Raw genomic sequence first — 576716 nt, 5'->3', positions numbered from 1 at the left:
ATACCTCCCACGCCAGTTCCCCATGCCAGATCCCTTTCCAGCTCCTCTACCAGCTCCCAAGACTCCTATACCAGCTCTACCAGCTCCCTTTCCTCCAATACCAGCTCTTCCAGCACCCCTGCCACTTCACGTTCCTCTGCGAGCTCCCATGCCACATCATCATTGGAGCATCTTTCAGGAGCAGCAGAAGAAGAAGAAAAAGAAGAAGAAAGAAGGAGAAAAAAGAAGAAGAGGAAGAGGAGGAAGAGGAAGAAGAACAGGAGGAGGAAGAAGAAGAAGAGGAGGAGGAAGAAGAGGAGGAAGAAGAAGAGGAGGAAGAGGAGGAAGAAGAGGAGGAAGAAGAAGAGGAAGAAGAGGAGGAAGAAGAGGAAGAAGAAGAGGAGGAGGAAGAAGAGGAGGAGGAAGAAGAAGAGGAGGATGAGGAGGAAGAAGAGGAGGAGGAAGAAGAAGAGGAGGATGAGGAGGAGGAAGAAGAGGAAGAAAAAGAGGAAGAGGAGGAGGAGGAAGAAGAAGAAGAGGAGGAAGAAGTGGAGGAGGAAGAGGAAGAAGAAGAAAAAAGAAGAAGAAAAAGGAAGAAGAGGAACAGAAAGAAGAGGAAGAAAAAGAAGAGGAGGATGAGGAAGAAGAGGAAGAAGAAGAGGAGGAGGGGGAAGAAGAAGGAAGAAGAGGAGCAAGGAGAGTAGGAGGAAGAAGAGGAAGAAGAAGAGGAGGAAGAAGAAGAGGAAGAAGAAGAAAAAGAAGTAGAAAAAGAGGAAGGAAAAGAAGAAGAAAAAGAAGGAAAAGAAGAAGAAAAAGAAGGAAAAGAAGAAGAAAAAGAAGAAGTAGAAAAAGAGGAAGAAAAAGAAGAAGGAAAAGAAGAAGAAAAAGAAGAAGAAGAAGGAAAAGAAGAAGAAAGAAGGAGAAAAAAGAAAAAGAAGAGGAAGAGGAGGAAGAGGAAGAAGAAGAGGAGGAGGAAGAAGAAGAAGAGGAGGAGGAAGAAGAAGGAAGAAGAGGAGGAAGAAGGGGAGGAGGAAGAAGAAGAGGAGGACGAAGAGGAGGAGGAAGAAGAAGAGGAGGAAGAGGAGGAAGAAGAGGAGGAGGAAGAAGAAGAGGAAGATGAGGAGGAAGAAAAAGAGGAAGGAGAAGAGGAGGAAGAAGAAGAGGAGGAGGAAGAAGAAGAGGATGAGGAGGAAGAAGAGGAGGAGGAAGAAGAAGAGGAAGAAGAGGAGGAGGAAGAGGAGGAGGAAGAAAAAGAGGAAGAAGAGGAGGAGGAGGTAGAAGAAGAGGGGGAGGAAGAAGAGGAAGGAGGGGAGGAAGAAGAGGAAGAAGGGGAGGAAGAAGAGGAAGAAGGGGAGGAAGAAGAGGAAGAAGGGGAGGAAGAAGAGGAAGAATGGGAGGAAGCAAAAGAAGAGGTGGAGGAAGAAAAAGAAGAGGAGGAAGAAGAGGAGGAGGAGGAAGGAGAAGAGGAAGAGGAAGAAGAAGTAAAAAGAAGAAGAATAAGGAAGAAGAGGAACAGGAAGAAGAGGAAGAAAAAGAAGAGGAGGATGAGGAAGAAGATGAAGAAGAAGAAGAGGAGGGGGAAGAAGAAGGAAGAAGAGGAGCAAGGAGAGGAGGAGGAAGAAGAGGAAGAAGAAGAGGAGGAAGAAGAAAAAGAAGTAGAAAAAGAGGAAGAAAAAGAAGGAAAAGAAGAAGAAAAAGAAGAAGTAGAAAAAGAGGAAGAAAAAGAAGGAAAAGAAGAAGAAAAAGAAGAAGAAAGAAGGAGAAAAAAGAAAAAGAAGAGGAAGAGGAGGAAGAGGAAGAAGAGGAAGAAGAAGAGGAGGAGGAAGAAGAAGGAAGAAGAGGAGGAAGAAGAGGAGGAGGAGGAAGAAGAAGAGGAGGAAGAGGGGGAAGAAGAGGAGGAGGAAGAAGAAGAGGAAGAAGAGGAGGAGAAAGAAGAAGAGGAAGAAGAGGTGGAAGAAAAAGAGAAAGAAGAGGAGGAGGAAGAAGAAGAGGAGGAGGAAGAAGAAGAGAGGGAGGAAGAAGAGGAAGAAGAAGGGGAGGAAGAAGAGGAAGAAGGGGAGGATGAAAAAGAAGAGGTGGAGGAAGAAAAAGAAGAGGAGGAAGAAGAGGAGGAGGTGGAAGGAGAAGAGGAAGAGGAAGAAGTAAAAAGAAGAAGAAAAAGGAAGAAGAGGAACAGGAAGAAGAGGAAGAAAAAGAAGAGGATGAGGAAGAAGAAGAAGAAGAGGAGGAGGGGGAAGAAGAAGGAAGAAGAGGAGCAAGGAGAGGAGGAGGAAGAAGAGGAAGATGAAGAGGAGGAAGAAGAGGAAGAAGAAGAAAAAGAAGTAGAAAAAGATGAAGAAAAAGAAGAAGGAAAAGAAGAAGAAAAAGAAGAAGTAGAAAAAGAGGAAGAAAAAGAAGAAGGAAACGAAGAAGAAAAAGAAGAAGAAGAAGAAGAAGAAGAAAAAGAAGAAGAAAAAGAAGAAGGAAAAGAAGAAGAAAAAGTAGAAAAAGAGGAAGAAAAAGAAGAAGAAAAAGAAGAAGGAAAAGAAGAAAAAGAAGAAAACTTAGAAAAAGAGGAAGAAAAAGAAGAAAAAGAGGAAGCAAAAGAAGAAGGAAAAGAAGAAAAAGAAGACGAAGTAGAAAAAGAAGAAGAAAAGGAAGGAAAAGAAGAAGAAAAAGAAGAAGAAAAAGAAAAAGAACAAGAAGAAGAGGACAGAAGAATGAAGCGTTGCTGCTGCCCCTGGGTAAGATATGTATATCGTGGGCTCCGTAGTCTTTTTAGGCGCAAGTAGTTATAAATTTTATGTTTAAGAGCCATTTTCAGATAGATCGCTCTCGGAGTGTTTCTATGTTTTCCTCATTACTTGTTCACAGCTAAACAATTCTGTTACAAACTTTCGTTTTGTTTGGTGGCCTTTTTCTTTACGTGCTAAAAATATGTTTGAATCTCACGCTCCGGCCCTTGGTTTCAATCAATGTTTGTAATATATTTTTATTGTTACTTCAATCATCAGCTTATCAGGTATATTGAAGGTTAACATCCTATCATTTCATGATACATGAGCTTGTTTAAATCACAAACGTTTTCGGCCATTTCGTTTGTCATCTTCACGTGATTATGTGAATACAATAAATAATACGAATATTTCTAATAATATTTTGGGAGCTATAACATGCCATATTATAACATAAAGGACCATTCAGTGACTATGTTACGAACTTTCATAAAAATGGTATAAGTTAGTTGGCATTGTAAATTATATTTTGACTGATTAAACACTGCAACTTGCCGAAATGCATTTCATTTATGGAAGTACAAAAGGAAATGTAAGGAAATTTGCAATGTTCAATCGGTCAAAATATTATTTACTATGTCAACTAACTTACTCTATCTATATGAATAATTACCAACGTTTGCAGGAACAGGATAACTTTCAGTTCGTTTTAGTTGGTTACACTGACTAGCATATCTAGGATCTAGGCTTGTAAATACGAAACGGAACGTTTCCAGACATAGATTCCTATAAGAAAGTTGTTCATATTGCTGACCTCTATCACCCCTAAAATTTTGTAGCATAGTCACTGAATCATCCTGTATAATTTCATAATTAATGATATTTATGATATTTATTTGTCATTCAACTTTACAATTCACAGTTATGGTGGACCTTCACATTTCTGTTTTTCGATCCACCATCCCTTTATACATATAACTCTTTTCTATTAATGTATTCTTTGCCGAGAATTTCTTGCTTACTTTCTAATGTTGTGTTATGACTGAATTGCTATATGTCCTTCCCTATCTATCCCCTTCTATTCTCTCCCTCCTACCTATACTGTTTCCCTTCCATTTCTCTTTCATATATTAAATATTGCATATTCCTTCCTTACTTGCTGACTTTTCCGTTTACTCTATTTTACAACACTTACATCATTTATTTATTTATTTTTTTCTATCCTCTGATTATTTACATATTTATCTCTTTCTTTTCGCTTCGCTCCTAAATTTCCTATTGTATTATCTATTTCCATATATTTATTTCGATAATACTCCTACAGTTTTAGTACCCCTGCTACTACTCCTAACCCACAACATTGAAACACATGAAATATCTAATTCACTTAATTACACTTCCAATTTCTCTCTCATTCCACTTCACATTTGTTCAGATGTTTTTCCCCCCCCCCCCCACTTTAATTCTCTTGTATTCATTGTTTGATAGTCTATCTTATTACACTCTTACCCTATCTTCTTACACTTAACACTTTCTTCTCTGTTCCTTTTCTTACACTTTTGCCACCCCTAACTTTCCTGCACTCACTTTTTAGCACTCTTCTTCTTCGCTAATAACCTCTCCAAAGCCCTATCTATTCTGTCCTCACAATCACTAAATCTGGTAGTCGCTTCATTCCTTCACTCGTTCTTCTCCTGTCTTCTCTTGCATTTCCTCCATTAGTCTTGTCTATGCTCCTGACCTCAGACACTTCCAGTTGCTTCCCTAATCCTTCGTCCGCAGTATTTTGTATCTGCTTCACGTTTTGTTTTCCTCCTTGGTTTATTCTGGTCAGCTCTTTCGTACTCGAAGTAGACGTCAGATATCGACATTGTACATCTCTCGTTTCATTGATATTGAAGTTTTGTGTCGTATGCATTTTTCCATTCTTCCTAGCGTGCTGCCTTGACGTACGCATATTTTCACGTTCATTGAATCTCCGTTTCACTGCGCCTTGATTCACCTGGCTTTGCTAGATTTCAGCCCAAAACTCTGGTTTGTCACAATTCTTTTCACAGTATTCGAGAATGTACACTTTATCATTGATTTTCAATTTGTCTAATGCCTCAGACTAAGTCAGATCTTTCCTCTAGTTCACTTTTACACTTCACACGTCTTAGTTTGCACTTCCTTGTTTCTTTAACTATCACATAACTCGCTGAATTTTTATACAGTTTCATCTATTTTCTCGCCCATCTTTTTTTAGTTCCCTCTCAAAAACCTCCACGATTTCTGAACTTTGACCCTCTGCGCTCTCGTTGACAGTTGTCTTTAACTATCACATAACTCGCTGCATTTTCATACTAGTTTCATCTAATTTCTCGCAAATCTTTTTTAGTTCCCTCTCAATATCATCCCTGGTTGCTGGACTTTGACCATCCGCGCTCTCGTTGTCTGTTGTATTCTCGACTTCTTTCTTCTCTTCCCTGCAGTCCCTTTCGTAACTTGCACTCGCAAAGACTCCTTTCCTTATACTCTCCGTATTCCCCTTCGATGATTCTCCTATTATTCCCAACCCTGGATTCCTCTCCTTCTCTTTCCTTCTTCGTATCTCTATTATCCGCTCACATGATTCATAACCATCAGTAGCTCCTTCTTCACTAGATTCATTCATCATTACACAACTTAAACCTTCCTTTATCTTATCATTCGCATATTTCTTTGCCGTTGTAGCCTTTATGCCACTCTTCTTAGAGTCTCCCTGTCTGTTAGCTTCGTGATCCGTTTTTTGCTCCCTGGTTCAATGTCTTCTTTCTGCTTGTGTCGCCTTCTTGCTTCAACTCCTGATTCATCATTTTTCGCCGCATGCTTCTCGTATTCTACATTAGCTCCAATGTTCTCTTCCGAAGTCAGTTGAACTGTTCGCTTGATTTCATTCTCCTCTCCTGCTTTCGATTCCCGCTGCGCGTGTTTGTCAGTCTGCCTCTGATGTTTCTCTGCCACGTTATTTAATCCAAATTCCGGATGATTTATGTTCTTCTCACAAAACTCCAGGTCATAGTATCTCCCGTTGACTTTCAGTCTGTCTTCATATATCTTAGCAAAATGTCCCTTATCTCTAGTAGCTTTCATGAACGGTATCAGCGCTTTGCGTCTGCTTCTTGTTTCATAGTTTACGTCTTTTTCAACCCTTATTTTCGTCATTCTTAATTTTCTTAAGTTCCTTAAGATAATTTCTCTTGTTCTCATGCTTACGAATGATATTAAAATAGGTCTAAATCTTCCTTTCCCAATTCTATAAGTCTGTTCAATATGGCCCACTCTCACATCGATACCAAAAATCTTATCGCACACGTTACATACAGTCTCATATGTATCCATTTCATATTCATGACCCTCTTCTTCCACCCCGAAGAATATTAAATTCTTCTTTCTTTGCTCATTATCCCGTACCAGATAATCAATCTTCGCACTGATGTTATCTATTCTGCCCATCAAGCTTCCTGATGTTATATCCATTTGTTTCTTCGAGTTTCCTGTACTGTTCTGCATTTGTAGTCCTCCATTCCTAGCTTCATTTCTCCCCTTCTTTATCACTTCTCGTTGTAGCACTTTTTCCATTTTCTATTGTACCTTCTGCTCTATCACTCGCTCATAGGTCAATGCCTCTCTACGCCGTTCAGTCTCCGCTCCTTCAGCACACGTCCTTACTCGGCTAAAACTCGTTGATGACCTCATAATTAATGAGTGCTAAAACTGTATATTAAAACAAGAGTGAACTTCAGTGTTACATAATATTATCTTATTGGTTATTTTATGCTAAACACATTTTCCTCCTATTTTTATCAAAGTCACATAGTTAAAAACATGTATAAAATCTATTTTTAAAACATATTAAATGCACATTGTGTGAGTAAACTATATTCTATGAGGACGTGTAATATGTCTAAATTGTTATAAACTTATACTCATCTTACAGTATTGGTGACAAGGTTCAATGATCTTCAGCTGTTAAGTCAATTCTGTTGTCAGTTAGCTAAAGCATTCTACAATAACATCAAGATACGAGCAGATATAGAAGATGATGATTAATTTCAACTATTGTGAAAGAGGAGCAAAACTATTGTGTTAATAATAATTAAAGTTTTATCATTATGTCGGACATTTTGATTACTCTTTCCTGGTCTCTTAGGTCAGATTACGGTGATTTATTCAAACTATTGTGATTACGATAATTAATTCAATCATTGTCAAAGAGCAGCACGAAATAATGTTAATAACATTGTGCATAGTTATTGTTTAATTATTATTGTCATGTCAGACTTTGATTATACTCTTAGCTCGTTTCTCAGAACTTCGATTATGATGATTAATTCAAATATTGCGACTGTGATCATTAATTCAACTATTCTGATTGTGATGATTAATTCAACTATTGTAATTATGATATTAATTCAACTAATGCGATTATAATGATTACTTCAACTATTGCGTTTAAGATAATTAGCTCAACTATTGCAATTATGATGATTAATTCAACTACTGCGACTGTGATGATTAATTCAACTATTGCGATTATGATATTAATTCAACTACTGTGATTATGATGATTAATTCAACTATTGTTCTTATGATGATTAATTCACTATTGCAATTATGATGATTAATTCAACTATTGGAATTACGATGATTAATTCAATCTATTGCAATTACGATGATTAATTCAATCTATTGCGACTGTGATGATTAATTCAGCTACTTGTGATTGTGATGATTAATTGAACTCTTGTGATTATGAAGATTAATTCAACTATTGCAATTATGATATTAATTCAACTATTGCCATTATGATGATTAATTCAACTATTGCGATTATGATGATTAATTCAACTATTGCGCTTATGATGATTAATTCAACTCTTGCGATTATGATGATTAATTCAACTACTGCGATTATTTGATGATTAATTCAACTATTGCGACTGTGATGATTAATTCAACTGTTATTATGCTGATTAATTCAACTATTATAATTATGATTAAATCAAATGTTGTGATTATGATTATTAATTAAACTATTATAATTATGATGATTAATTCAACTCTTGTGATGATTAATTCAACTATTGTAATTATGAGATTAATTCAACAATTGCGATTATGATGATTAATTCAACTATTGCAATTACGATGATTAATTCAACTATTGGGACCGTGATGATTAATTCAGCTAATGTGATTATGATCATTAATTCAACTTATGCGATTGCGATGATTGATTCAACTATTGCGATTGTGATCACTAATTCAAGTATTGTGATTATGATATTAATTCAACTATTGCGATTATGATGATTCATTCATCTATTGCGATTATGGTGATTAATTCAACTATTGCGACTGTGATGTATAATTCAATTACTGTGATTATGATCAATAATTCAACTATTGCGACTGTGATGATTAATTCGACACTTGTGATTATGATGATTAATGCAACTATTGTAATTAGGATACTAATTCAACTATTGCGATTATGATGATTAATTTAACCACTGCGATTATGATGATTAATTCAACTATTGCGATTATGATGATTAATTGAACTATTTTAAGTATGATGATTAATTCAATTGTAGCGATTATGATGATTAATTCAACTATTGTGATTATGATGATTAATTCAACTCTTGCGACTGTGATGATTAATTCAACTATTGTGATCATGATATTAATTGAACTATTGCGATTATGAATAATTAAACTATTGCGAATATGATTAATTCAACTATTGCGACTGTGATGATTAATTCAACTACTGTGATTATGATGATTAATTCAACTATTGCCACTGTGATGATTAATTCAACTATTGAGATGATCATGATTAATTTAACTATTGTGATTATGATGATTAATTCAACTATTGTGATTATGATGGTAAGTTAAACTATTGCGATTGTGATGATTAATTCAACCATTGCGATTGTGATGATTAATTCAACTATTGCGATGATGATTATTAATTCAACTATTGCGATTATGACGATTAATTGTACTATTGCGATTATGATGATTAATTGAACTATTGTAGGTATGATGATTAATTCTACTATAGCGATTATGATATTTAATTCAATTATTGTGATTATGATGATTAATTCAACTGTTGCGACTGTAATGATTAATTCAACTCTTGCGATTATGATATTAATTCAACTATTGCGATTATGATTATTAATTCAACTCTTGCGATTATGATGATTAATTCAACTATTGCGATTATTTGATGATTAATTCAACTAATGTGATTATGATGATTAATTCAACTACTGTGATTATGATTATTAATGCAACTACTGTGATTATGATTATTAATTCAACTATTGCGACTGTGATGATTAATTCAAGTATTGATAAAGATGATTAATTCAACTATTGTGATTATGATGATTAGTTCAACTATTGCGATTGTGATAATTCAATTATGGCGATTATGATTAATTCAACTATTGCGATTATGACGATTAATTCAACTATTGCGATTATGATGATTAATTAAACTACTGCGATTATGATTATTAATTCAACTATTGCGATTACGATTATTAATTCAAGTATTACGATTACCATGATTAATTCAAATATTGCGCTTATGATGATTAATTCAACTTTTCTGTTTGTGATGATTATTTCAACTATTGTGATTATGATATTAACTAAACTACTGTGATTATGATGATTAATTCAACTATTGCGACTGTGATGAGTAATTCAACTATTGCGACTGTGATAATTAATTCAACTATTGTGATTATGATGATTAATTCAACTATTATCATTATATTAATTCAACTATTGCGATTATGATTAATTCAACTATTGCGATTATGATGATTAATTCAACTATTGCAATTACTACGATTAATTCAACTATTGCGAAAGAGCAGCAAGAAATAGTGTATTATTAACATTGTGCATCATTATAGCTGAATTTTTACTGTTATGTCAGACATTGATTATACTCATTCCTCGTTTCTCAGAAGTTTGACTATGATGTTTAATTCAGCTAGTATGATTATGATGATTAATTCAACTACTGCGACTGTGATGACTAATTCAACTTGTGATTGTGATGATTAATTCAACTACTGTGATTATGATATTAATTCAATTATTGTGAGTGTGGTGATTAATTCAACTATTTTGATTATGATTAATTACTCTGTTGTGATTAATTAAACTATTGTGAAAGTGGAGCAAGGAATATTATGTTAATAATTAAGGTTTAATCGTTATGCCGGACATTTTGATTACCGGTACTGTATCCTTGTTTCCTAGACTGATTATGGTGATTTATTCAACTATTGTGATTATGACGTTTAACTGAACTATTGTGAAAGATCAGCAAGAAATAATGTGTTAATAGCGTTGTGCATCATTATAGTTTAACTATTATGTCAGAATTTGATTATTCCATTCCCTCGTTATCAGAACTTTGATTATGATGATTAATTCAAATATTGCGACTGAGATGATTAATTCAACTATTCTGATTGTGATGATTAATTCAACTATTGTAATTATGATATTAATTCAACTATTGCGATTATGATGATTACCTCAACTATTGCAATTATGATGATTAATTCAAGTATTGCAACTGTGATGATTAATTCAACTATTGTGATTATGATGATTAATTCAACTTTTGCGATTATGTGCTGCTAGACGATCGATAGATTTCTTTTCACTCCTTTCTAACAGTGATCTAATTTTGTCCAATTTCACTTCTTAAAATAGTCCTTCTCCTGTATGCTTCTTTGTGCAACACCAAAGCAGTACCGGTAGTCTATAATTGACTTGTACATTTACACCAGGAAATGTTCTTATTCTGTAACTTATACGATGTATATTTTGCTCTGTAACTTATACGATGTATATTTTGCAATTAATAATACGCGCTGTTGCTCTTTTTTATACGAAGAATGGAATGTACCCCTTCGATCTTGGTTCACTCCTCAACGTACAGAGTACTTACTTGAGAATTATCTGTGTAGACTAATGATGTGTTGTAGCCCCCCTCCCTACTTGTTACAATTATACGTAACACTTGAAAGGTCCAGAGCCTTGTTTCATAAAAGCTAATAGTCTTTTTTACAAATGTCTGACTTGTTATCTTGTCTAGTTTTACTGGGTATTATTGAATTAATATTAACGAGGTTTGGTGAAATTGGCTAACAATTAGAAATATTAAAACACATATTAATGAAATCATTTTATATTCAAATACATATTATTGAAATTTATTTTATTTACTTTTTCATTGTTTGAAGCTTGAAAACAATTATATATGTATTTTTATATTTGCAATAATTCATATTTTTATTTCACACTTCACTTAGACACCACTGATAGGGCTCATGTACTACCTGTAGTGCACGTACCATAAGTTGATAACCGCTGCATTACATTATTGACTTGTTGCTTGTAGCTTTGTAACTTTTATGAAACAGACCCCTGAACGCAGTACTAGGGAAACTGACCATTTCTCTAGGCCTAGTGATTCGTTCTGGACTTCTGGATTGTTATGTTGGTAATTATATCTAGTGGGGAGGAAGCTATAAAAATGTGTTATAAGCTTACGCTTTCACTCCTTGAACGCAGCGTTGAACGTGGATTCGCACACTAGCAGTATTATAAGAGTCATCAACTTGATTATGTGTTATTGAACTTCATTCATAAAAAGTGGCATTACCAATATTGCATTGGTCTCCTCCAATACAGTTTTTATTCCGGGGAAACCTTTATCTTCTATAATTTGATCTCCTGGTTCTGTCAGTTTCAAAATTCCACAGTCATTTGTGATAAAACTATCATTGGCGCTACCTCCATAACATTTGAAAATTAATCTTACCATACCACAAGGTGCAATTCCATTAAGATCTTTTGCATTATATGCTGACTTATAATAAAAAGTATCTATATATACGCTGACTGATTTCAGGAGGTTATTATGTTTTAACTTCAGTGCAGTCAATAATAGCTCTACAGTTCGGATAATTATCCTTAAAAACAGTACGCAATATTGCATTAATACTGGGTGTTCAGTTCAAAGTGTGTCATGGCTCGCTGTATGCCGTCATGTAGCTAGTCGATGAGCCTAGAGAATTCAATCTTCCTACACTTCCGCAGAGGTGTATAACTTATGTGCTAGAGAAGTTGCCTAGCAAGTAAGGTGTTCATTCAGAAGAGTACTTACAGATACGTACGGCAACGCCGGTAGTGGCAGGAATGTGAACTTTTTCGAAACGTGTACTGAGGTAATTTTTTTTCTTACTGTCGGGATATGGAGAGAGGGTTAAGACGATTACTTACGTATTTGTTGACATTAACTTAGATGGTCAACATGGACACGGAGCATTTCATTTGTATTGTGGAATGTTGCCGTACGGAACCGATGCTAACAAATACCCTGCGTACGACTTGCCCGCGCAAAACACAGTTCGAAAGAGGTTATGGTAGCGCACAGACCGAACAGACCGCCATCTGATGCTACGATGTTCAAGTTATACCGTACACGTTCTCAAGTTCAGATTGAACGCCTTTATTAATAGGCAACTTCTCTGACCCAAAAGCTGAAACTCGCTTCAAATCGCTGACTCATCAACAGTGACGTCATGACACACTTTCAAATGAACACCCAGCAGTATCTTTGCCGGGCCAGAAAACAAACGTTTTAGTCGCCTGTGCAAGTATAGGTAAAACAGATTGGAACATTATAGAAATAGTACTCGGTGAACATCGAAAATTACAGAAAGGGCATCAAATGGCAAGGCTAACATAAAAGTCTATTTTATTTACTAATTTTGCGTTGAGTAGTGTCTAACAGTAAGCTCAAAAATAAATTTAAAATGTCTGTGTTAACACCAGCCAGGAGATTTAATTGTAATTCATTAGAAATTGAACTACAACCACAAAATCCTCTTTCTTCATATGGGGAGTCAGGCCCAGTTTACTAGCATACTTAGGTTTAGCATATAATGTGTGGAAAGTTGATATACATGGTTGTGTGTTGGCACTGTTTCCGTACAACTGTTTTTCTTGTAAATTCAATACATGACTACTTTATGCAAGTAAACGACCTTTATTAGAAGAATTTGGCCGATTACTGTCATATAAAATACTTTGAAATACCACTGTTATTATTAAATCTCCATGACAATACGCGGTGAGATGACAGCTGATGCTAGCGCGGTAACACGCAAGAACTTATAATTTTCGCCACTCAGAGCGCGGTGGTGCATTTCTCCCTGCAACGCACGGAGCCTATATGAGTACAAATGTGTTTGTGAAATGATTTTGAAAAGACCAATTTAATAAGGACAACATAGAAAAAAATTAAATCTATAGCTACAAAGGTGAGCAAATCTTAAATACAGGAAGACGAAAATTGTTCAATATTGTACGTAAAATTAGTATCATGTTTCAAAGCTGTTAAATCATAATTTAACTTTTCAGTTAACATTAAATACTCGTAATTTGGCATATTATAGTGTTATAGAAGTTCTCCGCTGTCTGAATTGCTGGTTGTGATACGTTATCTTGTTAACCGAGAATTAACTGCATTCTAGTATTGCTATCTCTTACCATCGTAGATCTGTAGCTAGAATTGCGCTCATTTTCACACGCTTCTGTTCATTAATGTTTATAATTTTTATTTAGCTAAACTTTAAATTACTGTACTTGCTTGATAATTCATCTATTAGTATTATTTTCTCGAAAATTATATTGCCACATAAATCCTAGACAATATATATTAGTTTTAAGTTTCTGTAATCCAGTACTGTGTCATTACGCAATCAGGTTATCGATTTCAAAATACATTGGAGCCTTATCAATAACAGGACCTTTAACAGAAATATTTTTATTCCACTGCACATTTCCTGTATTAAAATTGTAAATATTTCAAGTTGTGGCAGCAAAGGTACTGGGCTGCGTCTGTTCTAAGTTCTTGCAGTTGATGTTTTACTACAGCAGTTACTGAGTGGACAGAAGTGCAGACAGCTTTTACTGGACGTGTAACTGTGATAATCAAATATTGTCTATTCATAATGTTACTCAATTCATGAAGTAAAATTATATAAGTATCGGAAATTCCATAATGTTAGTTAAATCTTTTGTTAAACTAAATTTCAAAATCGGAGGTGAGCTCAGGCGTGGGTTCAATTACCGCTTGGGTTGATTATCTGTTTGCTATTTTTCAGAGGTTTATACCAAAAATAAGACGAATGTCAAGTAATAAAATGACGAATATGAGGCCTCACCTCGTAAAATATCATCCCATTGTCACCAACAGCATTGAAGTGAAGTAAATTCCAATATATTCCAAATCTTCAACAAAATGTATCGTTTACTTTCTGTAGGCCTAACAGTTTAATAGTAACAGCTTCTTAAAAATAATTATTATAAGATATCATCTGTATATCGAAGCGTCAGCTGAATGCTTTGTTGCCTACTCAATTTACCCCAGAATGACACACATGTCATATAATAATTTTATCCAGAATTAATAGATCCTTATTTGAAATTAAAACACACAATTGGTATCCACTGTGAGACATTTCAGACGATTACTTCATGCAAAACCATCAGTGACATTTCATGTTATTCCTATGCACCTACCACTTTTTGCGATGTTGAAAGGAGTTTCTTGCAGTGTAAGTATTGTTTAAGTGACCACTTAACTTAAAATTAGGATATTTTCGTATTTGCAACATTGCTCAACGCTGTAGTGTGGCATAATTACCTGGTGGCCCATCTGCGCAGTCTTTTGTTGAACTAGACTTCCCTTCGTGCAGAAAATGCTAAACTGTTACCTAGCTCATAGGCTTAGGGAACGAATACCAAACAAATGCAAGCGTTTGACTGAATGTTCTGGTGGTTGCAACGTCAAGTACAATTAGTAACAGGATTATGAACCCGCTCCATTTACTTCGTTCTTGTTTTGTTACTAATTATGATAACAGCGGTGTTTCTGGTGCGTTTACGAATGAAGAGTACACCGACATTGTTCTTCTCTAAGTTGAAACAGAGAAAAATGCAGCTACAGCTCGTAGGCTTTACCGACAGTAGTTTGAAAGCGATGTTAATGAATAATAATAATACTAATAATAATAATAATAATAATAATAATAACAATAATAATAAACACAATAATTACAAGGTACAAATCTCTTTCAGTATATTTAGCCATGGATCTCAACCAGCGACAATCGCCATTACATTAATTTCATGAAGCCATTGTCCCTGTAATGTAGAAAATTCTGTTTGATGGATTTTCTATAATCGTTTTTAATACTTCCGGTATATCTTGACCGATAGCGGACGTTAGATTGAAAGTGGTTTGTACTCACTGCGCATGCGTTACATTTACATCTAAATTTGCTATAAAACTTCAGTTGTAGTATGTACTAATTAATTTTACAACATGTACTTGATAGTAAACTGTTAGTAAATTAAAATAAATCTCGTCGATTTCAGTATAGTCTGTAGTGTCTTTGGATACGACTGTATGGTGGATAAAGGAAATAATCTAATGCTTTCGTTTTCACATGGAAGAGCAATGGTAAAATGCACAGTTAGCTTCAGATAATGGTCTACAATTCCGTTCTCTAAATTATTTCACCGAATAGTAGCACATCTGTCACTGCAATTTTTTAACATAAAACATACGTTTCTCTAAATTTTTAGGAATGACGTCAAGAAATCTCATTACATATTACACAAATTTAATAATCTTATATTCGAGAGCATTTATTTTACTGAAGAAATACATGGACGTAATAACGGAAATTAGAATAGGAAACAGAGACATACACTTCACAATATACTCTATAAAACGTTGAAATAATAAACGCAATCGCAATGGAAACTTTAAACTTTGATATTTCAAAACCATGATGAACGATAAAATCGTAATTTCTAAAACAATAAATTTTACTATTGTCTGCAATATTCAATAATCTATTATGATACAAAAATGTAGAAATTTTAAATGCAAAAGTAGACTTCAGTATATTAATTTTTTTAATTTGCATCATTCCAGTTATTTGAAAAGTTAGAACATTTAACACTGAAGATTTGTTCGGATTTTATCCTTGCAATCCGAAAATTACGATTCTACTGCTGTAACAGAAAACTCACAAGATTTTATTAAACGTGTAACAAAACCGAAGTTGGAATAAACTGCAATAATGTGCAACGAAATTGTGTGTTAACATAGAGGGCAAGTGACCTCTGGTTGGAAGATAGCCTTAAAACAAGATGAGAAGCAGTGCCCTTATTCATATTGGAAAATAGTGAGAACTGCATGGAAATATATCTTCAACGCCTGAATATAAAAGACTCTGAAAATAACTCCTGATATTATTATGGATGAGGACCATCTTGTACAGTACCACGACTTGGATCAGTAATAACAACGGTGGTGTGAAAAGGGTCGATAGAATGTATTAAGACAATGCCAGAGAACATCAAATAACGTAAAGCTTACTTTAAACGAAACGAAAATATCATGTTTGAAATGTAACGAAAACGATTAGTAAAAATGTATAGGCCTATCTCTAGGACAGACGGAAAAATCTGTAAGGTGATTTATTACATAAATGTAATAACTTCCAGCATATTAAGGGAAGAATATGTTTTGGGAAGTCTTCAGAATTCAGATGGTCAAGACATATACCGAGGAAAGAATTGGCTCAAAAACTAGTAAAAAATATAGAACTGGAAATTGTTTGCGCATTAATTTAACGGAATAGGTATAATGTTTTGCTTCTAAATTAAAAGTTAAGATTACTGCTGTAACACTTGGCCACAAAAGAGCCCCTTGTGCACCCCAAAACCTGGAACTCAACCTATAAGACCGCAATGCGTTACCAGCTTTGTTGTGCTACTGGGATTAATTTCTTCAGAAGATAAAATATTTGTTTTCCGAGATAATGATCTCTGATTGGCTTAGATCTGGGCAATTGAGCAAAATGTGAAGTGTTAATTCGGCCTCCATCTCATAATTCGTACAAGTTAAGTCATCTTTAAGGCCCAACATAATTACGTAGGTGCTTATTCAGATGACAGTGTCCAGTCAAAATTCTAATTAACCATCTTAAAAATTCTCCTTTCCAATGTAGTTGTTCAGATGAGTCAGGTTTAGATTCTCAACAAGGAGTTTAGTCTGTTATATGGCTCATGTAGATCTCTAGCCTCCTAATAAACCTTTCATCAGGTTCTTCTTTAGAACCTACTTGATTAAAGATGCCAACACAGGGTTCTGGGCATAATATTGGATGGAAATTCCTTGTTTGGGTAGTTAGTATAGCGCTGGATTTCTATGCTCGAGGTTGCGGGTTGGATCCCGCCCCAGTACGATGGCATTTAAGTGTTTAAATACGACAGACTCATATCAGTAGATTTACTGGCATGTAAAAGAACTCCTGAGGGACAAAATTCCGGCACACCGGCGACGCTGATATAACCTCTGCAGTTGCGAGCGTCGTTATATAAACCATAATTTTTTCCTTGCTTGGCCAATAGGTCCGCTTGTTATTGTCATACATTCCACTGTGTCCTGGGACATTTTGATAGATATTTTCCAGACTAGTTCTGCATTCTTCAAGCAGCCTGGAGTAAACTCTGTGCGCACTTAGCATACCTTGTGTAGTATGACTATCGGAGCAAATAAATATATTCAGGCCTTAGCATGATCTATTTAGATTTTCCTGAGCGCGAGCTAATATCGTAAACACTTCAGCTTCCAAAACCGTAGTGTATTAACCAACGGGGATAGATGTTCTAGTCCTGGGTCTTGCGCCGTAAATCCCTGCTCCAGTACCGCTGTCAGTTCTGGAGCCATCCGTGAACCACACGAGACTATGAGGTGGAAATTGTTTAAGATGATCTCCCTTCCATTCTTCCCTATCAGGACTAATATAAACAAGAGGATTTACTTGTTGAACAGGAGTCTTACTATCCTGTCTCGTAATAATAACGAGGTTGATATCAGTTGCCTTTTACCAAACATGGAGTTGAGAGGCAGCTTGCATGACTGCATTTTAGAATGCGAGATCCAGAGAAGGCAAACCAGCAGAACTTCGAGATCTAATATTAGAGAATTCCTCATGGCTCCAGCAATGCTTAAACGCTCAAGTCATTGTACAGATACAACAAAGTTGTTGCTTGGCAAGTCGAAGTTAGGGGCCACCACACCACTGCTGCGTACATTAACTTGGAGCGTAGAACAACGCAATAGATTCGATAAAGGATTTTCGATTTGGCTGTAGCCCAGAAGTACATAGGCTACAAAGGCTTGTGTGTAGACAGCAATCGCCTATACTCCACGTGATTTCCAAATCAGATGTAAATCAAGGAAAAAACACACACACTCGCACTCACACCCACACTCACACACACAGAGTTCTGCCAAATGGCGGGTCGTTCACTACAAATCCTGCATTCTTCAATATTTTCTATTTTCTACCTTCCTCTTAGTCTCTACATATGATCCATATATCTTAACGTCGTCTATCTGATAACTTCTTCTGCCCGGAAATCTTCTCTCGTTTACTATTCAAGTGCATCCTTCAGCGAACTGTTTCTTCTCAGCCAGTGACTCAACCAATTCCTTTTTCTCTTCCTGATCAACTTCCTTGAAACAAGGTTATGAAGGGCTATGTCAGTGGATTTCACAGGCTGAAGGCATATTGTCTATCATAGAGTGGATGCGTTTTCAAGGCACTTCTTCTTTTGTATCTGTCGACCAATTTCTTACACTGACTTTAACATAAAATACTAAAGGTTAGTCGGTCGATAACTTTTATCTCAGGTAAAGTCGCTTTTCCCTGCCTTTTATGTGAATACGATCCTCACATTCCTCCAGAATTTTGGAATGTATTCAGTTACAATGCAGGATTTAAATATTCTTAAAATCAGTTTGATGACAACCAGCCCTTAATGTAGAAGGACTGGATGTATACCACCCTCCCCTAGCCATTTGAAGGGCGAAATCTACGAATAGCTCATTAATCCCTTCATAGGATACAACTTTAGAAGCTGTTTTGAAATCCACATGACCTGTTCCTCTTCTGTTCTCTGCCTCTGATATATTCTCAAAATCATTTTGATGACAACCAGCCCTTAATGTAGAAGGACTTGATGTATACCACCCTCCCCTAGCCATTTGAAGGGCGAAATCTACGAATAGCCCATTAATCCCTTCATAGGATACAACTTTAGAAGCTGTTTTGAAATCCATATGACGTGTTCCTCTTCTGTTTTCTGTTTCTGATACATTTGCTGAATATGATGCTCTTTCATCAGGTGCTTCAACGTCTCGTCAGGTGTGGTGGCAAATTCACCATTTCGAAATGACACTTACTTTACTTTTAACGGCATTCCACTTTCAGCGGTTGCCTTCGATGGAAAAGGTGTTCTAGTCTAGTAGACGGAGTCTTGGAAAGAAATTTGAGAGTCTTGGTGCTGAACCCAGTGCATTAATCTCCTCTGGCTTGGTTGAATAGTCTTCTTAATGAGCCTCAGTGATTCTCCAAATTCTTGGTCCACTAGAGTCGACGGCATTTTGGAAGGCGATCGGCTGCTATATGCGCCGTAGGATTTCTGGCATGTGACGTCACAAGCTTGTGACGTAGAACCAATCGGAATCAGTCTTTAACAAGTGTTTCCCGAGTTCGTCTGTTCACCTGTGAGTGTTTCAATACACTGAATAAGTAAAACTAACATTTACTGTGTGTGAGTGTGTGTGTGTGTATGTGTGTGTGTGTGTGTGTGTGTGTGTGAGAGAGAGAGAGAGAGAGAGAGAGAGAGAGATAAGTAAATGAAAAAAGAGACTGTAAAAAGACAAGTACTGCACAGGTAGGCACGGAACATAGTTTTTAAAGTATATAATTATTTTAGTTGACTGCAATGTTGCTAACGCGCAAGGAATGACTGCAGAAGCATGTGGTGTGGAATTGAGAACCGTGAAAAGAATATTGTTAGTGAAGGAAAGAGGAATTCTTTGGCGTCATACTTATAGTAATCAACAGCTAAGATCATTATTGTCTTTTGATAATTTAAATTCTCTCCTGCGCTATTTGTATTGCTATTTGTATTACGATGTGGCAATGCTGTGCGGTGCCTTGCTCTCTCTATCTGTCTCTCTCGACGCAAACGCTAGCAGACAACCGCCTTCCGAATTGTCATCGACTATAGGGTATTTTACAGTTGTAATTTCTCTGATGACGAGGACAGCTTTTAGCATAAGCTATGCTGATACTGGTACCGGTACTGAGAATCTGTGCGGATGCTTCTAACTCCAATTTATTAGTGTAGTTGAAAGCTTGAAAAATTACCATACTGCTATTCAGTGCCTTTCGAAAGATGGTTCCAATTCGCATATCCGTGGCTTTGACAGCCTTCATTAAATCTAGCAGCAAAATTTAAATCGAATATTATGTGTCGATTATCAGACAATGAATCATTTACGGACACATGCCATTCATGAATTTTATCTCTAAAATCCTGAGAGCAGAGGATAAGATCAATAACTTCTTGTCTTCTGTTTGTATTGAAAGTTGGTACCGAGTCTCTATTAACAATTTTGACCACAGTAGATCCAAGGAGTTCCAGTAAAGTCATCCCCTGGGATTAGTGTCCCCACTCTCCCACATGGTTTTGTGGGAGTTGGCTTCACAACATACCAGTAATAGCAACCCTTCTCCTTCAAAATATCTCACCAGACTTGCAAATAGTTCTGGTGATAGTTTTCTGATCCGCATGGAAAGTCCGCACAACAAACTGCCAGTTTCCTCACAGAACCTTCATAGAGAAGATCAGTGTTATTTATTAGAGTATTTCAAGAGCAGAAAGAGAGATACTTCAGTACATATCAAAAAGGTAGAGACGAAATGGAAGAAAGGGAGAAAACCATAAAACGGAGAAACAAGAAATAAAAGTTACTAAATTCATGTCAAAAATATCATCCATCGTACCGAAAGTTATATTACACGCTAGCTATCGCATATATACATTTATATGCACAATCCTAGAAATGGAAAAAAAAAATGACAGACAAAAAGAATGACATCAAGCATTTATTCATATTTTTCGTTGCACTGACATACAGTGATTGATTATATTGCACTGGAGTATCTTAATAATGTGACTTCTATAAATTGAGACAAAAAAGATATGAAATGAAAACCTAAACAGTGATTGAAGCCGAAGAGTATGAACATTAATTTAAAATGACAAAGAATGAATAATGGATGTACTTGCCCAATGGTAGGGAGGTTGGGATGGGCAGGGCGGAACTCGACATGCAGCCACCTCCACGTGGTGAGTTCTGGGTTGTTTCAGTTCAAGAGACTGAAACAAGCGAAGAGCTGCATCTCTTCTGTGAATGGTGGTACGAAAATTCATACAGGGTGGAAGGTGTTCAATAACAGTAACTTCACACACTAAATCCTTAAGATAAAAGGAATAGAATCTTCCTGCGCCATTATGCGCCTTTGTTTTATTTAGTAGGACATCGATTTTGTTTCTAGAAAAAATTACTACATGGCAGTGAATTCAGCTGCACTTGCCAACAGACGGAAACACTCTTCCCTAACGGCAGTCACAGGAAACTGCCATTACACCCTGTGCCCGCGGTTCTCAGACTTAGGGTGAAGCACGCGTCTTGTAACAGCGATGCAAAATATCCATTACTTAAACTGATTCATTATTAATTAAAGTATTAAAATATTTACTTTTAAACCGTAAATGTAACAAAATTATTTGTTGCAACTGAAAAGTGTAATGTAAACATGTTTACAAAATGTGTGTTTGCAAATGTTTAAAAGATAACGGGATAAAAAATAATCATAACTGTAATAGCTATTTATGCAACAAGTTGCGAAATGATCGCGTTTTAAGCATGAGAAGTGAAGCTTGTCCACAGACCCGAAGGGGAGGTGGATAACACGGCGAGTGCTTAAAACCCATTTTAACGTAGCGTTACCATTAAATGGTAACGGAGTGCAGAAAGAAATATAACTTCCTCCACACCTGTCTTTAATTAATAAAACTGGAATTTTTGTTTATGAATCGAAGCTACATGATTGGTTCTTCCTTATTATATTATGAAATCACAACTATATTACACCAGTCGGGCATGAGCAATTGTGCGATTTAGATGTGGCTTTCTCAGCAGCAATTTTGGAGAGCAACAAGAAGTAAGATAATTTATTTGTTACTTTGATGAACTTGATTGTATTGTTTGTTGTGGTATTTTACTTAATGGTGATTCAGTATTCGTGTACATCAAGCACAAGTTTACAATCCATTGTTGTGGATATAATACATTGTTTCTTACGTTACTATAAGGTAACGCTAGGCTAATATGTTGTCACTCATTCTTTGTGCTCTCTGGCTACTAACAGTAAGATGGAGGAGTTGCAAGAAAGTACAAGTAACAAAATTAATTTTACAAAGAGGTGCGTGAAAGTGCCTGAGATGGTTTTGGAATAAGAAAACGAAAAATTAGAGCATTCCACATTGAACCACCAAAGCCCAACTTTGTATCTGACGAGAACTCTGCAGATTTAGAGGGTGGCATGTTCCACAACATAAGTGGAAGGAAACTGAGTGCTGAAGCTGAGAATAGGTGGACCAGACGATGTTCCTTTTATAGAAGAAGAGGAAGTTGAAGAGTAATCTGTGATACGAAGAGAATGATACTATCAACATTGCAATTTATGGAAATAGTGCCATCAGGGAAACGTAAGTGGATGAAAAGTATGTTACATCTGTTCAATCGATTTCTCCAGAGAGTGACTTTTAAAGATAGAAATGTGACAAATGCTGTTTTTTTTAATTAAAAAAATCGCTGTATCTATGTAAAAACTGTTTTAGCCCATTTTCACGTGTTAGATGTAGCTATACAAAATGTTTGGCAGCCAAATAAAAGATCGGGCTCACCATTTACTGAATTAGAATTCAAATGGGAGATTTCAACAAGTCGGGAGCACCCCAAAAGGCAAGGAGTGACCGTCTACTCCCAAATACAGCGTTATTGGAGCTACGAGACGGGTCCAGAAAGCAAGTTTCCCTGGGGCAGTTGCAGAAATAAAATATAACTTTATGAAAAGATTTATTCGAACAGATAGAGGAATTGTTTAGCTATGTTTTCAACATATTCTCCACCCAAAGAGAGACTTTTTCATACCGTGGGATCAACAGAGAGATGCAGACGGCTGTCACGCAATGGTTCCGATTCCAGGCGGGAGGCTTCTACGAGGGACAAAAGTTGATCCCACGGTGTGACAAATGTCTCAGTTCTGGTGGGGAATATGTTGAAAAACAGTTCAATTGCTGTATCTGTTCCAATAAATATTTGCATGAAATTGTCTTTTCTTCCTGTAAACGGCTCCGGGCAAACTTACTTTCTGGACATCGTTCGCAGAACATCGGATTATATAAGATACGATGGAGTGGAACTCTAGTGACTCCAATATCCGGAAATAAAAGACGGCAATGTGCTGGTAAGAATGCTCTTCTGGCATACAGCGTTCTCAAAATTTGATGTAGGTCTATGCAGCTCATGTTATTTTAGGAAAAACGTGTTTTGTTCATACGAGTGTATTGTGACAATAATTTGTGATTTTCTATAAACTTTCGTATATGTGTGAAAGTACACTACAGGAGATTAATGTGTCCTATAATGAGGAAATTATGTATCTCTGTTCAGATATTGTGGAAGTAATTTATTTTCTTAGTATTGCATTTTTTTGTATGGAGTGTGGTATTCTGTGGAGCAGAAAAGTGGACATTACGACGAAGTGAAGAGGAGCGAATGGAAGCATTTGAAATGTGGATACGGAGAAGAATGGAACGTGTTAAATGGACAGACAGAGTAAGAAACGAAGCCGTGTTGGAAATAGGGATGAAGAAAGAATGATGCTGAAACTGATAGAAAGAGGAAAAGGAATTGGTTGGGTCACTGGCTGAGACGAAACTGCCTTCTGAAGGATGCACTGGAAGGAATGGTGAACGGGAGAAGAGTTTGGGGTAGAATAAGATATCAGATGATATATGGATCATATCAGGAGACAAACAGGAAGGCAGAAAATAGGAAACATTTGAGAATGCTGAGTTTGCAGTGAAAGATTTGATCTTGGGCAGAACACTGAATGAATGAATGTATCATTTGTCAAAGTTCAGATAAGTTCAATAATTGATTGAAAAATGTCATTACAAGGCAATAACTAATTCTTTAAGATTTGACAACATAATAACCTAGCGTTACCATACTCGTATGGTCACGCCCTATAATTTCACATATTCGCTTCAACAATGGAAAACAAAAGCATTTTTGTGTTCAATTACATCCATTTAATCAGTCTATAAGGAAATAAACAAAAAACTTTACGAAAAATATTCAGGCTTTTAAGAGTTGTTTCGCACGTGTTTCATATAAGATATTTAGACAGTCCCTCGAGAATCCTAAATGTACTGTCTTCGCGTTACGAGTTGGCGCGGGGAGTACATAGGCGGGACGGGGGAACTATACGCTATGCTCTGACCTGAAAACTTCGGTCCACTTGGCTACAAGGGAACGGAGTCAGACATATAAGATTCCGCATCTTCGGTGTTGTCGCTATGACTATCATAACATTTTTCGAAATTGTTGGAGAATCATCTGTCCATGATAATCGTCTGTTTATGTTCCACCCTTGAGTATTAACTCGAATCTCTCAACAAAGCCAATAGCCCCACAGCCCCCACCCTGATGGATAACAGTGAGTCGTCTGGGCACATTTATGGTAGTCAAAACTCCCGTAACATTTTTATCCTGCCAGCACTTGGGAGAAGTTAAATTGGTAGGCCTCTCTATCCGCATCTCGTCCAGATACAAAATCGGTTTTTCCACTTTCCTAGGCTTTCTTATTTGCTGTACATATCTTCACATATTCTAATTTACAGTGTTTTCCTCTTCATTTTTTTTTCTCGATACACACTTCTTCCATCTGAAATCTTTTTCCTTCAATATTCGTCTTAATGTTGTCTTTAATTTCAAATCAATTCTCTCTTGTAGCAGGGATAAAAGTTTGTTGCAGCTTGTTACTACTTTTTCTTTATTTCGTTATTTAACGACACTGTAATAACTAACTAGCTTCTTCAGTGTCGATTGAATTGATGATGGCGAGATGGTATTTGGCGAAATGAAACCAAGTATTCGCCATAGATTACCTGACATTCGCCTTTCGCTTGGGAAAACATCGGAAAAAACCCAACCAGGTAGTCAGCGCAAGCGGGAATCAAACTCACGGCCGAGCGCAACTGCAGATCAGCATGCAAACACGCTACCTCCTGAGCTACGCCGGTGGCCCTCATTCTTTTTTCAAATAAAATTCTCAATTATATCTTTTTTGTCAATCTCCCGTCAAAGTCATCTACATTTGCGTTTCGGTAATCGTACGTTTCCGTTTTTTTCTCCCTCAGGTGCCCACAACGCACTTTCTTCTGTGCAATCTTTCTTTCATTCCTTATACGCTGTATTGTTCTTGTGGATAGAGTAGAGTACTTTTCTGCCTTTGGTGTAGGTTTCGTAAGAGGAATGCAAAGGCACTGTTGTACTTTTTCTTCATCACAGAATTAATTTACACTTGCAATAATATTCCTTGCTTCGCTATAGATTGTCAAACCTTGTTTCCTCTTTGTCGACATATTTACAATAAACAAAAACTGCTATAAACTAACAGTATACAATAACATAAATTCTATTAACTATATTATTATCAACACTATTAACACTAAAGCAAACTATAACTAAAGCAATACAAAGACTTACGGTATATTGAAAACAGTCGCCCTGTTGAAACTAATAAAACACTGCAATAAAAACGCCACTATTAGTTCACAAAGTCGTGAAGACTCTTAGACACGTGTAGTAGATGTTTGTGAAACAGGAATATTGCAGTGAACAGCGCGGTGCGCATGCGCGACTGTTTCCCCTCCGCCCCGTCTAAGTACTTCAGGCGACCTCTCCTGGCGTGACAACAGTATTTATATTTTAAAGAAAATAAAATTGTTGATTCATTCTCTCGCAATGGCGAACTTCTGATGTTAAAGACGAAAGAGTATTACATTCCTACGGAAAGAGATATATTTCACGGTCTTCGGATATGGAAAGAGTCGCCAGGCAGATGGCTATAGGCCAATGGTGGGCATTCCTGCGGCATTGCCGCAGTGACGTCAGACCTCAGCGAAGCATCAAACTTAAACCCTACCTTCCCTTTCCCCACTCCATGAAAATACTGCGCGTGTACGTGGCGGATTATACTGAATTGCTGTACTTCGGAATTTCATTAGTGACACAATGTCTTTTGGAGAATCATATGAAGAGAGAGGATGTCACACTTACAAGAAAGGCGGTTCTTTTATTTCTCATGTTTAGGATTAGTTACAAATATTCAGGACGCGAACTTAAATATGTACATTCTTAAAATAGATCACCTGTTATACGAGTTCAAAGAACACAGATTCAGTGATTTTCAAAGGATGGGGAAAGATTTCAATATTTTTGCCACCCTTTTCATGTTTAAATTGAAAATGTTATACCAGAATTGCAGTTAAAGGTACTGGATTTGCAGAATGATGGCTTCTTGAAAGCAGAATGTGAAGGTCTACTGGGGGCTAAAATGTCTTAAAAAGATGTCCAGTACTACATATCCACTGCTTAGACAGTTTTTCGTCAAAAATAATGAATACCGTCATTTCCCATAAATATGATCCTGCAACATAACTATTGTCCACGATACTATTCAAATTTTGTACTCCATAACGTAATACCTCGTTTATCTATATTCTTGCTGTACTGTAGTTTGAATTTAAGTCATTGCAGCTATCTACGAACGATCTATGTTACTTCTACTATGATCTTTGAATGGTTGTATCGTGAACCATAGTTTGTTCCAGAACCATAGTTATGGGAAATGATGATATATATTCATCAACCTAACAGTGCGAATAGCTGTTTTCTAAAATGAAATTTATAAAGTCCAGCCACAGATCCCGCTTAAGCGATGCTCATCTCCTTGCGCAAATGAAAATAGCATGCACAGATATAAATCCCAATTTCGAAGAAATTGCTTTGAAAAATGATTAATTAAATATCACGTGAATGGACTATTCTAATTACATATGGTAGGTAGGAGTGTAGTGGCGCAACTGTCTGTAAATCCGTCACTGCACTGTAGAGTGCAACCCCTCCCACAGTATGTAGATGCCATTTAAATCCTGTCTTGTGGGCTACGTCCATTTTGCCCACCACTGCTATAGGCCTACAGCTCAGCGGAACTAGTGCGACACTGCAATGCAGTAGGTACGGCTCTTTTCCCGGTATAACGCGCTTCCCGCCTGTGCAGACAAACACGCTGTTCGATTGTAAATGTCATTAACACTAACACTAATACTAAGACAGTAACTCACTTCAAACTATACACAGTACACACAGCAAGACTGTGAAAGCGCGAACTCACACTAGACACTCCTCACTGGTCAACAGTGAAAATGTTTGGCACGAATTTAGTCCCCAATTGTTAAATTGAGTTTAACAAACACGAAATGGACAATACAAATATCCAGTTAGCTCTTGTTTCCGAGAAACAGCCAATACTATAGTGATTGAGTCCATAGTTTCACTAATTTTTGTATACTATCACAAATTCCCACATTATTCCTATTGTAATTGTTGTAGAAGAATGAAATACGAGGAATTCTACTAAGAATAAAATAGGTTTTCCGAAGAAATATGTGAGGTGTTAATTACAATGCTGAGAGGTGGAGTAAGGGACGTCAAATTAAAAAAAAAAAAACAATTTTTATCTATCTCTATTCTTCCATGTACTCGCCATGCTGGTTTTCTGACTTCTTTACATGTGCATCATATGGTTTGCAGTGATTAACTACATCAGCATACCTCGTCAATGTGTTAACAGTGCAAATAATTCCTGCTATATGTGTGGTGAGGTCACATTTGCCGAAAGAGACGTCCACCGACTCCGCTTGTGAAGACAGTATATGTTCACTATTTTAGGTAGAAGTAGGGAACTAGGACAAAACATGGACACCGCATATATGTTGCAACAGATGTTATATAAATATACTTGCAAGGTTGGACAACAAGGGACGTTCAATGACTTTTGGCATTCCTATGGTTTGGAGGGAGCCAAGACATCATATGAATGACTTATTTCTGTTTGGTACCACCACTTCAGCATGGTGTATCCAGAAAGAACAGAAGATCTATACTCCGACATTCCTTCAGCCATCAGACCGGTCCCACATAGGAATGGTCTCCCTGTACCTCGTCCTCCAAAAGAATACAGTGTGCAGACTGAAGGAGATGAAGAGTATAGAGATGACATGGAGGACGCACCTGGGCCCTCATCGACTGAATCTGATTTTGTGCCAGACAATGCAACACTGAAAGAGCCTCACCTACTAACACAGAGCGAACTAAATGATTTCATTCGAGATCTTGAGCTGCCTAAGAACGAAGCTGAGCTTGCTGCATCAAGGGAAGGATTTTCACAGATTCGTAAACTCCTTCAGGACAGAACCTTTGATCACAACCTTGATGGTAAAGAAAAAAGCAGGATGGGAGACCTTTAAAGGCGTAGCAAACGATTTCTTGGGTAACCGCAAGGAGGAAAATTACATTGAAACAGTATGAAACTTTCGTTACGAAAGGTGTCATGTGATCCATGAACGATACGAACGTGAAGGAGACATCGTGCCATTGACGAAACCTGGGCCAGGGCTTATGAAACAGAGCTTAAAAGCCAGTCTCCTAAATGGCGTGATCAAAGATCTCCGCGAAAATACAAAGCCCGTCAAAACCCATTTTCGATTAAGTTAATGATCATTTTAGCGCATGACATTCGAGGAATTATTTTGTGTCATTTTGTCTTCCATCGCCAGACTATTAATGCAGCTTACTACGACGCTTATCTGCAGAATAACCTACGTCGCGCTATCAGGAATAAACGTCCCAAGTTTTTGGACAATGGAATCATCATTCACGATAATGCAACATCCCAGACGGCAGCCATTGTTCAGACCTGTTTACGGCGCTGGAGATGGGAAGTATTAGAGCATCCTCCCTACTCCCCCGATCTGTTGCCATGCGATTTCGATTTGATACCGAAATTGAAAGCTCCATTGCGTAGGAGACGCTTTCATACACGAGAAGACATAGCCAATGCTGTGCGATGCGAGATTGCCAGATTGTACAATGAAGCAGCTGATGGTATTGGTCGTTTATTGGCTTGGAGATTACTTCGAAGGAACTTAATGTGTTCAAAATGTGTTAATGTGCGTGCAGACTTTTTATTAATGTGTTTATGTGCATGCAAACTATTGTTCTCAACATTATGATATAAGGTAACATTTTCTTAATTTTTACTCTTCTCCCTTGTCTATAATACTTCCTGAGAAACTCGTGTATAAGTGTCGCAGATTTTTTTTGGCACTTATGAGGAAAGAAAAAGTTAGCAAGCGAGCTTTTATGGTGGTGGTCCTCTGCAGGGATGGGCCAAGGAATGGGCTGGGGTAGACGGGGAAGGAGCAACGACACTAAACGAAAGTATGCTCAGTTGCTTAGAAGAAATTGACCTGTATGCGAGATGCCGCCGATACTTTTTAAACTAAAATATAGCAGGGGATGAACAAGAGATCGTTCTCAATTTATACAATTTTATAAAGACATGAGCGGAGTAGTCAAAAATAAGATACAGAAATTGCAGAGGGAAATGTCTGTCTAACAAAGGTGAAGAGGATTTTACCTGAACAGAAATAACATGGAGATGAATAAACTTCAGTGAGTGCATCAGGAAAAAAACGGTAGATGGCAAAAGGCCGCTATCAATATTGATGACTTTGAGAAATGCGTGATACAACGAACGATTCACGAATTCTATCTTTTGCACAAAATTTCTCCTACAATTTCGAAGTTATTACCCATTCTAAGTGAAATCACACATAATTGATTTGAGGGGCATTAGTTTAAAGAGTATTTTAAGATAATTAGAGTTCAAGCATAAGAAGACAGGGAAAAACAGAAGTGTAATAATCGAGAGGCAAAGAATATCATCTCTATCACTCATAAAGTTTAGAGAGAAAGGCCGATCCATCATCTACGGGAAAGGTAACTATATACATAGAAGTCACAATAATAAGAGGATAGGATGGAGATCATAATAATAACAAATTGCAATGAAAGCAGTAGTGATAGTGTAGTGGAAAAAAGTTTCAACAATAACAATAAATGCACTATGAAGAGAAGGCATATGTCACTGTTGATAGTGACTCGTCCGTTGAATGGGGACGTTAAGCCTGGCGACCCCCTTGGTGCTATTCGGTAGGAGTAGGCTACGTGCCGGCGCCGGGTTTCCCCTTCTTCCTTCCTCACCATCATCGTCACCCATTCTCTAAGCTACACTTGAACGAACACTTACACATACAGTCACTCTAGTACACGACATAACTCTTCACAGATACACATCATGTATAACGTGGTCCGCCGAAGTGGTGTGCAACTTGAAAATGGGTCACAGTCCTGCCATCTACCCGCAGTATGCGGAACCCGAATCACGCAAGTAAAGTGGGTAGATATTAGATACACATTAAATGCACATTAAATTAATAATATTTTATTAAATCAACTTTACAGGGAGTTATACCTGAAAATCTTGATTTGCATAATACACGTCACTGTTCGTTAACAGAAAACCACAATTTAAGTCACACGGAGTTAGTGTGCACTCGAAGTTGGTTGCTTGACGGTTGTCAGCCCACTTCGAGGTCTGTGGATATAGAGGGAAAAATTGGATCGGTGTCGGTTAAGTTCCCGAGTAGCTCAGTGGTAGAGCCTTGGTACGTTAAACCAAAGGTCCCGGGTTCGATACCCGGCTCCGGAACAATTTTTCCCTCGAAATTATTCAAATCAACTTTACAGGGAGTTATACCTGAAAATCTTGATTTGCAATATTTTATTAGATTTGGTGTTCGTAACTTATTGACATTATAGGTCTATTTACAGGAGTTCTGAGTGTACTTCTACTGTCACGGCGATTGGCAGGCGAGTATTCGTTGGGGGCTGCAGCTGCTTGGGAGACAACATACAAGGTGGATAGTGACTCGATTCTTTGTTTAACATTTCAAATTTCAGGGGTCAAAAAGATCTGCGAGACTTATAACAGACATGATTGGTAAAGTACATTTTGAGTTTTCATATGTTCATAATGAAATGTTTGTATAACAACGCATTTGCCTGAAAAATAGTTGCCGTGACTTAGTAAGTGACCTTTGAATAAGTCTTGACTACACATCATTGCATTATACAGTCTTTCCGGTGGCTGAGGAGTCTAGATCATCAGTCTGTCACACAGGCGCTCTCGATTTGAGTCTCCGTAGTCTGGGAACTTTCACTGAATATCCCATAGTGACACATATGGGAGACAAGGTCGTAGTTGGGGTTTCTTCCTACGTTAGTTTTCAACATTATTCCTCCCAATTCCATTCCACCACTTTTCATAGGGTAACATAACACACTAGCTACGCGCAGTGGGGTTGATGTGTGGTCGAACAAGGTCACCTACTCGAAATCCGGATATTCAACGAATACAGTATAGTAGCGTAGTGGGCATGGGTTGAAAATACGCCTACTTGGGAGTTATGCGCAGTGAATCAGCAACAATCTCACTGCTGGGTGATTATTATTTATCTCCTCATACCGGAAAAAGAAAACGTAAAAAATAGCATTATAGAAGTATATAAAATTTTAATGAAAAGGATAAATACCGTACTAATAAGTCTACTAACGGATGACAATAAAGATTGTATTTTGTAAATTGAGGCGTTCCCTAGAATAACAACTTAACTACGTCACGTCGTTTTTCCGTTTCCAGGATATTTTGAATTGTTAATAATATAACTCCCTCCTAACAAAATACTTTCCTCCAACAAACACAGCGCCGGCGCTGTCTAGAAACATTTTAATGTTGTTCTATGAAATGCTGTTACACCATATCTGAAATGTTTGATGCTCTGTATCTTAAATTCAAGATTTTATAGTTCATTTCTTGTTCTAGAGAACGTCTCAATTAAATTTCATAATTTGATAGTAAAATTCAATTTGTTGTTATCAAGGTGTCTGCGTGAATAGACTCCATAGTCAAGATCAGGACCGAGGCCCACTAGGTGGAACCACGTTGAAATTCAATCGTCAGACAAAGAACGATGATTGAAATATGCCTACTTATTACAAATAGTCAAAAGAGCATTATTATTCCTATGTAATTTGAATTCAAGAGTATTCATTTAAATATAGGAAAAGTAAACGCTGCCTTATTCAAGAAAAGTGACTTAATGTGATTTCCTTTTGACATGAATTGTACAAAAGAGGATGACGTTTCCAATGCTACATATAGGCTACTTTCGTTTTCAGTAGAGTGAGGGAGAGAAAGAGAAGAAATATGACTCGTTCACACCATTACAAACGACTTAGTCTAATTTACTGGCTCACAGGATCGGAAAAGTCCAATCTTCATCTCGTCACTTCAATAAAGACATCAATCTATCAAATTCAGTTTCACGCAAGACAAAAGCATACGGCAAAAAAAAGCTTTTAATTTAACGCTGATACAACATATCCTGAGTATCCAAACTACATAACAGAAGAGACATACATACTCACTTCGGATGTCCAAATTTTACAGAAAACAAGTATTTCATTCACGTACCTGAAACAAAAAAGAGAAGTGTGTAAATAAACCATCTGTAGCAAGTCACAACATAAATTTGCTATCTAGTAGAAAAACATGTCTATATATCTACTCAACAATTTCTTACACAATTTAAACATGAATTGTTAGTGGTGGTTCCTTTCTTAAGTTTCTTAGACTTTATGGTCTATATAGCATCATAAAAGCTACTTCCAGGAAGTCAAATGGAGGATAGCAATGGCCAAGGAAGCTTTTAATAATAAAAGGAGCATCTTCTGCGGACCTCTGGAATAAGAAATAAGGAAGAGACTAAGTGAAGTGCTTTGTGTGGAGTGTGGCATTGTATGGGGCAGAAACATGGACATCACGACGAAGTGAACAGAAGCGAAAAGTAGCATTTGAAATGTGGATATTGAGAAGAATGGAACGTATGAAGTGGACAGATAGAATAAGAAATAAAGCTGTGTTGGAAAGAATGGGTGAAGAAAGAATGATGCTGAAACTGATCAGGAAGAGAAAAAGGAATTGGCTGGGTCACTGGTTGAGAAGAAACTACCTTTTGAAGGATGCACTGGAAGGAATGGTGAACGGGAGAAGAGTTCTAAGTAGAAGAAGATATCAGATGATAGACGACATCAAGAATATAGATCATACGAGGAAAGAAAGAGGAAGGCAGAAAATAGGAAAGACTGGAGAAAGCTGGGTTTGCAGTGAAATACCTTCCCTTGGGCAGAACACGAAATGAATGAAGTATGTTTTATCTCTAATAGGTCAAAACACCCATTCTTATTTCGAAAATTTGTATTTTAAATTCGAAATGTGTTCCTGGTTCTGTTGGAAATAAAGTGCGGGATAAATTGGAGCAAGTTCTGCAGAGAAACGTAGAAACTGAAGAACCTAGCAGGGAAGAACACGGATTTACAATGTAACATAGTGTCAAAATTTAAATACGCTCCTGTTACTTCAGTGAATGTGGAACGTTCATTTTTAGCATACAGATTTGTGTTGAGTGACAGACGGCATTGCTTTTTAGTTGAAAATTATTTAGAAAATGTACTTGTAATTTATTTTGAAGCTAATAATGGACATTAAGGCTTGGTAAAAATTGATTATATTTGACTTATTTGTGTACTGAATTTATGTCTAAAACTTATTTTTCACATTTAATTGTTTAGTTTATGTATAACTAGTTAGGTAGTTGTTGTTCTTGCACTTTTAGTAGTAGTAGTGGTGGTAACGGTGTATAAGCATTTAAAATTATTAAATTCTAGAAGTGAATTCCTGATGATTTAGAACATGTTTTTAAAGAAAATACAATTTTTTGTTTGAGCCTGTTTTCAGTTCTTTAGAGATTATTTCCTACACTTTTAAGCCTATTTTAGGCAACTAAAATTACATTTTAACGATCTAAAAATCCGTACCCTAATGAAGAAATTGATCAGGAAGAGGAAAAGGAATTGCTTTGGTCACTGGCTGAGAAGAAACTGCCTACTGAAGGATGCACTGGAAGGAATGGTGAACGGGAGAAGAGTTCGGGGTAGTAGAAGATATCAGATGATAGACAACATTAAGACATATGGATCATATGAGGAAACAAAAAGGAAGGCAGAAAATATCAAAGATATGAGAAAGCAGGATTTGCAGTGAAAGACCTGCCCTTGGGCAGAATACAAAATGAAAAAAATGAACAGAATCATATAATAATATTTTCTCTGTTTCCGGCTCTATTCTTGTGTGACTGCAGTCTCATAGGCGTCATCCTTCAAAGAGAGTTAAGGTTGACGCTCACTGGCACGAACCGACCGGAACGGAAATCTACAGCAATCCGTCTTCCGCGGAAGCTCTGACGCTCACTGCTCGGAATATTCCGGTACAGTCGACAGGCAGTTTGGTTTAAACATGGAGTGGGATAGTAGTTCCGAAGATTATTTTATTTTACCGAGTCTTTAGCTGATGAGGAAGGAAAAAAGAAAAGAAAGAAGAAAATATGGGTCCATGACTAGAGCCCGGATTTTATGTAATGTGAAAATGAGAACTATGTGGACTACATAAATATGAAGCTAAAAATGACGAAGTATGCAGATAAATATGTAATAAAAAAAACGTTGGTAATTTAAAATCTAAGCTTTATTAGATGTATTTTTGCACACTAATAAAAAAATTACAGGTGCACATGTGCTTGAACCTCATTATTTGGAGGCGCAATAAATAATTAAATATGTTTACATATTTTCTGCGGTTATTGATCGTCTCGTCAACGGCAACCCATACGTAGGAATCATCAAGTCCATCTCTAATCGTTTCCATTGTGTCAGTGTAGCAGGAGCTCAAATATTTTTTCCGGAGTGTTGATTCATGCGAAATATTGAAGTTGCGTAGGAATGCTTGGAACTTTGGAACTCCAAGTTTATACCACTGTACGTTTGCAGCAACCATTGCCATGCACAAATTTTCATTAAATTCACTTGTAGAAGACGAATGTTTCAGCACCACTTGTGTAAGAAGAACTTGTTTCTTTTCGACGGAGCACGTTTTTTATTTCTCACAAGAAGTCCAATTTTTAAATGCTTCTCATTGTGACTTCATGGAGCACCCAATGCGTTTGTCACACACTTTGGACTGCACGATTTTACCATTTTAGTAAAGGAATCGTCAATTGAAATCCAGTCTTTTAACTTGGATGCGAATGGCAGTAGGCTTGCTACTTGTATTACCTGATGTCAAAATAAGTTTCTTAAAAAAACAGAAAAAAACTATTGTTTTCTTTTAGAGCAACTGATTGGGGGTGTTTGTGCGAAACGGTCATACCCACAGGGTAATTTTCATTCTTTCCTTCACTACTACCATTCGCATTGGTATTTGTAGTGACCAGAGACCTGCAAGAGAGCGATGCTTAACGATATCTGAGATCGGTTTTACCGAATGCTCTTCGTGTGTAATCGCTCGAGCTCGGGTTTGGCCTCCGCTCGCTCGAGCTCGCCCGGGGGATCGCTCCCCTGTCAGAACGAGCGCTCGCTTCAACCACTGTAAGCGAAGCAGTATGCTACAGTACTACGTAGTACAGTACTGGTAAAAATAGAATGAATTCATTCGAATTATCGATTATCAAAACCATTCGAAATAATAGAAATATTCACAATATCACTCGATTATTCATTGGCTTTGCTTACCACCACAACAAGCCGTATGAAGTTATACAAAATATGTACTCGCATAACAGAATATGTTCCATTTTATGATAATGATAAGAGCTTCGAGTTCAGAATCATATGACGCAACAATAGAATGATAAGCTTCGAATGTTCTATGTGGGTGTTGCGTACTGACTCTTCTAACAGCCCCAGTATCTGACCCTGATCTTCATTAAATTAAACACCTGACCTACATGGCGATAAGAAAAAAGAGCGCTGCTCTCAGACTAGACCTACGTATAGAAAGAGTAATCAACATGCTGAAATTTTATTGAACAATTCATCCATGCATTCGAATGATTTAATCCTACAATGGAATAATCATTATAGAAATCATTCGATTGTTCTCAACAATTATATATTTAGTGGAAATTTAATTAATTACACATTTTTCTTTGTTTAGATTGAAATAGCCTGAAATGATTTTCTGTATAAATATATTTCGTTCCTACTTAGTTTAACAATTAATCGTGATAATTACTGTAAATGCAAATGAAATGTTTGGTTATATTACTATAAAACGTATATAAAACAGACAAATTACATTTAATACGTGGTAACTAAAAATGTCTATCGATGTATGAAATGCAAATAATAAATTAGCGATATATTTTGTTTCATCTCGGACGTAGTATGAACTTTACTCATACTAACTTGGGAATATTTTTATTTTTTATTTTTGTAGGTTATTTTACGACGCTTAGGTTATTTAGCGTCTGAATCAAATGAAGGTGATAATGCCAGTGAAATGAGTCCGGGTCCAGCACCGAAAGTTACCCAGCATTTGCTCGTATTGGGTTGAGGGAAAACCCCGGAAAAAACGTCAACCAGGTAACTTGCCCCGACCAGGATTTGAACCCGGGCCACCTGGTTTCGCGCTGACCGTTACTCCACAGGTGTGGACAATCCTATGTACTTTAAGTTAATCTTATCCCTTACTTCTCCGAATTTAGTCCAAGCAGAGCTAGTAACTGCTTTCCCTTTTTTTCCACTACTCTGACTCTGCTGATTTAACTTTATTTTCGGCATATACTTTTGACATCGTGTCTTGTAATCTTTTACCATCAACAGAGACGGTGTCCGAGCCTCTGCTTGAGATCGACGTCGATACTATTGAATCATCTTCAACATTCGTTTTGATGAAACGTACTATCAGACAGGCCTACAATTCACCTACTGCTACAGGAAGAGCACTCATGAACACTAGAGTTGGGTCGATTCGTGAACGAATCGTTCATTCGAACGACTAATAATAAAGAATCGTAAGAATCGATTCGTGGTATCAACGAATCGTCGTTCAAAAGAATCGTAACGAATCGTCGTTCAAAAGAATCGTAACGAATCGTCATTCAAAAGAATATTAAGGAATCGGCATGGTATCGTAACCCACGATTCTATTCGTTGTTTGATGTAACCTGTCAACGGACATATCCGAACCGTGTCGAATGCTCCCGAGCGAGAGTGAAATCAAAATATGTACTGCATTTGTTAAGTATGGAAAATAATGAACACAAACCTGAAATTTGCATAGTTAAATAGAGATGTAATGCAAAAAAATGTACTTCATAATAAGGTTCAGTTGATAAATTGTAATTTAGAGACATTATCTTGGGTAATTTTGTAGACTAATGGAGGTCATGCTGAATGGTTCCAGCCAATGAGAAAGAGACAATCCAATGTCGCCTCTTATGCCATCTATGAGAGAGATGTAGAACGTTTTTGTTCTACGCGTGGTTTGCAAAGGAAAGTGTCTTGCCACGATTCAAAAGAATAGTTGGAATCGCAGACTGGGAAGAATCGTGAACTCCTTGACGATTCAAAAGAAAAGTTGGAATCGCAGACTGAGAAGAATCGTGAACGAATCGTTAGAATCGATTCGTAATGTGTGATTGAATCGTTGGAATAGACTTCTGAAAAAGAATCGTGTTGCTCAACTCTAATGAACACAGAGCGCTCGTCCTCAGACCCGATCGCTCGGTGTGTTTCTTTACTTCGTGATTTATCGGAAATATTCGTAGATGATCGCTATTCATTCCGTCAGTGCCTTCCTGGACTGATAACGATATCCCGCGCTCGCTCTGATGCAGGTCTCTGATTTGTACCTACTTTACCGTTACTTCTCAAGGGATATAGCCTACAAACTATTAGCATTGCAAAGAGATGTCCATTTTTTGACAGAATACGTTATTATTTTCAATTATCAAATTATATTTATGCACTAGAGACGAAGGGATAAGCTTTATAAACAATTTTAAAAAATAACTTAAGCATTACGTAGAGAGAAAATTAGTGAAAAAATCTATATATTCTTTCAAAATATGCAATATCCTTCAAAATATTTAAAAATATATAATATATGCCAAAATATTTATTATGCACCAAAATATGTAAAAACATTTAAAACTTCGGAATAATGATTCCTTTCGCTAATCTTCGATGCTACTTACCCATTAGAGTTCTACGAAATGTTTATTTGGCCATTATTCAGTCTATTATTCAATATGGTATAATTGTTTGGGGTGGAAGTACAAACATTAATCTTAGTTCGTTAAATTTACTACAAAAACGAATAATTAAAATTTGTTTGAAGAAACGTTTCGATTATCCAACTAGATTAATTTATTCTGAATTTAATGTATTTAATATTGAATAAATTTATAAGTATACGCTGTTAAAATTTTATCATAAAAATCGTAATAAGTTTGTATTACAGACACATAATTATGACAAAAGACGAAATATTAATTCAACATTAATAAAACCTAAATGTCTCACATCTGCTGGTCTAAAGCATAGCATTAATTTTGGCCCTCGGTTGTACAATGCTTTAACCAAATTACACCCAGAACTTCTAACATGTAACCCACTAACATATAACAAGAAAATTAGGAACGTGTTAATATCTTCAATTTGATTAAATAAATTTATAGCCTATGTGTATGAATTAATCAACCTATATTATATTTGTATACTATAATTTTGAAATATATATATATATATATATATATATATATATATATATATAGTCCTACTTTTCACGTGCGATATTATTCTTCTCTAGTGTTAATATTATATTTTATATTCTCTTATAGGCCTATTAATATTATATCTGAACTGCGACCGAACACGAGCGCTTCTCATTCGGTCTCAAATTTTGTTAATACTACTGTATCTCCTTTTTTATATTGATTGTATTATTTTATTTATATTTGTCTTGTTTGTTTGTAATTATATTCTTTATTCTGTATATTTAAATTTAATACGATTCGCGGACTTTTAGCTTTCCTTATAGCTACATATGTAGGAACGGAATATGTAATTACATGCAATCCGGGCTCTAGTCATAACAATATAAAAAAGTGCTTTGATTAATTTAACCATCTTTTCCCACATTTGTGTAAAGATCGAGTAATGGTTTTTTTTTAGTACTTTCGTATGAGCGAAGAAAAATGTTTAAAACTTCATCTGTTATTAGCATCTGAAATAATGAAGGGAAACATCACATTTCGAAGGCCAATCAGCACAGAAGCGCGATTAGCACTGTTAAAATTAACTTTTCATCACCCATTTTAAGAATAATCTGTCTGTACAACGCACCAGCACATGTTGAGTGGGAAAGTACTGAGAACAGCCAACACACTTTTCTCCGAAGACCAGCGGAGACATACGAATGCTGACGATCGTCATCGGAAATTCCGCTAGGGTCGTGTCGCGAGAACCCTGTCCGTCAGGACCGGCAGCCGGTTGCTTCCGTTCGGACAAGTGAGCGTTTGCCGTTTAAAATACATGCATAGGGTAATACCGGGGGAGATAGCCATGCGAGTGAGACGACCAACCGCTCTCATTTTTATTCTAATCATCTGTTTCGAATGAAAATCGGTTTGCCGCCAGATGTTAATTAAACAAAGTGATTGTTGCACCTGCGAAAAAGTAAGGTTATTATTTCCGCGTTTCGTAGGCGTTCGTGAGTTTGTGAACAAGCAATAATTTTACATCTCCTGAAATAACAATAGAAAAATACTGCGTTTTGTGAGGAAATTTGCTGAAAACAGTATTAAAGAGGTAAGGCATCTTTAAACATTCTATTTTAACTGTATTTGTTCTCTTCACTGCTGCCAGTTTTTATTACGCGGTATGGCCATCTCTCCCGTAAAAAAGGAGAGATGGCCAGATTTTTGCGGGATAGATGGCCTACAATTGAGGAGTATTTTTATGTTAAAAGTATCGTTATTTATAGATTCCGATAAAATATAAAGCAAAGCCCGGCAGAAACCGCGTCTTTGGAACGAAGATGACTTAAATCGTGCTTTTGAAACCGTTAAATATGGCAATTCTGTACGTCAAGCCTTCATTAAATTTCATATTTCAAGAAAAGCCCTGGAAAGAAGAGTTAAAATAGGCAATTCTACAAAGGGTGCAATGGGATCAAGTGACACATAGCAATGACAGTGAATGTAGGTTTGTTCGCCATATTAAATATGCAGAACATGGTTATTCCCTTACAGGAACCGATGTCTATAGTCTCGCTTACATTTTTGCTGAAGAGCTGGCTGACAAGCAAGCATTCTGATGGGGGCAGACAAAAAAAGTAATTATTTTTCTTTCATCATGCTAATAACGTCGAAAGGAGTCTTATACAAATTTTGGCCACTCGACCGCAATTACGAGGCCGTCAGAAAGGCACCCTGCCTAGGACTCACATTACGGAATTCGCACTGGTTCGAGCCCTCATGGGAGAAGAAATTTTCTCATGAAATTTCAGCCAGTGTATGGGACCGGTGCCCACCCAGCATCGTGATGCACCTGGGTAGCTACGATAGGTAGCGAAATCCGGTTACGAAAGCCTGCTGTAACGGCTGGAGGGATCATCGTGCTAATCACACGATACCTCCATTTTGGTTGGATGATCGTCCACCTCTGCTTCAGCATGTGGACGTGAGGCCAGCAACCGGCTGTTCGATCATGGTCCTTCATGGGCTGTCGTGCCTCGGATTATTATTATAATGTGTTCATAAGCGTTTCAATTTATTTCTGTGTTATTTTAAAGAAAATTCACTAAAAGAGGAAAAAAAAAAAAAACAAAAAATCAAGTTGTTGAAAAATTCCGAACAATCATAATTATGCACTTAAGCACTATATGTATGTGTCCAGTGCATAAAACCTCATTGTTTTACAAAAAAAATTGTTGTGAATTTACTTAAAAATAATGGTGGCCATCTATCCCTATATCCTATGGCCATCTCACCCACATATGTTGGGTGAGATGGCCAGTGGCCTATATTATTTCAAACGTGTTTTTTTATTACATCATTGAATTCTATGCGCCCTGAGGCACTGTAGTGGTGAAATATAACCTTGAAGGAACGTATTTGATTTGTTTCGTATTTCTTTAACAATCGGTTATCCTGTTCTAAGTGATTTAAAAAACTATGGCTGTCTAACCCGGAATTACCCTACGTCTCTCGCAGAATATTTCCGGTTCGTTCCGTTCCGGTCGGTTCGTGCCAGTGAGCGTCAACCTTTAGAGTCCTATTCTAAAGTGCATGAGGATTAAGTTGGCGTGATTTCTACTGTCCTTGTCTGAGGTCCTTGTCTACCAACTGCCACCAGTTGTGACGGGCAAGAGGTTTCCTTTTGTACAATTCTTGGAATTCCCTTTCTCCTCCCTTCTCCCTTCACACTTTTGCAAACCCAATTAGTGGATCTCTCAGTGGCGTCTCGGGGTTGTTCGAGTTCATTAGTTAGTAGTATTTTGTGAATAGTGAAGTGAGTTTGTATCTTTTTTTTATTGGGTTATTTTACGACCCTGTATCAACATCTCAGGTTATTTAGCGTCTGAATGAAATGAAGGTGATAATGCCGGTGAAATGAGTCCGGGGTCCAGCACCGAAAGTTACCCAGCATTTGCTCGTATTGGGTTGAGGGAAAACCTCGAAAAAAACCTCAACCAGGTAATTTGCCCCGACCGGGATTCGAACTCTGACCACCTGGTTTCGCGGCCAGACGCGCTGACCTTTACTCCATAGGTGTGGACGAGATTGTGTCTTGTTGTACCAATTTAATATAATATAATTCACAAATTAAAATGTTTTCGGAGATGCATGGTTTCACTGTTACCTTAAATATTGTAATGAGTGTTGTGCTCTTGTATTTAATAATAATGGTAGACAATATGGGAAAAAGCGGGAAAGCCCTGAAGTCGGACGGTATGAACATGGTTATTAATGCAGATTAATTATTTACTGGAGAATATGAGGCACTGATATGCGGAAAACAAACAATATCTGTGCCGAGTTTTATCGAAAGAACTGCTGCAGCGACAGGTATATCATCTCGTGGTGTTAATAGAAAAAAAAAAAAAAAAAAAAAGGAAGCGCTAGAAAGCGGAAGTGGAAGTGTGCTGCGATCTCCAGGAAAGAAACGCCCGAACAGGACTGTTAAAAAACGTGTGTAACAGGTTGAAAATGAGCTCACTTGCAAAAGTGACGGAAGAAAATTGGAGGAAGGCCTATGAACACGTAGAAAAAGTTGAAAAATTTTATTGGGCGAAGGATGGACTTGTAGATGGAAATTTATTATTCGTTCGGTAATCAATTTGGACGACACGGACACGGACGAACTTTCTGGCGGACTGGAGTCAGAATTTGAAGAGGAAGAGAATGCCGCCACTGGTAACTCGTGGTCGTTTGAAGGAGTGTCGACCATCATAAATGAGGGTAGAGAGAGATGGTGAGCATTCTCTCTCTTTCTAAATGGGACTAGACAAGTAAATCCTCATGGACTGTAGAGATTGCTCCAAGAGACATCTGTTGGCAAAGAACCTAACTTCATGAAACGATTAACAATTAGCTGGTAATTTTGCCAAGGTCAAAGCTATTTTATATGGCTTAAATCCATTTGCGGCACATCTGGATTAATTCCTCTTTCGAGAAAATTCATGTCTAGAATTATTTTGTCCCTTAAAAATTGCATTTGACATGGTTTAAAACAACGAACATCCGATACAATGAAATGCGTGGTAATTACTATACGATACAAGGCTGTTATTTCGTAAATTTAGATTTATTTGGATTTAATTAAGGTACATGGCAGGTTTATAGTGTACTTTATTTAATGACGTTTTCAACTTCAGAGGTTATTTAGCGCAAAAATTCAACAGAGGTTGACAAATTTTACCTAGAATCCTCCATCAGAGAATGGATAGCTTTCTCCATTACAGGAGCGCAACGGCAGATTTTCAGGGGAGGCAAGGGAGGCACTAATATTTTACCAGAATACAATATAACAGTTTTCATTCCAGCTGAATTAAGATCATAGACTAGTTATAGCAAATGACGGACATTTTTTATTTTATATTAATTTGACTATTCAGTGCGAGTAAGATGTAATTTACATCAAGCCGAGAACATCCAGTTAATGATAGAAAATCGCGTCGTGTATTGTTAGTTTCCTCCCCATGCATAAAATATTTTTTTTTATGTTGGTAGATATTTCTCTCTAGTTTGCGGGTGCTTCTCTTATTATTTTATTTTGTGTTACGATATATTTATTTATACAGTATATTAAAATAGAGTAATAGTTTAGAAACAGATGCAGATTTGTTTCTAGTTTATTATAGCAGTATATGTTCAAAATGTAGTGACCTAATTCATCGGTTTGCGAAGGAAGACGGCCGTCGAGTGAATTTGCTGCTCTGTAATAGTAATGAGGTAGGTCTACGTGACAAGCCCTATACTTTTAATACATAAAATACAACCTCCCATCTGTCACGTCTTTGCCTCCTGAATTTTCACTCACCGTCCGCCACTGCGGGAGCCACAACTTTGCTTTCTTCCCAAAGGAAGCCACGCTAAGTATTTTGTCGCCCTTCAAAATCCATCGTTGTCGACCGAGTTTTGGCCTATTCGAATTGGAGAAATGATTAATTCCTATAGCAGAAGGATGATGTGTACAAAAAGTGAGGTCTGAAGCTCAAAAACTCTAGAAAATAGAAATTTTATCCACCACCCCCTAAGGTGACCTTTGCGTGAACGCACAGAAAAATGATAAATCTGATGATTAGAGCCCGATTTCCATGCAGATGCATGTTTTAATATAAGCTTTTTACACTTTTCAAACTTTGAAAATATTCGTTTTACGACATCTATTGCAAAAAATCGTACTTTTTACGTGCATGTTTGTACATTTTGGTCTTTTTGAGAGCAAATTCATCCATTATGCATATTTTGAAGGTTTTAGATTTAATAGCACATATTTATACTTTTATATTGCATATTATGTCCTTTTCTCTGACTTTAGTGCACATATTATGTTAACCTGCATAATAGTGTCTTTTTTGATTGTTGCTTCGTAGAGTCTGATATTTCCACGTTATTTGTCTTTTGAAAAAAAAAAGTATAAAAGAAAGCTACCGGTAATATGGTTTCATTTCATTATACCTAACAACTAATCTTTGAACTTTCCACTAAATTATGTCTTTCCCATACTGAAATTTCCAACTCACAACTGTCTCTCTCTCTCTCGTTACAAGCCGGAGGTCAAAATACTAAAAGAAAGGAAGGCAGAAGCAGCATGCTTGTAAACTGCAATTTTGTATGCTTTTGTATCAAATTGTGAAGTGTTGCTATAGCTCTTCTTGAAACTACAAGATATATTCGTCAAAATGAATTGAGGGAAAGGAATTTCTGAAGACAGACGGTGATGTAGTTTATTGTGATTGTTGTAATAAAAACGTAAGTACTGTTGATTTTGAAGCGCACGGTAACGTCGCGGTTAAATCATAATGCTGCAAAGTCGGAAGGACGCAATTTCCGATTCTCGGTGCGGTCATGTTCATGCGGAAATGAAAAATACTTGCAAAGCGACTCCAGTTTTTCCAAAATGTCTTCGCTTAAAGTTGCACCTGTCACTTCTTGTGACGTAGGTATATAATTTTCCGTGTTCAAGAACGTGCTTCAGATAAACGCATGAGCTTACCTCAGCGGTGGCGAAAATGTAATCGTGCACAGAGCCACTGTGTAAGCTGCAACATGCATAGGTGCTATGGAGGGAGGCGGACACCCGAAGGGGAAGTGAAGCAATTGTCTGACTTATTAACGGATTTTCATTTTCTTTACGTCAAGCACTTAAATATAATTTTATACAGTCTAAGTTACAAACTAATGTTTAATACGTATAACGAAGAAAGAAATGAACAATATCACAACCTAAAATTAACTGTCTTCATAATTTTTCTGCGACAGAGTTTCAAAATCAGGAATTATGTCACTTACTGCCAGTCGTAGTTGATCACGAAGGTATTTGTCTGCCAGTCGTGATATAAATTTGGTTTTTACTATTTTAATTGTTGAAAATAATTTTTCACAAACGTAAGTTGTAGCGAACATGGCTCCAACAGAGCAAGAGAAAGAACGAAGCTTCGGATATTTATTTTTTGGCAAAGATTTGAAAATTCAACATTTGTCAAGTCCTTACATGTAGCTTTCATTTGACATCACATATTAAGTTAGTGAGTTCAAATTGAAGAGCTAACCGCATTATTCGTACATCTGCTGAAAAAGGATCGACGTACAGAGATGATGATGATGATAACAACAATAACACTTAACCTTTTAATGTTTCATCAGTAACATGTAGTATAATGCCGTTTTATGTTATACAGCCGTTTTCCTCGTAATACTTGTGAACAAATCATACATTTAATATTCTCATCATATTGACAGCAAAAAAAATGCGTCCTCCCATCCTACTTGGAACTTTCGTACATGGTTTCGAGAGAGACATATGCCACTCGCAGGTCAGAGACAAATACAAATGGAACGGAGTTTGACTCCAGCGAGTGACAGGGTAGGGGTTGGCGGAGGTTAGAAACGAAATGCACAGCTATCACTGCGAGCTACAATGTCTCGCGAGTCACGTTCTCGCCACAGCTGGCTTACCTGAAGAAAAGCTGAGAAATTAGTTGTAATAATTTATTTTAAATAAAATAAAAATGTAACAATGTGGAACTCAGTTTTGATAGTGTATATTTTTAATGTTTTTTTTCGCTTCATCATATGATAGTACATGAATGCATGTATGTTTTAAGTTTTGGCAGTGCAAGGATATCCGGGCTCTGCTGATGATATTTAAACTGTGTAAGTTGTACATAAAGAGTTGCAGCCATAATTTTATACAGGGACATCATTTTATTTTTACTTCAATTTTTATTGTACCTACGTTTCTGAATGTACTTGACTCCCACCCCCTTCACTAATGTCCTTGCTAACGTCAGTCACACAAACTTACGGCCGCTGTTGCTAGCAGTGAAGTAAACAGTACAAAGTACAGTGTGTTTCAGAAATATGTTGCGTTTTCTATAGAAGAAAGAGCTTATATTATTGAAGTTTATTTTCACACAGGTATGGTGTGTAGCATAACTGAATTTATCTGTGTGGACTTAGCACAAGTGAAGATTAGAGTTACCGAAAGTACGGTACCCAATAATATGGTACGGTACTTAACAACATTATTTAAACAAGAGTTTTGTTTTACTATTTGTAGGTATGAAGGACGATGATGGAAACTGGAATTACAATGTAACCGATGGTGGCTGTGTATTTTCTCCTTCCCAATCTTGTTTTCTTTTTTCACAATTTCCTGATTATATCATTACGGAATATTTTCGTAGAAATGCATTAATCTGGCAGATAAATTTAGAGCAACAGAGTGTACAGAAAGGAAGAAAAGTGTAATATGCCAACAAAGGTGACAGAAGATGCTGTAGAATATGCTAGAGAAAAGATGCAGCGAGGTCGTAATAAGTCGGTCAAGAAGTTAGCTGTAGAAATTGGGGTTTCTTACGGAAGTGCTCACAAAATTCTCAGGAATAAATTAGGTTAGTAATATGCTGAATAAAGTAGACATTACCTAATGTATATAACCGCCTGAAAACTTGAGTTTGTGAAAAAAAATTGTTACTATTCTACTATTTTTTGATAAAATACTGTAAAGTAACGACCAAACTGAAAATCGTAATACTATATTTCCCTGTCACATAAATGGATACACTACTTTTCTCTCCTCCCATAGCTAGTAAAATGATTTGTTTACATATTGCACTAGCAACTCCGAACTCCTGTAATGAAAGTGGGGGTAACAGTGTTTCCGAGTATAGCCAGGTTAATGTTAAAAATGTTAGTAAAAATAGAGTGATGTCCCGGTACAATTTTTACATCATTATAGTGGAACATACAGAAATATTTTAAAAGCCGAATCGTAACTTTTAGGTGCATAGTTTTTCTTTCACTCAATATTACATTCCATGTGAAAAATTATTTTTAAATTTGTTATACAAGTATGATTTTTAATGGTAGTTCTCGGTAAGCTAATCTTTAAAATAGACCATTATAATTATTAGTGTTTCTATGATTAGGTGTGCGGAAAGAACAATTTTTTTAAGAATTTACACTGTTGTCAAATGACTCTATAAACGACTTGTTTATTAAAAACGCGTTTTAGTAGTAGTAAATCCCAATTGTTTAATACATATAAAAACAGTACTTCTTAATGACTGTTGTTGTAGGCGACATATAGGACTACCCATGGTCGCTATAACCAAGTTCAACTGTACAAGGACTTTGTAATGAATACTGCAATATAATTATCTTATTTTATTATAGAAGTTTCATATCTGATCAGACACTTAACCTGAATGCATACGGAGGAAGAGAAGAGATTTGAAAATTGATTAAAAAACAATATTCGTTCAGTTATTAGGCCTATTTTAAGAGAAAAGATGTAGGCCTAATAGACAAATGAACAAACTGGCAGCTTACTTTAAACAACAATTATAAATTGATCGATATTGGAATTCCACAAGGTACAGTATTAGGACCAATCTTATTTATAATATGTACAGGGACATCACTTTATTTTTACCAACATTTTTTAAATTAACCTGGCTATACTCGGAAACACTGTTGCCCCCTTCCATTACAGGAGTTTGATGTTACTAGTGCAATATGTAAACAAATCATTTTACTAGGTATAGGAGGAGGGAAAAGTAGTGTATCCATTTATGTTGTAGGGAAATGCGATATTACGATTTTCAGTTTGATCATCACTTTTGCGGAATTTATCATTGTAGAGTCGTAACATTTTTGTTTTCAAAAACTCAACTTTTCAGGCGACTATGTTCGTTATGTAATGTCTACTTTATTTAGCATATTAATTATTGGTGTTAACATACAATATAGAGAGTGCATTTAAATTGAGGGGGTCATAAGTAAAGGGCTGTAAGTGCACTTAAGTTACTTTTGAGAAAATGGGGTTTAAATATTTAAGCTTTCGTAAAATCGGTGAAATTTTTATTTAAATTTTAATGTGTGATGCGATTAAAATATCCCTTTGCCACTAACATTTTGGATACTTTTGCTTACACTGGATGCACTTAACTTATGTTATTACAAATGTCACTAGCATTTCTTTGCTTCTAGCCACCTCAATTCAAAAAAAGCTAATCTGAATTTTTAAACAAGTTGCTGAAAATGGTTGCCGTTCATTACAATGCAGGCTTCAATTCAGTACGCATATTATTAAAAACATTTTGAAGCATATTCTGTGAAATTGAATTTATCGTTTCTTGAATACAATTGTTTAGTACGATGTTATTAATATAGGTTCTTTCTTCTATAGAAAACGCAATCATATTTATGAAACACACTATACACTGCAGTGTTTACTTCACTGCTTGAAGAATTCGAATGCAACAGCGGCCGTAAGTTTGTGTGTCTGACGAGAGCAAGGACATTAGTGAAGGGGTGGGAGTGAAGTGCATTCAGAAATGCAGGTACAATAAAAATGCAAGTAAAAATAAAATGATGTCCCTGTATTAATAATTTGTTGAAAATTGATCTAAAGAAATATGGTGGTAATATATTTTCTTTTGCAGATGATACTGTACTAACATTTAATGGGGAAAATTGGGATAACACTTATTTAAATCTAGCAATGGAATTAAAGTACTTAAAAATTGGCTTGACTCTAATCTCCTGTCCTTAAAAATTACCTATACAGTGAAACCTCTCCTTACGGACACCCCCAAGGTACGGACACTCCTCATATGCGGACAGATTTTTATGTCCCAACTGAAATAATATAGAAATAATGCTAAATTTAACTCTCGTTTACGGACACTCTCAGACACGGACACGGACAGCTGTTTTACAGTTCTAAAGCTTGTTTTACCTCCTGACTGCGAACAGAACTTGGATTTCAAGACCTAATGTGTTACAAAAATGGAAAATTTAGTTTTGAGAACTGTACAGAAATTCTTTAACATGAAAGAAGACAATAAGGGTCTCGTATACTAGATGTGATGTATCTTGTCTCACTGTGAAAAGAGAGAGAAAGGAGATATGTCTTACCTCGTCTGTATTGTTATGGTGATTGGGGCAATGGAGCGATGCCGTCCATACATCCAGTGGCGGAAGGGCCTGCTTCCATGAAAATAGAGATGTCGTCAGTCTCCAAACACTTATCTGTATCTGTACATGTATCCGATTCTTCTAAATTTATTACAAAACTGTCCAAGAGCTCATCCACGACACCATCTTTGCTCCTATAAAAATCTTCAATATACCGAACATGTTCACACGCACTATTCCAATTTTCAGGTGTTTTATTTTTTCCAACGCGGCTTCAAACAGTTCCTTAGTTTTGCTAATTTTGAAATCAGTGTTGTGTTTTGCTACGTCACTTTTTACTTGTGCCCATATCAATTCTATTCGATTAAAGTCACAATGATATGGTGGCAAACGCAGTACGGTGTGTCCATGTTGAACAGCAACTGTGTCGATTTCGTATATTCTGAATCTGTCTTTTGATCCTTTAACAATATCATATAAAACTGGTTTAGTATAACACGGATCGTACGGAATATTGTGATAGCGTAACCATGCTTGCATTTCTTTTTTTTTAGTGGAAGAAACGGGAGCTTTATTTAGTTCAACTGAATGGTAAGATGCATTGTCCATTACTATCACTGAATTCTGTGGTATATTAGGGAGGAGAGTATTAATAAACCAGTTCTTAAAAACATTCCCGTCCATTTCTTCATGATAGTCTCGTGTAGATTTGGATTTGAAACACAATAAACCATTAGGTACAAATCCAGTCTGCGATCCAGCGTGAAGCACGATAAATCGTTGGCCTTTGCCTATGGGGACTCGTAGTGGTGATTCTAGGTCGCCCTCAGAATTTTCACACATCCATATTTTATCTTTAGTGTGATTTACGTTGATCCATGTCTCGTCCAAATAGATAATGGGGCGGTTAGAAGATCGATATTCTCTTATTTTCCTCAAAAAAATGAAATCTCTTTACTACAACATCACTCCTTTGCATTAGCATTTTCCGTCCTTGATTATTTTTGACGTAGCGAAATTTCATTTTCTTCAATATCTGTCGAAGAGTCCATTTGCTACCATCAAACAATTTCTCCTCTTTTAGAGCCTCCCTCATATTATCTAAACTTGGCAAAAACTTTGATTGATACAAATTGTAAATTGTACGGCGAATAGCAGAACCGGTAAACGAATCTATAACAGTTTTATTTGGTGTTCTGTTGGGTCTCTTCTTTCCTAGTGTTGACAAAACGTTTCCACTTTTCTCCGCCTGTTGTTTTTGATTTAAAATACGAGAAACTGTTCGCCTAGGTACACCAGTCGCAACCGCCACTCTACCTAATCCATTTGATACTGATATTGTTTCTCTTCCGATTTTCAGTACGTCTAATTCTTCTTCAAAGAACTTATGCACCAAACATACGATTTCCCTAGCGTCTGACTGTAACGGTTTCCCTTGTTTGCCTACACCAGCTAGGAGCACCAAAATCAAAAGCACAAATAACACAAATAAATTAAAAGGGATGTAAAAATCACTTACAAGTTGATACATTCTGTAGCACAAAATAGAATACTTAGTAACAAAATATCTCTCTTCGTACTGTGTAGTTCCGTCACTGAGCTTCTCTTTCAAGAAACTGAGTTCCGGTAGCCTGTACAATAACAAGGTTTTGAAAGGAATACTGAGAATTTACAACCCTCCTATAATCTCCACCCTCATTTGAAGGGACTTGGTTTTATTGCTACTGAGACAAGTTAAACCTCACCAGGTATTATAGGTATACCACTAGCCCAGCCGGCTACCCCTTGTTAACTCGAAGCGGGTGGATAAACAAAGTCATAAAATGTAACCTGTCTGATGGGTCCAACGTTTCCGCGATCGTGAAATTGTATTCGACACATGATAGGGTTAATAGGATTATTCTCTTTATTTCAATCAGTTGTTCTGTTTCGAGAGACATGGCACCTGACCGTAAAGGTTAAGTGAAAACTGTAAATTACAGTACTGCATAACTGTAGATTTAGAATAAAATTGCATAGCACAGTAATGTACAGTATTTTTCTTTTTGGTCTTATCTACTGTAGTTCAAAGTTGCAAAGAATTTACTGCAGTACATATACTGTATTTAGAATTAAACTACAGTAATACATTTCATTGAAAGTGTGAAGGGATATATAATACATATTATAAATTTACTGTTAAATTGAGGAGCCTTCCTCCCAATAAAGGACACCTCCAAGATGCGGACAGATTGTTACGTCACTTCGATGTCCGTAAATGAGAGGTTTCACTGTATTCCATTTTCTTTAACAACGAAAGGTTTACCTCCACCTATGAATAATTATCACTTAGTAATACAGAATATTTCATGTAATGAATTAAAAATAATTATTGTAATTGCCCACATCTAACACCTCCCACACAAGTTAAATATTTAGGAATTATTATTATAGATCAGCATTTAGGTTGGAATAAACAAATTGATTTTATGTGTACAAGTATAAGAAAGACAATTTATAAATTCATAATACTTCGAAATTTTATCACTAAGGAGACATTGAGAATAATATTTTTAGCTTTAGTACAATCATTAATCATTACAATCCTTAGTACATTTTGCGAGAAGCTGAAGTCAGCAAAAGAAGAAATCAGGAATCTAACGAAGGAGAACGAATTGTTGAAGGAGGAGATAGGTGAAATACAACAGTATTCACGCAGAGGCAATGTAGTTGTTTTTAGAGTCCCAGAATCTCCTAATGAAAATGTACAGCATATGAAGTGATAGACAATGTGTCAGTAGCCATTGGAGGCAGTCATTACGTCCCGGACATCAGTGTAGCGCATCGACTCTCATCCAAGCCAGGTACACCCCGGATGAATGGTTGCAGTGCTACAAGAACGAGGCGTGAAAGGACAACAATGGACCCGGCATCCCACTTCAGAAGTTGAACGAGAATCTACCTACCGGAAGGTTCTCAGCAGGGGACCATTCAACAGCCGCGACTACAAGTCTGCTGAATAGCACAAGAGATGCTGCCAGGAACAAAGGCTACCAATTCGTCTGGACAAGGGATGGAAAAGTACTGGTTCGCAGAGATGAAAGAAGTCCGGTTATTAATATAAGTAGTACATATGACGTAAACAACCTGTAAAGTCTTGCACATTATTCCAAACGTTTACTTTCTAGTATTTTCTTAATGTTAACTAACAATGGAACACAATAATATTATAAATAAACTTAACCAGTACTACCACGAAAACAACAACGCCACAGAAAATTTCGAAGACCTCTCTCTCTGTAACAATTACATTAGTCTATCACATTTAAAAATTCATCTAAATATTCGAAGTATAAATAAAAATTATGATGAATTTTGTGTATTATTAGAAAATTTTACTTTCTTTTTCGATGTAATTGTTCTTATGAAGCCTGGATCGATCATGATAACGGTTTTGACTTACATGGCTATAAAAATACCTTAAAATAAATAAATAAGTTATAATAAATGTGATGGAATAATGGTATATTTTAAAGATTATATTACTGTCTGCTTAAAGGATGTAGAATTTAATCACTGTAACTCTATTCATTTTGACTTTTCTATAAGCGATATTCCATTTTCTCGAACAGCAATTTACAGATCTCCAAATAACTGCAAAATTGATTTCCTGGATAGCTTTAAACAATCTCTGTATGAACTAAAAGACGTTAATAATCATATTATTTTAGGTGACATTAATATTCAAATTTTAGAAAACAATTTAGATAATTCTGGCAACAGATATTTGAATATGGTGCATGAATATGGTTTATTGATATACTTAAATGCTCCTACTCGATATAATGCATGCCTTGATCATATATTCTTCAAAATATCTATTAACTTAGATTTCAAATCTGGAGTAGGGCCTATATAATAGTGCAATTACAGACCATTATATGGTATTTGGACTAGTCACTATCACTACTAAAATATTATTAAGGATCCCATCATAAATTCACATAATAATTGCTAGCAACATATTAATTACAAAGACTTAGTCGCAACTATTAGCTCAGAGACCTGGAAAATGGTTTTGATTGCCAAAACGTTGAAGTTAGTTTTCAAACTTTTTACAAAATACTCCGCGATCTAATAACCTTTAGATGTTGTCATTGATCAACACTTAAGATGGAATAAACATGTAACATATTTATGTAATAGGTTACGGAAACCAATTCACAGCTTTGTAACCCTTCGTGCATATATATCGTATATATCGTATATATCATATATATCATTCAATACGGAATAATAGAATGGGGTGGAATGATAAAGACTATCCTAACTTCATTAATATTACTACAAAAACGTACCATCAAAATTTGTCTGCATAAAGCACTTGATTATTCGACACAATTAGGGCCCTTACACACGAGCGACTTTTAGCCGCCAAGGTAGACTGCAAAAAGCAGTCGGTCTGCCGCTGACATGAACGGTTCTTCGACGGCAGAAGCAGTCGACATGAGCGACTCTGCAGTCGATACGGGCGTTGTGTCTCGTCGGTTCCGGCGGCAGTCGAACTGCAAAATGTGTGTCATTATTTACTCGCATTATAATAATGCACGTCGAGGTAGAACTACTTTTATTATTTATTCTCCATCCTAGAAAAAGGCGTGTTAAACATATAAAATATTCGATGCATCGGATTCTTATTCAATGAGGGCAGTATGGACAATTTCATTGCCTTTTCGAGACCATGAAGATAGTAATTTTTTTCACTACTTCAGAATATCAGGGTTATCATCCGATTACCTGTTGGAAAAAGTGACAGATAGTCCAGACCAAGGAAACTTTTTTCTGAATCTTCTGAAACTTCTGAGAGAAGGAAAGCTAGGAACATATTGCAGGCCACCGGCGTCAGTTGGCTGAGGTGCTCACCTGTCGATCCGGAGTTGCACTCGGGCGTGGGTTCGATTCCCAATTGGACTGATTACCCGATTGGGTTTTTCCGAGGTTTTCCTCAACCGTAAGTGAATGTCAGGTAAACTATGGCAAATCCTCGGGCTCATCTTGCCAAATAACATCTCGCTATCACCAATCCCATCATCGCTAAATTACATAGTGGTTAATACAAAGTCGTTGAATTACCAACTAAAAAAACACTGCAGTCTCAAAACAAGGAGTAATTTCTTCTTACACAGATAAGCTTGAATGGTCAGGGAAAAAAAGATTCTGCTAATTTTGGCATAGAAATAACAATTACTACACCGAAACGTGCCACAAAATAAAAAGAGCGTACATGTCAGCTGTCATAAAGCCTATTCCACTAACTTCTGAGAAAGTTTTGCCTCTTGTTACAAAATAAATATATTACCTCTAACTACTGTACTGTACAAAGTTTGATCATAATCTGTTAGATAGAAGAAACGTACTAAATTTGTCTAAATTCATCCCTATAATGGGATAGTTTCCTTTACACAAATATAATTAGAGCTTGTATACAAAACAAATATGTTACCCTTAACTACTGTACAATTTTGGTGAAACTCCGTTTCGTATGAAAAAAGATACTAATTTTATCTAAATTCACCCCCAATGGGACAGTTTCTTTTACACAAGTGTAAATGAGAGTTTGTATACAAAACAAATATACTACCTATAACTATTGTGCAAAGTTTAATGAAAATCTGTTAGATAGGAGAAAAGTTATTATTTCCTCTAAATGCACCTCTTATAAGGGGTAGCTTCCCTCAAACGTAACAAGAGTTCCAGTACAAAACAAATATACTACTTGTAACTACTATATAAAGTTTCATGAAAATCTGTTAAATAGGTGAAAAGTTATTAATAGTTATTTATTTTGTCTCTAAATTCAGCCCCTATAGCGGGTAGTTTCTTTTATACAAACGTGATCAGACTTTGTATACAAAAAATGTATTACTTGTAATTACTGTACAAAGTTACATGATAATCTGTTAAATAGGAGAAAAGATATTAATTATATCCAGCTAGATTTACGTTTTGGACCACTGCGTGTCGACTGCAAGACAGCGGCTGCAGTCGGTCTGCCGTCGGGGTCAGCGCTCGTGTGTAAAGCAACCGGCGTTTTCCATTTAAATGCATTACCGACTGCATCCCCGCGACAAGCCGCTAAGGTCGACTGCTTTTTGCAGTCGACCTTGGCGGCTAAAAGTCGCTCGTGTGTAAGGGCCCTTATTTCTTCTGAATTCCAAGTACTAAAAATTGAGCAAATAGGCTATATAAACATACAATACTAATTCATTTTCACAAAAATCGAATGAGTTTTGTAACTGAAAACACACACACATAACACCAACTCTTTTGGCAGAACTTAAATGCCATACTAGAGCTGGATTAAGACACAGTAGGAATTATGGATCAAGACTATACAATTCAGTATTGAAAAATAATCCAGACCTAAGCACTTTACGCATTCTTAAGTTTAAAAATGAAATGAAAATGTTTGTATGATATTTGTTTAATTTTATTATTATTTTAAGTGTTACTAGCATTATATGTCACTAATATTTATTGTATTTATCTGATGCATGTAACCTATAAGATAAAACATTGTAATAAATATAAATACATCATTTTCTTAATTAATAATAGTGTATGTTTCCACATAAATGATTTCTTAGCATCGTCACACACTATCTCTGTCACTAGAGAGTTCTTAAAATTTATATTTTCCCCGCCATTCATAAAATATTTTGATATGATACCTCTTGCACCTAAGGGGAGATCTATAACTGAAACTTGATTAATTTATTTCATTATTATTGTTATATTTATCTTAGTAATAATGAACAGTTTGACTCGTAGACACTTTGTTTTTCAGCATTAACTTTCTATGATTGTATGATAGAAGATTCGAAGAGAACGTCAGGATCTAGAGTAGACCTTCGGCTCCCCCCTCCTCCCAATATCGCATAACATAATGTCAATACGGCGGTTGCTGTCGTCTGCGATACAACGAACTTTTTTGTTGATTTCGAGTTTGTTATTTTTTTCTGGTTATTATATGCTTACGTAAGTTGTGTTAACTCTCGCTAAGTGGTTTTATATTTTATTTTATTTTATCAGTCTTTAGTTATTATTTTATTATTACTTAATATTTTTGTTTTATTATTATTACTATTAATTAATTAATTAATTTGTATTGCTATCTTTGTATTATCGTCGTCACTGTTAACAACATTACGAGTAATAATGGTTTATTTAACCAGGCAGAGTTAAGGCCATACAGATTTTATACACATTAAATATATGCTATCAGTGACTACTGTGTGTAGTTTCATGAAAATATGTTAGGCCTATATAAGAGAGAAGTTGTAGTTTTGTCCCGCTAGATTTGCGTTCTGGACCACTGTGCGCCGTGTTCTTACAGAGGAAAAAAATCAACAAAATTTGAATGGCCTTGGAGCGCAGTTCTTGCAAGTCTCTGAGACGTTTAGTACAGGAAACAGGAATATGTGAAGTCTATGTAGGAGTGGAAGAGATATTACTGAAACCAAAAGCGGACAGAGTTCCATTATTTCATTACTATCCCAAGATTACAATGATAGGCTTATACAGGGACATCACTTTATTTTTACGAACATTTTTAACATTAACCTGGCTATACTCGGAAACACTGTTACCCCCTTCCATTACAGGAGTTTGGTGTTACTAGTGCAATATGTAAACAAATCATTTTACTAGCTATAGGAGGAGAGAAAAGTAGTGTATCCATTTATGTTACAGGGAAATACGATATTACGATTTTCAGTTTGTTTATTAATTTTACGGTATTTCATTAAAATACAGTAGAGTAGTAATAGTTCACTTAGTTTTTTTTTTTTTTTTTTTTCACAAAAACTCAACTCTTCAGGCGGTTGTATTCATTATATAATGGCTACTTTATTCAGCATATTAAGTTACCGTATTTTCGGTGACTTTAATCTTCACTTCTGCTCAGTCCACACAGATAAAGTTATTCAGTCATGCTACACACCGTACCGGTACCTGTGCGAAATAAGCAGGGCCAGGTGTTCATGGAGATCGCGAAAATCACGACATTGAAATAGATATACAACAGAATTTTACTAATTTTTACAAATTAAGTGATTCTGATTAATAATATGCAGATAAAATAATCAAGTCAAATCGCGAAATAGAGTTCTAATAGCGAAATATGAACACATTCGCGAATTATTATTGCGTCGTATTATAGAGAATTTCATATTCTGAGTTCTTTTTTCGGACTTTTTTTCATTTGAATTTGTTATACATTCAAGTAGGCTGCATTACATGGTATTCCAGGTGTTCTGATTACATTAGTGAACTCAAAATACGAAGAATTCAACATTTCACTAATAATTTGAAAGTATTAATTTGAGAGTTGCAAGTTTTTTTCGTTTTTAATGAATGTGTGTTAAATACAGTCTCAATCCAACAAATATTGTCTATTGGCCATATCTCACCTTTACTAGAATCCAACGAACCTTTAATGTTAATTATTAATTGGAAAGTAATATTCATACTGAGTTAATAGTCCAATGTCAAAATAATTGTATTTTCTAAAATTTCCATTAATACCCGCCAAGACTACAAATCAATCTCCAACATTCTCCGTCGACACACCAATATTAAAAAACACAAATGATAAAATTAACCTCCATAAATACCTGCCTCTGGAAATAAGCTTCATTAATCTAGGTTTTTTCTTCTATTGAAGTCGCAAGCACATTTCTGAAACACACTACACCCTGTACGGTTTGCTTCACTGCTAGCAGACTTCGAATGCAACAGCGGCCGTAAGTTTGTGTGGCTGACGGAAGCAAGAACATTAGCGAAAGGGGTGGGAGTCAAGTACATTCAGAAACGCAGGTACAATAAAAATGCAAGTAAAAATAAAGTGATGTCCCGGTACTTGTTTTTTTAAAGATGGGACATGACAGTTAAGCGGCCGAGCTTGGAACTACAGTGCTGTTGTAAATATACAGTAGACTACCATGCTGCCAGCTGATGGAAGCTAGCAATTGTCATTAAGATGGCTGACGTTAAAACATTCATCGACAATTGACGCGAAGGTAAGAAAACAATACAAAAATCGACAAAGAATCAGACGAAACATACCAATGCTAACATTGTGTGCACAATATTAATGTCGCCTAGAGAGCTATTAAGCACTCACCACGTGGAAACGTTAAGTTTGCCAACTCAACCGTTGTTACCATAGGTTCGTTCCAACAGCAGTCAGGAACCGTCCGTAACCATCGTGAGCATGCGCAGTACAGAAAAAGCGTTCCAACACAATCCGAACCAGTCCTGAACCGGAAACATGTACTGCAGTCGAGCGTTCCAACAAGCTTTTGACACGGGTTCGGAACGGTCAGAAATAGTCCGCGGATTGAGGCATGTACGGAAGAGTACGTAAGACGCGCATGCGCATAAGCTCACCAACGTCTCCTGAATACTGAAGAAAGACGATCGGCTGTGAGGTTAAAGATGAAAAGTGACAATACAGACGAATAATAAAACTAGAGATTTAATTTAAATTTTCTCCAAAAAGAAAGGGAATGGAAACTATTTGGGTATTGAAATAGTCAATTACAATTTCAACATGCAGATTTGTTTAAGAGTATAATAAATAACGTAAATACATTAATAATAAAAAAGTACTATTTTTAGATGAGAGTCCCCCAGTACACGACATTGAATTAACGGAATTCTTGCCTTCCATATTTTTTGTCATCTTTTTATAGAAAATGATCGAAATTCTGCAAAACGATAATAATAAGCATCCCGTTCTTAGCAAAGATGATCACAGTTATAGCATCTCTGGATTTAGTACATAACGATCCGCGAAAGCGTTCCAACAGCGTCCAGTCCAGTTTCAATCCCAAAGCAGATGCTCAACTAGCGCATGCGCATAAGATGGTACAGGAACCGTACATGAACTGATCCATGAACCGCTTGTTGGAACGAACCTCATAGCAACAGGCCTACCACGCTATGTGACATTCAGTTGTTTTTCTGATCGCAACGCTCCTGTCATGTCCCATCTTAAAAAAAAAAAGTATAACCTTCGTAACTGGCGGTTAGAAAAGAAGAATTGATGCGTATGAATGACAATTTCTTCATAAGGTGTATACAATATATGTACGTGTAAGACATACACACATATGTATGTGTGAAGTCAGTGGCGGCTCTGGACGAATGAACGAATTAAACAGGTGACTCGTCAAATATCCCCAATCCGTAGAATCAATAATAATAATAATAATAATAATAATAATAATAATAATAATAATAATATTACTATACGTAGCCTACTGATCGTGTATGAGTACAGAATGGCAACGATGTAAGCAGTGACAGAATGATGTTAAGTATGGTTGAGCTATGAGAGGGAGGGAACCGGGCAAGAAACACACTTACAAAACAGATACTATTCACTATATCACGATAAAAAGATTGAAAGAAAAATTGCTACTGATTACTACTTCAGCTACTTTGTAATTGACTCACCTTTTTATCCTAGCTCTCTTAATCCGACACAATTCCGTAAATGTTCTAGAGAAGCTTCATGTTTTCGGAATGCTTGGGTAATATTGTTTAAGTCCGCCACACTATTGCTGTTCCACGCGCCCTTTACAACGTCGACAAGCAAACACGGCCAACAGTACAATTTCTGGTAATAGCTACAACCGCACAACCATTTATATTCTTCATACCAACGAGATTTAAATTTCATGGTATAACTTTTTGAACATGACCCACCGCAAAGTTTTTTTAAACATAACACTGTTGTTGGTCTACCAACATTTAACACGTCGCGTTTGTCGTTGTCTTTCCACAAAGAAAAGGATGTCTGGAGTATGGAACAAACCAAGTCGTTAGTTAGATTCATTATAAATCTCTTAAATTATAATAACCACAATAAAAATCACTAATCACTTAATAAAAATCAGATTATAACACACAAATGCAGAGTGCAGACCGTTACAAATATTTCAATTCACGCTAGGCGCTACACTACTATGTCTACCAACATATTTCACTTCAAATAGACCAAACAAATGTGAAGAAATTCGTACATTGTGTTGAGAACACTGCCTATTTGAATTCCTGGGCGCTACTATGTCTACCAACATGTCTATGTCACTTCAAATAGATTAAACCATGGTGGAAGAATACCATGAGACCAAACAAGTGTGAAGAAATTCCTGCATTGTGTTGAGAATACTGCCTTAGACGGGAAGGTTCCCTCCCACTAAACGCATCCTTTGGCACGTACAACGAGTTAGAAAGAGGACTATAGAGTGGCCAAGTTGTCCTGTACAGCGCTCTTTGCGGTGCCACCGCGAAACACGGCAGATCTGAGCTAAGCGCCCACCTTTGTAAAAATTCGTCTGCTTACAATGTTGTATAACGGAGGTAAGAGGTACAAAAAAACGAAGAAAAAACATGCCTGTTGTGTGTGCTGCATATAACTGCAATGTCAAAAGGAAAAAGACAACTTATATATCATATTTCATGTAAATTTTATGAAGTTAAGTCCATAGTTTTGTTAATTAGCAGCATTTTTTTCATGCAAAAATGTGTAACAACGCCCGGCATAAACAAAATAAATGGTTCACTGGTAATGTACTTAAACTAAATACGGATAAAACCAATACAATTCCGTTTCAGACCCAGTGAAAAACAAATAGCAATACAATATTAAAAACTGTATTTCGACACCGGCATCCTTTATTTCTGCTCCTTCTGTCCTTACTGCTTATACAAGAAGACGATGAGCTGTAGCTTATAAGAAGTAGGCCTATTTCGAAGACAAACGATTAATCAAATAAATGGTTCACTAGTAATAAAGTTAAACTAAATACGGATAAAACCGCTACAATTCCGTTTCAAACCTAGTAATAGCAATCAAATATTAAAATTGTATTTCGACACTCGCATCCAAAATAACGCAAAACTCTGGGGTAGGTCGTATTGTTGTTAGTATTTTGACTGGAAGGACATGAAAGAACATAATTGAGCACCCACGTGCAATAATGGGGTAAGTATGAATATATTTCGTAACTACTTACCCCATTATTGTACGTGGGTGCTCAATTATACACTAATAAAATTATCTGTGGTGCCACAGCCCTTGAAAGGCTCAGACAGACCAGCCGGCTGTTGGCCTCACGTTCACATTTCGATAATAATTATACTTTACTGTAACAAAAAAACTGAAAGCGTGTTTTGTCATGTTTCACCCACGTTACAAGCTTGGAGGTGAAGGTTGTTTACTACAGACAGGGCCTACTTTCATTCTATATCTTATGGTATAGTAAATAGTTTTGCAACGTGTAGAGACTGGTAAAACAATTTAATAAAATCATCCGAATCATACTCATTCATTTTATAGGCAATCTTGCAGGTCGCATTTAAAAGAACCTAGGAATATTAACATTTTCTTCAGTATATTTGCTAGGACTTCTTGTCATACTACATGACAATTTTGCTTAGGTTATTCTTTTAAGCATTCCTTCTAGGAATAGCTCAAGTGTTTTAAATTTAGCGTACATAAGTTTAGATTAAGTTCCTAGCACGTATTTGACGAAATACTAGGTTTTTCCACTTCAGTTTAACTGATTTATGCAAACGAAATTAAGACAGCTGACGATTCTAATGTCAGTTATCACCACGCCCACTTTGTTTTGGGCGCATAAGTTCATTACCGACGGTCGTTCAATTTTCTTCAAACATGGCGGCGCAATGACCGCTCTATATCTTTCTCTTTCTAATCTTTCTCTTTCTAACTCGTTGGGCACGTATCCCCCACCACAAAACGCATAGTTGCCATGACAACTAAATAACCTTTCTCACCCCTCCGCTATCTGACCTACCAAAGCTTTGTGCTTTCGGTTTCGCCTGTTAAAATCGGATCACTGGGGCCGATGAAGTAAGAAAGCAGCAAGCTTCTTGACCGACAGCGGTTTGAATGTTTTTACAATTTGCAGAATCTTTATAAACGAAGAACGAATGCTCGATTAGGGAAAACACGGGAATTTTACTGGAAGCAAGTAAAGAGATAGGTTTGGAAGTAAATTTCGAAAAGACAAAGTATATGATTATGTCTCGTGACCAGAATATTGTACGAAATGGAAATATAAAAATTGTAAATTTATCTTATGAAGAGGTGGAGAAGTTCAAATATCTTGGAGCAACAGTAACAAATATAAATGATACTTGGGAGGAAATTAAACGCAGAATAAATATGGGAAATGCCTGTTATTATTCGGTTGAGAAGCTTTTATCATCCAGTCTGCTGTCAAAAAATGTTAAAGTTAGAATTTATAAAACAGTTAGGCATATATTACCGGTTGTTCTTTATGGTTGTGAAACTTGGACTCTCACTTTGAGAGAGGAGCATAGGTATGGGTGTTTGAGAATAAGGTGCTTAGGAAATTATTTGGGGCTAAAAGGGATGAAGTTACAGGAGAATGGAGAAAGTTACACAATACAGAACTGCACGCATTGTATTCTTCACCTGACATAATTATGAACATTAAATCCAGACGCTTGAGATGGGCAGGGCATGTAGCACGTATGGGCGAATCCAGAAATGCATATAAAGTGTTAGTTGGGAGGCCGGAGGGAAAAAGACCTTTGGGGAGGCCGAGACGTAGATGGGAAGATAATATTAAAATGGATTTGAGGGACGTGGGATATGATGGCAGAGAATGGATTAATCTTGCTCAGGATAGGGACCAATGGCGGGCTTATGTGAGGGCGGCAATGAACCCCCGGGTTCACTAAAAGCCAGTAAGTAAGTAAGAACGGATGCTAGAAGATAAAATATAATTATGTAAGCTATTTAAAAAAAATAGATTTCTCGGCGAACTTACAGCAGAGTCCGTATAGGCCAGTTTCTATCTCATGCTTTTCCAATTCACTGCGGGCTAAAGCAGGGAGATGCATTGTCACCTCTACTTTTTAACTTTGCTCTAGAGTATGCTATTAGGAAAGTTCAGGATAACACAGAGGGTTTGGAATTGAACGGGTTACATCAGCTTCTTGTCTATGCGGATGACGTGAATATGTTAGGAGAAAATCCACAAACGATTAGGGAAAACACGGAAATTCTACTTGAAGCAAGTAAAGCGATAGGGTTGGAAGTAAATCCCGAAAACACTAAGTATATGATTATGCCTCGTGACCAGAATATTGTACGAAATGGAAATATAAAAATTGGAGATTTATCCTTTGAAGAGGTGGAAAAATTCAAATATCTTGGAGCAACAGTAACAAATATAAATGACACTCAGGAGGAAATTAAACGCAGAATAAATATGGGAAATGCCTGTTATTATTCGGTTGAGAAGCTTTTATCATCCAGTCTGCTGTCAAAAAATCTGAAAGTTAGAATTTATAAAACAGTTATATTACCGGTTGTTCTATATGGTTGTGAAGCTTGGACTCTCACTTTGAGAGAGGAACAGAGATCAAGGGAGTTTGAGAATAAGGCTCTTAGGAAAATATTTTGGGCTAAGAGGGATGAAGTTACAGGAGAATGGAGAAAGTTACACAACGCAGAACTGCACGCATTGTATTCTTCACCTGACATAATTAGGAACATTAAATTCAGACGCTTGAGATGGGCAGGGCATATAGCAAGTATGGGCGAATCCAGAAATGCATATAGAGTGTTAGTTGGGAGGCCGGCGGGAAAAAGACCTTTGGGGAGGCCGAGACGTAGAAGGGAAGATAATATTAAAATGGGTTTGAGGGAGGCGGGATATGATGGTAGAGACTGGATTAATCTTGCTCAGGATAGGGACCAATGGCGGGCTTATGTGAGGGCGGCAATGAACCTCCGGGTTCCTTAAAAGCCAATAAGTAAGTAAGTAGGTTACTCGGCGATTCAAACGCTTCAAGGGAGAACCGCCCCTGGTGTGGACATTACATGCAGCATCTCTGTGAGAGCAGGGTGAGTATTATATCGAACGTTATGTTATATACAGGGTAGAAGTGATATAGCTATGCAGATTGAAAGGTGTAATAGAATACATTAAAATAAAAAATACTATTACGCGTTTTGTAATTAAGTGCATGGTTAACAATAAAATTAGACTGAAAGCCAATGTAGTTTGACAACGCGCATCGCCGGCTAGACTACGAATACGCACACGAACTCATGTCTTAATAGCAGCATTCCGTCCCTTAGTTACTTCAGTAGGGTTACTAGACTTTCAAATAGTAGGACCTAACGATACGTATTAATCTTATTTAATTTGCAAGAAAACCGTCCATTTCACTGAAAAACTGCAAAGGGACAAATGAGTCCTTATCAATTTCCCTAATGACAAGAATAAAAATCAGGATCGTGCGGATAGTACTTATCGAGTAAAACGGTGCTAACATTTATGAGAAAATATTTTTTCTAAAAAAGATATTCATTTAGAGCTAATATGGTATTGGAATTTTTTATTGTGTTCTATAGAAGGAATAAGCTCTTAAAATTGGCATAGTTACCGTACATTACTTTAATCCTTCATACTTCAGTTTTAATCCAGTTTACTCCCAGCAACACGCATCCTCGTTTAGCGGTAGAGTTCTGGCTTTCTATCGGATAAGTGACCGACCAATTTCCCGATCTAGATGGTTCAGACGCACTTTACTTTATTAAGCCTAACTCCAATAAAACATTCTACGTTATTAATGTGTCACCCATAACAATAAAAATAGGCTAGGGCAGGCGTTCTCAACCTGGTGCTCGCGAGCACCGTGTTGCTCTTTTAATAACATTTGGTGCTCTCGTCATGCGAGTAAGAATGTGCTCGCGAGCACGAACACTCCTGAGGTCCTTTTCTCAATTCAAACTTCGTTGTACAAATAGTGCTCCCATGCTTACATTACACTATTTTAGCGACCTAATATGTCCTCCTGTATTTCATGGTTTATAACTCCTTTCAATTCAGAGTGGACTTAATCAGAAAAGTCAAGATTATTCAAGAAAATAATATGGCTGATAGATCTCCAGTCCTCCTTAGCATTAAAATATTTATTTTAAAAGAAGAAATTCATAGCTTCTGGGGGGCTGAAGATACAAAAATACTCCAAATAATGCGGAGTGTTTCTTTCAAATGTAATTGTAAACACAATGTATGTACATTTCACAAGATTTACCAACAATTTATTGATATTACTTACAGTGACCTAACATTATTTTATAGGCAGAAATTTCTTCTTTCTCAACTTCTTCCATATGCATGAGAAATACTTCCTCTTTTCAGGGACCAACAGTAGTCTGCCATTATGTTAACAGTCCAACCACCATGGTTGTGAGTAGATTCCGGAAAATGTGTACAATGGACATAGACTCATATTTAATGAAAAAAACTTTCTCACACATGACATCTCAAGAACAAAGCACAATCATGATTTACTGATTCACATCTGCAGTAATTTTTCTCCTTAGACATGACTAAATTTCTGAGTGACATTCAAATTCAAGGATATCACTACCCTGGTGAGTGTTTTAAAATTTGGTTTGTTCATTTATTTATTTTGTTTATGTATTCATATAGCCCTATTAAACCTATTCCATTTCATGATGCTCGCTCACTTCGTATCACGTGCGGTCGGTGCTCACAATCATCAAAAGGTTGAGAACCCCTGGGCTAGGGTGAAGTGTTGGAGATCGTGTGGGTCTACGGTGCTGATATGGGATTTAAAAACTTGGCTTCCGGACTCTGAGATCTATCAGATAATGATCTGGGGATGGGATCTGGCTCTGCCAGGGTTGAAGCGGCATGGCCACCTCTCAGCATCGGATTCACGAACGCCACTGATGTCACCTGTCGAACTTGGACAAACACAGCCTACAGAGCACAAAGTAGGTCAGTGTAAGCGTGCGTGCAAGGATCCGGTTCGGTTCTCGAAAAGTCATGATTCATATGCCCACATTATCTGCGCCCGTCGAGCGACTTAATCAATGTACAGCTGTCAAAAGAAAAAGTGGCCGCTCTCCTGAAACAATGTTCCCTTCGGGTATCTTCGCTACAATTCGGAGACAGGCGATGTTACATGTTGTTGGACCACGTTGCCTGATATCTACAGTTATAATTGAAGTACTTTGTGTGTTATTCGATAGCATAATGGTAGCGTTCAGGCCTCTTATTCATGAGGTCCTGCGTTCGACTACAACATCGTGCTTTTTATGTCCTTTTTTGTTCTGTTTTTGAGAGAGACAAACTAGACATAATGGCTCCTTTCTCTTTTATGATTATTTTAGTAATTAACATCAGGTTCATTAATATATTATGCCATGACTTTATCATTATCATTATGATATTGTGGCTGCAAATGGAAAGAAAAAAGATTTTATTCTCAATAAAATATCTTTCGTGGCATAAACATAACAAATTTACTGGCGTCGGCCTTAAAACATGCAAACAATTAAGCGTTCAAAAAACAAAACAAAAAGACACAATTCAATATTTAGTCTATCTTCCTCTTATCTCGATCATCTTGCAGTCGAGTGGGCATGGAATTGACTAGTCTTTGCAAATAGCTACTGTTCTTAGACACGATATTCCAGGCATTCTGAACATACACACATAAATGTTCTGTCCATGGGCAGGTCTTTCATTGCAAACCTAGCAATCTCCAATCTTTCCTATTTTCTGCCTTCCTCTTAGTCTCCGCATATGATCCACATATCCTAATGTCGTCTATTATTCTTTTCAACCAGAGACCCAACCAATTCCTTTTTGTCTTTCTAATCAGTTTCAGCATCATTCTTTCTTCACTCACTTTTTCAAACACAATTTTATTTCTTATTCTGTCTGTCCACTTTACACGCACCGTTCTTCTCCACATCCACATTTCAAATGCTTCAATTCGTTTCTCTTCAATTCGTTTCGTAATGTCTATGTTCTTTCCCCATACAATGCCACACTCCACACAAAGCACTTCACTAGTCTCTTCCTTAGTTCTTTTTCCAGAGGTCCGCAGAAGATCCTTCTTCTTCTATTAAAAGCTTCCTTTGTTCATGTTTGCAGTTTTCTTGGGAAGGATAGACCTAAATGCGGTAACATCCCGTTGCTTTCCGCACACCACTATCTCTTTCGCATCTTATTAAATTCCAGGGGGCCCAAGCGTGGAGATGAGGAGAGTGATTTGACTAATTGGGCCCTCCGGACTTCACCGAAAGTCACGGCAAGGGTTAAATATTAATTCTATCAGGATGTTTGACCCGGTCAGAGACCGGGAAATCTCAATTAGCCTTTGCCCCCCGCATCCTGGACTAGCTTCTACGAATCATCAGAAAATCTTAGAGTGTGATTGGGCCAATTTTTCCGAAAATGTTTCCACACTTTTGCTCTCGTAGCTCAGCGGACGAACGTCGGAATTTAGATGTCAACGTCTCAGGTTCAATTCCTCGTTACTCCTTTTCATTTTATTGTGGTTCAAGATAGTATAATGTAATAATACAAAAAGAAAAACTAATACCAGTATTATGCAACTGGATTTTTCCAAACCTAATATTAAACTTATGTTATTTATATCGCTAAAGAACATTACAATATAAATAACTTGAATATTATTTATACAGTCTCACTAAGAACGATAACAGAATATAAATGATAAATATCGGTTTGTTTAATTACTATATTGCGAAAGAACAATAACAGTATAAATAACTTGAATATTGTTTTATAATGCTAATGAAGGAAAACATAATATAAATGATAACTTGAATATTATTTAAATCGCCAAAGAACGATAACAATATAAAAAACGTGAATATTATTCATATCGGAATTTCGCAGATTTATTACAGATGTATTTAAGAAATTGTAGAAGAATAGTAATTAGTAACAGTGTCCTATTTATTCTTCTTGGAGCCAAATTTGTGACTTTTAAAAGTGTGGTTACTGTGTTGAAGTGTATGTGTTGTAACGGATGCTTGATTTGTTATGTATGTGAGTCAGTTATGGGTTGCTTGATGTCGTAATTATAGTTTGATTGTGTTTGTGTGACTATTGTGTATTAATTTATGATGTATGGTACGGAAAGCTGCATATTTGTGTTATAGAAGTGTTACGTATGTGTGTTGTTAATGTTTTTTTATGTTTCAAATTGATACCTGATATTTGTTTTGCAATCGCAATGCCTAATTTACGGTTTGTTTATGTTTTGTTTACATCGCGTAAGCTAATTTAATTTTCTATTCCATTTCTCTTTATGCTTATCTTTTTAGTGTATAAAATTATAGCCCTAACATACATATGTAAAATAGGGCTAACCCCCATTGGAGATACAATAATAATTATTATTCATATCGTTATAATACGATAACAGAATACAAATGATGACCTGAATTTTATTCATATCTCTAAAGAACGATAACAAAATATAAATAACGTGATATCCATGAAGAACGATAACTGGATATAAATGATAATTTGAATATCATTTACATCGCTAAAGAACGATTAAAAAATAAAATGAAAGCTTGAAGAAGGCCCGAACCCACGACCTTTGAATCATTAAACAAGCACTCTACCGCTGGTCTACGAGGCGCAGATATGGAACACTTTCATAGTTCCGGAACTGCTTGTACAAGCACATGCATCGTGTAACATCGCCGCGACCCGAAGTGGACTTTGAAAATATTCGCTGTTCACGAGTGCGGCCACTTTTTTTTTTTTTTTGACAGCTGTACTTATGGTCTGACTAATAAAAATGCCAGTAAACAGTCGTGTAATTAATATAAACATCTGTATAAAACTTGAATGAATAATTCGTTATTGTAATAGCATTACACAGATGTTATACAAAGACGTCATGAAAATATCCCAAGTTTTTTATATCAGACGCAAAACAAAAGAGATTCGTATATATTATTTTTAATGTACCGAAGTACATATGATATTTCCATGCAGATATTCTGCGTCATCATACGATGAAAGAGTAATGGAACGGAGAAAAATTCTCTCCGGCGCCGGGATTTGAACCCGGGTTTTCAGCTCTACGTGCTGATGCTTTATCCACTAAGCCACACCGGATACCACCTCAGCGTCGGACAGAGTCGTCTCAGATTAAGTTCCAACTCTTGGGTTCCCTCTAGTGGCCGCCCTCTGCACTACGTCATTTTAAGACGGCGCTTATTCCGTCGGATCCCGGCCAACTAGTCACTCATAACGAGTGCACCTCAGCACATGTGTGGACTTCGGTCCTACGTTCATAGACATCTATGACGTAGTGCAGAGGGCGGCCACTAGAGGGAACCCAAGAGTTGGAACTTAATCTGAGACGATTCTGTCCGACGCCGAGGTGGTATCCGGCGTGGCTTAGCACGTAGAGCTGAAAACCCGGGTTCAAATCCCGGCGCCGGAGAGAATTTTTCTCCGTTCAATTACTCTTTCATCAAAAGAGATTCGATTAATATTATTAGTGAAATTTGAACGCGACTTTATCAGTTTCGTAGAGTTTTATATTAAATGAAAATTATTTATTTTTTCAATAACAAATTACATAAACTATTCATTAATACGTGTATCCCCATGCATTTTTTATGACTGACTCCCAACTTTACGGCAGTTTTTAGATTCCTCGCCTGAAGAATCCCGGTGTTTTGGAGTTGAAGAAATCGTCGAGTCAATTTTGTAGAGCAGCTTCGTTAGTAAAGAAGATTTATCAGAGATTTATTGTACAGATAATGGAAATGATGAAAATCTGGTAGAGCGAGAATAAGAGAATAGGATGAATGTGGAATAACCTTCCAACCGATCTTTCAGATAACATCTTTTGTAGTGTTAGCAGTATGCGGATGGGCATTAACACGCTGCGAAATCAATTGATGCAGTCTTCCCAGTCATTTTTCTTGAATTACGGCCTCAAGGCGAGAGCGAATTGTTAACAATATTCGGAAGTAGTTCATTGTAGAAGACACCTTCTTTGTCCAAGAAGATGCACAACATTAGCTTACGTAAATGGACAAAAACTTTTGCACGAGTAGTTGCGTCTTGGTTATCAACCTTTTACTTTTGTGGGTTCCACAAGGAGCATATTCATAACAGATTCTTTGTTGCCCACCTATGGTATATAAACAGGACTTTTATGAAACACAAATTTTTTATTTTCTCAAAAACCTGACGTGATAGAAAAAAATGGATTGCACCGTTGAACGCAGTGCGAAAAATTCGTTTAGGAACATGCATTCATCGAAAACCTCATTTTTGCTGCAGAGCAGTGTTATATATCATTTTCTTATGCTCAAAATACTAGACGGAACGTTAAATTACAATTATTAAAAGAGCAAAAACTTTTCACAGCGGTAGGTTGAAAACAATATTGGTCTACGGCCAAGATTATATAACCCCGTAATCAAAATGTGCTCTGAATTTTCAATATTTGCTGTCAGCAAATTGAATAAAAAAATTAACGTCAGCTTATAAACGATATTTAAATTGATTGTGTGCATACAGTTTCTTTAAGTTCTCATTTTTTCTATTGTTTTTTTATGTAATATTCATGCGTATTAACCTTACATTTCTTATTTTAGATGGAACTACACTAGACCACAAGCTTTGCTCATACGTGTATCTGATTTTTGTTTGTTTTGTTTTATATAGTCTACTTGATTTAGATCTCTTCACGGTACCCGGTGCAGGCATGGCTGCCCGAAGATTGAAACTTTAGCACACGTCTTGGGATTCTGTGAACAGGGATTATTCTTGAGGAACTCTTAGACATCTTATAAGATCCAAAATTGCTGCCGCATTAAGAAATAAGGGCTGGATAGTATAAGAAGAAATCTCCTGTCTAGCTGAAAATGGGTCAACGAGATGAGTAGATATTTTGGCGTACAATGCTGACATTAAACAGGGACCCCACGATACGTTTTGAAATAGGATGTCATCATTCAGCCGTGGTCCACCTTGAGAAGGAGTCGATCTATGAGCCTACAGTTAACTATTTCAAGCTGAAATATGTCTTAATTCATGTTGAGGTATTCGGCTTGCTGATAGGTGCACGAGGGACTATACCAGCTTTTTTTGAAGAATTTCTACGGCAGTTTGCTCTGCCAACATCCTGAAGATTGTGATAATTGTGTTAAAAAATCCTGCCAAATCCGAGTCAATTACATGGTGCTACATTAATAGCAATTGTAATTTTTCATGCCCTTTTCTTTGTTTCCTTTCTTTTAAATTTAATATATATGTTTAAATATGTATATTATTTTTTTGAGGATATACTGAGTCCGTAAGGGCTACCCTCAGTGGGAGGCAGTTTTTGTAATAATAAAAATTTTATATCGTGTAGGCTATAGGCCTACAGTATATCAAAACACGAAAAGATACAATTTTAAAATTTTACAAAGTCTTAGGAATTCAAACTCTTCTATACTCTTGCGGAAGTTTCTAAATAGTTTTAAATGACCAAGTTGTTATTTTTTCTCCTCTTTCTTCTTCTTCTTCTTCTTCTTCTTCTTCTTCTTTTTCTCTTTTCTTTTTTTTATTATCTTGATATATTACTTAATCATTCGTGTTTGTATGCCATTTAGTACGACTCTGCTAATCAACATTTTATGTCTTGTAACCCACATGTATTCTCCTATTAGTATATTAACTGTATAAGTGAATTAATCGTCGAATTTATCTCGGGCATTTTAGGTCTTATAAATTGTGTGTGTGTGTGTATGTGTGTGTGTGTGTGAGAGAGAGAGAGAGAGAGGGGGGGTGTATATTCCCCTTATGTTATGTAACCGATTTTGATTATGTGTAATTTTCCACTTTATTTTATATATTATGTAACCGATCTTGACTATTTGTAATTTTATATTATGTAACTGATCTTGACTATTGTAATTTTCTACTATTTTTTTTTGTAAGTTCTAAGGTATTTTCTTTTGTGTTGTTTTATAATCTAATTTTGTATTTCATGTATATTATTGAAACCTGGTTGAGTGGAAGAGAAGGCCTCATGGCCTTAACTCTGCCAGGCAAAATAAAACCACCACCACCACCACCACTATATGGTCGGAATGCTGGATTCTTACAAAAAGTCAAAAACATAAAATGGAAATATCAGAAATGAAATTATTGAGGGCGGTTGCTGGATATAGAAGGTCAAATAAACAGTAATGAGACAGTATCATATTTAATTTAAATAATAAAATAAAAGAATATAAAAAAATTATTATGATCATGTGTCACGGATGCCAGATTCCGCATTCTGAAAAAAGATCTTACGATATAAGCCTAAAGGGAGAAGAGAGAGAGGAAGATCTATGAAGAGATGGATGGACCACTTTCTTCGAGAGGACGGAATAGTCGAAAGGCTCTAGAAAAAGCCATTTGTACTTTTGTTGACCTTTAGAAACCAACATTACTCATTTAACGTCCTGCAATATTAAAAACTGTACACGGACTTCATGAGACTAATTAATTGGCTTCAATACATTTTGCAGGTCACTTTACGGAGGCTGTACACGACTGGACTTTCTGTTGATTAGAAATTTATTATGTTTCTTACGACGCGAGGATCCTCCTTGGTGGCTATCTAAATGCTATCGTCACCAACTCATGAGATGTCCTTATCTTTTTCCATAATGTTTCAAAGTAGAAGTGTGACGCGAAAGAAGTGATGAGGGAATTCCCGCAGCGAATATGAATTATGAATAATGGACACTGAGCGAATTTCCCTGGTCTGTTTTTCTGCGCGCATGCACTCCGTTAGCGTATAATTCCACTTTCAAACGCTAGAGGTCAGTGTAATTGAGCACCTGCGAACGGTGGAACAGCAATCCTTATTTGCTGGCAAGTCTGTTGAAAAGTACTTCTGCTGTCGACTGCTGGTGCGATATAGCTGGTTTGAAGATCACTGAAATAAGGCACTACTACATCTAAAGTGTCTATACTTATAATTTCCCTATATGCTATGTTGTATGTAGGGTAACGAAACGTGGACCATTCGTGCTAACAACAGGAAAAGGTTGAAGGCTAATGAAATTAGATTCCTAAGAAGAGAAGCAGGATACACCAGACTGGACAAGATAACGAATGCGGATGTAAAGGAAGAACTACAAATTCTATCCCTTCTGGACCACACGGATAATTACGGGTACAGATGAAAAAATCACTTGCTATATTTTATTTACTATTATAGTGTGCAGTTCGGTGGCACCTTTGAACGCCTACTTAATAGATTTAAGACTTCCTACATAAACACCTCTGACCATCCCACACGTCACCCCATCCCTATGATCACAGTTGCCACATTCAATGATGGGCAGGGCATGGTTGCGCCTCACGGTCAGGTAAGATGCAGCAGATAAAAAGGGTCCCTGTTTTGTGGGCATAGTTGTGTCCCGTTCCCATCAGGTAGATAAAAGGGCATGGCATAGTTGCGCCCCGATGAAATAGGTAGAGAAAAAGATATTGCGGGAACTCGAGACTCGTAATCAACCAACCTTATTGATTTCTTATTCGATTTAATACTCATTATCGATACCATTAAAATGAACAACATGAAGTTGGCAGTACTTTATTAACTGTTTTTCTACTGTGCAGTGATTATCGATAGCCTACTGTTAAAATGAGCACCATGAAGTTGGCAGTACTTTATTAGCTGACATATTCAAATGAGTGAGTCGTTGGGATATGGGGCCTTAGCAATCGTGACATTTTATTAGTGATTTTCACACCGTCTGTGGCGTATAGTGAGGTTAATTTAAAATGAATGTTAAGTTTGTAAAGAGTCAATAATTCACAATGGTTCTAAGTTTCGATTTGCGTAACCCTGTACCGTAGGGTTAAGATATCGGTGTACAAACAAAAAATGCAGTTCATTTATTGTGTGATATCGATAAAAAAAAAGTGTTGTTTTAAATAACAAAATTGATCATATGCTACCTGATTTCAGTGCAGCTACCATTATAATATTTTTAAGTAGGCCTAATTTATATATTTTATGACAATCACTTTCGTGTGTACTATGCCCATCGGGGCACAACTATGCCATGTCCATTCTGCTACCCGACTTCTTTGGGGCGCAACTATGCCATGTTTATTCGGCTACCCGACTTCTTCGGGGCGCAACTATGCCATGTTCATTCTGCTACCTGATTTCTTCGGGGCGCAACTATGCCATGCCTAGGCCTCCCAATTGACTGCGGGGCGCAACTATGATATACAGTCAATGATATTCTCGTGCTAACTGACGGAATTCTTGGAATTCGGAAAACATGTGGCAACACTCCCTCCACGTGGATATGAAGGGAACCTGTCAATTTTTCTAAACTAGGGTTCTGATTGGTTACTAACAGGCGAAGGCAAGATTTCCTTCACAGTAAGGAAGACATTTATTTATGACAACCAATTAGTAGGGGAGCAGTAGAAGGTCTGTCGGTAAAGTCCTGTCTGTGAAACTGCATTCCATGATATAAAATGAAGTTTACAAATGAACATTTCACGAATTCCAAATCAAATTTTGAATTTATCACCACAAGGGAAAGAAGTCAGGAATAAGACGAGGAGAGACGGATTACAATCATTAACATCATCATCATCGTCTTATTTTCGACAAGATTGAACACAATAAGGTTACTAACGAAGACAAGATTTCCGCCACAGTAAGAAAAACATTTATTTATGACAAATTAGTAGAGGGCATTAGAAGGTCTGTCGGCAAAGTCCTTTCTGTGAAACTGCACTCCATGATATAAAATGAACTTTACAAATGAACAGTTCACGAATTCCAAGCCAAATTTTGAATTTATCACCGCAAGGGAAAGAAGTTAGGAGTAAGACGAGGGTTGGTGGATTACCATCATCATATCTTATTTTCAACAAGATTGAACACAATAAGGTTTTAAAAGATAATTCCAAGTCTAAACATGTTATTGCTTTTCACTTCACTTGTGAAGGAAAACATGTCATGTTCCACTAATTGTAAGCTTGAAGATATAAACATAGTTTATTTCTCTTACCTACCATTTTAATTTAATCAACTATAAGCTATTATGAAATGAGTAATTCCTAAGAGAGATAACACGGCCTACGTTTTCGAGTCGATAGAAGCAGTGTAACTTTCTAATAGAAAACAGCTTCCGTTCTCAATATGAATAAATTTCAAGCAAACGATATATACCAAGCTTATAAACCTCTTTACTACGTATGCAAAGTTTTTGGACTGGCACCATTTTCTCTAATCGAAGACAGTCGAAGTAAATGCAGCGTTTGTGTCACGATATCCTATTCTCTGGCACACGTACTCTTGTACGTTACTGCAATTATCATAGATATTGGTTATGATTATCTCAGTAGCTATTCTGAAAAAGTTATGATTGTTATGAAAATTTTATCAATCTTGACATACTTGACAAGTATTGTCTCAATCATCTACCCAATTTTTGTGAAAAGAACTTCAGTTTGCTTGCTGGTTCATAAGATATCTCAGTTTGACGATAAAATATACGGCCTGCAAGAAAAGTCAGAGTCAGATGTTAATACCAAAATGAGGGCTTGTATCACTGTTGAAGTAGCGTTTTTGTTGGTTGCACTGATAACATTAGAGGGCCTTGGTACATACGCCTACGCACGCAACTATACAGATTTTGTACTGCAAATAATTTTTGGTATATGTTACAATTGTAATGTTGTTCTTGCTTGTCAGTACAGTAACATAGTTACTTTCTTGAGACAAAGATACGAATTTCTGAACAAGAGACTAACCAGTTTCATGAGAAGGAAACAAAAAGGAAGCCCCCTAACAAAATGCACTGCATTTATTGGGTACATCGACACGAATGTCGAAGAGAATACAAGAACGTTTTCACCAGAAGAGTGCAATGGGCGTGATATTCGGTCCCTAAGAGTACTATACAGCCAGCTGTACGACATAGTGCAATTGGTGAATGACTATTACGGGGAACAGTTGCTGATGTTCATGTCTTGGTCGATATTTTGCTTGATATTCATCATTTACTTCACCCTGCATAATTACAATAATTACCAGACATCCAATTTTGGATTGTGTGTTTTTTGTTCTTTGTTGTTGATTAGAGTAATATTTGCGACCAACAAAACCATGAAGGAAGTTACTAATTGTGCGGTTTTGACGCAGAAACTAGTACCTCTCCAGGACAATTTGCGCACAGATGCGGCTAAAGAACTGAAACTGTTCTCGCATCAGCTACAAGTCTTGAAGGTGGAATTCAGTGCAGGCGGTTTCTTCGTATTGGATTTATCGTTCTTGTGCAACATCGTCGGCGTGGTAATGTCATACAGCTTGTTTCTTGTGCAATTCAAATAATGCACAAGAACGCTATTGATTTTTCTTGACGGGCGATACTTACTTATGACTATTATTTAGCTGTGTCGTGCAATGTTCGAACATGAGAGGTGATATAAAAATACTAATTTCAATTGATGCCCATGGGCGCAAGGGCGCGCTTTAGAGCTCAGGAGTGCCTGAGCGCTTTACAGCGGAAAGGAGAGACAGATGAAAGAGGTAGTATATGCCGCTTAGTCGAGCTATATACAGGGATGGCCAGCACTGATTCAATGGATAATGGGAAGAAAACTTATTAAAACTGTATAGATGTTAATTTTTAGATTTGTCTGAGAAGAATAAGTTCATTAAAGAATTAAGTTTTAATTTTAATGCTCATTTTTCACAAGTTTGTTTTTTTTTATTCAAAAGGAATATTTTCTCAACTTTTTTTTTATAGAAAAGTGAAATTTTCAGATATAGGCCTAGGCCTATGTATTTAGTAGCCTTACAGGTACTGAAACAATGTTTTCGTAAATCTAATATATCGTAACTACGTATTACTGAAGATAGTGTATTAAAAATTTTGGAAATATTCGCATGGAAAATGTTTGTAATCGAACATTAAACAACAGTTCATATTAAAAACATCATAGAAACGTAACCATGTCATTCAGGTATTACCATATGGTGGTAGATGAAAGAAGCGCACTGTCCGATATTACCCAATGTCCGATACTTCCCAACTCTCCCCCTCATAATAGTGTAAATAAGGTTTGATCAATGTAGACCTACATTCTTTATTATAGTGTAAATAGTAAAATTAGCGTGTTCTAGTGTACATAGTGTAAACAATTTAAATTGTAAATATTAGTGTAATTGTTTAAAAAGTATGGTTTATTTAACGACGGTCGCAATTGTAGAGGTTATATCAGCGTCGCCGGTGTCCCGGAATTTTGTCCCGGAGGAGTTCTTTTACTTGCCAGTAAATCTACTGACATGAGCCTGTCGCATTTAAACACACTTAAAGGCTTGGGCCGGGATCGAATCTGCAACCTCGAGCACAGAAGGCCAGCGCTATACTGACTGCGCTACCGATGCCGACTAGTGTAATTGTTAAAGTGCTCCAGATTTTGTTAATATTATTGTATTCTCTTTTTACAGTGATGTATTATTTTATTTGTATTGTAATTATATTCTGTAGTCTGAAGTATTTTTCTGTATTATATGTTCTGTTCTGTATTATTATAATAAATTTGTACTTGACCATGTTATAGCATATTCCGATGAATGTGAAATTTGAAATTTGGAGTTTTCAAGTAGTATTTTCAAGGAATTTCTCTTTGTTAACATTGATTGTGTTAATATACACAACTTGTAACTCTGTCTCCCATTCTCCAGTGACACTATGAAGAAATAGACACCGTATCATCGTAATTCATCTCTCACGCCATGCGATGTGCAACTACTCTATGTCCCACAAATATTGCTCCGATCTCACAATACTTCATATCTGTAACCATTAACGCTGCAACAACGCAGTGAGTACCAACGAGCAGGTAATCTTTCCTAATTTTGAGTAACACACTTTTACTACGTCATACTACTTTTGACCAATAAAACGGTACGGAACGACGTGTTTCAACCAATCATGGCTGCTTATCCCACAATTTTTATCGCCTCACTGGAATTTGTTTTATCACCTCCCTAGCATTTGTCTCTTTATATGCCAACATTGTACTTTCAATAATTTTACCTTTTTAAAATGATTCATGTTTATTTCATCATCCATAATTAAAACTTTTCTATCATTTATCTTGTTTTATTATTTAGGTTATGTTATTATAGCTTATGTTGTATGAGATTATGAATAGTCACGTATCAGAGATTGTTTAATATACATATATTGATAACTGAAGTGGAATGAAACTGTTTTAATAAAAATGAAACTAAATCAACAAAACCTTCTTGATTAGTAATCGTCCATAGCGTTCCATGAAGTTGGCGTAACTGGTAACAAGAGAACAGCTAATCATAATACACTACTGCCACCTAGCGGAATATTAGTAATGATTCGATGGTACAATAATACATTTTCAAGATAGTTTAGTATTTTAGTAAGTCAATTAATATTTTATTGTATTTACATTAATTCTTATGATCTTTATATACTTTCTTTTAATCGTATAATAGTCAATTAAATTCCACTATGGATATTACGACGAAATGAAGAGAAATGACTAGAAGCATTTGAAATGTGGATATGGAGAAGAATGGAACGTGTGAAGTGGACAGACAGAATAAGAAATGAAGCTATGTTGGAAAGAGGGGGTGAAGACAGAATGATGCTGAAACTGATCAGGAACAGAAAAAGGAATTGGTTGGGTCACTGGCTGAAAAGAAATTGCCTTCTGAAGGATGCACTGAAAGGAATGGTAAACGGGAGAAGAATTCGGGGTAGAAGAAGATATCAGATGATAGACGATATCAAGATATGTGGGTCACATGTAGAGACTAAGAGGAAGGCAGAAAATAGGAAAGATTGGAGAATGCTGGGTTTGCAGTGAAAGACCTGCCCATGGGCAGAACATGTATGTATGTATGTATGTATGTATGTATGTATGTATGTATGTATGTATGTATGTATGTAGTTTTGATAAATAGATAAATCAAAACTTCTAGTGAGATTACTGTAGATAATATACAAGTTCTCGATATGTGAATCTCTGGTCACATGTCACACATCTAGGCGATATTCCAAATCCTCTCATACTGCGCAACGTGTCAGAAGACTCGTAAAAATTGCCTTTTACTTAACCCCACAGGAAAAAATCACAGGAGAGGTCAGGTGAGTAAGGAGGCCACCTCATCAAATTTGGTGTTTGGCAATGCAACAGCCAATCAAAAATTGAGGGAGATGCCCTTTGAGGTATTCACACACATTGTGGTGGAATTGAGGTGGTGCACCATCTCGCTGAAAAATGAACTCGTGTTCCTCTTCCTGCAGTCACAACAGAACAATGGGCTGGGAAATTCAGGACACGACTAGTTCTCTGAGGTTCAGATAGAACCATTTTCTAACAACATTTTCCAGCGCAATAGTATATTATAATAATAATGATGCTTCTCCAACGATCGCCGCGCTGTTTTATCGGCTAGCGCCAATGAGGCTATGGTGACCTTTGAAGTCCGCGTGATTCGCGTCTACTCGATGGCGGACCCACGCCGTGGCCAGTGCGATGGCCAGTGCCTTTAGACTTTGACAGATAATTCTTTAGCCATTAACCCCAGTGCGTACATGACTCGAATTATAAATTTTATGTCAAGTCTGCACGAGTTATGAGGATGGAATACATTTTAGATTATTTAGAGTACTAATAATGTCACTCTAAAAATTAATTATAATCATACCAATATTACAATCATACAAATTACAATCATACCAATTACATAATCATACCAATTATAATCATACAAATTATATAATCATAGAAATAATATAATCATACAAATCATATAATCATACAAATTATATAATCACACAAATTATAATCATACCAATTATAATCATACCAATTATAATCATACAAATTACAATCATACAAATTATAATCATACCAATTATAATCATACCAATTATAATCATACCGATTATAATCATACCAATTATAATCATATAAATTATGTCCCGACAGTAAGTGGGCGCTTATCACAAGCTTAGGCCTACTTTCTGAAATGAACCACATTAAAATTGGAGCAATAATTTTGGGACACGTTATACTTACTTACTTACTTACAAATGGCTTTTAAGGAACCCGAAGGTTCATTGCCGCCCTCACATAAGCCCGCCATCGGTCCCTATCCTGTGCAAGATTGAGCCAGTCTCTATCATCATATCCCACCTCCCTCAAATCCATTTTAATATTATCCTCCCATCTACGTCTCGGCCTCCCTAAAGGTCTTTTTCCCTCCGGTCTCCCAACTAACACTCTATATGCATTTCTGGATTCGCCCATACGTGCTACATGCCCTGCCCATCTCAAACGTCTGGATTTCAAGTTCCTAATTATGTCAGGTGAAGAATACAATGTGTGCAGTTCTGTGTTGTGTAACTTTCTCCATTCTCCTGTAACTTCATCCCGCTTAGCCCCAAATATTTTCCTAAGCACCTTATTCTCAACCACCCTTAACCTATGTTCCTCTCTCAGAGTGAGAGTCCAAGTTTCACAGCCAAATAGAAGAACCGGTAATATAACTGTTTTATAAATTCTAACTTTCAGATTTTTGGAGAGCAGACTGGATGATAAGAGCTTCTCAACCGAATAATAACACGCATTTCCCATATTTATTCTGCGTTTAATTTCCTCCCGAGTGTCATTTATATTTGTTACTGTTGCTCCAAGATATTTGAATTTTTCCACCTCTTCGAAGGATAAATCTCCAATATTTATATTTCCATTTCGTACAATATTCCCGTCACGAGACATAATCATATACTTTGTCTTTTCGGGATTTACTTCCAAACCGATCGCTTTACTTGCTTCAAGTAAAATTTCCGTGTTTTCCCTAACCGTTTGTGTATTTTCTCCTAACATATTTACGTCATCCGCATAGACAAGAAGCTGATGTAGCCCGTTCAATTCCAAACCCTGCCTGTTATCCTGAACTTTCCTAATGGTATATTCTATAGCGAAGTTAAAAAGTAAAGGTGATAGTGCATCTCCCTGCTTTAGCCCGCAGTGAATTGGAAAAGGATCAGATAGAAACTGACCTATACGGACTCTGCTGTATGTTTCACTGAGACACATTTTAATTAATCGAACTAGTTTCTTGGGAATACCAAATTCAATAAGAATATCATATAATACTTCCCTCTTAACCGAGTCATATGCCTTTTTGAAATCTATGAATAACTGATGTACTGTACCCTTATACTCCCATTTTTTCTCCATTATCTGCCGAATACAAAAAATCTGATCAATAGTCGATCTATTACGCCGAAAACCGCACTGATGATCCCCAATAATTTCATCTACGTACGGAGTTAATCTCCTCAAAAGAATATTGGACAAAATTTTGTACGACGTCAACAGAAGTGATATTCCTCGAAAGTTACCACAGTTGGTTTTGTCCCCCTTTTTAAAAATAGGTAGAATTATGGACTCCTTCCATTGATCTGGTACAATTTCCTTTTCCCAAATAGCAAGTACAAGTTTATAAATTTCGCTATATAATGCACTTCCACCCTCTTGTATTAATTCTGCTGGAATCTGATCGATACCTGGAGACTTGTACTTTTTCAGATTTTCTATCGCAATTTCGACTTCTGAAAGTGAGGGTTCGGGTATAAATGGCTCAGCAGTTTGTATTTCAATTTCGTCCCGATCATTTCTATTTGGCCTATGTACATTTAGTAGTTGCGCAAAATAGTTTTTCCATCTGTTTAGGATTGATGGAGAGTCTGCAAGCAAGTCACCATTCTCATCCTTGATCACGTTTACCCTTGGCTGATATCCGTTCTTAAATTCCTTTATACCCTTATATAAATCTCGAATGTTTTTATTCTTACTATTTGTTTCTACCTCATTCAGTTTTTCCTTCAAATAACCTCTCTTTTTATTCCTAAGTGTACGACTTGCTTCCCGTCTTTCATTGAAATAATTATCTCTCTTCTCCTCAACTGGATCCTGTAAGAATTTCAATTTTGCCTGTTTCCTTCTTTCTACTACCATGCAACAATCTTCATCAAACCACGGTTTCTTTTTCTTAGTTTCATAATAACCTATGCTCTGCTCAGCTGCAATTTTGATACTATCTCTGATATTTTCCCACACGCTATTAACATCTAATTCTTTCTCAACTTCGTCGGAACTTTCTAAAGTGGCAAACCTATTCGAAATTTCGACCTGATAATTTTGCTTAGCTTCCTCGTCCTTTAATTTAAAAATATTGAATTTAGTAATATTAACTTGTTGCTCTACTCGCTTGGCTACTGATAATCTTTCTCTTAATTCTCCAATCACCAAATAATGGTCAGAATTACAGTCTGCACCCCTGAAAGTTCGAATATCTACTATACTAGTATGTCTCCGTTTATCTATCAAGATGTGATCAATTTGGTTGTGTGTCAATCCATCTGGAGAAGTCCAAGTATATTTATGTATATCCTTATGGGGTAATGTTGTACTTTTGACAATTAAATTTTTCGATGTGGCAAAGTTGACTAATCTAACTCCATTGTCACTACTAATTGCGTGTAGGCTCTCTTTTCCAATAGTTGGTCTAAAAACCTCCTCCCGTCCTACTTTAGCGTTGAAATCCCCCAATAAAATTTTCATGTGATATCTAGGGAACTGATCAAAAGTATGTTCCAATTCTTCATAGAAGCTATCCTTTATATAGTCGTCTTTCTCTTCTGTAGGGGCGTGAGCATTTATAACCATGATGTCGCACCATCTACCCTTAAGTACTAAATATGATAACCTGTCACTGATAAATTCGACCTTTTTTACTGCTGATTTTATTCTTTTATGTACAAAGAATCCTGTTCCTAATTGGTGATTATTGTTTCCTTCCCCATAATACAACAAGTAATCTCCTATTTGTGATATGCCATTCCCATCTAACCTAACCTCTTGTACTCCCACAAAGTCTATTCTATATCTAGCTAGTTCTTTTGCTACTAATGTTACCCCTCCTGTTCTATAAAGACTAGTTACGTTCCAAGTGCCAAATCTCAAAACCTTAATCCTTTGCTGTGGTCGTGCCAGAGAATCAGTCCTATTCCGAGGCTTACTGTAGGAATTCGTAACAAGCTGTTTTTTACGGTGATGGGTTGTTAGCCCTTCGCCCAACCCCCAAGCTGGAGGACCACCCCTTATCGGCTGTCCACGACTGCTTATTCAATATATTCGCAGCTACCCTCCATATCTGGAGGCCGTCTCCTCTATCCGCAACCTGAGGACGCGCCATGCCGTGGTGATAGGGACCCACCATACTGGGACACGTTATATATGTTTAATTACGACAGGATGTAGAGGTCGGTCTCAGTTCTCAGTTCACGCGACTGGGTGTGGTGCTCTAATTAAGCAAGGTATTAACCCGCCGGACAGTGCGTCATTGACAATGGGTCGTATCTGCCAGGCTTAGGTCTAGTGCCCGTTCCTCGTAATGAACGCAGAACCTTCTTCGAAATTCAACAATGAAGACAACGGTATATGTAAGTCTCATTAATGGAAAACAATGTTCGGTGTTTCTTTCTGTTTGGTGTGGTTAACCTTGTGAAATTTCTCGTGTCCAAGCCGCAAGTATACACGTTCGTGTATGTATGTTGTATGTACAGGAACTCACGTCAGTTATTTCTGGAAGAGTACGAGCACCAGTAGAACACCGTTTATCCGAAATAAAGGAGCGGAGCCTTTTCGGATAATCGATTAGAAATATTTTCGATTAAAGTGGGAAGGAAGAGAGATCGTTAAGCATGTAAATTATGAACAAAAATTCAATGAATTTAATGCACATCAATTTTACATCCAAATCAATTATCTGTCTCTTTTTATCGTATCGTTTGCGAGCTGCAATAGCACTGGGTTTTCCCTTCTTTCTTCATCTTCATCATCATCATCATCATCATCATCATCATCATCATCACTCATTCCAGACACTACACTTACACGAACACACATACTGTAGACTGACCCTAGTACACGGCATAACTCTCCACAGATACACATCATGTACAGTGTGAACCCGCCGAAGTGGTGTACAACAGAAAATGGGTCACAGTCCTGCTATCTATCCGTAGTATTCAGAACCCTAATCATGTAAAGCGAAGTGGGTAGGCATTACATACATACATACATTACATTACATACATACATACAACATACATACATACATGCATACATACATACATACATACATACATACATACATACATACATACATACATACCACGCCAGAGCTTGATGAGTAAAATGCCCGCTTAAACCAAAGAAGCACGGCCTCGTTTATTTTTAGAATTGAGCTTCTTCCATTCTTTTCCGATTCAGTAATTTGCAAGAATGTTCCAAAACTTTTAATTTGCATTTAATCCAATCTGAGACAATTAATATTTGAGGAGAAAAATTCGCTCCGGCGCCGGGGATCGAACCCGGGTCCTTGGTTCTACGTACCAAGCGCTCTGACCACTGAGCTTCGGTCCGGTGCTGTAAATTGAACTCGGCGTAGCTCAATGGTCAGAGCGCTCGGTACGTAGAACCATGGACCCGGGCTCGATCCCCGGCGCCGAAGCGAATTTTTCTCCTCAATATTAATTGTCAATATTACAGATATTATTCTGTAGGACAAATTAATAAAAATAAAAAATATCTTTAATATTCCAATCGGAGACGTTTGATACTCCTACTCCATAATCGGAAGCAACATTTCGCAAGATTCCGCCACTTTTCACACGTCTCACAGCTTCTAACTTTTCCTCTATGGATACAACACGTTTTCTTTTACTCGACATCGCACTCTCGTAACTAAGAAATAAGACGTACCGATTACTGCAACACAACTTAAATAAATGAGAAATTGGAAACTTATGTGGAATCCTAGATCATATATACCCAGATTGCTCAACCTTAAAGGCTTTGACGGTAACAACTTTTGTCAGTTTTACTATGCTGCCATCTAAGTATTACATAAGGAGTTACATCATAACTCCCATTTGAATTGCATTAGCGAATGTACTGCCATCTCGTGTTCGTATGCCGCGGACGGGTGGTGATACTGGAGATTGTTCTCTTCAAAGTGCTACAGATTTTAACATAAGGATGACCTATCTGTTATATATGTGATCTAGGGTGGAATGCATGCACCATAATCCTGTAATTCCCGGGTAGGTGGTAGGAGGGGGAGAATGTCTCACTAATTGTAGTAGTATTGCTGTGAGGACATTGGCACTTAAATTTATAGCCATGTTATAGGGAATGAACAAAATATTGCAGGCATACACAAAACATTTGCGACGTTTTGGATAAGCCGAATTTCGGTTAACCTAAGTTCGGCTTCGGTTAAGAAGAGTCTTACTGTATTTTCTGAATGTGCAGTACATGGCTATTGACGCCATGAAAACAATCTTGTATTGTCCTGAGGTGAACTAATTTGTAGGTTATTATCTCGGTAGAGTTCCGTCCCAACAACAAAAACCATTAATAATAATAATAATAATAATAATAATAATAATAATAATAATGATGATGATGATGATGATGATGATGATGATGATAATAATGATAATAATAATAATAATAATAATAATAATAATAATAATAATAATAATAGCGCAAGCCTTGACGTGAATATGTTAGGAGAAAATCCACAAACGATTAGGGAAAACACGGAAATTTTATTTGAAGGAAGTAAAGCGATAGGTTTGGAAGCAAATCCCAAAAAGACAAAGTATATGATTATGTCTCGTGACCAGAATATTGTACGAAATTAAAACATAAAAATTGGAGATTCATCCTTCGAAGAGGTGCAAAAATTCAAATATCTTGAAGCAACAGTAACAAATATAAATAACACTCGGGAGGAAATTAAACGCAGAATAAATATGGGAAATGCGTGTTATTATTCGGTTGGAAAGCTTTTGTCTTCTAGTCTGCTGTCAAAAAATCTGAAAGTTAGAATTTATAAAACAGTTATAGGCCTATTACCGGTTTTTCTGTATGGTTGTGAGACTTAGAATCTCACTTTGAGAGAGGAACAGAGATTAAGGGTATTTGAGAATAATATCTCAGGAAAATATTCGAGGCTAAGAGGAATGAAGCTACAGGAGAATGGAGAAAGTTACACAACGCAGAACTGCACGCATTGTATTCTTCACCTGACATAATTAGGAACATAAAATCCAGACGTTTGAGATGGGCAGAGCATGTAGCACGCATGGGCGAATCCAGAAATGCATATAGAGTGTTCGTTGGAAGACCAGAGGGATAAAGACATTTGCGATGCCGAGACGTAGATGGGAGGATAATATTAATATGGATTTGAGGTAAGTGAGATATGATGATAGGGAGTGGATTAATCTTGCACAGGATAGGGACCGATGGCGGGCTTATGTGAGGGCGGCAATGAACCTGCGGATTCCTTAAAAGTCATTTGTAAGTAAGTAGCGCAAGACAACATGCTGTAACAATGCATTCAATTTTAAAACATCACACTTACTTTATTTCCTACGCAACTAATGTGACGGCCTTCGCAGAGAGTATACTGTACAATGTCAGTCATTTCCAAGTGGAAATACAGAAATATCCGGTTTTCTAATAATGTACCTCTCAAAATTACGGTAGGACATGCTGCCCCTTTCTTTCCTGCCGTTGGCTCTTAAAGCACCCACAACGTTTTCATTTTCTGATCTCTTGCCGCTTACGTCACGTATGAGGCAAGTCCATTCATTCATTCATTCATTCATTCATTCATTCATTCATTCATTCATTCGTCCATTCGTTCATTCGTCCATTCGTCCATTCATCCATTCGTCCATTCGTCCATTCGTTCATTCGTTCATTCGTCCATTCGTTCATTCGTCCATTCGTCTATTCGTCCATTCGTCCATTCGTCCATTCATCCATTCGTCCATTCGTCTATTCGTCCATTCGTCCATTCGTTCATTCGTCCTTCCATTCGTTCATTAGTCCGTCCATTCGTTCATTCATTCGTCCATTCGTTCATTCATTCGTCCATTCGTTCATTCGTCCATTCGTCTATTCGTCCATTCGTCCATTCATCCATTCGTCCATTCGTCTATTCGTCCATTCGTCCATTCGTTCATTCGTCCGTCCATTCGTTCATTCGTCCGTCCATTCGTTCATTCGTCCGTCCATTCGTTCATTCATTCATTCATTCATTCATTCATTCATTCATTCAAGGATCATTGCAACACGTTACATTTCGTATTCTCAAAACTATTGAACGTATCAAAAATCTTATTTGACAAAATGTGTTCGCATTGACTTGATTTATTACCACTGTGAATTAATGTAATATGTAGATTCCCCTCCATCTGTACAGCTGTCAAAAGAAAAAGTGGCCGCTCTCCTGAAACGAAGTTCCCTTCGGGTATCTTCGCAACAATTCGGAGACAGGCGATGTTACATGTTGTTGGACCACGTTGCCTGATATCTACAGTTATAATTGAAGTATTCTGTGTGTTATTCGATAGCGTAATGGTAGCGTTCAGGCCTCTTATTCATGAGGTCCTGCGTTCGACTACAACCTCGTGCTTTTTATGTTCTTTTTTGTTCTGTTTTTGAGAGAGACAAACTATACATAATGGCTCCTTTCTCTTTTACGATTATTTTAGTAATTAACATCAGGTTCATTAATATATTATGCCATGACTTTATCATTATGATATTGTGGCTGCAAATGGAAAGAAGAAATATTTTATTCTCAATAAAAATATCTTTCGTGGCATAAACAAAACAAATTTACTGGCGTCGGCCTTAAAACATTCAAACAATTAAGTGTTCAAAAAACAAAACAAAAAGCCACAATTCAATATTTAGTCTATCTTCCTCTTATCTCGATCATCTTGCAGTCGAGTGGGCATGGAATTGACTAGTCTTTGCAAATAGCTACTGTTCTTAGACACGATATTCCAGGCATTCTGAACATACATACATAAGTGTTCTGTCCATGGGCAGGTTTTTCATTGCAAACCCAGCAATCTCCAATCTTTCCTATTTTCTGCCTTCCTCTTAGTCTCCGCATATGATCCACATATCCTAATGTCGTCTATTATTCTTTTCAACCAGAGACCCAACCAATTCCTTTTTGTCTTTCTAATCAGTTTCAGCATCATTCTTTCTTCACTCACTTTTTCAAACACAATTTTATTTCTTATTCTGTCTGTCCACTTCACACGCACCGTTCTTCTCCACATCCACATTTCAAATGCTTCAATTTGTTTCTCTTCATTTCGTCGTAATGTCCATGTTCCTTCCCCATACAATGCCACACTCCACACAAAGCACTTCACTAGTCTCTTCCTTAGTTCATTTTCCAGAGGTCCGCAGAAGATCCTTCTTCTTCTTCTTCTATTAAAAGCTTCCTTTGTTCATGTTTGCAGTTTTTCTTGGGAAGGATAGGCCTAAATGCGGTAACACCCCGTTGCTTTCCGCACACCACTATCTCTTTCCCATCTTATTAGATTCCAGGGGGCCCAAGCGTGGAGATGAGGAGAGTGGATTTGACTAATTGGGCCTTCCGGACTTCACCGAAAGTCACGGCAAGGGTTAAATATTAATTCTATCAGGATGTTTGACCCGATCAGAGATTGGGAAATCTCAATTAGCCTTTGCCCTCCGCATCCTGGACTAGCTTCTACGAATCATCAGAAAGTCTTAGAGTGTGATTGGGCCAATTTTTCCGAAAATGTTGCCACACTTTTGCCCTCGTAGCTCAGCAGACGAACGTCGGAATTTAGATGTCAACGTCTCAGGTTCAATTCCTCGTTACTCCTTTTATTTTTATTGTGGTTCAAGATAGTATAACGTAATAATACAAAAAGAAAAACTAATATCAGTATTATGCAACTGGATTTTTCCAAACCTAATAATAAATTTATGTTATTTATATCGCTAAAGAACGATTACAATATAAATAACTTGAATATTATTTATACAGTATCACTAAAGAACGATAACAGAATATAAATGATAAATATCGGTTTGTTTAATTAACATAAGATATTATATAATACGTATTTAATTATCTAAATAAAATAACCTATTTTACAAAGAAAGATGGTTATTTGTGTTATAATAATTACAGTACTTACATAAAATACAGATTATTTATATTGCGAAAGAACAATAACAATATAAATAACTTGAATATTATTTTATAATGCTAATGAAGGAAAACAGAATATAAATGATAACTTGAATATTATTTATATCGCTAAAGAACGATAACAATATAAAAAACGTGAATATTATTCATATCGGAATTTCATAGATTTATTACAGATGTATTTAAGAAATTGTAGAAGAATAGTAATTAGTAACAGTGTCCTATTTATTATTCTTGGAGCCAAATTTGTAACTTTTAAAAGTGTGGTTACTATGTTGAAGTGTATGTGTTGCAACGGATGCTTGATTTGTTATGTATGTGAGTCAGTTATGGGACGCTTGATGTCGTCGCAATGTCGTAATTATAGTTTGATTGTGTTTGTGTGACTATTGTGTATTAATTTATGATGTATGGTACGAAAAGCTGCATATTTGTGTTATAGAAGTGTTACGTATGTGTGTTGTTAATGTTTTTGTATGTTTCAAATTGATACCTGATATTTGTTTTGCAATCGCAATGCCTAATTTACGGATTGTTTATGTTTTGTTTACATCGCGTAAGCTAATTTAATTTTCTTTTCCATTTCTCTTTATGCTTATGTTTTTTGTGTCTAAAACTATAGCCCTAACATACATATGTAAAATAGGGCTAACCGCCATTGGAGATACAATAATAATAATTATTATTCATATCGTTATAAAACGATAACAGAATATAAATGATGACTTGAATTTTATTTATATCTCTAAAGAACGATAACAAAATATAAATAACGTGATATCCATAAAGAACGATAACTGGACATAAATGATATGAATATCATTTACATCGCTAAAGAACGATAAAAAAAATGAAATGAAAACTTCAAGAAGGCCCAAACCCACAACCTTTGAATCATTAAACAAGCACTCTACCGCTGATCTACGAAGCGCAGATATGGAACATTTTCATAATTCCGGAACTCCTTGTACAAGGACATGCATCGTGTAAATCGCCGCGACCCGAAGTGACTTTGAAAATATTCGCTGTTCACGAGTGCGGCCACTTTTTTTTTTTTTTACAACTGTACATGCAGACTATCCTTGTGTATAGTAAAGGACTCGTTCTATTGTCATATTATGCGTATGACGTACCTGATCATTTCCACGGCAACAGAAGTCGAATTTCCATTCCACAAAATCGTTTCATTTATTTTTCTGTTATTGTAAGTCGAATATAGATGTTACAAGTCGACACAGAACAGAAATATAAAGATAAACAAAAAAGAAAAACATTAATAAAATGAGGAACGGAAATAAAGACGAAATTAGAAGAAGAGAAAGAAAAGTAGAAAGAAAATAGAGGTACACAGTAAATGTATCAAGAAATAGGGATGTAAATAAAAACATTAAAAAGATATTGATAGAAAGAAAGAAAGAGTGAAATGAAAATGAAAGAGAGACAGAAGAAAAAACGAAAGAAATAAAGAAACTAAACAATTAAAAAATTATTATAGTATATAATTATATATTTTAATATTAGTACATGGATAATTACTACGTCGTTTCGTAAGTAAAGTCGATTATTTTTAAATTTCGTGTTTTGTAAGGTTTTAGTGATTTTCTCTAGTTGGGCAATTCAATTTATAGGACGCTATGGTTATTATTGACTCTTGTGAGCATGTGTCAGTTGACAAATATTGTTAATACAAGTAATACAAAATGGAGGTGATTAAACTTGAAATTAGAGTCCTTCTAAAGTCCTACTGGGAACAAGATCGGCGATAATAATCTTAAATTCATGTTACACTGTACTTTGAAAGGTCTAATTAATTATTTGAAAGCCCACCGTTGTGGAGTAATGGTTAGTCTGCCTGACCGTGGAACGAGCTGGCCCGGGTTGAAATTCAGTTTGGGACACGTTATAGGTGAAGAAGCGAGACCTGGCATGAGAGCTGTGCGAGAAGGGAAAGAATGAGCTATGAGAAAGAGAATTTGTTTCATGGTGGTTAATATTATATGAATCCACCGACACTGAAGTTCATCACAGCGGACGAACGTCTTCCTCCTCCATACTCATTGGTCATATAGTTACAGCACATGATATGGTTACAAGACAGGTCTTGCCTCCTCTACCGTGCCTATAGCCCGTCCCAGGATTCTGTGGAGTACGTAACTTCGGGCATATGGGGCGGAGTCTATCTGTGCCGGAGTGTATTGCGGGAAGTATCAGCTCGAGTCCGCTAAGAGATAAGATGCTCGTGATAGACGGTTGAGTTCAGATAGAAATTATTCCTTCCTGCAAGCGATTGCCGCTTCGTTCAAGCAATGCCTCGTCCCAGAGCAGTCATTGGCCCTAGCCCTCTCACATACCACTTGCGTAGAGGTCTTGTTTCGTCTTTGTACTCTACAGATTCCTGGGACGGACCATAGTTAAGTTTTTTTTCGAGGTTTACCCTCAACAAATTAAGAGCAAATGCTGGGTGACTTTCGGCACTGGACCCTGGACTCATTTCGCTGACATTAACACATTCATCTCACTCAGATAATTAGATATACATAGCTGTTGATAAAGCGTCGTAAAATAACTCAATTTAAATTATTAGAAAGTAAATATAAAATAGAAATAGAAATTAAAAATCAATTCACACAATTTTATTAGGAAAAACCTAGTGAAAGAACAAACTTAATTTTATCGCCTGTCAGAAGTTCCAAATAATTCCTGTTCAATGGCTTCCTGCTTACACACACTCGCGCAAATGTTGTCTTAACAAATAGAAAATAGACTATATTCATGTTCGAAAAAAAAACACCATCACAAAATTAGTGCAATTTTCATTACTTTACTTACAATTGTCGAAGATAAAACACTCGTAAAAACGTAACTTCCGTCGAGTGATTGAAATTTAGTAACTAAACAGACTCTCAAAATTAGAGAATACGAATTTTTAAATAAAATTAAGACCATCTTGTTACAGGTTGTATTTTGTTGCACATTATTATTAACTCTCCAGTAGTAGCGCCCTTAAATGCAACCTTAGGGATCGCGTGGATCACAATTGTCATCAATATTCTAAGTTTTCTTTTACATATAACGTAATGTTTTTTAACTTTTTCTGGTTAAATATTAATGATTACACATTAACAGAGTCTAATAATATTCCCTTTTTTTAAATCCACAAAGCAATTCTGTGTCCAATTACATATTATAATAAATTCTATATAAACATAAATATGGGAACTGAGAACATCTGTGCGGAGCATAGGTGTGATCCAAGAATGCAGTAACCTAATTAGGTACGCGCCAAGGAAACACTTGCTTAACACTTTTCAATGCTTACAACACCTAGCTGAGAGGGTAGAGAAATATATGAAAAGTACCCAGATGACAGATAAAATAAATGGTACCGTCTCGGCTCACCAATCATAAATAAAGTACGGTAAAAGTGCCTAATCCCGTGATAAAATTTCAATTGACTGCCATGGAGTTGTGGTCTCTGACTTTTAAATTTTTGAAATACCTAACAGATGCCAGGAAATGTCTTCTTTTCAATTCTATTGACTACCCGCCTTTTGAATAGAAGCAGAAGACTGCAGAAGCTTTTGTTCAGTGAAAGGTGGTTGACCAGAAAGTTTTCTTTCTCTTGTAACCGCTCCTGAAGAAACATTTTATATTTGAGGTAAGAATTAATACAGCATTATAAAAATGATATATTACTGTAGATTATAGTAAGCTCAATCAATGTGTACGATTATTTAAACATTCTGAGACAATAACAATGCTACAAGAGCTTTCTCATTTTCGGATTTATTTTCATATTTTTCCTTCCTGGCTCACTCGACCAGTGATGCCAACGTTAAATTGTGAAAATTAACGTCTATGAAAGACAATAGTTAGTGGAAATAATAATAGAAATTAGTTACAGAAAACATCAATTATAATTATAATAAAATAATAGGGCATATATTTAACTTAATTACTGCTGTTAGGAATATAAATAATGGAAATAATAATTATGTTATAATTCAATTTATTCAAATTTAATTTTGTATTGAATTTAACTTTCAGTTTATTTTGTTTGTAATATATTAATATGTAAAATGTATTCCTGTAGTTATACAAGTATTGTCTATGAAATTTGTCACTTAGGCCCTTCTTTTATGTTGTAATTTCTTGCTTAATTCATATTAAAACAATATACCATGATTTTAATGTGTTTTTCCAAATAACATGTTTGTTTTCTGAGCAGTTAATGAGAATTATTTTAGTATCACGGAATTAAGATATCACTCACAGAATTAGGAAACCACTATCACGGGTTTAGGAGCCACTGTATAACAGTGAAGAATCATATATTATATACCAAACTTGTAAACTGATACTGAACGTTGTAAAAACTGTAGGTAAAGATCCAAATAACGTCATTTAGGTGTTATTTAAAAATTGTTATTACAATTTTGACATAAATATACACTTTATTAAATATGTTACGGAGTTAGTCAATTTTACCGTACTAGATCATTATTGTGATCCGCGCGACCACTGGAAAATTAATATGAAATTGTTCCTGTAATTTCCATTAAAAGCTTAACACCCTCTATCGTCTCTTACAATTTACTGCTTCATTGAAAACAAAAACGCCCCTTAAGGTGGTATCACACAGAGTGCGAAATACTGCATTAGACGGGCGTACCGCAACGGTGACGTGGATTAGCATGAGGTCGCTCCTCCATGTGTGACAAAACAGGACATCGCATTGTTAGCAAGCAATAATACTCTAGGGCAGAGATGAATTCACGGTCATAAAACACTCAACTTTAAGGCTGAGTGAGATTCTTTGCTTTTTTGAACTGCATTCATCTTCTTTCACATTTCAATTCAATTAATAATTCATGTATTTTTCCAGGTATTGTCCATGATTGTCTGGTTTACAATCCGTCTACACGAAGTATTGACTGCGAAGAACATCCATGGGTTCTGTGACATAGTTCAAATACAAGAGTTATGTAACGTCGATACTCTGAAGATCAACCAATCGGCATTGTTCGAGGAAGCGAAGAAGACCTCGCAGTGTCTCATAGACAAGAGTAGAGATTACGAAGGCCAGAACGTCGTCCGGGACGTCGGTGATCAAGCAGCGAACTTCAATTGTCTGGTGTTGGAAATTCAGGACTCTTTGCCACAGAATCATGATGCAATTAAAACGAAATTCTAGGCCTCTTTCTCAATACCCACGAAATTTATTTATACGCGTGTGTCGTATGCTTAACTTCCCTGTTCCATAACACATTCATCCAAGTAGACTATGGCTATTCTGTAACTAGAAGCAGGATAAAGTTCGGAGAATCATTTCTTGAAGAATTAAATTACATCAAGAACATGAGAGCGTCTCAAAATTCAACACATCAGTTACATCACTGGGTGGAGCATTTTCTTGACGTTAGGAAGTGGAATCATTTTTGGGAAGAAACAGTACCGCTCCTTCATCCCAATACTTCGATGCTCAAGAAGGAAACAGTGGAAAAATACAAGCAAATGACACTTTCATTTTGGGGTGGAATTCCATACTTCTATGGCGCTTTGTCTGTCTATACTTTAGGATCTGTAACAGGATGGTCGCTTGTTATTGTAATTTTGAATCACAGGCACATGCACGGGGATAGCAGCTCCATCATCGTCAACTTGGCAGTTGCAGAGATGCTGTCTCTTCCATTATATTGTCCTTTACTTTTGCCAATAGAAATTGCAGAATTTGTACCCGAGAATCGTTCTTCTAGTCTAGGATACATAGATCAGTTTGCATAGGACTCAGTATTTATTCCATGGCGATGATCTCGGTTCAGATATATGTATCTGGCAAGAGTCGTTCCATCTTAATAAGCCCTTCCATTCTTTTATTTTTAGCCTGGCTTCTGGCGTGTCTAGCTCCAATACCGATACTGTATGGTGTCTTCAAAAGCATGGAAGACAAATTCTTGTATATTTTTATAATTTATATCGGTGCTCCATTTTCGTTCATGGCAGTAATGTCTATCGCTGCATGCAAAACCTTGCGGAGGCGTCCCCGGAACATGTGCGTGGAGGTTCTGGATCGTGGAGCAGTGCATAATGGAGAAATTCTCGTCGGACTGGTCGTGGCCTATGCGCTTAGCTACATCCCCTTTTATTTATTTTTAGTTTTGAGTATGTACCTCAAAACTGCGTTTCATTGTAGTGTTTGGATACTCATTATATACATTCTCCTCTTCTCCAACACAATTCTCAGCCCGCTAGCTTTTTATTTTTCAAGTAGCTTTTATAGATATTACTTCCAAAAGTATCTGTGTTTCTGCTGCTGTTACTGCTGTAAGAGAAAAAAGTAACTAGCTTATAGTAAAAACTAGAGTCCTACACAAGTGGTTGAGAGAGATCGAAATTATAAATTGCTAGAGAACGCCTGGTGGTCTAGGCAGTATGCAAAGCTGTTTCGTCTTGCGTACTGCCTCAGCTTGTTTCGCATTGAGCCATTCAGACGTTTCAGTTGGGTATTGTCAAGAGCAACAACATGTAGCGTAAAAGTACATTCATCAGGAGCCTGAAAATACTTTTTTGCCATTTTCTCATCTTAAAAGTGATTTCTTAATTAAATACTAATGAATTTGCTTTGGGTAATTAAACATTATACATATATATGGACAATTACTTTTCTTCAGATTACATTTTGAGTCTAAAATATAAACGTTACAATGGAATGTATCGTCGGTTTACAAGCAAAACACGCTAAGTAAAAAATATTACTTCAGAGGAAAAGGCTTATATACGTAATATATCGTCGTTGTTCCTGCAATAACTCCTATGTGACATATTTATCGATTTTCAGATTTTTGCTCTATTAAATAACTTAAATAGTGATACAGCAAATAATAAAATCTCCTATATGTAATTATATTTCTTTCTTTCGAAGAATTCACTATCTCCTATGTATATGTATACTACGGACATAGAATGAATAATGTGTCTTCCTTCCTCCTGAACAATTTTATATTTTGCACATAGGAGTTATTGCACGAACAACGACGATATATAAACTTAGAATTGGAAAATGAAATACACAAGGAGAAGCAACTTACCAAAAATTATATATTTCAGGATTTCGTTTTATCAAGAACTTTCAAGCGCCTTCTTCTCAGAAGTAATATTTCTCACTTAATTAATTACTTATAAGTCTATTTTTGCACTTCTTTACATAAATCACATTTCACTTTATAGGAAACATTATGCTTATTTTCTTTGCTATATCGGTATCCATTTCTTCATTTAAGCAGTAGTTACGAAATTACTGAAAATTCAAAATAACAAAAATTATTAATACACAGTGTCCAATCAACCGTAAGTCTATTTTAAGCAAACATTTTTTTATTAATTAAAGTAATTTTCTTCAATTCTTACTCCGTTTGTTAACTCAGGAATTGTCATTGTCCGTGTATGATGAAGTGCGCCTAGTATTCTGTCTAGGCTACAAAACATTAGGAGTAACCACTCGATAGTCAAACAATCGATTGGTTGCTCGACCTTGTCGGATGCTCTCTGACCGGCCAAATAAAAGCCGGTTCCAATCCCTGTTCTACAGCTCTATGGTAACAACAATATTTTTATTTTCCAGTGACTTATTAGATCAACGTATTCTCCTTGGTGATATTTTAAGCTTCCTGGTGACTGCGTTTAGAAGAAGACGTAAGTATTAGGCCTATGTCTTATCCTGGAATATCAAAAAGCCGTGGTAGATTAATAACGAGGACAGCGTTTCCGAATAGGTGGCTCGCGAGCAATATGAGATCTGTTAAAGCTTTAATTCTGGCCCAAAGATCAAACACTGTCGAATAGAAAAGCAAGCCTAATCTTTCACATGATGTAGTTATGAGAAGTAAGTATTTTTAAACATGTAATTAGGTGGAAATCTTCCATAATATATTTTAACAGCAAAAGTGATTTGTCAAACATAACGCTCTCATAGATAAATGTTACATGGAATAAACTAAAGTAGGCCCTATCTTATAATTTGAATATACACTGTGTCCCAAAAGTCATGGTGGGGTTTGAGAGGATTATATTTTTGAATTAATAGAGGCAGAAATGTAATATTGACTGAGGGAAGTGGAAAAAAACCAGAGGCGGTATGCTACCCCAAAGATTTTCTCCTGACATACGCCGATTTAAAAAAGGCATACTCTCTCCCTTTCGACATACATATTCATAATGTACACAATCAATTATTGTTTCGTGCAGTCAGTAAGGCGAATCTTTGAAGCTTATGAAACACATTAAATTTCTTAATAAAATAATTTCAAGTTACTTCAGTTATTAATTAGAATATTTTACAATGTCTTTTGAGACTTATCATAATAATGTTAAAGCTTCAAAGTTCCTTACTTAATTATTGATAAAAAGTGCAACAACAAAAATGACAGTCACTAAATTGACAACAATGATCACCACAAGCTGAAGACCACAGCCTTCTATACTTTAAATACTACTAATACTATACTATACTAATAAGTTTTAAGAATTCCAGGGGTTGAGATTATCAAATAAACATGTCTAAATACATGTAGAATACAGTTCCAGAAGGCTGTGGTTTAGATTTATGAAGAAAACAGGTTCTGTAGTACTCTTTGCTGTGAAGAAATATATAAACAAATTTTAATAGATCACATTTTTTCAGTGACGGTATGTCGTTTTTCACTAACGGTAAGTTTTCTGGCTACAGAAACCAGTGGCGGTATTCCATACCGTCGCATACCGTCTGACTTCCCTCACTGGTAATACTGTATTGGTGCCAAATGAAAATAAATTCCTAAAGGTTTTCGTCTATAAGTTTGAGGCACTTTAGGAAACAAATGACGGTAACAATTGAACAAATGCATTAATTTTCATTGTTACAATTAATTATAGGCCTACAAGATTGATGTCCAAAGAAAAGTGCAATGTTATTTATTGATGGCAAAATTTGAATCTGTGACTCGTGTACAACGTGAATTTCGTCGCGTGTTTAACGATGAACCAAACCACCACACGAGAATAACATTCCTCGTTGGAACGCCTATTGGAGAAAAAGTGTACTGGAAGACCACCGACAAATGATGAAACTGTAGAAGGCATTCGAAGAGAATTTATTCACAATCCTAAGAAATGAGTTCATAAATATGTCCGACAATTAAGACTTCCGAAAACAACAGTTTATAGAGCTTTAAAAAAACGTCTTCATCTGATTCCTTATGAACTTCAATTGCTACATGCACTTCACCCAGATGATTATCAGAAAGATATGAATTTGCTGTGGATATGCTTAACGAAATTGACAACGACGAACAATGACAGATTCAAATTTTTCCAGCCAAAAAACACATTTCACTTTTCTTTGGACAATCATCTTGTATAATATAATTATCGTAATTATAAAAATTATAGCATTTGTTCGATTTTATCGTTCTTTATTTTCTTCAGTGCCTCAAATATACAGACGAAAAACGTTGAGAGTTTGACTTTCATCCGGCACCAAATATTACACTTCTACCTCTATTCTTTCAAAAAATATAATCCTCTGAAATCCTACCATGCCTTTTGGGACACAGTGTATTATGATATTTAGGATTATTTTATTTATTTATTTATTTATTTATTTATTTATTTATTATTTATTTATTATTTATTTATTTATTTATTCGTTTATTTATTTACTTGTTTATTTGCTTATTTATTTACTTATTTATTTATTTGATTATTTATTTACTTATTTATTTATTTATTTATTCCACTTATTTATACGCATTTATTTAATCTACTTATTTATTTATACTTATTTATTTACTTATTTATTTATTTATACTTATTTATTTATTTATTTATTTATTTACTTACTTAATTTTTTCATTTTTGATTTATTCATTTATTTAATTTCATTTATTTATTTATTTAAATAAATTCAAAAGAACTTGAAAATATTTTAATACTTGCTATTTTTAGAAACTGTAAACTCAGTGGTATGGACTTGCACCAAGTTGCTGTGGACATAAGTTATGCTACATTTACATTAGAATTACTTTCAATTAAATAAAAATAATTTTTACCTTATAATTTCCACGCTTCATCAAAAGTCGATTATTTTTATGCGAAACGTCTTTAGGCACGTTACGAATCGAAAGCTGTGAAGCAAAATTCTGTAACAAACCTTTTAAGAGGGCTTTGCATGTTGTTGGTAAGGGATTGTGTACAGCCAGAGCAACAGATTGTTGGAGAAAATAAACACGCCGTAATCTGTCTCCCTCCCCCACTAAGGGCCGACCACACAATATTTCGTTCCATAATGTCTGACAGGAGAAGAAAACATTGTCGGCAGAAGTGGAGAGTAGTATAATTGCTATTCAACCAATAGCAGAGGTCTCATTCCACGCTTGTCTTGAAATTGGGCAGTGATAGAACGCTTCACAACGTCAAACTTAGCCACCGGCGTGGCTCAGTCGGTTAAGGCGCTTGCCTGCCGGTCTGAAGTTGCGTTCGGGCGTGGGTTCGATCCCCGCTTGGGCTGATTACCTGGTTGGGTTTTTTCCGAGGTTTTCCCCAACCGTAATGTGAATGCAAGGTAATCTAAGGCGAATCCTCGGCCTCATCTCGCCAAATATCATCTCGCTATCACCAATCTCATCGACGCTAAATAACCTAGTAGTTGATACAGCGTCGTTAAATAACCAACTAAAATAAAAATAAATAAATAAACGTCCAACTTCATGATAATCGTGAAATGAGACCTCTGCCATTGGTTGAATAGCTATTATACTTCTCTCTTTCTCTGCCGGCAATGTTTACTTCTCCTTTCAGACATTATGGAATGAAGTATAGGAGGTAAATAGCATATGACCTTGAGTGACTGTTTACATTCTCAAACTATCCACTGCGCTGTCTTTACGTTGCAATATTATGACGTAAATAAAGTGTTGGTGTTTGTGGTTTCCCACCAATTTCCAGAAATGAATACAGAAATTATAGGCAGTGGGACAGCCGTCGTGCAGTGTACAGTGTCTTGACGTTTAACAGTCTAAACTAGTTTATGAATTTACAATGTTGAGAATATTTTTGCTAGAAAATATGCCGAAATAAGAGGCTGAACAAATGAGAGTGTGGTGTGAAAGAAAGCGTCCAAATGAGCCACAGAAAACTGAGCCAAGAATGAAGAATACGTTAAGAGTTGTTTCGTTTTTAAATTCTGAAGAGTACTGAATATAAATGTATTAAATTTAATCATAATTTATCGTCTCTCATTGCACCAGAATTTAAAAAGATTACTATACCTATATTTACGGCCTAAGAAGTTTATTTTTTCACTTTTGCCATCCGTAGAGGCCACACATACTTCTCTTGTTTATGAATTACACGGCATTTTAGTCTAATTGTAGGGTTCTCCGTACAGGCGTGAAGAACTTTCGCAAAGACAATAAGTTTGACTCGCTTTAAAGATATAGTGAACGGATTATACAGAGTGATTTCGTTCAAAGTGTACAAACTGCAGGAGATGATTCCTGAAAGGATAAGGAACAAAAATTGCATAATGAACATAGTTCGGAAATGCATAGGTTCTGTGCTATAAGCATTTATTTATTCATGCCTTCAACAATACTACAATGCAATGCACGACTCAGTGTCATGAGGCCACAGTTAGAGGAGGTGTTCGAAGTGACTCCCACGGGCCTCAAGGCATGCGTGTACGCGCCGTAGCAGAGACTGTCGCACACGTTCAAATATTCGAGGCTGCATCCGGATGGCGTCACAGGCAGCGCGAATGTGTTGTTCCAGTGTCTGCACGTCCGGGATGGGTTCAGCATACACTAATGCTTTGAGATGCCCCCACAGGTAAAATCTAACGGGTTGAGGTCAGGTGACCGAGGAGGCCATGGAATTGGCCCTCCTTGTCCGATCAGTTACGTTCCAACCCTTGCGGTGGACGGACGTCTCGTCTCTCAATCTTGTTGAGCTGCTGTGTTCCGACTAGTGTGCTCGCGGTTTGTTGTTCTTGTTTTGTTTGAATTATTTTGATTAGCAATAGCAAGTAAAATCTGTAGGAAGAATACTATTAAAGCAGTGTTTAATAAAGATCAACAACGTCCTACTGCATACGAAATACACCAATGGTTAGAAGAAAATATCAACGTTGGAGAAGATGAATTGGACACATTACAACTAGTGAGTAAACAGAATGCAGTGTACATAAAATTCAATAATCAACTTAGCTACGAGAAACATCTTCAACTACACACCGGAACTTCAACAATCCAGCTAATGAATAGTGCAACAACAACTGTAAACATAACAGCAGGTGAGTTTGATACTACTACAGTTAGAATCTTAAACGTGCCACCAGAAGTGCCAAATGACAGAATTATGCATGTTTTGCAAACTTACGGGAAAGTGTAAGAAATAATAAATTAAAAGTGGTCCAAAAAATATCGATTTCAGGTGGATACTGGTATTAGACTAGTGAATATGCAAATTAACAAGCAAATTCCATCTACATTATATATTGGTGGCTATGAGGCTTATGTTGTCTATCCAGGTCAAGAACAAACTTGCTTCCTTTGTGGCAGTGCATCTCATATTCGCCGTTATTGTCCTGGTAAAGGTTCGCGTCAAATTGGGAATAATAATAACAGACCCTTTCTGATGAGTGATCTTCTAAAACCGATACGAGATTTGCCTGATGAAAATCATCCTTCGACCGTTCTTCCGATCTCAGAGGAGGCCAACACCAGTGCTAGCTCGCGTACGATTGAGCCGAATACTAGAGAAGATGGACAAGGTGGACAAGTTTTCACTAGGGAAGATGGAACTTCTACTGAAACTACTACCAGACCGACCATGTTATTGGGACATGACCCCATACAAGACGATATAGAGAACAATATTGTTGAAATGGAAGATTTTGATACTATAACGGCTGATGAGGATGAAAGTGACACAAGTAATGGACAAATTTCTAAAATATAGGGTGTTTCAAAAATACGGGGCATAATTTCAGGTATGTATTTCCCAAATGTAGACAATCAAAATAGTTCATTACAACATGTGTCCGGAAATGCTTTATTTCCGAGTTATGGCCTTCACAACATTGAAATTCACCGGAACGTTTTTCTTTCCGCAGGTCGTTGCCGTCAAGGGAGACATTAAGAGGGCACTCTGACAGTTCATTCCGAGGCGAAGGTTATATTCAGTGTTGTGTAGGTGTTAGACTGTGCGACATGTATTCAAATAAAGAGCTGGCAGAGATACACTTCATGTACGGTAAGGCGGACGGCAATGCTGCGTTGGCTCGTCGTTTGTACCAGGAGAGGTACCCACAGCGACAATGTCCAGATCGGAAGACATTTGTACGTCTCCATTACCGTCTGTGCGAGTATGGAAAATTTAACTCTCCTGGTTTGGGAAGGGGACGACCAAGATCTACAACTCCAGAAGTACAGGAGGAGATTAATGGAGGCTGTGAACATGACTCCTTCTATCAGCACACGAAGGGTAGCGTTGCAAGTCAATGTTCCTCATACGACTGTCTGGAGACTGTTGAAAGAGTATCAATTGTATCCTTATCATTTGCAACGTGTACAGGCCCTGTCACCAGCAGATTATCCTGCACGAGTTAGGTTCTGTCAGTGGTTCTTGCAGCACTGTGGTGTAAATCCGAACTTTCCTGCCTTAGTATTATTTACAGATGAAGCACAGTTCACACGAGATGGCATAACAAATTTCCACAAGCAGCATGTATGGGCGTATGAAAACCCACGTGCAACTGTTCCATCTCATCACCAGGTGCGGTTCTCCCTCAACATATGGGCCGGTATCATTGGTGATCGATTAGTTGGACCCCATGTAGGCTACTTGTAAACAGACTTACGGGGCAGGCGTACACAAACTTCCTGGAAAACACCATACCTCATGTTTTAGAAGATACTCCACTGATCAATCGTCAACACATTCACTTCTTGCATGATGGTGCTCCTGCACACTTCAGTCGTACGGCTCGCCGGTACTTGGATCGAAGGTTTCCTGATCGATGGATAGGTAGAGGTGGCCCAATTGCTTGGCCTCCACGCTCACCTGATCTGAACCCTCTCGAGTTCTACTTGTGGGGCCATTTAAAATCATTGGTTTATTCGTCTCCGGCGCCTGATTTGGAATCCCTTCGGAATCGAATTGTGGCATGTTCTGAGGACATACGCAATACTCCTGGAGTTTGGGATCGTGTTCGCAGGTCAATGAGACATCGATGTGAGGTCTGTATTCAAGCAGGAGGTGGACATTTTGAACATCTTCTGTAATGACAACGACCTGCGGAAAGAAAAACGTTCCGGTGAATTTCAATGTTGTGAAGGCCAAAACTCGGAAATGAAGCATTTCCGGACACATGTTGTAATGAACTATTTTGATTGTCTACATGTGGGAAATACATACCTGAAATTATGCCCCGTATTTTTGAAACACCCTGTATATATTGAAGCTAAAGAGCCTGGGAAGAAACGCCGTAAGAAAAATCCTGAACTTGATCAAGTCAAAAATGATGGTGAATCTACGAACATAGAAAAAAACAAAATACTTGGAAACTCATCACAACTGGATTCCCATATAAAAGATGATGGAAATCAAGTTAAATTAACAAAGGGGAGCAGTAACCAGTCTAATGCAATAACCAGTATACAGGAATCTCGGACGCGGATGGAAGGTGATAACTGGAGTGACGAGATAGAAATGGAAGGGAAGACAATGGAAAGTGAAGTAGACATGATTGATTCACGAACTGAAACGCATGGTTCAAAAAAACTAACGAAAGTGATTACGAAACAACGTGTACATCCCTACAAGTCTGACGAAAGCAAGTCAGGCACTTTACACTTACGGAAAGCAGATCAATATTAGTCTTCATGGCTTCACCGCTAAATTATAGTGTTATTATGGCACTGACTTTGACTATTGCAACGGTGAATTTTAATAGCAGTTCATCACTTACAAAAATGAAAATGTTACAGTCTTTTTTAAATGTAAATGATATAGACATTGTTTTTTTTTACAAGAAATCGTATGTGACAGTTTTTGCTCAGTTTATGGTTATAATTCATATATCAATATTGGATCGGAATATTTGGGTACAGGGTTCTTAACTAAATCCGGGTTAAATTTGGACAATATTGAAAAACTTCCCTCTGGTAGAGGTATCAGTGGTACTTATCGGGGACATGTTTTTATAAATATTTATGCACCTTCTGGGAGTAACAAAAGATTAGCGAGGAATGACTTTTTTCAAAATGATGTTTCTTATTTGATGCATGACCTACCCCCATCATACATACTTGGAGGGGACTTCAATTGTGTTCTCAGGCCCCAGGACTGTACCGGTGCTTACCAGGCTAGTGTTGCTTTACAACAGCTAATTAATCAACTGCAAATGGAAGACACATGGATACACACAGCCCGCAGTATGGAATATACATATTTTTCACACAATTCTGCTGCAAGATTGTATCGATTTTATGTATTGAAGAATATTAAAAAGAAAATTAGTTGGGTAGAAACCTCAGCCGTCCCCTTCTCTGACCATGCTGCTGTTATACTTCGTATAGCATTGAATGCCTCCTTTATTCCTATGGGTCGAACATATTGGAAAATGAATATAAGTTATTTGGAAGATATATGACTTAAAAATTTCGTACAACAATCTTGGGAAGTGTGGACTTTACAAAAGCACGATATTCTGATATAGCTGAATTGTGGGAAAAACTAGTAAAACCCAAAATCAAATACCTTTTCAAACAATATTCGTATAATAAACATCACGCAGAAGAAAATAAATTAAACTTTTACTTCCGATGTTTATCGGACATACAGAAGCTTTATGTGCCTACAGCGAAAAGTCGATCTGATATGAGTTGTATGAAAGCAAAAATTACAAGTATATACCGGAGGAGACTTGAAGGAATCAAAATGCGTAGTCGGGTGGCACTAAATGTGTTAGACGAAAAGACGAGTCTATATCACCTACTAGCTGATCAAAAACGTCGTAATAAAAGTATGATCCTGAAAATTAATAATAACGATGGACAAAAATATACTACACAACATTCAATTAGTCGTGTGTTTTACGAACTTTATAGTCATTTATTCGGTAACGAAACAGTTCGGCACACTAATCTAGACAATTTTTTTGGACCTGCACCATATCGAATCTCGGAAATGGAAAATAAAAATTTGGAACAACATATCAGTAAGGAAGAAGTTTATGCAGCTCTTTTGCAAGGGAAAAAATCAAAAACACCTGGCAGCGACGGAATCCCACAGGAATTCTACCTTAAATTTTGGGACCTAATAGGCACCGATTTTACTGAAGTTCTCAGTGTAATTATTACTAGACAGAGACTATCTACATCCCAAAGACGTGGGATAGCAGTCCTAATTAAAAAGAAAAACGGGCACCACCATGTGAATGATTATAGACCAATCAGTCTCCTAAATTATGATTATAAACTGTTAGCGAAGGTATTGACCAACAGGATACGACCACTTCTTAGCCAGCTCTTACATTCAGAACAGCATTGCGGAATAATAGGACGTAATATATTTAATGTCATATATTCTTTAAGAGATGTCATTGCTCATGCCAATCACTCCCGAAACAAATACCTTATAGCCTCCTTGATTTTCAAAGGGCATTTGATAATCTTAGTCATGAATACCTGTTTCACTGCTTGTCTTGGTATGGGTTTAGTGTGAAGTTTATATCTTATATACAGACCTTATATACTAATATTGTATCAGTTATTCAAATTAATGGTTTTCAAACACCAGAGATTCCTGTTTCTAAATCAATTCGTCAGGGCTGTCCAGCATCTATGACATTATTTATCTTAGCCCTACATCCTCTGCTACAGAAGTTAAATGAAAATATCACTGGTGTATATTTTAATACTGTAATTATCATCTGTCTGTGGCGGCGTATGCTGATGATGTGAACGTAATCCTTGCAAATGAAGAGGATATTCAACACATGACGGATTCTCTACATCAATATTCTGCGATGTCTGGACTAACGCTAAACTATCACAAATCACATATACTACCTCTTGGGCCCCGGGATATTCAACCTCAAGTTGCTCCTTTCACAACAATTACATCCTTAAAAATTCTAGGTATTTTATTTGCACCATCCATCATTGAAATGCAACAATAAAATTGGAAAATTGTCTCCCAGACAATTAAAATTACCTCTCAACAGCTTTATTATCGTGATCTCACTTTACATCAGAGAAGCTGGATAGTGCACACATTTCTACTATCGAAATGTTGGTATCTGGCCCAGGTACTTCCAATAACAATTACCTTTGCAAGGCAAATAACGAGTGCAATATGCTGGTTCTTATGGAAAGGAAGCACCTTTCGTGTGCCCCTGTCAACTCTGTGTCTCCAACCCACTGAAGGGGGGATAGGATTACTAAATATTCGTCTGAAGTGTATGGCCTTATTTTTAAGTCGCGGACGGAAGATACAGCATACTCTATCGTGTTTTTCCGCTTTCTGGCTACAGTTTTGGACGACAGCAGGTGATTTGCGAAATCCTCCTGATTTACGTGTTGTGCCACGATATTTCAAGTACCTTTGGACTTATATACAAGAATGGAGTTATTTAGACCCCGCTCAGTTTATCGTAAACACAATTTACAATACATTAGTACCAACTGTTCCTGTTGCTCCTCTACGTATTCAGTGTATTGTACCAGAGAATACCAAGTTCACTCAACTTTGGAAGAATATAAATTCTCGGGTACTACCGGTGACAGTGCGCTCTGTGTGGTATACAGTAATCCATGACATAATCGCAACAAAAGAGCGTTTATTTAAAATAAACAGAGTAAACAACGATGTGTGTCAGTATTGTCAACAAAAAGACTCCTTGCATCATCATCTTAATACTTGTACAAGGAATCTCTCCATACGAGAACAATTTGGGAAATATGTGAAGGACAATAATATATTTGGCAAAGACACTCTTCATCCTACAATGTTTCAATTACCAGACTTTAATCTTAAGCCACAGCAAAGACAGAATGCTGCACTGTGGTTGATAGGTCATACAGTAACTTTCCTTATTCAGAACCAAGAGAATACCTTTAAAACACATTATGTAGCTTATATTAATCAGGCTAGAAGGAACAGAATTCTCCATCGAAAATGGGACCTTTTGTTTGGGAATTATCTCGGGCACTTAGATTAATTAAATTTGATAGTACAAACACTTTCAGTAGGAAATATAAGCCTAATTTAAATACATGTCTTTATTTTAATTTGTCTTAATGAAATAAAGTTCCTTCTGAGTATAGAGTGAGTGGTTTCTCCCGGAATGAATGATTTATGTTATTGGATGAATGAACATGCACTGTTTGCTTATTATAGAGTGAAGGAATTACTTAAATAGTGCAAGTCAGATTTTTATGTTATTTTATAATGATTAATACGTATTTACAAGGTTATTTAAAGTATGTACGGGGGAAAAAGTATGCATGGAATTTGTTGTCACTACAGCATACATTTTCTATCAGTTTATTGATTCGATTGAAGTGTACGTGTGAAATTGCGTCAGTACTGCATACTGGCTATAACAGATTATTTGTCCAGTTTGAAATGTATATGTGATTTGGTTTTAGTACTGCATACTGGTAATATCAGTTAAATTGTTTAGCCTAAAAGTGTAATGGAAATTTGCTCTCAGTACTGTATACTCACTATATCAGCTTATCTGTTCAGATTGAAATGTATATGTGTTTTGGCTTCAGTTTTGTATAATGGTAAAATCATTAATTTGCTTAGTTTGAAGTGTACATACGAAATTATTTCAGTACTGCATACTGATATATTAGCTTACTGTATAACTTGGAATGTACATGTGCACCATTATTAGTATTGTATACTATTATATTAGATTTATTGTTTAATAAAAAAAATATATGAGAAAAAAAAAAGATCCATCGACCCGCCCTTTGCCATGTGCTTGTCCGTATGTAAATATCATGTCAGCCTGTTCGCGATTGGTGTATCTGACCATCGTAACTTAGCGCTGCACTACCTACACAAACACGTCCACGTTAGGTTTAGTCGACACTACCACTGAGGCGGATGTCTACGTAATTTACCGACACAAATGCTCGCTACCGTCATGGGAACAGTACCGCTCTCTAGTGAGGAAAGCATGCATTCCCCGATCTACGTTCATTATACAATTTTTGTTCATTATCCTTTCAGGAATCATCTCCTGCAGTTTTTACACTTTGAACGAAATCACTCTTTATATGTGTAGTTTATTTCGAATCATATCACAGAAATATATTACTTTATGAATAAAATAAATGCAAACCTATATTTTTATATTTTCAAATCCAAATAAATCTATTACTTCACGTGATTCGTCTACTGTAATTTTCCCAATCATTTCCAATTTTCCTCTCTATGTACAGATACAGAATTAAAATTTGAAGCGATTCTTTATGAGAGTTCACCTGTATGTAGGCAAAAATTTCACACGACAGTCCATAATTAGTATATAGACAGGCCCTCTTGTTTACTGCATATACACAGTGTATTGTAAGCGAAACTTATGCAATAAGGGAGCTCCAAATTTCATTTCCGTATCTATACGTACGAATGTACGCATACAGAATGTTTCGTAATTGTAGGTACAAACTGTGTTTGGATAGTTGACTAAACAACAACAATGATATGATGTGATGATTATTATAATGTGATGGTTATGATAATTATATTATATTATATTATATTATATTATATTATATTATATTATATTATATTATATTATATAATTATTGTATCATTATATGTAGCAGATAGGAGGGTTAATACAATGTGTAGTTATAGCAAAGTACGCTTGCTTATGTCTTGACTTTCAAAATGTCAAAGTCCATCTGTTTTGAGGTCACTGTTATGATAGGTGTGGCGTGACAAAGCATACAAATAAATGTAAGAGTGTTTGTTTTAACGACTTTTATACGACGGCATTGCAGCAAAGCAAGTAAAATAATTTTAGGCGTACATTCTGACAAATATTTCTGTCTTTGATAACATATTGATTTTAAAGCATCTTCGTCATCAGCACTTAACCTTGTACAGTAACTGAGGAATACACAAAATATGTAAAAACAATTGAATAAAAATAACTATTATATAACCAGAAATTCGATTGTATGATATCTAGCGTTTATAAAGCTGTACTTTTATGTTTTGACAACGGAACAATTGTGTAACTGTCCATTTTCCCGACATCTGTCTAGTTTATAATATGCGTACAGTATAATAAATTCTCTTGTTTATAAAGTGATTGGAGAAAGTTTTGATAAAGTAAGTAACTTTTAATGGATAATAATAAAAAGAGAAATATACAAAAACATTTCATAAAATGCATGAAAGACCTGCTATCTGTTGGTGAGGTGGGTCTCAGGGGATAACAAGAGCTGTGCTTTACTATGTTATTCTCATGATTGTAATGCTATGTCCAAATCACCAATATCAATATTGTAAAACGAATCAGATAAAAATTAATTAAAAATCTACAAATAAACAAAAAAATAATGATCAGGTTTTTTTACATTATAATAAGAACTTTCGAAACAAAATGTTATTTTCTAAACATGAACACAAAACGCACTCAACATAATTATTAGACCTCGGATTTTTAGGCTCGTTTAGCGTAGATTGGAATGTACCTTCTTTAATGCGCCTAGTTTTAGGTAATATCATCGCTCGAGAGTTTCTCGTATTACATACATTTAGGGGATTTTTTACATAAAAGTGTTGCAACCTATCCTATTCACGCCTAAAAATCCGAGGCGTACATATACAATATAACGCATAACTGGAAGACCGACTATAATTCGGCAAAAAAGAGGGGTTCGAAGACATGAAATTTCCGTATTTTGCTATAGATTGTTTTCTAAGACTTTGATATTAAGTCTAAATCATCAAGATTAGACGAATAGAAGAATCTTATGCTTTGTAGCTGAAGTCTTCCAGGTTGTCAGGATAACTGTCACTGCTTTCTTTTTTCATAGTCGAGTTGCACGGGCAGTTCAAAACCGTGGCTCGGGGGGGGGGCTGTCGAGGGGTTAATCAGATTATTCACATAGCACTGCCTCGTAAATCGTTTTTCTGTTCGAGTTGTAAATGTGACCCTTAATATTTATTTCTTTATTAGTGGATTATTATTTAACGCCTTAAATGAACTTTCCCGAGTTGAGAATTAGCTAACAGCTTTCCCTGACCCGAAAATAGTAGATTCGCTCAATTTCATCGAAATCGCTTTCTTTTAAATGCAACAATTTGATCTCTCCCGTTTCCATAAAGGAGTATAATTTTAAAATAAATTTCTGTTTGTGTGATTTTCGAAACGGGGTAAGAGACTCCCAGTTTCTAATAATCGTTGAGAAACCGCTACAAAAGTTCGCCAATTTGGTAACCTTCATTGCGGAAAACATTGACGGTACATCCTTCTTGCCTCACTTGAATTACGACGACTTTCTCCATAAATTAATAACATATGATATTCCTAAACTGTGAATGACATTGTAAGTTGTTTATCGAATACCCGGTATCGAACTGCTTCGTCAAACATGTTTATAATGTTATACAGTTATTGCATGCTTCGCTCTTCCCTAAACATTGACATATGCAATAAAGTACAACATTATAAATTAGTTTTATATTATATTGTTTTCTTGTTTCATTGCATTTAATTGTCATCAAAATGTATTGAGAGCGTATTAGAATTCAAACTGTGAACAAACACTCAAATCAATAGTTTACTATCAAATTTACGAATAAGATTAAAAATAACCTAAATGATGCAATTGACGTGGAATTAAAATTTTCGCAATTCCAGCTAGAATCTTTAGAGTGAGAGACATGTAGGATAAAAATAACAACGTTATTTCATGTTTTCATTACATCAATAACATGAAAAAATCCAACTCTGTATGGACTCAAGCGTGAAATAGTTACCAATAATAAAATAAATTAACTTTTCGTTGATGTAAGAAGATATATTTTTTTGTAAGTGGAAATTGGGAACTTCACTTTCAATCCTAATTCATCTCCTTCAATTGTCTGCATTGCCTTTTGCGAACGGTAACTTGCGTATTTGCTAATGGCAAAAAGAAGTTTCGGAGGGTTCAAAATAATGTAAGTTTGATATCATAAGGAAGAGAAGGATGTTTACATATCCATAACACGTATGTCTGTTCAATAATTGCTATATTTTGCATAATACAGTACTAGTAAGAATGGTCAAGTAACACTCTCAACACTTCCATTTCAAACTATGTCAATTTGGCTACTGACAAGAATTCATGAATAATAAATCTTGTGTGTTCAGAATCACTGATTTATTGTATATTTTAGGCAGAATAAGCTGAAGTTTCAAAATTTCTTGGATACGTTAGCGCGACACTGAAGACAAGATAGAAAAGAACCTTGGCTGTATCAGGCAGCGAAAGTTGTTGCCCGATGAAACAGGTTTGCTGTTTCTTTACTATAGGTACGGGTTTGTTTACTTGCGCGTGAGTACAGTCATGGTCAGCGGTGAAGAGGGATAAGTAGAGACCACAGATTTCCGCATAGGCTAATGACTAGCCATGCGGTGGCTGAGTAATCAGACCTTCGGCCTGTCAAGCATGCGGCCCGGGTTCGAGTCCCAGTCAGGTCTTGGGTTTTTCATTGAAAAAGTCTCTGCATCGAAAGCAGCTACAGATCTTTGTGACCACTCGTTTGATTTGTAATCGTAAGTTCTACAATATTGAAATGATAATAGGCACATACGATACACTTTGAGTGAACCATAATGAAAAATTTGTTATGATCTGGAACAAGTTTCGAATGTCGCTTCATATGAAGAGAAAATATTTTACATTACATGCCCATCAATATTATTACTTCTCTTATAATAGATCCATACTCTTCATTGGTAACATGAAACAAAAATAAAACATTCAAACCATCACAACTGCACTTTCATTCCCGAAACTGGATGACTTATTCTACTTGCCGGTTTATCCCTGATACAGCACAGAATTGTTATGCGTTTTAAATGAGCTTGCACTGTAGTAGGTGTCCACGATGACAACGAAAATCTGGGTGTACAAGTAAACTGAGAGGCCATCTTGTTACTGATAATGTATATGTCTTCTACATCATGGCAACGTTGACAATGATCACAAGCTTGATAACAACCGTTCTACTCTGTATTGGAGAATATAGATTTCAGCCTACTGTGTCTGATCATGCCGAAATAATTAAATCAATTAAAACCAGGTATTACTTAGGTACCATACTGCTGTGGCACGACAATTTCGAAGGTAAGTTCAACAATTTCATTTTCACGAAACAATGGCAGACCTACTTCTTTTAAAAATGACCGTTTTCAGTTTAAAAAATGTATATATATTTTTTTTTCTTTAAATAAATTGCTTTAATCGTTCATAAATAAATAGTTTTCTGCTCCAGGGCAGGTATTTCATTATAAACTCAGATTCTTCAATCTTCCCTTTTTTCCGTCTCCCTCTCAGCCTCCGCATACAATAAATAAACTAAATAACTAACTAAATAAATAACTAAATAGATAACTAAATAAATAAATAAATAAAGGCAGAAAAGAATAAAAAATAAAGAAACAAAGAAAGAAAGAAAGACAAAAAATAAATAAATAAATAAATAAATAAATAAATAAATAAATAAATAAATAAATACATAAATAAATAAATAAGGGCAGAAAGAAAGAAAGAGAGTAACAAAGAAAGATAGAAAGTAACAAAGAAAGAAAGAAAGAAAGAAAGTAACAAAGAAACAAAGAAAGGAAGAAAGAAACAAAGAAATAAAAAATAATGAAAGAAAGGTAGAAAGAAATAAAGAAACAAAGATATAAATAAATAAAGAAAGAAAGAAAGAAAGAAAGAAAGAAAAAAAGGCAGAAAGAAAAAAAGAAAGAAAGAAAGAAAAAAGGCAGAAAGAAAAAAAGAAAGAAAAAAAAAGAAATTCTTAAATAAATAAATAAAAATAAAGAAAGAGAGAAAGAAAGAAAGAAAGGCAAAAAGAAACAAATAAATAAATAAATAAAGAAAGAAAGAAAGATACAATTAAAGAACAAAATAAAGAAGCAAAGAAAGAAAGATACAATTAGAGAACAAATTAAAGAAGCAAAGAAAGAAAGGATGAAAGAAACAAAGAAATAAATAAATATATATATATAAAAATAAATAAATAAAGATATGTAAAGTGTAGAAGAAGAAATTCTGTAGTAGGAAATAATAATACTTACTTACTTACAAATGGCTTTTAAGGAACCCGAAGGTTCATTGCCGCCCTCACATAAGCCCGCCAGCGGTCCCTATCCTGTGCAAGATTAATCCAGTCTCTATCATCATATCCCACCTCCCTCAAATCCATTTTAATATTATCCTCCCATCTACGTCTCGGCCTCCCTAAAGATCTTTTTCCCTCCGGTCTCCCAACTAACACTCTATATGCATTTCTGGATTCGCCCATACGTGCTACATGCCCTGCCCATCTCAAGCGTCTGGATTTAATGTCCCTAATTATGTCAGGTGAAGAATACAATGCGTGCAGTTCTGTGTTGTGTACCTTTCTCCATTCTCCTGTAACTTCATCCCTCTTAGCCCCAAATATTTTCCTAAGCACCTTGTTCTCAAACACCCTTAACCTATGTTCCTCTCTCAGAGTGAGAGTCCAAGTTTCACAACCATACAGAACAACCGGTAATATAATTGTTTTATAAATTCTAACTTTCAGATTTTTGGACAGCAGACTGGATGATAAGAGCTTCTCAACCGAATAATAACACGCATTTCCCATATTTATTCTCCGTTTAATTTCCTTCCGAGTGTCATTTATATTTGTTACTGTTGCTCCAAGATATTTGAATTTTTCCACCTCTTCGAAGGATAAATCTCCAATTTTTATATTTCCATTTCGTACAATATTCTGGTCACGAGACATAATCATATACTTAGTCTTTTCGGGATTTACTTCCAAACCGATCGCTTTACTTGCTTCAAGTAAAATTTCCGTGCTTTCCCTAATCGTTTGTGTATTTTCTCCTAACATATTCACGTCATCCGCATAGACAAGAAGCTGATGTAACCCGTTCAATTCCAAACCCTGCCTGTTATCCTGAACTTTCCTAATGGCATATTCTAGAGCGAAGTTAAAAAGTAAAGGTGATAGTGCATCTCCCTGCTTTAGCCCGCAGTGAATTGGAAAAGCATCAGATAGAAACTGACCTATACGGACTCTGCTGTATGTTTCACTGAGACACATTTTAATTAATCGAACTAGTTTCTTGGGAATACCAAATTCAATAAGAATATCATATAATACTTCCCTCTTAACCGAGTCATATGCCTTTTTGAAATCTATGAATAACTGATGCACTGTACCCTTATACTCCCATTTTTTCTCCATTATCTGTCGAATACAAAAAAATCTGATCAATAGTCGATCTATTACGCCGAAAACCGCACTGATGATCCCCAATAATTTCATCTACGTACGGAGTTAATCTTCTCAAAAGAATATTGGACAAAATTTTGTACGACGTCAACAAAAGTGATATTCCTCGAAAGTTACCACAGTTGGTTTTGTCCGCCTTTTTAAAAATAGGTACAATTATGGACTCCTTCCATTGTTGTGGTACAATTTCCTTTTCCCAAATAGCAAGTATAAGTTTATAAATTTCGCTAGATAATGCACTTCCACCCTCTTGTATTAATTCTGCTGGAATTTGATCGATACCTGGAGACTGGTACTTTTTAGATTTTCTATCGCAATTTCGACTTCTGAAAGTGAGGGTTCGGGTATAAATGGCTCAGCAGTTTGTATTTCAATTTCGTCCCGATCATTTCTATTTGGCCTATGTACATTTAGTAGTTGCGAAAAATAGTTTTTCCATCTGTTTAGGATTGATGGAGAGTCTGCAAGCAAGTCACCATTCTCATCCTTGATCACGTTTACCCTTGGCTGATATCCGTTCTTAAATTCCTTTATACCCTTATATAAACCTCGAATGTTTTTATTCTTACTATTTGTTTCTACCTCATTCAGTTTTTTCCTTCAAGTAACCTCTCTTTTTATTCCTAAGTGTACGACTTGCTTCCCGTCTTTCATTGAAATAATTATCTCTCTTCTCCTCAACTGGATCCTGTAAGAATTTCAATTTTGCCTGTTTCCTTCTTTCTACTACCATGCAACAATCTTCATCAAACCACGGTTTCTTTTACTTAGTTTCATAATAACCTATGCTCTGCTCAGCTGCAATGTTGATACTATCTCTGATATTTTCCCACACGCTATTAACATCTAATTCTTTCTCAACTTCGTCGGAACTTTCTAAAGCAGCAAACCTATTCGAAATTTCGACCTGATAATTTTGCTTAGCTTCCTCGTCCTTTAATTTAAAAATATTGAATTTAGTAATATTAACTTGTTGCTCTACTCGCTTGGCTACTGATAATCTTTCTCTTAATTCTCCAATCACCAAATAATGGTCAGAATTACAGTCTGCACCCCTGAAAGTTCGAATATCTACTATACTAGTATGTCTCCGTTAATCTATCAAGATGTATAATAATAATAATAATAATAATAATAATAATAATAATAATAATAATAATAATAATAATTTTGATAGAGGGTCTGGTCGATATGTAGGTTCATCCATATAACAGTTACCAGGTACTGGGCCTACATCTCACTTGACGATATGTGTCAGAGGAAGAAAAATTGTTTGTATACATCTAATGTCTGATTAGCGAAAGTTACTAGTCAACGATGTATGCAATAGAGAGCTCCTGGCTTAGTTGCCTCAAGAGTGATGCTTTATTGCTGTCGCTTATGAGGTTCAAACCTGTCTTCGGAAAGTTGACTAAACAACACAAACAAAATAATAATAATAATAATAATAATAATAATAATAATAATAAAAAAAATATTTACTTACTTACAAATGGCTTTTAAGGAACCCGAAGGTTCATTGCCGCCCTCACATAAGCCCGCCAGCGGTCCCTATCCTGTGCAAGATTAATCCAGTCTATATCATCATATCCCACCTCCCTCAAATCCATTTTAATACTATCCTCCCATCTACGTCTCGGCCTCCCTAAAGATCTTTTTCCCTCCGGTCTCCCAACTAACACTCTATATGCATTTCTGGATTCGCCCATACGTGCTACATGCCCTGCCCATCTCAAGGGTCTGGATTTAATGTTTCTAATTATGTCAGGTGAAGAATACAAGCGTGCAGCTCTGCGTTGTGTAACTTTCTCCATTCTCCTGTAACTTCATCCCTCTTAGCCCCAAATATTTTCCTAAGAACCTTATTCTCGAACACCCTTAACCTATGTTCCTCTCTCAAAGTGAGAGTACAAGCTTCACAACCATATAGAACAACCGGTAATATAACTGTTTTATAAATTCTAACTTTCAGATTTTTGGACAGCAGACTGATGATAAGAGCTTCTCAACCGAATAATAACACGCATTTCCCATATTTATTCTGCGTTTAATTTCCTCCCGAATGTCATTTATATTTGTTACTGTTGCTCCAAGATATTTGAATTTTTCCACCTCTTCGAAGGATAAATCTCCAATTTTTATATTTCCATTTCGTACAATATTCTGGTCACGAGACATAATCATATACTTAGTCTTTTCGGGATTTACTTCCAAACCGATCGCTTTACTTGCTTCAAGTAAAATTTCCGTGCTTTCCCTAATCGTTTGTGTATTTTCTCCTAACATATTCACGTCATCCGCATAGACAAGAAGCTGATGTAACCCGTTCAATTCCAAACCCTGCCTGTTATCCTAAACTTTCCTAATGGCATATTCTAGAGCGAAGTTAAAAAGTAAAGGTGATAGTGCATCTCCCTGCTTTAGCCCGCAGTGAATTGGAAAAGCATCAGATAGAAACTGACCTATACGGACTCTGCTGTATGTTTCACTGAGACACATTTTAATTAATCGAACTAGTTTCTTGGGAATACCAAATTTAATAAGAATATCATATAATACTTCCCTCTTAACCGAGTCATATGCCTTTTTGAAATCTATGAATAACTGATGCACTGTACCCTTATACTCCCATTTTTTCTCCATTATCTGTCGAATACAAAAAATCTGATCAATAGTCGATCTATTACGCCGAAAACCGCACTGATGATCCCCAATAATTTCATCTACGTACGGAGTTAATCTTCTCAAAAGAATATTGGACAAAATTTTGTACGACGTCAACAAAAGTGATATTCCTCGAAAGTTACCACAGTTGGTTTTGTCCGCCTTTTTAAAAATAGGTACAATTATGGACTCCTTCCATTGTTGTGGTACAATTTCCTTTTCCCAAATAGCAAGTACAAGTTTATAAATTTCGCTAGATAATGCACTTCCACCCTCTTGTATTAATTCTGCTGGAATTTGATCGATACCTGGAGACTGGTACTTTTTCAGATTTTCTATCGCAATTTCGACTTCTGAAAGTGTGGGTTCGGGTATAAATGGCTCAGCAGTTTGTATTTCAATTTCTTCCAGATCATTTTTATTTGGCCTATGTACATTCAGTAGTTGCCCAAAATAGTTTTTCCATCTGTTTAGGAATGATGGAGAGTCTGCAAGCAAGTCACCATTCTCATCCTTGATCACGTTTACCCTTGGCTGATATCCGTTCTTAAATTCCTTTATACCCTTATATAAATCTCGAATATTTTTATTCTTACTATTTGTTTCTACCTCATTCAGTTTTTCCTTCAAGTAACCTCTCTTTTTATTCCTAATTGTACGACTTGCTTCCCGTCTTTCATTGAAATAATTATCTCTCTTCTCCTCAACTGGATCCTGTAAGAATTTCAATTTTGCCTGTTTCCTTCTTTCTACTACCATGTCACAATCTTCACCAAACCACGGTTTCTTTTACTTAGTTTCATAATAACCTATGCTCTGCTCAGCTGCAATTTTGATACTACCGGTATCTCTGATATTTTCCCACACGCTATTAACATCTAATTCTTTCTCAACTTCGTCGGAACTTTCTAAAGTGGCAAACCTATTCGAAATTTCGACCTGATAATTTTGCTTAGCTTCCTCGTCCTTTAATTTCAAAATATTGAATTTAGTAATATTAACTTGTTGCTCTATTCGCTTGGCTACTGATAATCTTTCTCTTAATTCTCCAATCACCAAATAATGGTCAGAATTACAGTCTGCACCCCTGAAAGTTCGAATATCTACTATACTAGTATGTCTTCGTTTATCTATCAAGATGTGATCTATTTGGTTGTGTGTCAATCCATCTGGAGAAGTCCAAGTATATTTATGTATATCCTTAAGGGGTAATGTTGTACTTTTGACAATTAGATTTTTTGATGTGGCAAAGTTGACTAATCTAACTCCATTGTCACTACTAATTGCGTGTAGTCTCTCTTTTCCAAAAGTTGGTCTAAAAATATCCTCCCGTCCTACTTTAGCGTTGAAAATAATAATAATAATAATAATAATAATAATAATAATAATAATAATAATAATAATAATAATAATAATAATAATAGGTAAAACTGTAGTTCTCACTACTTTTACAGCATTACTATACGAACGTTGGCTGACAGAAGTGCAGAAGCCGCTATCTGCTGGCAATATGAAGTCTAATGCACTATCGCAACAAAATGGCGCAAGTAATATGATCTGTACCTGGAACAAACCACTGCTTGTTATGTGGGATATAACTTCACAACTAATTCTAGTCAGGTACGTTGGTAATGAGCAAATCCATGAGAAACAACGCATAGTATCATTCTGTGGAGCTGTGTACAGTCGTGAATAGTTTGAAGAAAATTGTTAATATACATTAATAGTTTACGTTGCCAACGAAGTGAGCTATTCTGTTATTATTGTATTATTTACGTAATGTTAATATTATGCATGATTTAAAAAAAAGTGAACTCATCTGTTATTAAATAATTATGCAAACACGAGTGTGTAACGTTTATTTTTTCCCGGATTATTCTTCGTTAAATTTAATGTTGTTTGAAAGACAAGTTTATTCACCAGCCATCAATACTTGTTTGTTTTGCTGGTCTGTTGACGCCTCGTGCTGTTGTGCTATTATGCATTCGGTTGTTACAGTCCAAGTTCATTCAACATCAGAATTATTGCTTTTTTTTTCTTTTCAATATTATTCATTTATTCTTTCCTTGTTCTAAGACTGTGGACAAGCAAAAGCTTGGTTACCAGCCGGATGTATATGTTTGTCGTTCTGGTTTACTGACACTGATAGCTGCGCTACTACTTTTCATTCCGTAGAGATATAGTCCAAGTTCACACAACTTAACAATTTCTGTACCACCTTCCTATAGTCGTGTCGCTGTTATTTCCGGCGTGAATCCTCCCCTTTGCTTACGTCTTAGGAAGTGAAGACTCTATAAAGTCTAGGTAGGTAGTATCGTTCGCCATTTTTGTTCTTTCGTTTCCGAGCTACCAGATGAGGAATCTATTTACTTCACCGTTAAACATTATCATGTTGTAGCTCCTATGATAATAAATCAAACGCTCTGTAATTGAGAAAATAATTGAGGGGCAAATAACGTCCTCGTGTGATTTTTGCGAACGCCAACGAAAGAGCCAAAATGGCGGGCGATTATATTAAGTATTTATCGAGCTATAGGAAATTCATTACATCATCAATAGCGAATGACAAGACGCACACGTTTAAATGTAGCCGACCTTCAACGTGATTGGCTGCCGGAAATAAGAGTCACGGGACTATAGCTCTGACTATGACTAAGAAACGAATTTGTATTTCCCTACTTTTTTTGTTTGCTACTTGCTAGACGTATGCTATTAAGTTATCTCTGCGTTTCATATAAACGAAAGTCCACACCTGTGGAGTAAAGGTTAGCGCGTCTAGCCGCGAAACCAGATGGCCCAGGTTCCATTCCCGGTCGGGGCAAGTTAACTCAATATTCGTTATCTTGTGTATCAGTGCTCTGGTCTCTGATCATGCGCAGTGTCTTACATCTGAGACTTAGGAATATTCAATCGTCTCATCCTTTTCCAGGGAAACTGTACATGATCAACAATATTTTGAGAGACGTATAATTTAGAATTAATACAATGTTATTTTCACTGGAATTACGTACATTTACATACTACTTTAGCAACATAACAAATATATAATTGAATTGCTTTTTGATATGTGTAAAATGCTTTGTTTTCCCCTCCTTTGCATAAATATATGTGTATAAAATATGTTTAGGTGTGCCCGTTCGAGAGCAAGTTGCATAGTTGGGAATGTGAAAAACACGGAGTTTCTAAGTTAATATTGCAACTTTGAGCGACTGTCCCTAAGCTTTATTTTAATATGGTCATTACAAATGCTAGTCCCACTGAAATAAAATTGCAATTGCTTAAAATCGAAAGGCAAGTTAGTAGGTATCATAGAAATACGGGAGATAAAACATCTTCTCCTTTTCTTTTACCGGTTAATATTGTCACTTACATTACCTTTTTTCCTCACATCAATTCTTGTTCCATTACATAATTTTAGTGTGCCAATATTTCGCAATAGTTCTGGTACTATTGATGATTCAAAATTAAGTATTAAATTATGTGGTTTCAAAGAATTCAAGAATTTATTTGGATAAAATACAACCTGCTCACTATCTACAACTATATCGAGAAACTCATACTACGGTCCTGGGCTGCGGAAAGATACTTATTGCATGAATTGAAGTACGCCCCCGAACAACGCTGTATAGCACATTTTTTTTTTTTAAGAATTTGAGTTTTTAATGGAACATCGATGTATAGCACACCCTACACATGGAAAACACACTGGAATGTCGAATATCCCTCCCCAAGTGGCATAATAGTCAGACATTTGAACACTTTAGTGGAACAATGATGTATAGCAAACAAGATGATGGACGCAGGCAGTATGAATGTTTCACCAAGCGATCTAAAACGTCTCAATATGTCGTGAAAACGCAAAATTAACATGTCTGAATGGAATGATATCAAACGGAAGAAGCTACGGGACTCTGGAAAGACATACAAAAGCCGTAAAGGCAAAGAGGTGCCTGGAAAAATCCTTCCAAGATGAGTGGAACAACGCTGTATAGTGTTATTCCTACTGCAGTACACACAATTTCCGGTCGCCTAATCGCTATTTATGATATTCATGTTCCTATAAATTTGTGTGCTACTTTTAAGTTCTTTTCAAATATTATGACTGATATTGAACGTACTATGAAGGATGGATCATAATTTTAATACTTGTATAATGAATCAGCAGTATGTAGGCTACATAGAAATGACCTAACCCTATTTTATTAATAGTTATTTTAAAGTTAATTATTTGCAATTTTAATAGAATACCATAGTATTTCATTCTAGGATTTGTGGCCCAGAAAAATTCAGAAAAGAATGGTGTTATGTTATGGCACTGGAAATAAAAGTTACATTATATGAGGAATATCACAGACTTTCTTATAATGAATAGTCAATAAGTTTGGTAAAATATTTTGTCATCTCAGAACCAGCAAGACGGAAAAAAAGAAAAAGTGATGCAAATTCTCGAAAATTGGCTTCATTCTGAGAATTTCCATGACAGGCAGATCATTTCAAACACGTTACAAAGAACACAGCACAGCCATAACAAAATTACAAAACACTTCCACCACATACCTATGCAGAACACATCACAAATGCTAACCACACTACCACACCTACAGATACATCAACACAGACATGGAAATTCTATACATCCAACCAAAAAGCCAGAAACTAAACACACTAGAACAATACGAAATATACAGACACACAAACACACATCCAAACGAAATTCTCAACACACAACTCAATTTCAGAACACACACACACACACACTCTTTGATTCCACATTACATTACACAAACATATAGGAAACAAACAAAAGGCGCCAAGACCAGCAATAGCCAGTTCTGAAGATGGCCGATAGCAGGCTGAAACATGTTAACAAGGTAGTATAAAATTTAACACAAGAAAGACAAATAATACCTTCTCCGAAGTGATATAGTGCTAAAAGTTGTGTAATCAAGATGTACAAAGTAATTACGGTATTTACATGCTACAGAATCTTAAGGTGTTATATGCATTATGTTATTTTTGTGCCTTTTCTTCGTTTTTAATGTTTATAATATCACAAATCCATGTCTTATTAGTAAGTGTTCATCAATAGAAAACATACAGCATTGTCCCACTAAGTAACATACATCGTTGTTCCACTGATATTCCTTATAAAACTACTTCAGTTTTAAAACATTTAGTAGTAGACAGCTGATTAAGAATTCATATGTATTGTGATGTTGTAATGTGCCTGTTTCCTTGATATACGGATTAAATTATTGTTTATTTTATGATAATATTGTTTTATGTCTCTACTGTAAAAAATTGAAAATGTTCTATACAGCGTTGTTCGTACTTCAATTGTCTAAATTTTGGCATTCATGATGTATCAACAACGCTTTCGTGCTTTTTCTTCCACGGCCTCGTGAAAATCGATGTTGAATACTACAGACAATAATAGTGAACAATTGACTGTAGAAGATTGCATTTTAATATTATACATGAATGTTTGATCGTATTTATTTTTATTTTTTATATTTTTATATTTTTAATTAAGTTAAAGTCAATTTGTCCGATTTTAATGTAGCCTATGTTCTCCTCCTGGTTATAAAGGTTAAATATGCAAACTTTCGCAAATATCGGTCAAAGCGTGTAGTTTTGTATAGGGTACATACATACATATATTATACATACATATCCACATTGACTTTTATATATAAGATTATTATTATTATTATTATTATTATTATTATTATTATTATTATTATTATTATTATTATTATTATTATTATTATTATTATTATTATTATTATTATTATTATGTTCATTCAGACTTTTGCCCATTAATTCCGGGTATAGTTATGAGAGAAAATGTAAATATTTTAATTGTCAAAATCTATATGCTAGACGCCATGAGCTAGATTATCTGTTCTTTTGTAAAGTCCTCAAAGGTGATATATCCTGTGACTCTTTCTTTAACAATATTACCTTACGTATTCCAACAAAAGATATGAGAGCCCACAAACTTTTCTATATTAGAAATTCTAAATTTCTTTCACCAGTCTCCAGATGCATTAAAAATGCCAACATGCATGGCTGCGAATTCGATCCCTTCAATGTATAGACTTTGTTTGCTCTTGGCAACGATTTATCATTTATGTATTATTTTAGGCATTATACTCAATTAACATTGTCTCATAGTATTCTTAGTTATCCATTCATCGTCATTATTGTAATTAATTGTAATTATATTTATGTGTAATAATTATTTTTGTTTTATGTTTTTTGTTATATCTGTGCTGAACTGTAATTGGCCACTGGCTGTTGTACAGCACATTAAATAAATAAATAAATAAATAAATAAATAAATAAATAAATAAAAATAAATTATTATTATTATTATTATTATTATTATTATTATTATTATTATTATTATTATTATTATTATTATTATTATTATTAGGAGTATTATTAAATATCATTATCAGAATTTGGAGTGATTTCAATGATCTTTGGATTTTTCACAGCAGAAATTATAGATTTTATTTACGTTTGAATTTTTAGACTCTCGCCAAAACTGTACTATTAATATTTAGTTCTTTGCATCGAAGCCTGAAACTTTTGATAGAAAACTATGTAGACACACTAATTTAACACTTTCTGAAAAAAATTAGCAGAATCGGTTGGAATTTGTAGATTTTATAAGCGTTTCCAGAGCAAGAGAAAAATCGTGTTTTCTTAGGTTGAGACGCATGTTTTTGCAATTTCTTATATACTAACAAGTTTATGTTTCTCTGCTTCAGACCATGAAACTTTTGCTAGATAGCCTATGTATGCGTAAACATGAATTTAACACTTTTGAAGGAATTAAAAGAATCGGATGGAATTTGTAATTTTTATTCATGTTTCCATTTCTGAGAGTCTCGCGAAACCTAATCTTTTTTCAATTTTGTTTCTTTGCGTTGAAACACGAAATCTTTAACATGAAACTTGAAAATGCAATTTTCTCAAAACTCCAAATTTTGACTTGTTTTCTTTAGAACAGGCCCGTCGATATATTTTTAATCAGGATATATTAGCACCAAGTCAATGATAATTATAGGATAGCTTAACTGAAGCAATGCTGTGCACGAATTAAAAATTTGAATAGGCCTAAGCGAGCTTCAAAACTTCATGAGATGCAAATCAGAATATGAGTAGTTGTATTTTTAGATATATTCACACTTCCTGGTTACCTTAAAATGGTTACAATAATGAGAAATACATGCTATTGATTGGGGTTGAAGTTCTTGTTTATTGAGATGTTACATGATTTTTAAAGTATAGAAATCTTTATGTAAAGTCATAGAACAATAAAAAAATATTGGCCGTAATTCCAAATCTACTATGTACAGCAATGGAAGGACACATTAGGTGCAGTACCTCTGGTCTTCTTCTGGGAAGTTCTGTGCCAGCCACATGGCGACAGATGTGTGTCCATATCTCGTGGCGTCTTCCCAAAGCGTGACACCGCCACTATCGGTAGAATTGACATCTGCCCCATGCTTTACCAACAGCTTCACCACTTCCAAGTAGCCATTCTCTGCAGCATAATGAAGAGGAGTGCTGTTGAAGTCGCAGAAGTCTGCACATGGGAAGATGTCCGTACATGCCGGCTTGGTGAAGAGGGGCGATTCCCCCGGTGGCCCTCGCCTCCAGGTTTGCTCCGGCATAGATGAGTATCTCTGCCAGTGCCACATAGCCACCACCTGCTATGTCGTCTAGCGGTGTGAAGCCGGTGTGATCTGCCCCGTTGACATCCTCTCCTGCGTCCAGCAGAACCTGTGCCATGAGGCAGTCTCCGGACTGGATCACACTCTGGAGCGTCGGTTTTTCTCTCAAAACTTCGCTCTGGTCTCGACTGTAGTTCAACAGGTACTACAGATTCTCTCTGTGGAACGATCTGGCTGACATCTGGATTGAAACAGTGCTTAGTTAGATTGGATGCTGATCACTAGAACTCGGGAATTGATTAAATGAAGGGTTCAGAGCCATAGCGGGCCAAGCGTCATTTATTAAAAACGGAGAAAGCAAGGATTAAAGTTAAGTAAATAACATAATTTAATGGAGATTAACATACCGTTTAATTTTAATGTGCATATTTTATCTTACTTGCTATATGTTTCGTTAAATTATGGTAATTACTTAATCTTAATTCTTGTTTTCTCCGTTTTTAATAAATGGTACTTGGCCCACTATGACTCTGAACCCTTCATATATATTTTTTTCTGACACATCGCAGATAATGCAGGTTCCAATACAAACTCGTTTCACTTCAACACGAACTACTATAGCCTACTTTTATTTTGTATTTTTTTTGCATTTTTTGCTATTTTATTGTCTATTGGTATTTTTTTAAGGAAATATTCTACTTTTTGTTGCATTTTTGCCCTTTTCTGCTTATGAACGTACAGTAGTGGCAAAAAAAAAAAACCCGGACCGACCCTTGTAGCCGATTTCAGAGACTTTTTCACTCCAGAGCACGATAGACTGGTAACTAAGACTTTCGTGGTTCGAATTCTGCCTGGGAAGGAAACGTTTTTTTATACCTTATTCAAATTTATTCCCAGTACTTTTCGATTACTGGTAAAATTCATGTTCTGAGAATAATAGATTAATTAAGTAGTAAAATATCGATGCAATCGAAAAATATTGGGAATAAATTTGAATAAGGAACGAAAAAAGTTTCCTTGCCAGGCAGGATTCGAATCACAAAAGTCTTGATTACCAGTCTATCGTGATCTGGAGTGAACAAGGCTCTGAAATCAGCTATAAGGGTCGGTCCGGTTTCCCCCCCCCCCACTACTGTACATTATTTATAATCTAGTCGTCTATATTTGAAAACACACTGCAGATAGCTTATGCAATTCGATTGAGTCTTAAAAAATTTTCCGCAGTGCCCGCAGTCATCATATTGTATCACACAAGTGAAGACGTAAAAATCCCGAAATAAAACAAAGCAGAAATAGTTTTTTTTCGACACTTAGTGACTGAATTTAGTAACAATGTATTTTCCAAAGATGGAAGTATACTTACTTACTTACTTACTTACTTACTTACTTACGACTTTTAAGGTTCATTGCCTCCCTTACATAAGCTTGCCATCGATCCCTGTCCTGAGCAAGATTAATCCAGTCCCTACCATCATATCCCACTTCCCTCAGATCTGTTTAAATATTATCCTCCCATCTACGCCTTGGCCTCCCCAAAAGTCTTTCCCACTCAGGTCTTCAACTAACACTCTATATGCGTTCCTAGATTCACCCATACGTGCCACATGCCCTGCCCATCTCAAAAGTCTGAATTTAATGTTCCTAATTATTTTAGGTGAAAAATACTATGAATACAGTTCTGCATTGTTTAACTTACTCCATTCTCCTGTAACTTCATCCCTCTTAGCCCCAAATATTTTCCTGAGCACCTTATTCTCGAACACTCTTAATCTCTGTCCCTCTCTTAAAGTGAGAGTCCAAGTTTGACAACCATATAGAACAACCGGTAATATAACTGTTTTTATAAATTCTAACTTTCAGATTTTTCCAGAGCAGACTAGATGAAAAAAGGTTCACAACCGAATAATAGCAGGCATTTCCCATATTTATACTGCGTTTAATTTCCTCTAGAGCAGCGGTTCCCAAACTTTTTCAGCCACGGAGCCCTTTTTGAAGCAAAAGTTTCTCGTGGAGCCCCAAGAAATGTTTACTTTTTAGTTTTTGAATATATATATAGCGGAAAAATTAATAGCAACTCGGTTATTTTTACCTTCGGATTAAGTTATATCATGTTTTAATGTGACAAGTGTTTAGAAAATAATACAATCTATATATTTTCTGAAAGCTTGTTTTATTTCCTTTCTAATGGTATGTAACAACTTCATTTCGGTCTGTTTACATGCCAGTCTGTGTAGCATTTGTGAATTGAAAGCACAAGACCAAAATTTTGAACTTCATGGATTAGTTTCTTATCTCGGCACTCGTACTTGGTGGGATAACCTTTTGACCTCACAACTTCTTGGCATGCACTCTAGTAGTCGTGGGAGAGTTTCCATGGGCATTGCATGCTACCAGATGCTCACAATGGTCTCAATCAATTGCACTTTTGTTCAGGGCTTCCTTTCTCTTATTTTATTCTTCAAAATCATCCACTAATTTTCAATAGGATTACATCTGGTGAACTGCCAGGCCAAGACAGTGCTGTGACATATTCTTGCTCACGCAGAACTCTTTGACCATTTTTGCACGACGGCAGGGTCCTGAATCGTCCTGAAAAGTGAATAGTTGTCCTGCAAGCAAATCCCTTACTGATGGTAACATCTTCTCCAAAATCTTCTTTTACTTCTCTCCATTGACGGTAGATTCCAGGACATCGATATTCCCAACACCATTTTAAGAGAAACACTTCCCAAAGCATAACACTAGTAGGAAACTTCACAGTTTTACAGTACATGCTGGATTCAGTGTTTCACTTGCCTTCCGAAACATTGTACAACCCCATCACTTCCACCAATGTTGATTTTAGATTCGTCACTGAAGAGAACTTTACGTCATTGCTCAGCTGGCTAGTGCTGATGTTCTTTAGCCCCTGTAAAAGCTTCATACGTTGTTTGGTGAGCATTGGTTTCTTCACTGGCTTCTTGGACACCAAATCAAATTTTTAATATTTTACTTACAGTTCTAGAACAAATATTAACCCCATAAGTTTCCTTTCAATTTTCCGTAAGCCCTTACGAGTTAGAAAATCTGTCTTCCAAACATAAGCGACGCAAAACATTGTCGGATCTGAGTGAAGTTTTCAGTTTTCTGCCACATTTTCGCGTTCTACTACTCATAACAGCACCTCTCTCTCGAAACTTAGCCAACTATCTCCCAATTGTACTTTTATTCACCCCTACAATTTGAGTTATCGCACTATTAGTTTTGCCACATTCACTTAATGTCACTATCTGTGTAGGCTTTCTTGGTGTTATATAATACTTTTTTACGCGTTTTTGAATTAGAATTTCTCAATCAAACTCTCTCAGTCGCAAAAACACAACAGGTAAACACGAAAAATTCCTGTGAACATTCATAGGGATTATTAACAGACAAGAAGGAACAGAAGTTAGACATTAGCAACTGTATGCACTACAGAAACATATGTGGACAATGAATAAAACTAGCAAAAGCATTTCGTGCCATTTACTGCAATCTGGCAGCACAATACACACTAACCCACAAAATGTAAAATTTTGGTATTTTGCTTTCAATTAACAAACGTTACACAGATTGCCATATAAACAGCCATAAAAGAATTTGTTACATACCATTAGAAAGGAAATAAAACAAGCTTTCAGAAAATATATATAGGTTATATTATTTTCTAAACACCTGTCACATTAAAACATGACATAACTTAATCTGGAGGAAAAAATTACCGAGTTGCTATTAATTTTTCCGGATATAATTTATTTAACTCTACAAAATGATATCAACAAGTAGTTAAAATATTTAAAAAATGTTACAATGTAACATGTACACCCGAAGTTAAAGTGAAGAATGTGCCTGTTTCTTGCGACAGAGTTTGTCAATGTCCGGCGTCATAGAAGTCAGTTGAAGACGTATATCGTTTTCTGTATCCAAACAAGTTCGATATTTTGTTTTTGTAGCCGTGTACCTCGAAAAGGTCGTTTCACTGAGGTACACAGTACCAAAAGGCAGTGAGAGAAATTTAGCTTTCAAACTTAATAACAAAAGATCCTCCCCTAACTTAGCCCAAAATTCGAGATATAGTTTGCTTTTAAATGATGCCTGACAATGGCTGTTCTATAAGGACCTCATATCTGAAGCAGTGAGGGCTGCTGGTTTTGACATCACTGGAAATGGATCTACAATCCACTTATATTTCTTTAGAATCGATTCCTGAGTGTCCCTTGGAAAGTATGAATTCATATTTTGAAGTCAATTGTCAAGGTGTTCTTTCATTATCGCTATGAATGAGACATTCATTGTTATGCTATTTCCTTCTATAAAGTTTGAAGTCAATGAGAACGTAAGAACCTTATTGTCGACGCTTTCTATGTAGAACGCTATCTTTTTCTTCAGTGCGACAATTTCGTCATCAGCATCGAATATATTCTTCCGTTTACCTTTATGTATGTGCTGAATTAAATTTTGAAAAATGTCTGCCAAGTAACATAATTTATACAACCATTCCTGATCATTCAAATAATCTGCTAGCAAACTGTTCTGGTAATTCAAAAGTGAAGAAATTTCCGTTCAAAGTCCATGTAATCGGGACAACGCTTTACCGCGTGACAACCATCGCACTTCTGTGTGTAATATTACTAACAATGACATGTGAATACTACCCATATCTTCACACAGGATTTTCAAGTAGCCTACACTGCGAAGATCGTGCCGTCACAAAGTTGATAAGTTTGACAGCGTTTTCTAGTACCTGCTTTAATAACGCTGGCATTTTTTCGTTGCGAGGGCGTGTTGGTGTAGTACACAGTGACTACTTGTTCAGTTTTAAAACTTTCTTGATCCTTATAACTGCGCCAGCAACAGGACCTATCATGACCTTTGCGCCATCTGTGCACACGTCAATGCAATTGTCCCACGGTATCGAGTTTTCAATGAAGAAGAAAAAATTTCAGTACCGCTTGTAGAGGATGGCAATGGCTGCAGAACAAAATATTTCATGAAAGAACCTGAAAATTCATATCGCACAAACACCATAGATTTGTCAAGTTGTAACGAAAATTTCGTTTAACTGATACGGAAAATCATATTTTTACGTCTTTTCATAGACTCTGGATTCGATTATGCATAGTGTTATTTGATAAGGGCACACTGGAAATCAGGTTTGCAGTTTTCTCGTCCACCATGCACTTCACTACCTTCACTAATAGTGGTTTCATAAGAGTTTCAGCACGAGTGAGGTTTACCAGCAAGAGCCTGGTCATGACTAACCAAGTACGACGTTTTCAGTGCTTTCTCGTTGTTTGCTTTACACGAGGTAAAATTTGGTCTGAACTGCATGGAATTCGTCACTTTTTCTTTCGAAGTAGTCTGCAGTTTTATTTGTGAATTTTTGAATTGAGAAATGCCGTCTAAGCTTGGCAGGGAACATAGATTTGTTACATATCACACACTGTGGACGTTCATCAGCAAACTCAGTGAATCCCATGTCCAAATATAAATCACAATATTTTCGTTTGTTACTTTCAATACCTCTACACTAGGCACCGTAGACTCTGAGATAGGATCATGTTCAACGTATTCCGAACTCAATTCCCAGGAATTCGCACTGTCTTCTTTGAAAGTAAGGTTATAGCTGTTATCTCCCTTTGACTGAGCACTGGTTGATGACTAATAACTCTTAGGTCTTAGGGAGCCCGTCTTAAGCCACAGTTCCGGTTCAACGAAAGTTTAGCTAACACATCTACTATCAAATTAACATGCAGATATACAGTATATATATATATATATATATATATATATATATATATATATATATATATATATATATATATTTTTTTTTTTTTGAGGTAACGTAACAGTCAATAGATTGTAGATTCCACGTACCACGAATAACAAACGCTGCCTGCCCAGTATATAAAAAACAAAATAAATTTCGAGAATCATTGAGTAGGTACTTGGCAAGCAAGAAAGATCGAGATAGTTTCAGTGACGAGTAGATCTAATATTAATGCTTCCATGTAGCAAGAAGAACACAAACTACTTTCTCAGAAAGTATTTTTCGCTTGATGGAAGTCGTTTCCGTTTTCCCCGCTGGAGACTAGATGGAATTAGTAATTTTTGTCATTCTTCCTAACTTCCGCGGACGGAGCCCCTGAGAATCATTCGCGGAGCCCTAAGGGCTCCGCGGAGCACACTTTGGGAACCGGTGCTCTAGAGCAAGAATGTCGAACAGCGCTCCCGAGCTGTGAACTGCAGAGCCTTCACTCCTTCCTTACCGTGCAACGGGTGAACACAGGTAGCAGGCAGTCGGGCCGAATGATCGTAAACAAAAACGAAACTGCGGCGGCTGGTACTTCAATAACTTTTATACATCTTACCAATTGATTGCAGTTTAGATTTGCACTTGATGAACTCTGATAAACAAAGAATGTAGTCTGCATGAGGATGAATTATGATGATGATGACGATGATGATGATGATGATGATGATGATAATGATAATGTTTTATCTACTGGGTCATTCCATGAATGTTGTTCGTTAGTGACGGAAATAAATTATAATAATAATGTTGTCAATATCATGTTTAAAATATCAACTTCGTGTGTATGTGTTGTAGCAGTGCAACTTCAAGTTCAGAAACGTAAACTATTTTGATGTATAAAATTAATTACTTTTAGCGTGACTTGAAATTTGTTCATAGTTTTTGTTACAGATTAAAAAATATCTCCTCCTCGAGTTCGATCCTTTAGTGAAATAACATCTACAAGATCTCCATGAACATTGAAATCTGAATCGACACTCCTTATGAATATACTGTAGCTAGCAGCACTATATTTTTCCGGTCGGTACTTTCATCAAGAGCTATAGTGAGCAATAAGTGAAAGTTTTCATTCTTGCAATCAGTTGTTCCTCCAAGTTATCTCCCATTTATGATGCGCGCTCTGCAAAAATATTACGAGACAAACATATAGATTTAAAATCATTAACGTATTCCGGACATATCTCTTTTGCAACAGCTATGAGACAGCCTTTCACAAATTCTCCGTCAGTAAATAGCTTTAAAGCCGTTTCAATAATTTCACAAATGTTGTAGCTAGCACGAACCAAGCTTGTTCTACTAAAACCCGATGATGATGGAAGGTTTTCTGAATTCTATCTTAATTTTAATTCTTCTACAGTCTTTTCACGAGTGAAACCGGATAAATTTTCTGGTCCATAAGCTTCAGTATGACGTGTAGAATTAAAATGCCTTTTAATATTATGATGGCTAATGTATCCAAGTTCTTTTCTACATATTGAGCAATGTGCCTTTCCGTCCTTTAAGATAAATATTTATCTGTCCACTCACTATTGAATCGTCGTTCCATATCCATACCAGCCGCCAGAGTTGATAAACACACTGCGTACAGAACACTGCTACAGCGAGCTGACTGTCGTTTCAGCTCAGCTACGGTAGGAAACAGTTTTAATCGTTTCACGGCTGGAGAGCGCTGTTCGACATCCCTGCTCTAGAGTGTCATTTATATTTGTTATTGTTGGTCAAATGTACTTGAATTTTTTCACCTTTTCAAAGGATAAATTTCCAATTTTTATATTTCCATTTCGTACTATGTTCTGGTCACGAGAGATAATCATATACTTAGTTTTTTCGGGGTTTACTTCCAAACCTATCTTCTTACTTGCTTCAAGTAAAATTATCATGTTTTCCCTAATCGTTTGTGGATTTTCTCCTAACTTATTCACTTCATCCGCATAAACAAGCAATTGATATAATCCGTTCAATTCCAAACCCTTACTGTTTTCCTGGACTTTTCCAATGGCATAATCTAGGGCAAAGTCAAACAATAAAGGCGATAGTGCATCTCCTTGTTTCAGCTCGCAGCGAATTGGAAAAGCATCAGACAAAAACTGGTCTATACGGACTTTGTTGTAAGTTTCACTGAGACACATTTTAATTGATCAAATTAGTTTCTTGGGAAAACCAAATTCAATAAGAGTATTATATAAAACGTCTCTTGTAACTGAGTCATATGCATTTTTAAATCTATGAATAAATGATGTGCTGTGCTCTTACTCCCATTTTTCTCTAATATTTCGAATGCAAAAAATCTGATCAATAATCAATTTATTACGCCTAAGTATAGGCCTACTATTATTTTGGAATGATATTATTATTTTGTTTGTATTTTGCTATTGAAATCATGGCCATTTTTTACAATTTTAATCCAATATTTTCAGAAATTTAAAGTCATTTTATAGGTCATCTTTCTGTTATTTTTAAGTCATCAACTTCCTAGCCCTACTGATATCTTTTGTTGAATAATATCGGAAGATCCCATGAGCAAGTCTCAGATTCAATTTCCTCAAAATGATATCTCCCTATCACCAATTGAATTACCACTAGATAACGTCGTAGCTGATACAGCCTAAACTACTTTTTAAATATGGATTTATTTTTTTTGGTCGTCTTAACAATTAGGTGATATCGCAACCACAGTACATAAACTAACAAAAGAAACAATAAATAAATTAAATGGCAGTACGTCCAACAATAAACAACATTATTACAATAATACAAACCATAGACAAATAACAGAGATACAAACCGTATTCAATATTTTATCTAGGCATGCCAAAAAAAAAAAACATTTTTTAAAACTATAATACGATCAGTGGTAGCGTACGGAAGGTAAACCTGGACGTTAACAAAAGGGAATGAAAATATGCTGGCAATGTGGAAAAGAAAGATTCTTAGAAAGATATATGGATCTAGAACTCTGTAGTGCTCGGTAAAAGTGGCACAAGTCGAAAATGTTAATTTTACAGGAGAAGGAAAAAATCTGACTTCACACTGGTTTATGTCGATTTGATTTTCTTCTGTATGAATTATTGTAATGGGAGAAATAATTATGTCTTTTTTCCCAAGCGAGTAGATGTTCCGTAAGTAGTTAATAAATTAATAAAAAATGACTGTGGAAACTGACTTATGCCACTTTTCCCAAGCATTGTCAGAACTATAAATGGACTGTTTGTGAATAGAACAAACATGGAATTGATGGAGATGTCTGGAGACTCAAACATAATACCCTTTATTAAAAGAAGAAGGTTTGGCTGAGCCATGTCGAGCGGATGCTTGACTGCAGGCGAGCATTGTATGGGCACCAGCTGGAGCAAGATGCAGAGAATGACCCAGGCTTAGGTGGTTGCAAGATGTGGAGGATGATTTAAGGAAAATTGGAGTTAGGAGGTGGATGAAACTGACACAAGAAGGACAGAATGGCTATAAACATATAACAGCTATTGAAATTAAATATTTAAAAAAAAAAAAAACATACCGACACGTAGAATACGTCTTCCAGTTTCGGGAATGAAACTACAGAATGTCCGACAAGTCCCGCATCATAGAGTAAATTATGTGCTCGATATGACCGCCTCCAAGTTCATAACATATCTGGAGGCCAAACTTCATGCTATTGAGAATACGATGTAACATATCAGCTGTGGTTTCACAACACTTTTCCTCGATCTGTGTTCGTAGATGTTACACGTCACGAATCTTCACTTCGTACACCTTTTCCTTAAGATAAGGCTAAGTCAAAGGGGTTTAAGTCTGGCGACCTTGGAGACCATTCTCTGGGTCCTCTGCATCTATCCATCGATTACGGGAGTTCTCGTCGTGCCAACTCCGCACACTACAAATTTTATGATGTCGCCTATGATGTGGGATTTCTCGGACACTCTGTATACTTGTATTGATTTGAATGATTTATCTTTGTTTCTGTTTACAAATGGAGAGTATAGGTATATGATAAGAGAAGGAATTAATGAAGGATATTATAAGAAATGAAGCTGTATTGAAAAGAATGGGCGAAGAAAGAATGATGTTAAAACTGATCAAGAAGAGAAAAAAGATTTGCTTGTATCACTGACTAAGAAGAAACTACTTACTGAAGGATGCAGTGGAATGAATGGTGAATGGGAGGGAAGTTTGTGGCAGAAGAAGATAATCAGATGAAAGACAATATTAATGTATGCGAATTATATGTGGAGACTAAGAGGAAGGTGGAAAATAGAAAAATAATTGAATAATGCTGGCTTTGCAGTGAAGTACCTGCCCTTGGGAAGAAAACTATGAGTGAATGAAGATTGATATTTTGGGCAGTCGACAATAGATGTTTTATAGAAACAAAATTATTACATACTTCGCATTCTGGTTGTCGTTCTTTGGAGAGATGATTTGAATAATAATTTTTGAATGACCAATTCATAATCTATGCATAATGACTTAATCCCTAATACGATATTTGGCGATATACATAATTACAGAATTTTCCATGATTTCTTTTAATTTCGAAGACAGTGATTTAACGGGAGCTGCGTTGTATAGGGGGAAGTAATTCTTGCAAACTGTAGTGCACTAATTGAATGTTAAATTTCAATAAGGAACGCAATAAATTATATTAGAATGGGAAATAAATATTCTGTCAAGCTTCGTATTTCCAAACGATTTCATTATGCAAGATTGTTACACTACTCAAAATTAAATGTCAACTTTTCTTTCCGAAGGATATGGGTGGGATCAAAATGTTGACAAGAGTATTTGTTATTTCGTTTTGTTTGGACAAGAGATAACTATTGCACGAATTACGAATCACTCTGTTAACAGATTTTGACATGGGACTTTTTTATGTACGGTACTTAAACTATGAGTAAAGAAATATATAAAAACACTTACAGCCTTGTCTAACAGCGTGTAGTGACAGTACTTCATTTCATTCTGTTCTTCTCTCTTCACTTTGAGCTTCTTCTTCAGTTCCGTACATTCCTTTTTACACGAGTCCATCCTCCTATCTGGCAGTTCTGTGCTATCCGACAGGTCAAATTCTTGGCAGAAAGTCATAAGCTGTTGAGGCATGCACGCATTTGTGGCAGTATTCAATGTTGTGCCAGCATCCGCGTCTAGAACCTCGCTGTCCGTGTCTCTGACTGGAAGGTCACAATCACGTTTTGGCTGTACTTGTTGTCTTTGATGACAATGCAGCTTTTTGTGTAGCTGCTGCTGAAAGTCTTCTTGACTATCATACTGTTCGTAATCTTGATTCAAATGCTCTTGATAGTCTCCTAAACTCTCATAATCTTCGTCGTCTTGATCCAAATATTGTAGGCCTACTTGTTGTACCGATTGTGGTATTGGATATTTTGAGACTGCTGTAGATTGTTGTTGCTGCTGAAGGTCCTCTTGACTTTCATATTGTTCGTCTTGATCAAAATATTGGTGGTGTTGGTTGCTTTGAAGCAGCCTTAGGTTGTTGCTGACAGAATTGTGCTGGTCGCTGTGATGATTTTAGCGAGAGTTGCACGACTATTGGAATATGCTGTTGAGAAAATTGAGACGTTTGTCGTTTCTGCCCCGATGATTGTGGAGATTTTCGATGTATTTGCAGTTCATCAGGAAGTTGCTCCTGCGTCTGAAGACTATGGTTTGAGTATTGTTGTTGCTCTTGTGAATCTGAATTTGGTAATTTCCGTTCGTGCTGTTGCTGATGTTGATTTGAGTATTGCTTTCCTCGTGATACAGATGCTGGTTGGGGTATTTTTGTTGTTCCTGGTGATGTAATTGTTGACTTTGATGTTTTTCCTGTTCTTCCTGGTAAAGATGTTTAATATATTTTTTATTTTCTCCTGTTTGTTTTAACTCTCCTTGTTGAATCTGAGTCGTTACCCTAGGAACCAGGTCATCAGTTGTGGGTTTCTCTCTTTCTTGCATATAAGATTCTTTATGAAGTTTCTCAGAACGACTGTCTTCATCACGAAGTAATAATTTGGACACACAGTCTTCTTCTTTCATGTAAAATTTCTGCCTCGGGAATAGGAGAGATGGTGGTGCGCAACTTCTAATCACTAGATTGTGCATCAGTATGCCTGGATTAAATCCCAAATCTCTCCGCAGTGCATAATATGAAGAGAAGGCATATGTCACTGTTGATAGTAATTCGTCTGTCGGACGGGGGCGTTAAGCCTGGCGGCCCTCTTGGTGCTATTCGACAGGAGTAGGCTACGTGCCGGCACCGAGTTTTCCCTTCTCCCTTATCATCATCACTCATTTCAGGTACTACACTTACACGAACACTTACATATATACTCACCTAGTACACGACATAACTCTCCATAGATAGGCTACATATTATGTATAGTGTGGCCCGCTGAGGTGGTGTACTGTACAACTAGAAAATGGGTCACAGTCCTGCCATCTATCCGCAAAATCCGGAACCCGAATAACGCAAAGTGAAGTGGGTAGGCATTGGATACATAATAATAATAATAATAATAATAATAATAATAATAATAATAATAATAATAATAATAATAATAATACTTACTTACTGGCTTTTAAGGAATCCGGAGGTTCATTGGCGCCCTCACATAAGCCCGCCACCGGTCCCTATCCTGAGCAAGATTAATCCAGTCTCTACCATCATATCCCATTTCCCTCAAATCCATTTTAATATTATCTTCCCATCTACGTCTCAGCCTCCACAAAGGTCTTTTTCCTTCCGGCCTCCCAACTAACACTCTATATGCGTTCCTAGATTCACCCATACGTGCTACATGCCCTGCCCATCTCAAACGTCTGGATTTAATGTTCCTAATTATGTCAGGTGAATGATACAATGCTTGCAGCTGTGCGTTGTGTAACTTTTTCCATTCTCCTGCAACTTCATCCCTTTTAGCCCCAAATATTTTCCTAACAACCTTATTCTCAAACGCCTTTAATCTCTGTTTCTCTCTCGGAGTGAAAGTCCAAGTTTCACAGCCATACAGAACAACCGGTAATATAACTGTTTTATATATTCTAACTTTCAGATTTTTTGACAGCAGACTAGATGACAAAAGCTTCTCAACCGAATAATAACAGGCATTTCCCATATTTATTCTGCGTTTAATTTTCTCCCGAGTGTCATTTATATTTGTTACTGTTGTTCCAAGATAATTGAATTTGCCCACCTCTTCGAAGGATAAATCTCCAATTTTTATATTTCCATTTCGTACAATATTCTGGTCACGAGACATAATCATATATTTGTCTTTCCGGGATTTACTTCCAACCCTATCGTTTTACTTGCTTCAAGTAGAATTTCCGCGTTTTTCCTAATCGTTTGTGGATTTTTCCTAACATATTCACATCATCCGCATAGACAAGAAGCTGGTGTAACCCGTTCAATTCCAAACCCTCTGTGTTATCCTGAATAATAATAATAATAATAATAATAATAATAATAATAATAATAATAATAATAATAATAATAATAATAAGTCGAGTACTTAAATTATGTTAATAATAAATTTATAATGTAAAGGAATCATAATCGCTATACAACTTAGGAATTTTAATGTCTCTAAAGGTAGTAATCTTGTTGTGGAAAAGGTTTCGATTTCTCATATTTTTCATTGAAACACTTAAGCTAACACCGTTTCTGAAAAATTCACAGATTTCATTACTTTTAGAAACACTACATGAAGATCTTATTTTGACGCCAGAATATAAAGTCTAACGCATGAAGGAATGACAGTTTTTCTTATAAATATTCTAGAAGTCCTTGGCCAGAAATCTGTACGAACACAACGATATGAATTTGTGTTGGATGTTTTATAATTTAGTCCGGTCAGTTATAACAGAATTACAGAATACAGATGCTTATTTCACCTCGACCTCACTAATGCTAAGTAGGCCTATGGCATTAAAACTGAATCGGGTGTAGAGAAGGGAAAAGTTACTTACTTCATTAGATCAAATGTTTTAATTCATCAACCGTGGCGCTACAGTCCGTGAAGGGCCTAGACCGACCAGCCGGCTGCTGGCCTCACGCCCACATGCCGAAGCAGAGGTGAACGATCATCCAACCAGAATGGAAGTATCGTGTGGTTAGCACGATGATCCCCCCAGCCGTTATAGCTAGCATTCGCAACCGAATTTCGCTACCTATCGTAGCTCCCCAAGTGCATCACGATGCAGGGTAGGCACCGGTCCCATTCACTGGCCGAAATTTCATGAGAAAATTTCTTCCCCCTTGAGGACTCGAACCAGCGCGTATTCCGTAACTCGAGTTCTAGGCAGATGCCTTAGACCACGACGCCACGGCGCGGGACAAACGTTTTAATTGCACAGGCATAATATGAAATCTACGTACTTGCTAGTTACACTATGAGGGAAATACTCTCCCTCATAAAGGTTTACACATTATTTTTTATAACATTCTCTTCAGAATATTTTGCAACAACGTTAATATCACTCTGAAGTGATTGCATATTATATTTGAGCTTTACGTCGTGTTGAATCATAGACATGTATTCATAATGCTTTCATGTTTTGTAAACCAAAATATCGTTCCTGCACCATCATGTGGCACAATGGTGTGAAGGTACAGAGAAGATACTGAGTTAAGCAATATTTAATAATTTAAAAATGTTTTATTGAAATAAAGAAAACGAAGGAATTAAGAGGCGTGCGATTTAAATAATCTTTATGCACTTGCTACGACTTACATTATAAGAATAATTAAACTTTGAATATGTATGTCCAGTACGTTAACATATTAAAATATATTTAACATACCCATTGCGTATCATGAAATCTGCCAACATATTCCGTATCCGATCAATCTGGAAAAATGAAATGGTTTCTTAAATTGCGGAGGATTATAGGAAAGGAGGGTAAAATATTATGTGTATGTATATATACATAGCTATGGCCCGCTCATGGAATTCGCTGCCGCTGGAACTCAGGGTAGTCTTAGCCCTCAGTCGTTTAAAATGAGATTGTTTAGAAATATTTTAAATGCAAAGAATTAGTTTGTTTTTGGAAGTACCATTTTTATTATTTTAAATATAGTCATTACTTTGTTTTTTCCAGTAACACTAATATCTTGGTAAATGTCATTGTTTCAATGTAACCCGTACTGTATACTATTCCTTTAGTTTTGTGATTACATTCGTAGACTATGTATTAGTTCTTTTTTTTTTTTAGTTAATACTTGTATACCGGAATATATTTTCCTGTTTGTGATTATATTATGTATTCAATCTCTTTATTTTATTTATTATTATTATTATTATTATTATTATTATTATTATTATTATTATTATTATTAAAATTATTATTATTATTAAAGTTAATACTTGTATACCGGTATGTATTTTGCTGTATGTGCTTTGATCCTGGTTGAGTGGAAGAGAAGGTCTGATGCCCTTAACTGTGCCATGCGTGTATGTATGTATGTATGTATGTATGTATGTATGTATGTATGTATGTATGTATGTATGTATGTATGTATGTATGTATGGATTTATGGTCCACACCTGTGGAGTAACGGTCAGCGCGTCTGGCCGCGAAACCAGGTGGCCCGGGTTCGAATCCCGGTCGGGGCAAGTTACCTGGTTGAGGTTTTTTCCGGGGTTTTCCCTCAACCCAATACGAGCAAATGTGTGTAACTTTCGGTGCTGAATCGCGGACTCCTTTCACCGGCATTATCACCTTCATATTCAGACGCTAAATAACCTAGATGTTGATACAGCGTCGTAAAATAACCCAATAAAATTAATGTATGTATGTATGCATGCATGCTTATGTGTATGTGTATGCATGCATGTGTATGTATGTATGTAGATGTGTGTAGGCATGTAATGTGATAATTATGTTAAGCATTTGGCTCGTAGATGCGTCATATTCATTACCAAAGCTCGGAACTTGGGGACTTGTGTGTCGTGCGCTTGAGTAAGGTTACAGGTATACAGCGTACACAAAGCTCAAGCTGCAAGTGCTCAGGGACAGTCGTATGCACTAAGAAAGTGGTCACATCGAATGGCAAGAAGACGAACGAAGAAACTGTGTCATGTCGAAGCCAATGACATTAAGAGAATTACAGGTAAATAAATGGTCTGTCTGAGGAATGAGAAAATACGTGTTATTCGAATGGGTGTTATGGAAGTTTGAAAATACATTTCTTAAATTTTAGGTACAGAATTTCGTGGAGATACATTATTTTCTTCTAATGCAGAGTTTATATTTTGTAAGTTGTGCCACACATAAACTAGAGCTGGAAACGGGCATTCATTGAAAGACATTGCAGTCCTTTAAATTGATGGAAAATTTGTCCATAGCCATGGATCAAGTCGTAGAGGACCTTCCCTAGTAGTGATACACTAATTGAAAACTATTTGCGAGAAAAATTTAGGATATACTTATCTTTCTCAGATACGAGATCTGCTGAAAATCGAACAGGAAACAGTGACAGTGAAAATATTCAGTATTTTATTTAGGCCCAAGACTTTATAATAAAATTTCAAACCATTTTCCAAATTTGAAATTTTTTAAAATTGAAACTTTTAAAAAAGAAATTTGTAAAATTATCCATGATATATAATAGTAACAAATGTACTTTTTTTACCTTTTATTTCTATCGACTATATTCATGTTTTTATCGAATATCACTGGCTTCTGTCGGATTGTCAATTTATATTAAATGTGTATTTTTCTCTCGTTTTCTCTTTCTTCTTTATTCTTGCTCTTGTGTTGTATTTATTGGTTTGAATTAAGTTACTTACTGTATTTAGTAATCTGTCCTTGTAAATTTTATGTTATATTATTCACTAAGACCATACCGTACACGAGCCTGACTCTTACGGTAGTGGCTAAAAACATTTTTATTTTATAAATGCAATTTGTACTCACTAGGTAGCTAGTTAAAATAAATAAAATAAAAAATTAAAGTTTGCTCCCGTCACTTCATGTGACGTGGAAATAAGTTTCCTTCGTTTCAAATCATGTTTAACTAACAGACGAAGAATTTATGGGTTCGAAAATCTTCGAATGCATGTAGTCATACACTGTAATAAAATGTACAGAGCAGAACTGTAATTTTGATGTATTTTGCATGTTTATTTATATATATATGCTATAAAATTAAGTGTTTCAACCTATCATAATATTATCATTATGTTATTCCAGCCAGGAACCACTTTTATAGCAGACCTGACAGTACCTCTGTGCTGGAAGCGGGAGTTTGTTGACATTGAAGTCCGGTCGCTTAGCCACGTTCAAAGACACAAGTCCCTAAGTTCCGAGCTTTGTTCATTACGAATTTGTTTGTGGAGGCATACATACGTACAGTCTTAAGCTTCAAAATTGCCGGTACCTGAATTTAGTTTCTCTGGATTTCTATGGTTTGATGTAAATAATGATGTTTCTGATGATTATGCTGATGAGCAGGGAAATCCAAAGTATCCAAGAAGCCGTGTGACATTCTGAAGTGCTCTTCCATATTTATTTTATCCGACATAGGCCCATGTGTTAATAGAACACATATTGAGTTCCCTTCCAAGTATTCTGATTGGTAGGCTATTTATCAATAAAACTTATCTGAATGCAGTAACGTGTATAGGACTATTCTGTGATAGAGATTTCTTTATTTATCATAATTTTAAACCTCTTGTTGTTTAGTCAACTGTCCGAAGACAGATCTGAACGTCACAAATGACACCAACTCGATAAGATTCTACAACAATAAGTATGTGAAAAGAAAATAAAAATTTTGTCATTAAGTTTCAAGGGAATAGAGAATCCATTTGACGCAGCATTACAATAGCGGTGTAGGAGGAGAGGAAAGATCCCTTGTGGCCTGGCTCTGTAAGCCACTGCAGCGAGATATGGGTTTTAAACAGCGGCAGTTTCCCTCTGCTTCCCTTCACCTTTCTACCCTCTGACCATGCAAGACACACTCTCTATGAGCTGACCACCCTGCAGATCTCAGGACGACTTTGAATGCAGTGTCAATTCCAATACAGTCGACGCGCAAAAAGATTATGCATAAGATAATAGTACATATTCCCGGCCAGATGAAATAAAAAGCAATTTACCAATAAAAGCTGTAATAATTCTTCTAAAAATTAAAATAAATATTATTTTTATTTTCCTGTCAAAGCAGGGAGTGCTGCAGCTCCGCAGCTCTTATGGACGAGCCGCCCCTGGCTATGAGTGACACAGAGGCTGATGTTCAGGAAAAGGGGAATGTCCTCTCAGTCCACTTTCTGTAATCTCAGTCCATTCTCTGTCATCTCAGTCCACTCTCTGTCCTCTGAGTTCCTCTGTATGCTGTCAGTGCAATCTCTGTGCTGTCACTACTTTCTCTGTCCTACCAGGCCACTCTCTGACCTCTCAGTCCACTCTATGTCTTCTGAGTCCACTCTATGTGCTCTCAGTCGAATCTCTGTCCTGTTGCTACACTCTCCGTCCTTCCAGTCCAGTCTCTGTCCTCGAAGTCCACTCTGTGTCCTATCAATTCACTCTCCGTCTTGTCAGTCCATACCCTGTCCTGTCATTGGATCTTTATATATTCTAATTTTACGATAATTTGCCATTCTCTCTTACATGCTCCAAGGAATTACTACTATGCGGAAATCGAACCCGGGTATTAATGTGTTAGGTCAAAACTTCCTTTGCCGCACGGGTTGCCTGAGCTGGATGCATTGTACCAATGCGACTCTGGTGTTCCATCTATAAACTACGTTCACGATTTCATAGTTACAACCACAGTCTAATATATACAGTCGCGCAACTTCAACACTTTTTTGCCAACATTCGCGACACTAGCGCCCAAGCGGCAGGCAAGGCACTGGTCATAGGGTTGATACAGCCAGCACATGCTTTAAAGGGATGCGAGATGTTATAATAACGTTTTAATCATGCGTCGGAATAAAGGCAATGTGTGCAATGACGAAAATTGCAGTAACAACAAGTTTAAATCTCCGAATTTGTCGTTCTTCAGATTCCCTAAAGACCAAGAGAAAACCATTACTCAGTCATAACCAATAATCCACGTTGTAGGTAGCCTACGTATTGTGTTCTATAAAACATTATTTTATTACTTATCAGTTACATATTTGTATGTCAGGAAGGACATTTTAAATAAAAACAAAGTTAATATATGTTACAGTATATTATTATTTTTTTTTGCAGAGATCATATGTGTAAATGTGTAACCATTCCGATTTTGGATAATATATCTACAGTTTTTAATGCAAGTAATTCCATAATTTTTGTATTCGTGTTTTTTTCTTTATATTTTTCAAAAGTTGAATGTTATATAGCATTCAAGTAGGTATCATGGTGTTAATTTTGCAAGAATTCATGGAGTATAGTAATCCTTTTGCAAAATATTCACTTCTTGAATAAGTCCAGACTGTGTCGATAAATTTCTGATGTGTAGGTGTAGATTCATATGGCAGACGTATTAAGTTCTCAAGAAATAAAAGAGCCTTTTTAAATTTAATATAAAAAGCAATCTTTTCTGTAATAATTTGCATGACTGTTATTGGTGTTGATTTTACATTCCCAGTGATTATTTGAGCCATTCAGTGCAGAAGTGGTGTAAGTCAAAATCAGGTAATGAGGTTTAAAGTAAAAATTCTGTAAAATACAGCGCAAAGTAGCAATTAATATATCCTTCGTGCTATTCACTGACTATTAATAGTTTAAATACATTCAATATTAACTGCCGATTTGCGCTGTATTTTACAGAATGTTTACTTTAACCCCTCATTACCCATTTTTAACTTACACCACTTCTGCTCTGAAAATAAAATTAGGCCTACATTTTCTGAATTGAAGTTACAATTTTTTCAACAAAACTGTGCGTTCATTTATTTGTTCTCACCTACGTCATATTAACAGTAAGTGCATGTAAATTACGTATTATATAGGTAGGATATGTTAAAATTAGGCATTATGTGTGAAAACTGGAAATTTAATGTAAAATGCGGTAAACTTGCCATAAAAATGTAAACCATAACATCAGCACTATTTGTGACTCAAAATAATAAAGGAAATACCGGTTCTTAAGGAATGGAAAAATAATGAACTTCATATTAATGTTTAAATACTCCCCTTTTCTATATTTTCAAGTTTACCTCAGCGGCCGAGTTTACCCCAATTTGCGGTATGCAAAATCGTTAATTTCTCAGGAAATAGGGAGAGGAGTTCACCACGCGATGTACCCTAAGAGATATTCCCTACAATTTTGAAGCTGCTAATTTTTACTCTTCTCACAGGAAATACAAAGTTCAAATGATTCATAAATATATTTAGGAATGAATTGAATTAACCGACCACGCAACGAACAATTATATTATTTCAAACCACGATACGTGATCAGGGCCATGTAAGGAGCAGAAAGAATTACGTTTATTCCCAGCTTCTGAAACTTGTAGATTAACTGCGTGTGAAATTCTTCCAGGATTCTAAAGTAGAATTAATAAGAACCATATACACTTATTGTATAGCATAAAAATATAAAATAAATTACGCAAAACCCGTTTTCTGATGTGTTATCATATGTCGTGTGCACACTTTTAACTTGCCTACCGCTAGAGGACTACTGTCGCGCCAGCTGTCAAATGTTGGCATATTTTATACGTATGAGTTGCGTGACTGTATCTATTAGACTGTGGTTACAACCTTCGAACATAAAATACTTTAATGCTCGAAGGTATTTTAGCTGTAAGAAAAATTCTAATGTAAACATAAGCACGTTGCTGTCATACCCGTGATTGGCCCCCAGTCGAAACACTCATATGACGCAGGAAAATATAGTTCGTCTTTGGAAACCATAAACTTGTATTATATGAAAATACAAAATTGAATTCTAGTTGTTAAATACGATGAAACATATAACTTCACTCATATGTAAAACGCTATGTAAAAGAAAAGCTATTCTTATAATTTGTTATGTACTATGAACGCGGATGAATACCAACAATAATACCGAGGTAGTCTGTTCTTGTAACAAGCTGGCGTCACTTGAGCTCGTAGATGTTCATGTAAGCACTTGGTATTGAAGTACAGCATCCTCGGTGTGTGTGGTTATTAATCATAAAAGTGGAACCCTCTCAAAGGCGGAAAAAACAAATAGTCTTAAATGTATATAATAAGTTAAGTGAGTTCTAATTACAGTAATTATAAAGTAAATGTTTCCTAAGCAAATGAATGCATAGTAGTGAGGTTAGGCCTACTTGACGAGTAACGGGAAATGTTTAACGAAACAGAATGTACAACAGTAGGCGGGATTACGTAGTGAGAATTTATGGCGCCAAACAGTGGCCAATGAAGCCCACTTCAGTCAGGTGCTATTGTTTACATTAGGATTTTTCTTACAGCGAAAATATTGTAGTGGCAAATCCCGTCCAAAACGAATACCAACTTCCTTTGATGTACCGACAAGCGACGGATCACTTCCGCAGGCAAATCAAACGATCGGTTTACCTTTGCTGCGACGTACACACGTACCGATTTCAATCAGCGAATGCAATCGTTCGTCGTTCGTTCGTTGTTCGTTCGCTAAATGTGTACGCACCTTTACTGGCACGGCGCTAGATGTGTAGGGAAAAGATGACGAGGAACACCATAATGCTTTAAATCCCTCTTTTGTTGTTGAGAGTAGAAGTCAGTAGACGAATAGGGTAATAAATTTCATAAAATATCAGTACTGAGAGAAAAAGTGAAAGGCAATTGCCATGTGTCATTTCCAAACTCTGAGATCTTCAGCTATTGAGTGATACGCAATTCGTTTGAATTTTATTTTTTCTTCTGCCTTTTTTTGAAGGACCACAAGGGTAGACCTCGAGGACCACAGGTGGTCCGCGGACCATAGTTTGAGAAGCGCTGCTTTAGGGTATATTGATTCCAACGTGAAAATTTTAGAATACAGACTTGAATACCAGGGCTATACTTGAATACTATGCTAGTTTTTAATAAAAATAACTCACCGGAACAAAGGAGCTCAGCAGGTAGGCTATCCCATCGTACAGAATGTCATTGCCGCGTGATGCTGTTTACACTGCTTCTCTCCCGCCGCGACTTTCGAGCTGGGGACGGAGCGAGAAGAACTGTTGAGTTACTCGGTTCTATCGGTTTATGTGCTTGGCAGCGGAGCACCGAAGTTACTCGGTTTTTTTTTTATTTTAGTAGATTATTTTACGACGCTTTATCAACATCTTAGGTTATTTAGCATCTGAATGAGGTGAAGGTGAAATGAGTCCGGGGTCCAACACCGAAAGTTTCCCAGCATTTGCTCATATTGGGTTGAGGGAAAACCCTGGAAAAACCTCAACCAGGTAACTTGCCCCGACCGGGAATCGAACCCGGGCCACCTGGTTTCGCGGCCAGACGCGCTGACCGTTACTCCACAGGTGTGGACAAGTTACTCGGTTAACCGTAGCCGTTACCGGTCAGCTCAAACATTCAAACAGAGTTCGCGTGTTTTACTTAATTCTAGCAGACAACAACGTAGGTACTGTTGTATTTAAATATTTTCTGCTGCAGGACAAATTATTTCCTTATGCCCAAGACGGGCTGAAAGGCCTCTAGTGTTGAAGAGGAGTTCATCCTATTATATGACCTGTCAAGTGGGCCTAATGAACATTGACAATCTGAACATATTACTACTACTACTACTACTACTACTACTACTACTACTACTACTACTACTATTACTACCTTACTTACTGGCTTTTAAGGAACCCGGAGGTTCATTGCCGCCCTCACATAAGCCCGCCATTGGTCCCTATCCTGAGCAAGATTAATCCAGTCTCTACCATCATATCCCACCTCCCTCAAATACATTTTAATATTATCTTTCCACCTACGTCTCGGCCTCTCCAAAGGTCTTTTTCTCTCCGGCCTCCCAGCTAACACTCTATATGCATTTCTGGATTCGCCCATACGTGCTACATGTCCTGCCCATCTCAAACGTCTGGATTACTACTACTACCACCAATAATAATAATAATAATAATAATAATAATAATAATAATAATAATAATAATAATGATGATAATAATATATTACAATATAATAATATTACTATTATTATTATCATTATTATTGTTATCATCATCATCATCATCATCATCATATTAGAGTGTTTGATTAATATTAAAATATGTTAAAAAAAAGAAGTGCATTATATTTTTTTTCTATTTGTGTTTATTGGATTTGTGTTACCTCATCAGTCATAATTTTATTTGTATTTATTCCTACGAATTATGTTACCTAATTACTTTAATTTATCAATAATATTACTCTTCATCAAAGAGAACATGGTTGTATTGAAGGCTAGTAACGTTATAAAATAAATAAACATTATGTTCTTCAGTTTAAGATTCCACGTTTTATTGATTATTTAATCCACTTTCCGTAATAGTAAATAATTCTGTGTGGTATTTTAAGTGTTTTAGGCACGTTTCATGGAGCCTGTTTTTTCTCTTATGTTTTAATTAGCTGCAGCTTTTAACGTTTACATCACATGTTAATTTATTAGCTGTTAGTATAATAAATTATTTTACCAATTTTATTTCGTCTGTCATATATAACAATACTGAAAGTTAAATAGGCCTTTCATACAAAATATCTCCGCAAATAGTTGTAATCACGCGAATGAAATTTGCAACCGCCGTTTTGCAAATAAGAGAAGCACTTTTTTCTCGTCAATTGGCAAAGCGAAAGCGCTTTACTACAACGCTTTTAAAACGCGCTTGGTTTCACTTTCAAAGTACGTTCTAAAATCGACTCAAATCTATCTAAATTTTAAATCTGCCGCCACAAATTTGTACTCTGTACTGTACTCGGTTCAACCGAGTAATGACGTCACAGTAACTGCTCCGAACCGAACCGCTCCGTCCCCAGCCCTACGCGACTTCTCCGTGCACTTAAGGTGCGTACACACTTAGCGAACGAACAACGAACGAATGATGAAGCAAAACTTCGTTGTTCGTTCGCTGTTTGAAGCGACGTACAAATCATCAGCAAATTGTCAGAAAACATTCACATTCGCTGATTATCCGCTATAAAGGCAGACGAAAATATAATTATAGCAAGTGCAGGCCTGTTTCATAAATACAGTAATAATATTAAGTAATAGTATTACAGTCATGAAAACAATTTTATTAACCGACTAAATTCTGTCTCATAAACGTTTTGCACGAGTCATAAAATACGTACAGTAGCCAGATGATTTGAGGTTAAGGCTGACAAACATAACCAAGTTGGTCTGCACTCTACAGCTATTTATATTATTCTCTCTGTTAACAGTTGTTGAATGAAATAAGTTTTGAAGTACTACCTTTAATAGCAACAACAGAGTAAATCGTAATATGTGTGAAAGTTTGGGAGACAATTTATTTCAGATAAGATTGTAAATCACTGCAACTCGAAGTTATTGTTTCTGTTATTTGATTCAGTTGATTTACGAGTAAAAGAAACAATATGATATATCTAAAATATTGTGAACAGATATTTATCATTCCTAATTGTTCACGTCTCTGCTGTTGTAAAGTTTGCAATTCCAAAAACAGTGTATCAGTGACAGACGCGTGTGTGTGCGCGCGCGTGTGTAAAACTTGGACCTCGTTATCTAAAGAAGTACCATATGAAAATGTTAAGCAGTGAAAACTTTTGATGACAATATTGTAGCAGCCTTAAAGACAGTGTTAACGACAGGGTTAGTAGAATTTGTAAGATATTTCAAGTTCCGTTATAATTCGGAATACTGCGCAAGTACTTATATAAAAAAAATAAAAATTATTGGTGCAAGCGTAAATAAATACACATAAAAATTACTCTTTTACCAAAAATAAATAAGTAATGCAATAACGACATAAGTACTTACGCGGTGAAGTCGTTCCTAGAAAATATCGTGTTTGAGTTTGAAGGTGTGGATGTTGTAGAAGATTAATGTTATGACGAAATTAATAAAAATACTGAAATTGTCTTAATGGGTTTTTATTGCTGATTATGTTTAAGTAGTATTTTCAAGAAGTTACCTGACTATACAAAATGCAAATACATATGTTCTAATTAGAGATTGTGATGTGGAATTGTGGATACAGTACCTATAAATCTCGTAAGTTAATTTTAGTTTATGCCCTCAATAGGGGTGGTTTAAAGTAGTCCGCATATTTTGTAATAGATCTACTTGTTGATATATGTCTGCAAAAGATTTTGGCTCACCAAGATCTTCACAATGTTAATTAGTGAAGAGTATATAGATTCAGGTTGTCACAAGTATACATTGAAAAAACATTTCAATAGGTACAGGTACTTAATATTATTTCAATATTACTGTATTTTGTGATGTAGATGTCCCATAGGCATATATTTCTGAACAATTATTATAATTTTAAAAATGACGAGAAAGGAGGGGAAAACGTAAAGTTCAATCTTTCAAATAACATAAAATAATGTAAAATATACAGTAATTACTTTCTAACAGTTCTATACTGTAATTGAATTTAATTTAGGTTTCACCCTTTCCAATTGTTCTTCTTTTACAATTAGATAAGATAGTTTTCAATTTCAGCCTGGTCCACCTACATTGGCGCCTATGACAGTTTGTAAGTATTTGTAAGTATGGAGAGGGACTTTGTTAGTCATTCATTTTGTCTCTGATGCTTTTTAAAATGGGGAAAAGAAGAAACAGAGTTTTTTGCGAAAAATTCTCGAATTGAAAGGTCAACTATTTCATTATATTCGTAACTTTCTTGCATATGGTTATAGGATATTCGTTGTCTAAAATTTCTTGGACGTCGGACAAACACTCCCTCTTCATCACTATTTGAGTCAGAATTATCCATTTCAAATGGTTTCATGGTTTTATCTTCAAAATCTAACCCTACATTGGCATTTACTTTTTACAAATTATTAAACTATTACTTAAAATACAGTCATGGAACTAACGTTAATATTATTAATAAATTTAATTATCTTTGCTGCTTTATGAAACACTTTAGTAATATTATTTATTTTAGTAATAATATGAGCGTTTACAGTAATAAATAATATTATTAAATATTACTTTTATGAAACAGAACAGTAATAATATTACTTAATGTTATTACCTTTTTAGTAATGGTATTAAATTATTACTTTTATGAAATAAGCCCCAGGGGAAAGTTTCAGTACACGGATACCTCACTGACAATAATTATCTTAAAATATTAAAAAGAGAGATTTGTCTGTGTTTGTCGTATGCGCATCATGCTTACGAAAAGACACTTTTCAGTGCCAATAATTTATTTTGTGTGCACAAGGTTGGAACTTTGTTTTTCCTGGGCGTGAATTTGTCCTAAAGGAACGACATACGCGAACCAAGTTGACTCGTACACTTCATCACTCCCCATTCCAGAACTTTTTATGGAATTCTGTCTTTCACTCCAGAATTATGTCAGTAGGGATTCAATTTTCAATTTTCTTTTTGACTTCTGCCCCTACAATAAACAAAAAACATATATCCACTGAAAATAAATAAACAAAAATAATTTTCAAATTTTGCACGTGTTTGACTCGCCTATCTTGCAGCTAAACATCTTTCCAATAGGTTCCCAAACATCATGTTTTCTTATTTTATTGTGGTAAGTAGGATACTTGGGATTCCATGAAGTTTCCTGCTCCCTATATGCATTAATAAGATTTATAACAGCGTCTTCCGTCCACTCCAGTTTCGACATCCTGTTAGTGAAATTGAACTAAGCGCTGCGTTCTGCTACGAACTACAAGCTAGTGGCAAATTCCGTCCACAACGAATACCAACTTCCTTTGATGTACCGACAAGCGACTGATCACTTCCGAAGGCAAACCAAACGATCGGTTTGCCTTTGCTGCGACGTACACACGTACCGATTTCAGTCACCGAATGCAATCATTTGTCGTTCGTTCGTTGTTCGTTCGCTAAGTGTGTACGCACCTTTACAGTAACGTACAGTACAGTAACGAAGAAAATGTTTTAATAGTTATTTTTTTCTCGCAAACTGGAACTACACAGTGAATACTACGTGTTCCCGGCACTGTCTTCAGCCTGAGAAACCGATCGTCATTTAATATGTAAGCCTCATTTTCATGTTGTTTCCCCGCAAACGAAATATCAACACCAGGAATATTAGTTTTCGCACGTTCATACAGTTCTTTCGGCACACATTCTTCTTCGCTCGATTTCCTCACATAAATTTGTTCACTACAGCTCGCGGATGCCTTTTTGATAATTTGATACAACACGAAATGCATATTGCATCATCTAGGCTATCACTAAATTCGGTATTTTTTCGCATCCATTCGATAACTTTTCTATTACCTGTCTTTCTCGTATGTTCTTGGAGTCCGAAAGGGTTACAACACCACAAATAGCGAAAACGACTTTCAGATTTTGGCATTTTCAATCTAATCAGGCACCAATGCACTGTTAAAAATTCACAGCTTTAAACAAATTATGTGTTTGTTTTCTGGATCCTTGTGTCACCCTTATTGAAGGGCAGACGGTTTTGTTTCATAAATCCGATGTGTAGGAGTGAAATGTTTTGCGAAACATGTAATTATAGGATGAGATTGAAGAAATGTAAAAGTAAACGAGATGAACTCATGTGGAGATGTCTCGGAAAATACAAGGTATTAAATGATAAATACAGGAACGCTGTATCGCAGCACTTTGTGAAATCACTAGGATAACGGAAAAAATGAAACGGAACATCTCCAGTGTAGTCCATGGTAAATGCTAATTTTTACACTAATTTTTTATTTAATTTTTTTGGTCCAGGGAAAATATTAGTACGAATGTGCTTTTGTGAAAGACTAGAAGTTTCCATAGACCAAAAATGCAGTATAAATGGAGTAAAATTAGTATTTTATAGAACATTATAATCCTCTGATTGAGATTCTGACTGATATATATATATTTATCAGGCAGTACATCTCACTTGAGGATATGTATCAAAGGAAGAACAATTGTTTGTATGCATCTGAAGTCTGACTAGTGTAATATGTAGCTAGTCGGCGATGTATGCGATGGAGGAGGAAAGGAACTGGCCACCCTACCCCATTATCTCCTGGCCTAGTTTCCTCGTAAGTGGTGCCTTCTTGGTATCACTGATGAGCTTCAGACATGTCTTCGTACAGTTGACTAAACAACAACAATATATTATAAAGATAACAAATATGAACTTAATTTCATTATTATCTTATACCAATGATGTATTATTTGAAACTTTAATGTTACAGTGTTTTAAGTTCAGCTTTGTTTTGTTACTTTAATTTTATTTTGAATAAAATGTAATATATTGTATAACAAAGGTGACTAATATAATCTTAATTTCATTGTTGTTGACTTTATTAAATTATACATGTTTGTAGTATGTTTAGTATGTTTTTAGTTTTGTTAAGATGGCATGCTTGATATAATAATAAAAAATATAAGCTACAATATACCGGGTGGGCAAAATAAAACTTCCCCGGAAAATATGTAATATTTACATTTATATATATATATATATATATATACATACATATATATATATATATATATATAGTTATAAGACTGTTTAAGACTAATCTTTGTTAATGAACATTACAGAAGATGCTGGAAATGACCACCGTTGACGTCGAAATCAAGGTTTCCTGCATTATCAGGGTCATTTCTGCATCAGTCTTATACATATATATATATATATATATATATATATATATATATATAGGCTATATATTTTTTTTCCGCGGGCCAGTTTTATTTTGCCCGCCCCGTATAATCGATACTATGGAGTACTCGGGATGGGTCCTATAATAATATATCTGTTCCAACTCATATTTCCACAAATATTTACGTCTCACTACTATGGAACTAACATAGGAGTATCATAGGAGTACCTAAACATTCATCCTCTGCGGCTTACATAGCAGTCTTTCAATATTGTGGTAATGTTTCGCCCGAACATATCTTTAGCTTCCAAGTCAACTTTCCCTTCGTCTATGGCTTTGTTCAAACGATCCCACTCAGAAGCGTAGGCTATGTTGTGAGCAGCCGTATTTCCGAACATATCTTTTATGTTGAGGTCCGCACCCTTGTTTGTCAGATAATCTACTAAATCCCAGAGTTTCTTGGCTATCGCAGTATTAATCAGCGAATTATTAAACATGTCCTTGCCATTGACATCTGCTCCAGCATCTACCAGTTTCTTCACTTCATCTGAAATCCCCATTTCTAATGCTATGTGTGTCAAACCGTCTCCGTGACCGTCCTTGGTATCAGGGGACAATTTGTAGCGTTCCAACATAAAATGAACATCATCCCAACGATTATTGTGAGCGAAGATGCTAATAATCTCATTGTTGTTAATATCTCTGACACGAACGTCGACTTCGAGATGGTTGTTCCAAAAATTCACGATGGGTTGTTTGTCCAGCAACCATTTCACTGCTTCGTAGTTGTGCTGATTCACGAGTTCGTGAAGTATGCTGTTGCCGTACATGTCAGTGATGTTGATACTGCACATAAGCTTAACCACTGGCTCAAAATACTTCTGGTACTTCGGATTGGCGGCTAAGAACAGAGCCGAGTTTTTGTACCCGTCATAACCATTCATACAGCACACCGAGTAACCTTTCAAGAAATTAATGAGGTCATCCAATCCAGAAAAATTGTTGTTGTAGATATCCAAACATATCAAATAATTGATGACATATGAACACGCCCCCTTCGAATTATTCCATGTTTGAAGGAACCGTAGGAACTTTAGATCACCGTGTTTTTGAGCAACCATTCTTGCATTCTCCCCAGCTACGTTTTCCATGTCAGGATCTGCACCTTCCATAACTAATAATTTCGCGATATTCTGTCTACGTTTTTCCAAGGCCAGGATCAAAAGAGGATTTCTGTTTGGAGTTGTACAGCTGACATCAATCTCTTCTTCTCGAGTTAGCTTGTACACTTTGTCGATGTCTCCCTCAATAACGTTGTCCAGAAGAACGTCATCACACAATTTACCTGTAAATAATATTATAAAACTTGCCTTAAAACAATTACAATATATGCATCCGTTCATTAACTAACTGAAAATCATTATACACCAACAATTACACAGTAACCTAAGAATATTTTTTTATACTGTATAAGCTTGGTGAGGCACTAAAAACTAAGGCCGGGTGCACATAGAATCAGACGCGGTGCGACGCGACGTTTTCTCTCATGGTACCTGTCTCCTATTGATTTCTTATTATGTGGTGCACACAGAATCAAACGCGCCGCGACGGTCGCGAGCAGGCACGGGGAGATACGGAGAGACAACATCGAATGACTGCTTGAAGTTCGTCGCGAGGAGACTGTCTGATAGCTGCAGTGTACTGCGCATGCGTTAGTAGTGGCTATGATTGCACGCTTTCACTATCTACAAATACTATATTGTTGTGTAGTGCACATTATTATTAACCAAATACAATAGAATTTCTCATATAGACAGTCCTCTTTCATTGACGGAATTTTCTAGCCTATTGACGGAATTTTCTAACCTAGACTAGTTTTCCAAATCCACACAGCCAGCAAATCAGTTTTCGTGAGCGGGGCCTGTTTCTCAAAAATACTAGTTTAGTAGTTCACCAGTTACTAGTTACCAGAGTATATTTCACCAGATCTAGTAGATTCTGTTTCTCAAACTATTTTGCCAGTCTAGTAATTGGTGTCAATTTTACACTAGTCACATGATCTGTTTCACTAGTCAGCTGATTGAGTTAATTTGTTTATAGTCATTGGTAGATTTACTGGCATGTAAAAGAACTCCTGCAGGACAAAATTCCGGCACACCGATGACACTGATATAACCATTACAGTTGCGAGCATCGTTAAATAAACCATAATTTGAATTTTGAAAAGCTTTGAGAGTTGTTAAATATAGTGGAACCTGCCATAACAAGATATATAATAGAAGTCATGCATTATCAGCAAAGCTTCAAATACAAATTGCTCTACAAATTGGAATGTTGATTATTTTTCAATGCCATCAAGTCTTTCTGTCCTAGACCAGCAACACATGCAGAATATGTTCCTAATAATCTAGGCTAATACCAATTCATCAACTGCAGTGAATTTTGCTGGCTTTCCTCCCCCACTGCCAGTTCTTCTGGCATTGTCAACTTTAGCCTACAAATTAAATATATAGGTAACGACACTAATTTATGAATAGATCAAATGTAAAACTGAAAAAAAAATGGCGAATTTTTCGTTAAGTTATACCGTAAGTGGCATTTATGTCTGTAGTAGACCCACTAACTACATAATATGTTTATATTATGATACCACAGTCTGGTATATACAGTCACGAAATTCAATACGTAGTAAATATGCATCCATAGATAGTTGCTAACCACTAGGATCGCTAATATCGCCTCATTACATATAATGCGAAATAGTACCTGCTCAGTCTATTGTTCCTAGCATTCTCAGAACTCAAGCTTCGTGACTGTGAACTTTAATTGGTACTCACCAAAGTTGCTTTCTTATTGTTGGGCCAGTAAGTGTCCCTAACGTATGCATAATCTTTGTTCTGAGGTATCAGTTCCACAGCCTCACACATTACAACATTTTTTGTCCATTCGTTTACTTTATAATTTGTTCTTATTGTGCTCGAAAAAGCACCGAATAGTATATACTTTGATTCATTAATCATATTGAGTATAGTTAATTTGCTTTCAATTGATGGAATTTTAATCGAAAAGAGAAATCAAAGCCAAAACAGAAAAAACTTAGCCTTCTAACCTCAAATAACAATACCTACCAATGACTATAAACAAATGAACTCAATCAGCTGACTAGTGAAAGAGATCATGTGACTAGTGAAAAATTGTCACAAGTTACTAGACTGGTAAAATAGTTTGAGAAACAGAATCTACTAGAGCTGGTGAAATGTACTCTGATAACTAGTGACTGGTTAACTACTAAACTAGTGTTTTTGAGAAACAGGCCCCAGGAAGTCAAAAGGAGGATAGCAATAGCAAAGGAATCTTATAATAGAAGAAGAAGCATCTTCTGTGGACCTCTAGAAAAAGAACTACGGTAGAGACTAGTAAAATGCTTTGCATGGGGCATAAACATGGACATTACGACGGCGTGAAAAGAACGACTAGAAAGATTTGAAATGTGGATATAGGCTAGAGAAGAATGGAGTGTGTGAAATGGACAGACAGAATAAGAAATGAAGTTGTGGTATAAAAAGTGGGTGAAGAAAGAATAATGGTGAAACTGATCAAGAAGAGAAAAATAAATTGGCTGGGTCACTGGCTGAGAAAAAACTGCCTGCTGAAGGATTCGCTGGAAGGAATGGTGAACGAAAGAAAAGTTTGGGACAGAAAAAGATATCAGATGACAGACAACATTAAGAAATGTGGATTTTATGTGAAGAATAAGAGAAAGGCGGAAAGTATGAACAATTGAAGACTACTGGGTTTGCAGTAAAGAACACTAGTGACGTTTACCTAATGTAAATAGCAGAAGTTTTATTATTATGTACTTCCACCCAAATTTAAGTCAATTAAACATCCTTCAAAAGATACATGCAGTCCCGTGACCAAATGGAACTCAAAGTACAACCCGAAAGTGATTCTGATGTGAGTAAAATAATAGAGAATGATGAAAATTTTCACCTGCTCAAAGTTAAACAAGGTAGAAATACACTTAAAACTGAACTGATGGAGCTGCAACGTCAGAAACGTGCGACAATTGCCAGATTTGACCTACAAAAAGATCTTCCGTACCCTAAACTTAAGACACCCTTAGCGTACTACAAGCAGAATATATACATATACAATTTCGGCATTCATTCAGTCAACAATCATAATGGTTACATGCAGTGACGCCAATTTATATGCGCCCGTGGAGCCAAGCCTACGAATAATTCGTCGTGTTATTATTATTATTATTATTATTATTATTATTATTATTATTATTATTATTATTATTATTATTATTATTATTAATGAAATTTATTTATTTTTACGTAATATAACTCAACTGTTTGAGCCCAACCAATGTTTTCTAAAAGTTGGCGCTATTGATTACATGTACGTGTGAAACGAAACCGAAGATGTCAGAGGATCCCAAAAAGTAGCGACCACTCTCATGAAAGATATCAAACAAGAAGTCAAAGCCACACTCATGTTACTCTCTATTCAGATTCATGTACAGGACAAAATACGATTAGAAACGCAAAGGTGGCTACTACATTCATGTTGCAAAATCCTCAGACTTTTTTTTTTATTTTAGTAAATTATTTTACGACGCTTTATCAACATCTCAGGTTATTTAGCGTCTGAATGATATGAAGGTGATAATGCCGGTGAAATGAGTCCGGGGTCCAGCACCGAAAGTTATCCAGCATTTGCTCATACTGTGTTGAGGGAAAACCCCGGAAAAAACCTCAACCAGATAACTTGCCCCGACAGGAAATCGAACCCGGGCCACCTGGTTTCACGGCCAGATGCGCTAACCGTTACTCCACAGGTGTGGACAAATCCTCAGACGAAAATAGAAGCAATTGACCACAAATTCATAGTATCGGGATACTTTTTTCTGCCTAATGATATAGATTTTTATGTCATAGATGTTCCAAGAACTCTCAAGGGTGACATATTCCCTCTCTTGTTCGAATTTTCCTCTAGGGCTGCAGCAGCAGACCACAACTTTATCACGCAGCAGCAATTAAATGACGCCTATGTTGCGTTATATCATCAAAATATCAGAATTGTAAAATGGGTGCTCGCATGGAAACATGGTCAAACATGGAAATGCGTAATGTGGTCCGGCTTTTGCGTCAGAAGGGCACCTCACCAGCAGAAATTCATCGTCAACTTGTTGAGATGTACGGTACGAAAAGCGCTTCCAGTGGGATGTACTGGATCATTCTCCCTACAGCCCCGATCTGGAACCAGTGATTTCCATCTCTTCGGATCGTTGAAGAAGCATCTGGGTGGTAAGCGATTCAACGCTGATACGGCCTTTCAGCAAGCCGTCATGACGTGGCTTCAGAAACTCGACGCAGATTTCTTCTATTCCGGCATCGATGTCTTGGTCTACCGTTGAACAAATGTTTGAACAAGCATGGTGACTATATTGAAAAGTAATTCGTACCAGTGCCCTACTACTGTGTATCAGTATATCTGCCTGTGAAATAAAATTTTTCCATGAGAGCTCTTGCTACCTTACTTTTTGAAGCACAGTCGTAAGTCGAATGATGAGTTGTGTTGTGGAAGAAGAGACGCTTTGATTTTCTTTCAAATGAACAATAAAAACTCAATTTTTCACAAATTTCCTGACTTGATTCACCTTTATCATAAAAAATAGCATTATAAGCTAAAACGGATCAAGTCCTTCACAACATATGTGATTCAGCGTTAATGAACAACTTTGCAGTTGATACGTCATTTTCTATATTGGTCTGTCTAAAACTCTAAAGCTATGGCTATGATGAGCAATAAGATTACTGATAGCAAAATTAGATACTCCACTAGACCAAGTTAACTTTAAATAAAATTATCTCGAAACTACTATGTCTCTCAAAACTTTAGAACTGTTCGCCTCATATTATGAAAATTCAACTAAATTAGGTTTCTGGTTATACGCTTGTCTATTTCTTTAATTCCTGGCTCTTCCTGGCACTAATAAAAAATGGTAATGTGCTGGAACATTTGCATCCACTAATCTACGGATTTTTATTAGGGTCTATTCTATGCCATGATTATGTTGCTCAAAATCGGGGCATTTTATGACATGCATGCAACAAAATTACTATGGTAACAATTACGTCATTAATTAGTTTGTATTTATAGCAATGCTATGCTATAATGTCGATAATTATCTCTGATTGAGGTTCTGACTGATATGCGTAGCCTATCTTATTATCAGGCAGTACATCTCACTTGACAATATGTGTTAGAGGAAGAACAATTGTTTGTATGCATCTGAAGTCTGATTAGTGTAATAGCTAATCGGCGATGTATGCATTGGAGAGGGAAAGGAACTGGCCATCCTACCCCATCATCTACTGGCCTAGTTACCTCATGAGTGATGCCTTATTGCTGTTATTTAAGAGGTTCAAAACTGTCTTCAGACAGATGACTAAACAACAATATAGGTAATAATAATTAAAATAAAGAATTTATATATAAAATATTTAATAATTAATAATGCAATCTTACTTCTGAATATTAAAATTAAACCTAAAACTGAAATGTACAATTTAATCAATTGACCTCTTCCGATTAATATGTTAGAACCACTATTTCTGAAATATCTTTCGTTTTATTTTTCTCGAATCATATGATAAGTTTCTCGTGCCTTCTTTCATAGCTTTCACGAGATTTTTCAGGAATTAAATCCAGTTCTGTTGTACAAGCCTTTTCTAGAAATATCAACTGGTAAATGATTTGCATACTTTTTAGCAACAGTGTCAATAAATTAAACCAAACAATGACGTCACGAATATATTGCAGACTTTCATTTCAGAGTAATTGATTGGAACTTACTGACCGGTACCCGTTTATCCCTTAGAATGCTGTTTTACAAAATAGTAGTGTATGAAACTCATTTATAATATTATACAGTTATCGAATTAGTAAAAATTAGGATTCGCTCGTTTCCTAAAGATTAACTCATGCAATATAGGATAGCATTATAATAGTATATTATGCAATGAGCCTATAATGATAATAATTAAGACGCGAGTATGTTTATAAAACGAGCGTTTTTATTCGACCATAATTAAATCTATAAGTTTTGAGTTTTTACAAATGTTTTACCTCGTTACTTTAGTGATAATGAAATGATGAACATGCGTGTATTTTCAGCATATTCTCGACTATTGCAATAGGTGGCACGAGTGTGAGTGTCTTTTCAGCGTGCTACCGAGTAGTGCAACAGATGGCAGGTGTATAAGTCGTATTTAATGATTTTTGCAGGGCTTGGTATGGAGAGTTTAACCTCAAAGCAACACACATTAAAACATAGGAAATTAACTCAATTTATTAGAATATTAAAATTAACGTGAACAGAATTTATTTTATTTTAAATACATGTTATTAATTATACAGTATGTGAAATTTATCTGGGGAATGGCTCTCAGTGGAATGGTTGAAGTTGGGTTAATTTTTATTTGAGTGATTTAATCAACGCCACTTTCAAAACTCGCGCTTGCCATTTTGGATTGGTGCTCTCAAGGCTTGCGGAATGTGCGCGTATGATATTAATCAATATCGCATGTGCTTAGTTGGAAATCGATAGTTGCAATAACATAATGAATAGGAGTACTTTAATGTACGGTCATTAAGATACAGTTACGTCACATGTAATGAGCGTATTATAGCCTAGTATGGTCGAGCAAAAACTAATTTAATACTATACTATTTTTAAACATATTTATTTTAATCTATGGTTAAGCATAGATTTTTATTGTCCTCATTCGCTTAACATGGAGATGTAGAGTTTACGAGATCTAAACCTTAATTGAAGGGTTCAGAGCCGAAAGTTACCCCCGGCCACAGTGGGCCAAGCGCCATTTGTTAAAAACGGAGAAAACAAGGTTTAAAGTTTAGTGAATACCATAGTTCAATGAAGGTTGATATGTCACATAGTTTTAATATGCATACTTTATAATTACTTGCTATATGTTTCATTAAATTATAATAATAACTTAATTTTAACCCTTGTTTTCTTCGATTTTTATTTATGGCGCTTGGCACAATATGGCTCTGAACCTTTCAATAAAATTGTGCAAGGGAACAAAAATATACTCACAATTTATGCAGACCAGTAAAGAAAGGACAGGCAAGAATAAGATGAACACGCTCATTTCTTCCGGTTGGTAACTGCTGTAATATAAAGGCACAAATATTCTTAAGTCGCCTGAATAAATTAACTATTCTTTAAAGATTTTTGTGTTATATGGTTGAGGTTTTTTCCGGGGTTTTCCTTCAACCCGTTAAGAGTAAATGCCGGGGGTAACTTTCGGCGTTGGACCCCGGACTCATTTAGCTGGCACCTTTATTTCATCAGACCTAGATAATCACAGCAGTTGTTAAGCGTCATAAAATAACCAATTAAACCATTTTTGTTTCCGTATCACACACTGGATTATTAAAATAGAACGAATGTTCCATCTGTGTCTCAAGCGCAAGCTCGTTGTTTTTTCATCAAGGCGTCTTGGATTCGATTCCTGGCTAGGTCATGATAGAATTTGTGATGAACAAAGTAGATGTTGCGGTGGATTTTTCGGAGTACTCCCGTTTTCCTCTATTATTCCATCAACTCACTCCACTTTCCTCTCATTTTATCTTTCGTCTAAAATAGTTTAAAAAAAGCTAGTTGAAATCTTGGGACGGGTTTTCGATGTGGCTTGTGGCTTCGAGATCTGGGGCTTACCAAATACTCCTGTGAGGATAGAATCTGCTCTTTCAGAGTTGAGGCAGGATGGCTCACCTATCAGCATCGGATTCACGAATCTCACCACACCTGTCGGACTTTATGTTATGTTATGTTGTTATATTATGTCATGTCATGTTATGTTATAGCCTATTACTTATGTTATGTTATGTTATGTTATGTTATGTTATGTTATGTTATGTTATGTTATGTTATGTTATGTTATGTTATGTTATGTTATGTTATGTTATGTTATGTCGAACTGTCATCGCATATATAATTATAACATATGGCGCACATTGGGCCAATGTAAGCATAAGTACAAGAATCCAGCCCTCAGTAATCCAGTCAAGCCAAGTCAAACAGAATGAGTTTCTAAAAATCGAAGAAATATTCATTCAGTTACCTCTGCGGTGGTTGAGTGGTCAGATCTTTGACCTGTCACGCAGGCGGCCCGAGTTCGAGTCCCGGTCAGGTCTGAGATTTTTCATTGAAAAATCCATAGTGACACTTGTGGCGGACAAGATCACAGTTGGGGTTTTCTCGGGGTTCTCCCGTTTTCCCCCCAAATTTGGCATTTACATCATTCTGTCACCATTTCTCCATTTCGTCATCATTCCATAGAATTCCCCGATCGCCGGCTGGCGACACACGGAGGGGGCTGGCCTAGGGATGAGGAGGGTTGCCTGCTCGACAACTGGGTACGCAGCGAACCTTAGTGTAGTCAGCCGGCGTGGGTTTGGGAATGCGCCTAGCTTGAGGGTTAGCGCAATAGACCGTAACAGGTCGCAGTGTTGGCCCATAGTGCCCCCTTCTCGTAAATTCAATTCAAGTCAATTTCACTCAGTTTCCCATAATGTATGCTAAAGATACATAGGCCTACAGTGTTCGGATAGCTGTCCAAAAAGCACAAGACATGATAGATGGGATCAAGAAAAGTAACAGTAGGACAGAATCTTATTTTGTAACTCGCAATTTTATGCGAGTACATTGTTTTTCTGGAGATTTACTCAGTACAACAATATGCAGAATATTCAGATAGTTTTTTAGTAGGTTATTTTACGACGCTTTATCAACATCTTAGGTTATTTAGCGTCTGAGTGATTTGAAGGTGATAATGCCGGTGAAATGAGTCCGGGGTCCAGCACCGATAGTTACCCAGCACTTGCTCATATTGGGTTGAGAGAAAATCCCGCAAAAAAACCTCAACCAGGTAATTTGTCCCGACCGGGATTCGAACCCGGGCCACCTGGTTTCGCGGCCAGACGCGCTAACCGTTACTCCACAGATGTGGACTCGGATAGTTGTCCAAGAAACACAAAACATGATAGATGAGCTTGACTTGGCTTTAAGAGGGCTGTACCAGGGACTGATTCATACACTTAGCACGCTTTGGCCCATTGCCTACTTATATAGGCTATGTTATGATGTCCAAGTCCGATAGGTGGTCTGGGTGGCATTCATAAATCAGATGCTGACAGGTGGACTATCCTGCCTCACTTCCCCTGATAGGGTCAGGACGAGTGGACGAGTAGCCTGAAAAGCCAAAAGGATAGAACTTATGTCCTTTATGATCAGCCGACGCTGGCAGGTGGGACATCCTCCTCATACCCTGATAGATTCAGGTCCCATCAGCACACGAATAGCTTGAAAAGCCCCTGGAGTCCAGTGTCCTAAGCTCTTCTTATATCAACCATACAGCTCATGCATTTTGTCAAGACACTCTACTTTTTTTTTTTTTACAGTAATGTTTTATTATTAAAACAGATACAGAACATACAGAACAAAGACTTCATAAAATTATTTCAGAGGTATAAACCCAAATAAAGATGTCATTCTACAAAACAATTCTACAAAAAGCATTATGGTAACAAGCATTCTGAAATATAATTTTTTTGATCTCAAAACAGCATTCCAAAGTGAATCCCGAGACATCAGTAAGTCAATGTTCTCTCTTCAAACTCAATTTTACATATCTAATCATCTTAGAAAGATCAGAAATTTGACACTAAACATAATATCAATAATATCTTATCTTTCTTACAACATTACCTCAAACATTATATAAACTGAAACAATTTCAAAAAGCGATCTTAAAATTTCGCCACGCAACACATTATGTGAAACTTAATTCCCACAAGTTCAGAATTATTTTTTACATTCTTAAACTCTGTTGCAAGAGCAAACTACATTGCTATCCTAGATGACCAACGCAATCTGAGAGTATAATTATTTCGAAACTTATCGTCAATAACCTCAGTTAACTTCATGGCTTGGACTTTTCAATCTAATTCATCTTCAGAGTCAAAACATACCATATAGTTTCAATAGTTAACAGAATTAAAGTTCTATGCGATTAACTGTAAAATTAGAATTACATAAAAAATCATACAGTAATTCCTGGCTTATCATTATAGCTACATTACGAGAAACTGTGATGTTGAATGAATAAGTAATAAACTTACATTATTTTTCAAACTGAGAATAACTGAAATTAAGTTAATCTGTTACCTCAAAATTCCCCTTATTTCACTAATAACAACATACTCGTATTTACATACATTTAAATACTAAATATAATTGGAGGTAAAATGTACACTAAATAATGTTCAGTGTTGGTTTAATATTACCAGTGAGCGAGTATGCAATGGTTAGAGAACAATGCAACAAGGGGAACACGTTTGTGATTCCTGAGTTAAACTAAACTGAGTAAGCTATTCAGTTGCAATAGTTTGAGTTCTTTTAAAATTTGGGATGACTTGTCGTCCTTCATTTCCAACTTGGCTGCCTCTTCTTTCAACATATGTAAGAATTCTTCCATTTTGTGCAAAGACTTTGTCAACTGGTAGTGCAGGAATCCTGAAGCAAGCCATACAGTTACAAATTTGTTTTGTTTTGTTGGTGGGTCTAATACCAATAACGTTTGGAACCAATAATGAAGTTGCGAATCTGGCCATACTTTTACTAGTAAAGCTTTTGCTCCTTCCCATATAGTTTTCGCAGCACCACAATTTGTGACATGATGTTTCAGTGTGTCTAACCACCCACACTTTTTGCATGCAGGGGAGTCTGTTAAATTATGGCGATGTCGCTTTTCTTCAGTTGGTTTAATCTGTTTGAGATTGCAGTGTACTGTTGTCTTCCATGCAGTAGGGATGTTCGCCATATGCAAATTGCGCCATATATTTACCCATCTTTGGTTTGGCAACTTTTCCACGATACGTGGCGTTTGCACGGCTTTCTTCATGAGGTAAGTGTAGATAGTCTTCGTGTTTTGACTCTTTTCATTCGTGACTGTTGTTGGTGGATATGACTATTATTTCCCAAATCATTTTCAGCGAGTGCGGTAAGGAGGTAGTTTTACTGCATAGTAGTGGAATGTGGTCTTGCCAGAATTTGTTGTCCATGTGATCGCTTTCATCGTGTTTCGCGCGAAGAATATTCCGTGTCAAAAGGGCCTGACTTTTCTCTTTTATTGCCGTCAGCTGTAAACCTCCTTTCGTTGTTGGTAGATATAGTTGTGTTTTCGGTAGCTTGTAAAAATATCCTTTCCAGACATAGAAGCTGATTGCTCTGTCTAGCACTGTGGAGTATTTGGAAGGAAGAGGCAAAATCTGTGCTAGATACCACAATTTGGACAGGCAAAATACGTTTATGTGCCATATCCTCTCAAGGAGATTGAGGTTTCTATGTATATGCTGAAACATTGTTGCTCGAGTTATTGCAGACATAATGGACCAATTGATGTCAACCATTTCTTTGAAGGATGCACATACTGTTAATCCTAAAATCTTTGCTTTTCTTTTTATAGGGATATGATTTACAGTGTGTTTAACAGGCCAATTGCCTAATGGTACTAATGATGACTTTTGTACATTTATTTGTGCACAGGATGCCATACTATATGTTTGTAGAATCTGTGGTACTTTTGTACACTCGTCTTCATCTCGGAGGAGGATTACAACATCGTCGTGAACATGTTGCCCATGGCTCGTCCAGATTGTAAGATGTTATGTGATATTCGAATAAGTGGTTCTATACCAATAGCGAACAGGCACATTGACAGAGGGCATCCTTGTCGTACCGATGATGCAATTGGGATACGTTTCGTAAAGAAACCGTTCACTTGAATTTTGGAGTATGCACTAATCATACAAGCTACTTATAGCATTAACAAATTTTTCTGGTATACAGAAGTGTTTCATAACTCGTTGTAGATAGAGATGGTTCATTCTATCAAAGGCCTTATTAAAATCTATTGATAACAGTGCTGCTTTTTCATCCAGGGATTCTTCATAATATAAAATTGAATCACGAATGGTGGCAAGGTTGTGAATTATTGATTTGTCCGGTACACTGCAAGTTTGGCCTATTTCAATAATATCCCGAAAAGTTGTTTTTACTCTGCACGCTAGTATCTTCATAAATAACTTATAATCTGTGTTCAAGAGTGTAATTGGACGATATTCCGACACTGGACTTGGATTTGTAACCTTCGGGAGAAGTATTACTATCCCATCACTGAACCCCTCGACTACAATTCCTTTATCAAAAATGTAATTGAACAAGTCCATTAATGTGTCTTTAATTAAATTCCAGTGCATTTTGTACAGTTGATATGTAAGTCCCTCAGGTCCAGGGGCAGAATTCTTGGGTGCAGTTTCTATTGCCATAAGAATTTCTTCTTCTGTAATTGGTAACTGAAGATCGTGTTGCTGCTGCAGATTCAAGTGTCTATTCACGTGCTTAAATAAAGTGTCTGTTTCCGTTGCAGATGTGGGAGATGCAGAATAAAGGTCTCTGAAGAAAGTTTCAATTTCCTTAATGCTATCTGAATTAGATGTTAATTGTGTTCCTTCTGTTGTTTGGAGGTGGGATATATATTTAGTCCTAGCGTTGCGTTTTTCCTACACAAGATGGTATAGGGCACATCTTTCATCTTCGCTTACTGTTGGCGTTCTCGCACGTATCTTTAACCGTCTATGAATTTTTGTTGAAGAGCACAAATAGTCGATTTGATGTTTAGAATTTCTTGCCACTTATTACCACCCCCTGTTGTTCCGCATACAATTCATTTACAGCTGGTAATAAAAATTCAGTGTTTCTCTATTTGCTTCGGCTCGAATGATACTGCTTGTTGAAAATAAGTTTTTATTCCAGGTTTTATAATGTTTACCCACTTTTGCATGATGTTGAGTTTGGACTTGTTGGCTTTGCTTATTAATTTTTCTAAATGTTGAGAAAATTGTTCACTAATTTCAGGAATGTGTTGTAAAGTGTTGTTCAGTTTCCAAGAGCCCTTACCATATACGGGAAGAGTAATATCAGTCTGAAGTGAGAGGAGGATACAGTCATGTTCAGAAAATGGCGCGAGAAAAACTTGTATACGGTAAATATAGTTACTGTGTGTTCGAGTGATATAGAAACGATCTAATCGCGATGCTCCATTTTGTCGGCGAAACGTATATTCGACTCTATTACCATGGAGACGCTCCCAGGTATCTACTAAATGTAAGTCTTGTGTTAGGTTTGCTAAAACCGGAAATGGATTATACTGCCCCGTTTGATCTTTCGCGTGAAGCACGCAGTTCCAGTCCCCACCTATCAATAGACAGTCATATCTGTGACGAAGGAAGAAAGGGAGTTCCTTACTTAGAAAACTTTCTCTCTATGATTAGTTCCAGAAGGGAGATATACATTTAATATCTGAATGTTATTAACCTTCATGGATATCAACTCGTCCGCTTGGATGTTTTTCGATGGCATCAACCGTAAGTCCACAACGATAAATAACTGCCGTACCACGATTTTCATCACCAGTATTAACAACATAATCGTACTGCGGTCCTATGAAATCAAAGTTTTCGGTATTCACTTCCTGCAACAATAGAATATCTATGCTATTTTGTCTTATGAATGCATTGAGTAACGACTGTTTATTTTTACTTTGTAAACAATTTATGTTTAATGTTGCATAATTTCGTAGTAGCACCATATATTGAATTAAATAAAGTAGTGCAAGTACTGACTTGCAGTACGATATGGATATCCCCGTCTGCATATTCTATGTCCCAAAATTATTTATGGCTAACCGTCGGTAAGGGATTCTCCAGCCCTAATGTTTCTATCCTCCTTCGGAAGAGGTTTTCCATCAGGACCGTCCTTCTTACTGCCATCTTTGGTGCGACCGTAGATTGCGTAGGGGTGAGGTCGTGGACTGTTCTTGACCTTATTGCTAGGATACGTGGTTGATATGTTCTTTTCGCTGGCGCTGCTGCCAGACGCCGCCCCATCTTCGCGACTTCTCAGACGTGGGTCCCGTGTAAACTCATTTTGCGCCATAGGTTTAAGTTTCTTAAATGGTGTTTCGGTAGGTTGTCCTATTTTGTTTTCTTCGAGATCGAGTGTGGATTCCCCAAGATGCAGAGGTGTTTTTATTCCAGATGAAATATTCGTTATTTCCACGTCATCGGCGATAACTGCAAGTTGTTCCATATCCTGTGCATGATCAGCTGCATCTCTGTGGTGTCCATGATATTTTTTTCATCTTCGGTAGTCGCTGTTTTTTGTTGCCTTAGTCTCTGATGCGGTGTCAGTTTCCTCTTCTACAGGTGCGTCACGTTCCGTGGGCCGTTCCGTCGTTTGCTCCTCGCGTTGCTGTACGACTGTTCCCGAAACAATGTCACTTAATAACAGTTGTCGTGGTTTAACATTAACATTAAAGGTAGTTTTCCTCTGAGGGCAATTTTCTTTTTTATGATTGGGCTCATGGCACACATAGCATAAAATTGGTTGTCCTACATACGTGATGTGTGCGTTATATCCAGCAATGGCTATCGATCCTGGGATATGCTTCTTGATTTCCATTTTTACCGCACGAACGCCATTGTTAACTGGGAAAGGATAAGCTGTGCTCCACTGTTCTTGTCGCACTGAATGAACTACACCATACGTGTTTAACACTGTTTGAATTAATGAACTTAGCACCTCCCGAGGGTAAATTAAACACTCGTACAGTTACGGAAGGAACATCTACCTTGCTTACTTTCACTTGTGTTTGTTCACCATTATTATATTTGAAATCCGTTCTACCTTCATATTTGTGTATCAGTTTTTCGTATATCGTGGGCGATATCACTTTTATATATAATGATTTTTCTTGTGTATTTAATTGCAGCATATCTACCTGTTCTGTGTTTAAGTTGAGAGTTTGTTGTATCCAAAGATGCACATCCATTGCCATAGGACGAGTAGCACTACTGTCAAATTGTATTAGGTCGCGCCAGGGACTTTGGCAGATGGATTTTCTGAATGTCAACTGGAGAGCGAATCCCTCACCGCTGCAAGGTCGGCTGTTATCTCTGTCGCAGTGGAATGGGTAGGACATAAGAGTAAACGTGCACGCCCGAGTATTTGTGCACTCTGGACAGTCACCTCCAAAAACTAAACAAATATTACAGTAGTCTATATGTGTCTTTGGTATTCCCAAGAAACTTGTTCGATTAATTAAAATGTGTCTCAATGAAACTTACAGCAGAGTCAGTATAGGCCAGTTTCTATCTGATGCGTTTCCAATTCACTGCGGGCTAAAGCAAGGAGATGCACTATCACCTTTACTTTTTAACTTCGCTCTAGAATATGCCATTAGGAAAGTTCAAGATAACAGAGAGGGTTTGGAATTGAACGGGTTACATCAGCTTTTTGTCTATGCGGATGACGTGAATATGTTAGGAAAAACTCCACAAACGATTAGGGAAAACACGGAAATTTTACTTGAAGCAAATAAAGCGATAGGTTTGGTAGTAAATCCCGAAAAGACAAAGTATATGATTATGTCTCGTGACCAGAATATTGTACGAAATGGAAATATAATCTGTTATATATATATATATATATATATATATATATATATGTATATGGAAATATGTTAATCCTTAGTCAATAGATAAGTCTGAGTTTTACGAAATACGAACATTAAGGGATGGAAAATGGGAGGCAGTAATGATCAAAATAATTAGCCTATACCGATTTATTTTGTTTAACCAGCAGACATGCAGCCTTTAAATTTAAAACAAAGATTCACTCATAAAATTGGGTTAGACTATTCATCTCATCTCTCAGAACTGTTTCTAAAATGTATAAGGAAAGTAAAAAAATTCAATTTCATGTAGGCTACTCCCTTGAAATAACTTCATTTTTGTTTTTTTGTTTTTTTTTTTTTTTTTTTACTTCCGAGCAGAGAGGAGAGAGAAAGAAGTCGACGATTTTAAAAATTCACTAAACTATATTTAACTAGAGCCGTAAAATTTAAAATGAAGGTTACTCTCTACAATATTGGTTAAATATTCTTAGATTTTTTAAATACCATATCCTAAGGTACTGATGAAAAGGCAGAAGGGAGTGAGAAATCTCATGTCATCCGATCTCGATGAAAGTCCATATCTGGGGATCTTTTCGATCACAGAATACGAATAAGGTATTATTTAGTCCGACTTTGTCCCTAAAGTGGTGTAGTGGAACAAAAATGGGTGAAAAATTAAATTAGATATCTTAGGGGTTTTCGAGACGAAAATTACGAATAGTGCGAATTCAATATGGCAGTTTCAGTACTATGAATTTCATTTTAAAAAATTAAACATCGGATATCGCACAGGTAACACATGTATAGTATTTAAGGGGGTATGTAACACCTTTTGATAGTAGGCCTCTACATTTAGTAAAATCCAAAGTGTAATTTCTACATATTCCGAATGAATGTTGTGCTGGAATTTAATAGAGTCATCACCCAATACCTCTAGATTAATAAACAACTTTTTACAATCCATAAAATATAGTATTTATTGTGAATGATAATTATATTTTTCAATTGGTGCAATTTGTGCAGGGAAAATTTGTTTCTCCGGTATTTTGTACGATTTCGAATATTTTAAAATGCTTTCTTCTCTGTTCTATTCACAATGTGCGTGTGAAGAAGTTATTGCCCTTGTAATATCCAATACAATCCTATTTATTATACTTTTATATAAATCTAACTTCCGCAGCATGCAATTTTACCCAATTAACCAAATTATATTTTGATTATTAAGAAGAATCGTAATTTTATTAACTTGAATTGTCGCACCACCAGTAGACGATCCCTAGATTATTACTGGACAAATCTTGTATATTGATCTGGTAAGGGTAGGATTATATATACATATATGCGCAATGCAATGCTTTTTCCTTTTAATTAAGAATTAATTTAATTTAGAAAATGTAGGAGACGTATTGTAAAATCATTGCGAACGGAAGTCATTTACATTTATTAAAGGTATTCTTTGAGTAGGACTGTACCGTGGTGTGTTTCATAATAAGGATAATTGATATGAGCTGCTGTTATGAAAATATGAACGACTCAGAATGTTATCGCATCTCATTCTCGCAGCTTACACAAACAATATTGGCTCGCCTACTGGAAATGTCATCGAGGTCATCTGCCAAAATCGGTGCCTCCGACTATACTTTAATTGTATTTAGACGTCGAATTGTAGACATGTTTGGTTTTCCTGTTGTCACTTTTCTTAACTACGAAGAAGAAGAAGAAGAAGAAGAAGAAGAAGAAGAAGAAGAAGAAGAAGAAGAAGAAGAAGAAAAAACCTAAAAACACGCGAAAGTATTCGTAGAATGTAAACACTGCACGAAAATACTCCGGTGTAATGCAACACTAGTCTATAGTATACACACACTCCGCGTACACAAACTCACTAGATAACCGCTCCCGTAACCTCGACCGTACTCTGCCGTGGTTGAAGCGAGACTGACTGACGCACTCCTCTACTCAAGTCTACTTACGAATTATAGAAGAATGGGTTAGCCTTTGTCTTGCACTCGGTAGACATACACCCGACCTTCCCTTCTACTCCTACCTCCTCCACAGAAACGTTGCTCCCGTACTGCACATCCAGAGTGTCTTGACAAAATGCATGAGCTGTACTATCCATAAGACTTCACCCCAGACTTTTGCAGATGAGTAATGAAATGAGAGTCGGCTGGGTAGCATAGTTGGTATAGCGCTGCCCTTCTATGCTCGAGGTTGCGGGTTCAATCCTGGCCCAGGTCGATGGTATTTAAGTATGTTTAAATGCGACAGGCTCATGTCAGTACATTTACTAGCATGTAAAAGAACTTCTGCGGGACAAAATTCCAGCACACCGGCGACGCTGATTATAACCTCTGCAGTTGCGAACGTCGTTAAATAAACCATAATTTAATTTTTTTGATGAAATGAGAAAGAATTGGAGAGTGTTGGTGGAATGATAGAGGGACACGGGAGTACCCAGAGAAAAAATCCCTCTGCCATGCCTGCTTTGTTCACAGAAATTCCATCACGATCTGGCTGAGATCGAATCTGGGTCGCCTGGACGAAAGACCAGCATTTGAGGCACAGACACGGCTTCAGGCGATTTCAAAAATGGACATTCCGACAACACTTCAACAAATTGTACACCGCCGAATAAATCCCTATGTGTAAAAATTGCATTAGTACACATGACAAGCCCACACAGATGCAGTTTGTTAATAATGTGCTTGACCGTCTAGATCTAGAAGAGTAGGTCCAAATTTTATTGTCTAAGACTTCCTAAAGCAAATGATGCAACCTTCCATAAGCCAGAAAATGTAAATTACTAACAGGATTGCACTCCTCCCCGTTAGCGCGAAAAAGTTGGTCAGAATCTGGATCAGATTTTTCCAGTCGTTGGACCGTTGGCATGGCCCCCAAGTTCCCCTGATTCCACCCTTTCTTTCTTTCTTTCTTTCTTTCTTTCTTTCTTTCTTTCTTTCTTTCTTTGGGATTTGTAAAACAGAAAACGTAAAATTTCAATTGAACACGTTCGGAACAGTCCTAAACTCAACGTTTGGTATGCACCCTCAAAAAATGAATTACAGGTGTGCCCTTTATCTTTTTGGAGACAAATGTTGGTGGCGCCACATCTCAACATGCTGCAGCAGTTCTTTTTCTCTCATATTCAACACCTACTACCTGACATTCATTTTAAAGAGGTTTGCATCCCTCCCCGTTAGCGCAAAGAAGTTGATCAGATTCTGGATCAGATTTTCCAGTCGTTGAACAGGTCGCATGGCCCCCAAGTTCCCCTGATTTCACCCTCTCAGATTTATTTCTTTGGAGTTACGTGAAATTAAGGTTTCCTTAACTACAGACTGAGTTCTTGAGGGAGCCACTATCATAGGTTAGATAGCAGACGCGTCCCTGCCGTGGCTGAGTGGTCAGACCTACGACCTGTTACGCAAACAGCCCGGGTTCGAGTCTCGATCAGGTCTGGGATTTTTTCATTGAAAAATCCATATTGACACTTGTGGCGGATAAGGTTGCAGTTGGGGTTTTTCTCAGGGTTCTCCCGTTTTTCCGCACATTAGGCATCTACATCATTCCGTCACCATTTCTCGATTTTAGTCATCATTCCATAGTACGGAGGGACTGGTCTGGGGACGAGGAGGGTTGCCTGCTCGAAACCTGGGTACGCAGCGAACCTTAGTGTAGTCAGCCGGTGTGGGAATGCGCTTAGTTTGAGTGTTAGCCTAATAGATCGTAACAAGTCGCAGTGCTGGGCTATAGTGTCCATCTCCCGTAAATTAATTCTATTCCAGAGCAGAGGCGCTTGCCTACTGATTCGGATTGCGCTCGGGCGTGGGTTCGATTTCCGCTTGGGCTGATTACCTGGTTTAGATTTTTCCGAGGTTTTCCTCAACCATAAGGCGAATGCCAGGTAATCTATGGCAAATCCTTGGCCTTATCTCACCAAATATCATATCGTTTTGAGCTATCACCAATTCCTAGTAGTTGAGACAGCGTAGTTAAAATAATAACCAACTAAAAAAAAATATTTTCAGGATCAGCAACCTATCGTTACAGTCACCGCCGCGTGATGACAGACTGTTGCAGCCGATCGTCTACCCCTACCTCTTCACATCGTCTCTACAATTGCTGGAGCTCATGTAGTGATGTGATTTTGTTCAAATTATATAAGTGATCGGTTTAAATGGTAAATGATGAGTGGTAAAATGATAAAAATTGATAGAGATATGCTGATTTGTACATTTAAATGATAAACGAGAAGTAATTAAATTATAATTGAATAAAAGAGCTGATTAAAGATAATACGTGAAAAAAGGTAAAGGTATCCCCGTAAGATGCCATGAAGGCATTTGGGGGGGCATGGAGGTAGAGCCCCATGCTTTCCATGACCTCGGCACTAGAATGAGGTGGTGTGGTCGGCACCACGCTCTGACCGCCTTTTACCCCCGGTACTCAATTATATAGAATTTTATAGGAGGCTGAGTGAACCTCGGGGCCGTTCTGAAATTTTGGCAACGAGAAAAAATCCTGTCACCACCTGGGATCGAACCCCGAACCTTCCAGTCCATAGCCAGCTGCTCTACCAACTGAGCTACCCGGCCGCCCAAGGATAATACGTAAGAAAGATAAAATGATAAAAGAATTAAAATTTGCTGCAGAAGAAGGCATTTTTATTTATAACACCATTAGACGTAACTGTAGTTTTCGTCCGATGGACTGCACTTCTTTAATTGTTACGAAATAGTTCATAGAAACAGTGCGGTCGCACTAGAGATAAGAGTGAATGTGCCGGCCCATTTTGCAATGTAAACCATTGCGAAGGAACTAGAAGCAGCTAGGTTCATCTCTGTTATGATGATTGATTTCTCTAATCATAAACATTTGAAAATTATTCCTGTCCTTATGAGGAACTTTTTCCAAACATTCAAATTAAAGTAATTTAGTTTGTACGGTTAATTTCTTCGAAACTTATATCGCATCCACCGCTATGGAGTAACGGTTAGCATGTCTGAGTGGACCTGGGTTCAAATCCTGGTTGGGACAAGTTACCTGGTTGACGTTTTTTTCCGGGGTTTTCCCTCAACCTATTAGTAGCAAATGCTGTGTAACTTTCGGCGCTGGATCCTGGATTCATTTCGCCGGCATTATCACCTTCATCTCACTCAGACGCTAAATAACCATGGCAAGTGATAAAGCGTCGTAAAATAACCAATTGAATCGCATGACAATATTCTGGCTTTTTATTTAAAAAATCTGGTAAATGATACCTTTAAATTTGACCTAGAGTAGAGTAGGATGATTCCGATCGCTTTCTCAAGGAGGGTGAATCCTATCGCGTCTGATTTTCCCGGATAGGCGAGCTATTTTTGTGTTGATAAGCGCCAAGTCCTGGTTGTCATTGAGAGAAGCATTCTAGCAGTTTGAGTTTGGGTCGCTGTAATCAGTATTTAAACCACTACGAAATAATTTCAAACGAAAGTCTACCACAGAATTGGGTGTTTTTCTTGTTTTCTTTATGTTCTAATTTAAGAGCTTTTAGTACGAAAACATTTATATAAATTTTAATGAAAATAAAATTAAAGAACGCTGTCTTTGTGAACATGACCTACAATGAAATCTTGTATAATAAGTTACCAGTGTCGCCAACCTCCTGTTGAAAATAACACTACATCAGTGGTTCATTCTGATCCCGTTTCGAGGGTGATTTCGATCACTTGCTCAAATTTATTTAAAGACGTATTTTATATGTTTTTTGTTGCGGATGGAGAAATATAAAAGTAAAACCGAGAAAACGTGAACAGAGGAGGACACGGAAGAGGCTCTTGTTCCGATAAGAAGTTTTCACTTCCGTATTCATATCAAAGAGTTTGTAATATATAACTAGAGACACCAACGGCGCTAGTTTCGCGTACAAAATTGAACCGCTGTTCGGCCGCCATTAAAGGGAGTTGATGCTTCGCCGGGAGTGCGAGCAGTTCATGATTATTGAGGAGCACGAATAAATATAAGTACACTTGAAGGGAAATAATAAGAAAATGGTGAAATACTGCGCCGCAAATAATTGTTCGAACATAGCTACTATTGTAGGATGCTCAGGAAAGTATGCATATATTAATATTTGGAAGCATGTTCCAAATGCAGTTCCTCCTTTGAATGTGTTTACAGAATGTCGGAATATTTCTTGGATAAAGTGTTTCCAGAAACACATTAATCAGGTTTATAAGGTTGGTTTCAACAATGTATGTAAGGGTTAGGTGCCATCATATTACAGTGGATTATAATAGCAGAGTGCATAAGAAAATCCTCAGACTATATCTGTCTAAAACTGTTTTGTTTCACAATAAATGAATTAATCATGTAATTTCCGTATTTTACAGTATGAACTTCTAGTTTTTGGTTGTATTAAGTGCAAAGAAATTAGTGAAAATATAGCTGATGGCCTAGCTAGGCCTTTTATTACCACTACTACTAGGTCTACTATGGCCACTACTACTAGGCCTACTATTACCACTACTACTAGGTCTTATTACCATTACTACTAACTAGGTCTCACTATTACTAAGCCTACTAATACCACCAAAACTAGGCCTACTATTACCATTACTACTACGCCTATTATTACCACTACTAGGCCTACTATTACCTCAAAAACTAGGCCTACTATTACCACAAAAACTAGGCCTACTATTACCACTAATACTATTACCACTACTACTAGGCCTACTAATACTACCAAAACTAGGCCTCCTATTACCATTACTACTAGGCCTATTACCACTACTACTAGGCCTACTATTACCACAAATACTACTACTATTACCACTACTACTAGGCCTATTATTATCACTACTACTAGGTCTACTATTACCACTACTACTAGACCTACTATTACCACTATTACTACCACTACTACTAGGTCTACTATTATCACTACTACTAGGCCTATTACTACCATTACTACTAGGTCTATTATTACCACTACTACTAGACCTACTATTACCACTACTACTAGGCCTGCTATTACCACTACTACTAAGCCTACTAATACTACCAAAACTAGGCCTCGTATTACCATTACTACTAGGCCTATTACCAATTACCACTACCACTAGGTCTATTATTACCCCTACTACTAGGTCTATTATTACCACTACTACTAGGCCTACTATTATCACTAAGGGAAGTGTGCCTAATATCGCACCCATTTTGAAAAAGTAGTTTTTCAAGTATTAATATATTACATAAATTTGAAATAAATACGGATTTTTAATACTGGTTTATTATACTTATATCAGTGAGGTCAAATTTAAAAATTACTTTTATTTTACATTTGTTTTTCAAGTACAAAAGAAAAATTGCAAAAACGGTGTAAGGAGAAATAGTGCTCCTAATATCGCACCCCTCATTTTGTGAAAAATACATAGGACAATTGTTAAGTTTATTGTATAGAAACAAATTTTATTACATATTTATTATATATTTGTTGTATTTAAGCACAAAACATGTTTTTTTAATAACATACGAATACAACATGGAAATTATAAGATTTTCTGATATAATGTGTTTGACAGTAAATAACTACATATTCAGCTATCAAGGTATAGAATGAATAATTTCGAGGGAAAAATTGTCGGGTATCGAACCCGGGACCTTTGGTTTAACGTACCAAAGATCCCGGGTTCGATACCCGGCCCCGGAACAATTCTTCCCTCGAAATTATTCAAATAAATTTACAGGGAGTTATACCTGAAAGCTTGATTTATAAGCTATAGAATGTTTGTTAATTAAACATAATCCAGATATTTAGAGAACTTAATCTAACTTTCCAAACAATAACACAATGAAACTTTTGTAGTCATCATCCCCAGAACACTCTTCATGGCACCAAATTCCACATTTAGTGCATATGATCCATTTTTCTCCCCTCTTGTCAAAAGAAAACTTCCCGTTGCAATATAGACATTCTGCATCATTTTCGCTATCTCCATTATCAATGGAGATGTATACTGACTCATCCAACTCTTCGTCTTCTGAATCTGAAGATACCTGACTTTGTTTTTTCTGTCTCTTCCTCTGAGTAGGTACTTTATCAGTCTGCTTCTTTTGAACGCCTTTTCGTTCATAAGTATCCTTATTTGTGAGTAATTTCCTCTTAATCATCAGCCAATTCGTTTTTATATTGTGAACTTTTTAGTAGAGCAGCAGAACCATTTTTACGTCCTCTATCAGTTGGACTTTTTTGTTGTAAGTTATTTTAGGAATTGGTGAAATGTCAGTAGGTGTAACAAAAGATAGAGTTTGCCACTCGATTAATTTTGTGAAGTTTTTGGCCCGTTGATACTGCTAGAGCCTGGCCGAGGTTGGGAAGTGTTGGCATCATCTAATCTATTTGGTAAAGCTTCAGATGAATGATCACTTGCTTCATGGGTATTAGGAGAAACTTCTTGAAATTCAAAGTCGCTGAAGATATGGCGATTGCAAGGATACAGACCCGATATTTCTGAAGCCATTTGTAGCTACAGCAACAGTTGCTCCTTTATTGAAAGCTTCTCTCAATAGCATACCAACCTGGTAGTGAGTCACTACTCTGCCTGCATTTTGTTTGAGCCACTGCTCAATTGCTTGAGCATAGTAAGTTTTGAAAGGTAGCATGAATGCCACATCCAAGAGTTGCATCTTATGCGTGCAATGTGGAGGTAAGCACACAATATGAGCACCATTAACACGTGCTAGCTCGAGGAGTTCAACAATTCTAGTGTGGGAATAATGCCCATCTAACACTTGAATTACTGGGTCATCTTTTGTAGGTTTCGCATTGCTGAGAATGTGATGACACCATTGAACAAAACTTTCATTCTGAATCCAGCCAGATTTGTGACAGACCGCTAAGCTACTATTTGGTGCTCCATCCAAAAGTTCGGCTTTCATGTTGACCCTAGGAAAAAACAAAAAACGGGGGCAGGAAATGGCCAGCTGCACTCATTTGTGTCACTACAATCACAAAGACCCCCTCTCTGCTGAAGATACAGATCCAACCTGCCTCTTATCTTTCAGGCTAACTAGTTTGTTGCCTTTGTGTTGAATCACTGTCTGTCACAGTTGTACAGTCTGTTTGGTGAATGGTTGACAGTGTTCATCAATGGTTCCCAAATGTCAAAAAAATTAATTACGTTCTCCTGATTGAAACCTCTGATCCTTGCCATAGGCGTGCTTTGTGGTTTCCGGAGACTCAATTCCTGGTGTCTTCTCAAGAAAGTGTGCAGCCATTTCCGTCCTGTGGCTTCATCGTTCTTCGAAAATGGGTGGTTCAGACCTTTCATAAATGCTAACTGAAAAGCCTTAGTTTTTAAGTCCTTTGCAGATAAACCATAAAATCGCTACTCCATTTCTAAGCAATATGAAACCAAAGAATCTTCCAGTTCAAATGGAAGTACAGGTTTTATGCCAAGTTTCGTGCTCACTAGTTTATATACACCCCCTTTGTTATTGACTTTATCTTTTAAAGTATACTTGGGAACATTGAAAGTATTTGAAACACGTTGCAATCACCATGACTTTGTTCCTAACTGATATGATTGCAGCCTTCATAACCTCCTCTTTCCACAGCTTACGACATTTTGGATTCATCTGCAATGGCAATTTTTTAAGAACCTTCGAATTACCAGATTCATTGTAGGATTATATTAGTTTGCAGTAACATCATCATCCTAATATCGCACTGTGCGATAATAGGAAAACAGTAAGTGTGCGATATTGGGCAAATAACATACACGAAACATAATAGCTTGTTCGAATAAAAATAAAAAGTTTATAATATTTCCACAGCTGATTAAAAATATTACACGACTAACTAAATCAAACTAACAGTGTATAAAAGTTTTGCTCCTTACCGTTGGGTGTATACTCGTCCCGAACACCGCACACTACAAATACTTTCACATTGCCTATTCCTAACTCAAGGCGTGTAGTGTGTATTGAAGCCCGTAGCAATCCATCTGCGGGCGCTAACGCTTCTTTTAATTGAACTGAATAAGCTACTACTCCATTCAGGGTCTTATGCCTGTTCTGAGCTCGTAAACCATGGGGTGCGATATTAGGCGCATGTGCGATAATAGGCACAGTTCCCTTACTACTAGGCCTACTATTAGCACTACTCCTAGGCCTACTATTACCGCTACTAATTGTATTAAAAAGTCTGTACTGACCTCTAACTTGGTGGTTATCAACTACACAATGAATAAATTGTTTTATGATAAAATTTATTCTCATTATATTTTAAATCAGTTTCCAGAATTTTTATGATCTCATATTTCACCACTAAATATTTTCTAAGCACCATATTACCTTCCTCTTCCTTTGCATGAAAGGACTGAAATATAGATAATTTTAAATATTACAGTAAATATCCATTATTATGTCCTTAAAACTATACTAGTAATACTGAAAAATAATGTTGACATTGTCATTATTCAATATTTCACATACTCCGAGTGTATATGGGTGATTTAATTTATGTTTTAGAATATCGCCAAAGATGAATTATTATAATACTTTAATAAATATAGCGCTCCTCTGCCATTCATGTTTATTTCATCACGACTCATCCTTTGTAAAAGATTTTTAAAACAGTGTCTATCACCAGGTTAAAACAATGTATTGTGGTACTGTATTCGAATTTCGCGCCGCAAACACTCCCTTTAATGGCGGATGCTAGCCGGTTCAATTTGTGACATTTTTCTTGCCTGCCACTCACGGGTATGTGTCTCTAGTAAGTATTTCAAACTCTTTGATTCATATACATTTTTAGCGCGGGTTTCCGGTGGATGATCAGCGTTTTTCGTATTCATAAACCAGTGTTAGCGATAGGATATGATTCGAATTCTGTACAAGTAACCAGTCGATAGCCGGGCCTAGCTTAGTATGCTCGTAGCGCGTGCTGCGAAATGTCTATGAACAGCACCCTTTATATCTATTAAATAAGCTGCAAGTCAGTTAAAATTCCTTATAGGACTACGCTTCAGAATAGAAATACAAATGGATCCTAAAAACAGCAGAAAACAAGAAAAGGCAGCGGCCTCTAAAGTTCTCAGTGGTGATCAAGAACTTCAATTAAAAAACTGAATTGTCAAACTCGCTCATTTCGGCTACAATTTAACCACAGTCTAGTATATACAGTTACGAAGCTCAATACGTAGTAAATATGCATCCATAGATAGTTGCTAACCACTAGGATCGCTACTATCGCCTCATTACAGACAATGCGAAATAGTACCTGCACAGTCCATTGTTCCTAGTACCCTCATAAACTCAAGCTTCTTGACTGTATATACTAGACTGTGGTTTAACGAAGAATGATAGGAAATAATGTGCCAGTTTTTTTCCCTGCCTTATGATGATCCAGGGTTTGCTAAGAAAGGGAAATTGATTCAATGCCAGGGAAAGCAAAAAGAGTGGTAGGCCTACCATGAGATTTGTATGGGGATCGAAGAAAAAAAAAACAATTTATTTGTGGCAAATGTAGGTTATGGAAATTATAAGGTAAGTGGCTGAATATTTGAATATTTTCAAAGCCAATGGTCAATTGTTCAGAAACACGTTTTTGTGTTATTAATTGTAGGTAAATATTTATCATTTTATTTGGATAACATAAATTGTTTTTATGTATCTTTCACGTGTTTAATTTCAACAATCAGAATCACTTGTCATGCGATCGGAATCATCTGAACTTGGAGGGTGAATCCGGTAGTTTGCAAGACTCGTAAAAAGTACAAAACAGCTAAATTAGTAAGTTCTAAATAAATATTTTCATTCTGCATATTAGAGGCAATGGAGGAACCTTTCAATTCGTAACATTGTTTTGTGAAAATACATTGTGTTACCGGTATTTAATATAGAGACAGTTTCCCCAAATTCTATCGGAATCACACTACTCTACCTAGTGTCTCATTATATCTTGAACCATTAACTTTTCACAGGAAAATGAAATTAGGTACTGTACATTCGAAGAGAACACCTATATTTGGCGCTAGTTTATCTCTAATTTATTTCTAATAGGTTTCCTTAGTGACTGCTTTGTATTGGAAGCTCAATATTTAACGGATTAAAATCATAGACTTGAAAATACGATTAGGCATAGGAGGTAAAACAGTTATAATACTACAAAGAAAGAAAGAAAGAAAGAAAGAAGAAAATAAAGAAAGAGAGAATGAATAGATGAAAGTGAATCTTACCTTATTGTTCGATAAACTGCGACTGCCTCGTTACGATTGCTGAGTTGCTGCTTTAATAAATCTTGTACGTCAGTCATTAGGGTAATTCGCAAAGGATGAGTTACTTACAACAATGGATTGTAACTTGCTACATAACTTGACTCATGTAGGACATAAAATTCGTATTACGAATGTGACTCATTAAAAAAAGTGTTTCAGTGGAATATCCCACTTTTTAAATTAGCTATAAATCTGCGCCCATAGGCGACTTTTAAATTTTAAGTAGGCTACAATGAAATTGAAAAGTTTCTCTCCTACGTTTCATATCGGCAGTATTGAGATACTCAACTTTATCAAAATGTTAAAGGTGATGAGGATTATAAAATGGTGCAGTGGAAATAACCACATGAGACCAAGCTAAATTTAAAAATAAATAATAAATATGTAGGCCTATATCCATAGGCTGAGTTATGGGGGGGCATTGCTCTCCCCCCATACTTGTCTCAAACTCTTTTTTTTTAAGACTAACGTTAGAAAATATTGAATTCAAAAGATTTTTTTTTGCTTTTGTTTATGATTAAGTTTCTGTGTTTAAATTGATGAATTAATGTCTTCAGATCATGTGTCTGGACTATAATATTTATTTTAAATTTCTGAATGTATAAGAATTTATATACCTCATTTGAGGAATGGAAGCACTGTAATGTATTATATATGTATAATATCTATTGTAACAGCCTGTACTCATGGGTTAGAAGTCTGCAGGTGTTCAGACCGCTACTTGGAAAAATGTGAATAACATACTACACAACAATGCAGAAAAAAGAAAATTAATCCCGAAATAATGTGTAACAAACGCTCTGGTGTAACCTTAAAGATGAGATTAAATAAAATAATTAGAGTTTACATTCCATAGACCTATGTTATTTTCAGGAAGGTAAATTTCATATAAAAGAGTTTCTGTTAGCACTGTTACGTAGTTTTATTGTTGTAAGCATGTGTTTCTATATGAGAGAGAAAAAGAGGGAGATTGTTTTAATTTATGCCCTATTATAATTTGTAGTAGACCTATAATTCAAGCCCTATACAACTCGGTCCGAAACATCGCGACTATGGATGTAATACTGTAAGAAACATGCCCCCGAAAATACCTTTATTAAATGGTCATATTTCGATATACTGTACCACGGTCAAGCTATAACGGGAGGAGGAGGTAAATGATGTCCCCCATAACCCCGTTATATGGGGATTCTATGGTTTTGCTTTGCCCCCATCCCGAAGGAAACTGTTCTCTCTCCGCCTATGCCTATATTAATATGACTCTTACACTTTTACTACGTCCTACTACTTTTGTCCAATAAAACGGTACGGAAGAATGTGTTCAACTAATCTTCTTTACGGTACTATAAAACATGCTTTGCGATCGTCATTTGTTTCCCGCATAGTTAGTCGACTGAAAATGGTGGCTCCGTTCAAGCGTTTTGGTGAAGGGAACATTAGTGAAATAGAATTTTAGTAAGTCAATTAATATCTATTTTATTGTATTAGAGTACTTTATTTCTTCTAATCGTGTAATAGTCAATTAAATCCCACTCGAGTTTTGATTTTCTCTAGATAAATCAAAACCTCTAGTGAGATTACTGTTGATAAAACGTAAATTGATACAAAACATACAAATACTAATTAAATGAATTAACAAGCACTAAATGGATACAATAAGATAGAATGAAGCTAAATGCAATATGAAATAACTGAACCGGTGTAAAAACTTCCAGAACATACTGACTGATGTCATCATTAACTAAGTATACCTATCTTCTCGTACGACCATTGGTCGAATTGGAAATAAATTACTGCCGGTATGCACAAACTTATGTTGCGGTACTATTTTGAGAATTTTAAAAATAAGATATTCTCCCACGAACTAAATAACGTACTAGCCACCGGCGTAGCTCTGTCCGCTAAGGCACTTGTCTGCCGATCCGGAGTTGCGCTCGGGCACGACTTCGATTTCCGCTCGGGCTGATTACCTGGCTGAGTTTTTCGAGGTTTCCCACAACCGTAAGGCAAATGTCAGGTAATCTATGACGAATTCTCGGCCTCATCTCGCCAAATACCGTCTCGCTATCACCAATTCCATCGACGTTTAATAACCTAGTATTTGATACAGCGTCGTTAAATAACCAAGTTAAAAATAACATACTATAATTATAAGCCTAAGACTTCACGCATTACTGCAGAAGAGAAGGTACAGAGTATGACGACACTGTTGGTTAGCAGTGCACCCCAAATTTTGACCCAGTTTTGGGCGCGCGACCCCTCTCCCCCTTCCCTACCGGTTCTTGATTCCATTCGAAAAATATGTGTGTCTAATGCCTGTCCACTTCACTTTGCGTGATTCGGGTTCCGCATACTGCGGATAGATGGCAGGACTGTGACCCAGTTTCAAATTGCACACCAAATTGGCGGGCCACGTTATGCATGATGTGTATCTGTGAGGAGTTTATGTCGTGTACTAGGGTATATGTATGTTAAGTGTTCGTGTAAGTGTAATGTAGGGAATGGTTGATGATGATGATGAGAGTGAGGAAGGGATAAGGGGAATCCCGGTGCCGGCACGTAGTCTACTCCTCTCGAATAGCACCAAGGGGGCCGCCAGGCTTAATGTCCCCATCCAACGGACGAATCACTATCAACAGTGACATATGGGGCGTTCAGAGCACGAAGGAATCAAGTCAGCTTTTGGTAAATTGGGAGATATTTCGTCTGTACATACCTTAGATGAGGCTACTCTCAGAGCATAAAAGAATCATGTCCTCACAACCTTTACAATGGTGCAAATGTTTAAAATCACATTCACCTTTAATGGGCAATTAACTATACATAAAAAACTTTGAGTGTAATTTTCTGTAAAGTTTATTTTTGTGACTTGATTCCCTTGTGCTCTGAGCGTCCCATATGCCCTCCCTTCATATGCACTGCGGAGAGATTTGGGATTTAATCCAGGCATATTGATGCACAATTTAGTGATTAGAAGTTGTGCACCGCCATCTCTCCTAGTCCCGATAAAATTTTCTGACTCCGCCGGGAATGAAACCCGGGCCGGCTAGTCTGGAGGCAGACACGCTACCACAGAGCTAACTCGGCGAACAAGTATTCGAAAAATATAAATCTGTGTAAAATCGCAAACAACTGTAATTTTACTCAAAACTAGTGGAATTTTACTCAAAACCAATGGGTACTACCTAAAGTAGGGTTGCCAACAACAGCTTTTTGAGTATTTCCGGAAGAAACTCAAAGAATTTACGACAGTTATATTGGTGCTGAATCCGCTCTGTTACTTCTGTACTATTAATTTAATTTACATCAGATTATGAAATATGGATTGATAAATAAATATAAAAGTGGTTCTGAAATCGGCAGTTGGTTAAAACTTGTATTCGGTCTACCATTTTTAGACCCACATGAAGTTGGCGACTGTTTTGTGTCTTATTTAATGGTCATTAAGCCATAAGATAAAAACTACTAAACTTTTATGACTATTTAGTAGACACCCATGTAGACGATGACGCTACCTTTCCTCCTCCAATCTGGACAGCTAAAACAGCAAGCTTGCAGCGTACAACCAATGCCTGTGAGTCTTTTCATAGCAGATTCAACAAGACATTTTACTCTGCTGATCTTGAGATTTATACTTTTACAAATAGGTTAATTTAATTTCAAATACACATACATGAACATACAGGGGATATCTACTGCAGCAAAAGTTAAAAATAAGGGCTCCATAAGTAGGAAAGAAACTATGGAGAGAAATATAAAAGATTTTATGCTCGACCATGCCGAAATGTAGTAATTATACACCTGGTAGCAGTCCTTTAATGCATGTCATTAAAGTACACCTACTCATTAAAGTTCAGGTGTTCAGCCAATGACAAGTCAGCTTTGTACCGTTATATCGATTATTCTCGGATATGCAATCGAAAGACAATTAGCGAAAAGTCACGGAGGCTGGAAATCCAATACTGTCGCAGAAGGTTATGTTCTGTTAATATAATAATTAGCGTTAATTGTAAATAATATTCAAATAAATTCAATTTGTCATCTCGTTTTTCAATTCTAAATCAATTTCCAGGTTATATCAGAGTAATCTTCATCTTATTCTCTGCCAAGGTCAATGACATTCGCCCTCGGAAAAAATCAAATACTTTCGCGTCTGCGCACATCTCACAATTCAGGTCAGTTCGCACATAACCATAAGAAGACCTAATTTTAAATAATTTCAAGTTAGAAATATGGTCGAGCATAAAAAGTCGTATGAAACTTACCTATAATGGTAATTAAGACGCTCGTATGAAAATTATGAAACTCGCTCGTTTCATAAACAATCATACTTGCGTCTTAATTACTGCCATTATAGGCTCGTTGCATAATGTACTATTAATGAGGGGCATATATCTCGATGGAATTCATTAAACGAGCAAAATACCATCTAGGCCTACCAATATAAATTATTGGTTAATACATGAATATTGTAACAGTGAATATGTTCAAAGGAAATACGTGCGATTATAGGTCTGTGTGCAATTTACATCCTGTTTTATTACCGACCTGAGTTGTTTGCGTGAGCAGATTACATATCCACAATACGGTATGTGCAAATTACATGTGTGTAAATTACCTTCTTTTAGGTCATATACATGAAACGTATTGCAGTTTACCTACCCGGTCCAGGTAACATAGGGGTTTTCTCAGGGCAATCCGGTTCCCCTGTGGCATCCAAACAAATCTCCATCGCATATCATTGCGGGTATAGAGTAGACCAGCGACCTATGGCGCACCTGGGCAATGAAATTGGTCTACACAAATGGCGAAGCGATTTTTTTTAATTTCCGAGAATCTGTTAGGCATTTAACGCAAGTGTATTGGATGCTATTTTTGGACGATTGTAATTAATTAAATAAATAAACTTATTAAACTATATTAAGTATTAATTATTGAGTTAATATCAATTTCTTTCTCAAGGAAAACTTACTTAGAAACAGAAGAATGGTATGTGGTTTTTATGCTATTATGTAGCCTACTGTATGTTGTTTATTGTGATAGTTAATTGTTTCTCCTTCTCGAAGATGACTGTGCACCCGCAATTGTACTCTACCTATCTGCGCACTCTCCCCCCCCCCCCGTCCGGGACATCTCACCTACCGGCACACCTAGTCGTGTAGTGGGGGATATGCTCCATATGTTGATATCTGAAATGAAAGAAATCCAACAGGAACTTCCTGTCATACGAACGCTTCAAGTCCCTACCAAAGACGTTATAATGTTCCTACCGAATTCCGTTACGCCAACTTTTCTAGCCTAAACCCTTATCTGCTGGACCCCGGACTCATTTCACCGGCATTATCACCTTCATCTCATTCAGACGCTAAATAACCTAAGATACTGATAAAGCGTCGTTAAAAAAACCTACTAACCTAAACCCCTATCGGATTGTTTGTGTAGCCTACATATGAAGTCTGAATAGTGCAATATGTTACTATCAGCGATGTATGCAAAAGAGGGGGTGAGGAACTGGTTACCCTACCCCATTATCTCCTCTCATGACTGTCATGAGTGATATCTTATTGGTATCACTTATGAGCAGTGGTGTATTTCTAAACACAAAAGCGTTCTGGTCAGGAGCATATGGACATATAGGGACTTTGAACCTCCCCATGACATTAAAAAAAAATACATTTAGATTTGAGTATTTTTATATCCATAATCGTTTCCTTCTCTAATGTTTTACTGTCAAATGTAACAAAATGTACATCGACGTAAGGCATACTGGTACGTACAAACTTTGACTGACATTCAATTTAAAAAAGTATCACGGGATTAGGGGTATCACGGAATTAGGCAACTTTACCCTGTAAAACGTAGGCATAAGTTTTAGTTTTCAATTTCAGAACAACTTTAAATTTCGTATAGTCCTCCTACTCCTTCAATATATTAATCATGCCAGTTTCATTCTTCATCCTTAGTGAAATCCATGTCCCATTATTGTGTTTAATTAAATTTATTTCAGTATATTTTATTGTTTCCAAGTGTCGGCTTCGTAAACTACGCCGTCAATTGCATACATAAAACCGTCAGCCTTCTTTTATTATGGCAGTGCTTTTGAATCCCGTTGTACTTGCATGCGTGCAATAACGACCTAAGCAGGAACCGCTAAGTTTACCATTGCCGATTTTTCCTGTTATATAAAGTAAAGTGTCCTATATATCATATGCGAATAACTGTTAACTAAATATAAGTACGTATAGATGATTATTGCGTAAGTGTAATAATGACATAAGCATTTTTTATTATACATAATTAAACAGAAGTTAATATCTGTTAAAATTGGAGGGCTGTCAAAAATTACATTTCAAAGAATTTATAAGGATATGCATAAATATGTTCTATTAGAACATAATTAATATATACCGTAACATAATAATAATAATAATAATAATAATAATAATAATAATAATAATAATAATAATAATACACAAAATTTAAAATACCGATAATGTAAATTGTAAACAATTTTAATAATAGCTCCCCCTTGATATATTTCTGCGTACCGGTACGCCACTGATCCTGGCTCTGAGATTTCGGTAGCACGGTAATAGTAATTGTCTTCATCATCATCATCATCATCATCATCATCATCATCATCATTATCGCCATTATTTCCGAGGAAATACTTACAGGAAACATGGGTTAGAAATTATTCATATGGAGTTTGTTGGGTCTACGGAGTAGATGCCTTTATGATATTGTTTGAATATGAATAAAATAAGACTTTTTATAAATTCAAAATTTGGCGATAATATGAAAATCATAAAAATGCCCTCGTGCTGCCCGGTCTTGAAAAATAGTACCTTGGCGCCACAGGGCAAACACCACAGGTGGTCTTGAAAGGGTCCGCCAGACTTGAAATACATTCCTGTTTTTCAGGTTAAAACCTGCCTTCGGATAAAACCATGAATGTGCATTTTTCTTAGTTCTGAGAAATAAATGCCCTTATAAATTCAGGAAAACTTCTTTCTAATCAACTTCCTATAATCATAAATTCATAATACAATTAAATAATTTTATGTTTGATGGTTGGCAATGTAGCCCAGGAGAGTTGGCCATGCTGAATTTGGGAACGGGAAGCCATGTTTATTATTTTCGTATGGAAGGTTGTATTTTAGAACAGTTAAAATCTTCTGTCATGAAACTGTTTTTAAATAACGTATTCATTTTCCGTCTTATAATTATGATTTAACACACCACTTATATGACTGCAGATGTGATTTTCCATTTAATGGTCTTGCAACATGGAGGTATTAACATTAGATTTCTTTCGTATAGTGTCTCATGGACAGTTCAGAGTAAAGTGTTTGGCTGAGAGGTGTGAAAATTTATGTATTATAGTTGAGTACTTAAGTGTAGGTGGCATATAGTGTTTAATGTATGTGGGTAATACTATGCAAGTATTGGTAATTTCATAGATATGATGTACTAAATTCCACCTGTTGTAGATAAGCGTTTTGGGTGGGACAACACGTAACTGTTGTAATAATATGTAGTACAAATAGAATTAAATATATATTTTTCATATCATAGAAAAAATGTAGATAATATCAAAATGGATTTGAGGGAGGTGGGATATGATGGTAGGGACTAGATTAATCTTGCTCAAAATAGGGACCGATGGCGGGCTTATGTGAGGGCGGCAATCAACCTCCGGGATTTCTGAAAGTCGATTGCTGGTAAAATTCGTGTTTTGGGAATAAGTTAATTAAGTAGTAAAATATCGCTGAAATCGAAAAGTATTGGGAATAAATTTGAATATGGAACAAAAAAAAGTTTCCTTCCCAGGCAGGATTCGAACCACGAAAGTCTTAGTTACCAGTCTGTCGTGCTCTGGAGTGAACAAGGGTCTGAAATTAGCTACAAGGATCGTTCCGGTTTTTTTTTTGCCACTACTGTACATCTATTATCAGGCAGTACATCTCGCTTCAAGATACGTGTCTGAGGAAGAACAATTAATTGTTCGTATGCATCTGAAGTCTGACTACTGTAATATGTAGCTAGTCGGCAATGTATGTAATGGAGGGGGGAAAGGAACTGGCCACTATATCCCATTATCTCCTGGCCTAGTTGTCTTTGTGGTGTCTTTTTGGTGCCACTTGTGAGATTCAGACCTGTCTTTGGACATTTGACTAAACAACACAATTTCATTGAAAGATATATTGGAACAGATACAGCAATAAAGTTGAGCTATTTTTCAACATATTTCTCACCGGAATTGAGACATTTATCATACTATAGGATGAACAGACAGGTGCAGACAACTGTCGCACACTGGTTCCGATCCAAGGCGGCAGACTTCTACGACACAGAGTTACGAAAGTTGTGTCTCATTTGTGATGGGGAATATGTTGAGCAATAGCTCAACATTTGCTGAATATGTTGAGCAATAGCTCAACATTTGCTGTATCTGTCCCAATAAATCTTTCCATGGAACTGTGTTTTCTTTCTGTAAATGGTCCCAGGGAAACTTACTTTCAGGACGGCCCTCGTAATTGTGCTCGAGGGACCAAAATTTGTATAAGCATTTGTTTTGACATTATGAACATGGTGGAAGGAAAAAATGAACTTTTTTTTATCTGCCCCACGAGAATGTTTGCTTGTTAGCCGAGAATTGATTAAACTTTAATCCCATATTCTACCTAATACAATAAGTCGATCTGGTTGGCGAGTTGGTATAGCGCTGATCTTCTCTGCCCAAGGTTGCGGGTTCGATCCCGGGCCAGGTCGATGGCATTTAAGTGTACTTAAATGCCAGGTCGATGGCATTTAAGTGTACTTAAATGCGACAGGCTCATGTCAGTATATTTACTGGCATGTAAAAGAACTCCTGCGGGGCAAAATTCCGGCACATCCGGCGACGCTCATATAACCTCTGCAGTTGTGAGCGTCGTTAAATATAACATAACATTTTAACCTAATAAAATAATGTATTAGCCATGTCCCAAGTATGCTGTCACTCCCCAAACTCCCACTGGCGCTTAATAAAGATAAAAATGAGCATTAAAATCAATTACATACACAAGGACTGTTCCAAGACGAGTATTACTTCCATTGAGGTTAAGTTAGTGGAGAAATGACATATTATGTAAATGGTAGGCTTCTCCTGTTCAATTATACTGAAATTTGTATACCTGATATATTTTTATGTAATATGCCCTATTAGTTGCGGCTGGGTAGCTCAGTTGGTAGAGTAGCTGGCTACGGACTGGAAGGTCCGGGGTTCGATCCCATTGTGGTGACAGGATTTTTTCTCGTTGCCAAACTTTCAGAACGGCCCCAAGGTTCACTCAGCCTTTTATAAAATTGAGTACCGGGTCTTTCCCGGGGGTAAAAGGCGGTCAGAGCGTGGTGCCGACCACACCACCTCATTCTAGTGCCGAGGTCATGGAAAGCATGGGGCTCTACCTCCATGCCCCCCAAGTGCCTTCATGGCATGTTACGGGGATACCTTTACCTTTTTATCTTTTAATATGCCCTATTAATTATGAATAATATTTTTTAAAGTCTCTTTTTTGTATTCTTTAGCATAAATCGCAGCACCTTAAGCATAATGTCATTAAGATGTGCTTCGTGGTTTGCCTTTGTACCCAGTACACTGCTTCTGTGAAATTTACCCAAGGAGTGTGTAAGTTTTCTTATACATACTCCTGTTTTTATTTTTATTTCGTTTTGTACCAAGAGGGAGTGTTAGAACACATGAAAGTATTTTTTTGGCACCTCAGTTGTTCGAGATATAACTTACTAGTCTAGTCAGAGGCATTAAATGAAAAATTGTCATTTTAAGTGTCCTGAATATGAAATGAGAGGAATTAGAACAGAAAAACGTATGACAATAGAGAGGAGATATTCCATGCTTGTTAAGGCCCTGTTTTAATGAGCATGCTTACGTTTAGTTTATAGGCTACTTGCAGCAGCTGCTAAGATGGTGAATATGCAGAGAATTAACGTCAGCATCAAAGCTGAAGTATTTATAGGCCAAAGCTAAAAAAATTGAGATCTATCTTTAAATTTCCAAGATTTTACCACAATGTGCATTGAGAATGGTTCATCTTGTGAAGATGAAGGGGACAAGTGATTCTAAGCTAAAGCTATATATTTCTGTATAATCAGAGGCATGTCAGAAAATTCGGGGTGCCTTGACTATATAGACAATGTCACTTTTCAAATACAGGAAAACATTTATTTATTTATTTTGCTAATAATTGTAACATAAAATATAATATATACAGAAAAACTTTAATTACCTTCATTAAATTAAATTAAGAGACCAGCCACCGGCGTGGCTCAGTCGGTTAAGTGGCTTGCCTGCCGGTCTGAAGTTGCATTTGGAAGCAGGTTTGATGCCCGCTTGGGCTGATTATCTGGTTGAGTTTTTCCGAGGTTTTCCCCAACCGTAATGTGAATGCAAGGTAATCTATGGCGAATCCTTGGCCTCATCTCGCCAAATATCATCTTGCTATCACCTATCTCATCAACGCTAAATAACCTGGTAGTTGATACAGCGTCGTTAAATAACCAATAAAATAAAAGAAAAATTAAGAGACCTTTTTACTAGGTTTATTCAAAAGCTTTTATAATAGATGTCAACGTATTTTTGAACATCGAACTAAGCAATGTTAACTTGTTTTGGTAAAATCAAAGAATCAGTCGCTGTTTTTCCAGACCAATAGATCGATGATGCGATATATGACGTCACGCACGATGACAATACTTAAAAATATGAATTTAATTGGGAGCTATTGCCCCCGATACTCCCGCTAGGTACCTCTGCTTTTCTTTATCACACTCTACACCACTTCACTGCACTCCCTTCCTCACATATTTTTTTTCTCTGTTTCTTTCTCTACTTACTTTATTCTATTAATTACTATTAGAATACCTAACTTACCTTTGAATATACCGGGATTCGATCCTAGGACCTTTAATTTAGTGAACCACTGTCATAGTCATTACGCTACAAATTCGTTGATGAACAAACCCTTAAACATTATACTTATAGGCCTATATAATTAATATGAAATACTTACAATGTATTAAACATATCACTTTGTTATTATATACTAGAACTGAATTCATTAGTTTGCAATTAACCTTACTAGTGGGCCTGGGTAGTGCAGTCGGTATAGTGCTGGCCTTCTGTGCTCGAGGTTGCGGGTTCGATCCCAGCCTAGGTCGTTGGCTTTTAAATGTACTTAAATGCGACAGCCTCATGTCAGTAAATTTACTGGCATGTAAAAGAACTCCTGTGGGACAAAATTCTGGCATACTGGCAACACTGATATAACCTCAGTAGTTGCGAGCGCCGTTAAATAAACATAATTAAAAAAAAGGAATCACGAATTAACTTACTTTGTACAAGATACTAATATGGTAAATATCCGAGTGATGGTGTTACTACACTTACCCACTATCAAGTGTGTTACAATATGTATATTAAATCGATTCATACACTACTCCCTTTGGTATTCTACTACTCTTATTGGGTTAAATTAAATTGCCACATTTTTATTAGAACAGTTTTTCGTACTTGCAGTGTAATGTGTGGACATACATGATGCCAGATAGGTCTATTACGTCATCCAGCATATTGAATGGAAAGCAGCAATTCTTTCTTGGATTTTGCCAACATTTTTAAGTGAATGTATTAAGTCAGTGATATTTAAAACAATCAATATAGATTACCACATTTTTGTGTGTTTCCTTTCACATAGACTGCTTCTGTTGTTGTTGTTGTTATAGTTGGAGGCACCGATTTTGGCAGATGACCTCGATGACATTTCCAGTAGGTGAGCCAATATAGTTTGTGTAAGCTGCGAGAATGAGATGTGATAACATTCTGAGTCATTCATATTTTCATAACAGCAGCTCATATCAATTATCCTTATTATGAAACACACCATGGTACTGTCCTACTCAAAGAATACCTTTAATAAATGTAAATGACTTCCGTTTGCAATGATTTTACAATACGTCTCCTACATTTGCTAAATTAAATTAATTCTTAATTAAAAGGAAAATCCTACCCTTACCAGATCAATATACAAGATTTGTCCAGTAATAATCTAGGGATCGTCTACCGGTGGTGCAACAATTCAAGTTAATAAAATTACGATTCTTCTTAATAATCAAAATATAATTTGGTTAATTGGGTAAAATTGCATGCTGCGGAAGTTAGATTTATATAAGAGTATAATAAATAGGATTGTATTGGATATTACAAGGGCAATAATTTCTTCACACGCACATTGTGAATACAACAGAGAAGAAAGCATTTTAAAATATTCGAAATCGTACAAAATATCGGAGAAACCAATTTTCCCTGCACAAATTCCACCAATTGAAAAATATAATTACCATTCACAATAAGTATTTTATGGATTCTAAAAAATTGTTTATTAATCTAGAGGTATTGGCTGATGACTATATTAAATTCCAGCACAACATTCATTCAGAATATGTAGAAATTACACTTTGGATTTTACTAAATGTATAGGCCTACTATCAAAAGATGTTACATACCCCCTTAAATACTATACATGTATTACCTGTGCTATATCCGATGTTTAATTTTTTAAAATATAATTCATATTACTGAAACTGCCATATTGAATTCGCACAAATTGTATTATTCGTAATTTTCGTCTCGAAAACCCCTAAGATATCTAATTTAATTTTTAACCCATTTTTGTCCCACTCCACCACTTTAGGGACAAAGTCGGACTAAATAATACCTTATTCGTATTCTGTGATCGCAAAGATCCCCAGATAAGGACTTTTCATCGAGATCGGATGACATGAGATTTCTCACTCCCTTCTGCCTTTTCATCAGTACCTTAGGATATGGTATTTAAAAAATCTAAGAATGTTTAACCAATATTGTAGAGAGTAACCTTCATTTTAAATTTTACGTCTCTAGTTAAATATAGTTTAGTGAATTTTTAAAATCGTCGACTTCTTTCTCTCTCCTCTCTGCTCGGAAGTAAAAAAAAAAAAACAAAAAAAAACAAAAATGAAGTTATTTCAAGGGAGTAGCCTACATGAAATTGAATTTTTTTACTTTCCTTATACATTTTAGAAACAGTTCTGAGAGATGAGATGAATAGTCTAACCCAATTTTATGAGTGAATCTTTGTTTTAAATTTAAAGGCTGCACGTCTGCTGGTTAAACAAAATAAATCGGTATAGGCTAATTATTTTGATCATTACTGCCTCCCATTTTCCATCCCTTAATGTTCGTATTTCGTAAAACTCAGTCTTATCTATTGACTAAGGATTAACATATTTCCATATACATATATATATATATATATATATATATATATATATATATAACAGATTATATTTCCATTTCGTACAATATTCTGGTCACGAGACATAATCATATACTTTGTCTTTTCGGGATTTACTACCAAACCTATCGCTTTATTTGCTTCAAGTAAAATTTCCGTGTTTTCCCTAATCGTTTGTGGAGTTTTTCCTAACATATTCACGTCATCCGCATAGACAAAAAGCTGATGTAACCCGTTCAATTCCAAACCCCCTCTGTTATCCTGAACTTTCCTAATGGCACATTCTAGAGCGAAGTTAAAAAGTAAAGATGATAGTGCATCTCCTTGCTTTAGCCTGCAGTGAATTGGAAAAGCATCAGATAGAAACTGGCCTATACGGACTATGCTGTAAGTTTCATTGAGACACATTTTAATTATTCGAATAAGTTTCTTGGGAATACCAAAGACACATATAGACTACTGTAATATTTGTTTAGTTTTTGGAGGTGACTGGCCAGAGTGCACAAATACTCGGGCATGCATGTTTACTCTTATGTCCTACCCATTCCACTGCGACAGAGATAACAGCCGATCTTGCAGCGGTGAGAACTCGCTCTCCAGTACACATTAAGAAAATCCATCTGCCAAAATCCCTGGTGCGACCTATACATAAGATCTGAAGTATTGTTTCTTTTGCTGTCAGTTCCACCTTCCTCGATATAGTATAAATTCTCTCCCCCACCCCCTAAGAGAAAATATCTGAATTCAGTACTGATGTTGAGAGATGGTAGAAGTGCCAGTCCTTAGTTCTGACCCACTCTGTAAAATTTTTAGAATGTTTAAGAAATTTAACATGAAAAAAAGTTCATGCTTTATAACTACATTTAAAATTGCAAGCCTCATCCAGATCTCAGATATTCTTCAAACTGTCAGATGATATCCTGTGTAATTTCTATAGAATAAAAAAAGAAGAAATACCAATGTATATCACAGACACACTCATTGCTAAAACTCCAGTTGTGAACGAAATTCCTCCACGGAAATGGGTGATTCCAGAACATAGCATACAAATTCCAGGAGATGATTCCAAAAATGATCCTCCATACATTCTTAAGTTAGATTCCATGGAACTACTCTGCAGTACATATAAGGATCACCTTCAAAATTTATACAGATGGATCTTTAAATCCTAATAATGGGACATCAGGAGCAGGGTATTATATTCCAAAATATCAAGAAAGTTATTTCATACCATGTTAATCCTCCTCCAGTCTTGACACTGAATTGCTAGCTATTGTGCTGCTCTTCAGTGTGTTACTCAAATTTCTGAAAAATCTATTTGCATACTTACTGACTCCAAGGGAGCTATATTTAATATAATTAAATATATACCAAACCTATATGCACATAGAATTATTCCAATTCAGAAACAACTAAGTAAACTAAAAGAACTCCAAAAGGAAATAACATTTCAATGGATACCTAGTCATTGTGGTATACCTGGAAATGAGAAAGTCGATAACATTGCAAAACAGGCAACATATTTGCAACCAAGACCTCTTCAAGTGATATCTCTATCCAATGCTTTTGCTTCAGTAAAGTCTCATTTTACAAACCTATGGATCAACAATTGGCTCTCTTCTGACAAAGGAAAAATTTTACAGTCTGTACAAAAGAAACCAAATGACCTGGAAATGTACAAAAACTTGCTCAGACATGTTCAAACATTTTTAATAAGAGCCAGAACAGGTCACATTGTCACTCAATTGTACCTAAACCGATTTCACATTTCTGATAATCCTACTTGTCTGTGGTGTAATAATCATGATGAAGATGTGGAACACATTCTTCTATACTGTCCATCCATAAACCACAAAAGAAGTAAATTAAAATCATCAGTACCAGTTGCAGAAGACACAGCCCTGCAGTATATATTGACTACACCCCACCTCTGGCTACTAGCAACAGGCATCTATAATGAACACCGATCAAAATACCCCTCATTTCTCGTGAAAAACAACAACTGAATATACTACAGTGGACTATAGTGGACTTTATGTTGTCAGCAAACAGCTGGATACATTAAGCAGATTGATTGATAACTTTTGAATTAACCCTCACCTCTCACTTTGTAGAAGCTATTGCAACGCCACTGTATATATTGTAAGATTCATTTAAGAACATTCTACGTTGTTATGCATGTTGTGCAGTGTTCTCATATTAATTTAATTGCATGTATTTTTGTTTTCAAATTGTTTTACACTTACTGTATCATATAGGTCTAGTGTATGTCTAAAATCTTGATAAAAATTGCAAAGCATTAGTAAGTTGGGTAACAATAAGTTATTGGTTGTTGATTTTCCAATGGAAAATAGTTAACAAGTAAGTCACTGACCCTTCATGACTGATCACAACTTAATTGATCCCCATTTTCAATTTTATTTTTTCACCTTGCACATGTGTATTATGAAATAATGTTACACCAGATGCATTATTTGATAGCACATTGCATTGACCTAATATAGAGGCTAAGCAGAATGTTGTATTACTTCTTTGCCTGTGCATAAGATGGGAAATTTTGATTTGAATACATCATTAAAATCAGACTGACACATGGGATATCAGAATGGAAATGGCGATGTAACATTTGAATGTTCATCCATTCTGGCACTAGCCTATAACTTCTTGACTAACAGGATTGAAATAAATGTCTCATTTGATTGGGTATATGACTACGATGTGAGCATGTCCTTGAGTTGGTGCCGAGCATGCACGAGGTGCTGGTGTGGGCCCGCAGTGACTGTTGACCATTTTGGGCATGGCCGAATATTTCCGGACAGTATATCTCGTGACTCCGATGCACTAGTACACTGATTTTGGTGCCAAACGAAAGATCTTGTCTAGATCCTGTCAATTGATATCAGATGTATTCACATAAAACCCACAGCCATGTCACCGACACAGCCATGACCTGATTTTTTTTCACATCAGAAATACAATTTTTCATAATAATTTATGCTTGTTTGTTAAGTTTCACTTTATCCTTAGCTTGAAAATAACTACAGGGTCTCTGTTCAGCTGTATTAGATCTACAAGGGAAGAAGGACTAATAACTTCACTTGATTCACTGTTCTCAGACTCACTATTAGTGCCGTCTCTCACATACATAACATCATTCTAGCACTGCATAGGAAGTATGAAAATGTGTAGTTCAGTGTAAAATGTCATTCGAAAATTCATCCAACGTTGTTACAATTCATATGTCATTATCCTGGAGATTTGAAAAATCGCATATTTCTATGTTTTACCGAATTATTGCTTTCCTTGCAAAGTCCCGAAACTGTATGCAAACATAGTAATGTCTTTCAACAGTTAAATCTGGACCTTTGAAAAATTGGCAATCACATAGTTTTGTGCATGCTGTAAATTACGTATGGGCCTATCTACCTTTTCCATAGACTGCTGCTGTGGAGTAATGGTTGGCATGTCTGACTGTAAAACAGTGAACCCGGGTTCAAATCTTAGTTGGTACAAGTTACCTTGTTGAGGTTTTCTCCAGGGTTTCTTCAACCCATTAAGAGTAAATACGTGTAATTTTCAGCGCTGGACCCTGGACTTATTTTGCTGGCATTATCACTTTCATTTCACTCACTAGATAACCTTCGCAGTTCATAAAGCTTCATAAAATAAACCAAGTTAAAAACCTTTTCCATGAACAGTTTTTATTATTTTTTTTGTCATACTAGCACCACTGCTCTATATGCTTACTTGGTTCATGAAGCATTGTGAACTTTTTGAAACACCACAGTCATAAACTGACAAGAAATTCAATATAAGAATGAGTCACTCATGCCACAACATTCCTAGTTAACCAAATTTGAAAGATACTGGATTAGTGTGACCAGCTGTCTCTTTAAAGAAGAGTAGAGAACGAAATCAACCTAAACACAATTCCATCTCAGGGAAGGAAATAAGGATTTATAAATATTGTTGAAATATGAATAATTTCAAGGGAAAAATTGTTCTGGGGCCGGGTATCAAACCCGAGACCTTTGACAGAGCATGCCAACACTCTACTGACTGAGCTATCCTGGAATATACTAGATACCAGCTCCATTTTCCCCCTTTATATCCATATAACTCAAGGGGGCTGACAAGACGTCAAAGTCCCAACATTGAGCGCACACAAATTCTGTGTGACTTGAATTGTGGTTTTCTGTTAACCACCAGTTACATATATTATGCAAATCTGGCTTTCAAGTATAGCTGGTACGTTCCTGGGTAGCTCAGTTGGTAGAGCGTTGGTGCGCTCGTCCAAAGGTCCCGGATTCGATGCCCAGACCTGGAACAATTTTTCCCTTGAAATTATTCAAATCAATTTCGCAGAGAGCTATACCTGAAAGCCAGATTTGCATTGTTGAAATTTGTTCGAATGTGACTACATCACATAACTTAATAATACAATTTTTTCGGAAATTATGCTTTGTAAAATTATGGGATTTGGAATAAACATAACTGTTTTAAAAATAACTGTTTTAAAATGTGTTAATCTGAAGGAGTTATTACCAGAGAATTTTGTGAGTGGAAGTATCAAACAAAACACGTTTCTATAGTGGCAGCCAGGTACCAATTCCTGACTAGCAACAGCACTTAAGTTCAATAGAATGGAACATTTTTCCTCACACATGTGTACCATCAAATACTGTGTATTGTACAGTATTCATACTGCTGTGATTTTTATTTGAAATGTTCCCACTCTTTATATGACATATTTTCTCAGTGATTACTATAGTGATATCAGTTACCAATGTCTGGCCTGGACATAGAATTTTCCTTCTATTCATGAACAGAAATATTTCCTGCACTCAGTAAATCTATTATATAGTGCCAACAGCTTTATTTCCTTGTCTGATGAAAATCACACTTAGAATTTTTACCACCTGAAAATCTTCCGTATTCAATCAAGGTTAAACACATGCTATTTAGATCCAAGGAAATTACAGTAACCACTGGACCACTAAACATGACTTCTGATGATATTATAATTTATTAATTTTATTTCAAAGTATACTCCTTTTAGATTTACATTCTTGTTTGCACATTCTTATAATTGCTTGTTCAGCATGATTTTATATTTGGCAGTATCTAAGGGAAGGCCAGGCAAGAAGACTGGATCAGGTGAAAATTCTTGTTGCTTAGACAGAAATAGTTAGATTAGCCATATATAAAATATGGTGAAGAATAAGTTGTTCAGCCATCTGAATTAAATTAACTTTGCTTTCAGCCTGTTTGCTGATATTTTCAACATTGAGCTTACAAGCAAACATTCTGATGGAGTCATATAAAAAGCTAAATTTATTTTCTTCCATCATGTTAATAATGTCAAAAGAAGTGCTTATACAAATTTTGGCCACTCAACCGCAATTACGAGGCCATCCAGAAAATGATTTTTCCTGGTGCCATTTACAGAAAAGAAGCACAATTGCATGGAAAAATTTATTGAAACAGATACAGCAATTGTTGCGCTACTTGTCAACATATCTCCCACTGGAATTCAGATATTTCTCATACCATGGGATCAATTTTTATGTCCTTGTATTGTAGAAGTCAGCCACCTGGGATCGGAACCAGCGTTTGACAGCCGTCTGCACCTCTGTCGATTCCATGATATGACAAATATCTCAATTCCGGTGGGGAATATGTTGAAAAATAGCTAAAAAATAATTGCTGTGTCTGTTCCAATAAATTTTTCCAATAAAATTGTGTCTTCTTTGTGTTAACAACCTCTGGCGAACTTAATTTTTATGCCCCTCATAATTGCAGTCGAGTGGCCAAAATTTGTATAAGCACTTCTTTTGACATTATTAATAAGGTGAAAGACAAAAATTTAACTTTTTTATCTGCTCCCATCAGAATGTTTGCTTGTTAGCTGAGTCTTCAATAATGCCTTGACTTCCTTAATGCATAGTTATATTAGGAGTGTTGAAAGTGATAATTTGGAAACATTTGTTGAGTTATTTATAGAATGTCATAAGAACTGTTATCCTTATGGCAATTGAAAATTTATGCTCTAGGCTTACAGAATATGACTAAAAATACAAGAACATTAATATTTGTGTCATTATAGGATAATAGATTTTTAAAATATTACATTTTGGTTCGACTTTAGGAATTAGGAGAAAAAAAGAGAACTGCCTGATTACTATTTTATATTATCATCATCATCATCATCATCATCATTGGTGCTACAGCCCTCGGTGGGCCTGGGCCTCCCATAGTAATTGTCGCCATCCGTCTCTATCTTGTGTAGCAGCCTTCCAGTTCTTGCACCCCAACTTTCTAGCATCCTCTTAAAGTGAGTGCACATTCCATGTGCTAATCTTCATGTCATGTTTACTCTTCGTCCTTGTTTGTGAGCCATGTTTGTTTGCCATTTTCCGTTGCCATAAGATCCCTCTGGCTTCTTTCACTTTGAGTTTCATGACGGTGGGATTTTTACTGGGTGGGGTTGTCGACCCCACGCCAAACCCCCAACCTGGAGGGCCGGTTCAGTGTATTTATATCCCCCACTGACAGGGTGGCTCAGTTATACCCCCAGGCACCGGGTGTTCATTCGTTCGCCTTTTACGAACCATATGAACTCATGGTGGGACTATTCTTGTCCGGTCACCACACGGAGATTTTATATTATAATTTGGTTAAATATTGTAAAATACTTTCTTTTCATTGATTTTTGACATTTTCCCTTTTCACACAATTTTTCCGCCATCTGTTCCACATGACATCTGAAATAAAGCTGCCAAATTTTTACCCTGGCATTGACTGTTTTGCTAGGGCATGTCAAACTTGGAAATCTCATGTCATTGTCATTACAAACGAACTGTATTGTTTACATAAATTCCTTTTGTATAATACCAATTCCCATGTAATTATTCTCCAAATTTCATTTATGTCGACATATTAGTTCAAATTTTGGTTTTGGAAACAGAAAGTAATTAGAAGGAGAAAGGTCAGGAGAGTAGGATGAATGGTGAACCACAGAAATCGTTTTATTCTCCAAGACTTGCTTAAAAAGTGCAGCATTATCGTGCAACAGGAACTATTTGCTGAATTCATACAGTACTTCTTCACTCCATTCTCTTAAGCAGCTATTAGAAAAAGGTTTCTGTAAAATTTTGTATTAATCTTTGAACTGGTACACATAAGTACTTAATGTCCTCCCTCGAAAAAACGAAAATTATTTTCGCTCATAATATTTGTAATTACAAAATTAATATTGCTTTCAGTATTTTCTCATTGCAGAATTGTACATAAAGGAGCATGTACAGTAGAACCTCGATAAGCCAAAATAATTAAGATCAGGGGTAGTTCCGTTTATCAATTCATTTGGATTATTCAATATATGGAATTATTCTACCTGAACTTAAAAAATACACATTGTACACTAATAAATATAAAAATGTGATAGAAATCATTGTCTTCCTTTCTTATTCTGTTTAATATCTCCTTTTATCCAACTTAAATACTACTGCGGATAGAGGTTGAAGCTTTATTGGCTCACACACTAGACATCTCTCAAATGCAGGCCTCCCTAGTTGTGGGATCGTCATGGTGTAGGGTCACCGCAGAGGCATCACAGGACAATCACAAGACAGCAGACAAAGAAAGACCTAATCTCATGGAAGGAAAATAAACTTTCTTCCATTTCTTACATTGGTAATCGAACTTTGGGAAGCACATGTGCTATCCACACAGCCACAATGCTGGACAGAAATCTGTCTGTGAAGTTCAGTATTCAAATGAACGATTAAAACATCAGGACAGTAGGAAGAAAAAAGAATATGATCACTACAAACAGCCCTAGTGACGTAACTTCAGAGCAAGAAAATTTAACCAAAATATTAACCTATCTTTTTTTCTAGTATTCTCTCGTTTTTTTGTGCTTTCCAGTATTGTGTTTGGATTACCAGATGTTCGGATTATCGAGGTTCTGCTGTACTATTATTCTCTGCTTCTATGTAATTTTTTAACCAGACTCTACACAAAATTTAACTTTCACTCTGTGCTCCTTTAATTCCAAGATACAAAGCACAAAATTCTCACTCATGAAACCACTCTGAACATCAATGCCAACAAACACATATAAATGGAATTTGATTATGAGTTGGGTAGTGAAAGACTTATACTAAGTAGTTGTGGCATCGACCAATGGTTATGAAGTGCAATATTCTCAAAAATTTTTAACAAATTCTGTGTACATTTAAGATGAAAGACTTCTAAACTAAAAAAAAAAAAACCTAACTTTCTAATATTCTGCAATTCAGTACGAATATTTGATGCTGATAAGATGCAAACTTTTGTTTTTGGACAATATAGGCCTAATCAAAATGTTTAACTTTTAAGTTGGTAACACTTTAATCTTTTTCAACAGCACACAATGCACGTGTTAAAGAACGAGAATAAATCTGATGATGAACCAGAATCTGAGGTCATAGATGAACCTCTTGTGGACCATCAGCATTGTCAGAATCTAGTAACAGAACAAGTAAGTTTATCTATTCTTCACCTTCTTCTTTTACGTCTTTGCTTCATTATCACTATAGTTTTTTTATTTCTTAAATAGGTTTTACAGCCCTTGATTAAGAATAAAAAATACATAGTACACTAATTAAAATTTCTCTTCATTGAAAATAACTAGTTTTACCTCTCCTTTCTGTGATGGATCTGACAATGGACGTGATGTCACTACACACTTCGTGGTTATGTTCAGACACAGCTACGTTCTGTTCTGAGAATAGTTTTAGTTTACTCTTAAGTAAACAAATTCATATAGTCAGAAACTGTCTCATTACCAGAATCTACTTTTTTCAACATTACCATTACTGCCAGAGGAATGTTAAAAATAATGTAGATCTTACAAACAAAATACACTTTCATGATAACTTGTTTTGTTGATAATGGTTTGAATGAGAATTAAAGAATGAGTATTATAAAGTCAGTACTCAGAAATTGCCAAAATATTTGCAGTGAATGTTGTTGTCTGCCATTTCTTGTTGTTAAGTCATGAGACACTAAGCCAAGAGATAATGGGTTAATGTGCAGGGTTGCCAGACGTCCTGGATTTCGCAAGATTGTTCTGGATTTTAATGGTGTGTCCTGGGTCCTCCCAGAATGTCAAAAAAATGGGAAAAATATAATTTTTTGCTCATTTCTATACAATTATTTTTAAAATTCCTTATTAATTTTTTCAAGACCCTGTCCAACCTATGTTCATTGTCGTCAATGCTGTCTGGTGCCTCCTATTGGGTTGTATTGAAATAAGAATGATAACACTATAGTATGTATTAGGTATATCTCTGTGATGGCTGAATGGTCAGACCTTCAGACTGTCACGGAGGTGGCCTGGGTTCGATTCCTGTCAACGAAAAAATCTGTAGTGACATCTGTGGCGGGCAAGGTCGCAGTTGGAATTTTTCTCGGGGTTTTCCTGTTTTTCCTCAAATTAGGAATTTATATAATTTTTCACTTTTGCAGTATACTGCTCCAGCCAGTTGATGAATAGTGGAGCAAGAAAAAACATTAAGTAAAAAGTTGGCTTATGACAACTTGTATATTTAATTTCTGATAACGAGGAAATAAAGAAGAAACATTAAACAAAAGAAATGATGTTTTGGAATTATTGTGAAGAAAAGTATGTTTGCAGTCACTTCGTAGATTTTGTGCTCAAGTTCAAAATACAGAAAGGAGTTTCCTTTACATAATACATTAATAAAAGACGTAAAGTATAAATTGTCTTAAATTTAGAAATGATTGTTGGTAGCACTGCATACACATTCTTTTGTCAGTCATAAGTCAACTGTTTTAAGTTCTTTGTTATGTAATGTTTTGCATAAATTTATCATAGAACGAGTTTATTTGCTTAATTTATGGTGAAAGCATAAAAGATACTACTCCAGTTCATAGTAATTAGTGCTAGATTTTCTGATGCACCATTGCCAACTTGATAGCATTTTCGAAAATTACACATGAAATTTAAGACATTGAAACTCATAACAGATGTGTATGTCTAGATGGCCATTGATTATTCAGGCATTTTTAAGAAGCCCTTGTAAGTTAGTAAGGAAGGCATCTGTTCAATTGGAGATATTCTGAAGGATCCTGAACCACATTGTTTAGTATTATGGTACTTCACACATTCCACAAAGACTATTACAACAGACAAATGGAATTCTGTGAGGCATTTGCAATCTGTAATGAAACAAATTCAAATTTTTGGTAGTTTGTTATGAACAAATGAAGCACATTTCAAACTTAAAAGACGTGTTAACTGCCATATTTGTTTAGACCTCATGCAGGTGTTCCTGCTTGGAAATGAATTTATAAAATTGAATTAATAGAAACTGTTATTATAGCAGCTTAGCAATGCTGCAGATTGTTGTGCTGCCTGAGCTGGAAAACAACCCCATTTATCTGCTTCATTCTTTAACCTTTAAGTGGTCGCATGGTCCAGTACTTTATTTTTGATTGGTAATCCTTGATGACAGCACTTACATCTGCTATCTGGGTATCTTTCGTTTGTTCTGCTCTTTCAATTTGTCATCGTAATTGGCAAGTGTTCCGCAAGTGTTTGTTTTGCGTGTGATTAAGTTGGTGCATTCTAGGATCACGATTGTGCTTCACGAAAACATTCTCAATCTCTGAATTTGTGTTTTACAGATTATATTGTGTAATTGAACATAAAATTCTTTTATGAATATTGAAAAATGAATAAAATTAGACACTGTTAATATGTAATCATTAATAGTTAACCAGAGAAAGTTAAAAAAAATGCATGTAAAAATAACTTAAAATAACAACTGTGATTCATGCAAACACTAACATTGCATTTAAGCAAGCAACTACTGTAGAGTTAATGTGATGACTGATGATAAGATGGAGCTCCTGCCTATTTGAAATTGAAAATTTGCAAATTTTTGGATAATACGTTCTTGGTATGAATCAGACATTGTGAAACTATTTATTTTATTAAATGCTCATAAGTTGTTTAGTTAACTGTCCAAAGACAGGTTTGAACCTCATAAGTGACACTAATAAGGCATCCCTCATGAGGCAACTAGCCCAGAAGGTACTGGGATAGTATAGTCAGTTCCTTTTCCACTCCATTGCATACATCGCTGACTAGTAACATAACACAATGATCAGACTTAAGATGTATACAAACAATTGTTTCTCTGACACATATCGTCAAGTGAAATGTACTGCCTGAGAAGAATAAAAAATAGATTTAGTTTAATTTACAAAAACTTCCCTCATTAGAGGACTGCCACATGAACAAAGTGATATAGACAACTTGAAAATTTAAAACTTTACAAAGGTCTAATATAAAAATATAATTATAGCTCTACTATACAAAAGAATCTACAGAAGTAACATAAATTAAAAAGTATTTTCTTTTACACAAAAATATTAAAATTTATAAATACTGCTGATAATTACAGTTCAATAAAAAAGTTAAGTATGAAATGTGGTCGAAAAATTTTAATTCTTAATATAATATTGCTATACTGTAAATTTTACAATAATTGCATTTATTATATCTAATCATAAGTAGATTTTAAGAATTTGATTGTCTTTTTTTTTAATGTGTTATTTAACGACATTGTATCAATTTTGTATTTTTGTACATTTTAGGGACTTCAGAAACTCTCATGTATTTATAAAAACAATAGGGATCGCTCCTGCATAGATTGTATTTACACTGGTACACAAATCATCGAAAAGCACAAAGAATTCAACATACCCACATATGTTGCCTTCATAGAATAGGAGAAAGCTTTTAACACTGTTAATAGTTCAGCACTCTGGAAGATTTTACACAATGAAGGAATCCCACTACACCTAATTCAGACAATTCAGAGCATGTATAACAACACAAGGATTAAAATCAGTGTCAATATACAAGTATCTCTTACAAAACTGTCAGAAGGTAAAGCAAGGATGCCTGAAGTAGTTCATTGTTTTGGAGTAACTGCTGACTGTGAAATGAAGGGGGCTGGTTTAAATCCTAGTGAGGACAAATTACCTGGTTGGGCTTTTTCCGAGGTTTTCTCCCTCAACCATTTGAAGGCGAATTGCTGGGTAACTTTGGCGTTGGATCTCAAACTCACTTCGCCTTGATTAATTTAAACTTCATCTATCACCTGCAATAGTTTCAGTGGACGTGGTGCTGTGATTTGTCTATAGGTGTCATTTGTCAGATGGAGCTGCATAGATCCCAAGGAGGTGAAGGGACTTTCACAGCAGACTATAGCCGTAGACCAAGGATGTAGTTGGCATGCAGCTCCCTCGGACAGTTGGCACTGTGATCGGTTGTGGTATCCGTGGTGCTGCGATCTTCAGGTCAATACGGAATCCAGCAGAATGTAGTACATGATATGCGAACAGATGCCATCGATATCGATCTGAGGAGACTGTGAAATATCAACATGGAGACTCCGTCAGACCTGGATGCCATAGCTGAATTGATAAGATGGCACCAAGAAATAAATCACGTACTTACAGGAATGTGGTCTTAAGGACTTCAACAATCGTCCCACAATAAGACGGTTGGCACAATAAGCCTGAGACTGCAGTGCAAACCTTCAAGACCTCCTCAGAAAAAGGAAAAAAAGAAATCTTGGAGTAATACCTCAAAAACTACGAATATGTGCACTTACAGTGTTAATTTCATGGACAGGCAACTACTACTTCATAGGTTAGGGATGTGCAATACACCAAATTGTGTTTCTGTGAAGATCAAGTAATGAATCTGGACCATCTCAGCAGGTGCACAATCCTATTCATGCACGATACAATCCCAAAAAAAATATAGGATTGCAAGAAAACTAATGGCTTCATTACCAGATATTCATGCATTAGAACATCTGTGATGACATTTGAATTTTTAAAAACAATCCCAAAAGTATGGGATTGCAAGAAAACTAATAGTTTTATTGCCAGATATTTATGCATTAGAACATCATCATCAGTGACGACATTTGAATTTTAAAGATAATCCAGTAGATGTTTATAATTATAAAATCTCTCTCTAATAATAATTATGTCTTGACAATACTATTACCTCGTTCAATGTATTATTAGATAGATAGATAGATAGCTTTATTGATATTGTTCACAAAAGTACAAAACTTAATAATTTAACAAAAGATCTATATACAAATGTAGTTCTACATAATAAATATACAATTTCCTAAACTAATTAATCTATCGCAAATCTCAATAATTTATTGGTTCAAACTTGCACTTACGTCTTGTTTTAGTGCATGTTTAAACCAATCGTGATAACCCTTAAGACTTTAAACCTTAATTATTTGCTCCTTTTCAAAAAATCTAATTGTAATATTTAGGTCTTATTTTACATAATAATTTATTATTCCAATTAGATGATCAGATGTCGACATACTGTAAGTCATGAACCTGAAATAGCTGAATCGGTACATTCCATATGTAGGTTAATCTTTCTTTCTTACAATATTTTCATGTCAGCAGAAACGTTTGCGTAACTTCTACGAAGACTACCGCATGCCTGCTTAAAAACAAGCTTGACAAATTGCTTACATAATCAACCTCAGATTTAGTTTAGTTTCATCATTATGTCGCATGTACTCATTATCGATTCATTTCTATTATGATTTCTATTATGATCTAATAAATTTATTATAATTGCATTCTTATTGAAATTAAAATATATTAGTTAAACAATTTATAAAGTCAAATTTTCTTCTGAACTTTTACTAATTAATATAACTATCGGAATACCTTAATAACTACCTTAGTTCTCTATTTTCAATTTTTTTTTATTATTATTTAAAAAAAAAAAAAAAAAAACCTTGACGTAATTCTATCTTATTTCCAAAACCTGTCTTCTTACCTTATTTAATTAATAATAAGTTTTTCTGATTTTAGGAAAATTTAATCTTTGCTGATGCCTATCTCTTAGTAGGTAGTTTCGTTCAGTATCTATAGTTTTGATTGAATCTACTTTATTTCTGTTAGAGTTTCTATTTGTCATTTTACCTCTTATTAACTGTTCGTCACCTGCTTCTACTTCATCGGTCGGTATCGCACAGCTCCTCCAAATTGTAGCACTTCCTCTCGCACACCCCGGACTACCAACGGCATGTGGCATTCTTATTAATTGGTCTTCACTTGCGCTGACTTTGCCGGTTGATCCACAATCGCTTCTCCTTGATGTATTTTCACTTGCGCGCCTCGGACTACCCTCACTGGTCGTTCTCTCAGTCTGTGCCCCAGCTCCCCAAACAGCATCTTCACAGGTTCCAGCTTCTTCTTCCATACAAGGTTTTCCTTCTTCACTCTTCTTTCTTCTAAAGGGATCTGTGAAAACAGTGCTGTCTAGTTTATTTAGGTATGCTCTAATATCATTCACTGCCGTAAGCTCATCAATTCTTCTATTTGTTATTTCTGATTCCTTCTGCCCACTTGATGAGTTACTTTTCTTATCAGTCCTCTCTACGCTTCTAGACTTCCTGTTTCGTGATGCACTTCTGTTTACGTGTGGTGTCGATGATGCTCTATTTCCACAAGTCTCTATTTCGTTATTTCTGTTGTTGCAGCAACTTAATAAATCCTCAGTGAATTGATTATTTAAGGCCTCTACGTTAACTATGTTTCTGTTTATCTTCATTTTATCTTTTACTAAAGTTGCCCTCAATCCTTTACCTCGAGCTTCTTTTAATATTGGAATTAGTTTCTTTCTTTTCTCTCTAATTTCTTTTGCAAAGTCATTTTCTATGAATATATTTGTGCCTTTGAGTTGACGCGTATTGGCAATGATGTGCTCTTTGATAAAGTAACTGTTCAATTTCACAATAATTGGTCTTTTTTTTCCGTTACCGACTCTATACGCGTTATTAATCGCACTTATGTCCAAGTTTAGACTGAAATACTTAGTTAATAATTCTAACACTACGAAACCAGTATCAATTCCTTTTTCATGATTGCGCTCTTCAACACCATAAATTACAATGTTATTAATTCTACTGTCATTTTCCCATTTTTTAACTATCGATTTTAACACCACCTGCTCTTGGATAACCTCCTTTAACTTCTTTTCCACTTCAGTGTATCTGTTTACTAATGTATCTATATCACTTGCTACTTTGTTTAGTAGAAAACTTGCCTTTAGTCTGTCTTCTCTTGTTTCTTTCATATAGTTTATCCATTCTCTTTGAAACACTTCATCACTGTAGACTCTTCCTTCTGTATCTCCAGGACCAGGGTTTAACTCCACATTTCCAATAATCAGTAGAACTGATAAAACAGCTGCGGCCACAAATATGTTGATGCTATCAGACACTATTGCATTTTCACCTTTTGAACATCTGCAACACTGCCCTGCATTGAAGCACCCGATTCGCGCCCTGTAAGAATTTAGGTCGTCGCCCATACCTTCTTCACACGCTAACCTACTTGTATATGCTGCTTACTACACAACCGTTCTCTACGACTGCACTTTGTGAACTGAGTTCAATGTATTGTGAGTTGAAGAAAGTTGAAAATCACTGTGTTAAAAGTTTGGTATTCAAAAAAAAAAAAAAGCTGTTATTTTTATTTATCAAATGGACATGCTTTATCATTTTTTTCAGCCTGTCAATGAAATTTAAAAAAAAATCGTTTATTAAATTAATGGAGAAGTGATTTGCATGATTAAAAAAATTGTAAACGTGAAACTTTTAGATTAGTAATGGACATCAATATTTATACTGTTACTAAAGAAGCAAGTCACTTCTAATGAGTTACAAATGAAAGTATAATAAAGTACAATAATCCAGCAAAAATAAAATCTAAATAAACACCACATGCATTTGTTTATCGCTTTGACAATTATTGGAGCGAGGAGCTGTTTAACACTGGGTTGTGATGACAATTTCCTGTGGCTTGTTCTGTGTGGCAACTATTAATTTAATAACAGTATACTTTTTCACAGAGAAAGGTCAAATAAACATAACAAATAATAATTTAGTTAATAGAATTTCTTCTCTATGTTACAAATTATTGTATTATGCAGTTACAATATAGAAGATAGATTACATTTTAAGTACTATCCTCTTCTAGCATCCAAAGTCTCCGACAATAATGAAAAATACAATTCTTATTGATACTTCTGTGACTGATTAAGGGATCTTTGAACATTTAACACATATCTGAAGTTCGTTTGTAAGCAGTCATTTATTTCTATTTACAGGATTCTGTGAATCTGCCTTTTACAGAAGCAACAGCAGATGAACTGAAGACTAAGATTAATCATGACGTTGAATCTGTGTATGTTAAAGAAGAAAGTTCATTGGATTGTATTCTTGAGGTAAGTAGCCAGAGATTTGTTATCAAATCCTAACAAATTATGGTGTACAAACATTAGGGTCAGGTTTCTTTAGAGCACTCATTCCACTCGTTCTTAGTCATTCTTATAACTTTATAACTAATGCTGTGTCCACACATCGCTAAATGCACTTGCTAGATTCGTCTATGAATGATTCACTGAATTATTTGTTAAAACTTTCTTGGGCAAATATACCTGCCCACATTATGATAACACTGCTCACTTGGCATTTGCTCGTCATGTGAGAGGAGGTAGATGAAGTGTACAAATTGGTGCTGTGGCATTCTACTTTATAATTGTTGTTTAGTCAGCTGTCTGAAGATAGGTTTAAACCTCATACGTGACATCGATAAGGCATCATCCATAAGGCAACTTTAGCCAGGAGATAATGGGATAGTGTGGCCAGTTCTTTTCCCCCCTCCATTGTATACATTGCTGACTGGTAACATATTACACTGATCAGACTTCAGATATATACAAACAATTGTTCTTCCTCTGATACATATTGTCAAGTGAGATGTACTGCCTTATAATAGATGTAGGCTACAGCTATTACAACCTCAACCAGAGGTATATATAATTATTATTTGGCAACCCATCATCATTAAAGAATACGGAAACCTAGACGGAGCAGAAGATTGTGGATCAAGGTTGGTACATTTAAAACAAAGCATTTTAAACAAAGCATTCAAAATTGTTTAAAACAATATCTGTTGATTAAAAGGTTTTAAACACAATGTTTAAAACTATATGATATTAATTTTTAAGACAGCAGAATTCTCTGTTATGTTTATTATTTATTTCTCTGTTAACAATAAACGTTTAAAACTACATATATCATTAAAACATTTTTTTTTCATACAAGTTACAGTCAACTCCGGATATAGTGAACTTCTGCAGACTTGCATATTTTGTTCACTATACCCGAGGTTCACTAAATCCGAAGTGTGTCTCCCTTAACCTTAAATGACAGAAATGAATGAAATTGTGAACAAGAAAATAAAACGCTATACAGTAATTAAAATATTTCATTTTTGTGGAACGGATTACACTCTATACTGTTACTCACAGTTGATTTACTTAAACTATGCTGTTGACCCACGTCCGCTTACGAAAGACCACATTCAGTGTCATAATATTCACCTTATCTTCCAAATAAAACACTTTACTCGTCGACATTTTTATATAGTACATTCACTGTTGGAACACTAGAAACAGACGATCAGGTAGAAATGACAAACACTGTCATGGTGTGACTGCATACTCAGCCTTGGAATTTCCCGGGTCACTTAATGGAAACTGAGAGAGGGTTGATGGAGTTTGAAAGCCATCAAAATCTTACCTTCATTTATGCTCTGGACATAAAGTCTGTCCCCTTTTAATAAAAGAAGGCAGTTTCATTTTCCGTTGTTTTGATGTTATCTGTCGTAATGGAAATGTTTCTGAGAACAACAGGCAACCCTTTGATGGTGAAGGATTAGAAATAACAGTAGGGTAGAGAGCCTGAGAACAGAATGGCAACCCTTTGACGGTGGAGTGAGGCAAGGTCGTCACGCATTGCCTGGATTTACAGTACAGCTTATTGTCTAGGAATCACTAATCCTACCTTTGTCCTTTGACTAAAGGAGTAAGAAACTTAGAATGTTGTTCTCAACACATTCTTTCAATTTTTTACAAGAAGGTCTGACTTCAAATAAGAATTTGTCAGCATACAAGGTTCACTATAACCGAAGCGAGGGTTCACTATAAACGGAAATATTAATGTACTTTTTAAGGTATGCAGGTTGGGACCAACGATTTAGCTTCACTATAGCCGAATGTTCACTATAACCAAGTTCACTATATGCAGAGTTGACTGTATTTGTCGTTTTCTGGTGGTTTTATTTTATCATACTTGTTTACAATATAAAATCATATTTGCCTTCTATTAAGGTCTTTATAAAATGTACAGTTACGAATTTACAGTAGTGCTCCTGACTTTATGAAGCTAAACTTTAATTTTTTTCCGAACAAATATTATTATTAATAAGGAATTTTTGTAGGATATACAGTGCAAACAATCTAAATACTGATATCTGCATATAGGCCTACCATATGAAGTAGATTTTGTTATATTTATAAGAAATTCACTGAAAAAGGATTTTGAGATGCTTTTATAAAATATTCTAGTCTTTTTTACTTTTCTACAAACTTAGCTTAAAATTTCAAAATGAAAAACTGAGCTATAAAATAAAAATTTGAAGGTAGACCACAGGTACCAATTTTTTCTGTTGTACCACTGAGTCATTAAACCACCAAACACCACTTCTACTTCATGAAATGTTTTGATGGTTGAGTGCATGAGAAACACATGCAAGTGTGGCAGCCTTCTCTTTGGTACAAGTAATCATTTCATCATGATCACTTGCTCACTAATTGATACTCAACAGTGGCATCATAAGAAAGCAGAAATCCGGGTATTCAGTTTGATTGGAAATGTGTCTTTGTGTTTCTGTCGTGTGGTCTAAGCAATAAATGGTAAATCCAAAGTAATTGGTGCTTCTGTCTAAATATTTAGGGAAGCGACATTCTTATGATGAGGAATCTCCATTAAAAAAAAAGTGTTTATTTAAAAAGGTGGAAAGTTGTGTGCAATTGGCTTGTGCCCAAGTGGAATAATTCCTCTTAAGCTCACAATGGTCCACACCTTTGGAATAACGACTAGGACGTCTGGCCGTGAAATCAGGTGCTCTGGATTCGATTCCCAGTTGGGACAAGTTTACCTGGTTGAGGTTTTTCCAATATGAGCAAATGCTGGGTAACTTTCGGTGCTGGACCCCAAACTCATTTCACCAGCATTATCACCATCTCATTCAGATGCTAAATAACCTAAGATGTTGATAAAGCGTCGTAAAATAACCTACTTAAAAAAAAACTGTCAATGAACCCCTAATGGTCAAACAGCAGGAACAGATGCCACACTGTTTCAATGAAATCATAATTATAACTTTGTGTCAATTCAAAACTGGACTGTCATGTTTATAATATTGTAAAAAATGATTTCTCACTGTTAATAGATGATAGATCTTCAGAGAAATATAACTGGTCAAACTGAGGTAAATTTGAAAATATTATTTTTTTAATGAAATTCACCATTAAGTTTCATAAAATGTATTCTTTTTAGTTTGTAGGATATTAATTTTATGAATAAATGGCCTTATTTAATTTAATATACAGCGTGATAAATTAAAAATGTCTAAACTGCCAGTTTTCCGAATTTTTCTTAAAAAATCTGGAATTTCGTTAATTTTTACAATACCCTTGTGGCAATCCTATGTATAAATCATGTTTACTATTTAAAAAAAAGTCAACTTTATCATTTTCAGCAGTTAAAGATAAATCAACTCAAAATATCAACCATTTCCACGAATTTATTCCAGTCTGTTTCACAGGGAGCTTCACCTGAAAGCTAGATTTTCGTATAACCTGTTGAAAGAACTGTATTGTTGCAGAACCTTTAAAACGTGCCATGAGAGTGTTTGTCAGAATTTTTAATCCTCATTTCCAAAGTTTAACTTCCGTATTTTGTCCAGCTTTGGTCTGGATTATCAGTATATTATATTTTATATTGCTGAAATTTAAATATATCTGCTTATTCCATATTATTTTTCTATTCTATTAAAATTTTACAGCTAATGTCCCCTTTCTCAGAATGCAATCAGTTTAGCATAATTTATAGAAATTTTCATATTAAGCATATATCATATATCGTTGCTATTTAATTTAATTTATGAGCTGATTTTTGCACATTATTCTCTGAATTTGCATGATAACTTTACATTTTACAATGTAAATTTGTTCCATATGTTTTTATTTTATAATATCACTGGATTCTTTTGTGTGTTATAAATCTGTTACAATTTTGTGCAATTAATTTGAATTATATAATTTCTCTACAACAGTCATCGAAACCAGAAATGACTTCCAATCAGAGAGAAGATCTGTTGACAGAGTATAATGCTAACCAGTCTGCCTGTTACAAGGAAGGAGATGCAGATGATATTGACAGGGTATGTTCGAAATTAACTTCATTACAAAATTTATTGTATAATTTATTTTGTAGGTTCAACTAACCTTATTTATTTATTTTTTTCTCTGTCCCAATTAATATCAAGGTTGATATTTTCACACACACAGTGTTGACCACTTTCCTGTTTGAAATTATATTAGAGAATTTTAAAAATATATATATAAAATGTTATCATATCGATGGCTAAAAAGTGATATCTCTTATCTACAGAAATAGTCCTTCAGTTTAACTACATTATTATTTAGATTTACTACATTATTATTATGTTCACAAAATTGGACAGTGAAGTAGAAGATCTTGTAACGCAGAAACATATATAAAAAGTTTGTCTATTTTTAAAACATTTTTTTATTCACCTGCAAATTTACATGTACGAGGTATCACTTCTTAATAGTGCTGTTGATCGATCAAAATATTTAATCGATTAACTATTTGAATTTAATTGGTTAAGCAATAGTTTTGATCGAGTTGAAAAAATGTTTTAATATACTGTAATTATTGTTAAATTTAACTTGTGTTCGGTGATAAGCATAAGTATTAAATGTTGTATATCTATATATATATATATATATATATATATATTGTATCATTATATTACAAAACAACTATTTTAATTACTTACTAACATATTTATTATGAGGCTTATAATTTTTGTGTAAATTTCTCTGGGAATTCTTGAGACAAACATAAATAACAAAAAGTATGAAGACTTGCCTAGTTAATACTGCTTCATCCATGATTTTAAACATGTGCGTGCATTCACATGTTCCGAATTAAATGCCGCTCTACATTTAGTAACAATCTTTCCTGCATCACTAAACACGAAAAACCTTTATTTTCTGTCAAACACTTCTCCACGATCATTCACTTTAAATCGAAACATTTTACCCAGTTTACCTCTCAAATTCCCATATGACATAATGGAATTTACACTTTTCACAAACCACAAAAATCTGATTTTCTTTTTCCTTTATCAAATTAAACACACAACCTTCATATACAAACTCAGTACAAAAACAGCAGCTGCAGTCGAAACAGAAGACTGACCCCTATTGCAATCGAATTACCAGATTTTAGAAAAAGAAGAAGGTAGTTACGCTCTCACTTGCACACAAAGTAGACATGGCTGTTTTATAAGGGATGAGGGGAACGAATGCCAGAAAAGTACATGTTTCATATGCTAGGAAGATGAGCTGACAACAAGGTGGAAATTTTCTTGGAAAACCATAAAACTTAATGAGGGTTTCGTATTGTGTTTCAACTTTCAATAGAGGTACACTAGGTCATTGTCCTCATATCTCCATCTCTTTCTGAAGTGTTTGTGCAAAGATTTTCCTCTGGTTTATAATTAGAAAATAACAGTGCTTTTGCGATTTTAAGTAAGCAATTTCCGAGAGAGAAATATTGTTGGAATTTTTAGTATTAGATTGTATTAACAAAATAACAATTAATATCACCTACAACCGATTAATTTTAATTGACTCGATTATTCGATTAAATATTTTTGATCGATTAATCTTACAACAGAAATTGAGCAATTAATCGATTAAATCCCACAACACTACTTCTTAACCATCAATATGTAGGTACATTTAACAATTACACAAATCATCATTCTCACCATCATTTAGGGCTTGGAAGTTGGTGACTTAAAAATCACAGAAAACTGACTATAAAGTGACCTTAAATTTCTGAAAATATGACATTAAAATTTTAAAAGGCTATGATTTTAATAGTAAAACTTTGTCTCCTTTGTTTTACTTTCGACATTTTTACGTCTTCACTTGTATGATACTTATGCTGACTGTGGGCACTGCGACTACAGTATTTGTTCTGTTGTGTTGAATGGGAGAAGCACATAACAAACGTGATTAGGAGTCAAGGCTGATTAAAGCATAAGGAAAATTCTTGTAAAATGCAATCGAATTGTGTAAGCAATCTGCATTAGGTTCTGGAATATAGACTATGACTACATTATAAAAATGTCCGTTCATAAGCAGAAAAGGGCAAGAATGCAAGAAAAATTAGAACATTTCCTTAAAAAAATAGGCTATATTAGTTCATGTTGAAGCAAAATGAGTTTGAATTGCATCCTGTGTTGTCTGTTATGGCTCAGAAAAAAGATGTTATTTCATCAACTTCTGACACCTAATCATCAAGCTTTCAAGGATATAGGCCACTGCTGGCCCGTAACCTTGGAATTCATATATCACTTTCTTCATTGATCAGCCCTGCTCTCTCCTTCCATTTTGAGTAGCCTATATTTTGCTTTATTAATTTTGGAAACCTTGATCTGGATATTCAGTGTACATGTTCAATCCAATTCGTTTTGTAAGTTCCTATTTTTTCCAAAATGGGGTTACCTTCAGTTCTTCCAAAACTTTCGTTGTTTTTGTTTGAAATCTAACCAGTAATAAATTGTATCCTGTTCTTCGCATAAATTTTATCTAGACAGATATCAGTCTAGATTTAGTCCAACTTTCACTACCATATACCACATTTAGTAAAAAATAAGACCATTTTTTACCAGATTTTTGTCTTTAAATTTGTGAGAGTCTTCTATTCACAATGGGTCTTAAAATCGAGCTTGTAGAAACATCAAAATGTAATTTGAGAACTTAGATTTTAACTAAGTAAAGATTATTATATTGTACTAACACAGACTAAATCTAAAGATATTTAGGTGTTTAAACTTACATAACTAGGTTATTTAATAAAACAAATTACAAAAATATTTGTGACTGCAATGAAAATCAAATCAATCAAAATCATTAAAAATTACTAGTAAAGTAGGGAGTATCAGTCTGATTCACCCATCATTCACAGATATGCCTTGTAAACATAAACCAATCAGTCTTAATCTGAGTTACCAGTATTTTAACGCAAAAAAACTATAGTATCAATTACTCAAACTATATAACTTTTCCGGAAATTCATTTTCTTATATGGAATTGAATGACAACAAGGCACTTGAAAGCTCTATGTCATTCAAGCACAAGATTACTGGTAGTCACTGACTTTATGAGCTGTAATACTGCAAGGTATCTAATACTTACACATATACTTATCCTAGCACAAGACATAACTCTTAACTGATACACATCATGTACAGTGTGGCCTGCTGAAGTGGTGTACAACTAGAAAATGGGTCACAGTCCTTCTATCTATCCGCTATATGCAGAACCCAAATCACGTAAAGTGAAGTGGGTAGGTATTGGATACATACATACGAAGGAGAGTCAAAAAAATAACCTTATTATTGTTTTATTAATTGAATATCTGCAATGCTTGGGAAAAGTGCCATAAGTCAATTTCCACAAACCTTTTTTATTAATTTATTGACAACTTACAGAACATCTGCTCGCTTGGGAAAAGAGACATCAATATTTCTTCCATTATGATAATTCATACGGAAGAAAATCAAATCGACATAAACCAGTGTGAAGACAGTTTTTTTTTCCTTTTCCCGTGAAATTAACATTTTTGACTTGTGCCACTTTTTCCGAGCACTACAGATATGTACAGTAGGGATCTTTTGTATTCTCTTGACAACGATTTTCTGAAAAAATTGACAGTTTCTGTCTCACTTAGAATATTTTTACCAGTATTTTCTTGTGAGTCTAATATGTGCATACAAAATATTTTTATAAAACAATATTTAAAAAAATTAGGAGGGTTTTATAATCAGTGGGATCTTATTTTCGAGTAAATATGGTAATATTATAAAAAGGGCTGGAGTATTGTATAATTTTTCTACTTTTTCGTATTTTGTTGAATTTGAAAATATTTGTTAATAATTTTTGATATTTTCAAAATATTTGAATTTTACTGTCAATATCTTTTTAATTTTTATATGAAACTAAACTTTCTAGATAGGTGAATGTTATAAGCCTTTTTAATTTTGTTAAAGGTTACTATGTATACTTCTGTGAATTTAATAGTGTATCCTCCTATTCTTCACATTTATTTAGTCCAACTTTCCCTGCCATATAATAGAACAGGAAGGGACAGAGTATTGTATAATTCTTGTACTGTCTCGTATTTCATTAGATTTGAAAACATTAATTAGTAATTCCTCGCATCTGGCCGCGAAACCAGGTGGCCCGGGTTCGATTCACAGTCGGGGAATTTATCTGGTTGAGGATTTTCCAGGATTTTCCCTCAACCTAATACGAGCAAATGCTGGGTAACTTTCGGTGCTGGACCCCGGACTCATTTCACCGGCATTATCACCTTCATCTCAGTCAGAAGCTAAATAATCTAAGATGTTGATAAAGCATCGTAAAATAACCTACCAAAATAAAAAAAAAAGTAATTCCTGATATTTTCAAAATCTTTAAAAGTTTACTATCCAATATCTTTTTCATTTTTATATGAAACTAAACTTCCTGGATAGTTGAATGTTTACTTCCTTTATAATTTTATTGTTCATACTTCTGTGAATTTTTTTTCCTAACGCCGCACATATTGATGTGTAACCATTTGCGTCTCGGCCTACTTATTTGTGACTGTGTTGGATCCTGTTCCTGAATGTTCTGAGGTTGGGACATCCATTAGGTCAGAGTCTGTTAGTCACATATGATAGGATGACATATGAGTATGAAAGTATGTAGGATGGATACAGATGACAGCGAAATGAACCTAGCATCCAATGCCGAAAGAGACGCAACATTTGTTCTTAATGAGTTGAGGGAAAACCCGAGAAAAACCTCAACCAGGCAGCTTGGTCTCAACTAAGATTCCATTCTGGGCCCACTAGTTTTGCAGTCAGACTTGCGACCATTACTCTAGAGCAGTGAATTACTTTTATGTAATAGATCCCTAGTCTGTGCCTATAAATAATAAAGATATTCAATCAAATAAAAAAGTCATAACAACAGATCCAGAATTAAAGATCATACAGTAATACAGAAACTGATGAGTAAGGTAGCATTATTAAGATAAAAAAGAAAATGTTAACTTTACAGGAAGAAGAGTTGACGTTTAAGAAGGAGCCAATGTCCGATGATGAAGATAATGAAGTTTTAGCAGTTAGAATCAAACAAAGGTGGCAACATTGTCAAAATACGTGGAAGCAAGTAAGCATTTAAATGATATAGATTATAAATAAGTTAAGACCAGCCTCATGGTCTAGTGGTCAGAGTTTCTGGCTATAGTTCATGAGGTCCTGGGTTCGATTCCCGGTTAGAGCACAGGAATTTTTCCTTAAAGGGGATTATTCCTGTGTTCGTCCATGGTCTGGAATTTAGGTTAAGTTTAGATTTAAGACCTCTCCTGGCACCACATAATCATAATCATCCTATCACATCATCCAGGTAATGTAACTCCGCCTTCCAGGCGCCCCAGCCTCAGAAGTGGGTTACAATTAAGCCACAGCCAGGAGAGAAAACCAGAAATGTCGAAAAGACAACCTGGTGGCATTGGATAAAAAAAAAAAATAAAATAAATAAGTTAAACATTCCTTTTTTTCTCTTAACTCTTTGCAGGAAATCAAAAACCTACAGTAAAACTTCCATTAATGATCATTAGTGCTCAGATTTCTGTGACATCATATTTTTATCCTGGTCTCTTTTTTCAAACTTAAGTTAAATTAAACACATTTCTGCCTTTTCTGAATGTGCTGGTGCAGGTGTTACATGCTGTCTCTTCTCACTTTATAGATCTCTTGGATATGGAACAACAAGTTTTGATGGAGAAATCATTGCAATAAGTGAAAGTCTCAGGAATCTTCTATGCCACATCAATAAATTTAAGAATGCAGTTATATTGTTAGACTCCAAAGCAGCTATTCTATCAATAGTCTCGAGACATACACCTTCATCTCAAACAGCTGAAATAACTAAAATGTTCTCTCAATTAATAACATTCAATAAAAGGATTGTATTCTAATGGATATCATCCCATTGTGGAATCCTGGGAAACGAGAATGCCGATGCTTTAGCAAAGAAGGGCAGCACTGCTACTTACAGACCTGTTGCTAAATCTACGTATTACTCTGTGAAAAGATTTATTAAATCTATATACTTCGACTTCAATAAACAAAATTTGATAACAAAATTTCAAGGGAAAAAATGAAACTCTCTGCATCATAATCCATAGTTAATTCCCAATTTACCATGCAAATCGTCTGTAACTGCATTTAGATTGGCAACAGGCCATGACTGTTTGGCCAAACACCTGCATAGAATTGGAATATATCAATCCCCTAACTGCCTATTATGGAACTCAAACCAAGAAATGGATTTGGAACACCTCAAAATATGTGCTTCAGTGGCTGACAGTGACAATATCTTTGAAAGATATTGGAGTGCAAGAAGGCAAATGACTTTGTCAAATGCCTGGAATTAGAAAACAACAACTTTTTCTGAATATGACATGGTTTCTATTGGTAATATAAATGCATATTTTACCGTAGTTTAGCTTGAAGTCGTATTTGACCATAAAAATTGTATGGAAGCATATTTTTGTATTATTCACTCGTTTTGTGTCAGTAATGGTAAGAGATTTTATTTGTGTTTGGTTATTTATTTTGGATACTTTTTCCTTAGAAATATTTTGTTATTAAATGAAGTTTGAAGGTAACTGAATTTGTCAAAACATAAAGGCAAAAGAATGTTACAAATATGGCCAGGTTGTTAATTTTCGGTCTCACCTTCACTCCCTTCACCCCTCTCAAAAATGTAAAGCTTAAGAGGTTCCAACTCCACTATTGCCATGTAGTAATTCATGTAAACAGTCAGTGATCCTGTTAACATCTGTAAAGGAATTAATTGCACATTTGAGAGATTTTAGATTTTCTTCATCTCTCTTTTCCCCGGTTTTATTATTTATATGGTGAACAATCCACTACGGCCATATCAAGGATTAATATTCAAAGAACAATTTTGTAGAATGGTGAATAAAAACGTTTCGTAAGTAATTATTCTTGCACAATATTTAATTTGTTTTGCGTCGTATTTCCAAGTTTTCATGTCATATTTTGGTATTTTTTGGGGCATAAGTGCATTATATTTCTTCGAGTCCTAATAATCACTTTCTTATGTGTAATAATTTCCTGCACAGTTTTTAACACTTACAACTTTCCAGAGACCATCCCTCTTCCTGACCAACAACCAGTCATTACTAATTGAGCTCTTACTTACTAATGGCTTTTAAGAACCCAGAGATTTATTGCCGCCCTCACATAAGTCTGCCATCTGTCCCTATTCTGAGCAAGATTAATCCAGTTCCTAGCATCATATCCCACCTTTCTCAAATCCATTTTAATATTATCTTCCATCTATGTCTCGGCCTCCCCAGCGGTCTTTTTCACTCCTGTCTTCCAACTAACATTCTATATGCATTTCTGGATTTGTCCATACATGCTACATGCCCTCCCATCTCAAACATCTGGATTTAATGTTCTTAATTATGTTAGGTGAAGAGTACAATGCATGCAGTTCTGCATTGTATAACTTTCTCCATTTTCTGTAACTTCATCCCTCTTAGCCTCAGATCTTTTCCTAAGCATCTTATTCTCGAACACTCTTAACTTCTGTTCCTTTCTCAGAGTGAGAGTACAGTTTCACAACCATACAGAACAACCAATAATACATACATAGTGTTCTTCCAAATGGCAGATGTTTCACTGCAGATCCAGTATTCTCCAATCTTTCCTATTTTCTGCCTTTCTCTTGGTCTCCGCATATGATCCATATATCTTAATGTTGTCTATCATCTGATATCTTCTTCTGCTTCCGAACTCTTCTACCTTTCACCATTCCTTTCAGTGCATCCTTCAGTAGGCAGTTTCTTCTCAGTCAGTGACCCAATCAATTTCTTTTTCTCTTCCTGATAGTTTCAGCATCATTCTTCCTTCACCCACTCTTTCCAGCACAGATATCGCAGATTTCTTATTCTATCTGTCCAATTCACACACTCCATTCTTCTCCAGATCCACATTTCAAATGCGTGTAGTCCCTTCTCTTCACTTCTGCTTCATAGAATGCCACACTCCACACAAAGCACTTCACTAGTCCTTTAGTTTTTTTCTAGAGATCCACAGATGCTCTTTTTCCTATTAAAAGCTTCCGTTGCCATTTCTATCCTTCTTTTGACTTATTGGCAGCAACTCATGTTACTGCTTATAGTACATCCCAAGTATTTGAAGGTGTCCACTTGTTCTACTGCTTCATTTAGTATTTGCACGTTTATCTTCTTTATTTTTCTTCTGACAACCATGGTCTTCGTCTTGTTTGCATCTGTCTTCATCCCGTACTGTTCATAGCTGTCATTTAGCTCCACTGGCATATCTCTTGGAATCGTCTCCTCTTCTGCTAACAACGCCATATCATCAGCAAATCTTATGCACTTTATTCTGCTTCCTCCTATTACCACCCCTCCCATGTTCTGAAAACAATTAACTGGTAATATAACTGTTTTGTAAATTCCAACTTTTAGTTGGATGACAAACTTCTCAACCCAATAATAACAGGCATTTCCCATATTTATTCTGCGTTTAATTTCCTCCCGATTGTCATTTATATTTGTTACTGTTGCTCCAAGATATTTGAATTTTTCTACCTCTTCAAAGGATAAATCTCTAATTTTTATGTTTCCATTTCGTACAATATTCTGATCACGAGATATAATCATATACTTTGTCTTTTCGGGGTTTACTTCCAAACCTATCGCTTTACTTGCTTCAAGTAAAATTTCCATGTTTTCCTAATCTTTTGTGGAGTTTCTCCTAACATATTCACGTCATCTGCATAGATAAGAAGCTGATGTAACCCGTTCAATTCCAAACCCTCTCTGTTATCCTGAACTTTCCTAATAGTATATTCTAGAGTAAAGTTAAAAAGTAAAGGTGATAGTGCATCTCCTTGCTTTAGACCGCAGTGAATTGGAAAAGCATCAGATAAAAACTGGCCTATACGGACTCCGCTGTAAGTTTCACTGAGACACATTTTAATTAATCGAACTAGTTTCTTGGGAATATCAAATTCAATAAGAATATTATATAAAACTTCTCTCTTAACCGAGTCATATGCCTTTTTGAAATCTATGAATAACTAATGTATTGTATCCTTATACTCCCATTTTTTCCTCCAATATCTGTGAAGTACAAAACTTCTGATCAATAGTCGATCTGATACATCTAAGACCATATTGATGATCCCCAGTAATTTCATCTATATATGAATTTAATCTTCTCAAAAGAATATTGGACAAAATTTTATATGACATCAGTAAAAGTGGTATTCCTTGAAAGTTACTACAATTAGTCTTTTCCTCTTTCTTAAGCATAGGTACAACTATGGACTCCATTCCATTGTTCTGGTACAATTTTCTTTTCCCAAATAGCAAGTGCAAGCTTATAAATTTCACTATATAGTGCATTTCTTGGAGATTTGTACTTTCTCAGGTTTTCTATCGCAATTTCGATTTCAGAAAGTGTGGGTTCGAGTATAAATGACTCAGGAGTTCGTATTTGAATATTGTCCTCATTATTTCTATTTTGCCTGTTTTCATTACTAAATAGGCTCTGTCATAGTTAAATTCGACGGCTTAATGTCAAAGAACACTAACTCCAAAATCATAACTTTACAGGAGAGGCAAAAAACAGTTTGTGTACATTTTCTTATGTTACTGCTTTAATTTAAGAGATATATTGATAAAATTTAAACCATATATATAGAATATAACCTTAAAGACAATACAATACATATTTTCTAGAAATATATAATATTGTCTTAAAAATTAACACATTTTGGAGATAGTGTTCTTTGTTACTAACACAAAGCGTTCAATTTAGTAGATAGTGTTAAAAATAAATGCCAAAATATTGAATTTAAACACTGTAATAAAAAATTATAGATCTATTTGACAATGCAAATTAATAAATTTAACTTATTGTGCAGAGCTGCAATTATATTTCTTCTTCTTTATAAAGGAACATTATCTAAACTCAAAACATATTAGCATTATTATAAAAGTGCCAGTTAATATTATTTATAAAGCATAAAAGCATAATATTATCATTATTAGATTAATTTATAGTATTATCTGAAATAATAATTTTAACAGTGCATTATAAAATAATAAAAGAGCAAAGTTATCTTCAATTTACATTGCATTTTAGAACAATAGTGTTTTTAAATAGTTGCTAATGTTACGCTACTTTAATTTACCACAATGGATGAGGAGTTTGGATGAAAAAGTTATTTAACTAATGATCAATTTATTTAAAAAAATAGCAAAGCCTACAAATTAAGTTGATTTAAAAGTCTGTCTGCACGTAATAAAAAGAAAATACACACTTAACTCAGAATTTATAACTTGAATGACATTGAATAAAATTATAATCTGAATATATTACATTTTATTTGATTCAGTATTTGTTTTGAATAGTATCAATATCCATACCTCTCATATAAAAATTTAAAATTTCCTCTTAGTTTTATAGTCACTCATTGCTCTTCATCTTGAGTATCTTCTACTAAGATTTCCTGTTCTTCATTTTTAAACTGTTCTAAAATAAATGGTAATTTCCTGATATAATGTTCTGTTTACACAGTTGCAATACATTATTAATTTTCTAATCTTGTATATTTTCAGTGCACCATGATGCTTTGGTTTAAGCTGAAGGTTATCTAGCCTAAATCCATGTGTTATCTTCCTCTGTACGTTGAATTTATGGAATTCATCATAATTGTATTTAAAAAAAAAAATACGTGTTCACTGTCACTTTTCTGAAACTGGAACCACATTATATCCAGCCATTTACAATGTTTCCATTAGTGTAAACTTTCTTGTTCTTTATTGATGTCTTCTGAATTTCTCTTACATCATTACATTACTCTGTTCCACTTCTATTTTTGATACAGCTCTAACTATAGTATACCACTCTGATGGATCAAATATTTCTGCATATTTTGCTGTTTTTTTTCTTCAATGTGTGCGTGGACTGTGTCCATTTGTGAATGTCCCAGTTAAAAAAAAAATGTTCAATTTGAGGTACGTCCAAAACATTCACAGCGTAGAGGAGCATGGTTGATATAAGCACAGTCCTCCACATGTATCGGACATGAAACACAACCTTTTACCATTTTGCAGTTTTTTTTCATTTGAGCAATGAGACATGATGGTACCTCTGCAGCTCCTCTTTCTGCAATTTTCTCGTTCCATAAAAAATTTTCTGCTGTTCTGTTGGCTACATCATACTCGGTCAAATGATATACAGCTAATCTATGTTTATAAAACACTCATTCCATTTTAACATTTGGACTGTAGCGCACAGCTTTCAAAATCAAATTTAAAAAAGTAAAGATCATTTACTGGTGCTCTAAATGTTGTAATCTTTTTTTACTTGACGAGCTGCTTCCTTTCTTTCAATGTGGGACTGATGAACTGCCTCCGTCTCTATCTTCTTACGTACAGGCATGTGATCATATTTATAACATTTATGGCATTGATAAAAGGTATCCCGGTAACAAGCCATGAAGGCACTTGGGGTGCATGGAGGTAGAGCCCCATGCTTTCCATGACCTCAGCACTAGAATGAGGTGGTGTGGTCGGCACCACACTCTGACCACCTTTTACCCCTGGTAAAGACCCGGTACTCAATTTTATAGGAGGCTGAGTGAACCTCGGGGCCGTTCCTGAAAGTTTGGCAACGAGAAAATGATTCTTTCTGGAATTATGAAAAGCTATATTAAAATTATTTTTGAAAATATGACGATAATATGGAAAGTTTTCTGCCTGAACATTAGCATTCCTGAATTCCATCCCCCCAACATTTAGGCCCGTCATTGTTTTGCACTGCAGCCTTAGGGTTATTGTGCCACCTATGTTTTATAATTTAATACCGATTCATCAGCATTGTTACCTTGATTAAGGTATACAGTCCAGATTAGAACTCGGTTCAAATTCTGAATTTTTCTTTATACAGTTCATACATTTGTTTGGAAATTTAAATCACAAGACAGATATTCTCTTGCAGTGTCGTTTCTTGTACTCTTGTTGAACAGTACTCTTGAAAATGAAGCACTGTGATTCACTATATATTCACGAGTATTTTCAGATTTCTTTAGTCCATGTTCTTGCTTTCCTCTTCGATCAGTATCCACTAAGTTATTGTCACTTTTTTCAAAATATGTTTCATTATTTTGTTGGATATGTCAAAGATGGCGAGAAAAAAACCCCTGCATATCTTTATCTTTTCTTTATTTTTCACCAGACAAAAAATGGTGTTTTGCCTTCTAGATTCATCCTTTTTGGATTTGGATTTCTTTCACTTTTGTAAGGCCTATCAAAAATTGCCGCTTCAAATCGTTATTCTCAATATTCCAATATTGTTTATGAATGTCATGTTTGTCTTCAGCACTAAATGATAGGTTGCATTTAAGGAGACATTTTGTACAATCTTTGTCTAGAACTTTTTTTACCAGCAATTTATTTCCACTATTTAAGGACTTGTGGGCTTTCCCTGTTATCCAGCGTTGGACATGGACTACTGACAGCTATGCTCTTATTAGCTTCATCACTCATTCCTTGTGAAATTTTAGATGTCGCTAAAGCCATCTTCACCATTAACCTGCCCCTAGTATTCGAACTGAGTATTTCTTAGCTCTAATAAAAGAGTATCAAATTATCAGAGCAATTCTGTGCTGCATTTCTTATAAAGTGTAAACTTCTTACAAACTGGATTGATTTAAGAATGCTTTTCTATTAATTAAAAAATTATCAATTCTCTAACAATGAACAGTAGGTGATTGTATTACATTCTTGGTTGTATATTCTGAGGCAGTGTCACCAATAAAATCTTAGAAATGTTAAATAATTTAGAGACAAAGAACACTATCTCGACTTAGTGTTCTTCTAGTCTATATTTTGTTACTGTCAAAGAAAACTAAGTCTAGATAGTGTTGTTTGACACTCAGCATCTGTCTAAATTAACACAACACTATCTCCAAGAAAAATAAAACTATTATTTGTAGAGACATATTACTTTCACACTATATAAAGGCTACTATATACAACATGATACTATAAATAACTCAAAAAGTCGATTTTTGGAGTTAGTGTCCTTTGACACTAAGCCGTCGAATTGTAAGTGTAATAATTTTGTAATAATTTCATTTACATATGGAGTTAATCTTCTCAAAAGAATATTGAACAAAAATTTTGTATGACGTCATGCTCCAAAAGATGGTGTCAGAGGTATCTCAACATGCATTTGATAGTGTGTTTTTCATCAATATCTCAGAAAATTATTCTTAGCCCCTTTAGAAAGTTAGGTCTTCATTTGTTAATGCTTCTTAAGAATTCCTTTGTGTTACACTTCCTTATTATACAATATGCAAAGAGAAGTATTACAGTGCTGCAAAAGGTCGGTTTTAAGGTTTTCACAGGAAGACTGATTGAATTTCCCTGGTACAAAGAATATAGTTTCCGGTATGTCATTTGTCTGCATATAGTGGTATCTTCTAAACTGTTAGACGGATTTTATTCATATTGAAAGGATTGTCACTGGTATGAAGTTTCTGTTAGAAGTGTCTTGTAGCTTGTAGAAGATGAATGTGCAGATAGTCAACCTGTAGATCTTCATGAACTTGTATATTGCTTGTAAAGCAATCGCAGGCATGGATGATCTGGAGAGCTCTATTTTGCGTTGTTTCTAGTGGCTTGAGGGTAGTCCGAGGTGCATAAAACCAGGCAGGAAAAGCGTAAGTAAGAATTGGAAGAATTAATTGTCTACAGAGATTTGTCTTCTGTTTCAAACTGAGCACAGGAGATCGCAGTAATGAATAAATTTGAAAAGTGCGAGCAGTAGCTTTAACAGCAGTAGATTTTATGTGTTGTGTCCAAAGTAAGCGTTCATCAAGAATGACTCTGAGATATTTAACTTGATCAACATATTGTAGAGATTGACTATATAATGTAAGTTTACTATCAGGTATTTTGGTGCACTTGGTGAAAATTATGGATTCACACATGTCAGGGTTGATTTGTATTCTCCAGCACAGGAACTGAGTATCTAATAAACTAATTGGACGTTTATTCTGAGGTATTGTAGGATCTTTTCTTGCTTTGGGTACAGTTATTATACTCGCGTGCTTCCATACTGTTGGAAAAGAATGAAGACTGAGAGAAGCATTAAAAATTTTGGTAACATGAAGAATTGCTTTGCTGGGCAAGTTTTTTAGAGTGATATTTGGAATTTTGTCATGGCCAGGCGATTTCGAGATGTTTGATGATTCTTGAAACTTCTGAAGGTGATGTGGGTTATATGACTGCTAGTTTGTATAGTTACGAGGAAAGTAAAATCTGTATACTTCTGCCATCTTTTGAGATGTTGGAAAACTAACTACTGCATTGGACGCAGAATGTAAGATACCATATTATATGCTACATATCTCATTTTTAACCAAATTGTCAGTTACCATGTTTTATGCCTGAGCCCCTCAATTACATGAACAAAATAAATATAAAAAATGTTGGTGCTTATAAATGACTTTATGAATTACATTTCACATTTAACGTGGTCCTAGCTATGTCATTTACATCAAACATTTTATTTATACAGCCATCATCAGAAACAGAAATTACTTCTGGTCAAGAAGAAGAAGAAGAAGAAGAAGAAGAAGAAGAAGAAGAAGACCCAATGTCAGAGCATGATGCTGTTGAGTCTATGTCCAAGAATGTACTTATGGACAACACTCGCAAGGTATGATGAAAAAAAAAGATATGCATTCTCTTTCTCCTCTCCTTTTTCCAGTGACTAATATTTTGTTTTGATTCAATGTCAAGGTAAAATTAATTGTGCCGAATTTAATTATTGTTAAATAGTGCTATTAGGATTGGAGAAGACAAATTTGCAATGAGCTAGGGAATGTGATGACACCATATCATTTGAGATACGGTATTCTTGTCTTTCCTTTAAGGAGACTCATGGATGGTATCGTAGTTCAGCTCACTTAGCTGGTCATTGAAGGTGCTTACCATATGTGCTAGAGGAGAAAGTTACGTCATTACAGTGAAACTTCTCAATCAATCAACCGATCAATCTGTCAGTCTTAATTTATCCAGTAAGATACTGATAACATTAACTTCACAGTAGTTCAATGTAGCCTTCAACTAGGGTTTCTTTTAACCAAATGAAGGGTGCTTTAATTAGTTCCCAGTATAGATACCTGCCACCAGTAGCTAGAGTTGAGGTATTATGTGACTAATATTGATACTGTACTACCAAAATTTCTGTGGCTTTGACCTAGAAAATCGAGTTCTAGTGCAGTACTTACCACCTACCAGCTGGGGCGTGAGAGTGCCAAGCTACTTGGAACTGGAGTACGATTCTCATGATTGTGTCAGTTACTGTGTTGTCACATCTGATGAAATCATCATACAGGATGGTGAAAACAATGTTATGTTGACCACTGGCCGAGAGTAGGTGGCATCACTGGGGACACCGGTGAGAAATTCAATAAGCTGATAATGACAAGCTGGGACTTAGCGGCTGTGTGAAAGGTCGGTCAAATGTGTCAGTCGATCTGCAGTAGTGGTTCACATATTTTCCGTGCATTACTACTTTAATTTGCTTCATTTAGTATTTGTGGATGTGAGATATAAAAGAAAAGACAGCAATCCTGGAATTAAAAAGTACCTTAGATTCTGAACTCCAGTTGCATTGTTCCAGTTATCGTCGTTTTGCCGTCATTTTGGTCCGTTTTTTTTTTTGTTCTGGAAATAGTCCCATATAAATAATGATATTTTTTTTCTGGGTCCATCGTTCCTTGAACTATAATTTTATCGCATTGGTCATTGAGAAATCATGGTCTTAATGCAATGTTTTCCTGCATGGATAGTTTTCTTTTATTTTGAAAGGGTGAACATTTTTCTCACCATTATTATCTTTGAACTAAGAAGATGTAGAAGACTGCAATCCCGAGACTGTGTCAAACTTATGGCTGGTTTCATCAACCTTCGTTATCATTATAACGTCCCGTTAAATAATTTAATGACACGTTAGTCAGTTTTTGTGTTTCACCAAGTGTCATTATTGCTAACGCATCTTTAAATTCACTGTTAATTTATTAGGACCTATTCGTCGCATTAAAACAGTAACGATGCGTTAAGAAGTCAACAACATGGCGGACGTAATTATTCGATGATGAAGTTCTTTATTTAGAACTTCAACATAACGACGAACTCATATGTTGTAATAACACTCGGAATAATCATTTTGAAGATTGTGATAAAGAATTCCACGAAAGCTACACATTAAGGAAATAAGTAGTATGAATGATTCTAGAAGAAACTGAATACCTGTATAGTGTATAGGTTAGAATACGACACATAGAAATCACCCACTTAACGCCTCTTCAACACATTCTTCTCGCTTTAAGATAACGTTGCGGGAAGTTTTGAAATGGTAATTGATGATATGAACGAGGTATCAAAAGCTATATTGTCTAGATATGTGAATAAATTATCAGACGTACTATCAACATTACAATAGTCATTATTTCTATAGGCCTAATAAGCTTATAGCTAAATTTTATGTTGTCATAGACAACATAGATTGTGTACATGTTCCAATCGTATGGTATATCCTGGCAGTAATATAGCCAAAAGAATCTGCAATAGAAGAAGATATTTTTCCTTCAATATTCAAACAATTTCATAGGCCTATGTAAAGCTCCATATAGAAAAATTGTGGCTAAACTAGCGCTGAGGTAGTTTCCTTCGTACTCTGCTTATACACCTTGCACATATGAATCTGTGACAGTTTACGTTTGATTAGTTTAGGTTTTTGTTATGCCTTGCATATACGATCAAATGTATTGCCACAAAAAAATCCCTTATAAATTCATCGATTTTCACTTCTGAAACCAGCAGAACTACCTCAGCGCTAGTTTATTGAAATTGTAATAGGTTAGAATACGACAGATAGGAATCACCCACTTAACGCCTCTCCAACAGATTCTTCTCGGTTTAAGATAATGTTATGATCTAGACAGATAGCACAACATTCCAAAGGAGGATGCCTTTTAAATGAAAAGGGTGCAAAGAGATTTTCTTTTAGGAGACAATGGATACCCCTTAAAATCCAATTTAATGACACCTCTCCTGAATCCTGCCACACAAGCATGGCAAAATTGTTACAGGGTACTAATAAATTTGTATGAAATACAGTGGAAAAGTAGTATGCAATTTATGGTAGAGGCGATTTCCCGTCCTAAATTTAGGCCTAATATAACTGCTTAGAATGCTTTGTATATAATTAAGTGTGGCATCAATTTTGAAGCTGTCGACCTTATAGTCCGCTAAATTTTCTTAGATTTCCTTTAGAAGTTACAATTTAACTGCTCTACATTCCTATTATTTACATTTAGAAGCAGCTGTCTTTTTTTTTTAATTGCAGTGTGACAACATACTGTATTTAGGAAGATGTTCTTAAAATTACTGCCTCTTACCCGTTTGCCTATGATTGTTTCCTCATGCCAAACAAAGTCAGCCATGATCATATGTAACCAATGAAATTCGCGATTTCGAAGCCATGGTCGTATGAAAAACAAAACATGCAAGATACAAGTACAAAATCCCCTCGTTAGTAAACGCCTGTTAATTTTAAAGATACGAGGCTTGGTGAAACAGTCAACTTTTAAAGATCCCGTTAAAATTAAACGATCCATTTGTTGACAAGTCGTTTGTGCTGATTTAAAGAAGCTTGGTGAAACCGGCCATTAGTGTCAAAATGCAAAATGTTACACTGTCGTGATACATCATCGTAGTGGAGCCCACAAACTCTCCGCATGCATTTGGTATTGTCTTTTAGTACGACTGTGTGTGTGGTCTGTGTTATGAAGACAGGCATTGGATCCTGAAAAGAATGCAGTTTTATAGTAACTTATTTATTAGTTCGATTTTTTCGCACAAGAACGATTTGAAGGTATATAAACACTTGATCTTATTATGGAATGTATTGCGCAGTCATCTTAACTAATGAGATTTGTTGTCTTAGCTGTGACTTGTTTAGAGTTGGCCTTACAATGACACAAACGTTGATCTCCACAGTGGCATGTGTCTATTCATTGTTTATGTTCAGTACATGTTTATATGCTTAGACGCATACAGGAGAGTCCCTAAAGAGCTAGACAAGTCTCGACATTGTTTTTATGCAATATGGTATAGGCCTAATTTGTGATGCAGATTATAATTGTATGGAATGCAACAGTATGAGCTAATGGAAGCCTGCCTAATTTAAACAGTAATATTAATTTTATCATCATCATTGATGCAGGGTGTGAATTAAGATTTTTGATGAGGGGGGGGGGGATAGAATCCTAGATTGAGAATACCATACATAAAATAATTATCTTCATTCGATTCGGCTCAACACTTGGTCACACTGAGTTGTCTCTCTTGCATAATTAGATCCATGAGCAGGCTTAAGATAAGTTGTGTAATTCCTAAGTTATTGATTGTTGTCGGCTTGCTGGTGATATAATACATCAATATTATTTTTTTTGCTTACTTTATACTGTATTTTGTCCTGTGCCGTGGCGTCGCGGTCTAAAGGTACGATCACACGTCGCTACTTTTGCAGCACTGCAGTACAAAAAACTGCGCAACTCTTGTACTGTGATGTGTGAACAACGGTGCAACCCGAAAAGTAGCGGCAGCCGAACCTGCTGCCTGCTACTTTTTCATACTGTTTGCAACTTAAAAGTAGCGACGTGTGGACAGGGTTCTCAGGGTTGCAGCCGCAGCATTTTTGATATCGGTTTTGTTGAAACTTTTGCTGCGGTTGCAACCAGTGTTACCACCTAAATGTGCCAATGATACTTTTATTGCTTGGATATATTTTAATGTTAAATGTGATGAAATTAAATTATTTGTAACAGTTATTAAATACACAACACAGTCTGAGCATAATTGGTGACGATATAATTCATGTTTTAAATTTTCCGTAGCGTAGTTTCAAACAGGAGGGTTGCCAACATTGATTACGTGAATATACTGTTGGTTATCATTTAAGTATATAGGCGTTTTTAAAAGCTTTATAGTAAAAATAATGTCAATTTCTGAATACTAGATACGACAGAAAAGCAAATAATAGATAAGGAAGCTTTCGCATGAGTTTCTTAATAATGCGAACCTAACCACAAAATGTATATTGAGAAGTCAATACGGAGATGGAAACCTGCAGCATGACTGCGGTTGCAAAAGTAGCGCCTTGCATGTGAACAGACTCGCAACCTCCAGTTGCAACTTTTGCAGCACTCGGATTGCGCAGCACGAAAAGTAGCGTGCAGCGTGCTACTTTTGGTTTACGTGTGAACACGACATGCAACTTTTGCAGCTGCAGTATAAAAGTAGCACTGCAAAAGTAGCGATGTGTGACCGTACCTTAAGGCATCCTGCCTAGGACTCACGTTACGGAATACGCGCTGGTTCGAGTCCTCATGGGGGAAGAAATTTTCTCATGAAATTTCGGCCAGTGTATGGGACCAGTGCCCACCCAGCATCGTGATGCACTTGGGGAGCTACGATAGGTAGCGAAATCCGGTTGCGAATACCAGCTATAACGGCTGGGGGGATCATCGTGCTAACCACACGATACCTCCATTCTGGTTGGATGATCGTCCATCTCTGCTTTGGCATGTGGGCGTGAGGCCAGCAGCCGGCTGATCGGTCTAGGCCCTTCACAGGCTGTAGCGCCACGGATTATTATTATTATTATACTGTATTTTATAAAGTATACCTGTATTAAAACAATTATATTTTGTGAGGGGGATAGAAGTTATCTCTGGCAGCGATGTTAATATGAATTTATGAGAGGGGGATAACTTTCCAATAGGGGGGAAATCCTCCCCCCCGCCCCCCCTGTTAATTCACACCTTGATCGACGTGCAAGTATTGGGTCTCACTGTCCTGTTACGGTCTCTAGCCATCTCTTTAATTAGGCCTTCCAGGAAATACATCAGCAGCATTCTAAATGTATTACGAATCTAAGTTCATGATTTTAACATGCTTCATTTCTGTCTAAATTATCAGTAACGACCGACATCTAGTAAGGAATTGCGAACTAATTTCTAGAGTGTACATCATCACACACATGACTTGGTACGATGGTGTGAGGGATGGTAAAACTCCATCTTTCTGTTTACCTCAGTATCGCTCTTCTCTGAAATTCACTATAAAATGCAGGCGTAAAATGTGCAAAAAATGAAAGCTAATCACAGACTTTCTGCAAGAAATAGTGTACATTGTGTTCTAATAAATGTGCATTCAATGTAGTAAATAACCATTCAATTGTACATTTTATACCCTATTTAAGCATGTAGTAAACTTTTATTTTTATTGGAAGTTTACAGAGATTAATGAAATATTACGAGTCATGTCGATTATGATTTTACATTATTTAAGATAATTGTTAAAAATTAAATGCATTGATTACAGTATATGAGTATTTCTCCCTTAAATTATTTAGGGAACAGTGGGATACGTCCATAACTCTATTGCGTCTATACCATGGTTTAAGCCACAGTAGCATTTGTCACATTTTGCTACTCGACTTCTAAAAATGCAACAAACTTGCATGTAAATGTGCAAAAATGCGACAACATTGGACTTCAGAAACGAAGATGGTAATGGAGAAAATGAAATCAGAGATGTGTTTGAACTAATCTGAATTTAAATGAAATGCTAATGGCATGGGCAGTGTTCAAAAAGGTATTGGGCAATAGGGAATTGATTTCAAAGAGTTGATGCAATTCATGTAAGTTAAGGGAACAATTTTTTCTAATTGATTTATATAATTCCATCACATATTGTAAATTGTGAGTGAGGATTTAGTTGCATGAATCTTGTAAAAACTGGAATTAGATACCGTCTTTCAGTAAAAAGAGTTAGCACTCTGCTAACAATAAATCTTAAGGGCCTACTAGTAAAGAATTTCAATGTTTAGAGTGCCCATAAAATAACGTATTTTAATGTGATGTAAATTCAGCAGTAATTGATTCTAAACATACCTACGTCTTATTGGAGTGAAAAATAAGGGAAAGTCTCAGGAATCTTCTATGCCACATCAATAAATTTAGGAATGCAGTTATATTGTCAGACTCCAAAGCAGCTATTCTATCAATAGTCTCTAAACACACACCTTCATCTCAAACAGCAGAAATAACTAAAATGCTCTCTCAATTAATATCACTTAATAAAAGAATTGTATTCCAATGGATACCATCCCATTGTGGAATCCTGGGAAACGAGAATGCGGATGCTTTAGCAAAGAAGGGCAGCACTGCTACTTACAGACCTGTTACTAAATCTACGTTTTACTCCGAAAAGATTTATTAAATCTACATACTTGGACTTCAACAAACAAAATTTGATAACACAATCCCAAGGGAAAAAATGGAACTCTCTGCATCAAAATCCACAGTTAATTCCCGATTTACCACGAAAATCGTCTGTAGCTGCATTTAGATTGGCAACAGGTCATGATTGTTTGGCCAGACACCTGCATAGAATTGGAATATATCAGTCCCCTAACTGTCCATTGTGCAACTCAAACCAAGAAATGGATTCGGAACACCTCAAAATCTGTGCTTCAGTGGCTGGTTATGATAATATCTTTGAAAAATATTGGAGTGCAAGAGGTCAAATGACTTTATTGTCAAAACGCCTGGCATTAGAAAACAACAACATACCTACGTCTAATGATTTACTTAAAGTATATCTAGAGTGTGATAAGATGGATTGAGAGTAATAAAACTCCAGGAAATAAATTACATAACTTTTTGTTTCTGCATACTTTATTAATTTTATCTTTCTGGACAATTATTTAGAATATTGCACTAGCATTTCGCAATTTGCACAAATATAATTTTTCATTTGTGCATTTTTGCGACAATTATTTATTTTCTAGCATAAACTCTGGTCTATACCTTCCTGAGTCCTGAGACTATACTATAATACACTATAACTATACAATACTATACTTTACACATAATTATGATATCAGATGTATGTGCAGAGACCCGAAGTATAGTATAATATACCTGCATTTGTGCCCTAACTGTAATCTGCAGAATTTTTTCAGCATTTTTCCTCATGCCGGTGACTTTTTTTTTAATGTAGAATTATATTGAACTTCAAAAATAAAATAACAAATTTCTCAAAACTCAGAAGGATAAACCTAAATACAATAATTTTGGTTTTCTGCTATTATCATTTTCCCTTATTTATCATTTTTGTTTTCTGTTCCCTAAAAAACGATGGATCGAGGTTGCACTGTATTCCATGATAGCTAAATCTGAGAACACAGCATCCATTTTGCTAATAGGCCTCTGTCACACATGGCAGACAGCCCTCAACTTTATGATAGTCCAAATTATACTTACTTGGATGCAGTATAGCGATTGCTTTGCTTCATCCCACTGCTAGCCTAAGACAGTGATTTTAACTAAGATCAGCAGAAGCAGCCCAATTCAACGACATAACAACTGGCTAACACAGCCAACCATACAAGTGTTCAAAGTGTTTTATAGTGTATTATAGTGTTTTATAATGTATATTTCTCTTGTTTTATATTTATATGTTATATTATTGTTCTCACATAATGTTACACCATCCTACACGGGCTTTCATAGTGAATTTTAACAGAATCTTAACAAGTAACTAGAGACACTGAATTAGGTTAATTCACAGCAACGATTAACTCTAGTAAGACTAAGAAATCATGATAGGTTCTATGCATTTGAACAACCCACAACACTATATGAGGCTAGGTTTTCATCACATATGTTGACATAACATCCTAACATCTGAAGATGATACAATACGAGTATCGAAAACGTTAATGTAAATGAATAACATTGAGATAAGCAAAGGTGGAAAATAAAATTGCTATAGTTCTAGTACTTTGTTTTCTCATACCATTATTGTTTCACTATTGTTCTATTATCATCCATGGAAATAGATTTAACATAAGCAGTTGTCAATTTTCGAAAAACTTAAATTTTCGGAGTTAAACCACTTCATCTTTTTTAATCTCACAGTATCATTTAAAGATTGAATAAAATTCTTCTCTCTTTGGTACGAAACTATCAGCTACACTCTGCTATGCTTGTACGTAAGATATTTCATTCAGGGTTTTGAAATTATTTTTACAGAAGAAAAGGACTAAAATTAAAGAAGAGCCTGTGTCGGATGATGAAGGAAATACTAATGGCCCACAGACTGTAGTTGAACCTGTTCTAATACTGAAAATAAAAGAGAGGTGGCAGCATTGTCAAAGTGCATGGACGCAACAGGTAAGCATAATCTTTAAGTTTTTCAAATGAATATCTCTCTCTGTCTCGCTCTCTCTCTCTCTCTATACAGGGTGAGTTTTAAGTCCACCGACAAACTTCAGGGTTGATTCCTGATTGAAAATGGAGCACAAAAGTTCATATCACCTTGTGTCCGGAAATGCATAGTTTCCACGATAGGTGGCACTGACGACATTCTCTTATAACTTGCAGTGAGCATTTTGTGTGTTGCATATAGTGTGATTTAAGCAACGTAGAAGCACAATGGTCTGGTATTCATTCCAGAAACAAAGTGATGTACCGAAAAATGGCTCCAAATGTTGTGTGATGTGGGTGGTGTTGTCTGTCAGAGTACGTGGCTCAGTACATCCGTGCTGCCTCGCAACTGTTTCCACCTGCTTGGTCATACACGAACACCATCTCGACTTGTTCCTGGAATGAATACCGGACCATGCATTTCTGGACACAAGGTGATATGAACTTCTATGCTCCATTTTCAGTCAGGAATCACCCCCTGAAGTTTGTCGGTGTACTTAAAACTCACCCTGTATATATACAGTGTGATTCGGGAAGAATGTCAGATATTCAGGGAATTGAATTGTCATGTCATGCAGATGAAAAATGTTCCTATGAACATGGGTCCGATTTTTCATATTAGAGGAGTTATGAGGCTTAAATGTCTGACATTAAATTACGATAAATTGAAGTATATAAATTTAACTGTCCACCAAAATGATACAGAATGTTTTAATGAAAGGATTAAATAACATTACTCGCCCGAAAAATGTGTATTACAGTAGATTTTCAAACACTCCACTTCCTGCAGTAATACATGTGGCTACACGTTGCACTGCCAACTTTAATGTGCTCACCACGAATCAGCTCAACTGCAGCGTGAATGTGCTGTAGCAATTTCTCTCGTGTGTTCACCGTTATATTGTACATAATATCCGTCATCCATTCCCAGAAACAATAATCAGGTGGATTTAAATTGGGATATGGCTGACCAAGCAACTGGGGCACTAAATCTGATCCACTGTCTTTCGAATCTTTCATTTAAAAAGTTCACTGTGATCCACAAAAAGTGGGCTGGTGCCCTCTCATGTTGGAAATACATTCTCTGATGTGTATGTAATGGGACATCGTCCAATAACTCAAACAACTCTCCTTGTAAAAATTACAAGTACATTTCTCCTGTCAGATGTCCTTGGAAAAAATGCGAATCGGTCAGACGATTGTGCAGCAAACCACGCTAAACATTACAACTGAATTATTGATGAAAATTACCTACTACAGTTTCATGAGGATTTTCGCTTTCCCAAACATGTGAATTACGAAAATTGAACACTCCATTATGCATAAACTGGGCTTCGTCACAAAATAAAATGAAGTTATGCAACTCACAATTACTGTTTAGCCAGCAACAAAACTCCACTCTGCTATCGTCACCTGGCTGAGGATCCTGCACATATAGGTGATAGGGATAAGGCCTAAATCACACTATCAAATTTCTGTGTCAAAGAAGTTTGATAAAATATATGTGATAAAATTTTTTACAGTGTAACATAGCATCTTTGTTCACATCTAGCTGTGACATAGTTCTGTGATAAAAGTTATGGTCATCATCATACCTTTGATAAAATCTGTGACTGGAAAGAAAGAAAATGGCGGACGTTAAGTGCACATAGTCTGTGAAAACCACAAAACTTTGAATATCACATTATAAGTCACATGAAATGTTTCATCATCCATTATTAAATACTTAGTATGTGTGTATTTATATATATATATATATATATATATATGATTTCACATCTTTATACTGAAGTTCTCTCAGTAGAGTTTGATGGATTCCTTTTGTATGTTTTTCTCTACCCCAATCTCTAACCCAAATCGTCGGCTTAGAGTGTAAACCTGCTAACTAACAAAAAGGAAATTTTATTTATTTATTTATTTATTTATTTATTTATTTATTTATTTATTTATTTATTTATTTATTTATTTATTTATTTACTTATTTGTTTGTTTGTTTTGACAGGATTAAGGCCATAAGGCCTTCTCTTCCATCCTACCATTTACAGAGGAAACAAAAAACTGAGTATAAATTAACTCAGAAACTTCACCACCTGTACTTTGGATTTGGTCCTAAAGTTTCAGAGTTTTTTTGTTTCCCCTGTAAAATTTCCTTTTTGTTGGTTAACAGGTTTACACTCTAAACCGACGAAATACATTTTTTCTTTTATTTCTTCTTTAGTATTAATGCAATAACCATTACTGCATATTTTACAGTTACAACAAGCATAGAACTGTTGTGGAGCCATTATTAGAACTGTGATGAAAGATATGATCAAAGTTTTGACATAGTGTAATATACTCAAAATCTTACATTTGATCATATATATTTGATAAAAAATTTTATCATATTCTGTGACACAGAAATTTGATAGTGTAATATAGGCCTAAAGCCCTTTCTACCTGCAATATTCTCCACACTCTGCTTTGAGAAACACGAAATTGTGTCACTATTTTTCTGGTACTTGTTCGTGGTCTTTGTTGTACTGCATTGATTATGTTGGCATGTAATTCTTCGTTATCCATATCCACACATTCATAATTTACTCTAGCATTGGGCTATGAACCATTGTTCCTCAATGATTGAAATGCATGACCAAAAACTCTACTAGATGGCACTGTACAATTTGGAAATCATCTCCGATATTCGTTCACAGCATTATGTGCACTTCCATCACACAATTCATACACATAAACCATATCAGCATATTCAATATGTGTATACATGATTGGCATTTTTAATACATAACCCACACACAAGCTATGCAGTATGAACACTGAGCTCAACCCACACACAGGCTGCAGTACAGTACTTGTAAGCCACCAGCATCAACTGGCTCGCTCTGTTATTGCACAAACTAAAGGTCAACTGAGCACAGTTCACAAGGTTGCATACAGTTAGAGAGGACAAACAACGTTTACTTCGAAATATTGAAAATTGGACCCATATTCATAGGAACATTTTTCATCTGCATTATATGGCAAATCAGTTCCCTGAATATCTGACATTCTTCCTGTATCACCCTGTGTATAAACTTTGCTATAACCAGGGCTTGTCATTACTCACTTAAATGCATATTGGGTAAGGAGTGTATCAGAATATGCACTGTTGTGCAGAAGAGAGAGGGACAAAGCAACTGTAGCTTGTGCGGGCGATCGTAGCTCTAGATGAGGATGCTATTTACCGCAACTTTAAAGATTATATGTCGTAGCTCCTATGATAGTCAATCAATCGTGCTGTAATTTTTAGCATTCATAGATAAATGTCTAAGGAAAGCAAAGAAAAAAAATTCGAAATCAAAGTTTTTTTTTTGGAAATTGAGAAAAAAATTTACTAAGTTCGAAGTGACCTGTTCAAAATAGACATTGACACCCTCAAAAGTTGTTAAGGAGCAAACGTTTTTATTTTTCACTTTAGATGGGAGTCAAAGCGAGAGAAATGTTTAGAAAGAATGAAAATTAGTTTTAAAAGTAGCTTCTATTCAAAATCTTTACTAGTTTCCATGTTATGACTATTAAACAAAGGACTAATCACTTGGCCACAGATTATTGAATGCCTGAAAAAGTGTCTGCATATATAAAACAGAATATCACAGCATAAGTTTAGACAACACTCTGCTATACATATAACACAGAAGAGGACAGCACAAGCTTAGACAAGATACTGAATTTCGGCTTTATCTTTGCAGTGTAGGAAGTTCAGATTTTTACAGTAGAACCAGTCCCTAGTCCATTAGAGTGGCAGGAGAATGAGTAAGTTTGCAGTAAAAATAAGGGAAAGTGTGTGACCTTGGCAACCATAAATGCTTGTGGACAACTATAGTGCTGACTGTGCAGAGTGCACCACAGACTGTGGGTCTACATTGCACTCATATTGAATGATAGTGGTAATGGAGAATTGTTGGGATGTCACAGAAGAACCGGAGTATCCAGAGAAAACCCTATGTTGCCTCGAGCACTGGCTTGCTGAACACAAGTTATAAATTCAGGGTGGATGAATTGAGATTTGACCTTAGGCTTATAGAGCACTAGCTTCATAATATCTAGGTTTTGATTTATCTTTTAAATTAAGGATTCACAGAATGCATACCTTCTGTAAAAATCATCTTCACTTAATTGTTGCATGGATGCCATTTCTCTGATTTCAGTAGCTTCTATACTGATTGATGCATACTGAAATTGTATAAGTGGTACCTGCTATGTACATTTATGCTGGTCTTCTTGGATGGATATATCTTCATATTATCAAAAGCATTTTTTTCTTTTGTAATTTTATTTTCTGTGGTCTTCCACATTTTGGTTTATTCCTTACGTTTTCTGTTTTATTGAACTTTTGCAGTGTTTTGGGGTCTGTTGATTGTGTTATATTTCTACCCAGGTGTACTTCATTACTTATGGCTTTTAAGGAACCTGGAGGTTCATTGCCGCCCTCACCTAAGCCCACCAACGGTCTCTCAGCAAGATTAATCCAGTCTCTACAATCATATCCCACCTCCCTCAAATCCATTTTTATATTATCCTCCCATCTACGTCTCGGCCTCCCCAAAGATTTTTCCCCCTTCACCCTCCCAACTAACACTCTATATGCATGTCTGGATTTGCCCATACGTGCTACATGCCCTGCCCATCTGAAACTTGTGGATTTAATGTTTCTAATTATATCAGGTGAAGAATACAATGTGTGCAGTTCTGTGTTCTGTAACTGTCTCCATTCTCCTGTAACTTCATCCCTCTTAGCCCCAATTATTTTCCGAAGCACGTTATTCTCAAACACCCTTAACCTCTGTTCCTCTCTCAGAGTGAGAGTCCAAGTTTCACAACTATAAAGAACAACCAGTAATATAACTGTTTTATAAATCTAACTTTCAGTTTCTTTGCTGTGGTCGTGCCAGAGAACCAGTCCCATTCCGAGGCTTATTGTGTGATTTCGAAACAGTGTTTTTTTTTTTACGTGATGGGTTACATTAAACAAATCACGTACATCCGTTGATTCCTTATTCCGTTCCCATTACGAACCATAATCTTTCCCTTTCAGCGAGGAAAACCATAAACGATTCTCAGAAATTGAACATTTTTATTGTTGATTTACTTTAGTGATTTCTCTGTTGATGTCAGTCTTTTCTTTAGTTTCGTAACCTACTGTGCATGAATACACCCACCTATTTTATGTTAAGATTTTAAGGCTGTTGAAATATACAAGGCGCGTCCAGAAAGTAAGTTTCGTTGGGGCTGTTACAGAAAGAAATCACAATTTCATGGCAAGATATACAGTGTTGGAACAGATACAGCAATTGTTGAGCTATTTTTCAACATAATCCCCACCGAAATTGAGACATTTCTCATACCGTGGGATCAACAGAGAGGTACAGACGGCTGTTACACATTGGGTCTGATCCCAAGCAGCAGACTTCTACGACACAGCAATGCAGAAGTTGATCCCATGGTGTGATAAATGTCTCGATTCCAGAGGGGAATATTTTGAAAAATGCGCAACAATTGCTGTATCTGTTCCAGTAAATTTTTACATGAAAATGCTTTCTATAAACAACCACAGGGAAATTTAATTTCTGGGCGGCCCTCATATTTCATTGCTGTTCAGAAGAACATTAATGAAATGTTTATGTATTTATTTACTTACTTATTTAATGCTGAGATTGTTGAGCACAATCATTAGCCTGAAAACAATGACACAGATGACTACGAAACATCACAAAAAAACAAATTCTATTAAAATAGAGATTCATCACTATTCCTGTTAATTAACAAAAGTTTCAGAGAAGGTTCATCTTTTTTTTGCTTTCTGGGAGGTTTGACGAGCATTAGGACAGAATACAGAAACCTGGCAGAACTTCAAAGCAAGGCTATGGCCCAAAGAAGGCTGTTGTGCCACTAATGATGATGATGATGATGATGATGATGATGATGATGATGAAGAATAATGAACAATTGTAGCAATGATACAATCAGACTATGAACATAGTCTGAACCGCAGCCAATTAGAATCTAGTTTCTAGTTGACTATATCTAAAGACGTTTGAAACATGTACAGTACTATCACATCCATTCTGACTTTTCATGGGAAGGAGAAGTAACATTCCTTTTTATTGAAGGACTGTTGAATCTATAAAAATGTAAAAATATAGTTCTTGTTCTCTATTGCGCCATTTTTTTCATTATATATATATATATATATATATATATATATATATATACTGGGTGTTCATTTCAAAGTGTGTCATGACGTCACTGTTGTTGGGTCACCGATTTGAAGCGAGTTTCAGCTGATATGTTAGAGAAGTTGCCTATTATTTAAGGCGTTCTTCAATCTGAACTTGAGAACGTGTACAGTAAAACTTGAACGTTGTAGCAACAGATGGCGGTCTGTACGGTCTGTGTGCTACCATAACCTCTTTCGAACTGTGTTTTGCGCTGGCAAGTCGTACGCAGGGTATTTGTTATCATTGGTTGCGTATGGTAACATTCCACAACACAAATCAAATGCTCCGTGTTCATGTTGACCGTCGAAGTTAATGTCAACAAATACGTAAGTAATTGTCTTAACCCTCTCCCCATATCCCGACAGTACGTATTTCCAAACAGTTCACATTCCTGCCACTACCTGCGTTACCGTACGTATCGGCACGTACTCTTCAGAATGAACGCCGTACTTGCTAGCCAACTTCTCTGCCTCTTAGATTATACACCTGAGCTGCGGAAGTGTAGGAAGATTGAATTCTCTAGGCTCATCAGCTAGCCACATGACGGCATACAGCGAGCCAAGACACATTTTGAACTGAACACCCAGTATATATATATATATATATATATATATATATATATATATATATATATACACACACACACACACATGATGGCCCACATAAAGTTTACAAATTATATCTCTTAAATGAATAGATGAAACCGAATGCTTTGTCTTCTAAATTTTATTGGGGGAAAGGGTCTTCCAAACTGTGATATGGGCAATATTTCCCCAGGGCTCTTTAGGTGATGCCGAGGTGCATCCTCAGATTTTAAAATGAAACCATGGAATTTTTTAAAAATATTTTTGTTCGCCTCAATAAACTAAGTAGCTTTTATTGAAACATTTTAGCAACATACAGGGACTAATAGTGCGACAAGCTTCACTTATTCATTTCATATCCTCTTTTGTTGTAGGTAGTGTAAACAAGACATTTTGTTTTATGTACCCCCCCCCCCAAATAGTCCAGTGGTGTTATATCGGGTGAGCAAGGTAGCCATGCAGTAGGTCCAAGCACATCCAATCCACCTGTCACCAAATTTCATTTCACATTTAATAGTTTCTTATGCATTCAACTAGCACTAACATCATGTTTACTTCCACATCATAAACTGCCATATTTCTGAATCTAGAAGAGCCACACTAAACAATTAAATGGCCAGACACATACTTTGAGAGATGAGGTGGCTTTGAAATCATAATACTGAACTAAATGGAACTGAGATGTTTTTAGAAAAGATTTACTTTGTGTTTAGATGTTAGTTAAGGTTATTTTGAGGAATTAATAAAATTATGTAAAGTTATAGCATGGTTTATTATTATTTATCTGTATCAAATATGTCTCGTTTCAAACACTCTATACCATTTCAGAATTTCAGTATAGAAAAAAAATGTTTTAAACAAAAGTTGCTTAATTTGTTTAGGACAATCAAAATATCTGATAGTTATACATTGTTCCATTTAAAATTCTGAAAGTACTCCCCCAGAACCCCATTTTGGGGGATGCTGAAATGTTGTCCATGAAACTATCATGAAGGCCCGAAAACTATAGGAAAAGTCAGGATTTAGTTATATTGATCCATTTAAGAGATATTAGCTTGTAACACTTTGTGGGTCGACCTGTATATGAGTCATTCCACGTCAAATCGCACAGCAATAAAACACGACCTTCTCGGAAATGGTCGAATTTTTTTTCATGAATTCCAGACATCAAATAAGGAGACCCGTATTTTTTTATTTTCACAATTATTAATTATTTGTGTAGTTATGAATATTTGAATTTACGCAAACTATGCGCGCACTGTTACATAAACTCGCTTGGAACTTTGTGTCTACATATAATTGAGATTTGCGGTTTGGCGCATTTGAAAGACGAAATACAACACTTTTTATTACTTTAGGCCTATCACAAATAAATTTAAAATTTGGCCTATTTTTTTAATAATTTCTTTTTCAAAGCAAAATTACTATATTAAATAGCCAAGTTAAAAATCTGAAAAAAATATAGACTTGTTCGCTGATGTATTATCTGAAAACTACTGCATTTATAAATATGGGATCGGTACCCATACATTTGTAACAATTTATTTTCCGGAGGCATGCACGCGCTCGCGATGCCCAGCTAATGAACTGCTTGCAGCCATAGGCTAGAAGGCTGCCCGTGGAAATTTCCCGTTGCATCTGATGTCACCATACTAATCATCAAATGATTAATACCTTAAGGAACAGTAAATATCTTATCTAAAATTATTTTATTATTGTCAGCTCAGGGGGAAGCCCTTCACAGTTTATACTGTAATATAGCCAAGTGTTTGATGATAGCAAGACTGGGTAAGGCAGTAAACTTTATGGCAGTAAACAGATGGCATGAGAGAAAAATAATCAGTTTGGGTTTGAATTTCGCGCAGTGACATGACTTATATACAACATGAGTGATGGTAAAGATCGCGTAATATATAACAAGTGTTTAAATCCATTTACCTTCCTAATCACGCTTTTAAAAAGAAAAGTACACTAAGACGCGTAAGTCGCGACTTATTGATAAAGCTCAATTTAAAGGACTCTTTGAGTGTGCAAATATGTGATTTGTTCCGTAAAAATCAATCAATTTCCGCATAGGTCAGGTGAAATTATATGTGAAGCCGGTAGTTCTTGTGATATTAATAAACATGAATCAAATGAAAGTGCGGACAGAGAAAGTGATTATCCCAGTACTTCTTCTAGCAGTTCTATGGATACAGTGCTAGAAATCAGTAATATTGAGGAATTAAACAACAGTTTGATGTCAATAGAATCCCCTATCAAGAAAAGAAAGATACAACAAAACGATACCCCCGTGAAAAGTTTCAAAAGTAAAAGGCTCCCTAGCATGTTAAGTTTTTCATGTAGAAGATGCATCATCATCCATTCAAAAGTCAGCCATATTTTATTTTTGACGGAATGCAAAGAAAGTACAACCTGAAAATTACATAGCTATTGCAGACTTTTCTGAAAATTATTCATTTGTAATACAAGGTGTGCATTGGAACATATGCCAAGCCACAATACAGTACAATTTTAATTTTACTTCCTACTTTATTTTATTTTATATTCTCTTATAGGCCTATTAATATTATATCTTAACTGTGACCGAACACAAGCGCTGCTCATTCGGTCTCAAATTTTGTTAATACTACTGCATCTCCTTTTTTTATATTGATTGTATTATTTTATTTCTATTTCTCTTATTTGTAATTATATTCTTTATTCTGTACATTTAAATAAATAAATAAATAAATAAATCCTTTCATAGTATATTTCAAAGGAGATACAGAAATTCATTACAAAAGTAATGTCATCTCAGAAACCATGAAACATGACACCGATCTCTTTCACTTTTTTCAATCCGAAGCAATCAATTTCTTAAAGCAAGAATTCAACGATATAAAAAAAATCATCTACTTTTCCAATGGATCAAGTTCACAAAAAAAAAAAAAAATTTAAATAATTGCTTACATGAAGACGATTATGGAATTAGTGCTGAATGACACTTCTTTGCAATGTCGCATGGTAAAGGTCCATGTGTTGGCATTGGAGATACTGTTAAAAGACTTGCCACGAGAGTTAGCCTATACAAGATCCTATAACAACACAAAAAAAAAAAACTGTTTGATTAGTCATAAAAAACATTTCTAACGTGTCATTTATATTTTGTCTATTCAATAAGCACAAAAACCACACTGAAAATTTGCAGGCCAGATACCATAATCTAAAACCAATAACTGGTACATTAAAATTATATTCTTTCATTCCTTTGTCAAAAACTGAAGATTTGGTAAAACAATTTTCTTTCAAGAAAGATGGTAGGCGAATGAAAATTTAAAATGTGAATGAAAAGAAACATTTGAAAAGCATACTGTACAATTATTTGAAGATATCATAATAAGTAAATTAGCAGTGTTTCCTTGAGTAACTTGATCCATACTGGGTGTAATGTTGCAATGTTCAGTCAATTATCCAGCGCCGATAAACCTCTTAGCGCGCTTTAACTCTTCCCGTCCACTGCTGCTGTGCTGACCGCTACACATTCTGTCATAAGTAATTAAATTTCCATTAAACTATTGGAGATCCCATTCTAATTTTTTCTGGAATTATTAAGAATACTTCAGTGCACCTAGTAGGCATTTTTTTTTAGATTTTTAGTAGGGCTATTTCACATTGATGTATATGTTTTAAAAATCGAATTATAAGAAAATATTTGAAATAATTATATTAAAATTAGTTAGTAAATATTTAATAAAAGACAGTACTTTAAGCTTTTAAATGCATTTTTCAAAAAAATTTTAACATCAATATCGTCAGAAATATGACGCTTTAAATGTTGCATTGTGCGACATTTTAAACGAATTTTAACATGTAATATTTTAAAAACATGAGGACTTAGGAGGGAATAAAAATACACTTGTTGGTTTATGAGACCCATAGAGTTGGTAAAAAAAATATAAACGCAATCAGAAATATGAAGGTCAAAATTTGTATAATTTTGTGCGATTTGACGTGGAATGACTCATATATCTGTTTGTATGTGCATGCGCGTGTGCGCACAAAGTCCGTATACACATTACAAAAGGTGCAACATACCTCTTAGGAATTCAAAACATCCATATGTGACCCTCCGTGGTCTCTGCATAGTCGAATGCGCTGCCATGTTTTCTTGTTCATGTTAACCAACATTCTTGGGGTCACTGGAAAGCTGCGTGCACTAGTTCATCAGCAGGAGCTGCAATGAATCGCGCATTCATCAGAAAACATTACCTTTGCCTGCTGAGCCATTTTTAAAAATTGTTGCAGCACCCGACCACAAGCATCCACACATCTCTCCAAATCTCCATCTGATAATTCATTAACATTCAGTGGATGCCAACATTTCAATTTGAGGTCCAATTTCATGTGTTTCTGCATGGTTGATTCTGGTATTCCTAACTCAGCAGCATATTTCCTTGTTGATTTGACCAGAGATTGACAGATTGTGCCATGTCTGCACAACATTCAAGCCTTGTGGATGGCCTTCCATGTCTCGGCACATCGTGAACACTGCCTGTTGTGAAAACTTTCTTTTCCCACAGCAATAAAGTCTTCCTTGTTGATGCTGCTGTGCAACAAAATCTTCATGACATTTTTCATTGATTTGCCATTAACTTGATGCTCATGGACCCACACAGCGGCCACCAAATGTTTCTCAATTGTGTATTCACTTGTGTCAGCCATTTCTTCAACTAACTTCAACTAATAATCTGCTGCCATGCATTGCGATTCTCAGAGCGTCAATAATGGATAGCAATAGTGCCAACCTCACCAGCATGAACATGGTACGTCAGCTTGAATTTAATGTAGGTAATGTAATGCAATTTAATGAAAGTATACTTTATAGGTGTATACTTTGTAATGTGTATACTGACTTTTTGCACACTATATACAGTATATATATAGATCTATATATTTTTTTCTGTCAAAGATGTAATTTGATTCTAAACTTAGTATACATAATTACAGTAATTTTTCTTCTTTCCAAAGCCATCAGAAACAGAAATGACTTCAGGCCCAGAAGAAGACCCCTTGTCAGAACAAAGTTCCGTGCAGTCTGTAAATTTGAAGGAAGAAGTTCCAAGTAACACCAGTGAGGTATGTAGTTAAATACAGAATGATGTACGAAATGTGATACCACTTATTTTGTATGTAACATATATTCACGAAAATATTAGTATATAATGTGCATGAAATGAATGACTGAAGTGTGGAAAATTGTCCCTTGTGGGTAACAATATGTTCAGTATGCTTGCCATTTCATGATGTTAGAACAAAAGGTTCTATCTGCATTTTCTGTAATTTCTCAGGAAAGAGGCTTGATGTTTGAATTAAAAAATACTTGCTATTTTTAATTCAATTCTTTTGAAATTTTGTCATGGCTTTCATTAAGGAAGGACAGTCTGTGATAGGATTTTCATAATCAAGATCTACTTTATCTGCATTACTGATATGATCATTTTTGAGGTAGAACTTTTTCGTGCTGAAAAATATTTTTCAAGTGAGGAGCTGTCAGGACCTATGATGGTTATAACCAGGGAACGGATTTATATGGACTAAAAATATATGAAATATGTAAATATATATGTAGTTATTTTTACCAAAATATGGAATTAAATATGGATTTTTACCAAAATATGGAATTAAATATGGATTTTTACCAAAATATGGAATTAAATATGGACTTAAAATTATAAAAAAATGACTATGTACGTTAAATATTGGTACATTTTAATCAAACTAAACAAAAAATATAATGGACGTACCTTATCTTCCAATGTAGTTTCAACAAAACACAATTTTTATTGTCTGTTACCATAACAATAGGTTACAAACATTTCTTTCAAGTGCTGAAAAGTGAATCTTCTTCTATTGTCTCTGAGGATAGATTTATACTGACTAAAAGAGCGTTCGACGTCACAAGAAGTAACTGGTACATAATTCAATTTCACAATGTCTGCTGGGGATAAGTCCAAGTTAATCTTCACTGTTGATTCACCACTCATCACAGCAACAACCTTTTGTAGTTCTTCATATCCAGGGTTTTTTGAAAGTACAGTGTCCACCTTAGCTCTTACTGCATCTGCAACTTTACCTCTACCACGATTCAGTTGTTCCACAGTACTATTTATAATTTCAAAACTTTCAGATAGTGAAAGGTGCCTATTTTGGAGACTTTTGAGCGTTTTTATGATGCATGAAAATGTATGCTGAATGTGAGCTAAGTCATTCTTCACACTTATGTCACAGGTAACTGTTTTCGCAGTATCAATTGAGACTGCATCTTCAGAGTCCAATGCAAGGAGAACATTGTTAATAGAGTCTATATGTTCGGCATAATATTCAACTGCTTCTAGCCATGTACCCCATCTAGTTAAAATTGGCTTTGGTGGCAATGGAATTTCAGGGTACATTTCTTTCAACACGTTAACTCTACTGGGAGCTTTGAGAAATACTTTTTTCACTGATGAAATCAACAAATCTACTTTAGGGAAATTGTCTCTGACCACTTCTGCCACACGATGAAATGCATGCGCCACACAAGTAAAATGAGTCAATTTAGGATATATAACAGATAATGCTTGTCCAGCTTTGACCATATAAGGGGCAGCATCGCTAATAAAGAATAACACATTATCGTACATAATACCCTTTGGCCACAGGATACCCATAGCTTCGTTGAACAGTTTAACTATAGTTTTGTTATTGCACTTTTCTAGAACATCACAATGTAAAAGAATTCGTTCAGAATATTGTTCACTTAACAAACCGATAACTACATTACCAACAAGTCTACCTTCTTTGTCGGGAGTCTCATCAATGGAAACCCAAATTGAACTATCTTTAATTTCATCTCTTATCTTCTGTATTGTCTCATCGTAGATGGATGGAGCATACGTCTTCCTAAGTGTTGACTCATCCGGGATTGTATGTTGAGTATATTTTTCAAGGAATTCCCTGAAGACCTTATTCTTTAGTTTGTAGAGAGGAATATCAGCAGAGATGAGAGAACGGCACAGGTCGATGTTAAACTCAGATCTTACATTCGATGTTGTTGGTTGTGTTAAAAACAATTGTCTCTGCTTGGAATTTAGTTGTTTGTTGGCCTGATGTTTACTAGTTGTAATGTGTTGTTGCACCAGGAACTTTTGTGTAGATGATACTGCACACTGACACAAATTACAAAATAATATTTTATTGTCAGTTGATAAACCATCTTCTTTAAATTCTGAAATGTAACTTGTTAGTTTTGATTTTAAATTGACTGAATGACGTACTTTTGGCATATTTACCGTCTTTATAGTATGATTTACAAAACTGAACCTATGTGTACTCTGACTGGCATTTAACTGTTGAGCTGCACAACTGAAGTCTGTTAAAAATTTTAAATTAAATTAATACAGTTTTGTAACTTACTTTCCCATTGTTGATAGGACTGCTAATTTTCAAATAACTCTGATGTTAAAGGGATTACTGAACATGTGTTTAAATCTCTATTGTTGAAATGTATTTTTAAAAGTTAATGGAATTTTGTTTTGTTTTATTGTTAAACCTAATATAATATGGACTGTTTTATATGAAATATGGAAAATATATGGAAATTAACGAAAATATGTACTAAACTCTAAAATATGGAAAAATATGGAAAATAAAAGTAGGATTTTTCAACCCTACACATTGTGAAACATAAAGATAATGCAAAATATAAATTATATTAGCTTTATAAGTAAATATGTATTTACATATAAATCCTTTCCCTGGTTATAACTTAAGGAGAGAAAATGAGGACAAGAGAGGAAGGTAACATCAATTATGTATGATATCAGAAGATTTAAATATTATTAATATATTAGAGGTGAATTAAAATTAATACTTAGAACTAACTATTGACATTATGATATCAGATGAATTGAAGCATGAGCTGTAACAGCACTGTAAGCGACAAATTTGTTAGAAGTAAGATTTCAGTGTAAAAATGCACTAACTTTGCTTTCTATTTAGTTTTTCATTGTTTTTGTAAACTGTTTAAAATTTCTCCTCAGATGTTGTTAGCCCATACTTTGTTATTGTTAACAATACTTTAGAACTGAAATTTATCAATCAATCTTCTTAATGTATCCAGCTGTTTGCTGACAACATAAGTCCACTATAGTCTATTCAGTTTTTGTTTTTCACGAGAAATGAGGGGTATTTTTATCAGTGTTCATTATAGATGCCTGTTGCTAATAGCCAGAGTTGAGGTGTAGTCAATATATATACTGCAGGGCTGTGTTTTCTTCTGCAACTGGTACTGATGATTTTAATTTACTTCTTTTGTGGTTTATGGATGGACAGTATAGAAGAATGTGTTCCAGATCTTCATCATGATTATTACATCACAGACACATAGGATTATCAGAAATGTGAAATCGGTGTAGGTACAATTGTGTGACAATGTGACCTGTTCTGGCTCTTGTTAAAAATGTGTTGTTGTTGTTTTCTAATGCCAGGGGTTTGACAATAAAGTCATTTGACCTCTTGCACTCCAATATTTTTCAAAGATATTATCATGGCCAGCCACTGAAGCACAGATTTTGAGGTGTTCCGAATCCATTTCTTGGATTGAGTTGCACAATGGGCAGTTAGGGGACTGATATATTCCAATTCTATGCAGGTGTTTGGTCAAACAATCATGGCCTGTTGCCAGTCTAAGTGCAGCTACAGACGATTTTCGTGGTAAATCGGGAATTAACTGTTATCCCTTGAGATTGTGTTATCAAATTTTGTTTGTTGAGGTTTAAGTATGTAGATTTAATAAATCTTTTCACAGAGTAATACGTAGATTTAGTAACAGGTCTGTAAGTAGCAGTGCTGCCCTTCTTTGCTAAAGCATCCGCATTCTCGTTTCCCAGGATTCCACAATGGGATGGTATCCATTGGAATACAATTCTTTTATTGAGTGATATTAATTGAGAGAGCATTTTAGTTATTTCTGCTGTTTGAGATGAAGGTGTGTGTTTAGAGACTATTGATAGAATAGCTTCTTTGGAGTCTGACAATATAACTGCATTTTAAAATTTATTGATGCGGCATAGAAGATTCCTGAGACTTTCACTTATTGCAATGATTTCTCCATCAAAACTTGTTGTTCCATACCCAAGAGATCTATATAATGAGAAGAGACAGCACGTAACACCTGCACCGGCACCTTGTTCTCTGGAGATCAAGGATCTGTCAGTATATAAATGAAGCCAGTTTTGTGGAGGGTACCTAATATTAATTGTCTCTAAAGACAATTGTTTCATTATTTCAGTGTTTACTTCTGATATCAGTATTTCTTCTGTTAAATTTAGATTATATTCTATATTTAATAGAGTTAAAGGGTTTGGTTTAATTTGTAGGTTTTCTTTTAAATTCGGGATATAGATTTTCTGTTTTAATTCTTGAACAATGGATATGAAACTTTTTTGAGTTTTCAATCTACAGAGAGGACTGTATGAATGCCAATTGTTTCCTGGTAATCTGATAAGTTTTTCATATTGAATCAGTGCTTTTTCTTCTGTTGTCATTTTGATGCTGTTAATATTAGTGAGGAATCTCATAGAATCTATTGCAGTTGTTTTGATTCCACCAGTAAATGTTAAAAATGTTTGAACATGTCTGGGCAAGTTTTTATACATTTCCAGGTCATTTGGTTTCTTTTCTACAGTCTGTAAAATTTTTCCTTTGTCAGAAGAGGGTCAATTGTTGATGCATAGGTTTATAAAATGAGACTTTACTGAAGCATAACCACTGGATAGAGATATCACTTGCAGAGGTCTTGGTTGCAAATATGTTGCCTGTTTTGCAATGTTATAGACTTTCTCGTTTCCAGGTATACCACAATGACTACTAGGTATCCATTGAAATGTTATTTCCTTTTGGAGTTTTTTTTTTAGTTTACTTAGTTGTTTCTGAATTGGGATAATTCTATGTGCATATAGGTTTGGTACGTATTTCATTATATTAAATATAGCCCCCTTGGAGTCAGTAAGTATGCAAATAAATTTTTCAGAAATTTGAGTAACACAGTGAAGAGCAGTATCAATAGCTAGCAATTCACTGTCAAGACTGGAAGAGGATGAACATGGTATGAAAGTACTTTCTTGATATTTTGGAATATAATACCCTGCTCCTGATGTCCCATTATTAGGATTTAGAGATCCATCTGTATAAATTTGAAGGCGATCCTTATATGTGCTGCAGAGTAGTTCCATGGCATCTTACTTAAGAATGTATGGAGGATCATTTTTGGAATGATTTCCTGGAATTTGTATGCTATGTTCTGGATTCACCCATTTCCATGAAGGAATTTCGTTCACAACTGGAGTTTTAGCAATGAGTGTGTCTGTGATGTAGAACTGAAATTTAAAAAATACATAAAAACTAGGTATTTCTATTATGACATAGTAAGCCTTAATTGTTAACAATACTTAAAAAATAAATAAATAAACTTAAGAATGGTTAATTAAACTTAGATATTTATGACCGTTGCTAACAGAATTTTACAATATGAATTGAAGAATTACAAACCGAAAAAACTAGGTAGTGTTTTTTTAATAAGGAAGTAATCAATTTTCATAGTATTTTCTGTCTTTTTGAGCCATCCATTTTAACATAAAATTTATGTCTGCATGCCTTCTCTTTGCTGATCGTATGTTTCAAAGAGTAATTCCTTATTGAAGTAAAGGTGCAGTATGTTTGATCATCTCTAGTTTTCATGAAATTCAGTATCGTCAAAAGAAATTCAGTATCGTCAAAATTTAACTTGAATCCCACATTATATCTAGTTCTGTCCCGAACTTTAACTGTCTAACTTGTGAAAATGGAACTTTCTTGAATCGAAATGTTCGCTGGTATTGTGATGCAAAGTCAATTGCTTTATAAGAATATTTCTTATTTTAGCCAAACATATGAAGTGGGTGACCAGAATTCACACATGCACATAACTTTTTCAATCTGTGAATACACATTGCCAACTTCCTGAATGCAAGAATGACCTGACATAGAATACTGGTACTTCATTTTTACAGTTTCAAGATTTGAGTACTGATTAATTAATTCCATCATTACTAATGACGTCCATGATAATGAGCAGAAAATCTCACCAGCTGTTCATCACCATAATGTTATTTAAGATGTGTGTACCAAACATATTGCATTAAAATAAAGATTTAATACACGAATTGAGAATATAATTCATATTCTGAAAATATTCATATTGAATGCAAATTATTAACATTTTCGATATTGAAGGGTATGGAGTGGTAAAAAAACCCAATTCTGATAAGCTGTTAAAATACTTTGCTTCAGTAGCAGATGGTGACAAGGCTGGTATGTCTGCATATTGTAGATGGAACTTTTATTCAAAATTGGAAGTTTTTTTGAAGTTGGAATCTGTTTCATCGATCTTTACGTAAGAAACTAAATTAGTTATGGACACAAAAATTACTATAGGAGATAAATATGAGTCTCAACTATATGATTTGCTATATAACTCAGTTTCGATAAAAAGTGTAGATAGAACTTTTTTTATTCTTATATCATGATTTGCCTCACCACATCTTGAAAACGCACCTTTGCATTTGTGACAGTTTTCGGATACATCTTCATCATAGCATAACTGTATAATGTGGGTTCTCAGTTGCAATACATTTTTTGGTTTCCTTTGGTGTACCTTTCTAAGAAGAAAGTCACATGGATTAATGTCCATACTGCGAGGGGACTATTCTGCCTCAATCATAATGTTCTGGAGAGTGATTTGTCGATTTGTTCCCTTCAGCGGGAACAATTTTGTCTGTCTTGAGAGATCTGTTGCCAAGAGTTGGGGGAAGAAATTGTTTCACAACATGGACATGTGTAGTGTTGTCGTCGAAAAAATGGACTGATGGTTCCAAGACTCGAAATTGCAGTCCACACATTTACTTTTTTCCTGTATGTTTCTTTTTCATCTATCATTCGAGGTTATTTCCTCTCCCAGAATCGAATGTTTTGTCTGTTTGCTACACTATTCATATGAAGTAAGCTGTGTCTGAAAACAATGTGTTGTGGAACATGACTTCTTCTGCAATTAACCAAGACAAAAGTTTCAGCAAATTCGAGCAAAGTTCAATCAGTGTCGTTTTGCTTCATAGTGCAGTAAACAAAGTCTGTAATTCGAGCAAAGTTCAATCAGTGTCGTTTTGCTTCATAGTGCTTCATAGTGCAGTACAATGGCTCAGAACACCCTTACAATGGCAGACCGCATCAAAATCATCACTTTGATGGAACAAAACATGAGACAAGTTGATGTTGCTAACATCCTTCATGTGAATCAGAGTATTGTCTCCAGACTGTGGAGAAAGTACCAGGAAACCCAGTCAATAGCAGTTCGACCTCGCGAGGGCCGTCCACGCAAAACAACACCAGGTCAGGACTGGTATGTAAGGTTATTTGCACGTAGGAACCCTATAGCCTCAGCTACAACTCTGCGCCATGACCTGCGCGAAGCCACTGGAGTTGTTGTAAGTAGCCAAACTGTGCGCAATAGACTTCATGACATAGGGTTGTATGCTCGAAGACCACTCAAGACTCCAGCACTCCGTCCACATCACAGGAGTGCTCGTGCAAGATGGGTTAGAGCACATGAGAATTGAACACGAGACCAATGGACCAGAACTTTATTCTCAGACGAAGTGAGAATGGGCCTACACCCTGACAACAACTCTATTCGCGTACGGAGACGAATAGGGGAACGAAATCATCCCTCAATGACCGTGGAACGTCACCAGCAGTTTGGTGGTTCAATCTTGTTTTGGGCAGGTGTCATGTTTGGCCGCCGCACACCACTGGTTTCAATAGATGGAAACATGACTGCTGCCGTGTATGAGAACAACATCCTCCAACCCATAGTAAGTGGTTTTGCAGAGACTGTAGGAGAAGGGTTCACTCTACAGGACGATAATGCTCGGCCTCATCGTGCTCATAGTGTGCAGCGGTATCTGGTTGAACATGGGATCCGAAGAATGGATTGGCCAGCATGCTCACCGGATATGAATTGCATAGAGCATGCATGGAGCTTTCTCAGGAGAGCCATTTCCAATCGTCCACATCACCCATTAACGATTCAAGAACTCAGGAATGCTGCCTTGGAAGAATGGGACAATTTGCCTCAGGAGAGCTTAGATGCGTTGGTACTGAGTATGCCCTGTCGCATACAAGAGTGCCTTAGGGTTCGTGGAGGACCAACACGTTATTAAACAGGGTACTGAAAGCACCATTTCCTTTTCTTTGATGATGTACGAATCTCAACTTCTCTTATCTTTTCCGTTGTTACCAAACAATGCAACTTTTTCATTTCATATTGAGTCCATTGTTAACAAATAGTGTATTTCTACTTTTAAGTTTATTCTGTGGAACCAAGAAATCCAAATATAATTTTTATATTTTATTTTAATTAATCAAAACCGTTATATGCCTAATTATGCTTAACTTTTTTTGACCAGTGTATATTTATTTAAAGAATACACGGACATATATAGTTAATATGGAATTTTACATTTAAATTAGTAATATATTTTTTTTAGATATTGTAACATTTTATTTTATACTATATTAAGTTATTTAAGACATTAACAGTGGCTTAACTTGCAAAATATTGTAGTGATAATATTGAGTAAAGAACATAGGCCCTATTTGTAATTACTACAAATCAAGTCACTATTTTATTTTCTAAGTTTTCCTGTAGTGAAAAAGAATGAATGAAGGAGAAAGTTATTTGGGACAGGACCATACACCAAGCAGGTTCTGAGGGGTGTAGGAGTCGGGGTAGAGAAGTAGGGATTCGCCAAACCCGCCGATTTCTTCTGCCCCTAGTATAGTATATACAGTCACGAAGCTTGAGGTGATGAGAGTACTAGGAACAATAGACTGAGCCGGTACTATTTCACATTGTCTGTGACGAGGTGATACTAGCGACCCTAGTGGTTAGCAACTATCTATGGATGCATATTCCCTACATATTGAGCTTCGTGTCTATATATATACTAGACTGTGCTCACACTGTGAAATAGTAGGTAATGAGAAGGCTGACTTCTTGGGCAAAAAAGGAACAAACATCAAATTCAAAATAATACAATCTCTTTTCATGCCTCGAAAGTCAGGATCGAACACTAGTGCAGTCATTTTGTAAACAGGAATTCCTGAAGAAAAGCGAAGGCAAACCTTGGAAGATTCTGCTAGACAGTAATAATATCCTATATTTACCACGAAAAAAGGCTGTCTCTATATTTTGCTTAAGAACTGGACATGATTGTTTTGCCTCTCATCTACATCGAATTAATATCTACCAGCATCCACAGAAATCAGAACTCCATCATGGATAAAGAACATTTGCTGCAATGTCCAGCAATAAAGAAAATAGATGCTGATTTACCATCGCAGCTCACCAAATACTATTGGGACCCCCACAGGAGAATGAAAGAAATCTAAGTTCCTTAGCATTAGTCAACAACAACAACAACAACAACATTTTACTATACACTATACTTCCAGTCTGGTTGGCTTTTCTTTGGAGAATTGGCAGAAGCAAGGAAATAGAGAAATAGTGCACAATTTTCTATCAAATTACTTCATGAAAGGAATTCTAATAAGACCAAAAGCATCAAATTATCTTATTCCCCCTAGAATGCTGCTAATGACTCCAGACCCTAATTTTTCAATAGATATGTTCCCACTCTTTCTTGCCAGAGATCTTCACAGCATCACTTGATTCATTTTTCTTATATGTTCTCAAGAATACTATGAGAAGAAGGAAATGATTACAAGCTTGTAGAAGAAATGTCATTGAGATATCTGAGAAATCAGTGGTGTACTACTGTGAAGACTAGTTAAATTTAGATACCTTAACATGATAAAAGAATTGCAAAGCAGAATAATTGTATTTATCATCACTGTCACTAAGTTCGAACATAAAAAGTGGGACACTTTCAATGCAGTAAACAGTGCAGTCAGAACGTCACTATAGTTTGAATCACGATCTAGTATAATGAAGTGTGTCATGTCTGCACATAGTATAGACTTCTGTGTGGTATAACATTAGATCATTTTTCAGATGCTTCACAGAAATAAGAATTGAACTTCATTATTGTCTACATTAGAGAGATGTTGTGATTAAACCGTGTACCTTTCTCCTCTTATTAATATTTGTAGAATATCTTTAAAGAATGAAATAATATGTTTTTCTACAATAGTGCATAAAGTTGCATTTTACTCACTGTTGTCAGTATGTAAAGTGAGCCTTTAAAACACTAGTGCATAAAAAAGTAAGTATCACTTTATGCACTGCTTTTAATTTTCTGCACTGTCAAACAAAATACAATATTTAGTGTACAAACTTCATTCAGAAAGAAATTAATGCAATACCTCGTTCTTTCATGATGTAAATATTACACATAACACAAATAAGTAACACATTTAACATTCCTATTTACATTTTAGTCCATATTATTCTGAAGTTACATACTATGTAGTACTTATTGCAACAAGATGTGGCATTCAACTTTTCCTAACTGCTTTGTTGATTATATAGCTAGTTTAGACAGCCATGAAGTTGTGATTAGGAATAAATCAAGCTGTAATTCCTTGGATACTTATTTTTTAATGGTTGTGTGTTTAGAACGTCACTATAGTTTGAATCATGATCTAGTATATGAACTGTGTCATGCCTGCATCATCGTGAATAACCTCTCCATCTTGAAGTATTATAATGTAAATTTGTGCTATCGTAGAAAAAACATTGTATAGTATACATTCGTGAAGTTATTTTTTTGGCCTCTGCCTCATTTCACAGCTTTACACTTGCACCAAAAAGAGAACCTTTACGAACTTATATCATAAATAACTATAATGTTCTCCATTGTCATTTTACTTCAGAACTTAAAACAGCAAAAGTCATTTGTTGACTATGGTCTAACTTCACATTATTTTTCATTTCACAGGAAATGCCAGAGGTTATACGTTCACCCACTGCTGTCTTCATTAAACAAGAATCAAATAAGGTGAGTCTTCAACACATTAGTTTTTTCCATACTGTATTTTTATTCATAATTGTTATACTTCCAAAGTTTGAAAATAACATTTCTAAGAAAGAGAAAATTTACCAATCCCCTTATTCTCAGTTTATCAATGAAAAGACTTAGCAGCATTAAAATGACGTTGATTGTAAATTTTCTTGAAGTTATATTCGGTATGTTTGTGGGTACTGTCTTGTGCTTGAACTATTTAATAAGAAAAATCTCACATTTTCATATTTTCACAGTTTGTAACAAAATTATTGCATTATCTTCAGAATTAAAATGGGAAGAGATTGGGTTGATCCTCGTATTTGGACACAAAAAAAAGGAGGAAGAATAATTACTTCTTAAAATTATTACAAATGTTTGTCTAATTGACTGGGCAGTTGAAATTTAGAAAAGTTATTATAGAAAATTTTGTCAAGAATGTGCGTTAATAAGAAAAGAAATCTCAATTGAAGATAAAAGCAGATTACTCTAGGAAGATGGGAATTCTGATGGGTAAAATATAGTCTATAACTTACTGCAGATCTTGTCATATTCCAAACGCTTAAAAAAACACGTATAGATACTTATGTTTCGTGTCACAATTTGGACACGTAAATTTGTTTTATTTCGAGCCGTCTTTTTTGTATACTATATTTTGGTATTTCCTTGAAGTAAATATGTAATTAGTTGAAGTATCCTATGATCCTAAATAACTTAAAATCATTATAATTATTTGTACTGTAAGTTACGGTCAGTCCGTCACAAGAAACATACAAAAACTCTTCCACACAGCACAATAATTGGCAGATTAAAATTTCCTTTGGTATTCTGCGTTATTACTACATGACCAATAAAAAAGTATTAGAACATTTTCTTCTAAAGTGATTTCGTTTTCCTCAGTGGCATTGTGAGTGACTGACATGTCGCGCTCTCAGCTGTTATGCTGTTCATTCTCACAGCGTGCTTAGTTGCTTGGAAGGCCTTGGTGAAGTTATACATGAACTGGTGATAAGTGTGCAGTAATTATACCTGAAAAAAGCAAAATGAGATTCAGGCAGCTCATTGGAGCAATAAGCAGGGTTCAATATTTACTGCTGTTGCCTGGTTTAAACAGGAAGGTGACAGGGAAGTTCAGAAGAAATCGTCTGCATTAGTGTCAGATTATGTAGCACATGACAAATAGGCTATGCAGTGAATGTTTGTCTATGAAAAATGTTTTCGGAAATTTTGGCGATTCTTCCGAACATTGAGGTGGTAAAAATATTTTCAGATAAAGCAGCGAGTCATTTTAAACAGTAGTAAACATTGAGCAATGTGACATTGCTTGCTCGCATATTTGAATTTAACATAGAATGGAACTTCTTTCAGTCACATCATGGCAAAGAGGCCGTGGATGTGATTGGAGGCCAAGTAAAAAGGATGGCATGGATGCCTGCGAAATCGGGGAAGAAGATACAAAGCGCTACAGAATTTTGTAACATTGTGAGCAATAAAAACATCCAAATTATTGTTAAGGAGGTAGCACAGATTGAGATAGACGAAGGAAAAAAGTATCTCGAAAAACGATTTGAACATCTTGCACCTATTCCGGCATCTCATGGAGTTCATTACGTGAAAGTATTAGATCCCTATGTTGTAGAATATGTACAACGTCTTGTGAACAATCAGTGCGAAAGGTCCACAGGTTCCGTGTGTGAAAAGAAACTAAAGTTTGTTCACTAACAAGTGACATATTGACAGTGTTCCTGCCGTACATACCTGTTAGACTAAATAAGTAAGTCAACGAGTGCCGTGGAGTGCTTCTACGTGTTTAATTCCAATGGTTCAAATTCAATCTAAAAGTAGAACTCAACATTCTAATCTATTATTATGAACATAATATATAACAGCCATAGGCATGGGAAATATAAACTGTGATCTGCGTCACCTTATCGTAATCGATAAGGAGGTCAGTGCCAGATGATTAGGAACGCGCTTGAATAACGTAACATACGGTCTTACGCTGGGGAGTTGATGCCATATAGAGTGATAAGCGCTGTCAAGGTTGCTGTGACACTCTTATAGTCCTAAAATTAAACACCAATACATATGGCTTGTATATACAGTATTTAATCACAGAGAAAGAACTATATATGTTATTAAGTAGGCCTATGTAATTCTTGTATGTGCATTAATATGTGTCATTTAAGATGCATGGTTAAGCAAACTAATTTTTGTATTCTGGAAACATATTAACCGAGCAGGCTAGTGGAGTGGTAGAGGGCTGGCCTTGCATTCGGGAGGTCCGGGGTTCGATCCCAGGGGCCGGCAATCCTAACTGAGGTTTTTCATGGTTTCCTCAGTTATTTCCAGGCAAATGCTGGGATTGTACCTCTTGAAAGTCCGGCCATATGTGTGAGCGAATGCTGTGTAATGTCTTCAATGTTTGTGTTGTATCGGAGCTGATCCCTCGTCCGGGGAGGCCCTCCATGTCCTTGTGTGGTCAAAAAAGTATGTATGTGATCCACAGTTTAATTCCTCTCCCGACAGGTCGCGGCCCTGTAAGGCCCGTGTGGTGTGGGTCGTGTAAATGAACCTACAAGGGAGAGGTTAAACTCAGGGAAAGAAAGAAAGAAAGAAAGAAAGAAAGAGAGGAAGAAAGAAAGAAAGAAAGAAAGAAAACATATTATTCATTTAAATTAATCGTTATGTTAATTTACTACTTATTTTGTACTATTTACGGTTCTGTAAGTGCAACTTCATTTTATAATTCAGAGATGTCAGTCAGTTACAGAATGAGGTCAGTCTGTTACACATCACTTTTTCGGCCATAACTCCATTACTAATCGTGGTTTGAAGGTCGTTTTCAACTAAAACTGAAGATTACAATTTCCTTTCCGAACTATATTTTGCAAAATTGTATCAGCAATGACAATTCAGAGAAATCTGTGGAGAACCATGTTCACCCGAAGAGAGAGTTGACATTTATGTCAGTCTGTTACACACACTTTGGACGTAAATAAATAGTATACTTTTCCTATTAAAGACATTTATTTTTATATGTATCTTAAGCATACACTTCCCTCTATAAAATCCTGCGGTGACACAGTCTAATTTCAACCCATTATACAATTTAGGCAAACATTTTGCTGTCAAAGTGTACTGTAAATGTCAGTCAGTTACACGTGGAATTGCTCTATAACAATAATGTTATCCTAAATTATTTGTTATAATCTTTTTAAAATATAATTTTAAATAAATATAACTACAGAAAACAAACTAAGAATGTAAATTATGCAAATAAAATAAAAATGTAAACAGAGGAAACTGACATATTATAATAATGTATGAGGATGTAAATACAGTTAGGCCAAGTATAAAAGATCTATGAAAAAATGAAGAAACATACCTTCAATATAATACATAACAAAACACATCATTATCTAGTATGTGGCAATTAGTGTAAACTCAGTGAACTTTAATCCTATAAATAGGAAGTGAAAAGAAACATGTTTATAACTAATTTATTACAAAAGGAATAATATTAATAAACAAATTTTGAAAACCAATGAAGTGAGTGTATGCATCTACAAATTATAGATAGTTCTGATGTATAGCAGGCATTCCGAATCTTCAAAACTGCAACTTATTTTATGGGATCACAAAACAGCTTAATTTAGTTTACAAAACAGCTGTTTATAATGAACTTGAAAATCAATGGCGTAATTTTATTGATATAGCAGGCAAGACCCAACAATTTGGCTAGAATTTTGATACACCACAAACCACAAGTAAAACTATAAAAATGTTGTTTATACAATATTTAATATTTAGAAGAATAGTCAATTATTTTGTCATCATTAACTGTAAAAATTGCCAAAGACTGTAACCATTTTATTTTCATTTATTGTCTTGTTTTTATCGCCATCACACACTTAGTTTATAATACATCAACAATGAACGTTTAGTATGACCACGAACATAATTTCATCGACACACACTTATATTGTAACATTAATTTACATTGAAAATCGTCATTAGCACAAACACGTGTATTGTATCGTAGGCCTCCGATTGACAGTTAATTATAGTGTTGCCAACATATGCCTCCGGCTTGTAACTGAAGAAGGCTCTGGCATTTGCCATAGCCATGATCTTTTCTACAGTGGCTGAGAGTTCGATTGCTCGAAGTTAAGGCCGCGGTATTTTGACCATGCAAAGGTAGCATAATCATTAGTCTTTTAATTGTGGACTGGAATGAATGGTTGGACGAGGAATATACTGTTTCTTATTATTTGCTAGTCTCTTGTCATAGTAAACATACTAAAAGCATAGGTTGTATTTTTTTGTTTTTGTTTTGCTATTGATTGAGTTTACTTTTTTAAAGGTGTATCATTATTGTAATGTTGTAATATATTTCTGGTGGAAGCAAAAATACAACCTTGATAATTTGTGAATACCGAAAGATTTTTTATGTACAATTACTTATTGTACAATACTTACGAAGTAGATATTTTCTTGTACAATATTGTGTGATAATTCAGTTTCAGTGATTTAAAAAATCGATTGTTTATAAACTTGTTTTTCACACTTCAAAATATTAGAAATAGAAATAGTTTAGAATGTATTATTCATTATGTGATAGGGAAAATAATATATTATATAACTAATCAAATATTTTTCAATAACCATGTTTAATATTACAGTTTTGGAGTAAATCCCTTTCTGAATTTATTTCAATAAGAACATACTGTATACAGAGTTCTGGATTTTACGTATAGTATCATAAATTTAACCCTAATGTAAGAATGTTGTAACATTTGTAAGTATTCCAAGGTTGTAGTTCGTAGTAGATTATTTTTATAGGAGACAGCTGCTATAATTGCCACATGAGTTACAACCCTCTTGTAGTTGCGAGTGACTTTGACAAAACTGCCCTTGGTGAACATCTCCTTCACTGGCAGTGTTGCAATCTGTTCACATCATTCAATGGCTTAAAATTGGTGGTTTCTATTAATTAAATTTACACGAAAACTCTCTATGCTATGGAAATACTCGAGAGGAATAAACGATTCTTTACTACATTTTCTATCGATATGGACAAAAATTACGATCCTACTCACAATAGTTCCGAATAAGATGGTGTTAAACATTTGGGATAAACATTTTTTCTGAGAAAATTATGAACTTTCCATTTACACTTTTTTTTGTTACATACAACATGAGCTATTTGCTCTGAAAAGCTACAGAGGTTATTTCACTTCCACTCTGTATATACAGTGTGTCCTGTAGAATCACTACCACAAAGAAACCTGAATATCTCCTAAACTAATAGTGTCAGAATAACCAGACTTAGATTTTATGTTAGAAAAACTCACAAGTTTCAATAGATCTCCACATGTGCGCTTCTGGTGGCAATATCAAGATGGTATTCTATCTACCTCCATGTGTTCTGCAGCATTACAGATGTGATGGAAGCACAAGCTGCAGCTTTTGCACAAGTTGGATTTTGTATGCTGTAAGTCACAATTTTTTATGGACAATGTTGTGAACAGTCGACTTCCGAATACCCAGCTCTGATCTGGCCCGTGGAATTGATTTCCTTGGGCTGCACTGAAATGCTTGCCTAACATCTTCAACTTTAGCTGTGGACCTGCTTTTTTTGCTGCTTCCTTTCTTCCTTAACACAGAGCCTGTTTCCAACAGCTGATTATACCATTTCACAATGGTATGACGCTCTGGAGCATTTGCATCATATTCCTGCCTAAATCATCTTTGCACTGCAATTGGGAACTTCAATTCGGCTAACCAATAACATTTCACTTTCTGCTGTACCATGAATTCCGCCATTTTAACTCTGTGTTGTAATACCCCGTGCATGCATATTAGTCATAATTTTCATTATTACCGAACTTGGAGAGTTTCTACATAAAACAAGATTAGAAACATATTTCTAAATTCACTGAGTGACGAGATTTTTATATTTCTTTGTGGTAGTGATTCTCCGGGACACAGTGTATTGTAAACATACTCGTACAATAACAACTCTCTGCAATCGCTGACTGCCACAGAGAGAGCAAACAAAAAAACATATAAGTTACAGATGAATCAATTTTTTTTAACAAAGTGGTAGAAAAGTTGAAGAAAAAATTACAAACATTGTCGATTTAAATTCATGTAGATGAAGTGCAGAAAGTCGTAATGTTTTCATTGATCATGATGAAGGTGGTGACAAAGCAGGGTGATGGGTCCATGAAGGGGAGCTATTTATTTATTTTATGCCCACATGCATCAAGTCAGTTAGTGTAACCACCAGTTAAAATTGTCACCTAACCCCTGGTTAAGCATTTTTAAACTGGATCGACCTCGGTTACAACTTAGGTTAACCACAGTAATCTCTAACTGGCCATATTCGAGCGGTTAAAAGAGATAACCAGTGATTAGTGGAGGAAGTAAAGTAAATGGCGGCTAGAGCCACAGATGTTTATTTAGAATACGATTATTATTGTACAGTACTTGAATTACTTGGATAGAGCATGAGCGTGAAGTTTCTTTAGTGGAAAGAAAGAATTCTTACGAGGAATTAGATGACAGAAAATTTCAGGAGGGATTTCATTTATCAAAATCTAGAAATGGATCACTTGGAATAACACAAAAAGTCATATTTCTCCTATGGTTCGGCTGCTTATATTACGATTCTATGTAACTGTTATTTTCTGTATTTTAAGAGGGAATACTCGAATATCTCTTTCTCTATGTCACTGGCTGAACAAAGAGAGGTTATGGATGGATCTTAGGATAATGAACAGTTCCCTCATGTAAATGGGGTCCTGGATCGTATACACATTCCTATTAATCTTCTGCATCCTTTTCCTTTATAGATATTCCATCTTTTTATATAATATATTTAAATCTAATAATTAAGTCTATCAATACTTCAACCACACATTGGGATATAATCATTTTTGCATTCAATTTTCTATTTTGTACGATTTTAACCTAACAGGAAAGAAATGCAACTCGCAAATATAACAACGCCCAAAGGCAAACAAATGCAAAGCGAAAATGTAGGACACGTTCATTTCGATGTAGAACGGAGTGAGCGCAGTCGTTTTTAGATATTGACTATTATCTTTGCAGCGGTATGGATACTTTCCTTTAGTCATTTTGTAGAAACAGTGTACCATCATAGACTTTACTCTGGTTAAATGAGGTGTCAGCTAGCCATGTTTAAGTAATCAGTGATTATGAATGGTGTACACAAATTACATTTTAACCACTGTTACTGTTTAACTGTCGTTTCGTAATCTATGATTACTGCGTTTTTAACCGATGTTGATGCACTTCGCCATTAATTTATTATAGATTTATAATGTTTAGAAAAACATTTCCCCTGTCATTTAGATTATGTATGCTTTCTTAAATAGAGGATAAACATTAGAACAATTATAACTTTGTTATTCTACCATAAAAATAAATGTAATATAAAATAATATTATAGCAATATAAAATAATACTAATATAAAAATATATGTAAACTCAACTGGAATGGAGTTAATTAATCTGCCGGATTTCAGTTAGGTCTATATTACCATCATGCACATCTTTGTCTGAAGATGAACATGTACAGGGTGACTCAGGACCTCTGCAACAAATCTGGGAATCAATAGATCTCGCAATGAGGATCATTTGTCCAATGATTAGCCATGATGTTATACTGCTTGTTAAAATAAGGAATTCAAGATTCATAGATAATTTTCTTTTAATCATCGATAAGTTTTGGCTTTTGTGCATCTCTTTCAAACCTGATAGGTCTAATATTATTCCTGTGTTGTTTTTTCTATTAATGGCAACAATATCTGCTCGTCTTGTTGAATCATCTTCCGAGATACAATGCACTTCTTCATGGACTTCTAATCCCTATTATCTTAGGACAGTGGTGGGCAGATCTTGAGATACTACCCGCCACACAGAGGGGAGTTTGTGTGGTAGGGGAATGTATTTCACCCCTTTCATGTGCAGTGGCGAACTTTAACAGAAACATAATATAAGGTATGAACACACATTATTTATGCCGTGTGTTAAGTAAGCTCTCATCAATGTTTTACAATTAAATTAATTTTATACATTTTATTACATGAAGTTGATATAAAAATAAATGATAATTACCTTAAGATCCATGCTGACTGAGCAATGTCCGAACTTTCATCTAAAGCAAGTGAATACACTACAAATTGGGATATACTAGATTTTAGTTGTTCATACACCAGATATGAAATATCTTCTATTCTTCTCCCTATAGTTAGCACGACAAGACAAACTAATGTTTTCATATTGTTCCTTTTGTTCAGGAGACATAACACTCGCCACACTTATTGAACATTTTTTGACAAATTCCCCGTCACTAAAAGGTTTTAATTATTTTGCGACTTCACATGCAACTATGTCATTGGCAAGAATTTCATTTTATTTTTGAGTGAAGGAATTTGCCTCCTCTCTATTCTGGTTACTTAATATTTCGGTTTTTAATTTTTCAAGCTGCTTTCCATATGTTCTGGCCCTATAAATTGAGATAGAGAGAAATAGAAAAGAAAATAGAAAAGATAGAGCGAAATTTTGTTTAAAAATTTGTGAAAACAAAAAAACCACATACGTAGCTCATATTATTATTTTAGCATATTGTGTAGGTAACTTCAAACTACGACTACTTACCTGTAATTATTAAGCTGTGATTCTTATGACATTGTTTATAATGTCTGTGTATATTGCTTCTGTGGTTCCTATAATGATTTTGTTGCATAGTAAGCATATCACATTTTTTTCATGAGCACAAGAGAAGAATCTTTCTTCCCAATCTACCTGGAATTGGCGTTTATGAGTATTCACTGAGGTTGACATGTTCAACATCGCAAAGACAATCCATCACATCGACTAAGGGTTGCTTACAAAGGGGGTGGAAGTTGGTGGGAAGAACATGATGTCAGAACCCTCCCCACTACTGGATGTAATCATGATTACCAGTTTGCTTGTGTCTGTCTTAGGATATCGGCAAGCATTGTCCTTATCTTGTGATGGAAATTGTTCTGCAGTAACTCAGTCTTTTGGCAGAAACCCAACACATGTCCAAGTGTTTCGGTCTCATCACAACATGAATGTCAGCAACGGATTGTGTTGAATGCTGTGCCTGGAACTGATCATACTATAGAAAGGTTGCATGACATCTTCACCGCATTGGGTCATTCGAAAATTAGTGGCAACACTTTAATTAAGAACAAATGCTTATTTATTCACGATTGACATACTTGTGGTTCTTAAAAGTAATCTCCTCCAGTATCACGTACCCATCGTCACACCTTTGAAAGGCAATGAATACCATCCACAGCGTCATTTTCATCTAAGCTTCTAATTGACTGCTCTACAACTGTTATAATGACCTGTCTATTTCTAAAGCTTACCCCTGTCAGTGGTTCTTTCGTCATAGGGAAAAGATTGTAGGCGCAGGGACTCATAATCAGAGAATACGGAGGATGCTCCAGAATTACCCAATTCCACCGGATAGTAAATTAATCACTTGAGCAGGCATATGACAACAAGTGCCATTGCAAAGGATAGGCCTAATGAGATGGGTATTCAAGAGAATTCAGCGCTTCTGTCGTATTGCTAGTTGTATATGGTGTTCCACAAAGTGACTGCAATATATTATATATGCAACATCTAATTATGAAAACAGAATGAACAACAATAAACGTAACTTTCAGTGGGTCCTGTTTATGCCTACATTTTTTGCCTTAGGGTATTGCAGATAATAGTCTTATTATTGCAGTCACTGCATATGAAGTATAAATGAGATTCTTAACTTATTAACTTATAGATAACATATGTCAGACACCACTCCATCTCATATTACCAACTCACATTTGTCACCGCTAGGAGAGCTGAATACTAGGAATGTTGCCACTAATTTTCGAATGACCTACATATATTCAGATGATAACAGGCCTTTTTTATTGAATATCCAGGAATTTGTCAATTTTTTTTCAGTATATATAGAAAATTAATACAGTGCAACCTCTTTAAGCCAACTACCAGAAATTGTACATAAAAAGTGGTCATCCAGGGGGGTGGTCTTCTTAAGGAGGTATCAACAATTTAGATTTATGTTAATTCCCGATTTACCACGAAAATCGTTGTAGCTGCATTTAGATTGTCAACAGGCCATGATTGTTTGGCCAAACACCTGCATAGAATTGGAATATATCAGTCCCCTAACTGCCCATTGTGCAACTCAAACCAAGAAATGGATTCGGAACACCTCAAAATCTGTGCTTCAGTGGCTGACCATGATAATATCTTTGAAAAATATTGGAGTGCAAGAGGTCAAATGACTTTATTGTCAAACGCGTGGCATTAGAAAACAACAATAATTTAGATTTATGCAGTATTTAAATTTAGCATATAGCCTAATGAAGGATATAAAATTAACCTTTTCTGATTTCTTAGGATTCATAAGAGACTAAAATTCAAGTGTAACTTATCATACACAATGAATCATACATTTAATAGTGATATTCTCAATACTGTACAAGAAACAAAAAGTAGGCTGCAGTACTACAGTAAAATTAGAAATAAAAATTACTTTGCATACTGTACCAAATTAATCATTTTTCATGGTGTATTTCAAAATGGATGTTTGTACTTAATTTTTCAAATGTTTATCGATGATAATGTTTTCATATTATTTTTCCACTTCACTGATTAAATCATAAAGCTTTTTATTTCCTAATTCAAGAGCTGGAGTCCTATGCATTGCAATACTGCCAAGAGCATCTTTAATTGCCCTTTGAAATCCAGTTTCTCAGGTAGGCCAAAAACTTGTTAGGGTACTGTATTGTCAAAACTCATACAAACCCATCTTTCCTAAACCTTTTGTCAGAAGTGATATTGTAAATGGTCAGACAGACTTACTGTATCTTTTGATGTGCAATTAGGAAAATAACTTAGCAGTAACCTTGAACAATGAACCGGGTTTTATTGTTTCTCGTTGGCGCTGAATTGCCGTTGTTCTTAAAATTCTAAAGGCGACACATTACAACTACCTGAGTCGACCAATAGAATGACTGGAAGCAGCCTGCGGGCAGGGCGAGAGTGAAGCATCTGTTTTTTTTTTTTTTCTTTTATTCTAAGAATACTGTATAGGAATAATACTACAGTATTTCCAATTTTATTTTAAATTCTGGTCATGTTATGCCTGGTTTCTGGAAAGACAGTTACCTGTACATACAGAGTTGTCTACGATTTAATGCTCTGATATGTTTGAAACGAGTTTCCGAAACAACAGTTATTGTAATCTTTACAATTATCTGTGCTTCAACTGGTAACTATGCCTCGGCCTGTAGTTACCTGGCTGTTAATACTGATTCGAACAAATACCGACATGTGGAGCTACTGTATTACTGTTTCATAAGCTATAATAACTGATATTAAATAATAATATAAACCGGAATTAATTAATTTACTATATTATTGATATAGTTTAAAAAATTTGGCATTTTATTTATGTAACTTTCGGTAAATATTCTACTTTCTGTGACATATTAGGATAATAATGTGTGTTTGTAAAGACAATTTCGAATATCTTAAGGTTAATTTTCGTCATAAACTTCAGATTTCATGTCGTCAATCAAGGAATATTTTATCCTTGGGTGCTTTACCATTGTCAATGGTATTTCGGTCTCCGAAAAGTCCATTTGAACACATGAAAGCATTCATATGAACGAATGTAACATATTTTTACATTACCAATATGGCTGCCGTAGCCATCACAACTGACTGCGGTTGCAGTTTTGTAGCAGAAATTAAATCTAGCCTTCTCTCCATTAGTATTATTTACCTCGATGATCAAGCCAAATACCAACAATTGTTGCTTTTTTAATCATATTACGACCGAGATAGAAGTGTACATGTACATTATCGTTTATCACACAGTTTCTTAATTAAAAAGCCTGCTTCTTCTAGTACAGGGCTCACTGCCATATTACTACTGAAAACTTCTGCAAATAGAAATAACTATAAATAACTAAAAAAAATCACTAACAAAATACTAGTGGAGACATCTATGGACAACAAGAGATACTGAACTTGAAGTTACCTCAACTGTTAGTTACAAGATCTGATAAATCTACATTTAACTTTTCGGAAACTTATGAAAGTTATAAGTGCAGTTAAATCAGAAACTGGGCATTAAAGGGGGAAAACCATTTGTTTCGCTGTCAAAATCCACTGTTGTTGGTCGGGGAAAGGGGTGGTCGTCTTAAAGAGGGACAAAATACATTGGTCTTATGAGAATAATATTCCATGCCAGATAATAGTGGTCGGGAATAGGGATGGTTGATGTCGTCTGGAGAAGTTTCACTGTGTTTGTTAAAAGTCATAGACCATGGAGGCAATGGAGTAAATTCAACATTGGGAAAATACTTGTAAAAATAATGGGTCCATCCTTCTAGTGTTAATCTATGACACTTTGTTTATGAATAAAAAAAATCCATACCAAAACTTCTCCTCATTAAGAAGCCAGTTATTTCTTATTCTCCTTCACCTTGAGTATTGAATTGAATTTACGGAAGAGGGGCACTATGACCCAGCACTGCAAGATGTTACCATCTATTGCGCTAACCCTCAAGCTAGGTGCATTTCCAAACCCACACCGGCTGACTACACTGAGGTTTGCTGTGTACCCAGATGTCAAACAGGCAACCCCCCTCGTCCCTAGGACAGCCCCCTCCGTGCAGTGCCAGCTGGCGATTGGGGAATGCTATGGAATGATGACGAAATGGAGAAATGGTGACTGAATTATGTAAATGCGTAATATGGGGAAAAAACGGGAGAACCACGAGAAAAACCCCAACTGCGACCTTGTCCACCACAAGTGTCACTATGGATTTAGACCTGACTGGGACTCGAACCCAGGCCACCTGCGTGATAGATCAGAGATTTGACCACTCAACCACTGCAGGGATAACACCTTGAGTAATATAACACTATAATTGTGATTTCTTTATGAATATAAAAATTGATTTTTATATGTTTATGTATTATGTGAATTCAGCATGAAATTAAATGGAAAATAATAGCTTGGGAAATGCTGCTAATGAGTTAAATAAGTAATTCTCAGATTGTATATCATGGGATTGGGCTGTAACCAAAAAGGATTCTCCTTACGAGTTTCCTAATATTTTTACTTTGTTTTTGTTAATTAATTATTTTATATGTGTGTTTACATTGAATTTCTCTCTGGAAGTCGTAAGAATCATGTTGCTACAGAAGCGACAAAAATATTTACAAGGAACAGATTGTAGGGCTTGAAGACCAGATTCAAAAGCACAATTTATAGGTATGGATATTCTTAGGTTTGACTACCCATCAGTTGCAGCTTATAGTAGAATAGAGAGTGATTTGAATTAGTATTTCCCTTTTTAAATTTTTTTATACTTTATTATTTTATATTGTTCATTATATTGATACTCTGGCATTCAAACAGTCCTTTCTGTAGATTAAAAACTCAAAGTTTCATATGCATGGTTCAGGAATTAAAACAGAAAATCAACATCCCGAATTTAAAAGAAAACTTACAAATTAAACCAAACCCTTTAACTCTATTAAATATAGAGTATAATCTAAATTTAACAGAAGAAATACTGATATCAGAAGTAAACACTGAAATAATGAAACAATTGTCTTTAGAGACAATTAATATTAGGTACCCTCCACGAAACGGGCTTCATTTATATACCGACGGATCCTTGATCTCCAGGGAACAAGGTGCAGGTGCAGGTGTTACGTGCTGTCTCTTCTCACTTTATAGATCTCTTGGATATGGAACAACAAGTTTTGATGGAAAAGTCATTGCAATAAGTGAAAGTCTCAGGAATCTTCTATGCCACATCAATAAATTTAAGAATGCAATTATATTGTCAGACTCCAAAGCAGCTATTCTATCAACATTCTCTAGACACACACCTTCATCTCAAACAGCAGAAATAACTAAAATGCTCTCTCAATTAATATCACTCAATAAAAGAATTGTATTCCAATGGATACCATCCCATTGTGGAATCCTGGGAAACGAGAATGCGGATGCCTTAGCAAAGAAGGGGAGCACTGCTACTTACAGACCTGTTACTAAATCTACAGATTATCCTGTGAAAAGATTTATTAAATCTACATACTTAGACTTCAACAAACAAAATTTGATAACACAATCTCAAGGGAAAAAATGGAACTCCCCGCATCATAATCCACAGTTAATTCCCAATTTACCACTCAAATCATCTGTAGCTGCATTTAGATTGGCAACAGGCCGTGACTATTTGTCCAAGCACCTGCATAGAATTGGAATATATCAGTCCCCTAACTGCCCACTGTGAAACTCTAATCAAGAAATGGATTCGGAACACCTCAAAATCTGTGCTTCAGTGGCTGACCATGACAATATCTTTGAAAATATTGGAGTGAAAGAGGTCAAATGACTTTATTGTCAAATGCCTGGCATTAGAAAACAACAACAGATTGATACTCTGTTATCAAATTTTGCATGTATTTCAACACATTTCTCGCATGTACAAAACTATTGGTCTCATTGATTATTATAAGCATATGCAAAATTCAATGAACGAGTATCCTTATATACACACACATTGTGGCACTGCAGTTACTGCAGAACCCTGGCCGCTTTACATATATCACTCCACACTTCCCTTTCCTCAGTCTGTTTTCTCCATCTTTTAAGACCCATTCTTCTTAAGTCACACTCAACCCCTCATATAATTCTTCATTGGTCTGGTAAATGACAGAGGGGTGTGAAGATCAAAACTTTCCTTTCCCGTATATATAAATTTGTTGTTCATCATTTTTTGTCAGTGTGCAGATTTCGAGTATCCTTATAGGGATAATTGAAAAGAAACATTGAACTGACTTACTTACTTACTGCCTGCCTTTTAAGGAACCCGGAGGTTCATTGCCGCCCTCACATAAGCCTGCCATTGGTCCCTATCCTGAGCAAGATTAATCCAGTCTCTACCATCATATCCCACCTCCCTCAAATCCATTTTAATATTATCTTCCCATCTATGTCTCGGCCTCCCCAAAGGTCTTTTTCCCTCTGGCCTCCCAACTAACACTCTATGTGCATTTCTGGATTTGCGCATACATGCTACATGTCCTGCCCATCTCAAACTTCTGGATTTTATGTTCCTAATTATGTTGGGTGAAGTATACAATGCGTGCAGTTCTGCGTTGTGTAACTTTCTCCATTCTCCTCTAACTTCATCCCTCTTAGCCCCAAATATTTTCCTAAGAACTTTATTCTCAAACACCCTTAACCTATGTTCCTCTCTCAAAGTGAGAGTCCAAGTTTCACAACCATACAGAACAACCGGTAATATAACTGTTTTATAAATTCTAACTTTCAGATTTTTTGACAGAAGACTAGATGACAAACGCTTCTCAACCGAATAATAACACGCATTTCCCATATTTATTCTGCATTTAATTTCCTCCCGAGTGTCATATATATTTTGTTACTGTTGTTCCAAGATATTTGAATTTTTCCACCTCTTCAAAGGATAAATCTCCAATTTTTATAGTTCCATTTCGTACAATATTCTGGAAGAAACATTGAACAGTATAAAAAAAATATGGAAATATGGATATTCAAACCATGGTTCTCGCAAATAATGGTGTGTATTGTTATCTGTTCAACTATTTCAAGTCCTGCCAAATGAGCTATACTGATAGGCAATGGAAATACCTGATGATATTGATTTTGACATCTATTCCTATAACTGCGGGAGTTGTATTTCGAAAACAGGCTTTAGCACCATAGGATGATTCCTATAATCTAATATAGATGTAATGTGTCTACTCTTTATACTGTACAATTTGGAATTTTTTAAAATTGAAATAACGTTTTTCGCATTGGTGACCTTCATTTGTTAGTAGCACTTGTAGTATCTCCAAATAGGAAATTGTTATGGTTAGTGATATTGTTCACTGTCGATTATGTTGTTGTAAAACTGGATTTTCAGTAACTGCTGGGTTACAAATCAAGTATTGTGCGAATACTAATGAAATAGTCTCTCAAGATAAACATGTTATTGGGACAAATGTTAAATATAGCAAAACAGAAGATTCTATTTTCACTTCAACAAACTTGTTACTTTCTAGAGTATTTGCACAGCTTCTCTCCAGTTGTTTTTATGCCTTGATAAAATATTGCATTGGTTCCCAATTAACTAACAGCTGTGGACTAAGCCATGAACCCCTACTCTTGAATTTTTATGTCTGTATAATAGTTAAGTTACCTAAGTGAAACAATTTAGTTGGAGAAAATGTGGGATAAACTTTAATCCGTAAAAAAAACAGCCCACAAAATGACAATGAAATTTAATTTTACTAACTTCTATTATACATTAACAAAATGCATGTTTTAGATTAGAGTAGATCTTTATTAATCATTAGAATTACAAACATTCATGGCATTGTTGGTACACAAGAAAAATGGCATAGAATATAAACTTACTTCTGTGTAAACTTAGCATGCAAAATCACAAAATTCATTTAATTATGCATTGAAAGTGAAAACAATATCAAGGATGGATTACACAAGGTAATATATATTAAATACAAACTTTAATACTAAGTAACACTTTTAATTATACATTAGAGTTCTGTAAAATGCTACCAGAACATACTTCAGCCAAAAACCCCATCCAGAAGCATTAAGCACTACTTCCCAAACATCCGATACTTCTGTTGGATGCATGGCAATGGTAACATATCCTTCCAGGCTCTTTTCTCATCCAGTCTTTCTGTTTCCTCTTCCCATTCTTGACTTCAGCTCTGGCTTACCTGTAACATAAAATGATCAGGGCAGTATCAACGAGAGTATATTAATTACTAAAACTTTAAATGTAGATATTCTTTTGTGCAAAATAGCATATGTGTTAATAAAATATTCTTTACCTTTTTTTAAATTTTTCCATTTTAAGTTCTTTGGTATGTTGTGGAAGTTTATTGTATAAATTGTTGTCTCTGTGTGATATACTGTTAATACTTCTGGTAAGCTTGTGGTAATTCAAATGTTTTTTTAGTGATGTTTTGGTGCTATACTCGTGATAGGTTGATTTGTTTTGAAGGACTCTATATTTTGACGAATAAAGCACACTATTTCTAAAATACAGAGCTCCTACAAAAAATCTTTTCGGTTTCGAACACATGTAATTTACATTCTATGAATCTGAGGTGGATGAAAACAGTGCCAATGGAAAGAGAAACTCAAAAAGTTTAGATCCTTACCTTAAAGATGTTTAATGTGTCTCCCCTTGGTAACATGGCACACATCAAGCCTTTACTCAAGTTCCACATAGGCACGCTGATTTTCCGACCCCCTGATTCTGAGGTTATGTCTGTTCACCTTATCAGATATATGAAAAGTGGCTTCATCAGAAAACACCACGGAACAAATAAATTAATCATTGTTTTCAAGTAAATTCTGCATACTTATGCAGAGATTTCTTCGTAGCACTTTGTCCTCTGGTTTTAGGATTTGTGGCAACTGTAGTCGGTACGATGAAATTGCAACTGCTTGTGAAGAATCTTGCCTTAAAATCAGTGTTCCATTTACGGATTGTAGGCCCACTGGGTGGATCTGCACCAAACTTTGTTCGGTAATGCCGTTGAACATTAATAACTGATTGGATCACATGAAAATCAAGCTTTTCTGTCCTCTATAGCAGCCATTTTGCCTCAACAATGAATTAATTTGTTTATATGCGCTATTATGAGACAGTGTTATCAGCTAGGAAAACAATGTTGCCACAACTAAACTTTTTGAGTTTTAGTGAAAAACCCCAAGTTGTTGAACTACCCAACTTGATGGCTGCTTCTGCTACTATTCTTAAAGATCTGTTCTGCTCAGTTTGTAGATTGTTTGAAGCTTTGGAAGGTGCTGTGATTATAGCTGTTCCACATTGTAATGTTGGTTTCATATGAGTTTTGTATTTTTTATTATTAAGAGTTTCCACTAAGCTTCCCCACTTAAGCCCTACCAGCTCTGTAAGTATTGCTCACTTTGTTTTTAATTTCTTCTATTTGGTTACTCCAGTTAACTTTTTATCTATTTGTTTATCTAGGTATTTTGGATCCTATTTCCCTATATTGTTGCTTTATTTTCTTCAAATATTGTTGTTATTTGCTAATGCTGAATTTCTGACAATGAAGTCATTAATTCTCTCGCTCTCCAGTATTTTTCACTCAAGGATGCCAAGTTGATAGTGGCTGAGCATTGTTGAAGATAATTTTGATCCATTTCCTCTTGAAGATCACATAAGGGGCAGAGTGGTGAGGGAGATATTCCAATCCTGTGAAGATGCTTGGCCAAGCACTCGTGGCCCGTAAACAGTCTAAAAATTGCAACTGCATTCTTCCTTGGATGTTCCAGGGACTTTTGGGTTGAGGCAGTTCCCACCTTTCATTTATGGAAATTTGGAGATTATGATTTGTTTTAATTTTGTGGTATTGTGAAGTAATTATTCTTTTTGTTGTTAATAGGATAATTGTGTAGGAGGTTTTTTAATAGTACTACAGCCCTTTTTGGCAAGATAATCAGCAGTGTCGTTACCAGTAAATCCACAATGTGCTGATATCCATTGAAAAACTATCTTTTTCTTTAGGTTGTTGAGGTGAAAAAAAAAAACATTTCCAGCACTCAAGAATTTGTTGACTTTTTGGTGTTAAAGTGGCTGCTTTTGAGTCAGAAAGAACTACTGCTTGCTGGAATTGAGCTATTCTATATAGAAGATTTTGAAGTGTCATACATATGGCCTCGACTTCTTCAAAATTTGTAGTACCAAATCCAAGGGGTTTGTAAAAGGAGAACAAACAGCATGTAGCTTCAGCACCTGCTCCGATTTGATTTGTTAGTAAGGAGCCGTCAATAAAAATATGGAGCCATTGTTGCTCTGGGAATCTTGTATGGATTGTTTCTAAAGGTAATGATTTCAGTCTTTCGGAGTGTCATCTTTTTTGACATCCTCCAGCAGATCTGTATAATGTTCAATATCTAGCATTTGTAATGGGTTTACTTTAAGAAGTAGATTTTTCTTTTAGTAGGGAGGATTATCTATTTTATGATATCGTGAACTTTAGAGAGAAAACTTTTCTGTGTTTTGAGATTTGTTGTAAAATTTCTTGTTACTTTACTTCAAATGTAAACTGTTCTGAGTTGTATTTGAGGGAAAAGTACCTGTAAACCGTCTTGAAGAGGTTTATTGCTATGTTGTTTTCTTCTATCCAGGATTTCAATTCTTGTAATTTAGTTGTGATTGTTCAATTAATTGATTAAGGTTTTCTTCTTGTTTTTATCGCAAGTTCAGAAAACTCTTAATTTTGGGATCTGTTACGTTGAAGTATCAAGTCATTGATATATCCTAGGTTGAATAGAACAGCTCTTAATACTGCACCCTGTAGCAGTTCTACTTTTATTTGCTTATAGCTGAATAATTTGTTACTGTAAGGTAAAGGTATTTCTTGTAACCTCATGAAGATGCTTGGGGGCATGGAGGAAGAACTCCATGCTTTCTTGACTTCGATAGTAGAATGAGGTGGTGTGGTCAGTACCATGTTCTGATGGGCTTATCCCTGGGAAAGACTCGGTTCTCAATTTGATTGGTTGAGTGAATCTCAGTGTCATTCTGAAAGTTTTAGGAATTAGAAAATCCCCTCACCACCCAGGAATGAACTATAATTTTCCAGTCTGCAGCCAGTTGCTCTACCAACTGATCTACCCAGCTGCAATTTGTTATTGTATCACAATGCAATTAATCTATCTCTTGGTATATTTGTAACCTGTAACTTTATATGTTTGCATTTTGTAGTTTTTGTATGAGTTTCTGTCTCCAGACTTTGTTGTAAGCATTTTCAGAGTAACTAATATCACTAATGTGCTTTCTCTTTTATTAAATGACTTTTTGATACCTTGTGTGATCTTCACTATTGTTTATCCAACTTAATAGTGAAACTTGATGTCAATAAATGCACGTGTTGTGATATATCTTCTACAGTACACCTTTCAACGTAAACTTTTCTAAACACGTTTTAAATCTTTTTCTCCAATCTTCAGAAGCTTAAAAAGTGCCATTATGAACAGCAGTGAATTCGATCCATTCTTTGTATCATTCATTCAGTGTTCTGCCCAAGGGCAGGTCTTTCACTGCAAACCCAGCTTTCTCCAGTCTTTCCTATTTTCTGCTTTCCTCTTTGTCTCATATGATTCATATATCTTAATATCGTCTATCAGCTGATATCTTTTTCTACCCCGAACTCTTCTGTTCACCATTCCTTCCAGTGCATCCTTCAGTAGACAGTTTCTTCTCAGCCAGTGACTTAACCAATTCTGTTTCCTCTTTCTAATCAGTTTCAACATCATTCTTTCTTCGCCCCTCTTTCCAACACAGCTTGATTTCTTATTCTGTCTGTTCACTTCACATGTTCCATCCTTCTCCATATCTAGATTTTAAATGCTTCTAGTCATTTCTCTTCATTTCATTGTAATGTCCATGTTTCTGCCCCGTACATTGTCCCACTCCATACAAAGCACTTCACCAGTTTCTTCCTCAGTTCTTTTTCCAGAGGTCTACAGAAGATGCTTCTTTTGTATTAAAAGTTTCCTTTGTCATTGCTATCCTCCTTTTGACTTCCTGACAGCAGCTCATGTTACTGCCTGTAATACACCCCAAGTATTAGAAGCTATCCACTTGCTTTATTGCCTCATTTAGAATTCATAAGCTTACCGTCTTTATTTTTCTTCCTAATGACCATGGTCTTCGTCTTATTTGCATTTATCTTCATCCCATACTGCTCACAGCTGTCATTTAGCTCCAGTAGCATATTCCTTAGTATCATCTCTTCTGCTAACAACGCCATATCATCAGCAAATCTTATGCACTTTATTCTTCTTCCTCCTGCTATCACTCCTCTCATGTCCTGAAAATTTTTGTATAGACTTTGTTTTTTTTTTTATACTGTAAAGACTTCTTTAAACTTGTAAATATTTGCCATTAAAAAGAATAGTCCGTTGTAGACCTAGTTTATATTTTATCATTTATTATTTTTTTTTTGTTCAAATAAATAATATTATAAAATAATAAAATTTATATTAAATAAATCATTATAAATTAATTAAAAATATATTTACCATAAGATTACATAACTCATAAGCCACCACTCATCAGTGGCGCATGCAGAATTTTGTCAAGGGGGGAGGTCATTATTAAAATTGTATACAATTTACATTATCGGTATTTCAAATTTTCTGTGTTATTACTATTACGATTATGTTACAGTATATTTATTAATATTACACTATGTTCCAATAGAACATATTCATGAATATTCTTATAGAATCTTTGAAACGTAATTTTTTCATAGCCATCCAGTTTTTAACAAATTTTAACTTGTGTTTAATTTTGTATAATAAAAAATGCTAGTGTCATTATTACACTTACACAATAATCATATTAATCATATTAGTCAACAGTTATTTGTATATGATAAGTAACAGGAAAATTCATGGAAACAGTCAAATACCAGTATATTGAAATATATGTAAATTTTTTTTAATAAGTTCAAGGGGGGGGGTTTCAAACCTGGTAACCCTTGCTTACACCCCTGCCACTCATTAACCAATATATTGAATGACTACCTTTAGAATGATGTCATTTGGAAGGGAAGCGCATCTGTAACGTATTACAGCCTGTCCCACAGTTCTGATATTATGGGGGAGTGTAAAGTAGGTCAAAGTGTTGTAGTCAAACATAAAAGTGGTGTTTGAATGTTTCTAATGCTTTCCTCAAACTCCAATGAGACAGCTACTGCCTTGTTCTCACCCTGCGTCAAGGTTGCCAATAAGGGTACATATCCTTTAAGGAATGCAATAGAGAAATCTACTGTCCACACCCTCAGTTCACTTGTCTTGTGTTCGTTGCAATCAGCAAGTATACATTGGTCCCTTCTAGTAAAAGTTATTATTTGTTTATGTACTACATGTTACATACCTTTTGTTCCATCTACCACTACTCTAAGAATTAAGAACCAGTTATGGTTGAATGAGAGGTGATAATTTATTCCGTGTGTATTCACTTCTGTTATGCTATAGATGTAAACAGTTGTTAGTGCACTATCAAAAATAGCAACCATGATTATCCGGAGGGGGGAGGGAGATCTCTCTGGTTCAGACAGACGAGATTCTAGTGTAATAAATTTTGAATAAAAAGATAGCATTTCTCTACCAGCCTGTGATACTTTGAAAGAACTTGTGCTGAGAGGAAGTTGCCATGTAGATAGAGAAATGCCAGAGACTACAGTGTGTTACAAACTGTCTTGTTTATATGATGTGAAATCTGGCCTGTTCTAGTATAAAGATGTTAAGTATTTCAAGAAACCAAGCAAATCTGTTCATCATCTTTGAATGTATTACTTTTAAATTGAGCTCTGCCTGTTATGCATTAAGATCCTTGCCTTCTATTGACGAAACAAACACCCTTAAAAACTGCATACTTTGATTCAGTAATGAAATACGGATTAATATTCTGGTCTAACTCATCTGAGACTAAATATATTTCTGTTTTACAAAAGGAAGTCCTAAGAATATTTATGACAAGTGTACGTAAAAGAACATTCTTTGAAAAGATTTCCCAAAATTTTGAAATCTTGATTTTTACCTTATAATGTATGTTAGTCTGAACTGTTATAAAGAGTTCACTGTTCATGTATTACAGTCTTCAGTGTCATGCCTAATTATCTTAAAGCTTTAAATAGCCAAGAAAAAAAGTTTAGAGTAGAATTAAGAAAATTTTGCCATACTTCTACTTCTATTCCACTGATTAATGTTATGGCTTGTAAATTAGGCCTAAATTAATGTATTTTTTAAATTGTTCCATATCTGAAAATTACAATTGATGTACTTCTTACTTAGTTTCTATATCCAGCTATGCTGATTACACGATGTCCATAGTAAATGGAGTGTGATATTTTCCAAGATTATAGTTTAGTGAAAATTTCTTGCAGTGACTGTTTTTTTTTTCTTCAATTTTCTCCGCAATCTATGATCTGTGTTTTAAAATTTGCTAATGTGTTGTTTCATTTCTCTGTGTTGCATTTTTTTTAGAATCTGGTGACTGATCATTTAAAAAGACTATTACACTTTTACTACGTCATACTACTTTTGACCAATAGAACGGTACGAAAGGACATATTTCAACCAATCATGGCTGCTTATCACACAATTTTATCGCATCCCTAGCATTTGTTTAATTTTATCGTGTCCCTAGCATTTGTTTCTTTGTTTGCCAACATTTCAAACTGCGCTGGTCTGGACGTCAAAAAAAAAAAAAAAAAAAAAAAAAAAAACAGAAAATTACAAACCACTCCAGTCGATGCACAGCAGTTTCAAATATGACTCGCATTGGCATTCAAGAACAAGAATTAATAAAGATCACTGGTTATATCTATGCATCTTCCCTAAAATCCTATTTACAAATAAATGAAGAGCACCATTCGGAAATCCTGAATAAGTTGAATACACCATGTAGGCCTACATCAACGAGTTCCACTTCTTTCACGCACACGTCCAATATAATATCAACTGAACCACCAACCACTAAACATTCAAATTTGAAAATTGTACATTCAATATTCCTTTTAAAATTATTCACGTTTATTTTTTATGTCATCGTCGTTAATTAAAACTTTTCTAACACTTGTATATATTATTTAGGTTATGTTATAGCTTCTGCTATATGATATTATGGATAGTCACGTATCAGAGATTGTTTAATATTAAGATTTATTGAAAATCATCTGTCAAGTGACGCTGATTACTGCAACTGTTTTAATAAAAATGAAACTGGATCAACAAAGCCTTCTTGACTAGTAACACTGCCATCGTGATCTAGATCGAGAAGGCATTGCTAGTAATCGTCTACAGAGTTCAATGAAGATTCCATAGTTGGCACAACTGATAGCAACTTCGAGCTAAACTTCGAGCATTAAAGTATATTTTATGTTCGAAGACAGCTAATCAGAACATACTACTGCCATCTAGCATGCATCTAGCATAATATTTGTAATGTTGAGATGGTACAATAATACATTTGAAGACAGTTGTATTTTCGTAAGTCAAATTAATATTTTATTGTATTGGAGTACTTCGTTACTTCTAATCTTTATATACTTTCTTCTAATCATGTAATAGTCAATTAAATCCCACTCGAGTTTTGATTTTCTCTAGATAAACCTCTAGTGAGATTACTGTTGATAAATTTGGGTAAAATTATTCCCATTACAGACCCTGGAGTCCAGAGAGTAGTAGGAAGTTAAGGCATCCGCCTTTACAGACAATTGGCAGTAGGAATGTCAAGTCGTACATGTCTGCTATCTTTATCCGAAGGAAATATCCCTGTTAGAGACTGAGTAAACTCCAGGGCCATATTACGCCAGAAAGATTAGATCAATGGAGAAAATCTATAACTCCATTGGAATCAAACCTGTGACCTTGTAGCTTGTAATGTTACTCCTTAACAGCAACACTGCCGTGCACCTCCTTTCAATTTTAAGTGATACAAATATGCTTCTATGATAAGGTGTCTAATTATGGCCCTTGCAGCAAATGCTTGTATATGTTGAGGTACACTGTACACATTTAATGTTAGGGTGCTGATGTAAGGTCTATGAAATTGAGAGGTGCCAGCTATAGGGGTTATCCATAATTATTGCAGATTCCCCCTCCCCTTTATTATGGAATTACGCCAAGAGGACAATTATTACGAAAAAACAATATTATCACGAAAAAAGGAAAATATAGTATGTTTTTTTAATTTATTCGGCAGACAGAAAACGAGAGAAAATGTGTCAGCACTGCTTGCTTTTAGTTCTGTGCACAACATTTGATAGTGATGTAAGTGAAATCATTGCTTCCATCTGCTGCAATTGCTGGTTTTAAACCTGAAAGAGGTTAATCTCGGTGTGGTTTCTGAAATTGTGAACACGATGAGTGAATTTGGCATTTTATGTTTTGTATTTATCTGTTATTTATACTATATGTGGCTGTTATTTCCAGTATTTTAATTTCCAGTGATGGTTTTCTGAATTGAAGCTTGTAAGTTTTCAAACTGCATCCATTAGTAAGAAGACAGCAGTATTAAAAAAAGATATTGAGATGGTTACACAAAGGAATGGTCATGTTTAGTTCCTTCACATGTTAGCGAAAACCATGCATTTTGTAGTGCGTGCTCATGTGAATATTGAACTGACAAGTAATGTGTTATTATTTATGTAATATGGTTCAGGTCTGACTTTTCAAAAAGGGTGATGGGGAGGAGTGATTACAATGAGATTATGGATAACCCACTTCAAAAGTTGGCACCTCTGGGAATACAATAAGTGAAATTGAAATAAAGAAAATTGTGACAATTCAGGAGATTGAAAATTCCAGTACCTGCTCTGCTCCTTTCTCGCCTGCCAGATATCTTTTATCTAAACATGCAAATATCCAGGTTTTTATTTCAATTTGTTGAGTATCTTTCTCGTAAGTATATATATATATATATATATATATATATATATATATATATATGATGATTAGGGGGCGGATTTCTATGACCTAAAAACATAAAAATATGACCAATAAAATTCGAAATATGACTTTATCAGTAACACATGTATGTTGGATTTTTTTAATTCTCGGCATTATACAATGTCTAACTCAGTGGTTGTCTGCACTCGCTGAAATGGGTAAAGGGTAAGCAGAGCCATCCTGTGTGGCCCATCGTGCAGGAGGAAGAGGTAGAGAGCATACCCACTAGCAGCTACTGGTGCACCATAGTGCAGTGTGTTCTCTGCTGGTAAGAGACGCTAGTCCAAGGGTGCTCTGTGCTGACAACTGCTGGTCTAACTAGTTGGATGTTAAGCTTATATTTAAGCAGATTACTGCAAATGTCTTCTGTCTTTAGAATCATCATCATCATCAGCAGCCATACAGGTTATAGTCCCAGAAGGACTGTTAAGGTCCACAAAAGTTTTCAGCCCCTTTTTTGTAGACTTGCAAGCATGTTAGAATTTCCCTCCAACTAGTTGTTAGCAAGGAGGAGGTAAGTCCAGTGGTGGGGTTGCCACCTCATAGCTTGTGGACAAGCTAGTGTATATTGCATTTCCTCATTATAAGGTGGAATGATTATACCATCATGACTCAGTCCCCAGAGCCTCATTCATTACAAGTTGCACCACGGGAAGGTGAGGTTAGGATTTGGGTAGGAGAGGTTATGGAATGCACTTCACTACCCTTACAACCCTCTTTAGAATAGGAACACAACACAGCATTCACAGTTTCTTCAACACGATTCTGCAAAATAGCACCGACCCTGTAAAAGGGAAAATTTAATTATTCTACGTACTTAAAACTCGCATGCAAACCTCACAAACATTTAAGAATTAATTTATATTAAGCATACGAAAATATTGAAAAAATCATACCTCAGTCTGCATCACCAGCTGGATTGTTGCACTTGATGACAAGCATTTTAAGGTTGTCAAGTGAACTCTCTCCTGTTGTTGCTGAGTATTGTCTTATAGTGAGAGAAACTTCTTTCCACATCAACTTTCATAGTATTACATTTCTCCAAAAATATAGGTATTTTAGAGCTATCCTGATAAACTTTCATAATATTACATTTTATTGCAACTCATTATGGTTTGAATGAATGTATTAAATATGAGAAATGTGCAAAATATAACATTATGATGCGAATTTTTACTAAATATGCTATAAAACTTAAAAAATGCGTAGATATGCATACAGTTATTCTCAAAATATAACGTTAATACGCAGTTTCGTACTAAATATGCTACAAAATTTAAAACGGTCCAAATATGTATTTATATGCGCAGTAAAAACCCTTCCATTTTCTTCTGAAAGCTTGGAATCAAGTTTAAATCAGTATGAAAACTGAAACAATACTTCAGGAAAAAATATGATATGTCATAGAAATCTGCCCCTTAATGATAAATATTTTGCCGTTTCTACTCATCTGATGAACTGCTTATGTTTGTAAATTAAACTAATCTATTTACTATGTATTATATAATTTTTTTACATGTCCCACATCTGAGTTACAGTGTTGATGTAAAATCTGTGGAGTGCAATAAATGAAATGAAAATGAAAAAGATGTGACAACTAAGCAGATTGTGATTCATATATATATATATATATATAGTGATCACAAAAGAATACCCCAACTTTGAAAGGCTATATTTCGGCAATATAACAACTAAAGGTACTGTCACACATCGCTACTTTTGCTGCGCACTTTTGTACTGCAGCTCCAAAAGTTGCATGTCGTGTTCGCACATAAGCCAAAAGTAACACGCTGCATGCTACTTTTCGTGCTGCGCAACCCTAGCGCTGCAAGAGTTACAACTGGAGGTTGTGAGTCTGTTCACACACAAGGCCTACTTTTGCAATCGCAGGCTAGCTGCAGCTTTCCATTTCCATGTTGACTCTTCAATACACATTTTGTGGTTATGTTCGCATTAGTATGAAATTCATGTGATACCTTACTTACCTATTATTTGCAGTTCTGTCCTAACTAGTATTCAGAAATTGTCATTATTTTTACTATAAAGCTATTAAAAACGCGTATATACTTAAATGATAACCAACAGCATATTCACGTAATCAATGTTGGCAACCTTCCTGTTTGAAACTACGCTACGGAAAATTAAAAAAATGAATTATATCGCTAGGATATATACTCAGTGTTGTACATTTACTGTTACAAATCATTTATTTTCATCACATCTAATATTAAAATATATCCAAACAATAAAAGTATCATTGGCACATTTGGGTGGCATACTGGTCGCAACCGCAGCAAAAGTTTCAACAAAATCGATATCAAAAATGCTGCAGCTGCAACCCTGAGAACCCTGTTCACACGTTGCTACTTACAAGCTGCATGCAGCAATGAAAAAATAGTGGGCAGCCACTACTTTTTGGGATGCACAGTTGTTCACATGTCACAGTACGAGAGATGCGCAGTTTTTTTGTATTGCAGCACTACAAAAGTAGCAATGTGTGACCATAACTTTAGAGCACCACTGGTCATATCATTGTGGAGGTGATGTTCTGAGTTTCATTTGGTTGGTTGGCTAGAGATGTTGCTAGGAGCATCCTTTATCGTACTACGAGAGAGAGAGTTGTTTGTTGTCAGTTCGTATCGAGCTGGCAAAGACACAGCAAAAAGATTTGTGTGTAATGGAATTTTCCAAGACTGATTTGGTTACTACTATTCAACATGCGTTTCGTCGCAAATATGGAGTTCGTCTTCCCAACAGATGGTCTATCGTGCGTTGGTTTCGTCAGTTTAGTGAAAATGTTTGTCTTTTGCAAAGGCAAGAATTCAAGAGTTTGGTCGGCTGCTTGTGGCAAAAGAGAGTGTGCAGTGGATTCAGCAGGCGTTCGCTTGCAATCTGAAAAAGTCAACTTAACGAGCTAGCCGAGAACTGCAAATTCCTCAACTGACGATGTGAAAAGGGTTACGAAAGCAATTACTTTTCAAACCATACAGGTTACAGCTGGTACATCGTATTGAAAATGATATAGAACAGAGAATTGTTTTTCGTGAGTTTGTTCTCTATCAGATTGCTGAAGATGATTCCTTTACATCTAAACTTGTGTTTAGCAATGAAGCGACATTTCATACCAACGGAAAAGTCAACTGTCACAAAGTACTGGTTTGGGGTTTAGAGAACATGAGTGCGATTCCCCAAAGTTAATGTGTTTCGTGCTGAATCCAAAGAAAAAGTTTTTGGCTCATCCTTTTTTCAAGCACTCACTGTTACTGGAAGTTCTTACTTGGAATTGCTGCAACACAGGTTGTGTCCTCAGCTAGAAAAAGCTGGGGACTTCATTTTCCAGCAGGATGGAGTGCCACTTCATTGGCATTCATCTGTTTGCAGATACTTTAATGAAAATTTGCTGCAATGATGGATTGGCCATAGAGCAGATCCTGACCATTCTCTTCTTCATTGACCCCCATGAAGCCCTGATCTAACCACCTGTGATTTCTTTTCATGGGGATACCTAAAAGATCAAGTGTTTGTTCTTCCACTTCCGACTAACATTGACGAACTAAAAATGCGAATATTTGCAGCCATCCAAATAGTAACACTGGATGTGCTAGAAAGAGTGTGGGATGAGTTTGATTACCAAGTTGATATTGTTCGGGTTTCTCACTGCAGTCAACTCGAACATTTGTGAATTGAAAATCAAACTTTTGTGAAGTTATGGTAATCAAAATTAAACTTTACAGTGTTACTATTGAAGGAAATGGTGAACCCAGGTTGTAAGTTTTCCATTATTGTGTATATAGCCTTTCAAAGTTTGGGTATTCTTTTGTAATCACGCTGTATAATATCTTTATTCTGTCGTCTAGCAAAAAACTTTCACCTAACCATGAAAATATCCAGGTTTTTGCTTCAATTTGTTGATTATCCTCCTCTTAAGTCTATAATATGATATGTGTTTTGCTGCTTCTACTCACCTGATTTTATGCTTATAAATAAAATTAATCTGTGTATCTGTATGTGTGTCCATAAATGTGGAGGTGTATTCCTGACACCAAACCATAACAAAAAGTTCATATGAACATGGGTCCACAAACCCTTCTTTAGGGAGTTACGGGTTTATTGGTAATAGTACATGTGATACATTTCACAACACACATTTACAAAAATTGCTCAAAGTGACCTCCTCCTGCTTCGATGCATGCCCTGAGCCTGCGTTCCATGCTTTGCCATACTCTGTGCAAATGTCCTGGGGTGTTACAGATTTGATCAAATTTGCTCTGTATTCCCATCTGCTAGGCCATAAATGTAGTGCATATCCGTCATTTCTCTTATTGAATACATCTTGTGATGTGATGAATGTTACTGTCAATAACACAAAACAGAACAAAAGGCAATCAGACAAAACAAAACAAATGTCATGACCAACTGTAATGAAGAAAGTGGGGAAAAATGCAAGTTTGAGGTGAGTTACATAATCAGGAGTCACTACAGGAAATTCCTTTCATAACTCCCTAACAAAGGGTTTGCGGACCCATGTTCATATGAACTTTTTGTTATGTTTTGGTGTCAGGAATATCCCCACATTTATGGTCACATATATAGACACACTCTGTATTATATAATTTTGTATAAATTTTTACTTATTTTACTTCTCTAAGTTACAGTGCTGATGTAAGACCTATTTAATGCAATAAATGGAATGATAATGCAAAAGATTCAACAACTCAGCAGCGAAAAATTCCCATATATAGGATTATTATGAAGTGACTAACATACAATGCACAGCATATACAACTTACCGGTATTAAAATCAGTTGCAGCATTTGTGTTAGTGGGGAAATTCGGCCGCTATCTTGCATGGGAGGAAAACGAATTGGCAGTGAATGTTGGTGATTTAGGCCTATCGTTCCGTACAAATAATGTGCTGGTAAGAGATAAATAGAAAACGTTATGCTGACCTTATTTTTTATCAAGTCATTTGTTGAATAGGCCCACCTTTCTGGATCCAAGAATCACATTGGAGAAACTTGCGGATATTCTGGCAAGAATACAGTTAAGTCCTAAGTCATGTTGATTAGCACAAGTATGCGATATGTTACAAAGATCAGCATTAAGAAGACTGAAGATGCAGACATTTTTATCCTTATAGAGTGATAGTAGTTGATCAATTACTGAAAGGAGATCCAGTCACTCATGTGAATATTTTTGAGTGGATGTTGCAGTGTGTTCATGACGGTACTATTGTTCCATCTCAATAATGACAGGCGAAGCTTTAAGTGGTTATGTCCACACTCAGTACCCTACTAGGACACTGAAAATCCTCATTTAGTGTATGAAGTTCCTCTTCACGATCAGAAAGTGGATGTGTGGAATGGTATTTCTGCATGCAGTGTAATTGGCCCCATTTTTCTTGTACACAGTCGCAGCTCGTGGTTTTAAAATTGAGGAAGGCTCTAGGCTGAAATGGCAAATTTTCAAGGTCTCGAGCATGAGTATTTGTTTATTCGTGTATTTCCGTAACTGAGAATTTTAACAATAAGTTATTATAATATATAAACAGTATAATAGGCACTTGACTCACTTTAATTCATTTGCTTCTAGATGAAATCTGCCCTTCTCTCTTTCGATATATTACACACACAATTCATTGTTCTCAAATAAACACTTGCAAACAGTTCTCACAATCACAAGTTCACAACCACATACAATACCGATACTCATACTATAAAGGACAAGCCAAAATAATTCGCGCGTTAGAATTTCCATTGTGTTGTTTTTCCTTCCCTGACGGAGGTTTGAAAAACGTTCACTTTGTGGGATACTAGGGATACCAATTTTGTCAACGAATAACTAAACAACTCTTGATCTTATCATTGCAATGTTATCCTAAAATGCCAATTAGACCTATGACCTACCGTAAAACGAATGAGAGAGCAATCACATAACCTCGAGAACAGAGTGTCAGATATTGTTTTTTTTCTCTTCTCCAAGAGAGTTTTTTAAAATTCAGAGCTAGAAAATGTTGGCAACAACTCAAGGCGTAGATCTCTACACCTAGCTGTACCCTTATTAGCCAGACTCCACTAGGAAATCACCCCGTCCTGTTTCTATTGTGCGGAAGAGACAGTAAAAGGTTGAGCCTTTGTTATTACTAGGCTTATAACCATCTCTAAAACATCTTTTCGTACCAACAGTTCCAAATATCTTGACCATTATTAACGAAGGAGTCTGGTAAAATTTTGATGTTCCTCCTCTATTGAAAGTCTTTATTCTACTATTAAACACAAATGTCAGGATTTTTGTAGGAGATAGGGTCGGCTCTGCTTAAGAGCCTTTAATTACGAGCTGCTACTGCTTTTACAATAGTCAACTCACAGCATTATGTACGAGACATACTGCGGCTTTTTTTTTTGCACTACTTACTGAAGCTATGTATTGTGGGTTCCTATCACCACGGCATGGCGCGTCCTCAGGTTGCGGATCGAGGAGATGGCCTCCAGATATGGACGGTAGCTGTGAATATATTGAATAAGCAGTCGCGGACAGCCGATGAGGGGTGGTCCTCCAGCTTGGGGGTTGGGCGAAGAGCTAACAACCCTTCACCGTAAAAAACAGCTTGTTACGAATCCTTCAAATAAGCCTCGGAATGGGACTGATTCTCTGGCATGACTACAGCAAAGGAATAAGGTTTTGAGATTTGGTACTTGGAATGTTACAAGTCTATATAGAACAGGAGGGGTAACATTAGTAGCAAAAGAACTAGCTAGATATAGAATAGACTTTGTGGGAGTACAGGAGGTTAGGTTAGATGGGAATGGCATGACACAAATAGGAGATTATTTGTTGTATTATGGGGAAGGAAAGGATAATCACCAATTAGGAACAGGATTCTTTATTCATAAAAGAATAAAATCAGCAGTAAAAAGGTCGAATTTATCAGTGATAGGTTATCGTATTTAGTACTTAAGGGTAGATGGTGCGATATCGTAGTTATAAATTGCTCATGCCCCTACAGAAGGGAAATACGACCTTATAAAGGATAGCTTCTATGAGGAATTGGAACAGACTTTTGATCAGTTGCCTAGATATCACATGAAAATTTTATTGGGGGATTTCAATGCTAAAGTAGGACGGGAGGATATTTTTAAACCGACTATTGGAAAAGAGAGCCTACACATATCTAGTAATGACAATGGAGTTAGGTTAGTCAACTTTGCCACATCAAAAATATTTAATTGTTAAAAGTACAACATTCCCCCATAAGGATATACATAAATATATTTGGACTTCTCCAGATGGATTGACACATAACCAGATAGATCACATCTTGATAGATAAAAGAAGACATACTAGTATAGTAGACATTCGAACCTTCAGGGTGGGAGACTGTAATTCTGACCATTATTTGGTAATTGGAGAACTAAGAGAAAGACTTTCAGTAGCCAAGCGGGTAGAGCAACAAGTTAATATTAGAAGATTCAATATTCCGAAATTAAAGGACGAGGAAACTAAGCAACATTATCAGGTCGAAGTTTCAAATAGGTTTTGCCGTATTAGCAAGTTCCGACGATGTTGAGGAAGAGTTAGATGTGAATAGCATGTGGGAAAATATCCGAGATAATATCAAAATTGCAGCTGAACAGAGCATAGGTTATTATGAAACTAAGAAAAAGAAACCGTGGTTTGATGAAGATTGTTGCATGGTGGTAGAAAGAAGGAAACAGGCACAATTGAAATTCTTACAGGATCCAGTTGAGGTGAATAGAGATAATTATTTCAATATAAGACGGGAAGCAAATCGTACGCTTAGGAATAAAAAGAGAGAATACTTGAAGGAAAAACTGAATGAGGTAGAAAGAAATAGTAAAAATAAAAACATTAGAGATTTATATAAGGGCATAAAGGAATTTAAAAACGGATATAAGGCAAGGGTAAACATGATCAAGGATGAGAATGGTGACTTGCTTGCAGACGCTCATTCAATCCTGAACAGATGGAAAAACTATTTTGGACAACTACTAAATATACATAGGCCAAATAGAAATGATTGGGACGAAATTGAAATACAAACTGCTGAGCCATTTATACCCGAACCCACACTTTCTGAAGTCGAAATTGCGATAGAAAATCTGAAAAATTATAAGTCTCCAGGTATCGATCAAATTCCAGCAGAATTAATACTTCAGCCAATCCATTTGTAACGGATTCTACATGTTCACACCTTAAATCCCTTTTCTTCTAAAAAATAATTCAGTTTTATGACATATTTTATAATTCTCTGATTATACGGAAGCCAAACATTCATTCTGAAAAATTTTGTTTTACAGTTCTTAGTTATAAAGGAGACTGACTGTTTTTAGCTGCTGTAACGGATGCTACTGCCTCTCTGTTAAATTCATCACTTACCATTATTCTCACTGAAAGTTCAGGTTCTAGGATGAGGTTAACAAATTCATCTCTTTCTTGTTTATATATTAAGAATTGAACTTCATTTCTTTACAAGATTTTTTTAGAAATGATAAAAAGGTAATTTATTAATGAATTTTATACAGTGTAACGGATTCTACATTCAATTGTAACGGATTCTACAAGTCACTTTGATATGTAGCTATGGATCTTTTATGAAGTATAAGATAGTAACAAATTAATTTTTAAAGTGTAGTAGTTTAATATTTACTATTTTAAATTAAATAAATGAACTCTGACAATAAATTAAATTATAAAGTTAAAGAGAAAATGTATAGGAAAACAGTGTAATACTGTAGATTAGATATAGCATACACTAAAAAGAGTTTTATTTTTGTGTACAAAGAATTATGAGCTGTTTTTAGTCTCATTAATACTTTCAAGGTTACTTCTCATTAACATTAACATCATTGTGAAACTCTTACATTTAAGCTGTGCTGTTGAGTCTTGAAATCAAATGTTGGGAATATTTCTACAATTTTCTCGAAAAAAAAATGTACTTATCACTTAAATTTGTTATAAACATATACCATACACTAAAAATAGCTTTAATTTATATTTACAGTCTCATGAATATTTACAAGTTTATTTCTCATTAACATTAACGTCTTTGTGAAACTCATACATTACTCTATGTCCTTGAGTCTTGAAATCAGGAGTTGGCAATATTTCTACAATTTCTTCGAAGGAAATGTACTTTTCATCACTTTCATTTGTTATAAACACTCGACTACCTTTCCCAAACCTCTTCAAGAAAACAACACGCACTTCACCTTCACTGTCACAAGTGGTCTGGCAAATAGCTGCGTATTTGAGGGATTGACTTTTTTGATGTTAAATTAACCACAATAAAGGAACCAGGCTGAATGTCTTCTTCCTGAGGAGACAGGTTCTCTCCACTTGAGGGATGCTGCGATGACAATGCTTCTGATGGAAGAGCTGATGGTTGGCTTGATTTAAGAGTTGATGGCTGGCTAGAAGAACCAATTTTAGTATAGTTTTCATTCGGATCATCATTGGAATCGGAAGAATTGTCAGAATAGACATCGCTGTATTTCAGGCGCTTGTTACTGCACAAAATCTGTTTCAGGGAGATGTCAATGACTTTCAGGTCACATTTAGCAGTAAGACCAACCAACATTTGTGTTTCATTCATTTTCTTGAAGTAGTGATAGTTACGGATGCCTATAATCTCATGTACATTTTTCCATCTTTTAGAAAGGAGTCTTTCTGTAGCTTCTTCAATATCTGTTTTTTTTTCACAAATAGGATCTGGGTCTTTTTGCAGGTTTTTTGAGCACAGACATAGAAGTCATGGGCTGTACTCACATTTCTTGTTCTGGACTTCACACTCATCCACACATTCCTCTTAACCATTCCACCTATGGCATCTACTGCACCTTTACCGTGGCCTGGTGCAAATGTATTCCACTCTACAGAGGATACATTCAAGTCATCTGCTAGATGAAACATGTTGAAAACAGTGTATCTGCTGCGAAACTGTCCTGAACAGTTATCAGAAAATATGTATATGTTGTCAAGATCTTGATCTACACGTTTAATATCTTATACAATAGTTTTCAAGAAAACCCAAGCAGATTCTTTAGAGTGTGTAAGGTCATCACTTACCACAACATATGATATCACTTTCTCATTTGGGAGCCATACACAGCATGTAAAAAGAGTTGCCTGCAAGTGGTTCCAATGCGCACTCTGTATCTCATCCTGAAGTATGAAACTGTAATTTTCTGCGTAGTCAACTTGGAATACAGCCTCATTTTTTACCAGACTTTTCTTCTTTTGTTCAAAATAGTTCAGTTGCTGGGATTTAATAAATGCATGCATCTTGAATGGCTTAAGTGACATATTCAGTTGCTCCACCATTTCTGCAAGAGTTGACTGATTATCTTTAACTTTCAATGTCCCATCTACTTTTGCCCATTTCTTCCGCTTGATTTGTTGCATCATATCACAGTCTGCTTTCATAAGAACAGATACATCATGACACACCTTGCATTTATTTGTCATACAAAATACACTGTTCGTGTCACAGCATAGGGCCTCAATAATCGATTTGTGAGTATGAGCATCAAAAGAAAACTCGGTGAGGGCTTCAACTAGAAAAGAGAAGTTTGCATGCGTGATACATACACAAACATTATGTGGGATCTCTTGATAGGTGAGCACATTTTTTGGACGCAAACTATAAAACTTAGACCTGCCAACACACTGATCATTAAATCTCTCTTTAAAGAGAGCATAAGCTTCGTCAATTTTCATCACCATATAACGTTTTTGTGCTTGTACTTTAGCTCCTGTTTCAGAATCTTTGAATGATTTAAAATCACGTTTCCCTGGCGCTTGCCAACTTATTCCATCACTGTTATAAAAATCTATAACCTTTTTCTCTGTATCTGCATTGAGTGCACTTGCTGAATGGGTTCTCTTTAATTTAAACATACCTTTACACTCAGGCCTACTGAAAGTATCTTTTACTAATTGACATACCACTGCCCTTTTCTTTGAAGGACTCAATGGAAGTACATGTTGTACTTTTTTTACAGCTTTTCTTAAAGTGCTGGTACATTGGTAAGACCCAAAAGCCTTTTCTGGTTTTGACCCGTCTATTGTCTTATTTTCTTCTGCTTTCTTTTTTCTATATTTTCTCATTGCTTCTCTTTTTGCCTGTTTTAGCATATCATCCAATATTCTATCTGACTGACGCCTTACCTTTAATTTGTCTCTTTTACTTTTATTTCTATCTCGATCTTTCTTCAGATATTCAGTCCATTTTTCTTGATCTTCTTTCTTCTTAGCCCTACATTTAGCCATACGATTATTGTATTTACTGTGATCTGCCATTATTCTGTAGAAAATTAGGCCTAAAATCGTAAAAAAAGAAAACAGGTTGTCATGTAGAATCCGTTACAGTGTAGAATCCGTTACAGTCCATTATGTTTTTAATTCACTTTAGAAATGCAAAAATATTTGTAAAGGCAATGTTGGAACTGTATAATTACTTTCATGAGCTGTGGTTTTGTTTCTAATAATACTTACAATGTTATAGTAAAAAAAGCCAATTTTCATGTAACGGATGCTACATTGGTCAACTGAATTTCAAATAAGATTTAAATATAATTTAGTACATACCTTGAAAATGTAACAATCAGTTCAAGAAACTACAATCTTTATACTATGCTTTAAAACAAAAATGGCTGATATCAGCTGATCAGATTGAATGCTACAGGCTGGCCAAGTCACACATTTTGGAATCAGTGTTGGGTACATGAAAAGTACCTACAAGAAAGATGCCTAAAACTTATTTTACCTCTAGAAAATTGAGGAAATCAAGGTGGAATCTTAAAATTTAATGTGTTTTAAACTATTTGTAGTATGAAATAATACTTCTTTTTAACTTTTATATTTTTAACTACAATTCCCACTTTTCGTGGAATGACTGACAAGAGGGTGGAAGCGCATTATCTAACGAAATTTATAAGCTTGTACTTGCTCTTTGGGAAAAGGAAATTGTACCAGAACAATGGAAGGAGTCCATTATCGTACCTATCTTTAAGAAGGGGGACAAGACTAACTGTAGTAACTTTCGAGGAATGTCACTTTTGTTGACGTCGTACAAAATTTTGTCCAATATTCTTTTGAGAAGATTAACTCCATATGTAGATGAAATTATTGGGGATCATCAATGTGGTTTTAGGCATAATAGATCAACTGTTGACCAGATATTTTGTATTCGACAGATAATGGAGAAAAAATGGAAGGGTACAGTGCATCAATTATTCATAGATTTCAAAAAGGCATATGACTCGGTTAAGAGAGAAGTTTTATATGATATTCTTATTGAATTTGGTATTCCCAAGAAACTAGTTTGATTAATTAAAATGTGTCTCAGTGAAACGTACGGCAGAGTTCGTATAGGTCAGTTTTTGTCAGATGCGTTTCCAATTCACTGTGGGCTAAAGCAAGGAGATGCACTATCACCTTTACTTTTTAACTTTGCTCTAGAGTATGCCATTAGGAAAGTCCAGGATAACAGAGAGGGTTTGGAATTGAATGGGTTACATCAGCTGCTTGTCTATGCAGATGATGTGAATATGTTAGGAGAAAATTCACAAACGATTAAGGAAAACACGGGAATTTTACTTGAAGCAAGTAAAGAGATAGGTTTGGAAGTAAATCCCGAAAAGACAAAGTATATGATTATGTCTCGTGACGAGAATATTGTACGAAATGGAACTATAAAAATTGGAGATTTATCCTTCGAAGAGGTGGAAAAATTAAAATATCTTGAAGCAACAGTAACAAAATATAAATGACACTCAGGAGGAAATTAAATGCAGAATAAATGTGGGAAATGCGTGTTATTATTCAGTTGAGAAGCGTTTGTCATCTAGTCTTCTGTCAAAAAATCTGAAAGTTAGAATTTATAAAACAGTTATATTACCGGTTGTTCTGTATGGTTGTGAAACTTGGACTCTCACTTTGAGAGAGGAACAGAGATTAAGGGTGTTTGAGAATAAGGTGCTTAGGAAAATATTTGGGGCTAAGAGGGATGAAGTTACAGGAGAATGGAGAAAGTTATACAACACAGAACTGCACGCATTGTATTCTTCACCTGACATAATTAGGAACATTAAATCTAGACGTTTGAGATGGACAGGGCATGTAGCACATATGGGCGAATCCAGAAATGCATATAGAGTGTTAGTTGGGAGGCCGGAGGGAAAAAGACCTTTAGGGAGGCCGAGACGTAGATGAGAAGATAATATTAAAATGGATTTGAGGGAGGTGGAATATGATGATAGAGAATGGATTAATTTTGCTCAGGATAGGGACCAATGTTGGGCTTATGTGAGGGCGGCAATGAACCTCCGGGTTCCTTAAAAGCCAGTAAGTAAGTACTACTTACTGAAGATTAAAAACAGTGTGCTTACTCCCAGGAGGATAACTCCACTGTACACACAACTGCTATATCGTTTTGAATTATTAGAAAAAGTGTTTGATGATCGAGTAATTAGTCATGGATGTTTTCCAGCTCGTTCTCGGGATTTAAAGGTTTGCGATTTTTATCTGTGAGAGAATTTAAAACAGAAAGTGTATGCGAACAATCCATGCACTCTTAAAGAGCAGAGACTAAAATCAGGCAAGTGTTGTTACAGAAGATGTTTAGGAGTTTTCTACATCCGAAAGGACACCATTTTCAATATATGCTTTGATAGGTAAACTGAATATAACGTTTTCTTTTTATGTCTTACTGGTACATGGAGCTGTAGGCCTAAATCACCGTCAATTCGTCTTTCTTCCATGTGAGAGACCAGTCGAATCTCTCCACTAAACATGTGCATTGTGACTAGTTATAATGCTTGTAAGTTGTATTAATATAATTTCTAAACATAGTGAGTAATCAAGATGAGCTGAGCTGCTGTAGAATGTGTGAAAAACGGGATTTATTTCAGTTCATGATAAAACAAAATCGGGGAGACCAAGAATTAGTAATATGAGGGGCAGTCAAATAAAAACGGGTCAGATGTCAAAATGTATAATAGAACATTACCTCAAAATTAATCTCCAAAACTGTTTATATATTTATCCCACTGTGAGACAAGACGATCAATCCTATTCTTGAAAAAGCTTGTGGGCTGTCTACCGAACCAGTTCTTTAACCAGTCACACACGTCTTTGTCCGATGCAAAATGAAGTCCACGAATGTCTTTCTTCAACTCTCCAAAAATGTGAAACTTGCATGGGGAGAGATCTAGGCTGTAAGTCAGCCTTGGTAGCGTAGTTGGTATAGTGCTGGCCTTCTATGCTCGAGGTTGCAGGTTCGATCCTGGCCCAAGTCGATGGCATTTAAGTGTGTTTAAATGCGACAGGCTCATGTCAGTACGTTTACTGGCATGTAAAAGAACTCCTGCGGGACAAAATTCTGGCACACTGGTGATGCTGATACAACCTCTGATTGTGAGCGTCGTTAAATAAACCATAATTAAAAAATATATATTTTTTCTAGGCTGTAGGGGGGGGGGGGGGGAGAGCATTGCAGCGTTTCCCAACCAAATCTCTGAATTGTATTCCTCACGGAGTTAGCAGTACATGGGCAGGCATTATCATGAAGGATAAATCCGTTTGATAGCATTCCAAGGTGTTTTGACTTAATGGAGCATCTCAGTTTGTGTAAAGTTTCTTCATAACACTGTGCATTGATTGTGGCCCCATGCTTGAGAAATTCAACAAGCAGAGGACTCTCTAGAATCGAGGAAGAATGTCAACATGACTTTACCAGAACTTGTGTGTATTGCTTTAGACTTTTTCTGTGGGATAGAATCCATGTGTTTCCATTGTTGGCTCTTATGTTTGCTCTGTAATAGTGACACCACGATTCGTCCCCAAGAAATGCATACTCTTCCTTGTGGTATCGTTCCAAGTGACCCAGTGAAGCAGTCATTCTGTTTGTTTTTTGTTCCTCTGTCAACTGATGTGGAACCCATTGCGTGCAGATTTTTCGGTAATGCAGGTGATTTGTCGCAATGACGTATATGGAACCGTGACATATTCCCACCAAATGGCTAAGTTCTTCCACAGTGATCCGTCGATTTTCCTGTATAAGACCCTCAACCTCAGCAATAACAACAGGAGTGATGGCATGATGAGCCTGTCCTGGGCGAGCATTATCTAGCAGTGACACGCGTCCATCTTGGAATCTCTTGTGCCATTTCATTACACATGAACATGAAATGTTGTGTTCACCGTAAACAGCAAGCATGTGACGATGTATTTTTCGACCTACTCTTTCAGCAGTCAAAAATTGCACTACACCTCACTGTTCTTTATCTGTCTCTAATCTCACTTCCAGCACAAACGAATGACTAGTGTGTAAGCAGAGGTTGTAACAGTGCTTTCACGAGTCGTCACCAGATGTCAGTTCAGCAATCAAATTCCATTGGTACCAACTTAACTGCCCTGAGATATACACATGATGACCTGTTTTCATTTGACAGTTCCTCATATTTAGGTTGCATAGATTCTTCATGAAAGCCAAAACCTAGATAGAGAAAACCTGTTACCAGTCAGCAATGCTAATGTGTTAAGCAAATACTTGCAAATGCCATAAGTACTGTTTGGACAAACTTTACGCAAACTCTTAAAAATGTATCCTTTTAACCTGCAAATAATATTTGAATTGAAGGGAGCTGCTTATAAAAAGAGCTATAATTTTTCATTATGTGTATTACTCCATTTGGAAATGGACGTACATGATTATCTTGAATACTGTGGACATATGATGCCCACTATACTGTCAGTGGTGAAGGCAACACAATTATTGTCGAATATGGACAACACACAATCCACATGCACAGATTAAATTCAACTTTCAGCATATTCTGTAGTTGTACTGTTTAGTTTAGTTAATTTTAATTGCTTGGTTTGTTCGGCACACATTAATTTCAGTTATGTTAATTACTTTATAATATTCCTATCTTTACCTCGTCTACTGAACACCTAATCACCTGAGAATGTAAATACTTAGGCTTTTACTTAAAATTGTTGGGAATCTTTCCCATAAGTATATATTATGATAAGAAATGTTTTGTGGCTGTTGATGAAAGATGTAAAACATGGAACATTATGTACAATGTATTGTTGCTGATGTAACATAGTTATTCTTCTGTGCTGTAATGAAAATGTGAGATCAGACAATAGTTTAAGCATCAAGTTTCCCAGTGTCATTGTCCTGTTAATGTGTAATATGAGTCAGTTCATCCAGGAATAAAGAACGTGAAATATAACTATTTAGTATAGGATTCATAATTAAATAACATTCGTGGCACGACAGTACAGCATAATGCACTGACCAATAGGAAATCAGAACTTATGATGTTACATGATAATACAATGCTGTTCATGACCCAGTGAAAGTTTACTAGATTTTTAAAGACTACATCATGTAAAAGAAAGGTATAACCATTGTTTCCACATTATTGAAATTCGAATGTATTTTGTTTTCTTCATGACATCCTTTTCAATTATTAAATTATTAATTATTAGTTTCTTGAAGATTCTTTAACATTAATAAAACAGGACTAAAAATCATATAATTTCGAAAGCTGCAATTAATATTTGCATTTAATCTAGATTTAATCTTTTTCTTTAGAATTTACAACTGTATAATTCGTATTATTTAGTATTCATCATAAATAGAGACAGGATTTTCATACACTATAAAATCATAAAATATGCATGGATTCGTGCACTATTACACGACAAAATAAGCACAATAAGGGGAGAAAAAACACCAAAAGTACAAAATCGAAACTTACATTTTATTTTAGAATGGCACACTGTACTACTATCAGTCTTTCCAGATTTTCACTAGTCAAGTAATGCGTTTATACATAAAAATGACTTTTCTACGTCACAAGAAGTGAAAGTTCAAATTTAAATGATGAAGTTTGAGATAAAGTGAGGCCAAATTCTGTTTTCACTTCAAATTAGTATTCTTATTGAGCACATAAATTCATAATCGGGATTTTCATTGATGACTTTGTCCAGTTTGGCTTTAGCTAACGTATCCATATCTCCATAGGCAGATACTAAATGTCTTCAATAATTCCAAGGGAATCAATGAGTAGTAGGCCAAAATCATTAACATACCGGTAGTTATTGCAGTAGGCAATTTTGCATTTTGCCTATGGTTTTTCTGTTGTTTTTTCTAAAGTGTTAAGACAAATGTCGAAATGAGCCCTGAAATATATGGACCACAGAGTGAGACAAGTGGCCAACAGGCTTGGAGCTCACATATTCAGATTTTCTCAGCTCGAACTCCCTTGTAAGAATGCGTTTTCGCATACCCTTCAATATTTTTCTCCTCCCATTTCTCATTTCATTCATTCAATCTTTGTCTTAATGTAAATTAAGTCATGCTAGATGTTCTTATGCTTAAATGCAGCTTGAAACATCTTTAATCCAAATTGCATCATTGACAGCAAAACTGGAAACTAGAAAATATGTCAATTGTATAGGACAATAATTGGGAGTATGAAATTGCAATGTGACAGTACAGTGAGATGATTAGCTGGTAAGGTTCCTAAGTTAGAAACCCTGCCAACCATTAGTCCTTTTACTTATATTCTTTAGTAGATATACTCAAATATTGTACACTCAGAAATATCAAACTCCTTTTAGAGGCAGTTTTTTTTTTTTTTTTTTTTTTTTTTTTTATCATACAGTTTTCAGGTAATGATTTCCCTCACATTTCTGTATATGGTCCACCACTAAACTTGATTACTTTCAGTCACACATCCTACTATATTATCTTACCTCTCATCTATCTCCTCATATCATCCAATACATAAATTTAAACTCTACTTCAGACTACTATTTCCTTCCTCCATTCTTTATGACATACAGTACTTTAAACTCTTTATCTTCCCTCTAGTCCATTCCCAATAACTATGCAATACTGTCTACATTACTCTTGCTTAGAAATATTCTCAGTCTTCCTCTACTAACATTTCTATCTTTCATAATTATTATCCCTAATTTTCTGTTTGTCTTAAAAACATTTTTCATCTACAGTACCCTATTATCTTATTAAGTGTTCCAATGTTCGAATGTTTGTAATATTTCCTTGCTATCACTTATAGAGAGACAGTACATATAAAATGCAGTATTATGTGATTTAACATGAAATATGCACTAAAACTACAGGGTTGTTTCTGATCTCTGATAACGAATTTGACATGTGCGTCAAGAATCACACTGACAGCTGAATTGCGACGAGAGGTTTTTAAATTTATTTTTTTTAATTTTTTTTTTATTTTATTGGGTTATTTTACGACGCTGTATCAACATCTCAGGTTATTTAGCGTCTGAATGAAATGAAGGTGATAATGCCAGTGAAATGAGTCCGGGGTCCAGCACCGAAAGTTACCTAGCATTTGCTCGTATTGGGTTGAGGGAAAACCCCGGAAAAAACCTCAACCAGGTAACTTTGCCCCGACCGGGATTCGAACCCGGGCCACCTGGTTTCGCGGCCAGACGCGCTGACCGTTACTCCACAGGTGTGGACGTGGCGAGAGGTGACAGACCAGTAATGAGTGATTTCATAACCAGAGTGCACAGTGTATGACAGTAGCAATGTCCAAGAAAATCGAGCATTTTTTGGGAGGGGTATATAACAACCCTTTCCGATGTCAAGTACAGTTACAGTACGTGAAAATCATAGGAGCCTGCAAAAAAACGTGGTTTCGTTATTTCCAAGAAAGGCATCTTATTTGTATCTAATAAGACTGGCAAAGCTCGGATGGGATTAATTCCAGAGTGGAAAAAGCAAGCAAATCCACCCCCCGTCACAAGTCGCTGCACCCCATGAGATGATACAAATTAATTCTATTCGAGCTTTACCAATCTTATTAAGTACACGGAAGATACCTTTCTCGGAAATAACGAAACCTCGTTTATTGCAGGCTTCTTTTATTTTCACTTAACTGTGCTTGGCATCGGAAATGGTCATAATGTACCCCTCTCAAAAAGGCTCGATTTTCTTGGGATTTTCTGCTGTGAGTCACCGTGCACTCTATGAGATCACTCACTACTGGTCTGTCACCTCGCGCCACAGTTCAGCTGTAGTGTGACTCCTGTCACACATGATATCACTCAAATTCGTTATCAGAAATCGGAAACAACCCTGTATGTGAAAGTACGTAATATGCAAGATAAACATCTAAATGTGTTTTATTACTCTAAAATCATAAAAATCTGCATTAAGCATGAATTTATTTCTAAGGGTAAAAACATGTTGGAGTTGTTCATCTCGCCACGCATATCACTGCACATCTCGCTGTGTGGCGATTAGGAAACAAACCAACGATATATAATGGGTAAAAACATACTGGAGTAGTTCATCTCGCCGCACATCTCGCCGTTCAGCGGGAATCAAACTGGTTTGATTTTCAAGATGCAGCTGCCTGAAATTAGCATTCTGATTGGTCGGTTATCGCAATGGAACATCGTGATTCTCTCCATCCGTCCTCTCAAGGCATAAGATTGGAAGGAAATAAGTCGTACCAAAACTTGACAACTGTTAATGTAAATGAGATAAATAAAGACTTTCAGTGGCAGTAATTAGTTTATTTTCTGTTAACTTGTTGGGCAGTTTCTTTTCTTATTTTTTTTTTAAATCTTGCAGTTCTTAATTGCTTATTATATTACAGTATGTTCATTTTTAAAGTCATATCATTATTATTATTATTATTATTATTATTATTATTATTATTATTATTATTATTATTATTATTATTATTATTATTATTCATTTCGTTTTCAGAACAAAAAGTGTTTATACCGACGTCAAACTTTTGTACAATATTTTGAAAGAATATGTGTTTCTTATTGTGATTGACAGTGAAAGATTTTTGCTAATAATAAGTAATACATTTTGATAATAGTACATTATTATATACTGTATAATTATTAATTTCCTGAGAGTCACTACCAACCTCTCTTCAGCACTGATTGGTTGTTTATGTATGTTAGTGTACACTTTTTGGATTTTAGGTTCTATTAGGATCAAGATGTAATTGAACGTTGACTGAGACATTCTTAAATATTCGTAAAATCTATCTGGAAATGCCTTAAGCTGCTGATATAATTGATAGAATTCACCAAGTTTAGTGCGTTCCTTATTGATTGGATGCACGCTGTATTTTCTTCTTCTGTTGGAAAGTAACCACCACTTCATTGCAGAACGCATAGATAAATCGCTATCACTGTAAGAATTTGTAAACATTTTTTAAATACTAATAGGTACGACCAATAAATTTATTAGTATTTACCACGTTGTGTTCATGGAGAATCTCACATCTGTACTCATTGTCCGCGTAACGGCGAGAATCATGGCAAGGTGCGCTACTCGGAGAGGCGAAATGAACAACTCCAACATGTTTTTACACTAAGAATTCCGAAACATGCAAATATGCACAGGAAAAGTATACTTATTTGTACTCACTAAGCCATGAAATGGATATTTACAAAATTTGTGAACTGTAGCAAGCTTCTATAAAAACATGCATTAGTATGAAAATCCTGTCATTAGTAATCATGTAAACCCTACTCAATACTCAATAATAATAATAATAATAATAATAATAATAATAATAATATCTACTGGACATGTCCAATCACAAGGTACGAGGAAGATAATCACTACCCCTCTTTACCTACAGTAGGACATTTTTATGTGATAGATTTCAGACTACGTGCCCGCACTGGGTTCCCCCTTCTTTCTTCCTCATCTTCATCATCATCCTCACCAATTCCCTACACTAACACTTACACACACACTCACTCTAGTACATGACGTACACATCATACACAGTGTGGCTCACCAAAGTGGTGTGCAACTTGAAAAGGGTCACAGTCCTGCCATCTATCCGCAATATGCGGAACCCGAATCACGCAAGTGAAGTGGGTAGGCATTAGATACACACACATTTCAGGAGAATGTAAGGAGTTTGTAAATAGTGGCGAAATATTTTCTTCGTGTATTTTAACAATTCTTGATTTACTAATACCTCTCAATAACTACTTATTTGTTTCAATCAACTGATGCACATTAATTCTTTAATAGATGTGCGATGAAGAGGAAGATGAACGACGAGCACGTAGATTAGCAAAACGTAGAGCTCTTTACATGAAGAGGAAATGCAGTGAGACTGAAGAACAACGGCAAGAAAGACTGGAGAAGAGGAGAGAAAAAGAAAGAAAAAGAAGACTTCGCGAGATTGAAGAAGATGAGGCAATTCGTGTGAAGCAAGTACAGCTGTATGGAGAGCAGCTACAAATGAGGACTTACTCAAAAAGAGAACTGGGGCTGGAGAAGCAGAGGTTGTATCACGCGTGGCGGATAGAAAACGAAACTCCCGAAGAGAGGGCACAGCGTCTAGAAAGGAAGATTATGTACCAGAAATGGAGACTGCAGAATGAGACTCCAGAAGAGAGGGCAGTGCGATTAGAGAAAAAAAGACTCTGTCAGAAGCGGTTGAGAGATAGTGAGACTCCAACAGAGAGAGCTCGTCGTTTGGAGGAGAGGAAGTTGTATCAGCGATGGCGCAGAGAGAAAGTTAAGCATGAGGTGAAACCAGAAAGCAGTGCGGATGAGAGCAACGCAGACTGAGTTTTGACTGTCTCATGAACCTAAAATATATAAGAGAAAATATTGTGATAATTAAAAAAAAAAAATTGTTTAGAGATGCATATCATTGCCCTAATTCAATACAAGGACATTTTAAAAATTGTTGTTTTGAGAAAAGTGCATTTAAACATTTAGTTCCTATGCAGTAATTCTGTAAATTTATTGAGGAAAATGAATGTGATACAAGTCTTGCACTATTGTTACATGCTGGGTAATGAGAATTTAGTTACCAAATGAAGTACTTTTTTGTAAGATGTCCTGGTATTGCACCAGTTGAGCTAAATATTGATATTGTCTTGGTATTTCATATGATTTGGGATAAGACATTTGGCATGTAGTTGAAAAAGAAAAAAAAAAACTTTTAACTTGCTGGGAAAATTTAGAACACAATTTTTCATAATGACAATAATTGCTGAAAAATATTTCAAGAAAAAAAAATGAATTCTGTTATTAATAACAGACAATGCCCTACAAAGCCATAGAATACTATTTATGAAATAGATTTATTATTTCAGAAAGTTTTAAATGTTTTAAAACTGAAATTTAAGATAGCCATACTCATGATCAAAGAACATAATTTTTACATTTCATCATCTTCCTGTACTTCAACAACTTTAGTAGCAGCCACCGGCATGGCTCAATCGGTTAAGGCACTTGCCTGCCAATCTGAAGTTGCGTTCAGGTGCAGGTTCGATCCTCGCTTGGGCTGATTACCTAGTTGGGCTTTTTCCGAGGTTTTCCCCAACCATAAGGTGAATGCTAGGTAATCTATATCGAATCCTCGGCCTCATCTCGCCAATTACAATCTTGCTATCACCAATATCATCAACGCTAAATAACCTAGTAGTTGATTCAGTGTCGTTAAATAACCAACTAAAAAAAAAACTCTTAATAGCTTTCAGTGTTTCGGAGAAACAGTGGTAAGATTTGGAGATCAAAATACTTTTACAAACTGACATCAGAGCTGCTTTCTTCCTCCCTCAAATGCATGGAGAAGTTTTGTACAGAAAAGGTGGTTGAACAGTTACTCCAGGTTTCCCTTGTTGATTATGTCTTACATTCAGAATTTGAAACTCTGTGTCCAAGAATGAGGTCGTATAAAACACTAAGATGAGAGGTTCATTTATCTTTGTCCAACAGACCCTTTACCCTTTTTTCATTAACATTTAAATTTTTTTCTGTGCTCTTAGAGACATACTTCCGATCAAAACAATTCTGTGTTTTCATTTCCTTACCCCATGAGAAGTTGCTATATACAGTATCATTCAGGCCTTGCATACATGGCATTTTGCCGAGACTAGCGCGGAATTGGATTTTTCCTATCATAATTTTTGAGAGGAATGAAATATCGAGCTGAAATGGGAACACTTGTTTTCTTAAGACTTGGGTTTTCTTTTGTTGTATCACATTATATAATTTGTTTGAAAAGAATGTCTGTATCTGCTTTAACACTTTTCGGCCCTTTATATGTTCAACTGGCTTTTGTACTGCCAAATACATGTTTTTATATTATTTTAGTTGTAAATTGCCTGGCGAAATACCTGCATTCAAGAAAAAGTTTAGGAACTCCTAAAAGGAAATAATAATAATATAGAGAAATGTGCACTCAGGTTTGAGTATTAATTTTTAGTTTCACGTTTCAGTCTTTGCTGTAGCATTTACTACACTTCTATCCACTTGCAGTCTTCTGTCGGCTCGTGGAACTTCTTGTTGACACATACCTTGTGGTGAAATCCGTGTATGGAGAGTCGTGTTGTGACGTGGCACTGTGTGTTGCATTCTGTCATCCATCATTGCTGGAGAGGTGTTAGTAGTCGAGGTCAATTTTCATCTTCTTCCTTTCCCTGTCTACTAGTTTCTTGCTTGCTTCTGTTGATAGTAGGTAGAATTGTGATTGTATGTTTTCTACGAAGTACGTCTCTCTCATCTGTTCATAGACCAGTCGGGATGGTGCTGTTTTTCCAACTTGGGTTATCCTTTTCATGAACATTGCTTTTATTTTTTCTATTCTCGTCAGGTGTCCGATCTTTAGCTTTTCCCACATGATCTCAATTCCATATGTTATCACTGGCGCTACTGTCTTGAAGAGTTTCTTCGCCATGCATGTTGACAGGTTTGCTAGGTTTGGGATGTTGTACGCAGCCCTGATGGCCGCTGCTGCTCTTTCTTGAATATGTAGTCCAAAGGATGCCGCTGTTGTCTGCAGCGTGATACCCAGATATTTATAGTTTCCTACTTTTTGTAGTGGCTTCCTGTGTAATGTGATGTTATGTTTCAGCGTTGATTTCCCCCCTTTTCTCAAGGTCATTTGTACTGTCTTTTCTTCATTTATATGCAAGTTGTTTTCCTCTGCCCAGGTCTCTAGTCTGTGGATTGCCCTTTGCACATCCTCCTTCTCTGCCGCTCCAATCACCATGTCGTCCGCGTATAGTAGGCGTCTCAAGGCCAACGCACAGAAGCTGTCACAGAGAGCAAGTTCAGATAACGTAGTCAGCTGAACAGATAAGCTCAATACCGAAGATAGCCAATCGTATTCATGTTACAAGCATGAGCGAGCTAAGTTGTAACTGTCGTGGGAGAAATGCTACTGAGCTACACTTTTTGACCTGTACGTAAACAGTACATTAGTCAGCTGTTTTCGGAAGAAATTTCTTAAGTAGTTTGCAATAATAATAATAATAATAATAATAATAATAATTTATTATCTAATGATATGTCAATGACTATAAATAAGATCATCAAGCATGAAGAACAATACATGTTGCGTAATTATTTAAGCACAATAGTTCATTACTGGCTAAATGGTTTTACATATTTCTTTTCTTTTAAATGTATATATCTAATAAAATAAAATTCAATTAAATAATGATTAAATTACAATGAAACTTGTTGGTTGTTAAAGTACGTAATCTTACGATATATCAGTATTAATATATTCACTACAGCAGAAGTTAAATATGTTTTCTTATGTTTTTAATAATTAAAAAGGTAATGAAAACATCTTAGGAATTTACAAACAATTATTTTAAATTGAAACGTATTCAAATGCTTTAAATTTAACATATAACAAAATACAATATTGAAAGGTTTAATATATTATCTCATAAATTCATTTTTAAACACATTGTTCTGAGTAAAATTGCTAGTAAATTAATTTGTACTCTTAACTATCTTCTAGGGGGAAATGAACTGGCCATCCTACTCCATTATCTCCTGGCCTAGTTGCCTCATAAGTGGTGCCTTCTTGGTACCATGTGAGAGGTTCAGACCTGTCTTCGGACAGTTGACTAAACAACAAGAAACAACTATCTTTGCTTGAGAATTACTTCAACCCAAACTCTCAACATCATTAAAATATTATAACATACAGGGAATTTAAGATAATTAACATTATATAAAATAAATTGGTGACAGTTGTTTAAATGCATATAATTCTATTCCTGTCCAATAAACTGCATTGTTATGCTGTTCTCAGCTACAATTATTTTTTCTCACTATAACTTCATCTATGTCTGGAGACAACGATTGTGTTGCCATCAGATGGAGAGTATTAATGAGATGGGCTTGTGTCATGCCTGATCTATGCTTTGACTTTACAATTTTCATTAGAGAAAAGAATTGTTTGCAGGTATAAGTAGAGCCAAACATAGCAACAATTCTTATTGCTACATTTCGGATCTGGAGAAAATTATGCTTTCTGAGAAGATAGTAGAATTCTTGTGGTCTCATTGTCGGGAAACTGTTCTTCAAAAATGTGCTGCTTTGCAGTTCAATTAATTCAATCTGTAGTTCCTCCGGCACGTCGGTGGGCTGAATCAGGAAAGGCGTTATAAATACATTGAACAGGAGAGTGAAGTCATTAAATCTGGTCTCAAATTCTTTCTTCAAGTCCTTCAGTACTTCACTATGTTTGTTACACTGATCTTGATTCAAATTACTTAACGACTTTAGATTAGTGAAGTGGTAACAATTACCCACTGAAACTTGCAACTCCCACAATTTTATTTTCTCTATGAAAGCTTTTATTTGTTCATACATTGCCGTAATAAGTATGTTCTTTCCTTGGAGGCTCTGGTTTAGGAAGTTAAGGTGTCTTGTAATGTCGCTGAGGAAGGCTAGATCTTGTATCCATTCATTATCGGCCAGTACAGGGAGAGGACTTTTAATTTCCTCCAAGAACTCTTTTATTTCCTTCCTCAGGTCGAAAAAACGAGAGAGAAGAGCTCCACGACTTAACCAGCGAATTTCAGTGTAATATGGTATGTCACTGTAATCATTCCTCACTAGCCTTAGGAATTCCCTAAAGCAGCGGTGGTTTAATGCACGACTTCTTATCAAATTGGTGGCTTTTACAACAGCATCCATCACATGAGACATTTTCACAGATTTCGCACAAAGAGACTCTTGGTGCAGAAAACAATGTAGCCTATGAAAGTAACATTTTGATTGCCGAGTTTTTCTTTCAGTCAACCAATAAGGCCCTTTTTGGTGCCCTTCATTGCTGGTGCTCCGTCAGTTGCTACACATACTAACCTAAAGTTAATAAAATGATAATTGCTACAATCCTAATTGACAAAATATGTTTATTAATTTAAAACCTAATTATAACTTTATCTGAATTAAAATCAAGGAAAGGCATTGATTATTGAATGTTCATTAAAATGTTCGTTGAAATATAAATTTAAGTATTCTAATATACCTGTCCCAAGGTAGCTCATATTTGTCGACCGTCTCCACAATGCATTCAAATAAGTCTGCACCTGTTGTGTCAGTCAGGGGTATCAAGTCAAGTAATTCTTCCATGACTGACAAATCATCTTTAACTCCCCTGATGAACACAGCATACTGAGCTGTGTCACATATATCACAGCTCTCATCAATAACAAGAAAAAATGTTATAAACTGCTGACAGCAATCTCGAAGCTGGCTATTGATATTTTCACTTAATTCTTCTATCCTGTCAGCCACTGTGTTTGGTGACAAACATATCCTCTGAAAACATGTCACTTCAGGACACACAATATCTGCAACTTTTAATATACATTCTTTTACTAATGTACCTTCTGTAAAAAGTCTTTCAGTTCTACCTATAATATGAGCGACGGCATAACTAACTTTCAATGCTGATTCCTGAAAAGTATAGAATACAGTATTCTGTATAAGTCTGCTTTGTAACTGACGATAACGTTTCATAGTCATGAGTACAACTAGTGCAAGAATATACTAGGTATACTTTCAGACCACCGAGAGCCAATTGAGTTGAGCGAGCTGTTGAAAAACTGAAACTTTATTTACTGTAATTTTGAATATTCATGTTCAAGCATTGATAAATTAATATCCTGTTCCTATTTTACAATTAAAAAATTTCCAGGTATCAAATTACATCAAGATGGAAGGAAATGAGATTTTCCATCCCTTTCTGCTCCTTTGGAGTAAAATTTTACAAATATAACATAGTCGATAACACTTTGAAGATTATAACGAAGACAATGGTAAAGTCCTGTAAAAATCGGTTGTGTAATTTTAAATCATTGACTTTTTTATTTTAAAACTCTTCTCTTTCCCACCCCTTAGGTTAGAGATCGAATTTCAATTTCTCTACTTAAAAACCAAGCCCGCGTTAGTTGTGACCACCGTGGAAAATTTTAGCGCCAGCCATTCTAGAAGAGAGTTAACGAAGTGACATTTCATCAGATTCTAAAGAAAATAAATAGGAACTTACCGATGAAAATTTTGAATCCACAGATGAATGGCCTAGGTGTTTTGCTGATTTTAAACGTTGAACTAGAAGCATTCGCTCTGTGCCCTGAATTACTGAGTACATGGCCTCATGCTTAACTTTGTAATGCCGTTGAAAATTTTACTGTTTCTTACAACATAATTTCACCCCACAAACCAAGCATTCCGCAATATCACTGACACTCGACTTAATAATTAAGAAATCCACCTCGCAACTATCTTGAAAAAATCTCTGTTGAGATTTAAATTTATTTGTTACATCTGTGAGCGCCATTTTCACCTTTTTAACTGTGAAGATTACAACACAATGACTGACTGTTGTATTGTAATGGTTGGAGATGTCTATCTATACATTCAAATGGCGCGGTCAGTGACGTCATCCGGAGATACACGAACTGCTCCCACATCTTGTTCCACTCTTACATTAAAAATGAGAGAGGAGGAAGTGCTCCGTGAAGGCCCTATTGAGACGTCTGGCGTATAGGATCAGCTCTGCTTTCTATTCTTCCTCTACTATGCGGTTCACATCTGTTGTGTAAATGTTGAAGAGTGTGGGACTCATGGGATCTCCTTGCATGACTCCATTTGTCTGTACTATTTCCACAGAGATTTCTACAGTGTTGTTTATTCGGATTATGTTCCTCTGTAGCCTGCTTCAATTATTCTCGCTAGTGGGGCTCCCTTGCTGATCGCCCATTTCATTTTCTCGATCAGCTTTTGCCTGTTTATTGAGTCGAACGCCTTCTTGAAATCGACGAAGACTGCGTGGTACTTCCCTCCTTTGTGTCTCAGGGCGTCTTCTACTTGATCTATTAGATATTTCACTGCCTGGACCGTGCTCCTGCCTTTTGTAAATCCAAATTGGTTTTCCGGCATGTGTCCTTTGGAGGCTTTTAGTAGTCTTTCATTTAGTATCTTCGTGAATACTTTAAAGGATGTGTTTTCTAGCACTACTCCTCTAAAGGAGTCTGGTGATGTTCTGTTCCCTTTTCCTTTGTACAGTATCTTTAGGGTCGCTGTGTTCCATCCCTCTGGTATTTTTCCAGTCTGCATACATTTGTTCATCAGTCCTTTCCATAGTTCTTCCATCTGTCCGAGAGAGTTTTTTAGGTGCTCCATATAGATTTTGTCTGGTCCTGCCGATTTTTTGTTTCTCCCTCCTTATATTGCTTTTCTAAGTTCATTTGTTGTTATTGGTTCCAGGGCGTGTGTGGGTTCCGCTGTTTCTATGTTGTATGCTCGCTCCAGTGCTTCCTTATTCAGTATGTTCGAGAAGTGGTGTTCCCATTTCTGCATTGAATTTCTCCTGTTGCGATTGAGGTCTTCTTTTTTCAGTGCTATGAATGGGTCTGATTTTGCTTCCTCTGCTAGCTTCCTTCCTTGCTTCTCTATATATTCTTCTTTTTCCTTTTTTTATTAGTGCTTTATATTTTTTTCTTTTTCTGCATAGGTTGTTAGGTCTGCTGGTCGTTGGTATAGTTTTGCTGCGTGCAGTGCCTGCAGAGTTTCTTTCCTTTCCTTGTAACACTCTCGGTCGAACCATGCTTGTGCATGTCTTTTTTCCCTTACTATTATGGCTTTCGTTATTACTTTGTTGCTGTTTCTAGGGCTTCTTCTAGTCTTTATTCTTCTATTAGGTTTCTTGGTTTCCCGATGATTTCTTCGTTTTCTTCTATTTTTTCCCGTTGTATTTGCCTGGTATATATACTTGGTCCATTTGACTCCTCCCTCCTTTGTGGGATTTCCATGTGTAGGCATGTCATTATAGGTATGTGTTTCCTTATGGGGGCTGCCGGTGAGTTCCATAGTCCTTCTTGTTTGTATAGATTTAGATTGTCTCGTTTAAAGAATAGTAGGTCGATCGTGCTGTGACCGTTCCGTGCGAAGTAGGTTGGGATCTCTTTTTTGTTTGCTATTCTGTAGCCTTCTTCTTCTAGCGTCTCAAGAAGGATGCATGTTTTGGTGTTTTCCTTGTCGATCCTGCAGTTAAAGTCTCCGGCGAGTATTACGCTCCTTTCTGTTTTCGTTTGTTCTATGACTGCAGATATTTTGTCTATTATGTTTTCTATGGGTTTATTTGGCTGGATATACATTCCTATTATCGTGATTTCTGATGTTTTTACTGTGATCATATTTTCCTCCTTGGTGATTCATTCAATATCTCCCACTTTCCCTTTTATGAAGATGGTGACTCCTCCTGCTGGTCTTCCTTCCGTCGGGGTCGCTAGCGCATGTATGCCATAATAACCTTGCAGCTCCATAGGTTCCATAAGAAAGGTCTCTGTCAGTATCATAACATCCGTGTCGTCTATTGTCTCCTTTGGTATGTGAGGCATTGCGTTTCTTATTCCCTCTATATTCCATAACAGTACATTTATTTCCGTGTTCAGCCGAGGTTCCTTCTTCTTTGGCAATTGGATGAGATGTTTATTGTAGTTCTGCCCCGATGCCTACCTCCAGGCTCCAACCATATCTCCGAAAGTAAATAATAAACCTGAATAGAATTAGAAATTCATTGAATTTACGAAGGCATGACAGTAATTATTATTCCATCATAACTGAGCTACTGGTCTGACAAATATTTTCTCTACAGAGTATCATATTGTATTGTTCAAAGAAAATTCTTCTAGTAAGTATAGGTGAAGGGGCGAGACCTGGCATGTGAGCTGTGCGAGAAGGGAAAGAATGAGCTATCAGAAAGAGCATTTCTTTCAGGATGGTTAATATTATACTAATCTACAGACACAGTAGTTCATCTCAAACTAAAATTTATCTTCCTCCTCCATACCCATTGGTGATATGGCCACAGCACATGATAAAGTCATAGGACAGGTCTTGCCTCCTTTACTGTAATAACTAATACTAAAAAAAAAAAAGCTAGCTAGAGAGAGGGACAAACTTAAAATCCTTTCCACTTTCATGTGATTGTCATTTTAATTTGACACTTGGCAAAATGCTCATTTAGTGACCAGCATCGGTTTAACAGAGTACTGGTGACCAGATTTTTTTTTGCAGTTTTGAGAACTCTAGCTCATTTGGGCAGGGATGTAGATGGACCTCCTTTCAAAATTCTTATTTTTTTTACATTTCTGCTTCATTTTGAAATTATGGGTAATAATTTACAAGGGCAAGACTGCACATTTTTCAAGGAAGGAATATAAACATGTATCTCATTTTCCGCTCCCTTGACTACGCCCTCATATCATGTGAAGCAGTCACCTGTCTTATATCGTGAGTTCCATATTATGAAGTTGAACTTACTTTTTATAATAGAATGAAGAAATTTCTTTACATGGGAGTTGAATGACAACTTGTATATCATAGGCATAGACACTGACGTCTTTCGTCATCGGAATTACCCTTACTCCTGTCTATATCTCGAGCTCTTTCTTTTCGTACAGCATTTTTTTCATTGATGCGGTCACCAAGTGATTTTCGTAGCACACCCTTTCCAGCTGTATTTGAATTGTTAAGGGGAGATTAAAAGCCCTATCCCAATAATGTTAAAATAGCTTACTTCCTGGCCTATTATCTCAGAAACTACATGAGATATCAAAATAAAATTTTTAGGTTTGTTAAATGCTAGTTTCCTACGTACACTGATCTTGTTTCATGAATTTATGCCAATTGCTAAATTTTTTATTATTTTTTTCTCAAATTGCATAATTTTTACTACCTTTTTTTTAAATAAAAAATTTTTTACATGTACATTACCCTTAGGATTCCCACAAAACAAGATCTGTGTGACTTTCATAATGTTGCTATGAGTGTAACATATCTGTCTCCTCTCTCTTATGGTTCCTGAGAAAATGGGTCAAATGTAACAAAAAATGTAGTTTTGCAAAAAAACACTTCAAACAAAAATCATAACAAAAACTCGTTTCAATTTATAATGACGAGCTAATATCCTCCAGCACAGTAGTCAGAGTCTTCCTAATCATCTGCTTCTTTCTTTTGGATCTTGCCGCTTTAGTCATATTTTTTATGGCTATTTCTGCTTTGGAAATTCTGATTTGGTCCAACTGTTGCAGGATAACTGCTTTATTCTTTCCAACTTTTATTCCTAAATGTTCCAACACATTTATCCTACCCATGTTTCCATTGTTCAAAGTCACAACAGTATCAAACACACCAACTTCCAAAGTTTTCATCCGACAAAAGTATTTTTTGGGACCTGGGACCATATCACATTATTGAACGACTCATTGACATTTTGCATACCAGTAGGCATTTTGTAAGGAGCTATGAATGTGTGAGGTCGTCATACACAGGTTTTATAGGTAACATGACAGCTTTTGGAACAGAATTCTTGTGCCTGTAGTCAGTAAGGGTACCAGCAACTTCAGCTTTCAAATATTTACACAATTCTACTGAGCACATACTATGTAATGGCTTTTTATCTGTAGAGACTTTATGAAATAAAGTGGCCCAGACTGCTCTCATAATTTTTTCTATGTTACCACTATTATCTCTAATGGCTTTCCCATTATATACCTGAAGCTGATTTATTGTGGCATCGGTGAGCAGACCCCTGATAGTCTTACCATCAGACAGTACAGTTTTTCCCAATAACTGTTTCAATTTTCTTCAATTGTATGCCCATTCGCTTCTGTACATGTCCGACACATTTTAGTTTCGTTATAGGAACATCTCCATAAGGTTTACTGTCACAAACAGTCTTATAAGCTTTGGAGTCTCCGTCTCCAAGAAACTGAGTGTAGCGGACACTGGGTTCCTTTTCTGAACGATGGAAGATACTCACAGCAGATGCAACCTCCATGCCCCCACTGGTACCTTCATAATACTTCATGCACTCTTCATGTTTACTGCTGTTTTGTTTTGAGAGAGTGCATCTTTGACAGTGCCTTGACAGTATTTGAACAACACTTGAATGTCAGGAACCTTTCCTGTGTCAAAGCTTGTTGCTGTAGCGCATGCATTTTTGGATTTGTATCTCTTTTTTCCGTTTTTTCCGTTGAATGCTTCTGGGATGTCACTAATTTTCATTTATTTCGACAGCCTCTAGAGCAGTACATTTCATTGACTTCTCAGCCACAAATTTTACACTTTCACCTAAAACATCTGTGCACTTAGAAATGTTTGTGGGTGGAGGTGCAAGATTCAGAAGGCCACACAACATTTTTCCTCCGGTAAAGCCTTTCCCTGTGCATCTAAGGCCATTTAGACATTTGTCTAAAAGGTTCACTGCAGGATGTAGTTTTACAGTTCAAACATTGTATAGTCAAGAAAGACACTAAACCGTTTCTTTAGGCAGTGTTTTCTGACAGTTGAACTTATCCACCACACAAATGACAGGAAACACATTCCTATAAATCTTAATTTAAAATATCTAAATCTATGATTATATTTACACTAGTTTCAATTGCACTAATATCCTGGTATTGAGTCTCAGAACCTTCCAACTTCTTCTTTGAGCTGCTTGGTGGTGTTGATGTGGACATAGGTTCAATTTATTCGTAATTTTGCATAATGCTCATCTTTTGTAGTTGCTTTCATAAACGGCACTAACACCTTCCTTCTACACCTCATCTTGTATTTAAAATCTTCCTCTCTACTAATGCTTGAGTCCTTCAATGCTTTCTTACTATCCACGATCTTCTCTTTAATCATCTGGTTTGCCATTCTGACCAAAATGGAGCTTATTTTTCCCGCTTTTTCATTCTATACACTTCTTTCACTTGTCCATTTCCAATGTCAATACCTAACCACTCCCAGCACACATTCACTATCTCTTCATACGAGTCACAAGACTGTTCTTTCACTTGCTTTGCAATACCAAAGAAGATTAGACACATTTATGTTCGTAGGTTCTTGACTTACGCTGGATTGCTCCACAGCATATAATATCTGTTACCTTTATTTCTACGTTTCTTAAATAAAACTTTAGGTTTTATCATGTTTCTATTTACAATATAACAACAATCACTTCAGAAACGAACCAGAGCACAAGAAAAACCACTAGAAAACAACACTTCAGAAAATAAACAATGCCACATGGCTCGAACACAAGGAGGCAGCCTTTACTATCATGCACCAACTAATGCAGAATAAACGCAGCTACAAAATACGCTAAGTTTCAGTTCTCTAGTCCAAAGGGTTCCAGAGATATGCACATTTACATGAAATAGTGCACGATAAAAGACACAAAATGACAAGTGCAGAGGTTTTCTTAAAAAAATACTAAAAATATATAGAATGTGCCTACAGCACTAAATTACACATCAAATTACGCAGAAAAGTTCAAATAATAATATGGCACTAAAAACAAAAAATACCATTTTTTGTCAAATTTCACCATTTAATCTCCCCGTAAATAATCACATTTCAGACATTGATTTTTTTGTGGACACCCAAATTAAATTCAGTGTTGAAAATGTATTTGTACATGCTGTATTTTGCCTTAGGTCTGTTCTCCTTCATACAAGCTGCAGTATACAAGTGGTACATTACAGATACATTCAAACTTCCCTCTAAATATTCTTTTTTGCTGTCTGACTGATATTCATGAGATTCAATGTTATGGAAGGAATTAATGTGTTCCCTAATGAAATCCTTCATTTCCAGCAATAGAGTTCTGTGATTTGTGTATCTCATAAATATTGTTCAGCAACACCATCATTTGCCTTTTTATGAACTATAGTCAGAGCAGTATTAGAAATACATAGGGTTTTCTTTAGAAATAACTTTACAATACTTGCGAGGAGATGTACTGAACATACATTTGCTTAAATAATCCCTTTGCCTAGTTTTATCTCCCAACTCATAGTAAGTTCTGAATAACTAAACTCATTCTTCAAAAATTCGTTTCGAGCATCTATGGTAGCATGTTCCTCCACAAGGTTTTTTGGTACGTAACTAGTTTCTTTTCCTTATTTCTTGCCCAAGCTTTTTCAATGTGAACTCTTTTGTTTAGATTCCTTCTTTCCTGATCAGGTTTTTCATTTCCATTTACGTTTGTTTTACCTTCCATTACATTTGATTCATTTGATGTACAGCATGTATTAAAAAGGACTTTACAACTTTATAAGCTTATAGAAATTTATCCACGTATCTTACAGAAATGGTTAAGCTGTCATTTTAAAGCAAAACACATCAAGTTTCTACTAAGCAGTTATTTTGGTTCAGTGTGACTTCCATTTGTGATATGACAGACATCCAATCTAAAGTCAATCTCTTGCCACACATGAGCTAGTAGATCAGGAGTCACTTCTGCAACTGTGGCAGTAATTCGAGTTCTCAGCTCAGCAAGATCGGCAGGTAAGGGAGGAACATACACAAGATCTTTGACGAACCCCCACTGGAAAAATCGAGGGGAGGGGGCAGATCTGGTGAGCGAGGTAGCCATGCAGTTGGCCCTGCATGACCAATCCAACAACCTGGGAAACTCCGATCAAGTAGCCCAGGAACCTCATGGTGGTAGTGAGATGGTGCTCCATCTTGTTGGAAGTGAATGCGTCCATCTTGATCATCTTCACCAATCTGTGGAATGAGGAACATTTTGAGCATATCTTAGTACATACTACCTTTATGGTTTTCTCAATGAAAAAGAAAGGGCCTCCCTTTTATTCACAGTCACTCAGATCTAAACATGAGGACACTTTGTATCACTCAGATCTAAACATGAGGACACTTTGTATCTTCCCCTTCTTAAATCTTTGACTTGCACTTTAGTAACAATATCATCATTTGTCGCGTTGGCAATATCAACTGTTGGAAAAACGAAATGTGTACATTTCAAACCATTTATCTTTCTCATAAACTTAACTTTTATTTCTTAATTATTTTTATCCATTATTTGACCCAAATAGTATTTAGTACCTCCTTTTTCTGTCTGTATCTTTATTAGGACTATGTCTCCTAGATCGTAGCCTTTTGCTTGAGAGTCATCATATTCAATGCCCATAATATCACTTCTTTGTCCTTCCTCCAAATTTTCCTCAGAAAAGTCTTCATCAGCAGTCAAGCTCATCTCTCTTCCATTCTGCACAGGAGAACCGGAACTATTACAATTAATACTGGAACCAGTAGCACTTTGCAATTCCTACTAAATCAGGTCTGAGGCTAAAATTCTGTTCCCATGTACCAGATTCAGTCTTTTCCCTGTCCTTCCTTACCCACAAGAAGTGTCTGCACCTCTCGACTTTTCCAGTTGCTGAACAAAGGCTTCCTTCCACGAATTGCTATTAGTAGATTCTGCTATCTCAGGATCGGGAATCTTGTTTAAAACTTTTTCAGCATTGAAGAGGAAAATGCCACTCCCATGGAATCGGGCTTGTATGTTGGGTGCTGATCTGATTCCCAAATTTTCCTCTGTTTCCTTTAGTAACCTGGGGAACATGACTTTCGGAATCACCCCTCTGTGAGTCTTCTTCCACTTTATGCCATTCTCCTTTTAGTGGGTGAAAATAAGCTACGTGTAACGACTGGCATAAGTGGGAGCAATACAAAACTTATGTCATTTTCTTCACAAAGACGAATGCCTTGTAGCGAAATGTGGCTGGACAGATTGTTGCAGATGATAACTTTTCTGACTTCTAATTTATTTCTTATAATAGGGCAAGAGAATCCTTGTGAACCAATCAGTAAACACAGTGACATCAAACCAGCCAGTTGCAGTACAATTACAGCCACATCCTTCTATCCCACCACCACACCAAGTAGGACAGAGACTTGTATACTATGTATGGTGCTAGCAGTGACCTGTCTGTCGCAGCTGCAAACATCACACTGGTGCTTCTCTTCGTGGTATCAACTATTCTTTCCACGTGCTTGACCTTCCTCTTTGCAATAACTTTCACAGTCCCAGGGTCGTCTGTGAAGTTAGTTTCGTCAAAATTAATTATGTCTTTGTACGGAATTCCTTCTAATGCCTTTTCCAACATTGAAAAATATTCCTCTAATTCCTTCCTGTTATCTGACATCTTGTTCATTTCACATTTTCAGACATTCTTTCCATCAATTCTTTACGACGCTGCAGAAAGTTTTTTAGCCAGTCTCTCCCAGGACAGTTGTTGTAAAAGCGCTTTTCTCTCCGACCCTGCTGGTTGAAGTATTCTTGAACTATATCTGCAATATCTCTTTTACAAAGCGGAAAGCCTCATTCTGCTGCCAGTAATATATCCACTGGAAGTTCATTTTCTTCTTCAATGGAAAGGGCTGCTTGACGCCCAAGTTTTAGAGGGGGTCGATTATGAAATGAATCATTGATTGTAGTTTATGGTACTCCATATTGTATTGATGCACTACGCATGCTCATCCAACCTGCCCTAATAGCTTTCAAAGCATTCTCCAGATAGCGCAGATCATAATTTCTTTTTCCATGTTGTCCTAACATTTTGTGGTATTTTCCCATGATCGACTTTAACCTACCAAGATACAAAATAACATAATAATCATTATAGTTTCCGTCCAAAATAGTTTAGTGACTTGAAATTACTGGAATGTAATATTAAGACATTGTTGTCCAACATGTATGTGTTTACGAAATAAACACATTCATTGTAAGTGTCTGCAAGAGAGGTTTCATGCATTTCGCAAGTAACATGCAAAATTACATTTTAAAATAACATTCTAAATTTGTAATTACTTACCAAAAGAACCCCGGTTCTTTAATGCACCGCCAAAATACACGCTTTCATGAAAAGATCAGAGCTGCTAACATTGATTAGAATTCAAACTTAATTCCCTATGTGGAAGTGCCAACATGATCTACTTTTAACACACTGATCGACTTGACCTACTTGTCAGTGCTGTCATGGAGGCCATACGGGGCCATACATCGTATGGGAACCTACAATTTTTTTAATTAATCGTATGGGGAAAAGAAAATTTTGTCTGTACGGAAACATACAGCATATGGGTGCCTAAGTTTTGTACGCAGAGATCTGTACAGATCTTAGATCATCTCTTGCTGTTCCTAATGTATTTTGTTTAATGTTCATAAACAAAAATTGTCCACCTCTGCAGCACTGAAACCCAGAATATATAAAGTAATGGTTGAAAAACAAGAAGTGCTGTAAATACACACTCCAAGATTCATCGAGACAAGTATGCATCTGCGGTGGGGCTACATGGTGTATTCTTTAAATCAAGCTTGTTGCACAGTTAAAATGTAAAGCAAAACAATTTCTTTACTTCTTTAATATTAAAAAAATCATTAAATGATAGTCGGAGAAATAGAGAGAAAATGTGTGGGGCATATGGCCAAGAGAAAAATTACCATGACAGCACTAGCTATTGTGTATGTTATTGTAAAAAGGAATTATTATTCCTTACTGTAGTAACATTTGATGGAAGTAATTCTTCATTTGTCTTCTTTTTCTTGCCATTTCAACCATCACTCTTTCTCTGTTAACACTCATAATTTCTTAACAATATTACGTTGTACCATTAACCCTTCAGAAGTCGTGTGCTTGTTTGTGACATTAGTAGTAGCATGGGAATGCCTAGCCGCCCCTGTTAATCCTCTCCAATATAACCAATAATTATTGTCGTTTTTATTGAAGATATTGTTTTACAGTTCTTTGAAATATCCAATTTTATCACAGTAATGTAATTATATTTTATATTATGTACCATAAGCTTACAACAGAAAATTTAAATTTTTTACAGTATGAAATAAATCAGAATGCCAGTAATGTATCACAATGCTTCCGGTAACCCAGCGGTTCCCAAAGTGTGCTCTGCGGAGCCCTTAGGGCTCCGCAAGTGATTCTCAGGGGCTCCGTCTGCGGAAGTTATGAATATTACAAAAATTGCTAATTCCATCTAGTCTCTAGTGGGGAAAAAGGAAACTACTTCCATCAAGCAAAAAATACTTTCTGAGAAAGTAGTTTGCGTTCTTCTTGCTACATGGAAGCATTAATATTAGATCTACTCGTCACTGGAACTATCTCGAACTTTCTTGCTTGCCAAGTACTCAATGATTCTCGAAATTTATTTTATTTTTTATATACTGGGCAGGCAGCATTTGTTATTCGTGGTACGTGGAATCTACAATCTATTGAGTGTTACGTTACCTCAAAAAATATATATACTGTATACTGCATGTTAATTTGATAGCAGATGTGTTAGCTAAACTTTCGTTGAACCGGAACTGTGGCTTAAGATGGGCTCCCTAAGATCTAGGAGTCATTAGCCCTCAACCAGTGCTCGGTCAAAAGGAGATAACAGCTATAACCTTACTTTCAAAGAAGATAGTGCGAATTCCTGGGAATTGAGTTCGGAATGTGTTGAACATGATCCTGTCTCAGAGTCTACGGTGCCTAGTGTAGAGGTATAGAAAGTAACAAACGAAAATATTGTGATTTATATTTAATGATAAACACACATGTTAGGTCAATAATACAGTGTTCATTGAATTTTATGAAATACATTAAAGGTGATATGTTACAGTTGTATGAACACTACTTATTCACACAACTGTAACTTATCACCTTTAATGTATTTCATTGTGATTTAAGTTATATTTGGACATGAGATTCACTGAGTTTGCTGATGAATGTCCACAGTGTGTGATATGTAACAAAGTTTTTCCCAATAGTTCTATGTTCCCTGTCAGGCTTAGACGGCATTTCTCAATTCACAAATTCACAAATAAAACTGCAGACTACTTCGAAAGAAAAAGTGACGAACTCCATGCAGTTCAGACAAAATTTTATCTCGTGTAAAAACAAACAACAAGAAAACACTGAAAACGTCGTGGTTAGTCATTACCAGACTCTTGGTGGTAAACCTCACCCTTGCTGAAACTCTCATGAAACCACTATTAGTGAAGGTAGTGAAGTGCATGGTGAACAAGAAAACTGCAAACTTGATTTACAGTGTGTCCTTATCAAATAACACTGCATAATCGAATCCAGAATCTATGAAAAGACGTAAAAAAATATCATGATTTCCTGTATCAGTTAAACGAAATTTTCGTTACAACTTGACAAATCCACGGTCTTTGCCGGATTAGCTATGTTAATGATGTTTGTGCTGTATGAATTTTCAGGTTCTTTCATTAAATATTTTGTTCTGCAAATATTGCCATCCTCTACAAGCGGTACTGAAATTTTTTTCTTCTTCATTGAAAACTCGATCCCGTGGGACAATTGCATTGACGTGTGCACAGATGGTGCAAAGGCCATGGTAGGCCCTGTTGGTAGCGCTGTTACAAGGATCAAGAAAGTTTTAAAAACTGAACAAGTAGTCACTGTGTACTACACCAACACGCCCTCGCAACGAAAAAATGCCAGCGTTATTAAAGCAGGTACTAGACAACGCCGTCAAAATGATCAACTTTGTTAAGGCACGACCTTCGCAATGTAGGGTACTTAAAATCCTGTGTGAAGATATGGGTAGTATACACAAGTCATTGTCAGTAATATTACACACAGAAGTGCGATGGTTGTCGCGCAGTAAAGCGTTGTCCCGATTACATGAACTTCGAACGGAAATTTATTCACTTTTGAATTACCAAAACAGTTTGCTAGCAGATTATTTGAATGATCAGGAATGGTTGTACAAATTATGTTACTTGGCAGACATTTTTCAAAAAGAATTCAGCACTTACATACAAGATAAACGGAAGATTATATTCGATGCTGATGACGAAATTGTCGCACTGAAGAAAAAGATAGCGTTCTACATAGAAAGCATCGACAATAAGGATCTTACATTTCTCATTAACTTAAAACTTTATAGAAGAAAATAACATAACAATGAATGTCTCATTCATAGCAGTAATGAAAGAACACCTTGACAATTTGCTTCAAAATATGAATTCATACTTTCCAAGGGACACTCAGGAATAGATTCTAAAGAAATATGAGTGGATTGTAGATCCATTTCCAGTGGTCAAAACCAGCAGTCCTCACTGCTTCAGATATGAGGTCCTTATAGACATGGTTTCGAACAGCCACTGTCAGGCATAATTTGAAAGCAAACAATTTCCCGAATTTTGGGCTAAGTTTGGGGAGGATATTTTGATATTAAGTTCAGAAGCTAAATTTCTCTCACTGCCTTTTGATACTGTGTAGCTCAGTGAAACGACATTTTTCGAGGTACATGGCTACAAAAACAAAATATCGAACTTGTTTGGACACAGAAGACGATATACGTCTTCAACTGACTTCTATGACACCGAACATAGACAAACTCTGTCGCAAGAAACGGTACATTCTTCACATTAACTTCGGGTGTACATGTAACATTATAACATTTTTTTAAACATCTTAACTACCGGTACTTGTTAATATCATTTTGCAGATTTAAATAAATTATATCCAGTACTTTTTTACTATTGTTTCCCTTATTATATATATATATATATATATATATACACACATACTTCTGTTTATGTATTGTGTGAAGTATGCTTCATAGAACCACAGTCTAATAGATACAGTCACGCAACTCATACGTATAAATTATGCCAACATTCGACAGCTGGCGCGACAGTAGCCCTCTAGCAGCAGGCAAGTTAAAAGTGTGCACACGACATATGATAACACATCAGAAAACGGGTTTTGCGTAATTTATTTTATATGTTTATGCTATACTGGGTACAATAAGTGTATATGATTCTTATTAATTCTACTTTAGAATCCTGGAAGAATTTCACACGCAGTTAATCTACAAGTTTCAGAAGCTGGGAATAAACGTAATTATTTCTGCTCCTTACAACTGAATCATGGCCCTGATCACGTATCATGGTTTCAAATAATATAACTGTTCGTGCGTGGTCGGTTAATTCAATTCATTCCTAAATATATTTATGAATCATTGGAACTTTGTATTTCCTGTGAGAAGAGTTAAAAATTAGTAGCTTCAAAATTGTAGGACATATCTCGTAGGGTACATCGCGTGGTGAACTCCTCTCCCTATTTCCTGAGAAATTAACGATTTTGCATACTGCAAATTGGGGTAAACTCGGCCGCTGAGGTAAACTTGAAAATAAAGAAAAGGGGAGGATTTAAACATTAATATGAAGTTACTTATTTTTCCATTTCTTAAGAACCGGTATTTCCTTTATTATTTTGAGTCACAAATAGTGCTGATGTTATGGTTTAAATTGTTATGGCAAGTTTACCGCATTTTACATTACAGTTCCAGTTTTCACACATAATGCCTAATTTTCACTTATCCTACCTATAGGCCTATAATACGTAATTTACATGCACTTATTGTTAATATGACGTAGGAGAGAACAAATAAATGAACACATAATTTTGTTGAAAAAATTGTAACTTCAATTAACTCAGAAAATGTAGGCCTAATTTTATTTTCAGAGCAGAAGTGGTGTAAGTCAAAAATGGGTAATGAGGGGTTAAAGTAAACATTCTGTAAAATACAGCGCAAAGTGGCAGATATTGAATGTATTTAAACTATTAATAGTCAGTGAATAGCACGAAGGATATATTAATTGCTACTTTGCGCTGTATTTTACAGAATTTTTACTTTAAACCTCATTACCTGATTTTGACTTACACCACTTCTGCACTGAATGGCTCAAATAATCACTGGGAATGTAAAATCAACACAAATAACAGTAATGCAAATTGTTACAGAAAAGATTGCTTTTTATATTAAATTTAAAAAGGCTCTTTTATTTCTTGAGAACTTAATACGTCTGCCACATGAATCTACACCAACACATCAGAAATTTATCGACACTGTCTGGATTTATTCAAGAAGTGAATATTTTGCAAAAGGATTACTATACTCCATGAATTCTTGCAAAATTAACACCATGATACCTACTTGAATGCTATATAACATTCTTGAAAAATATAAAGAAAACAACACGAATACAAAAATTATGGAATTACTTGCATTAAAAACTGTAGATATATTATCCAAAATCGGAATGGTTACACATTTACACATATGATCTCTGCAAAAAAAATAATAATATACTGCGACAGGTATTTACTTTGTTTTTATTTAAACTGTCCTTCCTTACATACAAATATGTAACTGATAAGTAATAAATGTTTTATAGAACACAATACATAGGCTACCTACAACGTGGATTATTGGTTATGACTGAGTTATGATTTTCTCTTGGTCTTTAGGGAATCTGAAGAACGACAAATTCAGAGATTTAAACTTGTTGTTACTGCAATTTTCGTCATTGCACACATTGCCTTTATTCCGACGCATGATTAAAACATTTAAAACATTATTATAACATCTCGCATCCCTTTAAAGCACGTGCTGGCTGTAACAACCCTATGACCAGTGCCTTGCCTGCCGCTTGGGCGCTAGTGTCGCGAATGTTGGCAAAAAAAGTGTTGAAGTTGCGCGACTGTATATATTAGACTGTGATAGAACGTAGACAGTTAAAACTAAAAAGTAAACATTTCTTGGGGCTCCACGAGAAACTTTTCCTTCAAAAAGGGCTCCGTGGCTGAAAAAGTTTGGGAACTGCTGCGGTAACCAATACAATATAAATTTTTATTTACCTTTTACATATTATGAAAAACATGAACAACCTACTAAAATGATTAATTAATGTTATTATTGATCTGTTATTTTTCACTAGTTTCAGACTCTTCAGGTTTTTAAAACTAAACATAAATCTACTCTATAAGAGCAAGCACAAATTGTAGCAACTTTAAAAGTCTTCCTATTTTTAAAGTTAAATCTTTCAATAAATCATCAATCAATCAATCAATCAATCAGTCAATCTTTATTGTAGTCATGAGCATCCTTGGATGCTACAGACAATGTCAGTAAGAGTTTATAATGAGTAACATATTATACATAAGTTACAAGCAAACTAAAAGAGTGATTAAAATTAAATATTTTCATTTATATTAAAAAAACTAATTTAGACTATAAAAAGATTTACGAGCCATTGTTTGAGTGCAGTTTCAAATCTATTCAGATTTAAATTATGGGCTTCAGGTGGTAATTTATTAAGCCTGGTATACTAACATGAAGAGAATCCCCATTAGTGCTAACATGGGGTGGTGCATAATCCCATCAGATTTGAATGTTTTTTTGGAGAATATATCCACTTAATTGCAATTAATATTTTATTTCCTGCAAAAATATATCATTTGCTTTAGTTTTGCGAAAAAGAAATGATATTATTTGCAATGTGGAGAACATTTTTCAACTATGTATTTTGTAGTATACAAATCATTTATGGCATGCTGCACAATGTCGTGCTAGATTGTCTGCAATGAAATTATATAGACCAAATACAGCATTCCTAGTACAGTACAAATGACTATTTTTTTTCTAGAAGGTGAATTAATTTTTAAATTATTCTAGCTGATACAACTTCACTGCATAGATAACCCTAGTTGTATTTTTTTTTTTTTCTGAATGTCACATGCATTTTTCCTTCTAAGATTGGCTGAAATGTTGAAATGGTTATAAAATGACCTAACAATGAAATGTAAGCAAAAATAAGTATTAGCTACAACAATGGATCCTATTTATAGCATTTGTAACAAATATCACATCTGTGATCACTGCAAACTGGTACGAAACATTTTACACAAGCAGTTTTTGTTTTTCTATCTGTTGATCTCTCACATAGTCCACATTGAGCTTGTTTCTTTAGCAGGGCCATAGAGAGCCGAAATGGGCCCCCTGATAAGGATTCTACGGGGCCCCTTTTCAAACGATATATTGAGAACACTCATATGTAAAGTAGCATAACACTGAACAATGCTTTTATTATAAACATTACGAAAGTGAACAAATATTTTACACTAGGCCTACTCTATTCTCTATTGCTTATTTTAAATATGGACACACACACTAAGTCACTAACTTACATTTTAGGAGAATATTACTTTCATGAAATCTACAGTGGAGCTTTCCTTGCCTTTCGACTCACAAAATAGTCTATTATTACTTCAAAATCCAACTCTTGTGCAAGACTGCTTTCCAAAGCTAAGTACCAAGACTTGATAGTCTCCCTTGCGACATTGTTGAGCGAAATATGTTCTTCACACGCGCCAACAGGCTTAACGACCTCTCTGCTTCAGCAACTGTTACTGGCAATGTAGTAAATATGCGCAATGCAATACAGACATTTGGGAATAGATTGGTCAATTTCTGTTGAGTAAGGACATTCAGGAGTTGAAGAGGTTGTAAGTTATTCTTAAAGTTTGCTGGTTGGATAGTCAAATACAACATCCTCTTCAGAAACATCACGTTGATAGATTTGTGCTCATTTTTTTACTCTTTTCTGTAATTCCTCTTTTATCAGTGAGGGATAATTCCACAAGAAACTGAACATTTCATTTATTGCATGAACAGCTTTGTAATGCTCTGTTAAGTTCCCAATGACACTGTCCATGAGCACATAGAAAAGTCACGTTTAAAAAGTTCCTCTGGAGTGTCGTCATGCACTTCTTGAAAAGATCTAACTTTTTGTTTCTCAGAAAAATTCTGAGATACACGAATGTTTGCTGCCACAAGCACGCACTCCTACAAAATCGTGTCCCACTTTGTACGCAATGTTTTCAAATTTTGAATCAACGCCTTAATGTTCTCCACCTCCACGCCTATTGTCGCCTGTCTAGCCTGCAGAACGGAGTTACAATGGTTGATTTCGGAGAGAACCTTCATCCATATTGAAGATATCACAACACAAGTAAATTTGGTAAGATACCTTTCAATACCATTGATATCTCTTAACGTCTCTGCAGTGATATTCAGATCCTTTACTTTTGCAAGAGCTGTTCTCAATTTTGAAATGTGTGAAGCAAATGGCTTAACACTGTCTATCCTGACTGACCATCGCGTTCGAGATGTTGAGTGGAGAGAGCAACCAATGGCATCTTGGAGTATCTCCCACCTTTGAGAGCTAGAACTGAACAAGGTGCAACACTTTTGGACTACACCGAAAAATTTTATTGCTTCATTGCAGCTTTCTGCTGCTTGGACTCCACAAAGATTCAAGCTGTGACAGGCACAGGGAGAAAAAATAGCCAAAGGGTTTTCTCTAAGAATACAACCTTGTACACCCTTGTATAAACCTGCCATATTTGATCCGTTATCGTATCCTTGTCCTATACAATCTTGTAGTGGAATACCATATTCTTCAAGAGTTTTTCGAATCAAATCTGCTATGGCCTGTCCTGTTTTCTGAATGCAATCAGCAAACTTCAGAAATCTTTCATTAATCTTATAAGTCATCGTAAGGGTGTCTTTATCCTCACAAAGTGTCAGGTATCTAAGAATAAAAATGGTATGTTCCACATGTGATGAGTCCGGCATTGTATCAATGATCACTGTGTAGTATTTGGCTTCTTGCCATTCACTTAAGATGGCTCGAATCACATGATCTGCGCAGCACTGAATGAACTCATTCTGGATTTCAGCAGAAAGATAGTGGACTTGTAGACGTATTTTTTTGCCTGAGATTTCTTTACTGTACTTAAATGCTCATTTAAGAGTGGATCATAATGACTAATTAGTTCTAAGATCCCAAGGAAGTTGCCATTTCTAGGATCACCAATAAGATGGTATCCCCTCTCAATGGCAAGCCTCTTTCACCTAGAAACAGAATCACATCCAAAATACGGATTAAAATCTTTCTCCAATTGTCCACTTCATTCTTTAAAGTTTTAGAAAGTAACATATCAACTGATGAATCCTCACTTAAACGTTTCTCCAAGGCCTGCCATCCTAGATAACATGCCTTTGGCTAGCACTGTTTTCATGTGTAGGTAATTTATTATAGTCTCTTCCAAAGGTGAGTTTACCAGAAAAACCTCCAAGAGAACATAATAGTGAGCATGCAGATAAGGAAAACTTGCTGAAGATACAGCATGGAAAGTAAAAGAAGGCTTTCGCTTGAAAACTCCAAACCAGCCAGTCTCTTGGTACGCTTTCTCCATTTTTTAAGGTGCATTGCAGAACACAACGAGGAAATAAATTACCATCCACGTCACATGGAAACTCTTTGGGAAGTGATTTAGGCCCACGAAGAACTACTTCTTGAATGAACCCAGTAGAAATCTGCAAATTTTGCAGTGTCCCGATGTCAAAATCAAAAGGTCTAGAGGTTGCTGCTGCTGGTGCTGCTGCCCATGATGTTATTGGTGCTGGTGAGAGGGTACTAATCGGGGAAGGAAGATCTGATCGTGTTGTATTTATTGATTCGGAACGTTCATTAGATCCTGATTTTATTTCAGCTTCATCAGTAGAAGTAGACGGAAGATTGAGTGCATTATATGTACTGGCACTTACTTCGTCTTCTTCTTGAATATCTTTTCTTTGATCCAAAGATCCACTTTCCACTTCCCCTTCCTGTTCACACGTTCTGGCTTTCTTCAACACAAAACCAAAGCTTTCAAATGTTCTCTGTCCTTTCTTAGATAGTTCTTTCTTCGTCTCCTTCTCCTTTCTTTTCTGAGCACCAGATTTATGATGATAACTCATGATCTGCAAACAAAATTGAATAAAACATTAACATATATGGTCAAGTCAGCTTTCGAACAAACCAAGCAGACGACTTTGAGTCTATGTATGGCGTGGAATGGAGAATGAACAAGCGTGTACTACCTTCGTAGTAGTGATCAGTTTTCCTGATAGATGCTACTCCCAATCAACGATTTCATAGCAATCTGCATGTGCACAAATTAAATAATATTATTACTTTTAATTTTACATTTTAATTAAAATCTATATAGTATTACCATCATGTCACACAGGCCCACCTGGAAGTACCGGACCCCCAGGATACAGCCATGCCTTCCATACCCTCTCATCGGGCCTGTTCTTTAGTTTTGACTGATTGACCACTGCATTTTCTACTGTTGAACGCAGATCCCTGGGTAGTTTTGACAATCGTTTTTCCATGTGAGGTTTCGCTAAGTCTAACCCAAGCCAGAAGAGGAACTGCCTTTTTGTGAATTTTTTTCTTTTCCATATTATGAAGGATCATTGTGTTGATACCTGCATGATCTAACATTCCATAAAAGTATTGTAATGACCATCTGCATGTTTTTCGGGATCCTGAATAAAAGTGCACCATTTGATCACTGGTATCTACACCACCTTTTGTAGAGTCATAGAAATATATAATTTCTGGTTTACCATTTTCACTTATGTTTGAACCATAATGCATAGTGGATAGTAGCACTACAGACCTGCATTTCTTTGGTGTGAATGAAACCAAGGTCTTCTTATCATCAAAGTAAAATTGAGAAGACATGACTTGCTTTTCCTGTTAGGAAGGAAATTCGGTGGTATTTTCTTCTTGTTCTTTCTCAATGTTCTTAAATTTCTTTTATAACCATGTTGAGTCCGATAAGTTGTATGAGTAATCAAAGTTTATTACTAGTAGGTCGTCAAAACTTATCTAATTGTATTACAAAATCACAATGTTTTTATTTTAGCATATTGATAAACATTTTCGATTTAATTAAACCATCGTCAGATCTTTCACAAACCCTTTAAAATTATGAACAAGTTGTTACTTTGTGAACAGTCAGTGAAAAAACAACGGGTTGCATGAAATTGTAAGTCATGCTAATGGATGTAAAACACATGCAAGTTACTGTAAAATACTAAAAATTATACACAAAAGATAAAATGTTAAAAAGCAAGCAATTGCTCTAATAATAATAGATGTGAGATTTGAACAATATAAATATCAGAACAGCCCTCTATGTAACCATATAATTGATATTACATGATGTCTGCATTTACAAACGTCAGGTTGTACTGTTGCAAAATGGCTGAGAAGAGTAGAAAGGCTAATATGCAGCACAATGTGTGGTAAACTGTATATGCAATGCTTGCAACATGTGTGGTCTTGTGATCTGAAATTACGTGGAAAATTTTTATTATATTGTGGAATAGATAATGTAAACTATTATGTTATTTAATTAACCCTTTCAGTCACGACTTTTTTCTAATGGAAGGAAAAATCCCATTTTTTGGCAGTGATCATTTTGTAATACTAAAGATATTTGTACAAAGTTAGAAAAAGATAGGTTTGTTATTTTGGGAGATATAAGGTGTGCACAAATGTAGACAAAATTATTCAATGGTACCAGAATTCTGTTTACTACCAATGTGTAGATATTTTACATTGTTTGTTCACAAAGAGCCAACACTTATTTTCAAATCTGATTTATAATTGAAATCAACTAATTCTAAAAACCATCTCAATCATTTTTTGCCGTGAAAGTCGGTAAAGCAATTTCTATCTTTATTCAGGCAAAGATATATGTTACATTTCTGGCATCGCCAACGTGACTTTCCTGTACAGTTGCTGTTTTTGCTTCTACCTTGAAAAGTTGCCTCACTGTGTACTGACAAATGGTTCACAGATTCGAATCTCACCTCATGGATTGGCCTGTGATTTCAGGAGTTTTGTAGTTTGAGATTCTTTCGGGTCGATGTTCGAAGGACGGCCTCTTTTTGTAGGTATCTCCTTCTCCTGCTTTACAAGAGCTTCTCCAACCCTCATTCTAAAATGGAGGAGATCCAAAGTCTTGTTCTTATAAATACCTAACTTTTCTGCATCTGCTTGATACTCAAGCCAGTTGTTACATACCGCTAAATCCACAGCATGAAAAATTAGTTTCAATGTCCAGTTTCGAGTTTTCATGAATATCCTGTAGAGGCTAATGAGGAAATCAAGTTTATCCACTCCACCCATTGATTGATTATACAATTTCACTACCTTTGGTCTTGACACATCAATATACTTTTTGTTTTTGTTGTCCCACCTTCGCACCTTGTCTGTTTCTCCAACACCTACAAAGTTGGAGGCCATAAGTACAGACCTATTATGTTGCCATTTTGTGACCACTACATTACCATCACGAGAGCAGACCTGATCTCATGAACCTCGATCTTTTCTTTTTGTAATCTTTGTCAGAAATTAGAGATTTTATTTCTGTAGTGGCATCCTGGTAAAGTGTAAAATCATAAGCAAGCCCACTTTTCTCACACAATAAGAATAATTTGATTCCTGAAGGAAGGGGTTTTCCTTTCATGTATTGTTTTACATCAAGCTGGCCTTTGAAAGGACAAATTCCTTACACCTATTTCTCAGTGAATCCTATAAAGGTCTAATCTTCCAGAATCTGTCTGTTGAATTTGCTGATTTATCTAATATGTTGACACAATGGAGAAACTTCCTGAGTTTGAAGAACCTGTTGACTGACATATTGTCTGAAAAAATGTTTACCCCTAATGCTGTGGCCCAATACATTCTAAAACGGGGGAATCTTAGACTACTGGCTAGTATGTGTAACCCAAAGAGAGTAAGTTCATTCAAATTGGTTGCCACATACCTACATTCTCCAAGTTGCTTCGCATAAATGTTTGTCATCTCTACAAGCTTTTCAAACATTGAAATAGGAATGTATCTTGAAAAATGTGTTATTGATAAGTCCAAAATGTCTTCTCCACCATTATTATCTTCCCAGATTGGGATGGTTTCTTGGAATATTACACTGCGTTGCCACTGAATTTTGTCTTTTGATGTCAGATTCATCCATTCATATTCATTCTCTGCCAAAAGTTCATTATCTGGTTGTTGATCATTCTCAGCATCAGCTCCTGATTCTGCACCATTATCTTCTCTTGGATCTGCATCATCTGCACCATTCTCTTCTGTTGGTTCTGCATTATCTGCACTACTTTTATTCTCAACTCCGTCATCTTTTTCTGAAAAAAATACATGGCCTATATAGTATGATATATACAGTATATGCACTGTATATAAATAAACATAAAACATAAAATAAATAATGTTTAAATACTAACCAGACACTTTATTGGCTTCAAACAATTCGTCATCACGTTTTTCTCCTCCTTCACTCTCAAAGTCTTCGAGATCGGAACGGTCACCTTCATCAATCAGATCCAGAATTTGACTTGGTCCTAGCCCTGTGAAAAAGGACACAATAACTAGTTACACAAACATACATTTAGAAATTTCAAAACACTAAATGTTTATACTAACAATAAAATGTAGAAATTAAAGTGAGGTTATGTTTTCCCTTGAACGTATACCATGCAGACAGTATGTCTACAATATTACATATGGTATTTTGCACTGTAATTTTACATAAAACCGGATAATTTAAAGCTAAAATAAACACTTTAATTTTAAGATGGAACATATTTGTTAACTTTTTAACAATTATTTTCACGGAATATAGTATATAAAACTATAAACAGCAAAATATGTAACAGCTTACCTTTCCTCCGTTTCTTACATGGTTTCATGGCTACTTTGATTCTCTTGAAGTACACCAAATCGTCCACAGATTGCATCATAAGTGATATGAGTGAACACAGCAACAGTGGACCAAAATATAGACACAGTGAAGAAGAGGTTACTACATGGAATACTGAGTGCTATATGACATTGAAAAAGGCGTCTACAATGGGAACCTTTTTGTCATGGTGTCCCGACAGATGGCAGCAGGGGCTAACCCGGTTCAGGTCCGACAGCATGGTGTCTGCTTTGTTTATATTGTAACCAAGACTGTCTGCTTGCACTGAAAAGTATTTCAATTGCAATGCTGAAAACTTGTTGTTGCATTCCCCTGTGCGCAAACAGAGGTGGACATGTATTTCCTAAAGACACTGCTATATTCAATTATATGATGAATGCAAATGTTTTTAAAGGTGAGAGTATTACTGAATGGAATAAAATAAAAAATGTTAGTAAGTTAAATATTGTACAGTGAGGAAATGATTAATTCCTTATATAAGAATTTTGTGAGCAAAAATTCTTTGAAATGCATTTCATAAAAATTGCACAGTTTCTTAACCATATCATGAATAAAAGCATCATCTCTATATACATGAATTACTTTAAAATCTTTGAATGTATACACAAATAATCTGCATACTTTTCTGCCACTGCAAAATAACTGTCCCTGTATCTGATAAAAATGCTGATGAGTTCTTTTCACCACATACTATCCACTTACATCGCAAAAAATATAAAAAGTCCACTGTTTCTGGGGATATCAACTGTTCTTGGCGGAATATGGACATTTAATTTCTAGTATTTTTTCTTCTTCACTTATCACTCGGTCAGGTGAAGCACAAATGAATGGATGTGAACTGCTGATGAACAACCCACAGGGAGATGTTACAATTCCAATTCTGTCTTCAAATTCTCTGACAGCCACAGATTCATATTTTTTTCCGTGCTCTGTGGACTTTGAAAACATTTCTGACCAATTTGTCATGGTTTGCAAAAGATTCGACAAGTTTGTTTTCTCAGTTAAATGACAAATTCTCTTAAATGTTGAACTAGGTATTCTCACTGATCGATGTTCAATCCACAGATGATTAGATATCTGACCTCTTGTTGCCTCTTCTATTTTCCTTGCTTCATCTGCACTCAAGTCGATCAGTTTATGTGAACGGAAAAATAATTTTTCAGGTAACTGACAGTAGTCATGGTCGTTATAACATGCTCTTAGATTTGCTGGGGAATAAAGTTGCAATATAGGAGGAGGAAATGTACTTGGAAAATTAGCAGAAAAGTTAATGGATAAGTTCCTAAAGTAACTGGAGTAGGACAGAGGAACGTGGGTTATGTGGTCTGGGGTCAAACTGAGAGAATAATTTTGAAGTGCTTGTCTTACTTATATTCAAACATGACGCTTTCATTGGTGAACCCTTGCACTTTTTCACTTTGTGAAATGCCTGAAGCTTACTGGTACATGTTTCTTGTGTTTTCATTGTTTTTGTTTTTGTGAAGTCCATCAAAGCACATAATACTGTGCATACATGCTTGCAATGCGCACTTGGTCCCATTCCTGCTGCACATTCACATTCACATTCGTCAATTAAAGAGTCTTTCACTTTCACATCAACATTATAAACTATATTACTTTTATATGAGGATGCAACTCTGCTTTTTACAAAGGAAAACGTATTCACTGATACCATACGAACAGTCTCGTTTTTCACACAGCTGCAAATAAACCTTAATGCAGTCATCCGATATGGTAGGAAGTACAGTATCGCTATTAATATCCCGATACAAAGAAGAACGTGGCAAATCCATTTCGAATGTAGGCCTACCATCTTCACTAGGAATGATGTCACATTGGTTGAAGGTTACATCGTAATCTTTCAGCCTGAAACAAGAATTTTTTTTACCAAATGTTAGGCCTACATATCAGACTTTAAATAAGAAATATTTTCACTGAATTTAAATTCAATCCAATCCTCAATTTAGTAATGATGTAAATGTAATAATATAAAACTTTAGGTCTAGGAACATACCTCTGTACAAGATCTGCTTTCTTGCCAAGAATTTTCGCTTTCCTTCGGTGTAATTCATTTTTCAATTGAGTTAAACTCCATTCATCCTAATTCTCCATTATTTACACTTTTGCATAAATTAATACTTACTTACTTACAAATGGCTTTTAAGGAACCCGAACGTTCATTGCCGCCCTCATATAAGCCCGCCATCGGTCTCTATCCTGTGCAAGATTAATCCAGTCTCTATCATATCCCACCTCCCTCAAATCCATTTTAATATTATCCTCCCATCTACGTCTCGGCCTCCCCAAAGGTCTTTTTCCCTCTGGTCTCCCAACTAACACTCTATATGCATTTCTGGATTTGCCCATACGTGCTACATGCCCTGCCCATCGCAAACGTCTGGATTTAATGTTCCTAATTATGTCAGGTGAAGAATACAATGCGTGCAGTTCTGCGTTGTGTAACTTTCTCCATTCTCCTGTAACTTCATCCCTCTTAGCCCCAAATATTTTCCTAAGCTCCTTATTTTCAAACACCCTTAACCTATGTTCCTCTCTCAAAGTGAGAGTCCAAGTTTCACAACCATACAGAACAACCGGTAATATAACTGTTTTATAAATTCTAACTTTCAGATTTTTTGACAGCAGACTAGATGATAAAAGCTTCTCAACCGAATAATAACACGCATTTCCCATATTTATTCTGCATTTAATTTCCTCCCGAGTGTCATTTATATTTGTTACTGTTGCTCCAAGATATTTGAATTTTTCCACCCCTTTGAAGGATAAATCTCCAATTTTTATATTTCCATTTCGTACAATATTCTGGTCACGAGACATAATCATATACTTTGTCTTTTTGGGATTTACTTCCAAACCAATCGCTTTACTTGCTTCAAGTAAAATTTCCGTGTTTCGTTTGTGGATTTTCTCCTAACATATTCACGTCATCCGCATAGACAAGAAGCTGATGTAACCGTTCAATTGCAAACCCTGCCTGTTATCCTGAACTTTCCTAATGGCATATTCTAAAGCAAAGTTAAAAAGTAAAGGTGATAGTGCATCTCCCTGCTTTAGCCCGCAGTGAATTGGAAAAGCATCAGATAGAACCTGACCTATACGGACTCTGCTGTATGTTTCACTGAGACACATTTTAATTAATGAAACTACTTTCTTGGGAATACCAAATTCAATAAGAATATCATATAATACTTCCCTCTTAACCGAGTCATATGCCTTTTTGAAATCTGTAACTGATGCACTGTACCCTTATACTCCCATTTTTTCTCCATTATCTGTCGAATACAAAAAATCTGATCAGTAGTCGATCTATTACGCCTAAAACCACACTGATGATCCCCAATAATTTCATCTACGTACAGACTTAATCTTCTCAAAAGAATATTGGACAAAATTTTGTACGATGTCAACAAAAGTGATATTCCTCGAAAGTTACCACAGTTGGTTTTGTCCCCCTTCTTAAAAATAGGTACAATTATGGACTCCTTCCATTGTTCTGGTACAATTTCCTTTTCCCAAATAGCAAGTACAAGTTTATAAATTTCGCTATATAATGCACTTCCACCCTCTTGTATTAATTCTGCTGGAAGCATAAATTAATAGAGAGCGTAAAGTTATATTCAGAAATAAACTTCCAGCAATGTCATGTAACAATGAAGCAGAAGCACATTAGCATGCCATGTGGGACCGGGTTAGTCCCTGGTGCGCTCTAGTGGTGAATTCTGTTACTACACGCGAAAGGTTCCCATTGTAGACGAGGTTAACGAAAGGGTTAAGTGAATCTAATACACAAAACCTCATAAAGGGTTCACCAAGTTAAATAAATTACTTAAGGAAACAGAGTGGACTATGCACTATGTGCACTATGCTGCAGGAAGCTGAACCATAAATGTGAAGGAGTGTTACATTTACAAATTGAAAAAGTATTATCACATTGAAGAGTAGAGGGGGAGGGAGAGGATGTGTTGGAACATCGAAAACTGTCTGTGCATGGAGAATTTAAGTTATAAAGTGGAATATGTAAGTTTGGAAGATACTCATTTAAGAGAGATACACCATTATGTATTGCTTGTGAAATGTAAAATTCTTCAGCAACATGAATGCGTGGATTATCATTCATGGGGTGAATGATCTGTAGTGTATCATTAATATTGGTTAGCTCGTGACCTTGTTCTATCAGATGTATTGCAAATTTCGAAATCGTCTATTGTATTTAAAATCGGAAATATGTTCATTAAATCGGGTTCTGTAATTTCTGCGTGTTTGACCAATGTACTTATTGGGACAATTTTTACATTGTAATAAGTACACACCACTGTTTTGGAATGGATCTCTGTTATGAAGTTTATTGTGTATAACATTATTTAATTTGTTACTAGTGGAGAAAGCAATGTTTATATTTTGTTTTTTGAAAAGTTACTCAGTTGATCAGAAATTGGTCCGAAATAGGTCGTGCTTGTCCAAGTTTTTTTTTTTTTTTTTTTTTTTTTTTTTTTTTTTTTTTTTTTTTTTTTTGAGGTTTCCGGTTCAAGAAAGTGTGTTGAGTTCGAAACAATTTATTCTTACATTTTCTAAGAAGGTTGTCTATTGTTTTTTTTTTTTTCCTTTCTATTCAATATGCTCCATTGCAGTAATGTAATACTGCACACATTTGTTGCTACACTATTTTTACATTCTGTCTGAACTTTAAAACCTAATAGTAAACTATTTGTAACAATAGTAGTGCTTTGACTATTTACAATATTTACAAGGATGTAAAGTCAGCTGACTGAATAGAGTTTATGAATTACTTATAATTATTTTAACATATATGACTTGAATACTAATACTAATCTTAATCAGAGTAGTATTTTCACTATTTACAATAATTACCCTGCTGTGAAGTCTGTGAAGTCTGACTTGAATACTAATAATAATTTAAAAAAAAAAAAAAAGGTAAAGGTATCCCCGTAACATGCCATGAAGGCACTTGGGGGGGGGGCATGGAGGTAGAGCCCCATGCATTCCATGACCTCGGTATTAGAATGAGGTGGTGTGGTCGGCACCACTCTCTGACCGCCTTTTACCCCTGGTACTCAATTTTATAGGAGGCTGAGTGAACCTCGGGGCCATTCTGAAAGTTTGGCAACGAGAAAAAAACCCTATCACCACCTGGGATCGAACCCCGGACCTTTCAGTTCATAACCAGCTGCTCTACCAACTGAGCTACCCGGCCGCCGACTTGAATACTAATTTTAACGAAAGTAGTATTTTCACTATTTACAGTAATTACACTGCTGTGAAGTCTATTGACTTAATACAGTTTATGAATTGCTTATAATTATTTTAACATATCTAACTTGAATATTAATACTAACTAGAGTAGTATTTTCACTATTTATAATATTTACAGTTATGTGAAATCTATTGACTGAACAAAGTTTCTGAATTCCTTACAGTGTTTTAACAATAGTTTCTTTTGCGACACTGGCCATCTATCTTGATTTCTATATATCCCCTTCTTCAGTATATCTCTTTGTTTATTCAATTTGACACAAGCATATATTAGGTGGTCTACTGTTTGTGCATCTTGAAGGCATGAACACATTGAGTCGTCTTTGATTCCGAAACAGTGTAGGTATGTCTTGGTTTTTACATGGCCTGAGATCATGGTGGTTACTTCTGCTGTCAACGTGATATTTTGTTTCATCCTCTGACGTACAGATGGGAAGAACTTCTTACATATAGCTCCTTTCGGAGTGTTTTTTCAGTCGTTCTCCCATTTGTTGAACCCTTCTTCTTCTATTTCCGTTACAATTGTGGACTTAGGTTTCCTGTTGTATGCCACTTCAAGCCCATCTTCTGTTGCTGCCTCTTTTGCTGTTTTATCTGCGAGTTCATTGCCCTCTATTCCCACATGGGCCTTGACCCATCCGAAGTGGATAATGAAATTCTGTTCTTTTAGGCTTTTGATGTTTTCACGTATTATCTCGATTATATTATTTTAGAGAAATTTTTTAGAAGAGCTAATGTTACTTGGCTGTCCGTGAATATAGCTATCTTCCTCTGCTCAAGTTCCATCTGCTCACTATTGATGAGCTGTAATGCACTTGGTATCTCTAACTGCTCAGCTAGATTATTGGAGCATGCTTCATGTAATCTTCTCTTTACTTTATGTGCTACTGAGCCCTGTTTGTATATCACTGCAGCGACACCAACCTTTCCTTAATACTTGCTGCCATCCGTGAATATCTCTGTAGCATAAGGCGTGCTATGATCAACTTCATCTATTGTGATTCTCTCTGCTGGATGATATCATGTTCTTACTGGAAGAGGTGCGTCGAATTCAACAGTAACATCTTCTATCAAACCATGTGTTGCTTCATATATTTTTGCTACTTCGGTGATTGTTATACAGATTGGTTTGAATTCAGCTAACACACATGAGGCGTCATAAGATGTGGTTCTGTGAGCTTTAGATATTTTTATATTCATGAGTCTTTGTGTCTTCTGCAGTTTCTGGATATTCTTTTGTTTTCTTATAGACTCTTCCCAGACTGGGGCAGCATAAGTTAACATACGGACAATGGCTCCTCTATACATTGCTTTCAATGCATGATATCCAAGTCCCCATTGAAGCTTTGCTATTCTGCTGAGCGTATTAATTAGGTGAAGAGACTTATCTGTTGTTTTCTCTATGTGTTTTCCAAAATTGAATTTGTTATCTAGATAAATACCTAGATATTTCAGTTCCTCTACTTGTTCAAGTCTGTTATAATTTAGATATATTTTTATCTTTTTATTGGCGATTTTCCTCCTCCTTGATATTAAAAGGACCTTTGACTTACTGTCGTTAAATTCTACTTTATTGTTCTTTGCCCAATTTTCTGTTTTCTTTAAGTCTGAGTTCGCATAATTTTCAGCATCAACATGATTAGCGTCTTTTGTTAACACCATCAGGTCATCTGCAAAAGCCACTATGTATGAGTGCTTTGAGAAGTCCAGGTTCAACAGCGAGTTATACATAATATTCCAAAGCCCCGGACTGCAACTGGATCCCTGCGGGCAACCTTTGCTCACTTCTTTACTAAGTTATGCCGAATTTGTTTGAAGTAATGCTGTTCTACTCACGAAGTAATTTTGAGTTAGTTTATAAATATTTCTTGGGCACTTCAGTTCTTGCATATTGTGAAGGATACTCGGCCACCACGCTGCATCAAATGCGCCCTTCACATCTAAGCTTACAACCACTACACTGTTACCCTGACTTATATTCTTTTGAATAAATTTTATTGTTTCACTGCCATAGCTGCATCAACTGTACTTTTTTGAGGGGTGAAACCAAACTGATGATCGTTCATTAGATTAGAAGAAAATACATGATGAAGAATTCTGTCAATTAGAAGTTTCTCGAGTATCTTTCCACCTATATTTATCAAACTGTTGGGCTGATACTTTGAAGCATCTCAGCTTTGTTCCTTCCCAGGTTTTATTATTGGAATGATTGTGGACTTCTTCCATTGTTTGGGAAAACACCCTGTTGCTAAACATTTGTTATACAGCATTGTCACTAATAATGGGAAGATTGTGAATACTCTCAAATAAATCTCACTATGAATTCCATCTTCACCTGGTGATTTGCATGGATTAAAATTCTTAAGCACAGTTAGTATTTCCTGCTGGGTGAAGTTTTTATCATCAGATGTCTCTGGAAGTGTCTGAACTTGCGTTCTTATCTCCTTATGATATTCATCATCATCTTTCATCTTCAGGAATGAAGTAATCTAGCACGTACTGTAATGTAATTTCTATATCTGCAGTGTATGAACCGTCTGGTTTCTGAATTGTTGTCAGGCTAGATGGAGTTTTCTGTTTGCCTGCTGCGATTTTATATATAACATTCCATGGATTCGTTCCCCCATTAATGGTATAGAATTTCTTCCAGGATTTGAGTTTTTCTTGTTGTAGTTGAGCTTCATACTGTTGTTTCGCTTCTATGTACTTATTTCTTCTTTCCTGACGTAAATTATTCGTTGTTCTTTGAAATCGTCTTCTCATTGCATTGACTCTTTTATGCATTATAGTCAATTATATAGTCCACCATGGAACTGTTCTATTTTTGGGAGTCTTTTTGCCTTTAGAGATTCTAAAGGCTGCCTTGTGTCCCGATTCGATACAGGAGTGAATATCAGCTGTTAACTTTTCTGCATCATCTACACTACTCACTTTTTCACATATTTCTACAGCTAGTTTCTGCATATCGCTGCTGTCATTTTCACAATTAAACATCATTGTCTATTGTCTATTGTGTGCTTTTAAAACCATTATCTTGAACTAAAGATACAATGTAATTATATTCTTTGTTATAATTATGTTTATTTAATGATATAGTTAAAAGTCTATCTATGAGAAACCGATATTTACTGATTTCATGAGCTTCTGGTTGGTTAGAAGAGCTATGAATGGAATGATTAGTGGAGGTTGGTTTTCGGTATATATCAAAATTAAAACAAGAATTTTTTATAAAGATTTTGAGGTCCAAAAAGTTTGATTGACTGCTGGCTCAGAAGTGAACTTTATAGCAGGATGCAATTCATTGAAAGAGAAAGTAATGTTATTGACACTGTTATTATTATCTTCATAAATAAGAAGCATATCGTCTATATACCGGAGATAAATGGAGATGTTATACTTATTGAGGAAATTATTGTGTTGTTTTTCTAAATCTTGTAAGAAGATTTCGGCTAGGAAACCTGGGGTTGTTGGTATAGTTTATTATTAAACGCAAAATAATTTTGCTTTAGGGATGTGCTAAGTAAAAGATTTGTTTGATCTAATAACTTTGGGTCCAGTTGGTTATCAGCAAGTTCTGTTCTTACTATATTAAAAGTTTCAGTAATAGGAACATTGGTATATAAGTTGGAGATGTCAAGGGAAAGCATTTTTGTACTATTTGATGGTTTTAGGTTTTTTTATTGTTTTTGCCAAATGTGTTGCATTTTTTATGTTAAAAGTGTTTTCCAAGGGGATATGTTGTTTTAAAAAAATTGTGTAAGAACTTATTACGATTCCAGTTAGGTGCATTACGGCTATTTGGTCTCATGGATATCGGTTGTTTATGAGTTTTAGGAATGGCTTTAAGAATAGGTGCCTTAGGGTTTATTTGTATGAATTTGTTAGAGGTACTGGACTGAATGAGATCGGGAGAATTTTTTATCGCATTTTTTATTTGTTTTTGAAGGGAATCGGTGGGGTCAGATTTTAACTCAGTAATGTGGTTATTTACAAAGAAATCATTGGTTTTTTCTATGAAATATTCTTTTTTCATGAGCACAATAGCATCATTTTTATTAGCTGTAATACATACAATCTCGTTATCTTGTAGTTTTTTGTGAAGTTGAAATAATTGTTTTTGAGTAATTTTAGCCTGTTTAAATTGTTCAATTGTTCTAGGATCTTGTATAATAGTTATTAATTATTTTAGCTGAACTGTAACTCAAGAAGTTTTTGTTTTCGTGTTTGCATTGGGAGATAACATATTGGGTTTCAATAGCCAGATTTTCTATAACTTTCTGTTTGTTGGCATATGGAAAATTAAATTTGTAACCATTAGACAAAATGTCAGATTCATTACCTGTAAGTTGTAAGTTTGCAAGGTTAACAATTCTAATATGTTTTTTTTTTTTTTTATTTTTTTTTTTTTTAGAGAGACTATTCATTTTTGAGAACTGATTCTTAGTTGTTAATGCATTTAATTTCTTTTGCAAGGTTTCATGCTTGGATTTCATAATCCTGTCGATTTGTTCATTAATCTGATAGTGAAATTCATACCAAAGTGGGCCTATGGAGCTGGCTTGTGCGAGGTGTACGTCATATAGTTTCTGAATTAAGTGTTGTTTTTTTTTCTTGTAGAGAAACTTAATTTCATTTAGCAACCATTTAATTTGCAGCTGTTGCTTTCTTTTCTGGGTGGTAGAGGTGTGAGAACTGATCTCTATAGTCATATAAGAGGGAGTTAACCCATTAAGTTGACACTCTTTGTTAAACCATAGGTTGGCATGGGTTTTATACAACTTAAGTTTCGTATTCAAGTAAGAATTGTATGATTTAGCCTGACTGACGTTGATAAATTTTATAACCATGTTGGGTCCGTTAAGTTGTATGAGTAATCAAAGTTTATTACTAGTGGGCCGTCAAAACTTAGCCTACCTAATTGTATTACAAAATCACAATGTTGTTATTTTAGCATATCGATAAATGTTTTCGGTTTAATTGAACCATCATCAAATCTTTCATAAACCCTTTAAAATTATGAACAAGTTGTTACATTGTGAACAATCAGTGAAAAGACAAAGGGTTGCATGAAATTGTAGTCATGCTAATGGATGTAAAACACATGCAAGTTACTGTAAAATACTAAAAATTATACACAAAAGATAAAATGTTAAAAAGCAAGCAGTTGCTCTAATAATAGCTGTGAGGTTTGAACAACATAAATATCAAAATGATTCTATGTAATCATATAATTGATATTGCGTGTGTTTACATCCATTAGCATAACCTACAATTTCATGTAACCCATTGTCTTTTCACTGATTGTTCAATGTAACAAATTGTTCATAATTTTAAAGGGTTTGTGAAAGATCTGATGATGGTTTAATTAAACCGAAAATGTTATCAATATGCTAAAATAAAAACATTGTGATTCTGTAATACAATTAGATAAGTTTTGATGGCCTATTAGTAATAAACTTTGATTACTCAATGTTCTCAGTTTGTGTTCATTGAGCATTACCTCAGCTAATGGAATGGAAGTAAACCAGTTATCCATGGTAATATTTCTGCTGGTACCATGAATAGAAGTACAAAGAGATTTTAAATAATAAATAGCAAGTGGTTCTAGCACAGATGATTTTCCTTTCCTATTATGGGATAGCATTTGCCATATATTAGTGCGAGAATCTCACATTGTAACAATCTTAATTCCACATTTATCAAGCTTAGATGCAATATAAACACGGAACAGGCAGTTCCAGCGAAATCCAAACAATTGTTCATCAGTTGTACAGTATACAGATGAGGGGTATAATATTCTGCACAATGTTAAATGAATGAACACCATAGTTGTCATATAGGAGCAAGCTTATCTTTTGGAACTCTAGTTGCCTATTGTCGAAACGCAAACAGGTAATCAAAAATTCAAATCTTACTTTAGGCATTATAGATTTATAAATGTCAGGACTGTAGATACACCAAAGTCCATCAGTTGAAAGGTGGCCATCTTTCCTGCATCCAGATATGAATAAGAGGCCAATTAGTGTACACACTTCTAAGTAGTCAGTTGGTCCTACATATCTGCAGTCCTTGCATCTGATATTAGTTGGATGCACTTATGCAAAATGAAACCAAGTCCAAAATATAGCTTTTGAGCTGCAGCTGTTTTAGCAAATCGTTACAAATAAAATTCTACATCGACATTGTTACAAAAGTAATGATTGCATTATTAGCATTCTGAAATACTCTTTCAGATCAATGGTGTAGCTCACATCAGTATTTGACTCACATAGAGTAGAAGGCCAACATTGGAGTTCGTTCTATATTGCTTACTGCAAAAATGGGTATTGCCACTTGGTTCCTATTTGTGTGATTGGAATGAGAGAGAGATGAGGCAACATTCTAGTTCAAATCCATGTTTAACACTTTATTATTGTAAAACTAAACATCCAAGACACTTGTGGAATTACAAATAAAATTTAAAAAATATATAGGCTATTCATTAACATCTGTTCATACATTGACTTATCATTCCAAGGTGAAGTCAAGGGAAACATCGATTCCATCAACATCATCCTCAATGTTAGGATCTGAAATCAGGTTTAAATAAAACTGTTTAGCATCACCTGGTATGAGATGCATTATTGACGTTATGTCTTGCAATTTTGGCAGTGACACAGGTTTACCATTTGGCCATAAAGGTACCAGAAGCACTGCTAGGTCTGGAGAAGACTTTGGACCATCTACTGTAAGTTTGTTGAAATTTACTTCAACAAAGTTTTCATCAAAATCTGTGTTCAGAAATATTGCATAAGGCTTTCCTTTGTAATTCTTATTTGATGGAGTGGCAACCAGTTAATTTTGGTGTTGTCTGTGTCATGTTTTCTGTTGACTACGGCCTTTTCTATTTCTGAAGTGCTGAAGAAATGATCTTGTCATCCTATGGACATGAAACAGGTTTTTCTTCCTGCATTTTTGCATGTCACTGACATAATCTTCTGGGGTAGAGAGCCTTTGCTTCATTTTTAGCGCAGACTCTATGTCACTAAAGTCACTGTCATTTGGCAAAAACAAATTGCCAGAAATCAGAAACTTCAAGGTAATTGTATTCAGACTCCTATGTTTCTGTAAAGCAGTCTTCAGCACCAAAACCAGTTTTATATTTCGGTTTTGCCCACCGCATGAATCCGACCATAATACCAACTCTTTCACTTCTTCATTAACATTATCAAGAATGTAGTTCCTAAGGCATGATCCTACCTCCTGAGCTCCATGACCAGCAACATCTTCAAGCCAGATGTAACAGTGGGCTTCATTGTTCTTCCCTGTGTGGATCCCGTACTTGTATAACCAGAGTTGTCTTTTATAAAAAATTATATTGGTTGGAATTCGTGGTAAGAATAAAGTTTTTTCTAGGTCAAAGGTAATTGTTTCCTTCTCTTGGTCCATCGTTGCTGTCATCATATCCTGTTTCAGTAATTTTTGTGCATGGTTAGCTGTATCTAAATGCATTTTGTGTTCCTCTTTGAGATTGTGTCTGCCAATATCATTATCAGTAGATTCAATTCTTGCATGAAATTTGTCACACACATTGCAAGTGTCTTTCTTTGTTCGTTTTCTCTTCAGATTGAAATTTTTCAGAAAAATCTGGTTGTATTTGGACAAGGAAACTGGATCCACGTACTCACTTCTGTACAAGTCATACATCTTACTCACGGTCAAGTCTGGGGCAATGTATTTTGAATTTGTATTGTTCCTATTGTAGTGACTCACATACTTTGGAAACTTTTCTATATGTTCCATTACAATTTGAGTTTGCCGGTCTGTTATTTTGCTCTTCGGTCTACATTTTGTCTTGCACGGTGCCTCTCCAGTGCAGAATTGACTCTTTTCGTTGAAATTCTTAATGTTTGACAGAAAAGGTCCCTGCAAACTTCAACTTCTCCAACCATGTAAACTCTGCTGTAACTCCGTTTGCTATTGTCATTACCTCTTCAGTGTTTGATTTGATGTTGAACCATGGTACATAACAACGATGATTTGATGTTGTAATCACCAGTGTTCCAGAATCTTTAATACAATTCTTTTCTATTATCTATACTTATTTTTTCATTGCATTTTCTTTTGCAGTTACATATATAATCCCTGAACATCTTCGGTTCTACAGTTTTCTTTGATACATTAACATAGGTCTTGTTGCTATTTCTTCTTTTTTTTCTATCCTCTCTTGATAAATTTCCAAATTGTCGCTTTCTGCCTTTCTTAGGTCTCCCTTTATTTTCATCGTCAAGCATAACACTATTTTCACTATCATCACTGTCTGTGTTGGGCTCATTATCTATCATCATCATCATCATCATTAACGTCTTCTTTTCTGACGTCATATTTCCCTTCTGTTGGGGATATTTTGGCGTCCTTCTGCTTCCTAGTCTACCGTATTTGTCGCTTGTTAATGCCTAGTGTAGTGTTACCATCATCTCTATAATTAAAATTTTATTTTACATTTCTTCATATGTTGGTATAGAAGACGTCCTAATAGAATTTCATTATTAGTTAGTGAATCCGGTATTTTCCATGGCCCATAGCCAATGTTTTTCCCTATATCATTTAGTAATTCATCAATTGCAGGTTTATACAATTCACATTGAAAGAAGATGTGATTAATATCCCCTATGGCTTTTTGGCAGGTACATTGGGGTGTTTCTCTCAGTCTAATTAAATGTAAGTATTTAGAGGTGTGTGTTGTTTTCAATTTGAGATTTGATATGAAAGAGATAAATGCCCTAGTAACGTTCTTTTTCTTGTACCATGGATGTAAAGGTCTCTCTGATAATTCTGGGATCTGTCCTGTTTGGCAACGAATGTAGTCTTGTAGCGTAGTTGAGAATGCGGTATGTTGATGTCTTGTCACTTCTTTAACCAATTTGTCTGCTATCTCATTTCCACTTATATTGGCGTGACCTGGAATCCAGATCAACTTTATAAAGTTTGTTTGTGCCAAGGTATGGCAATGTTGTTTTATGTTTATCTCAAGCCATGAGTATCAGGTGTGAATTGAGGTGTTTGTAATTGTCTGGATGACGCTTTTAGAATCGGAGCAAATTAAGATTATACTATCCCTGATCTTGATATTAGCAATTAATGCTTGTCTTATAGCAATCAGTTCGGCTGTGTAGATGGAGCTTTCATTGGGTAGTTTGATTTTATCTGAAGTGTGCATCGTTTGATTGATCCATGCTGCTCCCACACCATCTTTGGATTTTGAACCATCAGTGAATATGATGTGAGTCTGTTGTGGTGAAGTTTGGACATTTGTAAGATATTCCGTGAATAGTTTGGAGGTTTGTATGTCATGTTTATGGAAGGTAGTAATATCATGCGGAATTGTTTGGATTAGAGTGTTATAGGGAATACAGTATACGGGGTACCTGGGGAATAAGGGGGCCTTCTGCAATAAGTATGAAGATTGAAATATCCAATATATCTGTGGTAATTGAAACTTATGTGTGTGTGGTTCTCTTTCATATAAGGTAATGACCCCTTTTATTTTATTTTATAGTGGTGATGTGCAGTTCGTACCTACTGATGCTAAAAATGTATGGGCCATACGTTTTTGTCTCGTATGTAGTGGGATATAGGCTATCTCTCTTAGAGTGGTTTCCTTTTGTGGATTACCACTGACGCCAATGATTTTTTTGCCACTAAGTAATGCAGTCGTTGTATCTTCTGTTTAATTTGATTGTTAGGTTCGGGTAATATGGGGAGAGCATATTCGAGCACACTCCGGAATACGTTGTTATAGAAAATCTGTAAGTTTTTGGGGTGATTGCCCCACTTTTTGTGGGCTAGGTATTTGAATAGAGTTGCTCTTTGCTGAATTTGTGGATAATATTTTCGTAATGACTGTTTATTTTTAAGTTGTGATTCAGCGTGATTCCCAAGATCTTGATTTTGGTTTTGGTGACAATTTCTATATTCGATATGAGAATATATATTGCCATATCTTTACTATAGGTGTTTTGTGGGTTATTTGCGAACAGTATGTTTTCCATGAATGTCTTTTGGCTTGTTTTATTAATTTCACTACTTTTGCCTGACTTTGTTTATATATTATATAGTTGATTTGGGTTTTATGTTTAATACATTTTGTACATGCTGCTTTACGTTGGTTGATTGCATTGCTGATGTCATTGTTCCACCATGGGGGTTTGATTTTGGAAGTAAAAGGTTTGTTGGACTTATTATGGTTCTTAATGTTGTGATGTTCCACAATATTCATCAGTTTGGTTGTCCACGTACCTATGTTTTGTTTGTTCATTATTCCATGATATTTAGGTTGATGAAGTTCTTCTTGGAAAGCTTTGAGATTCAGTTTTATTCTAGATTGATTTTGAATAGATTTATACAATACTGGACCTTTTTGTCTAATTTTAATGTCAGTGATAAGGTGGTCGCTTCCTAAAGTTTCGTTAGCCGTATTCCAAATTGTAGATGGCATTAATTCTTCCGATATGAATGTTAAATCTGGAGAACTATCTTCCTGTTGGTGATATCCTACTCTTGTAGGCCAATCTCCATTGATGATGGTTATATTATGTTTATTCAGAATCTCTAAAAAATTTGTATTTTTTACCATCCCTCATATCTTGTATAGGTTGTAGTAAATTAAAGTCTCCCATTATAATATAATTTTTCTTTTGTTGCATATTAAAATGGTGTTCCCAAAAGATTTTGGTTATGTAATTGCCAGGGCTGTTGTATATACCTATGATAATATAGTTTTCTAGTTCTATTTGAATGGCTTGAAAGGATTGGTTGTAATTGGATATTATTGAGGTTCCGATGATGGTAATATGTTTGGTTACCATCATTAATACTCCCCTTCCCTCATATTGGTCTCTATCATTTCTGATAATGTAGTACTGTGGATGTTTATAGGAATGTTTAGGGTGTAGCCATGTCTCTGCGATACAGATTATATCTGCATTTTTTCCGGATATATATTGATCGAATTCTTCTCTTTTATTTTTTATGCTCCTCGCATTCCATTGTATTAGTGACAAATCCCTTGTTGGCATTCGAGTTGCAATTCAAGTAATATTTTCTGTTGTTCTTTTGTTGCAGTCGGGAATAGTTGTTGGAGTAATAGTGAGATTTTAGGAGCATTTATTTGAAGTCGACTATCATATTTGTTGCTTGATAAACTGTTACTTCCACCATTCCTCTTTTCTTCCATTGGTTGCAACGTGTTTGAGGGTTTCTGTATTTTACTGGCTTTCCCGGAAAAGGAGTGGTTAGTATATTGATCTTCTCTAGAAAAGAGTTTGGTGAATGAATGGTTCTTGGCGCTTTGTTCCGCAGTTCTTTTAGACCGTTTTGGAGTGTGGTCTGTTACCGTCTCTAATTTCTGTCTAGGGTTCTGCTTGTATTGTTGATGGTTCTTATCCAATTTCTTAGTCCCCATATTTATAGCCTGGGTATTGTCCGAAGTTTTAATTGGACCGATTTGAGTCCACTTTAAGATTGGGAATTGTTGTGTTTTTTCTGAGTCCTGTGCCATCAAGGTAATCATAGAGTATGTTTCCCTCCCAGTCACTATTTGGATTGCATCATATCGTGATATGTTATTATCATTTATTTTATCAATGATGTTACATTCCATCCTTTTTGTGGGGCACGTGTCCTCTGTAGCCATGTGTGTTAAGGTGCAATTGGGGCATCTTATATTTTCTGATGTACATTCAATAATCTTGTGACTACCGCTACATTTAGGACAGGTTTGTCTATTCCTACAAAATTTAGTGACATGCCCGAATTTATAGCAATTTCGGCATTGGATAATAGACATATTGTACTTCTGTACTGGATATCTGTTGTAAAATAAGAAGAAGTGATTCGGTATATACTTGGTTCTGAATGTTATGGCAATGGTAATAGTCGGTATATAGTCGTTATTTTGGTCCTCGCCTATTATCTTTTTCTTGAATCTATGAATGTGTAGGATGGGGATATTTCCCGTAGCCTTTCCGAAATTCTTGATTTCTTCCTCTGTGATATCCATGGAAATACCTTTCACTATCCCTTTTACTGTGGTATTATATGTCGGAATGTAGCAGTTTACATTGTTATGTTCTGAGAATTTGGAATTGATAAATTGATTTGCATAAAAATATGAATCAAAGGTCAACTCCAATTTATTGTATCCAATTTTTTTGACTATCTGTAGACCCATGATTTTGGATTCAAATAGTAATTTCCCCATTTGTAGTGGGTGTAGCTTTGTAATATTTCCCTCCCTGGCTTGCATGATAACAGTATATGGTGGAGTATCATTATGGTCATAATAAGGAATAGTTAGTGGATTTTTGTTATTCACTGATGAGTCTTATCTTATCTTGTTGCTCAATTGTAGTATCTTGGTCTTTTGGGTCCATCCTATCCTGTGTGGGTATGATTGATTCTTGCGAGTTGGGCTTTGTCTTATCCTGCAAAGTTGATGTTTGAATTTTGGGTTATTCCGTTTAGGGTTCGTCTGAATCTTGTGTGTCGTGGGTTTACGTGAATTTTTTTCTAGAATTGTATTAGGTTGGATAGATATCTTGTCGTGAACTATATTTTCCGTTCCTGTAGTAGTTATTTGAGTATTTTCTGGCAGTGTGTCTCCAGTCGGTGAAGTATCCATACTTTCCGTGTTGCTATTTGATTGGTCCAATATGGCGTATTCCGAATTGTGTTCGTTCGAAAAACTTGTGAAGAGTAATTTTGTTTGTCTTATTATTGGGTGTGTATTAATATTTTCCGATGGAATGTAATTTGTAGCTACTGATTGCAATGGTAATTTTGGCGAAGGGGTTACATTACTGCCCTCAGATTCTACGGTTACTTCTTGACTAATATTGAAGTCTAAGTCAGGGATATAAGTCGTGTCCTCTACCACATTATAATTGTTCAGCATATGAGTATGTAGGTCTATATAAATCTAGCCTATGAACGGAATGTATTCCGTATAAGTCTATTTATAGGCCCCAGACCCTATTATAATTATAGTTGTGTCCTATCACTGATTTGAATTATTATGAACGACCAAAGGTATACTACACTGTCATTTCCGCACTCTGTAGTTAATGCACTGGTTATTCACTTCACTAGCACGAACACTACACGTCTGTACTGTACTAAAGCTCAAACCGTACTCGCTCATTATCTAAAACAACTTGTTTGTCTTCACAGGTAGGCCTGACTCATCTACAACACCATGATCAGAATTAGGGTTGGTAACACAAACTGAATCTCTTTCCTCTGGTATCTAGAAATAAAATAAATTGAATAAACTTAGCAAAACTTAGTAGTAAGGTTAGGTCTATAAATAGACCATTTTAAAATTTAATTACTCTACACACTTTGATATCAAAAATAATCATAGTACATAAGAATATCAATTACGTTATTTAGTGTACTGCAAATATTTGAATTTCTATTTAGTGATTCCTCTTTTCAACATGTCTCAGAAATGAGTGGTGAAGTCATGGGTTCAATCGCCTGCAAACAACATATTATTGTTGTACAAATGTCATAGCCGTATATTTTGAATATTCTCTGTAGGCCTATTAAAATTATTATTATTTAAACAGTGGAAACATTTTAAATTGTTTCATTATATTAGTTACAGTGTTGAAATATAAGTGGGTGTACGGTACTAAGCTCAAAATTCTTGCTTTGAGGATTTGCATTTAAACACAATGAAACGAGATATTTTCCTCTGGATAACATCACTGCAGCAAGTATATGTTATATTAAACAATAATATATAACATAATATTTTTTTTTTAGATAGGTGGATTTATTGAGCAATATTACACATACAGATGTACTATATTAACAGAATTTTCTCTTAAATCGTATGCACGGATCTTCTGACCGTATGTGCTGTGTAAAACAAGTCCTACTTTGTAGGTTTCACCCCCCTCACCTTTGATTAGATCCAACCACTCTCCAAAAGAACACACAGATTAAAATGAAAATGGCACAAACAAAACACATTATATAATATATCCTAACCTAAATAGGTATAAAGGTGTATAATTGTGTATCCTTTCTCCTTTCGTCAGTTCGCATCACAAACTTCAACAGCTGAAGTTCTAATCTGTCTCGCCTTCAAGAGGAACAATCAAGTCTTTTGTTCCCATTCTCTATTCCCCATGAGGTCAAGACATGCAAGCGAACTCCTATTCTGACTTAGCATTGAGGGTGGTAGGTATTTTTTCCAGATATGTTCCAATTCGACACACTGCAATTAAATATGTGTCCAGGAGTTCTTTTTTCCACACAGTGGACAAAGGCGCTCTCCTTCGTTGACAATTTTATTACCCTTCCATGCCCCCGATCTTAGCCACACTAAACCTGCTCTGCTGTCCTTGTTACAAGAATTTATGTAGTCATACTTCCCCCCGTTAAGCATGAGATCTGATTGTAAATGTAGTGAGGACTTTTCCGAACATTGGAGCTCAATCTCTTGCCTCTCAATATCAATTAAACACATCTTCACATTACGCCATATACTCCTTCTGTTATTCTCTCCTTTTTCCCCACACCCATCCCATTCCTATATGACTATATGATGCAGCCCTCTCTACAGTTTATAAACCCACCCTTTTTCCCATCCCTCTCTTTGTTGAACTTTGTAGCAAGTCGACCATAAAAGCGACTGGTCCCCAAAATATAATTTTTAACCAATATTTTATCACCCTAACTTTCATATGAATTGTTTCTTTTTGAAGCCCAAACTCCTTTAGCACCCTGCAATTAGCTGTGCTTCTGCCAATTCCAAGTATTCGTTTCAGAAAGTCTGTTTGTATTTTATTTAATTTTTCCGCATTTTTCCAACCCCAAATTTCAGCCCCATACAATATAGATGATCTAACCACATCTCCGTATACTAGCTCCAATGTTGCCAGAATATCTGGCACTTTAGTAATCATTTTCAATACCTCCACACTCTTTACCCCGCACTTGTATTTCGTTATGCCATATGCTTAGTCCATCTCCTGTTCATTGATAAAGTAAGTCCTAAATATATGAAATGTTTCACATTTTCCAATATGTGCCCAGCGTATGTTCATGTCTCATCCCTGCTATATACAGACCCATTTTTAAAAGTAATTGTCTTTGTCTTGTCTGTATTAACAGTCATATCCCATTGACTACAATAACTCTCCAAACAATAAAGTTCCTATTGCAGTCCATTTATTGATCGAGATATCAAAATCAGATCATCTGCATATAAGAGAGCAGGTATGGAGATCCCATCTAAATTTGGAGCTTCAGATTCGATTTTATCGACCATCTCTGGTATGTCATTGCGAATATATTAAAAAGAAGAGGTGAGAGTATGCACTCTTGTCTAACCCCTCTACAGGTAGCCACATTTTCCGAAACTTTGTCGCAGTTGTACTTTACATAAAATTCTATCTTATAGTATATTGCTGATATAGCTTTAATCATTCTCGATAACATTTCTTTTTTCCACAGCTTGTACAACAATGCTTCACGTTCCACCGAATCAAATGCTTTTTTAAATACACCTCTATTAGCAAAGAACTATATTCAAACTCCTATATTTACACAAAACAAACATGGGAACTGATAGCTTGGAGTTGGTTCTAAATTGCAAATAACTGCACCATGGATTCTGTTTTTGGTGGTTGGTTCAGATCTTTCTAGAGGACAGCATGTTACAGGTAGGAGTTGGTTCTATTTTGTATAAGAAACTACACATTCGGACACATTTTGCAATAGAAATCCAGATATTCATAAAATGGTGGTTGATTCCATATTGCTTAAGTGCATCCATTTCTATATTGGTATAAGTAACAACAGAAGTCATCATAACATTATCAAAAAGCAACTTCCAAACTTCCAGTTTAGAAGAAATATTTTTTGTGTCACCTAGGTCCAGGAAGATGTAGCACAATATTTCTTTATGGCATACGAGCCTGAGGAGGCACCTGTTTTGTCCACAAATCACCATTTTTTTTCCCCTAAGCACAACAGAAGATCCATTTAATTCTTTCTCAGAATCTGATATTTCACTCTCATACAGTATATATACAGGGAGGCCACAAAGTTTCGTTGCCCCCTATAATAACCAACATAAACCGCTAAACTTAAAGAAATAAAATGAACAACAGTTCTTTAGAGGAGTTTTCTTGAGATATGAACCATTACTTGTCCAAAGGATCAGTCTGTGTACCGTCATTCTCATGGAAAAGGATAATATGCCACCTCCCCATTATGCCATCGCAGTACGTGAATATCTTAATTGTTGATGGGGTCAATGTCTTAACTCTTAATGAAGCTCTTCCTGGGCGTTGGGTTGGTTGTGGTTCTCCTGTTCTGTTGGCACCACGAAGCCCAGACCTCACCACATGTGATAATTCCCTATGGGGGTTCATAAAGGGTATCGTTTCACAAAACCATTACAATACCACTGACGAACTGAAAGATGCTGTGAAACATGCTTTCACTCAAGTTACACCAGCAATACTCCGAAAAATGTCGCACAGAACCTGGTGGCATATTATCCTTTGCCATGAGAATGACGGTACACAGACTGATCCTTTGGACAAGTAATGGTTCATATCTCAAGAAAACTCCTCTAAAGAACTGTTAAAGTTTAGGAGTTTATGTTGGTTATTATAGGGGGTAACGGGACTTTGTGGCCTCCCTGTAGATTGTACTGAAACTTAATCTTCACAGTTAGTTCCATTAGAATCAGAGTCAAAATTGTCATCTTCTGCCAACCAAGTCTGCATAACACTTCCATAATCAACATCAGCTGGTCTCATAGTCATACGAGCCCTTTTACATTGTTGAACACCACACAGTTTTTCTGCCATTGCACTACTTCAACAATTAAACACAGGCTGAGAGAATCAAATGAAATTCAGTACTAACATGAGTAATGTATAACCCCACACGTCCATTACTTGGGAGATAAACACAACAATGGCAAATTTACTGCTTAGTATGATATATCAATTGATGAGAATGCATAAAATCTCAATGCTGTCAAAGCAATAACAAAAAAAAAGGCGCACATTTCAAATTTCAATCGGCTTATGAATAACTCCTGTTAGTATTCTAGGGTTAAAAATGTTTAAAGCCGCAGTTTTAAACGATCTTGTAATTACATTCAATCTGATAATTAAACCTAGTGGAATACTGATGCACATCGGATTTATGATTCGAATTCTTTTTAACTTTCATTAAGCACTGATATTGCTATAAATTATGCCTGTCGAAATACTCTCCGAAACAAATAGAGGTCTGCAATGGGTGTCATAGGAAGAACCAGTATTAATACGAATAGCCTTCTTCTGCAGGATTATTATCTTACCAATGCCACTTCCGTTCCCCCATATGAATTCCCTGTAACATTATGCTATTAAAAAGACGTAATAAGCATTCTCGAGGTAGGGCTTTGGGACCAATTTCTTTGTCTCAACAAATAGATGACCCTAGATAATTTCGTACAGACAGAGTTTATATGAGGTTCCCAAGTCAAAGTTGGGTCCAATATAATTTCTAATAATTTCACGCCCTGTGATTCAACTCCAGGTATATGGCACACAGAAAAAAAACTATTTCCTGTGTTTTATTCATATTTAGACAAAATTCATTAACGTTAAACCATTTCGTACCCATATCAAGGGCAAGTGTTAAGGTAGTATGCAATTCCTGCAAATATCTATTAGGTGAATATAGAGTAGTGTTATCAGCAAAGAGTATATTGTTAGTATTTATATTAAAAGTGTCTTGCTCGAAGTACTTTTCACAAACATTCTTCACATTTTATACATATCACTTCTTAGCACTTGTGGCAATAGATATTTATTTTTTTGTCCTTTTTTCTTGGGCATATTTTACATCATCTTGGCTTCGGTGCTCATTCCCATAATGTTTGTTCTTTGATTTTCCTCGATAATTTCCGTCATTTCTGCTGGCTTTGCTTGTAGCAAGTAATGCGAATTGATTCTCTTCTGGATTCTAGGTTTTACCAAAAAATTCTCACACTTCACATAGAAACATTCTGGGTATGTACGCAATTCCTGCAAATATCTATTAGGTGAATATAAAGTAGTGTTATCAACAAAGAGTATGGGTAAGGTGGTACAATTCCGATAGTTCTGTGTAAAACTGTTTTAAATTACAAAAATAATTAATGAAATGTGTGTATCTTTAGTCACAAGAACAGTGTGACATTTATTGAATTTACAAAATAGTAACCCAAAGAAAGTTGCCATTTTATTTAACTAGTTAGCATTTTGCAATTTTTTTTATGGAAATTATCGAAACTGTACCTCTGTAGGTATAATTCTGATAGGAGGTGATAGAATTTTGATACAAGTTGGTAATAAGTCCATCATAGGCATTTTACACAGATAAATTGTTTCTTTCCATTTGCATTCACACACACTTCATGAAACCACACATTGCAATTTTTTAAAGCAAATCCAACTACTTTTTGCAATAGATTTAGGACTGTAATAGTTTAAAGAACAAAACCCACAGTTATCTTCTCTAACTGGTGACTTATCCCTGATATTCTTGATCAATACCTACCTTCTTTCCTTTCTTTATCTTGTTCGCCGAATCAGTTTCCTGATTCTTCTCTTCAATCAAAATCTTTTTGGATTTGACCTACTTCATTTTTCTTCACTGGTAAGAAGTCTTGCAGTCTGAGTTTTTCTTTTCCTCCTATGGAAATAGTTTTCTCAGGTGATGGCATAGCCTAACTTGATGCGCTACTTCTTGGGATGACAATGTGGGTGACTACATATCTTTCACAAAGCTTGAAGTGCTTGGTTAAGTTTTGATGAGAGTAGTGGTTGTGGAAGTTGATGGTTTGAACAGCAGCATGGAACCAGAAGTTCACAAGAAGCTTGGGCAGAAGTTGTTGGCCTATCTGTTGATGATGACGGTTTGAACAACAGTGAGGGAGAGAATTTTTCTTAAGGAACAATGCTGTCAGAAAAGGCACTATTCCTGTGCAAGCGAATCCTTTCAAAGCATATCCCACAGATGCTGTTAAATTTCACGCAGCCGTAAATATTTTACAAAACCTTTGCTCGTTTATAGTTTCGTTTGGATTCTGATGCATCCATGCTGTAGTCTTCTTATGGTATGCACTCTTCAGTGATTTGAACATGTCCTATCCAAGGTCTGGAGGACATGCGTAGTATGTGGAGGCAGTCCAAGGAGTTCTATGTTGTTTTTTTCTTTTACAAAAGTCCAAAGCCCTTACACTGGTGTGACTGCCTTGATTGTCAAGGATTATGAGAATTTTCTCATCAGGCTTGAACTTCGTAAAGTGATTAAGCCAGCTGATGAAAAGATCTTCATTTATGTAACCCGAGTCTCTCATTTCAATGACTGATCCAGGAGGTAAATCATCTTTGCACATAGTACTGTTCCTAACACTCTTAAAAATCACATAGGAAGAATATATGCTCCAGCTGCATTACAACATGCCACTACTGTTACATTTTGGCGACGTTCAACATTTGTAAGTGAAATGACCTCACGCTTTCCTTTCTGACCTACTATCTTCAATGGTCTGTTGTTCAAGGAAAAGCTGGACTCGTCCATGTTGTAAATGCAGTGGGGTTTATCAGAAAGCTGGTAGTCATTTAGTACTTGTTTTAGAATACTGAAATAGTAATCTACTTCCTCTTTGCAGAGACCCTGAGCCCTTGCACGAGAGAGACCTTCAGGTTTTCGGAGGTTTAAACCTGAATTACGTTTTAGAAAAGCTCGGGACCAATCTACACCTGCAACTTTATCTTCAGAATTCCAGTTATGTTTAATTCCTAAGGCTTCTGTAAGCTGAAAAGCAGCCCACCTACTTGTAGTGCTGTTTGTCCTAAACCTCTTTCTTCAAGACATAGCAGTCTCTCCACCAAGCTTGTTCCATTTCCAGTGACAGAATCGACGAATGGCCAATCTTCTTAACTACAGGATTCAGACCTGCTGCTATCTCCTTCCTCACCTTCACTTTCCCATGCAATGTTGAAAATGGTACATTATAATGTTAGGATGCTGCAAGAATTGACAGATGTCCTTGCATCACACTTGACACTGCCTGGTTCATATCATTTTCATCCCAGCACAAATAGATTTTATTTAGGTTCTGTTTACGTGGCATCTGTAAATAAAAAAAAAAACTCTCTTGGTCCGTCTCTGGAAACAAATTTATGTTTTCGTACCATAACCTTGTCAGTAGTTTCTCTTTCAGACCTACAATTCCCCAAAATATTATTTTTGAGAGAGTCGGGGATCGAACCTGATACATGCGGAAGTATAGTTAGAGGGTCTAATCTCTAGTCAAAGAGACAGTGTAAAGAAAATAAGAGGTTAATTGAAAGAAAATACGTATCGAAATTATACTCTTATATCGAAGTTGTACTAAAAAACTTATCGAAAATGTACCGTTGCCTGTTCAAATCAAGAGGCCATGTTAATCCTCAGGAATCCAAGAGATGGCAGCACCAACGAATCTCACTAATAACTAACGTGTCTAACTGTCTTTTGAATCACAGACTTCAATTTCAAAGCAACAATGAAGAACGACAACACTTGCATTAAAAACATCATTTCTTACATCAGCATAAAACTAGACACACAAATAGTTACCTTACAGCTATTAAAAACTTGTATATCGTCAAGTTTCTGCCAAAGAACACAAAAATTGGACAGCGAACACACAAAGATACAATGTATAATATGACGTTCTGAAAATAGTGTTACCAACAAGTGCAAGCGAGAAAGCGGGAAAATCCTTACATTTATCAGAATTGTACCAGTATCGAAATTGTCCCACTCTACCCTACTGTTAGTATTTATATTTAAAGTGTCTTGCTCGAAGTACTTTTCACAAACATTCTTCACATTTTATACATATCACTTCTTAGCACTTGCAGCAATAGATATTTATTTTCTTGTCTTTTTTTCTTGGGGATATTTTACATCATCTTGGCTTCAGTGTTCATTCCCGTAATGTTTGTCCTTGATTTTTCTCCATAATTTCCGACAGTTTTGCTGGCTTTGCTCATAGCAAGTACTGCGAATTGATTCTCTTGTGGATTCCAGGTTTTACCAAAAACTCTCTCACTTCATGTAGAAACGTTCTGGGTATAACATGACTGGGGTTATTAGATGAAAATGTTATTTGATTTATTTTGGCAATATCCAGAAGGCGAAAAAATTATACAAGTGGCCATCTTCTTTACGTGGAATAAGTAGTACATATCTCATCATCTGCGTCCACTCCGTCCTTTGTCATGTTATACATTGTTGTTATTTCTGGTTTCTTATCTTTACCTATAGTAGGGTTTGTCATGGGATCTCTACTTTTTTCAAGTGTTATTCTCGGTGATCTAGTGGGCACTATTGAATGCAAGGTGCACAGGCTCAAACAGGATTGTAAAGGGCAACAAAAATTTTAATATGGTTTCATTCAGGAGGGAAGTAAAGCTGTGGATCTGGTGTCAGATTTATGGCACATGAAAACCCTGTCCCTGATACAGATTACAGGTAAAATTTGTCTGCCATATCTCACTCAAGTTCTGAATTACTCTACAGGTTGAATGAAAATATCGTTAAAAAATTTACTGCTATTAATTCAGAGTTGTGCACAAAAAGTTTCCATAAGTGTTGAAGGAAAAATCTCTCTACAAATAAAATTGATAATGTTTTCAGTAATTTTGACACCATGAATGTGCTCTTTCAACATGTTTTGTCTATATGTTTCTTATATTTCCATACAGATACTTTTCCAAAACTATTTAATTATAAATCTGTTTAGAAATTTTCGTTTCTAGCAATGCTGCTAACATATCAGTGGTGTTCAGGTAAAAGGGCTTATCCCACAAAAGAATAATTTTTCAGAAACAGCTATAATTAAATTTTAACACATTATTAATTATTCTATATGATGGTATGCAAACACAATTGTCAAGAAACATATCTTCACGTTTTGTAATTAAATTGTAACTAATTACACTAATTACAGCAAACAAAATTACGTTAGAAAAGTGAGAGTTAAGCCCTTTTACCTAAACACCATCGATATAAAATTATTTTAATACTCCCTTTTTTTTCTATACACAAAAATTTGTATGAAATTGTTGAGCAAATAATTTATTTCGAGATTTATGACATTTTCTGTAACTCTGGTAATGTAAACGTGGTTTCTGGCACAGTGCAAACATTTCTACGAAACAGTTGAAGAAATAGTTATTTATGCAACAAGTGAATAATCTTGATGATTATGGCATGAATGAATGTGTCATAATAAGATTATCCACATGTTGGATATAACATTTTATGTCATCTTAGCATTATAAATTGTGGGAAATAAATTATGAAATAATCTGGGATCCATAGCTGACATTAAGTGTTAATATGTTCGTATTGATCATATCGATTAGTTGCGACTGGCATTGTCATTGGATAAAGAGAAATGAATGATGACCTTGCAAGTATTACAAACTCTAGTTATACCTTAGGTATAAAATTTTATGTTACAAATGTTCCTTTATTTTGTTAATATAGTTTCTCTGAACCATAAAACTGTTTTATGTGATATTACAAAAGTGACGCAAAATTGTTAAAGAATGGAAATGATACGTTACCTTCTGTCCTGCATTTCCTTTCTCGTTACGTAGTACGTAGAAGAGCTAAGCAAAATATCCAAACGAATTGCATGCATCCCCACCCAAGCATTCCGGAATTGTCATAACGAATACATCATTGCTATTATTGGCACGTGTGCCATAATAAGCCGATTATGCACAATATTGGATGTAGTAACAACCTGTTTATAATGCTAAGATGGTATAAAAGTTATTTGTAGAACATTGGCATTTTCAGCAACATCAGCTACAGTTTAAGTGGTTTGACATGTCATTTTGCATTCTACATACAGAAATTTAACCCCTTCAGTCTCGAATTTATATTAAAAAAATGGAAAAAAAAAAAAAAAAAACTGGTCACATAATCATTCTGGGGATCCAAATATCCAAATCAAGTCTTTACAGCAAATCAAAATTTGGAGGAAATTTTGTTCCCTGGGGCCTCACATTTTTAAATTTTATTTTTAATTCAGGTATAGAAATGTTTAAAAATAATACTCCCCATTTCTACCACATTGAATTTTTCAAAATATTTAAAAGTATCGAAGACATTCCAAAAAAGAAAAAAAAAAAAAACAATGTTCACTATAATGTACATCAGGCCTGAAGGAGTTAAGACAGTTGAACAAAAAATATATTTAAGAGACTTATGATGGAAATACATATTTTCAGTAATATCAGTACTTAAAAAGTTATTTGTGGCCTGCCATCTGTAGACTTTTCTAATCTGTGTATGATCTGTTTACCACTTTGTATCAGAATTAAACTTCAGTATTTACAGATTTGTTTAATTGAGAAATATGCATATAAAACAAAACGGTCTTCCTGAATAATTGTGCTTCATTTGTTGCTGTTACGCAAATGTAGAGTGAAATGGATATTTTTTTTCAAAATTGGCTCTGGTTATTATATTCGTGATTGTTTCTTTTTTCCTTAAAAAGTAATGTCAGATGAGTATGTAACATGTGTTGCAATAACTTTCAGTTCATATTATTAATGCTTTGTATTAAAAATACTTTGTTTAAAGTTTAAGATAAAAGCTATAGATTATAAAAAATGTCTAAGTAAATAACTTAACACGAATTAAAAGAAATTTAATTGCTTTAGAGTCAAAAGTAAATTTTTGAAGGAATAAACACCCTTAAAAAGTAGTTTTTGCTCTCATCTATGTAGATAAGAATTACTGCATTTGTGATAGACTTTCAACAACACATTCTGCTACTAGCCCTCTATCCAGGGTTGTAAATTATCTGTTCTGTAACTACTGTTAATTCATAAGGGTATGTACATATTGGATGCCATATGCAGTGCTCGCTGTCAGAGGAAGTAGCATCATGTTATAAAAGCAACATACTTTACCTTACGTGAATGTATATAGGATATACTGCATATAATTCGTCACCTCCCACACCTCTGTATCATTCTTTCCTTTAGATAGTTTAACCAGCTGGTTATAATTGCACAATAGGGTGGAGTGAAAAGTATAGGGAAACATTTTTTTGTTGAATTTCAAATCAGCAGGGTGTGCAAAAGTTGTGTATTGATATAGCTATTATTCATACAAAGTCTCAAGTTTCATGACATTACTTGTCTCACCGTCATATACAACACCAATATCTTGTAGAAGAGCACTAGCAATAGAGGCGGCTTCTCGATCTGAAAGGCCACATCAATCACATTCCCTTGCCATGTTTGGAAGATGCAATTTCATTTGATTTTTCTTTATTTTGGTTGTTGGTTTCACTCTATTTTTATTTCCTTCCCCATCTTCTAATTCTGAACTGCTTTCAGATGCAATACTTATCGGTTACTCAGTTGACACCTTTCGTTCCTCATTTTTCTTAATATGCCAGTCGTTTTAAAGCCAATACCACCAATTACCATTTTTCTCATGGTTCTCTGGTCAACAATGAACTCTTGCTCATCACTTGGATTCTTCTTGTCTTTTGGACACTTGCATTTTGAAAAGTCTGTACATTTGCAAAAGGCAATATCAAATAATTGTGAATTTGCAGTTTTGCAGTAGTTTTCAATTTTACTTTTGTAATTGGTATCACTTTCTCTACCTTTGAATGGTTTCAATATGTTCCTGTATTTACTGTGTAATTGAATGATCCTTTCAACTACACGTTTGTGAGAAATATGAGGAATAGATGGTTTTCTTCACACCTTCTCAACATCTACAGAAACTATTTCTGCAATATCACTGATGTTTGGTTCTTTTGAATGAATATCAAGTTTCATGTTCCATCTCACCAGTTGATAGTTCCTCAGTACATCAGCACTGGTGGGAAGAACATTTTCTGATATTTTTGCTGGAGTGCCAAATATTGGACATTCTGTTGTGCTTCTTGTACTTGGGGTACCCTTATCCCTTTTCCAATATCTTCGCTACAAATGTGATCCATATCCTCTCTCAAACTTAAAATAAGATAATAATCAATTGAGTAATAAGAACAAAACAAAAGCTGTTTTTTTTCTTCTTACTTTTAAGTAAAGGAAATTTTCGAAGCCTCTGGGGCGCATCTAAATATTAAAATAAATCAAACAAATTTCGTACACTATCATTTGACATTAAATGGTAACTTTTAAAAGCCCTGCCGAATTTAAATTCTGAAATTAATTTTTTCACTTCATCCTATTGCACAATTCTTAATGACAAGCAATGTTTAATAAACAGCAAAAGATATAATAAAGAAATAACAGCATAAGAATGTAAGTGTGTTGAAAAGACTTTGGGAGGAATGTTATATACGGCATTTCAAATCCGATTCAATAGCAATTAGTTCTTTAAAGCTGGCTGTAGATCTTTCCAGCCTCTGTTCAAACTTGGTCAGCAATAAATGAAATGTTTTTTTTTTTTCTTTTGAAGATAATAGAAAAGAGAAACTATTATGAAATACATTAGTTTTTATTATGTAAATTATAAAATTTACATGTCTGATTCATGTTTTATTAGTTATAAACTGAACAAATCCTACTGAATTAATTTAAGGAGAAGGACCTACAGAAATCTCTTTTCTCATATTATTTTAACTAGAGCCTCTGTTTCTCCAACATGTATGAAGCCTTTTAAATACATTTTTACTTTTGCCCTTTAGGGTACAGTCATAGACATAAAAATGCAAAAAAAGCAGTACCTATTATGAAGAAAATGATATAGCTGCTCTCAAGAGTATCACAGAATCACAAATCTCGTCTTAAATGAAAGCTAAAAGACTGCTAAACAATTTTGTTTTATGATTTTTAGAAATTATAATTTTTATATTTTTATTTTCCATATCTATGAACAGAAAGAAAAATTGCTCGTCTGTTTTTAACTTATTCTTTAATTTGCAATTTGACAATTTCCTCTGACAGAATTATTCATGTATAATATGAGAATATGCCCTGAAAATGTTATTCAATTATGTCTGTTATTGTCTGAGATATTCATATTAAATGTTGAAAAATGAGAAATAAACAAATTATGGATTTTCAGTGGTCAAGTTTGAGCAGAGAGTAAAAGGACTGGAGTACAGCCAAGATCGGTATGTAACAGGTTAGCTCGTAACTTTCCACCAATAGGCAGGAGCATGGGAAAACATCATCAATATGCTGCGTTTGAATCTGTAATATGCACATACAAATAGCCACGCGGAACACATTCATGAATTAACGTCCCTTTCTAGTTTCATAATTTCATTTTTTATTCTACTTTATTACTTATTAAATAAACAAAATTTCAAAAGAAAATAAATAAGTACCATACCGATATTTAGAAGCATAGTGTATATAACGTAATTATAAAATATTGTCATTTATAATGTCTATAGTTACCTCAGCAATAAACATATAAAATTAATAAAAACAATTATTTTGGCAATATTTTTCTTAAATAAATATCTTACCTTAAAATGAAGTCAGGCACCAGCTGGGTCAGTAGAAGACATATGAAGGCTATTATACTGCTATTCCCAATGACATGGTACATAGTACAATAATCACTTGCTAAACTTGTAGTCCGTTGTTAAGTCTTGAATTCAGTACACCAACACAAACAGCACTTCAGATAAAGTTTCAATCCATAGACACAATGAAATAAACACTTAAAATGTAACAAAAAAAAAAAAAAAACTGACGTGTACAGTTTCCACTTCATGTAACCACTTTTAAAATTTTTTCTGTTAGTCGTCTTTCATGGTCGCCGTCTGTTTTTCTTTCCGTTTCTTCTTGCACTTTATTAAGGTATTTTAGTCTTATAAATACCCTTTGCCAGCAGAAGCTTGCAACTAATACCTGGGGAATATCTGGTAGCTCTCTGCAAGTAATGTCAGTTGTAGTTTTTACAATACCTTTCCCTAATTTAAAACTATCCACATGAATTTTCTGAAAGATTATTTTCATTGCATTAACATTCTTCATCCAGGATGCAGATAGTTCAATTAGGCCACCGAAAGATAAACTTCTAATCCAGGATGGCAAAGGCCTACTATAAGAATGTATGTTTTTTTTTTTTAATTTTTTAAGTGTGGGTGCCTAGTTCAGGAAATTCTCGTTGGTTCTTCTTTGCAATGTAACCAGCGATATATGCCAGTCCGTCTCCTTCTGATATTTGTTTAATTGTAGGCTCATCTTGTGTGTGTTTTTCTTTGTTGTATTTGGAGGAAGCAGTCGAAGTAGGAAGGTGTTCTGCACATTCATTGTTTTCAGTTGAAAGGTTTTTCATGAAGTATAAGTTCCTTCATTCTCGCCTGTTTCATAACAGTTGACATTACATACTCACTTCCATATTCCACACAGTTGCTCAAAGTATTTTGATTGCTTTGAACAATCCCAGGATTTCTTCTCAGCAATATCATTCTCAACCTATGCAAACTATTTAAGGGTGAAGGGTGATCATGGAGTCCTCCCCTTGTTCTTATTTGGAAGAAAAGATTCTCTAAGCAGTCTTGGTTAAGTCTGTGTGTAAGGATATAGGATATGTCATATTTAGATGTCATACTATGTACAGGCTGCGCAATGAATTCGATGATGATATAAAACCTTTCTAGAATAACTATGTAGATTTTTTAGACATACACTTCATTCCTGAGATGACTTTAATCATTTCATCTAGAATTTCATTTTGTGACTCTAGACTTTTGCCATAAGGCTTGGCTGTTTGTAAAAGAGTGCCCAGATTATACGAATTAATTAAATCAAACCAATAACTACTAACCGAATGAAGTTAGCGACATTTCTTGCTAACTCTGGGTTATCTCCTGGAAAATATCTACTGAAAGCTGTTGCTACTGTATTGGAAAAGAGTTGAGTGGCTAATGAAACATTTTTTGTCTGCGTTTTTTCACAATTCAGGTGAGTCGGAGTGAGTTTGTGGTAAGAATTGATTTCTGACTTCGTATTTTCAATTAAATGAAACACGAACTGTTTTGTGATCAATGTCCTATCTTCAAGACAAAAATCAGTGTTAATAAACCAGTTTCTCATCAATTTAATTAAATGAGGAGCATCAGCGAAGAAGTATATGTGTTCTTTTGAAATCGGATGAAAATAATAAGTATTGTCAGTGGTGATACCAAGCTCCTTCCACAGTCCCATAGTTCCTCCCCCACAGTCCGGCACACATGCTACTACATCGTACTGAATGGCATGCAGCGCAATAATAATGTCATCAAGTGTTGGTCTAGTTAATTTTTCATCATATCCAACATACACTGGCTGCTTTCAGTTGCCTAAAAGCTCTCTCGCCATTACTACTTGCATATACTTGTGCTGGCCTAATATTTTGTCCTCTTTAGGGTCGTATTCATACATAGTCGAAACTTTCATTTTATCGAAAGAGAGGATGGTGACTCTTTCTCTGTTGTCCTTATTCTGTCCACTAATGCCCATGAAATAGATTACATTCTTGAGTAATCCATTTCTTAGATTGATATTAGTTGCCCACCGCTTAAGTGTTGATATGTCTGGCAAAGGGTATTTCAGTATCTCTCTCCCATATATTTATATGCACGAATACTGAAATATCTTAAGGTAAATGCCCTAGCTATTTCATCATCTGTCTATCTTGTCTTACATTTTTTCTTTGTAATTATATCTAATTGGTTCTTTGTTAAAAAGCCCTCCAATGTCTCCTGAAATGTACTGTCAAAATCGGATTTGTATTGATCGATTAAGGCATTTAATTTAGAATTATGTTCAAGATCATTTACTCGTCTTTCCAAATCTATTATAGTCTCTTTGAACGCCTTATTTTCCTCAAGCAATTTATTGTATTTCCCAAGAAGATTATTATATTTATCAGAATTTTGTTCATCGTTGTTTAATTGACTATGATCAAGCTCATCGTTACAATGGCTCGATTTCTTTATTTTGTTTTCTTTTTAATCTTTCAGCCCGAGGAGTATTTTCAAGAATCGTCATTCCCTGCCTCTTCTGTCTGATGTGACGTCATGCCATGATGTAGATCATGCATTGGCGTCCATTGCTATTAAGTTGCTTTCTATAGGATGGTCTATGTCGAAGTATATACTGGCTGCATATAGTTTATGTTGTCCATGTATTATTTCTAATATTACTGTGTCTTCATTCAACAATTGTCTAATAAGTATGGCATTTAGTTTATTGTTTGTGATAATTATGGTTGTCCTATCTCTCCCTTTGCCAGAGTTAAATATCCTGTACTTTTTGTCGATTCCAACAGTTTTATTGTGATAGAAGTATGATTCCTGGATGAATATGATGTATGGATCCTCTATTTCGTTTAACTTCATCAGACTGGCAGTTGCAGCTTTTGAATGTTGGAGATTTATTTGAAAACATTTGATCTCATTTTGAGTTTTGCAGTGATTTGTCTTTTTCTGCAGGTATCTTGTTGTCTCCATGTTAGTAGTCAATGTTTTTCTTGTATCTCATTATTATCGCTTGTAAGCTTGGACAGTCTCTGCTTAGTGATGAGTGGTTCTCACCTATCTTTTCTTTCTTGTTGTAGCTATTAAAAGCTGAGCAATTTATGCACTTGTATTCTGATGCTTGAGTGTTGCATTCGTTAAATCTGTAGTTTCTTGCGCACAGAGGGCATGTTGTTTCCCTTTTACTAATTAAATATGTACCTTTAATAAAGTAAAAGCTAGGTGCTTGCGACTTTTGAGAGCTTGCGGGATGATTTCGCCATTTTTTATGACTGAAGTTTCTTCCGAATTTCCTTGGCCCGAAAAAGAAGCGACGCTTCAAATAATGGAAAATAAGTTTAGGAACTATTTTCATGGCATGTTCTTCATTGCATCCTAATGTTGGCACATGAAGTTTGTACTCGATAAGCTGTCCAGCATATAAAAAAATCACCTCACAAACTATTATTTGACACTATCCCGACACCAACTATTGTCTTAGTTTGCATTAAAAAATTCATAACACCTTCAGAAGGATGCATTAGAAAAGAGTTCTATCTTCCATATAATCTTTAATTTCAGTGAAAGCGGAACCATTCTGTTCTCTTAGTGATGCACTGTGAAGCTTATTTATGCAGAACACACAGTAAATCTTGTTGTTTTATTTACAATATAACTGGCTGAATAATACACAAGGCACTCTTTTGCTAATTTGTCACTCTGTGTAAGAGAAAGGAGATTACTTTTCCAATCGTACATTTCAATGGGATTATCATCAACCATCAACTTATCACTGATTTTCTTCAAGGTGGTCGCTTTATGCTCCTTATTTGTTTCTTCTGTAGATCTCACAAGGATGCGCATTTGATTCATAAAGGAAGTAAGGGGAGGTTCAATTAGAGGTTCACAATTTGCACTTGAAGAGAGCACATTTTTAACTGGAACATAGACAGATTGAAGCATGTGCAGATGTAGAAAGTCTATGGTAGATGGATGGTCATCACAAGATGATGATCCTAATAATTCTGGAATGTCGCTCTAGAGGGTCTTGGTTAAATTTTGTCTTCCTACGGAAGGATCTGCACTATATGCTGACATCATAATAATTGACTGAGATAAAAAAACTGGTCTCATTCTTGACCCAACTGTAAGGTTCGAAATTAATGAAGATCAACCAAAGCAGGTACATGAAGAGAAATGCGCTATTTACCTTCCATGCTGTGATGATCTCAGTCATAAATATAATATTCAAGATCGGAATGTCATTGGACTTATGTTTGGTGCGCGAGGAACAATTTCCAAATTTACATTGGAGATCCTCAGAAAATTGAAGGTTCCTGAAAAGACTCTTCAGACAGTTGCATCAACCATTTTAAAATCTTCATTGAACAACATCAATCACCATCTCTATTCATCTTTATAATATTCAATGTGTATTATTTATTTTCAATAAATTTTTATCGTTTTGATAGCTACCACACCTTGTTGCAGAATATTATTTTTTTTTAATTTCATTATGTATTTTTTTAACATTAATTTACATTTTCTTTTTTGTTCATTTGAATTGATTAGGATGCCGATATTTAAAATCCAAGATTTGGACGGCTATCATTTCGATATATATATATATATATATATATCTCTGCAGTCAGATATTTCAAGAGTGCTGTGAATTATTAGTCTGAGTGCTTCAAGAGTTCTTTCTGAGGCGAACGTGTTCTTTTTACTGTCAATTATGTGTACTATATTTCCTAAAATTTTATGATGGAGAATTGTTTGTACAGAGCAGAAGAGGAAGTCTTAGAGTTTAGTGCATCTGCAAGGTCGTTCATTTGCCTTGTGAATTCTTCTGTACTTTCACTTCCCTCAAACCCATCACAGTTTATGGCCCTAAAAAATTGTATGGACTTTGCTATGCTCGCATTAAACAGCTGGAATGCTAATCTTGCTTTCGTTCGCCAGAAGGAAGTAGGGTCAATGTGACTAGACGTAATTTTGGGGCATGACCTAAGCCCTGAAAATTCAGGAGATGTGTCTATAAACATCAAAGTTAATGTCCTGGTTTCTAAATTGTACTACACCCTTATCATGAAAGTTATTTCTGATACATTTTAAAATATGTACCACATCAGAAAACGCCCATAATTTCCTTTTCTGGTCTAAGGGTTAGGGAGAGAACAATTAACTTTTCCATTTTTTCCAGATATGCCAAGACATTTCCAAGCGGCTTTGTTTGTCTGGCTCCCATCAGATGTGAATCCAATTGCCTTGACACCAGCTCATTCTAGCTTGCAAAATTATTTTTGACAATGTGTCTCCAGGCATAACATTTCTGCTTGCGTATACTGGAACAGGTTTTACCCAGCTGTGGAGTAATGGCACATACATGCATACAAGCTCATGATTAGATAAGGTGTTCCTCTGATTTTCGGGTGTCATGTCACGTCACCTCCTCGTGTAATTTCACCTCATCATAAATTAGGATTCCACCAATTAAATTTATGTCTCCTTCTATTGATTGCTTATCTAATTCTTTCTTCTGTACCACTGTCTTGTTCTTACTCATCACCCTGGTTCTTCCTACAGTTCCAGGTGGTGTTTGAAGATCTCTGCTTTTGAAGTTGGCACAGAATGGTCATCACTATTATGTGACATATTCATTGGAATTGTGGTTTCAGTAGGACAGGGTCCATTTATTTCTAATTCACCTTGTAGAAGGAAGATATTTTTTCTTCAAACAACCATCGTATCACTGGGTCAGATGCAGATTCTACAAATTTTTGTGAATTGACTGGAAAATTTCATGTAGATCCGAAAACTGTAATGATATTCAAAGGATTCATAGATTCTTTCCAGACCTGTCCAAGCAATTCAGTATATTTTCCCTTTTTAGTCTCCTTTTGTCTATCCTTTGGATCTGCTTACTTACTTACAAATGGCTTTTAAGGAACCCGGAAGTTCATTGCTGCTCTCACATAAGCCTGCCATTGGTCCCCATCCTGTGCAAGATTAATCCAGTCACTATCATTGCTTTTTAAAATCAATTAGCTCCTTTTCCCAGTTTGTTTTCATAGGTCCAAACACACATCTGTCCAAAGATTGTAATTTATCCGTAATATGACTAGGAAACTTGATAAGCTGAATCTTGTCCATTGCTGCGTCAGTTATTCAAATACTGATACGATTACAGTGTTCATCGAACATTTTCTTCTCTCAGTTTACGGATATGTGGAACAAACCATTCCTGAAGCTGGATTCTTCCATCTAGCTATTTCTTGAAGTAGTGTAAATTGTTTCTAGAAGAGTTTCTTCAAATGTCCCTCTAGCCTGCACAGCTGCTGTCTTGAAAACAGTTGGTGGCGATAGGCTAAATCCATCAACAGGTACTGTTACCGAGATTGAAATAGACTCTCTTCCAGAACCTCCAGTTATTCTAACTTTAGCCTTTTGAATCAGTACAGTATCATCAGTATTGAAAAATAAAGCAGGCTTTTTCTTGTAAATTTCAATTACGTCCATCTGCAACTTTCTGCAAATCTGACTAAAAGCTGTATATTATGTCAGGGTTTCTGGCATCCTTTTTTGATTTGTGAAGATGTTTCGGCTTCTTAAAAGATAGGCTAAGGTTTCTTTTCATAAAAGAATAGTAGGTCTATCAGTCATTACCAGAGCGGCCATTTGCAAATGAAGTTTCAAGACAATTTGTTTCCACAAACTCTTGCACTATGTCCTTAATTTAATCTTTATTACAGGGATAATCCATCTGGGCCTTGGCCTTAATGCATTTTAAAAGGTCGCATTCTGCATCAGTTGATAGAATAGACAAATAACCTGCATCCTTACAATTAAGAGATACTTTTCGACCTCTTATTTTGTGAAAAATGACTGACTTTGGCACACCACATACTTTCTCTGCTTCTTTACATATTTGTTTTTGGTATCTTTCATCAAATACATCTAGAATTTGCCTTTTTATGTAAGTTCGTGGCATATGGGGCGCTCAAAGGACAAGGGAATCAAGTCACAAAATAAACTCTTCCAGAAAATTAGACTTAATGTCTTTTATGTGATTTTAAACATCTGAATTGTAGGAGGAGCTTAAAATATTTTATTTTTATGTAAAATAAAGTCAAATTAATATGTCTTGGTATGTTAATTTTAATAACAAGTGCAATTTTTGGACTTAATTCTTTTGTGCTCTGAATTTTTTCTTATTTTTCTCCTATTTGCTACCTTCTTGGTTTTATTAAGTATGAAAAGTAAGGAAATAACTTTATATTGTAAAGTAAGAAATTAACTATATTTACAAAGATCAGATTTTTTATGGTCCAGCAGGGGACTTCGGCAATTTCAAAGATACATGATTAATGACACTCCTTTGAGAAGATTTTGAAATGGAATGGAATTTTTTTTAATGTTGAAAAAGATCATACCATTTTTCACTTGTTGGTTTGTCACAAAATTCCTTATTTTTTTAACTACTTAAAAAAGGACACTGCGGCAGTTCTAACGCTTCCGCACAACACAAATGCTAAGATGACCAAAGACATGGATGCTATGTTCTTCTCAAAGATTGCAGAATATCTCATACTGTGTTCACTGATTCTTCTGTCTCATACTGAGAACCTTCAGACATGTGCATGAATCACAGCAGTTCTATTATGATACTTAAATATTTACGTGTAAAATGTTGTTGAAACAAAATCAAAATTTCTGGGGACAAAATTAATTTTCGGGGACAAAAACATATGCTCCCCAGGGACAGCAACTCAAAACCGGGGACTGTCTCCGGAAATTGGGGACATCTGGTCAGCCTAGGTTCAGGTAATGCTGTTGAAGAAGACCTGGAAGGAGTTTCATATGGGATGGTTCTAAAAAATAAGTGATGCACAGGCAGGATAAATGACAATAAATCTTTCATGTCCTTCTTCTTCGCACTTGTTACTATACGGTGTTGGTTATAAAGTAGGTTCTGTTGGATGTTACATAAGTTCATTACAGGATGGCCGGATAACTTCTATTTTAAGTCAGTATTGTAACATTTAACTTCAGAATTGAGAGTTTCTATAAACATTAGGGTGAAAGGAGAATCTCCTTCATAGTATAACCATCTGATATTCTGCCATTTGACATCATAACAATCAATTGTTTTCTTTCTATTCAATACTGAATCTTCCAAGTTTTTAGTGGAATGGAAGTCTGAGTTTTTCATTTCAATGACCTCAAATTTCGGGGACGTTTTCTTTGATATCCATCCAATCTGTAGTTGTGAAAATATGTGATATTTTTCTACTCACTTTCTCGATTAGGCCAGAGTCACTATCATTAGGCAAGTAAGAGTGCACCAACACTAAAAATTAGTGATCAATGGCTGAGACTTTCATATAACTTGGGATAACTTCATGAGGGACAGGAACAATGTTGCTGTTTTACCCTGTGCAGGAATCTGAATATAAAATCATTTTGCTGTGTGTAGAGGCATGCATTTTAAGATGATGCACTACACAAGATGCCATTTCTTGAGACCCCCTTCCTCCCTCAGTCTCGTCCCACATGTACATGAAGGATTTTACTAAGTTGACGGAAAATATTCCAAAATTATAAACATACATAATTCTCTTATAATATGCAGATGACGTTACTTTTGGGAAAGGGATGGCTTCTTGTAAGTCAAATGTCATGACCATAACTAAGTAAATATAAATTTAAGGAAACATTTGTAATTTTACTGTCAGGGTCTCTTCATACTTTTATGTTTAAATTAACATGTTACTTCACTTGGTCAACAGAAAATCGCGGATTTTAAGCTGTGTTCAAGTTAATTCCTTTAAGAGTACCACAACTTCTTGTTGCTGTATACAGAATACTAATTCTGTGAATATGGCTCCATTTTGTGCCATAAATTCACGACAAACCCTCCCAGCTTTACTTTCCTTTCAAAGGAAGCCATGTTAACCCATTATATCCCAGAGTTTTTTTTTTTTCGATTTTTTTTTTGTGAAAACTCTCAGAGATTATCATTATTTGCCAAATAAGAATATAAAATATAAAAGAATTCGAAATAGTATTATTTAGGCCCTTTTATTCTATGTTTAATATATCAAATGCTGGTCGTTGGTGTATAGCAATGTTATTTGGAAGGTTCTATACAGAATTATGTGGGATGTGACATGGTAAATGATTGTTTTGGGATATGGGGATGTTTGGAAAGGTTTCAAGCATATGTAAAGTACACTGGGATAAGTGGAACCCATAGTTTTCTATGGGGAAAGTGGAACCTAATGTATGACAGTGCCAGAGAATCAAATATGAAATTGAAATTTAGTGCACATAAATTCCACTTTCCTTTTTGAGAGCATTATTACCTAATAGTTTCACCAGGCTTTAATAGTGTTAACGTAACAGCTATAGGTTCCACTTTTCCCAAGTTTCCACTTACCCCATTGTACCTTATGTAAAATAATTTACACTGAATTTTGCAAGAAACTATTATTATTATTATTATTATTATTATTATTATTATTATTATTATTATTATTATAAATCATAATGGAATAAATTGTAACATAAATAGTCAGATATTGTGAACACTTATTTAAAATTATCCATAAATACAAAAGTAATCCACATTATACACTGTTACCCTACTTGGTGTGGCATTTTAGAAAGCAGTCTTTTGGGTGCAAGGCAACTTTACATTTGATGCAGTTGTATTTTGCATTTTTCTTGCATAATCCACAGCGCCTTAGATTGTCCTGAAATTGCACCAAAAGATTTTTTCCATCATATCGCAATTCACTTGGTATCAGTGATGGTTTCTTTGGCAAAACAGACGTCCTTGGGGAGCTAAACTTTGGAGTTGAAAGTGTTACCAATGTTATCCTCCTTATGAATTCCAACAAAGGATACCCTGGAACATTTTTCCTATACAGTAACCATATGTTTACTACCGCCCCATTCAAACAGAACCTGAAAAATGGCCACCACCATTTTTTTGACCTGATTCGAATTTGATACAATCCCTGGTGTTGATCGAACAAATCAACACTCCCCATATACTTGTTGTAGTGTTTGATGATTGTTGGTTGAGTAACAGCAAACGTTTCTTTTCACTTGCATTCCATCGTTGACAAGTTCCGTAAGCAAGTGTCACATTTTCATCTTGAACATTAGTGCCCATAGTCACTTGATTGTTATCTTGCCATTTGATGACCGTTACTTTCTTGTCTTTTGATTGAAGGGTGTGAGTTGCACCTCTTGACTGTTTTCCTAGGTCCTATCAGCTCGAATTGTTCCTATTACATTTAAGTTATGTTGTAACATTGTGTTGAGTTCTAAAGAATTGAAATAATTGTCAATGAAGACAAAACTGTTAACAGGAATAAATCCAATACAAATACTTTGAACTGACGACCCCAATGATTCACCTTGAATCCTTCTTTTTTTCCTGTATAAGGACAAAATTTAAGAAGATACCCTTCAGGTGTGGCTAAACACCAGAACTTGAAGCCAAACTGTATTGGTTTGCCGCAAATGAATTGCTCCATTGAGTGACGGCCATAATACGGCTCCATAGCTTCATCCAGTGAATACTTCGGGCCAAGAGGTTGAGCAAATTCTTGAAATTTGTTGTTCAGGTAGTCAATGAGGGGCCTTACTTTGAATACCCTATCTGCTTGATCAATTTCAGAATTGTCACTGAAGTGAAGAAATCTATGAATTATGTCAAATTGATTTCTTGTCATTGCATTTGAAATAAATAAGTTGTGTGTATTATCTCGTGTTTTCCAAAATAACCGCCAGTGTGGTACCTTCACATAACCGGAAACTAAAAGAATTGCAAAATATGTATATAGTTCTTCAATGGACAAATGTATAATGCATCCTTTCTGGGCTGCATATAATACAGTCTGCCGACAAAGTATCATTTCCATAATTTCTAAGTTGAATACTATTTTGAACAACTCATCGGGAGATTTATCAAAATTCAACTCAAAAATATTATCATTAGGGGAGGGTGGTAGAGAAATTAAATTAGTTTTATGAAGATTTCTTTCAATCCATTCAGTTGTATACTTAGCATTCTTGGGTACAGATTTGTTTACTTTCTTCGGTATAGACTTGTTTACATTTTCAGAATTTGAAGAAGGATAAACATTCAGACGAGATGAAGTAGTAGAGTTTGATGGTAATTCTCTATGAGACGCTACTGTTGTTAAATTTTCTGATTGTTTCTCAATCATAGGTTCATTCACGTTTGATTCAAAATTTATATCCTCTCTCTCTGTTTGAAATGTCCCTCTGTCTAACTATCCTCATCTCACCTTCTTTACGTAAAATTCCTCTGCCCAGATCCATAAAAGTAGTTTTTTCATCATCGTCACTGCCTCCATCATCCCAATCACTGTCAACGCCATCAGCAGGAGGGTTAAGTATCACCTCTATTTCGTCAGCAGTATATTGTATACTTGCACATATTTCAGATTCATCTGCATCTAACACCTCATCTAGCCATTTTATCAATTGTTCTGTATATTTCCTGTAAGATGGATAAAAGTTCACATAAACGCCCAGCGTTTCATATATCAAACATCAAAGTTTATGTAACCCTCCAGTCCATATTATTCAAATTATTATGAAAAACTATAATAGAACTGAAAGGATACACATTTGCCAAAACGTTAAAATAATCAATTAAAATCGAGCATTCAAAACAAACTATTCATAAAATAAAAATCCAACTTATGTATTATCCATCTTCCAAGCAGACTGGTACTGAAATTTTAACACTTGCAACAACTGCCAAATTAAAATATTTAAGTTTTCCATTGTTACCACTATAGAGGTTGATGATTTATAAGCCAACTGGTGTACCAACAATCACAATAAAAACAGAATTGCAAATATACAACAATCAAACATCATAAGCTGCATCGTGTTTGATATATCAAATGGTGGGATATAATGGTTCCATATCCCTAAAAAGTCTGCCCACAAGTGGTTTTAAAACCACGAACCTCAGATTTTATGACAAGCATGGCAATCTATAGACCATCGTGAATAATGGCATTGTAGTAAATAGGAAGTTCAAGTACCCCCTTTTTTTTTTATTTTAAAAAAGATAGTGTAATTTAAATTTCTGGTAAAGCTGATGTAATGGTTGAAAGTAATGAGTCAAATTTGAGGTTGTTTTTAATCCACTTCATATTTTTTTTGTTTTTAATATTTTCTACTTAACACTTTATACAATAAAAATGTTCACCAGATTAGATCATTTTCATATTACTTAGCTGGACAGTGCATAGGCATGTAAAATCATCTTGTGATTACTTTTTCGTGTTGCAGTTTATTGCTTTGTGTGAGGGCTAAACCTCTATATACAGTATGTTGATGAACTTCTGCGACATATGAAAATGTTAACAACTTTAAAAGAAATCTGTCAACCTTTAACAACATTAACAGACATTTTCATGTCACATTTAAGAAATCGTCAATTGTTATATTATAAAAAACAAACACTTCAGCACATAAAAATTCACCAGTGTTAAAAATGTGTTCAATTTCAATGAAATATGTAAAACATGGGATCTAGATTTCTGCATTTCTTACATGGAATACAAACATTTTCTTATTAATATACTGAAGGTTGTTGGTTTTATATAATATTGCTATTTGTTACTCTGTAATTTACCAATTATAACTACATTTTACATTTTTGGCTATGATATCTATATTTAACTATTGTTTATGTATTTTATTTTGTATTTTTCATTTTGTATCTATATCTGTATCTCTTATTTAGGTAGTATCTATTTGTCTGTTCTTTTTTTTTTTTTTCTTTCCTTTTCTCATTTTCCATTTTAATTTGTATTTACACTTGTATCTGTTTCATCTCTTTTTTTTTTCCATGTTATCTATGTTTTTTATTTTTTGTAAACTAATATCTGTACTGTCTATTATAATTGGGGCTTGCCCTGTTATAGGCATAAATAAATAAATAAATGTAGTTTATATATTTACCTCATTTAGCATAAGAATTCTATAGACTAAGTTTTCAGTTCAATGTGAGTAGATCCAGTGCATTTGTTATTGTAAAAAACATTTTTACCTCTATGTTATTGATTATTTACACAAGTTCAAGGTGCTTGTCCATGAAGGTCGAATGTTTTTATTTTTGTATAATAAAATTATGTGTTTATTTTCTGAACAAAAATATAGTTTATCATTGTTTGTATCCTCTCCGCAAATCATATTGTACTTTATTTTTAAGTTAACCTCTGCTTTGTATTCTGAATCCTAGTGGTCAGCTGTGGATGTCGGCCAGATATCCCAAATTGTGGAATTAGTAGGGTTATTCAAAAGTTAAAACACTTCTTGAAATCTCCAGAAACTTTGTTTAAAATAAAGGTATGACCACATGTCACTACTTTTGGTGCACAACTTTCCATGCTGCGCAATCCAAGAATTGCAAAAGTTGCGACAGGAGGTTGGAAGCCTGACACACAGGCAGATCCAGTTTAGCTGCAACTTTGTATTTCTCTGATTCTTTAATGCATTTTGTGGTTATGTTCGTGCTAGATTTTCAGATGATGAAATGAGATCCTTAGAAGCCATTGAGTACAAGTAACAAACTGTTGAAAGATACTGAAAATTTCAAAATATATTTATAGTGGAAATGATTGTTTACACAGTTTTGAAACTTCATTACAAAACTATTCCAGGAAAGTCAATATTACAAATTAAAGTGGTTCCTTATTATCACTAATTAACTGAAACTTGGTTGCACTTATACCCTTTGACTTCCTTTTGTTATTAGACAGTAACAATAGAATAATATGCATTTAACTATTTATGCAAAACAGATATATATATACTTAAACAAAGTTTTGAAATTTTTATTTAAAAAAAAAAAGAGATAAGTTGTTCTATCTTGACTAAAGTTTCAAATGTATCACTCAAGATTTTAATTAAGGCAAATAAAAATTTGGCATGCAACATTCTATAGCAGTAATAATAAAGCAAATTTATACCAAAGTGGAAAAACTTCTAATATCAATAGGTAAATTAATGCTGTAACTTGTTTGCTAATGCTCTGGATTTTGGATTTCTTCCATTTTCCATCTAGCATCCCAATAGTACTTTGTTAGCTGGGTTGGTATATCTCCTTGGATTTTGGTTTTTGCTTGACATTGTAGTAGATGTTCTCCATTCATTATAATATCTGGTTATTTGCAGATGAAGTGTAGATTTTCAATCTGTGAAGGTGTGCAGCCAACAATCATGTCTAGTAGTTAATCGAAATAATGCTGCAGCTTTTGGTTTGTGGGAAATCAGGAATCAAATTGAGATTTAAAAAAATGGACCTCCATGTTTTTCCAGCACTGTTGTTTTTAAATTATTCCTTTTGTTTTAATTACATGTTTCACTTAAAGTGCGGAAGAATGATATGTCATGTACTTGGTTCTTAATTGGTTAATTTTGTTGCCCATATTTGCTTATTACAATATTACTACTATTACATGAGTGTTGTGTTGTTACAGCTTCTAATGCTGATCTTGAATCACAAAATATGACGACTTTGCTATATTTATGTATGAAATTTAAGAGTTGTTTTAAATTGTATTAGTGGCCTCAATTTATCTGTCAAAGTAAGTTGTGTTTGGGTCCAAGGTCAAGTAAAATCTTAAAATTTCGGAATGGGTGTTCTAGTATGAATGGTTTCCAAAGTCAACAGTTTTTTAATATAATGGATCGAAATTATTTTAACTGTATTTGTTTCAACTAGTTGATCTTTACAGTTAATTTCAATTTAAGATATGGGCATGTTGGAAGAGGAAGTTATATTTCTCCTATATAATATCGACTTTTTGGATAAATCTTTCTTGGGTTCTTAAGGTTTCTTGTAGTTTTATTGTTTGTCTTCCAATAGTTATTAAATGGTAGTCATCTTAGCTTTTCATACAAAATTGCTGTTGTTTAGTCAACTGTCCAAAGACAAGTCTGAACCTCACAAGTGATACCAAAAAGCACCACTTCATTCATTCATTCATTCATTCATGTATTATATTCCATAGATCTTACATGAGCAATGAAGCTTTAAGATGTGGAACAAGTCAAAATTTTACAATATTACAATTACAATTTTTACAAATTTTAATAATATTGTACAATTTTTACAGTTTTACAATTTAGTAATTTTCTACAATTTTTTACAATTTTACTGCAATTTTTTACAATATTTTGGCGAGATGTAGTGAGATGAGGTGAGGTCCGAGGATTCGCCAAAAGATTACCCGACATTTGCATTTTGGTTGGGGAAAACCTCGGAAAAAACTTAACCAGGTAATCAGATCAAAGGGGTGAAATGAAGTGATGCCGAGGACTCACCATAGACCATCCGGCTTCAGTCCCATGGCTGGGGAAAACCTCGGAAGAAACCTTTCAGTGAGACCAAAGGGGGATCCAACCCAAGCCTGAATGCATCTCTGGATCAGCAGCCCAGCAAGTCTGCCGACAGAGCTACATCGATGGCTCTACTAAAAATATACAATACATAGCCAATCAGATTATTAAATTTACAAACGCAAACGATCATTTATCAGTTGAGCTGATGTATAATACAAAACAAGTAAGTTAATTAAATGTAAGGCGTAAACAATTCAATCAGTTGTGAAATGCAGAAATTGATAATACATATCATGCAAACTACTTCAAATTACAAACACAAACAAATTATTTATCAATAGAGCTATACAGATTACTATTCAATTTAAAGCATATACAATTCATTGACCAAAACTATACAAACATATACAATACAAAGTAAGCAGATTAATTCAATTTACAAGCATACTTTCATTAAGATATACAAATTTGTACAATTAATATCAAGTAGATTAATTCAATTTATAATCATAAACAATTCATCAGTTGAGCTATACAGACTACTATACAATTTACAGCATATACAATTCCTAAATTGAGCTATACAGACTACCATTCAATTTACAGCATATACAATTCATCAGTAGAGCTATACAGACTAGTATTCATTTTAAAAGCATATACAATTCATCAGCCAAAATATACAAACATATAAATCAAATTTCAATTTACGAACTTATTTTCGTTAAGCTATACAAAATTGTACAATTTATATGAAGTAGATGAATTCAATTTATAAGCTTAAACAATTCATCAGTTGACCTATACAGTCTACTATTCCATTTACAGCACATACAATTCATCAGTTATGCTAAACAGAAATATACAATGCATAGTAAACAGATTAAGTCAATATAAAAACATATTTTAGTTGAGCTATTAAAATTGTACATGTCATTTTAAGTAGTATAATTCAATTCACAAGCATAAACAATTCATCACTGTTTTTATCTTTCAAATATAGTGGTAAGTTTTCAGTGAAGATCTGCATAACTGAAATGGGGGTTCATTTAATATCATTTGTTATTATTGTTAATGCTTAATTTTTAACTAGTCTAGTTCAGTTTCATTGAGTTTGGATGTTATAGCTGTTGCTAATGGCTCATTTCCGTGTTGAAGTATTGGTTTAATGTAGGTTTTGTTTGTTGTGTTGAGTGTATTCTTGGAGCATCCCCATTTACCGCTTGCTTATCTCTTTTACTGCCTTTGATGAGATTCTGACTGATATGTACATCTGTTATCAGGCAGTACACCTCACTTGACAGCATGTGTCAGATGAGGAACAATTGTTTGTATGCATCAGAAGTCTGATTAGTATAATATGTAGCTAATTGGCGGTATATGCAATAAAGGAGAAAAGGAACTGGTCACCCTACCCCATTATCTCCTGACCTAGTTGCCTCATAATTGGTGCCTTGTTAGTAACACTTGTGAGGTTCAGACTTGTCTTTGGACAGTTGACTAAACAACAATCTCTTCACTATTGTAAGCCTATTTTTACGCTTTTTCTGTCATTGCTTCGATATGTCTTTCATGTCAATTTAGAATCAAGAATAACTCCTAAATATTTGCAGTTCTTTGTTCGTTCAGTGAGTTCATTGTTAAATGTTATAGAAAGCGTAGGTTGAGAATGTCACAGAGTAAACAGTTGGTAATTTGTTTTTGTCATATTCACTGTCATTTCATTATCTTGACACCATTCAGCTAATTTGGAGAGTGCAGGGTCCATTATTCATTCAGTCATTAAAGTTCTTATGTTTTCTGTATGGTTTTGATGTCCAAGTCGTCTGCATAAAAAATAATCTGATATTCTAGTCTTGAGATACACCTCTCTGACATCATCTTCGACTCTTTGTGTTACCTGGTTCAGTAATGTTATTGCTCTTTTTTATGAAAATTAATCTCAGTTCTTGATCTGACAGGAGAAGTTGTTCTAATTCTGTATCTTTGAGATCATTTTCTCAGCCTGATGATGTCCAGTATTATTTATAACGTCTAACACATGAGATATTCCTCTGTTTTCTCGCCACAGAGCAGTTGTGTCCCGTTTCAGGACCAAGGCCACTCTATATGCTGCGTCTTCTTGAGCTTCCCACACACGGCAGCTTTTCTTTGCTGCATTCTCTTGGCAGTTGTGTACTCTCACACTACTAATGACTCAAGACTAGCAGTATCCCCTGCTTACTCATTGTTGTCATGTCTGGAACTTTGAACAAATACAGCACTGCCAGATGCTTAGGTAAAACAACCTTTACGAAACTGTACTCTCATCCGTAATTGATTCTCAATTTGCTGTAACTCATAGTTATTCTTCATTAATCACTCCACAAAGCGAAAAAGTCTTAAAAGTTTGGGAAGTTTGGCATAAGTAAATGATCTTGGTAACTATCCAGTTTATACAGGGTAGAAGTGAAATAACTTTGCAGATTGAAAGGGATAATAGGGTACACTGAAATGAATAGAAAACTTATGTTATGTTTTGTGATTAAATGCACGGTTAATTAGAAAATTAATTTTTAAGTTTCAGCAGTCCGATAACATTTCCACGAACACACGCTTCTCGTGATACAGATGTAAGAGGTCAACGAACTTGGTAACTCGATTTGTCTCGCTAGATGAGCTGGTGCTGTGTTGCAACCAACTCGTAGCATGCAGTTGCTTGAATTTAGAGGTTCTTAAAATTAAATTTACACGAAAACCGTCCACAATATTGAAATACACCAGAGGGATAAATTATTCTGAAAAACTATTAACTTTCCACCAATATGATATTATAGTTTTTTGTTACATACAACATGAGCTATTCTCTGAAAATCTGCAAGACTATTTCACTTCCACTCTGTATTTCCACTATTGTTGGATTATGCTGTATCATCATCTTCAAACACGTATTAGGCTATGTGGCCTGCTATGGACTCGACCTATCTTTTTGCAGGATGTCCTATTGATGTTTTCTCTGGTGATCTGTAACAGAGGATTATTTTTTTTAATTCTACTGTTATTCATCGTGTTGACATGATTTATCCATTTTTCTCTCTGTGTTCCTGTATATTCTAATATTGGTTCGATCTAGAATTAATTTATTATGCCTACATTCCTCATGTAGTCACATTTAATGTATCCTACTGTTCTTCTCATAAATCACATCTCAGCTGCTGTTATTCGGGTCTCATTTCTTTTTCTAATTGTTCATGCTTCACAACCGTAAGTCAGAACTGGTTGAGCTAAGGTTTTGTAAAGTTTTATTCTTGTCTGCTTTTGGACGAGTGTTGACTTCATGACAGAGTTTATGGTACTCAAAGTTTTGATAGATTTAGTAATTGAATTTGAAAGAACTATGTGATTCATTATTGTTAGTGAGTAGCCTAAATAATTAAAATTAATTTATTCTTTCTAGTGGAAATATAGCATGTTTAAATACATATCTGTTCAGAGTCTATTTCAAACACTCTCATATTGTGATTAAACATTACCTTCGTGAGTTTGGTTAATTGCCTGTAGTTTTTTTTGGGGGTTGGGGTTTATAATGCGGGAGTTTTTATAAAACCCATGATGAATTGGCAACACAAAAGCAAAAAGGTCCTGCAAATCCTTTTATTTCAGATATTTTAGTTTATACTTTTCTTCATTAATTATTAGAGCAGGGACAAGATTACATGATGCACTTTCTTATTACCAACTTCTTTGAAGGCTTCTGTGATGAAGGGTCTCTTCTTTTGAAAATGCAACCACTGCATTTTTCTTAAACCCTTCACTGAATCCTTTACGATATCATTCAGTTCATTTAGTGTAATGTAGTCATTGTCAGTCATCTGAACCACTTTAAAATTTCTACTAACCTTTTCAACTAATGATGCCCAATCATCAGGTCTGAAAATTCATTTTGGTTTTCCTAGCCGCCTTTTCAATGATGCTAAAATCCAGGTAAGAATTACCAGATATAAACAATATATCACTCAAAAGGCAGGATGCGATTTCTTGAAGCCTGACTCTCATGCACATGTACATTTTTGCAATTCCTGAGGCAAAATAATGGATACAAAAGTTATAGGTCCATAATTGTCCAGCATAGTATGCTTTGCTACATGTAAATAAAGCTGTACCGAGGGTCTTCTGCAAGTCAAAACAATTTAACACGTGACTAGCATCATTTTTTTAATATTCTTTGACTCTATCTTTAGTATCTCTGGCTGCCTATTCTTTATGCAGATGAAGATTTTTTGTCAGAGTCCGAAGATTGTTTTGCTCACAATGAACTAAAAAGTTCTGAATCTTGTTATATGTTGCACTGATATCAGTACTAGGTTTATGAAAACCTACATTAAAGAATGTGTTGTATACAGACCTGTAATAACTTTCTTTAAAAGGGGTTACATTTTTTTCCAGCACAGAACTCTTTGCAGAGTTCATAAATTATCACTATATTCAGTCTGGGATTTTAAACAAAATTTCATAAACTTGAAAAGTGTTCTAACTTTTAGAATTATTTATTTCACGTTTTTAGTAGATACTGAATTGACATTGTGCTGACTTCAGGTACTGTATTTAGCATATCCCTTCAGATATGTTCATTTTTCTGCAAACAAGTTTTTTTTAATTACAAAATATCAAAGCTATTTGAAGTTAAAGAATACTAAACTTAAGGGCCTACCTTCTATATGTACAGAAATTAACAAAATATTGACCTTTTTGTCAGAATTTATTTATTAACAGTCATTTTAATTGTTGCCCAATCAAAGTGATTCTAGTCCATATTTCAGATCATCATCTTATGGTTTTGCATATTTGTAATTTTTTTAAACATTAATACTAAAATAGTTATATTTCAAATCACCTGTTGTATTTTATTTTCACAAATGCAATGCTTTACATAAATTGGACTAAATAAAAAATGACTGAACAAGATCAATTATAAAGTTGTTTAAGTAATAAATTCAGTAAGGCCTGTTTTATGTGTTTTTAATTTTTCTTTATAGTCAGAGCTGTCATTTCTAAAGAAGAATATTAAAAATTTACATATGTTTTTTTCAACTTTCACAAAACAGTATGTACACTTAATCAGAACAAATATTCTGATAAAGAAATGAAGGGAATTAATAGAAATGTTTATGTTCTTGGTTGGATCTTATTGTAATATTTAGATTTTTAAGGAATCAATGGCCACTGGTGTAGATCAGTCAACTGAGGCACTTGCCTGCCTACCCAGAGTTGCGCTTGGGCATGGGTTCGATTCCCACTGATTACCTGGTTGGGTTTTTTCCGAGGCTTTCCCCAACTGTAAGGCAAGTGACAAGTCCTTGGCCTCATTTCGTCAAATACCATCTCGCTATCACCAATCCCATTAATACTAAATAATCGAGTAGTTGATTCAGCGTCGTTAAATAACCAACTAAAGAAAGAAAAAGGAATCGGTTCTTATTTAAAGATTGTGAATATGATTAAGAATGAAATTAATTTAATCCAATTTATGTGTTGTATTTTAATTATTTTTATTTTATTTATTGAATATATTACATTATCATATTATCTGTACAAGTACGAGGGTGTTTCAGAAAGTAACGGCAAATTCAATTTTTAAATATGAACCATCAATTAGAGATACAAATAATATATAATATATCATTTTCGACATAATCTCCCCTCATTTCAATACATCTCTCACATCTTTCCATCGAAAAAAAAAAAAAGTTTTTAGTTGTACTGGAATGAGTAGAGCATTGTTCATCAAAGATTGACGTATGCCCACACTTAAACGCATCTATCTAATTTTACACTCTTCTCTCACTAATACAGCTATCTCAGTACCTTCCCTACATGAATTTCACGAAGATTCACGGCCTCTAACCACAAAATCTGGTAACTGTTCGCTATTCCTCTATGGTGCACATAGTTAATGGCGCCGTCATCTTGTTTAAATTCTCCTTCCCATTCAGCAAACCTTACCATCTGTTAGAAGTGCCAACACCTTCTCAAATCATATGTCTTTTCTTCGTGGGAGTTTCAAATGCTTGAGGTGTTTACTTCGTATAATAGTATGAATTTGCTGTTACTTTTTGAAACACCCTCGTATTTATAATGGAATTACTGTGTTTCATCTGAATTGGTTTGTTGTAGAGCTGTTAATGTGGATCTGTCATAAGAGAATTAAGAAATATAATTCATGCAAGAAAGTAAGTCTCTCCATTAGCAAACACCAAAACAGTACACGAGTCTGATCTGTGATATCAAATTAGTGTGACATAACTCACTGTCATTGCTATGCAATTGGATTCATATGTTAATACTTCCATAACATGTTTTCCATTTGACGCTCGAGCATAAACATTTAAAATACCAATTGCCAGACAGCTTCTGATCTATGGAATTGGAGTTAATTTCACCAGCAGATTCTTTTAGATTTGTGATGCCAGAGCAAGTTTTTTTTACAAATACCATTAAAGATTTTCAACATCATTTGTATTCCACCGCTCCATTATCGCCAAATAATAGTCTCATGCTCTGCATAAAGGAATGTTACATAAAAGATGTACTCTTTCTTTTTCTACAATATAGACATACTACAGCATAAAGATTTGCTTTGCTTTTCGCTGGTTTAATTATAATGTAATATTTTAATGTTTAGACCAAAAAAACACAGCCTATATATCCAAGTAGCACACAGAGGTTCTCTGCAATATTGTAACAGTTTCGTTTAATTAATTTTAATTATATCTAATAAAAATGTATATTTGTAATTACGAGGTAGAGCCAGAAAGTACCATCTGTGCAGATCCCCCATGCATCTAGTGACAAAGCTGCACACTTAACAATGAAATAGCGCAATGCACATTTTTAGCTTCAGAGCATTAGCCAATTAAAGAAGTGACACTTCTGAATGATTCATTCTCTATTTGTAATATAATATTTTGTTACTCTTAGAACTAAAGAAAAAAGGTATTTTACTAACAACTTCAAATTAATATAACTTTGAAAATATTGATATTTGGACAAATGTTTATATGACATTTTTTGCTCAGAATGTCTTCGGAAATAAGCTCCGTAAGTGACGGTAAATCCTCGTGAATCACCCTGTATAAAAGTAAAAAATATGAGTGCATGGATTATTCGAAATGAAGTTGACAACATCCGATTTTCCTCCTGCACAATTCCTAAGATAGTAGCACGTCCCATCATCTTCCTGTGTGAGTATTTAAATTAACATTGTTAAGTGGCGTTTGGATTAACAGTACATGTGTCAGAATCAAGTTGAAGTGTGATAAGTAGGCTTGTTATGTTGGGGACTGATTACACAAGTTGACTGCTGCATGGTACATAGGCCAGGGATGTGAGTTAGTATGAGGACATTGACTTGGTTCTGCGATCGATTACCCGATTAACAAGGTGCACATAAACAAATCTGGACATCTCTAAAAGTAATATACGCTACATAGCTTACAAAGATATATTTTTACTTACCTATTGTTTTGTGTGGAAGAATTATCATAGAATTATTCGTGGGTTTGAGTTTTCTCCTTTCTTTTCTTGTGCTACAATGTCTCTGTATATAATATCGCTTGTCACCTCGTATGTTTATATTACATAATTTACGTGTAATATACCCGTCATTCACTTCAAAACACCACATTCCGCTACAAAAATATGTGCCTCGGACCTTTAACATTCTGCATTATTATTCAGCAGGTATACTGTTCATGCATGCTATGGTAGTGACTGGCAAATGGAGTATTCAGCAGATACACTGTTCATGCATGCTATGGTAGTGACTGGCGAACACAGTATTCAGCAGGTACACTGTTTACGAATGCTAGAGTACAGCTGACTGGTGAACGGATAGTCAACTAGAAATCACTGTAACACACCCAATCGGTCTCCAACACTACAATGCTAGTGGTAAGTGTATAGTTTGTGCGTTTTATATTTTCAGTTTTGAAAATGAGTATTGGTACCACTAAAAGTATGCTCTGCGGTGGCTGAATGGTCAGACCTTCAGACTGTCACTCACGCTGCCCAGGTTCGATTCCCGGTAAAAATCCATAGTGACACTTGCGGCAGACAAGGTCGCAGTTGGGGTTTTTTCCGGGGTTCTCCCATTTTCCCCCAAATTAGGCATTTACATCATTCCATCACCATTTCTCCATTTCATTATCATTCCGTAGCATTCTCCGAATGCCGGCGGCAGTGCATGGAGGGGGTTGACCTAGGGACGAGTGGGGTTGCCTACTCGAAACCTGGACCAGAGAACCTTAGTGTGGTCAGCCGGTGTGGGTTTGGGAATGCTTCACCAGAGGGCTAGCACAATAGATCTGAACAAGGTCGCAGTGCTGGACAATTATTAAATTCAATTCAATTCAAACCACTAAAAGTATAAGATAGTGATCCTTTACTTGCAGTGAAAAACTTAAAATTATCAAAGATGTGGAGAAACTTGGAAATCGTGCTACATGGTCGACCTGGTTGGCGAGTTGGTATAGCGCTGGCCTTCTATGCCCAAGGTTGCGGGTTCGATCCCGGGCCAGGTCGATGGCATTTAAGTGTGCTTAAATGCGACAGGCTCATGTCAGTAGATTTACTGGCATGTAAAAGAACTCCTGCGGGACAAAATTCCAGCACATCCAGTGACGTTGATATAACCTCTGCAGTTGCGAGCATCGTTAAATAAAACATAACATTTTCGTGCTACAGCCCATAAATTTGATGTAAGTGAAAGTTGCATCAGAGACTTGAGGATCCTGTTACAGGATAAAATTGATTGATAACTGTACTGTATTTTGTTTGTTTGTTTGTTTCTGGTCTTTCAGAATGGTATGCGTGGATTATTCAAAGAAAATACGATTATTATTATTATTATTATTATTATTATTATTATTATTATTATTATTAATATTATTAAGTCTATTGTTAGTGTGAATAATTTTAGAATCATAAATTTAATATGTGTTTATCAAATGAAATATTTTGTGTATTCATGTTAAGTTAATGTCCATCTAGATAACAAATGTTAATGCTTTCATAATGTCTGAACTTTAAATATTATAAAATAATTTATTAGACTGAAATAAAATATATTCTTTGAAGAAAAATGGATGTGTCACTTGCTTAACATGAAGAACCTTTTCCTGAAAATGAAACATTCTGCAAGACGATGCTAACTGGAAGCTTTTTTTCCCCCCACATTGTTTTAAGTGAGAATATAGTTTTAATATGTTACATGTTACCCGCACCTTATTTGAATTTTCTAGAGCGTAACATTATTGTAGACAATTTTTCTGCTGTAATACATTGTTTTTGTGATGTTAAAAACAAAGCTTTACCACTGGTTGTATAACTGTTGTGCAGACATATTTAATTCTGGAGATTGTACGAAAGCATATATTTGATATGCTTTGTCTACGGGCAACCTCGAAATTTGTGAAAGGTTATAAAAATGAAAGTAAACATTTCAAATAAATGGTTTTGTTGATTATGATACATGCTAAGGATGACTTAAACATTATGCAAAAGCATAACTTGGATCACAATCTTCAAATATTTCAAATGAATTATTGTGTTGATTAAGTGCTAAGAATGATTTGAGAAACATTTTATCAAGTAATATGTTGTTGTTGGTCCAATGCCTAGCCCTAGACAATAATAACAGTGAAGTGATTCACCATCTTGCATTCCAAATAATACCTTTATAGAAACAACGTCATGTTATTTTATTTTATCAAATTAATTTATAATACATCTAATACCATTTAATTTATACAAGGCTTTACATCCGAATTTTGTAATCAGCCCCTCAATGATCTTGCTGTAGGTAAACAAATGTATGTCTCTGAAAAATAAAACAGTAGCACTCTGAGAAAGAGCAATGTAAAGCTGAAGCAAAACTTTAAGCACTCTCTGAAAACCTAACAAGTTTCTGCCTGAAGCCTGAAAAATCTTTAACCTTTTTGATGTCCTCTCGAACTGAGCTTGAAGAAAAAAATATAACAACATTGCATAACTAGAGGCACACACCATATCATTTATTATGTTTTGGGTCAGCTATGAGTCTGGGGAGTGGTTTGGAATGAGATCGTCTTAAGCTTGGCAAGAACTATACTCATTAAATAATTATTAGGGGTTGATGAAATGTTATTTTTCTTTTAACTTTAAAATGATGCCCTATAATACAGTAATTTATTTTCTAACAAAACAAAATATGTACGGGTAATTTTTGTTGCTTTTTTTTTTTTTTTTTTTTTTTCCCACAGTCATTTTTGTCCGATGGATCATTTCTTCATTTTTGGTGTCACAAAAAACATTTTCTCCAATTATTATTGATTTTGTAGCATTTTTTAAATTTTGTTTTACAGTATTTTCCAGCAAGTTTAACATAAAATATCATAGTTACTGCTTTTCAGTTGCGTGATATTTTTCTTTGCTAAGGAGATTGATCTCCAGTCGCTGGTCATAGTGATTCAATAAAGATGACAAAGAATGTGGCAAGGGTACATTTTACATGAAAATACAGAGTTCACTGCACCCTACTACTGTACTATTGTTCATCTTTCTGCCCACAACCACAAACGTGTAAAATCCAAGACTTGGAAGTTGTTTAAAATCTCCTTGAGTTGGAAAAAAAAAAAAAAAAAAAAAAAAAAAAAAATCTCATCAGTTGAAAATGGCCCATAATAAAAATTTAAGTAATAGAAACATTACTGTATTACATAATATGTGACAATAATATGTAGTACATGCATTTATCTAATATAGTTTATATTCAAAAAGAAATAATTATTGAAACCATCAATGGAGTTATATTTTATCTCACTGCAAACAGTGACACTCTGCAGTTTGAGATCTTCCTATAGCAGGATTTCTTTTACACATGTTTCAATCTTCATGCATGATATGAACGCCACAGACTAAAAGAAGAAATAAAAATTATTATAGGAAGTTTTGTTATTTACATTGCTACGAATAAAATAAATGTTAATTTTACTTTATTTGTCTTTAATGTTCACTTTAACACTTATTATAAAATATAAAACTTTCTTGAAAACCGTAAAACTTAAAAGCATTAAAGCTATTAAAAAAAGTAATGATACCTTATGTGATGGACGGTTCCGTTTCGATGCTGGCGTCTCTTGAACTACTCAGTTGAGTAGATGCTGATGAAGATACGACACCAGTATCAGAACAGTATTGTCTGTCATATAAGGTATATTACAGTTTTCAATAGTTTTAACACTTAAAATTTTGAGTTTTTAAGAAAGTTTTATATTTTAATTTTATTTTAGTTTAAAAATCATACATTATTGTGTGTTGCAGTATACAACCATGATCATCCGTGAATTTGTATTAATTGAGAATCATTTTTTAATATAAAAAAAAAGAGAGCAATTTTGATTTCTTTTAAAAAGTTTCTTCCCTTTTGTGTTTATCTATCCATGTTATAGTCCCTTGTCTTTAATTTATCAACTTTCAGGGCATTTTATTGGTCATTTTAGCTATTTTTAAGTCATCAACATTCGCCCTCTACTGATTATACTCTTATTACTAGAGTGAGGCCAGTGGAGTCCTGCAGCCTGGAGCGCCACTTGTACTGCTCCTGCGTTCATATAGTGTCATCGCGATAGTTCACATTACACCTGCAGCTCCACTCGCCTTGGTCGAGTATTACTTCGAAAGTTGCTCGGAAGTTGATGACCTAAAACTCACAGAAAAATGACCTACAAAATGACCTTAAACTTATGAAAATATGACATTAAAATTTAAAAAAAAAAAAAAAAGGACCATGATTTTAATAGTAAAATACAAACAAAATAATAGTATACTCCCAACTGTGAAAAATACTTTGTCACCAAACTCGGTCACTAACTGTCGCAAAAAAAACTTTGTTTGCTTTATTTTACTTTCGGCATTTTTATTCTTCACATGTGAGATACAGTATGCTGACTGTGGGTATTGCAGCTGTAGTATTTGTTCTGTTGTGTTGAATGGGGAGAAGCACGTAACACACATGGTCAGGAGTCAAGGCTAGTGCAACCAAAGGAAAATTTTTCTTAGATACAATTGAATTGCATAAGCAATCTGCAGTAGATTCTCGAATATAGACTACGACTACATGTAAAAAAATGCCTGGTCATAAGCAGAAAATGGCAAAAATGCAACAAAACGTAGAACATTTCTTAAAATATGACCAATAGACAATAAAAGACCGAAAAATGCCAAATAAAAGTAGGCTATATTGGTTCGTGTTGAAGTGAAACAAGTCAAGTTTGCATTGCCTGTGATGTCTCAGGAAAAAGATGATATTTTATCCAGTGGCAACTCGTGATATTTTTTGTATGTAGGATATGAGATTGACAACTGATGACCAAGACAGAAACTAATATTAATAATAATATAATAATAATAATAATAATAATAATAATAATAATAATAATAATAATAATAATAATAATAATAGAGCATGCAAAATCAATACAAGTAGGTCTATGTTAGTCTTTGACCAACATTCTGGAATTGGCAGTTTATTAGTCGTGAAGTTCGATTCTCCTCCCCTTTTTAGTTGCGAAGATGGCTCCTAAGACATTGTACTGCCCAATATTTACCTATGTTCCGTCGTACATTTGTGCAATTAATTTCTTGCTACAGTTAAATTCCTCTGAATGATCAAATACAACTTTATATTCTTTCATCTGAAAGTCGTGTTAATTCTTGTATTTATTATAGCTTATTTTATTTATTTTTATGTAATTTTGTTTTTTTATATTATATCATTTTAAATTATTTATTATTTCGTTTTTCTACTCTTTTAAAATGACCAATGAACTGCATTTAAGGAGGCTATAAGGGTACTTGAAAATTCTTATTGTAGCCTCTGACAGGGTCTCACCACTCAGAAAGAAGGGTTGTAGTAATAGGATACGCGGTCATATTCTCAAACGCGGTTAAACTCAAGCCGTACCCCGCCCTCCGCACCCTCTCCTGTCCACTAACTTCACTGCTAGAAATACCGTTTGCTGTAAGATATTTGGATGGTTTCTCGGAAATTATTTCAGAGCTGTGCAGTGGCGACAACTCACGACAGAAAGTGGAAGCTTGAAGGAAATTAATATGTCAGGACACATTGAAAATCAGAATTTGTAATTAAAATGTTTTCTGTCCTCAGAAGTACGAATTTAAACTGTAGGATCATCCTCATATCCTTCATGGAGGACTCACCACTGATTTCATGAACTTCCGAGCCCCATTTATGAATTAATTATACGTCTTCTGACACCTATTCCCTGAGCTGACGAAAGAATCTGAGGGCTTCTATGCCGACTCCACAGCTCTGTTCAGAATAATTCTATTTCTGATTAAATGGGTACCAATTAAAGTTTATAGTTTTTTTTTTTAATATCTAAACCAAAATTATTTTCAATGATATCTTACTATATAATCATTTCATGGGGCGGAACTATTTCTATTGTCACTAGCTGAGTAATAGAATTCTTCACACTGAAAAATTATCAGAGAATGTGGCTAAAGCAAGAACAGCAAGCCCAAAATTAGAACCTTGATAGTACTAGAAGCTCATGCCATTGTCTGGATATTTGCATGATTGTCCCGCAATGTGGCATTGTGGTCTAAGGCATCCTGCCTAGGACTCACGTTACAGAATGCACGCTGGTTCGAGTCCTCATGGAGGAAGAAATTTTCTCATGAAATTTCGGCCAGTGTATGGGACCGGTGCCCACCCAGCATCGTGATGCACTTGGAGAGCTACGATAGGTAACAAAATCTGGTTACGCAAACCAGCTATAATGGCGGAAGGCTCATCATGCTAACCACACGATACCTCCATTCTGGTTGGATGATCGTCCATCTCTGCTTCGGCATATGGCCATGAGACCAGCAGCCAGGTGGTCGGTCTTGGCCCTTCATGGGCTGTAGCACAACGGATTATTATTTGCATGATTATTGCTTTGTTTAATATCGAACTTCTTTTCTTTACAGGTTCTTTCAGATGGAGCAGCATACAATAAGCAGTACTACCTCATTACAAAAGTGAGTTGTGATTTGAGAATATAGTTATAAATTTTACTGAGCATAGCAACTAAACAGGTCTTAGTCGTGAAAATAGCTTTCTTCAGGATATTGTGGTAGCCTTACTCACAACACACCATATAATTCATGATTTTAAAGCTCCAGTTACCAGTGGGAAGTGAGAATAATGCCTTCAGAAAGTTTCTGTTCTTGTATCATGTTCTGCAGCCTTCATATATTTTCACCCATTTTCGAATGCAAACCTTCTGTATATAATCTTCAAAGACTTAATGGCGGCAGCAAATCAGAGATACAGCCCTACGCCATTGTCTAGTCAGAGCAATCATGCCTCCCATATGGTGGAAAATCATAAATTTTCTAATTTTTTTCTGCTTTAAAATAATCTTTGATATGCGAATAATAATTGCATAAAATTTAATGCATATTTATGACTTCGTCAGCTGTTGTGACGCCATTTTTAAAGCTATGGTGCACAGAGTTTTTAAATGACACTAAACTTGGATTGCAATTTCCAGTTACATTTTTTTATTTTATTTTTTCCTCCCCTTAATACCCTTTGATATGTGACAAATACATTACATAAAATTTAATAGGCATTTATGGCCTTGCCACTGCTGCGACGCCATTTTTAAAGCTGATACTAAACTTTGCAATTTTTCTTAACTTCAATTTTTTGCTTTATTCCATATAAAAATTATATATCTTTGTAATTATTAATTTTACATGCATGATATTTGGTAGGCACATTCTTTAAGCTGTTAGCAAACTTTGTTATTTTGTTGTGTTTGAAAGATATGTCTTCATATTTTTGTGAAAATTCCTCTAAAATTTATTATTGATTAACTTTTCAACCAGCTACCGGCATGGCTCAGTCGGTTAAGGCACTTGCCTGTCGGTCTGAAGTTGCATTCAGGCATGGGTTCGATCCCTGCTTGGGCTGATTACCTGGTTGGATTTTTCCGAGGTTCCCCAACCGTAATGTGAATGCAAGGTAATCTATGGTGAATCCTCGGTCTCATCACGCCAAATATCATCTCGCTATCACCAATCTCATTGACGCTAAATAACCTAGAAGTTGATACAGCGTCGTTAAATAACCAACTAAAGTAAGATAAAATAAACTTTTCAACTTCTTTACTGTTAATTTTTGGGAATTTACGTGGCTGAGTAGTTTCAAAGTGTTATTCTTCATTTTCCAAAGTCTGGTGGAGATCCTGCGCTATCTTCTGGTTTTCTGCTGTGGTGGAGTGTGTTCATGATTGTGTCGAAAAGGGCGTGTGTTTTGAAATTGAGTTCAGTGTTCAGGATGTGCAGGGGATGTGTTTTTTTATATTAGTAAGTTTCATATTGTTCTAGAGTGTCAACCTATATCATATATACACAGATTGCTCAGCCTTATAGTCTTTGACAGTAACAACTTTTGTCAGGTTTACTATGCTGCCATCTAGTTGTTACATAAGGAATCATGTCATAACTGTCATTTGAATTGCATTAGCGACTGTACTGCCATCTCGTGTTTGTTTATGGTGAACGAGTGGCGATCCTGGCAGTTGTTCTCTTCAAAGTGCTACTGATTTCAACATAGGGATGAGCAATCTGTTATATATGTGATCTGGAGTGTCAAGTTTCTGGTCTTTTGGCTGGATGTTTAGTACTTTCATGTCGGTGTTTATGTTGCACAATAATTCAACCTACGCAGAACACATTCACCAACTCAAATCACAACTACAACAACATTACACATTAACATATCATCCTCTTGTCCTGTATGTCCTTTCCACCTTAGTGGCAAGTTTTGATTGAGATACCCTCGGACGTCTTTTTGATTGTAAGCCAGACAGCCACCGTGTTGAAGGATGTATGTAAACATTACTCCTATCTTCATTCAGCTGTGGCATCAGGCATTTTCCCATAATGTTCATGTAAATCTGGAATTACTCATACCATTCTTGATAATGTTGTAAGCAGGTGCTGCCTTCTAGAATTCTGCTTGAAATTGTTGCTGCACAGTCATAATGGACGAGGTTCTTGCGTATTCCAACGCACAAAATGACTGCTTACGTTTACTGAAAGCCATATTTGCTACTACTACCTCCTAGCAGCAAACTACGACACAACAACTATGAGTACGGGTTTTTACTTAAAAGAAATGTGAAGAGTTTCTCTCTCTCTCTGTCAGTGTAAGAATTACCATTATCTGTCATGTAGTTTATTTTTTGGTGATTTATAAAATGTTTCACGGACTTATGAATGACTTTGTATATGTCATCTTCATTACTCTTATTTTTTATCCTTATGTTTTTAGGGTCCTGAAATAAGACTAGTTCGTCCTCGTGTGGCAGAGATAATCCGGCAGAGGATGGAGGTGCTCGCTAACAGACCCATGCACCGTGCCATTGTACGAGCCCAGAAGAAGACAATACAGCTAGCGAAAGACCGGGAACGGAGGGCCAGACGCCGAGCAAAGGAAACACCAATGGAACGATTGCAACGTCAAGCTAAGGACCGCGTGCGAAATGCCAGATACGAAGCAAGCTTGACACAGGAGAAGCGGCTGGAACGGCTGGCAAGAGCTAGGGAACGCCGAGCACTTGAGACAGAAGAAAAGAGACGTGAACGTCTCGCCAGGAGACAGCAAGCAAGGGAGAGGAAGCGGGAAGAGACAAAAGAAATGAGAATGAAATTGAGGGCTGTTTTTGCAAAACTCGCGTTATGTAAGAAATAAATTTTTACGGAAATCATTTTTGAAAGACATTTTTTTTTTTTTTTTTTTTTACAGACAGGAATATTTGTACAGGTTTTAACATGTTTTAACAGTTCTTCCATGTTCAAGTTGATTGTTTCTTGACAAGACAAAGGAACATGATCTTTTTAAATACTCGCTTCATGTCAGAATTGAAAATGAGTGTTTTCATGAACCAGAATGCTTTGTTATTTTCGTGGACACAGTACTGTTGATGACGACAACGATAGAATTAATGAATAATGGCCAGTGAAATGACACCAAGTATTACTATGAAATATTTATAGACTCTATACACATCAATTAAGCTTAATATAAAAATTTTGGGCATACATCTTATGAAATTATCCCTCTCATCATATTCACATAAACGGAAACCACAAACTGGTAGTCACTTCATTCAGCCGAAAAAAAATATATATATAATATACAGGGTGAGTCATAAGAGCGTGCTCTTGGATGAAAAATAAGAACAATTCCTTATATGAAAATTTGACAGAAAATGCTTATTTATTGGAGAAATGATCATACTTTGTTTTTGTTCCTTTTTTGTTGTGTCACAAGTAATGTTCGGAAGCTTGTCATTTAACGTTTACAAAAGGTGCACAATGTGTTCCCCTCCATTGTTTACGCATGGCTAAGCACGACATACACATGACTGCTGAGTTTGCTCAAACAACATGTTGACATCACGGATCAATGGGCTACATTTTCAACCTTATTACAATACCTCCTCTGCATCATTCACTGGTGTTGCATAGACGACAGCCTTCCAAGTGACCCCAAAGGTAAAAATCTAATGGGATGAGGTCGGATGATCTGGGTGGCCAGGGCACTGGACCACCGCGTCCATTCAAAGCAAAAACAATGTACTAATGTCTTGTCAATATGTTGTTTGTAAACAAACACTGGAACAAAATCAAAACAAAAACAACACAATAATATGAAAACGAAAGTCCCTATTATTCCAATAAATAAGCATTTTCCGTCAAATTTTCATATAAGAAATTGTTCTTATTTTTCATCATACATTTTCCAAACATACTTATGACTCACCCTGTATATATGTTATATAGAATAAAACAGAGACATCTTTAATAATTTACTTCGATGTGTATATTATTACTAGAAAAAAACGATTTCTGGCCCTGCATTATGACTGGAACCTTTGTTTTGCAAAGTCTTTGATATGGACACTCAGGTCGCAGTTTGAATAATAAGAAATTCGTTTGCTGCCTAGCAGTGGCCTATGATACCTGGTCATTAGCTCGATATGGAGCATAAAGTGTTGCTGAATTCCGGTCCTTTTAATTTCATTAACATCTCGCTATTATTCAGAACCTCAGTGATACTCAAATCAGACATTTCAATGGCAAACTGCAAGAGTATTATAAATTGGCGAGATATTATACAAATCCTATAATACGTACAATAAAGCAGCGCTGACAGTATCATTGTCAGTGTCTTCAACAATTTTATTTAATTCACACTTAATTGGAAAGTGTACTGAAATATCATTTATGTCTACAATTAATACCAAATTAAAACAATCTGTAACAGACAATAGCCATTTATTACATATGGCTTTTAAGGAACCCGGAGGTTCATTGCCGCCCTCACATAAGCCCGCCATCGGTCCCTATTCTGAGCAAGATTAATCCAGTCCCTACCATCATATCCAACCTCCCTCAAATCCCATCTAAGTCTCGGTCTCCTCAAAGATCTTTTTCCCTCTTGTCTCAACTAACACTCTATATGCATGTCTAGATTGCCCATACGTGCTACATGCCCTGTCCATCTCAAAGGTCTGGGTTTAATGTTCCTAATTATGTTATCACCTCTGATTGAGGTTCTGGCTGATATGTACATCTGTTATCAGGCACTACATCTCACTTGATGGTATGTATCAGAGGAAGAACAATTGTTTATATGTTTGTGAAGTTTGATTAGTGTAATATGTAGCTAATTGGCGATGTATGCAACAGAGGGGGAAAGGTATTGGCCACACTACCCATTAGTGGTGCCTTGTTGGTATCACTTGTGAGGTTCAGACCTGTCTTCAGACAGCTGACTAAACAACAACAATTATGTTAGGTGAAGAATACAATGCTTGCAGTTCTGCATTGTGTAACTTTCTCCATTCTCCTGTAACTTCATTCCTCTTAGCCCCAAATATTTCAATAGCCATTTATTACAAGACGAAATGGAAAGATTTCTTAAATTCACCAAATCCGCTCCGGTCCATTTCGAATCCTGCTTCATACTCAAACTTGGGAATGGAAACGTGAACGGTATTTCAATTCAACAGATTAAATAGCTTCTTAAGCAGCAATTTTTGGTGGAATTTTAGTCAATTACTGTTGTCTTCTTCTCATGTATTCTCTGTGAGTTGTCATGGTGTTCATACTCCGCACATGTACAATGGTCCCAAAGAAAATAGCCTACTGGAATTTTCTAAGTCTCAGAAAAGTGAATTTGCACATGCGCAGGTAGGCTTCAGCTCATTTCACACGAGAATTTCTTTTAAAAGAATTGTGTTTTAATAGTTCCAATCTAGATCTGCACTGATAAGGGGTAAATCATTCCTTTCCAACATTGTGTTGTAATAAAGCTGAATGGTGGTTAAAAAAAGAAAAACTGCCCGTTACAGTGGTTCGAAATGCCCCCTGTGGTAAACTTATTTACTTAAGGGCCATTCCATTGTCATGGGTGGGACATTTGCATTGTATGTTTTCTGCTCATGTGATAAATGAAACAATAGGAACAAAAGTGAAAAACCACTATGATATGCACTCTTGACATTAAAATCTTCCATATGTTATGAATTTTAAAGACATCTTTGCCTGAGTTTTAATATTATTCAATTTTGAAATCTTATCACAGTTGGGAGCAAAAATGCATGACACTTTATGAAGCTTTTTTAAAGTTCTGTGAAGTGCTTGGTAAAATAAATTCAAGAACTTCCAGAGTGATACAAGAGGAATTATACTTCTCTGTGGTCTGCATAAAAAAAGAACAATTTTATTACAGTTACACGCAAAATATAAATTATTAATTGTTATCACTGGTGGGATAGTCAAATGTCATAGGTGGGACATGGTGTGAATTATTTAATTTATCGTCTCTGATGTATGTCCAAAGGTCCACTGAACTCATATAAAATGTTGTTGTTGCTTTCTAATGCCAGGCGTTTGACAATAAAGTCATTTGACCTCTTGCACTCCAATATTTTTCAAAGATATTATCATGACTAGCCACTGAAGCACAGATTTTGAGATGTTCCGAATCCATTTCTTGGTTTGAGTTGCACAATGGGCAGTTAGGGGACTGATATATTCCAATTCTATGCAGGTGTTTGGCCAAACAATCATGGCCTGTTGCCAATCTAAATGCAGCTACAGACGATTTTCGTGGTAAATCGGGAATTAACTGTGGATTTTGATGCAGAGAGTTCCATTTTTTCCCTTGGGCTTGAGTTATCAAATTTTGTTTGTTGAAGTCTAAGTATGTAGATTTAATAAATCTCTTCACAGAGTAATACGTAGATTTAGTAACAGGTCTGTAAGTAGCAGTGCTGCCCTTCTTTGCTAAAGCATCCACATTCTCATTTCCCAGGATTCCACAATGGGATGGTATCCATTGGAATACAATTCTTTTATTGAGTGATATTAATTGAGAGAGCATTTTAATTATTTCTGCTGTTTGAGATGAAGGTGTGTGTTTAGAGACGATTGATAGAATAGCTGCTTTGGAGTCTGACAATATAACTGCATTCCTAAATTTATTGATGTGGCATAGAAGATTCCTGAGACATTCACTTATTGCAATGATTTCACCATCAAAACTTGTTGTTCCATATCCAAGAGATCTTAAAGTGAGAAGAGACAGCACGTAACACCTGCACCGGCACCTTGTTCTCTGGAGATCAAGGATCTGTCGGTGTATAAATGAAGCCAGTTTTGTGGAGGGTACCTAATATTAATTGTCTCTAAAGACAACTGTTTCAGTATTTCAGTGTTTACTTCTGATTTAAGTATTTCTTCTGTTAAATTTAGATTATAGTCTGTATTTAATAGAGTTAAAGGATTTGGTTTAATTTGTAAGTTTTCTTTTAAATTCGGGATATTGATTTTCTGTTTTAATTCTTGAACAATGGATATGAAACTTTTTTGAGTTTTCAATCTACAGAGAGGACTGTATGAATCCCAATTGTTTCCTGGTAATCTGATAAGTTTTTCATATTGAATCAGTGCTTTTTCTTCTATTGTCATTTTGATGCTCTTAATATTAGTGAGGAATCGAGGCCTAGGGGTTCATTTCCCTTTCCTTCCTCCTCTTTCTACTTTTCTGTTCCTAGTGCTGACCTGCTATGGCACTAAAATCGTCCTCCAGTGGCTTAAGGAGGGAAAGCTGGTGATCACAAAAATCTCCCAGCTAGGTCCAATGGACCCGTCGACCAACAGCAGGTGTGGTCCTCCAGACATTCTGGGGGTTGTGTGTGAATGAAGTAGCCACCAAAACGTTAAAATATGGTGTTCACTTAAATCGGCTACAACTTGCCATTTAACTCCAATATGAAATGAGTACCATTAAGGTAAAATTATCCGGAGGTAAAATAGTCCCCCAATCGGATCTCCGGGCGGGGACTACTTTAATGGTACAGAATCAACTAAACATCTTACAATGGAATGCTGGCGGTATAACATCATATAAAATGTAAATTCTCACATACCTATTTCATTACTGGTTGGGAAAGGACGCACACAATTTGCTCATATCTACATATATAATATGACACATCAGATTATGCACATTATTTTCATATCATCATCCTCATCTACATTACTGTGGCAGATGGCTGCATACTTATGCTTTGATATAAAGTCTTTCTAGTGTCACTATAAAATTCTATTAGCACAGATGATCCTGGGTTAAATTCATGAGTTGCTGATGCTGTTGGTCCTGCACTATGTTCTTGCACAGCCTGCAGGACCCGTAAGTAGGGGAAATATGGTGTCAGCCTCATTCCACTTCTATTGGGGATGATCGACTTCTGCGTAGAGTTGTTGACATTCTTTGCGTGTGGAAGATCCATCATTGGCGGCACTGTAATTTTCAAAAAGAATTGTAATAAAGTCATTGTATTTATAATGTGTTATGTCGTTTCAAGGTTTATGATTATGCTAGATTTTCTGTCGGTAGTTTCTTTGATATTTCTTTGTACCTAGCCTGCTTTAGATTTTGCAAAACTTTCCTCCTATCATCATCTACGGAAACATAAATTTGTAGCATTTAAGTAATGAATCTTGAAAGTTAATTTAAATGTCACTATCCATTTCAATACAAAATGAACACGAGTGATGTCCTTAATTTAACAGCATATAAATAAATAATCAGTATACAGTTCGTAATAATGAACTTACCTGAATGTTTGTCTATTCCATAATTCTTAACATGGGCATTGTTGATATGCCATTTAATATTGAAATGGCAAGTAGAAATAAATTGGATGGGGCACAGTAAACAAGCAATTCTTTTGTCTTCCTCAACAACAAAATAATTATATTCCCATTTCCTTTGGAAGTAGTATTTCTTCACAGGTTTAGATTTTGCCATGTTCCAGATCTCTTTAAACTGCAGTACGTGTATTGTACACCTGCTGCTGCAAATGTTGATATAATCGAGCGCAACTAGAACGCTATGACCACACTGCATAGTGGGCCAGACTGCGGTCAAAATGAGACAAAAGTATTTCGTCAGCTTTTTGACATGGATGAAAGGTAAAATTCATATCCATACTTAAAATAAGATACATTTCTTATAGAAAAAACTAATAATTACACATTTTAGTTATTTTACGTATAAGAAACCATCTTGCTATTCACTGTCACATTCCTCTGCACTGGTTGACTGCTGCTGCTGCTCCTCCTCCAGTTCCTCTGCCTCTGCAATTTGCTCTTCCTCTTCTTCATTTCCATTTCCACCACTTCGAGACTGCAGTGAGCTTTTCGCCTCGTCAGGGAGAGTACTGGAAGGCTTTTCATGTGACCTTCTTAAACTAGAAATGAGAGGATCCGACAACACTAACGGATTTTTTTACTAAATCCGTCATTGTATTGATACGAGAGTTTTTTCTTGTATGATGTTCTCGGAACCTTTTAATGTCTTTGTTGCGAGCCTCCTGAGCTTCCTCCGATAATAGTCCTATAGGAAACATGGCTGAACTTATTATCTGAGATCTATGAATTAACACTTTGTGGACACTCGCAGGAAGGTGAAACCAGGGGTATTTCTGTACAAAGAGCTTTGCAGTTTCAAGTGCATAGTCATTAAAATGCTCACTATTTATATCTTTTCCACAAGAAATCACTTGAAGAATAACTGAGAAACGTCATACAATTTCTACATCAACTTCAGTTATTGTAGCAGCTAGTTGAGGATTAGCAAAAACCGGCACGCCGTATTGCCATCGTTTGAGGTACCACTCCCACCCAGTTTCTGTCTATCTATTATGAGTCCCATTTTGGCTCGAAAAGTTTTCTGGATTGATTCTTTTCGAAGCTTCATGATTTCATTATCTTTACCACGAGCTTGCCTTTCTTGAAATCGAGTCTTTAGGCCACATGAAGGAGACATTCTAAAAAAACGGATCCAAGCATGAAGAATCGACAATCCAAAAGAAAATGACTTGTGATCCACAGTTCTTTGTTGCACAGAATCTATATCATTCATATGCTTTGACGACGCTCCACAAATATGACACACTTGTGCAGATTTGTTTTCCATAACTGTATTACATACTTTACCATCAACCATGGTCATTTCCAGTTCATGCTTTATTTCAACTGCAATATTATTAAAGTCAACTACTGTTGATTGAATATTGTTTATTTGATTATTAATGCAGTCAAGTTCTTCTTTTATCAGATCACTTGTTTCATGTTTGAATTTAATGTTTATAGGTCTGCAATATTTAGTTGAAGATGGCCATGGATTTTCCCAGTACAAAGTGTTTGTTTTGTCATCTTTCTCACTATGCAGTAATAGTGGTACAAATGACACCAAGAAAATTTCACTATCAGTAAAAGAGTGTCCATCAGCAAGTTTCTGCTTAAATTCATTGTGGCCTGAGCTCCCATCACAACCCCATTTACTGAACAATGTCAGGTTATTCTGTTCAAAAAAATGAGACGGGATCATTTCTATGCTTCTAACAATTTGTTTAACTGTATGGTCGAGCAACCCTTGTAAGCTTATTTCAGCACTAACTTCAGTTATAGTAATACAATCTTTATCTGGGTAGCACTGAAGCTTAGCCTCACGTACACTATTATAGGTTGGGTATAAATCTGCCTTTCTACATTTGGCTCCAAGTCTCAGAATAGAATACTGGTGTTTAGACAGCTTAGTATCTGTTATAAGTGCTAAGGCTTCATTGCTTGTATATTTTTTTATGCTTTCAGAGGAAGTTTTTTTGTAGGAAGTTAATATTTTTGTTGCTCGAATAGGGGTACTCATTGCACTTTCAATTAATTTGGCTGCATCAGTTTTTCTCAGAACTTTTTAGACTTAATTGAGTGGCGAATACAAGCTCATCAGTACTACCTGATTTTCTGAGCTGTTCCGTCTTCCTTCTCTTTGATTTGATACTACTCTAGGAAACAGTTTTCTCAGATGGCCGAAAGAACTAACTGATATAGAACTGCTAGTATTTGATTCATCTTGAGGGCAAGAAATTTGGTAACAAGGAATTTCAAATTTCTTGCTTAACCAGTCACTGTATTTTGTCTCGAATCTTTCTTTCATACTGTGGCACTTTTTCCACCTTGTGTTAAAGTTATTATAATATGACTCTACTTTAGCTTTCAATTTTGAAAAGAAATCTTCAGAATAATTATTATCTATTCCTAATTCTGAAATTATGAAGTCATATATGCATTTCTTTTCATTTTTGTTTGACAGCAACACTTCGAAAAGTTCCTGACGTGAAAAGCGTCGCCCACCTGTAATAGCAATGAAAATTACAACGTCTCAGAAAAATGATTCCCTACAAGAAAGGGGCAAAAACGGCAAACTGAGATTTCAAATTTATACTCTGTAAGATATGACTGATAGCTCAAAGAAGAAACTGGCGTGAAGAAACGTGAAGGACATTTTTAAAAGTCTAAACATATCCATATAAATTAACTTCATAATCTCATTAGTGTCTGCTAAACTTAACACAATATATGTTATTATTAACGAACTTATTTTGTAAAAGGTTAATATGCAAATTGAAACTCACGGTCTGAAGTATTTATAGCTGCCATCATATCACTATTATCTTCAGTACACACTAAGAAAATCAACCTTTTATACACTGCCACACTTGCTGATGCAGCGCTCATGTATCATGTGTCGCTACAAATGTAACATTCAGGGCAGCCAACAGTAGACAAATAAAGTCCGTATGATGGTTTCAAGGTCACTTCTGTATTCTTTAACATCTCTACTTTCATCTCAGAGCATCAAAAAGATAATTATGAACATGTGATTTTTTTTTTACTTTTGTCTCATTTTTACCTGGTTCTGGCCCACTGTGCGCTGGTAGAAAAGGTGGGTGAGATAGAAGGGGTACGAAGACAGTCGCTCTGAGGAGCTACAGTTCGGAAGGTCTGTTCTTGCATTTCTCTTCAATCGTCATTTTCACATTTATTGTCTCTATCAGAGTCAGAATAGGGCTTAAATATCTCGTATTTCATTAGTTCTAATAGATATGTAAAACCAATAATCAAGTTATCAGATTCATAGAACTTGAAATAATGCTTTGACTGCAGTCAGATCAGTCTCGCAGTGTTCATTTTCTAAATCACAGCAAATGATCTCTCAAAGTTCAAATGGAATGGGAAGTTTAATACAGTAATACTGATTTACAGTACAAAATCTAGTTCAGGCCTGCAAGTTTCCACTACTCTCTTTAAACCGTAATTTCTTGATAAATGGTGAACTGATATCCATATTTCTTCATTCACGGATAACTTCAGTGTTTTCTCTTGCAAAGTCTTTAAAATTCGATGTAATATAAGATGTTTGAAAATTTTGGAATCAGGTTCACTTTGTCATGGGATGACCCATAGGCGAGTGTTCACAAGATTACAGAGTGGCTTAGAGTCAGAGCTTCGGCTCTGTAATCTTTTCACCTTGAGTTCGAATCCACGTTGTGACAGAATTACTTCTATTTTAATGCATTTATGCAGTATAATCGTATTAATTTAGTGATAATATTTAGCTTATTTAAGAACTCTCCAAATAATCCATATTTATGTCTGTTGGTTTAAGGCAGCAAATGGATTTTGGTTTCCAGGATTGAAAATGTAAAAGCCATAGTGGATATCCGATAAGCTATAGTCTTATTAAATCAAACACAAGAGTCCATCTATGCTTATCTATTTAGAGACAAATTAACTAAAATTTATTTGTACACATTTTTAAAAAATAACATTTAGTTAATTTGTCTCTAAATAGATAAGCATAGACGGACCCTTGTATTTGACTTAATAAAAAAAACTTCCAGGATTGAGTTCAGTAAATTAATTATTGTCTGTTAGACTTCCTCTGATTGAGGTTCTGGCTGATATGTACATCTATTATCAGGCAGTATATCTTACTTGACGATATGTGTCAGAGGAAGAACAATTATTGTATGTATGCATCTGACTAGTGTAATATGTAGCTAGTCAATGATGTATGCAGTGGAGGAAGAAAGGAACTGGCTCCTACCCCATTATCTCCTGGTCTAGTTTCCTCATAAGTGGTGCTTTCTTGGTATCTCTTGTGAGATTCAGACATGTCTTTGGACAGTTGACTAAACAAAAAAAAATGTTCCCTACATCTTAATACAATTTAATTTACGTCATTAAGCAGTGTGAAATAACATGTTTCAAACTAAACTATTCACGACCAAATTTTATGTTGCATATATTTGCATATTTCCAGAATGGATTCCGAAAAGGAAGATCATGTTGTGACAGCTATTTCACCATGAAGATTTTAATTGAAAAGCACAGAGAATTTAATATTCCAACCCACTTAGCTTTTATTGGTTTCATAAAAGCTTTTGATAGAGTTGATAGAAATAAACTTTTAGAGATTTTACGCTATGATAATGTGCCAAACCAAATCATTCTCTCCATTTATAATTTATATCAACAAAATGAAATTGCCATAAGAACTGAACGCGGAACTACTAGCTGGACTTCCATCAACCAAGGTGTTAGACAAGGGTGCGGTCTTTCCCCTCTGTTGTTTATTATATATATGAACCATATTTTATACATTTGGAGGCAAAGTCATCATGCTGGAATTCAAATTAATCGAAACACAGTTCTCGATACACTAATGTTTGCCGACGATCAGGTTATTATCGCTAAAACAGAGGATGCTTTACAAAGAGCCATTTATAATTTGCAAATAATCGCCTCTGATTTCAATATGGAAATCTCAAAAGAGAAAACAAAAGTCATGGTATTTTCGGGAGAGAACCCAATTCCAAGTAAGATCATGATAAATAATACTTTAATTGAACGTGTTAACTCATTTAACTATTTAGGTTATAACCTCTCTTACATCACTGATGAAGATATGTCAAACAAAATATCTAAATTTATAAAAATCACTGGCGTCATTAATGCCGTCTTCAAATCCTCCCATGTTCAGAAACATACAAGGCTAAAGGTATATAAAACACTAGCTCGACCGGTCCTCACTTACGGTAGCGAGGCATGGACAATCAGAAAAGCTGATGAGCAAAGGCTGACGACAGCGGAAATGAGGTTCATGAGACGAACAGCGGGATGCTCTTTGCTGGAACACCGTAAAAATGTGGACATATTGCAGGAACTCAAAATGGATCCTATAGTTAATTCTGTTCAACAATATCGACTTCAGTGGAAAAAACATGTTGAAAGGATGGATCGCACTAGATGGCCTAAACAGATTCTTACTTATGTACCAAGAGGAAAGAGGAAATTGGGAAGACCACGAAAGCGCTGGCATGAGACCGTAACAGATCCTGTAGGGTCTAATACGTGAGGGATATGATGATGATGATTTGCATATTTTGTTTTTTTTTATATATAAATGCATAATATTTCATGATATATTATTGTGGCATATTTTTACGTTTAAGCTCATTAAATCTGATTTTATGTTGCATAAAAATGCATACTTTAGATTTTTAAAAATTAAAGCACCATATTCTCTTTTTGGAAACTGGTATTGAGTGAAATTATTATAATTATTTTTACCAGAAAAGTATTGAAAGTTTCGCGGCACACCTAGCATATCTCACAGCATAGTAGTGTGCCGCTCTCAACAATAAATGTAAGTTTAATCACATCTAGTTTGACCTATAATTTATTACATTTATTGCTTATTATTATTATTTATTAGTGATATCAAGAAATATGGGATTTTATTAGTGCATATTTAGTAAGTTTTTAAGGCATAAACTTCCTGGTCCTACATGATGTTTAAAGCAATGATATACAGTAAGCTAATAGTCAAACAATAAGAAGACTTAAAAGGACCAGTGCTCTTGACCTTCCATTCATTTTTACTACAGCTATTTGAAACATTGTAGAGATGAATGAAACTATCACTATGAAATGTAGAACTTAGGGTTAGTGTAAGAAAAACACAATCATGGACATTAAAAAAGGAAAAATGTACACTTGTAGAACTATTCATTATTCGAGCTATTGAAATATCTGTGACTTACAGAACACTTTTTATGTCTAGGACTTGTTTCCTTTATAAAATAATTCTATGTCATGTTGTGGAAAGTACCGGTAGTAATATTTTCGTTATTGCTTTAATTGCTACATTATTAAAGAAAACAATGCTGTGATACATTTCTCTTAACATATCCTGCTATACAGACGTTAAAAAATACTGTCAATAACTTATTACCTTCTAGGCCTGCTCATCAAGATCAACAACAACAGTTGTTAGCCATGACAGAATGTTCTGGTAGAAGTACTGATGTTCGTCTGGGATACACTGCACTATTTTCCCAACATCTGCTATCTTCTTATTGTTGACTGGGACACCGGCTATATCATACACTTTTTTTGGAAGGCAGATCTGGACTCGCATTACTTTTTGCCAACTTGAAAGAATGCTGTTTAATGCTGTCAATGTACTCACATGCTTCGATGTAGCCAAAATGTTCATCATAGATTAGATGCTTATACTTTGAAAGAGTCAGCCCAGGTTCACAATGAGGACTGCCAGGATGAGGAAGAGCTTTGGTTGTTTCCTTGAAATATATCTGCCACCATGTTTTTAAATCCATAACATCTTCAGACGTTACTATTGTTGCCACGAAAGAGTTTGGGCATTTCCTAGCTGATAATATTAGTGAAATATATTCAAGTGGAGTATACATTCAATCATGACATCGAAAGACACTCTTTATGAGACCAAAATCGCAGTCACATGGTAAGAAAGAGTGTCCTCTTTCAGGAAAGTATTTGTGTATAATATGGAATTTTCTGTCATTGTTAATGACAATAAAAATCGCTCAACTGTGTGATTTCTGTTTTGTCCACCACAAGTATCGCTGAACACATAAAGTGTCTTCACAGTTGGTGGAAGCTGATGAAAGTAATCTTGCAAAAAGGTACAAACTTCATCTGGTCCTCTTTTGGCCTGACCTTCATGATATATAAAGAAGTGTGCATTGTCTGACTTTATACCATGTATGCAAAATAAATAAAGTCATAGTTTTTGGAGATAAAACATTTCCTGTACAAGCAAAGCTGGACGTTGGATATTCTGCATGTAATCCCAAACTATAGCTGCAACACTATCATCTTCTTGGCAATTTTTTTTACTTCCTCTAATTTATTTTAAAACTAGCTGCTCTTCTTTTATGAATCACTAATTCCGCAACTGCAACCCTTTTAGCATTTTCATTCAGTGATGTAGATTTGATTTTTACTTTTAAATCCTCACACTTCGAACACACATCCACCTGAGGACGACCAAATCTAAATCCATAGTTTTCATTGTAATACTTCAGATAGTACTCATACTTCACACTATTAGCTAAATCTCTGTTCTCTGCACAGAAGTGCTGATATATCCTTTTAACATTAAGTTGTAGGTCTAGGTATCTGAGAGGTTTGTTTGAGTAATGTGTTTTGTGTCTAGGAAATGCCCTGATGTGTTGATCTATTTTACGAATTGCTGTTTCAGGTACTGCATTGCCACGATTTACATGCTTCCCATGATTATCAAGAGGAGATTTTTCTTAAAGTATAAGAGACATTAAGCGGTAGACAGATTTCCCAGAGACAGCATACAAGTTCAGAAATCCTTGTTTATAAACACGAACTCTTCTAGAACCTAATAGCACATGAAATATGAATGATGATCTTCTTGTCTATGTACTGTCTTCTTTTCGTGGTCTTTTTCTCTGTACTGGTTTGCTCTCTATCAGTCCCATTAGAAAGGCATCTTGTTCATTTTTTGTAGATCCATTAAGTCTCTGTGATAAAATAACTATTTTATCAAAATCAGAAAATGTATTTGTGCACTTCAACTGGCAACTACAATTAGGACCCGGTTTATTGCTGTTCATAACCTTACCCTTTTCAGTAACATACTCCTTCCCAGCTAAGCGAGACCTTTTTCTCTTTGCATGAGTATAATCCTCAGTTTTTCGAACTCCTTTTTTCTGATTCTTTCTTGGAGATTCGCCTTCAGAACCATCCATTATAAGCAGCACAAAAATAACTAATAATGTTGTAATATTTACTACAGGCAGCTATCAAAATAAACAATATTACAGTATCACCAACATACTCTATTAATCAAGTAAATAAATCTTACCAACACAAAAATAAAACAAATAATGAGTAATCAATGCTATCTGTTTTTTGAAAATGATAACTAGTCCAGGACTTATTTCTCTTATAAAAACAGTGAGTTTTTTAACCTGCTACTACAAGCACAGTTCATGCAAGAAAACTTTCTCTTTTACACCAATAGAAGCTGAAGGACTAAGAAACAAAACATATATCTTAACTCATTTTAGCAAAATTGTGGACTTGTTTCCCTTTTCAAATCACCGATTCAAATCTTCTCTGAATTTCATCTTTTAATTCATAATCCATGGCGCAACAGCCCGTGAAGGGCCTAGACTGACCTGCCGGCTGCTGGCCTCACGCCCACATGTCGAAACAGAGGTGGACGATCATCTAACCAGAATGGAGGTATAGCTGGTATTCGCAACCGGATTTTGCTACCTATTGTAGGCAGGATGCCTTAGACCACGACACCACGGCACAGGACTTTAATTCATTATTATGTCTTAATAACGAACCAAGATATACAAATTCTTGAAACATAATATATCCTCCAATTAGTATTTTATTCCTTTTGTTGTTGGTAATATTCTGAGGTTCATAGCTTCTAGAAATTTTCTTGTAATTAGATTTTTTGACATTGGTCTTGAATCCCAGTGCCTTAGTTTGCGCATCTAATGCTATTAATGTTTCCTCTACATCTTTTAACTTTCTTCCAGTAATGGCATCATCGGCAAAAACTAGAATTTGGCTACACTTATTGAATATGGATCCTTTTGTTTGTATTTTCCCCTTTTGAATTGCTATTTCTAGTGCCATGTTAAATAATAGTGGGGCCATGGCATCACCTTGTCTTACCCCCTTCTCCAGTTTAATTTTATTAGACAGATGTTTTTCCTCTTTTAATAATAGCCTGAGTTTCATTATATAACATCGTACACAGTTCCACTAGTTTTTTTTTTTGGTATTCCAAGCCTTCACGTGGGTTCCCATATCTTGACCATCTGTAGATTATTGTATGCTGCTTCATAATCCAGGAAAAGATGATGTATAACTAAGTGATTCTCCAAACATTTTTCGTTTATTTGTTTCATTGTATACAACTGATCTACAGTTGATCTCCCTTTCCTGAAGCTACACTGGTAATCCCCAATGATTGCTTCCATGTACCCTTCCATTCTATTATATATAACATTAGTTAGAATTTTATATACCGTGCTCAGCAAAGTAATAGCTCTGTAATTAGAGCATATCATATTATCCCCTTTTTTATATATGGGATTGATCAATCCAATTTTCTAATCTTCAGGAATATTTTCTGTTTCCCATATTATCGTTATAAGTTCCAAGATTTTGCCCTTTAGTTTCTTACCTCCTTTTTAATTAATTCTGCTGGTATGTTGTCAGCTCCTGGAGCTTTATTGTTCCTAAGTTTATTTATGGTCATATCTATGTCAATTTTATCTGGTGGGTCAACATACGGTTCAGCTGTGCTTAATATGTTATCGTTATCATATCCTTCCCTTCTATTCTCATTCTCATTACATCCATCCTCATCCTTAAAGTGTCGTTCATAATGTTTTTCCCATACTTTCATTGCTTGTGTCTCATTTCCTATTACTTCCCCTTGCTCGTCTCTAATCAATTTCGTCACTGATTTAAAATATCCTCGTCTACAAAAATTAACTTCCTGTAAAATTGCTTAACATTATGGTTGTTGTACTGTTGGTTTATATATGGAGTTTATCTTGTATGATCGCTCTTCTTTTTCTTTTTAAATACTCTGTTTACTTCTCTCCTTTTCTCCATGTATTCCATTTCATTTGCTCTGGTATACTTTCCTATCATTTTCTTGTATGCTAAGTTTTTCTCATTCAGCACTGCCTTACAGTCCTCATCAAACCATTAATTCCTTGTTGGTTTTCCTTCTTTCCCAGTACTTTTTTTCCACTGCATCATTGATACAGTTGTTAATTTGATTCCATAATTCCTGAGAATTTTTCCGATTCCTCTCCATCTCCTTAAGTCTTTCCTTTACATTTGCTGCATATCGTCGTTCCTGCAATAACTCCTTTGTGACATATTTATCGATTTTCAGATTTTTGCTCTATTAAATAACTTAAATAGTGATACAGCAAATAATAAAATCTCCTATATGTAATTATATTTCTTTGTTTCGAAAATGTAAGAATTCACAGTCTCCTATCTACTGCTGGCATAGGATGAATAGATGTGTTTTTTCTTCCTACTGAAAAATTGTATATGTTGCACATAGGAGTTATTACAGTAACAACGACGATATGTTTCACTTATTACCTCATCCTCCAGTTTCTCAATATCCCATTTAACCATTTCACTTCTTTTAGTTGGATTAAGTTAGTTTATTTTAACCCTCACTTTGGCTCTTACCAAATAGTGATCAGAACCTATCTCCACACCCCTTTAACTTCTTACATCATTAATTGATGCACTGTGTCTTCTGTCCACTAGTACATGATAGATTTGGTAAATGTCTGTTTGTCCAGTGAATTCCAAGTTCTTTTGTGGATATCTTTGTGTTTGAACCAAGTTTCTTCTACAGCCAGATCCATTCCATTAGCAAAATTGATCATCATTTTACCATTTTTATTGGTTTCCTCATGTAAACTGTGTTCCCCACAGGCTGGTTCTAAATATCTCTCTTTTCCCACCTTTACATTAAAGTCACCCATGATTATTTTTATGTCATATTTGGGTATTTTATCATACGCATTTTCTAGCTCCGTATAAAATTGCTCCTTTATTGTCTCACTCTTTTCTTCGGTTGGTGCATGGATCGACATTAAAGTATTATAAAACTTTGTTTTCACTCTAAATGCACATTCTCTCTCACTGATCAGTTGTAAATCTAAAATATTATTTAAAATTAATTTACTTACATAAAAACCAGTTCCAAATTGATGTTTGTTATTGTTATTTCCACTATAAAATAATGCATATTTGGGTTTGTGTATTACCCCATTGCCAGGCCATCTCATTTCTTGTACTGCGCATATATCTAATTTATATGACAAAAGTTGGTCACTCATTTCCTTCATGGCCCCAGGTTTGTATAGAGAACGAACGTTCCACATCGCGAATGACAAATCAATAGTCCTTGATCTTTTCCGGGTCTGATTTCATGTTTTCCGTCCTTAATCTGTGGCTCATTATGTTTTCTAACGGTATTGATTTTACAGGGTGGGTTGTTAGCCGCACACCCAACCTCCAACCTGGAGGGCCAGGTCATTTTTAATCGGGATTTCCGTTCCCTAAACCATCTGTCTTCACCACGACTTCGGAGCCTGGTTTGCCCCTCTCTAAAATGAGGTGCCTCTTCCGTTCCTTCTTCCATTGGGAGTTCTTGTCTCCTCTTCCACCTTCATGACTGTTGAGCATCCTCCTCGCCTCAGTTGATCCGCAAGTGTTTATTTGGCTAAGCCTTATTCACATCTGTCCTATATATCTATAGGAACTTCCCCTATCAGCCATTGGGACATGCCATGTCGAAGTTGAGGCCCCCTCCTGATGTCTCATGCAGAGTTAAGTCTAGGCCTTACTTAATTCAGTCCCAAACCCTTGCATGAGCTGACCAGGCATGGAATATTTTTATTTAGTATTTGTTAAAATATTGAAACTAAATAGTTTTTTAAATCTACAGAGCTCATACTGAAATTGGATATTGTCAAAATATTCAAGAATCTTCAGAATATTATGACAACTTTTACTGGACTCGTACAAAGGAAGAGTTGATATGTGTGGAATTCATATCACTTGTGCCATAGCGAATGCTTGTGCTTGTGTTCAAGTCAACGCAGTATATTTTTGTATATAAGTATTATGAACATACTTGACAATAATTATTCTTTCTTTTTCCTCTCTCTTTTTCTCGAAAATCAAGCTGTGCGCAAGATTTTTAAAAGAAGAGGGATTTTGAAGAGGGAAAACTTTTTTCATAAAGTTGTTTATAATATAGTTTTTATTAAATTGTTAATTACAATATTATGGTTTCCAGTATTGTGTGTACCACCATTATTGTATATCACACTGAAATATTTATTTCCAAAAGAGAGAGAGGGTTATACCCCCAAATCCCACCCTTGTGCACAGTCTTGAAATGGTAGACGGATATGTAAACTATGATGTATGAAACTGGAACTCGTAAAGTTACAGCGCACTATCTCTTTCGTCATTGTATGGTTTATATTTTCTGAACAAAATGTCGAACATTATTAGTAATGTTATGCTCTTACTAAATCCACCTAGTGTTTCGGATTTCAAGTGACTAGGGAGTGATAACTCTGTTCCTGAAGGAAATCAGGGATTTCTAACTTTCTTTACATTCATAATGTGTTATTGTTGCACTTCTAAATAATTACAAAATATAAAAAAGCTGTATATATCTTTTCTAGATCATTCATTCCATTTTTGTTTATACTGTATACTGAAATTTATTGTATACATACTGTAAGCTATAAAGTTAATTTCCTATACTCGCTGCTGTGCACGATGCTGATGTGCATTATATCCCACAATGCATTGTGCATGTAAGCGAGACCATAGACGCCGACTCCAAAGGGTGAAGGAGTTTTCTGCCCTCTTAACTTACAGAGCAGGGGCCGTCGCTCCCCCCCCCCCCCACAAAAATTAATAGGGGTACTTCGCCCTCCAAATAATTCGAATAGAGATTCCTCATATAAAAAAAAATAATTAATTTGTTTGAAAGAAGAACTGGGACATAAGTCAAAAATGAAAAATAGTTATTTCAAATCCATAGGGAGGGCCAGCTGCCACAATGAACATGCTAGTGACGCAATTCACAATGCCCCCTCCCTTTTTTTCCTCCTGCTTTGAGATTGCTGAAACACATGATGCAACTGACTCCACTTCTTTGTCTATGATGCAGATTTTTTCAGTTCAGTTCAAATTTATCAACTATTGCGATTGAAAAATATTGATCATAAGCTGGGACCGGATTTTTATGTAATATCAAGGTGTGAAATATGTACATATTTATGTAAGAAAAATAAGCTGAATATGTACCAAAATATGTAAAATCATGAAAATATTTAACATCAATATCTGGCAGGTATAGGATAGGTAAGACTGCGCATAAAGCAACGGTAAGCAATGTGTAAGGCTAATTACATAATAATTAGTAATTACTAATTACTGTGACGCTCCAGCTCATTGATTTAAATATATTCTCACACGCTTTATACATTTTTAATGTTCTGCAATTGCTGTTAATTGCAATAAAATAAACATTTTACTGACCACTGATTTAAGGCATGAAGTCATAAAAATTAACATCGCTACTATTCATGTTATACTTTCATTTTGTATTGTTTTTACTGGAAACATTTGTAATTGCAACATTTCAGTTATTTTACATATTTGATGTGCAGTAAAGTACCAGATATTTTTCGAGGTTCTCAGGAGTCATATTATGTCGCTGGTCTGTCAATATGCGCTTATATTTCCACATCACAGGATGTTGCCAAAGCAAACTTCAACAGATGGAATTTCCCTGGAACGGTATCGGCAGGAGGATCTTGAAGTTCTCCATTGAGGATTCTGCAGACTGCAAAGAAAGTTGAGTATCCTGGATTCCTGTCCATAACTGCTTGGAACTTATCCAACACTTTTTGTCCAACATCTCCCCGCACTACAGTAAGTCTCTTTTTGATATCCTCCACAATATCAAGTGACTCTTGTAGCGGAAGTACCTGAGTCTCTAACTTCTTTATACTGTCAGGAATAAAACTGAAGTTTCCATGAATGTAAGCAATGGAGCTTTCCACGTTTGACTCACTGAAGAAATCTTGCGATTCACGCACACAAATTGCCGATTCTTTTGGAAATGAGTTTACTATAGATCTTACGGCTTCAAAATTGTCATTATAAAACTTCCTCAAGCCAAGTGCCCCACCTTGTTAGAACTGGTTCAGAGGGTAAGGGGTATTGGTTAATTGATTTCTGTAGCACTACACACGCAGTGGGGTTTTAAGAAACACTTTCTTTGTTGTGGAAATGAGCTTATTTACTTGAGGAAAGTTATTTCGCACTTCTTCGACAACTCATTGAAATCCATGCGCTACACAGGTGAAATGGACCAAGTTGGAATAGAATACTTTTAATGCAGCGGCCGCTTTCAGCATGTATGCAGCTGCATCAGAGTATAATACAAGCACCTTTTCCTCTTGAACTCCCTCGGGTCATAGCACCTAAGTCCAGCATTTACAAACCATGCCACAGTTTCGTGATTGGTATGTTCCAAAACTTTTGAGCAGATCAAGAATGGTCTGGAAGCTTCTTCCAGGTCGAGTTTTCCAACAATGAGATTGGCAATGTAGCGACCAGTCACATCTGTTGTTTCGTCAACTGCTATCCAAATGTGGAAATTGCCAATGTTCACATGCACCTCCTGCAGACTCTCTTGATAATATAAATCCAGATAGTTCTTTCTAAGTGTCGATTCATCTGGGATATGTCGACCGCAGTACTTTTCTAGCAAAGAGCGATACTAAGGAACGTGAAGCTTGTACCATGGAATATTTTCAGCTGTTAGAGCATGACACATGCTTTGAAGAACTCACTTTTTCCATTAGAAGATTGTTGTATTTGAGTAAGTAATACTTGTTTTTTTGAAGAGTGTAGTTTTTTTGTTCTTAATATGTAAAGCACTTCTTATATGTTGCTCCAGTTGTGATTTCATAGAGCACCCGACTTTTTACTGCACACTTGACACATTACTATTTTTCCATCTGTAGTGAAAGCTTCGTCCATCGCATTCCATGATTTTATTTTTGTCATTAGAGTTGAAGATACAGGGGCCATTTTAGTTAGTTAAAAGCAGTAGATAAACTCACTTGCACTTTATATGTAAATACTAAAACTAGAGAACGGAGTGAAATGAATGACACAACAGTACTGCAAGCACTGTTTTGCTTTACTGGATTAGGAGAAAATAAGAGGAGATGTGGGACACATGCATTTTAGCTGCTCCCTGTAAGAAACAAAGTATCTACTGAACCTCAAACTATAGGCATTTACAAATTGTTGTTTGAAAAGTGACATTCCTGTCTCATTCAGAAGGGTAGGATTATTCCAGCCGAGAACCATACTTTCTAATTGCTCGGAAAATCCCATTTCCATGTAGGTCTACTAAATTTAAAATAAAGAGGTCAAGCAATAACCTGAAAGTCTCATGTCAGACTTGACACGGGTTTTCCCTGGAAGGAATAGGAAGAAATTGGTTGCAAATTGCATGGGAACAGCTTGTTAAGACGTGTGCAGAACAGTTATAGTTCGAGACAAATCATGCCATCCTCGTCCCACTTCACTGCATGAAGTTAACGCTACTTTCTGAGTGATTTTTACAATACAATGTAGTTGTATGGGAAAGGTTGCCTTTTGTTCACTCATATTTACAGTGGGCGGTATGGGTTGAGTGCTCTACTACTTTCTGGAACTAAGGATGTTATGTTTCGTCCCGAAATATATCCTTTCTTGGATAGGTAAAAAGGCTTTTTAAATCTGTGTGTTTCAAATTGTAAACTTCCCCAGCAGAAGTTTTTTCTTTCCTTTTAAAGAAGTAAAAATAGATAAAAACCCTAAATATGTAGATTTATGTAATACCAACCTATAATATGTAATGTGGGGTAAATATGTAGTATCAAGTTTTAATATATTAATGGAAATTACAAGATTCGCAAAGATTTGTTATTTATATACGGTTAGGTTGAAAGGAATATAATATGTAATTACATAAAAATCCGGTCCCTAGTCATAAGTATTGCCAAGTGAAAATAAACATATGGAATTAACAGTTCAAATTAACGATGTATTCATCTTTATTTTTTCCTAATATCAATTAACAAATTATTAATGTTCAACATTAATCATAAACAATTAAATTTGTTTCAAAATTTAAAAGTAACTGTAATCAACTTTCCAGTCCAGTAATTGTTTTTGTGATGATCATCATCGAGGATGTGTATTTGTTAAAGTGAGCAGTGATTGTGGTGTGACTATTGATAATGAATAAACTTTATAAAGAAAACTGTCCAAAATAAAATTGCAGTGAATGAAAACAGAATGATAAATCGGGTTGTAGTAGTGGCAGTGAAACTAATAGCTTATGTTCATCACTGCAAGGACCAGCAAAGGGTGAACAAAGCAGTGAAAGGGAATAGGTAGTGCATAAGGGCCGTAGTTTTCAACCATCTTGTGTTAAGCAATTTCCATGGGTACTATATGAAAAATCAGACTATATTATTTTCTGAAATATATGTATGGAAATTTTTTAGAAACAGCAATTAAAGTTTTCTGCTTTTCTCAGATTTTGTGCAGAATCTTACCCCCTCCCCCCTCTCAATATTTCAAAGAAGTCGGCACCTATGAGTGATATCGATGACAGAATTATTAGCCTATACTCATAGTTGTGTAAACAAAGTTAGCTTACATAAAGTATGTTTTACTTAGTTATAGAGTCTAAGTCAATCGTATCAACATTTGCATTGCATATAAGTATCAAATTTGTCAAGTATTTTACAGAACGACTCTTGTGAAACAGATTGCTGAACATATTTTTATGTATGTCAATCTCTGAAAATATATATTAAATTTTTCCTAATTTTAGAATTCATTTATAACTTTTCAGAATATACATAAAAATATTAACAATCTAGTATCTCTCTAGTAAGCAGTGAGTGGTTGTTGAATGTTTCTAAATACCATACAGAAAATAATTTCGATTGAATGTTGGAAGATTGTTAATGTTAAGAGTTGAAACAGTATACAAAATATTTATACATTAAAATTTTATATTTATAATGACCATATTGTGTATTTCACTTTTATAAAGCAAATGTTAATTGAATAAAGATTAGCACAATAATATTAATTTCTTCTAACATAGGTGTATAAATCCTAAACCCAATACCTACATGTTAAATGATTTTGAAACTCTTCCACTACGTGACACGTATTTAATTTCATAATTTTCAGTAATTGCTGCAGATTAGATCGAGAGAAGTTAGGAAATCCATAATCATTATTAATTTCTGTCTATATCTTTTTTAATGTAGGCATTTCATTTCGAAAAGAGAATTGGTGGATTTTGGATATAATTGTTGATTTTGCCAAATCATCATACTTTCTAGAGAATGGATATTTATTGAGAATTTTGCCTGGACTTTTCAATATATTGTCTTTTTTTTTTTTTGCCTCTTTTCTAATTCTATATACAGTAGCTATTTCTACATCCATCTCCTTTCCTGCCATTATAGCAATCTGTTTGAGTCGACAAAGGACTTTCCTCGCAAAGCGAGTTAAACACATCAAGCATTTACTTCTTTACATCTTCTTTCACCACTTCTGGTTGGTTGATCAATCTCTTTTATGTTTTATATAAGCCTTTGTGTCTTTATCCTGCAGACACACTGTTTATTCACTATATACACTATACACTAACAAATAGGATATACATACATAGTATTCTGCACAAGGGCAGGTTCTTCACTGCAAACCCAGCATTCTCCAATCTTTCCTATTTTCTGCCTTTCTCTTAGTCTCCGCATATGATCCATATATCTTAATTTTGTCATCATCTGATATCTTCTTCTGCCCCAAACGTTTCTTCTGTTCACCATTCCTTCCAGTGCATCCTTCAGTAGGCAGTTTCTTCTCAGCCAGTGACCCGAACAATTCCTTTTTCTCTTTCTGATCAGTTCCAGCATCATTCTTTCTTCACCCACTCTTTCTAGCACAACTTCATTTCTCATTCTGTCTGTCCATTTCTCACACGCCATTCTTCTCCATATCCACATTTCAAATACTTCTAGTCGCTTCTGTTCACTTCATCATAATGTCCCTGTTTCTGTCCAGTACAATGCCACACTCCACACAAAGCACTTCAGTAGTCTCTTTCTTAGTTCTTTTTCCAGAGGTGCAGAAGATGCTCCTTTTTCTGTTAAAAGCTTCCTTTGGCATTGCTATCCTCCTTTTGACTTCCTGGCAGCAGCTCATGTTACAACTTATAGTGCATCCCAAATATTTGAAGCTGACCACTTGTTCTACTGCCTCATTTCGAATTCGCGTGTTTACATTCTTTATTTCTCTCCCGATAACTGTGGTCTTCGTCTTATCTTCATTCCTTACTGCTCACAGCTGTCATTTAGATCCATTAGCATATCCCTTAGTATCATCTCCTCTTCTGCTAACAACGCCATGTAATCAACAACTCTTATGCACTTTATTCTTCTTATTCTTACTATAACCCTTCCCATGTTCTGAAAACAGTTCTTTACCAAATCCTCCAAGTAGATGTTGAAAAGGGCATCCTTGTCGTACTCCTCTCACTACTTCACTTCCTTCTGACATTTCTTGTCCTATTCTCATTTTGACTCGTATTACATAAATATTACTGACCAGCCTCCTCTCTTTCCCATTCACACCAATTTTCTTCTGAATCTCTGTAAGTTACTTCCAGTTCACTCTGTCAAATGCCTTTTCCAGATCCACAAATACTATATACACTTCTTTATTCTTCTCGAGGTATCCTTTTGCCAATTGTTCACAGCAGTCCAGTTGAATCTCTCGTATATTTTTCCTTCCTGAAGCCAAACTGCGTTTCTTCCAACTGTCCTTCCATCTTAGAATATAAACGTCAATTCAGTACTCGCAGGAGAATCTTCGTCGAGTGTGATATCAGGCTGATAGTCCTGAACTCGTTACATTTCTTGGAATTGTTTTTCTTCGGTATTGGAATCAACACTGTCTCTGTAAAATCTTCAGGCCATTCGCCTTTCTCATATATTTCATTGCATAATGACAGAATTTCCTTCATATCTTCACCCAAGTATTTCACTGCTTCAGCGGACATTCCATCAACTGTTGCTTCCCGAATCTTTATTTCCCTAAGCTCTAGTTCAACTTATTCTCTTAAAAAAGAACATCTTTTCTCGTCTTCTGTAGGTAAATCATGTGGACAATTTCCTGTCTCATTGGTATTGAGTGAAATTATTATAATTATTTTTACCAGAAAAGTTTTGAAAGTTTCGCGGCGCAGCTAGCGTATCTCACGATAAAGTAGTGTGCCATTGTCAACAGTAAATGTAAGTTTAATCGCATATAGTTTGACCTATAATTTTATTACATTTATTGCCTGTTATTATTATTATTATTATTATTATTATTTATTATTTATATCAATGAATATAGAATTTTATTAGTGCATAATTATTGGCATATTTTAAGGTTTTTGAAGACATACTTGCATACATATTTAGTAGGTTTTTATGGCATGAACTTCCTGGCCTTACATGATGTTCAAAGCACCGATATAAGTCACATATTCAGATGTCACGGTCATAGTTTTACAAGATACTTGAAAATACTGTTTCAGCTCATCTGTATTTGTGACTGGTTCTGTCATATCCGAAGCCAATGACAGGATAAAAACGTCACATCTTCTGCATAAAGTATCGGACTGGTTTGGGATTGGTAACTGCACATTAAATTAATAAATGTTTTCACAATATTTTACAGTCTCTTTAATAAATAACAATGTAGCATCCAATAAGTAATACAAATCTATAGATAACAATAATTATATTACAACACTGCAAATAAAAGAGAATAACCATATGAACAAAAAATGCTGTAAAAGAAGGCTACAACAATTCCCGTGGCGTAAAAAAACAAGTAAACAACAAAATGGCAGAAAAACTGTAACAGAAGATGGCTGTTACTATAATATTTTACTACTTAATTAACTTATTATTCCCACAACATGAATTTTACCAGCAATCGAAAAATATTGGGAATAAATTTGAATAAGGAACAAAAAAAAGTTTTCTTCCCATGCAGGATTCGAACCACGAAAGTCTTAGTTACCAGTCTATCGTGCTCTGGAGTGAACAAGGCTCTGAAATCAGCTACAAGGGTCAGTCCGGGTTTTTTTTGCCTGTACTGTACATGATCTTTACTGTACAAATTCTGGAGCATGTCATATACAAGGTCGGACATACTTATTTCCTGAATTGCAAGAAAGGGGAGGAAATAAACTTGAATGTTTAGATTGATACATGAAATATTAAACATGAAAAGCCTGAAATCCCATAAGGGCAACAGCGTCCTACAGGAGTGTAGGATGAGCTTAAAGTCTACTACACTTGGGGAGCCAGTCCAAGAGAGCTTACACTATACACTATACAAACTAAACACACAAACAAACTATATAAACACGAAAAACTGTACAGACTAAACACATAAATTATACAAACTAAACACCCACAAAAAAACTATACAAACTGAACACATAAATTATAGTCTGAACACAACTATCAACACTAAACACACAACAAATTTTACAGTTATACACTCTTAACTCACACACAAACTAAACACACAAAAACCTATACAAATTGATCACATAAATTATAGTCTTAACACAGAAGAGCTATACAAACTGCACACATAAATTATATAGTCTAACACACAAACTATCTAATCTAAACACACAAAAACCATACAATTAAACATAAAAATTATACTAACTAAATACATGAACTATGCCAGCTAAACATGGGCTCAAACTATCCAAACTAACACACACAAAAAGAACTGTGTATAAACAATACAAAACTATTCACAGTTTACATAGTGTTCGTAATTTCTTACAGTCTTTCCCATGCCTGCCTGTCTCTCACTGTTCTCGTCCACTGCACTCTGGAAAGCATCCGACCACCTTCTCCTTGGACTTCTTCTGCTTCTTTTCCCAATGCGTGGGTCCCACATGGTTGAGGCATATGTCCACCTGCTGCAGTCCATCCTACTCACGTGTCCGCCGCCCATTTCCATTTGAGATGTTGCACCAGCTTTACTGCATCCTGCATACCACTTCTTATTCGGTGTTTCTTATTCTGTCTTGCAGTCTCAGCTGTAGGACTTTTCTTTCCATTTTTCTCTGGCACACACGAAGCAGGTTTTTCTGTTGCTCTGTCAGAGACAAAACTTGGCATCCGTGCAACATTACTCGGATTACGCAGGTTTTCAGAACTTCAAATTTCAGTTTGGTGCTGATATTTTGGTTTTGAAGGATGAATTTCAAGCTCCAAATTTTTTCCATGCCAAACACATTCTTCTTCGTATCACTTTCTCTCTCCTACAGGAGAGTGACACAATTTGCCCCAGGTATACATACTCGGCGACGTATTCCAGTGTCATGTTGTTAATCGTTATAGGGATTTGTTTGTATTTGTCATTAATTTAGTTTTTTCCGGGTTCATTTGGAGCCCAACTAATGAGCTTTTCTCGTAGAGTTCAGTCAGCATTTGTTGTAGTTCCTGTCTTGACTTTGCGAAAAGTACAATGTCATCCGCGAAGTGTAAATTTGGTAGTCTACTGTAGATATTCAGCCCGTATCTCTTTTTGCTCCAGTCAATTTCTCTGAATAGACAGATGAATAATTTCGGTGAAATGGGATCTCCTTGTTTCACTCCCCTCCTTAATTTAAATGCTTCTCCTTCCACCTCTGTTCGGATTTTTGCATAACTGTTGATGTAGATCTTGCCCAGTAATTTATAATTTTGTGTTCAACTCCCATTGTGTCTAGAGCTTCAAGAACTTTAGAATGCTCCACTGAGTCAAAGGCCTTGCTGTAGTCTACAAATGCAATATATACTTTAATGTTAAATTCGTTGACTTTTTATGTTAATTGATTTACTGTTTGTAGATGATCGATGGTACTGAAACTTCGTCAGAATCCTGCTTGTTCAGGTGGTTGATTTTAGTCCAAAAATTTAGTTAATCTACTTATCAATATCTTCGTGAATATACCTTATATAAGCTGGACATCAAACTGATAGGTCTGTAATTGTTCAGGTCATCTTTTGTTCCGTTCTTGTGTAGAAGTATTATGGTGGTTTTTATGCCACTGGCTGGGAAACTCTTCCATTTCTAGTATGATGTTGAATAATTTTATAGCTGCTAGGACTATTACTTCCTGGCCCCACTTCAGGCATTCGTTGAGTATTCCGTCTTCTTCTGTCGTTTTCCCATTCTTCAAGTGCCCTATGGCGTTTCTGATTTCGCTGATTAGGATGGGTGGAATTTCATCCTCCCTTGCATACATGGTTTCGATGTCACTTCTCAGCATTTGGGTGCCTGTATATAGAGTTTTGTAGAATTTCGTGGAGGCGTCTATTATATTTTTCCTCGTGGCTTGCCTGCCTCTTTCAGTCCCCTTCACTCCCACCATCCAATGTTTACCCTCGCTTAAGTAGATCCTTAATTTATTTACCGATCTGCATTCCTCCAAGATTAGCCTGGTCTTGTCTGTAGTATACTCTCTTAGATCCTTTCTTATTTCTCTCTTCGTTCTTTTGTTTAGTTCTGCATATTCTGTTAACGAGTACTCTTGGGCTGCTTTCATTCTTCCCTGTTCTTCGATTAAGCTTATTGTGTTTTTGCTTAGTTTATGTCTATTCTTTACCCCTCCATTTCTGACTAGTGAATCCTTTGTAGCTTGTAGGTTACTGTCTTCCATGTGTTATAGAGAGCCTGAACTCGTGATTCTGCGATATAATATTGTTCAAGTTTCTGTTGTAATACTATCCTGTACTTCTCAATATCTTCTGCATTTGGTCTGTGTTGGGTGTGAAATAGCGTTTCCTTCTGGGTAGTTTAATGTAAGCACGAAAGAGTCTGTGGTCCGTATCAAACTTCAACCCGTTCAGCACTTACACGTCTCGTATACCTCTGAGGCTATTGCTTAGGATGAAATCAATCTCGTTTCTCGTTTTCCCATTTGAAGCTTGCCAGTTCCATTTGGAAGCTGCGCTTTTCGTATAGAATGAATTGTTTATCTTCAGCTCGTGCTCCTGTGCGAATTGGCTCAATCTTTCCCATCTCCCATTCTTTTGTCCATAGCCATGAGGACCCATCGGTTCTTCTTCAACATGTTTTTTGTGCCTATTTTTCTGTTAAAATCGTCAATGACTAATGCCCTTTGCGCTCTATGTGAGTTCACTATAGAATTGTTCAAGTTCCTCGTCTGTGCTAGCATCTGTTGGTGCAAACACTTGAATTATTGCAAATTTTTGTTTGTTCACATTTAACATCAGTACCGCTATCCTTTCACTAACTCCTCTAATTTCTTCTATGTAGTTTTTAATCCTTTTATTTATTAGAAAGCCAATTCCCTTCTGCTCTTTTGTTTGGCCAACGTACCTTAAGACATTACCATTAGTTTTTTCTATTATTGCCTATTCCTCTTTTCTCACTTTGCATAGGCCTATAACGTCAAATTTCACTTCCTGAATTGCTTGATCTAATTCGGTTTATTTTTCTGTCGTCCTCAGGATTCTTACATTTAGGCTGCCTACGATTAGTTCATGTTCGTTCTTTTCTTTCTGCTTGTTTGTTTTGTTTCCGTTAAGTTGTACTGACCGTTTTTTTGTGTTTTCTTCATTTATTGTTGTATAGTCCCTAGATTGATACATAGCAGTCAGTTAATAGAGAGCATAGGAGGTACATCTTCTAATTATACATACAGAAACTGCATAGCAGTAAATTTTACTACTCCATATTTTATGTAAGTATCCAGTCCATTAGATAAGCTTCCAAAGAAATTAAAATGATTTGAGAACTGCTATAAGCATATAATTAAGAAATGCTGAATTTTTTGTTCACATAATATCAATTACTAAATGACATAACTATGAGGTTTTCATTTTCAAATATACAAATATTAGCTTGCCTTGACTTCTTCATTTAGCTGGAATTTGCTCCTAGATTTTTCTGATGTCTTTTCTAGTTCGCTCTTTGTGGAGACTGTTTGAGCGATATGTTGCAGCTTGCTGATAGCACAAGTCTTTGCTGTCACAGTCTACTCGTGATGCCTAAGTAACAAAAAACAAAATTATACAGTAGTTTGACAATAAGAAATTACAACCGACACAATTAAATATTGACATATACTTGTTTCAGTTGATAACTTTCAATTCAGCAGGAGTAGTTTTAGCATTGTCAGACATTATGGAATGAAGTATAAAAATAAAAAATGTTTAATATTACATTATTACTTTAAAAAGTAGGTCGATCTGCTGGTACAATTAGTAAGATTTTCTGTATGTGTTCGATTCCTGCCAGGGTCGAAGGCATTTAATAAAATAAATTGCACTTAAATTTAATTTGATATTCTCATGTTAAATGAGTAGATATTTTACTAATATGTAATAAAACTCCTGAGGGACAAAATTCTGGCTAGCTTCGTACAGATTTAGCTATTGGCTAGTGCCGATAAACTCAATAAGAAACAATATCTGTTATTTAAGACATACTGCGAGCATTCCTCCAGTGATGCCTGCTTGCAACTATAATAGTAAAAACTTCAATTGTGTTGATTTAGTATCAAAACCTGAACATCTTACATGGCAAAATATAGTATTTAACATGCACGTCTACGATATTTCTGTGGTGTTCGGGTAAAGGGGTATAAGTCATTTTTTTGTCCAGGTGGAGTTTTGTTCCCCAGATGAACACACAAGTTAAATTATACAAGTGGGTGTTCAAAAATCAAAGAATACAAGCAGTTGATGTGTTTTGTTTGTGTAGAAATGTATTTGTAATAAGGGTTCCAAGTTTAATTTTCATTTATCTCCGAACTCATTTTTATGACTTATCTCCCTTTACCCAAACACCACAGATTTGTAATGGGTTTGCTCCGAAGGAGCTCTGAGTGGGAGACAGTATCAAACAGGAATAATGACAAGGAAGAAGCGAAATACTGAAGCCTCCTAATTCCTAGAATTTCATATTCATATTCCTCCCTGCAAAACGTGTAATTCTGCAAATAACAACTTCTGGTACAGTGCTGATATGTAGAGAAGTACACTATCGTTCAGACATATATCCCTTGAAAGTATTTTTGAAACACGAAAAGAAAATAGAGCTGTTCATTCCAGAGGATCATAGCACTGGTATTGCAGTGTAAGAAGCAACAGTTTAAAGATATGAATGTGTTACTGAAAAAAAAAAAAATCTTTTGGTGATAACTGGCAGGAAAATGGAGACCTAATCTTTAAAAAATCTATAACCAATGGCGTTACTAGTAATGTTCCCAAGTGTCTTCAAAATACGCGAAAGATTCTACTATACAAAAGGTGACCCACGGTGTATGTCAAATTGGCTACCAGTACCTTTAATGGAAGCCTGTAAATTCAGGAGGTTGTTTTTCAATAAAAGTTATATTGGTTTGAATTCCATTTAAAGCATAGATGGTAGTCCATTGTCAATATAACATTCTAAGTAATTGTTTAATTCAAGGCAGTATCATAGTACACTTTGTTATTTTTGTTTTTATCACTGTTTTCAAAGTCTAATAAGAGGGATGTTACACTCTACTCTAATTTAAAAATCAAAATATAAACGTGTCTTGTATAAAAGTTGTGAAAGTCAGGAATGACAAGCAATTATTTTACTACAGCTTGCAGATATAATGAGTCTAAATACAACTATGAAGTTTGGAGCAGGGATATTTTCTATCTTGTTTCCTCTGCTTAAAGTATTAGACATAGGGTTAATTATAACAGTACAGTTGAAGACAAGAAAGTAAGATTATAGGTATAACTAATCAGAATGGATTCCAATAACTATAGAGGAATTTCATTATTGTCATGTTTAGGAAAAAATTATTCTGGCCTTTTATCGAAAAGAATAAGGAATTGGTTAGCCAAATTTAGAATAACTTCAGAATTTCAAAGTGATTTCCAAGAACAGAAAAAAACTAGTGGCAATATTCTTATCAATAGGATCATAAACGATAAATACCTAAATGTGAAAAGAGGATGTATGTATTGGTGTTTTGTTGATATAGAAAAAGCCTTCGATTCTATTCATAGACAGAAGCTTCAGCTCAAATTAGAAAAGACCGGGCTGAACACAAAATTTATACAGAATACGAAAGCATTGTATAGTGAAATTGGTTTCAGAATTAAATTAACAGATGAAAATGTCTAAAAACAGATAAATCAAGTTAGAGGGGTAAGACAAGATTGTAACCTGAGCCCTTATATATTTAATATATACATTAACGATATATTAGATAATATTAATGAAGTAAACTGTCATTGCCCATCCATTTTAAATGTGTCAGTTCCGGGATTACTTTTTTCTGATAATTGCACGATAGGGTCATTTATCATAGTAAGTTTACAAAAAGATTACGAAGTTTTGTTCCAATTGGAACTTGGAAAATTAACGAGAAGAAAACGTAAGAGTGAATATCCAAGAAAGGAGGAATGTGGAGTAAAACATAAAAGTGGTAGGCCTACCTAAACAATATTCAAATTGGGAGTGTGAACAAATTTATATATTTAGATGTAATATTAGATACGAGTAGTAAGGGATATTGGAAAGAACAAAATTAAAGTACCGTAAATAAAGGGAATGTAGCACTAACAGCAATAGACAAATGTTTAAATAAATGGCCCAACATAGATAGCAAAAGATGAAATGATATTTAAGAGCCATGATTGAAGGAAAGATATTATATGATGTTGAGATATGGAGAAAGTACTTATCAGAAGTAAATATAAATAAAAAAAAAATACATTTTGTAAGAATATTTGGAGATCCCATGGAATACCTCAAATATAGTAGTCAGATTGGAAATAGAGATGGAGGGTAGTAGGGGAACAATATTAGTTAGGAAAATTAAATTTTTGGGTTATATTATAGATAAAGAAGAAAATTATATCTTGAAAAGATTCCTACAACCGATGAAAACTAAGTGTAATGAGATAAAAGGATTAGAAAATAATGTAAGCAGTTTAGGATTAAATTGGTTATGGCAAGAAATTGGTGAGTAACAAAGAAATGAAAATCTTATGGGGACAGGAAGAATATGTAAAAGTTAACAACAGGGAAGAAAGGATGGGACTAGTGTGGTGGAAATTCGGAATTGGAGGTTAAAAAATAGAAGAGAAGACGTAGGGAAAGATACATGTTCTTTATATAATCAAAAAGAAGACACGTTACACATTCTAATATCTCACTCAGAAAATGAAAGAACAAGACAAATTTTTATTCAGGAGCGATTACTAAAACTACATGTACAAATAGCATGTAAGAAATTGTATAAAACAGTTAACGGAAGAAAATTGAGGGAACTCGGAAAATTTTTGTACCTATATAGTAAAGAAAAATGGAAACAGTTTATGTTAAGAAATAACTATTGTACGCAGTATGGAATATATAGTTATAGTCACTAATAATGTAGTTAAGAGTGGGTTCCTGAAAAACAGGACCACAATTAACGAATGATACACAAATTGTACATAATTTTGATGACAATAAATATATGGTTATATACATGTACAGGGTCCGGTATTTTGTTCTGACGAGTTGTAAAGGACTATAAGGTTAAAAAAAAAAAAACACAGTATGTAGCTTGAATAATGCAATTTATTGGAATGTCTTCATTTTTTTTAAATTACACATTTCATGTGATCCCTTGGTATCTTATGACCTGTTGTAATCTTACACGAAAATTGTTCACGACACTTTGCAATAAACCTGGGGTTTCGTTGATTTCTTGCACTTCAGCCTGTATCCTGTTCTTCAGATCCTGGATAGAGTGTGGTTAGGTTTGAAACATTCTTGCTTTGAGGTGTCCCCACAAAAAGAAGTCAGAAGCTATTAGATCTGGGGATCGAGCCGGCCAATTGATATTTCCAAACCGAGAAATTATGCGTCCTGGAAAGAAATTTCTCAACAATCGCAGTGTGTCTCTGGCAGTATGGGCCTTATGCAATATCCGACGAACTGTCCTTTCAGATATGCGCAAGGCTGCAGCATGTCGCACTGCAGATCTTGGTGACTTCGTTGCACAGCCAATCTCACTCTTTGGATATTTTCTGGAGTACAAACATAACGCCCACTACCATGAAAAGAAGGTTATAAATTGCATCTGGAATTAAACATGTTAAACCAACTCACGGCGAAATTGATGTTGTGTTTGAACAATGGACTTACTTTCAATATATATTGATACCACAAAAATGCGTACGTTAATTGGTCAATCATCCATGATTAACAAAATTGCATGTTTGAAAGTTCATGTTGCCTTGACAACATTTCATTTTCGCTACTCTCATTTCACTTTACAGCTCTACCAAACTAATCAGAACCAACTGCCAGACCCTGTATATATAACTACAGTATAATGAATTTCTTTATATCCGAGAACAGGACAGGTACAAACTAATAAAACCCTCCCTGTAATTTATAGTCTTTCAGTTAACTCAAACGATCCGCATTAAAGTTTATTTCCTTAAATGTTGTTTAATACTATAAATACAATAATGCAGAAAGAGGGTTCCAGGACATAAAATAAAGAAAATGTTGGTGTGCACTTCTCCCTTATTGACACTGCTTACCTGTTTCTCATCAGTGCTTAGTGAGAGTTGGTGTGTATGAATCTCCTTGATGTCATAGTCTTGATCAGTGATGATGCTCAGAAGCTGTGTGGTCTGAGTCTTCAAGAGAGCATTCTTCTTCTCAACTGCTCTCAGATGTTCAACACACTTCTTCAGGGTATTGTTTTCTGTGTCCAAAGATGTTATTTTTTTATTATACAAATCCCTTTCTACTGCCTTGTCATTGAGGTTTCTGATCTTTTGTTGGAGATTCATACACACACTCTCTATATGGGTAAGTTGTTCTACCCTCATTTGCAGGCGATCGCACTCGGTCCTAACGAGATCTACTTCCTTGGCTTTATGTCGGAGTCGGTCCAATTCTATTTTCATTGTGACATGATTAGGTAATCTTTTCTCCGAGACTTGGACCTTTCGCCTTAGGTCTTCTTCACACTGGTTAGCAGCTGCTGGGAAACGACCAGAAACTGTACCATCCACATCAATACTTAGTACTTTAAGTACTTCTATGTTGTCGCTTAGTGCTTTGCACTCTTCAGAGACTGCCTTAGGATCTTGCACCTGTAAAGTAAAAATGTAAATGTGAAAAGGTGACTTTTTAAATGGAGTCAATTCGTAAATTTATCTCACATTCGTGCTTAGCAGTCCAAAATCAATTATGCAACTTATTTTCATTGCCGTAAAAGGATAGGGAAAATAGGTATAAAATGACATACCCTAAGGAAAATGTGAAGAAAAGTGTACATACTTGACAAAATGATTTAGTTTTTATTTGCACATAACAGTATAGTTAATTGGCAATTATTCTTTATAAATATTAATGCAAAATTATTTATAGTTTTTTGTATAGTGTTCAAAAAAATAGTAACACTATGTCATTTTATCCTAGCAAGTTGGATAATATGACGTATTACATTTGGTGATGGTCGGAGGCGGCAGCATTACGCTGCGTAGTACATCTCGTGATGTTCGGAGGCGGCAGTATTAGGCGACGTATTACATTTGGTAATGGTCGGAGGCGGCAGTATTACGCGACTTATTACATTTGGTTGTGGTCGGAGGCGGCAATATTACGCTGCGTAGTACATCTGGTGATGGTCGGAGGCGGCAGTATCACGCTGCATAGCACATCTGGTGATGGTCGGAGGCGGCAACGCTGCGTAGTACATCTGGTGATGGTCGGAGGCGGCAGTATTACGCTGCGTAGTACAACTGGTGATGGTTGGAGGCGGCAGTATTAAGCGACGTATTACATCTGGTGATGGTCGGAGGCGGCAGTATTACGCTGCGTAGTACAACTGGTGATGGTCGGAGGCGGCAGTATTAAGCGACGTATTACATTTGGTGATGGTCGGAGGCGGCAGTATTACGCGACTTATTACATTTGGTTGTGGTCGGAGGCGGCAATATTACGCTGCGTAGTACATCTGCTGATGGTCGGAGGCGGCAGTATCACGCTGCGTAGTACATCTGGTGATGGTCGGAGGCGGTAGCATCACGCTGCGTAGTACATCTGGTGATGGTCGGAGGCGGCAGTATCACGCTGCGTAGTACATCTGGTGATGGTCGGAGGCGGCAGTATTAAGCGACGTATTACATTTGGTGATGGCAGGCAGGCGGGCAAGGCGTGGGAGGCAGGCTGATTCGTGATTGGAAGAGTTCAACTGACGTTTCTTTCCTTTGTGGAAGCCAAATCTTGGCAATATCGAATCATGCCGTCTTGCATTCATTCTAACGCTGACCGTGATCAAATACATGGAGAATGTATTTGTCAAACTTCAACGAACTTCACGGTAACTAAGCGTAACGCAAAAGAATGTTGATCGTATTCCCAGCATGTGACTTCCAAGAAATATCTTTCGGGCAATTTAAATTAAAATTTCACAAATTAAATCAAAATTTATCTTGAAAAACACTAATTTAGAATAAATTCGTTGAAAAGAATTTAAACTTAATTTTAATTGGAAGGGATTGAAGCATAAAATGTTTGGTTTTATAAAATCAAAATCCGGATTTCGCGAATCCGTTACTTGCGAAAACCGAGCATCTCTAGCAATAATTTTATTTTTGCAAATCAATAACAGACTGTAAAGAAGAACCTGACAAAGGGATTGTAGGAGCCTGGAGATCTACACCAGCCATGAGATAGGCCAAACTCTTTATTGAAGAACCAAAACCTAACTTAACTAAACAACTCCCGGCTCGTGAAGAAGTTCAGAAATAAAACCTAACAGCATCGCAAAATTGCTGTCCCTTGACTTGATTTCCAGTTTATGAGGTGAACAATGGGCCATTCGTGAGTAAGTGCGTTAGTAGCAGCAGTGGCGGCTTTTCAGGTGCAGTAGGTGAAGAAGGACTTCACCTAAATTTTAGCCTATATTACTTTTGGACTCAGACTAAATCCAGACAAATCACAAGCTATAATAATGGGCCACCAACGAACATTAAACAAAATAGATCTAGCCACTGTATCAAATACAAAAATAAATAATACTACAATTACATATAGTAAGACAGTAAAAAAATTTAGGGGTATATTTAGATTCAAATTTAAATTTTCAAAGTCAAGTGACCTACATATGTAAGAAAACGTTTTCCATAATTCATTCCCTCAGACACTTAACCAACGTTTACCTCTCAACTCTAAAAAGAACCTGATCCAAACTTTAATGATGCCCCACTTCGATTATTGCGATTCTATATTCACGAATTTAAATACTACTGATCTTGCCCATAGACTACAGCGTGTTCACAATATCTGCGTTCGTTTCGTTTGTAACATTAGAAAATTCGATCATATAACACCGTCACTAGAATTGTTGTCTTGAAGTCCACTTAAAGAAAGAAGATTCTTCAACTCTCTCTTATTACTATTTAAAAATCATCCACACTTCCACTCTTACCTAGCATCTCGTTTTGTTTACCTTTCACTACCTCGAACCCGGAACATGCGCCTTCTCTCTATTCCTCTGCACAGAACATCCTCCTACTCATCATCTTTCAGCATATCTATTCCACGCCTCTGGAACTCTCTCCCTGACCATGTCAGAGACTGTCGGACAATATCAAAATTCAAATTTAAATTAAAAAATCACTTTCTAGTTCATGGAATTGCTTGTTGAACACTGTCAGGTTGCGCAACTTCGCCTTAACCCATGACATATAGTAAATATTGTAACTATGATGTAAAATTGACAGTTAATATGTAATGTATTTATTATTATTATTATTATTATTATTATTATTATTATCAGTTATCACTATCATCATTGCTATCTCTGTTTTCTTTCTTTTTTCTTGTATTAGCTCGATGAGAGCTCTATAGTGTTCTTTTGACTGTTGATCCTCTATAAGACTTTAACTTAATTTGTATTATTTTCATCAGTGTCTGTGTTTATTTTTTGTATTTATATGTGCTATCTGGTAGGATGGAAGAGAAGGCCTTATGGCCTTAATCCTGTCAGATTAAATAATAATTATTATTACTTTTTGTTATTACTTTTTATTTATATAACATTCTTGAAATGGATACCTATCTTTCGAACACTCTAGTCCCTAACGTATTGTGGCAATCTGTAGCTTTGAGTTGTGATGAGGATGACGAAAGTGAAAGCGTTTGACCTCGTGAGGGTAGAGATTTGTCTCGTGAGAGCGAGTGCCAATGAAGGAAATTTCGAAGAACTGTTTGCAACAACAGGTTCGGTTGCCATGGCAACCAACATGAACAAAACACTTGACCACGTCGTTCATACTGCGAGAGTGAACATCCTATCAGAAAATAAATATTTTCACGGAGCTGAGTGCCAGTTTACAAGGAATCTTTGTCTGAGTCTTGCCGTTGTCGTTCACAACTTATTCTTATTGTGAATTCAATGTCAGTGCAAGGTGGTTGGTTTTTTCGTGGTGAGTTAGTAAAATGTGTTAATGTATCCGGTAAAAGATGTTGTTTGTAATTTATTACGGAAATCTTTTTCTAGATGGAAAGATGAAGACAAAAAAAATGTTTTAAATTGTAGCCGAACTACTGATATTCTTGACATTTCATTAAAAAGTGACAATAAAAAACCGGGAAATCGTATAATATTAAATTTAAAAGTTCTTGATTTGTTGACTTTTCTTGGTTATGAGGTAGCCGAAGTTTGCAATCGTTGTTCTGTTTGGCCATGTTTACTTTCTAGTAATAAAAACAACGTGTGGAATAAAGAAGGCTTTACTGACTTCATAAATATTACTCGATCTCTCCATAAGCATGCCGATTCGGGAGAACATTTGAAGTGCAAATTGAAACTCAACGGATTCGTGAAAAACAGGAGTACTATAGCTGACGCCCTTCAAGACTTTACAAATGAACGGTTTAATGAGAATGTACGGTTCAGTAGGCTTTTCTTAGAAGTAATATTTGACACAACACTGTATTTGTGCAAACAGGAACTTCCGTTCAGGGCCCACGACGAAAGCCTTTCGTCATTAAATCGTGGAAATTTCAAAGAACTTGTTACTACTTTGATATCAAGAAGTCCCTTAGAAATACAGAATCATTACAGCAAAATAAAGAGTGTATTCAGTGGCGATTCTAAGACAATTCAAAGCAAACTTATCGATTCCATTTCAGATTATATACATCAACATGTAAAAACTGAAATTAATGGTTCATATTTCATTTCTGTGCAAGTCGATGTTACCACAGACATTTGTCAGAGGTCCCAATGCTCTATTATAGTGAGATACGTTAATTAGAGGGAAAATTAGTTTAGAGATGTTTAAGGTTTCATAACGTAAGCGCAGACAGATCAGCAGAGGCGCTTTTTCAGTTGTAGGATAGTATCTTAAAAGAATTTGACCATGAAGGTATATTAGTTGCGCAATGCTATGATGGTGCGAGTGTAATGTCAGGTCATTTGAACGGGCTGCAGAAGAGGATCAAAGATAAAACGCCTCAAGCAATTTTTATACGTTATTTAGCTCACCGGTTGAATTTGATTCTAAAACAAAGTTGTAATACTATTCCAAAGTGTCGCATATTTTTTGCGAGTATTGCTGGCATCCCAACCTTTTTCCATAATTCTTCGAAACTAACGCATGTGTACTTGATTCAGTTTTGGCAAAAAGAATCCCTACTTTAACTGAGACAAGGTGGAGTTCAAACTCAAAACTTATCCATGTGATTGTTGAGAACTAGGATAAACTAAAAGAGGTTGTCCAAGTTATCTTGAACGATGTAGAATATGATGAAAATGCTGTTCTTCTAGCAATAGATTTCTTAATGAAATGGACAAATTTGAATTTACTTTCCTGTCTATCTTTTTAAATTATGTTTTTAGTTTAACTGCTGTCCTCTTTGACATCCTTCAGAAAAAGTAACTGGACGTCGGTTACTGTGTAACTAAAATCTTCTGTTTCGAGTTCTCCACACTTCTACCCCAAATTATCTTCGTTCCCGGTTTAACTACTTATCCTCCAGTCACAATCTAAACACCAGGTCACAGGAGAGCCAAATCCTAGCAATTCCTGCCCATAGAAATCCCACTATTCAGCCTCTTTTACTGTCTCAGTCCCCCGTGAATGGAATTCTCTACCTCAGAAGATTAGGGGCTGCCAGACAATAACCACTTTCAAGAAAAGGCTAAACGATTTCTTACGGGCGCAGTCAAATTGAAGTTATAATTGTGATCGAATTTAATAATTTAATTTAGGTATGGCTATCATTACTATTATTATTATTATTATTATTATTATTATTATTATTATTATTATTAGAACATAATTATTCTATTGATGTTGTGAAGATGAAAAGAATTGTCATTGTATTATATTAATTATGTATTATATTGTCTTGTATTGTAGTATTGTATTGCTTTGAATTATTGTATTGTATTGTATTAATTATGTTATATTCATAGCATTGTAGTAATTTTCTATCATACTGGTTGAGTGAAAGAGAAGGCCGAATGGCCTTAACTCTGCCAGTTAAAATAAACCATTATTATTATTATTATTATTATTATTATTATTATTATTATTATTATTATTATTAAAATCAAAAGTACAGGTGATATTCTAAAGAGTAGAAAGGATGAACGTTATTTCGTAACGTTGTTTGAAAATGCCATCAAGCTCACTAGTGCGACCGCGGGAAGAAGACAAAAAATGATGTTTTCCATAATTGTCGAATCCTTTATTTTGAAATTCACTGCAACATTTTGATGCAAATGAGTGTTCGGTTTCAAGATTGTGATAAATTGCAGTTTCTATGTCATGTGGACTATTCAAAATTTCAAGATCACGCCACCAATTTTCCATCTGAGGACTTACAGCAGTTACATCAGTGCTATCCACAAATATTTGCTAAGCTTCCAGCGTCTGAAAATGAACTATGTCTTCTTTATGCAGATAAAAATTACAGAGATTTCACTCCTGAAGTAATACTGCACTATCTCCAAGAAAATCAAGACGTATTCGAGGAATCTTACAAGCTATTTTCTTCGGAATATGTATGGTAAGTACTTTCTTGTGTTAAATTTTTAACGTACCTTGTTAACATGTTTCGACCTATTTTCGGTCATCTTCGGAACTGGTCGTTGTTGGTCTTGGCGCCTCTTGTTTCCTGTGTGGGTGCGTTCGTAGTGTAGAGTCAAAGAGTGTATGTGTTTTGAAATTGAGTTGTGTGTTGAGAATATCGTTGGGGTGTGTTTTCGTGTGTCTGTATATTTTATATTGTTCTAGTGTGTTGAGTTTCTGGCTTTTTGGTTGGATGTGCAGTATTTCCATATCTTTGTTGATGTCTCTGTAGGTGTGGTTGGTATTTGTGATGTGTTCTGCATATGTGGAGGTGTTTTGTAATTTTGTTATGGCTGTTATTTTCTCTTGGTATGACGATTCCCTCGACTAGTATATCGGTGGAAAGGAGTTTTTCTTGCCTACAAAGAATAAAAACTCTGTAAGGAACACGACATCACAGACTCGACTTTCGTCTTTGTCGAACATTGCAATCCAAAAGGAACTCTTAGCTCAACTTACTGAACGTCACCCCTTTTACAGTGACATTATCGACAAGTTTGTTGCCCTAAAGGATAGAAGGATCGGCTTGATCTACAAAAAATAGGTGAGTTATGCATGACTGACTTACTAATTCACTATATTTCATTTTTAAAGAAAGTAGTTATATTTTTATTAATAATGCAATTTGGGTTATAATTAAAACCGGGAAACCGGGAAAAAATCAGACACAGCAAAAGTCAATATTGAATTATTAAACAATGGTAGCTTAATTAAGAGTCCACATAAATTAGCTGAAGTGTTTAATAACTACTTTGCAAATGTTACGCAAACTTTAGAACCTGCACCAACAAGGAATCCACAGTCAACCTTTCAACATACAGGGAATAAAAGTACAATTTTTTTAAAACCAGTAACCACAGAAGAAATTCACAAAATAATGGGAAACCTAAAATGTAGCCTGGCATGTGGAATTGACGAAATCCCAGATGCAGTAATAAAAGCTTGTAATCATCTTCTAGCTCTGCCAATGACAGACATCTGTAATTTATCCTTAGTCACTGGTAAATTTCCAGAGATCTTTAAAGTAGCAAAAGTTTGCCCAATTTTTAAAAAGGGAGTTAAACAAAATATTGAGAACTATAGGCCTATATCCCTATTATCTGGGTTCTCGAAAGTCCTTGAAAAGGTTATGTACAACAGATTAGTCTCATTCCTAGAATATAATAATATACTGTCAAATTCTCAGTTTGGTTTTAGAAAAGGTAAAGGAATCAATAATGCTGTAATATCGTTTATCGAATCAATCCTCAATGCTAAAAACAATAAAGAAACCGTTGGACTTTTCCTGGACCTTAGCAAAGCATTTGACATGGTTAATCATGAAATTCTAATCTGGAAACTACAACAATTTGGCATAAGGGGATTAGCAGGGAACTGGTTCATCTCGTACTTAAGCAATAGGGAACAGGTTGTACAAATTGGCTCAGTAAAATCAAAATCCGTTCCTATGCCCCATGGTGTCCCTCAAGGCTCAATTCTTGGTCTAATATTATTTCTCCTATACATAAATGATCTCCCGTTAAATATAACTGAAGGGAAAACTGTCTTATTTGCAGATGACACAAACATAATACTGAGTGATAATAAGGAAGACAACTTGCAAATGAAAATTAATGCAACATCAACGAAACTAGACAAGTGGCTAGCAAATAATAAGCTTAAATTAAATATAAATAAAACTGTATATGTATCTTTCAATCAATATCCAACTGACCAGATTCACATAGTTCTTAGTAATACCATAATTAAGGAAGTAGAATGCTCTAAATTTTTAGGTATATGGATAGATTCCAGTCTAACATGGGAAAAGCATATACAACATCTAACTGAGAAGCTGAGTCGCTTATGTTATGCTTTTCGTGTCCTTGCAAAGATATCATCCATGGAACTTTTAATATCAGTCTATTTTGGATATGTTCATTCAGTACTATCATATGGCATTATTACCTGGGGATCTTCACCAAAAGTGACACAAGTCCTCAAATTGCAGAAAAGAATACTCAAAATCATTAAAAAAGTTCCTATTCGGACTGAAAGTATAAAAATTTTCAGAGAACTAAAAATCTTACCTGTACCCTGCATATATATTTTAGAAACAGTGTGCTTTATTCATCAAAACATAGATTCCTTTAAAACAAATTCAACCTATCATGCGTATAACACCAGAACATCCCAAAACATACATCTGAATTACCACAGGCTTACCAGAAGTCTTAACAGCATATCACATAGAGGCAGCAATTTATATAATAAACTTCCACAGAAAATCAAAGAACTTAACATAAGAAAATTCAAAAAAGAGGTAAAGAACATTTTATTAACACATATGCCATTTTGCACAAATGAATACCTAAATTTAAAATTTTAGAATTTAACGTTTCTTGATACTGCCCTTGACCATTTATGTTTCAGGTAACTCAGAGTTGAAGAAAAGACAGGGGAAAGCAAAAAGAGAAGATACTAGGTAGAACAGTGGAGACTGAAGATCAAGCTTGTCCTATATATATATTTTTTAATTTTTTTTCTCTCTTTTTTTTTTTTGCATGTCACTTAATATTAAACTGTTAAATTTATTTAGAATTAAGTCTATTTTTGTATTATATTGTATGTTATGTCATTTTTCTTGTGTACTGACGACGCCATGAATGCTTGTAATTCTATTCGGCTAATAAAGATCTAATCTAATCTAATCTAATCTAATCTAATCTAATCTAATAATCTTAATGTTATGTAACTTATAAGAAATGGGCCAATAATTAAAAATATTATAGATATTACAAATATAAGAACCAATAAAATAAATCGCTTAATATTTATATCACCATCTATATAATCATCTCTATATAAAATAACCAAAGAAGAAATAAAAAAAAACAAAACCTATAAATATTAAAGATATCCAATCAAATAAAAAAGTTATAACAACAGATCCGTACCTGCAAGTACTTCACTTACTATTCGAGGCACGAGCCGCCACTGAAAAGAACTGAATGTCTATTTTTGGATCACAAAATAAATGTCAATATTGTGAAAGAATTTATTGCATATGCATCCGAATTTGGAATTTATTCAGGATTACAGATTGAATTGTATGCCCTATATAGCACGTAGAAAAGAGATATCAGGATAACCAAATGGGTGTGGGTCAGTTGCCTCCTCATGGTCAGTTTTCACAGGCACGTTCCCTCTTTGTCGAATGAGGTACAAAGACAATAACGACTCAATTCTCTCCCGGTCACATTTTATTTAGAAATATAAACAATTCTCTTCCTTCCCGTTCCCTTTCGGTTAATTCTAATAAGCATGTTTCACTAAACATGTTGGTTTATATTAGCATTCATAAGTATTGCTCGTATTGCACTGGGTATAGGAATTTCAAAGTCCGCAACAATTTCGGATAGATTAGATTTAACTTGGAATTCTTATCCACTAAAAGTAAGGATACAGTGCAATACGGTAGATCATGTTTTGTTCTTGTTGTCGTCCGATCAGTATAAGTGTAAGATGATGTAAGCTATACCGTCTCAATACTAATAAAATGCCACAAGATTGCAGTATCATATCTCGCGCAATCTGCAGCTTCAAGACGACATTGGGCAATAAGTTGTTCGTTGCACTGCAACAGTCAATGATGATTTAATATAAGTAACGGTTTTAAACATAGTTTTCAAAAGACATTGAAGGATGATATACAAAGATGGACATGTGCCAGAAAAGCTTGTAGACTAATATTAATTTGAACTTATGTCAGTTCGAAGTGTGTAAGTTGGACGAAAAGTTATATTTCCATTGCACGGAGGGTATAGGACTACCGATTACGAGTGTTTACAATTTAAATAATATATTAGTATCATCCTCAATCGATAAGTATCCTTACATTAACTTTATCATGGCAAACAGTGCCCTATAGGATTATCTTTCATATAATGAGGCATACTTCGTTTCGGTATCTGATCTGAATACTAAGGTTAACCAGATAATATGATAGGTGGATGGAGTAAAACAAATTTTTTTTTCTTTCTGTCTTTTTATGTGTCACTCGAAAATGAAATCATTTCTCCTGGGGAAATTTAGGCCTACTATGACACATGCTATTGCCATGATGTCATTTAAGACTGTCGCTATACTGTCGGAATACCGTATTTGCTCGCGTAATTTGCGCACTTTTTAATCTGTTTTGGCTCTTTGAAAAATTGGGGTGCGTAAAATATGCGAATCTTTAAAATTAGACTTCTTGATCTAGGTTTTATTCAAGTATGTAGTAATTAAGAATACAGTACTTTTGTCACCTAAGGCTGCTGATAATCTTGAATTATAAATAATACATCTTGATTACACAACTTTTAACACTGTATCACTTCGGAATATGTATGATAAGTCTTTCTTGTGTTAAATTTTAACGTACCTTGTTAACATGTTTCGACATGTTTTAACAACGTACGTTAAAATTTAACACAAGAAAGACTTATCATACATATTCCGAATATAAATAATAATTATATTGGGTATATGACAATCATAATGATTGCAAAGTAGGGTAATGTTGCCAACTGCCGTGATACCCTAATCCCGTGATACTTTTTTTAAACTGAATGTCAGTCAAAGCTTTGCCGTTCAATCATAGCGGCAGACATTCTTCTCTAAAGAGTGCATCTTTCAGCTACTTCTGAGACATCGGTGAACTGTCAAGCAAGATACCCAATCCCATGATAGTCGGTGAAAAAGAAATGTATGATGGAATTAGGGGTATCACGGCATTAGGCAACTTTACCCTACATAGCAGACGTAGCATTCTCAATGAGTAGTCTTTAGTTCAGCACATTATACGAGTTTATAGCCCTATAGGTGGTTGATCGATGCATTCTTCATGTTGCGGTGACAACTGCACGATACCTGTTAAACAGTAAAACTTGTCACAGTCACTGCCCTTTGGGGTAATTTACAAGGACAAGCATTAGTGTTGAAGTAACGTTATTTAGGGTTTCTTTGTGAAGCAGGTATCTATGCACGACATAAAAAAGATCCGCCTAATGTCACTCGACACGGTCATGAAACTGTTTAAGGCCAAAGTACTCCCCGTAATAACATACGGGCTAGAACTGATAGCGGAATACCTAACAAAGAAGCAGTGGGCAGACATAGAGAACATCAAAGCGAGGTACCTGAAAAGAGTACTTGGGCTCTCAAAATACACCGCCTCGAGATTAGTATACGTCATGACAAAGGAAACGTTTCTACTAGAGGAAATCAGGCTACAACTAGCGATACAAATGACAGCCCAGCTGAAGGCAGCCATCGACGAGAGGAAAGGAAAAGAGAAGGATATATGGGAAGAATTCTTCACCACAGATGCAGTAACCAACGATGACTAGAAAGGACCAAACTTCGAGTTCCGCCATCTAGTGACGAGACTATAAACTATAAAATGTCTTTGGACGAGACCATAGACCCTACTTGTTTTTTTTTTTTTTTTTAAGATGGGACGTGACAGTTAAGCGGCGAGCTTGGAACTACAGTGCTATGTTGCCAATATGGACTACCATGCTCCCAGCTGATGGAAGCTAGCAATTGACGTTAAGATGGCTGACGTTAAAACATTCATTGACAGTTGACGCGAAGGTGAGAAAACAATACACAAATCGACAGAGAATCAAAGACGAAACGTACCAATGCTAACATTGTGAGAACAATAAATGTCGCCGATAGAGCTATTAAGCACTCAAGACATGGAAACGGTAAGTTTGGCAACTCAACCGTTGTTACCATAGCAACAGGCCTACCACGCTATGTGACATTCAGTTGTTTTTCCGATCGCAACGCTCCTGTCATGTCCCATTAAAAAAAAAAAAAAAACAAGTATAGCGGTACACGGCTTCCACAACAATATCTGCAGCAACAATCGATACCACGACCCCACCGACAACTGTGTGTGTTCGTTTTGTGCAAAAATGTGTGAACGATACCATATCCTTCGATGTGAGAAAAGGAAGAAGACTTTGACACAATATAGCAAAGACTGAAAAACTAAATACCCCTTGGGTGCTCTTTCTCTTTATTATTATTTGTGAAGCAGGTAGTTTAGTTGGGTACCGGTCAATGAACAAAGCCGTGGAATGCAAGTATTGGCAATGGAATTTAGGGAAGGAAAATTCATAGTACACTGAAAAAAAAAAATTACGTAAAATGTGTGCGGAAAATACACGGAGCAAAATTGAAGTTCAAAATAATCCTTTCAAAATTAGGGGGCGTAAAATACGCGGTGGCGCAAAGTACACGAGCAAATACGCTAGTTTACAAAAACATTCTCCTGAGGCGGGAGGTTGCCCTACAGCCCATACGCAACACCGAGCCCGGAAAGTGATCGAGATCTTGAATGGCTGCACAACTAGTGAAAATCCACGATGCGTAGACTGAATGTACTAGGACTACCCCTGCGACTTCTGGGTAGTAATACTACAATAGGTGACGTCCTCTTTTAGGCGATTCCTCTGATACATTTTCTAGACTAGACGGCATTTCGGAAGGCGGTCGGCTGCTATATGCGCCGTAGCATTTCTTGTATGTGACGTCACAAGCTTGTACAGTAGAACCAATCGGAATCAGTCTCCAACAAGTACTTCTCGAGTTCGTTTGTTCACGTGTGAGTGTTTCAGTACATTGAATAAGTAAAACTAACATTTATTGTGTGTGTAAGATAAATAAATGGAAGAAGAGACTGTGAAAAGACAAGTATTGCACAGGCAGGCGCGGAAAATAGTGTTTAAGATGTAGACCTATAATTATTTTAAAAACGTTGACGAGCCATCTTGATGCTGGCTGCAACGTTGCCAACGCGCAAGAAACGACTGCAGAAGCATGTGGTGTGGGATTGAGAACCTTGCAAAGAATATTGTTAGTGAAGGAAACAGGGGTTGTTTGGTGTCATGTTACTGTAATCAACGGCTAAGATCATTATTGCCTTTTGACAATTTAAATTCTCTCCTGCGCTATTTGTATTACACGTGCGCGTGAAGTACGATGTGGCAATGTTGTACGCTGCCTTGCTCTCTCTGTCTCTCTCGACGCAAACGCTAGCAGACTACCGCCTTCCGAATTGCCGTCGACTCTAGGCATCTTACATGGACGGTGGCTTTTGAGTAACATAACCGCACGCACCGTCATCTAGTCCCGTAACTTTTTCTAAGGCAGAGCTGAGCACCAAGAGCGATTTCTACTCTCTCATGAGTAGCCATATGACTTCTCTTTAACTCATTTCTTCCCTGCCGAACACCGCGCAGCGTTGATTCCGTGACGGGTGAATATTAAGCGTCCCCGTTTAGAGTTTGGATTCGCTCTCGGTGGCCAGCCCTGTTGTAAGGACTCAGGAATTCACGATATTTTTTGCACTATCATGTTTTTTTTTTTTTTCAGCTATTGTTGTTAGTCCTTGAAAGTTAGAATTCCCACACAGAAACTTGTTGCTAGAGAAACCATTCTTCATAACATAAAATGATACTGAAACAGACCCATTACAGTGCACTTATTGCTATATAGTTACCATTACAGTATAGTTTTGCGAAGACTTTGGAATAATATTTCTCTAAATTTTCGATGCAAAATATATTGTATTCGCAATTTTAAAAATATGATCGTGCAAAAAAAAATATATATTATACAATACAAGTTTGTGAAGTGCATTACAATATCTTGGAAATTTAAAAACTCGCTCTGCTCGTTTTTCAAACTTTTTCTCGGTTTTGTAAAAAACTCTTCTCAACCTGGTATCCTAGGCCTAATATATGAGTACTATTCCACCTCTGATTTCATTTGTTCTTTCTGTCATTAGATGATTCAATATGATAGTCTATTGATAAAACAGCACTGTTTATGCGTCATGTGTACTTATTATTTTAAAGATTCAGCTGTAATTGAAAAGATTAGCTCCTTATTCATTATGTATAGTACATAATATTATTGTAATATTAATAATGGGTGAGTTGACATGACTGATGTAGGCTACATGAACAACGATTCTTGAAATTCAGAGTTATTTCATGACAACAGTGGAGTGAAACTGATAGAAGATACCAAAACGTAACAAAATATATTTCCTCGATTTGCACGTCAGAAGTTTCGATGATGCTATTCGGAATCGAACTGAGGAGTATTGATCACAAATAATTCAAAATGTCTCTAAGAATAGATTCACGTGATTCCTCCATTTAATGCGGGTATACGCACTGTGAATTCATCTCTTCTACATTATGCAAGATGACAGTGCTTGAAATAAATTTTGTGATTATCATAATTCCTCCATGAAGGAGTAATCACATATTTCACATTGATCTAAAGATAGTATTCACAGAATTCAGATCAAGGTTATGAACTGTCATTTGACGTCTATTACGTATGAAAGGCCATCTCCAATTTAGTTAAGTGCCTTTTCATGATATGGATAACGTCAAACATTTAAAAGAAGTACGTACTATACGCACCCAAAAACATTTTCCTTTCCTTGTGTTACTTGTAAGATATTTCAGACGAACTAAATATGCTGACTTGATGAGTTTTTAATTACTGCCATACTTGGTCACAACTATGGATATAAAAAAAGTTCTGTGAAATTGTATTAACGTGTGTTTCGACGTCAGTTTATTTTGAACTGCATTCTGATGCAATAATAAGTCTAAATATGTGATCGAAGGTAAGTAGTAATTGTATTTTGAGGTAATAGTATTTGCGGTAAGTAGTAGTATTTCTTCTTTTGAAAATCTCACAATATGCGCCTATGATCATAGGCCTATTCCAACGTTCCGAGTAAAAAGTCTCATACTGTTCTCCAACCAGGAGATTAACCGTGAAAGGAATGTGCTTACTATTGTGTCATCTATTGCAGCGAAGTAGATAGATAATATTACCGTTATAATGTTAGTTTAGAAAACATGCGCTCTCCTGCATATGTTATTTCCTGTATGGAGGGATTAAAAGAACAGGAGATTAACCATGATCTAATTTTGTAACTAGAGTAGTATAAGTATGTGTCTATCAGTGTTATTGTTTGTGCTTTGAGAGTTAGCCAATGGAGATGCGTGTACCCACATGTGTGACCTTATGACATCTTGCAACATCAACATTCATTCACAGCATTACCCCAATGCGTCTCAGTCCCCTGAGACTTTCTCTTGGTTGGAATTTAAGAACATATTATTATTATTATTATTATTATTATTATTATTATTATTATTATTATTATTATTATTATTATTATCATTATCATTATTATTATTATTATTATTATTATTATTATTATTATCATCACTACTACTGAAATACTAGAACACAAATGTTTAATGCACGATGAAAGAACAAGCATTTCTTTTTAATGGGAACAATGAGATTTGTCAATTTTTTTACAAGAGACTTGAAGTCCACTTCCATTTCTATGTTGCAATCTTAAGGATATAGGATAACACTGAATCAGTTAATCTGTTTCTGGACTTTGATTTCGCTAGTTCAATTGCAGAGAAGGCAGTTTCACATATGTGAGTATTAACACATATGGACGCAAGTTATAGGCCTAAAGCCCAGTTTCTAAGATGTGAATAACATCCTTATGAAATTAGTTTCCAAACATTAACACCAGTTGCCTCTGCTATTTGAAGAGAAAGATCATACTGGAGTTCTAACTGCAGTTCCTCAGGCTGGCATTCTACTTTGCATTCCATGGCATTGTTGAAGAGTTCCATCTGTGGTCGAAATACTTCAAAATCTTGAAATCTGCTCTCAAATTCTAAAATGGGATCTTCAATACATTCAACATACTTCTTAAAACTAACTTTTTCTTCTTCATACAGCTATTTACAACATAAATTATCAAATACATGGCACAAGAAAACAGATACAACCCCAACATAATAGACAACACAATAAGAAAGACAAAACATAATCACAAAAAACATAAGAATACAACACAAACACAAGAACACAAAAAAATACATCACATTAACATACGAAAACAAAAACACACACAAGATTGCAGCCTAATTCAAGAAATTAAATTACAACATCGCATACAGAACAAATAATACTCTACAAAAACATTTCAACACACAAACAACACAAACAAATACAACCACACAGGCGTATACAAACTCAAATATAACACCTGCAACAACTTCTTCATAGGACAGACAGGCAGATCATTTCAAACACGTTACAAAGAACACATCACAGCCATAAGAAAATTATAAAACTCTTCCACATATGCAGAACACATCACAAATGCTAACCACACCTACAGAGACATCAACACAGACATGGAAATTATACACAACCAACCAGAAACTAAACACATTAGAACAATACGAAATATACAGGCACACAAAAACACATCCAAATGAAATTCTCAACACACAACTCAATTTCAGAACACACAAACTCTTTGACTCCACATTACACTACACAAAACCCCCACAGGAAACAAAACAAAAGGCGCCAAAACCAGCAACAGCGAGTTCTGAAGATGGCCAATAGCAGGCCGAAACATGTTAACAAGGTAATAAAATTTAACGCGTGAAAGACACACAATACATTTTCCGAAATATATTATCTGTCTTCAACATCTGCTGGAACAGATTTAACTTCGTTTTGAAAGCATCTACAAATACCATCATTACAAAAATTGTCTGGTTCTTCTCTTGAAATTGTAAATTAGGTGTATTTAAATGCTGAGTAATTACATTATGATGGAGTTTAAAAAAGGAACAACTCATACATTTTTATTCCGTGCCGGATGATACGTATTCACGAACCGTATGAGGCCCGCAGCCCGTAATTTGGCCATCACTATTTTAAAGTGACATTAATATTGCAAAGGTATTAAGATATGGTATTTCTGTCGAAATTATCTCCTACAGCTCGGTAAAATTGAGCGTCTAGTATTTCAGATTAGCTTTATGATTCCTATGCATAAATGACATTTACGTCTCATCCAATTACTCACTGCTGATCACATCAAAGCAAATCGATTTAGTGGGTTGGGAGTGATTGCATGACAAAAAGCTATCTAACTTAGAGCAGCGCTGAACTAAGATCCTTATATTGCTACCTTCAAACGACTTCATTGCGGCTGTTTATATTTGATTGATACCTGCGGCGTATAAAGGCAAAATAGAGTAATTCGATTATTAGGAAATTCTAAACATCTCAGATAGCAAGAAATAATAGAATAATTTTGTAACATGGTAAATAAAATTAAGCAAACATACGAGAAAGTTGATAAGTAAGAAAAGAAACAAAAATCCTATATTTGTGTAAAAATGTACAATTTTAGCCTACAAAGACAGGAAGACTTTATATTTACTTACAAATGGCTTTTAAGGAACCCGGAGATTCATTGCCGCCCTCACATAAGCCCGCCATCGGTTCCTATCCTGTGCAAGATTAATCATCATATCCCACCTCTGTCAAATCCATTTTAATATTATCCTCTCATCTACCTCTCGGCCTCCCCAAAGGTCTTTTTCCCTCCGGTCTCCCAACTAACACTCTGGATTCATCCATACGTGCTACATGCCCTGCCTGTCTCAAACGTCTGGATTTAATGTTCCTAATTATGCCAGGTGAAGAATACAATGCGTGCAGTTCTGCTTTGTGTAACTTTCTCCATTCTCCTGTAACTTCATCCCTCTTAGCCCCAAATATTTTCCTAATTTTCCTAAGCACCTTATTCTCAAACACCCTTAATCTCTGTTCTTCTTCAAAGTGAGAGTCCAAGTTTCACAACCATACAGAGCAACCGGTAATATAGCCTAACTGTTTTATAAATTCTAACTTTCAGATTTTTTGACAGCAGACTAGATGACAAAAGCTTCTCAACCGAATAATAACACGCATTTCCCATATTTATTCTGCGTTTAATTTCCTCCCGAGTGTCATTTATATTTGTTACTGTTGCTACAAGATATTTGAATTTTTCCAGCTCTTCGAAGGATAAATCTCCAATTTTTATGTTTCCATTTCGTAGAATATTCTGGTCACGAGATATAATCATATACTTTCGCTTTTCGGGATTTACTTCCAAACCAATCGCTTTACTTGCTTCAAGTAAAATTTCCATGTTTTCCCTAATCGTTTGTGGATTTTCTCCTAACATAATCACGTCATCCCCATAGACAAGAAGCTGATGTAACCCATTCAATTCCAAACCCTGTCAGTTATCCTGAACTTTCCTAATGGCATATTCTAGAGCAAAGTTAAAAAGTAAAGGTGATAGTGCATCTCCTTGCTTTAGCCCGCAGTGAATTGGAAAAATGTCAGATAGAATCTGGCCTATACGGACTCTGCTGTAGATTTCACTAAGACACATTTTAATTAATCGAACTAGTTTCTTCAGAATACCAAATTCAATAAGAATATTATATAAAACTTCTCTCTTAACCGAGTCGTATGCCTTTTTTAAATCTATGTATAAGTAATATACTGTACCCTTATACTCCCATTTTTTCTGCAATATCTGTCGAATACAAAAAATCTGATCAATAGTCGATCTATTGCGCCTAAAACCGCACTTTATACTTTACTTGTTACCCTTCTTTGTAATAATTTTATTAATAATACAAGAGTTAATACGAGTGAGAAATTCTATGAACATACAAGGACCATTTTTCATACAGGGCTCTTCCGTGATTATAATACAAACGTCTAGGTCAAAAGAAACAGTATGAACAAACCCAACGCAACGCTCCTATCACGAACTATAAACCGTAATAATTTTGATCACAATGTATCATTCCTTGAATGCATGTGTGCATTAATTTTGGAATGTTATTTTAAACCTGAAAAAAGAATCTGAGGCTCACTTTCAAATAGTTTCATTAGATAACCATTTAACACGGATCGCTATACTGTCGGAATAGTTTACAAAAACATTCTTCTGAGACGGGTGGGTACTCTACAGTCCACATTTAACACCGAGCTCGAAATGTGATCGAGATCTTAAATGGGTGTTAAACTGGTTTAACGTGAGTATAGACCTATAGATTGACATTTTAAGTACCCAAAATGGTGACCGTGAACCTAAGCATTTAAACTTTGCGATTTGCACACTCGTATCCTCTGCATTTCTGTTGTGTATGTATGTATGTATTTATTCACACTGCAAATGGGTATATGGATTGTAATGTATTCATGTCACTTTCAAACAGATTTCATGTTACTATGAAAAGTATTTCTACGAGACGTCTGTATACTCTGCAGAAAAATTTGAGGCAATACTCAGATCAGTGGTCGGCAAAGATGACGTCATATAAAATACAGGCCGCAAAAAACAACAAAAGGAAAGGTGGGAGGAGGAAGGTATGAGGAGAGCGGGGAACACATTGCATGTTTTCAGGGTACAGTGTCGGATTGTGAACACACCCAAACTAAGGAGAAGTTCGCTTAAGGTTATGTCAATGTATATCTGCTCATTGATTTTTAGTTTTTGGTTACTTTTATTTCTTATTTTTCGTTATTTCATATAGAATTTGAACTTTATGATGGATATGAGCCGTTCAGAGCAGAAGTGGTGTAAGTCAAAAATGGGTAATGAGGGTTAAAGTAAACATTCCTTAAAATCAAGCGCAAAGTAGCAATTAATATGGCCTTCTTGCTATCCAGTGACTACTAATAGTTTAAATAAATTGAAGTAGCAATTAATATTCAATTTATTTAAACTATTAGCAGTCATTGGATAGCAAGAAGACCATATTAATTCCTACTTTGCGCTGTATTTTACAGAATTTTTACTTTAAACCTCATTACCCAATTTTGACTTACACCACTTTTGCTCTGGACGGCTCATATGTACTTAATTCATTAAAATTAGGAATCAAGTTGCATGTAGCATGTAGTCAATTTTAACTGAGCAACGCGATGTTTGTCTGTGATACGCGGTATTCTTTTTGACTTTACAACTTTCATTTTAGAAAATAAAAAATGTTCGTATATATATATATATATATATATATATATATATATATATATATATCTTTTTTCATTCATTCGATTAATGTTCTACCCAAGGGCAGGTCTTTCACCGCAAACCCAACTTACTCCAATCTTTCCTATTTTCTGCCTTCCTCTTTGTTTCCTCATATGATCCACATATCTTAATGTAGTCTATCATCTGATATCTTCTTCTAACCCGAACTCTGCTCCCGTTCACTATTTCTTTCAGTGTATCCTTCAGTAGGCAGTTTCTTCTCATCCAGTGACCCAGCCAATTCCTTTTCCTCTTCCTGATCTGTTTCAGCATCATTCTTTCTTCACCCACTCTTTCCAACACAGCTATATTTCTTATTGTGTATGTCCACTTCACACGTTCCATTCTTTTCCATATCTACATTTCAAATGCTTCGGATTACGCGTTTGTTGTCATAATATGGAAAATGATGCATCATATTTAGTGTACCTCGATAGATACTGTTCCTTGATTATTTCGGATTAAAGATTTATGTAAAATGAACTATGTAAAAGCCGGAGGAGTGCCTATAAATATCACTTTCGAAGGTGGGCAGAAGCCTTGCGTTATGAGAGGGATATTATTTACTCAAATGCATCCATTAATAACAAACCACTGCAGAGGTGGAGTCTGCAGGGATTCAGATAGAAGTCAGATAGGCCTACAGACAGCAGTCGACACTGAGGAAGCAACTGACGCACCTTTTCAAAGAATGGTAGGCCTATTTCTACTAATTGTCTCTACAAGATTAGCAATAAGAATGTCTGAATAGTTTTCTTCTAAGTTTAAAGAATATTAGTTCCCACAACTCACTTTAAGGCTTAATATATTGATAAACTACGAGTATTTTATAGAATAAACTGTAATTAAAGGATAAACAGACATTATAAAATAACTGAAATGTCTAATATGAGTAGGAATCTCACATTTTGTAACTTTCTTTGGAGACTACGTCTTCATCGGAGGTACAAACCGGAAAAATGTTACATTTTATATAGACTTTAATAGGAAGCAGTGCCGTCATGTAGTGATAAGAAAATAGCGCATTCGTAGTAGTCTTGCTGTTGGACTATGTACTGTAAGAGGAGGCTACCGCGTGGCTTAGGAGGTAGCGTGTTTGCCTTTGATTCAGAATTGAAGGGTTCAGAACCTAGTGGGCCAAGCACCATTTAATAAAACCATAGAAAACAAGGGTTAAAATGAAGTTATTACCATAATTCAATGGAAACATATAGAAAGTAATATAAAGTATACACATTAAAACTAGATGATATGTCAGTCTTCATTAAACTATGGTATTCTCTTAATTTTAACCCTTGCTTTCTTCGTTTTTAATAAATGGCGCTTGGCCCGCTATGGCTCTGAACCCTTCAATTGCAATCGGACTTGAGTTTGATTCCAGCTTAGGCTGATTACTTGGTTGGGTTTTTGTCCGAGGTTTTCCCAAATGTCACTAATTCCATTGGCGTTAAAAAGCTAGTCGTTGATGTAGGCCGTTAAATAACATACTATAATAAAAAATAACATACGTAACATATGACAGTGACGCCATGTAGTCTACCGAACAAAAAAAAAATGTATAGGGCAGGTCCACATTATAAAAGGGGAATATCGTCAAAAACAAACTAAAACATGGGACGAGTTCATCCAGAGCCACTTTCAGTAACAAGCCGGACTACTGGTACGTTTGGCAACGCTGAGCGGAGGCAAGGATGGAGACGAAATAGAGGCGAGGTTTGACATTACAGTGCTTTGGTTTCGTTGCCACGTATACATTTCCGATATTAATTTTATTTACACAAAAGTGGATGCGATTAAGATTCAGAGTATTGATGTACATAACTACAAGTAATTTAGTTTACAAAATATTTAATATCTAGAAGAATTATTGTCAATTACTTTGTTATCATTAAACGTAAAATTTGACAAAGATTGCGTTCACTTTATTTTTATTTTATTTTCTTGCTTTTATCGCCAATACGCACTTAGTTTATAATACCTAAACCATGAACGCTTGGTACGACCGCGAACATAATTTCATCGACACACACTTGTTGTATTTTATAGTTATAACATTAATTTACATTGAAAATCGACATTAACACAAACACGTACGTTTGTTTTATAGGCCTCCCCTTGCTAGTTATTTACAGTGTTGCCGACCCAACGACCCAAGGTTCCGGCGTTCTGGTTCATCTCGTATGTGGGGATTATTGTAAACTCTGAAGAGACATCAGTCAATATTGCGACGTAGTTAAACAATCAATGAAATTCCAAAATAGTATATTAATATCTTCAACTGAAAAATAGGCTAATATTTGTGTGATGTAACAAATTATTCACTCGCTGGGAAAGAATTTAAATAATACTCGTAATTATAATTTGATATATAGTCACAAGTAAAATGTGCATAAATCCAAGCATTTAAACACACATAACTCATAGTTTAAGCAACATACATTTATATTATTATTATTATTATTATTATTATTATTATTATTATTATTATTATTATTACTATTATTAGTATCATTATTATTATCATCATCATCATAATATGAACGATCTCGGAGTAAAAGTTAACAAGTCACTTTTTTTCATTTTTCGGTTAATGTCAAAATATTGTAGTAATTTGAAAGGTGCATATGTGGGTAAAAGGGAATAATTTAGAAGTTATATTAAGATATTGAAAATAAGTCTGTGAAAAAGGGGATAATTAGCTTATAATGTGATACCCCGAATAAAAGGGAGTAAAATAATTCCTGTAAAATGCATAAAAATGACTTGTTACCTTTCACCCTGAAACCATCCATATTACCCTTACACAAATGGAGACGAGCTGTTGGATAGGCCTAATAACGGTATGTCAAATTATTCTTTTGTTATACGGTTATCTCCAAGCATCTATGCTTAGTGATTTTATATTTTTATATTCAATGTTATTGAGGTCGTCACTGTGTTTATTCTATGAAAAACTTGATCTTCCTTTCTTTTGATGCTCTTATCACGTTTCCATTCTACTTAAGCAACTTGGGTTTGATAGCCATGCAAGATTTGAACACCGGTAATTATAGAACCATTTCGAAACCAGAAAGGGACTATTTTACTCTACGTTATTCTTGCCTACTGTACGTTCGCGCGGAGAAAAACCAGGGGATGGGGGCTGAAAGCAGAAGGCCACACAAGTTACTGCTGTATTCTTCGTCCCGCGCAGAGGTAAACACCACATAGTCGGCAGTTCTGTAACGACTTGGCGTGCACGTAGTTTGCATTATCTGTTTAGTTTTCTTAGTGTACATTGAAATTAGTGAAATATGTAGCGACCATGGGAGTCTGTTGAAGAAAGTGAACAACATAGTGATGACGACAATAACTGTAATGTTCGTACTTCTCCTGTTGAAAGAGGTCTTCATTACAGAGACAAGCTGCACATATTATAAAAAAATGTATACCTATTTTTCAGTGAAGAAGAAGACAAATGCGATTCACCAATTGCTAAAACTGCTCACGCTACGGGTGTTTAAAGATCATTAGTGAAGAAAATAATTTCTATCAATATAATCGAGTGTAACACTCCTAAAAAGAAAACTAAGACTTCATTACAAACAGTTACGAAATTCAAGAAACTTTAGGATTTCGGACTTGATATAATACGACGCACCATTTATGAATGTTACTACAACCACATATCCCCTACATTCGACATCATTTTAAGTGCAATGCAAGAAAAGATACAAGACACAGATTGCGAATTACTGTATTGGTAAAAGAATATACATTATGATTCAATTGTTATAGGTTATACTGCTCTGAAATTTGTGAAATTCACAAATTTATGATTTAACTTATAGGAGATTAAAACTAGAGTATTGTTATATGACTCAAATAAATAAACTTTTTTCATATATGTAAAATGGATCTGAGAGACCCAACCCGTGCAGTTACGTAACTTTTCATAACCCGATCACTGGCGGGTTATGATAATAATAATAATAATAATAATAATAATAATAATAATACGAAGAATAAGCTAACAAGAATGACAAAATGTTATTGGTGAAAATAAACATAAGTGGGACGTGCGTGTCGAGTTACTTAACAACATCCACTGCTTCAGTAGCTTACTCACTTATTGCACACCTTCCCCTGGTTTTTCTTCGAGCGAACGTACAATAGTCAAATAACTACATCATTCCAAATGGAGATCGATATTTCACTGACCGTGAGAATGGAATCTGTAATTATTTTCGAATCTACGAAGAAATTAAATTTCATACTGTTGAAATAATAAAAATCCTCTTCATGTCATCCTTTTCTTATTTTAATTTTGACACGACAGAGAGATATTCATGTAATACATAAATCTAACGTTTTTTAATTTTTCATTGTTAAGTAATGGAATCATTTGCGACTCCAATTATTCTCTTTAATAGGCTACCTTTCTCTAAAACAGTTTCAATTTTGGTTAGCCTCTGTTTTAGTTCAAGGCTCGTGCGTCAGAGTGACCATAATTTGAACATTAGAAATTGGTTAATAGGGGTAGAATGTAATTGAATCGCTTATTTCAGAAACCAGTCAAACGCCAAAACAAGAAAAAACGAGTTAACGGTGGCATAATGTTCTATGAGAGTATACGTATATTATATATTATAGTCAAATGTCGTCCTCCTGTAATGGCCAGGCATTACGTTGAATTTCGTGTTTAGGTCAGAAACCAGTCAAGCGACAGCGCTTGGCTGGTTTCTGCAATAAACTGAGGGTACATTTTGTGTAAATAGTTTTGTGACCAACTGATTGAAAAAGTGTTTTGTGGTTAGCGTAGTGGTTTTTTAATAATAACTAGGGTAGCGGATGTTGATGACCTAAAAATCTACTTAAAATGATCATTAAAATGCTCTTAAACTAATAAAAAAATGACATAAAATTAAAAGAAAATGACATTTAAATATTATTCAAAGTACTCTCACCACAATTTCTTAAAAATTAGTAACCTTATTTCAATGACTGCCCTGAAAATCTCGGAGACAGTAGGCAATTTCTCGGAATTTGGCTAAGATAAAGGAGAAGGGCATGCTAAAAATTACGGGTTTAAGGGAAAACTATAGATTTTAATGAGGGCTTACAATGTATTTCAATCGGTGGTGATCCATGTCAGTGTCTTCATTCTCCGTCTCCTCCACCTTCCGTTCTTCACTTTTGTTACCAGATCTTTCAGATGGGGGAGTGTGAATGACAAAACAAATTGTGAGTGCAGCTTGCATTCTTGCAATCTTTGTGTTAAAAATACTGTCTCTTCCCTTCCATGGGGGCACTACGTCCTGTCCAGAACACGGTGAAAGTTTCTCCTCTTCCAAACAAACAAATTCTAAAGACACCCTCGTACCGACAGAAGAACAGTAGCGGTCAAGCCCTCACTTAAACTAAGCTGTTGACAAGCATTTTATATCACTTCCGTTGTGTGAGGTGAAGCCTTCAGTGGAATTAGGGATGGACTTTAGACTTTGTTTCTAATTATAAAAACTCAAACTTCACTGTTATTCACTTAATTGATAGGTAATTACTACTGACCGATTTGCTTAGAAAAAGACTTAACAGACCTATCGATAAAGAAGAAAGTAAAATGCATTCCAAATGATCTAAAAGTTCTTCAAAGTATTAAAAATGACCAAAAAATTCCGAAAAAATATAAACATGATCTATTAGTTAAAAGCGTCGAAAAATGCAAAAAAAATGCAATATAAGAAATTAATTTCTTACGTTGATATTAACATAGGAAGGATTTCTATATTAATAGGCATCGTCCTAATGTGAAAAATAAGAAGATGACTTTTTATCAACATCCGCCCCCTAATAATAACTATAGACCTATATCGTTGTGAAATGTCTCAAAGTTCAGTAGACGAACCTGTATCTAAAAGGAAATGGGGAGTGGTAAACGAAAACGCTTTTAAACGTAATACTATTCGGAATGCAAGGGTAAAAGAAGAAGGCTATGGTTCTTACTCTGGCAGGGAAGTACCTCAGAAAATCAAGCCCAACATTCTCACTTGCAAGTGCAATGCGAAATGTGATTTAAACATTAATGAGTAAGTGATAAATGAAACATGAATGTATTTTCATTCTCTTGAAAATAAAAACTGTCGAGATACCTATATTCAGACTTTGGTTGAGGTTACTGAAGTTAAGCGTATACGTAAAAAACAAGTTCCAGAGCAAGAGTTGGTAATGAAAATGTTAATGAAGGCACTTTTAAAAGATCTCATTCTTATAATTATAATTTAAGGACTGATGGTGTACTGAAACATGTTTGCAAGAATGCTTATGAAAATCCATGGTATTTGCCTAAAGACATTACATATTTCCTTTAAAAAATATGAGTTTTATAATAAAATCCTAAACAATTCGAGAATTATGCCATAAAAATACGTTTGGACCACTCGTTTATTGCAGAAACCAGTTAAGTGAAAAACTTTTCGTATTTTTTTACAGCTAAGTTAAAACGCACAAAATAATTTTCTTTAGATAAAAAGTATTGAAATATGTACTACTTTTAGCAAAAAATATTAACACCACTACCAAACCCATTTAGTCTGATGCTAGACAGTTTCTTTTTTTATTTTCCCACAATTGGCTAACTTGACGCTTGACTGGTTTCTGAAATAAGTGATTCAGTTCAGGTAGAATCTGGTTTAAATACCATAAAAAATATTTTCCTTCCTTTCTGGAAACCAGGATACTCATAAACATCCGCAGCCAACACTACAGAGTTGGGTGAGGCCCGAGTTGGACAAGAGGGAGGAACTAACAAAAAAGGTGACGAATTCTTGTACCGTAACTCACTTCGTAGTCGAATTCTGCAATGCAACATCCTTCCATGGATTCAAGTACATCACTGAAGAGAAGAGACACTGGACGGAACGGTGAGCTTTTTTTATCGAAGCTGGGCTGAAGAATCGGAATGTAAACATCTAAGTTATGGCTGATGATTATTTCTGTCTATCTGGTCTAGATGTCTTTGGTCCGTGGTTTGCGGCATGGGCATGGCGGCCGCTATCTTGCTCATCAACAAGGTGTGGACGCAGTACAGCACCTCTCCCACCATCACCAGCGTGGAAAGCACGCATTATCCCATCTGGAATATCCCCTTCCCTGCCGTAACAGTGTGCCAGGTCAACAAGGTGCATCTGTCAGCGGCAGTGGAACTATACGAGCAGGAGTGAGTACAGGTGGCAAGTGTCCATGGTTCACCAACCATGATCACAGGACAATGGGAAGGAGAGAGACAAACTATACGATGCTTGAAAACGAGTCCTTGAAAGAAGCCCTTGGAATTTCAGAAATAATTCATATGGCATCCTAAGGATTTAAAAGTAATTTTCATTCTTTCTAAACATTTCTCTCGCTTTGACCCTCCATTTAAAGTGAAAAATAAAAAAGTTTGTCGCTTATCAACTTTCGAGGGTGTCGATCACTTCGAAGTTAGTATTTTTTTCACTTTCCAAAAAATAAATCTATTTTTTTAACTTATTTCTGCAATGTCGCAGAAGTCTGCATCTTAAATAAGTATTATTAAGATTACATTTAAGGTAAAACGAGATGACGGACATTCGAAACAACATACTGGCGTTTAAGACTGTCTCTTTTTCCTACAGGTTTTCGCAGCTATTGTCCGAGAAGGAGTATTGGGCCTTTGTTTCGCAGATGGCCGAGATCATCCAGCCAGAGGGCGTAGATATGCTACAGCTGGACTTGAACCACATCCATGAAGTACTGAGGAACCGAAGCTACAACATGGAGACGCTGATGCTGCGTCTGACGCAGACTTGCTCCAGCATGCTCATCAAATGCAAGTGGCGTGGTCAAGTCACGTCCTGCAGCGAACTCTTCTCCATGCATAAGACGGACGCCGGGTTCTGTTGCTCCTTCAATTACCATCCGCCCGGTGCTCCAGATAGCATGTAAGCAAGTCGTCAAGTCTTCTCTTGGAGCAAGTCTGTATAATTCCACAGTCTAGTACAGCTTTTCTCAAACTTTTTTGAAGTGGGGACCACCTTTTTAAGTCAGAACAGTTTCGCGGACCACCTTACTCTTGTTCCCTTCGAAAGCAAATTGATCATTTTTGTAGCATATTTTAATACCAGTATACAAGTACAGCATTACTTAAAATCACGGAAGACCTACGCGAGGCCCGGGACGAACGTAAATTGACAATAATGACTTTACTTGACTTCAGCAAAGCCTTCGGTTCTGTAGACATTGACTTGTTAATATGTAAACTCAGAAGACTACACCTAGAAGAGCACGTTGTCCTGTGGTTTGACTCTTACCTTAATGGCCGCCAACAAAGTGTGATAGCTGGAAATCGTTCTTCCCCTTGGCAGGCCGTGAGGTCAGGGATCCCACAGGGATCAGTTCTTGGCCCTTTACTATTTACAATTTATATCAACGACATATCAGAATCTCTAAAGTACTGCCGACACCATCTCTATGCAGACGACCTTCAAATATACATAAAATTCCACACTGACGAAATAAATGATGCATAACTAAAATTAATGACGATCTGGACTCAATCTGGACATGGACACGGAAATTCCGACTTAAACTAAATCCAGAAAAATCACAGTCAATCATTGTGGGGCATTCACGTTTGTTAAGCACTATTACCATACCAAATCTGTCCCCGATTAAAATACACGGCACCGAAATTCCGTTCAGTGAATCAGTAAAGAATCTAGGTATTTATATGGATAAAAGTTTAAATTGGAACATTCAAGTTGCAGAAACCTGCAAAAAGGTATTCTCATTAATCCACTCGTTTAGACGATTGAAGAATTTTCTACCCTTTTCGATGAAAAAAATGTTAGTGCAAACACTCGTGATGCCCCACTTCGATTATTGTGATATTCTGCTTACTGACCTAAGCGTTACATCGGCGCAGAGACTACAACGTGTTCATAATATGTGCGTCCGTTTCGTCTGCAATATTCGCCGGGCTGGTCACGTAACACCATCCCTCGAAATGTTGTCCTGGCTCCGTCTAGAAGATCGTAGGAAAATCCACTGTCTTTCTCTTCTCTTTCACATATTGCATTTCTCCACTCCTGTCTATCTTGCGTCTCGTTTTCAAAATTTATCCACCCATCATAACCTAGACACACGATCACAACACTCCTCAATATTATCCATTCCCTCCCACCGAACATCCTCATATTCATCTTCTTTCACTGTGGCTGTTCCTCGACTTTGGAATTCCCTACCGAGTAATGTCAGGGACTGTCAGACATCAAATCAATTTAAGAATAGGCTAACGAGATATTTATCTAACAATTATTGTCAACAATAATAGCTGTTTCAGATTTATCAATGTTTAATGGTTATATATATCACAGATAAATATCTAAATTATCTCATTATTATTATTATTATTATTATTATTATTATTACTATTATTATTATTACTATTATTATTATTACTATTATTATTATTATCATCATTATTGATTGGCCTCTGGCTGTTGTTCAGCACACAAATATTAATAATAAATAAGTAAATAAATAAATAAATTATTGTTATAACTATTTCTTACCAGTGTTTATTATTGTCACACTAACATTAGTTATCCAGTTTTCATTATTTACTTTCATGTTGTTTTATGATCTAGATATTAATGTAATAACTATGTAAGCAAATGTATTTAATTAGAATTAGAGTCTGGCTGGGCGGAAGAGAAGGCCTACTGGCCTTAGCTCTGCCAGATTAAATAAATAAATTATTAAAATTATTAAAATTACTTATATTTTAAAACAGAATTAATTAATTATAATACTTTTCTAATTATATTTTTGTAGCCAATCACAAGTAACTTATAAAAAATTCTGTGCATTGTTGATTCATCGTTGCCTGTTAGCAGTTAGTTGTTTGAAATCCTTCTTATGTGGTACACGCTAGTAATTGCCCATGTCTCTGTTAAATAGTGCCCATTATAAATAATGGAAAAGTAGCTTCGATCCGAATCTTTGAAAAGAAAGGAACATAATGATACGCTTTATTTAGGCAGTGCTAATAGTTCAGAAGCTGTGTGTGAAGAAATATATTAATTATAGTTTCATTAAAGAAATATCTAATCCCAGTGGTAGCTATTCAAAGAAAAAATACTTTCGTAAATATGACAAGAGTAGGTCTATTTGGAACTTGAATTTACTTGGTGTGGCAATGAGAATGAACCAAAACCTCGGTGCGTTGTACGAAGTACTTTTAAACGAATGTATGAAACCCGCGAAATTGAAACGGCACGTAGGGTGCTATTCATAGACATTTCGCAGCACGCGCTACGAGCGTACTAAGCTATCCCCGGTTATCCACTGGTTACTTGTACAGAATTCAAATCATATCCTATCGCTAACACTGGTTTATGAATACGAAAAACGCTGATCATCCACCGGAAACCCGCACTAAAAATGTCTATGAATACGGTCCTTAGAGACGAAACACGCAAGTGTAAAAAATAAACCCGTCGGATTTTAAAATAGGCTGAGTCTAAAATTTCTTATATCGTCATCTGGAAAAACAAATAAAAAACCTTAATGCAAAAACATGCCCGATTTTCAGCAAGTAAAGATGCAATTTGGCACGTTCTATTATTGGTGTACGACGTACAGTATGTGCCTATTTCAATGTGCACACTGGGTGTCGGCAAAGCTACTAAGAAAGTCATCAGTACATGAAAAGGTTCGGTACTTTGGTCCTCTGTTATGAATTCGGGTGGTCCCTGGCTGGGTTACAGGCTCGGCGCCAGATAAGCAGGGAAAAGATGGCGAGAAACGCCACGTTCATAGTTCATAGTGCTTTAAATCCCTCTTTTATTGCTGAGAGTAGAGTGGGAAGTGGGTAGATGGGTAGGGTAAGAAATTTCATGAAATATTAGTACTGGGTGAAAAAGTGAAAGGCAATTGCCATGTATCATTTCCAAACGCTGAGATTTTCAACTATAGTGTGATACGCAATTCGTTTGTCTTTTTTGAAGGACCACAAGAACAGAACTCGAGGACCACAGGTGGTCCGCGGGCTATAGTTTGAGAAACGCTGGCTCTAGTATATACAGTCACGAAGCTCAATACATAGTAAATATGCATCCATAAATACTTGCTAACCACTAGGATCGCTACTATCGCCTCATTAGAGACAATGCGAAATAGTACCGGCACAGTCTATTGTTCCTAGCACCCTCACAACTCAAGCTTCGTGACTGTGATAATACTGTATAACAACCAGTGTAATGAATTTGCACGTATTGTGGCAGGAAATCGGTGCCTCGCCGTGTGAACGGGGCGGGGTACCTGACCGGCCTCAGCATGCTGATAGACCCCAGACTGGAGGACTACTACGCGGCACTCTTCTCCTTCTACGGCACGCAGATCCTCGTGCATGGCAACCAGGACTACCCCGAGATATCCGCCAAGGGTATCTTACTATCGCCACGGAAGGAGGCCTTCCTGCAGGTTACCGTACTCACTGTCATTATTTCCCCATTGCTTTCACTTCCATTCAATGGGTTTTAATTTTTTTTCGGAATATGTATTATATGTCTTTCTCGTGTTAAATTCTATCGTACCTGGTTAACATGTTTTGGCCTGCTATTGGCCTTCTTGAAAACTGGTTGTTGCTCGTCTTGGCGCCTTTTGTTTTGTTTCTTGTGGGGGTGTGTTTGTGTAGTGTAATGTGGAGTCAAAGAGTTTGTATGTTCTGAAATTGAGTTGTGTGTTGAGAATTTCACTTGTATGTGTTTTGTGTTAATACTGCTTCGATCAGATATATCAACATAATCTGGATCGTCAATATCTTCCTCAGTATCACTAATTATTACTTTTTTCTTGAATAAACAAACTTCTTATATTGATGAAGTTGTACAGTATGCTAACAACGAATAACAACTAGTGACGTGATTACAAACGGGTGTCTCATTGGTTCACGCAATTGTTGCAGTCCGCGCGGAGATAGAACAAATTGGTACTAACAGATTCTAATCGAGTGGACATGGAACAAATTGAATTATTACGATATTGATCTGTAGAGTGCAGATAAACAAACTGGGTACGAAGGAATATGTAGACTGGTATATAGAACAAATTGGCTCCAAAATCTAAAAAAGGCCAATTTGTACATAGAACAAAATGGTTCTCAGCCAGTGTTACGTACATGGCAAGAGGCGCGGTAGCGGTCGAGGGACGCCGTACAAGGTCTTCCAAGGACAACGAACACGTGTGAGGTCTGGTATTACCGGCTGAACGTCCTGATCGGAAAAGCTCATCCAACTCTCTTCGCTTTCCTCAGCCACCTTCAGGAGGAAGTCGCGGAAATCGACATTAAAATTGACCGGGCAGAGGACTGCCATTCATCTGCCAAAAAAAGAGAAGAAAGTATATGTTCACGGAAGCACGCATAGACAGGGTGGTTGACGATATCCCACTTATAAAGAAGACGATGACGTATTGTCCTATCTGCGGGCCATTGGACACAATATCGCCGGCAACCTTTGAAATATGTAATAATGAAATAATTGGAAACAAAATGGAAAAAAATGTAAAATAATTAAGTTACTAAAAATATGTAATTGAGAACAAATAACGTTTGGTACGCATTGTCTTTGGAACCAACTGAGACCAAAAGGTTTGGGAACCAATTTCAACTTGGACACCAAAAGTTTGGGAGCCAATTTCACCTTACAAGCAAACATTTTGATGGGAGCAGATAAAAAAAGTTTTTTTTTTCTTTCACCGTGTTAATAATGTCAAAAGAAGTGCTTATACAAATTTTGGCTACTCGACTGCAACTACGAGAGCCGTAAAAAATTAAGTTCGCCAGGGGCCGTTAACAGAAAGAAAACACAATTTCATAGGAAACATTTATTGGAACAGACACAGCAATTGTTGAGCTATTTTTCAACATATTCCCCACCGGAATTGAGACATATGTCATATCATGGGATCGACAGAGAGGTACTGTCAAACGCTGGTTCCGATCCCAGGCGGTTGACTTCTACGACACAAGGATACAAAAATTGAACCCATGGTAAGACAAATGTCTGAATTGCAGTGGGAGATATGTTGAAAAATAGTGCAAAAACTGCTGTATCTCTTTTAATAAATCGTTCCATGAAATTGTGGTTTTTTGTAAACGGCCCCAGGGATCATTGGATTCGATATTCCCGGGTTCATACCCAACTAAGAGTGATCATTGTGATCAATAATTTTAAGGCTGATAAAATTCGTAGCACCTTTTCCTTCGGAAGTCCATCGTTGTGGCTGAGGAGTTAGCGAGTCTAACGCCAAAACCCAGCGGTCCCGGGTTCGATTCCCGGTCAGGACGAGTTGCCTGGGTGAGGTTTTTTCGGGGTTATTCCCTCACTCCTATGGATGAATATTAGATAACATTTTCAGGTGATTGGAACCTCATTCATCTTCGCTACTTCCTTTCCTCCCCAATCATCCTTTCCTCATCATCCCGTTTCTGGTTTTTCTGATCACTCTACCGGCGGCCTCCCGAAGCTGCTGACTCTCTCGACCGACCTCCGTGGAATGTAATTCAGCGATGTTGGATGACTTCTGCAATGGCACCCGAGGTGGACCTACTCGGGGAGGAGTTTCGCCTCGGACCGACAGGGAGGCCTTGGGGGAATTTGCCGAAGTAGGAATGGTATATGGATTCTGTCGGCTATAGGGACCGGTCGTTAAGGGAGTCATGTGGTTAAGGGAGGTGCGGGTAGGGGATCTGTGGTATGCAACTCATTTCATATCGAGGGTTAGCGCAATAGATCTCAATAGGTCCATTCCATTCCATTCTATAATATTACAAACGAACATTTTACATTAGAAAATAAGTACAATTAACAACATTCCGCATATTTATTGTTGCACAGAGCAATGTTTACTTGAAACTTATGTTTTCCCAAACGTGAGTCCCATTCTTTCATGCAGGTGTCCGCGGCTTCGACGTACAGCACCACAGAAGTACGTGCGTTGAGTAAGGAGCAGAGACAATGCCTGTTCGAGGACGAGCAGACGCTGGGCTACGACACCGGGGAGTCCGGGGACTATTCGTACAGCAACTGTCTCATCCAGTGCCGCATGAAGCACATGGCCGACCTATGCAGATGTGTGCCGTACTTCTATCCTACAGGTAAGGAGTTAATTGAAACGTCTGTACATTTTCGTTTCAAACATTTTTAGCCTCTGCTTAAGAAATGATGCATCACTCGCTGCAGTTCTCATAGAAATGGGGGCGATGTTTTCTCGAATGCATTTTTTCAATTCTTCCAGGATATTGGATTATTTTTACACGCTTTGAAAGTTCCGCATATAAAAGTCACTTTGGGTTACGTCGGGGAAATGAGGGGATTACACATTTCTACTGATAAATTCTACCCTTGAAAACTGTGTAAACTTTCTCCATACATTAGTGGACTGCATTTGCTGTAGTAGAGTCATATTGCTAAAAGACAAACATATGCTCTCTCTCTCTCTTTCTCTTCCTCTTCTTCCCCGTTAAATCACCAAAATCTCCTTTCTTAATATTGGTGAGACGGTTACATTTTAACTGCTAATATGTAATAATATTTTTAATTAGTTGTTCATGGTTAGTCGAATCACCGATATTGCGCTGTCTCCTTAACCAGCCTGCCCTCGCCAATAACATGACGCGAGATAATTTGCTCACCAATCATAGTATGAAGGAAAAATAAGACTATGCCTATTATTGACTTCTCAAATCAAAATATTTCAACTTCTCCTCTAGCTGGAGGAAGAATTATCTTACCTATCCCTCTCTCAGACTGTAGGGTAAAGTTGCCTAATTCCGTAACGTATTTAATAAAGTCTATATTTATGCCAAAATTGTAATAAAAATTTTCAAATAACACCTAAATGACGTTATTTGGACCTTTAGCTACAGTTTTTACAACATTCATTGTCAACAGTTTCACAAGTTTGGTATATAATATATGATTCTTCATTGTTATACAGTGGCTCCTAAATCCGTGACAGGGATCTAAATTCCGTGATAGTGGTTTTCTAATTCCGTTATACTAAAATAATCCTCATTAATTGCTCAGAAAACAAACGCGTATTTGGAAAAACACATTAAAGTCATGGTATATTGTTTTGATGTGGATTAAGCAAGAAATTACAACATATAAGAAGGGCCTAAGTGACAAATTTCATAGAAAATACTTGGGTAACTACAGGAATGCATATTACATATTAATATATTATAAACAAAATAAACTTAAAGTTAAATTCAATACAAAATTAAATTTGAATAAACTGAATTATAACACAATTATTTCTCATTATTTATATTTCTGACAACAGCAGTAATTAAGTTAAATATCGATCGTCCAGTTCAAAAGTGCGGCAACTAAAAAATTGTCATTTTTTAGTTATTTATACTATTGAGCTCTTTCCGATTCAGTATTGAGATAAGTCATATTTACAACAACAACAAAAAAACTAAATAAACTGCTTTAGAAATAATTATAACTACTCTATGGACTTTACTAATTCATTGTTAGTACATTTCGAAACTAATAATGAACTGGAAGATTGTGATAAACTCGTCCAGAATGCTGACTCATTTCTAATTGTCATGGTTATGAACCAGAACTATGATCCTTTCTAAGTGATTTATTTGAAACATTCAACTGAAGATATCTCAAAACTTGTTTTTTTTTTTAGTTGTCGCACTTTTGAACTAGACGATCGATATATGCCCTATTATTTTATTGTAATTATAATTGATGTTTTCTATAACTTATTTCTATTATTATTTCAATGAACTATTTTCTTTCATAGACATTAATTTTCGCAATTTAGCGTTGGCATCATTGGTCGAGTGAGCCAGGAAGGAGAAATATGAAAATAAATCCGAAAATGGGAAAGCTCCTGTAGCACTGTTATTGTCTCATACTTACTTACTGGCTTTTAAGAAACCCGGAGGTTCATTGCCGCCCTCACATAAGCCCGCCATTGGTCCCTATCCTGAGTAAGATTAATCCAGCCTCTATCATCATATCCCACCTCCCTCAAATCCATTTTAATATTATCTTCTCACCTACGTCTCGGCCTCCCCAAAGGTCTTCTTTCCTCCGGCCTCCCAACTAACACTCTATATGCATATCTGGATTCGCCCATACGTACTACATGCCCTGCCCATCTCAAACGTCTGAATTTATTGTTCCTAATTATGTCAGGTGAAGAATACAATGCGTGCAGTTCTGTGTTGTGTAATTTTCTCCATTCTCCTGTAACTTCATCCCTCTAAGCCCCAAATATTTTCCTAGGCACTTTATTCTCAAACGCTATATTAATACTTACCTCAAATATGAGATGTTTCTTCAGGAGTGGTCACAAGAGAAAGAAAAACTTACTGGTCAACCACCTTTCACTGAACGAAAGCTTCTGCAGTCGACTGCTTCTATTCAAAAGGCGGGTAGTCGATATGAATTGAAAAGAAGACATCTCCTGGCATCTGTTAGGTATTTCAAAAACTTAAAAGTCAGAGACCACAACTCCATGGCAATTTTATCACGGGATTAGGGGTATCACGGAATGAGGCACATTTGCCCTACTCATTGCATTTTATGCTAATATCTTGCCGAAACTATGTCCTACATTAATGGTGAAATAGATGTGTACAAGTAGGTATACTGTACGTTAGATTTCAATTCCAATATGACAATTTACATTTTTTCAGGAAATCACACGAAGTTGTGTGGTCTGACTGAAGTCTCCTGTCTCGCCGATCACAGAAGTGAGTATCACACAATCCGCCTCGCTTGTCGAAAGGTTATCAATATCATCACCTTTTTTAAATTAGGTTATAGTATATTGCGATACAAGCGTGGTAAGTGCATTATAACAGAATCGAGGAAAAGTTAGAGAGGACGAGACGAAGACGAGTTTTTTCTATTTCTGAGATTTTGTTATGCACTTAACACATGTATTGCATACTATTTTTGGCCGATCTTATTAAAAATTAAATTATTATTAACCATTTTAAATTTAAATAGTTTGTTTTTGGACGCTAACATTTTCATATGTGATCGCCGTTTGTTATTTGTCGATAGGTGTCATTCATTTGTTATTATTCATATTTTTCGATAAGTGTTATTCATTTTTTATTATTCGCCAGTGATTGTGAAAATGTTGTAATAAAATAAATTATATAAAGTTTAGTTCTGTCTTTAAAGAAGTAGATAGATGACTGGTGACACTTTAATTATACATCAATATAAATAGGAAATGTTTGTAGGTGACACATTAATTATACATCAGTATAAATAAATTGCATGCTGGTATAGGTTAATGCTTGAATACGTATTTTACTCCATGGATGTTTTCACGTTCAGCCATGACTCCACGAGTGGCGCTCAGAGCAACAACCGGAAATCGTCAGAAATGGTTTTCACACTTAAGTCTTGTCTACATTAATTCCTGTTTTCTTACAAATCTCCACTCCAATAAATTAATTTAGAAAGAGTACAGGTATAATAAGACATTTAGTTATTTCCTCATAGCACATAGTGGTACACGACACTGATAATTCGTTACTTTTAAGTAAATAAATAAAAGTTTATTTGACTTATTTACTTACCGCACGTGTGTTGTAAGTTCAACTTACCAGATCTACCAACAACATTGGTAGTTGTTAAAAAGACGATCGGCCAAAAATGACTTTGTCCTTATTGACGGAATATTTTTTTAGAACTAAGGGCATCGGCCTTGCAACTCTGTTCATGGATTGTGTATTTAATCCAATTTTTCATCTTCCGATCTGAAACATATCTGTTCAGTATTATTCAATCTTCATGTCTATTACATTTTCCCCTTCCTTTTTTTATATCTAAAACAACTTATACAATACACATCTTCCTGCTTTATTTCGACTTCTATTAATGTCCGTCTTCACCAATATGTGTGTTGTGTGTATCCAAAGTCTACCAACTTCACTTACAAAATTCGAGTTCCGCATATTGCAGATAGATGGCAGGACTATGATCCATTTTCAAGTTACACACCACTTCGGCGGGCCGCTCTATTCATGATGTGTATCTGTGGAGAGTAATGTGGTGCACTGGGGTGAGTGTATGTGTAAATGTTCGTGTAAGTGTAGTGTAGGGAATGAGTGATGATGAAGTTGAGGAAGGGAGAAGGGTAAACTCGGTGCTGGCACGTGGCCTACTCCTGTCGAATAGCACCATGGGGACCGCCAGGCGTAACATCCCCGTCCGACGGACGAATCACTATCAACAGTGACATATGCCTTCTCTTCATATGCAGTGCGGAGAGATTTGGGATTTAACTCAGCCATATTGGTGCACAATTTAGTGGAATACACCGCCACCTCTCCTTGTCCCGAGGTAGAAATTTACAAGACAATTTCTGACCCCTCCAGGAATCTAGTTTTCATCAATATTACTTACAGCATTTTCATTAGTATTCTTTTAATACACCTTATATGAGGCGTTCCGTAAGAGAAGGGCGAACCCGCCAAATGTACCTTTAGAGGTAATCGATGTTCAAAGTATTGTGACTTTTATTCCAACTCAACAATGTAATTTTATTATTTCAACAATAATTCCTTTCTACAATTCACCTTAAACGCTCTCGTCAACAACAGGATTTGCTCTCCACACAGTAACACAGTATTCGTTAGTGCACTCCACAGACGACAATGACAATTTACTTGGATTATTGAGAACAACAATGAACTGTCAATCTTAACTAATGTTCACAAAGTACTATTTACAAATCAGAACTGTCAGTTCTCAGTTCGTTTGCCTTGGCTAGTAAGCTCTTCTAGCTCAGTCACTCGAGTTCACAGTATCTCGAACCCCAGACCTTCAGAGACAGTCCACTGAACTTCGAACTCAGATCCCCCAACTGCGGTCCACTGCACTCGAACTCAGGACTTACGGCTCCACAATTACGGACACAACTCAAGTCGGACTCCGGTCTCGAAGCTGGCTTCACTGCTACACAAGACTGGTTGGCTTGCTGTTCACTAATGACAACACTGCAACTAACTAACTGACTGACTGACGTTCACTTGCGTCTTCTCTTTTATAACCAAACCATAGTTTCTGGAGAGTTCGCGATCTCGAATAATCTCGATATCTCCTGTCTCTGCCGCGGTTGCTCTCTCTCCTCTCTCCGCCACAGCACATGCCCCAGGAAGCAGATGCGCGCGCAACCTGCCCGTCACGGCCGACCTTGCACTTCCTTCTGCTGGTCGTGAGATCGAATCTCACGTGGCTGTCACAGTATTTTACCTGTAGGCCTAAACGAGATAAGAGCGAAGCCGCCAAGGACACGTTTGTAAATAATGATAATTACTTTGTACACTGAAAAACGAATACCTTTATTGAAAATTGCAATTAAATGTCCAATTTAATATTCCAACTTTTAATAGTGATCATTGATAACATTATCAATTCATCAATATTATGGGAATAATTTGAGAACAGTGTATTAGAAAAAGCAAAGGTCGTAGAATGAACTCAATAGTGGTAGACATTAATAATAATAATAATAATAATAATAATAATAATAATAATAATAATAACAATAATAATAATAAATAAGAATACTTAATCGCACTGTGATGTGACATTTACAAAGTGTTTGAAATTATTTATAAATAAAAATAAGTACACGCCTGTCATGTTATTACCCTTGCTATCAAAATTGGTCTCACTTGTTCTGGAAACAGAGATGCTAATAATCCATTACATCATCATGAAGATGTTCCTCTGAGTCGGTCACTGCTAGTTGCACGTTTTGTTTGCTGATCTCGTCATCCAGAAACGTTCTGTGGCACATAGATAAGGAGAGCTTTCAGATAAGTGAGCTTTATTGGCGTGACATAGTACCTCTTTGGCAAAACCAGCTGAGAGAGATCGGCCTGTTCTTAATGCGATATCTGTTCACATCAACAGTGATTACGAGCTTAGAAATATAGGCATTCTGGAGGTCATAATCACCCAACTCCCAGAAATTTTACGAAATACAGGTTGTATTTTCTCCATACCTAATGCGTTGAAGCACCCACAAGTACATGGCGGACCTATACCGCGAGCTTGCAAATGTCGAGATGTTTTCGTACTAATGTACGATTCACCTTTGTTCCTTTTAATCTTTGCTTGTACGTTTATCTATTTTTCGACATGCCTCTGACGTTTCCTACAATAACCAGATATGCCTGGTTGATTATCACTGTCACTATTACTCATGCTAAGCTATTACAATGTCCATAAATACGCGTAATTCCTCACTACGGTTGTACTCTTCTGTATGGTTACAACAACATAGAGACAATGAATGACGCGCGCCTTCAGGCAGAGTGGCGTATTCGCCCTTCTCGTACGGAGTAATATGAATATTATGAACCTGTCACAGACTACGCAGTTTCTCCAACCTTACAAACAATGATAATTTCGATGTAGTAGGGAAGAGCCCGCCAACGTCTGCCAGGGTTATGTTGCAGATATGTGTCTTAAATATTCGGAGGAGTAAAAAACACAAAATTCGACCATTGACGAGCTCGGCCTTCTCATACGGAACGCTTCATATGATCTATACTATACTGCAGTATGCAGACTCGTGTTTGATTACCCCGATCCGCTATTTCAAGTTTAATGCATACAAGGATAGAACGTTTACAATTACAGCTCCAAAAGCCAAAAGGAGGCTTCCAGGGGCGTAGCGTTGGGAGATGTGAGATGCTATGGTCTGTACATTTCGAACTGGCGTATCAAGGTCATTTCGTCTCCTCCACACTGTACCCCTTCTCCTAAGCTATGGCTAGTCTCCTTTCACTCTAACATCCCACTGGCCCAGCTGACTTTTCTTGAGGAGAACAGTCCAGGAGTGGGGGTAATCACGCATGGCATATGCAGTCCATTGCTTGACCTTGAGTCGCTAGTTCGAAATGCACAGACTATAGCTTCCAAATAATTTTACCAGCTTGTCACAATGGGTTGCTGGGAAAAAAGAGAGACAGAGAGATACAGAAGCATTATGCTTTCTCTGTCTAAGGATATGTAAGAGGCAGTTTGTTTCCAAGTTGTTTGTGACGTTTCTTTGCTGTATTAACAACAGCACGTGCTATTGTTCGAAGCGATATTTTGTAACGTTTCAAAATTTAAGTCACTATGATGTTATTAGTAGTCACATATGTTAATATTAGAACTATAAAATATAGCATTACTAGTAAATAATGATGATAGTAATAATATAATAGTAATAGTACTTATAATATTATATCATAATTAGTGTTGTGGGATTAATCGATTAATCTATTTAATCGATTAATCTAATAGATTAATCGATCAGTTTCTGTTGTAACATTAATCGATCAAAACTTTAATCGAATAATCGAGTCGATTAAAATTAATCGGTTGTAGTTGATATTAATTATTATTTTAATACAAACTGATACTAAAAATTCCGACAATAATTCTAATCGATCAGTTTCTGTTGTAAAATTAATCGATCAAAACTTTAATCGAATAATCGAGTCGATTAAAATTAATCGGTTGTAGTTGATATTAATTATTATTTTTAATACAAACTGATACTAAAAATTCCGACAATAATTCTCTCTCGGAAATAGCTTACTTAAAAGCATAATAGTAAGCTTACTGTTATTTTTTAACTGTAAACCAGGTAGCGTAGGGAAAATCTTTGCATAAACACTTCAGAAAGAGACGGAGATATGAGGACAGTGACCTAGTCTATCTCTATTGAAAGTTGAAACACAATGCGAAACCTTTATTAAGTTTTATGGTTTTCCAAGAAAACTTTCACTTTGTTGTCAGCTCATCTTCCTAGCATATGAAATACATACTTTTCTGGAATTCATCCCCCTTATCCCTTATAAAATAGCCACGTCTACACTGTGTGCATGTGAGAGCGTAACTACTTCCTTCTCTTTCTAAAATCTAGTAATTCGATTACAATAGGGGCCAGTCTTCTGTTTCGACCGCTGCAGTTTTGCAATTGCAGTTTCTGTACTGAGTTTGTATATGAAGGTTGTGTGTTTAGTTTGATAAAGAAAAAAAAATCAGTTTCTGTGGTTTGTGAAAAGTGTAAACTCCATTATGTCATATGGGAATTTGAGAGGTAAACTCGGTGAAACGTTTGGATTTAAATTGAACGATTGTAGAGAAGTGCTTAACAGGAAAAAAGTTTTTTTTTCGTATTTAGTGATGCAGGAAACATTGTTACTAAACGTAGAGCAGCGATAATGCTAATCACGATTAGCGACTGTAGTCTGTCACTAGTATTACACCCTTTAACGTAAGGCAAGTAAAATATTTTTGCGTAACTTAAGTTAAGAACTGTAACGACTGGTAGAAACATATTCCTCAATTACAGAAATTCTCTAAAATTTGCTTACCACAACTTAATTTCATATTAATGAAAATGTTTTTACAGGCGTGTTCAACAACCTCTACTCTCCCACGTTCGTCCCCGGTCTGGACGACAACGAGAACGCTATGATGTGCGACTGCCATCCTACGTGCTCTGACGTCACATACTCTACCGAGATTTCGGAAGCCCCATTCTTCAAGAGCCCGTATGATGTCACAAATTTCTAGTAAGTCACGAAAATTAACATATCCATACACGGGACCAACAGCACACTTTTCTTTGTAGTGCGAAATTTTGCATGCTTACATAGCGTCACACAAGGACAATAAACCCTTGGCGCCAACTACATAGGCCTACATTGATTCTTGTGGTTGCTTGCTGGCGAAGGATGCTTATGAATTATGGAGAACTGATAGAATGACGCCATAGAATGAGAATGTTACGACACAGTTTACCCAACACCGTATCTTATCATCAGGGACGACACTTTGTCCCAGTTCGCCACGAGGTTCACTGGTAACTGGTGTGTAGAGTACCTGTGTTTACTAGTTGATACGAGCAGTCCAGCGATAGCACGCGACTGTTTGCGATCGGCGAAACGAAAATGCAACGTTTCTACAGGTTACTACTGCCATATAATATGTAACAAATAGTATCACATTGTCCCGTTTAATGCCCTCAGGGACATAGATGTCTCAAAAAAGATTAACAATAGTTGCACTGTTTAATTTTTTCTAGTATTTCCGATGTCAACAAAAATGTTTTCCTGGTTCATTGGAGGACATCACTCCTACAACAACGTGAGCTACTTATCGCCTCACAGCATCCGATGTCTCATCTATAGATACAAGTATTTTGTTACTACCTATAGCTGTTCGAAAGCAGTTCAGAGTTTTTTCGTAAATATACTGATGTTTATACTTCAAAATTTGACTTAAAATAGACAAAATGTTTTGCTTTCTCGACTTATGTATGATGTTGGTATGTTTCAATATCCCTTCAAACAATTTCCTGTAGGAGTCACTCTACTGCAGTCCAGACAGACGCCGCGAGATGTGGAAAAATTAATTATTGTTCAAATATATATACCAATCCGCAGAGCCCCAATAGTCATTAAAGCAAAAATGAAAAGTGTTCTTGAAACGAGTTATGGGTTTAATGTGATGTGCCATATACGAAATGCACTATTATATTCACAAGCTGTTCTTCACTTGATGGTATAGTAAGGAATACTGTATCATAGATGTAGATTCATTTTCCGGGCTGAGAGGCCGTGGTCTATTAGTTGGTTTTATACCAGACGTTTCGTCTGCAACTGCGGCAGACATCTTCAGTGGAGTGGTATCCGAGGTCGCAAGACTATTCTCGGCGTACCTGAGGCAACTGATCCTGTGTCTGGTTGTGCACAACCAGACACAGGATCAGTTGCCTCAGGTACGCCGAGAATAGTCTTGCGACCTCGGATACCACTCCACTGAAGATGTCTGCCGCAGTTGCAGACGAAACGTCTGGTATAAAACCAACTAATAGACCACGGCCTCTCAGCCCGGAAAATGAATCTACATCTATAGACTCCGGCCGTGAAAGCCTACACTGCAAGAATACTGTATCATATTTCAAATTTGTTCAAGTTACGTCTTGTGACGTAGAACAAACATTTTCAGGGTACAAATATTCTTTTCTGAACATAGAAAAGTATATTTTTAATAAAATGAACATGCAAATTATTCAAATCAAGCTTTCAGGTATAACTCCCTGTAAAGTTGATTTGAATAATTTTGAGGGAAAAATTGTTCCGGAGCCGGGTATCGAACCCGGGACCTTTGGTTTAACGTACCAACGCTCTACCACTGAGCTACTCGGGAACTCTAACCGACACCGATCCAATTTTTCCCTCTATATCCACAGACCTCAAAGTGGGCTGACAACCGTCAAGCAACCAACTTCGAGTGCACACTAACTCCGTGTGACTTAAATTGTGATTTTTCTGTTAACGAACAGTGACGTGTATTATGCAAATCAAGCTTTCAGGTATAACTCCCTGTAAAATTATTCAAATCAACTTTACAGGGAGTTATACCTGAAGGCTCCGGAACAATTTTTCCCTCAAAATTATTCATGCAAATTATTATTAATTATAACAAGGCTAGAGAGTACACACCTATGGAGTAACGGTTAGCGCGTCTGGCCGCGAAACCAGGTGTACGGGTTCGAATCCCGGTCGAGGCAATTTACTTGGTTGAGGTTTTTTCCGGTGTTTTCCCTCAACCCAATATGAGCAAATGCTGGGTAACTATCAGTGCTGGACCCCGAATTCATTTCACCGGCATTATCACTTTCATCTCATTCAGACCCTAAATAAACTAAGATGTTGAGACAACGTCGTAAAATAACCTACTAAAAAAAAGGCTAGATACATATATTACGTATTTTGTTATAGTTCCGTCGCTCTAATTTCCGGCAGCCAATCACGTTGCAGATCGGCTACATTTAAACGTGTGCGTCTTGTGATTCGCTGATGAAGATGTTATGAATTTCCTAAGGCTCGATAAATACTTAATATAATCGATCGCCATTTTAGCTCTTTCGTTGCCGTTCGCAGAAAGCACACGAGGACGTTATTTGCCGTTCAATTATTTGCTGAATTACAGTGCATTTGATTTATTATCATAGGAGCTACGACATGATAATGTTTAACGGTGTGGCAAATAGATTCCTTATGTGGTAGCTCGGCAACGAAAGAACAAAAATGGCGAACGATGCTACCTACCTAGACTTTATAGAGCCTTCATTTCCTAAGACGTAAGCAAAGAGGAGGAGTCACGCCGGGAATAACAGCGTCGCGACTATAGTTATTCTTATATGATATATGGGTAAATTATTTTATATTGAAAATGATGAAGAATGTAATTGTCAATTATTGTTTTTGCACAGTGTTAAGTAATTGTTCATTTTGTTTCTGATTCTAAGGCCATGAATCATTGGCACAAAGATAAGTTTGGTTACCACCCAGGGGCGGCTTATGGGGTAGTGCTAGTGTGCCATGGCACCACCAATGAAAGAAACAAAAAATAATATCCTAAAAAGGAGTTGTAATTGTTTATTTTTACACATTTTATTCGTATTTAATCTGAACGAGCTCGCGCACAGATCTGGACGCACTCTTGCAGCGTTTTCCCGAACGTTGGAGCCAGTTTGGTGTGGCACTTTCTGCGTCCATATAACACTGTACAAAAGGCTACTGATTCTAGTTTATATGCTTTTCTTATGGCAGACACTGAGCCGAATTAAATTTGACTCGGTAGTTAACATTCCGCCCGCTAGAGCGCAGTAATGCAGAAATTTCGCTAAATGGCAGGGTTGTTGGAGAAGTTAGGCAGGGAACCATCAAGCGCAGACTTGCACGAAAACACAAGTTAAAGTTTCGCGCCAAATCTTGTTACCAATGCAAAACTAATGCGCACAACTTGGATTTGAATGTGTAAATTATTACGCATTTAACTATAATGAATGGTTCTTTATAGAAAGATAAATATTTTTTTCATATTATGTAACACTATTTTTAATTTTGTGTAATATTTGTTTTATATTGCGGCAACTAAATATCGTTACATTGTTGCTAGTATTGATGTTTTTGTTAACAATACATGAGGTCTGTGCAGGACATGAACAAGTCTTTTTCAGGCTGCTGCCTTGGATTCATCGGCCTGTTTAAATAAAGTGCAAACGTGTTCATTTATTATCTATATCACTGTTCATTTCGTGAGTTTTTGCCAGTAATTTTACTAATTATAAAAGTTATTTGTATTTGACTTAACAATACGGTAGACTAGTGAGAAAGTTTTGCATTATCTGTATTTGTAAATTTCGTTATTAGTTTCGGAAATGTTATTGTAACTGTTACTAGGAGCATTATTAACTGCACACGTGTAAAATAGCTGGTTTAATTTAATGTTTTATTTAACATAATGTAAAGCTATGATTATCATCTTTCACTAGAGTGATTTGCGTGGAACCTTTTTTTCATTTTTGGGCACCACCACCAGAATGCCTATCTGGCTGCCACTGTTACCACCTTACTATAAGCCTTCATGTTTGTTTTGCTGATTTGTTGACGTGGAGAGCTGAGTCACTACAGTTCATTCGGTAGATATATAGCCCAAGTTCACACAACTTAACAGTTTTAGTACAACCTCTGATTATCACTTAAAATTCCACTTTAAGTGGTTGGTAGTTTGTAACATGTCCCACACTCTGTTAGTCTGTCAATGTGAAGAATTCTATGGGCCCAGATAAAGTGGATTTTGTTATCCTCGATGATATTATAGATGAGGATAATGCCTATCTCAGCTAAAATTTAACGTCAGCGAGGAATAGTAGATACATTTTGCTTTGAGACCCTTTTAGGATCAGAATTCTTTCAAGTGCTGTATGTCGATGATATCTACCTTTCAAATTCACTTATTTCCAAATGAAGCCGTGTTAAACATCGGTACAAAAATCATTAACTCGAGAATTTCTATCTAACAATGAGTATGGTAACCGTTATATCAATACGAACGACAGTACCATTCAAATTCACCGAAATTTCATTTTAAGATCTTCATCGTTCAAGTCTGTAAGCCCATATCTTTATTTTTTACACATTTGAATGTAATAAATTAATCATCCATTCGACTGCTGTCTTCACGTCCACATGTCCCATCACTTCTTCAGAGATGAAAGATAATCCAACCAGTACGGATGTAACGTATGGCCAACACAATGATCTCTTAGCTGTTATCGCTGGTGATTCTTCAGGTTTTACTAGTTTTCGCTGATGACTGAACCTGTTACGAAACATTGGAGATTTTAAGTTTGAGCACATAGTGGAATATCCAAAAGTCTATCTTTGAGTACATTTCAAGGATTCAGGGCAAAAAACTAACACTGCTCAAAATAGAATAAGAAGTACAGGTCAGGAACAGGAAAACGAAAAGAAATGGAGAAAATTCATGCATGAACTGTAGTCGGAAGAGGAACGAATGGAACCAACTCTCTTCAGGCTGTTATCGATATTGATAATTATGATTACTAAAATATAGGCCAATTCAAACATCTATTCATTTGCAAATCAAGCTTTCAGGTGCAACCAACCAATATTGAGTGCACACTAACTCAATTTAAGTCACACAGAGTTAGTATGCACTCAATGTTGCTTAACGGTTGTCAGCCCCCTTTGAGGTCTGTGAATATAGAGGGAAAAATTGGATCGGTGTCTGGTAAACTTCCCGGGTAGCTCAGTTGGTCGAGCGTTCGTACGTTTAACCAAAGGTCCCAGGTCCGATGCCCGGCCCCGGAACAATTTTTCCCTCGAAATTATTAATCTATTCCTTTGTTAAAATCATTTTTGGACCGAATGAGAAAATTATAATAGAAGTGATACAGAGTGAATACTAAATGCTGCCTTCGAAGACCAGGGCGTAATTGACCATATCAAACATGCATAAATAAGATAGAAACCAATATTATATCTTGCAATTTTTCCCAAATGTGTAATGGGGCAAGTATTATTTCCGTGAGAAACGCTGCTATATGCACGGATTTAAGTTTAGACTGAAACTCCCACATGTCCTCGTCGAACATCCCACACTTCCAAATTGCACTTTTGTCACTTCAAGCATCGCGCACACAGGTTTGCAGGGATTTAGTTCAATACAGGACAACGGGTGGGTCACGCAGTACCCTTTGAAAAACGGCGCCTGCTTGAAGTACGCTATGTAAACGTCACGTGCTTACCTTACTTCACAATGCGAAACAAATACGTATTGTAACATCAGTTTAAACTGTGATATTGCACAGAGAACTCACAGTACAGTACTTGGAAACAAACCAGCTACAGTTATTTTCTTCGCAGTTGTTACGCTGAAGCCAAGAAATCCGACCATATCAGGGACAGGTACATGTCACACACATCACATCGTTGTTGTGTTCTTGACATTTAACTCAAATTACTACGCGTTGTGGATCAGAAGTAACTATGACCCCATTTGACTTATAGGTAGCCTATTGCCTCTGATATCTCCGTAACTAATCATCATAACATGACGGTTGCTATCTCGAATTTCATCGCATTTAGTATTCACTCTGTATAATATTTGTAAATAAATACAAATCAAATATTGCTTTTCTTGTCAGAGACCTGGATTCATTGTTCAAATCTCAACAAGTTTAAATTAGAATATACGGTGAAAGTAAAATAAGATATTGAAACAAATTACTTTTCTTGGTTACTCCTGTTTCCCAGTCAACATTATACCAAAGTTCACGTAATTATTGTTTTATGTTGCAGAACCTTGCCTTAACAACAAACCCGATAATAAAAATAAAACAGGGTCCACGGAAAGAACATGCGAAGCCCTTTTCTTAAATTTTTCAGGAAAGCATTTCTTGACTTTAATACACCCATAAGACATTATGAATTTAAATCTCATTTAAATTAATTTATCATGTTACAATGCAGGCTTTTTTCCATTCTGATTTACTAGAAAAGTAGTTCACTTTATGAGCTAGCAGATGGGACCAAAAAACAAAAAACAACAAATGTGATTTAACACTTTCTTTCCGTGGACCCTTCTTGTATTATCAACAGCTACATGAGTTCAATGCAGACAATATAAAATAAATGTTTATGTAATATTCAAATGTTCAAAGAAGGAATGTTTTAAGTAACTTATAAGTTAGAGTTTTTATTTTATGAAACTTTGTGTTTCAGCAAAGAGGTGGATATCACAAACCATTCAATCATCCACGTATATTTCAAGGAAATGTCCGTGATGCGCTTCAGACGTGACGTCATATACAGCTGGAATGACCTTTTGGGTAAGACACATCTTCCTTTATGTATTTCGCCAATCTATCCTCTCGTTTAATCCAAAGCGAAGGAAAAAACTACATAGTGCTTATGTATCACTTCTCTTTCTCATTATTTCACAATTAAACTTTAAGTACATAAAGTCAATATTCAAGTATTTATGAGCGCTTGCATTAGAGGCACGGAAGGTACACATTTTAGAATTTATAATTCTGGTGGCTGAACTCCGAAAATTATTCAGATCGCTTTTCAATACTGAAAAAAGAGACCAGGGCTGTATATTATTCAGTGAGTAATTCGGTATACATATGCATCGGATGAATATTAATAAATCGAAGAAAACAGCCTACACATACATATGCATACATACAGTACGTACATAATATATACAAATGTTCAAATATGGATTTCTTGATGATTGAAAGTTGTAGTACATACGTACACCTTTTAACACGGAAATGGTCGCTTTCCTGTAATATAAATTTGTCTAGTATCGTTCGGGCTAACGCGAAATTCACATGGGTAAACATTAAGCATCGAGGTCCGAGGATGAAATCAAGTCGTAGCAGGGACGTATTTACTCGTATATGTCACGAAATGACATATCCCCTACGAAACCCTTATGGCTTAGCGATATAGATCTTCCTTCCCGTTACAAATCTCGCTATGTAAAACGGACGTGTGTAAACACGATGATTCCCGAGCTATTCCGAGGTGGAATTTGGTCTCTGAACAGCGACCAGTCGGCCTCGGTGGTCTTCTCGCCTTCTGTGCCCGAGGTTGCAGATTCGATCCCGGTCCAGGTCGATGGCATTTACGTGTGCCTCTCGAAGCTACTGACTTTCTCGACCAGCCTCCGTGAAATGTAGTTTAGCGATGTTGGATGGCTTCTGCAATGGCACCCGAGGCGGACCTACTCGGGGGAGGAGTTTCGCTTCGGGAAATTTGCCGAAGCAGGAATGGTATATGGATTCTGTGGGCTGTAGGGACCGGTCGTTAAGGGAGTCATGTGGTTAGGGCGGTGCGCGTAGGGGATCTGTGGCATGCAACTCATTCAATTTCGAGGGTTAGCGCAATAGATCTTAATAGGTCGCAGTGCTGGGCCATCCGTGCCCCCCTCAGTTAAATTCCATTCCATTCCAAAACCCCAACTGCGACCTTGTCCCGCACAAGTGTCACTATAGATTTTTAAATGAAAAATTTCAGATCTGATCGGGACTCGAACACGAGCATCCTACATGACAGGCTGCAGGTCAACTGTACTGTTTAGTGCTCTCTTAAAAATCACTGCCGTGCAGTTTATGTTCCGTGACTGTACAAAATGAGTGCAGTAACCCCAATTCTAAATATAATCTCAATTTACTTACGCACGAAAATATAACAAAATTCAGTAAATATATAAATAAATGAAAATCAAAATTGCCTACATGTCTAAGACCTTCTGTTTTCTGCAGATAATTTATTGTAATCTTGTTTCCTTGATGAGATATTCAACTGACTTGTTAGGAATTAAATTACACAATTTGTATTGAGAACTGAGAGCTGGTTTTAATTACTCAAGTTGTAATACACAATTCGATGCCCTCTTTTTCTAATTCATAGTTACACAAATGTTTCTCATGAAACTCGGCAGGTCTTCTTTCTGTTTCTTCCATGTTTTCTTCTTTTCAGATCCTCGAATAAGTTTGACGACTGATGCCTGTTTCAGCTCATTTCCATCACTCCATTTATCCAGCTACAGCACACTTCATGCTCGTTTGACTTTTTGATTGCTAATCTAAATGAAAACTGTAGTGTTTTCCCGTTATTTCCCGCTAATATAGTGAGGGTCACATAAGAACAGTTCCTAAACAACAAATATTTCCGTCTTGTCAGTGTTGCCAACTGTTATCAGATATCACACGATCCTACCTACTAAATGACTTATTTACTTACCGTATACTTTATGTTGGAAGGTTATTCTGAATAATTCAATAATTTGTAACACATCTTCGTAGGCAAACTATAAGGTACACGTACTGTACCAAATAACGCCACCTTAACACTTCAGTCACTTTTGCTCTGGAAATAAGTTGTGTACAAACACGAAAATTATGAAATAGAAACTGTCATCTTATCTTTAAAAAATAGCACAATGAAAATGGATATATTATATACCGAACAAGAATTAGAACTCAAATAGGAAAACTTTGTAAACTGGCTTTATTAGGAACAGGTTGTCCAATTAACGCCACCTATTTTGTAGTAACCTATACACTTATAATTGTTAATGAATTATTTTTCCTAAGCAACACAAATTGAACTAAGCAACTAAATTTGAGTTTCTGCTAATAAGAGATACAAAATCACTCAAACTAATGAAAGATTCTTGATCTGAAACTGAAACACCAGATGGATTAGGAAAATATGTTTTCAGTGACTCTTTACTTTAAAAAAAAAGAGACAATGTGACACAGTAGAAAGTTATTAAACACAAAAGCATTTACCTTAGTTTAATATGAATGTTTTCCAATAAGTAAAACAAAAAAAATAAGTTATTTAAAATAAAAAAAATTAAGAGTTCGATAAGCAATTGAACCAATATAATCAATCCACATACTGAACATTTGTAAGCTAAAAGCTTGGTGATTTTCCTGATGTTTTCACACTTATCATGTAAATACCTCGCACAATATGAACATAATGACATGTTCTCAACGCGATCTTCTTCACATATAAAACACATCCAACTAGTGCTTGCACTTTATCCATGGGTTGCAGCTCATGTGTTGTATTACTGGAAAGGCAATACAGTGTGATTCCGTAATTATCAGTGGCACTTGCAATGTTTGCGTCCAGATGAGATGATGCTCCATCAAATATCAACACTACCTCTCCTGCCACCTTATATCGGGCGAATTGATCAAGCCAATGGACGAATACAGCAGTTGTCATAGAGCCTTGGCACTCATGACAGTCTCTGTTCCAAGAGGCATATCTGTCTCCCACTCCGGCTACAAACTCTGGCTTTTGAAGATAACCATACGTGTACTAAGAGCATTAGCGCATGTAATAAAAAACTTATTGTGACTTTTTCTGCGTGCTCAGATGCAACCAGATGCTCTTTCTTGCACTTCTCCTAGCCACAATAGTCTGCTGATGCTGTACTGTCAGCTTAGTACTAACATAACCTAAAATTCTGTCTGTAGACCTTTAACGCCACATGGCGTTAAAGGGCTACTGAGTACTTGAGAACATGACATGCCTGTTTCTCTAACATTTAAAAATATTATAGATAGCAGATACTTTCAATACATAGAAGAATGTTTAAAGATCACGAAAATATATAGTTATAATAGTTATTATTTGCTCAACACACAAAATAAAATATTGCCTCTTACCTTGATACAAGAACAGCCATTCACTATCAACACACAACAGGAAAATGATGGAATATAACTCACTCGTAAATGTCAGCGGACAGCTAGTAACTCATTTCATCATTAGATTGCAAGCGAATGCAGGCTACATTAGTGCACTACCGAAAACTTGTGTCGTTAACAAAAATTAATAGGGTGGCGTTAAAGGTATACATGGCGTTATTTAGCTCAGGGACCTTACGAGAAAGGGATCAACATGTCAAGTATTTTGTTTGGCAATACGAAATTCATTGGTTTGACTAAACAATTGGCTCACGAGACCTAACCTAAAAATGTATTTTGTTTGACCACATGAAATTATTAGTACTAACTCCGAAAACTTACCTGACTGTAGTCTTGAATTATACCACAACGCAACACATAAAATAATCATTATGTATTAATATTAATACTGATATTAATTAATTATTAGTATGTTCACATTTCACTAGCTTCTAGTAACCGGCTCAGAAATCTAGTACAGTTTTAATTTCATGGAACTCCAGTACCGAAAAATATTGTAGATATTTGTCTCAGCTGCCAACATACCAGTTATAAAATCACTACCATTTGTAGTTTGTCAGTATCGAAATTCGAAACGAAGTTGGCAAAAGAAAATTCAACCTACAAACTAGAAAAGCACCACAATCCACTAGCATATGTAGTAATGGGGGGAAAATGGTTAGGTTTCACCCTTAGGGTATGAAGTAAGTTGACGCAGACTATATAATTGTACCGTTTTCTTACTACTTTTTTTTAAATAAAATTCGATGAAACTTGTACAGAAATAACTATATCACATATGATCAAAACAATATTAACAATTCTTTCACGTTCCAGCGTCCTTCGGAGGGATCGTGGGTTTGACTCTTGGAGCCAGTCTTCTGAGTTTCGTGGAAGTGTTCTACTTCTTCACGGTGCGTCCCGCTTGCGACTTGCTTCTGCGCCGCGTTGCTGTGAAGTCCATCCGCATACTTCCTGCGTCAGCCGCAAAGCGCAGTGCACCGCCTCCCTACGACTGGGTCTTCTGAATGGCGACGCGGGTCTACACCCATACTACACTCCGTTTCTGGGGTCTGTAAAGTAATTCGACGCATTTGGGTGCAGCCGATGACGAGCGAATGGGTGGAGCCTATCAGTGCGGGAGTGTATTGCGGGTTGCATCTGCCCATGGCAGCTAAGAGGTAAGATGAGCGTGGCAGAAGGTGATAGATTTTATACGCTCGTCTTCAACCAATGCTTTCCCCCCAGAGCAGTCATTGGACTGGCCCCTCCACTCACCACTTGAACAAAGGACTTGCCTCGTCTCCTGTACTCTACAGATTCCAGAAAGGGAGTATAAGCACGCTCTTAGAATGGTCTCTCATATCAACAAATACAAGTGGGCAAGAATCTCGCAATTGGTTGTACACCAAAGTACACCAGTGCGCAGTTAGAAAAGTAGTCCCTGTTTATAAATGGTTTTCTGTTTTTTTTTCTTCAAATTTGCCATATTGCGGCTTACAAATATTAAACGAAAACTTAGCTACCTATTTATATTATTATTACAACAATATATACAATTATTTTCATTGCAATAAAACGTAGAGCGCATTAATACAAAACACGGAAAAGTTGTATATTGCGGTCAGATTAAAGTATGCACTATGGCACTATGCAGTAACAGTAGGCCTAACGGAACGTTTTATATTCATACTGAAACACCTTTCTGATAGAGAATGATTGCATTTTGAATGATGCCATCGTGACTAATAATGCCATACAGGATATGTAGACTATGCGACTTCTCTGACCTCAGCATCTCGTAACCTTAGAGGAATCTCAGTTGCAGATTAAGCCTTAATTGAAGATGGGCACTTTAGTTTTGAGCTTTTATGAAGTGCTACGAATATTAAACTGAACTGTTGTGTTATGAATTTGTGACTTGTGATAGATGAACCTATCGGAGAGCAATATTCATTTATCAATAAATTGTGACATTATTATAGGAGAGAAATGAATTGTATTCGGCGTTGTGAGTTATGTGAGAGTAAATTATTTATCAGTACAGTCTACAAAATGAGTTGTGTTGTGTGTTAGGATAATATATAGGTCTTCGAGTACTTTCACATTGTAGGCTGCCGGTTGTTTAGTCAACTGTCCGAAGACAGGTCTGACCCCTCACAAGTGATCCTAACAAGGCACCACTTATGAGGCAATAGGCCAGGAGATAATGGGGTAGGGTTGCCAGTTCCTTTCCCCCTCCATTGCATACATCACTGACTAGCTAATATTACACTAATCAGACTTCAGATGCATACAAACAATTGTTCTTCCTCTGACACATATCGTCTAGTGAGATATACTGCCTGATAATAGGTGTACATATCAGTCATAACCTCAATCAGAGGTAAGACTACCGGTGTAGGTTAGAATTATGGAAGAAGCTGCAGGTTCATCTGTAATGAAACAGCCACTTAAAGTGGAGAAAAATATCACATTGGCGTACAAACTACCTGAAATGCGTAATTTGCTATTACCTAGGATCTGGGTTGTCTGAAGTTACGGCCTGAAGATGGCAAAATATTCTTGAAAATGTTATCGGGAAGAATATAAAATGTGGCTGTTTAACGGTCTTACAGACAATGTTGTGGATAGACTTACGATTGCTGTGGCAGATGATTCTTCCAGTGACAGCAGCTCAACCATTTAGTTCGAAAGGAATTTAGGTGTTGTCTGATAGCGACTGTTATTCACATAAATTCTATGATTTTGATTTAGCCTGTTAATCTTAACCTGCCGTCATCATATCCAAAATATAATACAGTCAACTCTGAATATAATGAACTCGATTATAGTGAACATTCACCCATAGTGAACCTAAGTTCTTAGTCCCGACCTGCATGCATTAAAAAGTACATTAATATTTCCGTTTATAGTGAACCCTTCTACTTCTTAAATACATTGAAAGACAAAAGAATTGTTCAGCTTTCTGGACAACTTGAAATACGTTAAAGAAAATAGTGTATGCAGTGTGGGATAAAGGAAGGATTGTAGTTCGGACTCCTTTAAAAGAGGTTACTAAAATAATAGGAAGAGAAAGTGTTTTCTCTTGTAAAAGAGACTAAATACAAAAAGGATTACAATGTAATAGCCCTCAACCTTTCCTCTCTCATCTTTGTAAAAGTGAACCTGGAGAAATTCCAAGGCCGAATACATAGTAGCATACCTCTAGTGCCTACTACTTACATGGCTAGATTAGATTCGTTTCGAACTGTGAACATGGATGTCGAAGCGTAAACTGTTTAAGTTGGAAGATAAAGCGAACATTAGTACTGATATTGAACGTGGTCTGACCCAAACGGGCATTAATACTGTATGTATAGCAACGTCAGTAGTATAAAAACAGACTCTTCGGTTTTAGTGAACCTCGGATATAGTGAACGAAATATGCTGGTCCGCAGAGGTTCACTATAACCGGAGTTGACTGTAATTAATAATTACTTACTTACTTACTTACTTACAAATGGCTTTTAAGGAACCCGGAGGTTCATTGCTGCACTCACATAAGCCCGCCATCGGACCCTATCCTGTGTAAAATTAATCCAGTCTCTATCATCATGTACCACCTCCCTCAAATCCTCTTCCCATCTACATCTCGGCCTCCCAAAAGGTATTTTTCCCTCCGGTCTCGCAACGTGCAATCATTTCTGGATTCGCCCATACGTGATACATGTCCTGCCCATCTCAAACATCTAATAATAATAATAATAATAATAATAATAATAATAATAATAATAATAATACTTACTTACTGGCTTTTAAAGAACCCGGAGGTTCATTGCCGCCCTCACATAAGCCCGCCATCGGTCCCTATCCTGGGCAAGATTAATCCAGTCTCTATCATCATACCCCACCTCCCTCAAATCCATTTTAATATTATCTTCCCATCTACGTCTCGGCCTCCCTAAAGGTCTTTTTCCCTCCGGCCTCCCAACTAACACTCTATATGCATTTCTGGATTCGTCCATACGTGCTACATGCCCTGCCCATCTCAAACGTCTGGATTTAATGTTCCTAATTATGTCAGGTGAAGAATACAATCCATGTAGTTCTGTGTTGTGTAACTTTCTCCATTCTCCTGTAACTTCATCCCTCTTAGCCCCAAATATTTTCCTAATAACCTTATTCTCAAACACTCTTAACCTATGTTCCTCTCTCAAAGTGAGAGTCCAAGTTTCACAACCATAAAGAACAACCGGTAATATAACTGTTTTATAAATTCTAACTTTCAGATTTTTTGACAGCAGACTGGATGATAAAAGCTTCTCAACCGAATAATGACAGGCATTTCCCATATTTATTCTATGTTTTATTTCCTCTCGAGTATCATTTATATTTGTTACTGTTGCTCCAAGATATTTGAACTTCTCCACCTCTTCAAAAGATAAATTTCCAATTTTTATATTTCCGTTTCGTACAATATTCTCGTCACGAGACATAATCATATATTTTGTCTTTTCGGGATTTACTTCCAAACCTATCTCTTTACTTGCTTCCAGTAAAATACCTGTGTTTTCCCTAATCGTTTGTGGATTTTCTCCTAACATATTCACGTCATCCGCATAGACAAGCAGCTGATGTAACCCGTTTAATTCCAGACCCTCTCTGTTATCCTGGACTTTCCTAATGGCATACTCTAGAGCAAAGTTAAAGTAAAGGTGATAGTGCATCGCCTTGCTTTACCCCACAGTGAATTGGAAACGCATCTGACAGAAACTGACCTATACGAACTCTGCTGTACGTTTCACTGAGACACATTTTAATTAATCGAACTAGTTTCTTGGGAATACCAAATTCAATAAGAATATCATATAAAACTTCTCTCTTAACCGAGTCATATGCCTTTTTGAAATCTATGAATAACTTATGCACTGTACCCTAATAATAATAATAATAATAATAATAATAATAATAATAATAATAATAATAATAATAAATAAAGTAGGCTAACATGCTGACTATAATTTAATAGTGACACACTTTTTTTTTTTTTACTAATTGCGGGTACTTGACTTCGTCACTCACCCTTATCAGTGCTGCTCACAGAGCGAATACTACTGACGGATGAATACAAGATTATGAATAAAGTGCTCCTCCGGTGATCTCCGGTACTACCGTAGGTGGTAAAGGGAGTGTAGGAAGGGATGCGGAGCACCGGAAGGAAGCGACAATCGAAGGATGGAATTATCAAGGACGACCGGCAGGCCGACCGACCCACGAGACTGGTGCCAGTTGTCAGTGGGATAAAATGGCACTGAAACGGATATCCGACACATGGAAAGTCTTTCATTGAGTTTAAAGTAGCAGAATTTTGTCAAGGAGGGTTGTTATTAAAATCCTTTGTAATTTACATTATCGATATTTTAAATCTTTAGAGAAACCAGATGTTCATTTCCTCCGACACATAAGCCCACCATCAGTTCCTATCTTGAGGAAGATTAAGAGAGATGTTATGTTTTATTTAACGACGCTCGCAACTGCAGAGGTTATATCAGCGTCGCCGGTGTGCCGGAAATTTGTCCCGCAGGAGTTCTTTTACATGCCAGTAAATCTACCGACATGAACTTGTCGCATTTAAGCACACTTAAATGCCATCGACCTGGCCCGAAATCGAACCCGCAACCTCGGGCATAGAAGGCCAGCGCTATACCAACTGCGCCAACCAGACCGACGAGGAAGATTAATCCACTCTCTATCATCATTTCCCACCTCCATCATATCCATTTTAATATTATTCTCCCATTTACGTCTCGGCCTATCCTAAGGTCTCTTCCCCCCTCCGGCCTCCCAAATAATACTGTACATGCCTTTCTGGATTCGCCCATACGTGCTACATGCCCTGCCCATCTCAAATGTCTCGATTTGATGTTCCTAATTGTCAGGTGAAGAATACAAACAATGCATGCAGTTCTGCGTTGTGTAACTTTCTCCAGTCTCCTGTAACTTCATCTCTCTTAGCCCCAAATATTTTCCTAAGAACCTTATTCTCAAACACCCTTAATCTCTGTACCTCTCTTCAAGTGAGAGTCCAAGTTTCATAACCATACAGAACAATCGGTAATGTAACTTTTATAAATTCTAACTTTCAGATTTTTTGGTAGCAGATTGGATGACGAAAGCTTTTCAACCGAATAATAACAGATATTTCCCATATTTATTTTGCGATTAATTTCCCTCGAGTGTCATTTATATGTGTTGCTGTTGCTCCAAGATATTTGAATTTCTCCATCTCGTCAAAAAAAAAAAAAAAAAAAAAAAAAAAAAAAAAAAAAAAAAAAATTAAAATTAAAATTAAAAGACCCTTCTGTATATCTATTTCTAAACATGATATTAAGTAGGTACTTTAAAGATCCATACTTGTTTTTCAAGGCAAAACATATTATAACGTTATCATATAATCCACTTATCAGCTGATCAGGCATGGTCAACTACGTATATAAAACAATGTACTCTCCACCTACGAAGTTCGCCGGTAAAGAAACCACTCTCTGACGATGAACGCTGGCGATTTCAATTGAAGAGTACACGGGAATAACGATTAAGGTCCATTTTAGAAAGTTTCGAGAAAAACGAATTTTAAAGTTTAAGCACTTAATACTTTGTTATGTGTGTATTTAATAGAAATTGACGTAGTGGAACGTCAAGAACGATTATTTCTTATTACTAGCTAGACCACATGATAGTACTTCCTTTCCACTATAAAATGGCATTATTAACTCAATTTCGATTTTTGATGGGCCTTGATCGTTTTTCCCGTGTACTCTTCAATTGTCAGCGATGTTCGTTCGGCGAAGACCATCGTAGCCAAACGGTAGCTTAAAATTTGGTATTGATTTTGTCCCTGAAAATTGTTAAAAGTAGCCAGATCTAGTGACAAAGTCGCTAAATTGACAACACTGCAGTCCAAAGATATTCCGTTCTGTGGAACAGGAGTTGTCATCGTTGCTTACGAGAGACTTAAGCAACGATTGTCATAATGTAGTTCCGTAACAGCAAGTATTTTGGAACTGCAAGTATTTTGTATAACAAGTACAGTACTACTAGTATGTAATGTAACAGTGGTGTTTTGGAACAGGCCATTACGTTACTGTATTTTATATTCATAACTCATAATGTAGTTCCATAACATCAAGTATTTTGTAATAGCAAAGTCTACTATATAGAGTCACGAAGCTTGAGTTTTGAGGGTGCTAGAAACAATAGACTGTGACGGTACTATTTTGCATTGCCTGTAATGAGGCGATATTAGCGATCCTAGTGGTGAATAACTATCTAATGTTTGCATATTTACTACGTATTGAGCTTCGCGACTGTATATACTAGACTGTGGTAATAGCAAGTATTTTGTATAACTGGTAGTATGTAAAGTAACAGTGGTATTTAGGAACATGTACGTACGTACGACTAGTATGTAATATAACAGTGGTGTTTAGGACGCTAAATGATCACATACTTCCCTGTATGCCATGTGATGCAGTATGTCATAATGAGTCGAGATGTGAATTCGTGGAAATGAAATCTTTTCTAATGCTAAATTGAATTCGTAGATCAGGTTTGTTCGAAGCAGAAAATGTAATGTAATTTTAAATTATTTGTAAATTGGTCACGAAATCGAAGTGGATCCCAATGGTAAATAAAACCTAACCTATTCTTCCTCTTCTGCTTATATGAAGGTCACAATAGTGTTCAATTTCTCCAAAAATTATTAAATAAAAGCTGTAATTATTTCGGCCGTGCTAAAATTCATATTAATACCGCCATGAAGAGTAATAATCTCATTATAATGAAATATGAAAATTTACCGTTGTACTTTTTCTTTAAATAAAACAACTTCAACAATACAGTCATGCTTCAACAGATTTTAGTTTAATTTCAAGAATTGGTATTGAAACTAAAAATGTAAAATATTTGGAAATAAAACATAACCTATATATTTTCATCTCCCTTGATAAAATTCACAATGTAGTTACTATAATACAGGCGTTATGTTATCTGATAAAATCCTATACTCAGTAACATCAGTTCCAAGATAATGTGTACATTTTTTAAAGACTATCTTCGTATCTTTACTATTTATCTTTTACTTTAGTTTCCAACATTTATTTCAGTACGACGAAAGGATTCCCAATTCTGCTTTCAAACGGTGGCGCCAACTTATATGGGCTCGTGGGATCCGAGCCAATAATTTGTGTTGTTATGAGATTTATTTAACTTATGCCTCAAATGTTTGAGCCCACCCACTGTTTTCCAAAATTTGGCGTCACTTATTTCAATAGTACCTAACATGTTCCGTTCTGTGGAACAGGCGTTGACATAATGTAGTTCCAAAGTGAAACGAGTATTTTGTAACCGCAAGTATTTCATAATAGCTCAGAACAACACTGTTATTTTGGAACGTAGTATTCGAAGGTACTGTTACTCTTTGGAACGGTTCCAAAAATAACCGTTACGTTATTTTTTCCCTACCTCTAGTTTTCAGTTTTGTGCTGAGTGCCGAGTGTGTAAGTTGTTTCATGAGGTACGTTACAGAACAACGCACTTTCATTTGTAATACTTTCGCAAAAAAGTCTTCGTGTCGCCGTAAGTTCCGTCTTCAATTTCCGGATTCCCTGTGCCGGCTAAAACAACAATACGAGTATACCGATTAGTGAAGAAGTTCAAAGAGACAGGATCTGTACAAAATAAGAAGGATCGTGTGAATAAACGTGTAGTAACAGAGGAAAAATTGGACGAAATAGGTTTTCGGTTAGAGCAGAGCCCTTACAAATCTTTGCGTCGTTTAGCACAACAAGTAGGGGTGTCTAAAACATCTGTTCAAGTCGCCACTAAACTATTGAAGTTAAAACCATACAAAACCCGTGTAGTGCACCAGCTTTTGGTCCCTGACGACGCAGCTAGGATTCGTTTTAGTATTTGGTACCTTCAATCAGTCCAAGAATGAGATAAGCTTTTATGTTTTTGTTGTAACGCATGTTACTATCACTTTGGCGTAAGCTTTTTTTGTTTTTATCGTACCGCATTTTACTATTGCGTTTTGACGGTAGGAAGGCCACTTCTATAGCATGCGGGGGCCGCTAGACTTTCGATTAAGCGGTGGTGTTTCGTCTTGTCCACCCGCTAGACTATTATACAGGGACATCATTTTATTTTTACTTCAATTTTGATTGTACCTGAGTTTTTGAATGTACTTCACTCCCACCCCTTCTACTAATGAAGTTCAATCGTCCGCCACACAGATCCAAGACTGCATATACTGTACAGTCATAGTAGCCTTACGGTCATAGTAAACAGTACGTTCCAAAAATATGTTCGCGTTTTCCAGTGACGAAAGAGTTTTCAATATTGAATCATTTTCCCACAGGTACTGTCGTACATTGGCCTACGTCGTATCCCAGCTTTTATTCGCCAGCTAGTGGCTGGGCTGTCTTAGCTCTTTTCTGAGAACATAAATTTCTGTTAGGAATTGGACGTCTATGTAATATTATACAACTGTTTAAAATAACTTAAATAAAAGAGCCTCGTTAAGTAATTAACTGCCACGTGATTTCCCCCCTTTCTACGACCCTACGACATAACCACTTGGACGGACAGTAGATAGTATGTCTGAGTAATTTTATCTATTCGGATCGGGCAGAAGTGAAGATTGAATTTACAGTGCATAAGGTACTCTTTTATAGAGTAGATACAGAATTATTTCAACATGAGTTACTAGTACGAAGGACGAAATTGGTAATTGGGATTAGGTACAATAGTCTATAGTGCGATAATATGCACATTAGAACTGAAGCCTGTATCGAAATGAACGGCCACCGTTTTCAAAAATGTGTTTAAATATGCATATTATGATTATTTTTCAATTTAACTTCATTCTCTATATTGTACGCTAATGAGCTGTAGACCGTATAATATACACTGTATAATGAATACGTCCGAATGGATAGCTCAGTTCGTGAGTAAAAACACTCATTGTTAATACTGTACTGTATTTTGATTAAACATAAACCTAATGAAAATTATCAAACTCAAAATCGCGATATTTTCTAGTTTACGTAAATGGATGAACTACTTTTCTTCCCTCCTGTACCTAGTAAAGTGATTTGTTTGTACATTATGCCAGTATCATCGAACTCCAGTCGTGGAAGGAGGTAGCAAACGGCGTTGATCCAAAGGTATAGCCAGGTTAATATTAAAAATGTTAGTAAAAATAAAATGATGTCCCTGTAGTAACACAAACAAACGCTAGAACTTATGCACCAATCCAATACTTCTAAGTCGGACAGTGTTGAAATACAGCGTTCCTTAGCTAGTTCTTCAAGTACAGTTACCCTGAAAAAGAATGAGACGATTCTTGGTCGTCGGAAGTTAAAGTTCTACAGCGCGGTTCACTCGATATCGACGTAGGGATACATAACATGACAGATAGTACAAGAATTGTTACAAGGACCACAACAAGGACAAGGACCAGAATAAGGATCACGAAGAAGACTGCCATTTAAGGCCAGGATTTCACAACATAGCTCGAGTCCCAAAATATCATTGCTTCACTGTACCGAATGGCAAATGCCTGCTAAGGGATCTACATTCTGGACTGCTGCTATCACTGTCTTGTCTCGGTAGCTCATATAGTAGCGTGCCGGTTCCATTGTATAACCGAAACGTCTCGTGTTCGATCACAGGTAAAACTTTTTTTTTTATTGAGGTGTAATTAATATGTTCAGAGTTTCCCGACTGTCTAATTTGTCGAAAAATATGGAATAATTTATGCCCAATTTCTGGGTCTTACAAGTGGGCTGAACCTCGTCAAAAAAAATAAATCTTACTTGGAAGTTAAAAGTATTCTTCCTCAAACAAAAATCATAAGAAACAAAAAGAGACCTGTTAACTTAAAATCTTGTCCACATGCCATCAGCTTCTATTACAGCTCTAAGTCGATCCGGCATGGATGTCACGAGATTGTGGAATAAGTTCTGATCCCCGGCGAGATCTTCCCAAGTGTCAACAACTTGATCCCACAATTCGTCTCAATTTCGAGGGCGTCGGTGGGCATAGGTGGCTATCCTTCTCTTTTTCAATTCCGCCCATAAATTTTCGATGACATTCAAATCAGGTGACTTCGGAGGCCAATTAATGATTTCGATCTCGGGTCTCCTTTGAAACCATCTTTGAATGCTTGCAGCATAGTGCACGGGATGGTTATCCTGCTGGAACAGCAATGTTCTTTCGGGAAAACGTTCTCGGGCGGAGGGAAGGAATATATTTTCCAGAATGTGCTCGTAAGTTTCCTCATTAAACCGGCCATCGATGCGTTCTATAAAGCCAGGTCCATCGTAAGACATCCACCCCCAACACGATATGCTAAAGCGCCCCGATCTTTCACGTCGGTGCACATAGCGCTGATCATGTCGGAGACCATCCTCACGATAGACACGGACAGGACCTTCGTAATCACTCGAGATGGTTGTTTCGTCGGAGAAAATTACATTTCTCCAATCGAAATCCACTCGATTGATAGCGAAGGCAAGACGGTCGACAGCTTGTGCTTCCCCCAATATTTCCATTTGCGCAGCCCTCCGGCTCCTAATACCGCGGTTCCTCAACCTGCTGATCACAGTCTGTGAAGAGTCGGGAAAGTTAGATGCTGCTCTTATTTCGTTAGCAGTCAGAAAGGGGTCCTGTCGAACTGTCTCGAATAAAAGAGCATCCTCTTCCAATGAAGAAATCCGCGGACGCCCAGGAATAGGGCGATTTTCGACCTCCCCAAAATTTTGGCAACGATGAACCCATCTCGCGGCTGTACTTCCAGGAACACCGACCAAACGGCCAGCAGATCTAGCCCCATATCCAGCCTCAACTAGAGCTATAACTCGCTGTCTCATGTCACGTCGGTTCGCCATTACGATGAGAAATGAGAGATGACGATAATACTTTAGTGTAGACAATGACTATTTAACATGATATAGAATTATTGAAATAAGAGGCATCTTGCATAGTAAGAGTTAATAAATCAACCCTAAATTAAATATCTGAATAACAGGATATAACAGGAAGTCCAATTGTTGCGAAACTAATCAAATTAAATCTAATTACATTAAATAAACAAACCCCAAGTTATGACACCACATTGCTACAGCTAAATTGTATGTTATTAACATAGGCATTGAATAGGTCCGTGGTTGTGCGTTGGACGACAAAACCAAACATCGAAAGTTCGAATCTTGCCGAGGAATGTAACTTCTTGCTTTTTATAATGTAAATCAGACTTATAACTACAATCATTCATATTTCTTACATTATTTATTAATATTTATAGCCAACATCGAATTTGTAAAGAAAAGACTTTAGAAATGCCATATGGAATTTGTGATCTGTAGTGACATAAACATAGATTATCTCTCGGAACTTTTCCGTAAAAGTAAATTAAATTCACTCCTTGAAACTGGAAACCTTACTCGTAGGGTCATTTTCCCATAGCATACAAGCTGAAGTAACACAGCCATTGATAAACGTTTTGTACACAGAATTAGACTGAATTCCTATTCGACAGAACCTATAATCAATGGCTTGTCTGACCATGATAAACAAATCCTATGTGTTCCCAATGTCACTGAACAATTTCAAAATATTAATTTAAAAACTAAGAAAGGATCGTAATTGCTGTATCTAGTGATTATTTACATTTATGTCTACAAAATGAATCTTGGAAAAACATATATGATACTGGTACTACTGATATTAAGAGTAAATATATTGAATTTTTCACTTAATTTCATAATCACTTCAGTGGATGTTCTCCACTCAATGTTGTGAAAAAATTCAAAAGTTAAAACATGTAGATAACGCAGGGACTTCAAAATCTCATGTATTAAAAAGAAGAATCTATATGTAATGAGTTGCAATGTAATGATCTTCATGTTCTTAAATACTGCAAGAAGTACAGTGTAATTTATCAAAAATTATGAAAGAGGGAAATAGAATATATTTGAGTAGAAAAGTACAAAATTCAGATAATGCAATTAAACCTATTCGTAATATTATTAAATTTAAACTTGTAGATATCCTAAGAAAGAAAGTATTTTTTCATTAAAACCAATGATTACAAAGTAGAGGATCCCAAATCTATTGCAAATTCTTTTAACGTATTATAGTATATAGTACAGAAATATTATTGACAACTTAAACATTCAAGATTTTGCAAAAGATACTGCAATTGGTTACTTAACAGATGTATTTAATAATTATTATTAATATATGTAATTAGTCAATAACTGCAACAGTGCTTATACATTCAATCATAACATGAATAAAATTGAATGCAAACACGTAGATAAAATAGTTAAAATTAACTGCAGGGGTGAGAATGAAATAATCCAAAGCCATACTTTTAACAAAAATTGTTTTTTGCGAGTGCATTTCTTACACATATGGGAAAGCTATTAATAAATTATTGTAATAATTACTCAACAAATGACATAGCCTAAGGACTCTAAACCTTTGTAAAAATTTGTCTATTATTATATATTTTTTTAATTTCATTTTAATTGTTAGTTTTTAATATATATGCATTTACATTGTATATATGTGTGTATAAATGCATTCATTAGATTAACGTTTATAATATTATAACTTGTAATTTTGTATTGTTTGCGATCATTAACACTTAATCTCAGGACTTTGTAAAACTATATTTCAACGTGACTTAGCTATTTCAACGTTATTTAGACAAAAAAAATTGTTGTGTAGACTAAGAATCGAACTCGCACTCTTCTACACAACACGCAGAAGTCTTACCTACCGTCTGAGCTATGGAAACGACATGAAAGCTTTTCTTTCTGTGCGGAGTGTCGATCTAGTCATGAAGGTCCATTGTCGATTTAACTACACGATTTATGTATATATTTATCTTTTATTTACGTAATATTATCATATTTTTTGCAGTTTTTTAATTGAATTTCGGAACGATGCTAGTAACAAACCAAATAGCCTGAATTTAAGTAACTCAATATTCGTTATCTTGTGTATCGGTGCTCTGGTCTCCGATCATGCGCAGTGTCTTACATCTGAGACTTAGGAATATTCAATCGTCTCATCCTTTTCCAGGGAAACTGTACATAATTTTCATTCACAGACATTTTCAGACATGTAACTTATGTACATGAGAGCCAGTACATTAAAGCACTTCTCCCCTGTACTTTTCATAAGATACGTTTCCTTATTGATGAAAATGACCTTTCAGGAGTCATGAGTAGTTACAGGGACAGATGTCATTAATGTGAACAGGTTGTGTATTACTAGAAGTAAGTCATTATGAGGTAGGCTATAATATTTCAAAGCTTCAACAGTGTTTTTTCTTTTTTCTGGGGGACTCTGGGGAGGGGGAGTACTTCTGACCCCCTCCTCGCTGCGCCAGCGATGTAAATGAATCAAAATGAACCCATTCAATGATAAAATACACATATTTGGTCAATATTACAGTGTTCATAAAATCGATAAAATACATTAAACGAGATATGTTACAGTTATATGAACACTTTATAAATTTATTGAACTTCTTAGTCAGACATGTTTCGGAGAATGCTTTTGCATCTTCAGTGATAAATTCATCTTCATGAAATTTCTCGTTCAGCTTTCAACGAACACATACAGAGTGTTTCCGAGGTGGTGTTACAAACTTTCAGGGATGATGGAGAAGGGCACATGTATCAATTTGAGATAAGGAACCATGGTCCGGAAATGACTGAGTCGAAAGTTATAAGCAAAAATAGTTGTGTGGAAATGGAATTGTAATTTGGCAACACGTGCCCTCCTCTCCTTAACCTTTGGAACAGTCGTGGAAAAATGGTATGGGACGGATGTCTCCTACCTGGGTACTTGAACCAATACAATCTGTGAGTTTGTCTACTGTTTCCATTGCCTCATCCGTATTCGAAATTCAGGTCTGCTTATTACGCTCTCGTGTACTCCTCCATTTCATTAGGACTGATCGACTGGACACTGCAACTTGTACACATACACGGCTGTCTACAGACGTGCATATCGTCGGTTTCTTGGTAAAAGTGACCAAGTCACATTCCAAGGCTTCCAAGTATTATGATAATTTAAGACATAATTTTATATTAAAAACTAATAATGTAGCACATTTACCTTCAAAATAACTTATTACCAGGGAACGGATTTATATGGACTAAAAATATATGAAATATGTAAATATATATGTAGTTATTTTTACCAAAATATGGAATTAAATATGGATTTTTACCAAAATATGGAATTAAATATGGACTTAAAATTATAAAAAAATGACTATGTACGTTAAATATTGGTACATTTTAATCAAACTAAACAAAAAATATAATGGACGTACCTTATCTTCCAATGTAGTTTCAACAAAACACAATTTTTATTGTCTGTTACCATAACAATAGGTTACAAACACATCTTTCAAGTGCTGAAAAGTGAATCTTCTTCTATTGTCTCTGAGGATAGATTTATACTGACTAAAAGAGCGTTCGACGTCACAAGAAGTAACTGGTACATAATTCAATTTCACAATGTCTGCTGGGGATAAGTCCAAGTTAATCTTCACTGTTGATTCACCACTCATCACAGCAACAACCTTTTGTAGTTCTTCATATCCAGGGTTTTTTGAAAGTACAGTGTCCACCTTAGCTCTTACTGCATCTGCAACTTTACCTCTACCACGATTCAGTTGTTCCACAGTACTATTTATAATTTCAAAACTTTCAGATAGTGAAAGGTGCCTATTTTGGAGACTTTTGAGCGTTTTTATGATGCATGAAAATGTATGCTGAATGTGAGCTAAGTCATTCTTCACACTTATGTCACAGGTAACTGTTTTCGCAGTATCAATTGAGACTGCATCTTCAGAGTCCAATGCAAGGAGAACATTGTTAATAGAGTCTATATGTTCGGCATAATATTCAACTGCTTCTAGCCATGTACCCCATCTAGTTAAAATTGGCTTTGGTGGCAATGGAATTTCAGGGTACATTTCTTTCAACACGTTAACTCTACTGGGAGCTTTGAGAAATACTTTTTTCACTGATGAAATCAACAAATCTACTTTAGGGAAATTGTCTCTGACCACTTCTGCCACACGATGAAATGCATGCGCCACACAAGTAAAATGAGTCAATTTAGGATATACAACAGATAATGCTTGTCCAGCTTTGACCATATAAGGGGCAGCATCGCTAATAAAGAATAACACATTATCGTACATAATACCCTTTGGCCACAGGATACCCATAGCTTCGTTGAACAGTTTAACTATAGTTTTGTTATTGCACTTTTCTAGAACATCACAATGTAAAAGAATTCGTTCAGAATATTGTTCACTTAACAAACCGATAACTACATTACCAACAAGTCTACCTTCTTTGTCGGGAGTCTCATCAATGGAAACCCAAATTGAACTATCTTTAATTTCATCTCTTATCTTCTGTATTGTCTCATCGTAGATGGATGGAGCATACGTCTTCCTAAGTGTTGACTCATCCGGGATTGTATGTTGAGTATATTTTTCAAGGAATTCCCTGAAGACCTTATTCTTTAGTTTGTAGAGAGGAATATCAGCAGAGATGAGAGAACGGCACAGGTCGATGTTAAACTCAGATCTTACATTCGATGTTGTTGGTTGTGTTAAAAACAATTGTCTCTGCTTGGAATTTAGTTGTTTGTTGGCCTGATGTTTACTAGTTGTAATGTGTTGTTGCACCAGGAACTTTTGTGTAGATGATACTGCACACTGACACAAATTACAAAATAATATTTTATTGTCAGTTGATAAACCATCTTCTTTAAATTCTGAAATGTAACTTGTTAGTTTTGATTTTAAATTGACTGAATGACGTACTTTTGGCATATTTACCGTCTTTATAGTATGATTTACAAAACTGAACCTATGTGTACTCTGACTGGCATTTAACTGTTGAGCTGCACAACTGAAGTCTGTTAAAAATTTTAAATTAAATTAATACAGTTTTGTAACTTACTTTCCCATTGTTGATAGGACTGCTAATTTTCAAATAACTCTGATGTTAAAGGGATTACTGAACATGTGTTTAAATCTCTATTGTTGAAATGTATTTTTAAAAGTTAATGGAATTTTGTTTTGTTTTATTGTTAAACCTAATATAATATGGACTGTTTTATATGAAATATGGAAAATATATGGAAATTAACGAAAATATGTACTAAACTCTAAAATATGGAAAAATATGGAAAATAAAAGTAGGATTTTTCAACCCTACACATTGTGAAACATAAAGATAATGCAAAATATAAATTATATTAGCTTTATAAGTAAATATGTATTTACATATAAATCCTTTCCCTGCTAATATGTATTCCAATGTGCTTATTTTTATTTTTACTGTTTACATTTTTAGACTGCGTGAAAAATGTTATGAAGATATTAATAAAGAGATCAGTGATGAACTGAACTATTTAAAATCAATTCATGCTTCTAACTTAGGGCCAACCCCACTGAAACCTATGAATCTCCTAAATAATCTGAGGGAATTAAAACTAGACACTTTATTTCCAAATATTTGTATAACCATTAAAATATTCTATGCAATTCCTGTGACAGTTGCTGATGCTAAAAGATCCTTCAGCAAAATGAAGGAAATAAAAAATGTATTCAGATGAACATTGTGTCAAGAACGACTGAGTAACCTTGGCTTCTTAGTCTGGAGAGCGATCTTGCTAGGTCTTTAAATTTTGATGATATAATTTATGATTTTACATCAGTAAAGTCAAGGAGAGTTGTTTATTGATGTTGGACTGCAAGTTAGAAATTACAGGTGTTTAAGGATGTTTTATGAATATAATATATTGTGCTAATGTGAAGTTTTGCTAAAAGTTTTCAACGTAATAAAAGTGTATATTTTTAAGTTCGTATCTGTGTATGGAGTTATCTTTTATTTATTTTGCAAATAATTATTATGGTAAGAATAGCTGGTAACTTGTAATTGTTACTTTTTTCAACGGGGGTCCGAGTACAGTATTGCATAGGGGCCCATAAATTCTGTCGGCGGCCCTGAGTACAGGCAGTATCAATAGGCGGGTTTTTGGTTCGGTACGGAAACAACTCACTCCACACTTTCTCTAGCTGTTTATGACCCGAACAAAGAGACCTTTCTGTCGCTCCATTCGAATGTTAGTTATTGACAAGTGCTTGTCTGTGATACTGTGCTACAGTTTGTTCGTAAATACAATATATCTTATTATAAATAGTATTTTTAAACAGCTACTAATCATCCGAGTACTGTAATCGCTATCATGTCTCAGTCGGGCCCTGATATCAGAAGCCTTACTAAAGGTGTTATTTATCATTTTCACTGTTTCTTGAAAGAACTGTGAGGACATTAAAGATGTCCTATCATCAACGCAGACAGTCACTGTCAAAGGCCAGTGGCGCTTCTTTACGATCGGTCCAGAGAATTTGTGCAAAAGGGAGACGAATAGCAGTAAAACAATGATTTTATGGAGCCTAATTTTACATTTAAATTACTGTATTTTTTTAGATATTGTAACATTTTATTTTATGTTATATGAAGTTGTTTATTTAAGACATTAACAATGGAAAATTGTTTCATTATTTAGATTGTTGAAGACCATTATTAAGTTAATTTAATTTTTTTATAAATTGTTCACGGAATAAGGTAAATTTCTTAATTGATATGCTAATTATATCTCTGTCAAATGGAGTACTATATTGTAGTCTACTACATATAGGAGATCCAGTGTTAGTTATAATTATGTAAAATACATTACGTTTGTGAATAAAATATTATTAGGATCATAAAATGAAATATTATTTAATAACTTGCCAATAATACATTAATTTGAGTAGATATAACTGTCACTGGGGACTATTTTATCAACTTTTTTCAGTGAATATTTGCTGTTTCTTGTATTGAATTGTTGATGGACTTCAATAATACAGACGTATAAACAAGACTGAATGAAATTCACAGCATAGAATCAGAATAGTGCTGAGTGCCAATTTATAAAACGATTTTTTGTGTCATACTTATTATGTTATTTATTTTATTAAGCTAAGCCATTCGTAAGTGTGCTTTCATTACGAAACTCGTTCATGTTATAATAATATACATATTCCACAATCAGTAAACATACATTAATATTTTGTACTTTAATTTTTTATTGTATCGTGATTTATGAAGTTGGTAAGTATACTGTATAAACATTATTTAGTAATTACTGTTTCAACACAACATTCTGAAAATACATAAATACAAAGCATTTGTGTAATGCTAAACATTTGATTTATATTAGGTTTACATTACACTTTATTACATTTGTGAAATGGCTTAACTTGCGAAATATTATAATGATAATATTGAGTAAAGAACGTAGGTCCTATTTGTAATTACTACAAATCACGTTATTATTTTATTTATTTTCTAAGTTTTCCTTTAGTGAAAAAGCATCAATGGAGGAGAAAGTTATTTGGGACAGGACCATATATCAAGCAGGTTCTGAGGGGTGTAGGAGTCGGGGTAGACAAGTAGGGGTTCGCCAGACCCGCCGATTTCTTCTGCCCCTAGTATAACAGTTTCGTCCTTCGTACTAGTAACTCATGTGAAATAATTCTGTACCTACTCTATAAAAGAGTGCCTTACGTACTGTAAATTCAATCTTCACTTCTGCCCGATCCGAAAAGATAAAATTACTCAGACATTCTATCTACTATCCGTCCAAGTGGTTTTGTCGCAGGGTCGTAGAAAGAGGGGAAATCACGTGACAGTTAATTACTTAACGAGACCTTTTTATTTAAGTTATTTTGAACAGTTGTATAATATTACGTAGGCGTCCAATTCCTAACATAAATTAATGTTTTCAGAAAAAATCTAAGACAGCCCAGCCACTAGCCTTTACAGAGAGGGAGCAGAAGCGGGGGGGGGGGACTGGGATGCGACGTAGGCAGACAGACGACAGTACTTGTGCGAAAATATGATTCAATATTGAAAGCTCTTTCGTGACTGGAAAACGCGAACATATTTCTGGAACGTACTATACTCACTAACTCAGAATACGCGGGCTTGGTTCTGTGTGGAGGACGATTGGAAGTTTACTAGTAGAGAGGTGGGAGTGAAGTACATTCAAAAACTCAGATACAATAAAAATTGAACTAAAAATAAAATGATGTCCCTGTACAGTTTCCCTAGAAAAGGATGAGACGATTGAATATTCCTAAGTTTCAGATGTAAGACACTGCCCATGATCGGAGACCAGAGCACTGATACAAAAGATAACGAATATTGAGTTACTTTAATTCAGGCTATTTGGTTTGTTACTAGCATCGTTCCGAAATTCACTTCAAAAACTGCAAAAATATGATAATATTACGTAAATAAAAGATAAATATATACATAAATCGTGTAGTTAAATTGACAATGGACCTTCATGACTAGATCGACACTCCGCACAGAAAGGAAAGCTTTCGTGTCGTTTCCATAGCTCAAACTCTAAGACTTCTGCGTCTCGTGTAGAAGAGTGCGAGTTCGATTCCTAGTCTATACAACGATTTTTTTTTTTTTGTTTAAATAACTTTGAAATAGAGTTTTAAGTGTTATGATCATAGACAATACAAAATTACAAGTTATAATATTGTAAACGTTAATCTAATGAATGCATTTATACATACACACACATACAATGTAAATGCATATATATTAAAAACGAACAATTAAAATGAAATTAAAAAATATTCCTAAGCCACACAGACAAACTTTTAAAAAGGTTTAGAGTCCTTAGGCTATGTCATTTGTTGAGTAGTTATTACAATATTTTATTAGTAGCTTTCCCATATGTGTAAGAAATGCACTCGCACAGAACAATTTTTGTTAAAAGCGTGGCTTTGGATTATTTCATTCTCACCCCTTCAGTTGATTTTAACTATTTTATCTACGTGTTTCCAATAGTGTTTAATTTAATGTTCATTCAATTTTATTCATGTTATGATTGAATGAAAAAGCACTGTTGCAGTTATTGACTAATTACATATATTAATACTAATTATTAAATGCATCTCTTAAATAACTAATTGCAGTATCTTTTGCAAAATCTTCAATGTTTAAGTTGTCAATAATATTTCTGTACTATGTACTATAAGACATTAAAAGAATTTGCAATAGATTTGGGGTCCTCTAGTTTATAATCACTGGTTTTAATGAAAAAATATTTTCTTTCTTAGAATAACTACAAGTTTAACTTCAATAATATTTCGAATAGCTTTAATTGCATTATCTGAATGTTCTACTTTTCTATTCGAATGTATTCTATTTCCCTCTTTCATAATTTTTTATAAATTACACCGTACTTCTTGTAGTATTTAAGAACATGAGGATCATTACATTGCAACCCATTACATATAGATTCTTCTTTTTAATACATGAGATTTTTAAGTCCCTGCGTTATCTACATGTTTTTATTTTTTAATTTTTTCACAATATTGAGTGGAGAACATCCACTAAAGTGATTCTGAAATTAAAGTGAAAAATACAATACATTTACTCTTAATATCAGTAGTACCAGTATCATATACTTTTTTCCAAGATTCATTTTGTAGACATAAATGTGAATAGTCACTAGATACAGCATTTACGACCCTTTTTTAGTTTTTAAATTAATATTTTGAAATTGTTCAGAGACACTGGAAACACTTAGGATTTATTTATCATGTTCAGACAAGCCATTGATTATAGGTTCTGTCGAATAGGAATTCAGTCTAATTCTGTGTACAAAACTTTTATCAATGGCTGTGCTACTTCAGCTTGTATGCTGGTGGGAAAATGGCTCCAGTTTCAAGGAGAGATAATCTATGTTTATGTCACTACAGATCACAAATTCCATATGACATTTCTAAAGTCTTTTCCTTACAAATTCAATGTTGGCTATAAATATTAATAAATAATGTAAGAAATATGAATGCTTGTAGTTAGAAATCTGATTTACATTATAAAAAGCAAGAAGTTACATTCCGCGGCCACATTCGAACTTTCGATGTTTGGTTTTGTCGTCCAACGCATAAGCACGGACCTATTCAATGCTTATGTTAATAACATAGAATTTAGCTGTAGCAATGTGGTGTCATAACTTGGGATTTGTTTACTTAACGTAATTAGATTTAATTTGATTAATTTCGCAACAATAATTGGACTTCCTGTTATATCCTATTATTTAAATATTTAATTTAGGGTTGATTTATTAACTCTTACTGTGCAAGGTGCCCCTTATTTCAATAATTCTATATCACGCTAAATAGTCATTGTCTACACTAAAGTATTATCGTCATCCCTCATTTCTCCATATTTTTCGACAAATTATACAGTCGAGGAACTCTGAACAAATTAATTACACCTCAATAAAAAAAAAGAGTTTTACCTGGGATCGAACACGAAACATTTCGGCTATACGGTGGAACCGACACGCTACTATATGAGCTACCGAGACAAGACAGTTACAGCAGCATTCCAGAATGTAGGGCCTGGATCCGATAGCAGGCATTTGCCATTCTGTACAGAGAAGCAATGATATTTTGTTACCCGAGCTATGTTGTGAAATCGTGGCCTTAAATGGCTGTCTTCTTCGTGATCCTTAAACTGATCCTTGTCCTTGTTGTGGTCCTTGTAACAATTCTTGTTCTATTTGCCATGGTACTTATCGTTATACGTCGATATCGAGTGAACCGCGCTGTAGAACTTTAACTTCCGACAACCAAGAATCGTCTCATTCTTTTTAAGGGTAACTGTACATCGTAAGATTTTAATTCTTTTAATTTTTATATGTCACTTTAATTTTAATACTTTTTAATTTAATTAATCACACAATTATTGCAGTTTCTTATAATCATTTTTCAATACTTATCACATGAATACGCAGAAGATATAACATAAATTGTTTGGTCAGAAACTGATTATACTTCACATTATTTTAACTTTTTCAATCGCCACAAGATATTGTAATGTATTATAGTTTTAAGATAATTTCTTTTTAAAATTCTTTTTACAATTTTTTTAAATTTTAATATTTGATAAATAACTATTAAAGTTATTAATTGCAACTGTTTTCGTTGCAGTCGATGTAATTTATCACTGAAGATGGAGAAGTATTTTCCGAAACATTTCTGACTAAGAAATTAAATAAACTTATAAAGTGTTCATATAACTGTAACATATCTCCTTTAATGTATTTTATGAACCCATTCGTTTGAAAAGTTGTTTCTAATTTCATAATACAAATTACTCTCAGGGTTACAAGAAATCATCTCGCGGGCTGCAATTTCCTCGCCTCTGATAGAATATATCAGCTGCAGCAGCCATAGGATGTGTTAACAACCACTAGCTGTTGTCAAGAGTATAACCAATACTGTTTCTGGATGATGTAACTAGCTTCTACTTAGAAATATGTAGGTCTAACATGAATATATCTGTTGGTTCCCAACAAAATAACCGATAAAAGGTTAGTAAAAATATACTATACACAAATATTAGCACTGATGTTAGTTGTGATAAGCAAAAGCTGCAAATAAAGGAATATTAATAATTTGTCTGTGGTTTCATTAAATATCATCTTGAATTATGTAACAACTTGACTAAGAAAAGTATGTGAATTCAGTGGAATTCCACACGCTTTCGTTTATTGATTTGTCAAGGTCTTTATTTATTTATTTATTTATTTATACGTGAATGATTTCATGTAGGTATTAAGTCATTCATTCATTCATTCGTTCATGAGTTCGTAATTTCGCTAGTTCATTTGAAGTGTTCAGAACCATAGTGGGCCAAGCGCCATTTACAAAAACCGTAGAAAACAAGGGTTAAAATGAAGTTATTACCATAATTCAATGGAAACATATTATGTTATATTATAACAAATAATATAAAGTACACACATTAAAACTAAATGATGTCAGTATTCATTAAACTAAGGTATTCACATAACTTTAACCCCTGCTTTCTCCCTTTTTAATAAATGGCGCTTGGCCCACTATGGCTCTGAATACTTCATTTGCCGTTCCTTTAACCCTAGAACACAAACGCTAGTAAATTTTTCGAGCGTCATATATAAATCGAACTGGGGGAAGGATAAAATGTCAATCAACATTAATATCTGTTCTGTATCATTCCATTTCTTGATGATGATGATGATGATGATGATGATGATGATGATGATGATGATGATGATAATGATCAGAGACCGGAACTTTGGAAGAATGTCTTTTATATGTGTTAAATCTATCTTCATTTTGAAAGTAAATCTATACGAATTATAGCCTACCTTTCTGATTAAAACGTCACAATTTTATGTTGCCCTTTTCTGCCTTTTTTTAATATAAATGCCTAATTTACAAAATAAATGCTTTTTTCTCTTTATTTGATTATTTATCTATTATTTATTAATTTATTATTAAAAATTGCCTACAGGTATATTTAAATTTATTTCTATAACCGCTACAATGACAGTGACTTCACCGAATGTATATTATTGTCTTTCAGTCCATATTATCTTTGCAACAATGAGTGCTGCCGTGCAAAATGTATAACAATAAGCGTTTTAATGATCGCTTGTGTTTATTTGACAAGGCAACAATGAGTGCGGGTCTAACGTTATTTTTAACGGTTATTTTTCTTTCAGTTTTCATTGCGACGTTGTTGTAGCTAGCTAAATATTTCATATCGCAAAATATCAGTACAACCAAACACAAAAATATACTTTCCAAGGCTACTGGGAAGAAGATTTCTTTGCTTCCAACAGTAATTGCAACATCGAGTCGAAAATCTCAATTTGCATTCGACTTATGTAAAGCTTTTCTTGCTGCCGAAATCCTTATGTGGAAAGTGCAAAGTTGTGGGTCTAGTGCAAGGTTTTTGTAATTGCCTTTTATCGCGTATTTTAGCTATTTATAATGCCTTTTTGCCTGCCTATTTTAGCTATTTATGATTATTTTTTGCCTGCCTATTTTAATGATTCAAAATGCCTAAACTTCAGGTTTCTGATGATGATGATGATGATGATGATGATGATGATGATGATGATGATGATGATGATGATGATGATGATGCCAGGTTGCATACAGCTGCAATCATATCAACAAACGCAAAACTTTATTTCCAGCGTCGTAATTTTACGAGTGATTGTGAATGTGTAACTTTTTATGTTAATAAGGTTTCATTTTATGCAATTTATTGACCTTACATTATGTCTTATTTTTCTTCCAAAATTGTTGTCAAAATAACATTTTCATACAATTTTCAAATTAGACACAAGATCATTGTACAGGATATCCGAAAATCCGGCATCATAGACTAAATCTTAAATACGTTCAGTATAACCCCCTTCGATTTCCAAACATGTCTGGAAGAGGAACTTCATGTTATATACAACGCAGTGTAGGGTATCGTCAGCGAGTTCAGGTATTTTTCTTCTATCCGCGTTAGCAGATGTTGCAGGTCACGAATCTTCACTTCATTCTTTACCCAAGACTGCAAAGTCACGTGTTTTAGATTAGGCGACCTGGGTCCTCTGAGGAGTCGGTGGTGTTGTCGAATCAATTCTCCACAGGTGTGGCAGATGGCCCAGAACCAGACTGTTCCAAGTCCATTTTACTATTTTTTTTTCAGGAGAGCTATTTTAAACTCCTGACATTCAAAGCTTCATGAAACATTATGGAATAGCTTCATAGCAACCTTATGGAGAGGAATATTTACAATTTTGTTCGAGTCATATATGCAGACAAGAACTGGAAGACAATGAAACACAGATATCTTTCTTATAAAAAGTTGGACTTAGGACAGTCTGGTTCTCAGCCATCGTTATGACGAAATTGGATCTGCTAGGCGAAACAAAGGTAACTATTAAAACAGAACATAACATTGTAGTATTCTTAAGGTTTATTAAACAGATGGAGAAGTGATACAAAAAATTATATAAATAGGTCCTAATTGTCTTTTGATTATGTGCTACATACAGAAGTTGAAAATGTCACTTTATACAAAATAATTTTATGATACGACAAAAAAATTGTAATTTCTAAAAATTATTCTAATAAATCATTCCACGTAGGCTAATACAAATTTGCACAACTCCTGTACGGAGGCAGTTTTATCTATTTTTTAAAGAAAATATCGCCTGGCCATGAAAGTTACATACCTGGTGAGGTGGGGTTTGGTGAATCCCTAACCGTGCAAGATCCGAAATAACTCGGAAATGCTCACTACTAGTAGCACTTTACCAACAGACTGTCAATTCCTAGGTGATTCACGTTCATAATGCCTGTTCTGAATAAAAGATTGTATTTCGAAGGAAAAGGTACCTTGTTGTACTAAGGTTACTAAGTGAAGGACTAATTGTGCCCTACAGTGGCGCAGCATGAAATTTTGAGTAGGGGAAGCTAACTCAAGTTGTCTTTCAAGCGATATGAGAAAACGTATTACAAAAATAAAGTCTTAAAATAAATAGTAGTCAATTTCAAGTCAGCAGTCTAAGATTGGTTGGAACATCGTAAGTAACACCAATAAGGCATGACCTCAAATGATACGTAATAAAATATGATTTCACGGTTTACACATATCTCTTAACAAATAGACACGTATACGTATAACATTAGCTCACTCCCTGTCATACTTAGAGAAATCACAATATTAGTATCATTACGTAAGTATGCGTCTGTCTTTTGGTTGTGTCCTTCATTGACAGCAAGGGAGTCGGTCATTTGTTTTTTAAATCACTTTTGTTCGTAAGTCAGTTTTGATAATACAATTGTCCTAAAAAAATTCAAGTAAATTAGTGTCAGGAACTGTTATTTCGCTCATTATTTATTATATCAGCCACAGTGCACACTAACACTTCAACTGAACACAACTGACGAAAAGGGATAACGCGGAAACTACTTATTTTAAATGTTAAAGCTAGCTTCTTTGCGAGCCTTGCGACTAGGGTAGCTTAGAAAGGGATGGAAAATCTGCGGGGTGGATTACACAGAAGAAACCGGTCTGCTTGGAAGCTGGTGTGTGCAGGCTTCTTGTTTACTGCTGCATCACAAATCATCCTGAGCTGCCGCATCACAATATTTAACGCGTAAATATAAATTCTATTAAAATTAATAAATAATTTTCTTCATAAACTGCAGGTTTATTATGAAATTATTATTAACTGGGGAAGCTAAGCTTTTTAGCTTACATTGACGCTACGCCACTGGTGCCCTAAGCATTCCAACACAATGTGAGCATTCACAATTAACGAAAAGCTTGCCGGAGCCCGAGATCGAGAACGGAGAGTTGGCCAAGTTTCAACTTTGGCGTTCACGTTTCCGATCACAGCCCACTAGATTCATTCTATTGCCATAATAATAATAATAAATTTAGCTTCCCTTATGAAAAGGTTGCCAGATTTGACAAAGCGTATTACATATAATTTGGAAACACACCTAAAAGGTAAAATGATATACATTTAAAACGGTTTGGGAATCGAATATGCAAAATGTCAGAAAAATTTACACCTAAGAAGCGTTTGTGCTCATTCACAGTTAAGAAAGGGGGGGGGGGATATCATCAGATAGGTTAGAATGATTTGAATGCCATATACCGCGAGAAAAATGATAGTACGGATTGATTGGCATTGATATCTAAACCAATCAACAGCCATCGGTTAAGATAACTTAAAATTTCCATTATCACTCCCATACAAATGATTTCTCAATATCTGAACTGACCCTTTGAGCTATTTTGTCGTCGTATATTTTGTAGCAAAAAGACCGTGACATAACCTATGCATTATTTTGTTCTGTGCTGTGCATCATGGAGCAAGTTTTATTTGATGAGATTCTAATATTGAAATCCTCACATTTACGATAAGCGGCGTGCCTCGTATAAAGATGAGACAATGAAGGAGAATACGTGGTTTTCAATAGCTGCATCTTCGAAAACCGATCGGAAGCGAAACATATTTTATTACTGTATTGGTTGTATTACACACTACATATTCACGCTTCAACTCAATAACTACTCTTGTGTTCATTTTTGTTCTATTACAAATGTTTCTTCTCTAATTATTTTACGTTATGGTAGACTTAAAATAGGTTGTGATAATAAAGATGCATGGGCATATTTATAGTACCGTACCTAATGAAAAGTTTCAGTTGAAATTTCGAAGTTGGTTAATCTGTGTTTATTTAGCTGCCTTGTACTCATGAGAGAACGCCATTGGTCAATTATACACAAATAACATCAGAATGCGTAATATCGACTTTACATATCGTTATTGACATACATATCGATATGCATAGTCTTTTACGTTCTCGGTTTATTGTGAATCAAAAATTTTCATATTCACGTCCTCTGCTTCTCGTTTTCATTCTGGTTCTCGTTTCCGGTTTATTGTGAACCAGCCTTTACATAAAATAGGGAAACATTTCTTTTAGTCTATTTAATACAAGCAATTATCACAAGTTCTAAAACTCACCTGACAAAATCACCGGTCACAAATAGAGCCGGCAAGGAGTTGATACCGGCCACTGGCATTATATTGAGACCCACCAAAATTTCCAGCCAGGCCGGTGAAATACCTGCTAATAGGCAACCCTATAGTAGTGCGTGCTGAATTCCTGAAGGTATCTTTATTTTGTCAAGAGACGACACGCATATTTCTATTATTTTTCTCTTTTACACGTTGATTTGAAACATGATATGAATTTTACAGTTGACAAAACTTTAAAATCTCGCTCCTACAAACATGAAATCATACAGCTACTCAAATGCCGGTCCGTTACATATGTATTGTCAGTTTTTGTTAGAGATAGCCAGCAGAGGCTTTTGAAATGGGTACAGCAGTGCTGTCAACATCTAAACAGAGAAATAAATGATCAGTGACTAGTTATGTTTGATTTGTTTAGGCTTATAGTTTTTTCTTTTGCAAATACGCTTTTTGGTAGGTAAATAAGTAGGCCTTGGTAGATAGAAGGCCGAGTTTTCGTTAGGTCAAGGATCAGTGACAGGATTGTTTCGTTGCAATAGTGATCTTTAAAGAAAAAACTAAATCTTGAACCATGATGACTAGAAAGATATAGGCCTAGTGGTCTCACTCTGTTAATTCAAACGTCTGATACCACGCGGCGCTAGTGCAGAGTTCGCTCAGTCTGTTCCGTGTGTAAGTGCGTAAATACATTTTACCCAGATTGTCGGTCTTATAGGCTTTGACGTTAACAACTTTTGTCAGGTTTACTACGCTGCCATCTAGTTGTTACATAAGGAGTCGCGTCATAATTCCCATTTGAATTGCATTAGCGACTGTACTGTCATCTCGTGTTCGTTTACGGCGGACTGGTGGCGATCCTAGCGGTTGTTCTCTTCAAAGTGTTGTCGATTTTAACATAGCGATGAGTTATCTGTTACATATGATCTAGGATTTAACGTAAGTTGCACGGTTTCCCATTCGCTCCATAGACATACGTTACTGGCATTGTACTTATTTGACAGAAAAACACATTCATATACGTCACGCTGTGAAAAAAATGATATTTTTAAAATGTAAAACTTAATTCAGGCCTACTTGTAGGCGTGCAATATGTACAGTAATGGCAATAAAACCGGACCGACCCTTGTAGCTGATTTCAGAGTCACAGATTCAAATTTTGCTAGTCGCAAAACACATCCATCTTGTATAATTAATTGTAACAATGAAATTTATTGCATTTGTTCGATTCTTACCGTCTTTTGTTTCCTTCAGTGTCTCAAAATTACAGACGAAAAAACTTTGAGAGTTTTATTTTCATCTGGCATCAATATTACATTTCTACCTCTAATCGGCAGAGATAACTGCGTATTTTTACATTAAATAGCAGTACATACCTCTGGCTTCGCTATCCATATTGAAATTACCACAGTTTGACACAGTACACAGGATAGAATTCTTTTGTATCAGCTGCAAGAGTCGGTTCGGTTTTTTTTTGCCACTGCTGTACTCAGCAACAGTTATTTGTCCGACACTTTGGAGAATTTACGAGGTGATTTGGCGGCCCTCGGAGCTGGGAGTTCTCGTCGGATTTGTTTCGTCCGGAAGAAGAACCCACTTTTCATATAGTGAAAAATTAGTTCATGGCATGATCCAAGCAACATCCTGTTGTCGGTGGCTGAATTACAATTGAGTTAATACTGTCTATGTACTCGTGAAATATGTCGCCCCACATTCCATAGCTCACTTTTTCTCTTATTGTCTTTTCTGTTTGCATAAGCAAATGAAACACGCTCTTCGGATGATGAGTCAGGAACGAGATGTCACGATCAGATCCGTATCCCTTTATTTCTGTAAGTGCGGAATACGGTTTTTGTGTCCACGATGACGGAGGGAGCGGGTACATTGGTTACAATGAATACATTTGGAACTATTTTTCACCACGTATCCAGCCAGGTAATATGCCAAGCATTTCTCTGCGAGAGTAGGCCTAGATGAATTTTCTAATTCTGGAATAGCACTTTCCCAATCTTGAAATTCGGGATTACGTTAAAGGACAATTTTTTGTTTTTCTGTCGATGTTTTTATTTCTTTATTACGCTGTTCTACATTTCGGGCTAGTAAACGCATTTGGTTCACGAAAGATGGCAAGGGCGCATCCGATTTTGGTTCGCAGTTCCTCCCAAATGACAAGGCCTGTTTTATAGGGACGTAAATGCATTGCAACATAATTATGTAATTGGAGGAAATCAATAGTTGAAGGATGGTCGTCGCAGCTCAATGATCGCATGATTCCGAAATAGCGCTCCAGGGGATCTTGATGTAATTTTGCAGTTAAAACATATCGGAACCCTTTGCTCCAAAGAAATTCACACAATTCCAGTTTATTTTGAAGAGAAACTCTCAATGTTTCCATGTTGTCAGATGCGAAAGTATTACTTGTAGTGTTGATGGAATGGAGAAAATTTATTAGGACGTATGAGAATTCGAACCTTTACAAAGATAATTTAATGGTAGTACTTGAACTTAAGCAATCTGCTACTTGATTTAAATCCCTTGTAAATTGTTCAGTGTTTTCGCTGCCTTCGAAACCTGATGTAGAAATTTCTCGATAAAATTTCAAGCCGTTGGCTGAAGATCGATTGGCTGGTCTTACACAAATCTTTGAAAGGAAGAGTGTGTTCTATATGTGCTGAAGACAGTTTAGGACACACTTTAAGCCGTTTAGATGCTGAAGAATCTTCATTATATAGAAATTTATAAAAACCAAATTATACTAATTCGTTCTTATAATAAACGACGTTATTAATTACAATGAAAATTGTTTCGTATACATTTTAAGATATGGCCACAATTTCTTTTCATTGTTTGCAGGATTTAAAGTAACTGCCCTTTCTTCCCACTTATGCCTAAAGATTTCCAAGCTTTCTTATTTGTTTGGCTTCCGTCACACGTAAAGCCTACAACTTTTGCTCCTGCTTCCTCAGTCGCAAAATTACTTGGATGCATATTTTTGCAAGAATATCCCAAGGTGCAGCATTTCTACTGACATAAATCGCGACGGGTTGCACCCACGTTTGCGGGAAAGGAATAAACATGAACACCAAAGCCAGTTTGCCAGTTGATGTTATGAGTAGGCTTCGTAATTCAGCTACCTACTCGTATAAGCTGGAAGGAAGTTGCTTGATTCGAAGTAGCCTATATGTGACGTCACAGCGCAGGTATAGGTATGTTCGTATACAAAATAGTTATGCACGCTCTGCCTTTCGCTATAATAAATCGAATCCGGGAAACAGTCATAGTGAGTAGTCTTATCGACCACCGCTCTTACTAGTCGTATTATTTAAGTGACTACATCTTTGTGCCTTAGGTAAGACGCTCAAGGGTGTAATATTGCAGGGCATAGTTGAGGATATTTGAACTAATATTTTCACTGTCAATATAGACAACATTACATATACATTGTGTAAAATAAATCTAAAAGTGACAAAAAAAAACAGTGCACTGAAAGACACTGCAAAGGAACCAATACCATCAAAATCTGAAAATTATTAGGATATTAACTCGACGTTTAGCGTGGATTTGTGTAGCTTACCATGATGTTCCGTGCCAACATCCCAATTAATAAATTAAATAATCTACATTTCAGGGGATTTCTAGAAAAATACATAGTATATTAGTGGGTTTTCAGTGATGAGCGACATATGCAATATTCTAATGAAACATGAAAAAATAGCAGACAATAGAAATTCTTCTACTAAATCATGCACCAATAACGTCATGTGTTATTGAAAGAGTTTCTTGTAATATAAAATTATTTCAAGTGACACCCGCATATGTTCAAGTTCCATAACATACGAATGCACGTTACTTATTATTCACTGCAAAGATCACGACGAAAATGAATATCACGGCTCAAGCATGTGTTTTCTAGTAGGCCTATAGCTTCAGAATGTTGACTGTACTCCACGAACACGAAGCGAAGACCTGTTTTCCTTATCTGTTGCATCACCTGTGTTCGGCATACTAGGCCTATATACCCAATGTGTCTTTAACTTCAGTCTTTAGGTAGCTGGAATACGAAGCCTATTTATGAGTGTCTAATGTTAGATCCCCGAAATCAACGAAGCCATCTACTTTAAGTAAAGCATTATTAAACTGAATTTCTTCCCTAAACTTCACTTCATCGATTATTAATACACCATATTTTACAGGGGCGGCCGGTCCTTATGTGCTCATGTGCTACAGCACAAAATAAATATAAGAGAGAAAAAGATTTTTTATTTTAAAAACCTCAAAGATATTAATTTAGATTGCAATAGTTAACATATGTTTCCGTTCTTATTGTTAAAGCATTTGAATCTTCCGCCTTGTCACGTTTCATCATTCACCCTCCACAGATGTGCTAAGCACAAGAAAGATGTCGAAAAGAAGGAATGCGCATGCTCCAGTTACCCTTTTCACTTCCCCGTAAGCACCGAAAACCTCTTGCCCTTTGTGCTAACGGAAGGGTAGCCAGACAGAATAGCCAACTTATGTATTTAGTACCTAAAACTTCAGTTATTAAAATAATGTATTTAATTACAAACATTTTTTTTTTGTATTATGAATTTGGTTTTTAGTCGTTATTTTCAATTCTTCTAGTTAATAAAATTAGACATACATGTTTACATTTGTAAATATATGCATTTTAGTTGTATTCAATTATGAATTGTCTACTATTTGAACAAGAGGGTTGGGGATACTAACACATGGTCGAAACCGGGAAGGCTGCACACAGTCGTGTTTTTCAAATCCGTGTCTAAAGTGAGTGGTTGTTTGCATGGTGTATTATTTTGTGTTGTTAAGTGTTGTGTTCTTACTTATCCCAGGTGAGTGCCGGTGTTGGACCATTGACATGAATTCAGTTGACAATTTGTTAAAAATATTTTTTTTCTAAATCTCTAGGAGATAAAATACAAATTAAACAGTTAGGTAGACCGGTTTCCGACTACGGGGAATACCGGTTTCCGAATACACAAGACAGTTCAATAGGAAAGTTTATGATGCATTAACTGGATTTTTAGTTGTAATATTAGAAATTCACTCTTCTGCTTTCCTTGTCTTCTTTTTTGAAACAGTGATGCATTTAGCAAGACAGGTGTCAAAGATCTTGGCCATCTTAATTATTTAATTAAAATCCATGGTGCAAATAAGAAACATATCAACAATGTGTTAGATCTCTCCCTGCTTGGCACAGTTAATATTGCCACAACATTAAGCAGAGCCTACCAAGATAATATTATAAAACACAACCAACAGGTATAAAAAATATACACAATCTTTCCAGAATAATTGATTGCGGTATGTTCTGCGGTGCCATTGTGCTTGCCATCAGGGGGCATGATGAATCTAACGAATCAAAAATCCTGTTTTTTTTTTTTTTTTTAAGGAATCGTAGACATTATTAGCAGCATTGACAATACCGTAAAAGAACATATGGAGTCAAATAATGTTTTCAAAGGGACTTCGAAAACTATTTAAAAAGAGCTGTTAGATTGTTCATTTATTATTATTATTATTATTATTATTATTATTATTATTATAGCACATACGTTTAAAAAGTCACGAGCCGCCACTGCATATTTATTATTTTCATCTTCATCTTTGTAGAACTGTGCAATACCATCAACGGTCCTTACATAATTTTCTTACGTGTTTTTAGAAGGGAGTGATAGCTATTCATCTTGTAAACAATATCTGTATCCTTTAGATGATTATATTTTAAACAATAGACTTTCTAGAATGAATTCACTGCTGTACCTCATTCCATTAGGATTCTTAATAGGCCTATTACATTTTTTAACATGGTATGCACTACTATTTTCTGCTTTTTAACGAGACCTGCATTGCTCTTACAATGCAATTTTGTACTTTTAAGTCCGCTTTCTAAAGCGCTTATTCTGGGTTTGGCTGATGACAGACTGACCTTAGCACGCTCTAACTTCCAATTCATTTACCTCAGTTTGTTTTTCAGATATGCTATTGTTTTCTGAGGATCAGAAGCTACAATTAGTTATTAGTAGGTCTAATAGTAGAAAAAGAAGAAGATTGAATAGCAACATAATTTGGTTCATCTCTTGTTTACGGAATATATCATGCTTCTCTCAGGAAGATAATCTTCACCCTTTCTCTATCTTTCGCGAGGAGTTGTGGATTCTTGAGAGGTACTCGAGCAGGTTCGAAAAATATGAGGAAATGCACCTGGTTTTAATTTCCACTTCAGTTCGGCAATTTAACTTTTTCATTATTCAGAACAAACGCGTCTACTTTAACAATAAAATCGTCTGAGAAACGAGTCACAAATAGAACTTGTTGGCGACAATTGCCTGTCTTTTCTGGGATCGTTCTTGCCCATTTATAAAATTCGTCCTGGTCCCTCAGATAGGTTAGAAAATGTTTATTGGTAGCCTTTCCGCCATATCCCGCCCAAAGACGTTGATCCCGCCCTACAACTCGAAACAAAACACGAAGGCATTGCTTCAAATGTAATAAGACAAGAACATAATACTCTCGTCCTTTAATAAATAAATCATGGGAACTACTCACTTGTCATTCGTGTACGAATAATTACAAATTAGTTTATCGGCAATTAAAGTATTTAATGCATTTAATTACACTAAAAAGCAAACGAAATGAACGAACGCTCTGCTGTTTTCTTTATGGATATTCGCTTCCAACTAATTCTCTTAGTCACCGTCGACAATGGTGAACAGCAACGAGTTAGATACTATAGAGAACGAGACGATAAAAGTCACCCTCGGCTCTCTTTTTGCGCATGCGCCATCGGTGTAGTATTTCCGTTTCCGGTGTGATGCTGGGCCTCGTTGTAAGCATAAAAATTGTTTTATTCACCGCATTCTAGATTCACCTTCGTCACGATCATATATTATTTACATTTCGGTGATACAAGTTACGTAATTATAATAATAGTGCATTGATAGATTTCACAATTATTACTCCAGCTCCTGTTATCCAAGTCAAACCTTATTTTCGTATAATTGTATTCCAGAATATTTCCTCATAAGTCTTGATAGGCTATATGTATTAAGAGTTAATTTCTGGTGGTAGTATTGATATTAAACTTGGCTAACACAATATTCCATCTACAACTTCAGAGGAGCGGCAAGAACTAGCGCTGAGGTAGTTCTGGATATTTCAATTGTAAACCAACTTACGAATCTCGTGATATGCAAATAAATATCACCAAACGTAGGTGCCAACTTCAGAGGGGCTGCAAGACACTTTGTGTCCAAATTTATAAAACCAGGGGCATCACATCCAGTAAAATTAAGAGTGATCTCAACCTTGTTAACAATTCGAAGAGATATTCCTATATAAATAAAGCGGCGAAACTAGCGCTGAAGTAGTTCTGGTGATTTCGGAAGTGAAAATTGTTGAATTTATAAGGGTTTCTTTTTATGTAGATACAGTTGATCGTATATGCATCATAGACAAATATATGCATGGCGTAACAAAACCCTAAACTAACCAAATCTAACCTGTCACAGATTCGTATATGCAACATGTATATAAGCGGGGAATTACTTCAGCACTAGTTTAGCCAAAAATTGAATTAATTTGTTTGAAAGATGAAGTAGGTTATAGGCCAAAGATTATTATTTGAACTCTATAGAGAGTAGTGGTTTGGTTCGACTGTAACATCTCGGAAAAAAGAAGATATATATATATATTATTACTGGTATAGACCTATATTCATTATTATTTATTATTCCACAGTTGAGTAACAAAATGGACAAGGAACCAACCAAAAGAACAAATCGGGACACCCTTAGAACAATAGCATTTTAAATATCATGGTAAATTAGGAAACATACCACTAACTTTATGAGTTCCTGTAGGCCCTAAATGTTTTTATCCATCTAAATCACTGATAGAGGAGGTCAGCTGTCGAACATGTTAGTAAAGCAATTCACAATGCCGCTATCTTTCCTGAATTTGAGATCGGTGAATCTTCACACACGCAACAGAGTGACTCCACTTCTCTATCCATGATCCACATTTTTGTAGTTCAGTTCAAATCTATGAACTATTGGGATCGAACAGTAATGGTCCTAAGTCTTACCAAGCGGAAATAACACAGAGCTAACAATTAATTAACAGTGTATGGTAATTATGTAGTAATAATCGGCCAGGCCTCCATATTCCCGCAATAGAGGTCCAGGGCACCTTCGTTATCATATGTATTTTCTTTTATTAAATTTCGTTTGTATATGATTAACTTGTCATCCAGTATCCACTTTACACCCTGGATCTCTGTTGTAGTAAGATGATGGCCTGGCCGATATGACCTGTCGATGGTTTGTTTCTACACAATTATTAAAATATATGTGTATACTTGGTAATGTACCTATCCTGGATCTCTATTACGGGAAGATGGCCTGGCTGATGATTACTACTTAATTACCCAAAATTTAAAACTAACCATTATCTACACTCGTTTTTAGGTTGATTTTTTTTTTTTGTTATGATCGTCGTCGTAGGTGTGTGCTCGTTAATTGATTAGCAACGGCTATATAACTACTGATAATGGATAAATGCTTAATAAAGAAAATTGTCCCCACTGAAAGTGCAGTGAACGGGAATACAATGATAAATTGGGTTATATTAATGACAGTGAAATTAATGGCTCATCGTCGGGTGGCGATCAAAACCTTGTAATTCCAAAACTGAAAATTTTACAAGAGAAAGATATAATATTACTGATACGATATCATGTTCACGTGCTCTATTTTATGTACATGTCTTAAATGTCTGTTTAAATTCGACTGTTTACTAAATATGGTACTGCAATGTTTGCATACCACAGGCATTATTACAGAAGTTTGAAAACTAATCCATCAATCTCGAATGAAAGTAAAAGAAATCCAGTTCACAATTACTGCGGTAAATAAAACATTTTTATGCTTACAACGGGGCTCAGCATCACACCGGAAGCGGAATTTCTTCACCAATAGCGCATGCGCAATAAAGGGAGCCGAGGGTGACTTTTATCGTCTCGTCTATAGAGAGGCCAAAGACTTCAAAAAGTTGAAAACAATTGAACATTGGTCCGCCATGTTTCGGTGGCGTGGCTCGGATGTTGTAGGAAATGACTGTGATGAAGTTAGTACTATTGTGAAGAGTTACATATTAAGACTATGTTAATAAGTAAAAAGTAAAATACACACAAAACTTTACGTTTTATAACAGCTGTAAGCCTATGTTTTATTAGTTTCACTAAATATAGCCCAGATATTAAATGACAAGCTATACTCGATGCAACCAAAGCAAAGCACCTAAAGAGGGATGAATTTAATCGGCAGAAGAAAAATAAATAATTTTTTGACTTCGTCACAAATTTAATTACCTTACAGCTAATCTAACCTAATATGAAATTATGTAATTCAGTGCTCACCAGGTGATTTCAAGAGAGACGACGTATGTAACTAATAGGAGTAAAATCGACCCTCCCAAGTACTAACATTGTAACTCACTTTTTTACATTTTTCAGGAGATGAAAATGAAGTTTTAAAATGATCGTGTAAATTAGTGTATACAAAAATGTAGAGTAACAATAAGATTTTACATACAATTGGGAAGGTTTAGAGCTATACAATGATAGTACTGGGAGAAAAAGAAACAATTTAAGACCATATTAACTAGAACAACTCAAAACCATTAAAAATTGAGTTACAATGTTAGTACTTGGGAGGGTCGAAATATAGGAAAGGTAGTGGCGAAAATTAAAAAAAAAAAAATATCCAGTAATTAAGTTATTGAGAAAAATTCATTTGAAATTGGAATTAACACAGAGAACTTTTGAAAACTGCAATTATTAAAACTACAAATAACCTCTTAGCATGCAACATAATAATTAAAGAATGGCACTAATAGAAAGTTACTCATGATCATAACTCAACACATTTATTAAAACGATAAGATACGATTAACATTGTTATCAGAAACAACAAGAGCCACAGCTAGGTACACTTCTTTTCGCGTGATGGAGACATCGTGTACTCTAATATAATTTGAAACAAATATTGTCGCGTGATGGAGATATCGTGTAGTCTAATATAATTTGAAACAAATATTGATCTCACACGTGTCTCGCAACTAGGAAGAGGCTGTTGCAGAATAAAACTGTTCTTACATTATTTTGAACAATAATAATGACAAATTGTGTGTTATGAAAATGCTAACTTTCCTCTTTGTTAACAAAAAGAGCCCTACGCATTAATAAAAAAAAAATTGGAGTAGGCCCTATAAACACAATAAATACTAAACTCTTGATGGTACAAACTTATTAATACAGGTATTTCGCTTATGCTCAGTCCGTCTTATCTTATAATTCTCTGTGGCAATTGGTATCTGTATTGAGAGGGTTTAATTATCGAGCAACGAATATTATGATTTACAGTACATTTCATTTAAATCCGAGGGAATGAGACATTTTTGGAAATTTTAAAGTCTTAATTATTACTTTTTCATTTATAAATCAGCTTTTTACAAAACCTATAGCGAAATGTTTAAATTAAATATTGATGTATCTGAAAAATATAATACATATACCAACTCGTTGCAGTGTATCTTTGATAAGCACTCCTTGCGGAGGCTGGTGGTACTATAGACCGCCATGTTTTTTTAGGGAACGATCCATAGTACTGTTGGCCTCCACAGGGAGCGCTTATCAGAGGTCTTCAGCCTCTCTATAGTATCTAACTCGTTGGTGAACAGATAAAAGCTCGGACACTTCTTTCTATTCGCTATGCTTGAACTTTGCAATTTCTTAATTGTGAATTATAAAATACTTTACAGAAAGAAAAAGATGCAGCATTGACCCACACGAAGGCTTTGGAAGCTAAACGAGGCTCACGCACCAAAAATGAGCTTGTTGCTATCGAACATCAGTTAGATGAAGCAACAAAAAGTGATATCTGTCCACATGAAGAGTCGTCACTGCCTAAGCAAGGGAAGAAGAGTTTGAAAGCCTACTGCAAGAAAAGATGGCAGTCATTGAAGGAGAGAAAGACATGTTGGCTGCAACATCATCATTGCTACAGCCATTTGTAAATCACATTGAAAAAAAGAGAATTAGATTTTATTTAACTTACAAATACTAAATTTTTTGTTTGTTCTGTTTCATATGATAATGATAATTATTGACTAAATTTTTGTTTGTTCTGTTTCATAAAATAATGATAATTGGAGCCATGACATGCAGAACAACACAAGTTCATTAACTAAAGTTTTGAGATAATGTTTTTTTTTTTTTTTTGTTTATCTCTGAACTTACTAAAGTTAACAAATTATTTTTTTTTCACATAACTGTATATTACGAATATTTTTAAGCCAGAAACAATGTCAGCAGGTTATATAAAGCCAAATTTCACATATTTTTACTCAATTGAAAATCATGTTTTTGTGCTGTTTTGAATGTCATTGCCTCAAGAAAGGATTATTGAGGAAAAATCCTGAGTAATGAAGGTTAAATATTTGTATTTAATATTAGTAATGCATTTTTAATGTATCAGTTTATCAGTAGTATTTCAGGGGAAAGGATCTGGCCACCCTACCCCATTATCTTCTGGCTTAGTTGCCTTATAAGTGGTGCCTTCTTGGTATCACTTGTGAGGTTCAGACCTGTCTTCGGACAGTTGGCTAAACAGCAACAACAATAGTATTTCAAGTTATATAAAATATTATTTCATTTTCTTCCGTTAGAGTACTTGGCATTAATTGGAGTTCCACACCTCACTACCAGATTTATCATTAACACTTTGTTTATTTGCATATTTCCGAATAAGCTTTTCGTAGTATGGTCGATGTTGAGGATTACTTGCAGACAGATACTTCTTTTATATCAGCAGCCTTTGCAAGTTTCAATTTAATTTCACCTTCATTTGCCCTTTTAAGTGAAGCGAGATCAACGTTCCACTTCCCATTAAATTGAAAGTTTTCGGTTACAAAGGCACCTGATGTTGTGCTTACAGTCAAGCTACTGGATCTGTATTCTATTATTTTGTAAGATGTGATCTTTCATTTTTCCTGACTTTTTGAAAGTGGCACTGGTGTATTGATCTTTTTTGAAAATAATGCTTTAAAATCTTTCAACATAGACTGATCAACATTAATAGAAGTAATATGTATTATTGGAAGCTACTTTATGACATTTATCCACTCTTCTGAGGTGTATACGGTATCTTTCTTATTTTTCAGTTCAATGCGACCAAAATCTCGGTCACATGGCAAGTATGAGTGTTCCTTTGTTAGAAATATATGTCTGATATCCTCAAAACGTCCAGTCGTGATCATAATATGATGAAAATATTTTACAACAGTATTGTCCCTGTTTTGAGAGGTGCATGCATCAGTGTATGCATATAGCTTTTGTACTGTTTCACTAATATTGTGCCTAATCAAATGGTCTAACAACGATACAGTCTCATTTGGTGTCTTTCTGCACACTAACTCTGTGTAAGGATACATAAATCCTTTGTTATCAGACATTCTGTGAATGCCAAAAATATATAGCCACAGCTGCCTAACATAGAACATTATTTCCAGCAGTATTTACATATTATGGTTTGCCATTTAAACAATTATTTTTAGTAATTATTTCCCATGGTGAGGGCTGTAATTTTTACTGTGGAACATCATCATAGTCACTAGATATACCAAACACCATTTATTTATACCATTTATTAACACATTCAGATGCCAGTACAACACACAATCTCCCAAAAATACATTATTGAAAAGCAACGCTGCCACGTGGGAGAAAATCAAACTGTTCTGAATATCAACTTCCAGAAACTTATAGAAATGTCAGTGATTTTCAGAACAGCTTAGATTATGGAACTTGTGATGTATATATAATTTATTTCAAGAAATAGTCTGCCCAGGCATCCTGGGTTGCCAAAAACACAGAATAACACACATATAAGAATAGTAATGATTACAGTAAGATAGATGAGCCAAATTTAAATGTGAACTAGGAGCTTAAGTTTAAGAAATAATAAATTTGTACATATATTTGTAACAATCACACACTAACGAATAGAAAAGGGGGGGGGGGTATTATGATATTCCGTATAAATGATTTTTCAGAATTGCCACTAAAATATCCACTAAAAGGCTGGTTTTTGTGTCGTTTTGATTCTCAACATACAGCTCTGAATGAGACAAATTCAACGATACCCATAAGTCATATAGTGTCAAAATTTGGATTTGTTGTTGTTGTTTTCTAATTCCAGGCGTTTGACAATAAAGTCATTGGACCTCTTGCACTCCAATATTTTTCAAAGATATTATTATGACCAGCCACTGAAGCACAGATTTTGAGGTGTTCCGAATCCATTTCTTGGTTTGAGTTGCACAATGGACAGTTAGGAGACTGATTATTCCAATTCTATGCAGGTGTTTGGCTAAACAATCATGGCCTGTTGCCAATCTAAATGCAGCTATAGACGATTTTCGTGGTAAATCGGGAATTAACTGTGGATTTTGATGCAGAGAGTTCCATTTTTTCCCATGGGATTGTGTTATCAAATTTTGTTTGTTGAAGTCTAAGTATGTAGATTTAATAAATCTTTTCACAGAGTAATATGTAGATTTAGTAACAGGTCTGTAAGTAGCAGTGCTACCCTTCTTTGCTAAAGCATCCGCATTCTCGTTTCCCAGGATTCCACAGTGGGATGGTATCCATTGGAATACAATTCTTTTATTGAGTGATATTAATTGAGAGAGCATTTTAGTTATTTCTGCTGTTTGAGATGAAGGTGTGTGTTTAGAGACTATTGATAGAATAGCTGCTTTGGAGTCTGACAATATAACTGCATTTTTAAATTTACTGATGTGGCATAGAAGATTCCTGAGACTTTCACTTATTGCAATGATTTCTCCATCAAAACTTGTTGTTCCATACCCAAGAGATCTATAAAGTGAGAAGAGACAGCATGTAACACCTGCACCGGCACCTTGTTCTCTGGAGATCAAGTATCCGTCAGTGTATAAATGAAGCCAGTTTTGTGGAGGGTACCTAATATTAATTGTCTCTAAAGACAATTGTTTTAGTATTTCAGTGTTTACTTCTGATATCAGTATTTCTTCTGTTAAATTTAGATTATATTCCATATTTAATAGAGTTAAAGGGTTTGGTTTAATTTGTAGGTTTTCTTTTAAATTCGGGATATTGATTTTCTGTTTTAATTCTTGAACAATGGATATGAAACTTTTTTGAGTTTTCAATCTACAGAGAGGACTGTATGAATGCCAATTGTTTCCTGGTAATCTAATAAGTTTTTCATATTGAATCAGTGCTTTTTCTTCTATTGTCATTTTGATGCTGTTAATATTAGTGAGGAATCTCATAGAATCTATTGGAGTTATTTTGATTCCACCAGTAATGAGTCTGAGAGCTTGGTTTTGAACATATTCTATTTCGTTTATGAAAGGTGAAGTAATTAAAATTTCTCCACAGTATGTCAGCACTGGCTGTATAAACATTTTGTATGTAGTGTTCAAAGTATTCCTAGAGCATCCCCATTTTTTTCCTGCTAGTCTTTTTAGAAGGGAGAATCTTTTACGAGCTTTTTCAGAAAAGTATTTCAAATGGTTGCTCTATGTTAACTTACTATCGAAAATAACTCCAAGATATTTGGATTCACAAGTCCTAGGAAGGTGTTGGCCATTGTATTGGATATTGAATTCTCTTTCTTTTTTACCAAGTGAAAATATTTGGTAGTTACTTTTGCTTAAATTGAGTGTCATCAAATATGATGTATTCCATTCATGTAGTTGATTTAGAGCTTTAAGAGCAGAATTTTGAATTTTGTCTCTATGTCTGTAAGATCCGGAAGTCCACAAAACTATATCATCTGCAAATAGTGCTGTTTTCATGTTTGATTCCTCTAATAGGGAGGGTAAGTCATTTATATAAATATTGAATAAAGTTGTGCTGAGGACAGCGCCCTGAGGTAGACCTCGATATGTTTGTCTGTAACTAGAAAGTGAGTTATTGAATTTAGTGGCACTGAATCGTTGACTAAGGAATTCTGATATCCATCTGAACATATTGCTGGAGATACCTAATTTCTGGAGTTTTAGTAATAATTTATTTCTCCAAACAGAGTCATATGCTAGCTGAAAGTCAATAAATGTTGCCAAGGTATCTTCTTTCTTGTTAAAACTGTCTTTTATTTCTTGGCCGAGGCGTATGACTTGTTCATTGGTAGAGTGTAGTTGTCGAAAGCCGGCTTGTCTTGGTGATAAAAGATTTTGGGATTCTAAATACCAAGTTAATCTGTTGGAGATCATGGACTCCATGGTTTTTGCTATCATGCTTAATAGTGCTATTGGTCGATAACTATTAACATCATGAGCAGGTTTCCCTTTTTTGTGAATTGGTACAATGATTGCTTTTTTCCAAGCTGCAGGAATTGAGGTGTTCCATGATAAATTGAAAATGGATAAAAGTACAGACTTGGCTTTTTCCCCCAGATGTTTAAAAAATTTGGAATGAATGTTATCGGGGCCAGGAGATTTCTTGGTTTTTAAATTTTGTAAAGCTGGAGTTAATTCTTTGGAAGTAAAATTTTGATGAAATATTTCAGGTTTTGTACTAGTAATATTGTTTTTATTATTTTTATGTAATTCTCTTTCGATAAATTTGTCAGTTTTTTTGGTATTGGGATGTAATCTGTGAGAGTTTGAGTAGTGTTTATTAAATGTGTTTGCTATATCTCTACTATCTGTTAGTTTTTTGTTATTATGAATAATAGGTTGGCTAGTATTTTCCTGTGTATTGGAAATATTCTTCAGAAAGTTATATGTTTTATCGCTATCGGTTCTGTAATTAATATTTTCAATAAATTTATTGAAACATTTCTTTTTTGCTGTTATAATTGCTTTTTTAAGAATGGCAGTCTTCTTCCTCCAAGTGCTGTCTGCATCTCATCGCTTCAATTCTTGAATTGATAACTAAATTTTTTCGGAATATGTATGATAAGAACTTTCTGTGTTAATTAATTGATGAACTAGTGGACTTACTCGTGTTAAATATGTAATATTTGTCCGGCTTACAGCTGTTTCAGTGCATCACGCACCATCATCAGAGCCTACTAGATCGCGGCGTCATCTCGAACTTCTCTGCTTGTTAGGAGGGTGTGTTTTATTGTTGGAATGTGTTGGATTGTGGAGTCGAATAGTGAGTGTGTACTGAAATTGATCTGTGTGTTGAGGATTTGATCGGGGTATGTTTTAGTGTGTTTGTATATTTCGTATTGTTCTAGTGTGTTGAGTTTTTGGTTCTTGGGTTGTGTGTAGGATTTCCATGTCCGTATTTATGTTATTGTATGTATGGTTGGCATTGGTTATGTGATCGGCGTATGTAGATGTGTTGTGTCCTCTGGTTATAGCTTTAATGTGTTCTTTGTAGCGAGTTTGGAATGATCTGCCTGTCTGTCCTATGTAGAACTTGTCGCAACTATTACATGTGAGTTTGTATACACCTGTGTGGTCGTATTTATTTATTTGTGTTTTTTGTGTGTTGAGATGTCTTTGTAGTGTATTTTCTGTTCTGTATGTTATGTTGTATTTCTATTTTCTGAATGAAGATGCGATCTGATGTGTGCTTTTGTTTTCATATGTTAGTGTGATGTATTTCTTGCGTTCTTGTGTTTGTGTTGTGTTTTGTGTATTTATGTGTTAAGTTTTTGTTTTGTCTTCCTTATGATGTTGTCTATTATATTTGGATTGTATCCGTTTTCTTGTGCTATGAATTAGATTGTGTTCACTTCTTCATTGTAGTGTTGTTGGTTCATGGGTATGTTGAGTAATCTGTGTACCATTGTCCTGAATGCAGCATGTTTGTGTTGTATGGGGTGGTTAGATGTGTTGTGTATGAGTGTGGTGGTGGTGGTTGGTTTTCTGTATATTTTGAAGGTGTGTTTGTTGTCGATTTTTGTTATGGTGATGTCTAGGAAATTTATGGAGTTGTTGTTTTCAAGTTCTAGTGTGTATTGAAGTTTTGGGTGTAATTTGTTTATGTATTGGTGTAGTTTGTGTATTTGTCTTTTGTTTCCTTTGTATAATATGAGTATATCGACTACATATCTGTGCCAGTATATTATGTTGTCTGCATACTTGTTGTGTTCATTGTTGAGTATGTATGTTTGTTCTATGTTGTGTAAAAATATCTCTGCTAGTATGCTGGATATGGGTGATCCCATTGGCAATCCTTCTGTGTTAAATTTTAACGTACCTTGTTAACATGTTTCGATCTATTTTGGGTCATCTTCAGAACTGGTCGTTGTTGGTCTTGGTGCCTCTTGTTTCCTGTGAGGGTGCGTTCGTAATGTAGAGTCAAAGAGTGTATGTGTTTTGAAATTGAGTTGTGTGTTGAGAATATCGTTCGGGTGTGTTTTTGTGTGTCTGTATATTTCATATTGTTCTAGTGTGTTGAGTTTCTGGCTTTTTGGTTGGATGTGCAGTATTTCCATGTCTGTGTTGATGTCTCTGTAGGTGTGGTTGGCATTTCTGCATATGTGGAGGTGTTTTGTAATTTTGTTATGGCTGTGATGTGTTCTTTGTAACGTGTTTGAAATGATCTGCCTGTCTGTCCTATGTAGAAGTTGTTGCAGGTGTTACATTTGAGTTTGTATACGCTTGTGTGGTTGTATTTGTTTGCTTGTTTGTGTGTTGAGATGTTTTTGTAGAGTGTTATTTGTTCTGTATGCGATGTTGTAATTTAATTTCTTGAATGAGGTTGCAATTTTATGTGTGTTTTTGTTTTCGTATGTTAGTGTGATGTATTTTTTGTGTTACGTAACAAGGTACATTATAATTTAACACAGAAAGGTCTTATCATACATGTTCCGAAGTGATACAATGTTGAAAGTTGTGTAATCAAGATGTACTAAATTTTTTGTTTGCTCTGCTTCTTAAACTAATGATAATTCTTGAAGTGAGTGTAGTCGTTTTTGTCAATAAACTTGTTTTTATGTTTTCTTGATTATTATTATTATTATTATTATTATTATTATTATTATTATTATTATTATTATCATCATCATTATTATTATTATTATTATTATCATCATCATCATTATCAACATCAACACTATCACCATCATATCACTGAAAACTGTGTTTGCAATGGTGTTCCTATTTTCCCATTACAATTAAAATATACGTGAGAATTTACTTTTCAAAGTTTGATTTTTTTCAACAGTTGACCAATTCAGATATCTTGGTGTCATGATGGAACAGTAGTATAATTGGCCCGCTATTCACCTATATAATTTTTGTGCAAAGCACGATACTAGTCCTGTCGCAGAATTTCAAGATATTGGAAAGAAGACCAATTCTGACTTATTGCAATGGATCTGTACCAAGAACTTTCAGCAGAAACTTTCTGCTTGTTAGAAATCCTTTCTTTATGCCTCATGATTTTCCTAGACAAACATGACGTAGTTGGATGCAGGCCTACTTCTGAATAGCAGACGACGCCATTTAGAAAGTAGCATCCTATCACTCATGGCCGCTATCTTTGAGAATGGAGGTGATGTTACCACTGGTATTTATTATTATATGAATAAATGTATAGGCCTATAATATATTTATGCTCGACCATGCCGAAATGTAGTAATTATGCACCTGGTAGTAGCCCTTTAATGCACCTCATTAAAGTACACCTATTCATTATAGTTCAGTTGTTCAGCCAATGAGAAATCACCATTGTACCATTATAAAACCGCAAATATCGATTATTCTCGGATATGCAATCGAAAGACAATTAGCGTAACGTCACGGAGGCTGGAAATCCAATATGTTCTGTTACTATAATAATTAGCGTTAATTGTAAATAATATTTAAATCAATTCAATTTGTCACCTCGTTTTTCAATTCTAAATCAATTTCCAGGTTATATCAATATTAATGTTCATGTTATTCTCTAGATTATATCAAGGTCAATGACATTCGTTCCTCGGAAAAAAATCAATACTTTCGCGTCTGCCCACATCTCACAATTCAGAAGGTCAGTTCTGCTCTTCACTTAGATAACCATAACATGAATACTTATGAATAATTTCAAGTTAGAAATATGGTCGAGCGTAAAAAGTCGTGTGAAACTTGACGCTCGTATGAAAATTATGAAACTCGCTTGCGCTCGTTTCATAAATAAAGATACTCGCGTCTTAATTACTACCATTATAGGCTCGTTGCATAATGTACTATTGTAAATATGTAAACATTAGAAAGTGTGGTTATAATAATTATGTAAAGGATACTTCTTTTTATGTTTGTTGCATTTTATCTTTTGTTGGGTCACACTTCTCAGGCCACGCAAGTTTCTTTTGATAGGATATATGTAGTAGGTGTGCAGTATACCCGTACCTCAAGTCCATGAGCAGGGCTGCCAGATTTATCACCATTTAGGCTACATAAGAGGAGCAATCGGCCAGGAATAAAAATGTCGAGTTGCCCTTTAGGCTGTCTCAAAAATTGAAATGGCGAAATTAGGCTACATTTCATTTCCTTTTACATGTTCACAATATATTATTCATAGGTTTACAGACCACTTCTTGAAGGCCAGTACACACAACAGAAAGAAATATGAGCAAACGTTCCACTAAGTACGCAAATGCGGAAATGGCGTCATAGGTAGACGATACAGCTTAACAGAAAAAATGCTGGTCACAAGTGCACCATACCACTAGCCCACATTACTTATCTATAGTATATAACGGCCAATTAGGTGGCTCACCAGGCTGAAGCTGGCCACCAATTTTAAAGAAATACCTATTTAAACATTACTTTTGATTTATAGCATGAAGGAACAGTGCGATACTTAAGAAAAATATTGTTCGCCTGTTTGTACGATAATGGCTAATATTTAAATTAACAAATTCTTCATATTTATGCTCAGAAGCTGTTTGAATTGACCGATAACTTTCAAAGAAAAGAAATTATGAACACACTACACTTCATATTTATGCTCAGAAGCTGTTTGAATTGACCAATAACTTTCAAAGAAAAGAAATTATGAACACACTACCGATAACTAGATAAGTACCACTAATGTATTTAGGGTCAGCATCTGTTGATTCACTCTGCAAGGACAGAGACAACAGTTTGCTTTGTAACAATTTCTTGGGAGTCTAAATCGATTTTAAATTTCATAGTGTTAAACAATAATGATTATTGTCTTTTAAATATGTTGCATGTAAGTAATGGGCAAATTTTCCATGCGATAATCCCAAAATTTGGCACCTCTCACCTTAACTTCTTGGTTACACCACTGATAACAGACCTACTGATTTGCAGTCAGTGTCATTGTAACTAATATTAAGTTCACCGCTGTGAAGTAATGGTTAGCACGTCTGACCATGAAATGAGTGGGCCTGAGTTCAAATCCTAGTTGAAGTTTTTTCTGGGGATTTCCCTCAATCAATTGAATCAAAATTGCTAGGTAACTTTCGGCGTTGGACCTCGGACTCAATTCGTCATCATTAATTCACATATTATTATCATCCATACAATAGTCTGAGTTAAGTTCATAGTGCGGCATGCTATACTTGTGCAAGAGCCTGGCTGTTCAGCTACCCAATCATTCACAGAACAGAAGTGGTAAACACAATAAGTCACAGGTTGCAATGCAAGTCTCTGGGTCTCTCCTCCATACAAGAGAAAAAAAGCCATTATTAAACACTTATAAATTATGTTACAGTGTAGACCTACAATCACATTAAGTCACATTTTGCCTACTCTTGTTCATAGTTCTTAAATTGGGCATTTTAATTATCATGAGGTTACTCGTATTCTTATTCGGTAGGTATTTAAGTGAGTTTGTTTTGTCACCGTACCACATTGTCTGATCATTCTTTATTGCATTTACAGATTAATATTATTACTGTCTGAAATGTGAATAATAATTTAATAAAACAGCTGATGTACATTACATAAACACCAGAGGAGGAATTCCCATACTTTCGCATTGAGCCGCACATGCGTACTTAGTGGAATGTGTTCCTGTCTTTAGCCGCAGCTGAAATATGTAATGCATTTGTCGAGCTATGGAAAATGCTTTCCTTTAGCACAGAGTAATGCTCGAAATATGGTGTAGCTGATAATGGTTTTTGAAAACATATCTACCTCCATCACCTGTATTTCCTGCTCCCACAGGTAACTTACATTCAATTATTATCGAGGAACTCTAACCGTTGTCTGCTTGCAATGTTCCCTGAAAGTAGTTCCTGAAACTATGCGTACATCATTGCCAGATGTCACAGCATGTAATGCTGAACAGTCGAATATGTAGAAATGTTCATGTATATTTTATAACGAAGAAAAATTTTCACGTTTTATTTGAAAGGAAAAGTCATTTTTCGTGCGAATTCTCCATAAAACCTGTTTTTTTTTTTTTTTTTTTTTTTTTTTTTTTTTTTTTTTTTTTTTGTCGAAATATCGTGATTATTAAGTAATTTTAGTGGATTTCTTTCGATTTCGCGAAAATTCAAGGATATTTTTCACTTAATTTTGCACTTTCATTTAGGGATTTGCATCTTCCATGCATAAAGTTAAGTTTTTAACATATTACACCTCTAAAGCTGCATCTACACAGTTCAATTTTCCATGCGCATACGCATGGAATCTGTAAAGAATATTGAAAGAATCAAGTTTAAAACACGTGTTCAATTATTAAGATGCATGAAGATTTTGTGTTTACATGGTGCATCGTTTTGAATGTCACCCTCACTACGTCTGTATATTAATTAATATTAAATATTAATTTTGCATGCATTGCTTGAATGCATCAAGTTGAAAGAAAACTTGAACCGTGTAGCTGCACTTTAAGTTAACAACGCTGATATGGAAAAAAATGACACGAGAAACATAAGTTATGTGTAATATTTTAATACGTAACAATGATATGTCTCTTATATCCTATGTTATAAACAATATATGCTTTTAAAAATTAACAATGTGGACTCCTGCGAATCACATACAAATTTTTTTACATAGAGGTTTTTCATACCTCTCCAAAAACAACTTTGTTATTAGGTCGCAATATATCTAATAACAATAACAAAGGCACAGGACAGTGCTATCACAGATCTTAAGGTACAAACAATGAATTTGGGCACTTCAACGTACAATAGTTACTGTTCTCAGCCTGAGAAACAACATTGAATCATGAGTAAAGAAAAACTGCAGCGCCCTAACTGCAAGATCTTAAGATCTTAAGGCACAAACAATAAATTTGAGAACTCAGATCTTACGTTTACTGTTCTCAACCTGAGAAACAACATTGAATTATGAGTAAAGAAAACCTGCGTCGCCCTTAAGGCACAAACAATGAATTTGGGCAAATCAACTTACAATGGTTACTGTTCTCAACCTGAGAAACAACATTGAATTATGAGTAAAGAAAAACTACGTCGCCCTTAAGGCACAAACAATGAATTTGGGCACATCAACTTACAATGGTTACTGTTCTCAACCTGAGAAACAACATTGAATTATGAGTAAAGAAAAACTGTGTCGCCCTTAAGGCACAAACAATGAATTTGGGCACTTAAACTCACAATGTTTACTGTTCTCAACCTGAGAAACACCATTGAATTATGAGTAAAGAAAAACTGTGTCGCTCTTAAGGCACAAACAATGAATTTGGGCACTTAAACTCACAATGTTTACTGTTCTCAACCTGAGAAACACCATTGAATTATGAGTAAAGAAAAACTGTGTCGCCCTTAAGGCACAAACAATGAATTTGGGCACTTAAACTCACAATGTTTACTGTTCTCAACCTGAGAAACACCACTGAATTATGAGTAAAGAAAAACTGCAGCTCCCTAACTGCAAGATCTTAAGATCTCAAGGCACAAACAATGAATTTGGGTATTCAGATCTTACAATGTTTACTGTTCTCAACCTGAGAAACAATATTGTACTATGAGTGAAGAAAAACTGCATTGCTCGAACTGCAAGTCCTACTCCGTTTTGAGCTTCGTTGACCATTCGAGTCTTCTAGGTTGTTTGTAAAGCTATCATCTGATTCATAGCCATCGTCTGATGATTCAGTTGATTTCCGTTTATTCCCGCGAGCCACCTTGATGTTTGCCCTCCTGTAAAACAAACACAATTTTACACATTAATTCGACATTCGTAATTGACAAATATTAATTATCAAATATCTAACTTGAACCATTATTGAGAATTTTTTTTAATGATATAAGGGCAAGTCAAATGAAATCTGGATGATGTTCATAACTCTTGACAGAGCTGTAGACATTAAATTACCTAACTAAAAATGACCAGCTAAACATTGTTTAAGCAACGGAAATTCGTACGTAACTTAGACATTTAGGTAAACAGAGTCTAAGACTTAAAATCGGTCATCGTTTCTGAAATTGACTCTAAGTGTTTGTTATGTTGTGAGCAGGTGTACGACTATACATTTTATAACGTGTTAGTTAAGAAAATTTAATGCCCCGTAATATTAACAATACCTCTGATTGAGGTTCTGGCTGATATGTATATCTATTATCAGACAGTACATCTCACTTCACGATATGTGTCAGAGGAAGAACAATTGTTTGTATGCACTGGAGGGGGAATGGAACTGGCCACCCTACCCCATTATCTCCTGGCCTAGTTGCCTTATGAGTGATGCCTTATTGGTGTTACTTATGAAGTTGAAACCTGTCTTCGGACAGTTGACTAAACAACAACAATATTAACAACGTTTAACCTCAGGCATTTATGTTCTTATGATATTATCATTGTTTAATATAGCAGAAGAGATAAGACCGGTCCTGTGACCCTATGAAATGCCTTGGCTATATTACCAATGGGCATGGAGAGGGAAGAAAGAACTCATTTCTGTATTCAGAGAGGAAGTTATCCCTGTTGATGGTAAACTATTTTTCTGTAAAATCTGTGATAAGAAAGTGACACCAAATAAAAGATTCACTATTCAATGACATCGATATGTGAAAAATATAAAGCCGATTAATTTAAGTACAGAAACCAACTCTCCACAATCAATCCTTATGGATTTATTTATCATGGTTGGCATCTATCAGTAAAATGTGGCATTTGTAAAAATGGTATTGTATATTATGAACTTTAATTGTTTTTGGACAGACTGTATTCTATCACAGATAAACAGACATAAATATGCAGAGAAAAGAAAACGAAAAAGATAATGGAAGAGAAGAAAAAATATAAAAAATAAGAAAAAGGTGAAGAAACAGAAGAATGATGATAATAATAATAGAAAAGATAGATGACAGAAAAGATTACAAAATGCGAAAAACAGAAGATCAACAGAAAAATATAAATAACTGATTAAATGGCGATCTTACTCGTGTTAATTATGTAAGCATGTGCGGCTTACAGCTGTTTCGGTGCTACTTAACACCATCCTCAGAGCCTTCTGTGTCTCGGCGTCATCTAAACTTTGCTGCCTGTTGTGTGGGTGCGTTCATGTGATGAAGAGTTGTGTCAAATAGTGTGTGTGTTCTGAAATTGATCTGTGTGTTGAGTACTTGATTAGGGTTTGTTTTAGTGTGTCTGTATATTTCATATTGTTCTAGTGTTTCTGGTTTTTGGGTTGTATGTGTAGGATTTCCATGTCTGTATTTATGTTATTGTATGTGTGGTTGGCATTAGTTATGCGTTATGTGAAATATACAGACACACTAAAACACACCCTAATCAAATACTCAACACACAGATCAATTTCAGAATACACACACTCTTTAACACAACTCTTCATCACTCAAATGCACCCACACAACAGGCAGCGAAGTTGAGATGACGCCAAGACACAGAAGGCTCTGAGGATGGTGTTAAGTAGCACCGAAACAGCTGTAAGCCGCACATGCTTACATAATTAACATGAGTAAGATCGCCATTTAATCAATTATTTATATTCAAGTGTTAAAAGTAGTGTACGAAAGATTCAACATGGATTATGAAGAAAAATATATTAAGAAACAGAAGAAAGAGATTAACAAAAGAATTACGATGGTATGGCTGTCCTGAAGTAATGGTGAAGTGAAAATGGCAACCAAGATTGACGAACTCTGAAAAAATGTGTCCTAAAGCTCTTTGTTCATTAAATCAACACTTACCTCATAAGTAGCATGACGAAGGGTTCCAAGTCTTCGTATTGGTACGTGGTCGCATTCTCCAACGCAGTTGGCCATCTAGAAGACAAACGTACGGCTTGCCGTGCTGCAGCAATGCATGCAGCCGCCACTAAAGATGGTTTCACATCTAACAGGCATACCTCTGCAACAGCAACCATAAAATCTCTGTCATTATAGGTGACCAATTTGCTACTTTTTATTCAGCTCGGTTTATTTAACCTTTAAGAGCCAAACATCGATTATAGCAGACAGTTAGCTCCATGCATACTATTACACTGATTGTTTTACATCGGCCCTCCCCATTCTTTACCACAGGCTCAATTGACTGCAGTGGTCATAGGCACGATATGCTGGCTGGACATACGAGTATCTTGTGCGACTTAAACTGCTCAGCTAATGAACCAAACACAAATTTACCTGATATGCGGGTGTATGAACTCCTGGTTATGAATTAGAAATTTGCATGCAATGATGATATAAGTCTTCCGGTGTTTAAAGGTGCGTCTCCACTATTAAACATTTAACAACATGTTGAATTTAACATGTATATGGACATTTCAAGTCTCAATTGACTTTACATGTTAACTATGTTGAAGTTAACACTTTTAACATGTTGGCGTGTTTTCCAGCAGAAATGGAAAACATGTCAAGTCAATTCATTTGTTCGAGCAACGTCGGTACAGTTTGGCGAAGTTCGTACAGTTTCCATTGCAACAACTATAAGTTCCGATTTTGTGGCACGTATCTTGATCATTTTTATACTATCATTGGTCTTTGGTGTTGGCTATAAGTTGTTCGAAGTATGGAGTGGACGGAAGAAAATACATTAGAATATAATTAATGCACTGATGGAAAGGCCTTGTTTGTGGGATGTGTCTGCAAAAGAATACACGGGCAAAACTAAGAAGGCCGACTGTTTTAGAGAACTGGAATTATTATTTAATTGTTCTCGAGAATACAATAGAGAGTTTTCGCACTCTCGTCGTACGCTAAACGTTAATGCTATGTTGACGTCAGTAATGGTCGTATTTGGTGATATATGTTAAAGTTCGTAAAACTTCGGAAAGAATAATTATACGATATTACCCACTCCTTTAACATCTATCATGTAGTAGGTCCTATGATAATCAATCGCGCTGTAATTTTTTTTTAATTGAGATGAAATGGCTGCTCTTAAATTGTGTATTTCTTTGATATAACAGGAAGTATTTTTGCAGCACTATATTAAAATCGTGTTCTGACATTCTCAGCAAGTTTTTGAATCCAAATCGATACTGTATTCAACTTTAAGCTCGTTTAGAATGTATTCTGCATAGTGTCTTTTACTAAGATATTGCCGCATCCACATTCTCATTTTCTTCCTTTGCAAAGCCTTGTAACAAGCAATAGAGGCAATTACAAAAGTCAGATCATCATCTGAGTCCATTGTCCAAGGTTTGAAAATAAAACACTATCTATATTAAAATCTCATAGACTGTTTATGGTGGACTACGCAAAGAAAGTTAAGTTTAACATGTTTAACAGTGTGGACAAAGTGTTAAATGAAATTAGCATTAACATGTTCAATCAACATGTTGGGATGTTAACGGTAAACAATTTAACATTTAACATGTTGTTGTTAAATATTTAATAGTAGAGACGCGCCTTAAGGTTAAAGCAGAGAGCAGATACTTATCTCTTATCTGATATTTGTATGAGGTGGGGCTGAAACAATTAGACTATTTAAATTTGACGCTATGCCCACATATTAGTACAGACGCTGCTGTGATTGATGATTTATAGTCTTTAGTCGCCATGAAGCATTGGTAGCGATAACATTGAGTACAACAGTATATAGTATACAGTATAAGCATACGAAGAATGCAATGACCGACACCAGCTGCCAACATTGAGAATATAAACAGGTGAAATTAGAATGTTTTTGTCAAATGTGAAGGGAGTTGTAAGAGATCAGGTAATAACAGAAGGAAATCGAGAGAAAAAGAGGGAGATGAGATGTAGATTTTGTTATGTAAATGAAGCCGACTAAAATTAGAGAAACTGAAAAATACTGTAGGAGTTTACAGTCTTTTATGCAAATCTGGCTTTCAAGTAGTAGCTCCCTGTGAAGCAGGTTTGAATAATTTCAAGAAAAAATTGTTCCGGGGCCGGGTATCGATCTCGGGACCCTTCGCTTAGCGCACGAATGCTATCCCAGGGTAGCTCAGTCGGGAGAGCATTCGTGCGCTAAGCGCAGGGTCCCGGGATTGATACCCGGCCCCGGAACAATTTTTCCTTGAAATTACAGTTTTTCCTTTTTATTGGATAGCTCAGGGTCCAGTGCCGAAAGTTACCCAGCAATTGCTCTTAATGTGTTGAGGGAAAACCCCGGGAAAAATAGGTAATTTGTCCTAACTAGGATTTTAACTAGGGCCCACTCATTTCACAGTCAAATGTGTTAAACATTACTTCACAACAGTGGACGTTTACAATCTTAGAAACTAGTATCTAGATGTGAGGAAGTAGGCTGGAAGGGTATTGGGCAGATAAGAATAGTAGTATAGGAAAGTGCATTAAAATGAAACAGTGGCTGATAAATTGTGACGAAAGAAAGAAGATAAATGAACAATTAAAACGAGAAGTAAAATTAAATTCGAGTTCTCTAACACAGTGAATCAGGAAGAGTAATACGTCTACATAATGTTGAGAGTAATAGTTTAATAATAATGCGTAAAGTATGAAAAAGTGAGTTATTTTCTGTGGTAATGTAGATATGATGGTCAGTTACGTAAGAAAGGTCGAATGAGACAGACTTTGCAATACAGAATAGTGTTTAGTTAGCAATACAGGATTATGATTTTGGAAGGGATGCCACGAAACCCTATATGAAAAGGTATCTATTGAAAAGTTATTATTTTACAGAATTCTAATAACTGATGTACTAATGTTCTGATTTCTTTCATTGTTGTTGTTTTGTTGGATGTGATGGCTTCTATTGCAGCGTTTGGAATCGATCAGTATAATAGCTTTTCTAAATTTCTTGGGTCTGGCTGTCAATTATGTAAAAGCAGCTAGAATTGCAAGTAATTCTCTTTCAAAGGCAGTTTTATTTCTTCCAACTGGCATGTAATGGTTGAACAATTCACTGTAAACTCTAGCTCCAGCCTTCTCATTTTCATCCATCAGACACATATCATATATAGCGTCCAATTCCAAAACTGTCTAAATCCATTTTTTTAATTGAGATAATGACGGTTTCGTCATCTACCTAAACGTCTCTAGCAATTTTCTAATGAATGTTGTGCCTAAATTCCCTCTTTCCTTCCATAAATAAGCTTCAAATATGACGAACACTGCAAACAATTAGGAAAAAAGTTATCAGTTTTTGGCGTTTCCTGAAAATTGTTAAGAATGGATGTAGACAGTTTTGGAATTGGAGATATATATATATATATATATATATATATGAAATATATCCGTAAACAGATTATCGCAAACAATTATTGACATTGACGCAAAGGGAAAAATTTTGGAGTTTGAACACTTCTGCATTCACGATTTCATTCATCTTAAATGTTAATATATGTAAAGATTAATTTTTGGTCCTACAGAATTTATCTGTTATGGTAACAATGGTTATTAGACGAGAAACATTCGCTCTGGCACCGGGGATCGAACCCGGGTTCTTGCTTCTACGTACCAAGCGCTCTAACTATTGAGCTATGCCGAAGTTCAATCTACAGCATCTGATCGAATCCCTCTCTTCTAGTGTCTTTTCCCTTTGTTGCCTGGAATAATGTTCAACATGTTGCATATACAGTATTAACTGCCATTATACAAGGAGTGCACTCAGTTGGGTGACTTGATGGCCAGGATTCCACAGTATATGCACTGTTGGATGAAGAATCAACGTAAAGATTAATTTTTGGTTTTACAGAATTCATTTGTTATGGTAACAATGGTTATTGGAAGATTGTACTTCGGCATATCTCAGTGGTTAGATTGACTGATAAGTATAACCAAGGACCCAGGTTCGATCCTCGGTGCCAGGGCGAATGTTTCTCCTCTAATAACCAATGTTACCATAACAGATAAATTATATAGGACCAAAAATTAATCTTTACGTAGATTCTTCGCCCAATAGTGCATATACTGTGGAATCCCGGCCACCAAGTCACTCAATTGAGTGCGCTCCTTGTATAATGGCAGATGACTTAATACTGTATATGTCAACATAATATGTCGAACATGGAATAAGGCCACAAAGGGAAAATACACTAGAGGAGAGGGATTCGATCAGATGCTGTGGATTGAACTTCGGCATAGCTCAGTGGTTAGAGCTTGGTACGTAGAACCAATGACCCGGGTTCGATCCTCAGCGCCAGAACGAAGTTTTTTCCTCTAATAACCATTATTAAATGTTAATGTTTACGAAAATCACTGTGAATGATTACATTAAATAAGCTGACCGCAAACTTTGATGTTCATGTAGCGTTTGAATTTACTTTTTATTGTGCTGGTTCTTAATGAACGCTCTATACCTGTGCTCCAAGAGGGAAAAGTTGGCGAGTTGGAAATCATTGTTGTAGACTGTCACTAGCATTCAGAAAATGAATTAACAATAAACCCTGAAGTGAAGAAGGCGTTATGACTGGGCTTACTTACCTAGCAAGGACAGATCCAGAAAGCATTGGGTATAAGAGTAAACTGCATTATGCAGTTCTGGATGTCTGTTGAGCTCTAGAGGTACAGTGAGTACGTCAAACGTTGATATGTCAAAATTAGTAAAGTGTTCTGCAAAATCGACTGCTGTGGGAATCATTAAGTTCCATTTGAAGAATTCCATTATCATCACTTCCATGGACTTGAATTGTTGTACTGAATACTGATTCCCTACATGCGCATTCAGCTCCGATATCAATGGAGCATTTGGTCGCTCCTCCATTTTAGCTGAAAAAAAAAAATTGGAGTTCATATTAGACAGTTTTACTAGCTCATTAGGAAGTAATGAAATGTTGCAAATAAAATGATTTTGATATTTTAATGGGAATATGCTGTGGATCTTTGATTATTGTAATTAATTCGACAATAATAATCGAATCATTTAGACTTTTGTAGTTAAAAGTTAAACCTACTCACATTAAACATCTTTATTTACTACCGATACCACAACAGGAAGTAGGGGTTTCTAAATAGCATTCTATATGAAAACTAGGCTTCTTCTAAACATTGTGAATGATGTATCTGGCAAAGTTATGTCATCATGACAGGCATGATTCAGAAAGTAGTAAAAGGCAGCCTGTCATTACTTTACACCATTTATTGCGTTATGGTCCACAAGCTCATGACTTTATTTGCTACTCTTGCTCACTGCATGCAGTTTTGGTTTGTATATGAACATGATGTGGTGATGTGCTAGTTTTGATGCAATTGCAAGAAGAAAACCGCACAACAAAATTAGCTATATGTCACCATACAAACACTTCTACTAAACATGTTACGATTTTCAATCATTTTATTGAACTAAAATTTTTAATTAAAATGTAACAAATCCAAACAATAAATACAATTTAATCAACTAAAATTTAATATTCTGTAATTACATTCATAACAACACTTCGAATGATTTCTTTCTATTCATTCTTTGAAGGTAAATTAATTCCTCGTAGGCAATCAAAAGTAGTAGTATCACTATTAGTGTGGTTAGCATAACACAAAACCACTGTTCTAAACAACACACATTGACATACACGCAGTCCCAATAGCAAGGACTTACTCCCTACATTCTTGCCATGAATCAAACCTGGACTTAATGAATTCGTAGCTGGACACACTACCTACCATTTCAGCCATAGCAGAGAACTTCACACAACATAATTACATAACAATTATTTGAGTTTATAACTTCTGATACTTCAGTTAAATACGTACCTGCCAACAAAATGCACACTAATGCCACAAGGTGCAGTTGGCCTTCATCTATATCATGATTGTCCATGAAGTTATCTAACAGATATACTGCAAGATGGACTGTGGTTCTTTCTAAATTATGGTCCTGGGCAATGAATCGCAACCATGTAACTAAGCCACATCGATACTCAAACTGAAAAAAAGGAAACAAAAATCTTAAAACAAGCTAGAATATGAAGAGTCGCATATATCATTCATACACATAACCTGTTGTGGTTGTTGTTTATGAACTACAGCACACATGATTATTTGGTTCATTAAATAGCACTTCTTTTTCATGTTCAAACTGAGTGACTTCGCTTTCTTTATACTAGTTTTACACTCAGCTGTTACTGATGTGCTAGAATGAGACAGCATCACTGCATCAAGGTGAATGTCTAGTTTACATACGGTAGCCTATACTAGTTTTATTAGGCACCAGCATAGCTCGGTCAGTTAAGGCGCTTGCCTGCTCATTCGGAGTTGCGTTCGATTCCCGCTTGGGTTGATTGCCTGGTTGGGTTTTTTTCCGAAGTTTTCCCAAACCGTAGGGCAAATATCAGATAATCTATGGCGAATCCTCGGCCTCATCTCGCTATCACCAATTCCATCGACGCTAAATAACCTCGTAGTTGATACAGCGTCGTTAAATAACCAATTTTCTTTCTACAATATTTATTTATTTATTTATTTAGTCACCTGGTAGAGTTAAGGAATTCCACTCAACCAGAACCAACTACTACAAACCATATAAAATATAATATAACAATCTAAAATAGATTAAATAAAATGATTTTAGAAGACAGTAATAGGGAAAAAGATTCACATAAAGCATTTAACGTAAACTTATAACTTAAACTAAGAAGTAAATATTATTATTCAGTAATTGAAATCCTCCCCAGAATAATGTTGTATAATCCATTTTAACGAATTTGAGTTAAAGGCAAAAAATTGTTGTATGTTCCATCCCTGTTAGAGGTGTAATGACAGAATACTGAATTATTAAGTGTGGAAGATATTATAAGGCTCTGAATTTGGCAGTCTCTAAAATAATGGAGTGATTCAGTGCCAGAGTTGCCTAAACCACACATTTTTTATCTGCAGATTTCTGCATAAAATAACTATAAATTATCATTTATATGTGTATCTTAAGTAGATGTACTAGATAAATATTATATTAGAGTAAAGGAGAAATAATTTCGAATTGAGAGGATACAGTTTTAAAAAACGATGTCTAAGTTTAGACTTCAATAACTTTTTGAGTGTAATTGTGGCTTAGGCTACTCTGACACTGAACCACTCAATGTTTCATATGATGAGAAACATGATGGGCGTGAACAGCTTTTCTCTACCTGCAGCTTATTAAATCATTTTAATGAAGGAAAATGTCGGATGCTAAACATATAGAAGTGGAGGAAAGTGAAAAACAAAATGCTGAGGAACATCAGGGAGGAATATAAAACACTAATTAACATTGTAACACCTGGGAAGAAGCCTCCGAAAGAAGTAAGTGTATAATAAATGTTACATATCCAACATGGTATTTTATAAGTTATGCAATTTTATTTATTGTTGGCTTGTTTTTATTACATTGTATAACTTTATATATCTAATGTGTCAATTTCTTCTGGCATTGTGAGGAGTATGTTTTAAAAATAAGTGTACTATTTTCCTGCCACGTGACAGAAATTCCGAATTGATTGAAAAAAGAAAGAGAGTATGCCCTGTATATATTCCTCAATATTGGAAACATGTTATCGAGTCTGCAAGCCCAGGTAAACTACAGTGAAGCCACTGTAAGGTAAACCATTTGTTACTAAGAAAATGGATGAAGGACTCTATACTTGCACTAAATACGCATTTGTATTCTAATATTAATGTCTTATCAGTTTCATTAATTAGTTAAATTAAATTCTTATGTTGTATTGTAATCTGAATCTCAATGTCACCTGGTTTGTCAGACAGATGTCTCCCTTTCTTTGTGAGAAGTTATTTTATTATTATGCCTTTTCGTAGAGCATGCAAGCAAAAATTTTGCACTTTTAACATGTTGGCAACCCTGCTGTGTGAATTTCATACATCACTGAGACCTAAAATTTTGCTTGTGTATGTGTACGTCACTTCATGCACACTTTAACATCCTACCAAACTTCATGTAAATCTAAGATGGCCGCATTGGGAGGTGTGATGATTTGACACTGAACAACCCAATCGTGTAGTCAGCATGACGACCTTCCCAGTTGTTATAGCTGCTTTTGGAAATAGGATTTTGGTACATGTCGTAGCTTCCCAAATTCATCACAATGATCCCATACGCAATGGCCAAAATTTCATGAGAAAATTATTTCTTCCTCATGAGACTCAATTAAGTGAACATTCTGTAATGCGAGTCCAGGTATGATGCCTTAGACCGTGATGCTATGACATGGGATAATGAGATGATAATAATTAATAATAATAAGGTAAAATACAAAACTTAAAAATATTGCACTTACTTGAGGTGCTTGATATTTAAACGGTATTCTTCTCGCTTCTTTCTCACGAAGATTGGTGACAAACTCTTCGGAGTATTCGTACCAGCATTCATCAACGAATGCCTTCTAAAACAAAAAAGAATGTCGCTTAAGTGAAACCTCAGTAGAATATTAGTATCATTTGGATATAGGCTAGTTGTACAAAAGGAATTCAAACCACAGGAAGTACAAACTGAGATTTTTTATATTCAAAATTTTTCTTCTCTTTCAAAATCAATGTGCCGAAACTATGAAGCAGATTTTTTTCTATAGTTGTAGGTCTATCAAGAAATAGGTTATGTCATTTTTTATAATGTATAATGATCCATCCCCTTCTTCCTGGTAACATTATGTAATAATCACGATTTTGCATAACACTATCCTGGACCTCATTAAGGGTTTCAAAACAAATTAACTCATTCCCAAAACAATTCAGTCCATTTTCCATAGCTCTCTGGAAAGCGTAACAACTTGTAACTTGTTTCCACGAGAATCAGGAATAAAGTGATGGTGTTTTCAGCCCAGTGAACCTATATTCGTAATTATTTTTTCTGCCTAGAGAATGGAAACAATTGCCTCATGGATATATACAACTCAATAAACATTTACATCTAGATTCATTACTTTTTGCAGACGATTTAGCTCTGGTGGCATCCTCAGAAGATGAATTACAACGTTCAATTTTTAATTTTAACAAAATTCGAATTACATATGATATGAAAATCAATAAAGAAAAAACTAAAATTATGGCCTTCTGCTAAAAATACCCTGTGCCTAGCAAAATATGTTTAGATTCAAAAATATTAGAAAGGATAAATTATTTTACATGTCTCGGATACACATTATCTTTTTTCGATGAAGTAGATATTTCACAGAAAATTTCTAAATACACCAAAACAATGGGAACAATTAACACCATTATGAAACCTTCCCTAGTACAAAGGCATACTCGAATTCGCCTTTACAAGACCTTGGTGAGACCTGTACTTTGTTACGGCAGTGAGGCATGGACATTGAGGAAGAAAGACGAAAGCAGAATAACGGTTAATGAAATGAAATTTATGAGATATACAGCAGGATATACGAAATGGGATCACAAACGCAATGAAGATGTAATGGAAGAATTACAACTAGAACCTGAAATTAATCACGTAAAACATTATCAGAACAACTGGATAAATCATCTGCATCGCATGCGTAGAGATAGAATCCCAAAAGTCATGCTCCACTATCGTCCAAACGGGAAGAGATCTCTCGGTTGTCCAAAGAAGCGCTAGATTGAAAATTCAACTGTGAGATCGTAACAGGCCATTTGGCTTAATACTTGAAGGGAAGAAGAAGAAGAAGAAGAAGAAGAAGAAGAAGAAGAAGAAGAAGAAGAAGGTTTCTTCTCCCTTTTGACAGAATAACGTAAAACCTACACATCAGTGAATTTTGCTTAGTACTTCTACTTTTGGGAACAAACTCTTGCACTATAGATAAATACAGACAAATGTTTGTCTTCAATTATAGGTGTCTATTGAGAACTATTTTTGTAGATTTTATTTTAAAAGTACCGTAATCAATTTTTCGTATACCTTTATTACTACTCTATCATGATTTATGAAATGATCCTTCAGTTTAAAGGAAATGTCAGATAAAGAATTACAATTACAATACAAGAATTATAATTGAAACGTATAATAGTAGGAATAAAAGAGAATGCTATTCAGAAGCATGCATTAAGGAACAAGCTACACCAGGATACAAAAAGAAGAAAAATACCTTACCGTGTTAATAGAATAAGTAATTTCATGACACCAGAGTTGGTCAGCAAAAAACTAACAAATAAGTGACTATAATGTCACTGAACTTATGTTTGGTGCGCGAGGAACAATTGCAAAATTTACAGTGGAGATCCTCAGAAAATTAAAGATTCCTGATAAGACTCTTCAGACAATTGCATCAACCATTTTAAAATCTTCATTGAACATCATAATCACCACCTCTATTCATCTTTATAATATTCAATATACCTATATTATTGTCTTCATTTATCCGCCAACCCTGCTTGCGGCTTCTCCTGGCTTGACAACAGTAGGTGTAATTCATGGTCAGTTCGTGACATTACTAAATGGTTAGTGAAAGAAAAGCATTCTGTGATATGTTAAACGAGAGAAAAACACGCTTCATTTTAGAGTTATAGCTTGCATTGACATGAATATGAATGCTGTGTGGTATCTGTGAGTCACAGCTGATCTCTGTCCGAGTGCAGACTACAGCATTCTGATGTTGAATGCCTATTCCAGAATTCCGTGGAAGAATTAATAAAAAGCACACTGCACCCACTGTAATGCGTACCAGTACCGTATACAAGTCTACCACTATGTCTATAATGGGAGCATTCCATGAATGGAATTATAAATTTTGAACCATTCCTCGTGACCGCCAGATATGTAACTGTCAGAATTTCATCATTATCTAACGAAAAAACAAGGTGTTCATATCTTTATTGACGATTTCACAGTTAGAACGAAGCACTTTTGGAGTTCAAGGCAAAACTCTTTCCTAAGCGGAAGTTGAAATCAAAGCATTGTAGCATTAAGGACAAAATGTAAGAAGTATGTTGAAGTTAGGCCTAATCCTTAGAAAACCCATTCCATATTTTGCCAAGACCATTTCATACTATCCTTGATTAATAAACTCGAATACTAAAATAGGTAGGCCTATCTGTTAATTTTCATAAACAGTCCTATCATCGATGTATGGACACATAGGCTATATCACACATTTTCCTTAAAAAATGTACCAAATTAATTTTATTCATCTGGACCAAGATTTCTTTCATCTAAATCATTTTAGATGTCCAGGTACGTCTTATATTTCTATTAAGTTAGCAAAAAATAAAAATTAAAACTTAATACTAGCCTATGTAACAAATTCTCAAGGGCAGTCAATAAAAGCAACTACACACAAGATCTAGAAAACAATAAAAATGGTTCTTTCTTTATACGTACCTTAGCATTTAATGCCATGATTACTATTACTTCGCAATTGATTACGTAATAACGCAATACAGCTATTCTCGCCTTAAAATAAACGTTCGGTCATTAACTGACTTGCTTGCACATTTATCACGACGTGAACTATTAGCAAATCGATGACATTTCCTAGGAAACGTCAACAATCATAATTACGTAACACTAACGCTGTTCTTCATTGTCATATACTCTTAATTAATCACTGATTAACGTTATAACTTCTTTACTGTGTTAATCTTATAAAAATTATCTGGCTGACTAGTTTCGACGTGGTGTCCTTCATTGCCCGAAGCCTAGTCAAGCCTTAATGCCCGACGATTGACAACAAAGCCATTTATCTTCTCGCGCTCCAATATTTTCATAGATATTTTCAAGATGAGCTACTGAAGTACAGATTTTAAGATAATCTAAATTCATTTCTTCCTGTAGCCTAAGTCGCAAAACGAACAATTTGGAGATTGGTATATTCCAATACGTAACACTAATGTTAATAGCCGTGATGAAACATGACTTCTTTCTTTACTATAGGCTAAGGTAGCCTGTCTTTTTTCGTGTCCATTTCTGAAACATTCACTTAAAAAGAGAATACCGGTATTGAAAGAATACTAAATATTGAAGCATTCACTTAAAAAGAGAATATCGATAACGAAAGAATAATAAATACGAAAATTACATGAAAACATTAAAATAAATAGCCTATATGTGGCAATCTACGATTTAGTTGCAAGCATTTTTAGTACCGGCACCGTAATAATACACAGACAATAATTCAAGTTCACTACACTAAAACTTTCTGAACTTCCAAGCACTAATTCTTGAAATTACAACAGCACATCTTGTTTTCATTGATCCAAACTAAACTTCTTACAATGTTTGTGTCTAAATATTCATTCTGAGAGCTTAGACGGCGACATTTTCGTGTTGGTTTCAATATACGGTACTTCATCACTATAGCTACAATTGCTGTTTCTCCATTTACTACGGCATTACTCCAACGTGGCCGACCATCTGCTTGCAGTGCAGTCGCAATGCTAGTATTTAAACCTCGTTCACACTTTTCAAGTCTTGATTTCAAGTAATCTGAATTCAAGTTGCGGTTCAAACATGTTTAAATTATTTGTTTGCAATTACGATAAAATGGCGTCGACGGTAGTTGTGCAAATAGAAATTTCTGTAACAGCAAGCCTTCGTGTCAGGGAACTGATAAAGATATTGAAGAAATGGAAGAAGTGGTGTTCATATGGTGACCACAATTCCTTTGAGTGAAAGTGGGACTTTAATCACTTTCTTCAGGGAAAAAAATGGAACATCATGTTTTCTAAAACCCAGTATTTATTTGATTTAAATTTGATCATACCAAAATGAAACGTAAATAACACTAAAAGAAGGAACAAATGTTAATAATTTTAAATTACACTTGTTGAAGATAGTATTATAGCAATAAAAATAAATTAAATGCATTTTAAAATTTATTAATATTTAGCTCGTCAGAAATTAGGTTCCTAAGGGATTTATTTATTTTCTTTATTGCAATCAGACTTAGCAGAAGTTACTATTGCATTCAGCAATTCAGATTTTGCAAGCAAATACGAATAAAAATCATTGCAGTTATATTCAGGTGAATAGTTATTTGCAGTAGCTCTAAAATAAGGAAATTTATTTTCATGCTCTTTGGCATTGTTATAAGAAGGAGTAAAACCAGAGCCATCTACATACGAAGTCGGAATCTTGGGCCGGCAACCATGGCCGACTTGATGCTCCTGTCGCTTCTCATGATAGCTCGTTTTTAAGAAGATTAAAGGCCTTCTTTCGCGCCGCTACCTCATCTTCATAGCGACATTGTTCGTAATATTATTGTTTTTCAGAAAAAAGTTTAAGCGTAATTTTCGTTATGTTTGCATCATGATTTGTTTTAAATATATCATAAATACCGTCATAAGTAACTTCGTTCGTGGGAAAAATCTGAAAATGGAGAAGCAATGGAATAGGCCTATATATTAATTTACTATTATTAAATTTAATATTCACCGAAACTGCGAAAGGTATGCATCCTTAATAATTGTTTATAACACACTTGGATTGCGTCATAATTAATAGGTACAAATACGTTTATACACGAGTAATATTAAACAATTTTTGAGTATCTGAATTACAGTAGCCCGATACTTTCGCTGATAGGCCTGTAATAATTTGTTCTGAGACCAGTAGGAATGTGTGGTACGATTGCGTGTCTGGTATATTTTTTGAATTAGATATTTTTTTTAATTCGTACGTGACAAGATTTTTATCGCATTATAACACATATTTGAGTGTGGGTCAATTGAATAGGCCTATCTGGTCTGTTCAACTTTTCAAGCAGAACTGGAAGCACTCGTCTTAAATTTTCGCACGTTTCTTTCCATGCTTTTCTAAATTAAAGGGGATAACACATATTTGAGATGTGGGTCAATTGAATAGGCCTATCTGGTCTGTTCAACTTTTCAAGCAGAACTGGAAGCACTCGTCTTAAATTTTCGCACGTTTCTTTCCATGCTTTTCTAAATTAAAGGGGTTAAAACAGACATCGAACCGAGGCTGCATAGCAATCATTATTCAATTTCAAAGTTTGAACAATGATCTCATACAAACTAGCTCTATTTACGCATAAATCTCGCACTGAATCATACTACCTTTTTGAACTCCAAAATAACAACCCTTCACTAACAAGTGTGTAATGTTAAATAATCTTCATTTCATTCCGCTTGTAAATGAATGCACGTGTATGAATCTCATTCTATTGGCTGCAGAACCTTTTTATAAGTGTAGAACACTAAGTTAATTAGTTCCCAGTCTGAAAATATACCTGTTACACATTTTCGAAGACTTAATAGAAATCATGCTGTTTTCCTAAACAGGAAAAGAAAATACGATGTATGAAACAGATTAAAAACTAATTACTAAGTCTGTGAAGAACGAATGTAATTTGTGGGGGAGAACGGGCCGTTGTTAAATATCGCACATGAGATAGAAAAGTGACACGACTAAAAAAATGGCGATTTTGAGTTAACATTCTAGAAAGATGTAGAAGATTATGACGCACAACTGAAAAAAACGACACATTTCTACTTCCAATATTAACACTTTTCTTTTGGGCAGGATTTGCACACCCTGAGTATGAAAAAGTGACATTTCTGAGAATGATGGTAATTTTTGTGCCGAATAAATGACACTTTTTAAATTATGACATTCTTTTCTGTGGAAATGAGTAACTTTTTACATTCTTAATAGTCATAAGTCGATGTGGGTCTCTGGCGTTTCGTCAGCCCACGCAAGTTGTGTGGATATAAAGGGAAAAGTTGAGACGGTGTCGGGTGGAGTTCCCGGGTAGCTCAGTTGGTAAGAGCGCTGGTACGTTCAACCAGAGGTCCCGGGATCGATACCCGGCCCCTGAACAATTTTTCCCTTGAAATTATTCAAATCTGCTTTACAGGGAGCCTTACCTGAAAGACTAGATTTGCATAATATATACGTTACTGTGTACGTTAACAGAAAACCACAATTCCAAGTCACACAGAGATTGTGTGCACTCGATGTGGGTCTCTGGCGTTTCGTCAGCCCACGCGAGTTGTGTGGCTATAAAGGAAAAAGTTGAGACGGTGTCGGGTGGAGTTCCCGGGTAGCTCATTTGGTAAGAGAGCTGGTACGTTCAACCAGAGGTCCCGGGATCGATACCCGGCTCCGGAAAAATTTTTCCCTTGAAATTATTCATGATTTCCTTCTGTTCTTAGTACTATTTTTAGTTCTGACACTCTTCTTTAAATAAATTCGTCACAGATGTGCATTTTTAATAGTCACGTTTTGTGTTGTAACACTATTCCGTAATGAAGATATAGCATAAATAAATTTTCAGGACTTTATTTTAAGTTGTGATAATTTTGTGAACAGTGATGAACTAATTTTCTGTTAACACTTTCATTGAATGAGGTCACATAATAGTAAAGTTGATAGCAAGTATTCAAAATTTATGTATGAATATGGATATTATTTCAGAACTAACAATAATGCCTATAGAAATGCTTACGGTACAAGCAGCTCTGTCTGGAATTATCTTAACGGAAATAGGAACAAACTATATAGAGGAACTGGAAATTAAGAGAAACAAAGAAACAAGTAATGATAACTTATGAGAAGAAGAGGAAGGAAAAGGAGACAAGACTGAAGAAATTTTATTTGATGAAGGAAGATAATTAAAAATCTGAGAATATCATACGTAGCTTATCTTGATAATGACAGCAGCTCTAGATAGAAGGGATAAACGTAGAAGTGTAGTGATGAAATGCAAAGGTGGTGATAAAGCGTGGAAAACAGTCGGAATGCAAACCGAAGCTAACTTCGGAATTACATTACCTTGTGTTAAGGTAAAAAAAATAGAACGTTATGAATTCTTGGTTAAGAGTTCGTTTGATGGAGATAGATATAGGTGATTCAAATGCTGATTCTTATTTCGACTGTTCTTTGTAGACTACTTCATATTCTGTATCATCTGAATCATCAAGCGAGTCAAATTATCTTCACGCTACACCTAGATGAGATAGACAGGAATCTGAATGTAACAATGGAAGGGATCAGTAGTGAAAAATGAAAAATAATGACCTGCAAAATGGATTAAATTACAAAAAAAAAAGCACCCAGTCTGTAAAATCGTGGAAAACATACCCTCATCGTCTTCAAGCCAAGAGAATTTTCCAAAACGAAAGATGCGTATGGTAAATCTTGTGGGGAGAAAAATGTAGACTGCAGTGTTCAAAAAAAATATTCTATGACCAGAGTAAAGTTATATTTGAACAATACTGTGGACTTCAATCAATCCAAAAATCTTACAAACAAAAATAGGCCTAATAGTAAATAAGAAAGTAATAGTAAACAAAAAGAAATGTCATCTGAGCAACAAAAATGTTCATTCAAATTGAATCAATAGATTCATTAATCTGACATTATGACTCTCATAGACTCTAATCATATCCCCAAAGCATTAAGGGATTTATATATTTCAGTGTTAAATTATAAAAATGATCAAATTGAGTAACATAAATGTTTAAAAAGTGATTTTTTTTTATCATTTCTCAATTAATTTTTGCACAAATTTGATAACTTATGCTAAGTACTTCTATTCGAGTAAAATGAAATAATTAATAAATTCGTTTCTTATTCCTGTAATCAACATAAATAATAATGACAATAACAAAATTTATAATAATTATTATTGCATCAATAATTTTTACAATCATTTGGCACTGTTATTACCATTATTAGTATAATAATGACGTCGAATGTGAAATAAATTTAGTTTCCATAGTAAGATAAAATGACAACTTAAAACTTATTCCAATTAAACCCCTACTGTGCCTTCCATGAAAACAATGCTTGAAAAAATATAGTATAAAATTACTCTCTAAATGAGTCGGTTAGAGTCATTACTCACATGCTCCAAAAAGCGAAAAACTGAGATACCATTATATTCCCATCTGCGTAGAACACGATTCAGAGGTTAATTTTTCACATTTCTTATATGATGCGTGTGTAAATAGGCGACAAACTTCCCGGTTTCTGTCAAAAGTTTCATGATCCACTGGATGTTGTGAGTTCTGTTGCATATCGCTTCTCGACCAATCACCGATCAGTATTTTCCTCCCGCTTCTCCACTTCTTATTGTCTAGAATAGGGTTGTGGATGAGTATCTTGCATGTACCTTGTCATTTTGATAAATATCAGTGAATTTGGCCTCTGTGATTGAGCATTTTGTACACGTAATATTATGGAAGAGAACGTAGCCTATCACCGGTTGGAAAGAGAGGTCGATCACGGAAATGTATAGCAGCTCCAGAAATAACGAAAATATATCAGGCCAAATTAGCAAGGTTAATATTCTTTTCTGATTCTGCTTGGCTCCTCTGATGTATTGGTAAACTGAGCAGCGCCGAGTGTTTTATCACAATTATAATATATTCAAGTTCTACGTGTATGTCATTGATGATGCCATGAATAATAATCAATTGGACAATACTGAACATAAGTGCGAATTGATGGAAGCAGATATTAATCTTGTGACATAAAGGAACGTAGTAACGAAAATTTGAGTTTTGATAAAATTTATAATCAGTATTTCTTTTGTAGGTTGTAAATTGAGGGGTCGACTCAAATAAGTGGAGAACCCGCTTTTCTAAGAAAATTTAGTTTTTTTTTTCTCGTCTCTAGAATGTTGTGTCATAATTGCAATAACTCTTGCAATAGCTTAGCCCACTGGAATTTAAATTTCCACAATAAATTCTCAGACTGTTCTGAGAATACCTAATTTCCCTATTCCAAGATTTGTGACGTATCCTTCTCTCTGACTGGACTCCTCAATTTATATTGTACTATATTATTTTGTAACATGTACTCATCTGTAGAATTTAATAATTAGAAACCTTTTCTTTTACATTGAATTTTAAAATATGTTTGAGTTAATGTTCTTGTGTAATATTTTAATTTGTTACTGTCAAATCCCACATGATCCCAACTGGTCATTATCTAGACTCACATGTTCCAAACGGAGCACTCTCAGAACACTCATGATCCAAAGCTCATGTCAAAACTCGTATGATCCATAATTTAAAGCAAATAACTGTTACTCCTGTATAAATAAATACGGTTACAAATGTGAATAGTAGTTTTTAATCATTGTTCTTTCATTTATTAACCTTCATTGTGAAGAAAATGGGCTCCAAGTATTACAAATATGTTTTCCCTCATTTGTGAAAATGTTCAGTTTTGGAACAAGTGAGTTATGACTCTAACCGACTCAAATGCCAATAAATATATTATTTTTTTCGTTGTAACAGTATTTTCTTCAATTTTAAAATGAGCATAATATCTCTTTTACTTGTACGTTTTCAGTTTTTTTTTTTTTTTTTTTGCTCTCCTGAAAAACCACGTATTTGAGTTGGGTCACTTTTCTATGTCATGTGCGATATGAAGCGTGTTAAGATGACAAGCAGCTACGTCACCATTCACAACATAATCACGGCTCGAACTGGATCGGACCGACCAGAACGGCATTTCGGTTTTTAAATTTCAGGACCCCTTCCGTTCCGTCCACAGTACAATACTGTGTTCCATCTAGTAAGAAATGGCCATTTGCCCGTTTCGGATCGTTTTAATTTCAAATTAATTATGATACATTTTTAAATTAGTGAGAATTAAATTGTTAAAAATACTGACAGCGACAGCGACACTCTGTATTGTTTTATTGTGTTATAACCAGAGACCGGAAGTTTAGGCATTATGAATCATTAAAATAGGCAGGCAATAAGGCATCATAAATAGCTAAGATAAGCAGCAGAAATTCATTATAAATAGCTAAAATACGCAACGACAAAAACCTTGCACTAGACCCACAACCTTGCACTTTCCACAAAGGGATTTCGGTAGCAAGAAAAGCTTTACTTAAGTCGAATGCAAATTGAGATTTTCAACTCGATGTTGCAATTACTGTTGGAAGGAAAGAAATTTTCTTCCCAGTAGCCTTGGAAAGTGCATTTTTGTGTTTGGTTGTACTGATATGTTCAAATATATATTTTTTCTTTTTATTTCTGTCGACTATATTCATGTTTTTATTGAACATCACTGGCTTCTGTCTGATTGTCAATTTATATTAAATGTCTTTTTTTCTCTCTTCTTTTTTTATTTATTGGTTTGAATTAAGTTACTGTATTTAGTAAACTGTCCTTGTAAATTTTATGTTATATTATTGGCTAAGACCACACCGTACACGAGCCTGGCTCTTACGGTAGGGGCTAGAAACATTTTTGTTTTATAAATTTAATTTGTACTCACTAGCTAGCTAGTTAAATAAATAAATATTAAATATTTAGCTAGCTACAACAACGTTACAATGAAAACAGAAAGAAAAATAACGTTAGACCGCACTCATTGTTGCCTTGTCAAATAAACACATGCGATAATTAAAACGCTTACTCTTATAGATATTTGCACGGCAGCACTCATTGTTGCAAAGAGAATATGAACAGACTGAAAGAAAATAATAGACTATACATTCTGTGAAGTCACTTTCATTGTAGTGGTTATAGAAATAAATTAAAATATACCTGCAGGCAATTTTTAATAATAAATTAATAAATAATAGGTAAATAATCAAATAAAGGCAAAAAAGCATTTATTTTGTAAATTAGGGATTTATATTAAAAAAGGCAGAAAAGGGCAACATAAAACTGTGACGTTTCAATCACAAAGGTATAAGTTAATTCGTAGAGTTTTACTTTCAAAGTGAAGATAGATTTAACACGTTTAAAAAAGCATTCTGCCAAAGTTCCGGTCTCTGGTTATAACATTAGCACAAGCTAATTTACGAGTATAATACTCTTGCGGTGTCGCCACGGAGGTCTAGTGGTTTCAACCATAAACTTATAATCCTGTGGACCCATACTCCCTAGGACGCAGGAGTTTTCTCCACGAGTTTCGGCTCCCCTGTGACATCCTAACAAATCTAACACCTCACCTCATCGTGGTGTAGCGTAGACCAACCTGCTGTGACACACTCTGTAAAACGAGTCTGCTGGTAAATTGATCTATACAACTGGCTTCATATGGGTTAATGACGAACAGTCAAGTACCAGCAATAATAATAATAATAATAATAATAATAATAATAATAATAATAATAATAATAATAATAATAAAACCAACTGTGGTAACTTTCGAGGAATATCACTTATTGACGTCGTACAAAATTTTGTCCAATATTCTTTTGAGAAGATTAACTCCGTACGTAGATAGAATTATTGGGGGATCATCAGTGCGACTTTCGGCGTAATAGATCGACTATTAATCAGATTTTTTGTATTCGACAGATAATGGAGAAAAAATGGGAGTATAAGGGTACAGTACATCAGTTATTCATAGATTTCAAAAAGGCATATGACTCGGTTAAGAGGGAAGTATTATATGATATTCTTATTGAATTTGGTATTCCCAAGAAACTAGTTCGATTAATTAAAATGTGTCTCAGTGAAACATACAGCAGAGTCCGTATAGATCAGTTTCTATCTGATGCTTTTCCAATTCACTGCGGGCTAAAGCAGGGAGATGCACTATCACCTTTACTTTTTAACTTCGCTTTAGAATATGCCATTAGGAAAGTTCAGGATAACAGGCAGGGTTTGGAATTGAACGGGTTACATCAGCTTCTTGTCTATGCGGATGACGTGAATATGTTAGGAGAAAATACACAAACGATTAGGGAAAGCACGGAAATTTTACTTGAAGCAAGTAAAGCGATCAGTTTGGAAGTAAATCCCGAAAAGACAAAGTATATGATTATGTCTCGTGACCAGAATATTGTACGAAATGGAAATATAAAAATTGGAGATTTATCCTTCGAAGAGGTGGAAAAATTCAAATATCTTGGAGCAACAGCAACAAATATAAATGACACTCGGGAGGAAATTAAACGCAGAATAAATATGGGAAATGCGTGTTATTATTCGGTTGAGAAGCTCTTATCATCCAGTCTGCTGTCCAAAAATCTGAAAGTTAGAATTTATAAAACAGTTATATTCCCGGTTCTTCTGTATGGTTGTGAAACTTGGACTCTCACTCTGAGAGAGGAACATAGGTTAAGGGTGTTTGAGAATAAGGTGCTTAGGAAAATATTTGGGGCTAAGCGGGATGAAGTTACAGGAGAATGGAGAAAGTTACACAACACAGTACTGCACGCATTGTATTCTTCACCAGACATAATTAGGAACATTAAATCCAGACGTTTGAGATGGGCAGGGCATGTAGCACGTATGGGCGAATCCAGAAATGCATATAGAGTGTTAGTTGGGAGACCGGAGGGAAAAAGACCTTTAGGGAGGCCGAGACGTAGATGGGAGGATAATATTAAAATGGATTTGAGGGAGGTGGGGTATGCTGATAGAGACTGGATTAATCTTGCACAGGATAGGGACCGATGGCGGGCTTATGTGAGGGCGGCAATGAACCTTCGGGTTCCTTAAAAGCCATTTGTAAGTAATAATAATAATAATAATAATAATAATAATAATAATAATAATAATGCGACATGCCTGTCGATATGTTTGATTTGCATTGAATATTGTTGAGGTCCTGAATTGCGCGGCGTTAATGAAATTGAAGGGACCGGGACCCAGCAACAAATCTTTATCACTCCATATCAAGCTAATGCTAATGCCATAGTCCAATGCTAGGCAGGGTCTAATTTCAGGATGCTATTCATAACATTTCGCTAGCCCGCGCTACGAGGTGCTAAACTAGTTCGGCTATCGACTGGTTACTTGTACGGGATTCATATCATATCGCTAACACTGGTTTATGAATACGAAAAACGTTAGCTCGCTGATCATCCACCGGAAGCTCGCGCTGAGAATGAATACGGTATTGTTTAAACTGCGACCTGAGTATTCATTTCAAAGATTTGGCGAAACAAAGTTTCCAGTCATAATATTATTGTAGGGCCGGAAATCATTTCCCTTTGCCAATAATAATATGCGCGTGAAAGTAAATCATGATTAAAGATATGTGCATTTTATTCAGTATACATATTTTTTTTCGGCTGAATGAAGTGACTGCCGGTCGTGGTTTCCGTCTGTATAAAAGAATGCACATTCCAAAGACATGTGTACCATAGGCGGAGTTATGGGTGGGCATGGGAAACTTGTCTGAACTCTTTTTTTTTTTCTATTAACGTTAGAAAATATTGAATTCAAAAGATCTGTTTTGCTTCTGTTTATGATTTGTGTTTAAATCGATGAATTAATATCTTCTAATCATGTGTCTGGACTATAGTATTTACTTTAAATTTCTGAATGTATAACAATAATTATTGCTATACCTCATTTGAGGAATGCAAGCACTGTAATGTTTCTTTTGTAACAGCCTGTACTCATGTGTTAGAAGTCTTCAGGTGTTCAGCCGCCACTTGGAGAAATATGAATAACATACCGCACAACAATGCAGAAAAAGAGAAAAGTTATCTCGGCATAATGTGTAAAGTTAAAGACGAGATTAAATAAAATAATTAGAGTTTACATTTCATATGATTATTTTCGGGAAGGTAAGCTTCATATAAAAAGTCCACACCTGTGGAGTAACGGTCAGCGCGTCTGGCCGCGAAACCAGGTGGCCCGGGTTCGAATCCCGGTTGGGGCAAGTTACCTGGTTGAGGTTTTTTCCGGGGTTTTCCCTCAACCCAATACGAGCAAATGCTGGGTAACTTTCGGTGCTGGACCCCGGACTCATTTCACCGGCATTATCACCTTCATTTCATTCAGACGCTAAATGACCTAGATGTTGATACAGCGTCGTAAAATAACCCAATAAAATAAAAATTCATATAAAAAGGTTTCTGTTAGCATTGTTACGTAGTTTTATTGGTATATGCGTGTGTTTCTGTACGAGAGAGAGAAAAAAAGAGGGAGATTGTTTTTAGTTATGCCCTATTATACACTAATGTTTGTGGAAATTGCAACACCAAGAAGGATACACGTGACTGAAATGAAATTGATACCGCAGTTTAGGTGCATGACAATACACAAAGTCGGCCTAGTTGGCGCAGTTGGTATAGCGCTGGCCTTCTATGCCCGAGGTTGCGGGTTCGATCCCGGGCCAGGTCGATGACATTTAAGTGTGCTTAAATGCGACAGGCTCATGTCAGTAGATTTACTGGAGCACAAAAGAACTCCTGAGGGACAAAATTTCGGGACACCGGCGACGCTGATATAACCTCGGCAGTTACGAGCGTCGTTAAATAAAATATAACAAAAATACACAAATGATTAGAATTACAGAACTGTACCTGATCTGTGACCGAGAAATTTCAGTATGGTGTGAAGCTTCCATGCGCTGTAATCAGAGCCTCTAATCTCCCTCCACGTAGTTTGTATGCGAGTCCACAAAGCGTCAAGAGGAGGTGCTGGAGGACCATGACGAACAACTTGACGATCAACCATATTCCAGCCATGTTCGATGGGCGACATGTCTGGCGAACGTGCAGGCCAGGGAAGGCTTGCACAATCCTCGCCACATGTGGCCAGGCATTCTCCCGCTGAAATATGGCAACTTCTTAAAAATGATATAATACGAACATGTCACTTGGGTTATATAGCATCCGGTCCCCCAGCTTCAAGCTATAACTCTCTCTGAGGGCCGTATGAAAGAAATATATTAGTTATAATTAAACGTATTATATGCCCATATAGTGGCTCAGAATTAATGTTTATTTTCAAATAATTATGTTATTATTTTAATGTCTGACATGATCGGCGTATTCTGGATCAACCTTTTCGAGTACTATTTAGATTTCCCCTAACAATTAAACTAATCACTCTACTTCAGCTATGTTCAATATTGTTGGTAGTTACAAAGCGCACTTACAGTAATATAAATATTACAGGAGTAGTATTGATTATAAAAGTAGTATTCCGATTTAATAAGTAAATGACTTTTATTTGAATTTTCGGGCAATAACTGTAGTGTTGGAATAAGGTGTATTGGCAAATTCTCGAGATGCTTTCATCTTCCCTGATTATAATTGATATATTATTTACATAATATCTCATCGCCTTTAAATGAAACATTAAATTTGAAAATAATTAAGTAATTGCATATAAATGTAAAATTTTCTGTATCTTCTATTCATGGAATTAAATATTCCTAAAGTTGACACTCGTAGTCTACAGCCACGGTAATGTAGACAAATACTGACGCATCAATATTGTTCATAATATATAAAATGCTTAGTAAAATTCAGGAGTTTATACAACAGTACTGATGTTTATGAATTCCAATTTGCTGTAATTACACCCTAAAAATCAATTATGACTTTAAAACAGTTCCTGTTCGAAGCACGCTTGTCCACAAACCAACGCAAATTTACATTAAGGTGTAACAATTGAACATAAAGTACAAAGTAAACAATAATAATAAGATTGTACATCTTGATTACACAACTTTCAACACTATATCACTTCGGGAAACGTATTATTTGTCTTTCTTGTGTTAAATTTTATATTACCTCGTTAACATATTTCAACCTGTTATCGGCCATCTTCAGAACTCGTTGTTGCTGGTCTTGGCGCATTTTGTTTGTGTTTCCTCTTCGACTCCATCTTACACTACACAAACACACCTCCACAGGAAACACAAACAAAAGGCGCCAAGACCAGCAACAACCAGTTCTGAAGATGGCCGATAGCAGGCTGAAACATGTTAACGATGTAATATAAAATTTAACACAAGAAAGACAAATAATACGTTTTCCGAAATAATAAGATATTTTATAGGATAGTTATCGTAACGTAACAAATTCATTAATGAATCAACACGGACACCGTCGGCCGTTCTTGAAATATCCAAATGGTACTCTAGTTCCTGCCCGATGTTTTGTAACATTAGTTGCGTTAACACTGTTCGCTGCATTAGTTGTAACTTCCTTCAGTGACCCTAAATCCAGAAATCCTTTACATATTAATAATAATAATAATAATAATAATTATTATTATTATTATTATTATTATTATTATTATTATTATTATTATTATTATTATTAATGGCTTTATTTAACCTGGCAGAGTTAAGGTCGTAAGAATTAAAACTTGCAAAACTTGCTTACATAGTTGAACATAGAACTGGATCGGATTTAAGTAATTACATATTGATACGATTTAGGTACATAATGAGATCAAAAGAGATAGTTACATAAACATTTACCTCATAAAATAAAAATAAACATAGTGGAATACATATTAATGTTGTTAGAATCAAATACGAATCACACAAAAAACAGAACCCGATAATTCGATAAAAATGTAAACAGTAAAAATAAAAATAAGCGCATTGGAATACATATTAGTATTAGATTAAGAAACCGACAATTGAATAAAATGTATACAAAAATAGACTAATAATAAAAATTAATAATAAAAAACAACAAATTGAAGCAAGTAAAGCGATAGGTTTGGAAGTAAATCCTGAAAAGACAAAGTATATGATTATGTCTCGTGACCAGAATATTGTACGAAATGGAAATATAAAAATTGGAGATTTATCCTTCGAAGAGGTGGAAAAATTCAAATATCTTACAGCAACAGTAACAAATATAAATGACACTCGGGAGGAAATTAAACTCAGAATAAATATGGGGAATGCTTGTTATTATTCGGTTGAGAAGCTTTTGTCATCTAGTCTGATGTCAAAAAATCTGAAAGTTAGAATTTATAAAACAGTTATATTACCGGTTGTTCTGTATGGTTGTGAAACTTGGAATCTTACTTTGAGAGAGGAACAGAGATTAAGGGTGTCTGAGAATAAGGTTCTTAGAAAAATATTTGGGGCGAAGAGGGATGAAGTTACAGGAGAATGGAGAAAGTTACACAACGCAGAACTTCACGCATTATATTCTTCACCTGACATAATTAGAATTAGAATTAGCCACGAAATCCCATGAAGGGCAAGGTCCTCCTGACTGTGCAGGGTGGCTTGTCAAACAGTTCCCGGTTAGCCACTTCGGGAATGATGGTCACTTTTGTAATGTCATATCTGAAGGGTTCACTGTTCACTAGTCACTGTTTAGGTTGCAAGTCACTTTGTGATTAGTTTCCATTGTTGTCGGTCTTTCGCTGTTCTTGACCATAGGTGGCCGAATCTTGCTCTAAGTTCGTCTGCCCACCTTGTCTTCTGTCTTCTAGCGTTCCGTTTGCCAATCCTTGAGTCCCATGTCGTAAGTACTGTATGTATGTCCACCAGTTCGTGTTGAGTCGCATCACGTGTCCTGCCCATTTCTTCTTCAGCTTATCGCCCGTCTTCGCTGCGTCTTTGAGGTGTGTTTGTCTTCTTATGTCTTCATTACGTAGTCCATGTCTGAGTGTAATGTTCAGCATCTTCCTCTCCTTTTTCCGTTGGCACTTTCTCAGCATGTCCCGCTCTCTTTCAGGACCATTAAATCCAGACGTCTGAGATGGGCAGGGCATGTAGCACGTATGGGCGAATCCAGAAATGCATATAGAGTGTTAGTTGGGAGGCCGGAGGGAAAAAGACCTTTGGGGAGGCCGAGACTTAGATGGGAGGATAATATTAAAATGGATTTGAGGTAGATGGGATATGATGAGAGAGAGTGGATTAATCTTGCACAGGATAGGGACCGATGGCGGGCTTATGTGAGGGCGGCAATGAACCTTCGGGTTCCTTAAAAGCCATTTGTAAGTAATAAAAAACAACACAGTGGTGTTAAGTGATAAATGAACACGATTTACATGATTACACAATAAAAATAAGAAACAAAAATAGTTAATACAGTGGAATACATTGCATTAAATATTTGCAACGCGTTAGGTCTGGCAACTCGTCATAAAAATTTTTTTCTAATTTACATTTAAAAGAAATTAAAGTTCGACAGCCCTTGACTTCAGGAGGCAGAGAATTCCAGTGACGAGAAGTAGCAACAGTGAAAGATGAAGAATAAAGATATGATGTGTGGAATGATATTTCTAGCTTATTATCATATTATGGGCGAGTATTTAAGCTATGATAGCGAGAAAGATTGTGGACTCGGACAGATAAGAGGGACCTTCAAGTCCAATCCAACGCAATGAGAGAAAATTACTGTCGTTTTGTTGACAATGTTGAGTTGCAAACTCATCACCTGATGTATAAGGTAAAAGTGCAATACACGCACGCATTACGTTAAATTTCTTATCGTAAGTCGATAAAATAATAAAACTGACCATAATGAAGTCTTGTAGTTAACACATATCCCGCACAAATTTCGAAACATCTGCTGCACTGTCATTACGGATCCCAGTGTTTGTGTAGCAAACGAAGCATTGTCAATTTTCTTGATCATTAACCACTTCCACAATCACAACATAAAACACATTATGCATACATGCAACGCTTATATCTTCAGATGGGCGAGGATTATGACGTTCATTTCCTCTGCAATATAATATCAAATGACATATTATTACGCATTTAACACATTAAACTACATAATTAAATATTTGCATCGGCTTATGGACACTATACTTTTATTAATATGTGATAATACTTCAATTTCCCTTGTTATAATGTTAAATTTCAGTAGGCTAATTCAATTCAGTTATTAAGAGTGGCATTTATTAACTTCGGATTAGGCCTATTATAAGAAAAAAAGTCTCAACGAAAATCAATACGACTATTCCTAACAAGGAGAGAGTATAGCGAGAAGCTGCATTAAGTCCATAATAGCTTACGTATGAAGTGAGCGGTCATAGAACGGGTGTCATCAGCTGCCGCTGATTCTTTGTGGCCGGTTCATACAGCCCAAATGACTATTTAAAAATTCTTAAAAAAAAAAAAAAAAAAAAAAAAAATAAATAAAAGAGTAGAAAAAAATAATTTCAAAGTGGATGAATTTCTCTGTAAAGAAAGTAATAGACCCTGAAACTTCTGACTTCAGAATAAGTCAAAGTTGCTTCCAACTTCCAATGATAGTCAGCGAAACTATAGTCCCGTCACTGTTATTTCCGGCAGCAATCACGTGGCAGGTTGGCTACATTTAAACGTGTGCGTCTTGTGATTCGCTCCTGATAACGTTATGCATTTTCTAAGACTCGATAAATACTTAATATAATAGCTCGCCATTTTGGCTCTTTCGTTGGCGTTCGCAGAAAGCACACAAAGACGTTATTTTCCGCTCAATTATTTGCTCAATTGAAGGGCTCAGAGCCAAAGGCGACCAACCCACAATTTTGTATTGTTCACTATTAAGCTTTTTTTTTCAAAACTATACATTGCTTTTATGGATTCATGATATTTTTTTGTATTTATTCAATGTAAACCAACTAAAATAAATTGTGAATCCAATCATTTTTGTCAGGGTCCTCTTAATATCGACTCTTATTTACTCATTTTGTAATTGTAGGTTAGTCGCCTTTGGCACTGAGCCCTTCAATTGCAGTTCGTTTGATTTATTATCATAGGATCTACGACATTATAATGTTTAACGGTGCGGCAAATAGATTCGTCTGGTAGCTCGGCAACGAAAGAACAAAAATGGCGAACGATACTATCTACCTAGACTTTATAGAGTCTTCACTTCCTAAGGCGTAAGCAAAGAGGAGGAGTCACGCCGGAAATAACAGCGTCGCGACTATAGTAGCATCAGTCCTGTCACTCCTCTGGAAAGCAGAGGGCCTTGATGAAAGCTCGCCTTCATTTCGTTCCAGCTCTTTCCTTGTTCTTCGGCTTCATTTCCAGGTGATTCTAGGTCTTCCTTTTCTTGTACTTTCTTCTTGAGGATTCCAGTTAAAACTTTCTTTGGTAATATTACCATATTTTCTCCGTATTTTATAAGATCCTGAAGTTTCGGACTTTAAAAAAAGTCAAAGTCGCTTCCAGATCTTATATACATGCCACGAGGATTCGTTACCCTGATTTAAAGCTGGATTCTCAACGTCGTTACTCTAGTTAACACGCTGGTTAATCGCCATGAAGGTTGGCAACCCCTTCTGGAACGAGTTAAGAGTTAATCTTGCAGTGTAGGCTTTCACGGCCGGAGTCTATAGATGTAGATTCATTTTCCGGGCTGAGAGGCCGTGGTCTATTAGTTGGTTTTATACCAGACGTTTCGTCTGCCGCAGTTGCAGACGAAACGTCTGGTATAAAACCAACTAATAGACCACGGCCTCTCAGCCCGGAAAATGAATCTACATCTAGAGTTAAGAGTTGTTACCAGAGTTATCACGCAGATTTCCATGGATGTATTTATTCACAATGCAGATGGGTAAACACACATTACTCTCATAATACGATTATTACAATTAATAATAATAATAATAATAATAATAATAATAATAATAATAATAATAATAACTGAATATGAAAACTGAACTTAGAAGAATAATTGTAAGTGAAGGGAGCATCCTAAATAAAATAATATTTATATTTAAAAACCGAACAATTAAAGTAATTATATCTTGCCAACCTAATTAAGTACATGTAAACTTCATTATTTACATGTGAATTTGATAGTTATTCATTTTAAAATAACTACATATCAACTTAAGTATCAAATTAATTACACATCAAGTTAATTAACTACACATCGGACTTAACAGTCATATATAAACTTAACTATATATCGAATTGTCCGCCTCATTGGTCTCGAGGTAGCGTGCTAGACTCTGATCAAAGTGGCCCCGGTTCGTAAAGTCAGGAGGATTTAATTCGGATCTCTTCACGGGAGGCTTATTGTGCCTGTACCCACAACTCTACTGAACACACGCACACACTGCAGGACTCCCCCGTTTACTGGGTCAGGGATACCCAGAGGCCACTGCGAGACACAACACACACTGGGATAATGGACAGACAACCAGTCCACGAGAAGAGATCGAATTAAATCCCCCTGACTTCACGACCGGGAATCGAACGCGGGCCACCTTGATCAGAGTCCAGCACGCTACCTCGAGACCAAGGAGGCGGACATATGATGTCTTAAAATACTTTTCAATTTACCTATGGAAGGACAGACCTCAAAGTCACTAAGGGTAGCTCATTCTAATATTACTTTATCGCTTTATTTAGGAATAAAAATTTTACCGACATCTGTTGTCTGTTGTCTGGTTTTGATTTTATATTCATGATCGTACTTACCATAAAAGATGACTTTCCAATATTCGTGAATCGACACATTTTCAAAGTTATATAGGTTAATCAAAGTAGGTACTTACAAACTGCAAATGCAATGAGGCCACCTAAAAGAAAAGGAATAGATCCTGAAGCTTCGGACTTCTAAAGAAGTCAAAGTCGCTTCCAGATCTCATAAATATTCCACTGTAAAGTGCAGTTCGTATCGTAGACAGTGACATGAATAGTTATCCATGCGGGCTAATTATCGTGCCTTGGAGCAGGTTGCTGAACGTTGTAACTGTATCATAATATTAAGCATATTGGTTTGCTCCTGCGGTTACCACTTTTAACAATTATTTTATCACTTTTACATTCCTTTCGCTGTCACCATCGACATTACGATCTTCGTCACCGTCTTCATGATAGACTTCAAAGTTAAACTTGGTGAGTCTTTCCACTGTTGTCGCTCATGATCCTTCATTTCAAATTGTTCGACTGGTATTTGTTTCTTTTATCTTTTATTTCGATTTATATTTCAGTTTAATTACTATCTATCGTTCACACGAACTGCTAGTGTGTCATTCTCCATATGATGGACATTAGTTTGAAATTTACTGTGCAGTAGGTGGTGCTATTTCTCCATTAGCATGCCATCAATCATCCCTAGTTTATAATCATAGTTCCACGCCAGTAGGAAGCCAGATTAATTGTGTCGTAGTATGATATTTCACAGAGACCAACTGCACGAATTCGTAGGGCTGCGTCCCTGGAAGATGTAGCAAACTCGTGAGTTTTGTATCGAATGCAATGTTAATTAATTACTATTGACTGTTTTTCCTTTTAACTTATTTCGTTAGATAAAAAACTGAATTCTCTTCCGAAATTTATTCTGAACCAATTCCAATATTTGTCAGAATCTAAAGAATTGTTTTTATCTATCCATAATGAAATAGATCTACTTAATATTATTCTTAAAGTTAAACTGTAGGGCATTACTTTTATATTTATGTGAAATTTAGCAATTTACTGTATTTATTTATTTTTTATTAACTGATCTTGTCTGGTCCGGCCTGTCTCGCCTTGTGTTGTGTTGCCTTGACTACCGGTATATAATATGTATTTATTAAAATGTTAATAGTCTCCTAAGAACTTTAGAAAACGTATCATTATAGTCTGTGTTTCGTCAGCCCACGCGAGTTGTGTGGCTATAAAGGGAAAAGTTGAGACGGTGTCGGGTGGAGTTCCCGGGTACCTCAGTTGGCAGATTGCTGGTACGTTTAACCAGAGGTCCCGGGATCGATACCCGGCCCCGGAACAATTTTTCCCTTGAAATTATTCATTAGTAAATGTTCGTCCCTCGTTAAATCAGTGATATAAAGCTTCGAAACGAAGAAACATTCGAAGAATTTTATTCCAGTGTTGTTTGTATGGCAGAAGTTTTCGGTATCAGTGTCTCTGCGCAAGAAAAAAGATCCTCGACCCCTCAATCTCTGGTAACAGACTATTTCGTTACTTATGATGGTAACTGAAGAGTTCCGATTCCGAGCAACATGGTAAGGTTTTGCTGAGAGAAAGTTTACATAATTTACTTGATAATGTCATATCTGAAATGAAAAGGCGGTTTGAAGAAAATTCTTTTTTCTGTGAACCAGCATCGGCTTGTGATTCGAAGTCTCCTGATTTCATGAATTTCAAGACGCTGCGAGAACTGGCTGACTTATATGGATCTTTAATTGTGTGTTAAACATAAACCAGGAACTCCTAGAAAAACTGTGTTCTCTAGTGAAATTAATATCAAATCAAAACATGTGTGTGACATACTGTATATTCTAAACTACAGAACATGAGCATGGACTTGAACGCGTTCCTGTCATTAGTCGCTGCTGTTCTGAGCAGTGTTGCCAACTCAGAATTCCATTTACCGCTGCACAAACTAAAAAAAAAAAACGCTAAACTCTAGTTAAAAAACTCCAGATTTTCGTTAACACATCATTTCCAAATTTGCAATACAGACTATATAGTTTTAGGAACTGGAGAATTTTAGGTTTAAAATTTTTTAGAAATCATAATATTTATAATACTCTGGAAATTGAAATAACACTCACCTCTGCCCATAAGCTTATTGTGAATGTCAATATTATGTTGCCGAAGAACAGAAAAACACTCGCTACTCTTTTTTGTGAATAATTATCAGCATGGGTATTTAAATCTAAATATTTTGCATTTAATATCACGTTACACCATTTACACCGAGCTTTCGAACTATCACCGGTAACGTCTTCCACCCAATCTTTCAACACATCATGTTTTTTTTTTCACACATCTCTAAACTTTTGTACGTATGGAGTTTTACGCGGCATATTTCTTCAAAATTTAATGAAGTAGATCAAGAAT

General features: G+C 35.6%; 3 protein-coding genes across 5 annotated transcripts; 2 read left to right on the top strand and 1 right to left on the bottom strand.

Annotated features, from left to right (window-relative positions):
- Nucleotides 1-189624: 189624 nt before the first annotated feature.
- LOC138694336 (trichohyalin-like) lies at nucleotides 189625-425686 on the top strand. 3 transcript variants are annotated; one of them, XM_069817954.1, is made up of 11 exons: nucleotides 189626-189809; nucleotides 204262-204375; nucleotides 212098-212214; nucleotides 216174-216281; nucleotides 221269-221379; nucleotides 230871-231011; nucleotides 239467-239607; nucleotides 251489-251596; nucleotides 262495-262554; nucleotides 400119-400169; nucleotides 402475-425686. In XM_069817954.1, the coding sequence occupies exons 1-11, from the start codon at nucleotides 189804-189806 to the stop codon at nucleotides 402892-402894; spliced, it is 1377 nt and encodes a 458-aa protein (XP_069674055.1). In that variant the 5' UTR covers nucleotides 189626-189803; the 3' UTR covers nucleotides 402895-425686. The 3 variants fall into 3 exon arrangements, with proteins under 3 accessions (XP_069674054.1, XP_069674056.1, XP_069674055.1); XM_069817953.1 differs by lacking the exons at nucleotides 400119-400169; nucleotides 402475-425686 and adding an exon at nucleotides 309327-326933 and having other exon boundaries at nucleotides 189625-189809; XM_069817955.1 differs by lacking the exons at nucleotides 204262-204375; nucleotides 400119-400169; nucleotides 402475-425686 and adding an exon at nucleotides 309327-326933 and having other exon boundaries at nucleotides 189625-189809.
- Nucleotides 425687-464591: 38905 nt separating this feature from the next.
- LOC138695172 (sodium channel protein Nach-like) lies at nucleotides 464592-492010 on the top strand. Its single transcript, XM_069819631.1, has 7 exons — nucleotides 464592-464982; nucleotides 465419-465724; nucleotides 469070-469268; nucleotides 471744-471945; nucleotides 480261-480423; nucleotides 486952-487058; nucleotides 491289-492010. The coding sequence occupies exons 1-7, from the start codon at nucleotides 464801-464803 to the stop codon at nucleotides 491477-491479; spliced, it is 1350 nt and encodes a 449-aa protein (XP_069675732.1). The 5' UTR covers nucleotides 464592-464800; the 3' UTR covers nucleotides 491480-492010.
- Nucleotides 492011-540946: 48936 nt separating this feature from the next.
- On the bottom strand, nucleotides 540947-550202 carry LOC138695283 (cyclin-J-like). Its single transcript, XM_069819717.1, has 4 exons — nucleotides 550106-550202; nucleotides 548840-549124; nucleotides 544178-544337; nucleotides 540947-542164 (listed from the first exon to the last, which is right to left on the bottom strand). The coding sequence occupies exons 1-4, from the start codon at nucleotides 550170-550172 to the stop codon at nucleotides 541990-541992; spliced, it is 687 nt and encodes a 228-aa protein (XP_069675818.1). The 5' UTR covers nucleotides 550173-550202; the 3' UTR covers nucleotides 540947-541989.
- Between the last annotated feature and the right edge of the window lie 26514 nt (nucleotides 550203-576716).

Source organism: Periplaneta americana, chromosome 2 (genome assembly GCF_040183065.1).
Source record: "Periplaneta americana isolate PAMFEO1 chromosome 2, P.americana_PAMFEO1_priV1, whole genome shotgun sequence".
Taxonomy (NCBI): Eukaryota; Metazoa; Arthropoda; class Insecta; order Blattodea; family Blattidae; genus Periplaneta; species Periplaneta americana.
The sequence above is the reverse complement of the archived record's forward strand: the minus strand, read 5'-3'. Positions and strand labels throughout refer to the sequence as shown.

What these genes read in the sequence shown, in the direction of transcription:
- LOC138695283 (XM_069819717.1), bottom strand. Translation starts at nt 550,172, where the DNA reads ATGGACAATCATGATATAGATGAAGGCCAACTGCACCTTGTGGCATTA. An exon ending in TCTGGATCTGTCCTTGCTAG is followed by an intron (nt 544,338 to 548,839) that starts GTAAGTAAGCCC and finishes TTGCTGTTGCAG; the next exon opens with AGGTATGCCTGTTAGATGTG. An exon ending in TTCGTCATGCTACTTATGAG is followed by an intron (nt 542,165 to 544,177) that starts GTAAGTGTTGAT and finishes TTTGTTTTACAG; the next exon opens with GAGGGCAAACATCAAGGTGG.
- LOC138694336 (XM_069817953.1), top strand. An exon ending in CATTGGATTGTATTCTTGAG is followed by an intron (nt 212,215 to 216,173) that starts GTAAGTAGCCAG and finishes TCTCTACAACAG; the next exon opens with TCATCGAAACCAGAAATGAC. An exon ending in TTAAACAAGAATCAAATAAG is followed by an intron (nt 262,555 to 309,326) that starts GTGAGTCTTCAA and finishes ATTCTTTAATAG; the next exon opens with ATGTGCGATGAAGAGGAAGA.
- LOC138695172 (XM_069819631.1), top strand. Translation starts at nt 464,801, where the DNA reads ATGGGCATGGCGGCCGCTATCTTGCTCATCAACAAGGTGTGGACGCAG. An exon ending in GGAAGGAGGCCTTCCTGCAG is followed by an intron (nt 469,269 to 471,743) that starts GTTACCGTACTC and finishes TCTTTCATGCAG; the next exon opens with GTGTCCGCGGCTTCGACGTA. An exon ending in CAGCTGGAATGACCTTTTGG is followed by an intron (nt 487,059 to 491,288) that starts GTAAGACACATC and finishes TTCACGTTCCAG; the next exon opens with CGTCCTTCGGAGGGATCGTG.